Below are 576,716 nucleotides of genomic sequence, written 5' to 3' on the forward strand. Positions count from 1 at the left end.
CAATAAATCCTGATTGCAAATATTTGTTTCAGCCCCTAGAGGCAGAAAGCATAGAGCCAGCTCTAAACTTTTTCCTGGGATGACTTGCTAATGATTCCCTGAGATCAATGTTCTTGTTGCATAGGAAAGCCCAGACAGCTGGTGCAGCAGAAGTACTGAAAAATCCAGACACACAGAAAATATGATTTTTTTTCTAAAAAGCTGAGGATATTTGAGATTCTTTTTATTGCTATTTCTGAGATGTTGGGGAATAATCAAGTAATGAATTCAAGGTTTACTATACAACCCACTGGGCTGGAAACTTAATTTTTGTTTGAAATAATTACACAATCACCCGATTCTAGGAAATGGTGCTTTAAGGAAAACACCAAATTGTGCAAAATTTGTGGTGAAATCACATGAATTGATAACTTGGTGACACAATTTTTTACAGAGAGAACACTTTGTAGGATATAATCAAATAGCAATGGTGTGGGCAGATAACCAATGTGTATTCTGACAGTTATATATTTAGTGTTGTTCCAAACACTTAACTAGACTGTTCCCTTATTCAGACAGTGGTTCACAAGTAGCATAACCCCAATTGCAGTCATTGCAGGCCAAGTAAGTCAAAGAAACCCCCTTAGAGACAGAATTCCTCTATTCTTTCACAACGGTTAATTAGCTACTGGGTGACATTTGCTACCCCCTTCTGCCAGTGCTGTACCTAGCTGGTTTTGTCCATCTCCAAGCTCCTTTGCACTGGATGGGTGAGGGAAAGCGAGATAAGCACTCAGTCCCTGTTAGATCAGTTCACTCAGGCAGAAAATAAAGACCTTTACCTCACTATATTCACCATGCTTGGGCTCGTCCTGTAAGGACCCATTTAGCTATTGACAGATATCTTCTGTAAATACACTTACTACCCTCATATAGAATAGAGGGGGAAAGACCACGAGTTTTGAATGTGAGTCTTTGAAGTCTTCTACTTAGTACTTGAAAGATACTGAGGTGATTTATGCTTTTCCAGTACAGAACTGGAATGCCAGGGGTGACAGTGGCGTGAATTTTCTTCTGCTCCTTCAACCTCTCCCTCAACCGAGGACTTGAAGAGTGAGGATATCTCAGTTTTATATCCTCCTGCAAAATGAGACTGCTGGCAAGGATCCCTAGGTACAGTACGTTACTTATATTAATATGCAGTTTTGTCAGCGTAAATTATTATTTTACAAATGATGACTACCTAGATTAGGTACAAGGAGCTGATCAGGCACAGCAGCACAGAGCCTAGCACAGTCATTTACTCTACCTTTCATATTCTCCATGGCAAATAGAGTGGCATCTTTTTATTTTGCAGTATTCTGAGAGCTTTTTAAGACCAGCTCCCTTTTCTGAAATCTATCCTTCTCAATATATGTTTTTCCCATACAGCTGTGGCAGAAGGATTTCCTCTGTTGAGTAAAGAAGGGTTTGTTCTTTTACAAGAACTTTGTGAGTATAAAGCCAAAAAAGGTTTTAGGATAAATCAAGCCAAGTACTGGAGTAGAATAGAATAGAATAGAATATTTCAGTTGGAAGGGACCTACAATGATCATCTAGTCCAAGTAGCCAAATTATCTTCCTGTCTTCCTATTTTTTTTTCCAAAAAGGGAAGGAGGAGCAAAGAAAAGGAACAACACATATATAAATGTAATGCCTAAAATGGATTAGAAGGAACTATAAATATTTCACACTGATGGGGTGGAATCCTGGTTCCCCTCAAGTCAGTGAGTGTTTTGTCACTAACAGGGTCAGCACTTCACCCTAAATTTCTGGATTAATTTGAATAAATTTTAATTTATTTCACTTGAATAAATGTAGGCCAATGATTTAGGTATCAGAAATAATCTTTTTGTTTCAAAACCAGTCGTTTATTTCATTCTTATTTTCTTGCTTTTCTGTATTTACACAGGCTCTGTACGTACTGCACTGTATTTCTAAAAGCTATCATTTTCTTTAGAAAAGAATATTGTTTGCTCTCCTGAATAATTCATCTTGGAGTTCTCTTTTAATCCCCCATCAAATGTGCCATTCTTATATCTTCATAAAGGAAAGGAAAGGAAAACAACACTCTAAGGCTGATTTATGAATTAGACCATGAACATTAAAAATATATAAAGCCTTGGTATAAATAAGAACTTCAGTTTAGATTCTGGTTCAGTTATATCAGTACCTCTGAAAGAACACTATTGGTTGTATACAGATTTCCACTAATGTAACTGACTGACCACAGAGTATGAAAAAAGCAGCATAAGAGAGAAATATGATGAAGATTTGATATTTAGCCTTGAGCTAATATGGCTGACAATATATGTAGGATTTGAAGGAAACCAGAAATGCTTAGAGTACAATATAAATTCAACAGTAAATACAATGCAATTTATAATATTTGTGAAACAAGTTGATAAAAGAGCTTTTAATCCAAGTTGCTATATATCCTATTAGGTTAAAATATAAATATTTTGGATGCAAAGGAAAGAACCCAGAAGCACCTTCATAGAAAATCCGTGGCCCACAAGCACTTGTAAGGTCTTTCATTAGATTACTGTTATACATTTGATGTACATGTCAGATGATTAGCAAGAGACCTTTCAGCATCCCAGTGAGGTTCAGCTCCATCTTGTCCCTCTGATCTGTAGGAGGTCATCTGCCTCTACTGCCCAGCTGCTGAGCAGGGATATCTCCAAATCTTTGTGGTAAGCAGCTCCAACTCATTTTCCCAGTATAAGATAGACCCAGGCATTGCAGCTGGTATAAAGTGTTGTTTCAAAGCTGTGTATCTTGTGGTGTTTATAAAACACTAAATGGTAATAACCAAAATAGTTGTGTATCGCCATGAAGAATGTATTTACAAAGTCAAACCAGTATTAAAGGTGCACATCTATGCCACAGCATAAAAAAGGTTGTTGCGTGTATCTGAGCTGACCAGTCCTGAAGCGTCAGCCTCTTCCAGCCACCAGCTTCATTCAGCCTGTAATAATCAGCCCAACCTGTTTTGCTTACCTGTGGCTGGTTGCCTCAGCATGGTTGAGTGGCTTGTCTATGGCTTCTGTGACCTCCTGTGTGCGTACCTTAGTGATAAGCAAAGTTAGGGGCTACATCGGGGGACCTCAGGGGTTGCGTTTCAGCAGCAGCAAGGAATGAATTGTGGAGAGTTCTTTTGTATAGCGCTTAATAAAAGGAAAATAAAATGTGTTAGAGGAACAACGGAGTGAAATCTTCTGGGGAAATAAAAGAGAAGATGGTCCCCACATTAACGTTCTTGGAACCACAGGCTGATCTACATCATCAGTTGTGGTGAGCAACACATATAATCCCCTCTTCCTGAGTCATCTATCAGTATTTATAATGGTTCACCAGTGTTAACATGATAATGTTTAAGAAGTTGAAATATTTCTGAAGTGTAGCTTTTCCAGGAACCCTCATGGTATTCATAGCAGGTCTTCCTTAAACTCTTTTGTAGTGTTATTGAACAAATTTGGTAGAGAACCTGATGTGCTCCACATATGGAAGTTGTTTGAGGTTGATTTGTTCATTGGTTGTCCTGATTTTTGTGTGATACAGGTCCCCAGCCAGAAGGTTGTAAGGCTTGTATGGTCATTTACTGTTCAATTAATAAAAGCAGAATAGAAGGGACTATTATTTGTTTGCTTTTACTAGTTGTTTTGATATTTATTACTACCTTTTTCCACTCTCCTGTTGTCATTTTGGATGTCAGTTCTAGGACATTAATCACAACCTTTTTAATGTCTTCATTTTCTGAAATGCAAATAGTCATATTCAGGAGTACAATCAAAACCTAGATTCAAAGTTACCATGCCACATTTCTGACTGTTGGCTGGATGCCAACAAATAACAAGCATTAGAACAATTAGTTTCATGTATAAGTAAAAATACACATATATATTCATGTTTCCTAATACTGACCAGGAAGAGGATGACGAGCAAAGGCTCAGATCCTCAGAGGTGTTTAGGTCTCTTACAAAAATACATTTCAGTACAGACACTAAATAGAAAACAGGCAGTGCCAATATGCATCTGTATGTGTTCTGGGGCTGTTCTTAGCAATTGTAAGTTCATACAAGAGCCTTTCTGAGCAAAACACCTGCTGATTTTAGTCCAGTTTTGTTTGAGGGAGAGCCTCAGGTTTAAAGGTCTGTTTGTTCCAGGATGATTGAAGTCAGCACAAGTTGAGCCATTGATTTGAAAGAGCAGGTGGCCGTCCTTAGGGGTCCACTCCTGTTCCAGCTGAAGTCAACTGAGTCGCTACCTTTATTTAATAGCGCATATTTTAATTTAGCTGTAATTCAGCAAATAATTAGCAAAAACATCAGTAAAAATGTCCTTAAACCTTTGTGCAGCTGAATCAGCTCACCTTTGAAGAAAGCTTGTCTCCTTCAGATGTTGGGGCTATTGACAGGAACAGCAGTAGCAGCTGCTGTGTGGGTGTGTGTGTGTGTTTTGCCCAGCAACCTCGTTCACTGGCTGTGGATTTCACCTCCCACGCTCCACCTGCACAGGGCATGATTACTCAGTTTCTATACAGCAGCGGTAGATTCAGCCTGGTATTGATCCTTGGTTGAAAAGCAGTTGCAGTCTCTCTTTTTCAAAATCTTTGGATGCTAGGAATGCACTTCCAGCCCCACTTACGCAGTATTCATGAACTTCAGAATAGCTGGAAAGGTGTGATTGCATGCAGAATGATAAATACAAATGAACCAGTAGCATATTAGGACTGGTTTGTCATGTATGTGTATATGTATACACGCATATGAGTGATCTATTTTGTATAAGGAATTGCAGTACTAATAGTCATAGTAGTTACTTCTCTGTTGTTATACACATTGAATTGGAGACTGTGCTGTTAAAATACCCGATCAAGAACATATAGGAATATCCCTTTTTCTCTCTTACTGTTTTTCTTTGCTAATACTTTTTTAGTTTGTAACTTTATTTAAAGAAAATAACCACATTAGCTTTTCTTTAATTTTCCTTTATTTGCACAATATATAGAATATATAAAATACAATGTATAATAATTAGATAATGTATAATAATTATATAATGTGTAATATATATTATATATATGGTATATACCATAAGGTATATAATAGATAACATATAATATATATAAATATCTGTCAGAGAATCACAGAATTGTTCATGTTGGAAGGGACCTCTTGAGATCCTCTAGTCCACCCGCCCCTGAATTTTTTTTTTTCCAAAATTATTTTTCATTTCAGCAAGGGAGTCCTTTCATGCAGTTTCTTCTGCCTTATTTAAACTATTTATATGACGTACCCTAAAAAAAAAGAAACCAAAGATAAGTATATAAATTATATAAAGTATATAAAAGAAATGCACGTTTTAGAAAATTTTAAATAATTTCATCCAAAAGAATGATCACAAAGTTCAGCAGTTTAAGCAGCTATCACTCCTTTCGAATTAATAATTATATGATGATTTATAGCATCTACAACTCTATATCTGAGTAATTCTATGATTCTTTAAAATAATCATTCTAATTATGGGGTTTTTACCTCTTTAAAAACTGATTTGATCATTCCATGTGTGAGCCACACCCTGAAAAACCAAAAGGCTTTGCACACCTAATTTAAGATTTAACCTAGTATCGGTGTTAAACCTGTTTCAGTCTGTCATTCTCTTGCTTAAAATGCTGTGGAACTCAAGAGTTTCTATTTGCTTGTTTAGCAAATCAATTTATTATGATCTGCCATGGCTTAGAACTTGATTCCTGCAGTCCGAGGTCTATAGTGAGCTTTTCTTCCACTAAAAATAATTGGGAAAAAAAATTCACTGATTTTGTTTTTCTTTTCAAGTGCATTGAATGTAACAAAAAGAGCCAGCTTGATACCACTGCAAGCTAAACTCTCATAATTGTGCTCAGAGCCGACAACAGACAATCAGACCTCCTCACATAAACCCAGAAACCTTCAGCCTTTCACCTATGTGCAGCTGTTTTTATGTGCTCTTCCTGAGGTTTCCAGCAATGGTCACAGTTGCTGACCACCAAGAACTGGACTGATATCACTCCTGATTGCTCCTAGACTTCTGAAAAGGTTTTGTGGGAATTTAAAAAAATGGCTTATTAATTCAGGTTGCTTTAGGCTATCATGGTGCTACAGTCTAAAAGATCCCTAGCTTTAGAGCTGCAGAGTCCCTGGGAAGTTCAGGAACCTGACTCCGTGGTGACCTTTTCTGAAAAAAAGGTCAGCATGCCTCAGACAGACTTGCCAAGTCAACTGCTTTTCCCTGTAGACTAAAGCTTTGTGGTCTTATCCGCAGATCTATTAGGAAACTTGGCCAAGCTACTGCTTTTTGTTATTTCAGGCACAATTTGTGTGTTGAATGGCGTTTCATACTAAGTGAGAGTGATTTCAGTACAATGGAAGTAAACTTAGCATTGAAAGTGCTTAAAATTCATCCTATGGCTCCCTCTACATTATCTCCAAATTTTTACGATTTTAATGCAGATTTCCTAGATTCATTCATAGGATTTGGTTCTGTACAAATCTCACTCTCCCATTTTCATGCTTGTTGTTCTTTTGTTCTCTCAAAATTGAGGGGGGGTATCATATTTTCCCCTATTTTCCTTTATCTCTGTTCATTTGCATCTTAGATTATGGTACCTGTTTAGGGCAAGAACTGCGTCTTCGGGTAGTATTAATCAGCTAATATATCTTTGGAGACAATTATGTGATTTTTTTCTGTTAATATTTTAGAAGTAGACTCTTACCTGTAACAGTTATTTTTACCTATTACATGTTTCAGGTCAGATTCTCAGTTCTTCTAGGTCTCCAGACCTGTACAGAAAGCTGCAGAGATCTGCTGATTTATAGGCATTGCACATCTGACCCAGCGTTCATGCAGTTATTTCACTGAAATATAATCTGAAACTAGGAATGTGTATGCTGCTAATGAGTTCAAACTTTATTTATGTGACTACTGTAGCAAAAATATATGCCAATCAACAGTGGCTTCTATATTGAATATTGTCAGGTCATTGTCCAGCCATGCCCGCACGGACGCCCTAAGAGACCTTGAATTCAGACGCTGGACACAGACGTGGCATTGGAAAGTGGGAGCGCTGAGGTTGCACCGACAGGGATTGGTGAATCATGGACTGATCTGAGTCAAAGATGTTACTCTCTTAATTTTTTATTAACCTCAGAAGCCTCAGTCAAGGTACTTACAGCAGAGTAAAGTATGAATATGTCAAATTCCGATGTGAGTCACAGACCAAATGCTGTGGATCAAAAGCTCAGTGGCTGAACTTTGCACTGGGCTTTATAACAATAACTTGTGCTTGAGAGTCCCAGGGGTACCTGTCGCTGCTGTGGGTTCTATGTTCAGATAGCTCTGCAGTGTTGCAGCTTAGCACAAATATATTCACCTAGAATTTGTTATGTGCTCTAAGGAATAACTTGTCATCAAACCTGCATATCACTAACTATATATGTAGTGAATAAAGATAGATTGTTCTCGTCCATGGCAAAAAAGCAGGGGAATATACGTCAGTTGGCTGTTTAGTTGTTTTATGATTCAGTTGGCTCAATTGACTCAAATCGAGTTTTATGATACAACTGGCTCTTCAGTTGTTTTATGATACTTTTTCCATCAAGTTCCATCTGCTCCAGAAGGGTGACAGACCTGAATTTGTGGGACTCCTATCCTTTGGTATTATCAGAAGGATATAGGGAGATATTTTGAGCCTGACAGCACCACTGGCTATTTCACTGGTGTTGTGCAGGATGAGATGGGACTGGCCGTTACCAGCTCCATGCATGTGTTGTAGCAGCAAACATTTGGCTGTCTCTATGGGTTGTATCCACTGACAGTACACTTGTGGTGCTGTCCAGAGAAGAGGGGGGATGCTAGTGGTGCTGCATAGCATAATGCTCAAATTTATACAATTGCTGTGTTTCAGTAATTGAGGGAATGTTGGATTTTATAGCATGATCCCTGATCAGCTGTGAAATTCCGGTGCAGCTTTATGAAGAACTGAAACTTCCTAGCAATGATTTTGCTTATAAGCCACAACTTTTTACACTTTTTCACAACTTCTTAAATAACTCATCTTTCAAAAATTATGGATTTGCTATGACTACTCATTCATAAAAAGCCTGCTACCTTCTTTTGTCTGAAGAGAAGTCGTTTAACAAACAGACATTCTGTATTGATCCACCTGTTTTGGCCAGGTAAAAATGGCCATTAAAACCACAATAATTCCAGCTCAAGTATTTTGAAAGAACTTGTATAATCCGCTCCTCTCTTTTTGATGTGAAAAACTGTCTGTATTTTTCTAGCAGGTTTTTTTTTTTGAAGAACAGCCACAACAGAACGTCACAAGACAAACGCAGTGAAAGCTACACAAGGATAAAACCTGGCCCACTGATACTGAGTTTATTTGAAACTCCCCTCCTGCACACAGTCATCTGAGGCATTTGTGCTTGCAGCTTTGCGCTACCACACCTCTGTTTGTTAGTTACCTGGCGAGCGCATCTTTTACATTCCAGGCGTTGTCTGGCGCTCAGTCCACGCACAGATGCATGCACATATATTCACACCACAGTGAGCAGAAGTGATCAAACAGAACTGGTACGCTGTGCAACAAAACACAGTAGAAATGTTGAGGAAAAGGCTACGTAGAAAAGACTTTTAGGTGACTGTGTTCATCTGTGCGTGTGTAAGTGAAAACCGGCAACTTTGTCTCAACGCTAAAAGAATTTGTTGGTTAAAAGAAGATAACCAATATGCAAAAAATACGTGTTGTATGCGTAAAATGAATGTGTTCCATACGTGTTTGGTATTCCATAGCATATGTGAGATAAAATTCAAGATGCAATTATGTGAAATTGTTTACTATATTTGGTTAATTCTTCTCATTCTTTCATACCTTAGTGTTCAATGATAGGGATTCAAGTCTGTGACATCTGTTCTTGACTTACAGTCTGTGGCTTTTAGAGAGTTACAAATGTTCATTTGCAAAAGCTACATGGAAATATGTATCACATGTACTATAAACATTGTACAGCATCCACGCTGTGTCAGCTCTGTTAACTAGATGCTGACACTAGGTTTATCAGAAGATGAGACTTGAAAGTTAACAAAAAAAAAAATATAGTCCTTCTCTCCAAGCACTTAGAGGTCCTTGTGAACCTCCATTTGCCCTCATAAAAGAACATTTAAATGGACTAATGTACTTATGGAATTTTGGTATAATGAAGTTTTCCAGAGAAAACTTTGTTTAAAACAATGAAAAATGGGATGGAATATGTTCCTTCCATTTTTCATTTCTTCTTAGACAGTTTTTTCTTCTTTAATGAACTATTTACTGGAAATGCCACTTTTTACAATAGACATTTTGATAATTTAAAATACAAATTTTCACAAAATCATCTTGATTTTTCTGAAATGGAAAGTAGTTGAAATATATCGTGAACATTTTCCTCCAATGGTTTCAAATGGTCTATCTAAACACAGGCTATGCTCACTATCATTCCTTACTGCCAGTATTTGATATAATAGTTAAGGTTATATCTTTCAGGCTGACAGTGATTGTTCTGTGAGTTAGCAGCAGAGTATCATTGCTGTTTATACAAGACATTAATAATTTATTGTGTTGCTATATTGCTTTTATGATCGTCTCTATGAACTATCTTCAGGATTTAGTTCAGTTTTAATCAGAGAGGCAAAGCTAGGCAATCCCTGTCTTATATTTCTATTTGAAAAACAAAAAATCAGTAGAAAACATTTTATATAGAAGAAAATAAAACTGGGTGAAGAATCTGCAGAAGCAAGCTTTACCTTAGGTGAGCTAGTCCCCCTTGCATCCTTTTACAAGCAGCAGAAAGAGGCTCCTCCTGACAGTAATTCAGAGGATCTATGTGTGTCTTGACCACAGATCAAGACTAGGGAGATTAATTTTTCTAGGGTAAAGTTGGGCCTGTGGAAATTACTTTCAATTTGCTTTATTAGAAACAAGCTGCTTTGCACCAGACTACAGTATTCAGCGCTGGTAAAACGCAAGGTAGAGAATTATAGTGTTTGGCATCATCAGATAGTGCTTGTCTAATTCATTGCAGGAAGGGGAGGACATATATCCTATTGTCTTTTTTTTTTTTTTTTTTAAGAGAGAAAGTACTTGAACCCATTCTTGCCCTTTACCTTGATTCAACCCTAGATATAGAAGGTGATTCTGTGTTTTGTATACTGAATATATAATCCCATTCTCATTTCTCACTGTCAAAGATATCTAGTGATCTCATGTGGAAAGTTCGGAGTGCTGTGTCATGGTCAGCATATTTGGTTTCTTTGGAACTAGACAACCCCAGCTTAGTCTATTCCAAATAACAACATTTCTTATTAACAGGGTTCTTTTTAGAGTATTGATAGTACTTGGCAGGTATGGAGAACTCTGTGTGCTAGATGATGGACTAGTTAATTGTGGAATTTGATTCTCCTTTATTTCATGAGCTGACTTGCAAATTCTTTCTCTTTTTATCAGAGAAGCTTTTTGCAAGCACCAGAAACCAAACTGGGGAGGAACCTAGGATTTTTGTTCTCAGGTCTGGTAACAATCTCATGTGTTGCAAAGATCCCACAGCTGTCCTGACTTTAGAAGTGTTTGAAAACATCTGTTAATGCACTTTATTAAAACCATCTAATCTGAAGACAAGACCTGACCCAAAGTTCTCTGAAGGTATCTGGAGATCTTTCAATGATTTCACTGTGCTGTGGAGAAGGCCACTAGACCCTTTGAGAGGGAAACAGTTTTCAGTCAGAAGGAAAACATTTGTGATTCTGTTTAAAACCTCTCTTCCAGCCTCTCCTGTACTTTACCCTGCCAATTCTGTGCTTGCTTCTCTCCTGACTGCTGTAGTGACCAAATTGGTTCTTAAACTCAAATTGCAAGCTCCTCTTGGTGTGTTTCGAAGCCTTGGGATACAGTTCCTTTCTCCTTCTAACAATTTCAGAATGAGCAGGCAGATCCAGAAGTCCTTTTTCCTCTCCAAGTGCCAGGAGTTTCAGAGAGCAAAAGGGAAGAGGATGAGCAGAGGAGCCTTCTTCCACAGTGGTAGAGGAGGGTTCCTTTCTCAGGCACTTCCAAACATGTGCCCCGTTCTGCAGCCTGGCGTGACATTTATAAATGGATTTTCTGAGTTCATGACCTATTTCAAAGCAAGTGCTGGATGCCAGCACATTTTGTCATGGCTCATCTGTGGACAGTGGGCACCTGTTGCAGAGAAGGTTCTTCACCCAGGCCTCTCCAGCGGGTAAATCTAAGCTTCTATCTGGATAAGAAAAGGTCTTGAACAAAAAGGAACAGCCCTGGGTGAATCAAATAATAGAAACTTAGATGATATGCAGATAAGATCTTTGGGGTTTTTTAAAATTATTATTCTTTTCTGAACCTTCAAGCATTTTTATTCAAGTGACATTGTTAAAAGGTAGCTTATAGAAAACCCAGTTAGGATTCCATAACTTTTAAGTGCCTCACATGGCCAGATTTCATTTTACTTTTGCCAAAATATGGAAAAAAGGAAGACCAACAGCTTTGAAATTTAATTTTGAGTACATTTAATCAGATGGCAATTAGATTTTCCTGTAACCATACAGGTTTGGGGCAAAATTTCACAAAGCCAACATAACATGAAAGCATTACCCACTTCTTAAAGTGCAAAAGAATGCATGAGTATAACCACCAGGTGTGTGTCTAAACTGTCACTTACACAGTTAAGAGGAATCTGTGTATAAAGTTTTTTTCTTGACCATGAAAGTCAAAGGATTCACATATACCAAAGTATGTTTCTTAAAAATACATAGCCTTTTCCGTGTCAGTTCCAGAGGCTGCAGTCTGCAAGAGTAGTGTAAGGATCGGGGACACTGTTGGGCTAGTGATTCCAAATTGTAGGCTGAAATTAGCTGAAATTTCTTCTAAATTTCTAAATGCACACAATGTGGGAGATTGGGCAGTACTTAAGACAACAGAGAACAAGATGATGAGATCTGTGAAACAGCAAGAGATGAGATTTGATTATCTGATCATGGATCATTGTATTTTTACCACCCTGGTGATTTCTCACCGTGCTCTCCTCCTCCTCTCAGCTTCCCAGCATTCACCAATAGCCAAAAGAAATTTTCAGTTTGGTGCATGAAAATCTTGGAAGGGCTTGGATGAGATTCCTATTAGGGCAGAAAGAGGCTTTGGGAATCTGCTGTCATCCCATCGGCCCACAGAAACACTCCAAAATACCATATTCTGGGGGAGAGAATGGAAAGTATCTAGAGCACCAAATGTGGCAGCTGGAAACGATTTAAAAAAAAACACAAGATGGGTAGGCCAGTCATGTTATGAGGGGTAAGAGAGGCAGCTGGGAGATTCAAAAGGGAAGGCCTGAGAGCAGCTGAAAGATGCCAGCAGTCTGTTAGTGAGAGCGGCTGAGAGCTAAGTGGCTGTGTGTGATGAGAAAACGTGCCAAAATGATAAGAAAAACAGCTGCAGAAAAACAAAATTTCAAAGCCTCTGAAACAGGGATGGATATGCAAATTCTGCTAACACTATTGAATGAGTAAATTAATTACTTTTTTCTCTGTTTTCATAAGTTCCTCTTGTTTTCACAAATGACCTCTTTCTGCAGAATCTGCAAGAGTCCTTTTCTGCTGCGTCCTCCTCCTCTTGATCTTTTGGTTTTTGGTAGTTTCCTCCACAGAATATAGGTATCTCTGAACAATACTGTTCACTTGTTAATAGTCTCTTAAGCCAGTATTTTAACTGTTTATTTTTCTATTATTTCCTGACCTTATCAAGACTTTCCCTGCTTATCATTCCGAACGTGAAAACCCCTCGGTGGAATACCATTCTCTGTGAAGAAAATGTGCTGGTAGCAGTTGATTTTAATAGTTCCAAATCTCATTCTGGGTAGGGCCTATAAGATTTAGATGGCTTTGTATTCCAGAGTGCTAGCTGGAGGAGTTGGCAGGCTTGAAGGGTCTGATGAACAGTCTGTAGAATTTGGCAGGGTCTAAAACAAGTTTGTAATAAGAATGTGGTGACTTTGGAAAGAAAACTATAAAAATGCACAGTGGGGCAGATTTTCAAGGCTTTATGCATTACAATTGCACCTATATTTTTGCATGTATTTTATTATACATACAGCTTATAATTTACTTGCATCTGATCACGTATTTGAATCTAGTCTGGGTGCGTGCATCAGTGATGTAAAGACATATGACAATATCTGTATACAGTAGCATGTTCTTTACCTTTGAAATTGTGGCTCTGCTGTTTTTCAGCTGTGAAAGCAAGAGACAGTATGTGTGTAATTTTTTTCCATAAATCATAAGGAACAAAGAGCTTATGTGAAAAGAAGAATATAGGAGAAGATCTTAATAGATTCTGTCCCATCAAAAACTGAAATACAGCAACATGAAAAGAGCAAACATGCTGTCTAGCTTCTCTGAAGCTGTTTGCTAATGACCTCCAATGAACTAGAAAATGTTAGAGAGCGTAGTCTCAGCTTGAAGCCTGAGAGCAGAAAAAATAGCAGGCAGAGAGAAGGATGCAAAGAAAGTGAAAGAGAATGGAGATAGTCAATAATTATTTTCCAACAACAACAAAACCCTAATCAGGCAGAAAATTTTTGATAGCTTTCATGCTGCCTGACCTACACTGTTATGTCCAGGCCAACAGGAAAAAGAGCGGCAGCAGCAGTTTTGGAGGGCATGAAAGTAGACTCACAGAATAATAAAATAATAGAGCAAATTGAAAGGGGGAGAGGGTATAAAAATGCAAATTAAAATATATTAGATTGAGCATTTTGTGAAAGACATCTGAATGATTACCACTTATTATTGGTGAAATATAACTCCTTATGTAGCATATACTAAATATTTTAAATAAAGAAAATAATAGGGTCAGGTCAAAAGATTTACAATCCAATCTGATAAAATATCAAATGAGACAGAGAGAGCTAGAACATTTGCCAGGGAAAGTTATGCACGTCTGGCATAGGGAAAAATACTTGGAATTAGTGAGAAGAAATGTTCATGGTGCAAATTAATTGTTTTTAAAGAAAGCATTTAAATTAACTTTTCAGATACCTGAAAGCCTTTGACTGTGTATTTTAAAAGGAGATCTTTTGTCTTGGAAACCCTTGACATTATATTCCCCTAACAAGAACAACTAACCAAAAGCAGAAACTTACAAGGAATTTTACATATAAGATCTAATGTTGCACTTTTTATGCTTAAGTAAATTTCTCTCTTGGAATAAGAAATTTCAGCTTACCTTCCTTATTTTCTCCATGATTAGCTGCAGACTGGGCAATTTATTATTCTACATTCTGGCGTAAATATAGATGGCCTCTGTTTTTAAAAAAAATGAGTTTATGAGAAATGAGTGCAGGTGCACTTATCTGGAAAGAAGTGAGATAGTGGATTTGAGAAATAATGGGGGAGGCACTGTCCAACAGTTTTTTCAATGCATTGCCTTTGATAGTTGAAATAGCTCTGCCTTCTACATGTCCTGCTTTCCAGCCTGTAGGTTAAGCAGATCTTTGCCAGTGGCTTTGCACCACCTTGTGACTTAGGAGAATTTCCCCCCAAGAAGGCTGTCCAGGTTCATGTAGCCGTAGCCCTTGAGAAAGAAGGAGGATTTCAGTTGCAGAAGGAGGAGCAGTTTGGCCAGTTATATTTTTAATTAAAATGAGGCGGTGGTGGAGAGGCTGAATTTGCAGGACCTCCTACAGCAGAAGCGTGAGCCTGTAAATCCAGACAAGCTGCTATGAAGTCTACAAACTAGAGATGCGCCTACGTGGCTCCATTTAAATGGAGTGCAATACTTCAGTTTCGTCATTGTCATGGTTCCCCCACATGCTGCTCTTTGAGTGATCTTACCCTGTATTGTTTCTCAAAAAATCCCAAGGTGGGGTGCTTTCTTCCACTTCGCAAGAATGAGAACGGTATGAGAGATTTCACCACTGATGATAATTTTTTCAGACTCTGGGGAACAAGCTGAGCATCACTTTAATATTTCTTTTTCCCCTCCTCTCCTCTACACCAAGTCATTATCAGAAGAGGACCCAAAGTTCATCACAAACATGAACATGTACCTACCCTTTTCTTCTTTCTAGCACATCACATTGAACAGCAGAATTATCCTTCCACTAAACAGACAGGTGTTGGAGTGTGTTCCCATACTATAAATTTCAGAGCAAGTCAATGCCCGGTAGAGCAAAGTGATGTTTGGAGGGTTTACATGCAGCTTGCTCTGCTCAACAACAAGGCCTTCGTGAGTTGTTCTCTGGGGTAGCCAAATGGTCTTGCAAACACTGGTATTCCTCTAAATACCAGGATCTGTGAACAGTGCAGTAAAATAGTTATTTTCTTGAGATCATTGCTAGTTTAGGAATCAAAAGTCAGTTTGTATCATTAAATCTTTTACCTGGATGACTGACAGAACCTGAGACTTTGCAGGTAACCCTGCCTAGATTTAATAACATCCCACTGAGAAACAATCTGTTTTCATGTTGGCATATTTATGACTTTGTCCTCAGGAGTCACCAAATGGGCAATAACTACCCTTGTTCTCAGCCAGTTAAGACCTGGAAGATCTGCTCTTAGTTTTTAAACTCCAAACAATCGTACCATCCTCATAAGCACATCAAATACCACAGTAAATGTCAAGAATCCATGAAAATCTTTTGATGTTTGCAAGTAATAGCACTTTCACCACCACTGAGCAGACTGTACTTCTGACCCCTTTAGAGCAAACCTCTCTGGCCTCCAGCAACTCTCTGAGGGTATATTCGTGCAGATCTTCTGTTTTCAGTCTGGGCCCTGGCTCCAGTCCCTGGGTATCGAGCTCATCTTGATTGCGCCCAAAGCTTGCTATTCTGTTCTCTGTGCAGCAACGGCTGTGGCAGTTAGCAACCAAGCTGTCCTGCTGAAACAAAATATCATTAATACAGTGCAGCCGCATTTCAAATAAACCGTATCTTAAATGCAATAGGAGACAGAGTGGAGACAGTGCCTGCTTCTCCCTAATACTGCCATTCCCTGAGTTTAGGAAAGCCAGATTCCTTGAGGCTCCTCCACACACTCTGTACCTCTGCCAACCTGTATTCTTAGAGAACTGCTGGCAAGCACCACTGCCGTTGTCAGGATCAGACCAAGGTGTTGCCTAAGGTTTGCATTATATTGAAGACAAGATACGAGATCTTTGAAGCCAGATTCGTTCTTCGAAGTTTCAGTGGGCACCAAGAGTTTCTTCCTCAGAAAGTCACTACGGGGCTGCTTTGTTTGCCCTTTGCCTAGACTTTGTTAAGCTAAACCAATGTATCCACACAAGAAAGCCTTTCAACTGTGGCGTGCCCTTCTCGGGCGCTCACTCAGCTGAGCTACTGCAGCCACGTCAGGGGCAGCTCCCTTCTGACACAAGCCCTCTGAAGGCTGATGGGCACAATTCTGTTTTCACACTCAGCCGCTGCTCTCGGAGCTTTACGCTAAATTCTGATTTCTTTTGGCAAGATCCCAGGTGTTGTTAGAGTAGACAGGAAAATTGCTGTTCTTGATAAGGTCAGAGGAAAACCAGTTTCAAGATACAGTAGTGTACGTGGAACTGGTGACATTTACAAAAGAATAAAGCCTGGAGATCTTTGTACTCTTACACAAAAAACAGTATAAATTATGATGGCACTAGGGTTAGTGAAGGGATGCACTTTACAGAAAATGAGAAAAGAGTTTACTTGATAAAGTAGTTCTCTAATGGAAAAAAGCCAGTATTGATGAAAATCAGGAAAGAATAATGCATAAACTTGCATACTGTGATACCTAAGACTTGGTTTATGAAGACCAGATTTTCCTTAAATAGTGTTCATAACATATATTCATGCCAAGGAATGTGCACTACTCCATAACTGTATATTGAAAGAGAAATTGTGGACATTCCTTATTGCACTGATGTGCTACTTACCATCTTCCAATGCTAGGAAGAGTGCATACTGGACAAAGAGAGCAGTGCACTTTGAAGGTCCTTTGTCACTAGTGTGATGAAGAAATTACATTATAATTGAGACTCACCATCACTTAAAAAAGCTTTGGACATACCTTGAAAAAAAGCTTGTGCTTCAACTTGGTTATGCTTGGGTTGTTCCTCTTGCCCATGTTTACTTGTCTGCATAAAACATTCCCAAATTGTCCGACTATCCTCAGTGAAAACAAGATTTGCCTCTAGACTTTCATTATTTCTGTCTTCATTCAGAAATATTACTAGTGAACAAATTAGGAGATGAATTCTAGCGGTTTGAAGAAATAGCCAGGGAATCCTAATTTTTGGCAACAGTGTGGTATCCACAGCCTTGAGCAAGTAATCAGTCCTCCCTTCGAAGCAGTTGGAAGATACACTGATGTGTTTCTGTTGAAAACCATTCAATTGTAGTGGTTCTTGTCAGGAAAAAGTCAGAACATTCTACACTGGTACTTTCTAAGTGCAGGGATATTTTGTTTTTAAACAATTTATGATTTTTTAAAATAGTTTTTTGAAATGATCAAAACACAAAATGTTTAAAAAATTACCTGAATTTTTTCTGGGAGGGAATTTTGTTTACTGCAGTGTTTTAAACTTCAGCTTATTTTTGTCATCACTACAAATCCAAACAAAAAAAAAAACAGTAAAATTTTTTCACAGGATGGCAAAATCCCTTATCTGCAGCACTGGATAAAAATGTGTTCTATTCTTCAAGTGTGTGGTAAAGATTGATTCATGTCCTTTGCAAGTGCAGTGACAAAACTCTTTTAACAGCTGAATGACAGATGATGGATTCACTGAGCTTTGCTTATGATCTGCCTCTGTCAGTTTTGGTGTTTTGACATCTTTTGCTCTGGTTCAAATGGAATCGGCGAATTCAGAAGAAGGTGAGCTGTGGATAGGAAGAGCTCTTTTTTGTAAAGATTTTTCCAGATTTCATAAAGTTTGAGGTGAAAGACTGTGGGGTTTTCTTAACGTAACTGAAACATTTTACCCAGTTTAAGTCTTAAATAGGAAGCGAGTGGGCACCTGCAAGAGCCTTTGCCCTGTATAGAAGTGGGCAGCACATCACCCACAATAGCCACATCTAGAGAGGGGAGAAGAAGCAGCAGGCACAATGAAGTCTGGTCCAAAGATTAACACGAGGGTACTGATCTAAAGAGTATATATATCGCAAAGACCTCTCACCAATTAATTTGGATAGCATCTTTTGACTTTCAGATGCTTCGTGATGAAACAGACTTTAGTGGGTTCCTCCTTATTCCCAGACTGTTTAGGTCAAAAATAATGATAGTGTAAGCTAGCCCAAATTCATGGCTTATCTCAGCAAAGTTGGCATATGGAATTGGGAAACATTCCAGAGCTAATTTTCTTTATGTTGAGAAAAGCTGATAATTGTGCTATGTGCACATCTGTGTGTTTGAACACAGTCATAGTTGTAGTTTTCTCCTTATTCTTTGACACTATGTCAAGCTTATTTTTTCTTATAATTTTAGACTGGGCTTTGGAGGAAAAAAAGAATGTGCAAACAAGTCCCCAAAGCCTAATCATCGGTCATAGTAAGCATTTTGTAAATTCACACATAACCACGCTATTTGCAAGGTCCTTAAAAATCTTTAGTTGCTGCTACTGTCAGGTGTTTCCTTGGTTTTGCTAAATGTAGTATATAACAATATAATGAATCTGTTCCTTGGGATCCTTATGCCCAATAATATGGTGGCATGAATGTAGTAAACTAGCTTAAAAGAGCATTTCCCCATTGTTTTCAGAACAGCTGGATGTAAACTTCTAGCATGCATCTTGTAAGATGGTCTTGCTAGCCAATAGGCTGTAATATGTGGTAATATTAAATGTAGTGTAAGGCTGAGTGGTTTTCCTTTTCTTGCATTATCCCATTCTTCCCATTCTTCTTACTGTATCCCATTCACAGCATTGTGTATTTTGGTGATAGTTACAAGGCCAAATGCCATCATAATCCTCAGTTTTTACTTGCTCATAAATTTTTCATAAAAAATGTCCTAAGGGCCTGAGATTTTTACAGTTAGACTTTGCCCAGAGCCTGTTTTATTGCTAGTTTGAGGAAGTATAACCTAATAGTTTGAAGTTCAAGCACACAGGAAAACACAAAACAAAAGTTACATACTTTGCAATCTGAATACACTGCTTACATGTTTATTTATACAAAAACCTGGAAAATAAATTGAAATTGAACTGAAGACAATTCAAGTCATATGTGCAAGCTCTTTAGAACTGAAACATAGGTTCAGAACAGAATGCTTTTTCTGACAAAGTTTTGAGCATAACTAGGGAATTGCTTGGTTTGAAATGGCTCACCATCTGATGAACAAGACTAAGAGGTGCTTTGAATGGTTACATCATTATTTTAATCCTAATATAGTCCTTTCATGTGTTATGTTCACTAGTTAATAGGAAAATACAAATATTAGGAAAAACTACAATTCTAGCAGCCAGGTCATCAATGTAACCTTTCAAGATACTACACCTTTTTTAATCTGCACATTCCTTAGCAATGCTTCCTAGTTTCAACTTCTCCCCCCTCCTCTCTTTCTGCAAGGAGCTCAGCACTGGTCACTTTTCAGTGTAAAATCTCTTTTGAAGGTTTTGGAAACACAACTGGAAATTGTATCGTGTGCAATTTCTTGCTGGCTACATATATGCCATCTCTCAAGTAAAATGCTAACATTTTTGCTGAATATTCACATATTTCACAATTAAGTGCTACTATTTCTCAGTTATTTTATTTTGGCCCTGGTAATATGAACTATTGGTGTTTCAAGTATGTGAGGTGTTATTGAGGTCTATTTTATGTACAAAGGTCTGTTCAGCTACTCATTTAGCAAAAACAAGAGTTAGTGTTCGTGTTGTATGCCCAAAGCTAGGTTTGCTAGTGGAACTTGCACATTTACATTTTTGCTGAGGTTATTTAATCTGTCAAGTTATAGAGCCAGCATGCAATTGACCTTTATAAACTGAATCATAAATTTTTATTCTGTTACTGTTGTGGCTTACCACAACACAGTCCCCCTCCAGGGCAGCAAGCATTCCGCTTCATGCCCCACCCTGGGGTGTCTGTCACCTCCAGATGGAGGCAGGGGAAGGCCCAAGGACGTAGTCGGGGATGTGTATAAGTAGGGCAAAGATGCTTTCTTCATCCTATCTCAAATAATAGGTTACTGTGCCACACGGTTTCCTGAGCCATGAGTGTCCTCTGTCTTCCACTCAGAGGGACTTTTGGTTTTAATTCCTACTTGATACCATGTCTTGTAGGCAGACCCTCTCTGGGGAAGACCAGGGCAGGGAAATGGGGGAACAGAGTAGAAAATGGCATTTATTAAGTGTTTCCTACTCACCTCCCTGCTGGGTGTTTACATGCTTCTTGGCAGAAAGAACACTACATTGCGCTCTGCAAGGTCACAGATCTTAAGGTCAGATTGCAAAAGGCAGTTCGGCAACACTTCTCAGCAGCCAGGCTACAAGCACTTGTTAAGAACAGAACATGACAGCATCAGCTCAGGATGTTAGTGAGCGTACCAGTTCTGGACAACTGACTCTCATAATCCTCCATGGTGAAATGAAGTCTGACCCCAAGACCAGGAAAAGTCTTTTCTGTCACTTCAATTTCACTTGCGCCCTCTTTTGTAGATGAAAAAGACCACTTTTGTGGATGAAAGAACAGCTCAAATTCTGCAGTCAAGCCTGTGCTTCTGCTGAAGTCACTATAAGAGTGACAGCTGCAGTAATGAATTTCAATATGACGATTATATGAACATCCCCCCCATTCCTCAAAGAACTGGCCAAGACTGTCATGCATTTCACACAGGCTTCTTTCAGGCATCAGGTAGCAACTGCTTTTGGTCATTAGTGGCTTGGACTGATATTGAAATGTTGAGCATTCCTAAAGATTACAAATCCATCATCAACTGGATCTGAGCAGCTACTTCAATGCTTCCCAGTTCAAGTACTATATGCAAAAAGGTGCCCTGGCCTTTAGGGTTTTAATAACAGCACTTGTACTTATAGGAAGGGTTCAAGGACAAAAGAAACTGCCAGGTGTGGAAGGGGATTGATTAAGGGACCTCTTGAGGAATCTCAATGCACGTAAGTCCATGGGACCAGATGGGCTGCACCCAAGGGTACTAAGAGAGCTGGCTGTTGTCATTGTGAGGCTGCTCACTATCATCTTTGAAAGGTCATGGAGATTGGGGAGGTCTTCCATGACTGGAGAAAGGCAGACGATGCACCCATCTTCAGAAAGGGCAAGAAGGACAATCTAGGGAACTACAGAACAATCATGGAGTGAGGAATCTTGGAAGTAATTTCTGGGCACATGAAGGAGAAGGTGGTGATTGGGAATAGCCAGCATGGATTTACAAGGGTAAATCATGCCAGACCAACCTAACTGCCTCCTGTGATGAGATGACTTCATCTGTCGATGAAAGCAGAAGAATGTTGTCTACCTTGAGTTTAGCAAGGCTTTCCATGTAGTCTCCCACAGAATCCTTGTATCCAGTTTCAGATGGCCCATCTAGATGATAGGCAAAAAACTGACTGGATTACTGGTCAAAAGGGCTCATGCTCTGTCCAGAGGCTGGTTACAGTGGAGTTCCTCGGGGGTCTGTCCTGTCTGATATCTTTATCAATGACCTGGAGGAAGAGACAGGATGCAGTACCATCAGGTCTGCGGACTGATGATACTAAATGGAGGGTGTAGTTGATATGCTTGAGATCAGCCCTGCCATTCGAAGGGATTTACACTTGGTGGAGGACTAGGCCAACAGGAACCTCATGAAATTCAGTGAGGACAAACAGAGTCCTTTATCTCAGACAGACTAACCCCCTGCATACCCCAGGGCATGACTGGCTTGATAGCAGCTCTGCTGAAGAGGACATGGGAGGCTTGGGGCAGGCTGAACAGGAGACAGTGGTAAACTCTGGCAGCAGTGAAAGTACATCAGAATGCATCCACAGGAGCACAGATGGCAGATCAAGGGAATTGATTATTCCCTTTTACTCTGCACTCATTAGACCATAGCTGCCATAGTGGGTCCAGTCTTGAGTCTCCCAGTACATGAAAGCTGTTGATAAACTTGAACGACTCCATTGGAGGATCAACAGGATGGCTGGAGGTTGAAGCTTGAGACTTGTGAGGAGAGGCTGAGGCATTGGGGTTTGTTCAGCCTACAGAAGAGAACAGCAACTTTCCAGTTCCTAAGAGGAGGTTACTGAGAAGATAAGGCTGGGCTCTCTGCCAAAGAATGGGAGACAAAGGTTATAAATGAACAGAGGAGGCTCTGGATAGATAGAAGGAAAAAAAAATGACACTATGGGGATAATTAGGTAGTGGAATAGGTTACCCAGAGGGGTTGTGCAGTCTCCACATGGAGGATTTTAAGACCTGACTGGACAAAGTAATGAGCAACCTGGGACCTCCCAAAGTCCCTTCTACTCTGAATTATTTTATGATAACTGTCAGGATGGATCGTCTCCATCTTCTCTGTAGAATTTCCTCCATGTCATACAGTTCGTATCAGTCTATGTGTTTAAAGTCAGTGCATATGCTGCTATTCACCCCACAGACCAGGAAAATTACATAAAAGGTTGCCCCCCTAGTTTTAACTAAACAAGATCTAAGACAATTTGAGCAAGAACATCACTAGACAGGATGCGACAACATTTTTTTATTGTTTTAATACGAGTGAATAGATTAAGAGATCTGAAATGTTGTAAAGCAATATACATACTGAATAAATAATATGCACAGGAGAGTCATGTCTACATTATAACACTGGCTAGTATTCAGAATACTTAAAATAAATCCAGTGACGTTGGATAAAGTCCATAAAAATGCTATCCTGTCTTCCCTTGTATGAAATTGTTCAAGTATAAAAAAATCCAATACAGTGTAAAATATTAAATTCCATTTCGGTCAAGAATAAAAATTGCAAGTATTGTAGTTTCACAGGACAATGTAAAGCAGCATTTTCTAGCAAAGGGAAAAATAGTCAGTCTACATACAGATGAGTGAGAAAACGGCACTAATGTATTTGAGAGGTCTACATGAAAAACTAGTAGAGGGAAAAAGAATGAACTAGAAATATTTTATGTAAAAACCTAAAAAAGTGTTAATTTACGAGTACCCTCATACAGTGCACATACTGAATTTAAATAAATCCAAGTCAACATCCTTACTTAATTAGGTTAATATTTAATATGCTACATCTAAGCCTACTAAATAATTTATGCCATGAGATGAATACATAATTTTACAGTGTCACATCTAAAGTCGCTTTCTTTAGAGCGCAGCATAGTAAAACTTTCAAAATAAATATTTCTTTTTAAATAGCATAACAATTAAGGCACAGTATAAATCACATACCATTAACCCTTCAAGAACTGCAGTCTTGGTAACAAAAGTCGCCTTGTGTACTGTATGTTTGCTAATAAATATTTTAAATATAATCCTGAAATAGATATTAAAATTGTACAAATGGTTTCAGAAAAGAAAATTCCCTTAAAACAGTTCTTAAAGGTTTTAATTCATTAAGCTTCTTCCTGCCTTTATTCACAAGTTACAAATAGATGCAATAAATAGAGAAGGCTGTTGTAGTAAAGGGCTGATCCTATTTTAGAATCAGAATAGCTGACACCAGCAGTTAAAGTTTCCCAAAAGTGAAACAGGATGGGGCGAGGGATTAGGATGTGACAAGCTCATCACATGAGCACGAGTGATGTATTCTGTCCAGAACTGTCTGTGTTATTGATTGTCTCTACAGCTGTTGCACCCCTTACTTCCACATCACTTGCTCCATAGTTCCACTCATCCAGAGGACAGAGAAGAAAATAACTTTGGTGCCTGTCCGCCATCTTACTAGCCGGCCATCTTCCTTGGGTTGTTCGATGCCCATTAGTGAGACAGTGAGAAGGTACTATCTCACACAGACAACTTCTGAAAGCTAGAAAGGACAATCAGTGCTTTAAGCTTGTTTCCTCTTAAAATGGATAAAGATTACATATTGCTGACTCAGTTTTTTCCCTGGTTCAAACTTTTCAAATACCATTTTCTTACTTATAAAAGGCAGTTTTGCTTCCCTGATACTGTAAAAAGTACACCTTTGCTTTGTTTGGTTCTTGTTTGTTTGTTTGAAAATATGAAGTCCCATTGCTACTCCTGCCACTCTGTCATGACAGTACAGTATTTTTTTTTCGCATTTTCTTCTGGCTTGATACTTGAAACTAGACATGCCGCACTACCCCTCCCCTCTAACAACACGATTTGGATGCATACTGTATGAAGACAGTGGAATAAAAATCTTTAGTTTCGCAATAGCATCGCTTTCCTTAAAGCTCCTTAGTTAATATCAATTGTCTCTGATTAACTACTTATACTGGAAGGCTGAAAAGAGGAAGAGAAAGAGCGAGCTTCCTTCAGGAGTCCATCTGCTATTGCATACGGTCTGTCTGCAGCTGTTGGGGCTGGTACTGGCCAAAAGCGGCAGCAGCCGCAGCGGCCGTCCCAGGCGCTGCTGCGGTGATGGGCTGCTGCACCGCGTAGCCGTAGCCCCCCGCCGCCACGTACCCGGCAGCGGCAGCCGGCGAGGCAGCGTACGGGTACTGCTCATAGGCGGCCGCGGCGGCCGAGTACTGGGCATACGCAGCTCCGGTGTAATCGATGTAGGGCGTAGTGGAAGCAGCGGCTGCTGCGGGCTGAACGTGGGGAATTACCACTCCGGGCTGCACAAAAGCCTGTGGATAGACATAGTGAGCAGGTATCCTGTTGAAAGATGGGAGAGGGAGTTAGAGTTGGTACGCAAGTCAGCGCCTAAGCGTCATATCCATACTCCGAACTAAACCAAACTCAATTTAGTTGTTGTTATGTGCATAGGGTTGCCACAATAACTAGACTCGATGGACCAATTATCAGTTCACTGGCCCGAAGAGATGCATCGCTCCATAGCACAGCATTATAGCTGAGTTAAATAGCAGTGTTTAATGTTGCTTGAGGATATTATGTTTAATGCTATTAAAATCTTTAGAAGGACCAGGATTACTGATGTCAGTTTTAAGACAACTCTGAAGGAGTAAGCTTGATTATTCCATCTGGAAAATTGTGGTATTTGTTTTTCAAATCACCTGTAAGTCATTTTTATTACCCTGCTTCTCACTTAACTACTCGACTCTTAGTAAAATTATTTCCTGCAATACTTTTATTATTAGTAACTGAGCAGTTTGACAGCATCACTATAAGGAGTTTGACAATAGCCAATAAGGCAACAAAATGGTTGAACCCTGACTTTATGTAAAGTCTTCTCGCGGAGGGGGGGGGAGTGTATTGTGGCAACCCTACTTAAGTTGCTATGCAGACTCAGCACACATTAATTTCTCTGCAACCTCAGTCACCCTTATTAAAAATAAGAAAAAAACCAACACAGGCGACAAAGGAGTTTAAATAAAGTTCACAAGTGTGGTAAACACAGCAAGAATCACACTTTCCAAACGAACGATAGTGCAGCTCACTCCGTCACAAGAGGCCATTGAGGGGAAGCTACATAGATGCTATTAAAATCCATAACAGTGACTCCTAAGTACATGTGCATCACACTTCTATAAAAGTTCGTAAGGACACAAGGGTCAAACCTGTTTGATTATCAGGCCACTGATGTCCTGTTTTGTGCCAGCTTGTTTATTTCTATGCAAGACATACAGCATAGAGTTTTTTGGGAGGTGGGCATAGGATTAAGTCTAAATAGATCTGGTGCTTAACAAAAGCAAAAAAACAAATTTACAGCTTAAGAAATAACCATTCTGAACAGATCAGTACACACACTTTCCCATCGTCTCCAAGTCACAAAACTTGCTTCCTTGGCTTGTTTATTTAGCCTTCCAGTTTTGCAAATTGGTCATATCGTTGTCTTAGCACACGAGTGTACATACAAGTTCATCTCATAGTTGTATTTTATCATATAATATGATTTTTAAAAATAATATACTCAATATAATTCTCATTTTACATTCATAACCCTGTCTTGTATCTGGATTTCCACAGACAAGTCCTTCATATATGCAACTCCTTTCCAGTCAGTGAATCTTTATAAATCCATGAAAAACTGCTTGTGCAGATTTACTACTTTTTCATACTGAGCTTTACCTTTACAGACAACTCTAAAGACTGCACCAACATTTTAGTGCACTGTAAGCACAGATGCAAATTGCAACGGTAAAAACTGTCCTCTTTTCTCCAAATTCAAGATTTAATGGAAAGGGGTTTTTTGTCTGTTTCATTTTTAAAATAACTTCAAGATTTACTTAAGTGGTCAACAAGGAAACATTTCAATCAGAAGGGGCACTGTCAACTAGATTCATAGCAAAACGTAGTTTAAAATAAGTGATAGTCAGGCCTAGTTTTCTTTTTAAGAAAAAAAGATCTCAGTTGATTGAACAGGAATATTAGCAGAGAGAAATGTTCAGTTGCCGTGTTTAAGACATGAACACCACAATCATAAAAACCCAACGTGTCAATAAAATTCATTTCCTACTGTGTGAAGGGAGAAATGAAAAAAAAAAAAAAGAGTGACAAATAGGGATTGGGAAGGGAAAGAAAACATAAAACAAAACCGTAAGTTGGGTTTTTAACACTCACCTAATTTACGAAGTGATTAGCCAGAAGTGCATTTGAAGCATACTTAAGCTGGCTCTGTGCATTTAAATACACATCATTACCTGAGCTCTCCATACAAAATGGATGAGCATAAACAAGCATTTTGTATTGGTCACCAATCAAGTACAATCCTAATAAATATAACACCATGTTTTTTAAGTATTAAGGAAAGAGGTATAAAATCAAATTTGAAGTCACCGAGAGCCTCTTCTGCATCATTAAGAGTCCACTTAACATCACATCAAAGGAATCTTTACATACAGCATTTATGAAAGAGAGTAATTCTAACAGAAGAAACAGTAAGCAAGCTTATCTAGCTGCTTGTGTTGACCTGAACTGATGTTACTAAGATTTCCTGAAGACATTAGGACACTCGGCCATATCCTTGAGCAAGACAGAAAGATACATGTGCTCCCACTTAAACTCTTGTGACTTGTTTTATTTAAGCCAAGAAACTAACAGGTGGTGAAATTATGAAACATTATCTGTTTGCCACATCTTACCCTACAACAAACATAAACCCTGTGCAGGCTCCTCACCACCATGCCATTTCACACATGATGATTGACAGCATAAGCTGCAGTGGGGCTATTTTTGATCATCTGTCATGCTACAACTGTTTTGAGTCGAGTAAAATGGCTTTATATGGCCAAAGTAAATTTCTACGTACTGCAGAGGCCAGCACATGTAGATCTCAGCCATTCAGAACCCAACTGCTTTTAATGCTCTGCCAGGTCAAAAGCCGAAAAAGCAATTCCCCGTTACCCTGGATATCCTTAGTATCCTTATTTTTAAATAAAAGCTGCTGCTTTACTTTTGAGAGTAAGAGTGTGAGAATTATACATGGTTTAAGCTTTCTTTCCTGGCAGTAGTTTTTACTTTGGAATGTATATTTACTGTTTTACGCTTTTGCAATAAAGGAAAAGGGAAGCCACGTTTAACTTTAGCAGTAACTGTAGCTTTGGGATATTCAAAATTGAATGACATACACTCCTGCCACGTGCCTTAAGACCTTCATTGTTGTTAGAATAGAAGATTTGTGTTTAACTAAGACCTCAAAAATAATCCTATAAGCAATAATAAAGTGAAAGCTAATTGTTTCAAAGGAAAGAAAGGACTTTCTAGACTAACGCAGAGAGCTGTGGCATATAGAAATTCAGCAGCAGTAGCACATCATTGACTCTAAACATTAAATTCTTGTGAAAGTAGATATTTCACTTTGAACGAAATTTTTTGCTTCAGCCCTTGCATGGCATCATCTGGTTTTGTAAGCATAATTAAAAAGTAGATTTTCACCAATGCACAGCTTTCCTTATACCAGAAATAGGTTACGTAAACATCAAGACATACAAGACCCTTAATATGCTTCCTTTTAAATTTATACCTCATACTATTAAGAGGACATTTAGCATTCTGCAGGTTAACTTCTGACTGTTCCAGATTCACTCCCTCTTTCCAGATTATCCATAGTCTAGTATTATACAGGTCTTTTGATCATAAACTCAAGAGAGGGCTTTTCCTTCTCTCTTAAGAAAGGCAGAATGGCCTAATTCTTGGAAGATAATACCAAGCAGGTAGTATCAGCTAATCATTTGATAATGAACTTAGTAACTTTGGATTTGACTCTGGTCTTACTAAAAAGAGTGGGAATGTTCTCATTTTGATTGAGGTGCAAGTTTTAGACAGAAAATAAAGGGAAAAAAATCTCTCCAACAGAACAAGTCATATCCTACGCCAATACCTCTGTATAACCCCATGTCTTCCCACAAATATTAAAGTAAAAATTACATAAGCAAAATGAGAAAAGCTATCTTTGGAGGCAAAGTCATCTTCCCCGTCCATAAATTCCTATTGAATTCAGAGATAGTATTTTAACAAACAATCCTGAAAACAGAGCTGTACAGGTAACCAGTCAAACAGCTTTCTACAAAACACACCAACAGTAAGATAGATGCTGAATGTAAAGAGCAGGGAGAAATGTTATTTGGTGGATGAATTGATCTCTGCAGCACTGAATAAAGAAAAATTCCCAGCATTTTAAATGCTTCATGCATTGAAGCTAATCTAGTTTCTGGCTCCCTCCACCACAATAATGTTGTACTTAATTCAGAATATTGTACTTCTGCATCTTCTCAGTAAAAGTAATGTAACATAATCCAATTATTTTCAGTTTCTTGTTTGATAGGTGGGGAACCATATCAAAACACTGCTGACCATACCAGAATATGGCAGCACCTCACTAATTTGCACTCTGGTAGGAAAAAAAAACAAACACAAAACATTTGGAGCTTTTGAGTATGGATTAGCAGAGTATTGGTAGTGAATTGCCACTACGACTCATTTTACACAGCATATTAGTAAAGTGTACTTTTAAAAAGTGCAACTGCACAGGAGGAAGAAAGTGTCTAAGGTGACCATATATTTCAGTGCAATCCATGTAACATCTTCTAAGAGTGAACTCTTCAATAAAAGTAGATTCAAGTAAGGACTGAAAATACCCCTCCTATTGTCAGGAATATAGTGAATGAAGATGTTCATTCATCCTAATGAATGCTGTTCTTCTTAATCTGAACTATGTTCTTTAGAAAAGGTACAGGTCGTTGGAAATTTTGAGGAGGAAGCAGAATTAGTAATCTCCTTTGTTTGCACACAGTAAAAGAAAGGCAAAAGCCAAAGATTAAAAATGACCAACTTCATATATACATGACCCTGCGACCAACATTCCTTTTCTTCAGATTTATGTACATTGCATTAGAAATAAAACCTTATTCAGCCTGCTGCAAGAATTTCCCTGACCTAAACATGATTTACATGATCTATTGTTGGTTCTGGGTGAGGAAAGCAAGAAAGAGCCCTACATTTGCACAGTCCTTTTAGCAACGGATTGCCACAGGTTCTCCTTTTCTGTTGTGCTCAGCAAATACTCAGTCTCTCCACAGCTGATCCCCGGGCAGTCCACTGGTTCCGCTTTGCAACAAGTGCTTTAACAGCTCTGGAGACAACGCGCTCCGCCTCCTGCCTACCTTAGCGCAGGCATCATAAACTGATCGCTGCATATACACTGTTGTCTCCTCACACTTCAAAGAAGTTGAACAAAATACAGTAGAGGATAATCATAAGGAAAAAAAAAAAAAGACAAAAAGTTTTCCACAACCTCCCCACGGAGTCTCCGAAGAATCCACATTCTTTTTTAAAAGTACATAACATTTCTAGGAAAACTTTTTCCTACAGTTTTGAAGACAGGAACTGTTTCCTACTGTTTTGACAAATCAAACTACTGAGAAGCTATGGTTGCTTAATAACAGCTAGGTACAATATTCTAAAGCTATTCTAGTCAAATAAACAAAATACATTTGTGACATTTTCCCTACTTTATTGTTAGCTTACTCATTAATTAGCAAAATGCATTATTTTGCAATGAGTTTCTCAGTCAGTGTGCATTAGTGAAGTCACACTGTATGGAAAGTTTAAAGCAGACTTCACCTCCTAATTATATGCCTATAAGAAGCAAGAGTTAGATCTACTTAGCAATAGTATACTCAAGTAAAGGAAAAACGCGCTACATATTAAAGACAGGTTGAAGAAAAAAAAATCTCCAATTAGAAAGCCCAAATGGACGCAGGTTGTTAGTAAGGAGCTCCACACCCCTCCCAAGAACAAACTCCCCCCCAAAATTATGAACATGCAAGCAATACGTTGATTTACTCAAAAATCAGGAAGTCACACAATTTAGCACTCACTACAAAATATGGTTAAAAAAGTCACAGGCTACAGCTTGAAAGCAAGGAAAAAAAAAGGCCCTTTGCTCCCCATGGCAAAGTCACTCCTCAACAACAAAAACAAAGTTAAAAGACCCCCCCCCAAAAAACTTTCACTACAGCTCTTTCAATTAAATAAAAGCACACAGTTTAGCTATCAACACCACTTCATTACTGTAATAAATAAATAAAAAAAAAAGCACACGGAGGTCTACTGACTATATGAAAAAAAACATACATGCATCGTTAATCACCATTTTAGCTTGTTTGTGTTTGAGTCTACTGGTTACAGAGTTTAATTCCAAACAGAACTATTCCACCTCTTATCATCATATCCTTCTGATCAGTTATCTTAACTGTAAACGATCCCTGTCAGATTAGAAAGAGATAAATAACATTGAGTCAAGCTGAAAAAAGAGAAATGGGGCACAGCAATCTTGCATCAAGTCATACCTCCTTGTTTTATCATAGGGTCATACAGGACTGGACTGCTTAGGTGGAAGGGACACGTCCCACACAACTTGACTCAGCTGCGGCATTTAGAACATGACCGACAAGGTGAGCGCATTTATGGGTATACATTTATAAGTCTGAGAACTTCAGCATTGCTGTTGAGTTTATAAGGCTGCTACTGCAAGAGGCCTTCAAGGATCATACTTTTTCTTTCCTTTTTTAAAAAAAAGATTTTTTCCTCCCCTGTTTGAGGTCCCATTGAACAGACTTACCCAAAAGGCCTCTGTATGAGAGCTGGATGAAGCTGCTGGACACCAAAGGCAAAACCTACCAACAAAAACACATCACATTCTCTGTATGGGTATTCTTTTGGCCACTTATTTATGCTATATATATACACGCAAACAAATGCAGAGTAACAGCCTTCACTAACAACCTCCAGTGACGATGTCTGAAAGGCTGTAGAACCAAAAATTAGAAAGCAAAATGTACCAATCCATATATACACGCACGTGCATACAGAACTTAAAACAGTAAAGTGCACGTTTTCCTAGAGATATTTAGAAGAACGACTTTTTCTAAACAACAAACACAAGGTTTTCATTCACATTTTATTTCGTGCTCCATTCTGGTCCCTAACTTTAGCCCCTGAAGGATTATACGGTACTTTCTATTCATCAGTGTATTTGTGTACTTTCTACAGACCTAAATTCGAGCCACCTCTACTCATGAGGACTTAGCATGGGGGTCAAATCCTACCTTCATTTCTGTTCTTCAAGTGCCCAAGCATAAACCTGTTCTTTCCTTGGTGGGCACTTAATCACTCACACAAGTGTTCCTCAGGCTAAGCACTCGGGAGGGAATTCAGAGCAGCCTCCTTTAGGGCACAAAAGTGCACACACTCGGTGCTCCTGTTGCTCTTGCTGCAAAGCAGCAGTCTGGGAAATGGCTAGGACATCAGATTGGCTCAGATGTGGTCTTAGGAAGAGCCGTTTCATTTTAAAGTCTGCATAATAGCTCCCATCTGTTTGAGCAGTTTGCATTAAGATATTGTTTGTATTAATAAGACCGCACACATTGGAAGCGATTCATTCCTAGGCCAATCTTTCCCTGCAATGATACTGTAAATGGTCAGCGCCACCGCATTCCCAGCAGCAGGAATAACCAATGAAGTGCCTGAGCTGTGGAAGTCTTCCTGGGGAACTGCAGATATTTTATCTCTGATTGCTTTTGGTTTTTAAATAAGGCACACGTACAAAATAATAGCCAGAAAGTTACTACACGCTGCATTTAGAAATCAAAACCAAAGGACGCCCAAACAGTGAGTGTACTTCAGGGAAGTGCAGGACAGCACTGCCTTTTTTAAAGTTTTACTCTCTTCAGAAACCTGAGGTACAGAGAGAAAAGCCGTTCAGGGCCGCTTCCTCACCTGGCTGCATTATCCGCGGCTTGGCACCCAGGTACGCCAGGTTCACGTTGGCTTTCCTGCCATCGATGATGGGGTTGGGATCTTTACAAGCCCTTTCAGCAGCAGCTCTGTCAGCCATGGTGACCTTAACGGGCGACGCCGCGCATTAGATCCCTTTCCGCGGGGAAAGAGAAGCCTCTCGCCCACGGCAGCGACCCAGCTGCTCCCCGGGCGGCGCTGGGGGACAGCCGGGGCGGCGGGGGGCCCCCGCCCCGACCCCCGCCCGCCCGCCGAGCCGAGCCGAGCGGAGGGGAGGGTAGGGGAGCGGAGCGCCCCGGCGGCCGCGCCGAGGAGCGGGGCGGCGGGAGCCGCGGCCGGCGCAGGGCGGAGGGCGCGGACCGGGCTCCGCCGCCGGCAGATAACCCCCGGCGCGGCCGTATCACGGAGCAACAGGCGCGCTGGCGGCGCTGCGAGAAATTAGGCAATTCCCCCCTCAATCTCCTTTTTCAGTAATCTCTCCCCCCCCCCCCCCCCCCGCCTCTCTCCAAACTCCCCAGCGGGGAGAGGGAAAAAATGGAGAAAAAGCAAAAAGCCGAACTGCCCGACACCCCCTCCCGTCCGCCGAGCCCGGGGCTGCCCGGCTCCTTACAGCGGCCCCCGCCGAAGTTTCTCCGCGATGCCCATGCAGCCGTCCACCTGCCCCCTCCCCGGCCGCCTTCCCCGGCCCCCCCGCCGCTCCCCCCGCCCTGCCCCGCGCCCCGGCACTTACAAAGCCGTATCCCCGGGACTTGCCCGTCTGCCGGTCGGTGATGACCACCGCCTCCTCGATGTCCCCGAAGACCTCGAAGTACTTGCGCAGGCTGGAGTCGGTGGTGTGGTAGGGCAAGCCCCCGACGAAGATCTTGGTGTAAGTGGTGTCCTTCTGCGTCGTGTGCATCTTCCGCCCGGCCCTGCGCGCCGCGCCGCGCTCTGCACCCACGCGTGGCCGCCGGGGCGTGCGGGTCCTGGGCGGTGAGACCCGCTTCCAGAGTCAGCCTCGCTCTTTTTTTCTTTTTAAATTTTTTTTTCTCCTCTCTGCCCCCCCGTTTTCCCCCCGCCACCCAGTTAGAACGCAATTCCCTTTTGCCTTTGCAAACCCAGCTTCCTCCTCCTTCAAGAGCGGAGCCCCGCAGCCTCCGGAGGTTTTGAGGTAGGTACCGGCAAAAGGAGGAGGGGAGGCCGGGCAGCAGCCAGCCTGGCGGCCGTAGCGCTGGAAACGAGCAGAAGCAGCAGCTGGAAGAGGAGCACAGGGCCTGGGCGCTAACAACTGAGTGGCCTCCCCCCCTAAAAGCCACCGGGTCGGGCACTCTCGGTTCCTCCTCCTCCTCGCAGGGGCGGGGACGGCGGCGGGGCGGACCCCGCGCTCGGCCGCGGCCCAGCCGGGGCTGACACACAGCTGTTGGCAACAGCTGGATGCCCCCCCCGTGCGGCGGGAGCCGGCCCTTGGAGCGGCCAGGCAAAGGGGCTGCTTCAGAAGTGCCCCGCGGGGAGGCTCGGTGCCCTCCGAGGCAGGCTTGCCCCGGGCTTGTGCACATAGAAAGTGCCCGGAGGCAGGGTCTTGTGGGGTCACCGCTGCCCAGCCAGCCGGAGAGCCCGCGGGCAGAGCCGGCTCACTGGGAGCTGGTGGTCCTCAAATGTTTCGATCCCTCCCCGAAGGCTTGTGGTGAAACCCCTGCCACCCTCGCTTACCTCTCTCCCCAGGCTAGCAAAGCTATGGTGCCGCAGCACTTCCATTATTATTATTGTGGTGGTGATGGTGGTTGTGGTTCTTGTTATTGGCTTGGACACAGGATGAAAAAAAATGGTAAAGCTGCTTCCCTTGTTTTCTTCTTCTCTTGCTGCCTCTGCCCTGTGCTGGGACTGGGAAGGATGCAGAAGAACAGAAAGAAAGGAACGTCTGTGTGACATGGAGAGGCAGAGGACTGTGGGAGTTCGGGGGAAGGGAGACTCACAGGGAGACAGGAAGGATGGGAGGAAGGTTAAAGATTGGGGAAAACAGATGTGCACATGTGTGTAGACTTCTAAACCATTCCCGTGTCGTCCCAAAGTCTTGATAAGTACCGGTGTCTCTTTTTCCTCTTTCTCCTACTTCCTCTGTCTGTTAGACTTTTTCCTGTGAAGTCCCGCTCTCCCTTAGAAAAAGGAGCAATGCACCAGTTTGCAGGAGGGACTTTCACAAAGCTTTTCAGCCCCTCCGGTACCAAATGTTAACCGTAATGACAACACTTAGCCCTAAACTTAGGCCCTGCTTGCCCTATACCTAACCTTGGCCCCACTTGATTTTTTCAGCAGTCATTATCCTAGTTCTAATGGCCTGTGCAATACTAGGTCATGCTGTCACTAAAACTAACCCCAAACCCTACTTGATCCTTCAGACTCTACAGATTAGATCATTTGGTTTAATATGTTAGGACTAACTCAGGTTGAAGCCTAGCAACCCTAGCAGGATCCAGACGTAAATGTTGCTTTTCAGCTCAAGCTATGACAAGCCCTTAACCTTGGCCTGAATCCAGTTAGGCCAGCTAACTCTATCACAAAATTTCTCCCAGCATGGCTCTCACGTTGGTCTGGAACATTGCATTAAACCTGACATTCCAGCCACTTCGGTTCCAAGGGCTAATCGTAACGTTAAACGCTGGCCCAGTGACCTGAACTTAAATACTAGCCCAACCAAAGGTGTCAGCGCTCACTAGAGCACTACGGCACACACACTGCTTAGTACATTTAACTGCTCAGCCCCTTGTGGACCTGAAAGATGAACTTCACCTAAACCCAGACATAGCCCATCCCATCACATTCCCTCTCCCTTGCTGTGCCCAGCACTCCTGCATGTCTTGTGGCATCTGCAGGAACAGTGAATTAGCCTAGTTTTTCAGTCATTACACAAACTCCTGTATTAAGGCCAGAAAAGCAACACTTGGCTATCCCAGGACTAATTGCAGCTATATTTAGGAATTCGCCTCTTTCATCCCAGACACATGGCCCCACAAAAATCTGAGCCCAAGTGGAAGATTGGCGACTTTGACAGACTCAAACCCAAAACCTAGCCTTTTGGTCTAACAGCAACAGCAGGTCTTCCAGGATCCAGAAACAAAACCTAACTTTCCACATCTATATCCCAACAAAGGAGAAACTTCTTGCATTCTGATAGACTTCATCAGGCAGCCCTTGCTCTAGCCTGAGTCCCTCTCTCACAAGTCCAAACACAACCACAATACCATCATTAAGTTGAGGTGTTTTAAGAGATGTCTTAATAAAAACCCCACAGCTTATTTCCCTCAGATGTCTCAAATCTGCTTATTATTTTTGCAGCCTTTACAGGTTCCTGTAATGAACAAGCCTTTTCTGGTCCTTCTCTCCTAAGGCACAAACCTGATTCCAACCGAACATAGCCTTACACTGAGAAAGGCAGCCCCCACAGCAATAGGCCTAACTTGCACTACAACACTACCTTCATTCTACAGGCCTACAGACCCTACAAGAACTGAAAATATATCTTCAGCCCAAATTGTTGCCCATTAGATTTTTCTGTGTGCCAAACCTCATCCTATTTCAGTGGTGCCTACAGGATTCACATACAATATCAGCAGTCCTTGCCCTTCTTTTCCTATCCTTAAACTGAACCATAACTGTCATCGGTACCACAGACATTGCAAAACCCAGCAGTCCTGGAACCACAATTCTGTAATCTCATTTCTCTCACACCCTAATCCCAATCTTCAACCTAATCATAGTTTAAAGTTAAAAGAGGTGATGCTGCTGTCCTGTGAGTATCCTGCGCAATCTCACTAGTACTGTCCTCCTTGTTTGATATTCCCTAGAGGATTAAGATGGTCACACAATTCTCCATCCAGTTCTCTCTCAGACCTTAACTCTGTCCCTAAATCAAACACTAACTGTAGCCTTAACACAAGAACTGTTCCTGCTATGACCCAAAGCATGTACAGCACAAGTTTCATCTTACTCTGGCAGGCTAACACATCCTCTTTTCTAAAACCAGGAGAAGTGACCCTGGCCGTTATCAGATCAAAATATATCCTGTCAGCTATGCTACAACCATTCTACTACTGTATTAGCATCCTCAATTTAAGATGGCAATCCCAATAAAATTCAGGAATAATGACAGTTCTCCAGCACATTCTTTCCTCTAACCCAACCGTATCACTAATGCTAACACTATCACAAGAGGAGAAACCCTGCTACTGAGGGCTAACCCCTCAAAACTCAGTTTTACCCTTTCATCCCTGCCAGATTCAGACCTCTTCCTACTTCAGTGGTCCTGACAGAATCTAGGGTGCAATTTTGCAGCCTTAGGATTCCTCAGGAATCCTAACCGAAATCCCAGGGAGGTGATACCTTGCCATTCTGCAATTAGCTCTGGTCTATTCAGACCATTGTCAACACAAGCCTTTATTTTTGCATGGCATACCCTATGAAAAACAAACACAGGCCTCCAGCTCTTGGATGGATGATCTTTACTATCTTATGATCAAATTGGGGCTGGTTTGGTGCTACCAGCACCAGTCTATATCTTACTTCAGCAGCCCTCAGAAATAAAAATATTTTCCAACTGTTTCTCAGTCTTAATCATCACTTTAACTCTAGATTTATCCAAAGAGAGGTGACCTCTATCATCTGGAAATGAATTAAAGTCCATTTGAACACGTTAGTGTTCAGGAATATATTGTATACTTCTTTCCTAAACCGTATGTTAACCCCAAATTTTAGGCTAGTCTTAACCTAAAGGAGGTGACCACAAACACCCCAGAAGGGTAGTTCTTTCAGATTACACCCGTTTGGGATATGTTCTGGCCTGATTAGGGCTTGTGTCTTTGTGCTAAGGTTAGGGGTCAGTACAGTGAAGCTTGAAGAGCGAGGTTCATCTCTGGAACCTGTAGGTACCACAGGAAACTGATGAAGCTGGATGAATTTTGAGATGAGGATGAGTCTAGAGTTAGCTGTTGGTTGGATGGTGTTTACCTGGCTATGCTGGATGTCTGACTAAGTTTGCAGTCAGACTAATTGGTTTGAAGATTTAAAGGCATGGACTGTACAGCATCTATTGTGCTGCAGGGAGGTCGGTGGGCAACTTCACCAGTGTCATTATCCCAGTTGCTTGAGATAATATGTATTTTGTGTTTTGGGATGGATCACTGGGATGACTTACTGCTAGGGATCTGGTTGTGGCTTTGGAATGCAAGTGTGGAAGAAAGAAATTTATTCCTATATCCTGCAAATTTTGCAGTAGTGATGCCACTGCAGAGAGTGTAACAGTTCAGGCAATCAGTGAGAACATGTGGAAAGAGGGGTGTGTAGGCAGGGCACTCCTGGGAGAGATGTGAAAGTGGGGTTCCTAAACGCATAAAGAGATTTGGAAGTTGAACCTGGGTCACCCGTGTCTGGTAAGTACCACAAAGAGTAGACCACTGTAAAACCTGAGAGAAGTATCGGTCTCGTAGGTGGCTATTTTGGCATTTTCAGGATCTCAGTTTGGAATCAAAGTAGAATGTAGACACCTAGGTCCTGCTTCACTCTTTTATATCGCTGTGAATCTCTCCCAGGTATGTCGATATTGTTGCTGAAGGCTGTTGTAGCTGACAATTACCTTCTGTGTAATTTTAATGGTTTTAAAAAATATATCTGAAGCTATACATTAAAAAGTGGTCTAATGTTTCTTTTGGAACCTAGTAGCATGACTTAACTGGAGGAAGCCCGAAAAGCTATCAGTTACAATTAATTGTTTTTACTCAGAGATTTTGTGTTTTTGCTGTCAAGGTAAGATAGAGTAGACAACTTGCCAGCTTACCAAATGTTACCACTCACTGGTATCAGCGTAACTGTATCATCATGCTTTTTATTTATTTATGAGCACCATATGCCTGTCATGTCGGAAACCAGTGGATGTCATGTGTTCATTCATTAGGTTTCTGAAAACAACAAAGACCCCTGATTATGTTGCACAGCATTCATTCTTGCTAGTGCTTTAGCTCAGTAAATAATAGTGGTCTTCAGAACATTCAGTACACCATCAATTAAACACAGTTGGAATTTCTCTATATGTTTATATATACATATACATATACATACACACACATTTTATTTGCTGACACTGTTATTAGAATGCCTAGGGCCTAAAACTCCATGGTTTTTAGGTAGGGCTGAAAATAAAAGTAATTTTTCTGTTAACCTAGTAAGACCATCAGTTTGGTCAGTGAGACTTACATTTCTGCTGAAGTTCCATAATGCCATAGCTCCGTGAAAGCATTCGGCTAATAACATTAGGCACGGCTTTGTCTGCTAATCTGTGCACTTCCACCAACCACATCCCATTACAGAGAGGAGCAGAATGTCTAACCTCTGGTCTGCTCGGTATATGTTACATGGGCAATAGTTTTACTTTGTCTGGGGAAGCATAAAGTACAGTAGTAGGTAGTACACCCATGTTCTTAAACAGATCACAATGTGAGAAACTTAGAAACCTCATCATCTTCTCACTCTTCTTGCTGATGTACAATCTTTACCTATGATTAGTTCTTGAATTGTCAATTTCTGCTAAAAATTTCCTAACTGGGGAAGCTTCCACCACCTCTCTTCTGATAGCGTGTCCCCATTATAACAGATTTCATCACAGGATTTTTTTTTTTTCCTGAAATCTGTTAATCTTACTGTTTTCCAAAGTCCCTTGTGCTATAGTATCTGAGTGCTAATCCACACGATCTTCGACTATTGTAACCTCCTTATTCTCAATTAAATCACCAAATGTAGACCACCAAGGATAGTTTCTATCTGATGGGAATATTCTTCCCTTTAAAGGGCAGTGGAGGAGGTGACACAGAATTTCAGTGATTCAGCAAACAAAATCCAAAGCTTGTGAAACTGTGGATGCAAGACATATTGCCTATATATAGGAAAGTAATAGGCCTGTCAAGGGAAGCAGGAGTGAATGATAAGTGTACGCAGAAGGTTGAATGCATTCATAAAGGTTACAATGAGCACATGCTGTTGGTAGGCGAACACATGGAAAGGAGTGGTAGGAAAAAAAAAAGGAAAAGGGTTTATGAATACCAAATCATGAGTGCTATACTGAATAGTGCTTCCCAGTGCTGGAACAGGTCAGAACATAGAATGAGGCTAGTGCCTGGCATGAACTGAAGTTGTCCTATGATGCTGTAACGGAGGGAGCGCTGACACCAGAGGCTGAACCTGCAAAATCACAAAGCTCCCACACCCGCCATGTGACACACTGAGAGTCAGGAGAACAATGATTCTTAATGTCGACAACAAGCAAGGCAGTTGTGCAGGGGAAGGAATAAACGTGGATTTGCAGACTAGCTGAAGCTTAGAAATTGGAGTGTGAAACACCAGACTCTCATACATACCTGTCCTGGTCACAGGCAACTAAGAGACAGACATCTGACAAATCTGCAAAATCCCATTGATGTTGATTTGTGTGGCATAATAGCTGGATGACTCCAAGCTAAGCATAGCCCTCCTGCCCAACTCCTGTGCATCTTTAAAGCGGTGTACACCCACCCCCATGGTGATACCTGATGGGAAAACCAGTGCTCAGGGCTGCCTGCTGAGCCATGTAAGTGTAGCCTGGACTGATACAACCACATAACTCATTGCTTGCTTTTATTTTGTATGCAAAACAAGAAGTCCTGGTACAAAGAATATTGTCGAGAAAAAATTCTCAGCCAGTCTACATTGGTGGAGCTCTGCTGAAAGCAAAGAAACTAAACCAAATAATTACATCAGGTTACATCTGGCCTTCAGTCAAGATAAGCAGGAAAAAACCCAGAAATACAGGGATGCTGGTGAAAGACAGAGCCACTAAACCCTAGTCAGTCATTATTACAAGGGATTAAACCGATGGTCGACAAGCTCTATGCTAGACATTAGCCTCCTAGAAGAGTGCACATCTATTGGTAGAAGTAGGTTAGTAGAAAAGAAAAAAAATGTGGATAAATGGATAGAAATGCAGAGAAGAACTCATTCAAATGCACTTCAGCCCCTCCCGTTCTTAAGCCATGTTGGAGGAATGCTACTGGGGAAAGTCGTTTGTGAGCAACTAATTACCTGTCACATGAATATCCTAGTACTGCAGCTCTAGATTCAGGAATTGTCTTCTCTGTGGCCTCATGCACTCTTAGCCCTCCAGAGGAGTGACTTGCACTTTCCTGTCAGAGAGCTGAAAGGCTCTAATTTATGGCCAGGAGATACCACATCCTCATTTGCCGAGTTCAACCCAACACTTCTTTTTTTTAAAGGACTTAGTTCTTCTTGCATTGCTTGTACTGGAGAAACTGAGTTTGCAAGCAAGTTGGCTTTTATCTAACCACTGAGGCAATCAAAACAGAGTCCAAAGTGTTCCCTTGCCTACTTTTCATTAAGAGAAAAAGGGAGGTTTCAGTGTTCCTCAGTCCTCACCCAGGGACATGTCTGCTAATCCCAGCGTGAGCAGAGAAAGAGAGGGAGAACTGCTCCACAGAACTGTCCTCCCCTTTCCCTTGAAGGTATCTGGGGCACAAAGGGACGTAGAGGAAGAGAGGATGGATTAAATTTGTGCTCTGTCTTCTTCACCCAGCGTCTTTTGCTAGGGCTGTGGAGGAGTCCTTCATGTTGTGACTTGGACACTCAGACTAGAGCTTGAGACTTCCTTTGCAAGTGCTAGAAGAGCGCATTTAGGAGGGAAGATGGACTTTAGCCAGAGGTCATCCCATTTACACGCTGTCCTCTCTCAGGATAGACAGTATATTGCCAGTCTCACCCATAACGTGCTGGTGAGTTGTGTTGTAGGAGTATGTAGCTTGTTTACTAGTTCAACCATGTTTTCTGATCCAAAGATATCATGTTACTGTCAAGTATTTTTAGTCCGAGCTTCTTAATATCCAGTTTACTTTGCAGTCTTGGTTTCTTCAACTAAAAATAGCTCCAAGACAACAATAGCTTTTAGGTGGTTCTACTTTTTGCATTAGACATGATTTGTTAAAAAAAGTAGCAACATGTGATGGTAGTTTGGTGCCTTCATTCCAGAAGGATCTTGGAGAGATTGACTAGCCTGCACTGAGTCTCACCACCTGCTGCTGTGGTAGAGCTAGCTCTCCACTGTGACACAGCATTCCTCTTCTTCAAGGACTGTCAGAGCAGATTATCTTTTCTGGTTCAGAGTGATTTTTTCTGGCTGGGATTTTTTTCTTTTTTTGGTAGGTAGAATGAGCTAGGTTAGAATTTGGCCTGAACACTAAAGTGAAACAAACTTCCAGCTGAGAAAGATCATGGCGGCTTCCTTTGCACCCCTCCAAAAGGTCAGGATCTCTGCAGTACGTTCTCTTGGTAAGGTGAAACCTGCAGGTGTACAGCACTTCTCCCATCTTCCTGCGATATTCGAACAGAAGTGACTCAAAGGGAGGAGCTCTGCCTGCACTGAATCACCATTGCTTTCTGTATTTATCCTACAAATTTAACAGCCAAATTCTGTCAAAAATTCTGTTTAACCTGTAAGATCCTAGCCCTGAGGGCTACAGCTTCAAAACAATGCAGCAGGTTGTGGGGGTTTTTTTGTTTGTTTTGCAGTAAAAGTGGAAATTTGAGCATGTTACCGCTTGAGCAGTGGGAGATTCGTCAATGTAGCATCTACACACTCATTGCTGCAACCCAGTAAGGTAATGTGAGGTTTTTAAGCATTCTTATAGCCTTTATTGTCCTTGGTTGGAAGGACAGGTAAAAATGACTTTTACCTTTAAAAAGAAGTAAAAAAACCCCTTCTGACTTTGTCATGGGAATAAAAATAGTACTCTCTGGCTGGTCTGTGATGTTTGTCCCTTAGTCTTAAGTTTCACGGTTCATCTAAGCTGTGAGGTTATGAATTAAGACACAGAAAATGTGTCATGCTCTAATGCATCCATTTTCACCTCTGGAAAGGACCTTTGCTAAGACACTACAGCTGCGAGTATGTTAACAGTTAGTGCTGCAGAAAAGATATCACATTGCCCTTTGGTTAGCCATGTACAAGGATCAAATCAGATTTAATTCTACGGAAGAATTCTCATGGCTTTGAAAAACGGACCCTGTCAACATGAAACAATTACAATTTCGTATTAATTGCATATAAGGCTCAGGTATAGTGCTTGGATTTTCTAAGACACAAAATGTAGACTGTCTCTTCAGTCCTAAGATAAGCATCCTGCCTACCCAACTAGCATTTGCTAAGGTCTGTTAATTTTCACTGAGGTTTACGAGTTCATTTTTTTTTAACATTACTGAGCAATAATTTTTCTAACATTTGATCATTTTACCAAGATCTGTTAAGGGGTTTGGCAAGGTCAGGTAAGCAAGAATCAGTCCATTTGCTGACCTGATCTTGCCCATTGGCTTCCCACTGGGAACTGCAAGTTGCAGTGCACTGTCTCCCTAGGGAATCTGGAAAAAGGTAAGAAATATTGGATCTGCTGCAGGAGTGTGTCAGGGACCTTGGTGAGATCTGTGCAAAACTGACTTGCTGTCTGATCTGTACGTATCCTGCCATTTGAATAAGCCTGGCCTAGGCAGGATTGCCTCACTTCAAAGCACAACAGTAATTTCAGGGCCTAGATTGCAATATCATTAAATCAGAATTACGAGAAGAAATTGGATTCCTCCACATTGATAAATAGGCTTTTGCTATACTGGCTTGCTAGCTACTGTCATACACAGACTGTCATGCATTCCATATTGAAAGCAGGTGTATTAAATGAAATAATGAGACAACAAAAACTTTGTATTAAAGCATAATTTTTTTTTACCTCCCTGGGAAAAACCTTGGTCATTTCAGCCTATCGGCTATTTCCTTGGTATTTATTTTTTTCTGTTCATCTTTGAAACTCAATAAGGAAATAAAATACCAACATAAATAAATGAAGAAGAAGGTTTCTCAACAACAATAAGCTACACAAAAGAAACAGAACACTAGAGAATGTTTACTTATTCATGATATCTTCATGAATGCCATACTTTGGAGGGAATGGGAGATTTTTGTTCATGTTTGACTCTCAGGCGTGTTAATCAGGTTTTATTAAAATGGGGGTGGGCGACAGTTAGCTTGAAAAAACTAGAGAAGTTAGATGCAACCAGATTAGAAGTTCATGTGAAATACTAGTGAGTAAGGGGAATTGTTTAAAGTTGTTTAAAGTTATATGCAGGGGGATGGGAAAATATTCTCATAATCTTATTTAAGGGGATGAAATCTTTGTGAAAGGATGCATGGTTGTGTGGTGGAAGTACAGTTTGTTCTGGGGGGTTTGTTCTGTTCTCTTCCCTGTTCTGTAAAAGCGTCCTGTGTAAGTTTTAATAGTTTTGTCTGTGCTGTCATCCTGTCTAATAGGCATCTTCTTAAACATGTGAGAAGGCCCCTTGAAAATAATGAAATTCCTTATAATGAGTTCAGTACATGCATAAGTGTTTTCAAGATTTCAGAATATCTCTGCGGTTCAGATCCATACTGCCTGTCTCTCTCTCTGTTTTGCATTAGCGTGTAGCACAGGGAGTTCTGGCTTGGGGTTTCTCTGTACTGCTGTGACCCTGGAAGTGTCAGGAAAACAGTCCTAAAAGTGAAATCCAAGTATTACACAACAGTTTTCTCATCTGGCTAATTGAGAATTGACAGCAAAGTATGAGAAGATAGAAGCAGGGAAAAACAACCCCCTGTACTGGCAAGAGTATAAATTAAAATGTCAGATCAGTCCTTGTCACATGAAATTTCTCAGAGCTCCATCTTTGCAATATGCTGCGTAACTTCTCTTACCACAGAAGTTTAGGGACTTGGGTCGTGTCTAGCCATCTTAAAGTCTATCCGTAGCAAAACCACGCCGCACCTCGTCGGATCGGATTCAAGAATACAGTCACTAGAGTGTGTTTGCTGTTTGTATGGTCTGTCTAATGTCATTTCAAGTTATCTGATAGCAGTTCTTAAAATGCTGGCAGTTTCCATGCTGTTAGGCAAATGAGGCTTAGAAGAATTAACATATATATATGGTCAGTGACACAATACGGAGCAATTTAAGTGTTTTTCATTAAGTGGTTTCTTCGTAGATCTTCTTCCATCCCCAGGGTTCCATTGCATTTATTTACATTTTCATTATTCTTTTTTAAACAGCGTGTGCATTAGAAAACAAATGTCAGATAACCCTACATAGCAGTTGTCACCCCATTAACAAACAGCCATGTTGGGGGTGGGGGTACCCTCTCAATCTGACCATAAAGGACTTCAGATTTTTATGATCTACTTACTCATGGGGGGAAGTGAGCTTATTCTGTTATATAGGACAAGTCTGGTAGCATTTACTTTTACTGGAAATATTTGCTTTTTAAAAACTGTATTAATAAATAAGATAATATAATGCCAAAAGTCCAGCTGTAAGCTCCCAGAGCAGCCTGGGCTAATGCGCTGGTACTGCTGCTGCGGGTGCCGATGTGGGTGAGAGGTCATTAGTTTCCTTTGCTCTCTCTGCTGTCCCCAGAATGTGACTTGTGTCAGGAGGGACTTGAAAGCTAAAGATTAGAGGGAGAGTAGTCATGTCAGCTCCAGCATTTTGTTACTGATTTTCTAAATACCTTATTTCAACTATAGCTCTTTTGCTAGTGTGAATTTCTTGCATCAATGCAAAAAAAAACCCCAAATTTGCAAATCAGAGTCTAACCATGCATTTCCTTTGCTCTGGCATCTCTGTACAGCTCCACTGCAGTTTTAGTTGTGTGGAGTGAGCTTTACAAACCTAATGCCTCTCTTGCATAAACAGTTTTCTCTTCTATTCTCCAAAATATCACATGATAATTATAATAAATTAATAAATCTGCATTAGAGTGTGATCTCAGTCTAAAACCACACATCTGAATAGACACAGGTAACTGTGAATAGACACTTAAAGATCAATATTAACTATTTAATTGTTCATGTAAGACTGGCAAGGTCAGGCACACTGGGAGTTACGAAGGCTGATTTCATACAGAGCCCTGATTGATATCAATGTCTAGAAAAGGTGTCAGCTCCCACTGAAGCTTCTCCCATGACTGAGGCAATCATAAGCATGTGTACTTTTCTGCTTCTTGCCCCAGCGCTAACGTGGATCCTTGCACAGCTAACAAGACAGTGAACTCACTTTTCTAACAGTCAGGGCATGGAAAGGATCTCTTTTCTCTGCCAGAGAACTGTTTTCATTAAACTTGTACAAACTTAACTGTCTCTGAGAACTGACCTCCTTTGCTGCATTTGGTTGAAACTGCCAATGGATTTGCTAGTCATTAAGGGAAGGGAAAGAAATACCTGGACAGACAGACACTGTGACCACATACCTTTGAGGCCCCTGTTTAAAAAAACCAGGGAAGTAAAACCAGAGGGGAAACATAGACCTGTCCTGGAAATGCCCTCTCATTTGGCAATGGGCAAGATCGGTGTTTGAAACCATTTTTAAAATGTTGGTTTACCTACTCAAGGAGAAAAAAGAAAAAGAACAAAGAAAGCAAGCTCAGACAACCCCTTGATATCTTTGAGCTCCACCAAAGTGCAGACAAGCTCAGGAAACCCTCTGAGATATCTACAACCCACCAAAGACTCAATCCACAAAGCACAACATTTGCAAAACTCCAAGGAGGTTGTGGCCACGTTCGGCGAGTTCAGAGACTATGCACGGACATGACTTGGACATTTCCACCATGTACTGCACGTAGGGCCTCATTTTTGTGATTGACATGGCCAGGAGCGTATTTTGCAGATGGGGTCTGGCAAAGTGTCAGCACCTTTTATTTTCTATTTTTGCTTAGTGTGGACACAGGGGTCAGCCAAGACTGTCTGTTGAAAAAAACAGGTTGTTTTGTGCCATCATTTCTCTAGCCTTGCTTTCAGCTATGTTAGTGGTGAAGGGGTCACTTTAATATCTGAATTGAGAGTCGGAGCCCATGGAATTTCTCAGTGTAGCAGAGGCTCTTGCTGTTCTGGGGAGGCAGGAGGGCAGTAAGAAGAAGGGAAAACAATGGATCCCCATTTCAAGTTCTTAATAATTTTTAAACTAGTGTAAAACACTACTGAAAAGGGACCTTTGTCTAAAATACTTGGATGGTACTTTTATCGTCTTACTCTGTAGGAACACATTCAATACAAACAAACAAACAAGAAAAGCCTGACAACTTCTGCCATTCTTAGGAACATGGGGAGGCCATTGCTGATTAGAAGCAAAACTACATCCAGGAAATATTTGTTGCCATAGTGACCATATTTCGTTGATTCCTTTTTCTGCTGTACAGATCTGATTTAATTAATTCAGATATTTATAAATAGCTTCCCATGGGGCCAAAACTTATGGCTGCAAAGTAAAGTTGCAAAGACTTTGGATGTGCAGCTCTGTGTGGACAGATGGAGACCCCACTTCAGCAAAGCAGTTAATGTGAGCACGCAGTTTTAAGCATTACATCTCATTCGACAGAATTGTGTGTGTGCTTAAACTCATACATGTGCTGAAATAGTCTGCTGCAGTTGACAGCAGATAGTGAGCATTTCTATTTTGAACTGTGTGGTTTGTTTTGATCTAATTTTCATAAACTCCAGTGGAAATAAGTCCTTAAGTAGTTACACCGTTAGTCATGCTAGGAGTGGCCAGTTGCTTACTAGGCAGTTGCTGTGAGCATTACAGAAAATATGGGCATATACACCTTACATGGTTTCGTGTTCCTTTCACTAATCCCCAGCCTCCATGAGTCGTCCTCTGCAGCCCTTTTCTCCTTATTTTTGTTTCTACTAGTGCTAGGGAAATGGTTGAAACACATGCATTTTACAATTGCCTAAAAGGGAATTTTTCTGGAATTGTGCAAATGGAGCATGCAGTATGTGTAATCTCCAGTAGTTCAGGTCCCTTCAGTAGAAAATCCTCTTGAAAGCTTCATCATAGTCAGGTGCCAAAAGTCTTGCAGCTACTCTGCATCGTTTGCTTAGAATATGAGTTCCACATCCACTGACTCTGTATTGTCCCAGGTGTTAATTCTCTCTTGTGAATGCAATCACACAGTCAGTTTGGGGGAGAGAGAGGCAAGAGGAAAAGGTTAAAAGATTTACCATTCCTGCTGCTTTTCAGAGGTTTTATCCCCTCCAGCGAAGCATGGCATATGCAAACAGTTCTCTCCACATTTGGCATATCAGGGGGCATTAGTGTGTTGTCCATCATCAGGATAGCAAGGGACAGCTGAAACTGGGGGAACAGAAAGGGAGAAGTCCAGAAGCAATGTAAAAAATACAACACAGATTGCCATCTGCAAAGACAAATAATCAGAAAACTGGTTAACACCTCTAGCATCATCTTTATCCATACTCCTTTCACATATTTTCAGACCATAGTTTGTATCAGACATTTGACACCTTTCCTAGCTTTCTGCACTTAGTCTTTTCTAAAATCTGGCTTTTGCATTGCAAATCTGTTTTTGTCTAAAAGTCAGAATCCAGGTGGCATCTCTACAAAAAAAGTTGGGTTTTTTTAATGCACCTCAGCTTCCCTGAGGTGCCATTCTCACTTTCTCCACGCCAAAATTACATAGTCTTTGCCATTTTCGTAGACTTACGGAGAGCCAGACTCCAGGTCCCTCAGGCTGCATACAAAGAGAGGACAAGTGAACTGGTCTTCAGAATTCACTCTTTCACCTGCACTGTGAATCCACAGGAAACAGTCAAGACATCCTGAGACTGTATCTGCAAACGTCCCATGGCAACACCTGGTCAGGGAAGTTTGTGGTGCAGAAATGTCCCTCTTGAAGCTGTGCTGCTGGACAGGAGCAAGGTCTCTTCCTGCAGCATTTATTTTGGAATATCCATCGGCTGAGGAGGCCTGGTATCTACTTTCCTTACTCTACCATGGGTGTTTGTGGGCAGCTTGCCCTCCATTTTACCCTGCTGAAGTATTCTGGGGCAGGTTGCAATGGTCCTCTTCCATGGAGGGGCTTTTGAGAGAGGAACAACAGTCCGCCCAGAGCTGAGGTGAAGGCTAGGCAAGGAGGGGTGCCAAAGCTCTCTGTGTCCTGGTCCTTCTCCTGTCTCATGGGAACAAGGACAACAGTCTCTCCCACAGCAGGAGGCTTTCTGGGATAATTATTTGATAATTGTGAGCTTTTCTGTTTTGCAGTCCTCAGTGTGGTTTCCTCTCAGTACAGTTGCATTGAACTTAGTGGGAGATTGTTCAAATAAATAAGAAGTGTCTCAGTTTTTAACCCAGTAAGTTCATGTCTTAGAGCAGCGATGTCACGCCGACCAGATGCTTTTGTTCTCAGTACTGTATTTATCAGAGATTTGGAACTTTTACACCACGAAACAATGCAATTAGTGTGGAAAGGAAAAGTCCTCTTCTATGCATCTCATCACACTTCTGGGTGAGGAGGGCCATTTTGTGTCAGAAGCTGAAACAGGCAAAATCAAATGAAGGAGGCAGGGACAGGCATTCCTCTGCCTTGGCAAAACCAGAAAAGGACATGCGGGAGAACCCTTCAGAGGAGGACACAGACAATCCATCCCAGAAGGATTAAGCTGTGATATACTGTACACAGTAACGAGAGCTGAACCTGGCAACACGCAGCCCCACGAAGCATGGCTCCAGTGCTCTGGTGTGCAAGAGGCTGTTGTCCATCAGCTCCAGCGTGACCCTGTGCAGGCTGTTATGACAGCTGTTGGAAACTGTTATGTCAGTATACCCTTTCGGTCTCTTCAGGAATAGAAGATGCTGTGCTCTTTTGGATTTTTTAATGCCCTGCTTAGTCTGGATCACAAGTTAGTGAGACATTGATAATTTTAACCGTGTACTGCACAGGCCTATTTGTTTATATTGCTGGGATGTGCTCTTTGTTTCTGGCAACCACTTCCAGAGGAAGCCTATGCAGAAAGTGGCTGCAATAACTTCTCTTTCCTTACACCTTTATCTTCTCTCCTTCTTCTGCAGAACATTGCTGCGTTATCACTGTATTCTTTTAAAAGAAACTTCTCTGCCTGAAGTTTCCTTTTGTCACTGTGTTATTTCTTTTCCAGTAATTTTGTAAGGGACAGTGTCAGTTTGGGTTTTAGCATCATAACAAATGCACTACAATTTGTTTCTGCTCTCAAACTTGCACAAATCCACTGTAATGCCAATTTTACAATTGCATTCCCTGCTTTTCTACCCCTGCTGCTGTTTGATTTTCAGAGAGAAAGGGAGAAGCTAAATATTTATACAAGGGAAACTGCATTTACATAATAAATAAACAGAAAAAGCAGAGAAATAATCCCCCCCTCTGCTCTTCAAGTTTCAGTAACACTGCATGCAGGCTGTTTCAAAGAGAAGTGTGCCTCCTACCCTCGTCCCAGCTTCGGCAGACATCCCTTTAACTGCTCATACTCCTTTTTAACTCCTTTGCATAAAAGAAAAACTCCCATTGTGTCTCAGAAATTCAATATGATATGGAAACCAGATAGGTTGTTGTTTTTTTTTTTTAAAGAAATGTCTCCTGCCCAACTTTAGTATGGCAAGGAAATTTGATTATCAGTTGTTGACAGGCACGCAGGTCATGTCAAGTGTTTCTGACATGTCTATTTTAAGTTAAGCTAGAATTTGTATTTTGATTATGACAGAGTAAAAATACTTGGACAATAGATAGTCTTTGCCTGTGAATGAAAATTGGAATATGCAAGTTATGGTCAGACTGACTTCTACTGGGGAGATGAGACTTTGATTGGGTCACTGCCCAGATGTCCTAATTTAAAAAAAAAAAGAAACTAAAACCCCATACCACTCTCCCTCCTGTTACTTTGAAAGAGAAAAACATGATCACAGCAACACAGGAGAAATAACATGAAATTACTCATGAAAGACAACTGGAGATTTTCCTCTTGCCCATTTTAGTCAAGTGATAAAGTATCCATCTCCTTCTGCTTAACCGTCTGTTTTATTCCACAAGCCTCCATTTCTGCAGCATTGCAAGATGTTTTAAGTGTTAAATACCCTGCAGGTCCTGGCTCCTTTGGCTTGCAGCAGTAACTAACTCAGAGTCAACAGCTGAGACCCAGAACGAAGCCGGTGTGTGGTCAGGAGCAGGGCTCCTAGCTGGCTTGCCAGCATGCTGAAGTCAGTTGGCCCGCTTCATGCCTTCGGGAGTCGGCAGGAGCAGCATCACAGCACAGCCCTCTGCAAGCCCCCAGCAGCTGGCTGAAGCAAGCTGAAGTAGTCTACAGCCGTAGGTCTGAAACTAGGGGTTGTGTCTCTGTGTGGGGTCTGTAACGTTAGGAGCAAAGTAGAGAGCCCAGTTAGAGGCCATTTATCTGTGCCAATATTTGGGGTCAAGGGCTCACCAGAAGTGGAGTCCCAATTTGCAGTGGGGTCATGACCAGAAAACATTTGAAGATGGCTAACAAGGGCACTAGGTTTGAGAGTAGTCCTCAGTAGAACAAACTTTAAGTGTTGCTTTCCAAGCAGTTGTCATGTGAAGTCTGGAAGCAAGGACTGTGTTGGTCAGTATTCAGCTCGCTCCTTTTGGAAGGAAACTGGTTCTTGGAAGAAAAAGATTGTCAGAGGATGTGAATGTTTCTGAAGAGGAGGATGCTGAAATTTTGCTGGATTCAGTGTCTGTTTGGTTTTTATCCAGCTCTGAGCTCAAAGGCAACACTTGTGATAATACGTTTTCTTCACCATAGAGACAAGTGCACCTCCTGAGGGAAAAACAGTTGCTTTGACATTTCAGGCTGGGAAACCTGTCCTTGACACATGCACAGGCCCTGATACATGGTGTGTTGGCTTCACATGCTTACGGCTGTCTGGGAGGCTGGCACCGTCCCTGTTCAAAGGCAGTGGCATGCCAGCACCGCAGTGGTGAGGTCCCCAGCAGAGATGTTTGCACTGGGAAAGCAGCAGAGCATGGCAAATATCTTCTCTGTCATAGGAGATGATGTTCTCTGCATTAGCCATGGCGTTGTGCATGTGCTCACACATGGTAATGTATTTATGTTAGCAAAAGCCCCGATGGGACAGGGGAAAAAAGAAACGGAGCTTATGTTATGTTGTGGCTGCCAGCAGTCACAAACTGCACCGTGGCAGGAAGCTGAGTGTAAGAATCAACTGTGTTTTCAGACCTCTAGGAGCTGCAGTCTTGATTTGCAGAGCTGCCAAAGACCTGCAGTGCTCATACTTTCAGCTGGATGGGGGAGTAGTCATTCTGGAAATCTGTCCAAGGGATTTAAAATCAAGCCCCTGGCTAGTAACAGTACTGTATGACTAAATATTGGTGCCCAAACGACTAGATAGCACAGAAAAGCACAGAAAAAGCACAGAAAAAGCACAGGAAAAGTGACTGGGCAGAGAGGTGACTATGCTGGAACATAAATCATTAATATGAGTGATAAGGTGAAGCACAAATAAGGGGAATATTCCTATTCTACAGTATTACTACTGTGGTTCTGCATCCACAGTCACCATTTCATAACACTGGCTGGCCAAGACTATGTAAAAACTCGACCCTAACAAATGTAGTCTTGGCTCAGTGAAGGTGATGAGGCTCTGATAGTTATGGAGAATTCAATACAGCCAGCTTTACTGCCTTTTGTGCTTCTTCACCATTATAATTCTCCTTCAGCAAAATAAGTGCTTACTGACTAGCTGATTACAGAGCTGAGAGGTTGTAGGCCCATAAAACCAGAGGACACTAAGAGATGATCTGTACATGTGACAGTAAGATGAGCAATCACGTCCAAACACGAACTATGCCATTAGTATTACTTACTTTTAAAGTGCCATTATCCCTGCATTGTTCTCTCTCATTAACAATTAGTCATTCAGGCCCTTGAGAACTTTAATACAATAATCCCTACAAGCTCATCAAGCAAATCTCACACAGTCGCAATGTTGCATACAAGATTTATAAGATGGAACTGGCTGGATGTGAATGTGGGAGTAATGGTCCATAAGCAAATGTGACATAAAAAGAAGTCAGCCAGGAAAGCAGCCTACTGAACTCAGAAAGCCTAGCTGTAGTGGGAGATGCTGTTATTTCAAAACAGCTTTCATCTTTTGGGGTGGAAGGGAATCATTTTGTCATAGGAGAAGAAGCAACTGCATAATGTCCATGGCATTTACATACTGGTCAATGAAAGTCAGTCCCTGGTTTTGAAATCATGTAGCTGTATGCATTTTCCATTTGAATGCTGTATTAGGAGAGCCTGCGCTCCTCCATTCCCTCCCCCTTCTTTCCCTTCTCCTTTTCAGCAAAAAGAGACCTCACCAACAAAAAGAAGATAGATTGAAAGCTCTTGCATCCAGACTCTTTCAAGCAAAGCTTGAGAGAGACTTTGGCACATAATGTCTCTAACATTATGTTCACTGCCCTTAGAAAGCAATAACCAAATACATTCTGCTGGCAGTTAGCAAGTGCAGTGATTTCAACACAGATGAGAGAAGAGAGGACAAAGAAAGAATATGCTTAGAGCATCCCTTTCACTATGAACCTATGGGCCAGCTGGAGTGTTTACAAAGCTCTAAGGCCAGCCAGCGGGGAGTTGCAATAATCTAATTTTAATTATGTGACAAAAGCATGAAGAATCATTTCAAGGGCTAACAGAGGAAAATGGTTGCAGCCTGCCAATATTCCTTAGATGGTAAAAGAAGACAAGTTAACTCACAGAATTTAGTTGTTTCTCAAAAGACTGAATGGGATCTATCACAACTCCCAGCCTGTTGTTTAACGTTAGAGAACAAATTGGTTGCCAGAAAAATGCTTTAGATGTTAAAGAAAGTTCCCAAGAGGCATCTGGGCAGCACAGCAATACCTATGCTCCCCTTCTTAAATAAAAGATATACTCTACCAGCGAGAAAACGAAGTCCCATAATCATATTAAACTGGCTAATACAAAATGCAGAATATACAAGTTGCTAGGTATAAATTGACAGACCTTCAGTCTGAGTTCTCCAGCATCACAGCCTTCTGGCAGGATCACAGTAATAAAACAGCTGTTTTGCTGTCCCAAAGCAAAGCACAGTTAATAAAAGGAAAGGAGAGGGAAGGAGAAGGGAAGGAGGGGGAAAGGGAAGGGAAGGGGAGGGAAGCTCAAATCATCCTGCTTTGCACACATGCCAGCCCTTTGGCAGAGAAGGATCGTTGTCTCCTGACAATAACAGAACAGAGCTCACAGCAATGAGCCAAATCATTTTTGACTCCACTGAGTAGACGGCCATAGTGAAAACATGATGGGGAAATGAGTTACATTTCGTGCTACCAGAAGATGAATCCATAGGTTCTTATTTTAGGATTTTCGTCTTCTTTCTGGATGCACTGAATCCAAACTTTTAATACAAGATTATCCTTAATTTTATTTTTCAGTAATACTTTATACTATCATGGCTCTCTAATCTGCTGTTGCACAGGGATTTCATTCTTTGGTTTTATTATTGCTTGAGACAGCTGGTAGTGAACAAAATTTCAGTCTTTTTTAAAGGCATTATTGGAAATACTGCATTTTCAAGCAATTCACATTCAATAATTTAACAGTCACTGGGGCTTCATGGGAACTTTCACATAATGGCATAGCTTGTTTCAGAGCTTGGTGATGCACTTGAGCTATTCTCCTTGCCACAGCATCACTTTGATGACAACGCTACATAGGATGCCAAAAAGTGCAGGTAGTCTGGTTTTCCTTCTCCTCTTCATTATTCTATTAAGTGAAATAACACACTGCTAAGTAAGTGCATGGCTTTCAAGTTCAAGAAATGTTAACCTTGCTTTCCATGTATAAAATCTTTAGTTAAAGTACCTTATCATAATTCAGAGCAATTGTCATTTGAAATAGGAGCACACTCCAATAATATGTGTATGTTAAGCAAATGCAGAGTATGGTGTGTGTAGTCACTGTCTTAGCACAGTTCTTTTTACATCTGGGTCTGCAATTTTGCAGAGAGAGTGTATCACGGAAATAGGATTTGTTTCCTGTATAGCCAATGGAAAAGCATGTGAAAGTGGTGTAATATTTATTGTGCGTGTCCTCAAAAGTAGTGTAGTTCTCTCCACAGAATCAATTAGGTCTCGCTGTAGAGTGACTTTTTAATGAAAGCCTCTATACAAGTACAAATGATTATCAATAAGGTATTATACAAATAATTATTAATAAAGTAACAAAACTTTTCTCTGCTAACATCCTGTACTCCTCTCTTCTTTAGAATGGTCTCAGTGATAATCGTTACTAAATTGAACCTCAGAGTAATTATTCTCAACAATACTGCCAGCGGATATTGCCATCTGCAAATTACTTTTCCCCATTACGTGACAGTGATGTTCTCGTTCTTGATCAACATTCAGATTTGCATAACTTGAGGTCTTTTTCTGTTAATTTAGCCACTCTTGCATGGGATTTCCTTCTAACACCAAGTGCTTTTGGCTCAGGTAAATAGTGCCTTTTTGCATTTCTCTGGAGTAGGATTTAAGGTGTGATGTTAGCATTCCTTTGCTTATTTTCAAACTTTCCCTGGCCCAGGTTTTAACGCAGACATCTTGCATACACTTTGAAAATATGTCTGCTGTCACATGTTAACATGTACAGCTATCACACCTTGAATCAGGGCCAGCTTCAGGCACAGATAAAGAAGGCAATCTCCTGTGTCCAGTAGTCTGTCCTCCTCAGTGACTGCCTATGGTACCTGTGCTGGAGGAGGTGAGAATGAGCTATTTGACCACTATATGCTGCCTGAGCATCAATTCTTGTTACTGGGGACTGAAGGTGTCAGAGCAAGAAGGGGAACAAGGTGAACGAAGCACTAATTACTGTTGTGAGGGCTGGGAATGGTTCTTCCTTGCAGCCAAAGTCACTGATGCCTCTCTTGAGAGATGCTACTGGGACTATTGAGAGATGTATCATGATGCTACATTGGGTCTTAAAATGTAAAATAAATTGGTTTTGCAGCTAGACAGCAACCATTAGCCTGCTGATGCTTGAATTCAGCTAACTAAAAGTTTTACATGGGTAAATGAAACTTTTTTTTGAGTCCTTCTAACCAAGCTGTAAGCTGTTCCTGCCTCTTCAGAGCGTGCGCTAGGCATAAAGTCAGACTGATGAATTCTGGGCAAATCACTGGATGAATTTAGGAAGCACGTTAGAAAAGGGGAGAGTGGGGGAAAAAATTAAGAGAAGAATTTGGGGTTGTCATCAGCTTTCTGGTGATATAGATGTTTGTATAAAGGTTTATGACTACCTGCTGACACAAATAATTCTTCAACTAATAGCTCTCAAGCAAACATTTTATACTCTACTGTTATTTTCTTAGTAGTCTGGTGAAGGACATCTGCAGTTTCTGGAAAACTGAAGCCATTTGCCATGAAATTGGCAAACTAGGGTAGACTTTCATAAATAGTCCAGTGGGGGAAAAGCAAGGAAGGGTAAGGCCTTAGAATAAGTGTCATTTTTGAAACAATCCAGTTTAACTTTTCATTTTAAGTGACCCTCTTTCATTTTTACAATGAAGTTTAAAATGTAGGGTCTTGAAGCTAGATTGAATAACTCCATATCCAACCCACAGGATTTTTGTCACTTATTTGATGCAGAGCCTGAAGTGAAAAGTCCATTATTCAATCAGCTCCAAAGGGTGTGAGTTTCAGAAGCCAGAACAGGGAACTGAGGTGGGAGAGCAGGGCAGAGTGGAGGGAGTGATAAGCTCAGCACTAGCTGTTGGTTGACATTACAAAGATTGTTTTTGTTAAGGGAATAGGTGGAAATATCCTCTCTCCTTTTCTATTTTTTGTTCTTTAAGGAAAGCTGAAGTTCACAGTGGCATTCCCAAATGCTTAAAAGCTATATACGTCAGCACCCCCCTCTCCCTCCGAGTTACCTTAAGAATCATGAGGCTATTTTCTAACAATATGCTTTTTCCCCTCCAATAAGATAACTTTTTCTCCAGCTGGGGAAATGCCTGGAACCCAAAACAGATGCCTTAAGAAAACTTCTCCCCCTCTGTACACATTTTGAGTTTTCTGAAGTCAGGGACGCTTTACATTGGAAATCTTCAAACACCAAGGAAACCCAGAGTCTTTGTGGACTGCCAGCTGTGACAAAGCTGTGGTATTTCTGTAAGGCAGACAAGGTGCAATGCACCATCCATAGTTAAAAAGAAAGGTCTTCTTTTGTTTTATATTGACTGAAGCCCTCAGCAGTCTAATGACTAGTGGGATACTGTGGAATTATAGATCTTTAGTGAAAATCTTCAAAACGAGTATATATGGGTTAAAACTGTGAGACAAAGAAGTATGTACAAACATCTACGAATATATCTAAGAATGTGGCCACCAGTTATACATCAGCATTAACTGTACTGAATCCAAAACGTCGTGTAACATAGCCTAATGTTTCAGTCCTACACAAGGCACACCTGCGTCTTTACGAAGTACTGACCTGGAGTCAGCTTGACAGCTCAGATTCCAAGTGGGCTATCCGGTAACTTCATGGATTGAATATAAGCAGGGAAAGAGTCCAGAAGTTTGCCCGCTGCTCCATCTAGTGCTTGTGTTCAGTATCCTATAGGACCGTGAAGTATCTTTTTCTTCTGAACGCTGATATCCTAGGAGAGCCATGGATATGCCAAGGAGCAGCTTAATTGCTGGAGAGTACTTGTAGTCCACTGACTTCCTAGCTCAGGAGGGCTATCCATTAGAAAGTCTTTTCTTTTACTGGTCTCTCTTTTTTTTGCCTGTCAACCTGCTGTAGTGAAAAGTGTTCCCAAAGAATGGCTGAACTGCCTTTGCAAAGGGGTGATCTTCCAGGAACTCTTATGGGAAAAGGAATATGTAAAGCGTGAGACTTATCGATCACTAGAGCCATTGTGATAAAAACACAGTATTTGTGTCAAGCAGACTGGGTACAGTTTAATGACTTTTGTATTTAATATGACTGTTTATTAACTAAAATAGCTCATTTCTACCAGGTAAGTATCAAATCATGGGATAATTAAGTATTTTGGCAGCGTACTCAAAGGCACATAATATAGAAGATAGAAGATGGAATATCACACTGGTCAGAAAGGTGAGGAAAACATCGTTTCAGACAGACTGTGTCCACTCTAGTAATTTAAACAGTGTCAAGGAAGGTTTCTGAATATAAACAAAATTGTTGTAAGTTCAATTGTCAGAACAGTCTCTGGCTGTTGTTACATTGGCCAGCTAGCACTTTCCCAGGCAGCTCCCAGGCACAATTCAGAAGATACTCTGGATCAAGGACCATTTAATAGGACGGATGTTGGCGTTCCATACCACTTGACCCCAGGCATGTTTAATTTCCCAATGTAGAGGAAGTCACAGCGTAACACAGTGTATTACTGTGAATTTTGATCCCTTGTAGTCCTAGCCTGAGAGCTTTGGCTCTGTCACTCCAGCTGTACTAGCTCATGTTTCTAGCTCTAGGCATCCAGGGATTGTAACAGGAAAGGTAATGGCTCTCACAGCTAGGTGAGAGTACAACTTCAGAAGGAAGTTTTTAGTGTCTAGCAGGACTTTCTACAGTTTGCAATTCTGCAGCTGGATCTTACTCATTTGATTTTTAAGTATGACTCTAGTCTAAGTAGCTCTCAGAGATGCCATTGCCAATAATCATCAACTTCCATATCACTAGCTGGCTTTAGTATCTTCCAGAATATAAACAGGCTCAAAATAATGGAAGCAGTCATATCAGCATACTATAGTAGCCAGGCACTACGTATTGCCACCGCACACTAAATACTCTCATGTGGAGGAGAGAAAATTTTCCCGCTGCTGTCTTTGTAAATCTTTTTCTGAATTTGTTTATGTCTACCACATTCATTTTCTTTCTCCCACTTTCCTCTCCTCCAAAACAAAACACGTCTTATGCTAAAACTGCCAGAGAGGAAGAATGGATCTAGCACCTGCCAGAGATGTTAGAATATTAAAAATAAGAGATGGCCTGTTAAACACAAAATCCAGAAGGTACAAGAGAAAACAGAATATCAGTGGAGTGGGAAAGTGCTGGTAGAGGGCAAGTTTATTCTGCTATTTATATGTCAGTCAGGTCTTTATTTCAGAACAAATCACTCCACAGAATAAAATCCGAGGCAGAAGGGTTAATGGGGTAGCTGTGAGTGAGGGCACGCAGGGGTCACACACCCGGGTAGGACGTTCTTACTCTGCTCTGTCCTCACCCTCCCCGAGATAGTGTCTATCAGCTGGAAACACATCTCCAGAGCTGGCTGCTTCATGGTAAGGAGAGGCTGTGACCAGAGCTTATGTATGGTATCTTGGTATCTTGGCAGGAGAGCTCCATTAATATCCCTGACAAGATCTCTTTATCCTTTATCCACAGGAAAAGAGAGGGAATTCATTGTGCTAAATTGAGTCCCTGCTGTGTGTGATAATTGGTACTGGTTTTACTTTGTAAAAGTTGCCTCTTTGTTTTATCAAATGCTTTGTGTTTTCGTTTGGTGTTTTGTTTTTTTTTTTCAGAAGGAGGAGGGAAATATTTTTGTTATTCCCATTCTGGGAGGGGTTACACAGCAGAGACTTTTCTATCCTAAAGCATCCTGGTATCCAGCCCTCTGTCCTGATTAATCCTGCCCTCTCCCTATGCCCTCTGCCCCCAAACTTTCCCTTGCGCATTAAGACCTGGAAGTCTTCTGCCAATTGGGATTTCTTCAGCAGTTGCTTATACAATCACTGAAGTCTCTTTTCAGTACTTGCTGATCCTATGCTAGGAAGAGAAATGATGGTTTCTCTTGATGTGCTGCCTGAAATAAGAACTTACTGGCTCCTTAAAGGAAACCAGCACTTCTGACAGCAGTTGAAAAGCAGCCAAGTTGTTCTGAAATGTAAAATTAATGTAGAAAAACAAAGGGAGGTTGAAGGCCCCTGATTCAGTTTTTTCATTTAAGATCCCTCTGTACCCTTAGTACTACACTCAGTAATTAAATATAATGTTCTGTATATATAGGAGGTCAGACGACATTATTTACTGGCCCTTCCTGGCTTTAAGCTTCCTGAACTCATGCCAAACCATCGCATTGTGTAGCACAATTATACCCCCACCATTTAGTAATTTGGCTTGGTCTGAGGTACATTGACAGAGGCAGGCAGCTAAAGCAAAGCTTAAATAAATTTCTAAGGACTGAATTTAGTTTCATCATTCCAGATAATATTAAAAGTGTGCACAGAGCAAGTTAGGAAATGGTGCAGCTTCACAAGAGAGAGCTCCCAAGAGCTGCTGCAGCACAGTGGCTCAGCACTACAGGCTGTTAATAAAACAGAGACTTATGCAAGATATAACCATTTGGATGTCGAGTTCAAACACCTCAAAATCAGAGAGATGTCCTCCCAGCTATTCCTGTCTATTGAATATTAGGGGCTTATTTGAGAATGCTCCTCTTGGTCTAGATGTGTATTTCATTTCTCCCCGGAGATGTAGGGCATAGTGGTCAGCTGTGTCTTGCTTTTTGTGAGAAAGCTGTTTGTCCCAGATGTTCACACATGGGCCTTGAAATGGGAGAATTTTGGTGGTCCAGCAGCAAGGACTGCTATTTTAAATGGAACATTCTTCGGTGTAGAGAACTGAAGTGCAGTGAGGACAGGATGAAGACTAGTGACTCCCCTGTATGCTGGAGAGAAGGCGAACTGGGTCAGAAAGAAGAACAACGTCAGAGGAACAGATGAACAAAATGAGGAAGGCAAGAGAAAGATACAAAATCAGATGTGAGGGGAGAAGAAACACAGACTCATGAAGGGAGCAACTCTGACCATGTCACACAAGGAGCTCCAGCAGCACTCTTACCTGCCCAAGAACGAACTCGACAGACAAACACGGGTGTCAGCCTCAGGCAAAGGGACCTGACCCTGCGCACTCGCGCCGGCACAAGATCCATGCTACTGCTTTTCCTTCAGACAGATGCAAACCCCCATCAGAGCAAAACCTGGCCCTGATCCATTGATTATTTTGACTATTTCTTTCCCTTTGAACTCTTCATTTCACCATCACATGGAGCATTGTCCTTCAATAGGAAAAAGGTGGTAGGGAGATGGCTGGTATTGCTTCACGTGGTGGAGTTATCTTTGTAGTAAGAGAAAAAGCAAACTGATAGTATATGCATAATTTTATTTCCCTTTAACTTGTCTTTCTGTATTCTTGGAACGCTATTTTTTCCCCTTTTTTTTCTTCCTAGTGACAGCGTAAACGAATAGCTATTCACATCTTTCTTTTAGCTGAGTATCTTAGGAAACTGTGACTGAAAGGGACGGTAGCATAAATACCGTGTGCACGGTATATTCTCCCTTCCCGTTCAAAAACTCGTGGAAAGAAATGGGCAGAAATAAATAGCAGTGTCAGAGCAGGCGGTCAGGAGCCGGCGGGCGGACGCCGGGAGCCTGGAGCGGCTGGTCCGTTCCGCCCCCCCCCCCCCCCCCCCCGCCACGGCCGGGCCAGCCGTGCTGGGCACCGGCTCCTCTGGGTCTCCTTTCCCGCTGGCGAGGCGGCCCTTCCCGCAGCTTCGTGCTCCAGCTGAACTGCCGCCCGGAGGAGGCAGGGAGGAGGGGAGGGAAGGAGGAGAAGCCCGGGGGAGGGGAGCGGTGCCGGCCCCGGGAGTTTCGCGGGGCAGGGTGACACCTGCTGGGGGCGGCGGGGGAAGGGGAGAGCCCAGCGCGGAGCTCGCTGCTCCTCCCCAGCGGCCCGCCGCGCCGCCGGGCTCTGCCCTCGGCTCCGGCGCCAGGTCGGGGGGGCTGGGGGGTGTGGGGGTGTGTGGGGGTCTGTCTGCCGGGGATTGCCGTCTGCCGTGAGTTACAGCCGGCTCGCAAGAGACGAGGTGTCCCGCAAGACCCGGGAGGAGCGTGAGGCTTGTCTGGGGATTGAAGATGCAGAAGCTGTGCCTGGGAACAGCTGGATGAATTACACTGGGGAGGGATGGGGAGATACCAACAGCCCTGGCGAGGCCACCGACCTGCACTTAATGGCTCACCACTGGTGAGCTATGCCTGTGCTTCCTCCCTCAGGCAGCACACGGGCCTGGCTCGTTTTGTGCTGGAACTCCAGTAAAACGCCAGAGAAAATCCCTGTGACAGGGAGAGGTAAGAGCAGCAGGCAAGTTGCACAAAGCCGTACGCTCGGAGGAGTTTGAATAAGTGTTATAGCATCATACTCAGACCATTTCTTTATCATGTGAGCAGGAGGCTCCAAAATGCCTCCCCCCACATATTGCCTGAGGTAAGGGCTCATAGCCTCTCACAGCGGCATCTGAGACGTTTAGAGCAGAGACTGAGAAGAAGTCCCCAAGTGGCAAGGGTCGGAATCCTCTAGCCTGCACATAACCTGAGCACCGGCGATCCCAATGTTTGCCACGCTCAAATGTCTGTGGCTCTGGCTCTGTTCACCCAGTTGCTCAGCCAGTTCAAGTTCAGTTTTGGAAAGTGGCTGCCCTCCGGCGAAGCTCAAGGGAGCAAATTCAGGCAAACCACTCCTATGGAAATAGGTCCGTGATGGTCCTAAGTGTCTGAGGAGAGCAAACCCTGGCTAGTCTGGCCCACTGAGATGCTTCTGCCTCCCCTCCTATCTCTGCCCTAGCGTGGGACAAAAGGCATCTTTGCTCAAGTCACCCTTGCTTCGGCTTGTGTGTGTGTCTCCCTCCATTCATGGCTAGCAGAGAGAGATCAGTGCTGACAAGGAGACTAGTGCTCTCTTGCACAGTTGCTATGGTGCTGCGGGCTCATACTGCCTACCTGTTGCCTTTTCCAGATCTGTCGAGGGACAGGGTTTAGTGCAAATGTGGCTGTGACACAAGTCAGCGGTGCTTGGTCATGGGCACTGCTGAACTATGCACCAAGGTCTTTGGTAGGAGACCTACCAGTCAAACAGGAGAACATTAAATCCTTGAAGGCATTTTAAAAGCAGACACCTGGCACCTACTTGCTGCCCTGCTTTTTTTGTGCAAGCAGTTAGCCATGGCTAGGAGCCCTGCAGTGGTCAGCTATACCTCAGTGTAATTTTATACACAGGAATATTCACAACGTCCTGTTCCTTTGAACTCAGTCGAAACAGCAGGCTGTTCCTTTGCTCAGAAATGTAGCTTTGTTCTCCCCACTTAGCTATTCTCTTACACATCAAGAGACAAGTCCAAGATCCACTGAAGGTAATGGAAAGACATGGATGGTTTTGAATGGGAATTAGATCAGTGTTCAGATAAATACCCAATTCAGTAAGGCAGACGACAAACTGCTTCTCGTATTAGTAATACAAACATTAGGTCACTCAACAGAGAGATTTGATCTTTATTTTTAAATGATTTCCAAGTTCAGAAAAGATTTAAACTGTGTGCCCAACTAAGAGTTTGTATCTTCTATTGCAGGAAAAGGCTCAGAAACTTACTGTGCCAAGAAGTGTGAAATTGCGAGTTTCAGCAGATCCTCCTAACAGAGGCAATAATTAAAGTTGTCGTGAACATTGTATAAGGAGAAATCCATGCATTTTTTCTGCAATTGCCTTCCACTGCGTGTACACAGTGTTCAGCCTCTTCCTACAAGCGTCCTAGACAGACTTAGAATGTTACTCCCACTGGTCTAACGGGGTCAGCCAGACAACACAACAACCCCTTGACAAAGCATATACCAGGCTACCTACCTTTCATACCCACCCTGCCCCGGGAGGTGGAGATGGAAAAGTTATCATCTGCTCTGGGCTTAAACTCTCGGATGTGCTCAGGAGGAAGAATTGAGTGTTTCACTTCTGAAACAGGTCTGTGCCCTCCCCAGGTAAAGCTGACAAGCTAGACAGCATCACTTCTCAGCCCACCAGTTGAACTACACTGTGCCACAGCTTCATCTCGAATCTTTGATTCTAGGAAGTTTTTCTAAGTAAAAGTAGACTGCTATTAGTAATGACACTTGCAAAGGCCCTCTTGTTTCTTATTGCTTTTTTCAGAGTATCTTTGCTGCATAGTTGATTTGGGAGACTAGCAATCACATCTGACACACAGATGAGCCAAGCAGAAGGACATGAGTGGTCCTATGACAAAAAGGCACCTTTCCTGATGCTGTGCTTCTCTCTGTGTATCACAAGGGCTTATGGGCTTTGTGCTGCAGGGAGCTAAGATCCTCACCCAGGAAACAGTGAAAGAAATGGCATCGGCTGCGGTCAGACCATTGTTTGTCCTTCTGAAACTATAGGAAGGCACTGGGAGACTATTAGCACTTGAGTAACTTCACTGCAAGGGGAGGCAAATTACTCTAAATTGGTGGAACAGTCTGTATGGATAGATGTACGCATACACACACCAGTTTTTATTCCAAGCCTGGCCAGGTAGCCTTAGCTTAAAGTACCTCAGAGACAAAATTCAGTGAACAGCCTGGGTTAACTGTGTGGTGAGAATGTACCCTCAGATCTCTTACTTCTGTCAGGTTGTTGAGTAATTTTGAACCAGCTGAATAAAGTTTCTCTGTTTCCTAAGGTTTTTTTCTCTTTTTTCTGTTTTTCTGCTGTTCTTACTGGGCAACACAGGGTGATTTTCAGGTTTTCTTCTCTATTGCTAATAGAGTTTTTTCACAAAACCTGCCAATTTGGCCAGGCCTGGAGCTGGGCTGAAAGAATAGGCTCTTTCTGATGGGCTGCCTTACTCAGCCTCTCAGGTGGGATCCCAGCTGCTCAGGAATCGAGATGAGTTCTTGCTCCTCCCCTTAGTGATTTAGTACAAGTCTGGCAAGAGAAGAAAAAGCAGCAAAGCTTTTTTATTCCTGAGAGTGATAGGGAGAACTAACATGAGACTGTAAAAATAGGGACTACCTTTTCATCTGTTCTGCGGTGCCTGGCCTGTGATTTAAAAGAAGAGTGGTCCTGTGCTGCAGCTGAATTTCCTTGGCTTGGAAAGTAAGAATGTGTCACCTGTAGCTGGAGGTAAGAAAGTAAAAAGCCAGGGTAGGAGCAGAGATGAGCGTGGTGTGGGATTGATGGGGGAGGGAGGTGGGCAGAGCCAGTGGTCCAAATAGAAGTAGGGATGGACGTGTTTAGAGATGGACTAGAAGGGGGTGGCACAGCTGATAGCAGGGAGAGTGTGAATGGCACAATTGCTTTACTTGTTGCTTTTGGAAGAGCTAGCTGTAGTAAATGTTGTGTGCACATTGGAGGTAGGGCATTGGGGATTCCAAAGTCAAATGACTGCACACATCACTGTTACAGAAACAGTCATCTCCTTCCGTGTGGATAACTCACCTGTGCTTTGTATATCTCAGCCCATTAGTTGTTTTCTCCATTGTAATTTCAGTACTTGTTCTGTCTTTCCCTTGTATGCTCAATGCTTGTCAAATAGATGTCCCTGGGGCCTGTTGTCACCTTAGCGTCTGAAGCTCTCACCTCTTTGCCAGTTGCTCTGCACAGTAAGTTAAAAGTCTTTGTTCTTACTCTTAGGGTCCCACCATGTTCTACTGCCCCGAATCCCTGCTGGTCACAGCTCTTTCCCTGCACACTCCTGCTTTTGTGTTTTCCTGTATGTATGCAATGCCTTTCCAACCTTCTGTTCCCTGCTCCCTACAGAAAGGGAATCTTTTCATGGAGCCATCCAAGAAGTGAACTAAATTTAATAATATAATAATAAAGTAAATTTGATAGAATCATGATAACATGTATGTGCTTGAACTTAGTGACTGACTAGCTACTAATTTGCCTCTTCCTGGCTCTTCTCATTTGTTTTGTTACTTTCAATTAGTGTGTAACAGTTAAGATTAGATACCATTTTCCCAGGTGAGATAGGTAGCAGTAAGACTCAGCTGTGCCCCATGATAAATCATTTACTTGTGCCCCAAAAAAAGACAGCTGCAGGGAGCAGAGGAGTTCTTCATTTTTGCAGGACAGCTTAGAGCCAGATTGATAACTTATAACAGCACCAATGAAACAATCAGACTCGATGACAGGGTCCTCAGTATAATTGTTCGTGGCTTCTACTGCAGTTATTTCCTTCAGCAGTACCCCTGGCTCACCGGCTACAGGTGAAGGCTGAGGGGTGTCCGTACCTCCTTAACTTTCAAAACTTGGGCAGTCCTTTTCAGTCTGTTTCCCTGTAGTTTGGTGGGCAGTTGCTGGAAAAAAATGTGATGTGTTGTGGCATTTTGTTCAGTTCCTCTTCCCTAACCTAGAACAAACCAACAAAAACAGCAATGCTTTGTAACGAAGGATGGAAGTAGATATGTGTCAAACACATGCAGCAGTTCTTTCTATCTTTTTACCCAAATGTGGTCAGAATGTTACTCCAGTTAGCACTGAATTTAGTCAATTTATTCTGGTGTCCATAGAAGATGCATCTTTTGCTATAGGAAAAAAAAAAGACTACTCCAGAAGTTTCCTCTCTTATGCATATTTTTAGAGTAATCTTCCAGGCTTTTGGCAAAAATAAACCTGGACTTCCAACATCTGTGAGATGAATATAGGACCCACTGTGCTGCCATTAATCAGGTTTTGGTAGTGGGTTGTACATAAACTGTCTGCATTAGCTTGATTTATAAAAAGTAGAGGGTTTTAGGTGATAAAGCAAACACTGGAAAAATACACAGCAGAATTAGATGACCTGTTTTTTTGCTTCAGCAGAAGTCTTCATGTCCTTCGCTGTAAAATCATCCACTTCCTTGTTTCCAAACTGAATTTTTTCCAGCCTAGCTGGTGGTTTCTTCAGTGTCTTTTCCAGGGCATCTCTCTGTAGAGACATTAAAAGCTTTCAGCAGAGTATATTTTGATGTTGGGGTGACACTTTGTTGCTTGCCTTCTGCTTCTCTTTCATGCATGGAGGTAATGGACTCTGATACCAATGAAAGCCTGGAAATAATGTTGTGCTAATAACCTCAGTGCTTACTCATGAGTGAGTGTTGTCTGCAGTGAGAATTCCCCTTTTCTGCTGAGTGATGTGTCTGTGAAGCTTGCAATGTTGCTGTATGCCCAGCAGATGTGGGGATTTGGTAATGAGGCCCTAAGTATTTAGGGAATTGACTTTATTACTGCTGAAGAGATTTAAGAATGGTTTTGTCAGAGCTTCGTAATCATGATACTGCTGGCCTCTGCTGCATACAAATGAGTAGCCTGATCCTAGAGCTCTGCTGCTGAGGGTAGCACTTACTCCTGGAAAGATGCGGTGATTATTTGATCAGCCAGGAGGCTGAATTCTACCGTTTTCCTTATGATAAGCAGCTTTAGCAGTGTTAAACCCACACCAAGGACCTAGGGTTGAAATAATCACTATCCTGTTACAAGTTTCCTGAGCTATCTGCTCCCCAGACTTTTATTGCCATAAATAACTCTAGAAGTCAGGCCTCGCTGCCAGAAGTGTTAAGTGCTGCAAATAGTACAGAAGATGACTCATTTAGTGAGATGAAGGTGGAGCATGAATCAGTAGGAAGAAAACTGATATACAAAGGCGACGTTTTGAATGCAGATGACAAAAAATCTGAACAAAGCGATGTTCAATCATCATAAAAATGAAACAAAAGACTTTTTCAAAAGAAAAAAAGAAACTCTTCTATCTAATGACAAAGGCCATTCTAGCGAAAGCCCAAAGTGGGAAGGTATTGCATACTGAGCATGTCATTCCTTACCCAAGATAAACTGTAGACTGCATAGGAAGAGATGAATGAAAAATTCTTCCCAATATGTCCAAACTAAACAGAGTATGCAGCAAGCAGGTTGCTTTCCAGATTGTTCTGTGTCTATATAAGCTGAGAAAAGAACTTACCTTTGAGCTAAACAGTTTTGGGAGATCAAGAGTCCTCATAGCTTCAACGAGCCCACACTGAAAGCTAACAGCAATGGAAACACTAAAATAATAACCTGTGCGCATCCCTTGTAAATGATAACTCATGATAAGTGGATAAAATTCCCATAGACCATTCCATTTGATACTACAGCTTTTGGTCCTCTTGCTTACCCTCTAGCTCACACACATAGGAGTGCCTTTAAAGGTAGACTTGGAAAAAAGGTACCTGATAGATGATATCCTACAGCTGCTGGTGCACTAAGGAACTAAAGTGTCCGGTGCTGCCTGTAATTCAACTCCTGCCACTTCTCAGGAGTAGGGGTGTTTATTAAGAGCTTAATGTAACTCTTCAGGGGTGAGGATTAAACATTTTCACGTTTGACATCAGCAATGATCCTTTGGACATTAGGAAAAGGCTCTTCACTGAGAGGGTGGTTGGTCGTTGGAACAGGCTCCCCAGGGAAGTGGTCATGGCACCAAGCCTGTCAGAGTTCAAGGAGCATCTGAACGACGCTCTTAGTCATATGGTTTAGTTTTAGGTAGTCCTGCAAGGAGCAGGGATGATCCTTATGGATCCCTTCCAACTGGAGATATTCTATGATTCTATACAATCTTTTTGAAGCACTGGAGGGAAAAAATAGCAGTTACTCCCCCCCCCCCCCGCCCCCCAACGCTGAAATGTAATCATGCAAAGAAGCCTAGATACCTGTATCTTAGGTGGAAGCTCTGGCTCTTCTGGCATTTTTAGTAAGAGCCACTGTTAAAATTGTAGAGGCTGGTTTATTCTGTGGCATGTATGGCTCTTCCTTGGCTTTGTTACACTAGACCCATATAATGTTGCTGTCAAAAGCACTGCTCCTTTAGAGCAGTAAGACTTAGAAACAGGTATAACAAAGCATCTTAACCTGTACTGCTTGGAGTTCCTTTGTTCAGGATAAAGTGAGGGACGGTCAAAAGACTGAAGTCTTCTAGCGCAGCTGTTTCACAGTGTTGGCAATGGCAGGAAATCTGGAGAAGACAGGTGACGCTGCCAAGGCTTAAGGGATGCAGATACTTATATAGAGCCGAACTATGCACAGGAAGGGAAAGCTCTTGCAAGGATATCTCTATCTCCAATATTATTGTAAAAATAATCTCAAACCTGGTTGTACTCATCTGTCATAATGCTGTGAGGTCTGTGAGCTCATTTCTTCACTGGAGCTAGTGCTGGACTGAAATTTGGCATAAAGCTATTCATGCTTATTCCCGGTCAATTCCAAAATTTCAGATGTGAATTTACCTGTGTGTTAATGCTCAAAATCCAGAGCTGCATGTTGTAATTTGGAATATGTCTGGGTAATAAACCTTTTCTACCGCGTCTGTTCAGTGCATTTAGTCCCTCTGTTCATAGGTAATCTGCTTGATTTGAGCTCTGATGGAATAAATTATTCTTACAGGAGGTAGCACAGGCCAAATTTTCTATTGCTACTAAGGGACAGCTAATAGTTAACAGCTAGTGAGAGGTTTATATTTTCACTTGTAGGTTACCCAGCAGTAGGCCCAGCTCAAATGTAAAATATCACTTGGAAAAGTTGGCTTTGTTAGTGAAAAGTATGATGTTCATTTTTCAAAGCTGTACTGATTTTAAGACCAAAAAAAAAAAGTGCCTTCCTCCTGTTGGGAGGATAGAAATTCTCTAAGGAGAAATAGCACAGACTGAGTTTCTGTCAATAAAAGAGTATGTGTAATTTAGTACCAGACAGCTTTTTAATACAGGAGGAAAAAAAGAACAGACACTTGCCTATCTTATGAAGGGGAAAAATACAAAAACCTGCCTGCAGTGTGTTATCTAAATTTAGCCACAGAGGGGATAATCATCTCAGATACTCAAAAATCTGTCTGAGGGAAGTAAGTAAAGACTATGGAGAAGCTGTACTCTGAGATGTTCCAGCCTCATTTTCCAAAGTGCTGACAATAGGAAATGTGTTAGGCAGCACCAGTGGCCAGACTGTAAGGTGGCACTTGCTTGTTTACTCCTTCTTATGAAAGTTTCTGCTTGATCTTCAATAATATGTGGCTGAGGTTAGAGATGTGTGAATGGCTTGCCTCAAATGACAAAGCTACTCAGAATCATGCTTGGTTTGAGCTTGAATTGTTCCTGTGTTCAAGCAGTGGTGGGATCATGCTTTGGACAACACATCCATAAATGCGTTAAACTTCTTACAGATTCCCTGCAGACCTTCTCCCTCCTGACGTCTGTACTTGAAACCCTATCTGGAAGAGGCAACTTGATCCTTAAGACAATGCTTGACAACAAAAGAATAAACTTGAGTTCAGAAGCCAAAATAAGCCTTGGGTTATCATTCGGAATGAAAAGAAAATGGACACTAGCTTCTTAGTAGAATACCAGTTCTATAATTTTTTTAAAATCCATTTTGTAATGGTTTCTTAGTCTGAGATCAAATGTGAATTGTAGATTTCTCAGAAGTGTGAATATTTAGGATTTCTGAGGTCTTAAATTAAGTGTAATTATAAGCCCTGACAGCAGTATTTCTTCTAGTTTCATGGACTTAAGAAACAAGTTGGTGGCATGTAACTTCCAGTGAGTTTTTCAATGAGCAAGTTCTTAGTACTGTTGCTGTCTCCTTTGTCCCCATTTTAAACAAGCCCAGAAGCTGTAAACAACTGAAAACTGCTGCCAGCTTCTGTTGCATTAACATCCCCATAATACAGTTCTCTGTTGTTAAACAACTTGCTTCTAAAGTCTTAGCAGAGATCTACTTGGATGCTTTGCATGTGCGGAAACTGAATCTCAGGGTGCTCGCAGCAGGGTCAGAGCTGTAGCAGGGGTCCTGTCTCATATAATGACACTTACCTTGTTTTCATACACTTCTCCAGTCCTGGCAGTGGTACTTTGGCTCTTGATGATTCCCTGCATCCTCAGCTCCTCAAGAATGTCTGATGATTTTTGCCTCTCTGTTTCCTGTAAGGGCCATGATTTACTGATGAACTCGCTGGTGAGCAGTGTGTCTTCAAAAGATGAAAAAATTAAAACTTAATACTTGTAGAGCACTTGGCATTCAAACAAAACTTCGTGAAGTATTTCCAATGCCAGAGTTTTTATTTAAGAGGTTACATACTGAGAACGTCCAGTGGAGAAGGCCTGCTCGAGGCTCTCTTCACTGCTTAAACTTTGCAGTAAGCTTTTTAGTGGTTTGAAAAATGGCGCGGGCACCTAGTTCAGTTTCTCACTGTAGTCAGTGACACCCAGAGGGGCACATTCAGGAAAGCATGGAAGCATGTGCTGAAGGCTTGTGAAGCCAATTTTTGAGCATGTTCCCAAAGAGGGTCCATAGAGAGCTCTTTACGATTCAAGTTCTCAAGTATTCTGTGATCTGGTCACAGAAAGCCAGGCTGGGACGGGATAGTCCAAGCCTACTAATGGGCCGTCTTGTAAACATCACTGTGTTCTTCTGTTAAATGAACCCAAACTTTCATGTGCTTTCGTGGTCTATGATTTTTGTTGTAACAGCATTGCTACATTTGAGTCTGATCATAAGCATTCCAACACTTAATTATATATTTATAAACAACAATTAAGAATAAAAACCAAATTATTTTGATAACCCTTCTGAGTGGCTGTTTAGTTTCCACATATCAGACATGAATAAACAACGAACAACTTTATTGCCAAGACCCATCAGGTTTTTCAACCCTCAGTTGACGGTTCTACCATCTGCCCAACCTCTATTGGCAGAAGTTAGAGCTTTTGTACAAAGAACGCTTGGACCAAATCAAAATCACAGTTATTTAACATCTGCCAGTCTTTATAAGCAGAGTGAGTATGACAATGTTGGCTTATTTTTTTAGTTGTAAAACAAAAACCAGAACATCTACCACCTTGTAGAAGCTCACTCCATACCTCTCCTAAAATAACTGAACCAGTCACCCAAAAAGCACTGGGGTTCATCTGTCAGTCAGAACACTTAAATGTCAGAAGCCAGTATACAGCAAAACATATCTTGGCAAAAAATAAAAGCACGATGAGTGGGCAACGTTGACAAGTGATGTGAATTTATATTGGTTTTACTAATCTATTCATTCAGAGGAAAAATGTAGTTGAAATATCTTGGTATGGTATGGTTTTTTGTCTTGAAACAGAAGACTGAAGCATGATTTTTAAAAGTTTTTGTTTAGAAATTTCCTGTGAAGTTATCTTTTAGCAAGTGGGAGGAAAAGGAGCTTGAAATTAAATGAAACACCATTTCAGAGCAAGCAAATAATTTTGTTCAATCTGAAATGAAATCCTTTCATCATGTCCTTCTGTGGCATTGGGAGTTAAGTCCTCTTTAATGAATAGCAAACACCAGTAATTATTCCTTTTGTGTTCAATTTGAAATATTTTATTACAACCCTTGTTTATTACAAAGAGTAAACAACCACTGTAGATTTTCCATTTAGTGTGTTTGTGAAATGTAAGCTGTTCATGGCACTTGAAAAGTAAAAGAGTTAAACTGCACAATTAGAGGGTTTAAATGCAGCAAAGATGGTGCTGCTTTTCCGTTAGCAACTCTTACTACAATGGTATCCTAAGATTATAGAAAAGTTTGGGTTTAAGTGTTCACTTCTACTTAAAAAAAACTTTATCAGACCTTTGCTTATTGTCATGATGATTTCTGGAATTTTTATAGCTTTCTCTATATGATAACTGGCCCTGCAACTTTTGGTTGCAAAAATGAAGAATAACGTGGTATTTACTTACTGTCTCTACCTGATGCTAGTCAGGGGCCTTGTATTGACCATTCTGTTGTAAAAACTGACTCGTAACAGCAGACTGACAGCCCTCGTGTGGGTAATGCATCTTCCCAGTGTGCTGTAATCCCAGTTAGAGGGCTACCCTTGGGAACAAGGCTGAGTTTGTTCTCTTGGTCTGTTCCAGGCGTCTGCCAAGAAAAGGATCTACCCTGCTGCCTGTTCTGGTAGTGAGGGTTGAGTCATGCTGCAGAACATAATCCTCAGCTAGGAAATACTTTCTGCTACTATTGCATGGTTTTAAACCAGTGCTAAGAGCTCAGTCCTTGCGGTGTCGCAGTATGAACGTTTCTGGCTATAGAAGTTGGCTGTAGCAATAGACTCTCAAGATTATTTCCTCCCAGGTCTCTGTTTGTGGAGCTGGTATGAACTTCAGTTACTGTTTACCTGTGCTTTGTGCATTGCTGCTTTTCTGAGATGATGTAAATCTTTCTGGTAGTTCCTCAGGGGAGTCTCCCTCACTGGTCTCATCTTCAACTTTGGCTCCATCCTTTGAAGTGCCCATTGGCCAAGCTGCCCCATCCTGTGAGGGGACAGCCTCTGTCCCAGCAATGCTGTCACTTTTAGTCTACAAGAAAATGAAGAAACAAATGAGAAAAGCTCCTTGGGCTTCTAAACTTTTAAGGTGGTACCTAGGATAGACCCATAGAATTGGCAGGTTCAGAGTGGAGTGGAAGACAGAGGCATTCCTGATACTTATCCATGTTCTGTCACAGGTGAATGTTGATGGTGAGGAAAGGTCTCTTGGAGCATTTTGGAAAGGAAGTAATGACCTTAAGCCTAAATGTGTCCACAATCCAGTTGACTGTATTGGGGTATTGCTTCAGTACTTTAAGTACCTTCTGTATGTGGATCATTGGTTAGAAATTTAAAACTGAGTTTTCAGTTAGCACTTGGTAAGGTGTTAACCTGTGCACCTTCTAAACAATAGCTTTGAACCTCCAAACAATCCAGGATTAGAGCCTAGATGTATTCTTGTCTCTTCTCTGTATGTTTGGGCCTGAGTCAACTCAACTGTGCAAACTTCCCAAAGTGGCTGTGCACCTGTATCCTACAATATTTGCATATATACAAGCCCCCGTCTCATACTAACTTTTTGAGGCAAAACCCACCTTGCTGCAGTGTTGTAATTCGTCACTGGTGTGGGAGATAAATGCCTCTAATTGTGTCTTTAATGAGGCAAGTGGGACAGACTGTGGAAAAGCAACTTTTCAGGTGCTGTAAAATCAGATCATGCATGTGGCCAAATGGTGAGTCTGCTTTCCCTGTAAGCATAAGGGTTGTATTAAGCTGAGTGAGTGATAGCCCTTCTCTTAAAGAGCTCCCTGACAGAGTCAGAGCTACTGTTAACATCAGCAAAACCATTTCTCTGTATATGTATGTCCTTGTACACTTGCGTGCTAAGACATCTCCTAACATACTTTATACGGAGTCTGTTAGGAATAAGTCACTACCTGGCTTTTGGCTTCCTGGTTGTTCTGTAGCTCCTCAGAAGACAGCTGTGCGACAGAGACCCTGTTAGAAATATTGCAGCCCATGGTGAAATTGTGACCATCTGCTTCTCCTTGCTGCAAGTCCAGGGAGTAGGAATGCCCTAGTCTCTTCCTTGGGAGCTTGGTTATTCGTTATCACCATGGAGTCTAACCGTTGCCAGGGCCTGTTGCTACAATAAATAACACCACAGAAGGCTTTCTTCTTACGTCCTGGCATACAGACGTCATTGTCTTTGTCTAGGCACCCTGCTCTGAAGTTGAGAGGGAATGTGTTTCTTCTGTGCAGCTGGGATGTTGGTCTGATAGCAGCAAATCTGCACAGGTCATTCAGGGTGTTAGTGAACCTCCTGTGGGAACTCAAGTGTCTTCACTTGAGTATCTCCAGCCTTCCCCCGCGCCCCCCCCCCCCCCCCTTTTTTTTTTTTTTGGATGAACAAGATACTGTCATGTAAAATACACATTTCAGTTTCTGCTTGGATTTCTTAAGTATTCTTCAGCACCATTAGCCATTGGAAAAGATCAGTCCTGAATCTGGAACTCCAAGGAGCGCGGCAGACTTCTAAATGGGAGGAAATGTCATCAGGAGACAGGGACAGGCTGTGACTAGGGAAAATGTTTTAAGCGTCCTTTGATATAATTGTACAATTTCTTGATTACAGTTTGAGTCTGTTCACATCCTTAGAAGTAGATGTCTGTAGGAGATTTAAAAAAAAGAAAAAAGCAACCATGGTTTATACTTCCAAGAGGTGGTTATAAAAGCTAGCAGAGAAATGTTAAGGCGGTGCTGTCAGTTGAAGATCATGTCTTGGGTCACTTGTGCTGAGATCATCAGCTGTTGTAGTTAGAAGAAATAAATTGTTTTTTCACAAATATTCCCATGAAACAGACTCTTTGTATGAAATAAAAAGATTCAAAAAACCCAAGTAATTATTAATATCTATGAGGAATTATTTTTTTAACTTCCTGAGACCCTGGTAACAAATGAATGTCAGCTTGTGACCTTACCCTGATTCATAGTGGAAAACTTTCTGTAAGACTTGTCAAATTTCTTTTCCATATATGCGAAATGGAGATGCTTACATGACTAATGTGTCTTTCAAGTAGTAAGGCTGGTGGACTTTCAGAATCAAATGAACCCCAGCACTGAGACAGAGTGACTCCAGCCGAAGAGATCACTCTGGATGGACGGCTGCAGGCAGCCCTATGTGTTCCTCTTGTCTCCAGTCCAAACCCTCAGTTGGTCTGGTTGGAAAGCTGAATAAACTCATTTGCATGGCAGCGAGCCTAAAGTGATCTTCCCTGCCTCAGTGTGCCGCATCTGACTGTGCAAAGCACTGCACTAAGGTTACTGTCTGGCTTCCAGGTTGTAGCTGGTGTCTCTACTCAGCTCAGAGCACATGTGTGTGACTCTTTGTACTTACCTGTGCTGGCGTCCTTGAGCTGCAAGGAACTCTCAAATGTGCATCTACTGTCTCTTGAGAAACAAGTGTCTTCCAAAAAATTTTGTTCTTTTTTCATCCCTAATCAACAGGGACCTGATTCTTGTGTCCAGTTTGAATTTACACAGAATGCAAGTCAAATAACCTTTTGGTGTGTGGGAAGGTGGTTGTTGTTGCTGCTGTTCTGTTTTCTCTCTCTTTAGCAGATGTTTGCAGGTTGTATGTGATAATGCTGAAATGTGATTGCTGCTTGATGTGTGGCAGAACATGATGTACAGGCTGAGCTTCTTGTTTGCATTTCTGATTACACACTTGCTGTGATGGTGCAGTTCTAAAACTTGTTTATAAGTAAATAATAGGTGAAGTTTTAATCCTTGCAAAAAGGTGATTTTTATTTGTTCCTTAAACACAAATAAGGTGATAAAATGGAAAATGAATGTCAGTTATCAAAGTAAGAAAATTGATTAAATGTAAAATCATAGGCTGTGTAGCATAATCAAAAACCAGGTAAGCTTTATGTTTTATGCTTTATAAACTGATTATTGGCACATAAAAAGAAAGACAAGTGATAGTTTGAAGAAATAAGAGTACATGGGATGTAACAAGTGGCATGAAATTGTCCCTCATTCATATTTATGAAAAGAACCTTCTCAGATCTCAACATGATTTGTACACTTAAAGCCTGACCTTTTAATATCTTTCGCACATGATTAAATTGACATGGTGAGCAGTATGTTTTTGAACAATCGGAGCTACAGGCTTTCAAGAGCAGACTGCTCTCACGCTGATGCTGACTGACAATAGAAAATCTTCCTTTCATTTTAGCAGCTTTTCATCAATCCATAAAATTAAAAATGAGGAAGTTTCAGTACAGTCAAGGTACTGGGATATGTGGTGTTGGTTGAAAAATAGCGGATAATTCTTCATGAATACAAATATAGGATATTTCCCTTTAAGAAAACCCATGGAACAGAGCCTATGTGAAGCACAACATTGAAACTGGAGAGAAAGAGGACCTGTGAGAAGGCTAGTAATGGTGGAAAGGGGAAAAATGTGCAGGTCTCTATGCCTTGTCTTGTGAGAATGAAAACAAAAGCCAGTCACAGGGATGTGCATGCTGGGGAAAAATCACTACAAAATCAGAAACAGCTGTTTCTATAATTGCTGGTGTTATGTGGAAGAAACTGAAATGTATGTATATTTTAAAATTAGGAGAGCTGTTTTCAAAACTCCCAAATCTGAAGCTGTTTGGTGGCTTGCAGGATGATTAGGAAAACTGAATGGGAGGCAGGACATCTCGGTGTCTACAACCTTGTCAGCTGTCTCCGATTTATGCTCCTAGATTAGTGAGTTACTGCAGAGAAATGAGAAAAGGACTATCCATGGAATGGCATTCCTGATACACAGCAACACTTTGCTGGTCTCAGTAAGTGAAAGATTCCCATGTAGTATCACAGCCTGACATGTATGCAGATAAAAAGCACTCTCCTAAGGCTTGGAGGCTGGCTGAAGTTATTAACAAAACAAAGCTTGGCTGATTTGAAGGAGAGACAAATTTCTGACATTCTTAGTCTGACAACATTCCTACTGACTTCAAACAATAGAAGGCGACAGGGTGGATTTTTCAGGGACTCTGAGCAGCAATATTTCTCTTTGAAAATAGGACTGAATAGTTGGGCAGCTACAGAGGAAGTGCCCTGACTATTAGTGAGCACAAGTAGCTGTTATGGGGGGAGTGTGAGGCCAAAAGGATTCTGAAAGACTGCAGCCCATACTGTGCCTGTTTGTGAAGAGGGAAAAGGGTGACCATTTTCCCTGTGCTCTGGGACTCTCCCCCAGGGTGCTGCCGCAGTCCCGAGGAGGAAGCTGTCTGCTAGAGACATGGGTGATGGAGTGGATGGGAAAAATCCACCCCAGGAGATGGGAGATGCAGCTGGGGCTGAGTCTGGAGGCTGGTGGCGACAGAAGACAAAAAATGATTTGGGTTGTGGAGTGGACAGAGGGAAGGGATAGGGAGAGAGATGGGGAGGTGGGCTTGGCTGCATAAGGTCACTGGAAACCAGAGATGTTGGACATGGACCAAAACTGAGAATTTTTGCAACTGAAGTCAAAGCCTTTACAGACTGTGCAAGAACTGCTGCACTTCAAAGGCTGGCTGCTTAGCTAAATCCAAGTAGACTTTCACAGACAGGCACTATATGATGTTTCTTTCCCTGGGGTTTTCTTCTATTCCCAATTTGAAATCTTACCTGGGTGGTAGTGGATGAATTTGTCAGGGTTTCCATCTCTGGCTCTTCCATGTCAGGCTCTAGGTACCTCCCAGATGGGCTAAACAGCTTGCAGAGCTGGCCTTTAATGTGGACCCTGAGTTTTGACATATAGCTTAATATTTGTAAGACTGGGAAGGGGAAGATGGCTAGAAGGGGAGCCACTGACTGGGTGGCTGTATTCAATGGAGAACTGACTGTTGGTTGTGCTTCGCTAAACCGGCTCCATGGCTGGCTCTTTTGTATGTGTGTTGTATTTCAGTGCTGCATGTGATCCAAATGCTGTACGTAATCTCTCCATGGTGACTGCACAGCATTTCTTTCTATTTAAGGAGAGAAAGAGGTTTGGGTTTTCTGCCAGAATTCCCACTCAGGTAATTACACTTCTGCCTGCAGAATTTCCCCGTAGCTTCAATTGTAGTAGTCGTTCTTAATTCCCACTACTAAAAAGTGCAAATGCAGACCTGCTGCTGTATTTCGGGAATGCAGCAGTGGTTGCTCTGCTGAGGCAAGTGAAGTGACCCTGTGATGCATCATTTATGCTAGATTTGCCCCTAGTAAAGATTGCTGCATCCAATCGTGCTACTCTGCAGTTCTCATCTTTCTGTGCCTGGCTTTGGCATAACAAGTTGGTCTTGCTAGTGATACTGCTAGATGATAGTGAGACAGCCAGCTGGAAGCCAATGAAAAGATGATTAAGAGCCAAGAGAAAACCATATGGAGAGAGAGGGATTTCTCTTTACAGAGTTATAAGTAAAAGTGTTTATGTCTTTTGGATCCTGCTAGCTGTTTTTTCCCTTCTTTGCATCAGTTTTATGGGTGGGAAGTGGTTGCAGTTGATTAGCAAATTCCATCAAATCTCTTTAGCTAGAACAAATGTTGTAAACAGTAGATATTTCAGGCAGCTCTGTCAGTACTAAAAATCAACAGGCCAACACTGAAATGGTAATAACAAGTATTTCATATCTATTAGGCTAATTTTCACTACAATACTACATATGATACCAACATTATATAAATAGTGTTGTTTTGCAAAATATGATACATGTTAAATGAAGAGTCTCTTGTCTCAAATTTAGATGATGTGGTGGGTCCGTCCGTGTCCCCCCCCCCCCCCCCCCGAACTTATGACGGCAGAGCTAATAAAGTCCAGCTCAGTCTGGAAAACACTTCTGCAGATGCTTAATTCTCTTTGAAGTCAAAGTAAACACAGGCCTTGTTCACTCAGAGCCTTATAGAGAGATTTAAAACAGAGGATGTCCAACATTAATAAGTTAAGACTCATCAAACATAGTGTAGATAGTAAACAGAACCAAGGCAATTGAAACAAATTATTGATTCATGGAATTTAGTCTTTCTCTTCACAGAATGTTCACATGCAGATTGTGTTGCTATTGAATACAGTTCTTATTCAGACTTACTAAATGAATGTTATGGTGAGTGTGTGGGTTTAAAAAAAAAAAATTCTGTTAACTAATTCTGTATAGTTCACATCCTCAAGACTCAAGCTGTTTCACATATGTTATTGTTTCAGTCTCCCTGACTGACTGAATGCTATTCAAGTGAATAGCACTGAATTCCTGTTTGAATCAGTATTAGGAGTAGGGGTGCTCAAAGTGTCTCTTCGGGGTTGCAAGTGTCTCATGAACGTGGGGTAGTTTAAGGAAAGTCTGACAAGTAGGAAGTGGGAATTTTCGACAAAACTCAGTGTCATCCTTCCTCTCCAGTAAGAGCAAGTTAATTCCGCTAGTTACTATTACTAGAAGAATACTGTGCTACTTAGTTGAGAGCAGGGTATGCTAGTATGTTTTTCTCTTACTGCAATGTTCAAAGCAGCTTTTGCACAGTGCCCTCTTGAACAAAGATTCAGGCTTTCTTGGTTTTAGTTGTAATATGGCGAAATACTAAGAGTGTGTGTATAGGTGGAGAGCACTGGTAGCTGACTGTAAGACTGCCCTGATGGTTTTGAAGGACAGATCTTCATGGTGTTCAGAACCACTGTTGTGTCCTACCTCCGCATCCAATTCTGTGCAGAACACAGCTTGCCTAGACGTGAGAGACATGAGCTTTTTCTTTCTCTGTACAACTGGAAAAACTTCATAAAGTTGAAGGATGGTGCTTATCTGAACTATGTCTTTTGCCCACACCCCATTTTGTTCTTTTTTTTTTTTTTCCCCTCCCAAGCAACAACAAACACTTCCTGCTCCTCCATGATACTGAATTCTATGAAAGCTACTCATGTCTCTATCTTAGATGCTTTTACTCTCAGCCCAAATACACCAGCCTTTTCAGTCTTTGCTGAAATTGCCTATCAGTGTTGTAAGTGTATCTGTTGGTCTCAATGGGATCTGTGTTGTCACCCTTATTTGAATTGGTGGATGGTCTGGTCTTCTGAGAAAGCTCGTGTTTCTACGACTGAAGAGTCCTTGCAGACTGCATGGTATGAAAGAGTCCAGTGCTCTGCATAGTAACTCAGTGGCATTTGTTCTCCAAAAATATTCAATGCAGACGAAGGCAGCCTCTGTATTGGGTGGGTTGGGAATAGTTCTGAAGTCTCGGATCAGTTTGTTGGGCTGAGCTTGCCTTTTCCCCAGGCCTTTTCAGACCCATAACGTTTTACTTGGAATATTTGATGCTGGGTTTGGCATCAAATTTTAAGCCAATGACACTAATGACTAAGTTCTCAAAGATACCCCCTGGAAATTGCCAGGGGTTCCCCTTCTAAGCTTTTGGGCTAAGCCAAAATACACTTTCCTAAGGGAATACAGGAACCTGGAAGTGCAAACCCTTGTAGAAGGGCAAACCAAAGCCCTATCAGAATGGGGGAACTTATATGTGTGGTCAGAAGGGTATGCATAAATGAGGATCTCTTGGCAATATTTCTCCAACCCTGGGAACAAGCTATGTGAGATGCTGTGCTAATGGCAAAGGAAGTGTGGATGTACAGACAGCCCCACCTTGAGCTTCTGCTCATCACTGGGATAAGACTGCAGTTAGGGGCAAGTTACCCCACTGGGAATGAAGTAGGCCTGTGGTCCCATGCACATCCAGTTGCTGGAGCGGACTGGGAATATTCCAGGCATCAGCCTCGCTCTGTTGTGAAGTGATGCTAGAGCTCCTTTTGCAAGACAGGACAGCTCTGCTCCTGGAAGAGTGCTGTCCCAAGAGAGCACCACCTGGCTCCGAAGTGACCTGGGATGGTGGACAGCCCTCCAGCCTGGGTCAGCTGGTGTCCTTGCTTGTTCCTGACTGCAGTTTGGGCTTTGTGGAAGGGCTCAGGAGAAATGCCATTGTCTGGAATCTAGATGTCTGACAGAAATACAGAGACAGACTGCCTGACTTGACTGCAACTTTCCCATGCTAGAGATAAGGGAGATTTGTGAAGTTAATTAGACTCCAGATTTGAACTTTCCTCATGGGTGAAACTGGCATTCTTCTTTCAGCTTATCTGCATATAGAGCTGCTACACATTGGACTTGGGATGCTCCTGGAATGAGAAATGGAGCGTATAATATAGCTGCTTTCCAGGGACTGCCTTGTCAGAGTCTGTGATTCAGCTCTTTGCCTTATGGATTAAACTTGGAGTATTCATGTACTTTTAAATTTCTTTTAAAACAGTTTGCTGAGATGAAGTCTGTGCTGTTAATTAGAGCTCTACTTCTGTTCACAGAATGCTGGCTGTGCTGAGCAAAGCTCTTCAAACGCTGTTTTCCTCAATTTGAACAGACAAAGCGCAAGGCGCTGACCTCTCACACTCTCTGAGCAAGCAGTAGAGACGAGGTGAGGAGCTACTTGTTCCTGGTGGCATTTCTGTGCTTCTGGGAGACTGGCCATGCGATGAGTTGGAGCCAGCACTGCTCACCTCCTGGGTCTCTTAGGTGCATGGGGTAGGAAGGGGCTTACTGCATTGCCAAACACAGTCCATCATTACTGTAAGCAACACATCATAAACATACTTTCTGCACAGTGACCAAATACCATTTTAGCAGATGTTTAATGCAAAATTACCAGAGCTTCTAAGGAAGCTGTGCCACAGCTTTGCTCCTCTGCTCAATGGCAACTTCCTTCAGACTCCCAGCCTCTTTTATCTGTAACTGGTTCATAGTTGTATATTTATATTTCAACCTTTTGTGATCACTTCTTCCATCCCTTGATTCAGTGGGTCCCTTCCCTTTGTCAGGGAGCATCCCTCCAGCTTCTGCCCCCTTCAGAGTGAGGGACCTTCATGCTTTGCCTATCCTTGCCCAAAGCCAGTTCTGTTTCGTCTGTTGTCTTGTTTTGTTGTGGGACAGGGGCTGTAACTTTCTTTGTTTGCATAAGCCTGTGTAGAATTGAAATTGTCCTGCTAAGAGTTTTAGACATTCTTGTGGTGTGGGATGTGGGAACAAATTTTGTATGTATGTAGTCTAAGAATCGGCTAAATATTCCCTCTTATTTAGCTGTTGTTCACACTCAATTCCTGAAGTCCTCTTCTATACTTTTAGGCAGAAAGTGTTTTCAGTCCTAATGCAAAAGCTGTACAGAAATAGATTGATTCAATTTTTCTGTCTAAATGGGGAATGGTCCAGGTTTATATGTGAGAGCTGAGATCAAAAACTTATTGTTTGCTTCTGTTTAAACAAAATATGTTTTTTAAAAAAAAAAAAAAATCCAAAGAGGTTCCAAAATTTCCCCTGAAATATTTTTCACTTTCTTGTATTTCAAAAAAGATTAGCAGAAACATAGAGCTGTTTCAGCAGTTGTGGAGATAGAATTAAAAAACCCAGGAGTTAAAATACAACTGCTCAAGCTGGGAGGGGGGTGGGGAGAGGAGGCTGAAGAGTGTTTACTAGAAGCATACTAGCTGTGTGGCAGGGGTAGCTTTTAGGTTGGGGAAATATTATAAATCTATTCACTTTACATATGGACAAGTGGTGATACAGCAGAGTGCTGTGTATCATGTGTATACCCTGAGTATAGAAATGCTTTGTTCTCAGGAAGCCTCCATCTCTGGAGTGGAAGGCAGCAGCTATTTTTAGTAGTGTGCTGCAACATTACACAGGAGAGCACAGGATGATGCTGTTTTCCCAGCTCGCTTCATGGATGACTTTTCTAATTTACTAAGGAAGGATGACAAACCGGTGCAACGACATGAGCATGGACACAGCTTAACGCTTTTTTGAAAGAAGTCAACAAGGCTGTGCTGGGGAACAGTCTAAAACACAACAAAAATTATTGCATCGGAGAAGAGCTCTTTAAGCTATGCCCTGGAACTGTAAGCACTTGAAATATCAGCTTTAGAAATAAGCATTACAGTGCAGAGCCTGGGCTGCTTCTGTCAGGTGCCCAGAACAGTGGGCACTGAGACGTAAGAAGCTGGTCTTGTGTCAGGATGGAAAATGTCCCCTGTGTAAAGGGACAGTAGGAGACTTGCATCTTACTTAACTCCTGTTCAAACCCTATTCCTGAAGATTTAACTCATTCTTAGACTAGGTACTGCCCTCTATGTATGCATGAGATGCATTCTGCATTCTTAAGAGATAACAATAATCCCATGCTTTTCTGACGTGTGATCAATCAGAGGTGAAATCCTAAGATGAAACCTTACAATAAAAGTTTGCAGTGGGCTTGTGGAGCCTTTGGTGAGCCTTGCCAGATTGCTGGAGTTTCTAAGTCAACATTTTGCTTGGGCAATGATAATGGGACCATCGCGTTTACTCTTCTGTTGACAGCTGCTCTGCTGATTTCCCTCTGCAAATGACTTTGGGTTTTGCAAGTGTAACTGGTGAAGAGCTGCGTGAGTGCGACAGAACAGTCTGTTACTGCAGTAAATGGAAAAAGTAAAATGCAAACACGCAGTCGAAATCTTGCCTCTTGTATTCTGATTGCTCACTTTTAAAACTAGTGTGGCTGATGTTTGGTGGAGTTATTTTATACTTTTTCCTAGTGTGCATTTGTGTATGTTTCCCACTGCAGACTAGCTTCATTATTACACAAAAGAAGTTATGTGCCCGAGAACCTGCTGTCGTTGAGGATGATAATGTGTGGAATTTGGCGACTTAGTTACTAAAGGACATTATTTCAGCAGTTATCAGAGAATAGAGATGTAAAATGTAAAACTGTAGCACTGTCTAAATTTGGCAAGTGCATCCAGGATCTGTGTCCTGGTTTTAGCTAGGACAGAGTTAATTTTCTTCCTAGTAGCTGGTATAGTGCTGTGTTTTGGATTTAGTAGGACAATCTGCATTTTCCTGATTAGCAGAAGCGCTAGAGTTATTGTAAAAGCAAAGCATAATTGCAGGTTACTCTGTTTAGATGGTTTTCTTCAAGAAAACCGAAATATACACACAAACGTGTTTTAAAAATGAGGGATTTCAGTGCAGTTTAAAGATTTGTAAAGATCCAGCCTTTGACTTTTATGAAGTGTCGCAGGAATGTTTTAGCAGTTTGTCCTGGTGCGTTTATAACAGTGCATGGTGGTGATATTGGGAGGGGAAATGATGTTTCATTGTGCATTTGTGAGCAGGGACCTTCAGTTGTAATCACAATATAAAGATGAAAAATACATTGATAAAATCATTCAGTCATGTTATGAGCTCTGGAACTTGCATTCCTGTAAAGGAAGACTGCAAATGGATTTCAATCCATTTGGGACTGTGATTTGGTTTGTATACCTGTCACCATAGATCTTTAATGCTGTATGTAGTTTAATGTATGACCAACATAATGGTACTAGTAATGTTTCTCTTTAGAGTTAATTAAGCAAATGTTCAGCCTTTAAATATCCATGATAATTTCTCCTGTTGTTTACAAGAGACTCCCATTGTGGCCATTAAAGAAGAACATATGGCTTATTGATATAATGTCAGCTTCTCAAAGTATTTCATGCTGTGCCTATTCTAGAACTGATGGGTATCTGACATGCGCTCTGGAGCACTGCGAAAGAAAAATATCTTTAGATGTCAAAAACAGTTCCCAGGTGAGAGCCTCACAGCCAGAAGGAGTCAAAAGTGCCCTCTGGCCTTCAACCATCAATTACCTCCCCTGCCCCCTTGCTCTCCTTCTGAGATATATTTAGCTTCATCTGAAAGGAATTTCAAGCTTTTAATGCAGCTTGTTGTTTTATGCAAACCTCTACAACACAATTTGCCCTTAGAGGGTGTCTGTGCTGGGTGGTGAGAGAGTGGGCACTCTCTGTCCTTCATAAAGCTTATGACAGCCTTTAAAATAGTAGTGCTAGAATAAATTTCAGTGTGGCCTTAGTTTTCTCTAAGAGATCTGACAGGTAAGATCTGGCAGGTTTTATTGTGATCTTTTACAGCATTACATTCTTGCATACAGCCAACATCTTGCCATAAGCTGCCTGTGAAGACTACTACATACAAGAACAATATTTTGCCGTTCCTGTTATAAGAGCAGTAACCTCTGGCTGAAAGCAAGGTGGAGAAACAAGGGTGACAATTTGGATTTAGCATGGTGTCGTGGTTTAACCCCAGCCAGCAACTAAGTACCACGCAGCCGCTCACCCCTCCCCCCTCCCAGTGGGGTGGGGAGGAGAATCAGGAAAAAAAAAGTAACACTCATGGGTCGAGATAAGAGCATTTTAATAACTAAAGTAAAATATACTACTACTAATAAAAATATAGTAGTAATCATTGTAATGAAAAAGAATATAACAAAAAGAGAGAGAAATAAAACCCAAGAAAAGACAAGTTATGCACAATGCAATTGCTCACCACCCACTGACCAATGCCCGAGCAGCAGTCTGCCCCTCCCGGCAAACTCCCCCCTGTTTATATACTGAGCATGATGTTCTATGGTATGGAATATCCCTTTGGCTAGTTTGGGTCAGCTGCCCTGGCCATGCTCCCTCCCAGCTTCTTGCACACCTGCTGGCTGGCAGAGCATGGGAAACTGAAAAGTCCTTGGCTTAAGATAAGCGCTACTTAGCAACAACTAAAACATCAAAGTGTTATCAACATCATTCTCACACTAAATCCAAAACACAGCACTGTACCAGCTACTAAGAAGAGAGTTAACTCTGTCCCAGCTGAAACCAGGACACATGGCTAAATTCAGCAGTGCCTGTTTGAGAGTTTTAAGCTTCTTGTTGGGTCATTCCGGATGTGGATGAATTTTTTGTTTTGTTTCTGTAATAGTTGCTGTTTCCAAATTCTCAGCATAATTCTGCTTTTGCTTACCTAAAGTAGAGTGTTGCTTCTGAAGCCTGGGAAGTTGCTGCAGTCTGACTGGTCTGAGACTGGAATCCATATTGGCATACATAATGGAAAATATCCCAGGTCTTTAATTATTGAGCTGTAAAGCTCTTCTTTCCTTCTTGTTACCCACCCTAATTAAAAAAAAAAAAAAAAAAAAAAGGAAGAGCAAGAAGTTGGGAAGGTTATGCTGTATCTTGTTTGCATGAGTATTCTGGTGTCAAAGCTGTTGTTTCATGTGATGAAGGACCTATGTTATATAGCTGGTTCAAACACTTTAAACTTGCCTGCCAGGGCGCAAGCATTCTGGCACAGGCGATACAAACCAGATGAAACAGCAGCTTCGACTTCAGCTTAACCACAGAACTGAAATCAAGCCAGCAGGTGTCAACTACCTGTTTGTCACAGGGCACAAGACATGGCATGGTCTTGGCAGAAGGGCTGTGTTGTGTGTCATAGGGGCCCCATCGTGTAAGGCGCTTGGCAGCCCAGTGGTGTGGGAGTAACCTTGCTTAGCCTTTTGGCGAAATGTTCAATGAAATCAGCCCTAAGACAGAGTTGAGATGTTTCACTGAAGGAAAGTTTTTTGGGTGTGTGGGTTTTTTGGTTTTGTTTTTGGGTTTTTTTTGGGGGGGGGGGGGGGGGGATCAAACCAGGTTGGCCTTGTGGATATCTGTCCTGCTTTGCAAACAGTCAGGTCAACACATGGGACTTAGTGGCACAAAGGTACTGGACTGCTGGTGGAGACCTGGCAGTGGTCTGCACCAAGCAGAAGCAGTGTTTTCCAGAAGCACTGGCTATTCCGTGACCCAATGAAACTTTTTTTGTTGTAGAGTACCTGCAGTATGGCTTTCTTGGGGCCGATCCTTTAAAACTGGCAGGCTCAGCTGAGCTGAGCTTAGCATAATGCGAACTTTTGTTTGTATTTTCCCGTTCCCTGAGCCAAGTCTGCTCTGCAATGACCGTATCCAGGGCTAGGAGAAGAGTTTGGCTTGTCCTGTCTTCAATACATTCATCCCTGGAATACCCCTGTAGGTGGGGAACTGCTGAATCTCTAGCACAGAGTTGGGCAACTGATCACATAGGAAACCTGTGGCAGAGGTAAGACTCAAAGCCAAAGACAAGCCCTTAGGCATGGAGGTAGCCTTCCTCTTTTGCCAGTCCTTGCTGTTCTTGCCAAAACTGCTAGTGGCAGCTGTGAGGAAAAAATGCTCACTTCTGGAAAGCCCTGCTCACAGCCCCACTGAACATTAGTTCAAAGATTGTTTTCATGCTTAGCATGTTTCTCTCCTGCCTCTTCAGAGATCATGTTAATATTATCACCTCTCATCAAACATTAATCTGTACATCACTTGCCAATTGAAGCACTAGTAGGTTGCACAGATTTATTCAGCAAGCAACAATTGCTGCCTAGACTCTGTGGTCTAGTTGTTAACAGCTGGCTGTTTGGGTTGTGTTTTTGTTAAGTGGAGAGCCTATTTAATAGGCAGCAGAACACATGTATATCCTTGTCTGTGCTACTGCAGATCCTGGTTAATCTCTTCTGGTACAAAAGCCTAGTCTACCAGCTAGCATACTGTGCATTAAAATCAGTGTGAGAGAGTCTTAGAGGTTTTTTTCTCTTTCCATCACTCTCTTGAAGCTTTGGAGCAGACAGAGATAGCACAGAGACAGGCTGCTTGTCTAAAAATTGGGGGCAAATATTTCCCTTGTAGCTGGTCTCTTCCAGGATACAGAGGAAGCTATCTGTGGTGGTGGTGTCTGACACAAACTGTCATTAAGAAGGATTCTTTTGGCAAAGGATCTGATTTTAAACAAGGTATTTAATGTGTGTGCATTGCACCCCATTCTTTACCCAGAGGAGGGCAGAGTTAGATTTTGTTTGCTTCTTGAAAATTAGATGGCAGGCAAAGTATCTGTGATGATAGGAGGCTGGGAGCTGTCTCATTCCTGCTCAAGGGCTGGGGGAAAAGAGGGTGTTGGCGAACACCCAGCAGAGGAAAACCTATCTGTATCTGCACACTGGACACCATCAGTGAGATGCGGAGTATGGCCTAGTGCCTCTAAACACCCAAGGAGTTTGTCTATGGCACTCTTAACACTGTTCATGCTTAAAATGAAAATGCCGTGATTCTAGCATAGCACACAATGAAGTGCTTAATTACAAAATGGAAAACAAAGTTAAAGAGAAAAAATGAGTACAGCACAAGTTTGGATTATGTTAAATAGCAGATTTTTTTTTTTTCTTTTCTTAGTTGCTTTAGTGTCCCTACTATTTCAGGGATTATGAGGGGTTATGGAGGAGAGTGGGAAACCAGATTTCTCCCCCGCCTCCCTCCAGGGTTTACACACCTCTGGGCTGCTTTTCTCTCCTTTTGTTCAAGAAGCAATTCCCCTGATCTTGCATGTCTTTCTTCACTGCTCTCTTCCTGACTCGTGCTGTTACTTGTTTCACACGTAGGAAGTGATATCTCCCATTGCTCCTGGCCCTGGGAGGTTCTCTGCTTTTATAGTCATGCTGTATTCCTTATTCAGCACTTTCTACACTGCTGGTCACAAAATTTCAGGGACTAGTGCAGCATTTTAGGAATCCTAGGCCAAAGGAAGCATTTGGTGACCATGAATCTTACTGAATGCCAAGGCTCTGGCCTCTAATTTTGTTTCTAGACTGTAAGGATTGTCCTCTGATGCATGGCCTGCAACTGGGACAAGCATGGTTTCTTTCCCCCTGTGCACAAGAGTTTTCTGTGCAAGAAATGAAATGTGGGTGTATGGGAGGGTTGGAATATACCTGGATCTTAGCCTGTCATGACTAGCATACACACACGGACCCAGCAGCTGAGCATCACTCCAGGCTACGCTACAGATGTAGCCATGGAGTCATAGCTGAAGAAATTGTAACACGGGCTGGACATTTGGCATTTAGAGAGCTTTTATTATGTCTTCTGTCAGTTTTACAGGTTCTTTCTATTACCTGATCAGCACTTACTGAACAGGGACCACTGTGTTTAGTTGCATTGCCCTATATTGGCAAATCTTCAGGGACCAGGTTCTGAATGGAGAAACCAGAGAGACCGAAAGAGTTCTTTGGTGCAGCCTTGAAGTCTCTGCTGATTCTGGGGGCAGGTTCTGAGGGATCTTTCTTTCATCCAAGTGACAGACTTTGTGATCCGTGGTCCTGGAAATAGCAGGTTATATCTCTTGTATATTCATCTCTAAATGCATGAGAGAGATTCCTGTAGTGGGAGAGAGCTGCTTTTGTTTGTGAACAAGGTACAAATTAGCTGGGTAATTAGTAAATGTGCAAGTGTACTTTGCTTGCCCAACTCAAAATTACTTAATTCTCAAACACTTAAGATGACCAACCAAACAAAAAAAGTTGGCAGTATTTCACTGTGTGCTTTAGAAAATGTGACTTGTTACTTCATGGGTTGTCCGGGGTATTTCTCGGGGCCTTTTTCCGATTTCCCAGCTGAGCTGTGTGTATGGGGCACGTGTGGGTGTGAAGTCTCTGCTCCAGTGTGTTGTCCAGGAACTGCCTTCCCTTTGGGAAGAGTGGCTATCTTTTCCCACAAGAAGACTCTGGCTCTGTCTGCAGCAGCAACACGTTCAGTTCCTGAACAGCATTTGCATTTTGGTATTATTCTGCTGAACAGGTAGGAGCTGAGATATAACAGACGTGCACTTTTTAAGGAACTTTTTTCAAGGAAAAAGCATTTTCAAACTATTAGCCAAGTATTACATAAATCAGTGTTTGGCTGCAAGGCTGCTGTCTTCAGCCAAAGGATACTGCTGAGTAACGTGCCCTAATAGAAGGAAGGAGAAAGATGTTCTATCTGGCTGTCCTCTTTGTGAGAAGAGTGCTGCAAGCTGCTCGGACAGAAAGCACATGGGTGCTTTGGGAATACCTAGAGAGGGAACAATGCTCTGATAAGAGGGCAAAGGAAAGCAGTGGACTGCAGAGACTGGTGTCCAGAGAAATCCAGTTATCCATTCTTCAAGGGACTGGCTACTATGAACAGGACCTGAAGATGGAAACAAATTGTTACAGCAGTAGAATCAAATTTTTCTGTTTGAAGTGTTGTTACTTCTGAGACTTGCCTCACATAAATATCTTGTAACTTAAGGAAAACAGTGACAGTTCACATTGTTTGACATTCATAGGTATGTTTTTATTTTAATTCCATCCAGCAATTATTCTATGTGTCTGGAAAAAAAAGGACAGCTGCTGTTCTGTATTGTACAGAACGTAGAACAACCTGGTTTGTCTGTCCCTTCCTTCTCACCCAGTCCCTCGTCACACAAGTCCCTGTAATAAAGCGTTTGGAAATAGCTTCAATATGTGCCTGTGGAGCAGGAGAACGAAGAAGTTCTGCGGGGCACAGGGGTGAGCACAAGTACGGACTGGACTACAGCTAGAATGAGGGCATGCACTTCAATCTGCATAACTGTTTCTCACAGCATGCTCCTTAAGTGAATGTGAATGGCCTAAGAGATGTGCTTAAACTTTAAATTAATTGTTTCAGTCACTTATCTGTTTGTACCTCTCCTAAAGTAGTAGGTACTTCAGCAAGTATTATATACATCTGTCTGCATTTCATATTCAGACATACAGGCATAAATATTCATATGCTAATTCAAACATAAATGAGTAGCATCCATGACATCACAAGGATTCATTTATGGAATCATAGTACAACACCCTCTGAGCATCACCTATGAAGATCACATTAATACACCTGGGGTATATTCTACACTGAGTGGCAATCCACTGCTAGCAAAGGATGCAAACAGATAGGCTCTGCTGCTTTCTGCAGGGCACTATGCCAGCATGATACAGATGATGGGGAAGAGCTGAGCAGATACTTAACATCTCTTTAAATCCTCCCCATTCTGTCACAAGAGCGCCTTGTATAAATAAATAAAAGGGATGCAGTTAAGTCATGCCAGTCACAAAAAAAAAAAAAAAAATCTGAAGACTGACTCTGGCTGCTTGCCTGGTTGTGCTAGGTTTTCCAGGCTATGAAGCATATACTCATGTCTGGGAAAGTATTTAACTTGTGGTCCGTGGACTTCTGAAGGCCTGGGATGATTTCTGAAGGATCTGCTAAATGTAAACAAGAGGAGCAAGACTCTTATCATGGGGCTTAAATCTACTCTGCAGGAATCAGCACCTCTGTTTAAAAAATGCTGAGGTCTGTAAATTGTAAAAAGTTGACAGCTATGTGGCTGGAGTTTTCTCATTTATTGAAAACTTGAAGATGAAGAAATGCTGTAGGGTCTTTGGCACTCGATGCTGAGACAGCTCTGCCTTCTCTATGTCAAACTGACATCGGTGGGACTTGACTTTGGTTAGTAAAAGGAGATCTGTTGGCAGCTCATGTGTTGTTATTTGTTTTCCCCTCGAAGTCCTGATGGAGTTCCTCCTGCATGGGTATTGATCAAGCTGCCATCATTCAGTTTCATATATTGTGCCATTGTATTTTTTAACTTCCCACATCTGAGCAGGCTGCAGGTCTAGTTTTTCCCTGGATGGATAGTTCTTTAGGCTTTTTAGGCTCCCGGTAGCAGTGCTGATGTAGTGATGATCTCCCAGTTGCTTAAGTGCAACTTCCATCAGAGCTACAAGGAGGTGGCCACTCTGTATTTACAGTTCTTCATAGACAAATGGTAGTGAAAGCAAGTAAACGCATAGGCTCTGTTGAGGTTTTCAGAACAAGTCTCTTGGAAGCATAAGAAATACAGAGATCCAGGCTATGCGATACAACATCTGGATGTTTTTCCTCATCTTAGCTTTCTTACTACTTTTGAGTGCCTTTAGAGTTAGAGACTGTGCCCTTCATTTTGGAATTCGCTCATATCTACTCACCCAGATCGGTTTGTCTGTAAACAACCTTTCGTTGGCTCTGCACTTAGGGAGGACCCCTTTATTATGGTAGGCATGCGGGCAGCACTCGGCAGGAAGCATGCAAAGTAAATGAGAGTTGGGAAATGACAGGGTACAGATATTCTTAAAAATCACAGTTTGATTTAACCTATTTAAGTTGTATGTAGGCAGATTCTCAAACACACGTTCCTGGGGAAGAGCTTGAAAATAGGAGATGAAGTGAGTTTGTTGCACGGTGTTTGTAAGAAGTGAACTTTGCAAAATGGGAGTTGCAGCTGCAGTGCTGAAAGCATGAAATGCAGGCTGAAATCTCCTACCTTGCAGCTGTAAGAAAGCTCCCCAGTTCTCATGTGATCCTCCTGGGGGGAAACAGGACCCCCCTGTACTCCTTTAGAATGGGTTACGTAGGAGTTGTATAGGCAGCTTAGCTTGATGTGGTCATGACCGTGAAAAAGGACTGTTTTGACTAGAAAAATTAAACTAGAAACATGAACGGTTTCAAAGAATCTGTCTTTTTTCCTAAACTAAATAAATACTGTCAGATATTCTAGATATGTTTTCCTGAATCTTGGACCTATGGGAATGAGGATGGTGAGGGGGGACTTGGCTTGGTTAGACAAAGATGCTGCCAGAGCAGGAAGCTGAAACTATTCAGTGCTTGCAGTTCCCTCTGCCAGTTGGAGTGGACTTGTGTGTTTTGTGTGTGTGTTTGTTTCTCTCCATCTAGGGCTGGTAACAAGTAACTTTTTCCCCAGTTAAATGACCTCCTATGGGCTGGGATTTGAAAATCAATAGATCTTTTTGTACTGCTTTATTCTGCTGTCCTTGAATCTCTTTTAGGAAGTTGGTATCACTGAACCATCTCTAGTGTAATCAGAGGACAAACATTCTGTGAGGTTTGTGCTTGTTTGAACAGCTAAATTAAATTGCGGGAAAGCTATACTCTCTCACATAATGGGATGATGATCATGTTCAAATTTTATTGGTAGACTCATGCCTCCAGCCCCACAGGAGTCATTAACAGAAAATAACTAGCTGCAAGATCACGGTCCAGCATGCAATGTAACCTGCGGGGGAGAACACCTTCAGCACCAAACTGACCAAACCTTCTCGCCTCCCACATGCTGAGGCAGGCAGTTCAACACAGCGGGTTTCAACAAAGAAACCAAGTAGGGATAGGTCTTGCTGAGAAGAAAACAGAGGCAGATGTGGGAATGTTTCCAGAGCAGAAGCGAGCACCTGATGGCTTTCAAATGTGTGTAAATTTTAAATGAAAATGAGAAACCAGCCTGAGCTGAATTTCAATTATCGGAAGATATAAATCAGAGTTGAAACTTCAGATTGAAATGTTCGTTTTGACTACCTGGTTTTAACTTTAAGTTACATGAGTTTTCCTAGTGTTTTGATATTGTCAAAATCACTTTACAGCAACAGGTCCCAGCAGATTACAATAATATCTTGTAATATTTAGCCTGTTAAAGTAAAGCTTTACAGTAGCAGGATATGGTTTGAAAACCATTCTTTCAGGAGTCTGGGAGTGGGGGGGAGGACCCAGGCTGTTGGTTCCTAATGGGAAAGGGCAGGCAGGTAACTTCATAGCTGAAGCTGGCAAGAGAGGAGAGGGCAGGGGAGGGGAGTTGTGGTGTGTCTTAGCGTTAGGTTCTCTGCGAGTCTTTGACTTGGAGTTGCAGCAGAAGTGCAGGACAGCAAAGTCCTGCTGGTGCTACACCTGCAACTTCAAAAAAAGAAATTAATTCCCCCTTCCTGGCTGTGTGAGTGGAAACCATCCCAGGCTTGCCTCCATGCCTTCCTCCGCAGCATTTTCCCTGATAATCCTTTCTGTGCTCCTCTGCACTCAGTCTGTTCTGCTTCACTTCCCTCCTCTCCAGCCCCTGCCTGGTCTCCCTCACCCCTGTTCACTGTTGTCCGGGTTTGGACTCGGGGAAGAGCCAGCTAGAAGGAGGCTTCCCCTTCTCCTCCACCGTGGTTTTGGGAGGGGGTTAACGGAATCGTTCGCTCTTTGACCTCCTCCTCCTCCCCATGGATCGCACTGCGGCGTGCCTGCTTTCTGCCTGCTCCCGCCTGCCTGCGTGTTGAGTTTTTTCATTTGTGCTGCGAGTCAGTCCGGTCTCTTCTTCTCCCCCCCCCACCCCTTCAGCCAGTTCAGCCCCGTGTTTGCTCTTCATCGCTCCTTGGGGACAAAGCTGTGGCTCTGGCCGAGGGCCTGACCCGGCGCCCTGGCAGGCAGGACCGCGTGCTCCCGCCGCCGGTGGTGGGGCGCGGCCGCCAGGGGGCGCGCTGCCGCCGCCGCCCGCCCGCCCGCGCTGCCCCAGCGCCCTCCTCGCGCCGCGCTCCGCAGGGGGTTTTGGGGCGCCGTGCTTGCACCTCCGCTGAGTTCAGGGGGCTTTGCTTTAGGCTTCCGCCACAGAAATGACGTATCACGGGGAGTAATTTCCTGCGATTAATTCCAGGTAAAGGTAACTTCTTTTTTTTTTTTTTTTCCCCTTTAATTTTTGTAATGTAAAAATAAGTATTTTTTAACCTTTTTTTTTTTTTTTTTTTTTTTTTTTTTTTTTTTTTTGAAATGCACTTGACTTGGTAGCTTGGTGCAGCACGACCCACGCAGCAGCCAGGGCAGCATCTATGATCCACTGTTCAACTTGATGCTGCCCCTCTCCCCATGCCCCGGTGCGGGGGCTCAGTGGCCCCAAGGTCTACCTGGCGCCGAGCTGGCCCTGTGCCGTTTTTCACGCTCACGGCGTCAACGCCCATGGAAAAGCCAACTGGTGGCTGGCACGGGTAGGCTCCTACCTAGAGGCTACGCTGTGTCGCTTGGACTACAGAGTACAGCAGAGGAAAAAATGACTGTGTTGAGTAACACAGCTGTCTGCGTGGAACGGGTTTGTTCTATACTGGTGCCTGGGCACCGAGAGTGTTACCTGCTAATGTAGCTGAAATGCTCGAGAGGCCAGCTCTCTAAATAGAAGAAATCAGGACCTGGATGATAATTGCCAATTTGACATCTATCCAAGTTATGAAGCACCGCGGAAATGCAAGACCAGAGTGCCCTTCAGGAAGTCATCTCGTACGTCACCAGCTTTTAGGCAGGATCTGTACTTAAACTCTCCTGACAGATGAATTTCTAATTTAAAACCCTCCAATGAGAAGGATACCACGACCCCCTGAGTAGCTGAGTCTACTGTTTAATTATACCTACAGTTAGAAAGGCTTTCCCCCTAATATTTAACTAAATCCTCTTTACTGAAAATTACGTTCAAGGTAGTACATGAACAAAGGGTCATGTAAAGTCTTTCCTTTTTTAAAAAACCAACCTTTTACATCTTGGAAACCTACTATCGTCTCTCATTGCTTCTTTCTCTGACTAAACAAACAAAAATTGTTTTAACCTTTCCTTTTCATTAATGTTTTCCAAACCCATTCAGTCTTACTGCCCCTTTCTGTATTGCCTCTAATTTAGCTACGGGTTTCATAGTTTGCCACACCAAAGCGGATGCAAGTACCACATAGTTGCTAGCGTGACATGTAGTGATTATATCTACTCTGAATGCCTGCAGCATGCACTTATGAAATCATTGGGAGCATTTCTACATTTATTATAGTGTAGTTTTTTTTCAGGCTGGCATCCTTACAGCAACATCTTATATTGGAGGAAAAAATAGCTGAGCTTTTATCCCTAGATAAAGCCTCTTCCTCAATCACCTTACTTCAAGTAACTAACTAATAAAATTAAAGTGAATCTATATCCCTCGTGTGCCATAAAGTGTTGCTTAGGGCTTGAACAAGGCTGTCTCTCTTCAATTACTCTAGCACGTTAAAAAGGAAATCTTGAATGTGCTGGTTTTGGTTTTTTTGTGGTGGTTTTTTTTTTTTTTTTTTCCCTTCTGCATTGATATAAGTTTCAACAAGACTTCTCACAGCAAAGGTTACAACAACATGTACCTCTTATGTGCCACTTTCTTTGGAATTCACTTCTCTTGTAAGCAATGTGAGCCTCAGGTCTCAGTGGGTATGCTCCAGGTTGTTCTAGTCCCCCACTGTCCAGGCTGAGCGTTCAGAATGCTGCTTACAGATCCTTCAGTCGATACGATTGATTGTGTCTCGTGAAACAGAAGCATCCATATGCTGTGAGGGGAAGTAAGTTCCCTCACTCGAGGTCAGCAAATGTCAAGTTGGTGTGTCTGCCTTGAAGGTCTACCTTGCCTTGCACAGGGGCAGCGGTGGGGACATTAATCGGGTTGTAATTGGACTTTGGGGTGTTCTGACAAGTCGCTCCTGCTCTTTTGGGACAGAACAACAAGTCTGTATAAATCTGTTATGCACCAGTGCTGAGAAGGGGAGGCTGACAGCTACGAATGATAATCTGTCACTTCTCAGTTCCTCCCGCTCTTAGCTGCCCTGCAGTGCTCAGTCTCTGTGGGAAGGTGGACTTTGTTTGCTAGCTGCTCCCTTCAGCTTGGGCAGAGCCCCTTGATCCCTGGTGAGCTCTTAAGGACGTGCAATAGGGAAGGACATTGGCAACAGACTGTTGCTGAAGCCAGAGGAGATGGGAAGGCAGTAAGCAGCCCAACCTACAACTCCCAGGCTGAGTTAAATGTTTCATGGGACAATTGAAAATGTGCTTTCTGGTCTGTCCCCTCGATGTATAATTGGTATTTTTTTTCCCCAGTTCTGTGGCTGTGAGAGCATTACAGCAGATGCAGTACAAAGCAACATGCACAATTGACCCTGCATTTTCTCTACGTGCACTTAAGAGATCACACAGGACCGTGCACATAATACCGTAATTGTGCTTCAGCTGTGGGTCCTCTGCTGGCATTTTATGCTGTTTCGGCCACCTCTGCCATCACTGTTCTGGTCTGCAGAGCAGGACTGCAGAATGGCAGCCACGGGCCTGAGCTAGGTCTTGCCCAAGAGGGCGCAGGCAGCGTCTCTGATCACTCTTTACTCGGAGGACCAAAGATCCTCTTTGGACTGCTAGCTATTCATATACAGAATTAAGATACTTTCTCTGAAGTAGACTTGATGTGTCTATATACATCTTTCTGGGAATTTTGTTTAGCTGGTCCTCTTGCCACATGCTAAGCCCTGTGTTGATGTTTGTAGCATCCCAGCCATTTGGATGATGATTTCTTTTTCTTGTTGGCATATTGCTGTGTAACCCACCAGCCACAACACTTCATCTTTATCTGCAGCTTAAAAATCTTCTCTCTCTGTGTAGACATTCAGAGTAGCGACACATCTGCCTGTTACATTCTCACAGCGTAACCACTTTTATCTTGCGCTTTATTCTGGGTTTTAGTAGTTTATTTTAGCAAATACAGATGCTGCAATGGGGAAATGGCTTGTTTATTACCCTTGGATTTTATTCAGACACTGCAACTGGAGGTGGTTTTGCTTCATCTTGAGGAAAAAGGCTGGAACTTGCCCTGTAAAGGTACCGCTTCAGAGCAACAGTGCTGTGCAGGGGAAGAGTGGGGAGGAAAGGACAAAAAGAAATGGGTGCTTGATAGTTCCCAAATAGAATTATTTCATCATAATGTCGGGCTCACTTTTTACCTGATCACGTTCCTCAACCACAAGGTCTTAGTAAGTAATCAAGAGGGATAAGAAAGATGCAAATTTTTGTGTGTGTACAAATCTGTTGTCATTATACAAGGAAGAGTGTGTGTTTTACCCATCACTCTTTGAGGTTTCTTTCATCCTCTGCAAACTCATGCAGGGATGGACACACCATTGTCCGGTGGGGTAGGTACTCCTCTGTCTCCGATACTGAGCTTCGGCAAGCCTGACAGTTGCTAACGTGACATGGGCAGCCCTGCTACCCACAGGTTATGGACATGAAACAAAGACTGAACTAGTGTCCTGGCCACTTGTTGTCCTTTATTTTAATCAGTAACATTTTTATAAGTTGTTATAATCAGTGTGAACAACCTGTGAACACTTTTGCTCTGAAAAAGGGAGCATTCACCTCTGAAAAGAATCAAAAGTGATGCTGAAGGGTGGATGGGATGGTTGGTAGGGGTGTGTTTAATGCTACTTAGTTTGGCTTTTGTTTGTATTTTCATCTCAATGTATACTCCTCTGAAAATTCTTACAGTATTCTGGCTCTGGTCTTGATATGGACCTCATGGCTTTCATATCACATTTATTTTAAACTGCTTTGTTTTTGCAGGGTCTTAGTACACAATTCATATATGACAATAAACTTGACAGAACTCTGAACAGTTTCTTAATTTATAGCTTCAAATGCAGTTAGTGTAAACTTACAGTTCCCAGTTAAAAAAGATTATTTCTTTGATCCTTTTCTGAGTAGCAGATTTACTAGTTGCTCATTGTATACTTAACCCTGTTAAACACTGACTTGCTATGTGACTACCTATGCAGGGCAGATATTTATATCTCAAGCTGAATGCCTTTCAGCACCGTGGTTATGTGGTCCTTTGGTGTTCTGCCTCTGAAGATGAGCCCTAAGGGAATCTCGTCTTTGTCAAATTTGTGTTTCAGCTTTGGGCTTAGTAGGCTTCAGTTCTGCAGCCAATGTGGTTGAATATGCTGAACTTCCTTCTGCAGGCATGAATGTTTTTAGTGATATTTCCAACTAGGGACACTTTGGAATTAAAATAATAGTAATAATTGTCCCTCCTGACACTTTTTTTCCCGTTTGCCAGAATTTTTGTAGACAAATGTTACCAGTTTGTTACCAGTTTCTAAGTGTTTTCATGGAAGCTTTAAATAGAATAGACAACGATTTGCCTTAAAGAATGGTTTTGCTATGTCTCTCTTTTTTTTTTTTTTTTTTTTTTTAAGACTGTCCCTATACAAGAGCGCAGACACCAGAGAAGGGTAACAGCAGAGCTTTCCTGCTTAGTTTTGAGCATCTGTGAAGAAAAAAAAATGCATTTTTCTTCTGAGGGTCTAACTTTCTAGTTTTCCTGTTAGCTCTCTAAAGCATAAACTCTAAAACTCAGTTCGTTCAAATTCATGGAAATCTGCAATCCACGTTAGACACGAGACTTTGTACCGCTGTTAAGCCAAGCAATTCTATAAAATATGGGGTTGAAATTAATATAGTGTGACTAGAGCAACAAAATCTCTTTGAATTGTTTGAGAAGATCCTCAACCTTAATTCACAGCTTCTTGGTGTACATAATTAACAGCTTATAACACTTTCAAAATAATTGAATTAACTATGTGGCATTTTTTTTTCCCCAACATACAAAGGTGCAACTTTCCCCTCTGATCTGTCCGAAAGATTGTGTGAACCACATCACAGAATAAAGGCCGTGCCTTGCACAATCTCCTAGTTCAAGACAACAGTGAAAAACAGAAATAAAATGCTTATTTCACCAAAGTAAGCATTTGAAGTACAGAGCTGCTTAGTAAATGAGAGGCTGAAAGATCTCTATTGAAGAGAAATTGTTTGACTGTGTGTACGTCTATGTTCATTACCAATTTTGAGATAAAGCTGCTAGGGTTGCTGTGATGATGAATGATTGTGTGCTATAGTTGTATGTGCTAAGCTTATGATTTTGCACACAAATATGCACAGTGCATGAAATGTATCTATTGTTATTTATTTTTTAAAAAGTAATGTCTAATTAGCAGACTTAATTACTTTGCTTCTATTGAAAGCAACAGTAAGGCTTCCAATGTATTGCTGCCTTCCCCCCCCCCCCAGTACTCATTACAATGTTTCCTGGCATTCATCAACACTTCTAAATTACTAGGAAGAATGTGATTAATCATTCACTTCCTTATGCTTCCTACTAGACGTACACAGATCATTGCAGGCAAGTTGAAGTAAGCCATTTCAAAGTTTCAAAACATGCTGCAACGAGTGGAAATTTGGGGTAAGCACCAGTTTAAACAATCTATCAACAGATTACAGTACAAAAGGTAACTCAATGTCTGACTGTAACTGAAGATCTGATGACTAACAGTTGATGAGTTGTCTTTAAGGAAAGATTTCTCTGTCACTAAGTCAATAAAAATTCAGGGAAGGAGTTTATGGAATTCATTTTGAGTCCAGTTCAAATGCATCTCAAAGCAACTTGAGAAACCAGAGTTCAAATGTCAGAAGCCCCAAATTCTGAGCCAAACCTCTAGAGCTGACAGTCCCATGTTTGCATTGGGATTTATTTGGGCTTGCTGCATAAAATCAGAATTCATATACATAAAAGTTCTGTTCAGGCCAAAAAGGAACAGTAAACCAAATAGACAAGTTCAAACTACAAAGATGAGAGTTTTCATCTTTATTCTGCAAATATGGAACATTTGGAAAGCATTGCGTAAACTGAACTTCTGCCAAGCTTTCCGAAATAGTTACTATCTAATTTGTCTGCATTATATTTACTTGGTAAAAATGCGTGTTGCACTGTTTTTGGAAGTGAGAGCTTACCCGTGAACTGCAACCTGCAGGGACAGAAAATATCTTCTCAAACGGTTTGTCAGCAAAAGTTTAAATCGGCTCCTGTCCCTATCCACCCATGCTACTTTGCAAACTCGCATTGCCACTGGAATGAAAGCACCCCCGGCAGCCAAAGAACAGCAGCCAAATGCATTTAATGTGCTGCCCCACGAGGAGGGGAGGGAACAATCTGGCCAAGAACTGAGTGCAAGTACATAGCCTGATTTCTTCTGAAAGAATGAAACAATCCTTTTATGTCCTTGTAGGAAAGTAATAGCTTTCTATTCTCCCTCTGCAGCCTTCTTTTCTAGAAAACTGTTCTTCAAAAGAGCATAGTGCAGCATCATGCTTCAGCCTCCCAGATTCACACCTGTAGCTGTAGGAAATATGAGTATTTTTGAGTTATTACTTAGATGAATAATAATAATAAAAGCCCACTAGCTTAAAAAAAAAAAAAGGCACCTTCAAGCATTGTCACTTAACTATTAATAACAGTGATTAAGTTTATCTCACCAGTTTTAATGTGGTAATCAACTACCACGTTTCACCCTAGATTCTGGGCTATAAGAAATCTGTGCTAAAATGAACATAAATTTGCCTCAGCAAAGGCTTCCAACTGAATGTAAGCCACAAAGGGTTTCTTTTTAAGTTGGATATGAGCCCCCCCCCCCCCCCCCCCCGCCCCTCCTCTGAAGGAGAGAAAACAAGTTCTGGAACCCTGGTTGCTGGTTTGAAACGTCAATAATGTGAAGTCTCTTCAATGTTTCTGTGTTAAACATGATTTTTGAGCCACTACTACTTAAATGAAGGGATCTAGTTGCTGAATACTTACTGAAGACCTGTTTTCTCAGTGAAACGTATGAGTTGACCTTAACAGATATGGACCAACTATACCAACAGCTTTTTTTTTTTTGTCTGACTAGTCCCCTCTTATTATTAATGCTTAATTATACAATGTCATGGAGGGGTAAAACCTGCTCTTGTAATGGAAGTAGAAGCAACCAGACAAGGGAGAGCGTCTGTCCTCGCCTTGCAACTGACTGACGTGGGAAGTATTTGAGCCTGCTTCAGGCTACGGTGCTTAGACTCGGCTTGTTGAAGGCATTTGGCCAGAGATAGTCTCACACCTGTGCTGCGAAGGCCAGCCGCAGAGGCTTGCTGGGGGAATGATAGGACACGTAAGTTCCTTGTTTAGTCCTGCTATAGCCCAAGTACATTATTTTTCTTAACCCGCACCCTTTAGAGTTAAATCTTGTTCCTTTATATACCTGGTAATAAAGGAAGTTAAGTGTTTTAAGTACTGTAAGAGTCCTAGAAGTAGATCCAAGTGAATCTCCATATGGGGGAATTCCAAACAATTGGGTCCTGTGGGCTTTTAAAAAGGGAAGGGAAAAAAAAGGAAAAAAAAAAAAAGGGGAATGTAATTGCTGTGTTGGCCAAGATTCCTGTCCATGGAGGAATGGCTGTTGTGGGAGGGCTGCCTATCAGACAGAGTGAGCTTGTAATCTGTTTGTAGTGGCAAATTCCACGTTTGGCTTATTGCGATACCTCAGTCTGGGTTAATTACAGAGTTTGAGGGGAAAAAAAGACAGGACTGACAACCTCTCTCAGAAAACTGAATTAAAAGGAAAGCAGAGTGCAATTCAGTACCTTTTCTTCTGTCTGATACTTCAGCTGCCGAAAGCACCACACCCTTATTCACACAGTACAGTCTGTGGAAGGTCCTGTCATAAGAACTGTGTGAAGCAGCCTATTGCTGGGTACACGTTGGGGTTATAAACACTACCGAGATGTTCCAGCGTTACTTATTTTCAGATCACTCTGATATTGATGCATTCCCTTGCATGTTCTCTGTTTGTGACCTATTTTTGATGAGTTTCACATCTGCTTTAGCAGCTCTTTGACAACCAGAAAACAGAGCTGTTTACTGAGTTCACAGCTGCTGCTAATATCAATGCAACTAGCCAGAAATGACTGTTTTCTTGGTTCGCTCATCCTGTTGAATGAACCTCGCCACAGGGTTTGTTACAAGTTTGTTTCAAGTGGAATGCTATCAAAAGTTCCCATATCTGTGAAATTCTTATACTTCAGCCTTCCTAGAAACCCAGAAACATATGCACCCTCACTAATTCCAGTAACTGTATTGTATTTCCTGTGGCTTAACTACATCAGCGTTTCACAGATAGTGAAAACATGACAGCCTGTTACAAATGGGACAAAATTCATGTTGTCGTTAGTTAATACTAATGCTACTGATAGCTTTGCACTTGAACAGAGTCTTTAAGGAAATGCATCTTCTAGTCTAGTTTGAGGACACCATTACCTAACGCTTCATATTGTAGTGTTTTATTATGGTAACTGAATTACCTTATTTTTCACATTATTTTTTGTATACAGGTGAGGTTTGAACGAGTGGGAATGTAAATTAATCATGCAGTAATATGCATTTCCTTGCATCGCTCATGGTGCATCATTTCTTGGTGAGGCTGCATCCTTTAAGGCTGAATTCCTACGTGCACTGTCGTCTGAGTGTTTGTGGGCAGTTTGGTACTCTTGCACTTTATTACTCTATGGATTAGTTACTCCTGGAACACTTGTTCCTACCGATCAAAGAGATTATTGGACCTTTGTGGTTTAGGTGGAAGAAGTTGCAGCTGTGTGAAGTCTGGTCACAGTTTGGTTTTGGTGGGGTTTTTTTTGTTTGCTTTACACTTAGGCATTGATTAATAGCACAATATTGCAGGTAGTCCGTGTGTGCTTCTGGAAACAAACAGAGGTCCCAGGCTCCGTGAAGTGATTAGCCTGGGGACGCACTGCTTCAGTTCCAGCTGTATGAGCCCGTGCCTGGAGACTGCCCTTCCTGATTTTGAAATACTGTTCAGAGGTGTTATTGATCTTCTCCCAAGTGCTCACGTTTTTAATAATTGCATTTCCTAAGCCACGTCTTGGATCTCAAAAAAACCTTCAAGCCTTTCTATATCCTTGTGGGGTAAATGTTACAGGTTAACTGTGATCTGAATTACAGATGTGGAAACAAAGGCACAAAGAAAGGGTATAAAAGATTTGCCGAAGTCATTTCAGTGCATCAGAGACAAAATTAGACAAAAAGATTTCTGACTCCCACCTGTGTCCTACTCTTCGAGAAATTTTCATGCTTCATTCAATTTGGGAACTTCTGCTGTCATGGTATCTCACAGGTAGCTTTCATTTCTTAATGGTTTTGAAGATTGATTCCTCCCCCACCCTGGTTCATTTCCAGTTGTTAATGAAGCATATTTTGAATTTTCTTTGGTCCACTGTGAAGCTTGTGATGGTGACTCTATAAGTACTTTCGGATCCCTACCTGCTTATTCTTAGAGAATAATAGAAAATGTGCTGACCAGCGTTTGCTCTTATTTTGTCAGCTACAGCCAACAGGAAATACCAGAACATTTGTTTGGGCTCTTCTTAGATGAACTTAAAACGTTTAATTGCTAATATGCTTTTCAGTTTGCATTGTTTCAGTCCAGATGACCAGTGCTGTGTGGTAGCTTAAAAACGTTCATTGTGGTAGGTAACTGAACTTGTAACGCCATGTTTGTTTGTACTGTGATGGCAAGGGGAGACACTAACAAGGTGAGTCCCCATTGTAGGAATTGCTGTTCCAATAACCCTGTAATCTTACCAGAATACTCATTAACCAATTTTTGGTATCTAGAAGTTGTTCTCCACCAATATTAAAGGAAACTTAGACGCACAACAACCCTCTCTGGAACTGTATTTATTCCACCTCAGATACTTATACTGGGAAGTGAAGTCTTGTTCTTTTGAGATGTCTGCTTCTTTTGATTTGTTATAAGGGGAGCCTGCATGAGTAGCTGACACTAAGCTTCTAAATTTGAGATGGCTAAATCTGTCCAACACAAATCCCACCTGAGTTTAAGGCTAAACATAACAGCGGTAGAACAAACGGATTGCGAGTGGGCAGTGTGGAGTCGAAAGCGGGCAATGAAGTGCCTTACATTATCATTACACAAGTTTCAGTGTTGCCTTGCCTTACTGAGAGGTAAGGAGGAACTAGAAATTAATCCGGTCAAGACAGCTGTTTGTGGAGGTAATAGTATGATGTGAACACAGCTCCCTGACCCATAGATTCCTTGCCAACACATTACTGCTCATACATCTACGAGTATCCTCTAATCTTTCTGCACCAAAACTCATTTTTGTTCTTCTAGCTTTCTTCCTCTCTGTGAACTCTTTCAGGCTGTAGAGATGGCAGATATTCATCAGGGTAGCTCTCTGCCTCCTACCCAGACACATCCGATTAAACTCTTAGCACCCTTCCATATAGACAGGAAAATTTCTTTCATGGTTTCGTAGGGCTTTGCTGCTATATCATTTTCTGGCTGCAGTAGGGCAGTCTATCGATTGGTAAGCTGACACCTGTGGACTTGACCTGTATATGCTCATTAGGTCCCTAAGTGGTTGCTGGGCGGTCTGTGGAACAGTGCGGGAAGAACAAATGCTACAATACAGCAAGCATATTCCTCCGTGGAGAAATTCACCCAGTTGCAGAACAGCTGAGGTGAGAAGAGACCACTGGAAATAGTCCACACCCACTGCTCAAAGCAGGGGCAGCTCTGCCCAGGACCTTGTCTGGCCACGTTCTGCGTATCTGCAAAGATGGAGACTCCACACCCTCTCTGGGCAACCTGTGCTGGTGTCTGATGACCCTTACAGTAAAAGTTTTCTCTTAAATGGACATTTAAATGGAGTTCCCTTTATTTCAGTTTGTGCCCACTGCAATTGGAGAGGAAGAGGCAGCTGTATAGGTGGATTTTAGCAAAGTTGGGAGAAAGGAAACAAAGTATTAGACTGCAATAAAACAGGGAATTCGGTGGCAAAAATGCCAAATTTCCGTCACACAGTACAAATCAGCAGATTCTACAGACTGGAAGAGGGGAATCCTTCCAGCCCCAAATGAGATAGATGAGGTAGTTCACACCTTTCAGAATAGCAATTTAAGGCAGCCTGAAAAATTACGGAGAGCGAGCTATGTCAGCATATGCTCGGTGCGTGTTCTCAACTTTAACTGTACATGTGAGTGCAAGAAAATCCTCTTATTTTTCAGAGGCGTGCTGGGTTTCTCCAGCACAGTTCTGTGGCAATGGGTGAATTCCACAGGAAAGCTTTACAGCCACAGAACATATAAAGTCTGGAACATGGATAAACTGGTTAGGATAAAATAGAAACCAGCAAAACTCTCTGCCAAAATCTGAAGTGAAATGAATAGAGGTTCAAAAAAAGTTCATTCAGTACGCCTGGCTCCTTGTTTCTATCATTTAGGAATAATTACATTTTTGTCACTAACATTGTTTTTAAATGTCAATAGAAACCAGACAAGTAGATTTGTAAACCCAGCCCTGTCATATTGAATGTATTAGGTTTTCCAATAACAGTCTCTCAAGTAAGGGTGCGGAAGCACTAAAAGCTCAGTAACTCTCCAGTGTGAGGAAGCTATTGAAATAGCCTGTTAGGCTTTATGACAAGCAGGCTGAAATGTAATAGGCCTGCAGATTTGTGAAGGAGCCGGCGAGCCGTGGTTGAAGAGAGGACAGTACCCGAGAGTTTGAAGGCCAGATGATTTGTGCAAAGGGGATGTTGGAAGGTTCAAGGCAAAATAAACAAATGGGGCTACCCACAGGGACAGTGTTAAGCTGAGACCAAAATGCTTCCTAACATAAGTTACTCCGTCTAACCAGAGAAGGCGTTTTCAGTTAGTGTTTCTTCCTTTCCATACTCGGGCCAAGGAGCCATTTTCTGTTACCTAATTCACCACGTTTGTTCTGACCCAAACTTTCCTTAGCCTTTTGCCTAGTGAGACTGTGGTCTTCCTGCTAATCCAGAACAGCGTGTGATTCTCTTCTTGCCGTCCTAGATGGGGTTTATTAACTCTGTCCTACTCTGCTGCCTCTGTTCTTATCCCTCTGCTTTGGTATTCTGCTTAAATATGCCTCCTTCTTTGTACCTATCATTCATTTTCTGTTAGAAATCAGAAGATTTTTGGTTCTGATATCTTCTACTAGACCAGCTTGGGTACCTGGGAAATGTAAGCTAGCTTCTGGCAACACAGGTCCTACTAACAAAACAGACATTTTTCCATGTTCTTAGATCAACCACCGTGGCTCGAGCAACAAGATAAATAAATGAATAAAAGGTTATTCCTAGCATTTATAGCTTTGAATGCAAATTTGAAGATGTGAGCTGAGTGTTACCAGATGCAGTGATAACTTTTGCAGGCCGCCTTGATCTATAGCTTAGAGGTGTGTATCTAGTCTCGTTCATATCAGCAGGGGATTGAGAGCTCCACAGGAGTTTTCCTTTAAAAAAAGCCCTTGGTCTTCAATGGAGATGCATTGTAAAGAAAATGTAACTCTATAGGGACAGCTTGGACTTGTCTTAATCACTGCATTCAGTTACTGGGATTTAATTGTATATAATTCATAGACCTGTCAAAATGCAACAGAGCTTAAGTTATCTACCACTTAAAAACTGCGTTCTAGAGGCCCTGAGCATAGGTATTGTCATCAGAATATGTCAGCTCAAGAAAGAATCCCTCAAAAAGTAGATCAGGAAGCTGTTACATCTAAGCAGTTGTTATAGCTGTTGACGGCTAGCTAGAGAATATTACATTACACTAACTCAATTTTTCCCAAAGGATAGGAATTTTTTATGCTTATTTCCTTTTTTACAGATATGACAGATCTGGGATATGTAAACCAGAAGAGAATAGGGAAGCAGGAACATTTTAAAAAACAGTGGTTTGAAATCCTAGCTAATACCTTCTTGAATTATATATATGTTCTCTCTCTTTTACATAACACAGCTGGCTGCAAAAGAAAAGATGTTTCTTATTAAGGTTGTAAATTACCAGTGTCCGTTACTGAACTTTCCAGATCATCCCCTATCGACATAAGATTACTTTCCCTAATCCCTGCTGCACCTTATACACATCACCAGGCATTTGCCAAAGAAAGGTTAGTCCCAACTCCCTCTGCAAGCACAACATCTCTGAGTCACTGCAGACATTCTTCATATAATCCTGCGGTCCCTGAGCAGTTCAGAATAGGCCGACTCATTCCAGTCCTACCAACATATTCCTAGCTGAGTCAGGGAGGACACAGAGCCTTTGTGTAACCCCGCTATCGTGCAGAAATGTCACTGTCTATGAACAATACCAAGTGGCAGTCAACAGATCTTCATGCAGGAAACTTACAATAAGATGGGAAAGAAGCTTTGTCTCCAGCCTGTATGGAAACCGGTCTGATCTGCCTGCTTTATTACACCAGATAAAGCCCAGTTTGAAGAATGAAAGGAATTCCATCATTAAAAACCAGAGGAAAACTGAATGGTGACATGCTCTATCTAGAATACGGCCAACCTGACAGATATCTGCTATATAAACCTACATTCCTCCAAAGTCACATACTTTGGGATGTAAGGAACCGTCCGGCAGAGCAGTGCATGGCCATGCCACAAAACAGGGACAAATTTCTTTACTCCGTGTTTATATATACCACATCTCTTTGGATGCTATCCTCTTACTGAGTGCATTAGCTAGCACCTTGTTGTGCTGCTTCATTATATGCTAATGGACCAGGTGAAAGTCTCAACTTTAGAAACCAGCATCGCTGAACTTGAAAAGCATCATCTTCTCCCATCTCATGGCTCATGAATTCGTATTCTGCTACTGACCTACTCACTGACTTTCCTGTAACTACAGTTCTTTTATGGTAAATTGAAGAATTCTGTGAAAATCTAGAACTATCTTTATCTCTTCTATTTCAGATTATATATTTCCTAGGGCTTCTTTGAGAATTGTACTGGAGGGATAATGAAGTAGTCTCAGAAGAGCATCTTATTTGCTGATTGCGTTGTAATCATCATATGCCCATCATAAAGTGTATATTCCTCATCTTAATAATATTCTCCTGGAACAGAGGTTGGAGTCAGGGAAAACTCCTGCATAGCTAACCTTGGCAGTATCCAATGTGTCTAGCAGATGCCAAGTGGAATGTTCTGTAATAAATCATCTCTAGCTAAGTCTTTGCTAATATAGTAGCTAAAATATATGAATATGTTATTTTAGCAAATGCATACTGTCAGAACCTAATTCTGGTTTTCTAACCTCTAAAAAAGCAGGTAGTGCATATTAGTGCTGAAGTGAATGGTCTGAGGAGAAAGGAACTTAAACTGAAAGTATCCTAAATTCAGGTTACTTGGTGTAGATACTTGAAACACTGCTATTCCTGGGAAAATTTTCCTTTTTTTTTTTTTTTTTTTAAACCACTCAACTGCAGACATATTTCTTCCTCTTTTTACTGCCACTTGTTTGTGGGGAGCATGAGGTTTTGAAAAATTGAGAAAGCAATTTGTAGTTCTGTAGAACTTTCACTAGCTCTGTTTGGGGTATAATTTGCAGCCTTAAAGACAGATAAATAGAGAACATTTCCAGGAGATAACGTGGCTTAGATTAATCAATGCTGCTTCACATGTTCAAATTAATTACTCAGAGGAAATCCAAAATTTTTTAACTGTTTGTAGTACCTAAATACATTATAAATAAAGCACTGATCTCCAAAACTTGGAAAAGTATTTATCTTAGCAGGATTAAGTGAGTTCACTTGTTTTCTTTAAAGGAAACAAAACTAGTATTCTGGCCCTTTTCTAATCTTTTTCAAGAAGAAATTTGTTCTTTATAAAAAGAAAGAAAATGAATGGACACAGTTGATACTAAAGATTAAAGTAACTTTCTGCATTTGCTGGGCAGCGATTTGTTTATTTTGAGGTAAAATTATTTATATGTGTCCAGTTTCTCTTTTTAGGGATATTCAACAGTAAAAAATGAATCGCAGAGAACTTAAAAAGGGGGGGGGGGAGGGGGGTAGGAGAGAAAATTAAGTGAACTTTAAGGTCAGTGTCATAAAGATACCAACCTAACCTGATTATTGCCTGCCCTCTGGAGAGGGGAAAATCTTACACAACTGCATTAAAGTTGAGAAAAATGAGAAGCTGAAGAGGAGATTGTATTACTCTCTGAGGTAGATTATGTTGTACAGTTAACAAATGATGGTCACCTATGTTCCTTTAAAAAAAAAAAAAAGGCGATGAAGTCATGTAACTGAACAAGAAAAGGCAACTATAAAAATCTTGCACTATATCCAAGAAAGTGAGATGGAATATCACTTAATATACAACTGGTTTCTCTTTCATAGGAAACCAAAGGCCTCCACTAAAAGGAATGCGTTATTTACAGGTTTGGAAAGGTCTGTTCCGTATCCTAACAATTACTCAGTAATCTTTTTATGTTGATGGCATTGTAAAACCTAAATAGTGCCTCACCGACCGTTTTCACTGGCTCTGCAGCTTCACTTTCTCGAGCACCCAAGGTTATTTCTAGGCTGATATGCAGTTCAGCAAAGCGAAATTCTTAGGGAACTGAAGAGCAAGTCTGTCTCTTTACCATGCTATATATCCTGTATCATTCACCTGAGCCACAGGGCTGTGTCACCTGGGGGAGAAGAGCACGAGGGACAGGCACTGCTTTGATGCAAAGTCTGAGTCTGTCTTGCTGGCTCGTGGCCTGGTGGCTCAGCCTGTGTCTTCCCTGCTGTTGGGCAGTACCTGGGTATTTTCTCTTGGAGGATGGGTGTCAGTGTGCTGAGCCAGGGCTGGAAAATGGAAGAGTCAAGGGAGTGCACCTTCACCTCATCTTTGTCGTGGTGGCCAAGTACAAAGGGAGCTTGTACTTTTGGTGGTACATGGTGGCCTTGTACAAAGGGACTTGCTCTTTGATTTTTCTATGGGAAATGGGCTTTTTTCCCTTGAGTAGCCCAGGTTTATGTAGAGCCTCTATCCTCTTGCTTTGTTCAGAAAGCACAAGATGTTTTTTGATTGATTCACACTGAAGTGCTCAGACTGAAAACATTTCCGGAGTTACACAGCATGGAAGAAGTACAAAATTAAAGTCCTTCAGTGTAAAAGTATACATGAAATGAAGGATATTTCTGCAACTTTTGATAACCAGGTTGCCCTTCAACTACTTCTTCAAATCCATTCTGGGAAACTTTTTCAGTAAATGAGCATTGTTAGATCTCTCACTCTTTTTGCTGGGAAGAATGGCCAACAACATTTTTACAAGTTACTATCTCATGATTGAAATGTACTTACCAACAGCACTTAAATTACTTGTCTGTTGCAAAGTAAAATAGGTGCATTTAAATGAACAGTTGTTCATGCACTAAATACACTATTTTGACTTTCACCTATGCTTGGACTTTAAATGCAGAACTATACAAGATGCTAATTTTGTCACATTTATTTGTGAAGTAGCATGTACATTTCTGGTATTTACTTAAATTTTATGTATAATATTTAGTGTACCTGTTTGCATTAATTATTAGTGGGGCAGGGCAAGAGGTATACTGGAATCAGTAGCATGGTTGCTGACTGCTTTGATTCGATGCATTGATGGGATAATAATACTGTTGGATTTATTGAAAGTGGGTTTGGTGCAGAATGCTTGAAAATTATTAAATAGAAATGTTACTGTACAAGACACCATCATCTTTCAGCTAAGCCTGATATGAAGAGAAATGAGTTACTTGCTGCACTGCTTTGAAATGCAAGAACTTAAAGTACAGGCATCGGTTTGCTTTGCCTTTTGTTAGACTGAGAGCTTTAGAAATGTGCAGAGCAGAGAACACAGACTCTTTTTTTTCCTTTTTTTTTTTTCTTTTAACAACGGAGGGTTTAGAGTGGCTGCCGACACAGGAGGAAATACCATTAGATAGATACAAGAAAAGCCAATATTCCGCGTTATTCGTGGAGACAACTAACATTTGAAACTTGCATGAACTGCTTCACTTAAAAGCTGTCAGTCACATTGGTTATAAAAAACCCAGAGCACTTAGGGATTGTCAATCACTTCCTAGAAGACAGAGCTGACATCTTAACATTTACTTTGCCACTATTTACCAAATGCAGAAAACCAAAGGGTGAAAATGCAAATGAAAACACACATTCTCACTGATCATATAATACAAGGGAAACATTTGGATCAGTTGCTGTAGCTGCTGACCTAGGAGCCTCCAATCCTGAGAAGATTTTTCTCTATTGCTCTATGAATAGATCTGTTGCAGGCTGGCTCTGTTGTGTTGCAGGGAAAAGGCTTTTGCAGACAGTGTCTGCAGAGGGCTGTCACAGAGTCATCAGGTGAGGAAATAGTTGACTCTGGCCGGTTATGGCTAGGGGAGCAGCAAGAAACATGCAGAGGACTTCAGAAGGGCACATAAAGGGCATCCACCTTGCTTTTTTTCTTATGGTAATAGGGATGTGGGTGTTGTAGTTATCAGACTGATGGCATGTTCTCGTGTAAGAAGGGGATTGGCAAGGAAAAGAATAGGAGGAACCAGTTAATTAAAATATATCTTCTGCTCTTTTTCTGTATGTTTCTAGATCTAGTTATCCCTGGGTTGCTCTGAGAACTGATGCTTTAGGTATTGGCCCTGGGCCTCAGTGGGACTGCAGCTGTGGGTAGCGCTCTGCTAGAATTCGGCAGCTGGGACCTCCAATCGGGACCACCCTTACTGTCACAGAGCAGGAGGTCTAGGTCCAGCAGCGAGCAAGACGCACAGCTGGTGTGTTCACACGTCACAGGCCCATACACATTGTTGTGCTGCTCTACTGCCGAGCCGTGTCTCACAGGATACCCTTCTGAGGTGTATTGTTGTGAAGGTAAAAGTGATGTTGTCCTTGAGGCTGCCTCCAGCAGTTCACTGGACCTGAGTACCAAGTGTCACGTTCCTACAACCACATGCACCTGGAGGGATCCATATGACTGTTGGTCCTTTTTCTGACCAGACTGTCAGTCTGTAACTCAGCATGGCCGAACACAGCAACTAAAGAAATGTTGCAGAACTCTGCTTTAAATAAAGTCAGTCATGTGAGTGCCTCTTTACCAGAGTCTTCTGGAAGGTCCGATCCAACAGTGAGCAGCTTCCAACATTTATGTCTCTTGGAGTGGTGCAGCCAACATTGGCAGCGTGTCATTCACTGGTGAGCCCAGAGATTTTGTTCACTGTGTGCATCCAAATGTTAAGTCTCATAATCCTAACATAGCCTTTGGTTCTGCAAGTCGTCTTCCATGCAGGGTTCCTCCTGCCATTTGGAGTGGAATTTGGCCCCGGATTAAACCCCCTAAATGAGGTTTCTAGAGACGTAGTGTAACTGTAGATACTTATGTATAAATTCATAGAACCAAAGTCATGTTCCCATTCAATTCCCATTGTAGTCAATGGAAGTAAAATCAACGTGGTTTATGGAACCAAGTGATTTAGTTTACCTTGGAGTAGACACCTCAGCTATCAGCAGAATGGTTCTATAAGCTTCATTAACTATATTGAGTAGGTTTCCTTTGACTGTAATGGGAATTCAGACATTTACTTCTTATTAAGTGCCTTAATCTTGAACCAAATCCCACACTTGCAGCCAGCCACTTCAGTGACTCTGACAATTTGGAGGACTTCCCCACTGGGATTATAGCCTCGTCTTGAAACTCATGTTCCCACATACATGGAGCTACCATGTTTTCTTTCATAGTAGGGCTGTCTGACATGGTATATACATACGTCAACCTTTGTGGCATCTTTAGCTTGAGTATAGGTAGTCCTACAGCTGTGGCAGCCCAGAGCTCACTGTGGATAAGCAGACCAAGTATTTACCAATTATATCTGATCTTTCTCTGTGGTTTTGTGTGTCAGATTTATATATTAACCAGTGGTATGAAGAATACCAATTTAGGTTATGGGATATGGATAAACTAATTACATGATAGTCAAGAAGGTCTTGCTGCTGAGTGTGTATAAGTGCATGCACCTGTGCTTAAGGAAACCATGTTATGTGTCACAAGTGGATTACAGTAGGGTTCAGGTAGTACAATAAGATCAAAGGATGTGTTTGGGGACTTGACTGGAGGTATAAGCTTCCTGTGTTTTCCCCGTGGAATGGAGTAGTAGACTCCACTGTTTGTGACCTTTACTTAGCCAAGGAAAAAAGCATTTTCCCATTGTTTCTTACATGCCACATCTACCTCTTTATAAATGGGCCAGGCCTGTATTCTCTAGTACTTTATTTTCATCTTAGGAAGTTCTTTCTTCCCTTAGGGAGACTCTTCATCCTCCTTTCAAGGGTAAATAAAGAATGCTATTCACCATAAGTCTAGAAAGAGAGGCAGAAAACAAAATGTCCCTGTATACATCTTGAATAGCTGAAAGTTGATTACATCAATGCTCTGCTAATCATTCTCAGATTTTAATGCCAAAAACCAGAAGGCTGTGTTTAGTATGGACCAGACGTTGAGGCTAAGGGATCGTTCAATAGCTTAATGTAAGAAAATGTAGACTGAATGTACATTGAGTAATTTCCTAATACAGATATCCACTGGTATGCAGAATAGACTTCTGTGGTCCACCAAGGATGTTAAATAAAATGGATATTTCTTTTTATTTCTCAAAATACTAGGGAAGTTATATGCGAAGAATACAGTGCAGAAGAGAGAGCTTCTGTTATATCCTCTTCTCATCTCCTCTACATCCTGTGGTCCATGTCTTGTGGCCCTTTGGTGTATGATAGTTAAGATACATAGCTCATAGGGTTAGGAAAACAGGTCATGAACTCCTATATGTTCCCCTCCTCTAATGATACAGAAAATTAGAAAACTCTCGATGTTGTAACCTGAAGCTCTATCAAACAAAGGGGTGATTGTAGCTGAGAGAGTCTAGAACTTGCCTGCCTGAGCAAGATATGGCCTTCCCTGGAGTGCCAATTCCTTGTCTGCAGATCGTGAGCTGGAGACCTGTCCGGGTGCCGTGCAAGTTATTGCTACTGTTTGAATGCCAGTGTGTGGTATGGGGGATCCCCTTGTGAAGTTTCTTCCAAGAACTAAATGCAAATTCCATTAATTCATTCTTATCAGAGAATGTGGGGGTTAACTAGTTATGTGCCTTAACTTTTAAAAATCCAGTCTGAGGCAGTTTAAAGAGATCTAACATTGAAATAAAATAAAGTCCTTATCACCTCAAATTTGGTGTTTTTAAGGTAAACTTTAGGTATTGAGTCAACAGTTCCTTTGGAAAAGTCGATTATTCTAAATTGTTGGAACAGCTCCCCTATTTTCATCTAATGATCATAACCAGAATACAAGAGGAATTCCATGAAAATTATCAAGGTGAAGGAGAATAGGAGCTGACCAAAAATATTGACTTAATGCTGGGTAAATCATCAGCTAACAATGGCAGCATGTACTTAAGACTGCTGCTTTCTCTGAACAACATCCAAACTTTCAGACATGACCTTAAAAAAGGTACTGAAATGACTTCTAAAATGGTCATTTTATTTGATGTTTTTTGAGAATTAACAGATTTTTATAATACACCTTTTGAAAGTCCTTTTTACTTAAAGCAACTGCAACTGTCAGTCATAAGCAATGCTCACGATGTTTTAGGAAAACTTATTACAATTCTTATGAGTGCAGATATTAAAAAGAGGCAAACTTTTCTCCAATCTACTGTAAAAAGCTAATTTTGTCTTAAAATGACAAATAGAATGGAATTCTAATATATGTGGCATTTTAAGAAAACCAAACATTGAACATATTATAAAAAACACTTGGAACAAGACACAAGGCAAATGTAGGTATTCCTTTTGCAAATTTCAAATGACTTCTTAGACTATTGCAATAAGACAGAGTTGAGTATTGCTAGTGTCAAGCCCTGAAATGTCATGAGTTTGGCTTTTAAAAAAAGCTGCAGTAATTTCTGGTTTACTTTTATTTTGCCTTGTGATTTCCCCACCCACTTTTTTTTTTTTTTTTAAAATCTCTGGACTTCACACTTTCAAGTTTTCTCCACCACAGCAAAGCATATATATTTTATAATAATTATATATGTATGTGTTTAGCAAAAGGCAAGATTACTATAAAACTAAATGATTTCAGAAAAAGGGCCTTCAAGAGAAACATCAAATACTGTGAGATTCATAACAAAGTCTTAGGAGTTAGCAGCATAAAAGGAGGGGGTATTTGCAAAGGCTCCCTAGACAGCAGTGAATAGAGAGAGGGCCACCAGAATAATTTAGTTAGGCTTCCGTTCTGGATCACCTTGTTCTCCATTGGAGTCACTTCTCCACTGACTGTAGAAAGAAATGTGGTTTCACCAGGCTGAAGTTAGCTTTTGTGAATAGCTCTTCAGGTGAACGTGGAGAGGCTTTTAATGTAAGGAGCTGCACTTCTAATCCCACGTGACTGTACTGATCTCAAAATACATGAGGGCTGTAATTCTGCCCTGAATTAGATGCAGTGGTCCAGCCTACTAGAGAGCTAACACTTATGTGTGCATATATCCGTACTGAATAATTGCTGCTGGATACCTGCCTGAATTTGGGAAAGGGGTGATAAACAGGTTTGTGACAGACCGTTTGATATGCTATGATGCTAATAGCTCGAAAGAGCGCTCAGTAGGTAGAGAACTGCTGTGCAGAATTAGTCAGTCACCAACATGCTCACAGCGCTGTGCTAGTAGTGGGCTGCAAATTTGAGCCAGACGGTTGGTGTGCTCTCCTGTAGGCATCCAGACAAGCCTGTTCTGAGATGACATTTGCTTCACTACAGATATGTCATGGATCATTTTTCACAGCCCTGTTGAAGTGGCTTATTTATTATCATCTGTTCTGGTGTTATATCCTGGACATGGGAGAACTGTTTACTGTACCGCAGTGCCAGGAATTCCTTGTTACTGTGCAATCTGACTCCAGGAGAAGGCTTAGGATAAGGCTCAAAGCTTTCCTCAAGGCTGCCGCTGCTGAAGCAGGGCACTCTGGATTGAACTGATGAGGCGAATCCCAGGAGTTACAGCAGGAGTTAGTGGTCTGATATTTAAATAAGTGACCTCTAAGTGAAGAGGTACTGGATTCATCACCATTCCACTTGCCTCAGCTTTAGAAATCAAATGCAAAATTGTAGCCAGCAGATCAACTTGACCTTGGATGTAGGCAGCTCTGTCATTAGTCCACTCGAGATTTGTTGAAGTCATATTATCAAGAGCAGTGATTCTCAGCTATGCTCCACAGATCACTAGCGGCCTGCACGGCCATGCTGCCTTAAAAGGTTGGTGTTACAAGGCAGCGTGGTAGCCCAGAGTGCATTCAGAAAGTTGACAGTAATCCATGAACAAAATGCCAGGGAATTGCTGCCATTGCTGCCCTAGAGCATGAAGAGTTTTCAGTGTTACTTTTCACAGGGAAAGGAGCTCATGAGTTTAAGGAATGGCAACAGGACCTGGCTGTTGTGTTTTCTAGACTTACTGTATCATTCTTACAATTTTCTTTCCTTTCCCTGTATCAAAATAACATTCACAACCCTTGAATATTGTAAAACCACATTTCTGGGAAAGTCACTCACCTTTCTCTGGGTCTGCTTGTCCAACTTGATTTGTGTTGCTATGCTAGAATAATATTTCCCAAAATCTCTAGCAGTATGATCAATTAAGTTAGCGGCTAAAATCTGTCATCCAAGATGACTCTCTGTTGTTATTAGGAAGGAATCAGATTGATCTTCATTGAAACCAGGCTAGTGCAAATGTCAATTACCATGGGTAAAATTGCACTGCTGCGTATGCTGCAGAAAATGAAGCTGAATCTATTGGAGAACACTTACATTCAGTGCACAGGTTTTAAAGTGATCCAACATAAGAATACCTTTGTTTCTAGTTGTTGTTATTGTTGTCTGTCTGAGGGTAGGACTGGGAGACTCCGAACAATAGCGTGGCCCCATTGTGCCAGGTCTTGCGCAAACACGCATTGACCATTGAAAGAGTTTGTGATTGAAACAGCAGATAAAAGCAGTCATCTTTTCTCTAGTTCGCAGCTAGGAGGTAGGACAGATGGATTGCCTGAGATTACACGGAGGGGAACTGATCCGTGTTTTCCTTAAGCCCAGAGTTTCAGCCACTTCCCGCTTCTGCCATGTCCAGTACAGCCCAGTCTGGGACTGGAACAACACAGGCTGGGATCTGTTGGGGTGGAAGCCTGCTGTGGCTTAGCTGCTGGCTTCCAGCTGGTGAAATGAAAGGCCAGCGATCCACCCGATTAAGGACAGAAGGTGGGCAGGCTGCCTGGGGGATTTTTGTTTTTGTAGGAGCCCTTGGGCCAGACAGGGAGAAGGTGCCGATTTGCCCCAGCAGCTGAGCCCTGCCTCGCAGAGGGTACCTGCTGGGGTGGCAACAGCACGAGTTCCCCCAGTTCAAAGTATAGGAGAGGCTGCATGTATGGGGCTGGCTTCCCTGGGAAGCCCTCTTCCCTCTCGCCTTTTGATGGGAGACTTTAACGCTGCCCTGACCAGCAAGTAGGCTTTCAGGGCAAGTGGAGATGCAGTCTGACGGGTGAGGGGAGGCCTGTAAAGCTTTTTTTTGAACACGAAGCCACATCTTGTTCTTCATTGGCAATAGCAGAGGTTTTCCTGTCAGAGCAGTCAATGATGGGGTAAGAGCAAGAATTCAGCTAGCTAGCTAACTAGAATAAATGATCTGGGGCTTGAAGCAATGAAGCGGTATAAAGTGTTAAAAAATGGGCTGAAGACAACTATCTGAAGAAGTGTTGTCACTTACTGAGAAATTTGCTTTGCCAGCTAGTCTAAGTCCAAATATTAAAGTTGTTAAGAATTTTTTTTAAGCAACTGTAGCATGAATGGAAAATTTATGGAAGATGTTGAGACTTTGTTCTTTTTAAAAAACACAGCTTTGCTACTGAGCCAGGTCGTGAAAAGTGGCTAGAAAGAAAACTAAAACAAATTAATCTGTTCTAATCCAATAGAATACAAAAGTAGGCATAAAACAATGACAGAAAAAATGAACCCAGATTTATAATTATTTTATTGTAATGTAGCAGTAGTCAGTAACAAAGGAAGCTCATTTTGCTTTGTTTATTTTGTGATGTTTGTTGGATTAGCAATGTCCTGTGAAAATACTGTACCTCAGGCAATGGAGTACAGGTTTTTCCAGAATGTGTTTATACATTCTTATTTCTTGTGTGCTACTAAAAAGGGAAAATTAAAATATGCCATACAATACTCTGAATTCTAACCTGCTATTTCAAATGTTTTAATTTACCAAACACAAGTGAGGGGTTGTTCAAAGATTTAATATGTGCTGCCCCCATCATTTCTCATAAACATGCACTGTTACCTGCTAGGTAGAGAACTGCAGTAGTTAGGTGGTGTGTATATGTTGGTCCAGTTAGGTACTTCAGGTTATCCTTCACTGTCACTGAAGTTAGATGATGAATCAGAGTAATTCTGGGCTTACGGCTATATAATCAGGAGCAAAAGCTGGCCTGTAACTGGTTGTTAACAGAGCAGGAATGTGTTTATCTCTTCTTGTTAGGCATGCTTCCTAAGGAAAAAAGTCATTATGCGTTAGGACAGACTGTATTAATTATTAATCTTTCCTTCCACATGATGTCACCAATCTTTTATGAACTCATGGTCTGTTTCAACCAAATTTGACAGTGGCCTGAGATGTATTAAGTATCTGTGAAGTTCTCGAAAGCAGGTGGCTGCGGAGAAGCAAGAAGGCAGCGAGAAGGTTTCCAGGCTTGCAGGATCCAGAACTCGGTGCCTATCAGGCATCAGAGTGTCTATGGTGGAAGGAAACCCTGAGATGCAGGTGCTCATGGGATCTGCTCCTCATGGAGCTATTTCTCTGTAAGGAAGACAAAAGCCACTTATCCGTCCAGATGAATTCTTCCTCTGCTGATGGTTCTAAATAATTTTGCATTTTAAAAATCTGTACTGCTTTCTGTTTGAGAGAGAGAGGGAGAAAACCTAGGACTTTGCACACACCAGTGCTACAGTTTTGTAAATGTCGGAGCTGATCTTAACAGCGCACTATCTACAACGGGAAGTCCCCACTCGTGCCTTCCCTCTGCTGCTTTCCATCATCCTCGCCCTGGCTGTACTGTGCTTCCTTTCTGTGAGCTCCAGCCCTCACCACCTTTCCAACCTCTTCTTTTTAGCTGGGCTCATTTTCTGCCAGGTTAGCGAGTTGAATTGGCACACAGAGGCGGAAGGAGACAGCCTCCCCCCACCCACCCCAATTTCATGGAGCCAGACCCCAGTCCCCAGCATGGTAAGACACTTGGATGCTCACTCAGGCCCCTCTGCTGGCCTAGGAATGGGAAATAGAAACAACCCATTTGGCATGTAGTAGGGCCTGATTCTGCAGCTTTGTCTCACAGTTAGTTTGAACAGAATCCAACACGGCAAGAGCTCCGAGAGTGTTTTCTTCTCTACCTGCCTGTCATTTTCCAGTAATTGCTAGAGCCCGCCACACTGTAGGAAACAAGGTAAAATCTGAGTTGGTGGAAAACCCTCAGCTCCTCCACTGGCCTCAGAAATGTTACAGGTATTAACTGAGGTACTAACAGCAGAAATGGTTATGCTACCAGCAGAAGCAATAAGAGGCACAGAAAAAGCGTCTGGGTTTCCGTGTGCTCTGTGCCTCACGGCTTAAAAAGCATCTCAACACTGGTTGTAAGATGCTGAAATAAGTAACAGTGCTATCCGCTGTGACCCTGCAGTGGTTGTCGTTTGATCAAACAAAACCCAAACGTACACATTTTGCTATTTGTGTGATGTTTGTGTGCATGGCGGTTGTCTTGGCAAACCAGAGAACACTTTGTTTAAATATGTTACTTGTGGATTCAATGGTTTTAACTAATTTCCTTTGTGCAGTAAATTGCAGTACCTTTCTCTTGTATTCAGGGAGCAATATAGTGCTTGTGGCTAATTTTAACATCTCTGTTCCTGTGCACAGGAAGCTAAAAGATTCTGCTTTCTTGGCAGAAAACAGCAGTGAGTTCAAATCCTATTAAACTTGAGTCAGTAGGGTGATTTCTATTGCAATGGGAGAAGCATTCAGAGGAAACAATTGTACCAAGCCCACACCTAAGGCAAAGAAAAAAATTATCTACTAAAAGATCGTGACTAACTGAGACACCACGGTCTCATTTTCAAAAGTGCCTTAACCTCCTGGGTGTCCAGCAAACCTTGGACACCTACAAGTGAGGTCTTGTCATGTGGAGCTCATTATAGCTTTGGGATGGGATGGAGTCTAGAGCTGCCATTCAGCCCTTCAGCCCTCTACATAGGGATAGCAAATCCATGGTCCAGGTGCCAGATCTGCTGTCTGTACTCTCCTGCTGTCTGTCTTGAGGGTCCCACAGGTCTATCAGTATCAACTGATGGGGAACTCTCTCGGTCCTGGTGACCCAGCCTACAGCAAATGGTTTGTCCTGCAACACCAGCCTTACCATCCAGTTTCCCACCCATCCTGCCATCTTTCCAAGAGGGTGCCTACCATGTAGCTCACTAACAAAAAAGCTGCAGTATCAACTGCAAGGACATTTTAAGTGAACACCTGGCTTCTCTCAGGCAGACTTTTGGATGAGATACATTGACAGTGCCAACACCAGCCACCACAGCTGAAGCTCGTGTACTTCATCTTTTATGTCCTTCTGACATTAGTTCTCAGCAAGATTGTTCTCACAGTCCTGCCTCAAAGCTTGTGTTTAATTCATAGGGCATGGAAGCATGTCACAAATTAATATTGATGGACATGGGGTAGGGGGGAAGTACAAGTTCTCATGTCATACCTATTTGCTCTGGCACTATGCTGAGTCTCACTTTTCCCCGTTTCTGTTCTGTAATGGTATTCCCTGTCCTCTTACTCTGTTTTTCTAGTTGGTCCACCTTTGCTAAACATCCATATTAATTCAATCAACAAGTAAACCATTAAATGAGGAATCCTGCAGTTTAAATATGAAACTCTGATTCATACGGGAAGTGGTTTTTTTTTCTTTGTTTTAATGAAAACAGTCTCAGCAGCTCACAGACACAAAAAAACCCCACACATGGAAAATGTGCGTAAGCTGTTTGTGCTTCATGTCTGAGGAAAATGTTTATGTTGTGCCATGGTTAATACAAATTAAATTATTGTTCAATCCCCAAATGATTTTTTTTGTTGTTTGAAAATGGGATAGGCCCATGCCTTTCTTTATTTGTAGGAACAAGCAGAAAACAGAAAATGATCTTACTGAAATGATTTGTTGTTTTGGTTTACAACCATGAAAGGGAATGGCATTTTCAGGGCTGTATGTGTGTCTGGCTGTGGGCAGCTCACATTTCTGTGGTTAGGATATAAGCTTATTCCTAGAAAAAAATATTGAGTTATCCTCTATCACACTTTAAATACTCATTAGAAGTTTGCTCCCAGAGCTAACCAGTCAGGCTTTGCTGTCATGCATGTATGAAAGTAAGTGGCTAATGTGTGCATGCAGTAAACGTCACTCTTCCAAAACCTGATCATCACAAGCATACTTCAGCACATTTCTGCTCTCTTTTCCCTAAAGTTTCTAAAATTTACATTGAATTTCTGAATGAACAGAGTATGAATGATACAGAATTTAGTTTAAGTACAGTCTACCTATATTGCTTCCAAAACTACTAGTCTTGCTTAAGAGTAGCACTTTCCAGATTTAAAACATTGACAGATGTTAGAACATTCATGTACCATTTTTTCCCTTTTGCCTTGTGAATCCCAAATTCAATTATGCTTTCTGGGAGGCTACTAAAGTTACATTTTAAATTCAGAAGTTCAAGTACAATTTATTTGGGCTGACTGGTTTCTGTTCAGGAGAGATGGATACCATTTCTAAGTGCTATTTTCATCATCATCTTTGTAGCTACTAGATTCACCTGTGGATTTGGAAACAAAGTTTTTAACAGCAGTATCAATATAAAAAATTGAGGAAATGCCATTATTGAGAACAGAAAAATCTAGGCTCCTTACTTCTTCCTGCCTCTACTATCCAACTGCAGTGGGCTTGAAGAAATTATTGGTGATACGGAAAACTATACCAAGAGAAATTAAAGTGCCTTTTTCATTTATAGAGTGCATAGAGGTGAAGCTGAGGGTCCAGGTGTCTTGTAGATAACTTAAAGAAATGGTGAAAATAGGAAGAACTACTGCTCTGTATAAAACTATACAATACTTAACCAAAGGTAAAAGCAAGCCATGCCACCATCCTTACTTCTTGCCAGTCCTGGTTTCAGCTGGGATAGAGTTAATTTTCTTCCTAGTAGCTGGTATAGTGTTATGTTTTGGATTTAGTATGAGAATAATGTTGATAACACACTGATGTTTTTAGTTGTTGCTAAGTAGTGTTTATACTAAGTCAAGGATTTTTCAGCTTCTCGTGCCCAGCCAGCAAGAAGGCTGGAGGGGCGCAAGAAGGCTGGATGGGCACAAGAAGTTAGGAGGGGACACAGCCCGGGCAGCTGACCCAAACTGGCCAAAGGGATATTCCGTACCATACGACATCATGCCCAGTATATAAACTGGGGGGAGTTGGCCGGGCGGGGTGGATTGCTGCTCAGGAACTAACTAGGCATTGGTCAGCGAGTGGTGAGCAATTGCATTGTGCATCACTTGTTTTGTGTATTCTAATTCTTTTAGTATTATTATTGTCATTTTATTATTACTATTATCATTCTCATTGTTTCCCTTCTTTTCTGTCCTGTTAAACTGTCTTTATCTCAACACACGGGGTTTTTTGTGCTTTTGTTTTTGTTTCCCCCCCCGATTCTCTCCCCCATCCCACGGGGTGGGGAGGAGTGAGCGAGCAGCTGCGTGGTGCTTAGCTGCTGGCTGGGGCTAAACCGCAACATTGCCAGAGACCCTTAAACACCTACAAGTCAGGGCAAATAGGTAAGCTTTGTAGCATGACCTGCAGGGTCTTCGGGACAAGTGTAGAACATTACTTCTAAAACCATGAAAGAATATCTCTCTGTAGACACTTCTTCGTCCTTCATTTTGTAGCAGTTTGCCAATCAGAAGTTCAAAAATCTTGGGCCTTTCCTTTCTCTACTAAAATTCTCAGATTTTTTTTGTTTTTTGTGTTATAAACTTTACTTGGGTTTTGTTCATTACTTCTGGCTGTCTATTTTTCTCTGCAGGCACAAGCAATCAAAATTTCTTTTACAGTAAGGTCACTGAAATTTTCCCATGAGTGTGGTAACTTATGATCTTAAGAAAATCTAGACTTGTTTAAAATCTCAGTTTCACAGGAAACAGACTCCTTAAACTTTGGGGTTTATTGTCTTCAGAAAAAATATCTAAAATTCAGTTAGTGTTTGGGAAGTATGTCCTATAGTAATTGAGATTTTGAAAAAAATTTCATTATGAAAAAAGCCATAGCTTTCTGAGCTTGCAGGTTTTTATGATGTAACTTGCAAAATTAACTTAATCTTCATTGCAATGAGAAGTTGTTTAAAATCAGCAACTAAGGGATGAGCATACAGACTAAGTAATACCATGGAAAATATGAAAGGCTTACAATTTCAGTTCTCTATTAGCTATACATATGGAACTAGGAGACCGCAGATCACAAGGGGTAGTGAATCCAGTCCTTGCCTCTAAAGAGGACTTCTGATTCTCAAAAAAAGATGTGCTTTTGTCTGAGAGAAGCCTTGGCATCTGCATGATGTACTGGAATGCCTTACTTGCAAAGCTGGAACTGTGTGTTATGTTCAAGATTTTCTTTCATAATTTTTTTCCATTCTAGTTTTCTGGAAGTTTCAAATTTTCCTTTACATATTTACTTAGAGATGCATTGAAAATACCTTGTATACCTTTTTACCCATGTATTGTTTCCTTTAGCATTTTAAGGAAACTTCAGTGTTCTTGTTGGGTGTGATTATTTTTTTTTTTTTCCCTTCTTTTTCTGGACTCGGGTAGTCTTTTCTTAAATGAGAAGGTTGTTTTGATTTCTTTTGTTTTCTTTTCTTTTCTTTTCTTTCCCTCTGTCTATACCCTCCCATGGAATTCGACTAGCAGAACCAAGATTTTTGTCTCTATAATCATACATTGTCAACAATGACAAGAGGTGTAATTAGCTTCATAACCAGATTATATCATGAATCACAATCTCTCAAATGTTTAATTCCATTGGCTGTGAGTCCAGACAGCTACCCATAATTGCCAAGTACATAAATGTTTGCAGGTCTGTTATTGGTTTCCATAAACTCAAGTAAGACTAATTAGTTAAAAAGTGTTAGTCTCCTGTTTAGGTTTTAAATAGCCATCTTTCTAAAGCAAAGATTCAGTCACTCTAAAATCATCACATGTGCAGGTATCAGCCTCAGATTTCAATAGGGAAGGATTTTTATTTTTTAAACTTGGTTTGGGGTAAATTCTTACTCTATGCAGAGTTAAAAGTGCTGCCACTTAGAAGACAAGGGAGCATGAGAGAACACAGCTTACTGGATTCATCTGAACAAGGCTGAGGGGATTGGATAAAGCCTAATGAATTAAACAGGCTTTTGAAAAATCACTGGTATTTTAAATAGCAACTTTGGACTCGGTCATTCGCTCCAGAGACTTAAAATGGTGCGGTAGGCCACTGTTGGAGGCTCTAGCTGTTAAGAATAAGGTCAAATCTTGGTGCCATGGAAATGATCAACAAAAGTCCCACAGATCTCAGAAAGGGGACATGATTTAACCCAGCATCCAGCTTTTTCCCCTTGCCAAGGCAGACACTAAAATGCAAAGCAATTGCAGGAGAGAGCAAAGGAGAGGAGAGAATTTTCCATGCAAACAGGCATTAATCAAACAAGCCATTTTATAAAGAAAGACATAATAATGAGGGCTTACTCACAGTTAAGGGAATTTTTATGTCCTGGGTTTTTCCAGTTTTGCCAGATGCTAACTCAAAAACAAGGCAGGAGAAGGCCATAGAAAGAAATATCTTGGCTACTCCTAGACTGTGCAGAGAATCAAGCCTCTCAAGTTCTTGAGCTAGTTTTTAAGTATTATATGTCCAAAGGGGAACATCAGAAAGAAGCACAGCATTGTAATGAAAAGTGTAAGTGGACCCAGATCAACGGGAAGTTCGCTGTGATTCTGACAAGCTTTAATTTGCCAAAACCTTGCTTGTACTGCAGTAGTTTCCCTATATCCCCACAGTGCAGATGTCTTCAGGAGTAGGAGGGATGCTCCTCCCATTCCAGTTTCCTAGAAATGGAGGAAAGCTTAAGGATTTCTACATGCAGCATTGTGGGTTTTTTTTTCCCCCCACCAGCAGACCTATTTCTCAATTGGAAATTTTCATTTCTCTCTCTTCGCGAAAGTGTTTTACAGTTCCTTGCCACTGGGGGCAATCTAATACAGATATTGAAGTGGCCAGAGCTGCTTGTGCTTTGCAACCACAGTCCTGTGGAGTTCGTTATAGTTCAACCATCTAACTTAAAAGAAAGAAATGATACAGTAAGACCAGATAAAAAACACGTCTACTGTGTTTCACGAGAAAATGAGAAGATATTTATCTCTGAGTAAGAAGGAAAGATGATAGCAACTCTAAGATTTAAATTGATCCAAGTATATGATGCTAAAGATCCTAAATGGTTTCAAATTGCGGAAGATTATCTTGTAATTTGTATATATTGCTTCTGTAGGCTGCTGAGGAAGCTAATTGCGATACATCCTGTGGTTAAGTTATCATCTTTCTCAATGACTGAAGATCATAATTTTATCTTTAGGTGAGTTTAATGCTACCTGTCTGTTACGTTCATTTGTATGCTGGAGCAGTGCTGACAGGCCTCCTGTTGTTCCCTGTACAATTTGTGTCAGCCAACCAGGTTAGTGGAAGATTCACCTCTCTGAAATTACTATGTAGGAAACAAGCTCAGCCCCCAGAGAGCAGCTTCTCTTTTTCTCTTCTTTTTCTCTTCTTTTTCTCTTCTTTTTCTCTTCTTTTTCTCTTCTTTTTCTCTTCTTTTTCTCTTCTTTTTCTCTTCTTTTTCTCTTCTTTTTCTCTGTGTGGCCAGTGAATAGTGACTGAGGCTGGATCCAGGCTCTTGGGCTGTGTTCGTGTGGATTCTGACCTGACTGCACGATTACAAATAACAAAGTATGCGATATCAAAGCAGGTGCTTATTAACTGCACAGCTGTAGTGGAGATGAGATATCCCCGTGGTGGGGGGGAAAGCTGGTTGTTTTGTTGAACAGCATTCGCCTTGCTGCACAGTGACTCCATGATAAGAGCAACACACAGAGGACGACTGTTGAGAAAACGGGATTGCTGCTTGCCTCCGTTTGCCCTCACCTCAGCCACGGGAGCACTGGCACCTGGAGGAGCGGTCACACACACTGGCTTCATTCCAGTCTTGTATTTTATTCCTTAACTGGCATACTAAATGCAGATCAGAGAGACTGCTAGGGAAACTTTTGTTTCCTTAAGCAGAAGGGTAAATGAAACAGTGGAAGGATTTCTTAATTGTCAAATGATTTTTTTTTTTTTTTTTTTTTTTTTAATACAGTCAGTGTGAAAAAGGAGGGCCCTGTGAGAGATCATGCCAATTCTGCGTATGTAGTGTTCAGTTGGATGGTTGGGGACTGATGGTAGAGGGCAATAAGTTCTTCTGTTACCTTGTCCTCTTTTCCTTTTGAAATGCTCTCATAGCTCTTTTCTAGCACAAATTTGGATCTCTTGCATATGATACTATTTTCTTAGCTTGCTAAAGTGAGAAGTGTGTTGGGAATGACAAAAGGAAGATGCAAGTAACTACAAAGAAAGAGCAGGAGCAGATGAATTCAAACTATGTTAAAAAGGCATGTAGGTTTGGGGAAAAAAAAACCCAAACCCCAACACAAACAAAAGAATAATCTAGATGCGTATGGTTGGTTTTTTTAAGTACTCACACTTCAGTGTTGTATTTCTGACTAGCCCAAATGAGACACCAAGGCAATTCTGGGAAGAGTGCTCTGTAATAAGGAGTGAAGTCTGAGGAAAAAATGCTAGAATAAAAAGAAGAAAGTATCTTAGCAGTCTTGTGTGCAAAATCAGTTTACAGGGAAAGTGAAACCAAACCCCACATCTGAGTACAACCTCCAAAAATGTTGAGGAGTATTTAGTTTGGGTTTAGGCCTAACTTCAGATTGGATGAAACTCCAGGTTGTCTCCCAAAGTTTGCCATTATTCATGCTAATTAAAGGATAGATGTCAGGGCTTGTTGTTTGTATTCAGCAGCAGAAGATGAAGTGAAGGAAACTATTCTCAATGCTCTCCTTCAAGTCAGTAATGAGATCTGATGTCAACACTCTCAAGCAAATGTTGCATTTAGAGACGAGGGCAGGAACATTGCTGGGCATCAGGTTGTGGCAATTAGGCTGGATAAGAGGCAGTTTCCAGTGGAGGTGGCCAGATGTTTGGGCTACTGGGTGATGAGGTGTGGGCTGGAGATGGATGTGGGATAAGAAGAGGGGTGATGACCAAGAGGTGTTAATTCTTGGCACACATACTGGCTGGGCATGGCACCGCTGTTGGACAATTTGTTGATGGGAGTCATAAACCATTTTGGGAGAAAAGATATCAGGTAGAAAAACCGCCCACATGTTTCTGAGCCTCTGAATAGGTTTGGGGTTTTTGTGAATGTTGATGGTGACTTGGCTGTACAACAATTCTTGCTTTTTGAACATTGACATGTAAGACTGTGCCACGTTCTGCTAATACGCTTTATGTTAAGTAACCTTTAAAAATAACTAACATTTACAAATAAATAAGTATGCTAACATCTGTGTGAATGGCAACTTCCCACACTGACCAGATCTCCAGGCAGAGGGAGGGAAGCATGGGAGAGACTGTTGGTCCTCACAGATGGGATTCGGTTAATGTATATGGGTGACCCTGACAGAGGTACGTTAGTTTGGCTAAAACTTTGGAAGCTACCTCTGAAATCCAAGTGTCAAGGTTAATCCTGTAAAATGTGAGGTATTATCTGTAAAAATAGAAGTGAGCTATTTCTCAGCTGTGTCCTAGCAGCATTCAAATCCTGGACTGGATGAAATGGCTGGAGGCAGATTTCTAACCAGTTGAAAAGGCTGGACAAGCTTGTGCATGCCAGCTCTGCTTGGCCTAGTAAGCTGTACAGCGTTTTCCTACACACGCAGCACGGTGGCTGCCCCAAGAAGTGACTGGAAGCTCCTGTGTTGATTAAAGCAAAGGGTCCCAGCACTTCCCCAACATGGGAGATCAGGCAATAAAATGGCAGGTATATCTCTGAAGCCGTTTATGACTAGTGCTTGCAAAGGCTTGAGCAAAGCCTTGCTGTACAACGTAGCAGGGTGGCAGGAACTTGCAGCCTTTCAGCTTTAGAATGAAGACACTTTTGACGTGGCCGCCTTGCTTGCTCACTGTAGCGAGGAGCGGGTTATTAGCTGCCCTTTTGGCTGCGCTCCGCCGTTTGGGTTGCGACAGGCCTGGGCGGTGGTTGGAGGGGAAGGAAGCAGAGCGCCGTGTCTCTGACTTTGCACCACATGTTTCAGAGTGCGGTCGTTCACTCTCACATTTTACAAAATCAATTTCCATTCTGTCATGGTATTTCACACATTCGCGTTCTGAATAAGTTAGAGAATATTCTACAACTTACAAAAATAACTTTAGTTTTAATTTTTCCTGTTACATGAAGAAACCTATCCGTACTTTATCTGTTACAGATGGAAAAACTACATATGGAGAAGTCAGATCTATTAATTAGTTTATAGGCACAAAGTCCCCTAAAGAGTGCCACAGATCCATGTGTTATTCTTAAGAGCTGTCTGAAGTACTTGCACTGAATAATTTATTTCAGTTTAGCCCTGTTTCTGCTGTTAATTATCCAAGATCAGACTTTGCTTTTTGGGATTTTTTGTTGTTGTTGTTGTTGTTGTTTTAACCATTCTCCCCATTTACGTAAATTCACTGAAATGCTCTCTGAATATATTTCAGCCTACTGAGGTATTCAAACCATCAACACTCATTGACTGTGCTCTGTTGTCTTGAAGGCGTGATAGGATGATTACTAACTTCTGTTGTTTTTAATCCTTCAGTCATTATTTAAATCCTAGGAGAACGAAGAAAGGGGGAGGAAAGTAGGAGAATCGGCAAATCGGCCACATGGGAACCCTGAACAGTATTACTTTTTATTTCGTCTTTGAGGACTTTTTCAGGACCCTAGCTAAGAATCTGGCTCTGTTGTGCTAGGAAAAGAGGGCCAAACAGCATCTTTCCAGTGTTGTGTAGCTCTTTTGTGTTGGAGAGGGTTAGGGTCAGCCAGGTAGCAGCACGTGGTGGGACCAGGGAGCCCTGATTTCCATGCTCAGTCCTGGTGACTTTTCCCTGGGCTGAGCAACTTCAGAGTCCACTGTGGGATACTTTTAGCAGGTGAGACAAGAAGGGCCAGGGCAATAGGTTGGGAAAGAGTTGGGCAAACAGGGGTGAGGTAGACGAGCAGCAGTAGTCTGAGAGTTGTATTTTTGGTTGTGGATTATTTTATGTGTGAGGTTTTAGTTGGCCTGTTTATAAAATAAAACCAGCAAAATGTATTGTCTATTTAAACCTTTGTACAGCAATGCAGCAGGGTAATGCAATATACACCTTCATTGAATTACTGTAAATTTTGCCTGCTAAATTAGAATTGTTCACCTTCTCTATGCAAAAATGCTTTTTCAGCATTTTTGATGCATCTGCTATTGTGTGGTGTAGCTGTAGTAGTACTTACGGAAAAGCTACCCAGAAAAAAGAAATTAAACTCTGTTGAAATCTGTGGCTCTTTACCACTGTATGTTTTATTCTTCTAACATTCCCCTGTGAAATATCGCCACCCCTGTATTAGACAATGCACACACTGATGGGCCCTCTCTATCGCAGAGCGTAGGGCCAGATCTGGTGAGGATCTGCAGGCAGCTGGGGATAGGAGATGTTTGCTGTCATTCTCAAGGGCAAAGTGAAGTGACTGATGGGATTGTTGAGAGCACTGGTTGCAACTTTAGCTATCAGAATACCTCTTAAAATATGTCCCTGATCCTAGATAGACAAGAAAAGCAAAGAGGACTGGAGAAAAATGTCCGTAACTGTGTCTTTCCCAGAGGGCCTCAAAGGAGAAAGTGACTTTCCCAGAATTAGATAGAGAATCTGAAGCAGCGCTGGACTTTGAACCCAGATCTCCCAGTATGTTGCCATAAACACAGAACACAGAAATGCTTTTGGACAATGAATGGGAAAAAGGGTCAAAAATTCAAAGTAATTCACAGCTATGTGTGAGAAAATACTTGCAGACACATCCTCTTACTCATTCCTCTCTGTCAGTTAGTATTACGTGTTGCATTTGGGACTCTGTAATAGCTGAAAGATTTATTTAGCTATATACTATTTATTTATTTATTTAGGTAACTCCCTCTGGTACTATTTATGTAGTTGTGCATTTTCATATTCCAGTAAGTCAGTGAAATGCAACGCGTTGATGCACAATTCGAATGTAAGCAAATAAGCGTTGTGTTGGGCCCCACTTCTGTTGGTTAGGTCATGCTTTAATTAAGTCTTCTGTATGACTTCATATCTCTTGCTGGATGTTACAGCAGGCTCGTAATACTGCTGCAATTTGGCACTGGGACTTCTGGGTTACTGCCAGTCCTTGTACACAAAGGCTGTGTTGATAGAGTTGTGATAAGGACTCAGGGGGAGATAAGGGTTATGCTTTGGCCCAATGGCTTGACCTTGCTCTTGTTGAGCCAACAGCAAGAGTCCTATCGATTTCAAAGCGAGTGGGACACGTTAATACATTTTCATTCTTGAGCGCTGCATGCAGGCAGATGGGAGGGACTGCTTGTGGTAATGCTGAGTGCAGTTTGTTGATACACAGGTGCCTGTTCTTGCGAGAATCAGTCCTTCTTTTGGCACGGCAGCTTTATGTATCCGTGTTTTGTGTGTGAATGCAATGTTTGTCAGGCACTCACTTGGCAATCCTGGAGACAGAAGTTCTCTGTGCGCTGGGTGTCTGTCTTGGTGGTGCTAATTTACAAGCTATGTTGCGATGCTTGCCTGTGTATCAGAAGGCAGGTCTGAGACACTGGTGAGCGTTCACCAAGCCTGTTAATCCTGTCAGGCTGTAGCCACACAGTTGAGTTTGGTATTCTCATCACCTAAATTCCTAAATGTACTTCTAAGGCACATTCCCTTCTAACGCAAGCTGCCCAAACATCTGTGGCGAGACTGAGGAAAACATGGAGAAAAAGACCCGAAGATGAATATTTCAGCAGAAACGTGGGAAGGAATGCAATGTAGCTCACGCAAAACCTTCTGTAGTGTATGCCATAAATTAACACAATATAAATTTATACATATTTACACCACATAGACTAAAATATATAAATCCTCAATACTCAGCCTTCTGTAGTAGGTGTAAGCAAGCAGTCCATATGTTTAGCTGATTTCTGGGAAGCTCTGGGGAACAAAATGTATCTTTACGGAACTTTTGATATTAGGGAGATTATAAACTAGGGTAATCAGTGCAGTTCTCAAAATGGGTTGTCTTTTCTGCAGGCTGAAAACAAGCAACAATCTCCTGATTTGCTATCTGAGGCTCTAATTCAGCCAGGTGCTAAAATACACATGTAACATTTACGTGCATGAATAGTCCTATTGATGTTGAAGGCCTAAAGATCAATCCATCACTCGCTGGATTTTCCTGGCTTCAGGCTGCATGAGTCCATTTTCCTCTTGAATTTGTATACTTTCATTGCAAATACAAGCTTGTAACATCTCATTAGGTACCAGGTGTTTCCTTTTCCACCATTTGACACTGACTATTCTAGATCAGTAATGTTAGCCCCTTTTTGTACAGCTGTGCAGTAGAGAATTGGATCTCTAACATTTGTTCTGTCTCTGCTTTTTTAAATAAAGAGAGAAATTTTTTTGGTATGTTTAAGGTATGGGACCTGAAGTCCAAATGTCAGGATTCTCTTCCCAACTATACCATAGTTTCCAGGGATTAAGGGGAATTGCATGATTCATGAGCAATCTTTTGTGATTTCTAAGTCTGAAATGTTGGGAAAACTTCCATTTGACAGAGGTGCTAAGAGAAGGAAAATGAAGGAGAATGAAGGAAAACAGGGAGAAGAAAATGGAGGAATTGTTTCTAAGTTTTATGACAAACTGTCCTGCCACATGTTCTTTGGCACGGGGACCATGGGGTTATTTGCAGCCTCTGATTTTGGCCACCTCCTCATACAGGCACCTATGATAGTCTAGATAGTCTCTGGAGATGGAAAAAAGCCCTTCCAAAGTGCTATAGAGTTTTCTGGTCTGTTGTATTGGCACACCCTCCACCTCACACCAAGGTCCTACTTCCCCAGCCATTAAAAATGCCTCCAGAAGTATCTCATCAGGCCCGACATCTCCAAGCCACACCACCAAGGTGATGCTCTAGAAAGACATGCTTAGTGTGCAGGGTATCAGCACAGAGGGGTGCAGCCAAGGCTTAGTGGGGACCAAGGTCTTCATGTATTTGTGATGACTGTGTCCTGCTTTGTGGCTCTACTCCTGGGAGAAACTACTAGTAGAAATATGAGCAGATACCAGTAAAGCTAGAAGAGGCTGGATTCATGCCAGCCACTGTATGGTGCTAGTTCAAATTTTTAAAAATATCAAAAGCTGTGTATATTAAGGGAAGAGACAGAACCTGACCTGCTGGGCCATCTTGAAAGGCACACCAGTGTTTCCTGCAGCTGCATGACTCCTTTGGCAGGGTGGCAAACAGCAAGCTTCTCATCACCTGTGACTCTGCGGTCAGGGATGATGATCCAAGAGCCAGATGTCCCTCTCGGTCAGTTCAGTGATAGAGGCAGACAAGGACCCAATGGAGGAGATCCTCTTCATAGGTCAGAGCATCCTGCTCTGCCTTTCCTTCCAGACCATGGAGAAGCCACAAAATGAGTGACTAACAAAGACTGCCTTTCCAGCATACCACAGGAGTGCAGCCCCAGTGGGTGTCCTGAGGTGTCATTTCATCCTGATGGAGGGTAGGGTAACTGGAGAGAAGCAAAGGCAAATGGCCTTTGATGTGGATGATATTGTAAGGAGTACCTGGCAGCCAGAAGTTAAGCATCGATTCAGTTCTAGGCCTTGAGGGAGAGAAGTAGTTGTGGAAGCTTCCCATTTCCACCATTGCAGAAGGTCAACCATGGCCAGTATGCTGGAGAGAGTAGTGAGCCTTTTTGTTTGCAAAGCACTAGGAGCCAGTGTCACTTCACATTACAACAAATCCAATTGTCTATGTTGCTGATGGCCCATCATAGCGTATGTGATTGCAGCACAGAGCACTGCCCATCACCTCCCAAAATGTTTGGTTTTTTTTTTTTCTTTCCTACTTGTCTGTATATAAGGACATACTCAGCCCCATCCATTGGCACATGTACGTTGTTGGACCAATTATTATGGCTGCACTGTCCAAACAAGCTGAGATGACAAAACGTACTCTCCTGACTTAGAGGACTTGTACCTTGTTGGAATGAGGCTGGTGATGCAGCAGAAGCGAAAAACTCCTTCTGCACAGACGTCTCCGCTCTTCCTTGCTTATACGCGTTAGCTCAGTAAAGCACAAGTCATTTCAACAGGGCTGGGAGAAATAAGGCTTCTAGTGGCTCCCTCCCCTTTGTCAGTGTTGAGAAAAGACACAAACCATTTGCTCTTTCATTAAATATATGGGCACAGGATCTGTAACTGATCGCTTTAGTTTTCCTAACTCTTTCTGTGGACATAAGTGCTTTGCTTTAACTGGGAAGGAATCAACTGGAGGGGTCAGAAGACAGTTCAGTCTGATCTTTTGTTTACTTTAGTTCATCATACCTGCAAATTTATATTGGGCCAGCCTCGTGCTATCTGAACAGTCCTAGTTTGGTGTCATCAGCCTTTGACCTCCAGTGGAACTGCTAGCAAAGATGGTCACAGACTTGGAAGTTCTTGTGAGGCAGAGATTTTATCCCTGCCAGTTGGACTAACAAGCTTGCTTTAATGTCAGCGCTTGACTGAGGCATGTCTGGTAGCCCATTTTGGTAAGAGACTGACCAATAGAGATCAATAAAGAATCCTTATTTACAAGTCATCTTATGAAATCAGTGATAGCAGTGGATTGGTTTGACACATTGTGTCTAACTAGATGCAACCTCCTTGAAGAAAAACAAGCAGCACCCAATGAAAATACAAAAGAGAAGGCTAATGTGGTATATCTTTTAAGTGTATTAAGGCAAACCAGTTATTTCTTGGGGGGGGGGAGGGAGAGTTGTCTTTGGTGTCACTCCAGGGATACTAATGGAGTCCCAGAAGAATGAATTTCAACCGTGCAGTCTCAAGAGTTGGGCTTCCAGCTGGCTATATACAGAAGTACTTAGTCTAAGCGTTCTCCATGCTGGAACAAACTCCCCTTGGAGTGATTCCCATCTGGCCCATAGGGAGAACCCGACATGCAACTGCATTCCCATAAATGACCCAGCATTAAGTGTCAAAGGATAAGACCAAGCAGAATTCAGAAACTCCCCCACACGCACTTCCCTTCTGCTCCTCATCCCTTGCCAAAACCCAGTCACAAGTGCTTCAGCATGACGCTGTTACCTGTGTTTTGTTACCTGTTCTGTCCTGAGGGAAATTGGTAAGCAGCATGAGCTTACGTGGAAAAATGTTTTTTTACATTTTTACATTTTTCCTTTAGTTGAGTTCCTCCCTTTTGTTTTGCTCTGTACAATTATTACCGTATCGTTTAATTACATTGCCCTTTTTTATCCCTCAGCATGCTGAAAACGAAAGGCAGCGTGTAACCTTCTGAAGTCACTAATTGTAGTACTGCAGGTGAGCTGAATAACAGACTATTGTAAATTTTGGTCTGAAGTCCTTTGTTTAAATTGGACAACAGCAGGAGAGAGAACAAAAGCTATTTCCTACCTGATGTTCTTGGAAACCTGTTCCCAGTTCTTCGTGGAGGACTGCTGCTGTACTTGAATATATTAAAATAGGGACACATGAATGACATTGATACTCTGCAGCAGAAATAGCTGAGCCTTTTGTATTCTTTTTACCATTGCATGAGAGTTATGATAATCTGCTTCTTTCTCTAAATGGAAACCCTCCAGGGAAGTTTTGTGTACTTTAAATAGCATCTCTGTATGATCAGAGACTTGGCTTCATGTGCATGTAATGCATAATAAAGATACAAGAATATAAATGCAGATTAGAGGTTATTCAGTCAAGGCAAGCACATTTTGGGGGGGAGGGGGGACACATTGTAAAAATGCCAAACAATACAGCATTGCTGCTACCCTTTCCGGCAAATCTCCATATTTTGCCAAAATGTTGTTATAATTCTGAGCAGCAAACGGGATCTGTCTCATAAGTACCTATGTCTAAACCATTTACTCTCCTTATATGTATACTCAACAGATAATCACATTCACTTTTCTCTAGCCTTGTTGCATTGAATTTCATATAGCTGTTCTGAAGTGATCTCAGTGCTGAAAATAGTCTGCCAACAGAGATGGATACAGACTTTCAGAATACTTACATCCTCAAAACAATGCATGAACATTAATTGATCAAGCCCATTAGCAACACTGGGATACAAATAAGTAGCATTAATCTGGTTTTGGTAGTCACTTTGACAGAGAAAAGGCCCCCAGCTTAGCCTCAGCACAAAGAGATACGTCTCAGCTTTGACTTTAGCAGGGCCAGTGGCTTCTTAGTTGGGTAAATAAACTCCTTTTTTCTGGTTGTTCAAGAGATGATTAGAGAATTGTCTTTGTATTGGGGTTGTCTACATAAAAAAGCTAGTGTGTACGATGCTCAGATGAAAGCTGATAATACATTAACCGTGTGAACTAATTCTTCGTGTAAGTGCTCTGACAATTCCCTTTTTAGTGGTAAGAAGATGACCCCAAACTGACGCTCTTACTGAAGCATCTCTGTCATCTTACTGCTACTTCTGTCTTTTTGTGAAAGGGAGTTTTCTTTTTGTTTCTGTAAACTGTATGACAGAAGAATCAATGACGTACTTTCTGTATGGCCATGAACATACTGTAATGAGTACGGAGGAATAAAGGTAATTTTCTCTGCTTAGGTGAAAATTATGGTATAGTTATTCAAGAAACAGGTGAGGGAGTAGAGGCTTGCTTGTTACTATCCTTAAACACTTCCCTCCTGACCCAGTTGACGTTTTAGAGGGAACCAGTGGTTACAGCAAGGAACCACTTCCTATTTCTGGATGAGAGGCTCTGTCTGTATTAGAAAAATAAATTATTTTATGACCAATTGCAAGGGAACACATATCCATTCCTGCAGCAACAGCAGCTGGATGTGTTTTGTTTGACCCTGAGTACATGACACAGATTAAGGCAAGTAGTGAACTTGACAGTATTGTCTAGGGATACCTCCTGTCATGAAATCCTAAGCCTGGAAAAGTGCAAGTCCCAGCATTAAATGTAACCAAGGACCTGCCTGTATGTGCACAGTGGGCTGGCTGTAGAGAGGTATATAAGTTGCTTTGAGTTTTCGCTGTTTAAAAAACTTCTGTAGTTTGTAATCTCAAAAAATCTGCCTTTTTTCAGTTGAAATTCTTTTTGACTTTGTTGGGGAGCGTGCTGCAGGAGAAGACCTAGGCACATCCACCTCAAAGCTTTGTCCAAATCAGGATCTCATCAGAGACTGAATTTCAGATTTTCCTCCGTTCTGTAAGCGGCTTTGAATTCCTATTTTTTTACCAGTGCTACCATGCTATTAGGCATTGGTGGATGAAGGTGTACCTTCATTATCTTTTCCAAATTTGCATAAACAGCCTTTGGTGGAGCAAGAACAGAAACTTAAACACACATCCCCTGGCACCTGAGCCACTGGCTAAGCTGTCATTCTCAGTCTGTCCTCTAGTCCAATGAGCAGTTAAATGTTTATAAGTAGCTAAAACAAAAGGCTTCAAGAGAGCTCCAGATTCTGCTATTTAGAGCAGAGGCAGAGAATTGAACTGATGAGAGACTAAAGCAACCTGATGGTTAGCGCTTTTCTCTGCAAGGGGAAGGGCCTAGGTTCCTCTGCTAGTGAATGCTTATTTGCACAAAGTAGAGAGGAGAGTTTGAGGGTACCCCAGCACAGTGGCAGCAGCTGGTAGGATAGTGGCAAAGGGATGCTCCCAAACATGGCCTCTGTTGTCCTTAGCCAGAGAAATGAATTATCCTAATTGCTTGGGTAGTTTATAAATGGGGTAATTATGAGTAACAGTTTTGTGAATAGTTTACTGAAATAGGACACCCGTTGCTAGATGAAACTAGCTGGTGAGCTCAACATACATTTGCAAATACTTTGGAATAATGTAAGCTGCATTCATTAGTGAATTTGCTACTTGCTGAATTCCCTGCCTAATTCAGGTCCCATCTCACTGTATGGTAACTTTGTGCATGGTAATATTTTGCCCTTCTCTGTCAAAGCAGTTTAAAAATGAAGGCAAGAATCCAGAATGGCCTTTAAAGCCCTTCGTGCATACAGAGCCTATTGCCAATGCATGTGGGAGGCCAAGGTCTGCCTTCAACCACAGTTCTTTCTGGCCTCTATAGGAGCCTGGAACTTGTATCTTGGAGAAGAATTTACCAGTGAGTAACCACCTCAGCCATGCCCCCTGAGGTTACAACAGATGCAGGCACCACAAATTATGTCTTCACAGAAAACCAGGAGCAGACAGATGAACGCTAGCTGGATTTGCCACCCAGAGAGGCAGGACAAGAGTAGGGTAGGTTCCAGTTAAGAGGCTCTTAGCACCAGCACAGTCTTGAATGATGAAGTCAATTATGGAAGCGGGGTTTATTCATGCAGGTGTAATCATTGTGTGCTTAAATCGGTTTTGAAGGTGGAACTTTAGCTTCTAGGTCTTGTCGGAAATTTTCAAAAGAACCTACCTCTCTGAGCTACTGCCAGTTTTCCTATTGTATGCATATACAAAAATCTCATTTTGAATCTTGATAAGCTCTTGGCTTTAATAACGTCTCAGGACTGTAAGTTTCATAGCTTATTTATCATGCACTGAATAAAAAAATTCCTTTTGTTGTTGGTAAATTCACTGCCTTTCAGTTGAGTATCAGCTTGCTTTGTATTGTCTGAGGAGATAAAGGGGAACACCCCACTTAACCTCTCAACATCATTCTCTACTCTCTTTCAAGTAATTTTCTTATGCCTGTAATACTGTATAACTTGTATAAATGCTACCTTTTAAAAGAAAATAATGCAATCTCTCAGTATCCGTATAACGAACTCTCTCTGTTACATTCCACTGCCTAATAGCGTTGTGGTTTTTTCCATTGAGGGATGCCTTATTCGATCGTTCTGACAAACTGCTGTTTTCTTGTAGCAAAATTGTTCAACATAGTGTTTTTACTGTTTTGTCAATAAGCAAAGGAAATAAAAACCTTATGGGATTTGAACAAGAACATTCACACTCCGTATGTGAGCAGCGTTTGAATTGGAGTGTGGTGGGGAAGCAGAGTATAGTATGCAACCTGTTTACTGAAGTGCATGCCAGCAAGCGAGATTTCATTCCCATTTGCTAGGATCTCACTTTGGACCCATTTTCTCTCTCCTTTCCTTTCCACTGCTCCCTCACAATATCTGATACTAGCAGCTTTTTTGTTTTAATTGCTGTTTTTGGACTGAACTCCTTTTTTTTCTTTTTTTTTTTTTTTTAAAGTGCTCATCCTAACAGTGGACTTCAAAGATGAAATTACACGGTATCTGCTGTAGGAAAATGTTTCTAGTAGGACCTCCTGTTCCTTGGGGCGTTATCAGGCAACTGGGAGCTCAGTGGATCTGTCTCTGAGCCAAGTACTTGAGATCTCTCTGAATTTAGGCCATGTCTACAACTAAATTTCAGCTTTTTGATGATGAATTAATGAATAGTATAAAAGCGTGAATTGAATGGAACTATTCTTTTTTTCTAATCACACAAGGAAAAGATTGAATGCAGGAAACTTGAAGTTGATTCAAGCGACACAGTCTTATATAATACGTATTAAGCCTGTGGAAGGCATTGCCACAAGCTATCTACAGATGCTTCTGAGGATAAAAAGATCATCCAGAACTGCTTTAGATAAGATTTAAACTGTCTTAGAGGACTGTGAGTTCAAAATGAAATAAGCCTTTCATTGATTAGCCACTGTTCCTGTGCACCAATTTAACTGACCACTTCAGGTAATATTGCATACTTGTTTCTGACCACTCACTGGAAGCACACTGAATTAAATAAATTTTATGCCATCTGATATGATGCTGCAATTTCTGTGTTTGCTATCAATTGTGAGTTTAGACAGATTCAAATTGTGTTAAATAGTCTATTTGGATGTCAGTGTTCCCTATCTGTTGAGACTGACACAGCTCCACCCACCTATTAATGAATATGTTAATTAACTCCTATTAGGCACCTAAATATGGCTCCGGAGCCAGGGAAATAGTGACAGCTGATGGCCCTTCAGGGCATAAATGGTTTCTCACTATGATCAATATCCTCCACTGCTAGAAACACTTCTTACTTTTTTGGACTTCCACTCACTTAACTCCCCCTCCGCAGTTGTTTACAATACTGAAGTGCAACCGAGAGTTCAAACAGGGTAGCCTTAAAAGCTGCCTTAATGACATCTATAGAAAAATAATCTAACTCAGTTTTCATCTTCAGACAGAAGGTCAGAATTCACAGATTTTGTTGTTAGGCAGCTTCCATTTTGACCCCCTTCCCCCCTCCACCCCATCTAGCCAGTGGGTTAAAAGGCTGCTTTAAATATCCAGTTTCTTTCTTGATGCATCAGAAGTCCCAGATACTCTGGGGATCAAGAAAAGTACAAAAACAATGTTTCAGCGCTCTCAGTTCCAGATGGACCTGTTTTCTAATGCTGTTTATTTCAACTTTGTGGGCGGAACAAGCCCTGTTTGGAAGCGGTTTTTATGCTTGGCTCAGAGAGGGACAGGCAGGGTTTGGGGTTAACGTGGTTCCATCAAGAGACTTCTGGGTGGGCTCTGGATTAGCACACCACAGGCGCGCTCACAGCCAGTAGAAGGTGGATTATGCTTCGGGTTGCCGCCACTCCAGGCATGTGGTCCCGTTTCTGCTGGGCACAGCGGTGTTCCCTCTGACTGGAAGAAACATGCAAAAGGTTGTGAGGTGCAGGGAAAGGAGGCCGTAGCGCACATCGTTTTCCCCTTTCACCTAAGTCACAAAAGCAGACAAAAGCCAATATAGCCAGGGCAGGGTGGGCATCATTCTGACCAGAAGCTGTGTGTGGGAATGTTAGATCATTGCATCTAACTCTTTGGTGATCTCATGGAAAAGTTTTCCAACATATTCACATGACTTGGACCCAGAATTTCTGTTTTCAGAGAAGTCTTAGGCACGCTGGAGCTGAAGACCCATTGACAGAGAGATGTAGACTAAATTTTTATCCCTGTTGTTACAACAGATCTAATTTTTCAAGAATACTGCACACACAATAAATAGCTCCGGTAACTTCAGCTCTAGGGATCCCCACGTAAAGTCACACACACGCCATGTGTAGCAAACCAGCTGTAGCTCACCCACCTCTGGGTCCCAGAATGCTTCTCTCTGCTTTACGCTTCCTTCCTGCAGTCAGTTTTTAATAACTATTAAGACTCTAAATTCAGCTACCTTTCGTATAGCTGTGAAAAAGTCTATGGAGCTTTCTCAGGACTTGTTGCTGTATGACTGGGATGTTCTGGCACAACTGTGATACATACTTTCAAAATGGTATTTGTAGGAGGTATAAAATAGTTTTCCTGGATGTTCCTATATAGGAAAGTTATAGGACTGGCAGCACTGCAGTTATTTGTTCATTACAAGCTACACTACTGGACTGTGTTTAGCGTTGATCAGTATTAGCCTGAAGCAACCACTCTGTCATGGGAGAAGAGGTGTCAATTCCCTTTCTGTGCCACAGCAGCCCAGGCTTTGAACAAAGACACTGTGTACGCTGAACTGTGGAAACTTACAGGCTTGTAATTAAATGTTTTACTGTTGACAGTGATTTTGGGGTTTTTTTTGGTTATCTGGTTCAGATGAGACAAACTTGTAAATGCGGAAGTTAATTGGTGACTGAGAAAAGGACCCAGATACCTGAGTTTTTAAAGTGTTTCAGTGGACCTGATGGACACAGGAGTTTTGGTCATTTTGTGCAGAGCTGACCTTATGTCTGAACTGACAGATAAAGGTGAAGGAGCTGCAGATCCATAATTATTCAGATATGAAATAAGAAAGATGATTCATTGGGGACACTTGGAAGCCAAGGAGTGCCAGTGAAAGGAGCCAGGCTTTCTTGGCTAATGTAGGCGCATTAATTGAGGAAGATGTGTTTGCTTTAGGGCATAACTAGTCAAACTTCAAGCAACACATAATTTCTTGTTTGGAGGAGGGAAGGGATAGCATTAAATGTTTTCACAGAGGGCAATGGAAACCCTTGTACCTGTGTCAGACCACTGCGGTATTGTTTAGAGCAGGGAAATGTAAGGACCTCCTTATATCTATATACTCTTGATGTTGATCTCTGGGGTGTTCCCTGTGGGACATACCTTTAGTGCCAAGGAGCAGGCAGTGATTTCATGATTTTAGCTAAATAGACCTATCTGGGCAAAGAGACTGAAAAAGGACATAGGATGAGATGGTTGCAGTACTAGGAGGAAGAGGGAGCCTGGGAGTCTTGTGTGGATTACAGCAGAAGTAGGGCTTTAATAATCCAGCAAATATGTGAGCTGAGTATTTCCAGCAGCAGTTGTTTCTCCTTTGGTGCTTCCAGCAAAAATTGTAATACTTCGTGGTTAAAACAGCAAATCAGAATGGAAGAAAACTGTATGTTGCTCTTTGGAGAAACTGATAGGATGGTATTGTTTCCTTATGTACTGATCAGTTCTTGTTCAGGTTCAGTTTTTGCCTTAAAATGCCAGCACTTAAAGCAAAAGGCATCAGTCAGACTGCAGCGTTAAGTCAAGAAAGATGCACCAGTCTGAACACCCGAACAAGAACATGAACATTTGACCTTTTCTTCAGGAGAGGAAGAAAGTGAGTGAATATAGATCAGGTGGCCAGCAGCAGCCAAGTATCATCATAGCCAAATTATACACAGCGAGGATCTACCTGATAGAGAAAGACTGTAGAGCACTATTTGTACATAGCAGAGAATCTCGCAAAGGCAAATGTTAATTCACTTGGTTATTTTTTCTATTATGACTAAGAAGTTCCAGACCAGCTGATGGCTTTGTTCACAGAGAGAGTTTTATGATACTTCTGACCACATTTAAAGTTTTTTAAAAGAATGCACATAAAATCCTAGAGATGAGTCCAGTCGTTACATTATTCATGTGGGGTATGTTGTAAAGACAGAAGAGGGTGAAATTGTTAAGACGTTCCAAACTGAATAATGAGCCTAGATATAAAAATATTCTGAAAAAAGATCTGGATTAACTGAGAATGCGAGAACTTTCATTTCTGTCTATAAGGATGAGTGTGTTATTCTCGATATCCAGTTCTGTTTGTCCTGTTGAATCAGCTGTGTTATAACTTGGAGAAGTTCTTTGTAATGCGTTTCTCTTTGCAGCCAATCTTATATCCTTAATGAAGTCTTCTAAAGGGGAAAGAAGAATTTGTGATGAAGTCAAAAATCTGCTCGGACTGAAAGTATATAACAGCCCTTTCTGTATAAGAATAAATATATAACATACTCCCCACGTGTGGCTCATCCTGTAAAATAGGACTGTTGTGAAAACTGTGTTTTCATCAGACAATCCAATAATCCACCTATTCTGAAAAGAGTTACTGTGAGATTTTTAACAGAGATATTGGTATGAGTCTTGAAGAGAAAATTCAGGTAAAGATCGTCAGATGCTAAGAGTGCTTGTGTTGAAAACAAAACCTGTATTTTGTCTCTCTCTCTTTTTAGCTTTGACCAAAAGTTTGGATGCATGCAAAACTGAAGATTTTTTTGTAAGTTTATCATCTTGAGTCTTGCAGCTTCTGTTCAACAAAAAGTCAGATTTATATGTGTGTAGAGGTAGGTCAGAATAATTTTTGTGACTTCTTTGGAGTGTGTCTGGGAATCGGGGTGGTGAGACTCTCCAAAGTCCTTAAATAAGAAGTATTTATTAGTAAGGAAAGCAACAATTCCAAATGGAATGAGTTATGCTCCATTTTTCTTTGTCTCCAGAAACCACTTCCTCTCCTGAAAGCATCAAAATGGCCAAAAGGCACTAGTGACCAAACAGCATAATTACAAGTAGCCTTCTGAGACCTATTGTAGACATGGGGAATACATTTGAAGTTAAGGTCTATATTCCCAAAGTTCGGATATGTTTGAGTTTCTGGTTTTGGCATAGGCCTGTTCTACTTCCAGCTAGCTAGTTTTCTTGTGTTTTCTTTGGGTATTTTTCCTGAGTGGGCTTTTTCAGTGTGACTCATGCAGGATAAAGCAAACTAGTTTGGAGTGTGTGAAAGCAGGCTTCCGGGAGAGTACCAAGTCAAACTATATAAATCCTAGACATACTGAAGGCCTGTTGTCCTTGAAAACCCATATAGACATTCTCTGGATGGAACAATGCCTACGACTTACAATTGAGTCTTTTTTTTTTTTTTGTGGTCCAGTTAGAGAATGTATTGTGCATTGCAGAGAAGTGCTGCTTGGAAAAGAACTGAGAGGAATGCAGTTCAGTGGTTAAACAAGAAATGAATCAGGAAGGTGGGAAAACTGGATTTTAAATCCATTGGATTTTAAACAATCCCATTGAAGCGATTTGGGGTTTTTTTTTCAGCTAGTAGGGGAGATTTCTGGTGGTGTGCAGAATGAGCCTGTTACTGAACATTTTAATGCTGGACAAAATGGAGATTTAAGTTATTCCATTAGCTTCTGATGCCCTGGCCTGATTTTGTGTTATTCTAAATGGTGAATGCCATATTAAAACTTTTTTTGGGCCTTTTCATTGTTAGGTAGTGATCAGATACACCTCTCAGTTGTTTCATCAAGAAAATATTACTGATGTTTTAAATTTTCATTTACAACTTATGTAGCTGCGAGGCTCCAATCCTGCTATAAGCATCTCTTAAATTCACTAATGAAACGTTAAAACACAATATCAAATTACATTTAGGTAATGGGTTTTTGGGAAGGAAAAATGTGTTTACTTGTATTAAAAATATACTGATGTAGTGTTTGTAGCCAAACAAAGGCGGTAGAAAACATTGGTGATACCAAACCCACCAATGACATAGCCATTAGGCTATGAAATTTCCCCTTTATTTTTAAAATACATCATCTCCCTCTCTCTGTGCATGGGATAATCAGGTGTGTCATGGCTTCTGCATTTGTCGGTATTCTTGTAATTTTGGGAAGCCCCCTCCTAGTTACTTGAATGCCTTCTAGCAGTGCATGTCCACCAGAGGAAGAGAACACACCGATTGGAAGCGATTCTTGGAGTCTTTGTTGCATTTTCCTTAAAGCTTGTACCATCTGGGATTGTGTGGCTCAGGGAGAAAAGCAATGATTTAAAAAGTGGGTGGAAAAAAGGCAATTTCTAGGCCTCATGATTCTGGTGAAAAAGCCCTGAAACATAATGACCCTAAGGCTTCAAAACGCAGGGGGCAAAAAGTCAAGAACTCAAAAAAAGCCCCAAACCTCTCCTGATTTAAACTAGTCTCATAGTTTGAGGCAGAGTGTAACTCATGCTTGTTGAGTGCTTTAGAGTAGTGGTTCTGAGGTTTTCTAGGTTGTATTTTTTGGTTGTATTTATGCGATGAATTACTTTATAGCTTGTTGGGGTTTTTGGAGGTGGGAGGGTTGTGTTGTTTACATGCTGTGGATTGATTGCGAACAGTTTCCCAGAGAATATTCAATATCCGAAATTTCAGCTGGGTTGATTAGCTGTGAATGCTTGCATATGCTGTGTGGCATTGTTCCAGTTCCTGGATTCAATGAGCATAACAACTTTGGCAGTCCGGATTTTGAAAAGTACTGATGGTGTCTGGAAGGCACCGGTTTCCTTCAACTCCCATTGGCAAAGACAGAGAGAGGGATAGGGTCCCGTTCAGGGACCTGGACGGAACAGGATATAAGGAGACCAATGACACTTCCCTCTTCTTTCTCAGGTAGCTGTACAAGCTCTCCCAAATACAGGTTCTTTTATGGCCTAGTGAATACCTTGAGCAGCACAAGGGGGTTAGTGCTGCCACTCGCTGCTTTTTTCCAGGGCTTACTCAGCTGTCAGAGGTGAAGCTCCATGAATCAATTTAAGCAGGAGCAACAGTAGGACACGGTAGAACTAGGGAGAAATGCTATAATGAATGCAGTACTTTTCTGCAGATAAAGATTATACTTCAAACCCTTTAAGCATGTGTTATTCTTTGAACATAGAGGGCTGCATTTGTTTAATTTTTCTTTGGCATGATTGGCAGAATATCTGTTCAGAAGAGACAGAATAACAGCCACGGAGAGGTTTGGCGGGTCAGAAGAGTAGGCAAGCAAAGCTGTCCAGCATATGGAAGTCTGCAGCGTTGCAGCACACAGCCTGGGACAGGCACTGCTCTTTTAACTTCCCAGAAGTCCAAAAATCAGTGCCATTCCTTCAGTCCAACCAAACAGACATTTGGCCTCAACGGGTGGGACCTAACCATTGTAATCAGACTATTTATGGATGTATTTTCTTTTTGGGGGATTACAAGCATATGTGTTGAGACAGGGTCTAAATGGCAAGTAAATGTGCTCTAAGAGGGGGCAACCAAGAGCTTCTTATTAGAATCAGCAATGTTCTCCTTATTTCAGTGCGGAGCTAGTTGCATTTTCTTTTGTTCTTTCAACAGGTTAGTAATTACTGTTGCAGTAATTAGGCTTGATGGAGAGTATATAAGACGATAAATGGTTATTCTGTGCAGTAGTGGGGGATATTTGGTGCCAAGCTTATTATTTTCAGTCAAAGCTAATTATCTCTATTATAATACATGACTCTCTTTCTTGAATTATGAGTGGGAAACTGCTGAATAGATTTTTTTTTCCAAAGTGCCCTGAACCATGGAGAGAAATGAAAATTAAAAACAATGAAAAGCTTGTTAGACAATGAGAAGACTCATCTGTAAAGCTATTTCTGACAGATTTTTTTTCTCTCTCATCTCCGGTTATATAAATATCAAATGCTTATCACGAAATAAATTGTTGCATTACACATGATATGGGTATAAAACTTTAGTTCAGACAACAGAGAAACCACTTGGGATTCAGTGGATCGCAAGCAGCAAGCTGCACGCCGGTCGGGTTCAATGGCGCTGGCTGAAGGGAGCAGCAAGGTTGCCCCTGCCATGCCGCTGTGCTCCCCGCAGCCTGGCTGACCTCTGAAATACTGAGGTGATCAAGGGATTTACAGATGTTCCTATCAAACACCTCTGAAAAATACTGGCTGCCCAGAATAGGCATTTGTTTTGCTTGTATTTAGGGCCTGCCCTGGAAATCTGGACACGGAAGCGGTAAGCAATGTCATAAGGGATTATACCCTCTGGCTGGCTTGCCTCGAGCGATAAGGTCAGCGGAGAGAGCACGACTTTGATTAGTAGGGTTCGTCTACTCTGCAGATGCTACCCTGTCATTTATTAATAATGCAGTCGTCCCCTCCTCCACTTACATCATGGTTTCAATTTGTAGCAGTGACAGGGCTGATCACCTTTCGAGTCTTGGCCGGCTTACAACATACCCTGGGTTTGCTTTGCCCCATACATCTGAATCATGCTGTAACTTGACTCTCTGACTGGTGAAACGCGTAGTAGAGCTGCAGCTCGCTGCCAGCCATGGCGGCCGCAGCTCAGCTGGGCTCCTGGCACCCCTTGCCCCAGCCCTCCTGAACTCACGCCTGAATTTCCTTCCCGTGGGAGTCGGGGAGCGAGGCTGAGTGGGAGGAGGTGGTGCACAACCATGCTTCGTCTTAAACGCACCGACAGCTGCTGCTAGCGTGGACAGCTGGACCCGAGAGCTGGGAAGCGCTTGCGGGCTCCATGCTCACGAAGCAGTCACTGAAATACCCTCATCAGGCCGTCTAGGGTGATTGATGGGGCAATGGAAAAGGCAGCTGTTTGCTGTTGAATGTAAATACTCCTGTGTTAAGAAGGCACAGCGTAAAAAAAAAAAAAAAAAAGCTGCTACGGTTTCCTACTTTCCATATATACTTTTTCTGATTTTTAAAAATTGTGATTTTTAGTTGAATTTAATTCCCTACAGAAGAGAATTAGTAAAGCTTTCCTGTGTATTTCCAAGGCAGCTTTCCTTAGAAATTCTGTCGGGTGCTTTTTCCATGTGCTACACAGCAGATGTTTGAAGCTGATCGGTGTCACGTGTTGCGTTTTGCGGTACTTTAATACATGCTTTTGAGAGACAAGCAGTACAAAGAGGAACCAAGTTACTAAAATGGATAAAATTCTCACAGCACTAGTGTTTGCCTGTCTTTGGTTACTGCCAGTAAAACCACATCAAACTATCCATGTGCTGCTCATCTGCAGTCTATGCTAAAAGCTGCTCGACTCCCATCGGAAATTCCATCCTTTACCTTCACACTAATTTTTCCAGCAGTCCCTTGCGCCATACACAAGCTCTGTTTATTGACCTTATAGATTTTATACTTCTCATAAACTCCAAGTCAGACTTTCTCAGTTTTCTCTGGTAGTGCTGTTCTTATACAGAGGTGGTGTAAGTGGACTGCTGTTTTGATGACATAGGCATTATTTATTTAAATTTATGGTGCAATACAAATCATCTTTCTCAAATTAAGCCTGATCTTGTGAACTCTGTACAGGGAACTTACCCTGGATTTTTCTATGACTGATGTTAAGTTCATCATTATACTGTCCCAAATCTTAGTTCAGGTTAGTGATGGCGTTGCAAGAGCTGCTTCTCAGGGGTGACTAAGCAGAGCCATAGCAAAGATACCTTACTAATTCAAATTCCTCGTGTCATTGAAAGTCCAATTTGATGAAAATGAAGGGTGCTTTCCACCAAACTGCTTATAGATCCTATTAGGCAGTAGCCATGTATTCAATAAGAGTGGCAGAGAATTAAAAAATAATAAAAGCAGACACTATTCAAAGGTGTTGTTTCAGATTTTTTCCTAATGTCATTATCAATTAAGGTAGTCACTGGGTGAGGAAGAGTTCACATGTATTAGCATTTGATAACGGTTATTTGCATGAAAGAGGGTTGTAAGATAGGGCCCTGGACTGGCTATAGGCTAATACAAGCTGTGTAAGGGCTACCAAGAAGACAATAATATGTAAAGTTAAGACAACACAGTCAGCTATACTTTAAATTGCATCTAAATAGGGATATTAAAATATTTATCTGAGATGTAGGAGAAGCGTAAGCCTCTTGACTTTCACAAGGCTAAAATATCTATAGCACAAACAGATGAAAATAGAGACAGCTTTCACATAATCAAATCAAACGTGTAGCACTCACTCCTTCATTGCATGGTCTGTGAATCCAAAATTTAGTAGCTAACAAGAAAATACTGTAAAACATAGTATTAGCTGATAAGATCTGGCAAGAAGCAAAACTCCAGACTAGGAACTTGCAGTACCAGAGAGCAGGAAAATCCATTAAAAATACACAACAGTAACTCATAACTATAATCTTGTATAGATGTGTCTGAAAACTATAACTCAAAAAGCCAAACTAACCCATTTACAGCTGCAGACATCTCAACAGAACAGCTTTAGATGCTGTTAGCCTATTTTTGTTTTATGTCTCTTTTTCGTAGCTGCAACTTAACTCTTTTAAAGTGTATCTCTGTGGGAATTGATGGGTTTTATTATGTACATTTCTGTACTTATAAGAACGAGAATGATCGATTTTGTTTATGCTGGTTGTTGTTTGTTTGGCTGTGTGACAAGGTTGCTATCAACAGAAGGGATGAAGCATGAGGTAATGACTACAACTTAAATGAGAACACTTGTCATACCTGCTTTTTGCTTGGACCAATCAGCAAGTATCAGGGCATAGTCAAATGTCGTGTGTGTTTTCTTTCATGTTTACAAACTGGCAAGCTTAATGGAAGGTAATCTTTGACGTTTCTTAACAGTTTTGTTCACCCTGAAATCAAAGCTACTAGTATTGTGCTAAACTACTTAGGATCTACTGAGAGTCTGAGAAAAATGCTCTGTGAACTAAGCACAGAAGCCATTTCTCACAAAGGGATTTTAATTTTTTTTTTACTTATTTATAATCTGGAAGAAATTAAAGTTCAGCCTTCTACTTATTCCCCTTGGTGAAGCCATGCTGACTACTCCTGGTGATTTTCTTGTCCTTAATGTGCCTGGAAATGCTTTCCAGGATAAGCTGCTCCATCACCTTCCCAGGCTCAAGTAGTTCCCTGGGTCCTCCTTCTTGACCTTCTTGAAGACAAGAGTGACATTTGCTTTCCTCCAGTCTTTGGGCACTTCTCCCAGTTGCCATGATTGATCAAAGATTATTATTGAAAGTGGCCTTGCAATGATATCTGCCAGCTCCCTCAGCACTCGTGTGCATCCTATTGTGGCCCATGGACCAGTTTCTATGTCCAGTTTGCTTAAATATTCCCTGACCTGATCCTCTTCCACCAAGGGTACATCTTCCTTGCTCCAGGCTTTCCCCTTGGTCTCTGGGACCTGGGTTCCTGAAGGCCAGCCTTGCTATGAGGCAAAGAAGGCATTCAGTACTTCAGCCTTTTTCATATCCTGTGTCACCAGGTCTCCTGTCTTGTTGAACGATAGGCCTGAATTTTTCCTACCCTTCCTTTTGTTACCTGTGTGCTTACAGAAGCCCTTCTTGTTGTCTTTGACATCCCTCACCAGATTCAATTTCTTTTGGGCTTTGGCTTTCCGAACTTTGTCCCTACATGCTCAGAAAACATCCCCATGTTCCTCCCAGGTTGCCTGTCCTTGCTTCCACCCTCTGTATGCTTCCTTTTCGTGTTTGAGTTTGGCTAGGAGCTACTCATTCATCCACACAGGCCTCCTGGCATTTTTTAAATCATTGGGATGGACCACTCTTGAGCTTGGAGGAGACGATCCTTGAATATTAACTAGCTTTCTTGGGCCTCCCTTCCCTCCAGGGCCTTATCCCATGGGACTCTTCCGAGAAGATCTTTAAAGAGGCCAAAGTCTGCTCTCCTGAAGTCCAGTGTTGTGAGCTTGCTTTTCACCCTCCTCCCTGCCTTCAGGATCCTGAACTCCACCATCTCATGGTCTCTTCAGCCAAGACTTTGATCTTCACATCCCCAACGGGACCCTCCTTGTTGGTGTGTATGAGGTCCAGCAAAGCACCTCTCCTCATTGGCTCCTCTATCACTTGGAGGAGGAACTTGTCACTGATGTTCTCCAGGAACCTCCTGGATTACTTATTGTCCTGCTGTGTTGTCCCTGCAGCAGATATTGGGGTGGTTGAAGTCCCCCATGAGGACCAGGGCCTGCAAATGTGATGATACTGTATGGAGTTGCTGATATTGCTAGGGCAGTCCCATGAGGGAAAGGAAGGAACTATACTGATGATAGAGAATATTTATGTTAGTCCAGGACTGTGGAAGCATATTCTCTCTTGCATACTGCCCTGCTAGCTGAAAAGGTTACTACTAATAGCCCTCTCCTATCTGGAGACTTATTACCCACACTAGACCTGTGGCTCAGCATCATGGGGGCCATTCATAAACCTGCTGAAGTCTCATAAACCTGTTCAAGTCAGGGGAAACTGAGTGAACAAAGACTAAATATTTAAGCATCTTAAGTCAACTTCACTCATTTTGCCTGAAGCACGCTCACTCACTAGCAGGTCAGCTTGCTGTAACCTCTGGCAAGGGTGAGAGGCAGCTGGAAAGATCATCTTCTTCAACTGGCATATGAAAAAGGACTTCTATCTTTGGCTTTGTTCCACTCTAAACATACTTTGCATATGACTAATTTGGTTTTTAAAAGAAACCCACAGAATGCTTACCCAAAGAATTCTGCTGCCACAGCATTCCTGCTAAGAGGAAGAATGAGCTACAGTCTTGTCTTGGTCTGGGAGGTGAGAAATCTGATGGTATTTGTAATTATTGGTCTAACCTGGAGAAGAGTGGCCAGTCAAGAGTTGTACAAAGCATGAGAGAAATGCTGCTTGGAGATGAGGGCTGCAACATCCACTGGGCATTAACTTGTACCCCTGAACCTGCCTGAGTGTTAAGCAGTGGAATCATGAGGAAGAGATACCATTTGAAGAAGGCAGAAAATAAAAGAGAGAGAAGAGATACTGAATAAACTGGAGTCTGTCAAATGCAAACATCAGAGGACAAATGCTTTGTGAAAAGGTCTTAAGCTGTTGCTTTTTTCTTTGACAAGAGATTTTGATAAGGTGCCATCATGACTTAAAAACTTTATTCTTGGACCCACATGGACCATAAGTGCTAGTTTCTTCTTCTTCTTGACTAGCTGCAATTTGCTGTCAGTTGCCTAAAGTTCTTATGAAGTTTATGTAAGTTTTAATTCAGGAAAGACTTGGACTCCTTTGGTGAGACCACATCACAAGCAAGGTTGGTGGAACTAGACTCAGCTGCAGAACTCCTCCTCATGTCAAGGCAACACCTGGCACTGCTGCACCAATGGCTGGATGGACAGGGGATACCTGAGGAGTGTCTGCAAAATCTGGGGTAAAGACCCAAACTCCTCTGGCAGAAATCCGTGACAAATTGCAAGTGTTCTTATTGCCAGAGATGAACAGAAAATCACCCAGGTATGCGTAAGCTCTCCACTCTGGGCAACTGAGCACAGGGCTCGTACTTCCAAAATGTACTGTTGTGGTGGAAACAAACCCTTCAGCCTCCAATGTCTGTGACAAACTGGGCACATTCTGACATCCCAGTAGCCATACTCACCCACTTTGCTCTTCTGCTCCATTTTTTTCTGAATTGTGAATGCCATGGGTCTCAGAAGTTCACTTGCAGGTTTACCATTGCGCTCCTACCACTGTCACCCTCACATCTCATAAGGCTGAGTGTTTTTTCAAGATTTCCTGAAATTCTATACTCTAAGTCAGATAATGGTATGCTTGTTGCATCATCAAGCAACTGGGTCTTCATTCCACAGAGTAAGTCAAACATGCAGAATGGTAACAGCAGGTGAAGAGGTGCCTTAGCACACCCATTAGATGCAGAAATTAGATATTTCAGAGTTGGAAGTTGCTTTTTAATAGGATTATGTGGTAGTACTAATGACAGATGTTATTGCAGTTATTAAAAAACACACATTCTATAATAATGGAAAATAAGCATAAAAGGGTCTTGTGAACCCAAGAGCCAATGCTTATATAAAAGCAAGAAATAAAGGGAGAAGCAATAAGTATTAAGAACTCCTAATAACTCAAGCAACTGAGTTGTGCATTTCTGGATGTGTTGGAGATTTTCCACAGTTATTTCCTATGGAAAGAATTTATGAATCAAAGCATAAGAGTTGTCCGGGGAAGATTGGTCCCACATGGATACTGTTGCTGTTTTAACTCATCCAAATCTTCAAAACTATTCACTATGAACAGATTGTATTCATAAGTACAGGAAGCATTTGCATTTAGTATAGCTAAATTAGCTGAAGCAGAGATGAACACACTCCATGTAATGTTTAACCAGAAAATAGAACAGTTGTATGGTTTGAATGAGACGTTTAGAGGGAAAAGATACAGCAAGCCAAATTTTGTTCTTGGTTGGCATTACCATAGGATTGCAGCAGCATAGTTCAGAGCAAAACATGGCCAGATTAATTTGCTTTCTACTTGCATTGGCCTTCTTGTGAGTTATTGTTTCCGGTTTACGAAGAAGGAGGAGCTGAAACCTACATTTTTTAGCATCATGGAAAATGGCCAAGACTATTTACCCTGTAGGAACCTATCCAGTATACATTTGAGGGAGGAGGTAGGTGCCATTTATCATATTTTATTTTAAATAATGCAACCTGGGTATCAGTATATTTCCCTTCTCCCTTTCCTCTTCAAAAAGTCTAAAGTAATATCATCCTCAGAACAACTTTTGACCTGAGACTGTGAGGTTATGACCAACCTCAACTCTTCTAGAAGTAAATAGGATTAGAAGAGTTTGTGGATACCTTTGCATTCTCAGACACATTTAGCAATTCACATCACTGAAACTCAAGATTAAAAAAAAAAAGACCTGGAGTTCTCTTTTAATTATCTTCCCTGGCATAAAAATTTCACAACCAGCTTATCTGTGTTAGAAAGGTTGTACTTGTTTAAATTTATTAGATAACACACCTACACTTGCAGGAAGATTAAGGATGGGCAGAAATGCTACCAAAGTTTCATAATGCTTATGCAATACTTTTTGTCCAGAAATATCCTGAGTACTAGGATCCTTATGGCTTCCCAGCTTCATCCTGGACAGATACAGTGAAGCACATCATATTTATGACCAAAACTTTGGAAAAGTTTGTTTCAACTGGTGTTCCCATCACTGCAAAGTATACTGTTTGGAGTTGTCAAGTGATGCAGAGAATCATGCTGAAGGGTTCAAGAGAAAGAGGGCTGGGACGGGCTGAAGTTGCCTTGCCCTTGCTGAGGCAGGGGAATTGAACTCTGCTGAACTTTGGTTCCTCATACACCACGGAGCTGATCTTCTCAGTGAAGTGACTTTTTATCTGTTGTCTGAAGGGCTGCATCCTTTTACGTCAATGGGATATCCATGAACTTCTGTGGGGGCAGGAATGGTTACCAAAGCCTGAAGAACTTTTCCATTGACTTCAGTGGGAATACTCGGCAGAGGCTGGGTATGATGTCTCTAGTTTGAAGCTTTCCTGGGGTAGAAGCAAATGCATTTCTCTGATACTGCCTAGCTCTGGTGAGTGTGTCAGTCAAATTTTTAATACACTGTTTGTCCAACACTGGGCATTTTCACTCAGGACTGAATATGCCACAGACTTTTACTTTAGATCTAAACTGGGACATCTAGAACACTCTGAAGCTATATGGATCCAAGCATATGCTAACTTCACATTAAGGGGAGTCAAGGGGTAGATCCCTCCCCTGGTTCCTCCCTTCCTATGTCCCCTCTCACACTTGGATTTTCACACCCACCACATGAGCTAGAAGAGAGTGGCAGTGCCCAGTTTCCCCTGATCTGGAAAACAAGGTGACTGGGACTGAAAGGACCACTGCAGCGTGTGCTCCCACGGTCCCCCACCTCACATTCAGTACGTCTTTTCAAAACAAGGTTCTTGCATGCTGGCACAGCGTTATGAAGAAGTGTTTACTGCTGTTGCAGTATGCTCTCTGAGACATAGGATATCCTTCAGTTCCTCATGTTTCTCACTCCAGCATCTCTTCAAGAGCAAAAAGGGGAAGCCTGATATGGCAGTATTTAATTATTCTTATTGCACAAGGTACAAGCAAAACGTCTACCGTTAATCACAGATGTTTTAAAACCATAAACTGATCCATATTCGCTAATAGTTGGGGAAGAAAGTTGATCTTTCCTGAAAATACTGAAGCAGATGGGAGCAGTGTGAATGCCAGAATATCCCTACAAATTCTCCTAACATGAAACAGTTTTGGACAGTTCAGGACATCTGGAGTGAATATGGGAGAGGGAAATGAAAAATTTCTTGAATGTACTTAAAGGCTGAAATAGAATCACAGTGGCGTAGACATGCAGAAACCCTGAATGAAATACACACATGGATATGGCAGAATGCTTAAAAGGAAGTCAGCTTGCTAAGAGCAGAACTATTTTTAGTCTTCTAATGAAGAAAGCAGCTGTATTTGAGAAAGCCAGTCACTCACTGCTTGGAAAATCAGCTGGAACTCTTTCTGGGTCCTGGTGTTCTTGGTTGCGAGAGGAAAATCTTATGTGTAAGCTCTTTCAGCCCTGGAGAACCTTAAATGGCAGTCATCTTGGGTTTTGAAGCACAGTTGGGAGCTTCTTGGAAACAGATTCACAGAATTCTGTTGGAGCCCATGGTCACTCTGCGGTGTTCAACCACTCTTGGAATGAGCGTTTCTTTAGGAGACAGTGAGGATCTGGCAAAGTCCTCTGAGATGTGCATTGAACATAACATTGAATTCTGCCTTTTTTTGTTCTGTGCTGTGCTGTTTGTTATACAATGTTTACTTCCGTTCTTAATTTCCCCAGAGCTTTGCTGGGGTGCAGCAGTCTCTCTAGTTCATTGTAAAACCTCTGTTTTCTTATCTGTATAGTGCTTCTCTTAGGTATGGGAATGGAGGATAAACACTTCATTTTGCTGCTCTAGTGAAACTTGAATTGTGAAAACTCGCTGCTCTTTATGTACCATCTTTGTACAGAATAAGTCCTTTTGTAAGGGGTTTGGGGTTTTTTTTGGTATAAAAGAGATGTCTTTTTCTGTCATATTGCTGAGTTAAATGATCACAGTGAATTATGTATAACCTGGCTGTGACAAGAATGGACAATAGTTATCACAAGGTCAAAACCATCGAATGTGCTTGCTGGAAGTAAAGGAGACAGCTTGATTTTTCCGCTGCCTTGAGAAACCATTTCTGAACTAGTTAAAGTAGATGCATCATAAAAGGCTGAATCGAGAGAAAAGGGATTTTAGCTTAAAGCTAGTGTCGGGGAAGCCTGACCAAAGCCATCTGCCTGAGGTGGCCTGGCATTTTTCAATGAGAGGATGAGGTTAGTGAGGAGGAGGGCTTGGTTTTGAAAACCCACTTCTGCAGATGATCTATCCATTTCTGTCAATGGCCACCTGCCCAAACCATCAGGACAAGATCTTAAAGGTGAGAGGAAGGCACGGTATTCAAGAAGAAATGCTGTGGAGAGGGAGCTGTGACCTGGGCTCTGTGGGTATCCCTGCCACTGGGAAGCTTTGGCAGGCTCCTTCAGTCACTTCCAGCTCCCAGCCTTGTGTTTGCCATTTAGAAATACATTCTTTTCTTGCCTGTCACATGCTTTAATACATGAAGTGTCTTATACAGGGGGAACCATCTTGTATGTAGGTACTTAAATGCTCAAAAATTTGAAGGAAGGAAGGAAGGAAGGGGCTGTAAGCTCCAAGAAGAATATCCTGATCTCTCCTTTTTTAGTAAGACTATGGCCTGGGGAAGAAGTTGATGCTCTCAGCCTCTTCCCATTTGCTTGTCACCCACCACATGCCTGCAAAGGGCTATCCCTCTTTGGATCTCCTGGCACAGTTTCTTGTATGATTGGTCCGTAAATCTGTTTCTGCTTGAGCGATATAATTTTAAAAAATAACCTCTATTACAAGTATCAAAAAAAGGGACTATCATTCTGACTGAATTGCATAAGGGGCAATTACACGAGTATTTACTCTGGCGTAAGTCAGGCAGCTTGGGGACAGTGACCAGCAGCTAGAGGGGGCTCAGGGAGCAGCAGCCTCTTTGCCCGACTCAGGGGCAGCCGGAGCAGCAGGTCTGACCACAGCCTTTCCGCCACAAATACCTCAATTTTTTTGCTGGTTTCAGTAGAGCCTGTTTTGCATAAACCATTTCTATTTTCCCATTACTCATATGTCCCTTTGTTAATAACATAATGTAAATAATTCTGTCCTGGATTTGGCATTCATTTAAACAGGTGTAACACTAAAGCAGTCGTAATTGGTTTCAGTGTTCCCAGCCTTCTCTCTGGCTGCACTTTCCAAAGGAGTTTACTTGTCTTTGCTTTTGAAGGCTCGTTATTACCATAATTCACCCATCAGTCTGCTGCTCTTAATGTTAATTCAGTTTTATAACTTGGTAGGAGGCAAGATTAAATGTTTCAGGCTGCATCCTAAGGTTATTCTTTGAGTGGCCAGTGTTTTAAATGGATGTGATGGGCACTGGCAAGAAGAGGTTTGTGATATTTATAGTCTTCAGGAATCTGTGTAAAAGTGAAAAAATGCTTATCCTTATTCTGTATAAATACCACATCCAAAGCACACCTGTCTCCTGCCATGTGGGCCAGCTAATTGGTTTTTGATCTATTTTTACTGTTCTTAGCTGAAAGGCAATTTTTTTGTTAAGTTTCACAGAAAGCTCTAGAGCTGTTTTAGGGGTTTGTAGCTGTGAAAAATAGCCATGGTTCTGTTTTTTAAAAAGCATTCTCAAGGAATAATTACAATGATTGAGAATGCTTCTTAAAAAAACAGAAGCGTGTACATTTTTCATAGCTACACGTCTCTAAAATGGCTTTGTGGGTTTCTTCACATATTCAGGAAACTTTAAAAATAAAAAGGAGCCAATCTATCTCTGAGCTTGGCAACAGCTGATGTTTATATTTCACAAGTATCTGAAAATGGGTTCCTCCCCATTTGCAGACACAGATGCCAAAGTTTTAAACTGACAGTGCAAAGTTTATATTGCAAGCTTTGTAAAGGAGCAAAGCAGCATTATTCTGCTCTATGCCAGTCCTGCACTTATGCATGGCTGGGATGAAGCCTTGTTGGACAGTTATTATTATTATTGTTTATGAATTCCTTGCCTTGCGGTCGTGCAGAACAGCAAGTCGGCATTGTTGAATCGGGAACTGTAGACATGAAAATAGCAAAAAGGTTGCCCCTGCTGCTAAACTTTTGGCAGTATTTTGTATTCCATTCTTGTCTGTATTAAAACACAGAATGTAGTGAATGGGCCAAATCCTGAAATCCTTATTTGGTTATTATGAGAAGAGAGAGAAAAGGCTGTGATTCATTAGGAGGGGGATGAATAAGAGGCTGTAGAGAAGGTCTATGCAAGGTAGCTCGGGAGCTTCTGTTCCCTTGTCTTATAACCCAGCAACGCAGGGGTTGTCCGAGCACAGCGAAGGGTGGCTCTGTCAAAAGTGATGCATTAAATAGTCATCATGCTGGGGCAAACAGAGGAGCAATGTAAGGAGATGCCTGCTGCTTATGTGATATGTCTAAGCATGTATATGCAGGGTTAATGGGAAAGGGAGGCCACTGAGACCTCCGGGTAAACGCATGCCCCTGCAAGGTGACTTGGGTGGAAATCATTGCATGGGATGCTCCTGAAACCAACTATTTTGAAAGATTAATTGGGAGATATTTTTTTTTAATGGGAGCACAAAATACCTGGGGTTACCTATTATCTCAAACAAAAGGGGTACAGGAAAGGGAACCAAACCTGTTGTTTCAGCATCAGAGCAGTCTCTAAGTGGCAGGTCACTAATCCCACTTCAGTATTTTGCCTGGAGCAGCAGGAGTTACAGATGTTTGCTTGCATCATCACAGTATAGTCTCTGATGATGGTGGTTAGCGTTGTTGTAATCCCACAGAAACTATACTTCGGCTTCAATACTTTGGCCTGTCTAGGCATGACTGATCATTATCTGCTCTTCAAGATTAGCTGAAAGTGCCTAGCTAAATGCTCTGAACTTTGTGGTAGAAGAGGATGAATTTGGGGGCTGGGTCTCTGAAAATGTTACATAAAAAAGGCTATTGTATTTATTCCCCTGTGCTCCCCAGCATAAATGAAAGAAGAGGAGAGCAGTGCAGAGCTGGGCCTGTCTGCTTGGGATATATTCAGTTACTTAACTCATGGCACAGGCCACTGCAACCCTATTAGGCAGCATTTCAGCGAAGGCCAGCGAGTGTTGTAAATAACATCGGGAGGAGAGTTTTTTTGTTCCCTTCTCCCCACTTTTTACGTTAGATGCTGAATGAGTTGCACACGCATGTCTGTGGGGGGGGTTGTTTAGCTGATCTGCCTTGCGCTCCCCAGACCTCCCTGATCTTGCATCCCGGAGAGTCTCAAAGATAATTTTAGTAAAAGGCTGTTCTGAGTGCTATTTGGCTCGTCTGTTTACAAAGTCACAAAGTCTCTTCTCATTATTTTTCAAGGATCAGAGGGGACAAAAGTTTAAATATTAGCTTAGCTATTTAAACCCTGTGGCAATGCCAGTCTGCTTGGCACATAGTGTTGAATCTAGTGATAAGATATTCGGTCGACTGATGACCCTCGCAGCATCGTAAGAAATATGCTGATAAATTCTCTGCGAGGGATAGGAGGAACGAAGCAGCTCTTACGTTTTATGACAATTGCTAATCAAAAAATCTGCCAAAAACCTGGGCTTAGAGATCTATGCTGTTGCCCTCCAGTAAACTCTGATTTCCCGGAGACTTCTAGAGTATTCTTAGATAAGCGGTATTGCAGACGAATAACGAAATAAAAAAAGAGTTCTCCAGTAAAGGCTTCATGCCTGAAAATATTTTCTGGTATCCAATTACATTTTTGTCCACTAGATGGCTTTTCTCCCCCCTGCCTGCGACTTGATAGAGCAATCTGAATCAACCAAATGTAACCTCTCTAAAATGATATTACCTACCGCTTAATTCAGATATTGGTAACACTTCGGTCAAAAATTTCTAATTACACACAGCATACAGGGCTTACATATCCTGTGATGTAAATTTTCCTACATGGAGCAAATCTTCCATACGTTGGCACAGAGAAAAATTCAAGTTAAGATGTTTTAGCAAATTGTTTGCCAGCAAACAATGTTTGCTTATGGTATGAAATTATTAAAGACCACAGAGCACATTCTGTGGTTATTAAGTCTTCAGCACTGACACTGAAAAATAATGTAAAATCTTCCAGACCTTGTTTTGGTTTCGCTGGGGTTTTTTAGGAATCGGAAACAGAGGAGTTCCTCCCCTTACCCACCCAGCCTGTAGTATAATATTAATTAATGATGTTTGGAAGCAAATTTAGGTTCTGCAATTATTATAATTAAGTGGGACAGATGGGACAGAATTCTGCATTATGTGGCTTAAGCCAAATCAAATGGAGTGCCAAAAAAAAAACCCCAAACCCAATGCATTATTTACATTGAGGAAAGTGTCAGTTTTAGTGATTGTGTGAGTCCCACTGACCACTGAGATACTAGCAGGGCTGTGCCTTTCCTGTTGACTTAACCAGGTGAATAAGATAGTGGTCAAGAGAAGAGTACCCTGAATTAGTAAAATGTGTGGTATTCAGGTTATGACAAAAAAAATATAATAATGCATCCCAACAAACATTTTGTTATTATTTTATAATATTTACTCTCATAAAAAAACCCATAACATGGTAGAATTAAAAATAATCACCAGGCTGATGTTCACCATTTCATTGGAGAAAATGTAAGGGAATTGGTACAATTTTAGATCAGTAAAAAGTTCTCAAGAAATGTACTTATACCAACAAGGCTGATGTGGGTACACACACTAGAGGAAGATGAGAGAACCTCTATCACAAGCTGCTGTTGGTGTCTTCCTGAGAAGCTCAGTCCCTTGCTCCTACCAGCACTTGGGATTTGGGGGATTTCTGCAAGGAAGTTACTGCAGGAGCCTGCCTGGAGATGCAGTTCCTCAGTTCATTTTGTAGCTAGTAAGTATTTGTTCAGTGTGAAACTCCCATTTCTAGCTGTTGAACCAGAGCAGGTCTTTCTTTTCCTGTCAACTTCCTGATAGCCACGGGAGAAAAAAGAAGTGTGTTCTCATTTCAGCATCCCTCACCGTCCTCCTTGCTTCTCTGGAATAGGAAGCAAGCAAGCTATTTCTGTTACTCATCCTTTCCTTCAGCCTCCTTCCTTCAGGATCTTTATCTCTTGTGAATCATTCCAGTGCCCATTCCTGCCCCCAATTTTAGCTTTTGCAAGCTTCAGCATGAAATTAGGGGGGTTGTTGGGTTTCCCTGCGTGGCATGGGGCCCTGCTGGAGAATAGGTTGAGATCTTGGTAATCTCCGTCCGCGGGTGCTGGCTGGCAGCACTGGCATGGAGGAGCAGCACGAGCACTGGAGCTCTTTCTCTGCAGATTCAGAAAGCCAATGTTGCATCAGTTTGCACTCAGTTTGAGCTTGGAAAGGTGGGTTTTGCTGCCATAAAGTTTAATATTTTTATTTTTCTTCACAAAAGCTTAGATTCTGTGGGAATTCATGACTGAGACTGTGGACTGTGTCCACACTTGCCAGGGAAATCTTGCAACTGCAAAGCATCTGAGTGGATTTTTAAACCCCGTTTGACTAATACCAGAAGGATTAGCGTATTATTTTGTTTGATGCCAACACAAGAAAACCTCATGTGCTTTAAACTGAAGGGTTACATTTACCTGGGTGGTGCTAAGCTAAGGTGATTCGAATTATGGTGTAAAAAGCCCAGGTACACTCATGGCCCTGGGGCATGGAGTACTTCAGGCTGAGCCAGCTATTGTGCTACCTGTCATGAATGAATGGCATGGAGGAGCAGGCTCCTTCAGCTCATGAGTGAGCTGACATGATTTGACATTCTGAGTGTAGGAGGTGTGAAACACTAAACTAAGACTGCTAATCCAATGGTGATCAGCTAAGCAGTTTGGTCGGAAACATCAGGGGTAATACACAAGCACAGATCTTCGAGCCTCTCAGCTACCTTCTGCTTTCAGTTACATCAGTATAAATCCATTGACTTCCCTAGAGCTCCCACATCAGGCTTATTCCAGTGCTCCTGAGAGCAGAGTTGAGGGGACAGAAGGGAGGAGAAAGAGGTGAATGGAACAAAAACGCAGTCTGCAATTTTACTATGCACACAGTATATTCCCTTTCATGGGTTTCAACCATTTGGCCTAGTAGAGGATGTTCTTTCTGGCCAACAAGAACTGTGAAGCCACAATGAACAACCAGTAGCACCTAAGATGTCTGCAGTAGCATCAGTGCCATAGAGATGCTGTTATGGAAAACCTTCTCTAGTATGCAAGTATGTGCATGCTACTGAACATGCAGTAGTAACAATCCCATTTTTTATCTCCACCCTACTCCTATCTAGCGATCTGCTGATCATAGGCAGAAGAGACCATGTGAAGTCCTCCAAGCCTAACTAGAGTATTCCAGAAACCATAGCATCGGAAAAAAAAAAGAATTTTTAAACAGGAGAAAAGCCTTAGCTCAGTTTAAACATTGTCTGGGAGGCGATGTGTGGGGTTCCTGTCCTTGACGCAGCAGGGCACGCTGTGAAGCCAGAGCTTTTACTAAGTGCAAAGGTAGTTGGGAAGAGCCAGGTCGTGCTACTCTTCAAACTCACTGCAGCAGCAGATCCAAAAGGCAATAAATAATAGCTTAGTCCTTACCTGTGCTGATCTCAGGGAACTCGGGACAGGGGAGCAAAGGTTGACCTAAGCCACCTTTAATCCGTCTTCAATCTCGGTATTGGCCAAAGATCTCCTTTAACCAGTGCCAGTTTATTGGAGTACTGCAGCGCTTGTTCCAAAAAATCCCAAACTCACTCACAGCAAGTGCTCAGCTGGAGGTGGGCAGGTCATGTACAAACCAGCTATGTTAGTTCACAGTTCTTCTGTGCCACTGTATACCTCTGTAAAGGCCATGCTGAGGTCCTTTGCACTTCTCCACTGGGCCTTTGATCTCTGCCAGCACTGTGCATACCCCTCTCCAGGTCAAAGAAAAATGTTTTTTACCACCAAGGAAATCTGTAAGAGAGATGTTACTAACCCAAACACCTCCACTCTGTGAAGGAAATGTGGATTCAATTCCTTTTGTGCATCTGAAATGCTGCTGCCAAACCTGTGCTATGAAAGGTCAGGGAAAACATAGTAAGCTAACAAAAAATATTCAGAAACACCAGAGAAAGAAGATGTGCATGTCCCAGAAAATAAATTTGGCTCTGGACTGGACATAAAAGGATTTGCCAAGATCTTTGTCTGTCTTTTCAATTGAGACATAGGTTTACAACATTGAAAGTAGCTGTCCAGGTTTGATCTCAGGTTGGCCCAGACGCGGAGTGACTCTGCTGACCTGCCCAAGCACAGGAGCTCGGCCGGGCCTCAGGACTGATCTTTCTCTGAGTAACCCCAGAGACCCCCCAACCTTGACACCAGGATTTCAGACACACAAGAGTTGCTGTGGCTGCCCTGCAGTGTCAGATCAGCTTCATCAACACAGTATCACCTTGCTGTTGTCTCTTTCCTTTTAATCCTGCAGAAAGATTACAGCGTTTCTTCTCTGGGTTTGATGGGATCCAGTTTTGCTTACACCCTAATGATCAACCATGAAAAAAATGAGTGACATATACCTGTTATGAATTAGTATATGCTGTTAGTTAAGCCTTTGAATGTGTGTTTAATTTTCAGGTGGATGCGTAATTACTCTGTGACCTGTTTAGCATTTCAGACTCATTCTTTTCCAAGACTGGAGAAAAAAAAGAGGTTACATCCAAGCTGAAATGAAAAACACAAAAGATTTTTTTTCTGAATCGTTTTAAAAAGGTTTCTGAACAAATTTGTTTTCGAAGTAGTTTGCTCTCAATCCTAAGACAACAACTGCCAGCAGCTGGCTGGGAAAAAGCAAAAGTTAGCCTGAAAAGTAATAAAACTCACATGACCTGAAATTGTACAATACTGAGCCCATTTGTAACCACAGCTAGATTTCTTTGTCATTCTGGAAAAAATAGTGAAGTGTCTGGGGGTTTTCTTTGTTACGATTTTTCTTAAAGGGATTTTCTTTTGGGGAGGCAGCAGCAGAAGGGATTTTTGTTGGTTACTTTGCTTTCAAAGCTTAGTGATAATGGACAAGCAATATGATTTTGGCAGAAAAGTATCACATCCCGTGTTAGAGAACAAATTGTTCCCTTGATGATCTACTGAATGATAACCCTTTCTGGATTTATGGATTTTTCTGTATATTTGCATAGAAAGTCATTACAGCACCCTTTTAGCTGATAACAGTAGCACATTGTTGCATGTTTCTGCATGTCTTACAACTCCCTGGACAAGCTATTGATCAGGTAGGTCGCTCCCAAGGAAGCAGAAAGTCATTCTGTGTGCTCTTTCTTGGACGGGAGATAAGTCTTGTTGCTAGTCTACAACGTGTCGTCTCCCTTCTCTCTTTGCATAGAGCGTGATAACTTCAGAAATCGCTTGCTCCTTTCTGTTTAAGATTTCCAGCCTGACACATCACAGGGAAAGAAAGAAAAGAAGGAAAAAGCACAATTTTTCAAATGGAGGAAAGTCAGTCCTTTTCCTTGCCAGATTCAAAAAACAGCAATGCTTGCCCAGCTCTGCTGTTTCTGTGTTGATTTCAGTGCTAAAAATGATGCACACCCATTATATTAGAGTGGATTTCTTCAGAGAGCATATTTTCATTCAGATTCATGTAACTATTGACCAGAAGCAAGGTTAAATTGAGCCTGTTTAAAAATTAACCCATTTTTAAAAAAATTGCATAACGCAGTAGCACTCTTCGGGCAATCCTTCAGCTTTCTAGCATCAAGTCATCTCTGACGATGTGGAGGCTGTGTTTAAAGGCAACTCATTCCTAACAGATCCTATGCCTGCAAAGTTTCATGGTGTTGCTTTAAAATGGCAATTCTCTGATGGTCTTTATATTACTATAGTGTGGAAACAAGTATGTGTACTCATTTCTGCATTTATTTTCCTGGACACCATCTTTCAAAAATATACCTTTAAATGTGCCCATTTCTAATTCCATGCCCCTAAACCAGCTCAAGCAAGGCATACAGGAAAATGCAGGAAACTTTTAAGTGCTTTAGGAATCCTCTGTGTCAGAAACACATCTACCTTCAAGCCTGTGTTTTGTCTGTAAGAGCAGGAGCAGGTGAGGCAAGTACGTTAGGAAGCAATAATCCAAAGCTTGTAGTAAATTTAAGTCCCATAATTCAGAATTAGCTGTGATTCCTGCTGTCAGGAACATAGAGCTACGTAAAGGTTAGATTTCTTCTCCTACTGTATCTTCATTCAGATTAATATTTAAGCCGTGCTGGTGGTTGTGTCCAGGAGAACAGTCGGTCCTTTTACAGCTATAAATGGTAAGAGGCTGGGTTTGTTAGAGCTCGCCTGTCAGCTGTTTGAGCAAGGCGAGCACCTTGCTGCAGCTGGCCCCAGACCGAGCATTTTCATAGCTCTCAGGCTCTCTGCTTGCACCAGCTCGCTCATTGGTTGTAGCTATCACCCTCCTTGCAGCGACTGCTGCTGACAGTGTATCTCTCCTCAGCTGAGATTACTGCGTATGACCTACTTTGAAAATGGTGTGAACCAAGGTTCACAAATTGTCTTGGAAGGATGCCACGAGGTTGGTGTGCAAACATGTGCGGTCTGGGAGGCTTCTGGCGGAGCAGAACTTGCTGTCTCTGTGTCCTTCCAGATGCAGCGCGCGTTCCTTCGCCAGCCCCAGCTTCACAATCCATCTTTGTGCTCTTGAGTGCGGCATATTGATTTCCCAGGCAGGCCTGCTAGGTTAGAGAGCCTCTGGCTAATAAGTCCTCCATGCCTTTTTGCTCTCAAAACAGCTGAAGTAGTAATAAAGATGAATAAAGGGTTTCAGGCTGAGCTGTCAGCTGAAGCCTAGCAGTAGTAGTTGTAGTAAAAGCAGTAGTAGTGGTATCAGAATACAAGTCACAAAGGAGAGCTAAGCGGTGATATTTTATTAACACAGTTCATCTGTTTACTATAATCTGCTCGTTTATAGTATAACGTAAACTTGCAATTACCAAAGCTGCTTTCCATGCCAGATGAACGGTTTAACCTGTATGTCATTCCAAAATACTGATAGAGGAGAAAATTCAACAGAAAGGAACAGCCTGAGGAATTGCAGCCTGAAAGCTGTATGGGTTTGGGGTTTTTTTTTCTTCTTTGTCTTCCTTACATAAGCTCTGTGCTGCAGAGGAAAGTTTCCACAGACTCAGAAAGATCATATGCAGTTTCAAATCTACTTGAAAGATAAGGCTTTCCCCCCGCCCCCCAAGGCTAATGTATTACATACCTACTCAGCATAGGGCTGCCTCTTATCTGATAATTAGCATCAGACACTAGGAGAAGCATATGTACTTTTAAAAAGGAGCATTACTGAACGTTCACAGAGAGAGTTAAAGAGCGTGCTTATCAGAGCTTTTCCATGCTGAAGACTTGCGCTAGTATTTGACTTTGGGTCAAGAAGTCCTTTATTAAATTAGCAATGCAAATGTGTTTTACTTTATACATGTGGAATTTAAGTGTGCCGGACAGCCTCCCTCTAGAGCACTTTGGGGCTTTTTACAGATTTAGTGTGGGCCAAGAGTTCCAACTCGGGCTCTGAGTATTTCTTTTTGTTTGTTTTATCCTCTGTAAAGACATCTGTTCTACATGGCTCTCCACCTTGGCTGCAGTTCAGTTTCCACTGACTTCCATGAACTCCATTGTGAAACCCAAGTGCAATCCTCTCTTTGCACCAGGACCAGCCTGTGACTCCTGAACACAGACCTGCAGCTTATGGATGCCCTCAGCCACCTCTCCTGAAGCACATGGCTATGGGGAGCAGCCACCACCTTGAGGAAAGTACACCTCATCCTCCAGCTTGTCCCTCCCCTGCTGATTGACAGTCATGAGCCCTTGAAGCCATGCTATAGTAGTTTAAAAATAGGGAAAGCTGAGACAAAAGACTTTTACCAGCTCTAAAAGCAGGACAACACTGATGCTTACCCTGCCTGATGTGGTCTTTGCCAGTTGCTAAACGGCTAAAATGATCCATGGTGGTCAAAGGGGAAGAGAGCAGGACCTGAACCAAGACCTTGACATCTGACATTTGTCAGTCCTGTTCGTGAAGCAGCTGGCCCATAGGCAGGAGCTCCCGTCTGAGCACGCCTGCTGGATCCTCTGCAGCAAACCCTTCTGGCCTGACAGTTGTGATAATAAATACTGTAACTGGGCTGACATTTTGGCCTGGCAGGGTCTTTCATAAGTCTCAGCTGGGAGTGATTGTTTTAATGAAAAATGTTAGTAGACGAATAGTTTGCCCATGAGTTGTTACTTCTAGCATAGAAGGCACTGAGTTGTTTTTAGTGGTGGTTGTTTTCTTTTAATAGCATATGTGGACATTTCTGGGGGATGTGGCAGTGCTCCTCACCTAAAAGGTGGGGCCAAGACTCTGAAAAATGTGTGGTGTCCTTGTCACTTGCATCATTCTGCATGACCATGCAAGGTGTGATGGCAACCGGGGAAGACTGGAGCCAAAGCCGGGGGGGTTCAGTTCTGGTCCCTGTTACGGGGCTGCCGGCAAAGGAGAAGAGTTCTCAGCCTACCCCAAAGGGGACCGGGGTATACATATGCAGACCCAGGTTATTGCAGATGGCAGCATCAACTGCACAGGAAATATTTCTCCTCAATGTGTTTTTCCAATTACTTGCAAAGGAAGAAATGATCACTGATGCAGGGAGGAGGCAAATCCTTCCTACCCCTGATAAGTCCCGTTAGTCGCACTGAAAGATCTGATGCATCAGCTTGTGGGGCTTTGCTCTCTAGGCAATCAGCCAGTCTGTTGAATGAGCAGATCACAAAAAGGGAACGTGGTTGGAGCAGTACAAAGCAGGCCAACCCAACATTTCTTGTTCTTTTGTGTTGCCTATGGTTTTAGAAAATATTTTGGAGTAACAGAACAGATCAGGGAGACAGAGATGTAACTACTGCCAGGCACGCTCAGCCTTCAGCTCCTGCTATTCTGTCTGCCCCCAGTCCCTCCCAGAAATGAGGGAAGACTTGAGCAGAAGAACTGAAAGACAGCCTGTGACTACCAGTGGCAGAAATGTTGCCTGACATAGACGTGGACACAAAGTACTGCAACATACCTCGCCACTGCCAGATGCCTACTTCTCTGACGTTACAGAAGGAGCCTAATGTTGCTTTATAAACCTCAGTTGACACTACTCACCTTGTCATGTCTCTTGTATGAGGTATCTTATTTCACCACCTCTGCTGAAACATCCCAGGCACTCAAGCTAAATCAGGAGAAGAAATATAACACGGTCTTTCCAGGTTTGAGCAAATGGGTACGGAAACAGGGTATTTTGGGCAGAAGTAAATGGAGGTTATGATCTCCCCCTTTGATTTGAATCTTCCATCACAGCTAATGTGTGGTCTGGTAAGATTCATTCATGGATCTGTCTTTCAAAGAGCGAGATCCTACAAGCTACCACCCAAACCTTAACTGTCCTCTGCTAATCAGGCTGACAAAAATTAATCTCTAACATCAGCTGTGAGGCAGCCAGTAACTTGATCCCTATCACTGAGGTTTCAGGGTAGCACACGGTACTGACACTGTCCTTGTAACTTTGGCCAGTGAAAAAAAGTACAGTGTAATTATTTGTTGGATCAGTCCTGATATTTGATACTGTTGATTACTGAATGCTGCTAACCTGTGTGGAGAAGCTGTGCATATTAGTGGAAGCTCCATGAAATCATTCTGTTCCTTCTCCTGAGGCGGAGCGAGAGGAGTCACAAGCAGCAGTTGTTTTCCTGTGTCCAAACTAATCTCTGGAAGCTGACAAGGCTTCTTCCATACACATGTGAAACCACTGGAGAGCTGGGGAGACCACATGGTGAGCTCAAGTGCCTGATTTCTGTAGATGCTATCTAGGTTTTCATATTCCTTATTGCAAGCATAATTACTGCCTTCCCCTAATTATCTTAGTGTCTACCTGAAGTTGGCATTGCACTGCGGATCAAATGGCCAGAAGTGAACCAGACAAGTCTAAGATCTCAGTTGCATTAAATAGCTGTATCAATGTTACTTAAAATCACATGTAAACCAAATTGACTGTGCTAGCTTAAGACCGTCTTATTTGTAAATGCCAAATCAGCTCCTAAATAGCTTTAAGCTTAAACCAAAACAGATATGGTTTAACACTGAAATATGAGAATGTCCACTCTGTCTTTTACACCAGTTTAACTAAAATGGATTTTAAATTATACCTTTAGAGAAACTAATGTAATTTCTCCTAGCAGTTTAGACCTAGGTGATGACTGTAGAAACAAAGGAGTACTTTGAAATTCTTCCTTCCATAACTATTCCAGGTGCTGAGGGCATCGTGGTTTAGGCCCAGCTGGCAACAAAGCATCACGCAGCCACTTGCTCACGCCTCCCCCCATAGTGGGATGGGGAGGAGAAAATACAATGAAAGGCTCCTGAGTCAAGGACAGGGAGGGATCACTCACTAGTTATGGTCACGGGCAAAACAGACTCCACCTGGAGAAAAAAGAAACCAATTTAACGTGTTACCAATCAAATCAGAGTAGGATAATGAGAAATAGAACCATATCCTAAATACACACCTTCCCCCCACCCCTCCCTTCTTCCTGGGCTCAGCTTTACTCCCGAATTCTCTACCTCCTCCACCCCAGCGGCACAGGGGGACAGGGAATGGGGATTGCGGTCAGTTCATCACACGTTGTCTCTGCCGCTCCTTCCTCCTCAGGGGGAGGACTCCTCACACTCTTCCCCTGCTCCAGCGTGGGGTCCCTCCCATGGGGGTCAGCCCTCCGCGAGCTTCTCCAACGCGAGTTCTTCCCACGGGCTGCAGTCCTTCACGAACTGCTCCAGCGTGGGCTTCCCCACGGCCTTCTCCAGGCCCAGCCACCTGCTCCGGCGTGGGGTCCTCCACGGGCTGCAGGGGAATCTCTGTTCCACCATTAACCTCCATGGGCTGTGGGGGGGACAGCCTGCCGTCACACCACGGGCTGTCAGGGGAATCTCTGCTCCGGCACACCTCCTCCCTCTCCTTCTTTGCTGACCTCGGTGTCTGCATGGTTGTTTCTCTCACATCCCACTTCTCTCTCTGCTGCAGGTTTTTTTTCAGCAGCCTTTTTCCCCTTCTTAAATATGTTATCCCAGAGGTGCTACCACCGTCGCTGATGGGCTCAGCCTTGGCCAGAGGTGGGTCTGAGTTGGAGCCGGGGAAGCTTCTAGCAGCTTCTCACCGCAGCCACCCCTGTAGCCCCTCCCCCGCTACCAAAACCCCACCACACAAACCCAACACAGAGGGCCTTTGACGTTTGTAGCACCTCTGTGAACTTTTGGGCTTTAGTACTTGCCCACAGAATATGCACAGAAAAATAGGAAAGCTCCATCTCCATTTCACAGGGACCAGACTGTTGCCTTCACTCAGCTGGGTGCAGTGCAGCCACAATGGTCCACATAAAATGATAACTGCATTTGAAATCACACGCTCAGAAAACTGGAACAAATGGGAGCAATCTGTCAGTTTACCATGCACACGTTGCCATAGGCCTGTTGTTCATAACTGTCTCCCCATTTTCTTCTCTCTGCTACGCATGGAAGTTCTGCTTCATTGCATGGAGTCCTGCGTAGGTTTTCAAATTTGATCCTGGAAGGCTTCCAAGGAAATGGCCTTCACGATTTCTGAGATGGGGCCTTCTTTATGATGATGATCGCACGCAAGTGCATTTCACAGAAGCAGTGAAACTGTCAAGCCATAGAAGGAAGCTTCTGGACACAGGACTTTCCCAGAAGCTGTATCTAGACTGAGGAAATGTATTTCTGCAATGAATAAGATGTCTGTAGACATCATCGCTTTCAGAAAATGTCAAACTCCCTCTGTAAGTGATAGAAACACACAAGTGCATGTGTAGCCCCTACAGGATTAATCAAGCTCTTTCTCCTATGGGGTGTTAAGGAAGGAAAAGTGGGAGAGATTATGGATGCTATTTTTACATGCTTGGGAGCTGCTAAGCGATTATAATAATGGGAGTCATAAATTACTTCACCAATGCATTTGGAGATGAGACAGTGAACTGACTCCTTGGAGAAATACAGGATAGGTATTCTGAATGGCAGATGCTGCAGAGGAGAGGGCTCAGGCACTGGGAAAGGGAGACTGTATGGATGAAACTGGATTTCTGTTCTGCTCCCCCACTTTAATTCATTTGTGGTGCAAGCCAAGCAGGCACTGCATTTGCAATCTGCAAGTTTGGTGAAAGCCTTTGCACCTGCTACCTGAAGGATGGTTCAGCAAAAGAAATTCAAAAGTTTTATTCAGTGGATTCTTTTTTTCTTTTGCTGTTCCCAAAAAAGAAGCTCATTCATATGCACTTGACGGTGAGAGGTAAATTTTCAGTGCAGTGCAAGGTGACTTAACCACATGATTCCCAGGAACAGTAGCAGGAATGCTGCAGCAAAATCCTCATGCCAAGGCATGTGAAAATGTCTGTAGATGAATCCACTGCCCTGTGGCAATGGGAATCCTGGTCAATGAATTTTGTGCTGAGTGCTGAAACAAATACAATCCATGCCACAAATCTCCTGTCTGCAGCACTGTGATTCTCTTTGAGATTCTGTGCAGACTTCTTCCTGGTGCATTGCATTAATATTAAATTAACAACACACTACTCACATGGAACTTACATTCTAAAAAAAGCTCACATTATGCTGTAAGCCTTTTATTACAAAATAATAGCAGTCGTGAGATTAAAGTTTGTTCATACACTTTTCTATGGAACATCTGTACATTTTTTATGGAGGATAAAAGCTACGTTCCATGTGTAGCTTAGTCATATGAATATAGATAATGAGTAGTTTATTGAATTTCCTTTTAGATTTTACCATTCGCTTATATTCATATAAAGCATGCAAAACATACCAGATTTTTGTAAGTGGTGCTTTCTTTTCAGAAGCACTAATTTCTCTGTCAGTGTTCTGCAGAGGATGTGACCTGATATGAAAAGGACCTATTCCTCTAGGATTTAGCTTGTAGCTACAGGCATAAATCAGAGATTCTCTGAAGTGGATTGTAATCCACACTGGAGAGAATAAAGAGAAATCAGTAGGTCCATATGGAGCAGGACCTTGAAAAGCTTTATGAGGACCACATTCACTGGAATAGTTACCCAGCATCCAAGCCATGGAAGCCCACACAGGCTTCAAAACCAAAATATTTCAGGGCTTTTGTGGCCTTCCATGATGTGGAAGCTGGACAGAATTTTTATTGAATCTGGCCCTAAATAAGCGAAAGAATTTTGTAATCAGTGCATGGTTTAACAGGAAACCAGAAAAATTCTTTTAATATTGGAGTGATATGGTGGGAAAGCTTAGCCCTAGATACAGTCCTGGCTGCTGAGCTCAAAAGAAATTTGCCTGCAAGCAAAACTAGCTGGGAGTACAGCAAACTCCTAATTAACCTGAATGGGAAAAAGGTATGTATTGGAATCTCAGTTTTTTACTGCATATATAAGCCATACCTTACTTTTCAAATGCTGACCCTCCACCCCACAAAAATGTTTTCAATACCTTAAATAGACTCAATCCTTGAATGCTGATCCCCCTCCTCTTCTTCCCATCTTGTAGAAGCACTTTCAATTATTGGTGGAGAACTCTGGATACAGTGCCAGAACTCCTTAATGCCATTCCAGGTGTCAAACAGCAGGGACTATTAGAAAGCAATATGTAGCAATCCTCAGCCCTGATGGTATTTCAGCATTACGCCTAGATCCTGGAACAGTTGCCTGCTGTATTGCCAAAAGTCTTAGAGATTAAAGCTTTGGTAGTATTGATATGAAACAGGCAAATAAGTGACTGCTGCATGATGGTCTAGATTCAAAGGGACTACATTATGTTATGCCGTGAACTTGAAATCATCCCAGTGTTCTCCAGTGAGCCTTGTGCCATGGCAGTCAGCAGCAATTGCATTTTCTCACCTTGAAATTTTGTTTTCTTGTTTTAGATGCAGAGATTTGGGTAGTGTTAAAAAATGTCCAAAGGGGCATTGACCAACATCTGAGAGCATTGTGGAGATCCAGATAAGTGGACAGGGCTCATTTGGGGTCTGGATGAGTGGAGCTGAGCTTGTTCCTTTAGCTTCGGAGTATACCTGTAAGTGATGATGATTTCACCCAGAGCAGCATGTAAGCATTTCAATAAACAGGGTGTGCATTGTGTAGCAAAATCAAAGCTATGCAGTAATAACTACCCTGCAGGTAAATGGATGCTTTTTCCACAGCTGAATCCTTAGAGGGATGATGTAGTTTTTAGTCATTCATTGCCATGTGACTTATTAAAACAATTAACAGGCAAAAAAAGTGGTTATTTTGAGTGGTTTGGCGAAGGCTATTCAGAGTGAAGTTCAAGCAGAGTGAGTTTCTACCTCTGTTGGTAGCAAAGCATGTGAAGTGGCCAGGGCTGCGGTTCTCTTCTTAGCTCCCCTTCTAACTCACTGTTTGACCTTGGAAAAGTCCCCTGGCCGCTTTGGGTTTGCGATTCATTATGAACTTGAAACTCGTATCAGCTTCTCTAAAAGATTTGCGGGCTCTCCGGGCAAACCTGGGTCCAGCTCTGGGGTTGAGCCTGATGGGTTTATAATTTGAGCCCTGCGTACACGAGGTTTGAGGTTTTGACATGTAACCAGATGAAACATAATGGTTTCAGCTGAGTTTTGCTTTGAATTTTTGGGTTCAGCTGCACTCCTCACTTAAAGGGAAGGCCTGAAGGCGGTGAAGCTAACTGAAGAAACTGTCCACTGAGGGCTTCTAGGGGAAAACCAGATAGTTTCACTCAGTCTGATTTAAAATTAAACCCGTAGGTGTATGGTTTACTGTGGTTTTTATATTCAGTGCAATTGCCTGTACCCTGTTCCAGGAGGAGAATATAAGAGAGGCAGGTGTGTAACATTAAAAACCTGCAAGATGCCTTGGATGGAAGATCTCTGCAGACAAACCTGGAAACATTGTGAGTGACAACACAGATTTTCCCTTTCTGAATTTCCTTGCCTTGCCTCCATTTCCTCCTTCCCAACCACCCAAACAGTATAGTGCAAACAAAACTTGTAATGATTTTAACCGTGAGCTACCCCAAGACTTGCAGGACGGGTCTTTTAGATTTCCTGCCAGGTGGCAAATAGATACTTTGTTAGTCTGGTCACGGCCTTGGTCAAAATGCACCTCGTGTCCGTTGTCCAGGTTGCTGTGCTTGGGTCCTACTTTGCTAGACCTATGTGTCTCTGTCTGGCCTTGTAGCTGTGCTCTGGACCTGCAGATCTTTTTCAGGTCTGAAAAGCCAGCGGAGCCTGAAATCAGCTCTGGTCTGTCAGTGATTTAAACTCATTTCTGTGCTCTAGTCCTGTGGACACTCCAGCTTATAGCCCACGCCTTGACACACAGTTAACGTAGGTAGCTAAATAACGCAGGCTGAGCGGAAGAGGTTTCCGCAAACAACTGTTATTTTCTTAGGCAACAGATTTCAAGGGCATGAAGGCTGGATGAGCTCTGGGCTGTATCTGCACCACAAGCATGGAAGCAATTGCCAGTGCGGGATTTCGCTGGCTACCACGGGCTGTGTCCCAGCTTGGGTGAGACGCGGGTACTTGCCCCCGGCTCCCGTGCTGGAGGGACCCTCAGGGGCTGGGCTGGCTCAGGCCGGTGTCATCGCCCCGATTCGCACAGCAGTTGTGCAGGGGAAAGGAGCACAGGGCCTTCGGGGCTGGCCGGCTCATGGGGATGTAGCCAGCTGCTCCCCAGCACTCAGGGAGAAAATTCGGAGGGCAGAGTCTGGCACCGCGTTGTGTAACTTTATTTTAAAGAACTAACTGTGATTTTTATATGGAGCATTTGTGTGCCAAAAATACAGCTCTTTTTATTTAGTGAAGTATCCTTTGGAAAACTGTAAAATCATGACAGGTTTTCATATTTATTTTACATTCAGTTCAGGATTATACACGATCAGCTTTAGGGCCTTGTAGGAGCCAAGAGAATATAAAGGTTGTCAGAAAATTGGAGGCTTTATACCAGGCTGTTCTGATTTAACTGGCAGACCATTTAAAGTTACTGAGATTTGGGGAGAAGCAGAGCTTTTCAGAAATGTCAGTCTTCTGAGGAGAGTGCTGCAGTTTCTGACTGGCCTCAGCACCGGCAGGAGAACGACAGCAGCATCTTTAAGCTATATTTTGTTATTATTGTTCAGAAGTTTCCTCCTTTCTGAATAGATAAGTTTCCCCCAAAGATGTAGTAGCATCTGGGCTTTCTTGCAGCTGAGTTTAAAGCCGCCTGGTTCCTCGAAATGAAGTGACAGCTTTTAGTCTTCCACAGGAACGTGTGAATGTATTCAGGTTCATTTATAACATACAGAGAAGAAAATTGATATTAGGGGGGAAAGAAAAAAAAAATGAGGAAAGAGAAAAAAAAATCATTGAGGGCTTCATCTGCCCAGGCCGGGAAGTAGTATAATGCATCCACACACTTCAGTCCACGTGAGCAGAGTAGTAATGGGATACACACGCACACACATGCACACACACACACGCACGCACACAAGCTGGGATCCTTTTCAACCAGTCGAATTATTCCTTTGGTCAAAGGTATTTTTCTTAGTTCTAATAATAAACGCTGAAATCTGGGGTTAGTGCAACATACAAAGATAGCCTTTAATATACACAACGCGGGTTACGTCAAACTGTATCCAGTATACAATGACCACATTGTTTCGCTTCTTTTTTTTTGTTTCCACAAAAGTATAAAAGAGCATCATGCTACAGACAGCACATTCTAGTCTGAAGTGGAACTGGCAGAGGATTTCAATGGAAAGTTGATTTATTTCAAGGGATTATGGGAGTCCAGGGATAAAGCTGGCACCCGGCCACAGGGAGAGCCCTTGACCTAGAAGCAGGAACAGTTTTCAAAGCTGTACGTGTACATAACTGAGCAGAACACTTTAATTTAGTGCAGAGCATAACCTGAATTCCTTCTCTGAGGGAAGATGAAAGAAAGAAATTTTACTTCTTAGTAGGACATTGGAAGCTCTATCCAAAGCTCTTTGCCTATTTTACATCTTATTCTGCAGCATTGCAGGAAGCAATTGTTTGTGACAAAAGGCCACTTTCTTCCTGCTTAACTGGGAAAGCAAATTGAGCTGCCACTCATAAAACTGACTGGATACAGAATTAATTTGCTTTTCCTGATAGATGAAACAAGTTAACAGGCCACTGCAGGTTACTCTCTGAATCAACATATGAAACATAATTTCATTGTCTTTCCTCCCCCCTTCCTCTAGGCCTTGAGCGGTAATTATAAAGACTTCAAATCTCCCTAGTGACATCAGCTGGTTAAAAAAATTTGGATCACAGGAATAATGTAACCCAGAGCCTGCTTTCAGCAGCATTGTTCACACTCCAGAGAAGGTAATTCTATACAAAATATTCTTCTGTAACTATGCTCTATTAATTTTAGTGGTAGTTTTCAGTAAGCTTCACATTGGGATTCACATCATCTGGCCTATTCCTTAGTCAGAAGGTACAAAGCATAACAGCAACAGAACAAGTCTTTAAAACGATATTTTGGAGCATTTCATGAGGACCGTGTATTATATCAAACATGCCATAATAATTACATTTACTAAAACTTCCTCAGCAGTAATAGGCTTCTAGCTCAGCTGGCCTTGAAATCAATCATAAACTTCAGCCACCTAATTAAGTGCTTTATTCTGCAGCTCTTAGGCTGGCCAAACGTCCGCAGGCATCTGTAGGTATCTGACCTGAATCAAGGACTTTGGGTTTGAGCCCTGTGTTTCCAGACAGTGTGTCTGACTGATACTGCAAAACCGCAAAATGCCAGATGGTTTCAACATATTACATAGCTCCCTGTATGGGCATCCACTGACAGTGTGTGCCTTCCTGTAAAATTTCACATGCTGAAACAACTTCTTGCAGTGTGGAGACAACACTGCGCCTGAAAACAAAGATTTGACGACATTGGCGTTGCTCAGCCTCTTGTCAACTTCTGGTCTGGGAAAAATTTTCAGCTGTTCTAAAATTAGAGGATAACATAACGCTGGCTGGAATAGGGCATAGTCTGGGCAGGCTTCTTCATTATCAGCTTCCTTGTTGAACTTTAATCCTTATTTTATGACCCTTCCGCTGTTTTGGGTTTAGCTTGCATCATGGGCACAAACTGCCCATCGTGGCAGATTTGCACGGTGATTTTGCTGTGTGCATTAAAATGAGAATAATGGATTAATTTCACTTGTCAGCTATAACGAGTGGGGACTGAGGGGCCTTTCCACCACCCAACCTGCGGCTGCGTTGGATCCCATGTGGGAGGCTTGCGGTCTCAGGGGCCAGGGCCAGGGAAAGTGGTCCTTTTGCTATGTCACCTAAAGTAATCTTGACTGAGACTGCCAGGTCCCCTTGCATGCTAACTGGTCTGCTGGTTGCCTCATAACTCGCACACAAATACCCTGGATCTCTAGGGAAATGGGAAAGAGCTGCGGAGCCAGCTCTGTGCAATGGAGGGAGCCTCCTTCCTCAGTGTATTCATACACTCTCTTTTCAGGTTCTGGAGGGCAGGCCCGGACCCTTTGCATTTCCTGAGCTAAGTCTTTCAGTGCTGTGAAGTTCTTTGAGCACCCAAACTATGCCTCTGGGCATGCCCTGAACTAGCATTGGCAAAACTGATGGGGTTGGTGCCTGCTTCACTACTTAATCTGGGAAGGAGAAAGAAGTTAAATTTGGCTCTCAGAGGAGAGCCATTCGGTTAGTCCTGCTTCCTTAACGCATGCAGTCACGACCTAGATAAGGCAGCTTTACCCATGTGTACCTTTGTTTAGCTCTGGCATTTGGCATCTAGCACCAGGTAGTGTAGGAGATGCAGGCAGTGCAAATGCATAGGATAAAACCTGGCTGCATTTGTCATGCAGAGGAGTTTGAGACTCCCGCCCAGGAGCCCCATGAAATACAAGGGTATTAAATCCTGCCTGCAGGCGGCTGCCAGAGTCTTTTCTTGAGCATGCCTGTTTCTTCCAAAGCCGTAAGAATCAGGCCTTGCAAGCCTGATCCTGAATTGAGCGACACAGAAATGTCTCCCAGTGCGTGCTGAAGAACACAATGAACTGCTAACTCATTTTACCCCTTATGCAGCTGCATGGGCAGTGGCATGTATTTGGTAAGGCCAGATTTGTGCTCACCATCCCCACCATGATGTTCAGGAATCCCTGAGAGCCCAAGAGGCTACCATTATGGAGCAGGAACCACTGTGCTATGTAACACGGTGTACATCCCATTACCCATGCTCCCCCTAAGTCCTCCATGTCCTTTCTGAAGAAGTTTTAGATTTGAGATGTCACAAGTACTCCAGATGTTGCTGCAGATCTTGTAATCTAGGGTATTTGCCCTGAGCACATCCTTCTGGAGAACTTTGCGTTGGGATTTCATGAAGAGATAGGGAGGACAGGAGGAATGCATTTTCTTTAAAGGTTAAAAAAAACCCCATCTTTGTGCGTTGAATTCTTTTTGCAGCCAGGTTACCAGGGACAGAACGTAGCAGAAAGCTACACTTGAACTAATTTTCAGCTTATGTTGTAACTCCCCTCCTTGGCATTAGTACTAGTAAGTTTGTAATCAAATACATGGCAGCTGCACCACTGGGCCAACAAGGTCACTTTTAATTCACAGCCGTGTCTATGGTTTGGTGGGGAAAACATAATTATGAAATCCCTTGGGAAAGGACTGTCTTGATGTGGCCAGGCATCTTACCAGTAGTAAGTATTTATATTGCATCTTTTCTACCAATAGAAATTAATAAAAAGGAAGAATAGAAACACTTTCTGCTGCTTTTACATAGCAAGGAAACACGTAACTGATGTTACCATGTGTTGCTTATAATTACTCTCTTTGATATCTACTAATTATGGCAAAGAACAGGAGAACTCTAATGACAGTAGTGTTAACTGAATAAAATTTTAGTTACTTTAGCTTTAGTGAATAATTTGTCTTCCTCAACTTCATTTACTAATATCTTAGTTGACAAGACTCCCCATTCTGTGTATTCATTTTGTAGTTAGAAAGGGATTGTTTATAATTTACAGTTTGAGTGCTATTATTTTGCACTGTCAAAGAGCATCTGTTACAGTAGATAGCTCTTCATATGTTAGCGCCACAAAAAATAAAGCACACCAGCCATGTTAGCAGCCAGTTTATGAGCACCCTGCAGTGTTCAACTGTGTAAAGGTGAATTTCTTTTGAAAGGGCAGAATAAGTGAACTCTGTGCGGTCATCTACAGTGGGATGAGCTTGTGTTACCTGTGTAGGACTCATTCACACCAGCTGTGCGATCCAGATTCAACACTCTGGTTCTCTGGGTGGGGTAAAATCCAGGCTAAAATTTGTTTGTAGGCATTCAATTGTTACCTGATTATCACTTCAGGCATCCCAGGGTTTTAACCACAAGCTTTCCAGAAGATAGCCTATGTACTTTCTGCTTCTATAGGGCAACTTATAAGTAGACTGTAATTAGAAGAGCTGAATTAGATATAACCATGTGCAGGCAAACTCTAGCATAGCTTTCATGGTTGGCTTTGCCAGTACCGACAGGACCAAGCCATTCAAAGCACATTGGAATTAATGTTGTTCACCTTGTGACAAAACCCCAAACCCCTTCAATGAACCCTAGCAAGAGACCTGTCATGTTTACGGTTGGTTATGAAGCTTTACTTCTTTTATGCTTCATTATAAGTCTTTATTTCTGTTTGTTTGTTTGTTTGCCTACAGAGCACAGTAAAAGCAGTAGTTTATGAGGCTCCTTTTCAGCGTACCTTGGTGGAGAAGGCAAGCCAGGGCTCTCGACAGCACAGCTGGCACCAGGCAGCTCTCGTCTCATTCGCCCAAATGATACTGTACAAGGTTTTACCACTACTGGCAAGATCGTCACCCTTGTTCAGTCATGCTACAGGTTGGAACTCATAGATCATACCATCACTGCGAGTATTAGGCCTCTTTCTACAAAAAAATTAGTTGCATCCTCATAGATCAAATCAAATCATATCCTAACTGTAGGTGCATAACTGTGTTCAGCATGGGCTTCCTGTGCAGCTAAAACTGTAGCCTAGCCAGCCTTAATGGAGCTTTTTTTTTCAGAGTAAAGCCAATCATCTAAAGCCCAGAATACTCGTAGCTCACGTTCATCTCAGCTGTGGTTGTGGATGCTCATAATTTTAAGAAATCAGACCTTATGTTACCTGTTAGAGACCACACAGCTAGTCAGTGATGAGTGTTGTACTTTTTCCAGCTACTCATAGACTTGCAAAAGTATGAGGTTTAAAAGAACATGAAAAAATGACTTCAAATGTAATAAAGTTTAAATAACAAAGAATTGCACATTGCTAGTTACATCAAGCATTTATTGTTCCATTCTACTTCACATTTCCTTTGATCTATTTTTAAGTCATTGTAAACTTTGTTAAAATCCAAATTCCAGAATCTCCCCCCCAAAAGTGTCCTTTTGCCTTGGACTCACATTTTGAGAAGCCTATTTCTTTTGTGTTACTAAAATGCCAAGATTTTAATGGAATGCTTTATTAGGTTTCCAAATGCTTCTGGCCAATAACAAGCAAAGTTCAGCTCAGTAGTTTTAATCTCAGAAACATCAAATCTGTTTTCCCCGCATGTGAGAAGAGCCATGCAGCTCTTAAGAAGATTAAAGCTATAAATTCTAACATTACAGGAGCCAATGCTTTCACAGTCCAGATCAGGCCGGGTTATTTTATGCAAGTTTTTCCTCATGTGAATTTCCAAGACTACTGATAGCCTTCAGTTTTGCCTGGGCTTCCCTAGCCCCCCCCACCTTGTAACTCAGGTATGCTATTGCTAGAAGGTGAATACATTGCTTTTTCTTCTGTTCTGCCTCTCTCCTTTATTTTAATGTTAAGAGGCAAATTATATCATCTTCATTATCAGTGCAGCTCACAAAACCATCTGTTGCTCAAAGACATCAAGATCAGCAGTCAGCCACCCTCAAAATAAGCAGCTATAAATCTAGAGTGCCTATACTTTCTAAATGCAGAGAAGCTTTTACAATAATCTCCTGGACTTGCTGAGTAGCTGGTACAGTGCCCAAACACAAGTAAGTAAACTCAATTAGTAAAAATAGACATGATGTGGCCGTTCAATATATGGCATTTAAGCATGTGTGCTGCAAACCAGAACTGCTCGGTTCAAGTCCCAGAGACTCTGTTTTGTACATATGATTCAGTTATTTTCCTGGTTGCCAAATATCTTGTAAAAAACAATAGTAGTATTTTATTTTCACAAAGATGTAGTACTGCTGTCATTTACACAGGTGTAAATCTGGAGAAACTCAGCTGACTTGTTAGGACTCTGGATGTTCAGCAACTCTGAAAAATTACATTTTTCAGCTGATGCTTGAAAGCTAGTACGCAGACCAGCTTTAATGTTCATGTGTTTTATATATGCAGAATTACCTGGAATGTACTATTATAGGCAGATAAGAAACATTTGCAAGAAATAGATACTTTTTGGAGCTTTGTTCTGCATAACAGGGCAAGTCTGGGTACATAATTTGCAGCTTAAGACTTAAGGGAAAGTCTCCTTCTTTAGCCCCTTTAGCAATGTAGCAGACTACACCTCTTTTTTTATGGCAAGCTGATCAAAGTCAAATTATTCAAGCGCAAGTTCTCTGAGATCCCTGTGCTCCACTGCGTAACAGAAGGGCTTAGGTCTGGGTGTGGTGTTCTTGACCTTCTAGTCTTTTGTCTTCTTGGCCTGTTGTACTTCCTCTGTCTGCCCAGTTTTAGCCAGGAGAGCGATCTAAAGAGACCCTGTTTGTTTTCCGTGCACATTATGATAGGCTGCCATTGTGTAACGACATACAGTATGCAGGATAAAACACCCTGCTTATTATAGTGTAGTTAAAAGGCCTGTCACTATTTCCATTTCAAATTCCTATTTTCAGGAGTTTACTACTGAGCCGTAACAAATTGCAGGCAGGAAACTTGGCAGTCACATTCCCAGCCTAAGAGCAAATTCTTTTACCAACTTTAAATAAATAAATTAATTAATATTAATGGCATGTGCTCCCAGCATGCAAAATAAAGGAGGTTTTGTTATTGTTTTGTTTTGGTTTATCCTTGAAACAAAAGATGAAGATTAAGGAGAGTATTTACATACCAAGTGTCCCTATACAAGAGTTATACAACAGACTGGGAGCAGTGTTACCAAGTGATGGAGATGATTATCTGGTGGGCATTCCCAATGAGAGTGAGCTAATTCTCCTAACAGGAGTATCAATGTAGAAGGGATATTAATCAATGTATACAAGAAAAAGCTGGGAAGAGCAGAAGAGAGTTGTATATCACAAATACTTACAATGCCAGCAAACTATAGCTTGATAACCACGATGGGTGAGAGTGAAATTCTTTGGGGTTAGCTTAAAAGGAACAAACATCAAAACAAAACAAAACAGTAACACCGCAGAGTTGAAGAGTTTGAAGTGGAATAACTAATAGGTGAAACATTTTCATGTTAAATGTATTTTCAGTATATTTTAACAATCCAGATTTTAATTATACAGCCAGATATTCAGAGTTTGAAGTCCTGAAATAAGTAAAAAACAATTTTTAGTCTGTTGTCCAGATAGCAGAGATTTCAGGCTGGTAAATGCTCCTATCTTATCTTTCTGTTCACTGAAGATTTGAGCACTCTAAGGAATCTAGGAACTGGTGACCGCAAACTACATGCTACTAAGGGAAAGTGCTACTACAAGAGTAGCAGATTCAGAGGAAGCAACATACTGGAACTTAAGAAACCCAATGAACATTTTGGCTAGTAAGAAATATTAAAAATGCTAACATATAAGAAGATAGGTGAATCCTTGGAAAGCACAGTAAGTAGGGAATATCAGGTTACAGTTCAGAAGAAGAAGAATAAAAGGGGCTTGGTGGTTGTTGGAATTTCTTCTTTCATTTCATTTTTGGGAAATTATAATTTTTGTAGGTTAAAATAAGAAAATATTGTTATTTCACCTTTGGAGAAATCGACCTTTTTGCCCCACTGATTGTTTACTATTTCTGAAAAATCAGCTGGTCTCAAAAATGCAGTCTTTTGTCAGGAGATAACTGTCCTGAGAGATATGTCAAATAATGGAGTATTTGACTGCATCATTTACTGCAGACAACATAACCTGTGAGCCTATGTTGTAAACTGCCTGGGGAGGAAACTTGGCCTCATATAACTGATGTGAACATCTAGTTCAAGCAGGAAAGGGGCGTTGATCCTCACTTAGGGATCTGAGGGATTATTAGAATATAAACAAAGATTTTAGGAAATCACCAAAGGAATAATTGTCATGAGAAGGCTTTCATTTCAAGCTACATCACACAGATTTTGTGATCTCACTGGACAGACCTTAAATGTGTGGAAGGTTGAGATAAATGTGTCTTGGTTCAGATAAATGTTTTTAGAGGCCAGACCGTGTCTCCCGTACAAGTTGAGCCTTTTAGGGACTCTTACAGAGCCTGCAAGCTCCTCTTCTACAATTTTCAGGATGATCGCTACAAGGAACTCGAAGAAACTGTTCAACTTGGCAGTGACTTGCACTGAGCTAAAAGCTTCTGGGAGCATTCCTGGGAACCTCTGATACTCTGAAGAGACTCTAGCGAGAGACAGCGCTGAGGCTGGGATGCTTGCCCAGATTATAAACTATGCAGGAATTTCTGTACAGCTGATAAACCCTCTGCAGGACCCTGCGAAGTATATACATTTTTTAACAATACATACAGGCTCTCAGAAGTATCTTTGGGGCAGCAACCACTGGTATACAGTACTCACGAGCTCTGTCCCCTCTGCCCCCTCCTCCCACACTGGGCACATGCTTTGACTATGAGAATTATTTGAGGAATTGCTTGCCGTTTCCCACCCTCCCTGCTTCCCCCCCCGCTATACATTTTTAACCAGCAGAGGGAAACAGAGGGGCTCAAGAATTAGAGGACTTGTATATGATAGACAATGAAGACTCTGCGAGGAATATATCCTACTATATAAACTTTTAAAAAGGGCTGAAGCTGTAATGCAGCGAGGGAGACAAGGTCTCTTAAATATGGCTTCAGTTTGCAAGATTATAGGGGTGTATTAAAAAAAACATATGATTTGAGCTGTGTCTGGAGGTGGATCACTTTGGAGGTGAGGGAGGTGGTAGTGCCTCTATATGCATTTATCATGTTTACTTCTGGGCATAGTGTTACTGCTGGGGACAGACTGGCAAAAGGAGCAGTATTCAGAGAACAGCAGCAAAAGCGATTGTGGAGAGGCAGAGGTGATCTTGGCTGGGACTCTTTCTGGGCTAACCCGCCTTGCATTTACCAGCAGGCAAAGAGTGTTCATCTGTGCAGCTACTGCAGAGTAGCTGGTGTCCTGTAAATCCACACCCTTGACTGCCTCACCGTAACATGTTCATGAAGACACACCCTCAAGCACATAGCTAACTTTAAATGTATGATTCAGAATCATTAAGACAACAGGACAACTTGTACACCTTAAATCAGACACCAAGTTTACACACCTAGCTGAAGATGGGCCAAATAAGAGAAATGACTTAATATTTATGTCCTAAGAAATGAGATGTATCATGGAAAGGGGAGAGAAAGATTAAAGGGCAGGAAAACCATCTGGTAATCCCACTTTTGTAGCATGTCATATTTTTCAGACCTATTATGCATATAAGTGTGTGAAATAATCTCCTGAGGTTGGTGGGAGATGTCCCATCTCTTCAGATTTTTAACACCAGTGTGGGTTGGTTGACAGAGATAGTTTATGAAATAGGAAGGGTTTTAGTCAGTCTGTGTTGCCAAACAAGTATGAAAAAAATGTAGATAGAATAATGGGTTTATTTTTGTTTATATTAATACTGTTTTCCCTCGTCCTTGATATGTGGAATTGTTGCTTTTCTGAGTCCTTGGCTAAGCCTTGGGAAAAGAGAGTATTCCGTATCGCTTTAATAGTAGTAATACTTGTACTTCACTCTGTCACCACTGTTCCGCAAGATAAAAGGATAATTTTTACTATCCCTATTCTACAGGCAGAAGAACGGAGGGAGTGAGGATGTCACAGGACTAAGACCAAGACAGAGGGACTCAAAACCAGATTAGAATTGCAGCAGAAGCAGTGAAGTCTTTAACAGATCGGTTTGTGTAACAACCTTTCCAGCTTGGAAGAAGGATAATTTAGGGGGAATATGATAGATGTCTGCAAAGTTCTGGGTAGCATGGAGAGTATGGGTAGGGACTGGCCATTCTCTGTCTTGGTGCAAGAACTGGGAACACTGAATGAAGCAGGCAGGATGAGGTGGTTCTTCTTGCATCAGGGACTCAACCTGTGCAGTGTGACATAGCAGATTGTGGATGCTTACAGTTTACATGTGCTGATGGAGGAGACTGTACAAGTCTTGGGAGATAAATCCATTGAGAGTTATTAAATAGGCAGAAACGACATCCTGCTGAGGAAGTCCCTTAAGCTGAAAATAGTGGGAGGCTGGAGAGTATGTGGAGGAAGTAGTATATAATGCCTATGTCTCCTTAAGCATCTGCTTATGACCACTGTTGTCCTATGGCCACTGTGTCGCCATTCTTATGTCCTGTTGCGCAAAGATGAGAATATAAACTGTGAAAAATCTATAGTGAGGAACCATTTCAGAACTAGTATCTCTTGAGTAGGAACAGCTTGTCGTGAGATGGTCCTGCCCCCAGGTGTCCACTCCACTCTCTTGGCTATACTTGACCCCATGGCAGAACAATCTATGCAAGAGTGAGTCTATCCCTGTGACAGAACCTACACTTCACAAGGGTTTGAATTTTACGATTTTTGGAGAGGCCCCGTGGCAAAAGACACGTGCTTTGGGAGAAGGCTGAGGATGTGCTTTCAGCAGGCAGGTGTTTCTGGTGTACCTGGGTGCCCAGCTAAGTTCCTTTTGAGAAAACTGCTTTCACACTGTTGTGTTTTTCTTGTAATTGCTATGTGCCAGGGCTTCTAGAGCTTTGAACAGGTATCTTTCATTACCTTAAGTATAAATAAATGAATAATATCACATGAGGATGATACGAGAGCAGATGCAATGTAGGAAGACAGGTATGAATGGGAGCTCTCCTGTGGAAAAAGTGGGCAGGGTGAAAGAGAGAGACATGATATGACGTTTCAGCCAATACAGGAACAATTATTGCCTTTAGTAGAAAGGCCTCTGCTGAAGGCTAAAGAGAGAACATGAGGGTCTGGAAAATCTCTGAGGGAAAGATGCTGCCTCTGTGCAGTAAGAAGTCAAAGCGATGCCAGTCTAGTTATGAAATGGTCTGCACAAGCAGAAATAACTCTGATTTAAAGCAATATCCTACCTCAGGCTTCCTGTCACTTTTCCCAGGACTTTTTTTTTTTTTTTAAACGATGGCGTTTCAGGGTTCTTTGGACATATCCCTGTGACCTTGCAGAAGAAACAGGAAAAATACCCCCTCAGCTTATAATCGGATGGAAGGTAAATGTTTACCAGGTTCACCTAGGTTGTTGGTCAAAGCCTTGCAGGCTGAGGACTTCTTACCCTCCAGGCAATTCACTGTCATGCCTGCAGTCCATCTCTGCCTGAGGATTTTCCAATTGATCACAACTATGGATCAAATCTAAGGGGATACAGCAATTCCTTCATACCAAAATTATCCCACTTAAATTTTTGTTTGATGTTTATGCACCATTCAAAGTTGCCATTCCTATGCTGCAGGTGACTGCAGTTTTGTGGCGTATGATACCTTTTGAAAACAAAGAAATATAGCTCTTTTCTGTGTAAAAGATGCCTATATTTCAGGACTATTATGGTATTTCTGGTTAATACTGTGTTAGTTATTAGTTTTGTTTTTGACAGTACAGTGAAAATATAGATACAAAATAACTATGGTCTTGGACATAAAGCAACTTACACTTATCTCTGTCTTGAAACCAAGGCATGAGCCCAAATTTACCAGTATTGGCTGAATTTGGTAAACTTCAATTCTGAATTTGCATGAGAGCTTTGGGGCCAAGGCCCATGTGTATCATATTTTGCGATGAGGTAGACACAGTGAGGGTAGAAAATAGCTGTTATTCGTATGTTGCACTTTTTCTCAACAAACGATAAAGATTTTTAGCGTGTGAACAAAATGTGCAGGCCTGGAAGCAGGATTGAGCACATTGGCTCTGAAGGTCTGGTAGGTCAATGATCCATGAGGTAGGAAGGATTTGTTCAGTAGACCAGAACAGCTCGGTTGGGGCCATTAAAGGACTTAGGAGTCAAAAATCCATGTTTTCAATTCCTAGGTCTTTTCAAACAGGTAATCAGCATATTCTAGCCCATTCCCTTCCTCCCCTAAAAATGCATTGCATTTATCAAAATATGTATAGCATTGATCAGAGAGACTATAACAGGCTTTAGAAACCACACTGCCTTATATGCAGGTAAGACGCTTTAAGAAAGGTCAAGAATTATTTCCCAACCCTAAGTGTTTACACGATAGATGCTAATCTAATCTGTCTAGACCATAACGCCCTTAACAGACAGAAAAAAACCTGGCAAGTGAACTCCCAGATAAGTCTCTGTTCCAGGTATGATTTAAAGGGACAACACGTGTCTCTTACAAGGGCTTGTGGCCTCCGACTGCTCCCTGCTAGCAGCCTAGAGCCCTCTCCCAGAAAGCAGCCGGTGAATTCTCCTTAGGTCTGCACCGTCATTTTGGTTGAATGTTAATCCTTGTTAACAGCGCTGCCTTGACATCCCTGGAAACCAAGCATTTTCCACAGAGTAGAGCTTCCCCTCTGTGCCCTGCTGGCGTACTTTGACCCCAAGATGAAGCGATCACTTCTAGGAATAAGACGGCAGTTTAGTTTCCATTCGTGCTTGGCCCTTGTGCTTACACCAGCCATAGGGGTAACTGCAGTGTCAGAGGAGATATGTGGAGACCAGGACATGGATGGAGACCTCAGACAGCTTAAGATCACAGGCCATAAAGCACCTAACAGGTTGTAACAGTTATTACTTGAAAGGTGCCTAGACCAGTTAAGCACCTCTAGAGAAGGGCTTGGCACTTTTATTTTCCACTGGTCACTGCTGGAACAGCTTATGGGGCTAACTCTGGCTGTGGTCCATCCTGGTCTGGTCACTGATAGGTTAGCTGGTCTTCCTTCCAGATCAATGACCTGTAACTGACTGACAACTTATGCAAAAGACTAAATCAGTCTTGATTTTAAGACTTCAGAGAATTCATCAGTTTTCTTAATCCCTTGCTGAATTGCTTTCCCTGTTTTAAAAAAGCAACAACAACAACAAAAGCATCTTATTTCAGATCTGCATCTAAGGACCTATTGTTATTTTAAAGCTATTGAAGCTATTGTTATTTAAAGAGGAACTCGATTGCTTCTTTTAAAAAATCAAGGCAATGATAAAGTAAACATTTTTTTACCTAAATATCCCATACCTATACGATAACGCATGACAAATAATGATTTGTTCAGCGACCCTACAACCCATACCTAGCCACAGTGTGGTAAAATAAAGAAATTAACGGCAGCCTTTCCTTTGAATTCACTTGTAAAGGACCTCAGCATTTTCAACCATAAGATTTTTCTCTTTGAGTCACAGTGTAGTACTACATACTTGCTTAGTCTTCATGAATGCTTTGCTCTCATTTCACTAAATGTTAATTTGCATGAGATACTTGTGGCTTTAAAGAGACAGCACTGGCTCTCTGTGTCTACCAATCTAATTTCCTTCCATCTGAAAACAATCACAGAGTTCTGGAGAACATCATCAACATCCTTGTTCTGACAGGAGATACACTCATTTCTAAGTGAATACACAAAAAAGAAAGACGTTAGTCATATTTTATTATGTTCACACAAGTGGCACTTCAAGTTAAAGAATACATTCTAAATACATTATTGTTCAGATAGTATACATTTTTAACTTTCCTGAGGAAAGCATACCTTAATTAGTCAGCTGTAATCCAAATTATAGTTTCTCATTTGTTAAAGCTGTTAAAATACCTTAAATCAGCTGCATATGTCTGAAATAATAATGAAAATAACTGCATTAGCAAAAATTATCTGAATGTGAGAGGGCTATAAATAGATAGGAGGTGGATTGGACAGTCGGCATATTCTGAGTTGGAATAAAAACATCTTACTTAAGCCAAAAACATGGCAACCAATATTTTCTGTTATAAAAATATTTGAGATGAATTTAGTTTTTATGAAAGCTGCCTGAAACTGAAATGAATAGCAGAAGTTCTCTGTTTATTTACAAGCCAGTGTTAATACCTGAAGTGTAAAGCAAGGCACCTTATGAGCAATGACAACAAACCTTTGACTGTATTCAAAAATCCTTTTTGCCAGGGGACAAGAATGACTGTATGTTCATGCTCTCTCGGAGTAACCTCCACCTTGATAACGCTTGTCATTTGAGCAAATTGTATGACAGGTCTGTGAAGTGGATTACTACTGTCCACTAGAGGCTGTAATGAGACCAACAATGTCATTTTATGACAAATTGAAGACAGACTGTAATGATCAATAATTGTGAAATTACATTTCACACTCAATACATTGTCAATCACTGGATTTCCCTGAATGTGAATCTTTAAAAAAAATAAATCCAACTTCTTATGCCTCTTATTCTCCCATTTTTTGTAGATACTATTAATTGTATAGAACATGCAGTGTAGATGACACATTACAACTAGTGGGTTGAAAGACAGTTTCTTCTAGACAGTGCACATCTTGCACATCAAATTGATTAATATCTTTTGGTCAAGACTATATTCAGCTGGGAGTCATATCAGTTTCAGCACATCACCAGCAGTAAATAAAAATGCTTGAGTCGATGTGGGTTCTTGTGTCCCACTCACCACCGTGGTGTCAGAGCCCCTGTCCATACTGCGCTCAACCAGCTGACTAGCATCTGTCACGTATCTCTGCTCTCTTTCTCTCCCCACGGGCAGGAAGGTCTGCAATGGAAGCGTTTTGTTTTGGTAGTTTACTGTTACTTTCGTGTTCGCACCCCTCGCTATATGCCCTCCTCAGAGGGGGCAAGGTGATGGGGTTTAGGGTGGCTCTTAGCTGCTGTGAGAGTGCACTGCAGGTATTTGGGGTAGCCCTTGAGCAGGACCTGACCGCTTCAGTGCTGAGTTGCTTCTCTTTAATCCTGTTGTCTGAACTATCCTGGTGGCAGGTAGAATCATGTCTACTTTCCACAGCAAATTACTTTCTCTTCTGGCTTAGTTCTGCACTTCTGGGTCAATAAGCTGCACTGCCTTAATAGATACTGAGGGACTTCTGTCCCGGCCATTCAGCAAAGGTCACGTTCAGGTGCTGTTTCCCACCCCCTCTGCCTTCACCAGCACCTCCATATTTTGTGGTATTCTTTGTGGAGGGAATATATTGAGCCCCAGTGTAGGCCCTCAGCAGGGGAGCTGCAGAGGCACAAGGACGCCTTGTGACATGGTAGTATATCCTGTGTGTCAGGCAATGTCTGGGAGGCAAAGTCCCCTCATCTCTTGTCTGTTAATGCAACCAAGATATATCAAGTCAAAACGAAGGCGAGGAATGGCTTATGAACCTGACGTGGCTGGCGGCAGTTGTGGCACTTCCCAAAGCCATGGGTTAAGGCTGCCTGCTGGCTCAGGAAAACAATATTGCTTTGACTTACAATGGACTTACATTTTAGGGGTCTCTTTTCAACTCTGAAGCAGAAACATAGACAAAGATGTAAAAGCCTAAAGCCTGGAGCGTGGCAAAAAATGCGGGTCCTGTGGCAAACACCATAGCCACAGAGTGGAGGAATACACAAGCCTCTTACATGAGCCTGCTGCAGAAGGGAAAGTTGCCCAAAGCTTGCTTCAGCATGAATGTGGCTTCTCTTTCTCTGCGCGTGCCACACCTCTTGGCAAGGTGAACGTTTGAGAAGGAAAGATTCCTTTCTCCTGAGGTAACACTCTGTACAACTGGAATAAAAAAGGTGGCAGATGGGAGAATGCCGCGTACTCAGAATTGAACCCTGATGATGGGGTTGCAGCTTGGCTGGGGCTTCCCCTTGATTTTCAATAATCTCCAGTCTCTGTCTCTCTCCCTTCGTTCCTTTTATTAAAACAATGAACCTTGCATTAGCAGGGTGAAGACAATTCTGCTGTCTGCTTTGCTGCTGTAGATTCACTGTCTCGTAGTGCTGAGTGGCACGTTTGTCCAGACATCTTGGCCTGTTGCTGCTTCTGTCCCCAGACCACTCCTAGAACAGAAAATGATGTTGAATTTCATAGTGAACCTGAACTAAAGATGCAGAAGGTGCTGTGGTAAAAGATCCTTATGTTTCATAAAGCTAGTCTATGTTACAGTATCAACTCTAAATCAAGAGTACTGCAGCTGTAATGTTATTATTACGTTCTTTAGCAATTACGGTGAACTAGTACAGTCATTTATAGAAGGGACTACTTTGCTGATCTGCATAATGACAGGCTGAGTCCTACGGTACTTTGCATCTAGACTCTAATGCTAGATTTAATGCTAAAATCTAATGCTAATATATAATGGACACATAGGAGATATACCTGCACTAGAAACCCGGTACCTTGGAGCTTACTGTTCTGGCAAATTGGTACAAGCTGCAATAAACAGCCTGGTCTGGATGGCCATGTTACAGGGAGTGCACACCTCAGGCCTTTCTGAGGGCTGTGACCCCACACCATCCAGCTCCACGGAGCTGGTAGATAACGGCCTTTGGTATTTATGCAACATTTTTTGCAATGTCCTTGGGGTGGGGAGAGGCTTTCTCTGTGCTGTACCTCCCTTCCTGATGCCAAAGGAGAGAGTGAGTGGCTCCTTATGGACCATTGTCAGGTTGCATGCAAGCATAGCAGCCCGCTGTCCTTTGGCTGTATTCCTCCCATTCACTACTTCCATAATTTGTTTTATTTCTCTAAGTTGTACCTGGCTTGGTAATTTGATGTTTTGTCTTTTCTTCTAAGACTTGAAGACCAGACCGAGCCAGTCCAGAAGGAGAATATTTTCTCCGGTCTCTGTTTTGCATCCGTGCTTGTTATTTGCCAATCACTGCAGTTTATGGCACTGCAGAGACCTGTGTTGAGAGAAGAGAGTAATGAGCTGACGCTGGAGCGCCGGGGAAGTGTAAGTTACCTTAGTTGGGGGGGAGTTTGGGAGAGGCTCACAGTGGTCTGCATACAGCTGGGAGAGATGCAAGGGGATCTTTGATGAAACGCGTGCTGAGGAATCCAGAGGGAGTTAGTACCCAAACATGCGTGGTTCAGCCCTGCCTGTCTTGTAGTTCAGTGACGGTATGAGTCAGAGCCTCTTTGGTCTGAATGAAGTAGAAGGTACTTTCTACAAAGCAACTCAAGCATATGCCAAGGATCCGGATAAATAAAACTAATTCAGAAAAAGGGAGTGGGATGCAGGCTCTTGCTCTAAATCACTTCACAGTTCTCCACAGCGAAATGCAATATGGCATCTTAAATAAAATCACCCTCTTCTGACTCTCGCAGAGGCTGCTTCAGAGCATTCCCTGGCTTCCAGCACAGTTTTATTTCCTCCCTTAGAGAGACAGACCAGCCTTGACTGAGCAACTGATTTTCATGCATCCTTTAAACCAGCATTCCCTGCCATTTCTGAAGGACAGCATGCTTCGCTAGCTGTCTCTTCCTTCCCCCTTAAACAATATAGGCTTAGGGTTGGGGTTTTTTTTTTTCCCTCCCCAGCTCATTTCTTTCCGCCTGCAAAGTGCTTTGAGATCCCCGCGACGCAGCCTGCCACAGGAGCGGGGATTTCTGTGGAACAGCGGCGTGCGCAGGGATTAATCCCGCCGTGGAGAGCCAGCCTGGCCTTTGAAGTGTTACAAGGGGAAGGAGGAGGTAAGTGGCGAGGCGAGCCCCCCCCGCTCCCCCCCCCCGTCGCCGCCCCCGGGCAGCGTGGGGCGGCCCCGCAAAGGGTTAAGGCCGCCTTGGCCCGGCGGTGCTGTGCGTATGCAATAATCTGTGTGGCTCTCTTGGCCGCCTGCCACAGTGTTGCCTTGCCTCCTCCTCCTCCTCCTCCTCCTCCCTTCTCCCCCCCCCCCGCGCCGTTTGCATGAAGTAGGATCCTTGAGCTGTTGCAGAGGCAGCCAACTGCTCCATATTTGGCTTCTATTACTCATTTACATGCTGGAGAGAGGAGAGGGAGCGAGCGCTGTACCGCAGACATCATTTCTACTACAGTGGTGGAGACATCCCGGACCTGTGTCACTGCAGGGGGAAGGAAAAAAACCAAACAAACAAAAAAGCAGACCCAAGCCCCGTGATCAGCTAGGAAGACATTTGTGTGCGAGTCTCTCTCTGACCCCCCCCGCCAACCCCACCTCCACTGACACTTTACAGTAAGTGGCTTTTTCTTCCTCCTCTGCTTTCTGCCTCCCCCCCCCCCCCCCCCCCCGGCTTCTTCCCTTGTTTAGACTGCAAACCGCCGGCGATTTCCAGCTGGAAAAACACGGGGCCGGGGGGGAGGGGAGCGCACTGCCCACCCCGCCGCGGGGCTACAGCCCGCCTCGCTGCGGCCGCCCCCGGCCCACCACGGCTCGGCCCGGCCCGGCCCGGCCCGCAGGCGCTGCCGCCGCGGGCCCGGCCCCGGCGAAGGGGGGGAGGGAGGGGGGGGCCGCGAAATGGCTGAGGGCGCCGGCGGAGGAAGCGGAGCGGTTGTGCGGGAACACGGTGCGCCGCGCCGCGGGAGCGGGGGGCCGGGGCAGCCCCGCGGAAGGAGCGGCTCGTACAGCCGTGCCTCCCCCCCCCCGGCTCTTTCCTCACACGCACTACACACCGACCCCCCCCCCCCGGCCCGGGCGGGGTGTGGGTGGCCGTGGGGACGGTGGACATTTTGCGAGCCGCCGCTGCCCCCGGTGCGGCGGCCTCGGGGTGTGCGTGAGACTGCGCGTCTGTGTGTGTGTGTGTGCGCGCGGGGGGGTGCGGTGTCTGTGCGTGCGTGTGTGTGTGTTGTGTGCCGTGCGTGTGGCGACACGGGGTGCGTGTGCGCGTGTGGCTGCGCGGTGCGGGGGGGGGCCGTGCGGTGCGTGTACGCCGGGCGGGCCCGGCGGGGCGCAGCGCGGGGCTGGGCGGGTGGGCCGGGTGCCGGCAGGGCCGGTCGCCGCCGCACGGCGTATGTAGTACGGGGCTGGGCGGCTGCCGGAGGGTGAATGAAGCGAGGAGGAGGTGGCGGCGGCGGCGGAGGAGGCGGCGCTGGGGCTGGGATGTGCCCGACAGCAGCACCGCTCCGCTTCACTCAGGGCCCAGGCCGGCTGCAGACGCCACCCGGTACTGCCGGCCGGGGGAGCGGGGGCGGGAGGGGCAGCGCCGGCGGAGGGACGGGGCGGGAGGGCCCGGGGCGGGGGGGAGGGGAGAAGGAACCGGGGGCCGCCGCCCCCGCCCCTGCCCCGCTGCCGCGGGGTCCGGCCGGCGGCGTCCCGAGGCGCCCGCGGAGGAGCGGGGCTGGGGTTCCCCGCCGCCGCCCCGAGGCTCCGCTCGCCTCCAGCGGCGGCCGCTGCCCTCCTGCCGCTCACCTACCCCCTTCTCCCCCTCCGCCTCGGGGTTTGCTTGGGTCGGGCTGGGTGGTTGGGTTGTGGGGGTTTGGTGTCCGTGTCCCGTCCCCCCCCCCCCCTTCTCTAAGGCATCGTAATTTACCGGCAGAAAACAAATAAATGACCCCTTGTATGTTTGCGGGTACTGAATCCGTCAATGCAATTCCTGAGAATATTAAAGCCTAAATTAAAGCATGCTGGAAAACGTTAGCTCCTACTGTAATAGTAATAGCGATAATAATAAAATGACAGAATTGGGAGCGATTTACATGTTATTGAAGAGGAGGAATTACTGAAGAGTAATAATAGAAAAGAAAACAAGTCGGAAGCCCGTTATATAATGCACTGTGCAGACAACGAGAGCGACAGGCTATTTTTATTTTGTTTACCGTATGCTGTGTAATAGGGACTCCTCCGAGTAGCATCTCTCCCCTGTGAGCCCGAACTCCAGATAGAATTGGGGAAAAATTTTAAGGATTCCTGTTATGCCCAGACGAAGAAATCGGGGTTTGTAAAACCTTCCTCCTTACAAATGTTTTCTGTGTAGAGATCGGCAAGGGTGCAGGTAGATGACCTTTGCTAGAGACCTTTTCCCTTTCATATGGTAAAGAAATTCATATTTTGTAACGGAGGTTACACTTTAACCTTTAATGCTCAGGGTTATGTATTTTATGCAGTAATGGTTACTTTACGTGTCAGATGTGGTCAGGCATAGCGAGTTACTCTGCTTACACACCAAGAAGTCAAGGACTTTTAATTTCAGTTTCGAACGAAGCCTTCCCCTAAAGGAAAATCCCAGCTTTGCGTTAATCTATTTCTGTTCAGGTGATGGAGATGGTTCAGTTTTATGATACGGAGCAAGGGTTGTGAATGAGGGAGAGGGAAATTGAGAATGGCCGGGGAAAATATTATGCCGTAGTTATTTTTACGATGCTGCAAGATAATAGTAAGCTGTAATTGCACGTTATTGCACCTAATTTGTTCGTAAAACCAGCCCGCTATTTTACAGGCAGCAGTTTTTTTTAAAGGGTGGCTGTAATCGCCTCACTTTTTACATAAGGCAGAGGTCGATAGATTTTCCTCCGTGCTCGCCTGTCTGTCTGTCTCTCTCATCACGTAGCGACATGTCAGCTGTGTAGGCTTTCAGTGTGCTTACTCCAGCCCTGATCAGTCATGTAATTAGATCAGGCTGCCATGGTAACAGACGGTGTTCATCGTCCAGTCAGGTGTGCGTGCGGCTGGCAGGCGACCCACCGGGCTACCACCAGCCCTGCGCGTGCCGCGTTCGTGGGGTACGGCCGGCATGGCCACTGCCTCAGGCTTACCGAAAATTGAAGGATGCCGGTGGTGGTTTCCTAATGGCTGAACTTCTCAGAAAGGGTGTTCTTTGCCTACCGTAGTGTCAGGGAGATGGGGCGCTACGTGGCACGCTTAGCAGGTTGGCCAAATCGTCAGTTCCACTTCCGTTTATTATTAGCAAGTTAACAAAGGTATGGTACTTTGTAAAAATGCTTTTGGCTTATAAAAGCTTGCATAAAAGTTTCTTCGGAGTTTTCCTTTTCTTTTTGCTGGCTGGCTGGTTTAACTGTTTGGTGTAACAGTGTTTGTGAGTTTATAACAGTTCCCGTTCCAGCATTCATGTTTTAGGCCACAGGCTTGTTATTCTCCACTCACGTACTGTACTTAACACCTTCTGGCCAGTAAAATTAAAATCAGTGATACCTGATATCACTATTGTCACTTAGGTTTGTTAAGCCTCTTTATAGTTCTTAGCAAGGTCTAGGCCCTTTTGTGTTTTAGGTGAAAGCTGACTTCATTTTCTCGTGATAAAAAACTAAGTATATACTATTAAAAACAATTTTCTCATCAGTAAATAACTCGTTTCCGATATTGGTATTTTTTTGCCTTTTTTTTTTGCCTTTTTTTTTTGCCTTTTTTTTTGCATTTGTGCTCATCAAAATATTGTAGCCGTAGAGCAAGAGACTTTCTGTCACAAAGTTAGTAATACCTCGAGAAAATATGCGGCCTGATTAGCTTTGAACTGCATACTGCTCTTAAAAATGTATTTAATCAAGGAATGTATATTTGTCTTCATTCCCAGTGTTTGGACACCACTCTTTTGAGCCACTTTTTCACAAATGTAGATATAATTTTTTAAAGGCACCAAATTTGGCACTCTGTTCTAATGTCATAAATCTGGAGTGACTCCAGGGGATGGGATTGTGAGCCACTTACATGGGTGTATATCTAGAATAACTCCATTTATTGGACTTAATCCAGGCATGTAGTAGAGTAACAGCGCTCAGAAAGTGATCTGCTGCGTATCACCATTATTTTCTCTCTATCTTTTTATGGCAAAAAGCACTGTGGGCTTAAATAGGATTTTTGCCTGATTAAGGAGCTGTGTTAAGTGTCTGCAAAAGTGGTTAACACCCCTATTCCAGTCACTAATCTTGTGTGCACTTACACTAATACTGACTTGGCCCGGAGGATTTCGTGTCTCAGTGATGAGAAATCGTCAGCACTCACAGCTCCAGAGCGTTTGTAGTACTAGGCTGGAACATAATGCAATCCAGAAATATCTCAGTAAAATAGATATTTTAATCGCTCTGATGGTAAAGCACCGGAGCTGGAGGAGATAATGAGAAATGCCTGTCAGTGGTTCAGCTCTTGCAGTACCAGGCAGCTATCAGTCTCGGGTTCGGTGTGACGAGTTTGCAGGTCTCAGCCTGCCTGCCGAGCAGAGGCGTTTCTCCTTGGAAGGGCGAGGGGACGGGGAGTTCGCAGGCAGTTTCCTACACCCGAAGCGCAGCTTTTCAGTGCCTTGACTAACTCGCCCTTCTTGTTAGGAGAGCATATCCTCTGCTCGGCACGGCTTGAAATAGAGGAGCCTGTTAGGAGGACTGGCTGGAGAGAGTGAAATAATCGCGCGCAGGACAACTCCTGTAGAGTGAGCCTTTGTGTGCCGCATGCTGCTTATACATATTTTATTGTAAGACAAATTACCTGTGTGACTAAGAGCATTAGAAAGTAATTATTATCAAAAAGGCCATATATACATACTTAAAAGACTTTTTGAAAATAAACAGTGCAACTTTTCTCCCTTGCCCTTCTGGCCTGATTGAATTTATTTAGAAATGTTGAAAAAAATAGTCTTGTTTTAAAAGACATTTACAAGAGACCTGGAATTTCACTTAACAAAAATTTTTATGTAATAGATCCAGTGGCCTAGTTTCCTGTTAATTAAGAAAATAGACACTTAAATGCTGTCACCTGAAAAGCAACTAAGGATTTAAACATTAGAATTGAAAAATAATTGTTTTAGTAACATAGCTAGTCAAACAAAATCAAGGCCTAATTTTCCCCTTGCTGAAGTTTAGCAGCACATCTTAGTAGATGGCAGTCAAGATTATCATTGTCATTGTTCATAGAGTGTGCTGCTTTTGTTGTGGTGTACTAATTGAAGGGGAAATGCAATAAAGAAGTATGGCAGGCTCTAAAGGAAATGGGTGTCAGAATTGCATAGATGGGCTGAAGCAGTGGCTGGCTGCAAACCTACTCCAGCGTGTGAGGCAGCTCACGCTGATGCTGCTTGAGAGAAGTCGGGCTATGTGACAGCCTTAGCTAAGCATACAGGTTGTGAATGATTTGGCTGCTTTTGAGGACCGTACAGGTACAGTGTGTACAATTCACAGAGTGCAGATAACAGATTTAGTTGTAGGTCTGTTCTGAGACTGCTGTAACCAACTCTGCTTCAACAAATAAAAATATAATTAGCATGAGAAACAGAAGTATGACAGGCTTGGCACAGGTAAATATTTCAGTGCAAAGAAATGACATGTTATATGCCAGTGACTTCAATAGCCTAAGCTTTGCAAACTGAAAATCCTGACCTCATCCTTTCATTTTACTTTTACTCAACACTCTTAAGTGTGATAAATAAATAAATAGGTATTTGGACAAAGGCACTGTATTTTGGAGTCCTGTTCAGTGGTTCACATTCTTTATATAAAGAAGTTGAAGATTTTTACTTGGTTTTGGCTGAGCTGATACGTGACTAATTTTGTAAAATGTTAGAAACTTTGCAGACTCCTGACTTTTGCAAAAAGACAAAAAACGGATAGATGACCATAATTCCTTTTTGATGTCAGTGCATGTGTTGAGAATGTAATGCTTCATTTTTTTTCCTCAAAGCTGTAGTCTGAGGTGGTTGTACAACACATGCAAATCTGTGTGTGTGCATTGGTCTCAGTCTGCAAAGTTACTTTAGTACATGTCCCAGCGAGGGTTTTGCTGAATGAGGATTGATTAAAGAACCTATCTAGAGTTAAGTATGTGTGTAAATCCTTCCATAAATAGGAACAAGTAAGCATGCTCATAAACTGAAACAACAAAAATGCTTCTCAGTGAGGGAGAAATGGTCCCGCTAAATCCTTTTATTGTCCCAAGAGTGATAAAAATATTTGGTGAGATTCCAAGTGAAAAAACACAATGTATTTTGTTTAATATGTGATGTCAGCAGAAATTCAATGCTGGCTCTTCGTAATTTTACTGAGCAAAAATACAGCAATAGTAAAAAAATTCACATTGGTAGAGTTTTCCTTTGCTTATGTTATTTGGGAATTTGCAGTAATATGTGTTGACTGTAGCATGCCACCGTTATGACAAAATAGTGTACAAGGTAACGTCACATTCCCAAAGCTGATTATTTTTCACCTGATAGTAGTAGTTGCAGCAGTATGTTTTCTGGAGTATGCCCCTCCTCAAATAAAATATGTTCTGTTGGCAGTGAAGACAGTCATCTCAACTTGCTTATGATTCTTCACCTCATTAAGATCACATTTAGGAAAAGAGCACTCAGTTTGAATAAATGGGCTCTGCTCTCTACTGTATGTGCTCTGTCTGCAGGATTAAATCTATAGTTTATTTGTGCTTAAGTAATAGCAAAAGCATCCTCTCTCAGTCTTCATTAGGATGTCTTAGCATGTTGTAAATTGTTTGACTCTTAACTGATTTTGGTTTTGTTTGTTTTTATTTTGGTTTCCATCTCCTCAACTCCTGGATCAACAGTCACATCGCAGGCCAAGCCAGATGGGCAAGCAATACAAGCTGTGAATTTATTGTTGACCCCTGTAGGACAGTGACCACCTTCATTTTTGTCTTCACCATACAGATATGCACTGCCAATAAGGTGAGAATATAATGCCTTTTATTTCCTGTAACAAGTGTACACTGTCTGCTCTGGGCTTTAATCAGTGTAGACTCCTTACTGGTGTGTCTGTACGATTACCTACCCGTGATATATTTGTACTTCCCTTGCCTGGCAGCAGAGGTCCTTGAGAAACTCTCGTCAGAAGAATTCCATTAACTCTGGTGACTCAGTTCCGTGGCTTACAGGACAGTGGGTTCCAGATGAGTGGTTGTATGCTCACCTCAGGTCAGAGCATATTCGGTTACTAAAAGATGATAGTATGAATGGAAAAGTTTACAGGCTTTGATTTTTGTTGTAAAATGCCACGCATGAAATTTATAAATGCTTCCTGCACTCTTACGAACGTTTTCAGTGGTTCTTGTTGCTTGCAGCCTGCTTGACTTTTCCAGTGTCCTGAGTTCTTCCTGTGCACTAAACTTTGTCTGGCATAAGGATACTTCACAGGATAACTAGTCACTACTGACGTGCCTGGGTGTCTTTTACTCTGGTTTGAGGAATGTTTTCAATTCTTCTGATTTTTTTCCCTGAAATGCTGTAGCCAGACAGGATGTAATAGTGCACATATATCAAGCTGCTCTCCCTCTCCTCTCTCTCTCCTTCCCATATGGTTGTGGAGAATACCTTGAAAAAACCAAGTCTCAAGGCTCAACGATCATACTGCCAATAAAAAGAACATAAATTTTTATTTTATTTCTTTAATCTGATTGTCATTAAGCCAACCTGGTTTTTTGGACCTGTTATAAGATTTTTGAGTGCTTGGGATTGGCAATACTGCTAATGCTTAAAAAAAAAAGATAAAGGGTCCTAAGAAAATTGCCTGTGTATTTAAATGAAAGAAAATGAAATGTAGTGGTTACTTGCAAAAAATCAAATGATTTTTTTTTTCTATTTACAGCCAGAAAACTTAATTATTATAGTGTTGTATTTATGAGGGGCTGAGTAACATTGCAGAGTAACTTTTTAATGTATACAGCATGTCATAGAAAAGTATGCAGCACATAATTTACATTTTATTGTGGCTGTGGGGAAGGGTGCTGTGCTTTAAAGGGAAGTTCTCTAAGCAAGTAGTTACATGCAAAGACATGCCTGTTACGGTTTACAAATGAGCTTGAATGGTGGGGGTGGATTGTAACCACTATATCTCTTCGGAGCAATAAGAATTTCTTGAGAGTGAAAAACCAGACAAAGTGCCCGTGCGCTGACACATTTTGTCTTTCTGTTTTGGAAGAAAACTGACTTGGTAGCAGCTGTTGACTTGGGAGATCGAATAGAAGGAAGCTTTTTGTTACGACATTATCATTTCCACAAAGCATTTAATTTTTTTCAGAATTAGCTTGGGTTGTATGAAATTGTATTTATCTGCAGAAGTGATTACTCCAGGAAAGGCTTATATCTCTTAATTAAAAGAAGTAATCGTTTATAGTGTATTGGTCAAATCCTATGAATAATCAGATTGTGTTATCCACAATGTATTGCTAAGTCACCTCGAATATTTTAGCATCTGGCATTTCCTGCGATTGCATGAGAGAGAATATATTAGAGGTTAAGCAAACATTTTGGATAAAAAATATAACCTAGTTAAGTCTGGTGCAGAGGCATGACAGGAATATAGTACTATACTGCTTTTTTCTGTACCAGTGCAGCTTAAAGTATAGCGTTGTATTTGAGGACCTTCGATCAGGTTTGTTTTGCTTGTTGTTGTTGGACATTTTAGTCACTGAGTTTGGGGTACCTCTGTTGGCCTCATTAATTAGTTCTCGTTGCCTCTAGGTAACAATCAAAATCAGGCCCACTGTATAACTAAAAAAGTGAAACAAAAGTTGTTGGGGTAGAGACTGCCTGCTTACAAATGTTCTCTCTGTCACTGGATGTAACAGGCGGGAGCTCACAGTAGTAACGCATGAAAGAAATGTGACCCGGCGCTGTGCAGTGAGCAGCCACAGATAGGTTTCACAGCTCGAGACAGAGCATCGCATGCTAAGACCCATCGCCTTCCTGGCTTTCGCATTTGTTTCGGGGTGAAGGTGGCGACAGCCCTGCTCTGTTTTAGGCAGACCTGGGTTATTACCACAGAGTCTGTCAGAGGGACCAAACATCGGACACATTTGAATGCATCCAAAATGAGATCTCAGAAACCTTACCTTAGGCCTAATGGCCCTACACGTGCGTTCATGGCTTTACTCGCGTGAGGAATCGCGTGGCTCCAGGGAGTAGCGTTGGTGGTGTGTGTGAGCTCCAGGTGTGCTTACCCTTCCAATTCAAGCAGCGTTCTTGCAGAGCCTGCTAAGCATCTTGCCTGAATAAGGACACAGGGATTAGTAAAAATAAAAAAAAAATAAATAAATGGATACAGCTTTTTTTTTTAAATCATGACTTTAGTTAATTTTAGCCTTCTCTACAAAACATAGAGTTATTGTTATTTGTTCAGAGTGTGTACTGCCTCCTTCCATGCAGGCAAATGACTCAATGCTTTCTTTTAAACAGTTGTGTTGAGAGGATTTTGCATGAGACACTGGACATTTTAACAACTAAAGAGTTCTTTTTAATCTTTTCCACTGTCGAGTCACTTGATATCTATTAATCATATTATAGTATTGGATTGAATTTACAGCCGCAGCCCATTTGTAAGAATTTTTTTTTTTGCTGAATTTTCCATCTGTATGTCTGTACACTACCTAACGTGGCTCATTTTTTATGTAAGACATAATTTCTGTTTTATGCAGACTTCTGGCTACTGCTGCTGCTCTCTGTAAATGGACAACAATCTGCCCTTTTAAAATACTTTGTAGTGAACATAAAAAGAGCTAATCTGTCTCTATATTAGTGTGTCCAATGGTGGCTTTTTGATTGCCATATTGGTGTCCTTTTATCATAGCTGGTTTTATTTCTTCCCTCATACTGTTTATGAAGGCCTACAATGGCTGTAGTGCTAAAAGAAGGTAGGCGATGGAGATTTTTAATGTGTTAAGAGCACAAGTGAAATGGAGATGTGAACTAGGTACAATTGGATAGTAATTAGAAATAATTTTAATTCTGTTTGTTTGTTTTGTGTGTGAGTAACTCAAAGGTAAATTAAATGAAGTGATGTAAGTGCAGACTGACACCTTAGAAATGAGGCTTTGTGGTCCTCTCAGCCCTACCCTGTCACCTCAGCCGTGACCTTTCACGTTTTTGCTCTGTTGTTCCTTCAGCAGATACTGAAGGTCTGGTGTCTGACTGGTTGACAGTTTTGTAACACAGTCTAAAGTGTAAAGGGAGTTGGGTGTAGTGATCTGTCTACATAAAAACACAAGGCTCACGTTCATAATGCAATATAAGCCACGACCTGAGGTTTGATTCACCTTCCAACTTATGTTTTAAAAAGGTGTACCTGCAAATGGAATAAGAGACTTGCTGTCCCACGCACTGCAACTCGTTAGCATTACTTTAAAGTGTGGGCTTTCAGATGTTAGTGTAAGTATTAGAGAGATGGAGGACTTCTATGTGCTGAGGGCCGAAAGTGGTGAGACGACTAGATGTGATGTGCAGTTGTGTATAAGCCTCAGCATCTGTGCATGCCCTCCGCCTGCCCTCTCCCTCGGCTGTGTGTGTTGGGCGGGGGCGGTGCTGGTGGGTTTTGCCATGCCTTGATACCAGGGGTATGCTTTTGCATGAAAGTTAGCCCTTGATACCAGGGGTATAGTTTTCGTTGAAAGTTAGCCCAGGTGGCAGCATCTGGATTTGAATGTGTTGGCTGAGGGGTTTCTCATGGTGAGATACTGCGATGGAGGCAAACCCCAAGTTTGATAATTCCTTCTTTATTTTCTGATCAGTTACTTAGCAGTGATGAACCCATTTTGGGACTAGCTGTAAACCTGATTTAAGGATTTATTGAGTCACTCTTTGCTCTATAAAAAGTACAAATGTTGAAGTGTTTCTCACTTGTATTGGAGTGTGGTTGTGACTGTTACCACATTTTTGTTTGTCAGGTATCCACGCGTGAAGGCCCTTGTAGTTTTGTAAATTTAACATTTCTGTGAGGCCAGCTACTTGAAAGAAAGTCAGGCTTTAATGGAGAAGGATAATTACAAAAAGTAGGCTTAATCCTCCTTTACTGTGCTCAGAAATTTTGTGCTAGTGAATATTTTCTCATTGCTGCGGTTCCTTTTCAGTGCCATGTGTAGTAGCTGAGTAGAGACTGATTTTTCAAATTAATATGATAGTAAATGCATTTCTCCTCTTCCGTAGCCCCTGAGCACATCCCCTGCCTGGTACTGTGCCGTATTCATAGCTTCCCCAGATAGTCTGACAGTGAGTAGATCCAGAATGGTTTGAAAATTCGCTGTATGCAAGAGAGAAAAAAAATCCTAGTAGATTATTACACTAGAAGAAGTTGTAAGTTTATTCTCCATGTACCACTAGCGGTTAAAAACCCATAGCACTAATCATATGTAATGCATTTTTATTTACAGATTAGTAGGCTCTACTCTGACATATGACTAACAGGGAAGCCCCTCCCTTTAACAGTTGTATGTCATCTGCTTCAGAGAACTAATTACTTGGCAATTCCCATTTGATAATTCCCTCTTTATTTTCTGATGAGTTACTTAACAGTGATGAGCTTGTTGAGCAGAATACCGTGCTTAATCTGTGCTTCAGAAACTACAGTGCGGGCCTGGGGATATCATTGTTTTCTAAATGCTGTTTAGCCTTGCCATCGGAACATTGAAACCACACTAAGACATGTTAACAGTTCACAGTTAACGGTAAGCTTAAAGTGAGTGATGCACAGCATTTGCCAAAAAATAAAAGAAGGGTTTAGATTACTGTGGCACTGCAAACAGGATGTTAAATACATCATTTCTCCAAAAAAACAAACCAAAACCTAACATAATTTAGACATTAGGAAGCAGAAGCTTGTGTCAGAGATATCTTCTGTGTATCATATCTCCTCCACTGAAATAATCAATTTAAAGAAAATTTTATTCTTTAAAAAAACCCACTGTTTCTCGTAATATCTGTTTGATAGTTCAGCTGATACTGGTGATTGTTGTGTTGTTTTAATATGAGATACTTAAATAAATTATCACTGTGTTTGCTCTACTGTTACCTGTCTTTTTTACTCTTCCCCAATCCCTTTTCACATTCTTTTACTCTAGTGGCCACAGCAACCCTTGTTTCTGGCTGGGGAATGCGTTACAAGTCTCACTGCTAATTACATCACAGCGTTCCTAGAGGGTACCTGAGTTCAGCGGTGCTTAGCTACAGCACCAGGCGAGGGGATTAATGGGGTAAAGTGACATCAGCCTGCTCATAGCAGTCCTGGTAAGGTCAAAGTGAGTCTCTCTTGCAGATCAGGAGTCAGATGGGTCCTGTTCAGACCCAGTGTCTCTGAAATTCAACTGTGTGAAACCATGCTATTGAATCTGATTAAAATTTTATTACTGACTTCGGTAGAGGAAGGTTTGTGGATCAGCTACGGACACTTTGACTAGCTGGTGGCATTATCCCACAGATACTGATACCTGAAGAATTGCATTTTAGCTGATCCAGTGCTATAAGCTGAGAACTGGGCTATTTTTTCTTTTACTTGAATAAGAAGTGTAGTATTTTGTGTATTAGCTCACATGACATTGCATCATCATGCTTGCTGACTTACTAGATGTTCACAATGATATCTCTTGGCCAGTACTGGAAGCTGTGTCACAGGCTTGTTTTATCAATGAGAAAAATGCATTTGTACATAGTTACATGTGTTTTTTGTAAAATTAATCAGAGGAACAGTAATTTTATGAAACATAGAATTCAGAACAGATTAATCTAATTGTGTTCATGAAGTACACCAGCTATAAAATCTTTTGAAAGGAATATTAATCAAGTTGATCAAAGGTGACTTGAAGTACAGAATTCAGATACGAACACAATTACTTTCTATCTATCTGTATGTTTGCTGTAGCTTGGGTGATTATTTTTTAAATTTATTTAATACAAAAAATAAGTTCCATTTTGCTTTTTGGATATTTTTTTCTACAGAATGTGTCACGTTTTAAAAGCAAAGATGCAAGAGGGTAAGATAGATAAAATTTTACATTTTATAAAATGCAATAAGTAGGGAGCATAATCAAATAAGCAAGTAAAACCCAACAGAAGGTCATTGAACCATTTCTTTCTTTTTTTTAATTTTATTTTTTTACTATTTCCATTTTTTTAATGACTCAGGGTATCTTGGGTAGTGCTGTATAGGCATTGCTGAAAACAGAAATCATCCATAAGAATCAGAAAACTATAACCATGAGCAGAATGCCCCACCTGTGATCTGAAAGGTTCGCTTACGCACCTGGGAGTTGGGCCTTGACAGATCCTTTGACAAACTATTATAGCTGTTGCGGAGGGACCTGCATCCCGAGCCCTGGTGTCAGATTCATTTTACAGAGGCAACCAACGAGTGATTTGGGCTGGTCTTCAATCGCCTGCTCAGAGGCGAAAGGTTGCAGTGGCGGTCGTCCAGCTCTGAATTGTCCAAACCACCCTCTGTTCACCTTCCTCTTTGGGCTTAGCAGCATTTCCCCAAAGACTGAGACTCTACTCAGGCAGCATTGCCTATGATTTCAGAAGAGGTTGTGCCTAAGGACATACAAATGTGGTCCAAGGTATTTTCTTCCCTCAGCAAGGGGAGGCAGTGTTGCTTGTCGTTAAGATTGAACTGTCGAGTAAAATGTTTGGCCCCAGACACACTGATACTGGTATTTCTATCAATATTTATGCAAGTAAAAGACTACCGTATGAATGTCGTGAATGTGATCTTTCAGCTAATACGAGTTTTTAATGGCATACTAATGTCTTAAGATTTGAGCATCTGGTTTAAAACAAACAAAACCTAACTCATTAACATACAGTGGAGGTTTCTCTTCTGATAACTGCTGTTGTCTCCCTGACACCCAAATGAAATGGTAGCTTCCCCCCTACTTTATTACAAATGAGAGAAGTAATACATCCTAGATTTTGTATTTGTTTCCTCTGGATTCTCTCCCTTTTTCCCCACTAGCTATCCTGGCTGATGTTAGCATGACTCCTCTGTGAGCAACACTTGCTGATGGAATAGCCAAAGATGAACTGGTGGATCTGGGCAAATGCTTTGCCTTTGTATCTCCTAGTTTGCAGAACTGAGAAGCTGCTTCACCTCTTTGCTTAGGTCTTGTCTGTCTCCTCTTTGAATCAGGGATGAGCTTCAGGTTTCCTACTTACCAGTCTTGCTAAGTTTTCTTGGCTCTCTGCTGTGATCTGGCCTGATATTTTTGTTGTTAATGACACAGTCTTGGAAATCACTTGTGATTTCCTTTGTGAACTTGACAGTTGATTAATTAAATTGCGGGGAGATAAGTGACACGGCAGTGCTGTCTCTGTAACGCGTCTGCGTTCTGTTTTACGGGGAAAGAGGATGATGGTGGATCTTATGGACCAATAGTCTATAGTTTAAAATTGCACTGTGGGTTTGTTTGGATAGCACACAAGTATGTTATATAGTGTCTTAAAACATGCGATACTACAATACCGGAAGGACCGAAGAAGGAGTAAAAGTCTGTATTTTGTTCCATATTTGCACAAGCTGACAGAATAACTGTCCTGCTGCCTGATCTTCAGCTGTGAGAATGATACAAACCGGCATGGGTACGTCCTACTATTTGCTGGTCACCACCAGTTTATTTTGATTGCAGCTCAGCAGCAGATTCAGGGGAAATACAGTGTGTAGTGACTGAGTGAATTAAAGTAATTCCTGAGTGGAAGTATGACATTTGTTACATGACACTACTATCCAGATGTTGTTATCCATTAGAGTACAGCCAGAAAGGGCCCTAAGGAAAATTGAGGTGGGTAGAAGGTTTATAGTAAGCATCTGAAGTACATTAAACAGCAGCAGTCAAGTATGCCCCTGTTACCTAAGAAGTCGAACTTGTTGAATGTCACATTGGCTGTATGGAATGGAAGAAATGCAAACTAAGATACACTTCTGCTGCAGTGTTTGTTGCTGTTTATACAGCTCAGCCAAAGTGTCTCTATGAAACCAGTAGTGCTGTGCAGCCTGTGCTGCAGCAAGCAGGTTTTTATGCTCCTTATCTTGTTTAACGTGAACTGTGCGTGTTCTGCATCACACCGAGGCGCTCAGCCAAAGGCTGAGGTGGAATAAGAGGTCAGGTTCCCACCTTTGTTACTTACTTGGATGGTTTAAATGGAACCACATGGGTATAAACGTGGTGTGACAGAGCATGGGATCTGGCCTGGGGTCTCTGGGGTGTGTCGGGGCCCTCTGGACTCAGAACTGTTGCCAGCAGGTCAGCATTGCTGATCAGACACTGCTTGTTTGGTAGTTGAGTTTGGTAGATATGGCAGTTGAGCCTTCGCTTGGCTTTTCCTCCAAGTGAAGAGGGAATGAAAACTGTTCCTCAGTCAAGTGTCATTGGTCTTCTTTCCTTCCCATGCTTCAGGTGGATGTGTTGGTGAGTTAGACTAATCTTTCTTTATATAGCCCAAGCAGTGTTCTGCCCTTTCATCCTTCTGTCCCGTTTCAACCTTTTCCAGACTTTATTCTTTTGTTGCTGGCCAATTAATTTTTCTCCTCACCCCGTTCTGTACCGAGATTCTCTCGTGCTCAGCAGTTCTTGCTTCTGTGTATCTGACCTACTTGTACGGCTCCCTCGATGGGTTTGTTACCTGCACGATACTTTGATTGTGTGTTGGCCCTTTCTTTGGCTTGATTTTTTGTGTGTGTTTCTACGTGTCTAAAATCCATTTCTGCTCAGGGGTTTCAATACCTCAGTAATTTTCTGCAGAACTGCAAATTTGGATGTTGTTTCATCTACCTCTCTTCCTTCCTTGTTAGTCATAGCTGGATTCTGAGCTTTGCAACCCTGATGATATGCCTGGACAAGCCTTTCACTCCATACAGCCTTCCCCTTCTCCTCACGGGAAAAACCCCTTTATTTCTTCTCTGAAGTTTCACTGTGGGTGCCCATTTCCCTGGCCGAACATTGGATTTTCAGTCCTGTGTGCCTCTGCCAGTCTTCCCTGGCTTCCAGCTGCAGTGTCTCTTCGACAGGCATCTTGCTTTTCAGGCTTGTCAGCTGGTCTCTAACAAATCAGTTGCATATATTTATTTGTATAATATTACATGCTGGCATTGTTAAAAAAAAAAAAAAAAAATCAGTTGTTTTCTCTGTACCTGAGCATGAGCCGGGAGCCACCCCCTTTGGGTCATTTGTTCATAAGATAATGGGGTCACTGTTACCTTATTATCATATCGTGTGGTCTGCTAATCAAAGGATTCTTTTACTGTGTTAATAGCAGCACTTCAAATTGTTAACGTTAGTAAGCTTTAATAATATAATACAATTTTCATGTGTCATACTGGTGGGACAAAAGTAACAGCTTGGGCAGTTTTCCTTGGGTTCCAGTTGTTCTCATACTGTGACTCTGCTCCAGTGACAAAGTTCTGTAGTAACGGGTTGCAAAACTTTTGAGATAAAATGTAAGCTAAACGAAAAAAGAATGTTTGAAAAGCACTTCATTCAGAAAAAGAAAAGAAATTGAACATGGTATGCATTTTGAGTGAGGCTCTTCAGTGAGGGAAAAATTCCTGGAGTGCAATGGAGAAGTACAGGAATGAAGTACCCACTGAATGAGTGAAGTTCACAGAAGGTATGAAGTGGAAAAATGTGAGGGTTTTTTTTTTTTGTGTATCACTGTGTTTTTGCCAAGAACTGACTATTGTAAGGATCATGTGGCTATAGAAGATTTAAAAACAAACCCAATAAGTATTTTGGTTGATAATTTTGGAGATTATATGTTTTCTCAAAAAAATAGGCTTTTGACTGAACGGAAAACCGTCAAAAATAATGCTTTTATCTGAGAATTGATACCCATTCTTGTTGTAAGTAACACCAAAAAAGATACAAACCAAAGGATATTAGAGGAAAATACACGTTTTCCAAATGGATTTACTCAGTGTATTTAACAATAGCTTGAGTATAGTTGGTTTCACTTTTCCCTTATGTAGACAGTTTCCCAAGGTGAGAGAAGCATCTGAAAAAGAACAACCACATGCTTATAAGATGATAAAAATTGGTGCAGGGAGCTCGGAGGTATGAGTTACTACTTCTAAAATCCTCCACTAAAAACAAGACTAGACTCCATATTGATGGAGTCCTTTTAAAGGCAGTGCCCTTTTAATCAGCAAACAGGTCCTCTGTGCATCAAATAATTAAAAATAGAGCAAAGTTTCTGAACAAGGCGTCTGGCAGAAGCGTCTGTACTTCCATCTGTGCATGATTAGCAGAATGTTTCATGATATTTAAATAGCAGAAGCTTTGCTCTCTTTTTTATTATTTGTTGTGCTGAAGACCTGTTTGCTTGTTAAGTGGTCTTTTTTGAATAGTTACTGGCAAGGAATCAGGAAAGTGTATGAAGACATCTTGTACACACTGCAAATGCCAAATTGTCCCTTTTTTTCAAAGAGACACTGCCCTTACTATTTTTTTGATAGTTTTACCACATCCTTCACTTGTTTTTTAAAATTTCTCACAGACCAGTTCATTTCAGAGGGAGTTTAGCAAGTGTTGTGGTCACTGCCCATGGACTACGGTTTCACTGAGGTGGCTATTATTTTTATAACAGTGGAGCTCAGAGGCACGTTACAGTGCGAGTACACACCAGGGTGTATTTGCAGAGTACGTGTGGTGGTTCAGATCTGCAGCTTCTGTTGGCGGTGCTGGGAGCCGTGCGTCTAATCTGCTGTGCACACTGGTCTGAAGCCTTACCCTTTCAGCAGGGACATAATCAGCCAGGCAACAGCTTTCCGAGCGGTTTTGAGGCCTTAAGCTGGGACTCCTCCTTGCTGGCAGGCATTCAGCATGGGATTGTGTGCTCTTCGTCTCTGGCTAGCAACACGGTGCTTTGCAGTTGTGGCCACTGATTTCCCTTCATACTAGTAAAGTTTTCGTGTGTGTGTTTTACAGAGACCTGTACAAGTAGGTATGCAATGAAAAGAAGCTGCTGTCTGGGTGCTAAGTGCATTGCTGTAGCTGGCTGAGAGCAGTTTTGTTACATGCAAGTGCCTGGTTGTTCGGAGCTGGCGTGCTGGCAGGGAGCTGAGACACTCTGATGGGCTCAGAGGTCCTTTGTGGAGAGCCGGTATTCAGTCTTTGGACAATTTGTGTTCTTGGATGGACATGGAAAATAGGAGCTTTTGTGGTGTGTGTAAGTGAGGTTTACTCTGTGGCTGGGCTTTTTGTTGCTGTTTTTTTTTTCTTCTTGTGTTTGAGAGAGGCTGTGGTGTGTGGTGTGTGATGTGTGAATACTGACCTGGGTCATCTCTTAACTTCAGTTCAGGAGTCCAAAAGAAATTGTGGTTAGTACTGAGAGCAAAGCTGTTCACCTGTCAACATAAGTGTATAAACTCTGCGTGTTCATACCTCAGACAAAATACTGAGAATCTTCGGCCTTGGAGAAAGCCTGCTATGAGCCTCCACGTAGGGTTCACCTCACCTAGCTAGTGCTGTGTTAGTGGTGTCCATCATGCTGTTTCTGGCCCAGGTCCTGCAGAGCGGAGTGCTCTGGGGCCTCAGAGCAAGTTCTCTTCAGCAGGGTTATATCTTATGTGGGCGAGTGGTTGGAAATTCGGGGTGGGCAGTGGTAGGACCATTTTGCAAATGCCTGTCTGTCGCGTGGTTTGGGTTCCAGGCACCCAGGGAGGCCTGAAGATGAATGAGTAGATGCGGAGGAGTCCTAGAAGGGCAAGAGGAGGAACAATCATATTTTACTGTAAAAGCTCAGGGCAACATGTATGCCTGTTCCTTCAGCTAGACCTCTCAACTAGGGCATAAAGCAGTTCCACTCACATTTTACCCACATCGCTCCTAAAAACTGTTAATATTGGTCCCCTTAACAACTGGTTTCCACAGAAAGAAGGAGGATTAGTTCTAGAGCTGATTCTTGATCAATGCAGTTTGGTGGGCCTAATATTAGCATCCCTCCAGAAGCTGAAAGGAGAAGGAAGACTCGGGCTCATTTTAGAAAGACGTATAAAGTTGTGTTGGTAGGTTGGTTAAACTAAGCCAAGTTTTGTGTTGTGTTCCTAGTACTTGTTCTCAGAATATACCATAATGGGTTTTTTGGAACAGCTTCAGCTTATGTTATAAATGTGAATTAATTAACATTAGTATGAATTGCATATTGTCCAATGGAATTTGTTTTTCTGTGTCTTCTGTCATGCTCAAGGTACTTCAAACACTTTTAAATGATGAGTTCAGCTGTAATAGTGCTGTGGCTCTGTAGACAAATATAGCTGTCCTTCTGGGTGCAACAGGAGATCAAATTCAAGGATGGTTTCACCGATCAGAGTGGGAAGAATACTGGTTGTGATGTTAATATTACCCCAGCTATGTTTTTAAAAAGCATTTGTGACAGGCTCCTTATTTTGGCAGACTGCATTTTGCTGTTTATTACTTCATTTATAACTCTCAATGCAGTGTAAACAGTATGATGAAGAATTGCAGGGCACATTATTCATGAGCTGTTGTTTAAACCTCATTGTTGCATTTCTAGCCCTGATTATTTCACATCATGACATACTACATGAAAAAGCTGGTAGCCCTTGATTTCCTGAAACAAAACCAAAGCTTCCTTTTATGACCCTGCAAAAGCACGTTGTAGCAAAGCAGGTAAACCGTATTTCAGCCCAAGACGGTAGGATCCTGTTGATTTGGGTGAAAAATGAGGGTTCAGTTAGTTGTCTGTAGGTCTCTGGAGGAGAGGGAGTGCCTTGTAACACTCAAAACCAATTCCTTTCAGCTGGCTGGAGAGAAGTATGGATAGCATCCAACATACAGACGTCCCCAAGTACAAGGATTATAATGGAAATGTTGATGACCAGTCAGTATAGAGATATTAGCAAGTATTTATATAACTCAGCGTTGTTGACTACTGTAGACATGTTGTTTTAGGCCCCGTTCCCACTGGCGTTCCTCCTGTTGACTTTCAGAGGGTTAGGATCAGACCCCTTTGGCTCAAATTTGGAGTTAAGTTAGTTAAGACTGAAAGAAGCGTGCACGTTCTGAAAGCAGCCTCCAGTTTGGGAGGGGAGAACAGTGGAAATAACTGACCTGTACAATGATACTGAAGTACTTTATGGCATGATCAAGCCATACACTGAAAATAAAGCTTTCCTTGAGTTATTTGGGATATTTCATTTTAATCTGTAGTTTGTAGTCTTGGCTGTTAATGGAAGGCTTGACGTGGTTTTCGTGCATTCCTCATAAAGCTGTTCTTTGACAAGGAGAAAAACTTATCTATCTAATTAACATGCACCTTTCTGTATATGGCCATAGGCAATAATTATTTTCAGTTTGTACTATTATATGAAAGCTTCTCCAAAACTTTGGCAGCTTGGTAGGAAGGAGTGGCAATTCAGTGCATTCTCAGCTGTGCAGCTCTAATGTATGTTGCTTTTAAAGACACCTACATGTTATAATAAAAACACCCCTTATAGCCAGAGATAATGTAACCACAGTCTAGGTAATTACAAAAGAAAGAGACTCAACTAAGTACTGAAACAGGAAAAAAAAGCAAAAATGAAAGATTCTTTTTTTTAAGAGCAGTAGAAATGATAAAGAATTACTATTCCATAAATATTAAAAAAAAATAGCTCAGTGTTTCACTATATGTTAAAGTTGCTATCAGTTAGGGAATATATGTGTAACAAAAGTCTGAAATACGAAATGCTATAAATTCAATTGATATTCAGGGCTCAGTTGCACTCCAGAAAAAGAAAAAATGTGTAGCTTTGCTAAAAACAACAAAAGCCAATTTGGGGAAATGTATGAGTACTGATAGAAAAGCTGAACAATACATCTCTATGTAAAATTGCATGTGACTTGTCTAAGTGCTGTTGTGTCACAGCTAGGGCTGCTGAAATTGTAAGCAGGTAGCAAAAATTTACTATTTAGTATTTCCCAGGTAATAACTGTTCTGAATACTTTAAATAGCACAGGAAATGTAGTGTCACAAACTTGACATTTGAATATTAATGTTGATACTGAAACAGTCTCACCACAAAGAATGCCAGGACTGCAGGAGGAAGGACAGCATTTTGATCAGATAAAGACAGAAAAGTTTTAAAGCCCTTCAAATAGGTTGAAAAAATGCCTTATGAAAACTTGGGCAAAATTACCTTTCAGGATTGGGCATTTTATATCCAGTTTTGGGAATATCCCTATACAGGTAAAGTTGGAAGCAGAGAGATGTTTTTCTGTCATTTCTGTCTTCCCCCCTCCTCCCCCATTTGCTATTTGATGAAGACTGTCTCAAAAAGGTTAATAGCACAGGGCTACACAGTGTTTTGGATTCACTTGTACAAATATATGAGTGTATGTGGGTTCAAGAAAAGATGCATGGGGATGTACAGTCTTTACTGTCCATTCTCAAACTTGCTTGAGATGTATTGTAAGTTATCTTCTGTCAAGATCTGTCAAGATCTGGCTACGGGTTACTTTAATAAAGACCTTTCCTTTCTAAGCATAAAGTCGGGCTGACTTATCCTTTTTTTTAACAAGCAAGCTTGCTCTCCCCATGTCTGTGTGCAGATGAGTGTGTGCACAATCCCTTGCTGTAAGTTCATTATGGTTTGCCTGGTTCTTACAAAAATGTGTGGTGAGATCAGCAGAATATAGCACTTCACATACAAATGCACAGTAATTTGCAGCCTACCTGCATGATGGAGCCCAAGGACTGTTGCCTGTTTGCATTCACAGTGTAACAAACTTCCCCCAAAGAGGATGCAAAATAAAGATGGGGACTGGTGAAAATCACTAATGATAGTTTGTGAACAGAAGAGGCCAGCCAAAGCCAAGCCGACATGAGGAACCGGAATATTTCTGTTCTGTCGCTCTGCATAGTGCAGTGTTGTTGTGGATGATACCCCACTGTTGATAAATCTCTTGATAGCTTTTGGCAAGTATGTTGTTATGTAGATGATTTGGTAAGTCACTTAGCTGGTGGTAGTGCTGATAGGTACATTGTTTTCCAAAATTCCGTATCACGGAGTACGTAGAGCACATTTTTGGCTTTGTACTGCTGGCGCAGGTTGCGCCATTTTGATTCTAGCTGTTTAGCTATGTGCAAGCTAGTCAAAGGAGTTTTCTTTTTTGGGGACAGGAAGGAAAAGTTTGTCAGCCTCCTTTCTGAAAGTGTTTTGGTAGTTGTGACTTTTTTTTCCCTTCAGAAATATATCTTGCACTTTCAGACTCTCTTATTTTCAGATGTGATTAATGGTAACTTTTATCTTTAGAATGCAAATGCGACTTTAGTGTACTTTTGCACTGTATAGTACTCCTCTCTGTACAAACTGCTTACTAGACAAATTAAAAAGATAGGGATGTGTTTAAAAACCAAACAAACAGAAACCAAAATACAGTTTACCTTCTGAAATATTTATATGCTCATAGTTCTAGGCACTACTCTGCTTTGCCAAGTGTACGCAGGTCCCTTTAGCTGTGTGTTACCCACTGTAAGTAGGAGGAGAAATTGGGCAGGTCACGACAATCGTTGCAATGCCTTTGTGTCTCAGTGGTAGTAACCTACACAGAAACAACCCGTCTGAGGTACCTTTTGCAGGGGGATGTTGGGGAATCCCGGATGCCTGGCAGTCCTCAGCATTCCTGTCCAAAGGGTGAAACAACAGCACTTTTATTAAGAAGTGCAAACCCCCTGCTGCTGCTGTGCATACACAAACTGGGCAGACTGCTGACCCCCAGGTGATGCCAATGGTGTTTTAGCCTGCCGGAGTTGTTGAATTCGTTAGGGACAATCTCATTTTCACTAAGGAAACCTGAACAAGATAGTAACACATGGAGATCTTACTCTCCAGGGCTGTGCTGTTTGTAAGGTGATTCACAGCATGTGCAGAGTGGATGGAAAAAGTTGTCCTGGAAGCGTTCCAGTTTGTTACTATTTTGAAGTCATTTTGCCCAGGCACAAGTGCTGATGATTGTATGGGGAGCCTCTACAGCTACAAAGAGTGGAAGGTGAATCTCCCACACCTTAGGTTAGGTTGTAACTAGTAAATGACATTTTATTTTGTGGCCAGCTGTTCACCCAACTGTCCAGATTTCTGTTCTAAATAAAAACCAAGAAAATAAAATACTCAGGAGACTTTGGCCTGTTACAACATGGGTTGCTGTTGCAGATGATTATATGGATCTATTTTACTGCCTGTTCCTAACACCAAGATTTAGAAAAGCATCTTGGTTTTGAACTGCCCAGAAACACGGCCCAAACTGGGAGTAATACCAGTTTACATTCTGTACTTCCTGTGTTTCTTCAGCTGTTTCCCAAAGTATCAGCTACATCTACTGTCAGTGGTAGGATAATAGGTTAAATGAATCTTTTTTTCTTTTTTTTTTTTTTTTTTAATGCTCTAGTATAGCTGCTCTTAGGGACACAGAAGTAAATTCTTAAGATAACATTAATCTTCTGATTTAGTGCCTGAACCTGCTCCCTTGATGTTAGTGCAAATTAATGGAATTAGGATCAGACCTTTAAAGAATAAGAATAATAAGAAAACCCTAAACCCCAACAGTAGTATCTTAGAGCTGACCAAGTTAAAAATATGAATGAAAAATTGTGACATATGCCTAATCCTCAGCTAATTTTCATGGTGAATGGAATAATCTTCCATGGAGCTGTGAGTGGCCAATGTGTTATTGTACATCAGGGCCCTATTAATCCATAGATTATTGACAGAGCATATGGTAACTGCTCCAAAGCATGCCATATACAACATGCTTTTATCTTTGTATTATTGTTTAAAACTACATTCTAATGTGTCACTGGGGATATATGTAGTCTTGGAAAAACTGTTTGCACTGTGGTATTTGCTAGCAATATGGTATGTGGCCAGGATGTACACTAGATATTCAAATTATGTGTGCTGCAGAATTTGCAGAATTTGTGAATTTGCATTTTAAAATACTTGTCATTTCTGGAAATACCCTGAGGTGTAACTGTCCACAACTTCCCTCTACTAAATAATTATTAAATATTTGCTTTCAAAGCTGAATCATTAGCCAGCTGGGGAGTGAGTTTCCCAGCTAGTGATTTTAAAATCTTACAGTCAGGACTGTGACCCAGAAAAACATTATTGCTGTCCTGTTCATTAATACGTGTAAAGTATCGAAGCCTGTTAGGCGAATGCCCTGCCTCCCCAAGTGCAGTTTATTACCCTGCCTTTTGGAAAAATTGATAGACAGCTAGGAAGAGGTGCATGGAAGACCAGAGAGCCTCATGTAGTTTAGTCTGCAGATGTTTCACCTGGCATCACTTGGCCAAGGAGAAGTAAGTTGCTCATGCCTCTGGTCAGAGCTACCTAAGTATATGTGAACCCTTGGGAGTAGGGGTTCAAACCCTGGGAGAGTAGACTGATGTCTGTCCTTCCTGGGGGGACATTTTGGAGACTGGGGGAGGATGGTTATGGGAGTGCTAGGAGTCTTTCACCTGAAACTGTGAAAGCTGGGGCCTCACCTGCCTGTGTGCTCTTGAGGGACGAGGAACTGCCTCGGGGTGGGCGACCAGATTTTCATTTTTCCCGTCTGCGCCTGCCCGCCCTTTGCTGTTGCGTTTTGGTGAGGCAGATTTGTGTGTGGTATTTGTGGGATTTTTGTGTGATAAAGAGCACTAAATAGAAATGCATTCATTATACCCGTATCTTACTGCTGTAGGTATCCCGCTAGCTTTAGTGATAAATCCATCCCCCACCTTAAGCAAGCCCGCCGCGTTTTGGGCATTTGACTTTCCCAGGGGCCTGCAGGGCAGGGGTGTCTGCTGCCCCTGCTACACCCTTAAGCAAGTTGCACCGTGGGGAGATGCTGGTGGCAGGGCCTGTCGAGCTTTTCCTGAAGCCCCTGGGGTCAGGGAGGACCCTGGGCTTGCCCCTGGCCGCAGGGCTCCCGGATGAACACCACCACCCGCGTCTCCCCGAGCACCCGTGGGCGCATGCTGGAGGCTGGCCGCTTCCCTTGCCCTGTCTGCCTTTCTGAACCCCAGCCCTGCCGCGTTTCCTGGCACGGTGGCGTGTGGGCGTGCGGCGAGGCGCTCCCTGCTCGCAGGACCACGCTGTGCTCGGTGCTCCCGCCACACCGGAGCAGCAGCTGCTCCTCACAGGGGTTTTTCCGCTGCTCCGTGCTGCTGCAGGGTCAGGTTTATCCCGAGAGAGCGCGGTTGTGGGTGCCCGATGCCGGTGGTGCAGCTGGGGTGTGGGGTAGAAAGAGGGATGAGGCATGTGGGGGCTGCCTCTGAGCCTGCACGCCTTCTGCACGGTTTCAGGATACCCGGAAAACATTAAGGCAATTAATTGCTAAACCTGGAGTTTGCTTAAATACATCCCGAATGTTGCATAATGTCTGTAACCCGAATTTTTCTATCCTTCAGGAATGTTGCCCCATTGGGGTAACTGGATACAACATGGTATCATGGATGCAACAGTGTTGCACCCTGCGTGTGTAACTGCGGGGAAAGTACACGCTGTTACAACCTTTGCTGGAGGTTGCATACTGCAGAGCATTGTTGGTTACGTTGGTTAATTGGTTTGCAATGTAACAGTGGTTTTTAGTTTATACTCTGTGGTGGCAATAGTGACCAGTGACTGTGGTCTGTGAACCAGTTGACTGAGAGCCTGCCTCTGAAGAGCAGTGACTCAGGAAAGCAAGCCGGCTGTCAGCTGGCGCCCAGTTGCTGTGTGGAGGGCTTCACTTTTACCAGGAGAACCTTAGGGAGCTTGCAGATGGAAAAAGATTGAAAGCCTGCTCAGCCTTTCTGCAGGTGAAGTGAGATCATAAAGTTATCGTTTTGGTGTGCTGATTGTTTTGTAGATTATTAATTATATTGTTTCATTTTCACATCATTTCTCGTGCTTCTTTCCTGTCCATTTTGAGTCGATTGATATCTCTTTCTCTTTGAATATGTGTGTAGTTTTTTGATATCCAAAATTCTTTATTGATCTAATAAAATAATTAAACGGGGTGACTTTGAAAACATGGTAGGGTAGCTTAGTGAATTTATTTAAAAATTGATTTTTAACATACAACATCTTCTGTAAAGTTACCAAACATTCTGCCAGCAGTATTGTAATTATGGCTGTTTTCAGAGAACTTGAGAGTTTGCTGGAAAAATCATCTTTTGGAGTAAAATATTTTCTGCTGGTTTTCGTTATGAAAGGGAATAAACTGTTACTGTCAATGTTTGTGGGAATCCATCCATTCGTCAGACCTTGTAGTAAATGATAATACTCCCCTGGCCATTTTTGAGATACTGAAGTGTGGAAGTGAAAAACCCCTAATTTCATTATTTAAATATATGCAAATAATCCTTTTTTTCCTTTTTTGCGCTGTCTCTGACAGCTTTTTAAAAATTCCACTGCGCCCCTGGTAGATGGGCCCGAAACAGGAGAAACCAGTCCTGAAAGTTCAGCCTCGTTTATATCTGAGTGTGCTGCCTCTCTTGCTTTGTTGCAAATTCACACCAACCCACTGGCATCATAATGTGGAACGAGCTGCAGAGTCATCCACAACTTTGCTTAATCTTGAGCAGTCAGGCTGGCAAGAGAGTGGAAAATGCTCTTCAGCAGGAGGTTTGATGCTTAGAAAAGTCTGAGATGGAGCACAGAGTTGTGCCACGTATGGGAGTAAATTCTTGCTCAGATGGGGATGGCCTTGCTCCTGTCCCGTGCTGGTTGGTGCCATGGTGCATGGCGACAGAGGAGGAGCAGCAGGTCATGCCCACGGGGCAGGTAGGAAAGCTGCCTGCCCTTCCTAGCTGTGTTCCCCTGGTGCTTTGGTGGGCCTTGCCCATGCGCGGTGGCAGGGAGGTGCCCGACGGGGGGTTCGCTCAGGCAGTGTTCTTTGTGCTAGGACAGCTAGGACTCCTGGAGCCTTGCTGGAGTTCAAGTGAACTGTATAATTAGTATCATTTTAGCTTCCAGTCAGCTGTAATAGTACCAGGAGGCTGTTCCTGCTTTGCATAACTTAGTAGAAAAGATATTTTTACTTTCCTACATGTATGCCTTATATAGAAGAACATGCGATGTGGCTTTTTGTCAGGAGACAGCATGAACTGTATTTTCCAGTGTCACGACCGGCAAGTGTGAAATCTGCATCAAAATGCTTTTCCCAAGCAACGTTTAGGCCGACTGGGGAGAAGTACTGCTGGGTGTGCAGGATGCTCATACCTGAGCTTGGGGCAAATGCCTACTCTGGTGCCCACTGGTGTCAAGGGAGTTTTTCCATTGAGTTTGTTGTTAGTCGAACTGGGGAAATGATCTGAGAAATCTTCCAGCGTGAAGGATGTGAGGTAGGAACGGATGGGAGGAACCCTAAGTGATATGAGGGAAGTGGTAGGCTCGGAGAAGGAGAGTCCAATAAAATCAAATAATAAAACACACCCATAAAACTGCAGGACCGTAAGTTTGAAGAGTAGCCCTATGCTTACATGCTTGGCACAACTTTCATTTCTAATTTGTCTCCTTCCTTCAGCCTTCCTCCTGTCAGAGGGGTGGTCTGTGTGCCTGCTGTCTGCAGCTGGTGAGTCCCTGGTCTGGTCATGCCAGCAGTGGCAGAGGGCCATAGCCAAGGGAGATAACAGAGTCTTCCCTGTAGCAGTCATTGCTCTTGGGTGGGTGTGCTTGGCTGGTTTTCCAGATCATAGACTTCAGGCAGTAGGGCATTAGAAATATTATAGGCTATTAAATATATTGTTGGAGCATTTGGCTGCACTAACTGCTGCTTTTAATAGAGTTCAGATTTGAGATTTTTGGGACTGAGAAGGTTTGGACATAAACTTTGTTAATTTGGTTTTGAAAAAGGAAGTTCTTTCGTGCTTTGAAGGAAAAAAAATATGAAGACAGAACTGCAAGTCTCTTCCTTAAATCAAAGTTTTCTGCCTGAAATGGGAACAACTCAGCAGAACAGTTTAAGTAAACATGGCCATAACTGCTTATCTGAGACACTGTCATCCTCTCTTCTTACTGTGTTACTTTTTTGTGGTATCCTGGCGTCTCTCAGCCACTGATGTGTTTGTTCTCACAGCACCTCCTTCACAGGCATATACTTTTACGTCCATTTGATAGGTGCCACCAAGATTTGAGGCTTCATCTGAAGAGCTTGCTCCAGGAGCGTAGGTTTTCTACACCTCTGTAGATGAGATTTTTGAATTGCTGTCTGAAAGGTCTTTCCCCCTCCAGCCCCCACTTTCTCTCTGCCTCTGTCATGGCTTCTTCATTTGTTGTGGGGGAAAAAAAGAGGCAACTGTTCCTGAGTCATCTCAAGTTAGTGTTTGGCACAGAACAGGATAAAATCTAGGCCAGAGACGGCAAGGAGTGATGATGTCCAGTTGTAGCCTATGTGGGGGGTCAGGGAGTGTAGTATAAACACTGGGAGAATTGCTGAAAATCATGTATGTATGTGAGAGGGCAAGGAGTTAGGTGCTGTCCTCTAAAGCTAGTCCCCGAGCGTGGGATCATGTTTCTTCTACTAGGTAGAAAAAATGCGCCGTATTGTGAGAATGGCTTATTGATACCTAACAGTAAAGCTTGGGTGGTTTTGCCTGTGTGCGTTAAAATACCGTAGACTCAGACTGGGTCTCTTATCCAGGGAGCACTGCCACATGTAAGTAACTTTTGTGCACTTAAGTGCTTCCACTGTACCATTGCTTGAAACTTTGTTATTAAAAATAGTTTTTATTTAAGTTAATATTTTGCTCTTACGACCAGCTTCTAAAGGACCGATTTGTTTTAATTAGTACCTGAACAACAACAACAAAGTTTTAGTTACAGAATGTAGGATAATAATTTATTTGATAGGTCTAGTAAAGTAAAAAATTCTGTGGTATTTGGTAGAGTAATTCTGTATGTTCTGTAGCATATTCTTTAAAGTAATGGAAGAATAAGAAATGAGAAGTGAGAGAAGCTTTTTGTTTTTTCATGGGAATTAATGTGTCTATACATTTGTGAGGCTCTAGTATATGTTTTTCCTCTTTTTGGCTATGTTATGAGGATAAAATCAATTAAAGAAAAAGAAAAAAAGAAGACTGTGCCTCTCTCTCTGCCAGTTCTGTCATGCTTTAGACAATAGTGCCTCAGGACATGGGAAGTGATCTCAGCCATATTTTTAGTCATATTTCAAAAAATGATACTTCTTGGTGAAAAAGTCTCCAAAATAATAAAGCTAGTACATGTGCAAATGTAAGTATATTGCACTGCCAGTGTCAGTCTAGTATATAAAGAGCTTCACAACTGTTTGGATCTGCTCTTCTTTCATAATGGGCTGCAACTTGTTTACTAATGCTTGAAAGCATGTACACATCAAATAAATCTCTGGTATTTGGGCCATAGTGTACCAGCATTATGCAAAGGGAAGATTAACCACACTCTATCTTAAGGTACGATCCACTTTACTCTTGATTCCTAGCTATACTAAATCAACCAAACCATCAAAGAACAAAATTAGTGGAAGAGTTCCTCAGACAATAGATTTATTTCCATGTTTATTTGCGTTATTGTTAAGAAAAGGGCAATCAGAAGAGCAAATCTCCTTGGGGCTCAGGGCATTATAAATTAATCATAAGACGTGAAGTGAGCTTTTGGGTGTGGAAAACTAGCAACAGATGCAAATGCTACATAGCTGCATTCTGTGGTGCGTACGGTGTTGCTGCAACAGCTGAGAGACAATACGCTCGCTTTGACTGCTGGTGCTGTTAATAGATAGTCTTTAGCAAGCATGATATTGGCAAATCTGACACAGAATGAATTTGCAACAGTGACTCAAAAGACTTTCCTAACATGAAGCATCTTTATTGCGTATCATTTTAGCTCTTTCCTGTTTTTACTCTGCTCTCTTTCAGTGAAAAGGTCAAGAAAAGCAGTAGCTCAGTGGCTGAATTTTTCAGAAGTGCTTTACAGCAGGGAAAGTGGGGAAACCTCTTAAAGTGGTGTCTTATTCAGTAAGTTAAGCCTTTTGTTCTTCAGTTAATTTATTTTCCCTATTTTTTTGTTGAATCTTATGTATCAGATTAATTAAAGCGACTTTTAAGGTATCTCCAGGCAGGTGCGGAACTCCTCATCCTGACCTCAGCTTTCCCCCTCCCCCAGAGGTAGCCTTTGCCCTATGAAGCCTGTCAGCCCACCTTGCTAGACATGGTAGCGTTGAGTCAACTGTGTAGTTTCATAACATGACTGTCCACCTGTACTGAACGTGGTTGATTGCCATATTCAGGTTTGGAGAATTACAATATATAGTGTGTGCCTCTTTCTTCTTCACTTTCCTTGCACATGCGTGTGCATGCACCCACACACTTGAATAATGCTCTCCCTTTGTCATTGAACACTGAAAGCTACCAGGCGCATTAACAAGAGATTTTCAAAGCCCAAAACAGGAGCTTTTGGGCTTTCCCTAAAGCCAGTAAGATAGGTGTATTTTATATTGGTATCACTATAAGGAATTAAAAAAAGAGAGAACTGTATACTTTACTTTATGGTAACAGATAGAAATGGAGGCACGCAGGAAGATATTCTTGATGTAGCTAGAGCTTCAGCTGGTGCTGGTGCCTTACTGTTGATTCAGATTGAAGGTCAGAGCCTTAAAAAGTTAAGTACTGAATATTCAAATGTAATTTATAGCATTAAATTAGGATGGCTTAGAAGTTTAACTAGCCTTAAGGGTGCTAAGTATTTCCAGCTGAGGCTAAAAGGACTTTCAGCTGGTCAGCAGTTCTTGTGATTGGGCCTGATACTGCTTACTGTAATTTTCTTGCACACCTGAGATTGCTGCATTTTTCACAGGTATGAGTTTCTTTGCTCACATCTTTTCATGCCTCATTTGCTAACTCTTCTGTTCTGCAAAATTGGCAGGATGACAGCAGGCAACTCCCTCATCCTTTTGTTAGGACTAATCCTTGGGGTTCTTTCTGATGTGTCTCCAGAAATATGTATTCAGCTTAGGCTGAATGCTGATCTGATTTGTAATACTAAAATGTGGACAGTGCAGATCGCTTTCTGCATATTTTCTGTCTCTTAAAAAGAAATCGTTGTAGAGGTGTACATGAACAGTTCCAGAGTTTTAAGCTCTCTGTCACATAAAAAATGTTTTTTAAAATACAGATGTACTTTGGCACATGCCTAAGTACTTTGCTGAATCTCTCTGTTTGGCTTCGTTTAGCATACTTGGAGCTTTAAAAATAACAATTAGATGACCGGTCATTTAACAGGTTGTGGTATGTTAGTGCTCTGAATTGTGTTTTTCTGCTTTGGCATGATAGACAGATTTTTATTTTGATTTCAGATGGCTTATTTTTACTTCAGTCTTTTTTTACTTAACGTATGATTTAATTAGAATTTTGTTGCAGTGATTGATAGTTGCTTTATTTGATACCTGTTTATAGGCATTTATTCATTACTTTTTCAGTGTACTGATATTTGTCAGAAGAGAATGATATTATTTCTTTTGTCAATGAAAATGAGGCTATAAATTACTGTAATTTTGGGAAACATTTCTGGTATGAGCAAACAGTATTCCCTTGGTGAGTTTTCCGCTATGGAAAACTGGGTTATGCATAACATATTTTAGAAAAGACTTGTATTCCTCTAAAGAGGAATGGCATTGTGCAACTCCTGGAAACTATAAGAAGAATCAAAATGTATGTACATTTGTATTCAAAGTATGCCTCAGCATCTGCAGTGTTGTTCCTCCTGGTTCACGTAGGGGACTGGAAATGGTTGGTTGCAGGTTCTGTTCCTGATTTTTATTTTTTTAACCTGAGTTCTGTAGGACATGAGGTGAATGGTTCAACTCTGTGGACCTCAGTGCAGTCACCTGCCAGGTTCTTCCCAGAGCTGCCCTGCGTCTGCCACTGGTGTGGCTGCATTAGGTCCTGAGGTGATGATACCCACAGTCACCGAAGATCAAAATGAAAGTCATACAGATGTGCAACTTCGTATTTTACTGACAAGTACAAAAGGATTTAGCAAAATTACAGCTCAAGAATGAGCTATGGGAGGAGGGAAGATATGATATATTCTTCCCTGCTAAAATCATAGTGTTAACATTCTTGGCAGCGTCACTGAGCTCCGCAGTAACTTCTGGTTTACATTTTAAAAATGCGCCAAATAGCATATACTGTTTAATTCCGGGTTGCATTACGCAACAGAACATGATTGCCTCAGTGAAGCACATCTGCATTGCGAGAATAAACTCTCCTGGGAAGCAAGCGCATCTTCCACAGAAGTTAGAGTGTGGCATGGGCAGGACATTGCTAGTTTGGCAAGCAGAGGGAGCCAGCGTTGGAAAGCTGCCTCACCTTTCACTTTCCATGGAACTTACCCTTTCTCCCTGTTTCAGGCACCAGCCACTGCCACTTGCTTCTCCTAGTGCTGGTGTGGGGCTGGGGATGCTTTCAGTCGTTGATTAAAGCATTAATCTGGGTTTTGGGAGCCATGGTCTTTGCTGTCTGTCTGGCTTGTTTGTGATCCCTGAGCAGGATAGGTTATTAGGGAGCAGTAAGGAATGCAATTCAAAAAACATCTGGAAGAGCTAAGAAAATGTTTTGTTTTTATTAAACCCCCCCCCCCCCAAACCAAACCCACACCTCTGTGATAGTATCTTCTTTAACTGACAAGTCAGCAGCAGTTGATGGCAGGTACAAAATTCCTGTCTTTTTTATACTGTGTTTCAGTTTGCTTCTTCCAAGCCTCTCTCTTGCTAGAAGCAAATTCAAGCTCCTGCTGTCTCAGTTCAGCTGAAGTTCTTCCTGTCATCCTAAAGCTTGGTTATCAACCCTCCTATTCCTCTTACCAGCATGCAGTACATTTTTATGGCAGTGTTTAGCAAAGACTTTCCAACAGTGCCTATGACAATGTAATTGGACCTCTCTGATAGAAATTACTCCCTCTTTAATGGGGCGCTCTGGATGCTTTCTAACACGGCTTTCTTTGAAGCAGGCTGGGTGTTTGGTTGGCCGGTCTGTAATGTGGGTGCACAGAATTTCACCAGGCACTATTCAAAGTAGTTACTCATGGTTTGCTGTTAAACTGCAAGACTGGAGTGAGTGAGATTCCCCAGGGGTCTGTCCTGACTTTGGTAATACTCATTGTTTTCATTATTGAAATGATTGATGGAGCAGAGAGAGCAGTTATTAAATTTACATAGGATAAGAAGCACAGAGGGGGGCTGCAGGCTCCTTGGAGGGCAGGATTAAAGTTCAGAGCTGCCCTGGCTAACTGGAGGAATGGTTTGGGGGGAAAAAAAACAGGATACAAACTTAGAAGCACTGTACAGGGATAGAAATACCCAGTTGCATGACACAGGATGGGGAATGGCTGACTCAATAGTGGTCCTACAGAAGAAGGTCTGTGAGCTGGAGTTGGGCTGTGCTGGAGGCAGTTTGGCCTGGTTTAGTTGAATAGGGTGTTAAAAATCACAGCTGGTTCCCAGACCACCAGAGAAAAGCAGCCTGCAGCATGTCCTGCTCTCCTGTCCCCTGGGAGCTGGGCTGCCAGTGCTCTGCTGAGTGGGCAGCTTTTCCTTTCCTCCCCTGCCTGCTTCGGCTCCGACCCTGGAGCTGGTGACCCTGCAGCTCCATCGTGAGTGCCTGCGGGGAAGAGCCCCAGCTCAACTCCTCCCAGGCCTGATCTGTGTGCGCAGGACAGCGCATCTGAGAGTGAAGGGGATCGTAGACCTGAGACCGTGGGTGTCATGCAGTCATACAAGGAACAAAGTTTCCCCATCCCTGCCCCTCAAAAAAGCACTGTTTTGGGGTGTGTAAAGAAAAGGCACGAAATAACCCATCCACTCCACTCAGTGTTGGAAATGGCTCAACATCTAGTTTGGGGCACAACATAGTCAAGAGCCAGCTGGATGGCGTCCAGGGAGAAGGCGGTGAAAATGATCAAAGCTTTGGAAAACATGACCTGGGAAAGAAGATGAGAGAATTGGGATTGTTTAGTCTACAGGGGAGAAGGCCAGTAACAGACATGATAGCAGTGTTCAAGTATGTGGAAGGTTCCTGCAGGGAGGAAGGGAATAAACTGTACTGCACGACTGCTGGGGTTAGGACAAGAAGAAATGGGCTTAATTTGAAGGTGGCAAGACTTAGGTAAATGTTTAAGAAAGCTTTCAAGTGATAAGGGTATTTTGGTGCTGCAGTCATTTGCCTTTGAGAAAGCCATGGAAGCATCGTCACTGGAGGTTTTTATAAAACAGACAAACCTCCTCCAGGAATATTTTGGGCATTGCTTTGGGGAAGGAGGTGGAATACATGCTTCTGAAGGTCGTTTCCCAGGAAATAATCAAGTGGTTTTTTGTGTTTTGGGTTTGTTTTTTTTTTTTTGTGATCTTGTGAATTTAGGTAATCTCTAATAACCCAATAAATAACTCAGAAGATAGTGGCAATTAATTATTGCAATATATCAGTGGTAAATAGACAGCTGATTTATGCACAAAAAATGATGATGATATTATCCTTCTGCTCTCTGTTCTAGTTTAAAAAAATATCTGTGAGTAAGCTAATTTTACTGGAATGTTTCAAAAGGCTGTTCCTGTAAATATATTACTCTATACAGAAATAGAGGAAGTGATGTTGGTTGGCTCTGCTTATTGAAATATTGTGCAAACACAGTCAGTACCCGCTAATACATAGCGCAGCCGTAGTAAAGCCAGCAGTACTCCATGAGGCACGGGAGTTTTACACTAGAGCATGATGTTGTATTTACAACCTAGATGTTCGTGCACTTGGGTACTTCTTTTATGTGGAGTCGGGGAGCAGGCTGAGAAGAACTAGGCTTTAATTACCTCATTGCTATCTATGTGCATGAGTTATTTTTCTCCGTTGTCTCGTTACATTAAGTGCATGAGGCAGCAACTGAAGAACAAACCTCAAACTTGTCCTTTGCTGCTTAAGTCAAAAAGCACTTTGGCAGCTTCTGCAGCCACCGTGATTGCATCTCCCTGTGCATTTGCTGTTCAGTGTATGGGGGTGGCACGGGGGAAAAGGAGAGGTTCTTCCCCATAGTGTAACCTTCTGCCTTGAGAAATGGCTTGCCGTGTCCCCATGGATACATTCATCCTCCTTTTCTTCTCACTGGAGGATCACCTCCATGACTTCGCAAGTTTCTGCAGGTCCCCTGAAGCCTTCTAACTCGGTTTCTGCTCTAGAACAAAAAAGTATTTTTATTTTTGAAACACAGCTTCCCCTGTCCTCATTGCTGTGCAGGGCAGGGAAGAGAAGGTCTGTGCCGCTATAGCCCGTGGGAACAACCTGCATGGTGGAGGTGCTACAGGACACCCATAGGAGAGACGCCCAAGTAGGTACGGCCAGGCAGTTCGGGTCCGGTGAGGGCAGCCAGGTTCCTTGTCTCCTGCTCAGCGCAGCTCCTGGCTTGACAGCCCTAAGGGGTGTTTTGTGACTGTCATCCTGGGACTAGGAGCACTGGCGGAGGATGGTGCAGAGTCACCATGTGCCCAGCACGGATTTAGCAAGGCTTATCATAATCCTGGCAGGATCCATGCTAACCCTGAGCAGTCAGACATCACCACGTGTTCATGTCCCCGGCCCTGCAGCTCTGGCCATGCAGTGCTGTGCTTACACCAAGAAACCTGCTGCTGAGCCAGTCCTGGTGCTTCTGCATCTGGAAGAACTGCCCTCAGCACTCAAGAGTTGCTGGCCATTACCTCTTTGCAAAAGCTTCCTCCTTCTAGTCTGCTGCTATGCAGGTCTGTGTCCTGATCAAGTGTGATAACAAAATGAGGGCATGCATTCACACATGCACATACATGCATATATTTTAGCCTCTTGCCTTTTTTTAATTTGAAATACTAGCATGCATTTGTCTCTGTCCCAGTGTATCTGCCATGCATCAGCAAACTAACATTCTTCTTCATGATCTTGAGTGTCCCATCTCATGAGAAATGAATCAGCACTGCTCCTCCCGTGGAGGGTTCTTAAGCGGGATTTAAATGGCTGATTTCAATTGTGACTAAAATCAGCAAGCAGGAAAATTTTATTAAAATAATCAGCTTCTAAATCTTGTCTTGCATTTACTCTTTTTTGTTATTGTCCTTAAAGAAGGGAATGCTTTCAGTACTTGAAATAATTTTATGTATCTCTTTTTAAACTTAGACTACATTATATTTCTACAGATGTTCCACCAGTAATCTGGTCCAACATAGATTTCTGTGGGCCTCTAATTTTTCTATTTTTTATTTTAATCAGTGGTGCGTTTTCTGTTCACTGTTTACTACGTTATAGTTTTGCATGTGACTTGTATCAGGCTACATTCACATGAAAATAAACGTTCAGCAAAAATGCACAAAAAGGAGATTTTGAAACATTTCTGTCACATAACTAAATGCTTCCTTAAAATAGGAGCTGAGAAATAGGAGGGAAAAAGGAAAAAAAAAATTAAACTTGTTTTGCATTAAAATTAAGCCATTCTTAAAAGGAACAGTTAATTGTAGTTAAGTCAATTTTTTTTTTTTTTTTTGTCACAGTATTTTAGATAAGAGTTTTGGGAATCATAGATCCTGAACTCTTGCACATCACTTCCATTAAGAAATTATTTGAACTCCTATTTTCTTACTTTTACAACTTCCAGTTCCTTTCTGATGTTTGAGTTAAGTATTTAACTCAGCCGGCTAAATGCACTGAAATGATGAAGATACCCTCTCTTGCCTGGCAGAAGAGACTGCTACTGCAAGCTGATGTAGGATGTCAGTCAGTCCTGGTTTAAGAATTGTAGTCAGTAACTGCTATCAGTTCCAAGGATTGATTTTCTTCGAGACTTCAGCAGCAAACACATCCTTCTCTAATTGTTACTTAAAAAAACCCAAAACTGAATTCAAACAGTTTCAATAGATACAGTATTTGAACATAATATGGATCGTCACAACCTAGTTTAAAATATGTCTTAATTTACATACATAAATGCACGAGAGAGAAGTCACTTATATATTAGTCTCTGTGCGGGAGGTGGTGACCTAGCTCCACTGTGCCCAGAGGGAGAGAAGAGGGTTGCATAGCAGACCGAGGAGAGGAACAGGGTTTGGGGCTTTGCCGTTGCGTTCCCAGTCATGTTCTTGGATCTTGCAAAAGTGACTCTCTCTTTCAGGTTCATCCAGTTGTAAACGAGGAAGTGAGACTGAGCACTGTTGAGAGATTTTAGGAATGAATAAAGTTAGTAATTTTGTTTTCTGATGTGCTACATAATCTCTCCCAGGAAAAGGCAAGCAAAATGGTACTTTACCGTTTCATGCTACCGTCCCTTCAGGACTGCAGTGATGGCTGTTGTTCCCATGGGGGGCAGCAAGCTCAAGGCACGTATGGATCAAGTGTGATAACACTGATCGCTTGTGGAGTCTGGCGGTTTTCTTCTCAGGGAGCTTTGCAAACATGAACTGGAAGTAAAGATACTAGACAAAATAATTTTCTTTCTCTAGTGTATGTATGAAAGGCCAGTTCTTGGAAACTGGGGAAGGAATTAAGGATGTGGTGCTGAGATAAATCTTCAGAGATGTGCACGGGCAGAGGATCAGATGATTCCCCCTCTTCCATCTCTCTTAGCCATGACTTCTTTTGCTGTGCACACTTGCTGGCATTGCTCCTGGTCACAGTTCACGCAGGGGGATAAGTTATTGCTCCTGGCACGTGCTGTGCTGGTTAACTCTTAGCAACATGACCTCTGCGCTCTATCACTTAGACCTTTCCCTTCTGCTCTCCTAGCTTGACGCCCGGCCTCGGCCACCTTTGATGCAGGCTGTCACCCTCGCCTAGCTGTGTCTTGCATCTCGGCTTAGATGGATGAGTGTATCTGATGGCTCCTTTTGAAAGTGGATGTGCAGAAGTGTGTGTATTGTCAGCGGGTTGTGGCCAAGAGACGTAGGAACCTTTTTGCAGAACTATCAGTAATGGTTTGTCATCAATTCGTCACCGTTTAGCAGCCTCTGTGCTGAGGGCCTGAGAGCCCCGTGGTGGGAGTTACGTAGGTGCAGCACTTTCTCCAGGCTGAGGACAAGGGAGTCCTCACTGAGCCTGCGTCTGAGTTCTGATCACAGTTTGTCGCTAATTGTCTTCGGGTTAGTCAGCACTTTATGTCCACATGCAAATTGTTCAGTGCATTTCAGGAATCGCCTGCAGAATATATAGAAGCACTCGCATCATGGGTTCAAAGAAAATCAAAGAGCCCACGGAGTGTAAAAACCAGCAGTAAAATGGGTATAAGGGTGTTTCTGCATGGCCAGACACTTCAAGGGGTAATGGAAAGATTAGACTGTGAAAAAAAAGTTGTGCATCAGCTTCCATGAATCCTGTGCATTTATTTTTTTTTTTTAAAACAGATTGCCAGTGGAAGCTGTAATCAGGAGTATGTTTGTTTATAGAGCTACAAGGGGGAGGCCAACACAGTGATTTGTGGTTGCAGACTGATTCACTGCTGCTGCAGCCAGCGAAGGGTGGACAGGGTGGGGTGGATTTCAGGAGCACGAGAGACACTCAACTGCAGGCAGCTGAGAGGGACCTTCTGTGAACGAGTAAAGCAAGCAGTTCCTCTGCAGGCAGGCCAGAAAATGGAAGTAGCAGCTAGCAAAGCCTCTAGACAAGATTAAAACTGACAGGAAATGAAAACTAACTTCACTGTTTTTCTTACAGGCTGACCGCCCTCCCCCTTCACTAATGCTCGTGATGTCCGTAGGAGAGCAGTTCCTCTACCTACTTCTTGGAAGGCGCCCGCTCGGGTTAGAAAAGTGTGTGACCAAAGTGCAGAGCCAAGCTCTGCTGTCAGTCGGGCTGCATGAGCCTTGGCTCTCGGTCCAGCTTTATTTTAGACACGCAGTTACTGTCCATTATCTCCATAAAGCTGCATTTGAAAGCAAGGATGTGTGTAAAGAAGGAAAGTACAGCTCTTTCCTGTCTCTCTCTCTCTCTCTGCCTGTTAATCTGTTACAACAGATCTGTTGCTGTGCAGAGTGTGTGAGGCTCAGCAACTGCTCTTCCTTGGTGTACCTGCCAACTTCTGAAATCTATAAATAAGGATGTTTGGAGCAGGGGGAATAGACACACCTTCTAACTCCATCGAAATACTTGGACGTGCTTATTTTGGCAGGACAGATTGGGAAAAATGAAATATATATATATATTTTTCTAGAATATAGGGACTATCTCTCCCAAATAAAACAGCTGGCATGTATGTGTGGCTAAAGCAGATTTGCTTAGATTTATGCTAGTCATGCTATGAGCTGCACTAAAAGAAAATGAAACAAGTAATCTTTCATCCCTCTCAAATGGAGATCTTTGCCAAGGTTTGTTTCTTAGAAATTAGATGAACCTGATGAAGCAGGATCTTATGTCTAAAAATAGAGCATTTTACTTTCCATCTTGCCCCTTGCAGGCAGGGTATAATTTTACTTCAGCCAAGAAGTGAGGTGAAAGGTGATTTGAGCTTTGCCTTATGTCTCTGTCCTCTTTTGCGCTCATGACAGAGGGCCCTCGTCTTTCCTGACGAGGTTCAAAAGTGCAGTGAGTAGGGATCCTAACAGCGAAGAACCACCATCGCAGGTCGTTTATGTGGTTAGGGCAGCAGCTGCGTTTTGCAGGTAATGTGGCCTTGTGTGTGACTGTATGATTTCTGCTACCCAAGAACGTGGTGTTTGGTCTCTTGGGGCTAAATGTTCTGCTCTCACAGCAAAACGGGGTTTGCAATCCTGAAGGAAAAGATGGAGCTTTAAACCTGAGTTTCACAAAGCCACCTGAGCTGCAGGTATACTGGAGCGTAGCTCCACAAATAGCCCCGGCTGCCCTTTTTGCTTCTCGAGACGGCTATGTGCTGTGCGGCTGTGGCTGCGTCCTGGCTCTGCAGGTGCATGCTGGGGAGGCAGAAGGGGACTGGGGGGACTGCAACGCTGCAGCCTCCTGCCATCGGCACTCACCAGGAAGGCAGAGTCTGACCAGCAGGAACAGAAAAGCTGGCCATCGGCCAGGTTGAATGCCATGATCCCAGTGACAGCTTCCTTCCCCCCTTCTCTTCCTCCCCACCCTGCTGCCTGAGTGGTTTGGAGGGTGGTGTCCCAGGGTGCTCGTCAGGGTGTGTGCATGTGGGGGGGTGCTGTTGCTTTGCTTTTCTGTGCTTTTTTGCATGTGGATCTGTCTGCACCTGTTTGCTTGCTGCTTTTCTAACCTCTGTGCGCAGCGTTCTTTGATTCACGGGATTGCAAGTGTGCGAGCCAGCGCGCGCAGCTTGGCACGACCATTTCAGTAGAGCAAAGGAGGCCTGTGTCCTGCAGGGTTGTTTTAGTAAAGACATGTCCCATCTGCTGCGTCTTATCACCCTTTTTATCTGTGCTGCTGACTCATGCAGTGTGGTCTGCTCAGCCTTCCATTGCAGTCACATTACACTTTGAGTTACCTTTACTATGACTCACACTTGCTTTTTCACTTGGCAAGTGTCAAGCCAAAAACAACCCAGTCTTGTCCCTCTCTCATGTGTTCTGTCCAATCCTACCCTTTACTTCCAAGTCTTGTGCCTCTGTCATAATCTTGTCCTTCCCCTCAAGTAAACCACCTGTAACTAAGTTTTAAGCTGTGTAATTTCGCCTTTCATAGCATCTCTGCACTGTGCACCTGAGGCTAGTGAGATTGCCAGGCTTGTCCTAAAATATGTTAGTTCCTCTTACTTGCCTTCACAGATATGTTTGGTGAATTTTTTTAAAATTGTTTCCTCTGTTGAAAGAAAAAGCATGTTTATTAATGTTTTGGTGTGAAATTTTGCATTGGGACAACATGTGCATCTTTCATATCTTGATATGTAGTATATGCATACAGATCTAAAGCCTCTTGACTTGAAATTTGCCTGCGTGTTGAGCTAATGAGACCACAGCTTCAGACAACTTGGGCTGAGGTTTCCCTTGCTTGCTCTTGGCCTGTACTTCCAGAATCAGCTCATAGACCAAGGCGTGCATCCTGCGTGGGCAGTCGGTAACTTGGTACACTGAGCTTGAAATCCCCACTTGAAGAGTTAGTGTATTGTTTCCAGGTTGAAGAGGACAATCGAGTTGTGCTACCGAAGGCTTGGTATTTCCTCTCTTCAGGTGAGGGGAATTTTGCCAGTGATTTCTTTGTGGACAGACTTTGTGTCCCTTTGGCCCTTTTCAGTGCTGAGATCCCTAAATCCTTTTCAAAGGAGAGCCTGGTATATGCTCCACTGAGGACAGATGATTGGCAAAGGTTGCTATACAGTTAAACTGATGCTGAGTTCTGTATCTTACTGTCCTGAGCCCTTGGTCACGTCAGACTTCTGCTAAAACTGGCAGTCTGGTTGAAATCTGTTTGCCTTGAATAAACCTTGTAGAATTGGGCTTGTATATTGCTGTTGTGATAACTACTTTGATATCATAGAAATTGGCCTAGAAACGAAGGACAGGAATTCTAGGAAAAAGTTTTAGAACAGGAAGGGAGGGGTAATGCCAGATTTTTTTATTTAAAAAAAAAAAAGTTTTCCTCATGTTCTTCTAGCAAAACACTAGGCAGGTTTAGATTGCTGTGTCAATTTTATTTTCTAGGAACAAAATTAGACTTCTTTTTTTATCGGGGTGCACACAAATGATGAGAACACACAGCTGTCTCTTTTAGACTTGTGTGTAGAAAACACTTTTCAATGTTAAACGTGTAACATTTTTTTAGACCAAGCTGCTTAAAACTTTTCCAAAGGCTAAGTGCATTATAGGTTTATCTGTGCCCTTGGACGTAGCCTTTGAAGCAGCACCACCTGATCAAGCAGACTCTCCAGTCCCGTCTCAGCTCTCAGAGATGGAGAAAAGTCCTTTCTGTACCGGATCTGCAGGGGGTCATGTTGGTTAGAGACTTGGTAGCTCCTTCCCGTGGAAGGCACCAGACCATGTTTCAGCATTTCCCTTGTAGTGTGTGTGCTGAACAATGCCTTGAATGGATTGGGCCCTTCACTGCTAGCAGTTTGGCCTGAAAATGTCAGGGGATGTGTGGTAAGTGCAGAAGCTTTACCGTTCCAAGCTTGTGGGACTGGCCAGCCGTTGACTTTGGTCTCTGGGCAAGTATGTCGTGTCCTCTCCCGTTCCCATCTCTCCTTCCTATTTAGCTTGAAAACTTCATGGTTCTGTGAATTTGCTGTTGCTGGGTGTCCCTGGCAGTGTGCTGCCAAGCTTTGTTGGTCCCTGGTGTAAATAAATGGGGCTAATCATGATCGTAAGCAAAATATTCCATTGTTTTTGAGAAGCATCTTATTTTCTTGTAAGCCTAAAGTAATATGCTCCATAACTCCAAACCACAAATGTATGGCCCTCCTGCCCAACGCGTGGCATTTGAGTAGGAAATGGGGGTTGTTTGTTTGAGTCCTTGACCCTTGGAGGTTTTGCCTTTGTGTGAACATGACCGCAGATGGTATATATACATGGTCCTGTCCCTGACTTGCTGCAAACGGTGCTGAGGTATGTCATGGGCACGCAACGCGGTGCAAAGGAGATCGGTGCTTATCGACGGAGGTCCGTGTGCCTCGCAGTCACGCGCCCTGGCTGCATCCTTGGGAAGACGGTGGTGTGTGGAGACTTCTCCATTTTCTGGTTTCACTCGGGGCATGAGGGAGGAAGTGTGGGTGTGCAGGCAGCCGGTGCCAGTTACTGCTGGGCGACTCTCACCTCGGCAAGAGCAAGGTAGTGCGCCTCCTGCCTCGGGACACTGGGCAAGATCGGTACAGGCTTACGTTTACTCCGCGGCTGGTTTTACCCATATGCAAAATAGGTGTGTAATGATGCCTGCCTTTGTTGTGGAATTGAAGCTTAATTAATTAACTAATTGATGTTCGCTAAATGCCTTGAGATCCAAGAATCACTGCATATGCCCCAAAGCAGCAGCAACACTCTGAGGTTGGAGAACCATCTCCTCTCCCATGATGACGTTTCCCAAAAGGAGAGGAGGCTCCGGCACGTCCCTCCCCAGCTCCTCTCCCATTTTTTTTGGATGAAGCAGTGCCGCGCTGCACGTTAACTGTATGGCTTGCTCCCTCTGACTTCTGCCTAAATAAATAAATAAATAAGTAAACTGATGTGCTTAATGCAGTCAGCACGTAGGGCACTTGCCAAAAGAATTTCACAAAGCAGCAGAGCTGGGTTGCCAAATGTCATGTCTTTTATACAAAGCATTCTTCAGGAAGCAAAGTTGCACAGGGGAAAAAAAAAAAAAAGAAGAAAATGTTATAAAAACTCTCACTGCAGTAAGAAACATTTTCTTCCCCCACAGGGAGAATGTCTGGGCCATGTCATGGTGGGATCAAGGGAGTCTATTTTTATTTCATCTTAAAGGCCCCTCTCTCATTTCTTTTCTGCACTCCCCCTCCCAAAGAGTAACTCTTTACCGTGCTGGCTTGGAGAACTCAGTTTAGATTAGCATTCAAAAGCAGGGTTGTGGGATGGTCATCTTGTATGTGAAAATATTTGCCAGTGGATTTTGGATGGAGAGAAGGCTGTTTAAACAGTGTCAGTGCCAGAATGTTTATTAGTTTAATATGATTAATGATTGAGGAAAGCCAACGGAGATTTTTTTTCTTTCTTTTTTTTTTTTTTTTTTTTTGTGGGGAGCATGAGGGAGACAACAAAACTCCAACATCAAAAAATAAGACTGTGTATTTTAAATACACACGCATGTGTTTTTATTGAGAGAGCTTATATGTACGGTTTATGTGTTTAGGTGTGTCTATGTTTAGGTGTGCATTGTGTCACCTCGGTGAGCGTGAGCTGCAGCGGTTTGACCCTGGCTCCCCTCTGACAGGTGGAGTTTGCCATGGGATCTGCTGTGTTCAGAGAGGCTCGGTATCAAACCCCGCTTGAACCGCACCCCACAACTTGCCGTGGGCTTGCAGGAGCAGAGGCAGAGACGCCCTGGCGTGAGGCAGCCCCTGCCACGTTTCCCCAGGGGCGGAGGATGCTGGAGGGTGGGTGGGTGTGAGCGGGTGGCAGGCTGGATCGGGCGTTTTGGGGGTCAGTATTGTGGCCTGCAGGCTGTAGGCTGGGCATGGGTGTCCAGGGTAGCTGGGCTGAGCAGCGAGCAGGGTTTCGCCCGGTTTCAGGACCCTGCAGGGATCCCCGATGGCAACTTGGCTGCTGCTGCTCAGCTCACCCGGCTGCTTTTTGGTAAAGCCGTGGGAGGATGAGTTTTGGAAATCACTCTGTGTAGACTCATAGCATTGCTTCTGTTTATCCCTGTACTCCCAGTTCCTATCTCGGGGCGGTTCTTACAACTCCAGAGGCCAGAATTTTTTCCTCTAAATTAAAGCTTTGTTTTGGCAGTGTGTTGCCTGTAAGTGTCTGCCCTCCCTACGGCGCTCTCAGCGCTATGCACTAACCAGTTGACTTTTTAAGCCTGGCATGCGCTTACAATGTAAACGTGGTTCATTGAATTGGTATCAATAATGGAGAATTGGAGCTATACTGAAGTTTACAAAACAGCGTTGCAATTGATTTTCTGAACTTCACTCCTCTACGTGTTTTAGCTCATGGGAGTATTTAATCTAATAGCATAACGTGAGATCATGTTAGGCGGTAACGCAGCCTCACAATGCAGTCCTCACATGCTATAGCTGCAAACTTGACAGAATTGGAGTTTAAACTGTATATCATACTGTTTCTATCTGTATCTGTCACAATTCGTTTGAACTTCCATCAGGGTTACTACATGGCACCGCAGAATAATTAACACAGTATGCATTAGCAGTATGTTCATTTGTCCTGTATTTTGTCAGGAAGAAATTACCACCAGTAATCTGAAGGGCAGCAAGAGCTTCTGCTTTTGGATTCTTAATGCCTGTATTGGAACAACCCAGTAACTCATTGGCAGTGAGTATTTTTAAGTTAGTAGAGTTAAATAATTTAAAAACATTGTGAAAAAAGACTTCTTTCCTCCTTCTCCTTCATTTTTCTAGGAGGGAAATTTGAATTCTCTGTGGTGAAAAGCCCACATCTCTGGATATGGTATCACTGGGGAAGTCCTTGCCACATAGTTCGTTGTGACAAGTGCTGGTGTTTCTTCCAAGATGTGCTGTGTCAGAAATAGGGACTCTTCAATCATACTTTTTCTTCCTTCTTGTGATGACACGGTTCTGAAGTCCTGCTCCCGTCCTTGGGTTACAAGCACTGAAATTTTCACTGCTGCTGGTGTGAGTCCTCACCCACATGTCCTGTGTTGTGTGTTGAGCTAATGAGCAAGGAAGGAAAACCAATGAACAGGCTAGTACTCAGATTTTGGTGTACATGATGTCTTTAAATTTAGAGTGCAAGTATTGGAACGTAATTCCCAGATCGGAAGAAAAGCATTCTGAACAGCAATTTCTAGTATGTATTTGTATGACCAGTGCAATGAGTTTGTGAATCAATATGGTGTGTATTATATAAGCATCATTTTAGATTAATTTCTGAATCAATAAGTCACATAGTCCTCAGAATATATGAATGTGAATGTGATATTTGCACAAAGAAAGAAAACGTGATAGGGAACCCTTCCATTTATACTTAAGCGCAGATGGTGCGGTGATGAGCATGGGAAGAGCCTGAATTGGTCAGAGTTGCACTAATGTAAGTTCGCCATGTGCCTTTTCCCTCTTACGTTCCCTCTCGCTTACTTCTAGAGGTTTTCTCCTTTCTTTTTCATTGCAGATTTATTTCTCTTCTCAGCATTTTGCTTACATTGTCAATATGGCAGTGTTTGTTCAGCTCAGACCAGGAGAGGTATTCGATTTTGCAGCTGGCATTTATTTACAGGGTCACCTTTTAGTCTCTGTGTTAGATTGCTCATGAGATACTGTTCATAAGGCATGGCAATATAACCTACTAGCTAAGAGATCTCGGAGAAAACCATCTCTTTCTCTGAGTCCCTAGTAAAAGGCAGATGGAGACATACATTGGGCGTTAGATTATCACTTTTTCTGGAGCTTACCTCAGTTATTTGAGACATAAGAAACCTCCAAGACTGCATCTGGTTGAAGGTTTTCTAGTAGTCTACTGCTATTACTGAAGCATGTAGCTTAGCTTGTGTGGATGGTTTTGAATGGATGGCTTTGAGCAACCTGATCTAGTGAATGATGTCCCTGCCCATGGCAGGGGAGGGGTTGGAATAGATGATCTTTAAACGTCCCTTCCAACCCACACCGTTCTGTTATTCTGTGGATCTCTAAGAAGTTTTTACTGCTATTTTTCTCCAGTGCAAGGATCTCCTTTGCATATTCTCATTAGTTACTCCTTTACTACTAGGAGCAGAGGGTACTGTGTCTTTGAATGTTTTGACACTCATTGCTTTAGTTCTTGAGTCACGACTTACGTAAGTCTCTTGAGTAGGTTTCAGGTTGCTATTTAGAGGTGATGATATGCTTCTTGTGGAGATACCATGGAGGCAAGGAGCTTTAGGCATTGATTGTCTTGCTTTCTTTGTCCTTTTCTCATGATTTTTGATACTTTTTTGTTTGTATGAACAGTCATGAAAGGCAAAAGGGGAGAAAATGGGTTCTTGGAAAACTTGTGTCCTTAAATGCAGATGTAGGCAGATTAATAGTTATATTCAGATTTTAAATTTTGCTGGTTATCAGAGTGATTAAAAGAGAACAGAAAAATCACTAGGTATGTCCAGGTGAGCAGCCCCTTGAATATGAGACCATTGCTGTTAAGGTGCTCAAATATGAATGTAGGAGACATAAGTCCAGGTGTTCAGGTTTGAACACTATGTAAAATTATAAAAAGGGGAAGTGGAAAGAGGAAGAGTTGGGAGGTAAGGAACAAATAATATGGTGGCTTGTGGGGAAGCATCAGATATTCAAAACCAGTTACTCTAGGCTTAAAAATTTTCAGCTTTTAAAAATATCAACTTCCTGCACCATTGTCTTTGACTTTTTGTCATAATCTTCAGGCTTCCCTTTCTTTACTTTTCTTTACAGCTCTGAAAGCTAGAAACCTAAGAGGGGAGAGCAAGAGAGAGTGAGCGTGACTTAGTCTCACATTATCAAGAATGTGGTGGGAGGGAGGAGGGGAAGATAAATTTGTGAATAATACCATGCAAAAAAGTTCAGAACCTGGAACCACTCCAGGCCATGAATGATCCTGTAAAGTTTCGTGCCTTGTTTGTATAAGATGGTCAGAAAGTTATTTTCTTCTTGTCTCTGAAAGAAAACTAGCTCCAGACCTACTTGAAATCTTGCGGGATTTGCTAAAAATCATGGGAATTGGTAACCAAAGTCCAGGGTGAATATAGCAGTTAACTCTAGATAGATGATTGTTTTGGCTCTCTGTCTTCATATTTCTAAACTTATTTCCATTAAAATGCTTGTTGTTAGACTTGTAAAATGTCTTTAGAGTCTTCATAAGGTTTCTTGAAACTATCTGCAGGAAAAATATTAGGACCATGTTCTTCATTAAAATTTTTTAGATAGTTTACAGTGTGTAAACTGTGTGTGTATATATTCATCAGAAAGACAAAACACTTATCATAAGCATTTTGCTTTGTTCAGTAGCTTTCTTGTCAAATAGGAACGCGGATTTGGGACATACTGTGACTTTCTCCTGATATTTTATGCTTGTCGTTGTGCACCTGTAGGATACTTGTTTGACCTGTGAGTGAAATACCGTGTATGGTTGTAGGAGGAATTATGTTCAGCATTTTAAGGACTCTGTAATGTACAAACCTGATCTTTAACATGTAGTTTCTTTCTGTTTACTATGGTGGGGCATTGCTCTGTGGTACTAGAACAGCTTTCAGTTTTTTGATAGTAGTAGCGATCTTTGCTTGCCTTGCTACAAATATGTTGAGTGGGCTTTTCAGGCATGAGATTTACTGCTTACTTTAGCAAGTTCTGCAAACAATATCTGACTTAATAATTTTGCTCTCTGCTTGTAATTACACATCAATTCTTTTTGGTAATGCCTTCAGAACTTCTCAGTTCATTATCAACTCTCAGAACATAATTTTAGGAATAATGCATATCCTGACTGGTCATAACGAGGCTGAAATTCCATCTTGCGCTTCTGGTGTCATCACAGAACCGGGATGGAATTACAGCTTTAATTTATGTACTATGGAGGATACATTATTTATTACTGTGCATTAGAAAATCATTAATCTCTGCTTGTGTTGCAAGGCTGTCCTACGGCTCTGAGTCCCCAGGAAGTGCTGAGACATTGTAGAACTTCTTGTGCGGATTACAGCTTTATGAAGCTGCCAAAAAGACCATTGCATTATTCAAAAACTGCTAGAGGTGATGAAAATTTACGAAGCCACTATGGGGTTTTTCCTAACTAGTAGAATTCCCACAAGGCTTTAGTTTGCTAAACCTGAGCATTTCCTTACCTTTAGTCCCTTTCAAGTGTTTTATTTCACCTAAAGCCGTGATCAGATAAACGGGTTGAGGAGCACTGTTGTTTTGAGGACCCTGATTCAACAAAGCACTTTAACCGTAGTCAAGCTCCACTGAAGATAATGGAAATTAGTCATGTGCTTAATTGGTTTGCTGAATCAGTTCTTTAATTTCTACTTCTTTGGTTGTTCATAAAACCTATTTCTTTGTTTGTCCTCCACTTTCCAAAATTGTGTGTGCATACATGTGCGTGCATGCATGCATGTGCATGCATCCATGAATACAGTGAAGCTGCAGTGGAGCAATACGAGCTAATGGAAAACTGCTATAAAATTAACTGATTCTTCCAGTTTTCATTCCACTGACTTTTTTTTTTAATGTGCTTTGCTCTGATAACATTCCATGTTTATGAGCATTTTCAATACTAGGAAAGTCAGTAATCAAGTTCTAGTATGTAATTACTAGTACTGTGTAACTAGTTGTAATGTCCACAACTATGGCTGTGATGAATTTGAGTCACAGCATTCCTTCACAGCCAGTTTTCACTGGGGTTTAGCCTTTCTACAGGAACTGAGAATTTGTCTGTTTTTATTTTACAGCCTGTGGACACGTATTTGTAGAGATACCTAGTACCAGCCACTGTGCCATGCAGCTGTTAGCAAGTAACATAATTAATCCATGCCTCTTCATAAAAAGAATTTGGTATTTGGGAGTGAGGGGTTGCAATTTTGCATTTGCAATGCTATGCCCTGGTTTGGGGAAAAAGAGGAAAAAAAAACCCAACCACCAAACCCTAAAGGTTTGTAGGAATTCTAATTAATAAGCCCTAGCAAAATGTCTTCGAAGTACTGAGCACTATTAGATCTGAAGAAGAGAACTAGATATTTGTAAAAGATCAAACAGATACAAATACCTTAAGAAAAGAAGTCACTGATGTAAATTGAATGCTTTATACTAGTACAAAAGTATTATAAAAAATTAAATACTCCCACTTTCTAAGGTGGCATTTTTATCTAAGGCTCTGATGACATGTATAAACCACTCAAGTTTCAGTCTTGTGGGTTATATTGTCACCAGAAGCTCTGACTAATAATACAGTAAAGTCTTACAAATGACAATTGGATATAGTATGACTCTAAATGACTTTTTTTTGTTGTTTTATTATTGTCATATGTTTAAGAAAAAAAAGAAGAGAGAGTCTCAGTGCCTACTGACTAATTAGACCTAGTGGGGAAGTGTTATCCTGGATTTAATTTGGGTGGCCATATTATAAATCACAGGTGTGGAATCTAAAACCCAGTGACAAAGCTGATAATCCTTGAGGTGTAAGAATCTTGAAGCTGGTGTAGAGAAAGACGTACAAAACACGCCGGCAGCTCTCCCCCACGCAAAATTAGAATGATTGTCATTTTTGCAGGGAACACCATGGGAATCAGAATTAGAGACATCCACCCCTCTTCAGTTTGAGAGCTGAAGAGATGGCTGCAGTTTCTATGCAGAGTTTCAGCCTGCTAGAGCTGTATAAATAGATCACTGGCGCCATGCAGATCTGTGCGGGACCAATCGCCGTTCTCTTCTACATCACGAGGAGATGCAGAAGAGCAGTCCTCTGCAACTACCTGTCTCGTGCCACTTACACTGACCAGTTAGGTTGGGACTTCTGAGGGCAGAAAGACTCGCTCAGATGATGCTCTCTGCTCTGAAGGAGTCAGGCGTGAGGCTTATGCAGATTTAGGCTAACGTTTTAAAGCCTCATTTGGATCTTAAATGGGACATGGCATTTGTGCTAGCTTTTTGAATGAGTTGCAGCCTTGGGCAAATCCAGTATCATGTGAATCAAGATAGTACATCACATCAACAGAGAGGAAACCAGCTGTTTAGCATTGGGGGAATTGTTTAATTGTGTTATGAGAGATACATGAGACTGGAAATAAATACTGAGCAGCGTGAATTTTATACATACACTGTAATTTCTTACTTTTCTGCTTGCTAGTTTGCTACAAGTATTATTGCCAGTTTTGTGTAGGGAGGGGCTTTACTGTAAGTGTGATAGAGGTAGAAATGAGGATGAATGTAAAAGTTTGTAGATTTCTCAAGGTCCTTAACCTGCCTGTCTCTCCCAGCAGTTGTAGGGCAAATTATGTTGAGCCATTGCAGTCCAAAAGAGTTGGATCCTGCTCCTGGCAGCCAAGGGTGGCACCCTGGATGTACATTTCTGCACACGTGCGAGGGACCGAATCCTCAGTGCTGCTTTGTGTGAGGAGCGTAAGCTCAAAAGCAAACTGGAGGATAGGGAAGAGAAAGAATGACAGTAGGTTTTAACATAGGATTGGGGTCCAGTAACTTCTTGACATAGATGCCTGGCTCTGGGAAATGAGTCTTAAGGTAGCGTTGTTATGCACCGAGGAAAGTATGCCAGCCACTCCTTCCTCTGCAAGCGCTTCCCTCTCACCTTGCCTGCAGAGGTAAACAGGAGAGACATGGCTCTGCTCCCTCTGGCACAGGGTTAGAGCCGGTCCAAGCTTTGTTCTTCAGAGTGTGAGCTGTTTTATCGCCCGAGTTTTCTTTTAAGATCAGTGAAGATTGGGTAGTCTCGTTGTGCTGTGCTGACACTTGGGGCTGGGTTGTGCCTGCCTTGGTGCACTGCGTGAGCTTGCAGAGTTGTGTAATTGCAAGTTTACTGTCATACAACAAATGACTGATGGCATAATTTGTATTTTCAAAATACATAAGCAGCTCAACCTAATCAGGTGGTGTGGTAAATATTTCCAGGAGATAAAAACAAAGGATTAGGGCAGGGAACGGAGTTATAAACTTCCTTTAATGAGCTGCATATTGTTTGATCATGTTTTTTCATATACATGAGCTTCTGCATGCCAAATTCTAGTAGTAATTGGCAGCTACTTCACAGTCCTGGAGAAATAATTCTATAAATACTGGAAAGAGTAAAAATGAGTGGATGTGTCAGTTTGCCTTTCAGACTACTGTGACTAACAGGTGATTAGTACAAACAGTAGAAGGCCCATTTATCCTTCTTCTTGCTCCTGGAAATACAAAGAGAGGGGAGCAGAGGGGTCACGTTCAGCTCCTCCAGACAGTTAACAGCGGTACCGCTGACTGGCTTGGATTACAGTTCTGGCTGTGCGGGTGTTTAACTTGCAAATCTGAGCAGTCCTGCTCACTTCCTGAAGCCCCTGAAGTTAAGCACATAAATGTTTTGGGGCCTGGAAGAGCCTCGTTGGCTCATTCTGGAGAGTTTGCAGCAAAACCTTATGATGCCGGAAAACCCCCAAATTACAAGTGTTTTCCCGCTTCCAGTGGGTGACTCATGATGTTGAGGGGATATGTAGTGGAGGAAATCCATGTCCATTTGTTCATGTATGCCAGTAATCTTCAATGCTCCAGAAAGGTGCAACAAATTAAAATATCTCCTGTTTTTGTGTGCAGATCAGCTGCTGTTATTTTTCAAAGACACAGATTTTAAATAGCAAATGTTAATTTAAGGAAGTTTTTAAGATATGTGGAAAGGACTTCTGAAAAAATACTCAAATGAGAGCGAAGGATTTTTTTTTTTTTTAAATTAAACATTTTTGTATAGTACAAATGTGTCAATGCTTGGTGAAAATCACAGTCATTGGAACTTGGGAGAGCAGGGGGAACAGTTCCCTCTTTCACAATGAAGAACAGTTTGTTTTTAATGATGAGAATATCCTGGTAATAACTGTGAGAAGGCCTAGGAAAGTAGTATATTCCTGAGTGGATGAAATCTTTCTATAGAGTTTGGATGTCTTTCTGAAAATGCTATGCTGCAAATTTTTGAGCTTGATGCTACTCAGTCGTACGCAATGGAAGGATGATTCCCGCTACAGAAGGGATTCTAGGCTGAAATTGTATGGCCTGTCATATGGATTAGCATAAGCCTAAAGGAGCATAATGGTCCTTGCTGACTTTCAAAATCTCTTAATCTTTGCTTAAAGCCTTAAGTTTATTAACCTAATTTATATTACATTTAAATATAAATAAATAAATATAAAACCTATATGTTGAGGCATGTGCATTTTAGCATAAAATATGAGTCCAGGGAATAGTACAAGGAGGTGTGTTTGTAGCTTTTTAAACATGGCTTCTTTTAAAGCAATTATGTAATGATCATTGGCTTTTTTTAGTAATATACCAGTCACTGAAAGCAGGATGTTGTCTGTTTTGCCCATTTGAAAGAAAGTTGTGCAGTTGGTTTCCTTGCAAACCTCGGTCATCCTGCGGAGGCTGGCTGAAGGGTTACTTTCATTTTCTGCAGGACAGTGGTGATAGGAAAGTTACGTGGTGTTGCAGTCACTAGCTGTAGACACCGAAGAGAAACCCTAGGTGTAAGATTGAGGAATGTTGGAAAAGACAGTATAATATTAAAATTGACACTGGTTGGTGCTGGAAAATGAAACTGTTGAGTGCTAGCTTTGTCATGTCAAATATTTGCAGGTTGAAAACAGTTTCCTCCTAGGTCTGAATAAATGCTGGAGAGATTACACTGCACTGCAGTCCATGTTAGTACATGCGTGTGTATGTAAAGAGGTACAATATCCTAAATAAATTAAAGGTTTGGGGTTTTTTTCTGTTTACAAACTCTGTTCATCAAAATTAATAAGACATATGTAGCCATATGCAACATTGTGAATGTTCCATAAACTTAGCTTTGTTCCTGACGTTGTTATTATCTATCTTATATTATGAATCACATTAAGGAAAAATATCTTGTTTCAGTCCTCCAGGGGAAAAACCCTTTCTCTATCTCATCTCTCCCCAAAAACCCCAGACACCTACTTGTCCTGTGTCATCTGAAGCAGATTTGAATCTATTATCTGTACCTAAATCTACAGATACACTTTTCCTGTCTTGTGTACGAACAAAATGTTGTCCCACTTTCTGTAGTTGCAATTTAGTAATATCACAAACAAGTTACAGTAGTAAACTGAATGTATTAAAGAAATGGAACAGAGGAAAGATTACAATTTAATTCCCCAGAAAATATACCTAATATTATTCATAAGCAGAATGCAATTCATAGCAAGTAAAAGTAAAGCTGCGTTTCAAACCAGCATAAGTAAAATAAACTTCCCTGGGCAAGACTATGCTTGGATTTGATACTAATGAATCTTGCAGAACTGGCACTGCAGTTCTGAGTTTTAACATCAGATTCATTTGTTTACCTTTCTTGCCAGTTCAACATCATTTTTCATGGGCCAAGATGGATATTTTAGTTTGTTTTCTTTCTGGAGCGCACTCTCTCAGTCTCCCTGCAGTAAAGTTGGAATCCACTGGCCAGCTCCAGTTAAATTTAACAGATCATGAAGTCCTTGAACTCGTAGCAGTTTTGTGAAACAGGCAGTTAGATACAGGACAACGACAGAAATTAGTGACCTTTCTGAAGGAAAGGCCTGCCTGTGTTATCGCAGATGTGAGAGCACACTGGGGTGCGAGCCATTGCGAGTGCTCCCAGCACAGGGCTAGCTTTGCTCAGAGTGTGCATCTTACTGCGCATGGAGGCACCTACCCACAAGAGGCAAAGCCACAAGAAACCAGCCTTCATGGATTCCACTGCTTATGAGACTACTTGGTCTTTTAAGGAGGGAGAATATCCTAACTCCCTTTACTTCTCCCACAGTTTCCTAATAAATGTGGTATTTTTAGGTTTCCAGCTTTCCTCTGCTCTAAACCAGCAGCACCTTCACTCTTGTTTCCCATCTTCTGTAGGAGGCAGATGGAGCCTGAGACAGACAAAGTGATGTGACCAGGGCTATATGGGAGACGTAACACGGCACTGGCCTGTGCAGCTGAGCTGGGAGCTTAGAGCCCAACCACTCCCCTTTTCTGTCCTGTGCATAGAGTCATTAGTGAATGCAGTTTAAATGCACAAATCAGTTATTAAAGGTCTCGGACCTTCTCAGATGGCTCTTGAAAATGCAAGATGAGGAGCTAGGCACAAAGCTGCGCTGTCTTAAAAATTAACCACATTAGAAACCATGTCTCTGGCTGGTTTAACACATAGAAACAACTATCTTTGAAGGAAACGAACACAGATCCACAGTGCTTTGAAGAGAGAGGACAAACAGCGTGGTAGCAGTCATGACAGGGCCCAGCTTCCCCTACTGACTTTGCCCTTTTCATTCATGAAAATGGACAGCGGTGGTGAAGTGAGACCGTGGATTTTACACATACTTCCTCCACACTTGGACTTCCTGCTTGCAGTGAGCTCGGAGTTGTCTCCTGCGTGGGGGGCCAGTGGAAGGCATGTGAAGGAAGAGAGAAGCTTTCAAGAAGTATTTGATTACTAGGAAAGCATTTGACTTGGCCTCGGCCAGGTCCTCAGCACAGTGGTCAATGTTACTTTTGCTCACGAATTTGCTACCAGGTCCAGAACTGTTTAACAAAAGTTGAACAGATGGAGCAGCGAGGTTTAGTTGGTTTCCTGCACTGGGCGTGCAAGGAGGTTTCCATCACAAGGTATTTCTTAGCAACTTCCAGTGAAACTCTTGAGTGTTATGCTCTTGTTACTGCTAGGGACAAACAGCTTATGAGGAGAAGATCCTTTTCCCCTTCCTGATAATGTTTTCAACAAATGTGGCGGATTGTGTAGACAGGTGGCTTCTAGCCAGTGGCCTGCAGACCTGCCTGTGGCCTGCAAACCTCCATGGGGTCAGCAGATACTTCTTAATAGGTGGCAAAAGGTAACTGAGAAAGTTAGATGTCATGTCATAGGATTCTTAGCCTTTCATGCACTGAAAAAAGGTGTGATGACTGTCTTAATATTTGAATTAGTTATGAGAAATTTCAACATTTTGGTAGTCTTTTTAATGACATTTGGAAAGAGAACATAAGATCCACCATGAGGAAAAATACCGGAGGATATTTGACATAAGCTCAGATGACAACATAGTCACCTTAAAAAAACACTACTGCCTAAAATTTTCTGCTGGCTGTTTTTACAACTAATGCCTAAAGTTTATTATTTTTCATGGGGTTTAGTGGGGGAAAGGTAATACTTTTTTCTGTCTTTTTATCCAGTTTGTTTTACTTTTTCCCATGATGAAGAGAAAGTATTTTAAAGAGTGGAAGAACTCACTGTAAAACTACAGAAATTAGGTTATTTTTTGTAGCTGAAACTACTTTGATCTATTCTCTCTTCTCTACATTGTTCACTTCAAGATGCTCTTGCTGCTGTCACTGTTACACTGTTGCAATATTCTAGCAGAATATAATAATATCATCTTCTTATTTGGTGGCATAAAGATGTATGACAGCAGAATATTTGGTTTTTATGATTATACCTACATTAGCAAGTAGTGTGGACCAACTGGAGACTATCTGTATAGTGAAAAACTTGGTGCTGGGAGGTTCACACCAGGCACATTTCAGGGTTGCTTTTACTTCTGAGCAGTCTGAAGCTGCTGACTGCCCGCTCTGGAGAACATGATGCTTCTAGTTTAGTTCCTCCCAAGGGGGATTCAGTTCACATGCTCTAGGACCACCCCACAATGCAACCAAAACCCAGGCAGGATGGATTATCTGGAGACTTGCTTCAAAAGCTACACGCCTGATCTGAACAAAAGCAGTAAGGTAGCCGTACCCTATAGGGACCTTGTGGGATGAAGAGACAGAAAGAAAGGCGTGTTTCAGCGATCTGATCTTGTAGTTGTACCAGTTAGTAAACACATTTCATAATTTTTCTTTCTTAATGTTCTTTCTTCCCTTTTCTTCGTAGTTATTACTGAAAGGGGAAGGTTGGTGTGAGTAGGCCTCAGAGAAGGAAGGCTGTTTTGAGAAGTTAGAAAGAAGAAACTTCTACCGAAAGAAGGATCGTATCTTCTTTAAGGAGCTTATACAATGCCAAGTGCACGTTAGATGCTTAACCAGTAATGACCCATGTCTAGCAGTTTGTGCTTGACTTGCTGACATGAGCGTGTGCCACTGGAGACAGTGCTCATGCCCTTAAATTAAAGAGGGTGGTCAGATACTGCACTGAACTGAGGCTATTGGTCATTGTAAGACAATGGCTGGGCATCCTTTATTTAAAGGTGTGTAGGCTCTTTTTGGTGTGTGTCCTGAGGCAAAGAAGGAACATATGGTATGGTGAGATGTAATGTCATATTATTGATAGCATGACTTGGAAAAATATATGATGTTACCTTAGAGAATAGGTGTGAGAGCCAGTCTGGCAGATGTGACAGTCCCACTTTCTGGATCTGACAGTTGGCAGCCCAGAGAGCCTACTATCAAACCTGGTATTTGCTGAAATGCTCATGTTATGATTTGTGCTGAAGAAAAGGAAGAAGAAGTAGAGATGACAGAAGCAGTAGTACAATGTTTGTTTAAAAAAAAAGTCTAGACAAGTAGACTTACACAAAAGCTTCGTCTTTCTCAGTGTCCTGTCTCTCCTTGATTTAGATTTGGCTAAAAAAGCCAACCAGCTTTTGTAGCCAACCAACTCACTGAATCCAGGCAGAGGACAACATTTCTTCCTCTGCCTGGAAGATTTTAGTTGCTGTCCAAGCTGCTGGCATAGTCCTGCTGGTCTCAAAAAGTAAGACCAAACTACAGTGATGCCGAGCTGGTTGTGGCTTAGTCAAATTTCTGTTCTAAAAAAAGCTTATGGTCAGGCCTCCAAAGTTTCCTGCAACAAAGGTCATCACAGGTTTCTGCTGAAGTGTCCTGTACTCTGTGGCACTGGAGATATGTAAATGTATAAGGAATATTGATTGTTCAATCTTTCTGTATAGCAGCAAACAACTACATCTCAGAATCCAACCTCATATAGCTAGAAGGTAGGTGAGCTGGGTAAGTAAAGCAGAAGGTAGTACGAAAAAAATACCAGACTCATCTGTCCCGAAGAACATGAAATTTCTTCTTTTTTCTAGAGCCCTTCATTTGAAGAACCCAGAATGTATCTGGACATTGCAAATCATGCCATACTTCATTTTCTTTCTGAACTATACGTGCCCTTTAGCAGAGAGACACACTCACCTGCTGCTTTTCATGGGCAACACACTGAAGTTTTACAAAAGGATGTTACTGTCCGGACCAGCTCGGCCAGTGAGAGAGTGGGTGGAGGGTATTCAACTCTTCATCCGTTGGCACTCTTGGTTTTCAGAAGCCGGGAGCCGAGGAGGGTTGCGCCTCGGTGAGCGCAGGCAGTCGTATGGCAGGGTCACCTGCCACAGGACGAGGCCGCTGACTTGTGGTGCGGTCAGTCTCTCTCAGGCCTTCATGCTGTGCTCAGACGCTGGGATAAGGAGGCACTTAAGAGCGTGCCAGGGAGAGCCTGAGGTCAGCGCCTGGTGAGGCTGGGGTGATTACGACTTACCTCTGGGTAAGTGGGAGAGTGTGGCTCTGCGTCACCTTTTAATGATAAACAGGCTGCATCAAGGCATGAGGGCAGTGAGTGCGGGCCGGTAGTCCTCGCTCCAGAAATCATGCGATAACTCTCGGCTGTTAAGAAGAGAGGGGAATTTATGGTGTTTGTGCTTACAAGCAGAAGGCAAGAAAAAGAGTAAATACCAAGTGGGAACATGTTCCTGAGTCTGCCAGATCCTAGGCAGAGGCAAGGGAGGGCAGCAAGCCCGTTCCTGTGAGATTTGGGAAAGAGAGTTCCTGTCCCCATGACAGGAGGTGCGCAGAGGGCCCGGTGCTGCCATTTCTCCATCCTTCACAGCTAGTCCCAAAATGAGATTGTATTTTAGCAATCTACTTTGCTCTGATCTGGCCTTGGCTCCATCCCATCACACGTGATAGTACCACGGTGGTTTTGTCCAGGCCCACGCCAGAACGGCTTGCCTTGGGGACCGTGAGGGAGGCTGGCAGTCCCGTCTGTCGCTGGGGCTTGGAGGTGGACAAGCCTGCCCAAATCCAAAAATATGAGCCGAGTCTTTCTCTGTAGTTTGTCCTGGGGTTTTATTTCTTTCTTTACTTGATTCTTTGTTTCCACTGCCGTGGTTTTTCATCGGTTTTGATCAGAGTCGAGTCATGCTAACATAACGAATGTACAAGTTGACTAGAATGGAAAATCAGCGCAGTCCATTTGGCTCCATCGGCCTTTTGAAAGAGGCACCACTGTAAAATGAAGGAAGGCTGGGGGAAAAGAGGGGTCCCACTGGTGGCGTTTTATCAGGCTGCTACTCTCGTGATATTTGAGGTTTTCTTAAGGTCCCAGGCTGCCAAAGCAAGGGGTATTGTCTGTCTTGGCTTTCGTTGAACAGCAAAATATTTCTGCCTTCTGAGTGCAGACCAGCACAGCACCTGTTGTGTTCCTGTAGCTCTGAAGCCAGAAGGCAGAGAAAAAGACCCCATGATTTTTGCCCAGTCTCGTAGCTTTTGAGGGAAGTACTGCATTTTGGGGAGATGTGTGCTGATCGACCATCATTTAATTCTTGGGGGTTAGCAGTACAGCACACTGCAGGTGTGATATGCTGCGGTTTTCAGGGGACCCTGGCCGAATTCGGCTTCTTTGCAGCTGGCAAGTTTAACGCTGTGCATATGGGAGGAGGAAGGGGGATTTGTACTTCAGAGTGCGCCTTCATTTGGCTCTGCTGGGGACTAGAGAAGCCGAGCACCGCCTCATTTATTGCACCAGAAAGAATGAGAGCTGACAAAATACTCCTTTAATTTGTTTGAAGCTGCATTCATTTCCCCAGAAGAGGGAGAGTGGAGTAGTTGAATGCTGCGAGGAATGTGCCTAATTCAGGACTGCCCTTCCTCCCTGACTCGACAGACACTACGGAGAAAAATCAAGACATTTAGAAAGGGGCTGTCAAATCTACTCACGTGTTCTTGCAAAGTCCAGCAATATCTGACTGTTGAGTGAGGCTTTGTACATGCGACTGAATAGTTTTGTATTAAGAGTTCACAGTTGTTTTTGATACCATTCAAGTTACTGAGCAAATATCATAAATGCACGGAGGTGCAAGCCATGAGTGGACAGTGACTGCAGGAAGAGCACACGTGCGTATGGCAGGCCTGCTGCTCCTTTCTGATCGTGAAATTTGGCTCACAGTATCATGATGTAGCAAAAAAAAAAAAAAAAAAGAGGAGGGCAGAACTAGTTTAAAGTATTTTTGCTACACTGAATTTTTAGTGTTTTAGCCTCTGCTGTATAAATTGTTAGCTTTTTTTTTTTTAAGAAAACCAGAAGATTTCTTCCATCACAGTTAAATCTCTCTTCGTTTGACAAACCCTGATTTGCTGCTCCTGTTTCTGTAAGGATCAGATGGGTAATGGAAGCTGTACAGCAAATTAATGTATGCTACTCAAGATAGTAAAATGCAGGGCTACAATAGGCCTTTTTTCAGCAGCTGTAAAGCTGTTGTGTGACTACAGTGAATCCATTCAGTCTCCCCCACACTTGCTGGGAGCACCCAGGAGAAGAGAGTCGTACTAGTGAAATGACTATCCAGCAAAATGATTTCAGAGGGACAGGCTGATGACTCACTCCTCATTTTGGTTTACAGGGTCTTCTGTGGACGTGAAGTTTCAGACTCACATGAGTTAAGAGATCTCTAACTTTGTCCATGTTACCAGATTATCCACTAAATCAGCATGGGTGTTGTGTTCCTTGCATCAGCCCTCTGAGATGGGGGAATACTGTTATCTTTGCTGTAGAGGAAGGGGAAACTGAGGCACAGGAAAATTGGGGTTAAGTGGCAATGTGCATTAGGAGCCAAACTCTCATACTTTAGTTGCACTGTAGCAGCTCAAGTGTCATTCAGAGCTATTTCAGCCCTTCAGGAAGTGTCACATAGCATTTGCCCATAGGTCATGCAAAAAGCCTGGAGGATAGCTGGGAATCTGTCCCTCAAACAACATCATTTGTCTCTTTAAATAGAGCATACAAAATGTAAGTATGGTTGTGAGAACAGGAGGATTTTATGCTGATTTTGATCTTAAAATAGAATCCCCGGCCACCTTGTATTTGAGTTGGGGAAAAAATGAGAGGCAGAACCTAGTTGATTCAGTGAGGTGACACTCTGTAAAATAATCCCTTTAACACTTTTTCTTAAATTAAGAATGGTTTCTAGGTGGCATGAGTCATGGACAGTGTCCTCATTTCACTTTGAACTTCCAGCCTTCTCTGGATTTGTGTCACAGCTTTAGAGGGCTTTGTCCTCTTCCTGCGAGTCTGTAGGCTTGGCTGTTGCAACCTTTACTCACGTTGAGTGAGAGCAGGCTCCTTGAAGCAAGCAGCAACACCACGTAAGCGAGAACAAGCACGGTGGAGTGGAGGAGCAGGGTGATTTAAATGAAGTATTTTGGACTTCTTCGTACCATAAGCAGCTTTGGGGAGTGATCAAGTAGGCGCAGCCTCTGTGCAGGTGTCCAAGGGAAGCCCACTTTCCCCTATTTGTGTGTTGGTCCCTGCTCTGAGTTTTGGGTTGTTTTCTCTGGGGGCGTGTGTGGGAATAAACTGTGATGTAGAAAGGTGTACTTTTTGAATTTCTGACCGCTTTTGGAAAAGTTGTATTTTCTGAAGTAAGTAGAGCCACAGAAGGCTGTGGATAACGTCTCCGTTTCTTAATTAAAAGCAATGGAAAATATTATTCAGAGCTGTCTGTCTGTCCTAGCTGAGGAAGAAAACCAAAGCAGTCTAGCTTACATGCACGCAAGGTCAAATCCTCTTCTGCCGTGTTGTGAAAGTTTGTTGGCTTCAATGGGGATAGTCACAGGTGTAGCCCTGGGAATGGTTTGTCTTTCAGGCTTTTTACAGAGCAATAATGAATATAGTTGTTGGTCCTAAAAATTGTTTGTAGAGAAATAACTGGGATGCCTGTAATCCGGAGGGGCCATGCAAATGCAAGACCGCACTCTCAGAGGAAAAGTGAACTCTGCACTGGCTGGCAGCATTTGCTTCTCGTAGTCAGGGGATTTTCGGGCTGACAGAGCCTGGTTTGGAAGCTTATGTACCCAGCCGGCTCCTGGCCTGCCTTGCTGCAGGTATGGGAGAGGGAGGAGGGTGAAACGGGGAGTGGTGAGAAAGTGTTCTGGTAGCTGCACTCGCTGAAAATTCAAAACCCTTCAGACCTTTTTTGGTGATGGTAGAGAATGTCAAAATTGATTGTATTAGAGACCTGCCAGTTTCTCTTACTCATTTGCTTTGTCGCTCCTCCTCCCTTCCTTCCTCTCTCGTCAGCCGGGCTGGGTTTTGTAGTGCTAATGCTACATTGCTTCTCCAGCACGGCTACTACTTCCCCCACGCCGCTACTACAGAAATACTAGAGTAACTCAGTGAAGATTTAGGGAGTTGGCCGTATACGTATTATTAGCGGTAATAACAGTGGTGGTAATAATAATAAACCCAATGATTGCTTTCCCGTGTAACAGTTTGATACTTTACACAATGATTTTTCTTCTGATTTGTATCTCTGGGCTTTCTTCCCTTTTCACCTTCATAAATTTGTGGAGTCTGGTATATACTGGATTGTACTTTAAATGAATACTTTGTAGCGTACTTGCAGATTTTAAAAATAACATGTTTTTGAGTGGTCTAAAATAATATTTTTTTGGTGTGGCATTTGTTTTGGGTTTTTGTTTGGGTTTTTTTGGTGGTGTTTTTTTGTTGTTTTTTTTTTTTTTAAAGTACAGCCCACAGAAGAGTGTTCGTGCTGCTTCTGCTGGGGGGAGTTATCACACTTGCTTTAGAAAATGAAATATACATTGGATAAAGGTCAGGGATTTCCCCTGAGCCACCCACCAATCGCTTGAAATGACATTTTCATTCTGAGTGTTTCTTGTTTTGTTTTTGTTTAAGATCCTGGAGCACAGGGAAAGAGTTTTAATGCAAAACATCAGAAAAAAAAGGCTGCAACATCTCCTGTGAGAGAGGGGAAAAAAGGAGATTTCCAATTGCATCTTGAAACACTCATATGATTTGAGGTAAGTGATTGGAGGGTCTTGTCATAAGCTACAGTTAGTTTGTAATTAAATTAATCATTATTTACCTCAGAGTGTCGTGATATTTCTGTCGAAGGCAATAAAAACAGATGGGGGAGGGAGGGAGAGAACTTTAATGGCAAACCCAGAAACAGCAGTAAAAATACATAATGCACTTATCTTCTTGAAAATGGGCCCCATGAGGTCCAATCCCACAAACAGGCAATCATTCTAACATTTGTAAGGGTTAAACCCTGTTTAAATCAATGAGGCTCTTCTCCCTGGAAGTTACGCATGTGCCTAAATATTTCCAAGTTCGGAATCTATGTCATATGGGAACTCTGCAGAAGAAAGCTATTGAAGAACATACAACGCACAGCCAGAAAAATGCATATACAATTCTCTTACTGTTGGTGATAATGTCATGAGTAATCTGATTTTACAGCATTCTTAAGTGATATTTTTGTATTAAATACATACTTCTCATTTTTATGTTTAAACACCTCATTGAAATACCACACTTCTTAACAGAGCCTGTAAATTCTACACCAGCTTTAATAATACGTCTGCCTTAATTACTTCATCAGTATGTCTTTGAACAAGTAGAGTTAAATGTATAAAGAAAATAATGTCCCCTTTCATAACTAGAGTTGCAAATTGCACTTGGATATTTGAATAGCAGCTGAACGAAGAGTTCCCTGACTGAGGCCGAATTGTGTTGTCCTGAGTTAGTAATTTTTTTTAATAAAGGCAATCATGAGTTGCAGGGAAAAGCTCACCTTTTCTCTCTAGTCTTCATTTTTTTGTTTTCATTTCTCATTGGAAAAGAATGACCTCTGAGTCTTTTTTTTGTCTAGTAAAGAGAAAATGTTACAGTTGTAAAACATTTAACCACTGAAAATGCTGCATAAATGAAAACTAAAAACCACCAGCCTCTTTCTTAAATAAAAATTTCACTTTATTTACTCTGTTCTGCCCCACAACTGTGCTGAAGGATACGAAATTACTGTAAGAAACATGCAGAATCAAAAAGACCCACATAACATGGAAGAAGCAGGGGATATAATCCCACAAATGTGCAGAATATCAAAACCCTTCGGCTGGTGGCATTTGCAGACATTTGTTGCTTACCAGGTTTCAGAAGAGGGGAGAACATAGCTGGCCCCTGGTGCTTGCTCTGTTTTTGCTTTGTAGGACTAGAGCTATTAAGTTTCTTTTGAAATCAACAGGCTTGCTGCAGGGAGCTAAATATTTCCTTTCTGGTCAGTGGACAAGAGCCATTGCTTGGGAAATTGTAATAGTCTCATAGGCATGTGTACTGATTTATCCAAAAAGTTCATAACTTTTGCAAATCAGTGTAGCCAACTCCTTTTTACATGCAGGTCTTGCACTAGGGACTGTGAGCCCAAACAGGAATACAAGACTCTTTCACTAGGAGTCTGGGGCGATTTTTGTAGTTGTGAAATGAGGTATTAATGCAAATCTGTTTGAAGCCGCTGCTGTACAGCCTTTAGGGGCTCTGGTTCTTACCCTCCTCTCTCTCCCCCCATCCCTGTGGCTCAGGTGTGGGAATGCCTTGCTCTCTGGAGCGAGCCCTGTTTCAGGCGTAGGGTGACAGTCCTGGCCAAACCGGTGAGACAGGGAGTAGTACACCGCAGTGACCCATGTGTGATCGCTCTCAGCCCACCTTTGCTTTCTCTCTGTCCCACTCTCCTGGTGGCAGGCATTCCTCCTCAGCTCTGCAGAGCGTAAATCAAAATACTTTTATTCCTGTCTTTTTTTCATTGACATTAGACCAGGATAACCTGCATGATTTTCATTTCACAACTGCCTTCTTGTTGCTCTCTGAGGAAGCGCACATTGAAGTTCAGGGGAAGGTATCGTTGTAGCATCTGTGTGGCCTTTATAATCATTTGATCAGCTCTCTGTTGCAGTCACAAAATTGTTGAATCTTTTTTAGTTTTCTTTGTATCAGAGAGTGCAGGAGCTCAAAGAACAGAAAGGGAAGTTTTTTGGTGGTGAAAGACGCATTTTTAGATATATTAAATTGTGCCGCTACTCCTGTCCTTTCTGATTATTTTTTCAGCACGTGAAGAAATAATGCCCCTTTTTGTGTGCCTGGAGGAGGTCGTGTGGTGTGTGCCAGGGAGTTACGTGGGTGCTGAACTGAGCAGGCGGAGGGACCGACTTTCTCCTGCCTTGTATTTTTCACTGGGAGTAAATACAGGGGACTGAGCCTGCCCAGATTAAACACATGCCTGTTTTGTTTTGCCTTTCTCTGCTTTTCTTTCAGCTGTCAGCATGCCATGTTCAGATGGCAGTGATCAGTCACAAATTGTCCCCCGTCCATGCTCCTCAGCTCTCCTAAACCGTTAGTTTTGTGGAGCTCTTCGACAAAGATGGCACCAGTTTGATTTCCCCCCACCCCCACCCCCGCTAATGGAAAAAGAGGTGGTTTGGTTTGTTTGTGTTTTCCCCTCAAGTCAGCTGCATTAGTTCCCAAAGCAACTTGTGTTAAGTGGAAATGAGGTTTTGATAGTATGTGCGCTTGCTGGAGACTTGCTTAGATTTTTCTATTCTGCCCCCCCCCCCCCACGTACGGATCTTTTCAATGGGGTGCTTCTATTGTGAATCAGAAAGAAAGTGCATGGGCTGCCAGGCACATAATGGAATTGTTCATTTGTTTCTGTAAGTGTGTGTGAGCCTTTGTAAAGAGGAGGTGGTGAGGACAGAGAATGGAGACCTTCGCTGCGGGGAGCCGGGAGAGTGTAGTGGCACAGCCCAGGGCACCGTTGCAGTGGGACGTGGCCGTGCCTGCGCCGCTGCCGACGTGCCCATTCTGCTCAGCTCTGGTGGGCATTACCTGGGACTCGCACTGCTTAGTACATCACACGAAAATGGGTGAAGCTTACGCAGCCGTTGAAAATGCTGGCTGTAAACTGCATAAGGCAAAATATTCGAAAGCTGTAATATTTCCAACACTTTCCTTAAACCATGTGCACTGGCTTTCAAAAGAGTGATGTAAATATGAACCATGCCAATACTGTGCTTCCTCACTGTGAGGCTATTTATTATAAAGGATGTATGGTATAAGTCATTTTAGTATGGAGTAGATAAGAGCTTGAACCAAAGCCTTGGATCCAAGCCCACCAGCAGCTTTGCAAAAGGCAGGATCCAGATCTGAAGTCAGTGGTTCACACAGTTTCTAGTAGAGAGTGGTTTTAACTTACTCCATAAAATGGGAGTAGCCAGAAGTTTTAAATTGAGGCTTTTAAACAAGTTCTGGGCTTTTTTCACCCACCATTCTCCTCTGCCTTAGAAGGTTATTGTGAAAGCACACCAGCTATTTTCTCCAGGCCAGGACACACCAACTCAGGGAGTAGAGAAGGGCCTCTGTGGTGATTACCGTTATACAGTCATATGCTTTTTTCCCAGAGGAGTTTTTCTTCTGAGGAGTTAGACCTCCCTTCTGGATGAAGGTCTTTGGAGTCAAGGTGGAGGCTTTGGAGGTAGGACCTTGAAGTTTCACAGACACCAAGAAACAGTTGATCAGCCTGGCATGGAGCAAACCAGGCCACAGTGGCTGGACTCCTCCCCGCCTGCTAAAAAGCCCTCTCTCGTGACATCATAGCTGAATTACAGACATGAAAAATTATAGCATCATAGACAAGAAATTCATAAAGCCTAAACTTTTCTTTCCTTGCTAGATATGGGACTCTGTTCTTATTCTCCCCATTCTCCTTTGCCCTTGGACACAACGCTTTTAGGGCTTTTCAGTCTCTAGATATGCATTTACTAGAGAGGCGTTTGGTTATGTTACTTTACACATCTGTTACATACGTCAGAGAGTCAAATCCAGCACCCAGAGACTTTATGTGGATTTGTAGCACTCCCTGTGGGACTTTGAATCCACAAGCCAATGAATGGCTTATGAGGATACAAAAATGCAGCATTTCAATCTACTGCACATATTACTGCAGTTCATTGCATACATGTTGCATTTATATACTACAGTCCCTTTTGTGTTTGGCAGAGAAAAGCTGGTATGGGAAAGACAAGAAGTGCTAGTGAACTGGGAAGTATTTAGGTATGGCAGTTAATTTGCTCCCTCCTAAAAACATTATCTTTCTGGTTGGCAATACGTTGGCAGTTGTCATGATGATTCAAACATCTCTAAAAGATACTGCCCAAACTGTGTTTGTGTATTTCAAACTTAACTTCAGAGTTCTCTGACTGGGGGGAGATGCCAAATACCTGAGGCAGCATTGATAGCTGAGGCAAAGCTTCAGGCTTTGCAGTTTCGTCTGGAGAAGCTGTACTGTTCGCAGCCTGCGTAGGAAGCATGAGTTAGAAATAAGTATCTTTCATTTGAACAGCATTTCCTTCTCTGCTAACCTCGCTGTTCAGGGTTCTGCATTTCTTTTCCTCTGGTTGCTAGTTCTGCAAGTGCATAAAATTTGGAGAAAACCAGGCTCCTTAGCTGGTCTTTTTTCAGGATCCATATAGAAACCAAATGTGATAGATGTTATTTCTGCAAATGATGAGCTAGGACTACTGATTGTGTGTTGTGCATGCCAGTGAGCAGATGGACTTAATTGTCACTTTTTGGGTTTTTCTGTTTGCCCTGGTGGGACTGTGCTCTGTGCTGGCAGTCCTTGGGTAGAGCGGTCGAGAAGAGCGTCGCTAATAAACTCATGTGCACGTCATCTCCTGTTTTGCTGATACGTAGTGGACCAACTACTCGCCATCTAGGGAGGCGAATGATAGCCATCGTAATGGCAGCGTATGTCAACCGATGTTTGGGAACCTCTTGCTAGCCCACTGTTAAAACCTGTTGGCAGAGTGTTAGAGGGGGCCATGTAACACAGGGGTCAGCGCAGAGGAGCTGGAATGAGGAAGATTTTATTGAATCGGAGACACTGTGAAAATGCAAATTTGGCAGAAGGCACACTACAGCAAGAGCCCGAATGCAGAGCGAGCAGTGTGAGTCCCCTCTGCTAGAGGGCTCTGCAGCTGGAGCCCATGTGGGAGCCCTTTGCTGCCGAGCAGTGGTCCTTCATGCCCTGATGGAGTGGAGCCGTGGGTGTGAGGAGAAGCTATCCCAAGGGCTTGCTGACCCTGTGGCCCGCTCACCCTCTGCAGTGGGGAGTCCTTCGGCAGCCGGTTGCCCTCTCCTCCCCTGGGTCTCTGCGACGTGATTGCTGTGGGCAGGGTGCTGCAGCTGCTTTGTTTGAAATGATAATATTTTACGCTGTTACTGTGGAAGACTGCAGTATTTTTTGTAATTACGGGCTGCATGCCAGTAATGTACAATAACATTTTGCTCTTCCTGTGCTGTTGCTACTGTAGGCATTCGTTCCAATTTGGGCTGCGTTTGCAGTACGTGGTATTTTTTTTTTTTTTTTTTTAGACTCTGCTCATTATCTATTGTGGATATTTTCGGATTATTCGTTTCTACCCACGTCTGTCCGTACAAATCTCTCTCAGAAAGCACTTCAGAGAGTGGCAGTCTCCGTTGAACAAGCAATTGTTGTGGCTCTCAAAGAATTACGTTCTTGTAAAAGTATGAGGCAAGAATGAGATGAACATGAAGATGAAAATTGCTTTATAAGTTTAAAAACGGCTATGGTTTTAAAAATGTTTGAGGCAGATACGAGGCTAAGCCTTTCTTTGGCTGATGGTAAGCATATTTAGCACTGAAGTCCTGGTCTGCACCAAGCCGTAGGTGGCTGAAACCTCTGGGATGGCAGAATCTGGGAGGTACTTACTATTGTCAGAGCCTGTAATGATTCTCTGCAGTTTTGGTCTTAACTATTAATTTTTTTTTATTTTATTTCCAGAGGAAAGTAATCATAACTTGGAAGATGGTCAGTAGCATTCATGCCAACGATTGTTTATTAACGTTGTCATGGTCTGGAGATGAAATTTTTGTGAAAGGGAAATCAAAGTCCTAGACGTCAGAGTTCACAGCTAGTCAGCCTGCACGCAGTTTGTTTCTGGAAGGTAGAGGTTGAGTCCAAAAGGAAATGAAGGAGGCACAACACAAAGGAGACAATTCATTTGTTTTCTGGTAAATTTGGAATGAAATACAGTGTTATACAATAAGGATTGCACTTTTCTCACATGTAATTTTAGTGTCCTTTTTACTGTGCTGACTCACCAAACTACTTCAGTTTCAGTCTGCATTTGGTTTAAATTACCTCAGAGGCCTGCATTTGTACGCTGCTCTGTAAAGTACCTCTCATCTGCAATCCAGATTTTTTGGTGTGTTTTTGTTGGGTTTTTTTTTTTTTTTGTTCGACATTTCAACTGACTTGTCTTTTTTCATTTTCCAGGTCTCTGTTTTACTAACATTTGAAACCAATCACTCTGTGTGCCTGCTTGGGCCCTGCAATAGGCAAAAGCCATGTTGCAGCAACAGATAGAACAAGGAGTGAATCACTGCTTTCTGCCTTTCCATTAGATTACCTAAACCGCTATGCATAAATATTGCTTTATGTACGATACAGCAGCATGATTATCTCACTGCATTGATGGAACAGTGCTGGAAGTGAATATAATTCTTCTTCTATTACATCTTTAATGAGCTACAATTAAAAATAGTGTGTTGGCGTGCCAGAGTAGATGTGTTATTCTCAGAACTTTATTGAAGCCATTTCGGCTGTTAGACTTAGTTGACATCATGTTGTTCTGAAAACCTTAAGAATTAAACAGCAGAAAAATCTGCTTTGCTAGGTGAAAGTTAACTGGACAGTAAAATCCATCGACTAAAAAGATTCAGGTCTGTACTGAGTGTGAAAGCCTGCTTTTTGTTTGTCTTTGAGGGTGAATTTTTCACTATATAGTAAAAAAAAAAAAAAAAAAAATCACAAAACAGCAGGTTTCTACAGAGCTCCAGATAGGTCCCAGGTCTCTTGACACCTGTGGCAGCAAGTCTGAGTCACAGATAGCACAAAGCTGTGAAGCCTAATACTCTCAGTATTCAAAAGCACACCTACGTAGGAGTTTAATTTCAAGTGCCTCTTTTAGCTCTGGGTTTTTTTTTCCCCTCAAACTAACAAAATTTAAGAGTCATTCTTAGAATTTTGCAGAGAAAAATTTTCTCAGCATTTGTGGCTTTGTGAAGGATTGACATCACTTAGAGATCAGAAAATAGCGCTGTCAATTTTAGCTTGACGGCATTCCATTCTCTGCTCCAAAAACCTGATGAATAACAATGGATGAGTCAAAGTTTTCTTGGAATTTTCTTTTTTTTTTTTTTTTTTTTAACTCCCCCCCCCTTGTGCAATTCCATTGCCATTTTTAGCATGGAGGGCAGTTCTCCAAAGAATGTCTGTGTGCTTGAACTGTGATTTCTTGAAAATTCAGAACAAAATCAAATTGTGTCAGATGACAAAAATCATTGTATGTTTCTATGCATTTTGGTAACATTACGTGAGCTTTATTGAAGAATCCACAGTAAAAGGCAGGAGGCGTTTGATAGAGAGGTGTTGCATCTCTGTTTCAGCAGCATGGGGATCTCCCTATCATGCTGCTTTGTTATGCTGTGATGAGTTTTTGCTTAATTATTTTCTGTGTTTTATCAGCTGTGCTCAGGGAAGTTGCCTGACAAAACAAATTATCAGTGGATTTGGGAGACTTGAACCAGCTTGAAGCACTTGTTGAACCACAGCATCCTTCTGTCTTTGCCTCAGTTTTCTGTGTGAAAAACAAGGATTATATCTCTTACATATTTTAGCAGGATGTTGAGAGTAGAAATACTAAGGACAGAGAATTGTGCGGGTACTACTGTTACCTAAGTGATGTGGTATGTTTAAGATAAGCAGTGTTCTCAGCTGTTCTTGGCAAAATCACTCAGGTTACGATGAGTGAAATTTTTAACTCTGAGTATTTTTTTTTTTTTTTTAAATTGCAGAAGTGGCCTGTATCAGGCATACTCTGACATGTCAGAATGAATATGTGAAGTATGAAGCCATATGAAGCTGCTGAAAAGAAATGTGAGGGGGAAACAGGTTAAAGTAATGGTAAAGGGAGGAGCTGTACATTTTTCTTCTGCAATAGATAGCTTGTATTTTACTTAAAATTGGCCAAAAAAAAAAAAAAAAGAGAGAGAAGGAAAAAGTGCAAGTGTCCCCTTAAGAGCTGCTGTGTCAAATTTGAAGAATGATTTGAATCCAGTCATTAAAGTGTGAAATGGAGGGATTTTAGTTCTGCTTTAAATTATGCATCTCAAATTAACCTTAGCTGCAGAGTCTCTGCTGACGCCCCCGTAATGACACATTATTGGTACTAATGGCTTCTTTGTGACTTGTGATACAAACAGACATCCTAGACAGAAACATTTCGGCTTTGAACTAAATAAGACACACGGCATGCATTTCCACTTTGTGTTTCTAGTGACAAAGCCCTGCTCTCCTGGTGGCTAGTGCTCATGAGCTCTTCTTTCCAGCTTCCATGTACTGCTCCTCGTCCTGGCAGGCGAGGGCAGCTGAGTGAAAACCTGCTTCGCAAGCTTGGAAGAGCAGGAGAGCAATAAATTTGGAGTGAGTGTGGAGCCCAGCCAGAAGCCGAGCATTGTAGGGAACCAGGACAAAGACTGGGATGTGGGCAGTGGAGGGGAGGAGGAACTTCCAGCAGATGATAATCTCGGGAGGAAAAGGACCCAAAATTGTGAGGGAAATGGAGAAGAGATGCCAGGACTTAAGGAGGAAATTGCTAAATAAGGGAGGGGTGAGATTAATAAATAATATGTGCAGTAGTGGTTTGTTAACCCTTTATGTGCCCTGCTGACATGAAAAGGGGCCATATTTTTGGAGCTCTGCATTTAAGTCTTCCTTCTGAAGCTCACCATCATTGTTTGAAAAACTCCACCTCTGCCCAGAATTTCACTCACGGGTTTTGCAGCTTTCTCTCTGCTATTGGTGTGTCTCCTGGGACGAGAGACATAGTTACTACCTGCACGTAGGTGCTGGGCAGGCAGCCTGAACATGGCTTGAATGAGTGAGAATGGCATAGCCTGAGAAGCTATGTACAGAAGATGCAGAGAGTTTTACGTGTTGATGAAAAAGGAGGAGTGGCTTGGCAAGGCAGGCCCAGAATTCAGACCCTGGCTTCTCTTCCCAAAGATATTCACTAGCTCATTGTTTTATCCTCATTTTCTTAGTGGGACGTCAAGATGTGGGATATTGGCTGCCTCCCCTTTCAAGCTGCAGCTCTGGGAACTTGCTTGTTGGCTATGGCAGGAGTGATGGAGAGGTGCTCCTGCCGCATGGTTGTGTCGTGTAGCCTGTTACAGGCTGTGTGACATTGCGTGACTTTCTGCATGGGTCTGCTCTCAGCAGAGAGTGCTGGGGAGTAAGTAATCTTGCGGTATTCTGGATCCAAAGCAGGACGGCATTTGAGTGTGTAGAATCAAATACAAAAAAGTATTCAGATGCCTCCTTTGTATTCCTCAAAGGAACCACATTCCTGAACTGGGACCCAAGACTTTAAAACAAAAAAAAAAGTAGATATGCTATATGTCACACTTACTAATGCATTAGAGATATTTGTATGAATAATTAAAACACCATTTAGGATTGCCACAGTAATAGAACAGAATGCGTTTTGTCATTTTTCTTTTCTGCTCCTTTTTGTTGATTGATGAATTTATTGATTTCTTCCATTAATTTAGAGTAGGTATTCTAAACATTATTGCAAATTAGCAAGGCTCTGTTTTACATTAATAAGCTGTTGAGAGTGCTAATGGAATGAAAAGAAGTCAGAATTCAACAATAAAGTTCTGAAAAATTGAGGCCTAGAACACATATCTAGTATTTTGCATCAAATAGGTTTGTAAAATATTAGAGCCTTTGTTTGTCCTAATTGTTAATTCAAAAAAATATTCATTTGATATTCATTATGAATAGCCTAATAGCACATCAGAAAAAATGGAAAATAAAGGCAACAAGCTACCTCAGATTTTCCATTGTATTTGTAGTTAACTTTAAGCTGGTTGGAGTCAGTGAGTCTACTTTGTGTGAATTGGAGGGCAGAACTTCACTGTTAAAGAGACAGCAGTCCTTCTGAAACCATGCATGAAAAAAAAAATAAAATTCTGAAACTGAGGTCTGAAAAACACAGACAGGTGTGATCCAAAAGACCTAAACTAGGAATTGTGTTAAATTTCACGTGCATGTGCACACAAAATCTTTTCATATTTCTTAGCTCAAATTTCTTCTGATTTATGTCTTTGATTTTTCCTTATTATTTACATTTAATTCATTAGCCTGTTTTCTCATATTTTTTCCTACCTTCAGAAATACCTGGTTTATGAAGATGCTGGAATGTATTTTAAATATGAACACTTAACAATTGCTAGGTCAGTGTTGTTATGATCCTTTTTCAGGGCCATGTATCTCTGTTTTCCAGCTACAATGGACAATTTGTCGTAACACTTGAATTAGTATCATATGTTTTGTTCGGTACTGTTGTTTTAGCCATGCTTGGAATATGTGTTTTCATATGTATTTTTGGGCCCAGTTTTGGATGCAATAATATGATGACTGGTACTGAATGATACTTAATCCACTGGGTTGTGTTATCTTCTGAGTGTTTGTGACATGTCATGTCTGATGGTATGCATTGACCTTCTCCTTGTGCATCTTGCTGTATACTCTGAGTTTATTTGTCATTGTACACATTATTAACATCACGGGAATTATAATCGATGACAAAAAGAACATAAAATACAGTGGGTGCTCGGGATGCATTCATTTTTTTGTCTTTTATTGTTTGGTTTGGATATGGTGTGAGTTGGGTGTGTTTCGTGGTTTTTTTTTTCATCTGAGTGTTTTTTCTTTCCCATTGATGAACAATGGGAGGGGAGCAGTGCCGTCAATCAAGGCCTCTGCTCATCCCTACGAGCCTTGTGCTAATAGCAACACATACTTCTTACCTAGCATTTTTCCAAGGCTTTGCAAACAGCAGCTCGTCCCTTGTAGTGTCTAGCAGCTCTCCTGCACGTGTACCATCCCAAACTGACGTTTTGTTTGGGGCAGGGGTTGGCCCCATGTATAGCTCGTGCTGTTGGCTGCCTCTGTTGGGAGGCAAGAGTTGTGCTGTCAGAGGCACGTGCTTCTGCCTGCCAGCTACTGGTGATGTACAGACTTTACTGAGGAGAAAGAGTTGGTCTGGCTATAGACACGGCCACTCATTAGTCTAGGTTTTAGCCCTGGTTCTAGGGAACAGTTACCACTCTGGGCTTAATTTGAGGTGCCTTGCTCTGTTGCCATAATACAAAGTGAGCTATAGAAACTGACTGCTGCACAGGGGGATGTAGAATAGCTGTCTCGATACGGAAAGTGCTGTGTGAAATTGTTCCACTTAACTGTTGTTACATATAACACCTACAATGACTATAAATGAAGGATATTAGAGGGGAAAAAATTCATATTATTTCAGTTAGTTTGTGCATATTTGACAGCCCTCTGTGTATAGTCAGTTACATAATTTCCTGGGATAGTCAGGTTTCTCTTTATTTGTGTGGCTCTTTCTCTCAGCAATAGGGAAAGAAAATACATTAAGGATCAGAAAATGTGGCTGTAAAGCCAGGAAAAATTGTCGGCAACCTCAAGAAGAGATCTAAGTACGTGGAACTGCTTTTGACTCATCTTCCAAAAGCAACTCGATTCCTGAATAACAGTGCCCTTTTGGGCTACATTTCAAGACGGTATGATTGTACTCAGATAGGAGTTATAAGGATCGATAGCAAGCCCAAGACATCCTTTCTTTTCATGACAGGTTCGCTGATTGCCACCAAAGCAATAATAGCACACTGGTCAGCATAAACATCAGAAGCAGTAATCATGGATTTTTGTCTCCATTGTAGCATGTCTTTAGGGTTATGCTGTTTGTTGTGGTGGGTTTGCACCCATAGTCCATGGGGAAGGAGAGATGTTTTTCCCCATTTGCCTTCCCCTCTCTCTTGCCTTTACGTTTCCACCTTGAGTTGTGGCTGGGCTGTTTGATGTCTTTCCAAGGACAGAGCAGGGCAAGGAGAGCATGCCTCGCCAAAAAGATAAGAGAATAGGTCATTTTGAGATACCAGTGTTTCATGAGGTGCGTGTTTTGCTGCGTATCCTGCTTAGGAACTAGTAAGGAGCAAGATTTTCCCTGCGTGTGTGCCAGGCGCCCTTCTGTGTCGGAGCTGTGGTGGAGCTGAGCGCGGGGTTTCTTTTCCTCGACGGAAGGCCCCGTGCTTTTGCTGTGTTTTGGCAGCCTGACATGGCAGTGAGTCGGTAACCTGTGTGCGTGGTGGTTTTTTTTCATCTGCCTTCCTCGGTTAACTGAAGCTCTGTGACTTTTTAACCCGCTGTCCGTAGGCCGTTGTTTTACAAGCTCATTAAGGTGGCCGGGATGGGGACGGCAGCAGTCCTGCCCCCCCCCCCCCCCCCCCCCGCTCCCCATGGGTACTCATTAGATGGCTTCCTTGTGCTGACATAAGCGTTGTATAGTCATGCTCTGAGCCAGATCTGGGAAAGGAGCCAAATCAAAAATAATCCCTCAAAAAAAAAAAAAAAAAAAAAAGTATGTTTTCAGCAGGATCTGTTCCCGGATCTAGCTCACCATCATTTTCACACCGGCCTGGAAAGCATGAGGGTTTGTACTGGCGCGGGAGGAGGTGGGGGTGAGCAGCCGGGGCGAGGTGGTCAGGGGTGCTGCTGCTGGCGGCAGGGACGCTGCATGCTTGTGTGTCTTCAGCCCAAGGAAATGGGGCTTTCGTGAGCATGCTGCCTGTCTTTCCTTGAGTCTGTCGGCCCGGCCGCACTTCGATAACTTCCGAAGCTGCGAGGCAGTTTTGGCCAAATTTGCCTGAAAGGCAGTGTTTGAAGGTGTGAAGATGTCCTGAGCTCAGTGATACATGGTGGCTGGTAGACAGACCCAAATCAACTCTCCCCAGCGACAAAAAGTTTTTAGCAGGGGCTCAGCTGCTGACCTTGTCAGGCCTCCTCTTGAGGCACCATCCTGCTGTCCCAGTTTGAATTGTGCTCGTTTTGGGGGGGTCAACTGTTAAACAGCTGACAGGATAGGAGCGCAGGTCCTCTCTGGGGATGACTGTTCATCTCAAGGGGCAAGGAACAGTTCACCTCCTGGGTCCCGACTGTGGTGGGGGGCTGCACTTCCAGTTGTGGGGTGGGGAGGTTTTTTGTTTGTTTTCTATGTTGTGTTTTTTTTTTTTAATTCCCTCTAGGCATCAAAATTTATGGAAGCTGGGAAAGTTGGGAGGTGAGACTCCCTTCAGTTTTTGTTTGGGTGGCCAACTATTTAACCCTGAAGTCAAACAAGTCTTTCTAGCCCCACCTCTACATAGCTTCCCTTGAACACCTGGTGACATCTTTGTGCCTTGTTGGGTCCAGATTCCATCCTCATGGGACTGCGCTCCTCTCTGGCTGGTGTGCCCAGGTTTCACCTGCCCAGTCCGCCCCGCTGCACGGGCAGCCCTGCTCTGCACCACTGCCGAGGAGCTAATATGAAGACACACATTGTGGTTTCCTGCTGTTTTGCTTTGTAACCAGTCCACTAGTAAATATAGCTTGTGTGTGGTTATAAATTCATTCTCTCATTATGGGCGGTTGTTGTGCAATAATTATGTAGAAATTACGACCGAGGATTGTTGTGGATGGTTTTGTTTTGTTTTGTGTATTTATTTATTTTTGTGCTTGAGATGCCCTGCAGCGGGAAGGGTAGGCTTTGGTATTTGCCCAAACTAAGAACAGGGCCACAAGCAGGTGTCGGGATTCGGCATGGGCACAGGCACCATCTCGCAGGCTGCTGACTTTTATGTGGCTCCCTTTGCACAGCTGCACAGGCGCTGCAAGGCAAATCGGGACCTGCGCTATCCAGACACCTTTTTATTCTTGCTTTACTCCGTGGGCAGACATGCTGTCCCTCCCTGCAGGTTTGGTACTGTACATGTGTTTATTCTGAAATAACCCCGTCCTGTCTCTTCGGAGGTGTCGGTGGTACACTTCCTGAAGCCATTGTATCTCTGGCTGCTTCCAGTCCTGCTCTCTGGGCACGGTCCTCCGGGTCCTGCTGCCTGGCCGAGGCCGTGCTGAGGCCGAGGCCGAAGTGCTCAGGTCCTGCTCCCCAGCGGTCTTCCCTTCAGATGGGATCCTTCCTGTGGTCCCTCCCTCTGTTTGGATGTGGAATTAAAATAAGGGTGGGTTTTTTGTTGTTTTTTCCCCCCCTGTTCCTTTATTTTACATTTCAGTCAAGCAGATCCAGAACAGCACTGCTTGTCCCTGCTGAGTTCTCATTTTCCTCCTATCCCTCCTTTGATTTTACGTTATCCCCTGCGCTGTGTTTGCAGGCCATATGTGTCCTTTGAACTCTAAAGAAGCTATGCCAAAAGGAAGCCTTCCTCTCCCCCCCCCCCCCCCCCCATCATGGAGCCACTCTTGGATAATTGCAATTAGTATACAATGCAGAGCAAACCCAGAAGTGAAGTTGGTGGGTGAGTGTCTGCAAATTTCCTGAGAGCTTCAGAAATGCTTGCACTTGGTCTTTGCTTTTGCTCTTTAAACCTCGTTCCTCGGGTCCGAAATGGCCGCTCCTGCTCTGGGAGGTGTTCATAACCCGAATTTGCCTACCGCGCCCCTGGTGAGGTGCAGGGACGGCTGGAGTGGCTGCCAGGGCGCCACAGCTCCAGCAGGGCCTCTGTGCGGAGGAAAGTGGAGCTGCCCGTCATTGTGTTACGGCGCTTGGCAGAAGCAAGACGGGAATAAGCAGCTTCATGAGCATGCTGTAGTAGTATGAGCCCTTTAGCTGTGTTCCCGGGGAGAGGTGGGCAGGTTGCCTGCCGCAGGCTGACGAGAGTGAGAAAGGTGAATCTTGTCCTGTTCAACAAGAAGTGGGGGGATTACTTCTTGTCATTCACGAGCTGCAGAGAAGAGGGGCGTGCTGCTGGGCCAGCGTGCCCACGCGGCTGCCGTGCAGCTGCCTGCTCAGCCGGAGGGATTGCTGTCGTCTTGGGCTTCAGTTTTCAAGGGGGATGTCCTCCGTGGAGAAGGGTGACAGGTGCCTTTTGGGTCCCTTCTTCTTCGGCCTCCGAGAAGCGTCTTGTGCGTTGAACCAGGTTTCTGACCTAATTTCTCAAAGGAGTTTTAAATGGGGAGAAATAGGAGTATTAATTAGCGCCTCATTAAGTACTTGTAGTCAAGTATGATAATTTTCTTGAAAGGATAATGTATTAGATGAATAAAAATACTCTCCATTAAAAAATGAATACAAAGTCATTTTAAACCACAAAGATTATTGTACATTTCTGAAAAATTAATGTGATTAAAGCAAAATATATTTAATAAATTAAAAAGACCCTGTTAGGCTGTTTAACTTGTTGATCTCTAATTAATTATTCTCAAATCTAGTGCTTCAGGACTTCAACCTTACCTGCAGGGACAGGAAATAATTTTTTCCCCACTTCATTTTTTGGCTTGTAATTATTAGGTTTGAGTTGTGGGTGTGGTGGTTTTCCCTCCCCCCCCCCCCCCCCCCCCCCCCCCCGTTTCTTTTTTTCCTTTTCTGGTGTCTTTCTCAGAGATTGGCCACAATAAAAGATGAGACCCTAGACAGGGTAGAGTGGTGATCAGAAATGATACAGAGATTTCTTTGATGGGTTTGATTAATGTGACCTACCCATGTGCTGATTTCTAGATTTGGAGCTGAGAAGAAATATTTTCAAGGATATTTCCTCCTGTCCCTTTTGTCTGTGACATGGTATAGGTCGTGTCTGCTAGGATCACATAGGCTTCCTTCAGTTACTTCATATGACTTCACACAAGTTAAATTAATTTTTTCCACACATAGTTTGCCCCTTAGATTAGTTTTGGATTAGGCATTTCCTTAACTTTCTACTGAGCTGCTTCACGTTCAACTACTTAATGAGAATTGCTCTGTATGTTGTGGAAGACAATAAAGTAAATGGTTGGAGCTGGAGACATAACCCAGATCCGTGGGTTTGCCATAGTCCCTGATGAAGTTCATATATTTGTTTAGGGAGGACATAACCAATGATAAGAAAGCTCAGTATAAAACGGAGCAGGTACCAGGTTTACAGCAGCCTATTTAAAAAAACTTGGGGTTTTGTGGCATTAGGAATGAATGCACTTACCAGGCTCATCACAAATGTTGCAAGTGTTTTATCCCCTCTTGCTTGGCATGTTCCCCTGGTAGGGATATCTAGAGGGCAGGTATCTGGTACTTGAGTCCCCCCACTTGTTCCTTGTAACAGGTCTGCGGTACAGATTCAGAGAATGCTAGCAGTCAGTTCTCAAGGTTTACTAGTTTACTATTTTTTATGGTTTAGGTACCCGAGATCCATATGAGCTTTTGAAAATATTATTAAAAGTTGTCCAACAGGCTAAAATATACTATCTGGGAGTTTGGGTACCATACCATGCTCTCTTAGGTGCCTTCTGAACTCTCAGGCTATTTGATGATGATGATTGCCAGTTTTCTTTCATCACGACACACACCTTTAAGTATTCTCCATGTCTAAGCAGACAGCCTTTGCCATCTGATTCTCCACCCTTGTATTTTCCTTTCAGCTTTGCTCTTCTTGTCCTGTTGCAGCTTTGCCAAGCTTAGGCAATTGGGGTGATAGCTGCTGCCTTCTGGCGATAGCAGCCTCGATTTCTGTTGTATCTAAAGGTACTTTTCTCAGCAGAGCCATTACAGACACTGTACCCTGATCAGCCATCTCGTTCAGGCAGTGTATGTGTGAGAGAGACATTTTCCTTGTCTTTGGGACACTTGCAGAGCTTGCAGTGGCCGGATAATTGCCTATTGAAGGTTTTGAGGCATCTGTCCCTTTATTTGAGAAGATGGTGGTGGCCAGGGCTTCTTGGTGGTGTATGAAAATAGCTACAGTAGATAGCTCCAGAGTTGAAGGAGCCTGTCGTCTGTGTGGAGCTGTGCTCCTGGACATTTATGTGAGCTCTGTTGTTATTATACAAAGCACCTCCCAAGATGAATGGTCTGTGCTGCCATAATGTTCCAATGTATGATTAATAGTCTTTTCTGGTCTTAAATGAGACCAAATCTATCCGTTGACTTACGTTTAAAATCCTCTTGGTGCAAATGATCTCATTTTCAAAACCACCTTCTAAGGTTACAACTCTAATGTAAGCACCCAACTGGCTGCAGTTGTGCCTTCACCGTAGCTGCTGTAATGACACCCCCAGGTGTAGCCATGTAGGTGTGCCTGTGCAAAATTCATTTTGCACAGCTCCCAGTGTGCCAGTTACCTTCCCTTGTTGTTTGTGTGTGTTTTCCCCACCTCTTGCAGAGGACACAATCAGGCTATTTTATTTTATTTTTTTTAAATTGTGATATTGCAGCTATAAATCTGTAAAACTTGCAAGGGCATGACAAAGAGTAGATCTATTGCAATGGCACTGTTAACTTTTTCTTAGTATTTCCCTGGAATTCTAGCTGACATCGCCCCTTAATACAAATAGGTTATTTGCAAGGAGCTCTGTTTAAGCTAGCAAATTATTGTGGCAATGTGTGAGACTAACCGTACCGGAGAATAAAGAGCAGTGCAGCATTTATGATGATAAAATAATTTCAGGTCATGTCTTTTTTTTCTTTGTGTAGTTTTTCTTTTGTTACTGGCGCTAAAATGGCCCTTGCAGCGCAAGTGAGAAAACCAGACTGAACCTCCTGTTTTTTTGTTGGGCTCCCAGCTGGAAAACCCTCCCTCAATTTTCCATTGATAAAAGTGTCACAAAGGGAATCTAGAGCAGAGGGATAGGCGGAAATAGAACAATATGAAGTCTTGGACTTGAATCACAAAAAGAGTTAACTAATGTAGATACAGTACTGGACGAGCTGCTGCTCCTTTCATGACCAGGTTCATTTAACTGTGGTCTTAGCATTTGTGGCTGCTCTCAAAGCCATGTAACAAATCAGCTATTTATTGTCTTTTTATTGCAGAGGCTCTTTAAAAGGATATTGCAGAGCATTTTCTTCTCTCCCTTTCTACGAACCGCTTTATCTGACCTTCAAGAATTCAGAGTCGCAACAGGGGCCAAAAAACCTCACATACAAGAATGCTTTTAATGTTAATTTATAAAATACGTCTTTCACTAATAAAATAAAGGCGTGACATTTATAGAGCTCTGATAAGGAACACAGCAGTAGAAAAGGCCCAGGTCTCCTACTGGTCAAATTAAGGGCAGCTGATTTCAATGAGAGGAGACCCAGGCTTGTTAGATGCATAGGTTAACACATGCATTCAGGTGTTCCCATGATGCTTGAAAAACTGCCAGGAATATTTTGCAAGTATTGAGAAATAACTTCATAGAGGACTTGTTTCAGTTAAGTTACTGAGGGTACTTAGTGCTCCTTCAGAGTGTTCAGAGAGGGAAGATTACTTGGGCTTAGTTCCATTAGGTGGTAAGTTTATACTTTTTCTATGACTTTCTTAGCATTGTATCACTAAAACAACGGCTTCTCTATTGCTGCTGTGTTTGACCTCTATGTCAGGGTAGAAGAGCTGACTGAGGTTTGCCACAGTGTCTGTGTGGTCACCTCCTCATCGCATGGCGTAGGTGTCTACACGTGATGGTGGTGAGGAAGGGGCTTGGAAGCACCTGTGGACGACAACTGGTGCATCTCTTATTGTGCTGGGTGCTGCAGGGAACACGATGGTCTGTGACCCAGAAAGCTTGATCCTCAGTGAGGCAGCAATCTGCTTTCTGTAGCTGCAGTGGGAACAGCGGGTGCTCAGCACCCCTGATCAGTATGCAGCACACTGCTTGTTGCAGACCTTTTAGATCTCTTGAGCTTTACTGTGAAGCTCTGTGGTTGTCCTCTTCGGCGTACCTTCCCACGCAAGAGTAAGTGCTGCTCTTCTCTCTCCCTCCTGTTCTCCTCTCTTTTTTTCTCCCTCTTTCCCTTTTCCTGTCTTTCTTAAACTTGCCAAAATGCCACAGAGCTGCACACCAAAGTCTGTTTCCTTGTTCTGACAGTTTATTTTGATGGGGTAACAAGAACACACACAACTATTGGAAGTATGGGATGATGATATAGCAGGAATCTGCTATGTAAAGAGCAACTAAGTGTGATGTGGTTGGCCTGTCCATATGTTATTGCATGGGTATAAAGGAAAGTATGCAAAATAGTAAATGATCAAGAAGGAAGACTGGAAGTAGTGTTCGGATTTAATGGACATTTCCGATCTCTTCATCTGACCCTATAGATCAGAGCTGTTGTATTTCGTGCTGTTTTTTCTCATTAAATTTTTATTGGATCATCCTTCCTTTAAGCAAAAAAAGGAAATGCAAGAGGCAAAAATACTTTTAGCTGAAAAACAACGAGTAAGAATAAATCATGGTGTGCTACCTTAATAATGCTATTAAAAAGTTGCTTTCCAGTGAAACAGACTGAAACCTAGGAGGAGTAACTGATTGCATTAAATGATATAATTTGTCTAGCATTTTGACTCTGCAGGAGTTTTTTCTTCTTGTCAGTATAGGGAGACAAGAATCGGTAAAGTCGGGTTTCTTATTGCCGCCGCTCTGCCCAGCATGTTACTTCCATGCAGAGGGATGGATGAACATGCTATTTCCATGCAGAGGGATGGACTCTTCCTGCCTATGCCTTATTCGTCATAATGAAAATACATGAGAGGCAAAATGTGCCCTTACCGAAGATATGTACTCTGTGTATGAGTAAATACGACAATACAGGCCATTTATTTTGATCACTATTTTGCATAATATGCAGTAGCCGCATGCAAATACCATATACAGCAGAGGAAAATGCTAAAAGCCAATTCTTACTAGATACTAAATGGGATACTAGTTGGTGAATGATTAAAAATAAAGCTACCCTGCATTGTCCTTAAGAGACTCAGATTTGGAAAAGGCATGTTATCTGTAATAGTGGGCAGAGCATCCACTGAATCAGAGTGTTTTGGTTTAAGAAAGAGCTGCCAGACATCAAGGGGAGGTGAAGCAGTATTGCTTTTTAATGCTCTTCGTGCCAAAGAAGCAGAATAAGGAAGGGGGTAACATTCTGAAGGTGGGTTTTTTCTGTTACATAAAAAATGAGACCTTTATCAGAAATTATGGCAATTTATGTCCAGAGTGTTATGCTCTGGATGATTGTAACACTAATAGGATGGAAGCAGTGTAAGCAGTAGCTACAATTATAGCTGCAGTTACTAAGAGAAATCCATGTTCTGTTATTTGAATGCAGCATTCACTGTCTGCCTGAAAGGCAGCAGTATCTTAAAGAGGCAGGGGAGGAAAGTTGTCCTCTTTTTTTATTTTATTATCCACCTGCTTTTTTTGAGAACGCTTGTGCGTGTGATTCATCCAAGAGGTCAAATCCAGTCTTTCCGTTACAGCCAAAGCAGTTTAAAGAGTTTAAAAAAGAGAGTAAGTATGCATTAAAAAAAGTATATATATAAAAAATTAAAGTATCAGTATGGGAGCAAAATGGAACTGTTGAGTTTGTATTCCTTGTAGCCCACCAAAACTTAGGGGTCATGCACAAATTATTTGGAGGGTAATTTCCCTTACATTTGTCGTCAGGTTTCTTAGTATTGTGAGCCATTATTTGCTTCCTTTCAGTGACGTGTCAACAAACAGATTTCTTTTCTTTGTAGATGTGATTGAATTTTATTCATTAGAGAGATTACAGCACACGAACAGTTGTGCCTTTAAAGTACTGGCATTTAGGCTGTTTATAAGGAATGTGTTTATGCTTTGGATAGAGATCACTTGGTGCTGGTGTTAGTCAAATTAGGGCTGAAGTCATGGAAATCTTGACTTTTCACTCACTTCATGAATCCTGGCAATTTAGCATGTATGGCAGGCACCTCACTCATTACAGTTTCCAAATGTAAACAGATGGTGTGGTCAGGAACACCAGGACATAAGAAGATATTATTAATACTGGTTTTGTCTCCTGTATCTTGTAAATGAAAGGGACAGGTGTATGGCTGGTATAAATTGGCATATGCCCATCAAGTAAAGTTATGCCAACAGAGGTGGAATGGGAATTTGTCCTCCTGGCCACTATTTTTAAAGAAAATGCTGGATACTGCTTGTGTAGTTGTCTCTGTATGTGTGTTTCTTCTGTTCTCGTATACTGTCTCTGTGGCAAAAGGTGTTTTCTAGTCATCCTTTTTTTTTTTCCAGGTGACCAAACACACTTTTCCAGCAGGTCTCACCTTCTTCCCCTTCTCTAAACTCCTGTTATTTCCATTTTTCCTGTTTTCAAATTTTGAATATGAAAGTAACTTCTCCCATCCCTACGTTTCCAGTTACAGCAGCAGGATAGGATCTCTGTACTCCTCTCCGTTCTCGCCCTTCCATACCCATCCCTCTGGATTCACGCATCCTGAGGAACTGCTTGAACTCAGGCTCAATTTATGTCTTCATCCACATGACACAAAAAGCCCAGCAAAATAGTACGGCTCTGTGAGTTGAAAAGCGTTACATTTCTATAGTGCAGAGTAGGGGAAAAAAGTTTGTGCAGGTTGTGCAAGGGTTTGCTGTGTGACTAGACAGAGGCTTTGCAAATCCTGCTATGCAGGCTCACCGTATTTCTGTCTGGACTTCCCAGTGGGTAACGTTGCACCAAACTGGATAAGCTGTTCCCATTCAAAATGTCAAATTTGTGTTGCTTAATTTCCAATGAGGATGTAATGTGATAGTAAAATTGTTCTGTAAAGGGTCATACACTCTTTTACTGTCGGTTTGTGAGACTCAGACAGAGGGAAATGATCAAGCCACTCGATGCTCATTATTTATTAATTGAGTTCTGGCAGAGCCTTTCTACATTCTGGCTTTTTGTTTGTTTCTTTGTTTACAAACAAAAAAAGAAAAGCACAGTTCACAAAAAACCGAGAAGGGAAATTTGTAACAAAGATTTCTGACAAGGAAGAAATGGCATTTGGGGGTGTTTGAGTGGAGGTGCCTCGGAGTACAGGGAGGGCAACTTGGCATTGTGGTGTCACCCTCTCTGAGTGTTGCTCCTGAAAGAGAAGAATACTTTACAGAACAGCAGACCATGAATCTTTGATACAGGCATGCTGGGTTACCAGAAAATATTTACCCTGGTAAGTTCTGTGGTGGCGATATTTTAAGTGCTTGTACTTTGCTGCTCGTATGGATTTACTTCCTTAAAAAAAAAAAAAAAAAAATCTAACTAACAAGGCGCTCCAAGTGTTTCTTCGCTTTTCTGTATCTCTTCCTTGTTTCTGTACATGTTCAGGTAAAGAACAGTACATTGAAATAACTGTATCTTTCTTTACTAGCTGTGGTTTCTTGACTTTAGAAGCCCCAAAGCTGCTTAGAGCTCAGTCTTTTGTTCTGCAGTGAACCCTGTGAGGACAGACCCTTTCATAGATACTGTGGCCTGTATGGAGCTGTGTCAAAGCCTGAGGTGTGAAGTTTACACTGATGAAAGGTCTGAAAACTTTAGCTGCTGATTTTTTTTCCCCCAGGGATTTAAAATTAACCAAATATAGGTGATTTTTCACAGGAATAGCTAAAAACACATCTCTGATCAGAGTAACCCTTTTGCCAAATTTTCAGGCTTGCTCCAGAGCCTGAAGCCATTTTTATATCTCAATAAATTAGTAACAACAACAGCAGCAGCAGCAGAAATAAATTTAACACAGTCAAAGCTACATATTTATTTGCCTACTCTCTTTCTCCAAAAAGGCTGAAATTTTTTTGCTGAAACTTTCCCACAAAAGATCAGTCTGAGGCAGATGTTAGCATGGAAGATTTTAATTAAAATATTTGCCAGAGTTGTAAAAAGCTAAAACCAAGGCTTTTGAGGGGAGAGGGTTGAATAGTCTGAAGTGTCCTGGTTGCTATGAGAATTACCTTCTTTGGGCTGCTGGTCTAAAGGTGTTGTCTTCAGGTGGAAGCAGCTGCAGCACTATATATCCTATCTTCGAGATAGGCATTTCTCTGCCTTTCACTTTCCTCTGCTGCTGTTCTGTGGAGTGCTAGAAAAAATGGGTCCAGGAGCTCATTCTTTTCAGGTCACTTAGATCCTCATTGTTTCAGCTCTCCTTTCCTTGTCTGCTTCTTTGACTTCACAAATATTTCTTTCCTCCCTTTGGATTAGAGGTGGAACTTAAAAGGGCAAAATGTGCAGCAAGGACTTCATCATGCTCTGGCCCTGTCCTCATCAGTTGAGCCCCAGGGGTTCTTCAGCATCGTCCTTCCTCAAAAAACAAGAAGCCATTGGCAGCTGCTGAAGCTCCTGCTGCTTTGCTCTGCTTTTACCCCATCAGTGCTTTTTGGACAATTGTGGAAGTAACGATACCCAACAGAGGTTTGTTTGCCGTTCCTCTTGCCTGGCTAAATGGCTGCAGTGGCTTTTCCTGGACCATGTCAAAACCAGTGAGCCTCCTGCTTTCCAGGTTGTGAGTCAAGGTCCTGTCTCTGGTTGTCTCCAGGCCACCCCCTACTTCTGGGTAAAACCGATGCACTCAGCTCTCATTGCTGGGTTTCCATGGGGAGGGAGGTCCAGCGTGGGGATGGGGAAGGAACAGCAGTACATCCCAGCCGGGCCTCGTGGTTGGGACAACCAGGACCTGGGAGGTGTCACGAGGTGCACTCATGTCTGCACACCACCTTGTTCATTTTGGCAGCGTAACCAGTCGGGATACAGAAAATGTTTGCTCATCTGAGTCTCCTGAAGAGAACAAGCAGGGCTTCAGTTTCAGGCTCAGGCTTACAGCATGTCTAGGAAGTTGGTCAGGGCAGGACTATCGACAGCACTTGCAGACATGCAAGATCCCAGCTTTCCCTGGCTGTGAGCTGGCTCCCTGAAGCACCCTGAAAATCCCCCTCGCTGTTCCTCTGTGCTCAATCTTCTCCAGTTGAAGCTGGGAGTAATATTTGCATACCTCACTGGTTTTTCAGGCTAAATTAATATTTGTAGAGCACACTGTGTTCCCCATATTGAAAGGACTACATGAATGCCGCTGTTTCTAGGCAGCTACATTCTATTCTTGAATGTTGTAAATGTACGTAACCAGGACAGACAAGACTCATTGCATTTGTTTAGAAAAACCCTGGCAGTCCCTCAGTACATGTGTGAATGCATTTTTTTACATAGGTGTTGCGTTTGTAGTAAAGCCGAAACTCTCTTCTGTTGAAAGAGTCCTGTTTCAAAGGTGGTTTTTTGTGTTCGTTTGCCATTTGTTGTTCTGGTTGCACTGCATTGCATAGTGTGGAGGAGTATATGTAGTTTTTTCAGGGTCTTTCCCTGCTTATAGAAACCTTCCAGTGCATGCATAAATCCTCTAGTAATGCTTTTTCTTAAGCTGAGAACATAAACAGAGTAGATAATTGTCTGGTAAAGCTGATTGGTATTCCTTAAATCTTGATCTCATCCCTTGCTTATTCACACATCATCTGCACAGAAGATATTTCTGCTGTCTTCTGAACTCTGTTTCACACAGTCCAGTGAGATGTTAAAAAATAATAATTTTATAAATCTTTGCCAAATTAGAGCATTAAATGAAATCCGGGGAAAAAAATTAAATCAGAAAAAATAATTAATTCAAGCTATTAAATGTTCTTCTGCTCATAGATTGTCAAAATTCTCTTGAAGCGTGTGAAAGAGGGTGATTTCTCCAAAGGTCCTGCTTGCAGAGCATCTGCTGGAGATGACAGCATCAGGAAAAATAGAACCAGCCGTGGCATCAGTGCTGTTGCACAATTAGCATCACGGCCTGCAAGAGCAGAGCAGCACGATCTCCTGCAGGAAAACCTGGGCTTGTAGCTCTTAGTGGCTGGGATTCTGCTTGTCGTATCATGCTGCCGTAAATCCTGAGCAGCACCATTGAAACGGAGGGAATTACTCCAGATTTATGCCAGTTTCGATGAAAAGAGGCTTTCTACTGAATGGATCTGGGCAGCCACTCGCCAGGTGGAAGGGAAAGAAGTGACTCAGCGTTCAGCAGTTGTTGCTGATTGCTGGCTTTTGCCAAGCATGGAGTCACAGATTTCCTCTGGGTTTTTTTTTCTTTTTTTCCTTCTTCTTCTTCACCCTGCCCCCCTCCTTTTTTCCCTGGGTGAGTGGCTGCTTTCTTCTGCACGCTGCAGAAAAGAGGACTTAATTTCTCGTGGAAGAAGGGATGCAGGGGGGGATGGACCAGCCTGAGTCCTTGTTGTGAGCAAGCAGCTTGCAGAAGGGCAGACCACCCTTGCTAGGAGCAATTGGCCCTTCATTTCAGAGCGTGCAGTATTGACTGCTTTTTCTCACCCCCACGAGATGAACGTTTGTAAGAGGGAGTTAGCTGTGTGGCTGGCCTCGTATTTCTGTCTGCGTGGAAATAACCCGGCTAATGCCAGTGACCGCAGCTCCTCCCGCAGGTGCACACAAGGGAGCAAAGCATGCAGCAGAGCAGAGTGAGATGCAGCCGGGTGCCGCCTGAGCAGCCTCTTGCTTCCCCCCCCATCCGCTGCTGCCCTGCTCTGCCTCCCCGCTCTGCCTCCCCAGCAAGCTCACCTTCTCTGAGCCAGCAGCAGTGGCAGTTATCTGCACCTGAAAAAAGGCAAAGTAATTGGGGAGAAAAACCCATAGTTAGGTTCTAGGGCCGTGTGCTGGTTGAGTAAATATTGGGGTTTATTTTGGATTACCCAACAAGGGGACTCCCAAGTTTAGACATGGTGTTAAATTATTGCAATGAAAAACGAAATTTAAAAACTCTAAATGGAGAAGACAATAGCTTACTGTAGATCTTGGAAAAACATGGGCTGATGAACTGAAGCTCCCTGAATGTTTCAGCCCATCTGTCTTGTTAGTTTCTGTGTCTTAATCACGGATTTCATGAAGTGTCTAATTTTCTTTTTTTAGCTTTCTGTCTTCCTCTGGTACAAAAGTTAAAGCAGGGAAATCATCTGAGCTGGATTTACTTTTGCATCTGAGAGAAAAGCAATCTATAAAAAGAAGTGAGCGGTGTGTGTGCTGGGAAACCAAGTTTGTCTGCTTTGGGTTTGGGGGGCAAGATTTTCCCACCCTCAGTTCTGCTGCTGTGGTGGTTATCGGAACAGCTGGGGAGTGCAAGTATAGGCACATACCCGGTAGCTGACAGTGTTTTTAATTGTCTGGCTCTGGTCCATGGTTGTCTAAACAGCGTGGACTGAAATGCAGGCTCCGCTGAAGTCACCAGCAAAATTCCCTTGCTGTCCCTCCCGCTGCTGCCACTGTTCCTGGCAGCTGTCGAGATGTACTGGCAAGTCCATGCTCCCTCTTGCACCTCGGGAAGTCTGCAGCGGCTCTTCTGAACCGGAGAATTACTTCCTGTTCATATATGTGGGGGAAAAAGCACAAACCAACCAACAGAAACATCCCCCCAAAAGTCAGAGCATTATTAGAATGTCATTATGACCCCTCAGGAGGGTCATGCATCTCCAGGTTCTTCCTGTGTGAATCCATCATGCGGAGCCCACTCAGTTTTTAGCGACAGTGGAAATTTTTGCCAACCCCCCCAGCACAGATAAGGCCATGTATTTTTGCAGTGTGTACTATGCAGAAGACACTGATTGGCATTAATTAGGAGTAGGTGGTGTGAAAGTGTAAAAATAAAATTCCTTTCTGTCAGGTTTACTATTAGAAGTGAAGTACATGGTGTGACACGGAGTGCGTGTGAGCGTGCACGTGTGCATGTGAGAGTGTGTGGAGTGGAGGGTGTCTATTCAGCATTTAGAACAATAGTGGGAGTGAAGCATTACAGGTTTAAACGTCTATAAAAGTCTGGGATTGTAACCTTTCTCTTGTGAGCTGCTCAGTGAAATGTGCTTCAAAATTGTTTCTTTCCAGTTCTGAGTTCAAAACACTGTGCTAAAAACCATACAATGCCGCAGATTGCAACTTGTGTCAGTTTAACTGCCTCTGCCTGATTTGTGCTGTTTCGGGGACTGTTTTGAGAAGTGATCAGGAGGGACAATGTTTTCAGTTAATTTTAGCAGGAGCAGCATTTTGAGATTAAATAGATCACCATTTAGTAAGCTGGTATTGCTCCGGTTGATGATATTTATTAATTCCTTCTCTGTGTGTATACTGAGAATAAGAAGCAATAAATGAATTCCACTGTGTTAATGGTTCGTGAAGTGTGTTGTTGGATGTGGCTGGCCTTCTCTTATGAAATAAACAGACAATCATCTGTGCCACTTTAAAAACATATTCTTTGGATCTTAACTGCATTATGGTATCTGAGCTCCAGGACTATTGCCTTTGAAATTTCTTCAGTATCTGTGTTTTATGTGGGTGATACTGCCAGAGGGTTATCTATGGAGCTTTTAATAGCTAGCTGTCTGTCTGTCTGCTCTACCTGACTGTTTATATTTATCCTTTATACAAGAAAGTTCAGAATATGGACACCTTCTCAGCCTAATTCACCGGTCACTGAACTGAGTAACGCTGACTGAAGACCTCTTCCCCAGTGGTTGAGGCCTTTTGATGCCAAACTGCAAGTTTGTGTTTGGTCTTCATTGATTATAGCTAAAGGACAAATCTGTTTCTGTAACACCTCTGAAATTATGTGTGTTACCCTAATTTGTGCTTATTTAAGTGAGCTCTTTTTAAGTGGACCCCTTTTTATTATTGCCCAGTGATTTGATGGAAATGAGTTGTTAGTCTCTTCATTTCCTAGCAGAATCTCTCTCTGTTGACAAACGGAACATTTGCCGGGGGAGAGGGTGGGAGTGACACCTCAGCTCTCCTCTCCAAGCCTGCAAGGTGCTGGTAGTACATGCTACGGGCACTGTGAGCTGTAGCTGCTTGTGGTGTGCCTGTGATACAGAGCTGTTACTTAGGCCTTCTGGTTAAGCATCATTTTCTAGTACATTACTTAACATCCAATACATTAAATCTACTTTAAGTTAAGGGATTCTCCTCCTCCTAGAAGGAAACACCAAAGCTGACACACTGGTTTGCACTGGACTCACTAACATTGGTGGTGTTGCTTTAGCATCGTAATATGTCAGAACTGGCTCAAAAAAAAAAAAAACCAACAAAACCCAAACCCCAAAACCCCCGCTGTCTTGCTGATGCTGATTCTTCCCCTTACAGGCTGATATTTTGGGTGATGTGTCACGTGTTGCTGAGAAGGAGCACGTGGCTTCAACTACGAGAGGTTGCTGACCATGGGAACGTGGAGCTAAGGGTAGTGCTGGCAGCTATTTTCCAGCCAGCTTTGGTGTCAAGTGAACAGAGTGCATGTGATAAAGCACTTCACGTACTGCGTCACGGAGACAGGAATTCAGAGGTTTCTCCAAATGTGTACCAAAGGCCCCTCTTAATTAACCTAGCTGCACGTGGTTTGTGTAGGGGTGCGTAGGCTTGTAGACAAGATGCTTGCTACGCTGTCCCTGGGTGAGCCATTGGGCATGCCTGGTCTGTGACAGCTTGATTGATGTGGATGGGGAAAATGTTTGAATTAACTGCAGAAGCTTAAAAAGCAAATCACAGGTACGCAAGCACTGAGGTTTCCCCTGCATGGGGCAAGATGCTGTAGTTAAGGAAACCACAAGGAGGTTGATTTCTGGGTTTTGGTTTTGTTTTATTTGTTAGTATAAAACTTGCTTGTGTTTGAAAGGGTTAAGCAGAGGTAAGTTCATGGTTGAAGCTGCAGCGGTGTGCACAGAATGCATGGCATATCTGGTGTCAAAGAAGTGGCTTGTAGTCACATGTGTAGATAAAAATATACTGAGTTTTAAGCAGTGGTTTTTTTCCTGGCTATAATTGCAATGTTACTACCAGTTAATCACAATTGAGTTTCATGACTGTTTTCTTGCTGTAAACCTCAATTCAGTGAATTGAGCAAAGATATGTGAACTGTAAAGAAAAAAGAAAGAAAAAAAAAAAAGAGATGGGGTGGGACAGAAAGACCATGTTTGAAGTAATTCTCAGACTGTTTCTGTGTTTAAGCCCCAGTCAAGTAGTGTTCTTGGGACAGTTATTGAGGGCTTAAAAGGTTCAATGCATATTCAGTGTCTTCTAGAATGAGATCTCTAGCGACTGAAGAACCTTGTGGCCTATCTATCTATCTCTAGATATAGATATGTTCCTTCTTGGGGACTATAACCACTGAAGTCAAACTCACCAGTATCGCACAGGGTTTTCCCACCAGTGATATAAAACATACAAATCCCAAGTCTTGATCTTCATACACATAAAGGCCGCTTTACACTCGACACAAGTAAAAAGATCTTGAACCAGGTATAAATCGTGTAATTAATTTAGTCCTGTTGCCCTTTTCACACTGATTAATATATTAGGCTATCTGAACATAAAATACACAAGCAAAATGTGTGTGGGAAAACACTGTGTAGGTACATATCCTTCATTGATTGGGTAGCTATTTGTAAGCTTGAATTAGTTAGTTGGGCTGACATGTGCAATCCATTCAGTTTTGTGGGGGCTGGACAGTTTGTGGGTAAGCAGGAGGGAAATCCTTTGAGGGATGTGTCACTGTAGGACATTCTCATACTAAAATTTGGGGGGGGGGGGGGGGGGGGGGGGGGGGGGGGGGAAGGAAAGTACTATTAGAAAATCTGCTTGTGATCCTCCACGCCATGAACATCTTCTAAAACCAGAGCCTGTGTTTCATATGGTTCTTCGGTTGTCATCATGTTTTTCAGTTCCCTGTTATAAAACAGAGCGTTAGATTATTTTTAACACAATGTATAGAGACAGGGCTTGTAATAGTTTGTAGTCAGCTAGACCAAGTCATGGCTGCATTGGTAGGTGCTTTCCTGTTACTGTTTGTGGAAGAAAATAGTGTTTGCACAGTTCAAATGCTTTTCGTGTCAGCACTGATCACATTTGTTTGCAACCTAAGAAAACAGAACATCAGATTTCACCTCAAAACTGTTTTAACAAAACTTTTTAATAATCATTGATTGTATTTCAGAAACATGGTGGTACTGAAAATATTACCATAACTATAGCCATAAAGTTAGAACAGAGCTGCTATTATTTTTGGAGTGTGTCTAAAACAGTGATTTTTCAAGTGGAAATGTTGGCAGAATTTCATTGTGTATGTTAAATTCAAAGTTACTCGCTTCCTTCTTCCATCCCCTCCAGTTTTAGTTGTCTGTTTGGTGAAGAGCAGAATACAGCAATGCAGGATTCTCTTTCCAGGGACCATCTAGGGAGTCTGTGTGTGGCACATCAATAAATACCAGAGCATCTCAGGCTTCCCTGTGTCTGTCGCCACAGTGCTCCGCTCATATGGGAAGCTGTGGTGCCTCTACTGCTCAGGTGGCCGAATCAAGCCCAGATGTAGGCTTGTGCCCTGGCCCGAAGGGTGGCATGGCAGGGAGCTGAGTTTGCGTCTCTCAAGTCCCAGCCTAGGGTTCTCGGCGCTGCATCCTCCTTCCTCCGTTCTGCAGTTTAAAGACCTGGAATGGGTTTAATACTAAGTGACGGTCGTAAACATGCTCTTCAATGCCATTGACGTGCATGAGTGAAACTCGTTCCATCGTGAGAGGATGCTCTGGAGCTGCTGACACAACTTGTCGGGGAAGCTTTCTTTGCTGGAGAGTGTTAAAGCGGCGATGTTGTTTCCCCTTTGCTGGGGTGTTTTTTTGCTGTGTGCATCAGTGATGCTTTGGTGGATGCGTTGCTTTTTTCAGACTGGGATTCGGAGCTGTGCTTTTCATTTTTCACTTGCACTTAAATAGTAAACCAATGTTTTGTAACACGAGTGTTTTCAAATCCTGTGATCACTGAAGTTGCCAAATGATGATTTATTGGGAGTAGAGGTTTTTCATTGTATAATCTTTGTGCTAAATTGGAAGGAATAGTGCTTCAGGAATTTTTTTTAATAGAAAAAAATGATAATAACTTGACATTCCACAGTGCACATAAATTGTTGAAAGTCAAAAGACCATTTGCTTCGAGGCTGCGCATAATGATCTCATTCGTTATTATGTGGTCTGCACAGACTACTCTCAAGACGTGTAGGGTTTCTTCCTCTCTAATATTTCTGCATCAGTGTAATAGATCTCAATACTCCATAGATATTTGGCTGTCTGATTCTCTTCATTCTGCTGAATTTACCAGAAGAAAAAGTAATGTATTATGCCTTTCTAAATATAGTTCTTTTTCCATGATTGAAAATTGAATCACTTATTCTGTGGAAGACTGATATTCTGTAGTTTTCCTTTGCTGCAATTTGAATATTCTTAGGAAAAGTAAACCCTTGATTTCTTGGTACAACTACTGTGGTTTTTTTTTTTAAATTTCTCTTCTTTTGTTGTCATTTGGGGATCCAGATATTCTCCAACTCTACAAACCAAGTAAAGGTATCAGTGACCTCTTTTATTCTCCAGATTATAGTAAAAATAAAGATCTTAAAATGCCTTAGAAGGAAAGGAAGGCAGTGTAAAAAGAAACCTGGCCTGCTGGGAGGAATAACTTAAAACAGAAATTTGAGGCACTTCCGTAATAAATCCCAAACCTAATAAAACTCTTTGTGATCGGGGTTTGATCTTGAAATTGGATTTCTAGTTTGGAGCCTTCCACTGGCACGACGTCTTGTAAGAGGGTTCAGTGTGTGTTTCGGGGTTAGTACGAGCGGTTTCAGTTGCCGAATCAGAGTTGCAGGAGGCATGCTTGAAGCAGTTCAGACCTCGCTGTGAAGCTGTATGGCGATTTCAGTGAGTGAGTATGAATGCAATGATCTCCTCAGTGCCACTAGGAAAAAGAGTGGTAGTAGTAACAACAAGAAGAGGGACCAGCACTTGATGCGATGACAGTTTCTGTTTGCCAGCCAAGTAAACGTGTCAGGAGGTCACTGAGGAGTATCTATGGCAACCGAGGGATGGAGGATGGCTCCGCTGGGCCAGTATTGCTTGCTGGGCAGGACCCCAGGCAGTGAACTGTGATATGACCTGATTAGGACTAAGCTACTAACTGAAATTGATAGTATTTATCAGCCACAGTCTTTAAAAATCAGTGGAAAGCAGAAAAAAAAAATAGGAAAAAAAATAATCAGTGGAAAGCAGAAAAAAAAAAGGACCAAGGAGGTTTGTCTGATATCTTTCCAATCAAAAAAAAGTAAAAAATAATTCAGTACACGTTAAAGTGTGGTAAGCCTGATCTCTGGAGAGAGGAAAGATATTTCTCATTTCGGCTAGGAATGTTTTTACTCTGTGTTATCTTAATTTTTCTTTAAATTTATTTTTTTAAAGAGGTCAGGCTTGTCAGGAATCTTACAAACCAACCCCAGACTTGCCATTGGGCCAGCCATAAATTTTGTAAAGTGGCATATCTTGTGTGGTTATTAAAAAGAAAAAAAAGCACCAAGTCTTTCAAACCTTTGATGGAGAAGCCAGCAGCTTAAATATCGTTGAAATCCAGTCTGCAGGGTGGGTTAACTGAATTCCCAGTGTAACACTATTAAAGCAACCGTCTTAGATAATAAATGGCAATATGTTGTATGACTCACTTGAGGGGTCATTATTTTTGGCTGGCCTGAAAGCCAATGTTGTTTGCTGGGCTGTAGTGAGGAAGGTGTCAGCCTGTGCCGCGTGTGCGATCTAAGTGGCATAGCAGAAGAGCGAGGGCAAGTTTCCTTGGTGACCACTCTGGATGCAGGTTGGGGAGAGGAGATTAATTGCCCACTGTTTGTTTGGCCTGTAAACCAGAGTATTAAAATCTGCTATGAAAGTACTGTATGTTCCTTTCCCTTCACCACCTTCCGTTTTGTACTGCAACGTGGAAGCCCAAAAAGTAGTACTGCAGTGTGGTACTTTAGGGTTCGAAGGGTTATGGCATTACACTACATTACTGAGGGGATTAATAATGTCCTGGAGACATCGTAATTTGCTTTATATTGATGAACACGCACATAAATGACATGGTAAAAATCTGCACATAAATACCATGGTAAAAATCTGCAGTTTGCCTGGGCATCCTTCTTTCTGGGGGCCTGCTGCACTCTTTATAAACCGAAGTTTTGCATCTGAAGCACTTCTTACTGCTGAGATGGTCTTCTCTAGCATGACCCCATGCTCTGATCCTTAGTTTGCTCAGAGCCAACCTCAGACCGGCTGCCTTGTGAGCCTTGCATGTTCCTCTCAAACCCTTATTTTGATTTTGCATGTTCCTGTGTTTTGTCAGGTGCCAGCCAGCGCCGCAGCCATGCGGAGGAGCCCAGGGTCACGGCGAGCTCAGCAGGGTGCTGGCTGCTGCAGGGGCAGCACCTTCAACCGCAGGGGAGCTGGGGGGGGGGGGGTACGTCATGTTGCTCTTGAGATGCTTCCTCTGCATGTGCATGGAGCAACACAAATAGACTTCTAGGTCTTCTGTATCTCTTGCCAAGCAGAACATTACTACAGCGCACTGTCATTCAGCGGGAATAAAGGGAAATAAAAGGCGAAAATGTTTGCAGGATCGCTAAACTGTTGACTCTTTCAAACCCCTACAAAAGTAAATGATTGAACAAGTCTACAGCTGGTTCAGTAGGGATGTGCAGCTCAAGCTGTAAATTTCTATTCCGAGATAAAATCTGGTTATTGTTTAATGAAATAGAAAGTCAAGGCTTTAACTTGCAAACAATTCAGGTGTTTTTCTTCCACAAGGTTGTGTGGCATTCTTTGTTTTGTTTTCTGTCTTCTCGTGTCAGTATCTAAAAGTTTACTGTGGTAAGTCTGAGTGACAGAGAACATGGTTTGTTCTGGCACGAGGAGAACAGCCAGGCAGTGTTTCTCCAGGTTCAGAAAGCCTGGAGGGAGGAAAGAAGTAAGTCAAACTTACTGCTGCAAAATGTTACTGGAAAATTACTTCATAAAGCCTTTCCCAAGTGCCCGTAAACCTGAAAAGCTTTTCTGTGCTACTGAATTTACTATGCTGAGGTTGTGTGTGCTGGGACTGTGCATTCTAGCAGAGCTGGAACGGAGTGCTTGTCCGTGACTGTAAGATGACCTTGTTCATACAGTCAAGTCCAACTTGCTTTATAAACCTGTCATGACATTGTTGTATTATGATATGATACTGTCTGCAGTGGGGGCAGGAGCTGCAGCAGAACCTTACTGAAAAAACCTCCAGTCTGGGAGATGATGAGTTTGAAATAATTTCTGACTGATGCTTGTAGTGCCATTTGCATCCATACTTTTGATGTCTGTGAAACGTGTTACAATGGTGATTCTTAAAAAACCCAACAAATTCTATTCCTCATAGTACACAGAAACTGCCCTAGAATTTTCCTTGTTGTCTGTTTTTGGATCCTGTTTTGTTGGCAGTATGGTACAAGCTATAGCTGGCACCCACATCCTACAGTGCTAGGCTTTGTGTAAAAATACATGAGAGTGAATGTGGGCAGGGCCGTAGCCTCTGCAGTTGCTCTATTTGTAGCACAGCTCCTTCATCTTTTGTATGTGATATTTGGACAGATTTTAACAAACCTGGTTTAGGGTCTGAAGTGGCAACCAGCATCGTATCAAAACACTTAGTATATTATGAAAGGAACATGCTTATACAGCACATGTTATGTATAGCTAGCCATTTTGTTTGACTGACATAAAGAAAAGGTATTTGGAAAGTATTTTAAAAAATGTACAGATTTTTATTCCATGTCAAAACGCAGTATTTGGAAATCTCACCATGAAAGTATATATCGATAAAAGCAGCTCCCCCCCCCTCGTTTTTAGGGGATACCTGTGACCTGAAGGCCAGTATGATCAGCTGCTTTTACTCTGCGTTGATGTTGGAGTACAAAGGACAGTCCATGGGTATGGTCTGTTCACCAGGATTTGGTGCAGAGGGTCTACTCTTAGTAATGGGATGAAGTTCTTTAGGGAAGACAGATGAAGTGTTTCAGCAGATGAGATATGATGGGTGAAACCCATGCAGTGTCACCAACCCCATCTTCTGCTAAATCAGACAAAAATCTTTTAAGAAATAACCTGAGTTTTCTCATACCTAAGCACTTGACTTGAAATATTAGGGAAAATAAAGGTGGATTTTCTCCCTCCTAAATGCAAAAGAGCCATTGGAAATGTTTTTAAATAGGCAAACTACAGATTCAAAAAAATGTATAGCTAATTTATCACAAACAAGGCATGCTCATTTCCTCACTCGTTTGCTTCAGAGACACTGTTAACTAGTTTGTTTTCTGAGACCGTAACACGTGCAGACATTAAACAGAGAACAGTAGAAAGTAGAGGACTAATAGCAGTGATGGCAGAAACACCACTTAGATTCTTTTTAAATAAAAACTGTTTTGCTTCCAAATTCTTAAGTTGCTATAGTTATTTAATCTAGTTTGCCTAACCTCTCTTTTTATGACATTTGTTCCACTCAAAGATGCAAAGAATTTTTTTTTTTTTGCTAGAATACTTTGTTGGTTTAGATAATAACCCCTTTTTTTTTTTGCATAATTTTTGTTCAACACATGAGATAAAACAGTTGCAGATTGAGGCTTGGCCCTCATTAATTGGAGTTTCAGGAAGCAGAAAAAGGGAATGCTAACAGAGTGCTTTCAAATAAATCACGATTAATTGCATGTAGAAATCCTCTGACTTCATTCGAATATGCTTAACAAGCCTTTACTGACTACCACCAGTTTCTGCTGTTCAAGAGTAAAACTGAGAGTACGTAGCATCAATACCTATTTGAATATACGCCTGGTCCTGCTTTCGCTGCTAGAAAGCACAAGCAGTAGTTCTGCTTCAGTCTGCTGTTGGCAGCAAGAAAGAGCTGTCAACGAGAGCAGACTGGATCCCGAAACTGGACATCTTGTGTGTACAACACGGGTACAGCTCTTCTTCGCCAGCCACAGTGAACATCGAAGTCTTTTGAAAGAGGATTCTGCTTTGTTCACCTTCATTTCACTGCTGATGCCCTTTTCCCCGCTCTCTTTTTAAAAAAAGGCCTTTTCCAGTCCCTTCCCCATTACACCAAAGGCTTTCACAGCGTTATTTAGCCATATTTGAGTTTTTCATTGCCATTAGAGCAGCCTGCATGGTACGCCTTTCTGTGCTGTTGAACACGTTTGTAGTATTTCTGTTTGTGCCCTGTCACACTTGGGACTGGCCATTTTGCAAGGCAAATTATTTCTTGCTCATGGCTGCCACTGTGCAGTTCTGCTTTCTCCAGGGTCCTTCCCTCCGAAAGTCACTCTTGCCATATCGGCAAGTGGAAGGTGCTCATTTTGAGGGTGGGGGGGGAATAAAGGGTGAAAAGAGTAATTTTCATGCTCTAAGCTCCTATCACTGAAGTAATGCAACACACTTGCTGTATCAGCCATTGGTTAAGCTATTACACCACTTTAATGTTCATCATCTTCATCAGTGTGTTCAGCATTTGGTGATGAAGGTTAACTTGGGAGAGGAGATTGCAATTTGTTGAGGTGAAACTCTCATTAAAAAGTGGCAGCCAGAGGAGCCCAGCTCCCCAACCTCAATAGAAAATGCGTCCCCAGAAGACAGTTCCTCTGGCTTTGGGTGTGATACATACCGTCTTTCTTTAACCAAGGTCTGTGGTTAAGTCAGAAAGGATAGCTGCCTTCTAAAGCTTTGTCATACTTCACGACTAAGGAAGGAGAAAAGCTTTCCTCTTAACAGCTTGATGTAGCCAAGATCCAAGAAGCCCCGAATTATCTGTAGTTGTGTTGTTGCTGCCAACTTGCAGTCTCATTTGGGGGCATTATGCTTAATCGCTCTCTGCCTCTTTTCCTCTTTTTTTTACGCTGTGGAGTTTAAATCCCCTCCCTCTGTACATGGGAAGGCTTCTTGCAGGAGCCAGCTGGGTGGCATTTTCCATGTTCCATCCTGAGCAATGCAGCTTGAAGATTTCCTACTTCTATGCTGAGGAAGGTGCCTTCTTTCTGAAATCATGTAACAGCGAGGTGCTGTGAGCCCAGCGCTTAGCTGGACGAGAAGGGTTATCAAGCCATCTGTCCTGAAAACTGATTCCAGTTAGCTTTTATAAATTTGATCTGTGCCTTTGATGATATTTTTCATGTCCTGCCTTCTAAAGGAAGTAAAGGCAAAGGCGATGCTTTAATCTGTTATCAGCTCCATAGATTCCTGTTAGGTTTTTTTTGAGTTTTTGGTGTTAGTAAAAAAAACAGGGCCCGTTATTAAAAACAGATTATTAGCAAAGAGAAGGAGCAGCAGGATGGTAACCAGTGTCTGGAAGAGAAATGGAAAAGCCAAGTAACATGGGAAGGAGCTACAGGTTGAGGGTTGGATTGGGAAGATACAGGAGATGGGAGCTAGAGCATGAGAGAGCTGAAAATGTCGGCTAGGAAAGAGTGAGAGAGGAGAGAGTGGAAAGCAAGTGTATTGGAAGGTGCTGGCAGTGAATTTGAGGAGCAGGAGGCTCCTTAGTTGTATATAATACTTTAGCAGTGTAAAAGGCTGGAGTTTATTCTTGTTGATGGGCTAATAAGAGCTCAGGCTTTTATATCTTGCCTCTGTGGAAACAGAGTGGTTGCAGAGTGCAGAGATCTGCCACAGCAGACGTAAACCAGTTTTTGGAAAGGTCTCATCTTCTGTCCTTCTTACACAGTCAGGGGAGTTGTACAGCAATGGGAACATTCAGAGATGTACGTAATTCCTGTCCTAAACCTTGTCCCATCCCATCTTTTTGAGTTTTCTTAACCTTAGCTTGGTAATGCTCCAGTGGCAAAATACAAATACTATCATCCTTGCTGCTAGGAAAAGTGATGGTATTTTTAAGTGTGTTTTAAAGGAATCCAATGGTGAGGTGCTTCAGGGTAAAGGTTTAATTTTTAGTTTTGTTTTTTAGATTTCCAGTTTATTCCTCCTCAGTTGTGCTTGTGCAGATTGTCTTTCAGATAACGCAGAAGAAATAATGTCCAGTTCTTTTGCTCTTTCCTTCTTTTTTCTTAAATTAACAAACTGGCTTATTAGAAACACATTTTGAGAGGAAAAGGTTATTTTTCTTGGAATTTTCGTGATATCTGAGACTCAGGTATCTCACTAGCAATTAAGAAATAGCTTTATTTTTCATAACCATATTGTACTTCTTTTTGTGCCATAGATACATCTTCCAGCCTTTCTCATCTAGCAACTTTTCATGAAATCCAGCTTAATTTAATATTAGTTGCAAGTTTTTGCATTGTTATTCTAATCTTAGTTCTTTCCAAAAGAAAGGCAAATTACAGAAACAGCCCTTGTGAGATACAAACTCCTAGATGATGATATCAATTTGCTTTTCACAGTTAGGCACAATAAATTACTTTTCATTGCAGGTGAAATTTGCTGCACTGACATGTTTCCTCCTCCACAGAACACAGTTGGATTCTGAGACAGGGATAAGGAGCTAGCAGTCATGAAACTGAAGCAGCATTTAATTTTTTATTTAACTTCATATTTATCTGCTAGATAAGCTACATGGTAAGCTGTATGGAAGGGTTATTTTCCTGTTGTATTTTAACATCCTGTTACCTGTAAGGAATTTGCACTTAACTTTGTGATGAGCTTCCCCAGGGAGCATAACATTATAGTCCAAAAAAAAAGAAGAGCCCAGAATCCTACAGGCCTTGCTTTTTCAAAATTCCTCTTGTGAAAAAATAGAAGAGCAGCTTTTCTGCATAGAGAATGAGGAAAGAAATCTCTTGAGTCGACTACATTTTTGATAAAGCAGATTTTATTTTTTATGGCCTGATTTGGTATTAGATTATTGCAGTCTCATTCCATCTTAATTTCATCAATCACTGGAGTTGTTTCAGCATAAACCTGGCACAGGGGATGGCAGAGTTAGCCTCTCTGTGTGTAATTATTCTCTAGTCTGTAAGGGTAAAAAGTACCTTCTGGAGGCCAGCAGCACTGCCCTATTAAATCTACTGCAAAAGTGATCTGAGGCATTGAACACTGAACTTTAAGTACTTTAAGCAAAACTTGGAAAGTAATTTTTTGTTATTGCGAATACACCAAGGATTTATTACAAGAAAAAGGGAATAATGCCCTTACCCTGTAATGAGCCCCACAGAGGCAAACCTTGCCTCGCTATTTACTCTGAAGGCAGTGAGTTTGCCTGCCTCTTGGTGAGAGGTATACAGGAGTGGCCCCTACCTGAAAAACACAGTTATTATAAACTACCTTGCCCTAACCTGAAATAAAAAAAGTCTTCTCTGAGGTGAGTTCATTGCGGTCTCTTCTCTGATGCCATGCTTTTACTGACTTCTCATGTTAAATACGACCACTCTGTGTCTGTGTGTTTATAGGGAGAAGACAGAGTGATAGGCAGTAAATATCCACTGTGTGTATCTGACGGTAGAAGACAGAGAAGGTTGCCTGTCCTTCAGGTTATGGAGTTACACCCTGCAAAATCAAGTGTTCTAAAATCCAGCATTTTAAATGGCCAAATCAGTTCTTGCCCTTAGAGGCATTTCAGGACATGCAGCTGCAGTGTACGTATTTGTAAGATTCAACATTTAATTTATGCTTTAGAAACCTCGTATAATTTCCATGCTGGTGCTAGAGTCTTGTCTGCGTTTCAGAACCATATCTGTTAAGGTCAGAGCTATCAAATCTGGTTAGTCCTGGCCTGATTTCCAGAGCAGGCAAGTCGCCTGCAACCCTCCACTTCACTTTAACGGGCCTCTGGGCGCACACAGCACTACTGTGAAGGAGGCCAGCTATGTAGGTCCCGAAGTATGGATTGGTACCTAATTTAATGTATCCAGGGGTGAAAATGTCGGCTTAGTATTATCTCTCCCTGGGACTCCTGTTCCATGTATTGCTCTTTGTATTTGAGACAGGAGCTGTCATTTACTGTATGCCTGTACAGAAGCCAAGTAGGTCAGTGCCTCTAGGTACTACTGCATATTATATATCCCCCCATGGGTGAGTTATCACCCTCTGTTGAATCTTACTGTAGATGTTTTTGCTGAAACATTTTAGTGGGGCTCTGCTCGGGTTACCTTAGTCCTGAGGGTTGCTTGAGCCCTGGATGAGCGAAGGTGGACAGAGCAAGCTCTATCTCTTTAACAGGTTCCCCGTAAGGGGGAGTGAGGGAGTTGCCCCTTCCTGAAGACTTGAGCCAGAAGAGGCACAATGGCAAAAGCAGCCAGAAGACAGACTCTGGGCCCGAACTGCATATAAATCTCCTCTACCCTAAGCTGATTTGTTGTTTGGTCCAGCTTTCCCCTCTTCCCTGAGCCTCTTTTGCTCAACTTCACTCTTAACTGGCTCATCTTTATCCTCTTTTGCTCGGACCTTCACTCACTCTCCTTCCATTCAGCTGATCGCTTCCTCACTGAATGCAGAGCCTCATGTTTCACTACCAAACCAGCTGCAGGGGAGCAGAAGACCCAAGGGCTGTCCATTTGCACATCTTCCACTGAGACACAGTAGCTTGCTGCTTGCTTGATCCAGGTCTGTTTCAAGGCAGAGGAAACTACAATAGCTTAAAATACTTATCGCTGTTGAAGGTGAACATGTGACTGCCTCAAATTGCATCGTCACCAAAAGCTTACAGAAATAATATGTGGTCTGCTGCCATCTGCTTACACCTCTTTCGTCCACCCTCTGTTGCTCTTGTCACTTCAGGCTGCTGTAAGCTCTTCAAAGCAAAGACCATCTTCTCTGTCTTTGCAAAGGGCATGCCCCTGTGGCACCTTTTCCACCCCATCTTTGCTTAGCTCTCAGTTTGCACTATAATACAAATAATAGTGATAGAGTTGATAGTTTTATAATGTAGTCTTAATGGGGATGTGGGTTTAACCAAACAGGAGTTTCATTTTGTGGTATCTGCCCACTTGTAACTCATCCCTAACATGAATTTGTTGATAACACTCAGATCTCAGGTATTGATCAGCGATATAATTGTCATCCTATAGTAGGAGAGATGATGTAATTCTTACCCAGTTACTGAAGACGGTGACCTTGAGAGATCAGATGGTAGAGCAGCATAGATGGGTCGCTGATTATAAAATGACCTTGATTTAAAACTAAACTGTCATCTGTTAATTATTAGGAAGGAATAACTATAACAAAATGCCAGCATGTCGCAAAAGATACAGCATTTATTGACTTTTACCAGCAGTTACATACTTTTGTTTTGACAGATGACTTTTGATGGTTTTGCTGCTTTGTTGCTTTGGCCGTCATTTCAATTTACCTTGGGGTAGCGTAAAAGCTGACTTTTGTGAGCCCAAGGAAAAGATTTGTTTCTGATAACAAGTCACACATTTAAAAAAAAAAAAAAAAAGTAAAGTAGAAGTGGATGTGATATGAGAAATTCTGGTAGATGGGAGGCAAATATATGGCACAGTTTTGCCAATGGGAGAGCCTAGTTCCCTCCCCCCCTCCCCCAACTAGAGATGGCTTGAATATACATTTGAATAAGAGGTAGCATCACTTTTCATTTGAATACTTAATAAAGAAGTTATAAGCATCGACCAGCTTTTACTTTTAGATAAACAGTAGGCAGAACTCGAGAAAGGTCATGGAGAAAAAAGAAATAAAACCACTTGCTATGATTGCTAATAACATGGTTGAGAAAAAGACATATTTTTATCTCAGTGGAAAGAGTCTCTGAGAGACCCCAGTGCAAGCGTAAGAAACATTCAGTTACGAGAAACATGGATCCTGAACAGAAAAAACAGAGAGGTTTGAAAAGATAAATGGTTGAAGAGCTATTTTTGGTTCTATTGTTGGTATTTTCTTCTTAACTACTAATGCATTTCTGGCCTAACATTTGCTGTTTTGTGTCAGAATTTTTTTAATTTTTTTGTTCCTCTCACCTTAGTAAACTGGCGCATTTGCAAGATAAGTATTAAACTGAGGAACTTGCCAAAGACTTCCCTTCAAGCAGATCCTTAGTGAAAGTAGTGGAAGAAGTTAATCATTTGCATGAATTTGTGACCTAATAAAGAAGACTACAAAAGAGTGATCTGACTAATTAATTACTGCAATTAATTGATGTTAGGAAATCATAGAGATGTAGCTCAGTCAGATTCTGTATTTTCCGCTTTTCTTTGAGGCAGAAGTTTCTCTGGTAGCTTGTGTTTGAAACTAATGAATAGTATGGGCAAGAATTTATTTTTCTGAGTTCTATGATCATGTGCTTTGTATTGTTGAAATACATTTCCCTGTTTCATGGACTTTACAGGTCTTCTGTTTTCCTACGGTATTTGCTTATGGATAATGTTACCTAATGTCTAGGGGACTCCTAACATGTAAGATCTTACAGTCTGTTAAAAGCAGTTAGAGTCTGTCCAGTTCTTTATGTGCAAAGGGCCTTGTGCTTGGAGATCCTTCAGGCCGTGCCTTAGTGAGAATTTCAAATTTCAGAGGGATGAAATAAGAACTTTGATGGATGTGGTCCCTTCAACAGTATTTCTTTTCTAAGTGTGCAATAAATCTAGATGTGGATAATTGAAATTGTGAGAAAATAATGAAAAGAAGGAAATTACTTTAATCCTGTAATGCCAAAGGAAACAGAAAATCTCTCACATATGCTCTCTGCCCCAGGGATTAAGCATGTGTCTTCATTTTTAAGGAGGCTTCTGTAGTGGGGTGCAACCACTTCAAAAATTAAGTTTCTTTGGCAGGCAGAGGCTCTGGTTGCGTGGGGAACCATTCTTCACTGAGCTGTGAGCCCAGCTTCTGAGTGCTCTGCTCTCCTTTATGGTTTCATTCCCACAGCTTTGTATAAGCTAGGCAACTACTCTTACCCCTGTTACAGAATCACAGAATCGTTTAGGTTGGAAGACACCTTTTAGATCATAGAGTCCAACCGTAAACCTAAGACTGCCGAGTCCACCACTAAACCACGTCCCTAAGCGTCATGTCTACATGTCTTTTAAATACCTCAGGGATGGTGACTTCACCACTTCCCTGGGCAGCCTGTTCCAATGCTTGACAACCCTTTCAGTGAAGAATTTTTTCCTAATATCCAATCTAAACCTCCCCTGCTGCAACTTGAGGCCATTTCCTCTTCTCCTGTCGCTTGTTACTTGGCAGAAGAGACCGATGCCCACCTCGCTACAACCTCCTTTCAGGTAGTTGTAGAGAGCGATAAGGTCTCCCCTGAGCCTCTTTTTCTCCAGGCTAAACAACGCCAGTTCCCTCAGCCGCTCCTCATAAGACTTGTGCTCTAGACCCTTCACCAGCTTTGTTGCTCTTCTTTGGACACGCTCCAGCACCAAAATGTCTTTCTTGTAGTGAGGGGCCCAAAACTGAACACAGTGTTCGAGGTGTGGCCTCACCAGTGGCAAGTACAGGGGGACGATCACTTCGCTAGTCCTGCTGGCCACACTATTTCTGATACAAGCCAAGATGCTGTTGGCCTCCTTGGCCACCTGGGCACACTGCTGGCTCATATTCAGCCAGCTGTCGACCAACACCCCCAGGTCCTTTCTGCCAGGCAGCTTTCCAGCCACTCTTCCCCAAGCCTGTAGCGTTACATGGGGTTGTTGTGACCCAAGTGCAGGACCCAGCACTTAGCCTTGTTGAACCTCATGCAATTGGCCTCAGCCCATTGATCCAGCCTGTCCAGATCCCTCTGTAGATCCTTCCTACCCTCAAGCAGATCAACACTCCCACCCAACTTGGTGTCATCTGCAAACTTACGGAGGGTGCTTTCAATCCCCTCGTCCAGATCATTGATAAGACATTAAATACTGAGCCCTGGGGAACACCACTTGTGACCGGCCACCAGCTGGATTTAACTCCATTCACCACCACTCTTTGGGCCCGGCCATCCAGACAGTTTTTTACGAAGCGAACAGTACACCCGGCCAAGCCATGAGCAGCCAGTTTCCCCAGGAGAATGCTGTGGGAAATGGTGTCAAAGGTTTTACTAAAGTCTAGGTAGACAACATCCACAGCCTTTCCCTCGTCCACTAAGCGGGTCACCTTGTCATAGGAGATCAGGTTAGTCAAGCAGGACCTGCCTTTCATAAACCCATGCTGACTGGGCCTGATCACCTGGTTGTCCTGTACGTGCCGCGTGATGGCACTCAAAATTATCTCCTCCATAACCTTCCCTGGCACCGAGGTCAGACTGACAGGCCTGTAGTTCCCCGGATCCTTCTTCTGGCCCTTCTTGTAGATGGGCATCACATTTGCTAACTTCCAGTCAACTGGGACCTCCCCGGTTAGCCAGGACTGCTGATAAATTATTGAAAGTGGCTTGGTGAGCACTTCCGCCAGCTCCTTCAGTGCCCTTGGGTAGATCCCATCCAGCCCTTAGACATGTGTGTGTCTAAGTGGTGTAGCAGGTTATAGGTGTAGCTAACCATCTCCCTTTGGATTACGGGGGCTTCATTCTGCTCCCTGTCCCTGTCTTTCAGCTCAGGGGACTGGGTACCCAGAGAACAACTAGTCTTACTATTAAAGACTGAGGCAAAGAAGGCATTAAGTACCTCAGCCTTTTCCTCGTTCTTTGTCACTATGTTTCCCCCCGCATCCAATAAAGGATGGAAGTTCTCCTTAGTCCTCCTTTTGTTGCTAATGTATTTATAGAAACATTTTTTATTCTCTTTTATGGCAGTAGACAGATTAAGTTCTAGTTGGGCTTTGGCCCTTCTAATTTTCTCCCTGCATAACCTCACAACATCTTTGTAGTCCTCCTGAGTGGCCTACCCCTTCTTCCAAAGGTCATAAACTCTCCTTTTTTTCCTGAGTTCCAGCCAAAGCTCTCTGTTCAGCCAGGCCGGTCTTCTTCCCCGCCGGCTCATCTTTCGGCACATGGGGACGGCCTGCTCCTGCACCTTTAAGATTTCCTTCTTGAAGAATGTCCAGCCTTCCTGCACTCCTTTGCCCTTTCAGGACTGCCTCCCAAGGGACTCCATCAACCGGTCTCCTAAACAGGCCAAAGTCTGCCCTCTGGAAGTCCAAGGTAGCAGTTCTGCTGACCCCCCTCCTTACTTCTCCGTGATCGCTATGCCCAAGACAGCCTCCAGCCATCACATCACGCACAAGTCCTTCTCTGTTCGCGAACAACAGGTCCAGCGGGGCGCCTTCCCTAGTTGGCTCACTCACCAGCTGTGTCAGGAAGTTATCTTCCACACACTCCAGGAACCTTCTAGACTATTTCCTCTCTGCTGTATTGTATTTCCAGCAGACATCTGATAAGTTGAAGTCCCCCATGAGAACAAGGTCTAGCAATCGTGAGCCTTCTCCCAGCTGCTTATAGAATTTTTCATCTGCCTCTTCATCCTGGTTGAGTGGTCTATAACAGACTCCCACTATGATATCTGCTTTGTTGGCCTTTCCTATGATTCTTACCCATCAACACTTGACCCTTTCATCACCATTGTCAAGCTCTAGACAATCAAAACACTCCCTAACATACAGGGCTACCCCACCACCTCTTCTTCCTTGCCTATCCCTTCTGAAGAGTTTATAGCCATCCATTACAGCACTCCAGTTGTGCAAGTCATCCCACCATGTTTCCGTGATGGCAACTATACCATAGTTTTCCTGCTGCACAATGGCTTCCAGCTCCTCATGTTTGTTGCCCATGCTGCAGGCTTTTGTGTACAGGCACTTCAGCTGGGCTATTGATCCTGCTGTCTTTTTGGGGGCAGAAGCCCTAATTCCTACGTGACCATTCTCAGGCACTTCTGTGGTTTCTAACACATCAATAACCCTTGCATCTTTGCTGCTACATGGATCTCCATTCCCTACCTCCACTGAGATGGCAGACGGAAGGATCTTGCTAGCACACCGTCCCTCAAACATTGGCGTGCTGACCCCAGGCTTATCTCTAGTGAGCCTGAGATTATCCCTTTCCCCCTTCAAATCTAGTTTAAAGCTCTTTTTCAATGAGCCCTGCTAACTCCTGTGCAAAGATCCTTTTCCCTCTTTGAGACAGGTGTACCCCATCTGTTGCCAGCAGGCTTGGTGTCGTGTAAACCAACCCATGATCAAAAAACCCAAAATTCTGCTGGTGACACCAGCCTCGGAGCCACGTATTGATCTGTTGGCTCTTCCTGTTTCTTCCCTCATCATTCTCTGCAACTGGAAGGATAGAGGAGAACACTACTTGTGCTCCTGATCCCTTAACCAGTTGTCCCAAGGCCCTGAAGTCTCTCTTGATTGCCCTTGGACTTCTTGTTGCAACTTCATTGCTGCCTACCTGAAAAATCAATAATGGACAATAATCTCAGGGCCGTTCCAGGGTAGGAAGCTTTCTCTTCATATCTTTAACCTGGGCCCCAGGGAGGCAGCAGACTTCCCTAAGAAGTGGGTCTGGTCTGCATATTGGACCTTCTGTTCCATTCAGAAGGGAGTCTGCTATGACAATGACCCATCTGTATTTCTTCATGGAAGCAGTTTTGACGCAAGGCATAGGCCAACTTAACCTTGGCGACACCTCCAAGCTAGATGAACCACCGTCCTCATTACTGTTCGGTTCCACTTGCAGAGCCTCATACCTATTATGCAAGGGCACCTGGGAAGGTGGAGCAGTCACAGAGGAGACGCGCCTGCTGCGCTGGGCAGGAACTTGTCACCGTTGCCCGCTAGCCCTTAAGTCACTGCGTTCAGCCAGGCGGAGAGAGAGTAAGGAATCCTCCATATCATGCATCCTGTCTGCCTGTTGGGCCTGTCTCAGGGAAGGTAGGGTGCGATTCCAGTAGTCTGTCTCTCTGTTGCACTCCCTGATGCTACTCAACCTGCTCACCTCCTCCCAGAGCTCTGTCACTAAGCGGTAGAGTTCCTCTACCTGGGCGTACCTCCCACAGGTGTGCTCACTACTGCCCTCCAATACTGGCATAATTTTGCAGATGAGGTACAGAAAGGCTGAAGGACAGGCTCATAAGAGCTCAGTGATGTTGAGGTTTGACTTCATCAGTTTCCCAAATCCTGGGCAACTATTCTATCCTGTAGGTCACACTTTGCTTGAATCCTTCCCCAGTGTTTTTTGTTTGGTGCCAGTGTCATTCAGTTGCTCTCTCTGCTACTGTTTTTCCAGCGTGGTCGGTCACAGCTCAGGTACCTCAGCTAACTTGCATCCTTGACTAGGAGCATTTATGCACTCAGAGACAGTGGCACGTCGCTGAACAGTTTCTGCCTCTAAAGTGCTGCTTCAGAGAGTGAAATTTACCCTGGGGCTGCGGAGCAGACTTCAGTCCGTGTATCAGCTCCTAAACTCCAATTGTCTAACTTGCAGCTCACCCCCTGCATTTTGCTTCTGCACTTGGTTGAATTGCTTTGTTGTTTCAAAACAAAATGGAGTGACAGGGCTTGTCCATGAAGCTTCCACTTACACAAATTCCTTTTTATTTTCTCTTTCTTTCTCTGTCAGCTACTGCCTTGCCTTCCAAGTTTAGATAGTAGTTGTCAGGAGACTCAGACCTACAGATGACCCTTTACATGAACTATTTCTCTCTCTTTCTCTCTCTTTGCTTGCTAGGTTGTCATAAAAAACCCCAAACCTGTAACAAAAGTATGGGTAACAAATCAAGCCATTTGTCCCAAATTTCTCTCCTCTACAGCTTTTCAAAGCTGTTTTACAGCATGGAAGTGGAGGCTAAACCCTCGGCTGTTTTCCCTGACCAGGGAGTTGTGCATGGCTCTTCTCACCTGTGTTCTATGTATGAATGGCGACCCTGTTCTCCTTGTTCAAGCCTGCTGCGAGTTAGCTGGGAGAGGGGAAGAGCCCAGACCTGTTCTGTACCGCATCCAGCATGATCTCAAACTCAAGGATGCTTTTCCCAGGTGCTCACTCTTGCTCCAGGAAACCTCCGTTTTCTTCAGAGCCCTTTGCTCTGCTGCCCTGTGCCTGTCTCAGACATGCTGGGTAGGCTGTCCCTTGAGATTTCCTGTTCCAAACTTACTAATCTTTTAGGGTATCTGTTATGGCAAGTCCGTAACTATCTGAACCTTAAATAATTGTTTTTTATAAGATACAGGGAGGCACATTCTCATCTGACGTAAGTTGCTGTAGCTCCTCAACCTAGAAAAACTCACACGGGTTTATACCAAAGCACTGTCTGGTGAATTATGGTGATGGAAATCTTCCTCACACCCCTTGGTAGTCCACGTTTCTTTCATGCTGCACTTAGGAAACTGGGTCTCCCAAATCAAAACATGTATCCTCTGCTTCCTAACATTCTTCTTCATAAAGCTGTATAGAGGCCTGGACACAGTCCAGGTAATTCTGGGTTATTTTCTTGCCCTGAATTTCTTCAGCAGTCAGTGAATTTTTTTCCACATCTGTTCGCTGCTCTGCTAGCCAAAGTGGAACATTATGGGGACTTGCTGTGTAGTCTAGAGACTAATGAATGGTCAGGATGAGAGATCTGTATATCTGATTTTCCTGGAAGATTCAAAGGAAAATCAGGGTGATTTTAAGGACATGCAGGGTGAGTTGTTATTGCTTACCTGCCTCAACTATTGACTTAAGTGCCTGACTGAGGGATGTAGATGTTATTAGGTAGGGTATCCAAAACTCATGTGAATCAGCATTAACTCCAGTATGCCCCATGAAATAAAAGTCAGGCCATACACCTCTATGTCTTGCCTTGTGATCTGAACAGTTACTCTTTTTCAGAAAATAAGCATATCTTTGGACTTGGTTTGCTCTTTCTTGCAGTTCTGCTTGGAAGTGAGAGGATTTGGGTGAACCCGTTGCTCAGCCTGGCACTTGCACCAGGTTGCAGCTACATTCCCTTGTACTGCGTTATTCTTTCTCTAGTCAAGATACATTCACCAGATGGAGGAATGGAGCTCTCCAGCCAGAGACCTCACCATGAGACTGTTTGGTAGAACAGTCTTGGTTTGGCTTAGTTTCATGTCATCTCCAGTTGGAGGAAGGTTTCTGTTTTCCTTGCTGCTTCTTTGGTCTTGCCTAACTCTTCAGGGTTACCAGGAAAGCCTGGTAACCTGTGCTGCGTGCATTTTGGTTCTTCCCACGTATATTTACCTGTCCAGTGGAGGAAAAAGTTCAGCTTGGTCCACATAATAGACCTATATAATGGGCGAACGCAGAAGACAGGACAATAATGTTTGCAGAGTTTGTTTGTTAGAGTCAGATAAGTGAGAGCCAGGAATTCCAACTTAATACAGTAGTCAGCAACTTAGAGCTGTGTCTAGATGGGATAAAAAAAATACACAGGCTTTCTTTGTACTACAGCTCTCATCATGGTTACACAGATACAGCAGTAATGCCTCATACTTCCCCAGTGTAGATGTAATCTATTATGGGCAGTAAAAGTCAGGTATTTCTATATTTACTGCTAGAAATAGGTGAGTTTTGTGATGTTTGAAGACATCGGAACAAGACAAAGTTTGTGTCATATGGTACAATGGGGCTTAGATCTCTGACTTTCGTCTTAAGAGGCTTTTCAGAAGTCTCAGCAGTGCTTTAAGAGCCTTCGAAGACAGCTCCCTGGTTTCCAGTGGAGGGCCTGAGAGATCAGCCCATCTGTGGCTCTGCTCCACCCCTGCATTTGGAGGCTGCCTGCCTGCTGCTCTTTAAGACTCTTCTGTTTTTTAAATCATTCCTGCCAACACATGCTTCGCCTCTTGTTCTGGGGAGGAGAACAAGTAGTAAGCACCAAGGCCCGCAGGTGAAGTTTGTCCTGATAGGAAGGTCCCATGCAGTGAAGGGAAAGATCCTATGTAAATGGGACCTGTTTTGCATTTTTCTTCCTTCCTCTGCTTGTACATCTTTCTTATAAACTGAGAGGTCTAGCATCTGTCTTGAGAGGATGCTCTGCAAAGCACAGGTTTGGAATGTTCCATGAGAGAATCTGCCTGCCTACCTCTCTTTCAATAAAATTAGAAAGTTAGACCTTTTGCCTCTATTTCAGAAGTGTTACGCGAGGAGAAAGCAACTTTACAACTCCTCTCTCTGTCATGCCATAAAACTGGGTGGTAGTCACCTTTGGGGAAAAAACGTTTTATACCCCATTGCTCTTTTCTTCTGAGGCTCAGTAGCAGTGGTGATCCCCTCTGCAGAGGGTTCAGGAGTGCAACTGGCACCCTAGAAAATGAAAAACACTTGAGTCATTTGCATAGTGGATCAGAATCCAGCCCGCCCGGCTGCCGGAGCAAAGACCACAAACTTTCACATTTGAGTCATCTGCTGAAAAGCTATGTATTTTTATGAAGGAAGAACTAAATGTTTGTTTTAAAGTAATTTTATTTGCTTTCTTGTAGTGGAATCATCCGACTCTTAGATGGTGAAGGTTATGTATCAACAGGATTTTCTTGCTGTCTTTTTGTGTTTGCTGAACTACGATGATCACAGTTTGACCTTGCTTCCAGTCATAAGAACAATTGTTTGATTGTAGTGTGAATATCAATGTTTGTGTCTATAGGAACCAATCAACACTTCCTCCTAATTTTTGTAAATAGGCTGTGACTGTGACACTTGGATTTCCTGTCTCTTGCATATCTAAATCAAAAAATCTCTGCACACAACGATGTCTTGTCTTCCGCGTTCACCATCTATTGCCTCGTTAATAGGCATCATCTTTATTACAGCCTGTATTTCTCCTGTTGAGATATGTACAGGCATCACTGGAGCCTATAATCTTCTTTCATTTTTATTCTACATCATGGATTTGTTTAAGGGACTTTCTCAGTAATAACTGTAGGAAATAGCAAGTAATGTAAGAAAAGCTGGTTGAACTGCCTACAATCAGCATTGCACAACATTTAGTATTTTTCCAGGATAACCTTTTAGAGTGACATTTTTCCAAACTCTGGCAATTTCGTGTTGATTTTAGTTCCTTTTTACATTTCAGCATGAATGATTCAGGTTGTCTTGAGAACAAGATACAAAACCCTGCATTTTTGTACGTTTTTTAAAAATAGGCCAGCTGTTTCATTCAGTAGCTGTGTAGCACCTTCATGTTTGGGGGTGGATATTTGAAATTTGGCTGTAGAGTTGCCCTGGTATCAGGGATCTACCTTCTCATTTGCAGGAAAATTTGTCCCTAGTCAGTCAGTTTATAAACTCTGAAATGTCTCATTTTGTACCTACACAGCAGGAGCTCGTTAGGTAGTGCTGCACTGAGCATGTTGTATGTTAAAGCTGAAGGACTTGCTTTGATATTGCTACATGTGTCTCCTGAGGAGTACTGTGGTCCTAGGCATAGGAAGCAAGAGGAAGGAGATTGTCCTCCCGTGTTTTCAGCAAAGCTGTCGGTTGCCCAGACAGGGTGGAGCAGAAGGAAGGGATGGAGAGAGAACACAAGATATGGGAGATGTGGTCAGGAGAAGTGTTGGGGAACATGGGACTGTCTGAAGAAGGAGATGTGGGGGCAGTTATGGCTGTAAGTACCAAGTGTGGGGACAGCATTTTGGAGCTGGTGTGACTGTCAGGGGTGGATTGTATGATGGGATTGGGATTAAGATGAGGACCCAGGAGGAAACTGGGGTAAAGAGTCTGAGGAGGGAAGCAGCAGGACTGAAGCCACAGAAGAGAAGGTCAGAGGGAAATCTCTGTTCTGTACATTGGGATGGAGTTTGTGATTCCTGAGGCTGCGGTTGGATGCTTCTTGTCCTGTCTGGTGTGAAGATACAAGACCATTCCACTTGTGGTTGTTTCTTATAGTCCAAGTGCTTGATACAGCCTTGTAGCCCTGCTGAGACAGCAGACTCAATAATGGAAGCACTGTCCCTCTGCACCAGTGCAAAAAACCTGGTGTGAAACCACACAGTTTAACTTAAACTGCTGCTAAGTCTGTTCAAAGTGTCTAAACTCGCACTGAAGTGGATGAGGAGCATTCATGCAGTTTGTTCAAGCAGCTCAGTGGTGGAGAAGCAATCTCCAACAAGAGGATGCAACAAGTGTCTTGCTGGCAGTAGTACCTCATGTGAATGCATCTCTTTCCACCTATTTGTACCCCTTAGTCTTGCTGTCCCTGTGCTTTCAGCATGAATCTGTGAATGCAGATGGTGTGTCTTAACCCTGCAGTTTTGATTCACGTGAGGTCCAGTCCTCTGTTCCCGCTTATACTTATCTCAGTGCCTCCAATGGAAAAGGCCTGATTGCATTTAAAAGTTTCAGTCCTGGTGATGATTTTGACCTGTAGTTACGTGCAGATGTCCTCTTTTGGGTCTGCCTGTGTCAGCACAAGCTTCCACATGCTCACTGCACCTCCCCTTGGAAATGACCCTTTTCGGTCTGCTCTGGGGTGGAGTGAGTGCTCCCCAGCTGGTTGGAGGCAAAACTGGGTTAGCATAAAAGAGCGTAAAGAGTAGTTTGTGGCTGCTCCAGTTTATTTTCACCATAACGGATTACAAAACGCTTTTACACCAGACTGCTAGCACTTCTGAAGGGAGACAGTCATCACAGGAAGAGGGGCAGCTGGTGCTGAGCACGTGTGTGGGAGGAAAACCTCATCAAGCAGCATAGCTGGGTTTGGAAGGGACCTTTGTCCACAACCTTAGTCTCTTCGAGTCTCAGTTCTGTCTGTGCGATGGGGAAAAAACCTTCTCACAGGGGTGTTGCGAACATGCGCTGATTTTAGTATATCAGGCAGTTAGGTAAGATGGTGACAGCCAGAAAATAACCTATAAGGAAATAGCTTGTTCTGTCTTTGAAGCATGGGGTTTAGGACCATTTTTAATAGTGAGAATGAAGCAAACTACTGAGTGTTGCTTATTCAGTAACACCAGCTCTACTATACCATGAGTGGCACCATTTCTTGTGGAAAAAAAAGCCTGTGTGATCATAAGAAAGAAGATGAAATGTTGCACAATTGGCCATATTTCTGGTATTTCCTTGTCTTTTAGTTCTTGACTTAACATTTTTGACATGTCTGTACATTTGTACGTGTAATGAACTGTTTGTGACCAAGTTCGCAATTGCTCAGTACTTTCTGTCCAAAAATGTTAAACACTTTAAAGAAGGCTTACAGGACATTAAAGCATCCTACACTTCTGCCAGTATGTGTCTTTAAGCACATTTCTGTCTCCAAAAGTGCTTACCTCTGGTTGTTAAAAATGACTGCAACTTTAACTGAAGGAGATAAGAGGGGAAATTTTTTTTCTAACTTACCATCTTCTAAATCTGATCAAATCTGATAGAAAATCATGTCTGGTCATTTTTTGCAGGTCTCCCTGATAAATCATTTCCCTGTATTTGTAAGTCATTGCATAGCAACAGGTGAGCGAGAGAGATAAAAAAAATACGGCTATGAAACCACAGATCTTGTCAGCAAGGCAATAGAGCCGGGTTAACTCTCATAACTAGGCTTAAATGATTTTGAAAACGACACTATTTGAAATTATCTGTGTCTCTTACTTGCACAGTGTCCAAGGAGTTGGGTGTCTTACTGTATAACGGAGGAAGCAGGTACACTGATAAGTAAAAAATAAAATTATCAGAACACCTGTTGGTGACTTCCCAGGATGCTGAGTATGAATTGCTCCAGCTGATTTCATTTGGAGTTACGAGGATTCAGCAACTCTGAAAACCAAACATGCAGAGTCTAAGGCGCAGAAATAAGCTGACATGTGAGAAGACGTTGGTCTTTGCAAGTTTGTTTGCCACAGAGTAAGCGACATGTGAACTCCCCGTGTAAGAGCGACCCCTTAGTAACTGCCCTTGTGTGCACTCTTAGGCCAAGGTGCCTTGCGGTAAAAAAGAGGTGGCTCGCCACCCTGCCTGGAAGGAGTTACCCTTCTGCGTTTACTCGGGGCTAAGATCCGGTGTTTGGGCAGCTCCTGCAGAGACTGTCAGCATACCACTGGCGTATGCCCTTCCGTGCACCTGGCTCCCTTGTTTGTCAGCCCGTCTCACTGCTCTTGGTCTGGCTTCACAAGATCATTTCTGTCTGTAGTATAGCTAGAATAAGCACAGTGATGGGAAATGGCTTTCGCTTCTTTTTTTCCTTGAGAAGGTAAAGATGATGTGCCTTGTCCAGGCAGTCTGATGTTTGAACAGCATTGGGGCTTTTGTTGCTGGGGCTGGGATGTTTAGTAGTTTGACTTTGCTGCTATTCTGTTCGTTTTATTCAGCCGGGGGCATATCACAGATATATTTTTTGATCAGAGAGCGTTCCTGTATTGTAATAATTCAGAAGCGCATTCACACACTAGTTGTGTGAAACGCCTGTTGCTTCCTTCTGTACATGTGCTTCTTGCCCTTGCCTTCCCTTAGGTACAGCTTACGCTGTGCAAGTTGTAAACTCCATGGAGCAGGTGCTGTCTCCTAATGTGTGTTTGTACAGTGCGTAACAGCAGGACCCAGGTTTCGTCGTGGTTTCTGGACATGCTGTAATGTAAGTAGGGGTACTCCATCTTGCTGAGTAATTAGAATAGTTCACACTAGCTGAACTTGCAGAGTTTCCTGCATGCAGGCTGGTGAGGAAAGGTATTTTTCTTCCCAGGCTGAGAGGGGGCTTTGCAAATGTTGTCCAAGTCACAGCGGCAGCTGGCTGTTTGGGTGCTGGACAAAGACATAATTTGGAAATAGCTTCAAAGTTGAGAGATGGCCCTTCACGTACTAATGCTCCCAGATGAGTTAAGTGGGGGAAGTTCACACCTCTCTCAGTGCCGTTGTTTCAGTCTGCCAGGCTGCAGACTCAGCGAGAGTGCAGCATGCAGGTTTTCATAGTGAGAGCTTTTGTCGCTCCCAGAAGTGCTAGAAACTTAATTGCTTTCAAAGGCAAGCTTGGAATCTGGAGGACCCAGTACAACCTGCTGAGAGAACATAAATCATGAGATACTATCGGGTTTCTGTGCTTGGGCTTGCGTGGAGTGAGTTTGCTTTGTGAGCGAATGCCTTTGGAATACACTGGTATGTGTTTTTTTTGTTGATTCTTAGACATAGCAGTAATTGTTGTTGGCTTTGTTAATAGGCATCTATGTTCTGCTCTGTAGTTACTGTTCATGTTTTCTAAAAAGTGTGCAGACAAAAAGAAATATTTGTTCTGCCTTGAAATCATGAAAGCATTTCTGCATTTAAATGGATTGACAGCCTTGATCCAGGTGGTTCCCAGCCATTGTCCCTTCAAATAGGCATGGGGAGAGAGCTGGCCAGTTGTCATTTGACCATTGCTGTTTATCTTCACTTAGAGACAGTGCTTAAAATGCCAGTATTTACTTGTTCCTTTTTTATGCTAGTTTGCCAGCCACTTTTGTCCCTAGCCAAATGAACCGTGATGGCAACTGAGAAGAAACTGCCTTTTGTAGATAAGGAATAGCATTTTCAAATGTCCTTATATAGCATGGTTCCCTAAGTTTTATTTTCCAAAGTAGCTCTTGTGAAAATCTGTGGAGCTGGTCTTTAAGTTGGTCTGGGAGGTTTCTGGCATTTTTATCCACAGTTCAGTTTTAAATGTAGTTTTCCCCATGTCCTTAAGTGCTTAGTTTATAGGCTGTCCATTGATAGGAATACTCTTTTGATATATTTTGCATGGAAACTAAAGCAGGAAAAGGTTTTAAGAAAAGCCAGCCAAATAACTTAGGGTCTTTTGATCAGTTTCCATTAGTATTAAACCAGTAATTTGCCCTATTAGATGTTGTTTGAAAGGAAGTTCAGTGTTTAAAGAAGATAAACATACCAGTTGACATTCAATAGGTCTTCTCAGGTCACCAGCAGAAACCTCGTTGAACCTTGTTGGCAGAGGTGCCTTCTGCAAAGGGTTCCTAAAAACACCTCCCCAGCTATTGGATTAGTTTCTGAAATGCTCTGGCACTGCAGTGGGTCTGGTGCCGGTGCTGGACGCTTGGTCCAGCTCCAGTTGGAGCTGGAGAAGGGCTGAGTTTTAAGACCTCTAGGATGCCTTTGTTTCCAGAAGAAACTGAGCACTGGAATAATGTGTCATCCAAACTGTGGTGTATTCCTAGAAATTGGTGAATATGCTATTTTAATTTGGGGAGCTTATAGAGCCGAAGTTACTGAGATATTAGCGCTTAGAAGCGAGAGATCTGCAGCTCTTAAGATTGCCTGGCGCACAAACAAGTGAAGATCTAAATTGCTTTGAGGTGCTGACAGTTATCACAGCTTTGTGCAAACACACCTTTGCGGGTACTGACAAAACACAAATACCAGTTTCACATCACTGTGCTCTCCTTGGCTGATGTACAGCTTAAAACGGTACTACACCTTCAGAACTTTGGCACAGAAAACGGAAACAAACGGGTCAACAGCAACAGTAGCCTCTTATTAAACGATTGGTTTTAAATGCTTTGAGTAAAGACAGTATTTTAAAAAGAAATTTGATGTGTTATTTGAAAATTGGACATTTAATGCATTACATCACTCTCACCCCAGGCCACTCTGCTGAAGTTGCACTGGATAAGAGAGCAGACTTTGGTCCGTGATGAGGACAGTAGCAAATGAAGGAAAAATATTATTTTCTTTCTGCAACAGTAAGTTCCTGCAAACATCATAGATAACTGGAAAGCCTGTTTTCAAAACAGCTCTGACCCTATATGCAAATAAAATTTCTGTGATTTCAGCTTTTGCTAGAAATCATATCTACTATGCATCTGTGTGACAAAGTACTGGCGTATTAATACCAAGTGCTTCCTAAAGAAACTCATTTGAAATCCAGGGTGGGTCACAAGTGAAAACGGGTTGAGATTCCCTGTAATCCACATCATGGACCACCATGTATTTCAGTAAAACTGTCAGTAACAGCCTACCTGCCTATGAAAGTTTTACATTAAGATAAAGAGCGTATTAACAGATTTCAGTGTATTTAGTCTAAGACTACAGATCGACATTCTGGTTGTTGCTGGCCTCTGCTGTGAGCCCCTGCCTGCAACTATGGGGTTAGAAATGAACAGGCAAACTCTGGCTGATATCCTTGGCATTGCAGTGTGGGTATATTAACTTTACTAATTTGTTGGGGAAAAAAGTGTCACAATTTGGCACTCCAATGGCAAAACTATCAGTGTTCCTAGCTGCTGTTAGCACTGGATTTAATCTCAGTACTTTTGCCATCTGCTATTAAAGCACTGCAGACTACTAGAGGAGTGGGAGATTGCACTGGTTTGGGTAGCTTTCAGAAGAGCTGAGCAGATTCTTTGATTTGTTGTGATCAAACATCCTGATTGCCACAGTGTAACTTGAGTTCCCTTTTTGACTCAGTGACTGAAGTCTGTTGTGAATTCTTCTAATGCAGTGGTGTGCAACCTTCTTGAATTAAAAATTACAGTGGCTCTGCTCCCTGAGTGCCGCAGTGCCGGCACAACAGCAGCACTGACCGAAGTCTCTGCTGTGGGTGCATGTCTGCTGCCTTTATCTGTTCTGCTGGATGTTACCCCTACGTCTGCTCTAAGGGCAGTAAGGCAGGCCCCACAGCAGACCTGCAGCACAACCAAGGCCTTTGTCAGCTGGAATATTTTCTCCTCTGACTCCTCTGTTACGTTTCTGTTGTAACGTGCAAGATGCTGTGATGATTTGGATGATGTTTTTTTAACCTATGACCTGTATTTGTACCATTGTAGGCTCTGAACAGTTTTGTTCTGGATTGCTTTGTGGCTCACCTGGGATAGGTGGTTGTCTCCTGTATCTTCATCAAGCACTAAGCTCACAGACATTGCTTAGTAAATAACTTCAATGCAAGGTAAAATCACCTTGCAGCTGTTAAAATTCTCAGTCTTCCGAAAAGCCAGTAGATGGGGTCTGTGCAATTCCTGTGCAAAATCACTGCACTTCTCAACCCAAAGATCCAACTTTAATTTTTACATTTTTGTTGCAGAGTCTTTTTTTTTTTTGCTGTTAGAGATGGCCCTCCACATGAATCACAAATTTAAGCACCCCTCAGCAGAAGCACCCAAAATTCTTGATTGATACTTATGCATGAAATACTCTGAGCATGATCTACTGTGCACCTTGCAACACAGTTAGGTCTTTGAAATCTGGGTATGAATTTTTATCATAAGCTTTTTTCTTTTTTTTTTTTTTTTTAAACTAAACTAGTTATGAACTAGGAAAGTACTGGATAACTGAAAATAGACTGGGTTACTACAGACTTCTGCGTAACTTGAGGTTGCAGTGTTAGGTATAGATGCCATGGGGCCAACTATGAAATACACTTCCTCTTTTTGTGTCTCCAAGCCCGGCATGTAAGAGTAAATGTCTATTTGTATGCATAATTCTGATGATTATAGATGTGAAAATTGAATTTGCTAGCAGTGTAAATTAAAATATTTTGCTGTTGTTAGTAATGTTAATAATGGTCATGTAAATAATAATGATAATACAGACTATAGAAAGGGTCGCTAATCACATCCCAGGGTGGATTGCATGCCTATAGGTCAGTTATGGTAGACTTGAAATAGGAAGGAATCTAAAACAGGAGACGAGTGGGTTTGGGACAAGTGGGTCCCTGAGTTGTCTTCCTCAGGGGAGGTCACAGCAGAGCAGAGCATGAGCCAACATGGAAATAAGCTGGCCCAAGGTAATTTATGCCATTCAGAATGAAACTGTCTAGAGATGGAGTCCTGTTAGGTGGGCCCTAGCTGCTTGTACCTGATTTGTGATGGAGAAACCTTCAAACGATTTGGTAATAATTAACCAAGGGAACTCTGCTAGAACACAATCCATGTCTGACATGTATGTACGTAAGGAGGGAGTATCTTGCCAAGAAATAAGTTAAAATTAGAATACTGTATCAGAATTCAGTTATCTTCTGAGAAGCGTGAATGCTGATGGCCAAGATCTACAGCTGAAGTTTCCCCAGAGATTTTGGGAAGAATTTATGTGCATACACACATACACGCTCCTCCAAGCTATTAATGCAATTGTGGGAATGTAAAAATCTTCAAATAGCAGAGTGGCCTCAATTAATTCAAAAGAAAAGTTTATTAGTGGAGTATCACAGAGTCCTGAACGCACCAGATTTGCTCGTGCCTGTGATGAAAGGGGCAAATAACACGAACCTGTTACCTAGTGCTGCCTTTCAGACAAGAACCACAATAGACGTGTTTTAATCTGGTGTGGTGAAGTGTGCCCAAAATACTCTGAGCATTTAACAGTGCTTGCACAAATGATTCACTTTCCTAGCAGTCTGATTTTGTATTATAGCATAATCTGTTTCCCCTCTGTCTTTAATGTGCAATTCTGCTGAGCGTGCAGTTCACATTGGCTGCCTCGGGCAAACTGCAGGTCAGCTTTTGAATGTAGGAGAATTCTTGAAATTTAAGCATTTTGTGTACAGTTAACAGGAGTTGTGCAAATACAAAGACTTTGCTTTATGAGCAGATGTGGTCTAGGTTTACATTTATGTCCACATTCAATTCTTACATTTATTGCAGTCGAGGGAAAAAATCAGGAGCTCGGTGCAGTCTTTAACAATCTGCTTTGGTAGCTGTCCAGTCCACTTACCCTTGCGTGAAGCACATGCTAGGGTGCTTCTTTCTTCCATTAACTCTTTGATGCTGGGAAACAGAGATGATTCACATGATGTGGAAAGGGGGGGGGGGGGAATTAAAATAAATGCAAGATTAGCAAAAACTTTGTACTCGCCTTGCACAAAGCCAGGAAGGGATTTGTGTACTGTGGGAACGATTAGATGGTAATGTTTGCTGGACTGCTGTGGCAGACAAGGGATATTTGAGAAGGTGATCCAGCTTTGCTGGAGTCTGCAGGGGGAGCGGAGGACAGCCTTTCCACTTGGAAACTAGAATTGGGTTGGGCACTTTCTGGTTAGTCAAAAGGGTTGCTGTCTGTTGTTTGCAATAGCTCAGCGGTTTCCCATGTGACATGGCTGCGTTTCCTCACTTCTTGCCCAAGCTGGTGCTGGAGTTTGGAGTAGAAGGCACTTTGCCAGCATCGCTCCTGTCTGGTTAAGGCTTTTTTTTTGTTGGACTGGGAAGAGATGGGGAGGAATCATATCCATGCATGGAGAAATGGTGATGAGAGGAGTGCAGAGGGAAGGCCACGTATTCGTGCTTCCCAAGTGCAGAAATAACCAATGCCAACGTGGGAGCTTGTTCCTAGCACCTCAGCTTGGCCCAGCCAAGTGTCATCATTTGGTGAGCGAAGAGTGGAGTGGGACTTCCTTGCAAGGTGATTAATGCGATCTCCAAATGCTACAAGGGGGAGTCATTTGTGAGCAATGGTAGGAGCTTTTTTCCCAGGGTTAAGTACCGTGCTGTCCTCCTTTAAACCAGAAAGTTGAGAGTCTGGGAGAAGGATATGAAAAATAGATTAGCTTAAATTGAAACCTGGCATCTGGAACACCTCGAACTTTGGCAGACCTTGAGATAATACTTCAAAGTTGTTCAGCCCCACAAGGTACAGTATAATTTTCTGTTTGGTGAAAGTCTTACTCGGGAACTGGAGTCAGTCTTGGGTTCCTGGTGCTGGGCACTGTCACATTAGCTAGAAGATAGCTCCTGGCTGAGCTAACTCTGAGCCTGCACACTGAGCTGCTTACATGCCTGTTCTCCATCTCCCCAAATATTTAGCAGTAGACGTTTGCCCTGAATTGGTTTTACCACATTGAGCAACAAAGAGTAAATGTACCCGAGCCTTACTGAATCTAACTGTCTTTACTCTCCTGAAGTGATCTTCTGTATTTTAAAATCATAAAAGCCAAAGCAACGTAAATATTCCGTGTTTCATGACAGCATGAAAGGAGCATGGCCTCCTAATTACCCTGAAATTCAAATGTATGCAGGGGAACTTGGAAAGCGCTGGGCTCCCTCAGCTCCTTGCAGTTTGGCAGGTGTCTGTCTCCTTACTCGATCGGGTCTGGGCACTGAAGAGAAATTTAGCACATTGGCTTATCTGTGAATTTACCATTCTGGCATTGATGGGGTGATTCCCCGAGTTTAGTGCTCAGAGGCAGAGAACATCTTTCCAAGGGCAGTGAGTGCCTGTAATTCTCACCATAGTACGTGGACCCACTTTCTCTTTTGGCGGTTTACAAGGGAGAAAGCAGTCAGCCTAGTTCAGTTTTTTTAGACACGTGCGTCTGGAGCTCATTCTGAAATACGATTAATACATGCCTGCATGTAGGTAGGAATTTAGGTTGTAAGATTACTAATTGGTTTCAATGTTGTTTGCTGCTTGAATGGTGGGGTTTTTTTATCTAAGGTAAAAAGAACATCATTATTTTTAGCTTATAATGACAAACACATTTTCTCTTAAATGTCTTGATATGAAGTAATTTAAACTAAATTTCTGCACAAATAATTTCCAAGAGATTGGCTGTCAAGTATGAAAAAAAAAAATCTGAACTTTTGCAGGGACCCAATGAGACTTTGCAAATTTAGATTTATTCTCAACATTAAATGTGGTTGAAGATGTCATTTTTTAAACAGCACTTTTAGAAGTAGTTAGCTTAAAAGTATAGCAATTCAAAGCACAGAGGGAATGATTTTGAAGTGTAAAGTCTTGAAACACAGCGCAGAGGTTGACAGTTTCACTACGATTAGAAGCAAGGCAGGCACAACTCCCACTTCTGAAAACTTTCCTATCGCACTGCTTCCTCTCTTGGCCTAGAAAACCTCAAAAAAACCTTTGAGTGGCTTTGCTTATTGACTTAACATAGTTATACTCAATAGCATTAGGAGACAGAGCAGAAAGGGCTGCCAAATCTGTCTATAAAGAACAATCTTTACAGAAAGCTTCACAGAGGTATTTTTTTTTCACATGCTTTCAGTCTCCTGAGAATGCTGCTTTTTTTGAGGAAAGCAAGTTTTAGGGTGGGTTTTTTTTCTTTTATTTTTTTAACAAGGCTTGTTTTGTTAGGAAACCACTCCCTTCTGCTTCTGCATTTAGACTCGCTGCTAATTGCCTTTTGGTCGATGACATTTTCCATGAATTGCCACATTCTCCCACACTGTTACAACTTCACACTGATTATGTTATGTGGCACTTCTGCCTGCTGCCTTTGGGAGGAGTGGCTGAGAGAAGGATATGGTGTACCTGGGAAATTGCGATTCATTGCTTTCTGAGAGAAGTTCGCTGGAACCCATTTTTGTAGCTGCTAAGACACGGCAGAGGCTGTTCCTCCCAGACTAAGATAGGTGGCTAGGGTAGGTGGGATCAGGAGGGCATCCTGTTACTGTGTCGGTTTAAGCACCACTCTGCTGTGTGGCGCTGCTGAGGATTTTGCGTAAGAAGTCATGACAAGGCGATGTGTGGTGTGTCAGGCTGATATTTTTCATCCTAGCCATACGCTGTAGTGGAAAGCCAACCCCAAACCCTGGTGCCAGAGAGGGTGCGGGAGGGGGCAATCTTCATGGACACTTCTGGCTCACTGAGCCCCTTGGGATGCCCACTGAGCCCAAGCTGCAAGCCTGTTTTTCTTCCAGGGCCTGGGGACGGCTCAAGTTTGTCCTTAACCCAGCCCTGTCCTCTGCAGCAAAAGCTGCTGGAGCAGGTGAGTGTAAGACCATTGCTGATTGAAGCTTGAGTGCTGCCGACATGAGAACTGGATGTAGCAGAGCTGTTCAAGCACAGCTAATCCACTTAAACTCTGGAGCTCATCTGCTGATCTGCAGGGTGACAGCGCTCTTAGGTGGGATAGCTAAAGAGGCTTTGGCTTGAGCTAGCGCTTCAGGGCAATCAAAACCTGCAGCTAGAGCTGAGGATCTGGTTACACTAAGTTGGCCCTGACCCAACCAAACGTGGTTAAAAGTGAGAGGTTAGGTGAGATAAACCCCTCTACTTAAGCCTTATCTTAGCTTGGGAGTTGATCAACGCGTTCAAGTGCTTTTCCAGTCTAACTGCTTTGATCAAAGGTAGGGCTTACTTGGTCTGTGAACTGGGATGAGCTTTGCCAGTAAAAGCCCTTTTTTTAACTAGGATAATTACACACACAGTGCTAGCAGGTAAGGTTTCTGCTTTAATCGTGTCACTGCACATAAGGGTACAGATCTTTTACAGGTAGAAAAACTGTGATTTCTGACGTAGTAAGCAGGGTTGGGTCCCACCTATGCTGTGGCTATTGGCAGCAGTGCAGGATGAACAGCTGGTGTTGTAATAGGATCTCTGACTACATTACTCTGTTGTCCAGCCTGTGACATGAGGGTTTTCACCTCAAAGAGGTGGTTAAAAAATTCAGGTCCATCTGACACACCAGCAGCAGTGCTGGCTGCAGGCAAGCCCAGCGTGGCCTTTTCTGCCACGCAATGGTTGGCAGGGGTGGCTGCAGCCCGCAATAGCAGGCAGTGGGCACTGCTCCTGCCCTGCCGCCATTTATTCTGGATAAAACCTTTCTTTGTTTGGTCTTACCCTTTTTTGTGGTTGAGGGGAAGGGAGGGGGAGTATGAGGAGCAGTGTCGGTATACATACACTGCTGAGTCCTCTACTGTCCTCCCTGTGCTACTAGAAGGTGTCTGCAGAGACTAAAACTTGGTTGTCTTTTGTGAAAAGGGCTCGTAATGTTCCTGTAGACCAAATTCTTCTCTGCAGCTAATCCTTGCTTGCTGCAGGGAGGTGTAAATGGGAGTGCTGCAAGTCCAGTCGATTCTGGTCCCGCCGCAAGCCACTGCAACCAGGGACCACTCTCATGTCACCCATGTACCACTCGTACCCCTGGGTACAGAGACCTGCTCCCTCCTTTTCTTCAGCAGCAGAAAGAGGCAGAAATGAAGGCAGGACTCTAACTGTCTCTGAATTTCAGGAAAGGCTGAAACTGGTCTGTTGGAATAAGGAGAGAACCAGGAAACAGGAGCACCTGTGTTGCATAGCTTTGGGCAGGTCAATTATCCCTTCTCCAGTGAAATTCCCCTTTGCATAAGGTATGACTAATAATACTCAACTTACCTTGCAGGGGTGTTACAGAGTGTGCAGTTAATTTTTTTTTTTTTACAGTGTTTGTAATATGTAAAACCCTAAATGAGTGCAAAGTATTATTGCGATTTAATTTTATTGAGGGTTAAACATTGGTGACGTGCCCAGCTGAGCATTCGCTGGCAGTGAGCTAGGCAAGTGACCAGCAGCAAGCATGTTTGGCAGCAAGCAATGGACAAAAAAGGAAAACGGGGCTAACTTATTCCAGTCCTACGTATTTTTTTTTTCTCTCTTTCCACCATACGTTTCCCATGAAGCAGATGGAGGTGATCAAAATATCAAATTGGAACTCTATATTTTAATAGACTTAAATTTTACTGTATAAAAGGCAAATAAAGGTTAATGGCATGAAAATTTGTCTGTAGGAGGGTGAGAGAGTGGAAGTGCCTCCAAGCATGCCCTGAATGGTCCTTAAATATTAGCTTTCAGAAACAGATTGTACCTGAGTAGTTAGGTGGCTGATTTTTCACTGGGGGGGTAGCATGCCAAGGGTGCTGGTTCCTGCATGTTTCATGCTGCTGCTGATGAGGGTTTTGCATTGGACTAAAAACATGGAGGGAAATCACTTGGACAAGGTTGGTAGCCCATGGCAGCAGCATGAGACAGGGGGTGTGCAGGGGGTGTGTGTGCAGGGGGTTTGTGTGCAGGCGCACGTGTTGCGGGGTGCTCCTGAGTTTGAAACATGAGTCAGTGCCAGACTCCGACGTGTTTCTGTGTTAGAGCTGCCGAGTGTAAGAGAGGGAGAGACAGCGTGTGTGATTTCTCCAGCTTGCTCTAATTTTGCGTGAAATGGGGGCTTTCCAGTGGTGGGGTTACTCCAAGTGTGATCGCACCAGCAGGTTTCACGTTGCACCTCGACGTACGTGTGCCTCCCATGCATTTTGTTACTGCCTGCTCATTCTCGTTAATTTTTATTAGGTGTGAAATGCAAAGGCTTGTCCTAATTACCACTGGTAGATGATAGCACAACTGAATAACAATCTTCCGATAATCAGGGCTAACTTCTGCCCTCGGATAATTACACACCAGGCTCACTGGAGCCGGTGTATTCCTGGTAGGGAGGAAGGATTTGGCCCGCACTTTCTCTGTATGCATTAATTCGATGTCTTTGCTCTGTGACAGTGTCCTGAGGGACAGGTCCAAAGGTCAGCGAAGCAGAAAAGGATCTTTCCAGTGTCTTTTTGTAAGCTTTGGGCCAAAGTCTGCATCCTGCCCTTGCTCTCATTGCATTTGAAAACGTTGCTTGGCCCTGGATTTTCTCAAGGTTTGCTTTCTTCCCCAGGTCTGAAAGCTGTCATGGTCCCTTACCCAAACATAGTGACAGTATCAACTCCACAGTTAACTTCTCATTTAGTGGTGTTTCTGAAAATAACAATTGCTGCAAGAAAACAAATGGTAGAGATGCAGCATATGTTGCACATAATGATAATTTATTGCCTTTTTTTAAAAAATTACAGTATAAAATTTAGGGAGCAAATCTCAAATCCTGTGAAATTCATGGTGCAATGCCAGTTTATTTGAAAGAACCTTACATTTGTCCCTAAATCTTACAAGTCCTTAACTATGATTTCCTTTCTCGCGTGCCACTCACCTTTAAGATGATATTCCTTTTTTGGCATTATTAATTATCATTATTGTTGTTGCTGTTATTACTCCAGGAGATCTGTATGGAAGGAACGCTGAAATCTGGATTAAAAATAGCATTTTCATGTCCTCCCACTCACTGTACTTCGTGCACAGAATGCCTTTTATAAATGCAGACTTGCTGCTTGCTAGATAAAAGAAGCTGTCACTTCATTTCCATAATGAAGTCGTTCCCAGGAGAATTTCATTGTTTTAGCAATAAAATTTTTCTAAAAGGCCTTTTATTTTGCCTGAGAAAGGTAACAGAAATGAACTTCTGAGTGGTTATTCCACAAAACAATTAGGAGAAAGCAAGACTGTCTTGATTTGATGTAAGGAGATTTGTATGTGTATGAATTCCCTTTCGTGTAAGATGAGAATGAATTCCTAACTGAAAATCAAGTTAGAAACACCCCCCCACAACCTTACACAAAATCACAATTTTTTTTCTTTGCTCGCAGAAACATCACACGTCTTTATCAGCACTCTCCTGAATAAATTTGGTCGTATCCTTAAGTTCAGCTCTATTTCAAAAGGCACTTGCATGACTTCTGATTCAGATGCTTTCCTGAATTAAAAGCAGTCATGGATAATCATTACCAATTATTACAGTGCATTAATTTTGTTACACAGGTATGTTCTTATGCTTGGGGAGGAATGATCGCTGTATGCAGTATTGAGGCTGAGCGCTCCTTGAAGTGGGGACCATGCTTTTGCTGTGTGTACATAAGTTATCAAGCACGGTGGCAGGCCCAGTCCCTCCTTGCCCGCATGCAGCATGCTGCCATGGCCTCTCTCACTGCTTCTCTGGCATTTTTCACCCCTTTTCTTGGCTGGTCTGTGTCCCATGCCAGCATGATGTTCCTTTTCTCTGAATGCTGAACATGCTAAAGCATGTCAGAATTAGAGCATCAAAGAAGTGCTGATATAGAAAGCATACATAGTAAGCAAAAGGTCCTACGGCTTGTGTTTAGTTCTCTCCATTTTTTTCTTTTTTTGGGGGGGTATCTCTCATTTGTCACCCATTTTGAGCCATGTTTGCGTTTTGCTAAATATGAATCAATGCAATTACCACTTCAGTCACCATAGACAGCCTGCTACTATAGGTAGGTACACATAATCAGGAACAAAAGGGAACAGGAGAAAAACATTTTCTTCATAGTCAGGAAAGCCTTTATAGATTTGGCATCACACTTAAAATTGCATTGTATTAAAGAAATGCAACAATTTTGGAAATTATTATTTATAGGAAGGTTTGTGAATTCAGGATGTGATATTCTGAGTCACCCAACAGCAAACATGTTTGCACTCCGGCTGGTGTGACTCACGCTGGCATTTGTCTTAAGTGTGGCAATTGTTTTAGCCCTCTGCTTGGTGCACGATGAATGAAACAGCTGAGGTCCCCTGTTGCAGATTTACTACGTGCAGCTATGCTGGTAAATCGCAGGCTCAGCTGTAGAGTATTTCCTGTAGCGCGCACACACGCGCACGCACATGCACATACACACACATCCACATGCGCACCCCCCCCCCCCCCCCCCCAAGTAATACTTTACTTTTAAATACTAGATTCATAGAAAGGAAATGCATAATTACAGTGCTGGCTTTTGCACCACATAAAGCAGCCCACATCAAAAGATGTTTGCCATTAATGTTTCAACAGGTAATCTCTGGATTTACTGCCAAGCTGTGTTCCTGTTACTTAGCGCTTGGTGTCGAAATCATTGAAATCTTTGTTGTAAGCTAGCATAGTCATTTTAATCCTGCAAAAAAGTTAGTCAATAGTGCCTTTGTTTTCCAGCACTGTTTTTCATGTTGCATCAGCAGCGCAGAAGACGTGGCCGCGCTGGAAGCGGGGAGAAGGTTAAGGGTGGGTTCTGGGCTGGCTTCCTAAGGAAGCGAGGCTCACGTGGTGGCATTGTTTGTGCCTGTGCCCGCGTGTGTGTCCCCGGCCTGGCGGCTCGTGTTATTCGGGTCCTCCTCAACCCAACGTGCTGCATGGGTAGAGGCTACGGGGAAGCTGCTCCCTGAAAGCTTTGTGTAAGTAGGCAGATGAAGAGCTGTGGGAACCTGTGGCTGAGTCCAGTGAGGCAAAGGCCATGGCCCCAGCTCAAATCTTACTCGCACCAGGGAATCGGTATGGTGGGCATCCTCTGGGATTACTGCTGCCGCCAAAGATCTAGCCTTTTTGCTGATATTTGTTAATGCCCAGAACAACCCACAGAACTGTCTTCTTCAGGTGGTTTATCTTTGGCTTGTTAAAATATTGCAGATAAACAGAACCTCAGCTGTTTGTTTTGGTACTGCTATGCTTTGGGACTCACAGCTTTTGGATTCCTTCAACACCGTCTGTTTGCAGGAGAGCTGTGGCCATCGTCTGTGAGATGTCTGTACATTTAACAAAGGCCTAGCCCTTGAGCTCGTTCTTGTCTGTAACAAGATAGAAGGGTGCTGCAGTTCTTCAGATACGCAGGAGGCTCATTGTCTCAACTCAGGGCTAAGCTGCATTTTTTGCATAATAGCTTCCACAAAAGAAAAAGAGAAATATTTATGTCGTGTAACAGAAGCATCCAGAGTGGTTATTTTTATTGCTTATATCTGTTCAACATCACTGGCCCTGAGCCTGAATTATTATGGATGATTTGCATTCTTTTTCCAATCTCTTCTGCTCAGAAGACCTGTAGGAATGACTGTGTTACAAACATGCAGGCAATAGAGTTGTTTTTACTTAAAACCTCTGTGTGAGAATGAAGAAAGTTGGCATGCTAAGAGAAATGTAAATCTGTGTTGAAATTCCCCCTCCTCCCTCCCACTATTCCTGCTTTGATAGCCATGAGAAAGTGGCAAATAGGGGGTGCTGATGTTAATGGGGTGATGGATTTTTATTAAAAAATACATCATTGATATCTGATAGGAGGTATTTGTGTGGTATTTTTCTTCTTCCAGTTCTGTACTGTTGCTTCTTAGACAAAACAACCTAGACAAGCTCCTGTTAGTTTTCTTTTCATCTGGTGGCATTGTGTGTTGCACCCACTGCCCACCTCTTTACTTGTTCTTTTAATATCTTATGCTGCACTCTCTTCGTGGGGAAAATCTTGTAGAATTTAGAAACTAAGCACAGTAAGTGAAGCACAGGGCTAAGCACAGTTTAACCTCAAGTCTTGTTGGAAAAACTGGGTATTACTGAAGTACAAGTAATGAGTATGGTTGTGATTGCTGTTACTTGTGTAAAGGTGATGTCTCAGAGGTCCTAGTCAGGTTTGTGTTTGTATTGTTATTAGGCATCGTATAAATGGAGAGTATGAGTTTGAGCTGGCGAGCATGTTTTCGTATTTACAACTGCCCCTGTGGTGATGAACCTTCATCTGTTTTCTGATCGCTTGTTCAAAGGTGTTGGGGTTAGGGAATGGGTAACGAGAGCAGCGGGGACCACTCTGGGAACAAAGTTGCTTCTATGGTTTCCAGATAACAGGTTTGGAAGGATGGATGTCCAGTGAGTAGGGCTGAAAAATCCCATTCCCAGTCTGCTTGCATAGGTTGATGCTAAAACGAAGGGCGGTTTACCTGAGCCTTAAGTTGGGAAAAATACCTGCTGTGGATGAAATAATGATGAATAATGGTTTTTTAGATTAAATCTTGGGACACAGATTTCTAGACGACTAACAGTTAATGTTAGCTGTGCAGAATCAGTGGTCATCTTCAGTAGTGGCTGCTGCACTGGAGCGTGTGAGCTGCAGCCTTACCCCTTCAGCCTCACGTGCTGGTCCTGTCTGTCTGCTGTTTGCAGACAGATGTTCTCGTCCTGCAGCACTTCATTTTCCTGGTGAGTAAGCACTCGCACTGGAAATGCCATTCACACAGGAAAGATGCGCCGGGCTGGGGCGGCCCATGGATGTGTTCATAGAGCTGGGGAAGGTAACGTGTATCTTTTTTCCCCTACTACAAATTGCAGGGCAGGATGGATTGCTTCCTTGTCTGAGCCCCATGATCTGCATGCTGTTTTTCTGGTTTAGGACCTGCAGGATATGCAAAGTGCTGACAACTTGATTTACTATTCCCTTACACCCAGATACAGTTATTCACCCTGCACAAAGTGGGTGTAACACCTTGTGAAGTTGGACATTTCACTATGGACCACATGCAAAGCCATGGGAAGTGCTTGTTTATGTGACAAAGCTGTGGAGAATCAAGATTCAGATGAGGAATGGATGTTAAACAGAAATCAGAGTGATGCCTGCCTGTTTTATGCAAACAAAACCTCTTTTGTGCTAAGGTGATATTCTTTCACCGTAGCCTTAAAGTAGGCATAATTGTGATTTAAGTCTTTTTTACACTAGCAGAACAATTAATGTAAAGATGACTCAGCCCCATCAGGAGCAGCCTTTGTACACTAGACAAAATGTCAGGAGATCTTCAGATGGGTAAAGTTTGGCATGGCTGGTGTAGAGAAGCTTTTCTTAACTTGAAATCTAAAAGATAGTTAATTCTTGGTTGGTTTGTGGAGGGTTTTTTTCATTTCCATTGGAATCTTTTCTATATGTGTAAAATCAGCTAAACCTGTTGAAAATCATTTAGGAGTTTTTTCCTGACGTGATAGATGATATGCACATTAGGTAATTGAAACAGCACACGCTCCAGGAAGATACATCCTTGCCTTTCCCATTTGTGGTGGGGCAGGATTGAACCTGCCTAGAACTATTTCATGCAGAGGGAGAATAAAGGAGGAAATGAATTACAGTTTTATTTGAGTTGAAGGATTAGTTGTGGGATAATAGCGAACAACGAAACAAGTTGGGAACAACGCTGCCGTCTTTTAAACAGTTTTATTAGCTTATGCTGATTTGTGAATTAGGAAAACCAAATTACGTGATGCAAGAGAGCAAGGAATGGCAATTAAAAACCTGCAGGAAAGGACTAGAAAAACAGTGATCTCTCACTGCCTGCTCTTCAAAGCAAGATGGAGAGCATGACCTTTTGTTGGAATAAATACAGGGTATTGCACAGAGCCGACTTCTGGTTTTCAGTTTTGCCAATTTGCAGTTGCTTGCTTGTACGATGGTTCTTATTTGTTGATTGCCCTGGGGTCCAATTTTAGTATCTAAATACTTCCAAGAAGTACTTCCATGTTCTTTGATTTGAGGTCTGTTCATCTCTCAATTACACGTCTAATCTGTCAACTCAATGTCCTTTTTAGCACTCAAAGGCAGGGCTGTGCTGTGATATTTGAATAACCATAATGCTGTGGGACCATGAAAAACAGCTTCCTTGTGTAACACTTCCCATTTATAGCCGAGATGTGATCGGTAACCGTGTATGTGATAATAATTCATTGATCGTGTTGAAACTTCAGTTGCGAAGCCTCGTTAAAACCTGGTTGTACTGCAAACCGGCCTTCCTTGATGGTCCCTCTAAGTTATGACTCTTTTGTATGTTCCAAGAAGAGCATGTCATCGCAGCCCATCAAATCGGTGTAGCAAAAAGATCGTCCCAATTAGGGAATGAGTGCTCTCCTCTTCAGGCGAGGATTGTGCTTCAAGAAGCAGCGTATCTCCCTGTGTGTCCTGAAGTTTATGCCATGCCGTCTTTCAATCTTAAGCATAAAAATGTCTGGGAACATTTGCAGGCAGACGTGCCTTACCCCTCGCAGAAAGAAGTGCCTACAGGTAAGGTCAAGTGAGCAAGTTGTAGCAGATTAAACTAGCTTGTGAATTTACAGTGCATCATCTGCTCCATAATGACTGGCTGTGTGCATGGTGCAAAAGGCACCCTATGGTAAATACAAGGTCTCTTGCCCTTTTTTCGCTGGGGGGTAGGCTACCTTGCTTCATGTCATCTTTCCTATGAAATAAGAGTGCATGGAGAAGGGTATCTGCCACAGAGCACCACTGCATTGTATCGCACAGATGCTGCTTGTGACTTGTTCCCATGTCCAAGCGCTGGCAGGTGTCTGCAAGACAAATTCCAGACTGATAGCAAGATAACTGCATAGTTAGCATGCAACGCTTGCTCCTGTTTCGGTGATTGGAGCCCTGGTATAGGCAATCAGAGCCTTGTTTAACTTGAACAGGATCAAAATCCTTAATCCTGCCTGTTGAAGTTAGTGGAGGGACTTTCACTGAGTGTGGTGGGTTTCAGCCCGGTGTTACGCAGCTGACTCTCCAGGGAGGCTCAGAGGATTCCGTGCAAGCAGGAGCTGCAAAATCTGGTATGGAAGACAAGGTGCGCATGGAGTAAACTTCCCTGCTCTTACTAAAAATAATTGGAAGCCATCTAATTTTGGCAGAAATGCTAAATATTTTCTCGTAGTCCTTTGGACTCCATTTTCGGGTTCCCCTGAATGTTGAATGACAAGAGATGAAGATTAAAAAAATGGAATTTTTAGATTTTGGGATTGCCAAATTACTGGGGAAAAGAACAGAAATAATTTTGAAAATGCCGAAATGTTTTGTTTTAACACTTAGAAAGAAAATGTTAACACTTAGAAACAAAATGTTTTGAGTATTTTGAGCATGTTTTTTTTTTTTTCCCCAATCTTGAGATTCACATAATTTAAAGAAAAAATACATGGCTTGAAAGTAAATTGGTTTGGGTTAAGCAAAATTTCGAGGGTTGACTTAAAAATAGGTTTGAGGCTTTTTCCTCTTTTTGGTCTGCTTTCTAAATTTAAAAAGCCTGTGAGATCATGTCTGATGGTGTGCTTCTCTGTCAGATAAGCAGCAGAGTCCCATTTTAGTAGAGGAGAGAAGCTGTTGACCAGAGTCCTGGAAGTGAAGCCAGGGCCTGGGTGTCTGAAGGATCTTGAGGTTGCAGTGCCTCTGTCACACAGGAGCTGTACTTCCATCTCAGAGTTTCTTAAGCTGGGAAGACTTTTGTAACAGGTATCTTGCATTGCTACAGTCCATCAGGGAGAGGACAAAGACGCATGTAACTGGGACTAGCGGTCATCATCATCATTGGGAGTGCACCTTGGCAAGTCCCAACCAGCTGGACGCTGGTTCACAGACACTGCTCTGTGAGGGCTTAGCCTCAGCCAGGAAATCCAGGAGTAGTCTTACACCAAAGCTGGATCAGCTGAGCAAATATTGGTTTGGGTTTTGGAAGGTTTTGTTGTTGTTGCTTTGTATGTTCAACTAAAACAGACTGTCTCAGGGCTGTAAACTTTTTTGAATAGTTACCATTGCGTTGCCTTCCCTCTGTTCTTCACCCGTGAACTGCTCTTGTCCGTCTGTCTGACTTGTTTCCTGCCTTCGCGTAGGGTGAGATTCATCTGCATTCATCTGTAGCCATCTAATCTGAGCTCAGTGTCTAGACTCACTTTATGGAGGGAGAGAAGCAGACCTTTCTAGAGAGTGATTCATTCTGTCCTAAAGCAGATGCTTAAGATAGGTCAAATTAATCACTTTCTAGATTGCCCAGTTTCCTCCACTGAAAGTAAAGAGAGCTTGTACTGTCTCAGGTGTAGACTTTTGTTCTGCAGATGTTTTCGGATTGGGGACATGGATTCCGTCATAGCGCTGATAGGATGGGATCCGTGTGCACGAATCCTGAAGTTACATGTGAAATGTTTGAGTAGCCTTACGTCAAGGAGATAGGAAAGGTTTGAGGCACAAAGTGAAACTAAGAATTTAGGAAGCACAAGTAGACCATGGGAACCTGGCTGAAGGAAAAAATGTTCCATTTGGGCCCTGTGGAAATACACACTCTATTTTAAGTATTCTGTGTGGGGTTCACATAAAAATGAAGCACAGCAGTTTTCCCAGACCCCAGTAAAAAGGCTGAGGGTAGTCTGATACCTTGTACAGTAGGTCAAAAAAATTAAGAGTTGGTCCACAAAGAAATTCTGTCAAAAAATAAGCATGAAAGAACCGCACGATATTAAAAATCTTAGATGTGAAAAATACTTCCTACTGAGGAATAGCAAGTGTGTGTGTGTGTGTGTGTGTATTTTTGGTTTCAGTACTCCTCTGTTGCAATATTACAGATAACCACAGAAATAGATAGGTGTTTGCATCCCCTTAGAGGAGTTCATTGACAACAAAAATCTTCCTGTGTGGATCTCTCTGCACACCGTGGGCTTTGTTTGCAGACACTTTTCAAAACAACAAGCCCGAGTAGTTTTTTTCTTCCTCTTGTTATGGCAACAGAAGTATCCAAGAACTATTTTAATTATGTATCTGCCTCAGCAACTCTGAACTGGGTTTTAATTGTTGGTAATAAGAAGTACAGAGCAAATGACTCTTCCTATCCTAGATCAGTGTTTGACGTACACACTCTGTACTGGAATCTCCATCCTGGGAGCTCATTAAAAATACATTTGCTTCAAGGAGATGCAGGAATCAATTGTTCATTTGCTGAACAGCTCTATGGATTTTCCTCTTTTTATTCCTTGCTTTCCTTTCTTACTTTGTTTTGCTTTTCTTTTACAGCTCTATCTTACTTTATTTGAAAGAGGAAAGCCACCGAGGACCTGTGAGCAATCCAGCAGTTTCTGAAAAATCTTCGTGCTAAAGGATAATCCAGAATTCCCCAAAGAAGAACATAGTGAATGTTGTGAGTTCCTAGCAGCGATAATGTGTACTTGCAGTTGTGTCTCTTGGGGGGCGGTATCTGCACTGTAGTGTTTGCTCCCATCCCTGTGATGTACTGAGCATCTTTTCACTGCTGAAACCAAAGGCAGGTGTGTTTGGGTTGGGCTGCAAAGCCAGACTTGAATTTCTCTCCCTCTCTCTTTTTTTCTTTCTTTTAATGTCTTCAAGGGCAGAATAGTGTTATCTAAGGAAAGATGCTGAGTTTCTTTTCCTTGGACTGCTAGTTATTTAACACATTACCATCGCTTTTTAGTTAAATATGTAAGCCTGCATTTGAAGGCCTTGTGACTGTGTAGCCTAACAAGAATGAAAAATGTTATGGATAACAGTTCAGCAATCTACAGGTCAGATTCAGGAATTTTATACATGCTCATACAATGGTTGAAATTATTTGGCCACTTTCAAATTAGAGGAATGCAAATGTGGTTATTTGCGCCTGGTATTCCAAACTCCTGTTGCTTTGATCAGTTTGTTATATTAGTTTGAGTATTTTCAATACAAATGCTCCTCTCGGAGGTTTGTGTTCATGGGAATTGGAATAGCACACATTTCAGAGGGAAACACAGTCACATAACTAAGAGTGGCATTTAATAAAAGAAACTGTTCCCATGAGGGATGGTTAAAGAGAAGGCATAAATATTTTTATGTTCATTGTTTTTCTCATGAAGCCCACTGCTTTTCTGGGTTGAAATGGACAAATGTGCAGATCAAATGTAAACATCCTCACAAACAGAGGAAAACAAGAATTCTCTGCCTGCCAGGTTTGAGAATAATCCTTATTTTTGTCTTAAAAGGAACCTTGGGAATTTCAAAATTAGATGAGTATTTAAATCCTTATGCCCAAAGTATGCAGTGGTCCTTCAAGATGTTAGTAGTGGTTAAACAGCTGCAGATTCTTTCAGTTTGAGCAAATTAGTTTTTGCACTTTCCATAAATTTAGTAAATACAAATATGTTTTCTGACTGCTGGGCACGCCTTCTAGCTCCCTGAAAGTTGGATGCCCTCCTTTGCTCTGCTTTTTGCTTTGGGTTCAGGCTTTGGGAAGCAGATTGAGACAGAGTCTAAGCAGTGCTGCTTTCCCAAGAGCCACTTGCAAAATAAATGTTAGAGAAGACACTGAAAAATCTTCCATCATCTCTCCCCTTTCCCGCATGCTTTTATCTACAGTGAAATAGTTAACAAAGCTGACATTTGGAGTTGTCAGTTACTAGTACCACTAAGCTACCAGGTTAGTAACTCATTAAGATGAATAAGGGGCCTCTGAGACATGGAGCTTCTCACTGTCTATGTATCCAAGCAGACGTGGCCATATCAGCTTATTCCCACACTTTGAAGGACTTCTTTGAAACCACAAGGGCTTACTTTGCACGCTGACATCCTAGAGCAGAGGAGGGCAGTCTTAAATAATAATAATAATAAAAAACTGTCCTAGCACGCAAAGCTGTTGGGATAACAGGAGATGTTTGTTCAAGATGTTGCAATCACCTCCACTGATTGCAACAGCAGCACCACCTCATGCCGAGGAGAGCATTCCCTGGGTTCTCTAAGGTATGTGGTGTGCCAGATCAGCCAGATAAACTGCATGAGAGAAGGAGGCAATCATCAGCCATTACAGGGGATGGAGTATCTGTTGAAGATGCTGTTGGTGTGATTATTACGTTCTGCCCTGTCCTAAATGGTTTAAAATGAGCCCACTTAAAGCACAGCGCGGTGGTCTGCTATTGTGGTGCCAAAACCCCGAATTACACTGATGAGGCCCGGGTTTGCGCAGAAAAAGCAGCACTCTTCTCGCCAGGTACGGATGGAAAGAAAGTGCTCTTGAGAACGGCTCTCACCCTGGCATCCAGGACTGGTTTCTTTCGGGGAGTCATTCGTAGGTGATGGAGAGCTCTTTTGAAGTTCCTTGAGAGCGGCTTCTGCTTGGAGGACAGTGCTGCAAGAAGGAGGAGGTTGGCCAGGCTCCTCCTCTCCCCTCCCCTCTTTCCTTTATCCTCTCGGGGAGGCAAGAATACCAGAGATGAGGAGGGATGGTGTTTCTGCTGAAAGGAAATGCCAGCATACAGTGATTTTACTGAAAAATACTGTGCTCTCTTCCCTGAGTGTTTGCAGGGTGTTGTCACGTTGAGATGTGCGGAAAGCGATCAGACCTTTCCCATTGCGAGCGGTAGCTGTTCTCATCCCTTCCGACGCCTCCTCCTGCCACCCAGGCAAATTTCAGAGGAAGTGGGGTGTGAGGAGGGAGGGGGGCAGTAAACTGGGACCAGTGTCTTGTATCCACCTAGAAACTGCCTGTTTACTAAACAGTACAAATTTCTCACTTCATTTCTCCTGCTCTCCTCGTTCGGATGAAGCACATTTCTGGAATAACAGAGCTTGTACAAATCAAGTCCATATTCCTCTTTTGCAGAGAGAAAAAGGGATGTCCGGAGGATTTAAGGAGGAACGTTTATTTAGTTTAGTGAGGGGTAAAAACGAAGTGAGGCAAGGCTCCTTTCCTCTCACAGGGGGGTACCTTGCGAATTCCAGCATACGGTTTTGTAATTTTCTGGTAGAATTTAGGTATCCTGAGGTTTTTTTTCCATCCTGAAAACATATGCTGCAGCTTTTTTGGAGTGCTAGCCGCACAAGCACAAACACATTCTGACAGGAGCAATGAACAAACTCTTCGTGTTCCTCACTTGCAGGCATTTCTTCACTTTTTTTTTTGCGCTTATGCGAAAACCTCTGGCACGGTTTGTGGGAAATGGAAAATAAATCTCTAAATCCAGTATGTGTCAATAACTGAAATGTCTTCAGTTGATATCATATCTATAGCTGTTATTTTGGGCGAACTGCAGATGGCAGGATAGTAAACATCTCCACTCCTTGCTCCGACATGCTTTCCGTGCCTGCCTTCGGTGGGAACCTGCTGCCGTAAGGGCTGACCCCGGAGAGGGTCTTGGGCACTGCGGCCGCACAAGGCTTAGCCCCGGTCCCATACAATTTTTGAGCTGCTGCCTCCTTTCTCCACCCCTTGGCCCTCCTTGCTCCCTTCACCCTGGTCCTATCTCGTCCGTACTCCTCCTCTGGCTGCCGGCTGTTTTTCCTGGCACCTGGACCTGCAGCGGGGCTGCGAGCGACAGCTCCTGGAGCTGATGTCAGTGCCGCTTCCTGAGCCGCCTGGCCAGGCTGGCGGGAGCCCAGGCACACCCTCTCCCCAGAGCATCACCTTCTCCGCCTGCCCACAGTGCCGCTGCGGCAGCCCCTTGGAGAGGAGGCATACACCAGTGATGAAAATTGAATGTTAGCGAGCCTTTTACAGCAGTTTTCTGTGAGCAGCCATCTCCCGTGCCTTGAGCCTCAACGCCGGGTTTGTGGCGTGGTTGGAAGTGATGCCTGGTGTCTGTTCAAACAGTGATGAGCTGTGCACACCTTGGAAGAGCAACGGGAAGTTTTGACACATGAAGCCTTAATGTTTCTGAACGTCTTTGCTTTTGAATCACTTTGGTATCCGTATGCTAAACCACTTCATGGTTTTCTACAGAAATTACCAGGCTGCCGACAAAAGAGAGAGCTGCGTGTGTCCATTCTTCCAAACAACTGCCCAGTACGTGCCACTCGGTATTTATAGGGAGAGGGAAAAAGGGAAGAATCGCTGTCATTTGAGAAGTGTCTCTCAGAAATGGCAGTAATTTGTTCTCAGGCATTATTCTTCATGAAGAGCTACAGACAGCTGTAGCTTCCCTTTAAATAGAAATTGCACTCTGTAGGCATGCTATACATAGGGCTTCAGGTTTCTGACATTTCTCTGCCAAAAATCAGAAGTATTTCTCACCAAATAAATGTTTATTCAGAAAGTCTTATTTCCTGGCTTTTATTTCACATCACATGCTTCCGCCGGCCAGACAAGAACGGCTCAAGGCTGACATTTGGGAGAGGAAGCTGGAACAGTTTGGGTTTCTTGCAGGGCTTCAAAAAAAAGTGTCTGACCGTAACTCTGGGCCTTCAGTTTGGCAGTTTATTTTAACTGAAGAATATTGGATTAAAATGGACGTTGCAGAAATACAGCAGAGCTACTGTGTCTGGGCAGAAGCGAAGCGAGCAGTGGTAGGTGTTTCTGCACGTCAGGTCGGCTCACCCCCCCTCCTGGCCCCGAAGCCGCTGTCCTCTGAGGGCATGGGTGGCAAACCTGCCTTGGCGGCACACAGCAACCGACCTATTTCAGTGGTGCGGGATCCCCCATACGTACGGTCAGTGTATGGGCACCTACGGACAGCGCGTGAGAGCTGGGCTGCGTCTGCTTGCCCCTGCCACCCAGCAGAGAGGTGGCCAGGGTGGCTTTGAGTCCTGTAGAGGGACGTGCAGCGATGAGGCCGTAAGCCACCAGTGCTCAGGGACCGCCACAGGGCCAAATGCCTTTTTATTCATGTCTGTGCAGCTTCCTTGGATTTACCTCTTTCTTCTCCACATTCCTGCTCGTTGGCTCCTCGACTCACGACTTCCTAACCTGTCTTTTCCCTGCTGTCTTTTCCAGCCTGGACTGCTGAGCTTCCTTCTCCTTTGTCTCCAGGGCTTATCTGCTGGATCCATACTTTCCATTCAGTATGCCAGCCCCTACCACTCCAGTAGGTGACTTTGCTGTTGTAGCAGCCCCAGTTGGTTGCCTTTTGTAATCTGTGGCTATGCTGTTCCTGTCAAATCAAGATGTCTTCCTCCTCCCCCTCTTACCCCAGTTCTCCCCGCACCCCTAAGCTTATGGCTTACAGTATGCAATCCGTGTATTAAAATAATTTTTAGTTAGGTCATTCATTACTCTGTTGCTTTCTTCTCGGCCGATATAGCTTCCAGAGAACTGAGAAGTTGTAATTTCTCCAGGGCTAAAATCCAAGTCTTTGATAGGCAGGCATGATGCCTGGGGCCACTACATGTTGCTACCGGTTGTCAGCTTTGTAAAACTTACCCTGCAGAGCAAAGAAATCTGGGCACAAAGATTGTTCTCTTCTCTTACCGTGGCAAGCTGTAGTTTCCCAGTCTGTTCTGCCTTCCCTTCATTGTCTTCCAAGCAAATGGCTGTAAGATTATGACTCCCGTGTTTGGACTCAGAACAGCTTTTGCCTGAGCAAACAGATTTCTCTTTGGCAGTCACTTTAACTGCTGCCCCAGCTTTTCGCTGTCAGCTTTGTTTCATGATTTGGCATTAGAGAAGTCCAGGCAGTACTAGTGCATTGGAGCGAGTAAATGCAGCAAGGAAGGCAGGTGAATGCGTTTGTTAATGTTTACAATACCAGGATGGTTGCAGTGTGGTCCATGAGAGCAAAGCATTTCCTGTAGTTCAACAGTGTAGCTTGTGGTTGCTCTTATTTTTAACTTGGTGGTGTCGACTGGAGAAACTTCAGGTCCTTGCTTGCAGGACTCCTTGGTCCAAGAGACTTCCAGTGAAACCAAGAAGCATTGGGAACTAAGCCCAGCCTTTGCAGATTGATAGCATGGCATGAAAGCTGCTCTGGTATTTGCAAGTTGTGTCTGGGGTGAAGCTGACCAAAACACAGGTGTCCCATGCCTGTGAGAATATTTCTTCTGCTGCTCTTCTGCCTCTCCTGTTTCATTGCTGCTTTGTTGTGCTGCTATGTTAGTGAGCATCACTGGTGAGCTGGTTTGCTGCGCCCACGATGACCCTAACAGTATCTAGTAGCCTGCCGATGCTTCTCTCAAAGCTGATAATGTTGGTGGCAGCAGCAGGAGGAAGAGAATATAAATTAAGCTCTCCTAGAGGAGAGGGTTTTTTCCATTTTCTGTTCGGAGTGTGCATTCAAAAGGAAAGGCTGCTGCTACTGGTAGGTTAGTTAAAAGGGATCACAAGCCCTTTGTAGCAGAATACTGTTCTGATCAACTTGTTCATTCATATTTATTCCAGGTTTGTTTGCAGCCTGCCAGGCATGTTGACCCTGGATGCTTATGTTGGGAAGGAATATTAGATACTCTTAGACAAACTGGCAGTATTGATGCTATCAGTGTTCCTTCTCAGTGAGTTTTATGCTTCTGGTTGTTAATCGGCATTGCTGTTTCCAGCTGCAGACACTGATGAATGTTTCAGAGGTACCTGATGGCACAAAGGTCAAGAGGAGGAAGATAAAGAAGTAAGTTGCCAGGATTGCTCTTAGCTTCTTTCTCTGTTGAGGTGTCAGAACTAGAGACAGGCTAAGGAAACCTGAGATGCTGTAGTCTTTTATTTATTTCTAATGGGTTTTCCTGGTGGCTCTTTAAGTAATAGAAAAACCCTCCCCACTATGGCAAATCAAGTTTATTGCACTAGTGCAAGTTATTACCAAGTTACTGCACTAGTAATAGAAGAAATCTGGGGAGCGAGGGCTGCATTAGATGAGGAGAGGAAGGTTATTCATGGGTTTCTGTGCTAGGCAACCTTCAGTCAGAATTGGGGTGGTGATTTATAAATTCCCTTTGTCCTGCTTCCAGTGTTTGGACTGCAGTGAATCCTGCTAAAGCATTACAAAAGCTGTGCCAGTTGAAAGAAGCTGGGCAAAATGTGGTTTGGCTTCCCTGATGGGTGGACATTTGTGACCAGAGCTACAGAGATTCCTTGCAATGGAGAGGTGTCCGCAATGGAGGCAGCGGGCAAATTGTGCTTTAAGCCTTCAGCTGCCGGGAGTTTGTCTCTGGCAGATAAAACCTCTTTTCTCAACAGCCTGATTTAGCATTTCTGATACAAATAGTTCACAAAAAGAAACCTCAGGTAACATGAACCTCTGGTGAAGTAAAAGTGAGTTTGACACTCAGGGTGCAGCAACAGGAAGAGCACTGGGGGAGCTAAGACTTTTCATGTTCACAGTTAAAGTCTATTGGGTCTATTCTACATTTTTTGAAAGGAGTGTTGTTTGTTTTCTTGTAAAACCATGCACTGCAAGCGACTTTGTTAAAGAATCAGCTTCTTATGGGGAAAAAAACGCAAAATAATGTCTCTTTGTCCTTCAGTCTGTGTCATGTACTGCTGCTGTTTGAGGTGGGAAGGTCCTCGTAACTCATTTTTTAGTTAAGACATGTCTGTTAGATCCACAGTGAGAATTACCAGGATTCTTTTTCACTTTTACTAGATCCATTAAAATGTTTGTATAACTATCTTTATTCAACCTGAGGGATAGCCTGCAGAGTGATCAAGGAGATGTCAGTACAAGCACTTCCTTCTTGTTATCATTGACCAGTCAAACCAGTTCAACTGAAGGAGTTTGGCTTAGTGAGCAGTCCTACTGCTCCTGATGACATTCAGAGAAAGGGTGAGTGAGCTGCAGAACTTTATATGTCTTCATTATAGGATGAAGTCTCTTCTTAAATTAAATGAAGCAGGCAGTCTTCATTAGCTCCGGGTTTTCTTGTTGTTATTATTATTCTAATGTAATTATCACTTTTCTTCAGTCAGCCTTCTGCTTGCCTACTTACAAATAAAATCTTTCCATCTGGAGAGTATTTTGAGATGGGGAAGGTACAGTGAAGTAGTGAAACTATTGTTAGCACTGTGTTCTTCCTCCCCTTCTCTTCAACTACCTAGAATGCTATACAAGGAAATTGAAAAAACAAATACATGACAAACATAATAGGGTCCTCCTCTCTCAAAAAAGATTATGCAAAGGAAGACTGTTGAGTTGTCTGCCTAAGTGCATGCAATGGGAGAAAGCATCATACATGGATCTGTGAGACACCTGCAGTTCTTTGCTTCAAAAAAGCAGCATTAAGAACTGAGGAATCGCCCCACTCTGCTTGCAGATGACAAGACACATTGCTTCAGCAGTAAGTAGTTCTTGGGCATAATGAAATACCTGCTGACTGCAGGGAGTAAGAAAGGCTCAGTCACGATAGGTACATCTATTTGTGCATCCGAGCCCTGTGCAGAGATTCCCAACCTGACAAGGTGCTTTGCTCAGGCTAATTAGCCCCGCTTCTCCCCTTACATCTTCTCTGATTATGCTAATTAGACTGAGCAGGGTGCTGCCTGACACCAGTGAGAGTCAAACAAGTGTGTCTGTACAGCCTTGCCCTGCAGTGTACCCTATAAATGTCTGAGCCTGCTCAGCACAAGCCCATGAGTCTGTGCTGCGTGGCTGTGCAGCACAGGTGTTTCCTGGAGTTTTGTTGTATGTGCTATCAAGAGTCACTCAGCCTTGGGTGGCTTGCTGGGACTGCAGTAAAGGTACTACGTGTTAGGGAAGATCTTGAACAACTAACTGCCCGTAGCCTCCTTGCTCTCAGAAAAACACATGCTGCTAGATGTCTTCTGTCCTGTTTGTTTTGTTGCATGTGAATGACTTCCTTGGTTCTGGAGGTGGTGGTCTGGAGCTTCACGGGGGTGGGGGGGCAGTGAGGGGACAGAAGTACCCAGGCAGACAATCAGAAATGATGAGACTGAGGAATAAAAGTGTGAAGAACTTGGACTTTCTGCTTTTCATCCTATTTACGTGTGCAGGACTGGCAGAAAAAAGGGTTGGCAGGTTGAATTAGATTGTGAAACCTTGCTAATTAGCTGTGCATTCCCCACTCCACCTCTCCCTTCTTCCCAAGTGGGATTCTTGCAGAATGAAATGAGTGCAGGGATAGGTGACTTTCATAATTTGGTGTTTTAACATTCAATTCCAGCTTGTAGCTATTGCAATATAGGTAGGTTTGCTATCAAATACTGTTTCAAAGACATTGACTGAGCTTACAGAAGACAGGTTTTAGAAGAAACAATCAAAAAAACCCCAACAACCCCAAAATGACAACAAATAAAACTATTTTTGCTCATTATAGTAGAAATGGCTTTTTACACTCCTGACTGTTCTTCCTCTGACTGGCACCTTCCTGAGAAATGCAGTTGAGAATGAATGCATATGTATACACACATACACACATGCCTATCTATATATACATTGATCTTAGTGAGCCTGGGAATGTAAAAGCAAGTGCAAAAACGTATGCTGGTTTTGGCAAGTTGTTTGTTTTAGTTGCACAGTTTCCTGATTTTCTTCATTTAAAAGGTGCGTTAATGTTCTGTATATGAAGCCTGAAGTGTGATCGTTAGATCTCTTGTCAAAAGATGGATGTCCATGTTTCATTCCATATTGCCAAATGATAGTCCTCAAAATATCGCGTCAAGCCACTACCATGAATAAATAGCTGCGCTGTATTATTTTTGGGAGTAGCAGTTTCCAAGACAGTCAGTATGATGGCAACCATTAAGTGAGTAGAAAGTGTTTTGAAAGAGTAGAAAGAGCTTTGTTGACTGAAATGGCTGGGTCAGAGCTGAAAAGGAAGAGTTTGCTGTTTTAAAACATAGCAGACATTTTAGACATTCTTATCGGGATGCTTCAGTAACGCAGTTGTGTGAAAGACTGATAAGGGAACGTGCAATAGCAGCCCTCATAATTTAAAGTGCTCGATCTTGGCACGTTCTGTGGTAATGTAAAATAGTAATAAATATAAATCTCGTGTTCTGGAATTCCTGGGTCTGCTTATTAGCAGATCAGTGTGTAAACACTGGCTCAGTGTGTCTAGTACTAGAAGGATGTGTTTTGTTCTTGCGAAGGGATGTGTGCTGGCTCTGCACCCCCGGAGCGTGTATAAGACAGGCTAGATTCAGACTGAGCTGTATTCTGCGTTTTCTAGAGGAAGTCTGTTTTGTATAAACCACACATGAAAACAATACGTAGATAATTTTTCACTGTAATGCAGGTATTTCACCAGTTTTAAATCACGACTATTAGTTGCTGGTTTCACTCGAGCTGCCTAATAAGATGTTGCCAGGATCACCGTAACAGGACAGCTCAATCAGAATTGCAGATTTAATGTTGCTCCTTGGTCAGATTGGGACTGGCAGTTTCCAGTTTGCTCCCAGATCTGCACCCATTAAGTGCATGAAAACGGTTTGAAAGAGCGGGAAGAACTTTGTTCCTGAAATGACTGCACTGGGATTGAAAGTGGAGAGCGGCAGATGAAAGAGCACTGGACTGCTAGTGGCAGGGGACGAATCACAGCGTTTGCACCCCATGTCCCCTGTAGGCCTGTAGTAGCTGTTTTTTCTGTTACGAACTTGAGCCCTGAGCCTGCTTGTTGACCTGTGCATGCTCTTAAGGCTGTCTGGCGTGTCAGAGCTGGAGCCTCGAAGCAATAGGGAATGGTGTTTATCCGTGGTCAAAGAGGGAAACCACCATGCCAACACAAAGCTTGTTGTCTGATGAGACCAGCACTAAAGGTAACATGTAAAGCAGTGGCGATTGCTTCTTCAGGAAAGCAAATGGAAGCAGGATAAATGGTCCTTAATTGAGTTACAGTTGGTATTTTAAGGCTTGTGGCATAATGCATTTAAGCTCAGTGAAGGCATTTCTTTTTAAACGTTCCTTCAGGACTTCAAAATGTTGCAAAAAGCAAAGCAAACTATCTGATTGTGGTTGTGCAAAGCTGGTATGGTATTGGTGTAGCTGAAACTGAAATTGCACTCACATGAGTTCAGTCTCAGTGTCTGTATTGTGCTGGAAAACTCAAGTGATTTGGTATAGAAAAGATTTGTCATATTAAAGCATCCCTTTTTGGTTCTGTTTTTTTTTTTGTCTTTCCATTTTTGTTTTGGCGAAGAGGGTGTGGGGGATGAGGAGTTGCAGATTGATGATTGATTGTCTGTAAACTGTCTTACTGGAACGGAGACTGTAGGAGGCTTTCTCATGGCTCTTAGTCAGACCAGTGCCTTGTCTAAACAGTATTTGACCCTTGAAGATGCTACACGTGGCTCTCATCCAGCCTACCTGCCTGATCAGAGTGGATAGTATGGTCATGCTTGCAGCAGAGTGAGAGGAGCACTCATTTGGAGAACCATTCCCATGTATCAAACCACTGCATTCTTGAAAGTCTTTCCTTTCTGATAGCATCCTTTCACTTGATTTATTTTAATGTAATTCAAAGGTATACCAGAAAGGAGAATTTGATACCTTGATGAAGGAGGTCACAAAATGAGGGCAATGCTGTGTCCTGACATCACCACGTGGTACTTTTTGACATTGCATTGATATGCAATAACTTGTAGTGGTAGCTATGCAGCAGCTCAAAACAAACACTGCAAAAACTTTGATCTCAGGCAGTGTTTGTCACTACAAATGTAATTATCTGTGTGGACCATCAGTCTTAAGACTAGTAATAGCAGCAGTGTGGGAGAGCTTGTGGTATCCAGTCTGAGGCATTTCTATCCCGCTGATGTCAAACAGGCTGACAGCAGGTAGGAGACTGATGGCAGAGGACAAGTCTTGCTGGGTTCATTACTTGCCTTCTGTTTTTATGGTGGAGCAGGGGAGAAATAGTGTCCTTGATCTTTACCTGAAAACAACAAGAAAGGAGGAGATACAGAGGAGGATATGCAGTTAGAGAAATAAAGTGGCAATTCATGCTGCTCTTCCATACCATTTCTGGCATTAAAAAGTAAATTCAGTAATTCCTGTCTTATTTTCTGATTTTTTTAGGTTCAACTTATAATGATAGGAACATTCTTCCCTTGGTAAGAAGTAATTCCGATATGCAAAATTTGAAACCTAAGGCATAAGACAAGGGAAATTGCATTGTTTTAATAAATAAGGAATAATTTAAATGATTCCTGACTGAGTACGGATTACTTTATCCTTTCACATGCGAAGGGAACAAAGGAAAATGGTAAAAATTTGGCTGCGTGGTGCTTAGTTGCTGGCTGGGGTTAAACCATGACACCTTGGTAAGGTTTGGCTGAATAGTGCTAAGCATGGCTAGATTTGAAGCGCTGTGGAAACATTATGGGTTTCTTAGAGTTGGTATCCCAGGAGTTTGAGAAGATGCCCGATCAGAAAGCTGGAGTTCAAATCCCACCTTCTCCCTTCCTCAGACTTCTTTGCATTTCTGTTTTGGTTCTGGCTTGTTTCTTAATTTAAGCAATCACCTCTGTGGTGTATGCTGGTTGCAGTCAGTCTTGTCCTGTGCTGCCTTTTCATGAAATGCATCTACAACGCCTAGTGCACTGAACCTGGTAGAGGCAGGTTTTGCCTTTTGGAAGGAGAATTGCATTTCTTGGTTTCTGTTGTACCTTTAAAATTCTTCTGTTTCCTTCCTGTCTGCAAAGAGACTAGCCGGTGTTTAGATATTCACGTATTAACTCCTGCAGCCCTTTCCTCTCATGCAGCCTGCGGTTTGGGATGACTCCACTGGTAGGGCACTGACTTGCAATCAGGAGACATAGTGGCAGAGCCAGATGGAAAAGCTATCTGATGGGTGACTTGAGGCGTGTCATGACCAGTCAGTGCTGCAACCATAAAATGGAGATAATGATACTGATATCACTCCTTGGTAAAGCATTATGAAATGTTTTCATGAGTATTTCTGCTCCAGAGCCTGGGTGTTTTTAGCCTGGATTCCAAGGAAGTGAGGTGTGTGTGGTGGTGGTGATGATTGTCTGTCTGCTTGTCCGTCCCCATTCCCCCCCTCCCATAACACTGAGTGTCTTGGCTAATTCCCACCAAATCCGGCAGGAAGTAGAAGTCTCAAAGACAATTAAATTCCTACAATTTTTTTTTTTGTTGCTAAACTCAGCAGGCAGGGGAGGTGAGAGGCATGAGTTAGTGCTGACACTGAGGAGGAAGAGACAGCCAAGCGCTGCCCTTGCTAATTCTCTTCGGCAATGGCCGGCAGCGAGCCCCACCGCTGCATCCAGCGGGCCATGGCAGCCCTTGCCCAGGTGCCAGGCCAGCATAGCAGGATGTGGAGCAAGGCTGGGCTGTTGGAGGATGCCAGAGGGAACATGGTGCGGGGACAGGTGAATGCAGAAAGACAGCAGAGACATGGAGCACGAATCATGCGCTCTCTGTTCTTGGGTGGAATGGGACGTATTACTAGAAGGGCTCCAACTGAATTTGCCATTTGAAATCCTGGTGGTGGTTTTGTTCCTGGCTGCTCTGAACATGCCTTCCTCATGTTCCTGGGACGTTTTCACTCCTCTTCTGTGCAGAGCTGGGTTCCTCTGCTGCAAGGAGCTCTGAATCTTTCCTGGCACCTTCGGCAAAGCTCTTGTGCTCCTTCACCTCCATGCTGCTCACGTTTTACGTCTGCAGTAAATACAAACTTAGAGCTGCTTTCTTTCCCTGTAACTCTGGGGCTTCTCCCCATGTATCCTAAGTGGAAGAGCCTTCCCATTCTCATGAAGAAATTCTCTCTTTGTCCTCATTATAGACATTTCATGTCCAGCAGGCCCTGTTTTCAGTGGCTGCTGAATTTCTCCCTTGCAAAGCTCTGTTTGTGCCTCCAGAGCACTGGCGTTTTTCTGCACAGGGCCTCTCACTTACTTGGCACAGCTCTCTGGTTTTGTATTGCTCTGTACATTGAAGGCAGCTACACGGTAGTAGTAATTATCACAGGGATGCAAATTTATTATCTTGTGTTTAGTAACTCAGTGGGGGCACATGTTTATCTTGTACAGTTGAGTGCTGGTTTTAAATAGTACTGTATATACAATAGATAGATTTGAAGTTGACTAACCAAGAAAACATCCTCAAGGCTGAAATAATAAGCGTGAAAGATATGCAAGAGTTGCAGCCTGGTTTTTAGCACTACTTTGTGTCTGGCGGGCTGACGTACATGGCTGTAGCAGTTAGATGTCTCATTTATGCACCCAGATAAAGCCAAGATAGTTTAAAGCAATCAGATTCATCTGGTGTCTTGGAAGAACAAGTTTATACTTTGCAAGAGAGAAGAGATTTGCAAATTGAAATTTTTTTAAAAAAAGGAATATTTATGTAAGCATCCTTTCACTGGGAAGAAGGGACAGGTAAGCAAGTAGCCACCTGACTACAGGCTCTGTGGCTTCTGCAAAGATAATTATTTGAAGACTAAGACTCTTGAATTACCTTCGGGTCAGTTGTTTTCAATTGTGTTAGTTTAGGTAGGTTTAAAGTTCAGTTGCTTTGAAAGGGAGAAGCCATGACCAGGAAGGAACATGACTGGAAAGCATCAGTCATGGAAAAATACTGTAGCCTAGAGTCAGCTTTGAAGTCACCAAGTCTTTTTATTGACTTCATAGACTTTAGATCAGGCCTTCAGTACAGAAAGTCAAGATCAGACCGTCTCTGAAATTATTTTTCAGGGATTATTTATATGTGTGATGTGTACTTCTCTGCCGTTTTAATAAGAATCTCTCATATCAAACTTATTACTATTACAGCATTAGGTTTGTAGGCCTCGGTCAAAGCCCATTTTGGCTAGACATTTGAATACATAAATGGTAATACAAAGACTCTTCAAACCAAAGAGGTCATAGTGTGCCTGTGTATGTTTGCGTGGAGGAGAATGGAGGTTTTGGAGAGTGTGTACGTTGGCTCCCAAATCAACCTACCTTTGCAGTCATTTTGCAGATGGTAGCCTGGGCTGTTGTGCAGTGAATGGACTAACTAGTCCAGGAAGATCACCTCTAACTTCTGACTGAAAATCCCGTCTTTGAATCAAAGGGAATTTGACTAGAATAGTTTCAGACCTTTGTTAGCTCGTACTTTATTATTCTTTTTATTTTATTTTCATGTACCTCCTGTTTGCATTGAAGAAAGAGGTGCAGAAGACCTATTTATGTAGATCTTGCCACATCCGTTTTCCTGACAAGACAGGACAGTTCCCTGTAAAGCATTTTTAAGTGTTTTGCCCTATTAAGTTCCCAGTGTCCAGACCTCGTGGCTTCCTCCACTTCCCTTATGGAGTTGTTAATAAGTCTTATATCATATTCAGCCTAATTTTCACTTAAAATTTCCCATTAGTCTTAAGTAGCCCAAGACACCATCTGACATAATTCTGTCTTACTCATTTATGATGTTGGACATATCAGCAGGGGTGGAAGCAGCACTAATGGGATACTGCAAATCGTCTGTCCCTTCAGTACATGCTGGGAGATGATCCTGAGAAGCTGTCCACATGATGTGTCAAACCCCAAAGGAGAGGGAATGTGCTCTGGACAGGCACTGAAACTTTGAGATGTTTAGGTTTATCTGAAGCAAAGTGACTGAGCCTTTTTTGTACTGGCTGATTGAAGTGGTGTTGCTGCACTTCGAAATTTCTGAAGGCCTCATTTCATCACTCTGCCTTTAATTTCCTTCTACTGCTCTTAGTTCTTTCTTATTTTCCTGTCAGTCCTATATGCTCTCTCAACACTAAGTTTTCATTTCTTCCTTTTTATTTCCACAGTAGATGGTGGAGTCGCATCCCACATGGTTCTGCCATCTGGAACAACTTCCCTGACTCATATTCCTTTTGAGTTTCAACTTTATCCTTGGCCTCTATGTGTTAATCTTCCTTCTAATAAAACAATCACATCTTATGCCCAGAGGCTTCCAGTTCTTCTCTGCTCAGTCTTTCTCCTCAAGACACGTAGCTTTTGCTACCCTTTGATACACAAGGTATATTGTGATCTGTGCTTATTATTAGACAAGGAAGGCCTACTTTAGAGACACCTAATCACATACTTAAGTCTAATTCCTGTTCAGGACAGCACTTCAGGGCACACTTACCTTTTTAACACCCCCTTATCCTTTTGATTTCAATTGGCTTCACTGATTTAAAGTTAGGTACACGTTTAAGTATTGTGAACATGATAAAGCCTCAACTGTGAAACATGTTTTTTATATTTTTTTTTACATCAAACTAAAGCATATTGCACAGTCTGAAAATAATGAAAGATTCAACAGAGAAGTAAGATTTCAAATCTGATACTACATCTCCCTAAGTCTCATCTTGAAAACGTCAAACATGCTGTAAAATCAAACAAAAATCCAGCAGCCTTGCTTTTCAGTCTGTTGACTCAAAACATTTTCTGCTGTACACTGAGATTTTCAGTAGTTGACATAGTATGCAGTTGTTCTTGCTAAATTAAGAAAGTCTCATGCTTTCTGGGATCCCATAGTAGAACTGCTGAGTTGCAATACCTGCGTAAAAAAATTGAGGTTAGTTTATTGAGTGGTTGGATACAACTTGCAGTGCTACTGCTTTTCTCATAGTGGCTCCCTTAAAGCTTCCATGAGACGGGGGGAAAATACAGCTAATAGCAAGCTGTGCCTGGGCACCACACAGTCCCGGCTTTGTGCAGAGCACGGCTTTGGCATCTGGACTGGGAGCTCAGTGCGTATTAGCAGCAGTACATTCATTAACATAAATCGCTGTCAGAGCAATGGAGGAACGCAGCTGTGTATTTTGTGAGCGCTGGATGCGGTCTATCTCAGTCTCACCATGAGATCATGGAAGATCTGCTCAAACTTGTGTCTCAGACTGTAAGTCTTGGGTGTGGGGCACCGCAGTCAGATAACCACTCACTTTTGAAATAAATACAAGCTCAGTTGCAGGGCTCCTACCCATTTTTCCCCATCCTTGCCCCTGTCTTGCCATTTCCTTCTTCCTTCCAGGCAGAAGATCTGTCCAGAGAGGACACAGAGGAACACACATCCTTCCTAATTCATGAAAAGTGAGGAGGAGGGAACAATGCGTGGCTTCAGAGCAGCCCTTTAAAGGAGGCTCATTTAGAGTCCAACCAGTATTGAAATCGACTGTCCTCGGGGAGAGCGCGTCACCTTCAGTGTGTCTCCCACCAAAACCAAGAAGGGGAAATGCATTCCCATTCGTCCCCAGGAGTAAAGCTGCCCTGGTGTGTCTTAAGCTGCACCTTAGGAAGTCACAGTGCTGCTGAGGAGAAGGGGCAGGGAAGGTACAGTCAAAGCAAAGGGGCTCAGACTGCTCTTGGCAGCCCACAAAAGCAAAGCTACCAATTAGTTTATTATGGAAACCTGCAGGGTGCCACTGTGGCCCAACTTTGGGCAAATTAGTACAAAGAAGAGAGTAATACCATAGGTTGCAGAGTGTTTTCATAGGTTTCTCCAGGGTTTTTTGTTTGTTTTAGTTTGGTTTAGGTTTTTTTGCTTGGTTTGCTGTCCCTACCTAAGCATCCAGCTAAAGTTCTTGAGTCACGACCATTCTCTCCTTGCCCCGGATCACTGGGGAGTGAAGCAGTGACTTCTCATTTTGCTTCTGGAGTGATGACACAGGCAGCGTTGTAGCATGAGAATATTTTTGAAGCCTGAGTGTGGGTGTACGATTGTCAAAGTCGAGGGGTTTTAGTATAGAATTTGAACCACAGTGCTTCATTAATGAGGGGTTTACCTTTGTCCTTTGCCTTTCCTTAAACTGAGGAAAGTAACTGAAGACTGTATAATGCTTGGTTCCTTGTGAATCATGGGGATTGCACGGCTAAAAGTGTATTTGTAAAAGTCCTTTTAAAATGCATTGCTTTTGTGCCTCTCACATAGTTCCCTGTCAAGACTCCCATGAATCTCTACTTTTTTACCTCTCTTAAATGCTCAGTGGACGTGAAAAACCTTCCTATGTGTGGAAGTAGAGATGCTAATGCAAGTAAAAAAAGATTCATGTGTTCCTTTTCCCATTCATCACAGTTCTTAGAGATTTTTGTGGAAAATTCACTATCCGAGGACCAAAATAAGCCTCCTTCTTCACAGCCTACCATGATGAGACTGGGATTAAGCCAACCTGAAGCAGTGTTTTGGGGAATTTCTGAGAAGTCCGTTGTCCCCAGTGAAATCTTTTTACTCTGCTTCCCGTTCTGCAGAAAGCATATTCCTCACACCAGCACTGCCATGCTCATCAGTTCGGCAAATGTTTCCTTGGTATTGCACTTGCTGTTTTTGAACGACGAAATGCTTTTAGGTGAAGTTATCATAATATAAACTGAAAATTGACAGGCTGAATAGTTGTGGTTAGTATGTGCTAGAGTGGTGATGACATGGGAAAATATGTTGTTTTTCTCCAGATGACTGTTTGAGGTTAGTTCTAGACCATTTTGTTAATGATGTGCCAGCTAAAATTATGAGAGCATGACTTTGAATTAAGCAGGTTAGTTTGATTTTTTTTTTTTTTTTTTTTTTAAAAAACCTGATAAAGTCCTGTTGTCAGAGAATGGATGTTGTTGTCATTTGGGGATTTAAAAAGAATGGAGCCAACCATAGAAGGAGTAAAAGGTTAAAAGGACTAAATTCCTCCTCACAAGAACTTCATCTCACTGCATAATCTAACCAAAGGTGTCTCACTCATGGGACTAGCATAGGCAAAGTGTGGCCTGCAGGGCAAAAGCTGACAGAGTTCACGTGCCTCTTCTTCAGCAGAAAATGGTAGTGTGAAAGGGGGATGGGTAGCAGCAAGCAAAGCCGGTGCTTTCTGCTGGCAGTAGAAACAGCATTTCATTGACCCGTTCCTTACGTACCTTTCTGGTATTCAAGACCAGAGTGGTACCGCATCCTGCCAGGATGGCAGCTCAGCAGAGCCATGGGTGGCATCTTACAGACTCCATCAGTTATGGGACGATCTGCATGCACCAAAAGATGTCACAGTGCTGAGTCAAGCCATCAGTGCTCTAAAGGACCACAGAAACATGTGCCCTGTTCATAAGATAGAAGCAAGAAAAGGAGGCATTAGGCAGGAGGTAATGTTTGATGTCTTCGTATCTAATGATAAAACCAGAAGTGACTCAAATGTCACTTTCTTCCCAAACAGAAGTCTTTTTGGTGTGGGCTGCCAGTCCGTGTTAGGAGTGATATGCAAAATATACAGAATTTGTGTATGGTTTCTTTTTCTTTCATCTGCCTCTGTTTTGCTTTGTGCTGTAAGGTTGCAGTTGCGTGTAAAAGGCTTGACATATTTAATGGAACCTTGAAGCAGCTCCAGTGAACTGCAGCAGAAAGAGAAGCAGAGGAAAGTAGAAGGGTAGCAGAAGTCACATTAACCAAACTTACATTTTGAAATAAAACCCTGCAGTTCTGGAAAAGTCCTTACTCCACCTGCTACGCCAGTGTGTGAGTTTGGGGTTTAAATCTGCTACAAGGTCTTTGTGGTGTTTGGGCACAGAGAGGCAAGTTAGCTGTGGAGGAGCGGCCTTAAAAGTGAGTTTGCCTGCCTTCACCCCTCCTGAAATGCTGTGCTGAAATGAGGTTGTTAGGACAGCCCACTCAAGTGAATATTTTCCCGATGTTTCCATTTTTTCTCTGCTTGTATGGGCTAATCTTGTCTCTTTTTGGGGTGTGGGGAAGATTGGGGAGCGGAGCGTGTTGCTAACATCTCCTCTGCCCCTGAGCTAAGGAGCCTCTGAAGCTTCTTGAAAGTTAGACCACACTGACTTTTGTGTGGTGCCCTTTAGCTCCAGCAAACACAAAGAGCATACGGTATGGATGGCTCATTTCTAAAACACCATCAAAGAGCCAGAGGAAGAGACGGTCTTCTAATCCTAATATTCTCCTAACGGTCTTCTCATGACTCCTGGAGGCACCATTCCCTTTCTCAGCAATTCCTTCTTCGCTGTTTTGCGTACCTTATGTCAGTACAGCCAGTACTCTGAAGAGTTTAATTTTAAGGCCCTAACTCAGAAGAGCTCCCATTTTCCCTACTTCTGATTAAATATTGTAAAATATTTGAATCCATTTCAGTTAAAGTAATGATAGCATATTGATTAATATGATAGTATTGATAATATTGTCTGACCAGTACAGTTTTTTAACGAGGTTAAGCATACTTGGATATAAATAAAAAGGCCAACTTATTCAAGGATGATGAGCGGTTATGATCGTCCAAATGGTGACCTTTCAGGGTTGACGTTTTTATGTCCAGAAATGAAGGCAGGTGGAACAGCTAGCTACTTTTCTCAGGCAAATATCCTTCAAAGTTCACTTCAAGGAAAAATTGTGTTGTTGTGCATCTAAAATAAAAGGTGAGATTCTGACAATTCCCCACATTGGTTACTGACACATATCTTCTCTCTTTTTGGGGCCTTTCACCCCACACATGGTTTTTTTCATTCACTGGATGATGGCGCCATTTATAAGATAGAAGCAAGAAAAGAGAGCAGTAGATAGGAGGGGATGTTTGTGTCTACGTGTTTAATGGTAAAAACAAAAGTGACTGCACTGTCACTTTCTTCCAAAATAGGAGCCTTTTTGGTGTGGGCTGCCAGTGCATGGTAGGATGTGGTGGCTTAATGCACCTGCTTCGCTTCAGCAAGACTAATGCGCTTTCAATTTCCATGGCCTCGTTCCCAGTCTTTGGGGCGAGCGCTTGTGTAACAGTTTGCAGGGACGGGGCCTTTGCCTCAAAATTATGCTGGGAGGACATTCACGCACATGCAGCGGGATGCCGAGCACAGTGGGATCCTGATCCTGACTGGAGCCTCTGGGCACAATGCTGTCATAAATTTTAAATAATAATAATACTGTAAAAAGTTAAATAAATGTGTCAAGTTAATTTTATGCTCCCCTCCCCTCAGGCAAATTAGCATAAATTGAATTTTCTAATAATTAGCCCAAGCAGCTATCACTGAATAGATATACCTGATTTCTGTGAATTGTGGTAATACATGGAAGACTGGTCCTGCAAGGAGCAGAGAAGTTCCCACACTGACCCAGCAGGAACAGGTCCAGTTGTACAGATACTGTGTGAATGCATTTGCCATTGATTGGGTTAGTTATAGGTTATATGTGTATTGCCATACAGTTCAGATTTTGGTCACTTGCATTTACAGCCTTAGAAAATAATGCACTGAACTGTCTGCACCGGGCTTATTAAACTGTCGTAATAAACCATTTTACAGTTCCAGGCGGCCCTTCCCAAACGTATTGTAGAGCCTATTAACAAACACCTGTCAAGTTCAATTGAAATGTCTAAGTGGCCTGATATACAGTGTCTGCTGCCGTGCCAGAGAAAGCAGGGCTCGCACATCGTGCCAGCCGCATCAAGTAATGCGCTCAGAGATGAGGTATTTGGGAGCAGGGGGACTTCAAGGAGCTCTTGGCTTGCCTTTCAACCTGGTGGATTTTGGTAGTAAGCAGTGAGGAAAAAAGAAGGAAAACATAGGTTTGTGTAAGGCAAACAGCCTTTCCATTCCCTGTTACCCAGCTGTGACATAAGTCTCAGAACAGTTCGAGCTTTTCTTTCTCTTTTTTTTTTTCCTCTTTTTTTTTTTGCAAGTTAAGATATGGAAGTGTAAACAGATCTTTTCCTCTGTTGCTGATTTGAACAAGAGCTGGCCCCTGGTACACGTGTGAAAATTGCTTGGCTAGAAAAGATGTAATGTTCATTGTATCGTAGCTTTGGAGATAAAGCCCGAACTCCCTAGCTGCTTGTCTTGACAGAGTGCTACTTGTATGTGTTCGCTTCCAGAGAGTGAGCTTACAAAAGAGGAGAGGAGGAAAATTAGCCCAGTAGCATCTCAGAAATGTTTGTGGAGGGTTTTTTGTTTCATGTTCAGGGATTTTTTTTTTCTCCTTTTTTTTTTTTAAATCATGAACTCCAAATCCAAGGAGGCTCAGCAATCAGCATGTTTGAACGCCAGCCAAGACACTAAACTGGCAGCCATCCATTCTGATATCAATGTGAGTGAAATGTGTACTCAGTAACTGGATTCAGGCCCTTCATAGTTTGCAAGCAAATATTTCTGCTTTTGCAGATCAGATAAAAAGCAGAAAAAACCGTGCAGCTCTCGAGCATGTGAGAGAGAGGGGTCTGCACCTTTGCAAAGGGGCATTAACATTTCTGTGTCCCAGTCAAAGTCCTGTGCCGTACGTCGTCACGTTGAAGGCTATGTTCTATTTCCAAAAGGCATTTAATTATGTCTTTTAATGTTTTAACTACTAAATCTGCCTTGCATAAAAGCTGGAAGTACCTCACACTGGTAATAAGCTGTAGGAAAGTGAAGTAAATTGGCATTTTGTAAAAGGGTTGTACAAAACCAATGGAAAGCTATGCAAATCAGCTATGATACAGCCAAATTTGCATTTTGTCTTGGGTTTAGTGATGATATGCACAGCATGACTTTGGCAGGCTTGCCTCTTGGGATGATGCATGCACTGGTGGTATGGCCCTGTAGGGTCAATTTAACAAGCGTAACGTGATTTTCCATGCAGTTTCTCAGAACCACTGAACAACGTGCAGCAATAAATAGTGACAGAGGAAGAGTAAATGCATTTAATAGGAAGAAAAAGTGTTATACAAATCTTTTGCCTTGCCAAAAGAAGGTTAGCAGTTTTGTTTGGTGCTGCTCAACTTTCCAAAGTGACTCCCTTCTGCTGTCTTACTTTTTTCTTTGTTACTCTTTGGTTTAGAAAACGTCAGGACAAGGAGGTGATGTAGAGTTCTTGCGCACTGGGTGCTCAGATCATTAGAGCAATATACAGGGGAGGGCGATGTGTTACAAGCAGCTGACGATGCAGTTTCACAGCCTTTGAGTTCATTGAACCAATGGCAGCTCTTAAGACCTGTTGTTTTGCCCAGCTGAGAAGGAAGGTCGGAGCATACTTGAGGTTTCTGGTGATAATAATGCTATTCTAGGGAGGACGATGTGCAAATGGACTCTCAGAGCCCTTTGCAGTCTGTTTTATATTGGAGAGACATGTATGCTTTTTAAGTGTCACTGGAAAGTACCTCTGAAATGACCTTGCCTGCTTTTTTCCTCATATAAGTTTTGTTTCATTTCAGGAATTAATTCAGTATGTTAAATTGAAAAAAAAAATCAAATTAAAAAAAATGAAATTAATTGGAATTTTTTGGCATTGGCCTTCACATGCTGCATGTTCTCTCCAGCCAGCTATTTGAACACAAATTTGTTATCTTTTCTGCTGTGAAAATAGACCAAATAAAAATTTCTGTATATGCTTTACTTGTCACAAGGGTGAGTTTGCTCCAGCATCCCTTCCCAGTTCATTGGTGCTGTGTGACAGCTCCATCCTGTGGGGCGCTGGGCACCCAAAAGAAGCACTGGGTGTTTTCATTTCGCATGCCATGATCCTGCATCCCTTGAAGTGAATGAAATGTGAGCCCCTAGCCTGCAGTAGGCTTTGGGCTGGAGTCCTACAAGGGCTACTCAAGAGCAGCCTGAGGGAAGTATCTCTCCTTAAGGCAGCAGGTAAGCAGCATCTCTCCTTAAGGAAGGGCTTAAGCAGGAGTTCAGTAGGTTTTGGACAAAGCACCTGGTACAAGGCTGTCCCGAATTTAAGCACAAGCTTAAGTACTCTCTTCCTGTGACCTCAGCACACCCAGTGCTCTGTTAGTTTGCCTTACAGAAGCAGAAGGGAGTTTGGCTGCTTTCAAATGAAGTCTGCCAAAAAAAAAAAAAACCAAAACCCAACAGCCCAGCAAGCATCTTCTTTTTTTTTTTTTTTTTTCCCCTTGGCTTCTCTATAAATAGTCAAAACATTTTTCAGAGCAAATCTAGTTAATGTTTTGCGGTGGTGAGTGAACACTGTGATGCTCCGGTATGTTTTGTGCTCCTGAATTTCGTTATAAGATGCTTGAGTGTAATTTAATTCGGGTTTTTAAATGAAAGGAAGAAAGAGTGCTATGAAATCTCATCTGAATTTTGTCATTGACTTCATGAGAAGTCCTTTGAGTGCACTGGGGAACAGTTTGGCTTCTCATTTAGCTGTATCATTGGATACATGTTGAAAGTTTTCCCTTCTTATCCTTACCACACAGACAATCACGTCATTCTTGAAATGAATGCTCCTTTTGCTGTCCATATGCAAGAAATTATGCGAACATCTGTGTAAGTCACAACATACAAGAAGGCAAATTCTTGGTGGCAGGCTGCAGAGCCCGTCTTTCAAAGCCCTGTCTGCAGAAGGTCCGTGCGCAGCCATCAGCTTTGTTCTCACACCACACGCTGACTGTCGGTTTCATGTTCCACCACTTCGCTACTAATAACAACTAGTAGGGTTTTGACTTTTTTGTTTTCTCCTTTTTTTTCAAGCACCAAATGTATAGTTTCATTTTGGCAGCTGGTTTTATCAAGAAAATGGTATCAGAATCGTGTGGGATTTTGTGAGTCATTACCAGAAATACTGCAGTGGGTGGATTAGCCCCTTCAAAGTAGCTGCTCTGAGCGTTTTCAGGGTAGTAAGGTGCAGGGAAAATAGGGTCGCGCCTGTGATTTTTTTGCACGCACCCTTGGGAATACCCTCAGTGAGGGCAATGTCCTTGTTCTGTCGGCAGCTCTCTGCTGTTTCCTATTGGCACCAGAAGGAAGGTGAGTAATGCTCCTCAGTCTCGCTGCAAACAGAGTATTTCTCCTGGCTGTCCCTGCGTGACAGGATACTGTAGCACAAAACACGTGTTTCAGTTGCGGGGCTGTGCGACACAAGCCTGTGGCGTGAGAAGCTGGGGCAGCAGCGCTTGCAGAAGCGCCCAGAAGAGCGCACTTGGGTGTCTGTGCTTTAGGTGTCGAGGCTTTCAAATCAGCCTCGCCAGCTTGTAGCTGGGTTTATTTCAGTTGCAGGTATCAACACTTCTTCCTAAAGGGTTACCGACTCTCCGCCTACGAAATGCAGTCCTGTTTCCATCCCAAACCTCGTCAGAGAGCACTTTCCCTAAAGTAAATCAAACCCCAGTGCTGTGTCCTCGCTTTTAATGGCACAGCCCAGCCCCATGTATCCAGGCTTTTGCCATCAGCCTGGTCTCACGGGAGCAACACATCCTCCCGGTAACAGCCCGTTAGTGGGACACTTGTAGAAACGTTTGCTGGTTTCATCACGTGGTGTGCAGATTTTTCATTGAGGAAACCTTTCGGGAATAATGTGTCAGGCTTTTTCGGAGTCCTGCTGCCTCCCAGACAAAATTACCCATCTTTGGAGGCTAGCACCAGGAACTGCCGCTCTGAGCCTATGCTGCCAGGACCCAGAGCACACGGGTTTGCATTAGCACATCCCACTGCCGATGTGTTTTCTCTCTGACGTGGGGCTGAGGAGGCATGCACGTGTTTGGTCTCATGTGCTTCATCCGAGCATTTAGCAGCAAAGTTTCTTACCAGAAACACGCTTGTTTTGGGTAGAGGCTTTCCTGTTAAGTCCTGAAGTATCATACTGTCCTGTGCACTAAAAAAAAACATTTCTCCTTCCAAGAGATAACCAAAGCAATGTGAGGAGAATGTTTTGATGAAATCGGAATGGGGGTGGAGAGGAGGAGCAGCAGAGACCCGTCTCCTGCCAGTGTCCAGTTAATGGTCTTAATGAAGTGTAGTGCAGTACTCTGACACACAGCAGAAACCTGCTTTGATGAGTGATGGCTTGTTGTGCCTAATGGTCTCCCAAGTGTAATTTATGACAAATAAATATGCGACAGCCTCTCCTGCTTCTTCCTATTGCTCTGCTGGTTTTAGTCTTTGCTCAGTTTGGGAATGTCAAAGAAAAACAAATAGTGCTGTCATTTCCGGCCAGCTCCCGGAGCCTGGGGGAGCCATGGTGGGAGCAGGGTGCAGGTAGATGGCTGCTCTCCAGCCTTCCTATGTGAATCCAGAACGCAGCTGTCTCCCCCAAAAGTCACCCAGGTGGGGACTGCCGGCCTCTCGGCTGGTCTCTCTGAAGAGAGCTGTGCTGAAGGCTGCAGAGCTGTGTGTAAGGAGCGACCTGGCTCTCAGTGGCAGAGAAGAGCCAGGGCAGAGCAGCTGGCCAGCATCTCAGCCATCTCCTCCTGAGTGAGGTGGGCAATCTGCAGCTCTTGTTGCTTTGCCCAGCGTGTGTGCATGTCCATAAAGTGGTTATTTGATAAGGTCGCAGAGTATCTGATTGTGCTGTACCGCAGGCCCTGCAAAGCGTAAGTAAGAGCTGTAGCCATAGGTCCAAACTGAAGTAAGGGAAGGAGGCATCCCTGGCAGTGAGATGGATCCCCCCCTCCACACTTGGCAGACATCCTCCCACACACAACCCTCACACAGGCACCATGTCAAGCAGTTGCTTGGTGTATCAAGGACAGACCAGCCTCTCTTCCCCCTAAACCATCCCCGTAGCCCCTTTATGCTTCTGGCAGGTCACTCGCGCCGTGGGAAGGGCAGGGCAGGTGTGCAAGACAGATCATGTTGCAGCGAGCAGAGGGAGCGTGATAGATATGCTTTGTACCCGGATCCCGTTCCCGCGTACACCACGAGAGGCACCGAGACGCGGCGTGAGGAGGAGCGGAAGGAGCATCTGCTCGGTATGCCGCTGGAGCTCGATGGCTTTGGCTGCTTCACCAGGTCAGGTTTCCCTGTGGCTGCACCTGGCAGCGATGGCTGGGCAGCAGCTCCGGCGTTTCTTCCCTGCCTTGATGCAAGTGGCAGCAAGACGTGGCTGCTGCTGATGGGCAGGGGGAACAACTGCCTGTCTGCAAAGATTAAAAACCCATTTTCAACGTGCCACTGGAGCAGGTGCAGGGATTAGCCTGCCTTGGCACAGCCGCAGAGCGAGCTCGGTTGCAGCCTGCTGGGGCTTCTGTGAGTGAGGAGGTGGTGGTGGTCGCCTGCGTGCCTGTGAGTAGGCTGTGCATGAGAGTCGAGACATGGCGTTTGCAAACTGAAGATCGACAGGATGAGTCCTCCAGTGCCACCCCAGCTGTGGAGAGCTTGCATGCCGAGGCCTGGGGCAGCACCGGCTCTGGGGACATGGCGTGGCGGGGAAGTGGTGGCCCACATGGTCACTGTGCCAGCAGGGCTTGCGGTGGGAGCAGTTTTGAAATGACAGTAAGGGTAACAGCTCGCTTGATGAAGCAAACTGCAGCTTCTTCGGGATGCTGCAGGCAGGGCAGGGCTGGGCACCGTCCTGGTCCTGGTCCTGGTCCTTGTCCTATCCCTTGTTGTTACATGAGCCTTATGTAGAACTTCCATAAATATATTTCTGGATTTCCCCAGCCATATTTTTCTTTTTTCCTTCCCTTCCCTTCCCTCTCCTTCTCCCTCTCCCTCTCCCTTTCCCTCTCCATGAGATTTGGCCTACTTGGAATCTGAGGCTTTTTTTTTTAGAAAATAAAATAATAAGAATAACAGTAATTTTTTTGTTTTTGTTTTTTTCTGAGTTTTTGGTGCCTCTCGTGGCTCAGTTGGAGCCATAGTGCAGTGTCTGAAACTGTGTGGATTTAGGTGTGGCAATACCAGCCTTTCCCCTGCACAGGTACAAAGTAACTGCATGTTGTGTGTGTACTGTAGGCCTGGTTTGTGCAATTTTTTTTAATCCAAAGCATAGGCGTGATCCTGCATGCTCACAATGTATCCACATACATGCATGCACTTACCTGGCAGGTCCCGGTTAGAAATAGGGCAGCCCCAGACCAGTGAGTCTCTCCATTGACTCCAGTGGGCAGTGCTCCTTTCCGGAGCCAGGAGCTTCTCTGGTCAGCCCTGGGGAGAGCATCTCTTGATCTTGCAGCATGGCATCCCTGGTCCCTGATGCAGGACAACATTTTATGTACATGCAGACGTGCGTTGTCATGTTGCGTTTTGAGTCAGTGCCCTATTGTGGGGTGGAATATTGCTGCTGTGTTTGGATATTATTCTTTACAGGGTAGTCAGTTGCTTCGTGCTCAGAAGCACAAATGCACACGCGAAAGATTTGCAGAGGCAGGTGGTAGCCTGTATTTTTCTTCTGTTTGCAGTTTTTAAATTAAAAAAAATCTTTTCGAGTTCTACACTGTCAAGAATGTGGGTGTCTGGCTGAATGAAAGAAAAATAAAATAAACTTGCATAATAAATACACTAGTAAATTTGCAGTTTCCCTAAACTCTTAGCATAAACACAACCACTTTGGGGGGTTGGTTTGTTTGGTTGCTTATCCAAGGAAGAGGAGCAGCTTTTGATGAAAGTTTCCCTGAATGTCTTTCCTTATTATAATTATGTTAATTATTAGCAATGTACATACTCCAGTTACAGCATGAAATGCTACTTTCCGACAAAATCAGATCTGCTTTCTTTTACATCACGTCATATGTCAAGTATGGAACAAGACTCCAAAGGCATTGAGTATATCTGCGTGTGAGGGGTTTTTTATTTATTTAGTTAATAATGCTATTTTTTCTTTTTCAGCATTTTAAAAGTTGACTGCCTAGAGGTAGGCACCTGGATTTATATTTAGGGACTGAAGTAAGTGGGATGGCTTTCAAAGGTCCTGCATACCTGCAGCTCTCGGTGAATTAATTAAAAGCAGATGTTCTTTTTGGCAAGTTTGACAGAAACAAGTAGGAGATGCTGGGTGCCCAGCACCTTTGAAACACTAGCAGCTTATTCAGATGCCTAAAGATGGAGTTAGGGGTTTAAATTTAGGCACCCAAGTTGGAAGAGTTTTGGCCCTGTAATCATAACAATCACTGTCCCCTCTGTCCTGAAGTGCTGTAGCAGAGATTCATCTGAGAAGCCGGAGGTTCGTACGTGGGAGTGAGCAGGGACAGAGTATGTGTCTCACTGCGGTGGAAGCGAGCTCAACTGCCTGCCTTATAGCACATGCAAATGAGGGTCAGATGGCTTGACAGTTGGTTATGAAACTAAATAGAAATTATGCAAAATGGGATTGATTTTGCACATATTTTTAGGTTTTGTCTTTCAGGAGCTTGAATCTTTAATTAAAATACCAAAGAGGAAAAAAAAGTACAGGCGGCAACTGTTATGTTTCACATATATACTGGATGTAAAGTAATAGCCTGCTATGCTCTTTTTAGGGATCATTTTTATCCCATTGCAACTGAGAATATAAAGCCATCTTACAACTTGCCAGAAGTGACACCTGCTTTCATACTTCCTAATAATTACTTTAGCTTTGACAGAAAGTACTTGGCAGGGTGCATACAAATTATGACTCGCTTCAGGGTACAAATAATGTCATAATGACTTTAAGAGTTTCTCTTTATGCTCAGGATATTTGCATGTACATGTTTTGTTGGTATGGAACGAGCGAGTAAAGAAGAGTTTTGGGTGACTTTAACTTCTGAATAAAAATGTGTGTTGGGTAGTGTAAGCATACAAATAGACTAGAAGAGGGAAATAAATAGTCAGGTTTTCAGTGGCTATTTGAGCATGCTCATGTTTTTTTGCAGTGCTCTGTTGCTATGAAAATGCCCTAGACATTTGCAAGGAATAAAATGACTTCTAATGCTGGATACTCACAGTTGTCTTGCTAGAGGAGAGAACTTGCCTACGGGTAAGTGGCATCAACCTGCAAGGACTTTTCTCCCTCTGCCCTGCCTTGCAGTGAATGAGTGTTCAGTTTAAAGTGCATTTGGATGTTGTATGTGCTCTTTTCCCCTGTTTTTTCCTATTCTTGCTGGGCCCCAAAGGAGACTTTCCCTTCCCTGCGTTATTTTATCGTTCATCAGCAACGTAAAGTTCTAAAATCCTAAGGAAGGGGAATGTCGAATTGGGTTTCCCTGTTCGTATTTGCGACCTGTCTCCCTGGCCAGTTTTTATAGCAAAAAGGAGGCAAAGGAGAGAGCTAGGGGCAGGTATAGGGTACTGCTAAGCAGCTCACTGAACCATTTCTGAAGGTGAGTCGAACAATTTCTGAAAACCAGTACATGAAGTTTCCACGTGAGCTTCCTTAAAGAACTGGAAGAAGAAGGCATCGATAAATACACTGCTTTTGCAAGGCAGAATGAGCAATTGTGGAAAACAGTTGGGAGTCAGGCAGTTTCTTATCCGAAAAAAGTACAGTATGTTACTTTTCCACCTCTGTTAGGGGACTTAAAAAGACAAATGCCTTTTGTTTCCTGCCTGAAAGAAGCTAAGCTCTTTCTGTAAGAAGAATGAATTTGGAAAACGTCTGGTGTGTTTCTGTGTGCGTGCGTGCGTATTAGTCTGTGTCTTTTATCACAGAGCTTTAGGAGATACAAAGTTCATATGTGCGTGGGTCTTTCATTACCAGAAGGACTTTGGCAAATTGCAGGGAATTGAGACAACTGCAACAAAAGTGATTAATGGACTAGAGAAGAGAAGAAAGATCAGGAATTAAATACGTATGGTTTGTCTGAATGAGAGGGAAAGAGAGTGAAGGAACAGGGTGATGTTAAAACTACCAGTCCTGCACTCGAGGGGTATAAATATCCAAGTTTGGAGAAGAATTGTTTTGGGTGGTCCAAGCAGTATGACTAGGAGTAATGGGATAAAATTCAGCGCAGAAAATGTAGGCTGAAATCCAGAAACACTTCCAGCTAGTAAGATCTGTTAGACTGTGGAATAATCCCTGGCGGGAAGGGGTGGAAGCCACGACTCTCAAGCCGTTTGAACTAGACCAAAGGCAGGGCTCTCAAATATGGCACGGGAGAGGTCCTGTGTGGGGGAGGGGGTCCGAGCATCACCTTTGAGGCATCCCTCCCTCCTCCCTGTGTTATCTGTGGGTGGCGCCAACACTGACAATGGCTGGAAATCGCATGGGGGATTTCTAAGAGCACTGTATTTTAGCATATATTTGAATAGGGATTTCCTTGTGGAAACACAAAAATCCCTCTCTGTTCAGCTTTCTGCCCTGTAACTGTCTCTGCTTGTTGTACTTGTTAAAAAAAAAACCTAACGAGAGCGAGCAGAAGTTGCCTTACTGTAAAACTACCTAGTGATAAACTTTTTTATACTTCACTTGGAACAGGCTCGTCGGGCTGTTCTCGAAGGCTGAGGAAGAGCTGTTGGCAAGCTGCGTACAGCCATTACAAGTGAGAATGACTGAGCAGAACAGGCCTGTTTTACTCATTCACTTTTCTGCTGTATCCAAGCAAGTCATAAGTTCTTAAATTCCACTTTTCATGTAGGGGCTTGGTCTCCACAGTTATCTCTCTTTTTTGGTTTTTTTGGACATAAAGCTAATTTTCCAGTGAGTGGCTAGAAAGTTACAATGTGTATGATGAAAACTAGGGGTTTGGGTTTGTTTTTTTTAATAAGCCTATAGATTTTTTTATGTTTTTATATTTGCAGCACCATATCCACCATAGTTTTTCCTTACCACTAGGTTCTCTTTAAAAGAATGGCATGGAAAGGAAATGTTTACCTTCACCTCCCCTTGCTGCTGTGGCGGTGGGCTGTTGGTTTGCTGATCCTATAGTCTCTTTGCTGCTCCATGGATAATCTAAGGAGATAAACCTATCACCTCCTTCCTTTCATTTCCTTCAGGTCAAGTCTGTGCTATGAAATTTTAGAGAGAGAAAAGTCTGATGCTGAGATGGCTGTTCACCTGAAGCTTGGAGGGGTTGCATCCTCGGATGCTTTGTGTTGAGAAGGTAGGGGAGCGGGCGCGTGCCCCGCATGGTGTTCCCGATGCAGAGTTCCACTGCAGTGTGCAGACCAGGCTGACAGCATCCTGCATTTGTAGATGCTTGGTGTTTCAGTACTGTGTTTTCTCTCTCTGAGAGCCCCCTGAGCGGGGAAGAGGATTTGTGTGGCTTCATACAGGCTTAGATGTCACAGCTGGGTTTTGTGCGGTTTTCAGAGTCTCTGAAAAGCCAGGTTAACGATTTCCCACTGCCAGCTAAGTACCAGAACATGGATGGGATACTGGAGAGAAATATATGTCAAGGTGTTGTCGAAACATTTATTTCCTTAGCAGGAAGTATTGATCCTGCAAACTATATTCTATTACAATGGCTTTATTTCTCCTATATTAAATGCCCGATGCAGACTATATTTAATCAATTTATGTGATGGATGTTGGTGAACCAACATAGGAGTTGGTCACCATGCACCTCTTAGTCTTCTGCTGGCTGGTTGGCTGCTTTCAACAACCCAAAAATAGGGTTTGGCCTGAAAATGGAGGTTTTAAAGGTTTATTTTGTCACTTAGTAATACACTGGGCTTTGGTTGCCTGATTTACTCATTTTTTTGTCAGCGTTTATCGACACTGAGCAATGCCTGCAAATAATGAACCGTGCTTCTGCTTGTTAATGTGCTTTTGTTGTTTTCATTGTTTGTAAGCCTATTTCAAAGGAGCAGTCGGGGTCATCTCTCAGACAGCATTGTATCTTCCTAAGTGTGTGCTTGTAGAAAACAAAAATGGTTCAAAAATGGTTGGGAACCTTTTGAATTAAAGCCCATGTTCCAGATCTGGGAAGAAAGTAGTGGTTTTTATTGGCCATGTTTGTGAGGTGTTCTTTGCTTTTTATTTGCTTTTTAAATTCATAATACAGTCAAGAAGCAGCTGAATTGCAGCAGTGGTAAGGACAGAAACAGGAGCTGTGTTTCTGCTAAGTCCTGTAGAATTCAACAGAAAATATGATCCTCCTTATATTGTCTTGAACTTTTCTGTAAGTAGTCCTGCTCGGCTCAGATTCTGAGATAGTTTTTAAATGGACCTGTCTGTCATTACAGTTAGATCTCAAAAGAATTGTGCTGGTTTTGGCTGGGACAGAGTTAATTTTCTTCACAGTAGCTAGTGTGGGGCTATGTTTTGGATTTGTGCTGGAAACAGTGTTGATAATACAGGGATGTTTTCATTATTGCTGAGCAGTGCTTACACAGAGTCAAGGCCTTTGCTGCTTCTCACCCCACCCCACCAGCGAGTAGGCTGGGGGTGCACAAGAAGTTGGGAGGGGACACAGCTGGGACAGCTGACCCCAACTGACCAAAGGGATATTCCATACCGTATGATGTCATGCTCAGCATATAAAGCTGGGGGAAGAAGAAGGAAGGGGGGACATTCGGAGTGATGGCATTTGTCTTCCCAAGTAACCGTTACGCATGATGGAGCCCTGCTTTCCTGGAGATGGCTGAACACCTGCCTGCCAATGGGGAGTGGTGAACGAATTCCTTCTTTTGGTTTGCTTTCCTGCGTGGCTTTTGCTTTACCTATTAAACTCTCTTTATCTCGACCCACGAATTTTCTCACTTTTACTCTTCCGATTCTCTCCCCTACTGGGGGGGAGTGAGCGAGCGACTGTGTGCTGCTTAGTTGCCAGCTGGGGTTAAACCACGACAGAATAATTTATGAAATGCCTGTCTCCCCCATCCTTTGGTGAACTAATTTTAACCTAATGACTCAACTGCAGTGCTGCCTTCCTCAGCAGCCATTACAGAGGGCATGGTACAACATTTCTGTGGCACATGCTTAACTTTCTCTTCAGAAGCCAGCCTGTTCATCTCTGAAAGAGTGAATGTTTTAGGGTATGGCAATACTTTTGTTTGCTCAGTGAAACTAGTTTCTGGGTGGTAGCTTCCTGTTACTGCTGCCCTTCTTGCTCCTTTAGTGCCACCTTCTTCTCCCTAAGGAATCGGATGAGGATTTTGACATTCAGCACCGCTGACAGCAGAACTGGAAGGCCAGGATCCCGATTTTTTCCCCTTTGAGGGCTAAACAAGAGAGTCTTGCCCCCTCCCCAGAGGGGGAGTGAGAAGCAAGGTGCTCACTCTCACCAGCCGTCTTGGCTGTGCGGGCATGATTCAGCCAGGGACCTTCTGCTGGTGTGACTGCTTGGACTGACAGCTGAGAAGGCTCCACCTGGCCCTGGCCAGCAGCAGAGAAGTTTGTATTTCCAGGATCCCTGCAGCTCTCTGCCAAAGCCTTCCTGCACAAGCACATTGCCTGGGACTGCCTCTGTTCATCGTCCGCAGAGATAGGGGACTGCATAGAAGTGGAGAGCAACCCCTTCACCAGTATAACTCATCCCTCTCAGTCGGGGATTTGAGTCCTGGTCCTTCAAAGGGATTTGTGTGGACAGGTTTGGTCTTATACCTGCCCAGCACATCAATTTGGTGAACAGGGACTTTTCAGTGACTAAGGCAGACTGAAAGGGGATGCAGTTTCTTACAGTACAGCAAAGAGGATGCAGTTTCTTACAGTACAGCAAAGAGGATAGAGAGCTCGCCTTTAGCTTTTGATAGAGGAAGGGAGTTGTGCTTGGCTCCTCTCCCTGAAATACCTTGGTCTCCAGAGCTGTCAATCTGACGTTGTTCTCAGCTGAAAGTTGCTTAAAATAGAGAGGAATAAAGGAGCGAGGAAGATGCTTGGAGAAAAATTGCCTATGTTTCACTAACAAACTGTAATGTGCAAAGTGCTGTTTTGCAGATCAGGATAAGCACACAAAAATTAAGAAGCACCAGAAAAATTGCAGTGGGTCAGCAGAATATTCTCTTAGAGATTCCCTCGCAGCTTTAAGAGGCAGAGGAAGTGAGCAACAGACAGCTCAGAGCTTGGCCTGACATTTGCGGACAGCATATCAGTGAGTCTGGGTTGTAACTGTAAAGGTAAATGGGACACTGATACGGATGAGGTGGCACTAAGTGTAGAGCGAATCAGCCTCACATGGCAGCAGCTCCCTTTAGGACTTATCAGCTGTGCCAAGTGTGAGACGAGCATCTTGGATGAGATATAAATGGTTCAACAGTAACTGTATTTCAAGAGTAAAGAGCAGGCACCAAAAGGTTATAGGAGAAGCAGGCAGAAATGTAAGAAGCCGAGGGGTGATCGCGAGGGGTGGAATTATTCAGCAGAGGGAAAACCCCGCACACCGGTCTTGTGATGAATAAAAATACATGTTTCAGTGTATCATAAACAGGCTTTGCCTTTTACACGCACACGCATTAACACATCTGTAATTACCAGCAGACTCACCTCAAAGAAGATGGTGTTACTCTTACTTTCCCATTACATTTAAATATTCAGATTTGTGAGAAGAGCTGAGGAGTTCTTCTGTGTTTCCTGGCACAGCTGTATACTGAAGGCTGCTTTAGCTGGTCTCTCCATCTTTCCACCTTCCAGTAGTGTGACTGGGATTTCTGTGCACACCTGGGGACAGACTTCCTTCCTTGTATGCATGACTTTTCTAATAGAAAAGGTTGCACATGTGTGCTTATGTAAGGGTGTATGTGTGCAGGAAGAATTGTCAAACCTGAAAATTACTCTTTTTTTTTTCCTTTTTCAACGAGTTTCAGAATTAATTTTTAAAGCTTCAGTGCACATTGGAAAGACATTTTAAAAAGTTTAAAAATTCTGGATTTCAGATGTGTTTTTTTCTTCTTTTTGCCTTAACCCAAGGGAAAAAGAACTGCATCATATTTTTCTGTAGGAAAAAGAATAATTCAGTTCCTGTATTGACTTCCAGAAAAGAAACAAATGCTTCTGAACATGGCATGTGCAGTTCCTTTTTTCATTGTGAGAGGGAGCTTTTTCAAGCATTCAAAAAGCTGGAGGTGAAATGATTAATGTAGGCACCGTCTCATAGCTCTGGCATCAGCAGATCTCTGCTCCCCTTTTAGTATCACTGGGAGCTTGCTTGACATGGTATGAAGAGGAGAGTAGTGTTATGCAAGTGATTTTCGCATGAAAGGAGATGATCTTTGTAATTCATCCCGACTCTGTCCTGCGTGAGTTCATCAGCAGTGGAAATAAGCAGAGTTTGATGTTCATTTTCTTTCTGGGCTTGATCCTGGGTCTGTTGCCAGATGGTTTATACTGGTTTGAGTGTTACTGGAGTTGCTCCTCGATACAGAAGATGGAGGGCAAGGAGCATGCCCACCCTCACATGCGCTGCCAAAGTGGGGAGAAATGTCGGCCTCTTGGTATATTGTGATAGACTGAACAGGACCAGCATCTCTCTGCCTCCCCACCCATGACAGTGCAACAAGAAGGGGTAATAAAAAAATCTGTCCCGATGTGTTCTTGCACAGGAGCGCAGTCCGCAGCCTCCACAGGAAAAAAAAATCTCCTGGTTGAGTGGAGCCAGTGCCAGCATGACCTATCCACATGGTTGGGAAAAGCGCCTTGGGATTGAGAGGAGGAAGCATGTTTTGCCCCTGACTGGGGTTTAAAATCTTTCATCTTTGGCTCAAACATAAACCGAGTAATCCTCATGGTTTGGCCGCCCGTCCTGCAGCCTCTGTGTGTGTGTGTTGGGGCAGGGAGGGCAGAAATTTGCTTGCTCTTTTTGCATTTAATGGTGCATCTTGGGAGACGGCTGCTTGCTGCCAACCTCCTGGGGCAGGATGAGGGTTAGTGCCTGGTGCTGTGTGTGCAGCCCTGGCTGGTGTGCTGGGTTGGGCCCACTGCCCTACGCACCCCTCTACTGCACAGGTTTTTGTGGCAGACCGGGGAAGGGAGCGGGGAGCAGAGGTGTGCAAGTCCATGGCTGTTTCAAAGCAAAACCCAGTATTTGATTGCGTTTCCTGACAAGCTCTATCTTGGGCGGTTTCATATATCGTAGTTGCATGCCGTGGAGATAGTGTACCCTTCAGGCATGTTGGACTGAGTTGCACTCTTCCCCTTTGTGCAGTGTTGCCGGTTTGTTAGCTGCAGATTAGAGACAGAAGCTTTTACAATTAGTATTTTAATGGGAGAGAAGAGGAGTGACATTGTGACCTGCTTACAAATGTGCCTGAGATTGTCTGGATTTCAGCCCACATTGGGGAGAGTGAAGTCCTGTTTCCTGGGGATTAGTCCAGAAAACTACCCCTTGTTCTTGGTTCTCACCATTTCACAAGCCCAAGTGAGTATATTCTGGTGTTTCCAGGTATTCAAGAAGCATACGCCTTCCAGTTGTCCGATTAAAGAAATTCCAGATAGTACGGGGATCGTTTCAGAGTCTGATGAAGCTGAGATTTCCTAAGTGCAGTATTTACAAGCCTTCCTGCTAGAGAAGTGGAGGAAGGAGCTTCTTTCCAAGAAAAATGTAGGCTGGGTAATCTGACATCATTCAGAGTCACATCACCCTACACCCACCAGAATTCAAAGATAGAATGGAAATGGCATAATCTGTTCTCACGGTAACACTAATAGTACTGCTCCTGCAGTTCATTGTGCGTCGTCCGCCACAATTAACATTTCTTGCAGTGACTTTGAAAAGTGTTGCCATAACAAGGTTGCTGATCAGCAACTACAAAAATCTTAACGAGGTACCTAATGGAGTTTTTTGTTTCCATTATTTCTGCTTAATATATTCTGAAAAAGTCAGGAGGTTTTAACCTTGCCTTTAGCTGCGGTGCCCTGGCATGTTTAATAGAATACCACTTCATTTGTACTGAAGCTAGTGTACGCTAAAAGGGCTTGGAGACCCCTCTAATGTAGTCAGTCAAATTGGTGCCTGAAGCCAAAGAAAACGTATATCCGAACACATGTTTTCGGTCTTGAGCTAAAAAAAATGCACTTCATGTTGAATAGCCTCCTCCAAGTGCCGCAGTTAATAAGCCATGTTGTGTTTTTACTGGAAAAGTATGCTTCTAGCCAAGCATTCTTTGCATTTTTCCCAGGATTTAGTCATAAAATCACTTTAGACATATTGCAAGTATGAAATGTGTGCACATCAGATAAAGGGCAGCAATTTTTGTTTTGCTGTAAAGCTCCATGGAAACATTTTTATCACCGTCAAATGCATTATCCCAAGAAGTCTGGCCCCTTTCTTTACTGTTAACATCTAGCTGGATAAGAAAACACTGAACGACAGAGACCGCACTAACAAACTGTAGGTGATGGTGGTTTGGCAAACAAACACACAGCACCATCTCTATGAGTTTCGTGGCATCAGAATCCGACTGCATTTTGTGTGCGGTCTCAGACACAGGTATCTGGCGCTAATAGCTGGCCAGTGTGCAGATGTACGTCTTCAGTCCTGGCTGCCTAATTCTGCATGCATAAAAAGTGAGAAACCTGGAGACTTGCTGAACTATTTTAAGCATTATTATTTCAAGAAAGGATTTACGCAAGCGAGAAAAGCCTCTAGCACACTCGGCAGGCTCAGCCCTTCAAGGTAGTTGCATCTCACAACACACTCTCGCAGCCCCCTCTGGCTGATGCTCGCAGCATCGTTGCTCTGCTCTGGAGCCAGCTGCAAAATCCTGCTGATGGCTGGAGGAAAACCTTCCCAGGGCTAAGAGGGGCAGAGGGGAGTGTGATCCCTGGAGGGACCCTCTGCTAAAGTCAGCAGCAGCGAGGTTTTAAAAGAACAAGTGTATATGCAGTTTTATGTATTGGAATAGAGCGATCTAGCTATCAAACATATGTTCACACATACACAGTATACAGAGTAATGTGTATATACCACCTCGCTGAGCCAATCTGTGTTCTGAAGAAGAGAGATATTTAAAGCAACTCTGCAAACTTTATAGCACTGGGAGAGACTAGCTGGGCTTGTCTCTGCAGGGACTTGCAGTAAAGTTGGTGCGATCTGTGTTTCTTTGTGTATACAATTTGAGTATGTATTCATGGGTAGCTATATAAATGCTAAGAAACAGGCACATGGATTAGGAATACAGATGAAGGGGAAAAGTCCAAGGAACAAAGGTGGGTTACCCAGCCCAAAATCTAATTTGAACCCCATGAAGGTGTCATGGAGTGATGAAGTGTGGAAGGAGGTCATTTAAAAGCCATCCCCATGGGCTAAGGGAGCACTGGGAGCATTGAATCATCACCACCTCACTACTTCTTCAGGACCCGCGTCTTTCTCCTCACTTCCTGTGGCGGGCAGCTGCCTGCCCAGTTTGAAGAGCAGGCAGGAGCCAGGAGAAAGCCAGAGCCAACTATGCCATGCTCGGGCTTTGCACGGGGAGGCAGAGTGGAGGTAGCAGGGTGACAGCTACTTGTTTGTCAGCTCAGCCCAAAGGAGTCAGGAAGCCCTGCTGTGCACCAGTCACGGTGCAGGGTGCTCACCACCTGCCCGTGGTGAGTCATACTTTTTGACAGATGAGTAAAACATCAGTGCCGTGATATTTGTTCTTAATCATCTTGGGAAAAGATTAGCTGATAGGTTTGGGGCCTTTTGCAACCAGCACATTTGTTGGTGAAATTTTTGCTACGGTGTAATGTGTCGGGGTAGATTTTACAGATGTGTGTGGATCTGGGTTAGATGTTGAGTGCCGTTCTCACCTGGTGCAGAGGTCTATGATGGGAAAGTCAACAAAGTGTTTTTGAGTATGCGGCATTCCCATACACAGCATACAACAGAAATGTTGGTCCTAACCTGTTCCTTCTGCCATGGGAACAGCCTGTGAAGGAGCTGCCTCTGTGGTTTTCAGCTGGCTGGCAGGACTGCTCACCTCCGCCTCTGTCTTCCCAGGACAAAGCCGGTTTCTAAGCCTAGATCCCCTGAAACAGTCCCGAAGGGGAAGAAATGGGACATGCGATCATCAGAGAGGGGGCTGGTTCACTGCAGCCACCTCTCTGCTCCCTGGCATCTTGGCCAGGATGCGTCTGCTGGAGCCTCCTGAAGGAGGGCAGCTCTCCAGGGAAGACCCCTCTGTTTTTGCTGGCCAGCCTCCACTGATGGGAGCTAAGTACCAGCAGAAGTCAGAAGAAGATCTCGAGGGCAAACGTCACAACAATAGTGAGAGTAGTTGGGTTTTCCTTCGCAGGGTCATACGCTGGAGATACAGTTGCAGGTTTGTGTGTGGTTCACCAGAGATATCACACTGCATTCATTCTGGATCAGATGGGGCTGAGGTTTCTCCCATTATAAACAAATCTCTGAATCTCCTTACTAGCTGAGTATCTGGAATATTTGAGCACTTTGCCTTTTTTGACAGCTTGGCATTTTTCGCTTGCATGCACTGTAGCAGCTTTCATAGAGGAGGAACTTTATTCCACTGCTGTCTTTCTAAACGCCTTTTTTTTTTATTGTACCTAATCAATCTTGCCATGTTACTAAGAGCAACATCCCCATTGGCCAGTCAAAAAACTGGAAGTCTTACATGGCCTGGTGGGTAGCTGGGCACAAAGCTCCCTTTCATGGCTTCGCCTGGCTGCATTACCAGACATGCCGAGATCACAGTCCCGATAAAATGGTGTTGAAAGCACTGAGAGTTTCAGGCTTACGTGCTCTCTGCCAAAGGGATAATTTTAGAATGTTCTTCCCCTTGATAATAGTAATTTTACAGCAATGTAACTGTTGGATTTAAGAGTTAGATCAGTGTAAATGAAGGCAGAATCAGATCATTTCTTCTGAGGCAAAGAACAAAAGTCTCTATATCAGCAGTTATAAATGTATAAAAAAATCCAAATGTGCATACACACACAAAAATCTACATCCTCTTAAGGCAAGACTGTAAATAATTAATATAATAACCTGCTTACAAATTCAATCTATGTATATTAAGTTAGTCAAGACATTTCAGATGAGTCCTCTTCTTTTTTGTCTTGTTTTACTTCCTATACCCCCGTGAATGCAGGTAGCTTCCACCTGCGTGAAGAGCAAGCAAGCATTTTTCCTTCTGATTTGAGAGTTGCATTTTCAAAAGGATCTTATACCTCTCTTCCAGGTTTCCAAGCATGTTTTTCTGGGGCTTTTTTTTGTTTTTCTATTCAGATTTTTCTGTGTTTCCAAAAAAATAAAATGTGACACATTGTATCCACATTCCTAGGGGCAACTTCTGCAGCTCTTTGCAAATAAAGAGCTTAAAGACTTCTTGCAAGGTGATTGTACTAAACAAATGTAGTAAATAATCCTGAAATTGCAATACGTCTCATTTACATTTGAATGGAATTACTTAGATGTGGGATGTCGTCGTACAAGTGGCTCCAAGTACGCTGTTTCGGGTTTTGTGTTCACGAATACAGGCAGCTTTATCACTTGCATGTATAAAAAGCATGACACTGAAAAGGATATGAATCTCACTTGACTTTGCTCTCCTACGGGTGGCTGAAGTTAGGGACCTAAATAAAGCTGGTCCGATACTCAAAGGTGCTGAACAACTGTGTCTTCTGTTTAAGTAACAAGGAGATGCAGCTGCTCAGCCCATCTAAAAATGAAGCATTTTTTTAGGTTCCTAAAAATGGATTTAGAAGCCTAACTTAAGAATACGAGGTTCAAAATACTGGTCCACACAAAGTCCATTTTCAGCAATGAACAGAGGAGGGATGCAGATGTACTCCAATGTTTGTGCAGAGCTACCCGTCGTCATTACAGTAAGCCCTTCGTCGAGCAGTGCGGGACAGAAAAGGCTTTCTTCAAAATACTGTATTCACAGAGTTACAGAAATTCATGAGGGGATTTGAGGACCCGCAGTACCCAAAATCATTTTGCTTCTTGCAAACAGAGGTCATGAGGTAGAAGCCCCAAGTTCTGGTCTTTGAGGACTTAAAAAAAGCACTTTTGCTTCTGCAGAACGTAATGGTTGCCTCTTACCAGCACCCTTTTGCATCCCAGCTATGCTACAGTAGCGTGGGTCATCTTATCAGGGGTGTGGAGGTAGAACATAGCTGCTTTCAGCCGTAGTTCAGGTGAAGAAACCAGGTTGAATTTGGCCTCCTGTACCACAACCTGGATGCAGGATCTAAAAAATCCTTGCCACAGTTTACTCTGTCTGCAAAGGCTTAGCAATTTTGCAATAGTTGATTTAAAAAAAAAATTTTTTTTTTTTTCAGTAGATGAAAGTACAGTGATACAGTACCCTAAAACTTTCCTCATGTGGGCAATTCAATGAGTGTCTCAGAAGGCACTGTATGTATTTGCATATGAGTTGTGGAAGTAATAAGTTTACCAGAGACAAGGTGAGCCAGCTGTCGTGCTGTCTTAGTGATCTAGAGGTTGGGTAGATGAGCTGGTAGTGGAATGGCAAAACCTTCTGCTGTGTTGGTGATGTCCACCTAGTTCCCTGCTGCTGCCAGAGGCTTGCCCTGGGCTGGGGACTGTTCCATATGCATGAAGGCAAGAGCGCTGAGTCCTCCAAAAAGTAAGTTTGCTAAACACCATTTATGTTTAAAGGGAGAAGAACGGTGATTCCTGCTCGCAGCTACTTGTCAGCCAGCCCTCTGAACTGATGTTAGATTTATCTCACTTCTCTAAGCTGCGAACAGACCCTGTGCACCAGTAACAGCAGCATTTATAGGCCATTTGCACAGCAGTGAAGTATGAGACAACATGACACTTAAATTAGCGTTCTGCTCATTGATAGGTAAGGACAGATGCTGTAGCATGTAGTAAACCCTTCCTGCATCTGCTGCTTGGTCGGATCCTGTGTGCAATGTTGTGATCTGGCTAAGTGACTTGTAAACTCATACCGGATAAATTTGGTTAATAGCGGTGGCTTAGCCCACCATTCCTTTGAGCATGTGTCATGTTAGACAATATCCAGAGGGAGGTCAGCAGGCTTAGATCCAGTGGGTGCAGAAATGGACTTTGGGGATGAGTGTATGCCACTGATTGATTTCAGGGAAAAGGTCCTCTGGGGATTATACAGTCACCACGTGCTTAAGAGATCACTGCTATCGCCTGGCATTTCTAAATAATGGAAGAGGTGTGCTCTTGGTCACACAGCTGGACAGGTTCTTGAGCACCTACTGCCATTGCGCTGACATGGGTAAGTTATTCTGGCTGAGGTGACGTTGACTTATGTGCTTGTATTATGGCTGGAGTCTTCTTGCCTCAGTGTTACCAGAGAGTGTGCATACCTCTCTTGCTTTTGCCATTATTATGTCCTTTTTTGAAATTCGTGCCCGCTTACGCAGCTGGGTTTAGATGATAGGGTGACATGTCCTCAGATCATAGTTAGATTATGAGGAAGAAATAAACATAAAGTTGCATGCCCAGCTTCATTTTATTTTAGGAGAAGAGTTTGGAAGATCTGAGAGTAAAATTTTGCCCAGAATGTTTAGATTAAAAAAATATATATATTCTTCGCTTGACTTGCCTTTGAGCATTTTCTTAAAAGAAACTCTTTTAATGAAGCATAAAAATTGATTGTTTCTTGCCAGGAGGGATTGTCGTCAATCTTCAGATACTAAAGACTTCATGAGAACCACAAGAAGAATATCTTCTTGAATCATTTACATTTTTCCCCTTTTGCAGGCTTATGTAACCATGCAGAAAATCTAATAATAAGTGTGCTATTAGTATCCAGTGTGGCACCTTCTGCAAGCTGAGGTGTCATATTATTACAAATAATGGTGCAGAAATGTTGTAGATGCGGAGAGCTTCCGTACGTGGCTTATTTGAGTAACCTGTATCAAAAAAGATCTTGGGCTAATTGAATCCATCTTTGCTTGTGTTTTACTATTCTATTTTATTGTTCAAGGGAGGAAGAGCCTGGCTGCTTGCTTTCTGTTAAGTCTGGCATGCTATTAATGGTGTTGGAAGGAATAGGCTAGTAGCAGTACTCAGAACCAGGTGTCTTGCGGTCTTTTATTTTTACATACACGCCCACTCCTTCTTTGTTCACCCACCCACAGGCTCTTGAGGATTAAACCTGACCTACAAGCATCCTTTTCGGTTCTGGTCTCAAGTCCTTTGAGCAGGGATTGTCAGCCTTGTGACGAACACTGGTGCAGGCAAGGCTACCAGGCTGATCTGCTCGTACAACCTTAAGCCGGTGAGTTCAAACTTGGCTTGGCTCCACAGTCCTCACTGGTGGGACTGCAGGCTTAGCTTGAAGATGGGCAGCCTACTGAGCAGCAGCAAGCGATCTGCAGGGTCTTTTCTTCCCTAACTATTGCAAATGACTCTGTATTTTCTATTGCAAGCAACTCCTCTTTTTTTTTTTTTTTTTTGGCGGTTCCTGTCGCTGTGGTACTCCACCAGCAGCAGTACCCACACCTAGAGCATCACCCCCCTTCACAGGTAACCACAGCATGCTCTCTCTCTAGGCAGTTCCCTTCCTCCTGGCATCTCTTCACCTGGTTTTGTGCAAGTTGTGCGCTCAGTTGTTTCTCCAGGTGAATATTTAGACCATAAGTCCTCTCCTCTGTGGTTGTTACCGTGTGCTTTGAAGACACCATAAAAAAACAATAATAATGAAAAGTGTGATGCTACTTCTGTGTAAATTACCTCTCTAAGCTGACGCCTGAAAGAAGGGCGCACATGAAAATGCCGTTGATGGCATCTCCCTGCTCCTGGAGTGCCAGTGTGCTTTTCTTAACAAAAAAAGGTTTAGAAATTGTCCTAGTCACCAAAAGAAACTCCTGAAACCTATAGGTATGTCAAATGTCAGCTGCCGGTGGATGCTTAACTTCGGTCCCTCCTTTGTTCGCGCAGGGATGCGGTCCCTCATGAACGTCCATCCTGGGTTTGCTCAGCGGCGCTGCCTGGTGCAGCACGGTGCCAACCACCCCTTCCTGTCTGCAGCCTCCTTGCACAGAGGCACTGCCGGGGGGCCGTGCTGTTCCCCCTGGTTGAGTCTTGCCAGCAAGTGAGGCAGTACCTTGGGAGCCCTGCCATGGTTGCCCTATAGCCTGTCTCACTCGGTGCCAAGCCTTTACTCTTAAGAAGCTGACAGTCCCAGGTTTAAAAACATCTTTAAATGTGAGTGTGGCCTAAGGTAGAAGGGATGTAACCGCAACCTCACCAGCCTTGTCCCCCAGCAGTTTGGAGTAACCAGTGCTTTGGACTTGCAGACTTTGCAAGGTGGTGATTGAGAGGGATGGTTTGGGATAGGAGGTAACCTAACCATTGCCATCAATAACCATTCCTTGCTTTTATAAGCAATAAGTCACTGAAAAAAAGGGTAACCCCCCCACCCCAAAGCACAGAAGGAAGAGCCTGATTGTTTGCTGTAACCTCACATGAAACATCTAAGGAAAACAGTGCATTTTTCAAAAGCGTTCAGTACCCTGCATCAGCATAGCAATTCCAGTTTGGGGTATTGAATGTGTTTGTTATTGTAACAGCTGATAGCATTCAGTTGTAAAAGATTGTGCACAGTGTAACTCCCCAGGGTTATTTTACTGTTGTTTCCTCCTGTGTGTTTTCCTAGACAATTTAGCGCTTTGTGGTAGGGACCAAATCCTGCAAGTTACTGAGCACCATGAAATCCCATTAAAGCCAGTGCATTCAGCTCCTTGATGGATTGTAACTTTATTTGATGCAGGTTGTGGTGGTGCTTTGGCAATAGAAATAAAGCTATTTTTAAAGGTTGTTGTGTTGTAAGCTTTTATAAAGCTGTACTCACACAATGGATCTCTCTTAAATCTGTACTTCTCCCTGCTAATCCTGGAGACTTATTTCTTTCCCCTTTGGTGTTCTTGCTTTGATTTTTTCTTTTTCCTTAATAATGTATTTTCTTTCATGGCTTCTCCTAGTTCCTTAGCTTTGCAGCCCTTCTCCTACTTGGGTGGGTCTTTTTATGTCTTTGTTAGCTGGGGATCGTTTCCCAGCAGTGGTAGCTATGGGACTCCTGAGGTCTCTGCCACTTGAAATGCTCATTCAGAACCATATTGGATAATTTCCTGGCCCATTTCCCTTCTGTTTTACTTTTAAACATGCGATAAGTTTGTTTACAGAAGCTAGGGTGGTTGATGCTTGGCATCAACCTAAAGGAGGGCTGTATTCACAGGCCAGTAACACGGGGGGAGGGCTGAGCTGAGTGACCGCGATGCTCTCGTGCTCACAGTAACGCAGAGGGAATCTATTACAAACTTCAGATCTAGAGCCCAGTCCAATCTTGAACCCTGCCTGGGAAAGCTTGGATTTTGCTGTTCAGGAGTCATTTAACGTAAGGTGTTTATACCACCGTCATATGTATCTTTTCAATTTGTTTTTATTAGAAGGATAGCAACTTACCTCAAAACTATCCTTCAGGTGTCATTTAGAGGCTCTTCCAGGCCACTTTTTTGAGAAGAAAACTGATTGTGAAACTAGGCAACAGAAGTTGCTTTGCTGAACTGACAAAAGCCATTCTGCAGTGTCCAGTCCTTGTCAAACTGTCCTTCGCAGGGAAACCTCTAGGGACAGCAGTGCTGCTCTTTCCTATAGCTGCAAGGTACAGACTTTTATATTGCAGATGCATGGCCGTGCAGCTGTTCGTGCCGCAGAGAGCTTGGTGGTGGAGCTGCATGGTAGCACTTCTGCAGGGAAAGAGCCAGCCCCTCACATGCTGGAGGGAGAAGATTGCACTCCGTCGTATTTCTTCTGTGCTTGGGTTTTTGTCCCTTTTGCTCCCTGGTTAGGCTTTATTGGCAAGAGGAGTGTGAGGTCAAGACTGTGCTGTTTATTTTGCTTCTTGGCTAACTGAAAAATACAGCCTTGCCTCGCTGCAGCCTGCCAGGGACCAAACTTAATGGTTAGTGTTTTAATTTAAGTGACGCCAGCCGTTAGGCGAACAACGTAAAGGGTACGGACGGTCAGCCCTTCCTTCCAGCAGTCTGCTGTACATCCAAGGCTGTCGACCCCTTGCTTGCAGATGGCATGTCATCACCCAGTGGCCGGAGGGGAGCTGCCGTGCCAGGAGACCTGGGATTTAGCTGCACACCCACGCCCACTGCAGAAACCTCCCGTCGTGGGAGAGGAGCTGCTCTGTGGTGATACCCTGCACTGTTCCCTGAAGGTCCTTCTCCTCCCTGAGGTGCGGGGACTGTGTTTTGTGTTTTCTGAGGGCATGAAGGCTTGTCTGTGTGGCTCTGAGAAAGGCTGACGGCACTGGTTTAGGTTCAAGGCTGCTTTACAGAAAACACAAGTATAAGGGCTTTGTTCATACATCCAGAAATAGAGGCATCCAAAAGAACAGGCTATCAGAAAGCTTTTGTCTTTTAACCCAGTTGTGTTTCTGCATAGTGAAGATGATGTGAGACTTGCCGTGAGATGGCATGATGAGAGACACTGTGCTGGGAGCTCGCGATCACTGCTAGGAAGCTGTGGGGAGGAGCGGCAGGCTCCTTCCCTTCACGGGTTTCACAAATGGGAGCTTTTCTGGTACTTGGTGATCATCACATTCCCTCTCCCGTGACAGGGAAGGAGGCTGCTCCCCTTTCAGCCTCTCCCACTCATAAGCTGTTTATTCACATTAAGTGGTGAGGAGGCTGGATCAGCCGTACTTCTCTGGTGTCCTTAGTTAACACAAGGATCTGGCAATTGTATCTCTGATTATTCTCTCGCCATCCCTACCTTTTAAAAATATTTCGCTTTAATTGCTGCTTTGTCAGCTGTGTAACATTGTACTGGAATCCAAAGGTGCTTGTTAAATAAGGGATTTGAGGCTGCAGGGGATTGAGCTGATCATTATGAGTCTGAGAATGGGACCTGTGAAGCATGTTATTTGAGGCCTCTGTGGACAGTTAAATTAAATTAATGCTTTCGTGATAAACAGGTTTTTCAAACTAATCAATTGTGTGAAAGCAGGGAGTAAGCCTTAGCAAGCTGGATGGTGAGGGCTGGAGAGCCACAGCTGCTACCTGTTTCCACTGCAATGCCATTAATGAGCAGTTAAAGACTATATCCCAGTCCGGTGTTTCTAGATCCTTTCCTTTTTTCCATTGCCCTTGCTTAAAGGTGGCCCAGAAAAGAGGCCAATAGGCAGAAGGCATCAGGAAAATGGAGCGGGGAAGCAATGCTGTGCAGTCATCCCAAGATGTCGTGGGGCTGCCATCAGCCTTCCTGAGTTGCTTGCTCAGTGGAGGTGGTCCGTGAGGGAAAGGAGCTGCAGGAAAGGGGTGGAGAGTGACAAGGCTGCAGTATGAACCGTGACTCCTGCCAAAAAGCAGTGTAACAGCTGTCATGCCTGCAAAAGACGGTTTGCTTGAGCATTTTTTCTTTCCTCTGTGTAGAGGATGGGTCGATGGATAGGCATCGATACGATGCTGTAGCGTATTGCTTGGGCCTGTTGGGTCTGTGCCTTCCCTGCATATTACACTCTGGATCTTCTTGTTGGAAGCCGGTACAGCCCCTGGTTGTGAATCAACATGCTGCTGGATGCCATGCAGAGTCGAATGGTAACTCTGGGGCCTGTAGACGACACTGCTTCTGTGGGAGACCCCGCTGAGAAGGCAGGAGGAGAGGCAGGGCAGGCTGCCTGCAGGTAGAGAAGCAGGGAGCCCTGCCCCAGCAACATCATGTTCCTGCCTTGTTTGCTCTAATAGTTGTTTTTCCAAAGACCTATAAAAGTCGAGTTCTCTTTTATTTTTGCTTGATCATTATCTGTGCTTTAGAAAAGAAAAAAATGGTTTCATGCCATCTCAGGTGAGGAGCAGCTTGAGCTGTGCCCTCCCAGGCTCGCCTTGGCCTGTACAGCAACAACGAGAGGGACAGTGTTAGGCAGTTGCAGCTCCGTGCAGCAGGGTGGGCGCATCCATAGATCTGCCTTTTGCTGGGCTTTGGGAGGTAAGTTTTGGATGGGAAACAGGTGAGAGGGAGGCACATCTGGAAGAGGTCTGGTGCAGCAGAGGACAGCAGAGGTTTTCCCTGATCTCCTCCATAGGCATCAGATGCAGTCTGCCTTACAGTACTGACTGGCCAGCAGGAGCAGTGTGAGCCCAAGAGAAAAGGACCTAGCTGGGGGACACAAAAGGTGAGATGGGATACATGGGACTGCCCTGAGAGGTCTCATCAGCCAAGGGCCAGTTGGCTGCACAGAGACCTAATTTCCTTGACTCCTTGGATCAGGGCCAGTAGCGTTTGTGTTGTGTCACTGGTGGGAGGTTATGGTCAAGGCTGATTCTTGCCTTGTTTGCCTGAAGCGCTACGAACTATCCCTTTGCAAAGGGAGGGGGAGGAATGGGCAAGGGTGTGGGAACGCCCTCTTCACCAGCGCACTTTGCAGAAAAAAATGTTACCCCTGTGTGAGGTCTGGACTCCCCGGTGGCTGCAAAGGATGTCATGGGTGGTAACACTTCCTACATCTATTCTCTGTTGCTAATGGCCATGGTTTCACCATGCACAGGCATGACCCCTTTGGGGCAATAAAAAGCTAGTCTTCCTTCCCTTCAGCTGTCAGCAGTGTTTTTGTTTCTTTTTGGTTTGCTTTATCATTGTTTTCTCCATGAATGTAGAGGATGCAGGCTTTCTCCACTCTAATCCCTGTACACTTGGTGTGTGGGGCGTGTATATATTTCTTCTGGCTATCTCTCTTTTGCATCAGTAATTCAGAGAAGGTACAGGTTTGTAGCACAGCTGTGTGAATTCAGGGGAAAAAAAATAGTGCTACCTGCCTCGTGTTTTCCGTTTTCATTCTGCACTGCTCAGTCAAGGCTTTCATGTGGCAGGAGTGGTGGAGTCTGATCAATGAAAACATGGGTTGATAAGATCACAGGGAAGTTTGAATCGACACCTTTCTCACCTTCTAGAGATCTTCCAGCGATGAGGGAGAGGTTTCAGGGGCACCGTTCCTCTGTCTGTACACAAAACTGGGAGGTCCTGAGATAAATAAGCATAGCACTTTACTTTCATCATCTCTCCCCTTTTCTCATCTGGTGTGGCTTGGAAATGGCAGCTGTGGTCAGGCTAAGAGCTGGAAGGGAATGGGGTTTTGTGCCTTCTGCAGGTAACCTGATTTCTGTCCACGAGTTCATGATCTGTGCTCCATTTTGCTTGCTACAAAAGTAGACCTTATTTTTCTGCCGTGCGTGGCTCCAGAGCTATCCAGAGGAAAAATACAGTTGTTGGGACATGTCACCCCATGGCTATTAGCCCTGCGGGGTGTGTCTTTGCTACGGTGAATACAGAGCTGATGCCGAGTAGAGGGACTGTTTGACTATACTTCTCCTCATCTCACTTCCCAGGAAATCAATTTGACTTGCCATTTTGAATTCTTAAATCTGAAACAATAAACAGCTCCTGCCTTGTACTTAATAGTGCGGGGAGCGAGCAGCTTGTCCACGCGGCAGTGCGGGAGGCTATCAACAGAGGGATGACTTCAGCCAGGCAGTCTGGAGGCAGCACGATTAATTTATTTTCTTCCCTGATCTGTGAATCCTCTCAGTCACCAGAGCATTGAGACCTTCAGCTGTACGGTGTGCTGGGTCTGCCCTCGCACACCTCCCCATGACTGCCTGACCCCTGGGGCTTCACTCCTCACTTAGCCCAAGTGCCTGTGGTCCTGTGCCTAGGCTGTCCCCAGAAACAGCTCTGTAGCTGCAAAAGGTGACGACTGCAAACCTGGGAACTAGTAATTTATGCTCCCCACGCAAACAAACATGCATATGCCATTCACACTCCTGGTGTATTAATAGTGACAGAGCAACATGTGTTTTCCGCAAGAGCAATGCACCTGTTGAGGTTGTTCAGGGTCACCAAGCGCTGCAGTGATGCTTTACTGCTTTCTGCAGGCTCCAGCATGTGTTGAGGAGGGAGGGAAGGGTTTTTATTAGGCCAAAAGGGGCTGTGGGTGGGGAGCCATCCAGATACTTCAAGTCCACTCACTGGATTCATATGCTCAGCCCAAGCAGGAGGGCAAGTCGAGGAGCTGAGGTTGTTACCTGTTCTGGTCTAAATCTGGCATTCGTGATAAGGTAAATGGAAAGTCTCCTAGCAACCGAGGTCAGCATTTGTCCTGCGGTGTGTACGACACTCCCCTGCGAGGTGCGCTGATAAATACGTTTTGTTCCACAGTTCCGTGTATCTGCAAGTCTGAAGCCACTGTTGTAATCGCTCTCACCCATTTTATAGGCCAGAAATGGGTTTTAATTAAAGCTCCTCTGAGATTGTTTAAAAATTATCCGATCTTCAGTCACTGGGCAAGTAGCTGAAGGGCATGAAGGCTGCCCCTGTGTGCATAATGTGAAACAACATGAGCCAAACTGCCCAACATTAAGAGACACTGAAAGCAACCCCTAGTACATCTAGGCAGTGACTTAACCTCCTTCAGTGGCATTTGGGCATTATAGTATCCCTTGGGTCTCAGATGCTCTTAGACACAGATTTCACATATATGATCTTTCATGTATTTCCTTTTGCAGAGCAGAGTCTAGTGCCACTGTGCTTTATCCCCTAGAGAAACTGCTATGGGTTGACCTTGCAGAAAAGAAGAGAAGCAATGTCCTAGCTGTTTAATCTGGGCACCTTAGAGAAACAGTAGCTGTAAATTGGAAATCCATCTCTATCTGAAACATGATAACTGGGGAGGAACCTCATACATGCCTCCTGGGTGCGATCCGCCCCCTAAAGGGACCAGAGCAGTTGTAAGTGGGTAGGTAGGAAAGGGAGAGCAAGATATGCAACCAACTCCTTCCCACAGGACAGCAATATTTGGAGCTCTGTCTATTTAGGATACTGGGTCAGGTAAGATGTGAAGAAACTGGGAGAAAGTTGTTTGGTGCGCTCCACCTGCTAATGCATACAGAATTTTGGAGAATTTTATGTGGAAATTAATGGTGATCCTATTGGTATTGCCATCAGCAGCACCTTGGTCCTTGCAGGTGTGCACAGATCTGGAGGGAAAGGCATGGCCAGTGGAGGGCAGACAACAGGCTAGGGGGGTGGGAATTGTCTCCAGGATCTACAAATTGCCTGAGACACCCAAGCTTTCACTGGTAATTAGGGACTTCTGCTGAAGGGCTGAGAGCTTTTTGTTCGCCTTCAGGTCCCTGAATAGGCTCTCTTGTAAGTTATTTCTTATTCTTTAACCTTTCTGGTTTGGTTTTCCTTAATTTTATTTTACTGAGAGGGGCAAGATTTGACCTACAGGAATTCCATTGTTTCAAGGTATTCATCCAGGTCTTGCAGAAGATTTTGATGGTAGTGTTCAGCAGTTTATGAAGGCAGGCCATCTTTTAGTTCTCCACAGACCAGATTATACAAATTAAAACTTTACTGCTGAACAAAAGGGAAACTAACCAGATAAAACCAAGAGGAAGCATTAAGACACCAGATTAAGAGAATTACATTCTTTGTAATTTCTATTCTTAACTCGAATTAGAATGGGCACAAAATACCTCCTTTATATCCCCAAATGTTCAGCCTAGAGTTACTTAGAAAGAATAGCTGTGGGCACAATATACACCCTGTATTCCTCATTGTAGTTTCCATTGTGGCAATCCCTGCCGGTGTTTTCTATTCCCGAGTTTTATCAATCTGAGCAAATCTGTTCCTGAGGCTCTGCTGAAAGGCAAAAGGGTGAAAGAACGTTATGTCTACGGAAATGTCAGAAGAAATGCTTTCCAACATGCTGTGGATCATTAATTTGGCTTCAAAGAAGTGTTTTATACTTTGGGATTTTACAGAGCAGCTGCATGGAGGATTTTTTACTATTGGACGGGGCATGTTCCCCACAAGGTAACCTTGTGAAGCATTTTCTCCACTAACAGGATTGCAGACAAATAGTTTCTTGCCTTTAACCTCCTGTTTTATCTCTGCTCTCCCCAAGATTCCCTCTAAATTCCTTGGTTGCTCTTCAGGGTGACATAAGGACAGCATACCCAAAGTGGAAGATGATAGAAACGCAGTGTTAAACCAAACTGAAGCCGGGATGCTTTGCCAGGACTGGGGAGATAACCCATGCGATCGGGGTCATTTCACAAACATCAGGGGACAAAGTTCAAGAGTAAAATCTGTCGTTAACGAATCTGAAAGATAGCATTGCCCTGAAAGTACTGAGTTGATGAGAAACTGCTAGAGTTTTCTACTGAGTGAGTTTTCAGTGACATCATCATCAATATTATCATGAGAAAACAGAATATCAGCAATTATTTTTCAGTTTTAGGGGTTTAAAATACCTCGCTTCCCTGTTAAAGTCAATTGAATAATGCCATTAAATGATGTGCAAAGGAACACTTTTTTAAAAATAAATGATGATTTTTGATGATAGATGAAACTTAACTCTTTCTGTTACTTTGCATGAAGGTGTGTTTTGGGTTTTTGTGGTTTGGTGGTTGGGTTTTTTTCTGGATGGCTCATGCCAGTGCACTGAAAAGCTTGCAAGAACATTAAATAGAGTAGTGATGAGGGTATTGACTGAAATTCAGTGCTGGTAACTGAACTGGCAGCAGCTTCCAGCTGTCCACTCCCCACCTCCCTCCTCTCCCCTCAGCCCATTTTGGTGGTGTTTCGAAGAGGGTGTGTGCCTTTTCCTCAACACTTCAGTTTTCAGCGTGACTTTTTAATGCAACCTGCTGCCAATGCCAGTTTGCAGCATCCCCTGAAGAACTCAACGCATTTGTTCCCATCTGTGAAGTGGAAGTAATAAGAAGAGTTCTCACTCCACTGGGATATGATGAGGTTACGCCATTAAAATTTGGGATAGGTTCCTTGTGATTAAAGATACATATACATATCGTTACCCAGCAAGCAAATGGAGAGTTGGAAACAGGATCTGAGAGTCCAGAGTCTAACTGCTGAGCCATTCCTTCCAAAGAGAAAGTATTTAAGTGCAGGGATTAAATTTAAAAAACCCAACACGTGCATGACCAGATAAACATAAATAGCAAATACCAGCAAATAAAGCAAAAACTATCCCTTAGAGCTGTCAGGGTTCTGTAAACATTTTTCTTTGTTTCTACCCTTTCTCTGGAAAGATTGATTTTCTCTGGAAACCCAATCTGCAGCACTGTATTGTATGAAGTAGTGCTAAGGAAAAGACGTATTTGTTGCATATGTTTGTTCACTTAAAAAAACCCAACCAAAGTGTACTCTTTCCAGCAGGTTTACAACGTGCCTCAGTCACAGCTCCACTTGCTTCCCAGGAAATGGGTGTGTCACTTTGCTGTTGTACTAATGCACACCGCACATAACTTGGGCTCAAGCTTGTATAAAATTGCTTAGTTGCATGAAGATCAATTACGTAGGGCAATAAACACTGCATTGCATTGAACCGACTCACTGTGCAAAGCAGTGGATTCACAGTCTCCATCCACTTAAAGGGGATTTTTGCCTCTGCCCTCCCTCAGGGGCAGGTCTGGAGTCCCAGTGGTCCAGTTCAGCAGAGAACTTCAGCCTGCCCTTCAAGCTAAGTCACTAAATGTTCTCAGTGATGGGACTTTAAGCAGGCTGGTTCCCCATGGTTTCAAGTTAATAGGCACTCGAGTAGTTTGCTAGGTCCGGACCTAGAGAAACACGGGCTTAGATCTCTACTCAAATGAGTTAAAGTCACTCGGGCAGCTGCTTTGTGCACACAGATAGCCAGTGACTGGATCTATATTAGAAACATTGTGTTTGGGCATGGGCAAAGGTTTCTACTAGGGAAAAAAAATCATTACTAGATAAGGAAAAGATCTCAAAATTAAAATCAAGAATCATTCTGTTTATACTCTTAAGGGCTGCTATTTATTTTTATAGGTTTGTTTATACAAGTTCTGAGGACAACTGCATTTTTATCATATGAATCTACCCGACTCCCAGCAAACTCTTCTAGAAAAATTCCTAAGAGTTTTCCTTAGGGCTGTTAAAAAAGGAAGAAGAAAAAAAAAAGGACAGGGTGGAGCAGTTTAAGAGGTGGTATGGCTGTGCAAAATTGTGTTTGCTTTTCCACCAAAGCTTAAGTAGTTCTACATTATGCATATACATGGAACAAGCATAACCAGTGCTAAGAAACAGGGATATAACCATGTTTTGAACAGTTTCAAAACTGCACAGGAATTACTGTCCCCTGCATGTGCTATTAACACCCAGACTTTCCTCCTCATACAGTTGTTTCCCACACAGAAATCTAAGATACTCCCTATAAGATACAATATTCCATGGAGTCTTCTGTTAGACACTGGGTTTCCATCTGTTATTTTATTCCTAGGACCAACATAAACGGCATCCTGATCATAAGATACAGAGATGTAGTTTATGTGTAAAACTGGTACGCTCTTCTGGAGAACCATGTTAGTGGCCCAGCAGCTGGCAGTGTCTTGATGCTGTGCCTAAAAAAGCTTTTTGGGGGGAAAACCTCCCAGGGTATTATCGGACAGCTTCCATTTGCATAGCAATATTGACAGCAGTAGGCCAGATGGCGTGTGGCAAAATCCTGAACCTGACAAATTTCACAGAGGTTTTACCTTTCATTCCTCTGGGGCCAGGATTTCATCCGTGTTTCTAAATCCCACAAAGCTGTGCAGCCCTGAAGAGGATAGGAGCTCGCTTACAGGAGGTGACTGCACCTTCTGGTCTCCCAGTGTGTGTCCACTCTTGACTGCAAACAGGGATAACTGGAAAAAGAGCCTGAACTTGGGTCTCCATCCCACTGCTCACAGGTGTTATGCATTCAGTGGGGCAAGGCAAGTGATTCCCCAAAAATGACAGACGTAAAAAGAAGGTTGTAAGCAGGAATGAGTTCTCCTCCCTGAGCAAGAGTTGTACGTACATTACACACCGCAGCCCCATTGCGTTCATGCCCAGATCTTCAGTAGTGCGCTGGAGCAGCTACCACTCATGTCAGCAATGCAATTCAGCAGTCAAGAGTAGAAACTGCAGAGGTCAGATGAAGTCTGTTTTTCTGTTGCTTTACACTGTTTATGGCTGCCTAGTTGCATTATTATTATTGCTTTCACAGATTTTGCCTTTCTGTGAGGTACCGGGTGTTGCCCACTGCCGGCAGCCTGAGAGGCCAGATGTGCTGTCGTTGTGGGAGCACTTTATGAATTGACCGAGAATGCATTCGCTTTGTTTTGCTGGAGGTGTTGCATAGAACGAGTGCCACATCATTTCACCAAACACTTACGGCCTAAATGGATAGAACAAGAAAAGGAAGCCAAAACTGATATAGCATAAAGTTGCAGGGAAAATATGCTAGGTTCGTAAACTTGTGGCCCAGTATCTCCTTCTGTCTTCAAAGAAAGCTATTTATAGAATCGGTAAAAAAGCTGTTTGTCTCAGTAGTTCTTAATTTAAAATCAGAAAATGGAAGTAAATACATGACAGGTACTAAGGATTTCTTCTTCATTGCATTCATTCATATACCTTTGTTCATTCATTTCTTATTGCATCTCTTTGTGTTTTAAAGTTTAGACAAAGATAAAACAATGCTAAGGATAGTTCACGCTACTAGCTTATGATTGCAACAAGTATTTTATCATGTTTCTGTCATTGCTGAAAAACTGAATTCATCATCTCTGCAAAGTTGTTTTGGGAAAAAAGTGGTGGTCAATGGTATGTTGTCAAGGACATGTTTAAACAGTAACCTACTGTGAGATCATGATGATCTGAGAAGAAACATCCTTGGGAATCCAAATGCACTGTCTAAATAAAATGTAGGTAGCTGGAAAAGATGGAACTGGCTTAATCTGATTGTATTGTTTCTGAGCTGATGCTCTCCTAACTCATAAGAGATAGGGGGAAGTGTAAATGTGAGTGCATTATGCACAGCTGACCGTGGTGAGAGGACTTCATTAAAGCCTGGAGGCCCAGGGCAAGGCCAGTGTGAGTTCGTTTTTTCCAGACCAGACTTTTATCTTGGCTGCCCTGGGAGAAGACACATCCTTGGGAGAGGACAGTGAGACTTCTGCAGCTCCCACACAGTCAGGCTTAGTGAAGGCCTAGGGAGATTTTAACACAACAAAATAAATGACCTTTTATCCTAAGAGGCTGTTTTGAAACAGACTTATGGTGCATGTGTTCAGCCTGTTAAAATGGCCAGGTGGCGGGGGGGGGGGGGGATGGCTTCTTTTCCCGCATTAATTAGATGAGGAAGTTTGTGGTGGGATATGTGTTACGTCTGTAGAAGGTAACTATAATTTTTAACCGTAATGGTTTACCCTTCCAGTTCCCAGTGGCATGTGTCCAGGGTGTGATGGCTGCGAAACACAGCTGTAGCCAAGGACTCCTCTTTAGCACGTTGGAAAGGCAGGCTGTTTGCTCTGCTCTCTGTTTCTCCAAACTAGATGGAGGGCTGTAGTGCTCATCTGTCCCTCTAGGGAGTTATGTGAGTGATCAGTGTGTGTAAAGCAGTGACGGAAGTAAGGAGAGGACTTGATGAAGGTGGTGCTGGAAGGATGCTGAGTATCAGCATTGCTCGGAGATACAAGATTGTTCCCACATAGGGTAAGGAGCCAGATTAACATCCTGATGCTGTGTTTAGGTCACTCAGGCTTCAGGCCCTAGGCCGGAAGGCCAGCTCCAGCCAGAGGTCATTGTACTTGGCTGCAGTTAAATCTTTGTGATGTTAAAAGCAGTCCTGGAAAGCATTGGGGTAACATCTGGTCAACAGGAGACAATGCAAATTGAAAAGACTGTGGTTGGACTGGCCTGGACCTCCTCTGGCTTCCTGACACAGGAGCATGGTCTGAGTGTCCATGCTGTGAGGTCCCTGCATGCTTATCAGCATCTACCACTCGTACACGAAAGAAGGAAGCGAGAAGTGATTCAGTTTGCATCCGGGCCCTGCAAGCGGTGCGTGCAACTGCATGATCTCCCCTCCTCCCGGTTCCTGCATTGCCCCCGCTCTGCCTGCCACGGTCGTCCCCCGTGTTTTATAAGCGCTTCTAGGGAGACACCCAGTCTTCATTTTGTTCTGCAAAATGTTTAGTCCAACCTGGGAAATGGAGCACGTTTAAGGAAAACCAAACTGCACCCCCGCCCCCAGCAGTCTTCCCCTGCCTGCCTGCCTGCCAGGCAGGAGGGAGAGGCACTGATGGGGTGCAGGCAGAGCCACGAGTACCGGCAGCCAGCAACAAAACCGGCCTCACCTCCGGAGGCTGGTGGGCAGCCCAGGATCGGGGGGACACTGGGGAAGGGAGCGCTCCAGTTTCATGGCATGTGGATGGCGGGGCTGTGAGCAAGGACCGTCAGCTCCATCTCGCCAGCTGGCTCGCTCAGCAGTTTTTGCAGGAAGTGTGAAGAGAACACATTTTATGGGAGATATTTATCATTACCCTGTACTGCTTAAATATAGCCTGTGTAGCAGGTTAGAGCTTGTTAGGCTTTTATCTTCTCAAGTTGGAGGATGATGTATTAATCCATGAGTGTTGCAGCCTCAAGTGAATTACAGAAAGTCATCCCCAGTGAGTAAAGATAAATGACATTTGGAAATTAACCCATTACATAGTCTCTTCCAATAAAGTGCTTACTAAAATATTAAATTGTAAATGAAGATGCTTCAGGTCTCATTTGAAAGTCAGAAAGACACTTATTTGTAATTCCAGTACGGGTTTTCTTTTTTTTTCTCTCAGAGATTTCATTTCTCCTGAAAGGTTTGGGACTGACAGCCCCAGAGGACGAAGTCTCTATTAATCCACCAAGCAGGCACAGCAGCTACAATGCAAGCTGCTCTGCCCTGTTAATGTGCTGCAGCCTTTGCTGAGAAAGGGGCAGTCCTGAGGGATGTGGTGTTAGCTTAGACTTTGCAGCGTTCAACCTCAACAAAAAAAAAAGTTGTTCAGCTCTTTGTCGACCTGCACCTGCATTAATTCAACTGGGTTTAACTGTTCATTTAGCTGGATTTAAGGTGACCTACTGGGCAACACGGACCCACTATAAACTTTTCTGCCAGTGTAGGTTTTCCAGATTCAGCCTGACCCAGGATGCACCTTGAAGCTGAGCCTTGCTCAGATATTTTAAGAATGAAAGCAAAAATAATAATACTGAGATGCACATTCAGCTGTCAGTGTTACTAAAGGCTTGGCAGTCCTGGTGGTCTCTAGGTTTGATGCTCCACACCAAAGTAATGGGGTTGCACAGGGGTAAAAACGCCCCTGTTATTCCAAGGCAAGTAATTCTAGTTTTCAACCAATTTAAAGTGCATGCAAATTTCATATAGTCACTGTTGGTGAGATTCGCTTTGGAGTAAATATCCCTGTATAAATATCCTCGTTCCAGGTTAAGATCTATTTGTATGCTAACAAAAAGCTAGAGACAAAGTGTTTTCAAGAATTCCCATCTCCAGCACACCCCATTGCTGTGGTGATGGTTTTTATTCTCTGAATGTGGAACTGGACCGAGCCTGACAACATCAGCTCACTTCAGAGAGGCTGCCCAGCAGGAATGACTTTCACTTCCAACCTGAGCTGGCTCCAAACCAAGGACCCAGAGGGCAGAGCCTCTCCTTCCCATTATCCTGTAAGGCATCAAAGCCAATTTCCCATTTTCTTTTAGTGCTAGCAGCTTGATGATAACAGAGAATTATTAAAGCCATATAATATTAAATATGATGGTAATTAGATAATCTCCTGTAACTGCCAAACTGTGATTTTTAAAGACTGTTGTTCATCACTGGCTTTTTCTTTTCTGATGGTGAAGGACAGACTTTGTCTTCTCTGTTTTGCAAGCACTGCCACTGCATGAATATAGCCTATGCTTATGGAGGGAATTTGTTTCTGCTCATTTAATTGCTTCCAGCCTATCCCAGTTCTGATCTTACTGCAAGGCTGTCAGTTACCCTCGTGTGAAGGGTATTTTCGAAGAGCATATATGGCCCATAGAGGCTTGGTGTCGCACAGCATCACTTGGGGTGGTGGAGCTTCTAGGAATAGAGAGACTGCTTTACAGGGAGGGCACAGGTTTGATTTGGAGACTGGCTCAGGTTGTCCTTTTGAATAAGCGTGGAAACAACTGATACAACAACATACCCAAATAATTTTGGACTTGAGGTTCTAGGATGTTTTAGAGGTGTTACAGAGGCAAAATAAGGCCTGCGCTTACTGAAATCTTTGATCTGTCGTTTTACAAGGGAGATCTCTAAAAGTCTGGTTTGCTCTTACAGCTGTTTCCATAGGCACATCACTTGTGTGCTACTGCTGTGATTTGGCTTATTAATAATTAAAAATTAATAAATATAAGGAAGGCCTGATCTTGTTCCCATTGCAGTAAACAAATTATAGCAGTAAAGGAGGAGGACTTTAGGTAGTAACTCTCAAAAAGTGTTTTATTAGTCTTATTATCTGACCAGAATCATCCTGCTTGTGTTAGCTCCGCTGCATCCAATGTCTTCCAGGCCACATTCTGCAGGTAGGAAATGAAGAAAAAGGAGAGATTGTCTTGCATCATCTTTTCTCTTTAAAGATTATACTTAAACACCATTAAATCCAAAACAAATGGCAATTCACATGCGTATTTAACGTCATTTAATCCCTGTTTGAGATCAGCAGTTTGAGTTTTTACTGAAATTTTGTACTCACCTGCTGATGAAGGGTGGATTCTCTGCAATGAACATGAACAGAATAACCCCCCTGGCAAGGATACAAGAAAGTCCTCTCAGGAAGGCTCCTTCACCACTGGTTTATGTGGTTAAAATGGGAGTAATGCAAAAACAAGCAACCTTAAAAACACGTTGAAGATATTAATTAATGCCCATATGAGCCTGCCAGCCTTTCAGTGTGTTTTCCATAGGCTTAAAGTTGGGGTGTGGGAACAGACAGGACAGAGCAAAACTTTTTTGTAGAGTGACACAATAAACACTTCATAGCAATCGTATACATTTTTAATGAAAGACTACTAGTGCATTTCTGCTGTTCTGGGCATCAGTGAGAGGGGATGTAATCCACAGTACTTTTTTTGGCTTTTAGTAATTTTTTCCTAGAGTGAGAAATGAGTGAGTGCGCAGTCTCAATTCTGACTCAGTCTCATGATGTTAGTGATAGTGGCATTTTAACTGATATTGAAGCAAGGACAGAAACTAACATTTAAGAGCAAGCAAGAATGACACAAATGCTAAGATGAGGAGAATACAGAAGAAGAATGCTAAAACAGTAGTTCAGAAAAGAACAGAGTGTGGGGGGAAATAATTTTAGACCAGAACTGTAGAAACAGTACTTGACCACAGACTGAAAATGGGGAAAGCTGCTATTTCTTGTCAGACCAGCTTGATTTTGAGTCTAAGCTGCTGAGCGACAATTTTGCTCTAGTCTGATCCTGCGTCTTTTAATTAACCAGGGTTGTCATCCACATCTTTGAGATTTTGATGTGAGCGGGAGCTCGTCTCTGTTGATTTGCTCAATACTCTGCATGCAGAAAGCAGCAGCTGCTGCTGGTGATCCCAGGGCTGATTTGTCTGCATGTTCTACTGGAAATATTTCCGTAAACGAAGCAAGCTGTGTGAGGAGGCACCTCGTCTAATTGGAGCATTAGGTCTGTGCAGTAGGTGGTACGCAGGTGGTTTTTTGTTGGTTTTCTGTCAGCTGCTAGTTTATCTGTGACATGTATGGGGCTTTGATGGATGTAGGTAGTGCAACTGCATGGAAGAGCCATTACGTGCCGGTGCAGTGTGGCCGTGCTGTGACTTACAGCGTTTTCAGAGTGCTTTGCTCCCCTTGGGCCCTCACATGTTGCACACTTTGAGTAGCAGCTACCATGGACCTCAGCAGGGGTCCTGGGCAAGATCTTGACCTAGGTGATACAGATGAGTCACTAGTTATGTTACTCCCACCTTCGTAGCTGCTTACTGGAGTGGTTTCAGCGTAATTGTGCTGAGTGGTGTCACAAAGCATATCTGTCAAAATCACCTGCTAAAATCTATAATTTTTGAGAGTCTTCAAACATTTTTAGTGGATAGGTGTAACAAGCATATTCCCATCCTTGCCAGCAGCCCACTAGTGAACTGAAATTGTACAAGGTTTTGCTGTAGCAAATGCAGCCCATGTGAGAAATGCAGTTTGGACCACCAGAAGATCTCCTTATTAGCCCACTTCTCCAAACAGCAAAAAGCCAAGGTAGCCTCACCCTGACAGCCAAGAAATTCTGTGGTGCCCCTTCTGTTAGCCATGCTGGCAACCTTCAGCAGCAGCTCAGGCAACATATGTATAGGAGACATGTCTTCTCTCTCCCTCCTTCCGCACTGAATGGGATAGACCAGCAACTATGGCTTCTGCTGAGATGCTGCAGCTCCTTCAACCCCAATTCACCAGACAGGCCAGCAGTTCCCTTCCCTCTCTTTCTTCTTTTCCCTCTCATTAAACCAGTGCGGTAGCTGTCATCTCAACCCGGCTGTACATCACAGAAGATACTGTGCTGTTTCGGCAGCAATCTGAGCCGAAAGGAAAGATTTTGCAGGCAGAATTGGACCCTTGGGGGGTGAGTTGAATGATGCTGTCACAGAAGAAGAAAGACTCTTTTTCCAGTGCAGCTCATGGTTTTTGCCAGGCAAGAGCAAGGATGTGACTTTTCATATACATGGGTAATCAACCTGGCAATGTTTCAAAATGCTTGGGTAGGTCTTGCCCCAGCTAGGAAAGATTTAAATCTAATTAGAAATCAGAGCTAGGAGGAAATGATACTTCTGCCCATGAGAATTTCCAAGATCTCAAAGAAATGTCTCATCCTGTAATGGGAGGAAAACTTGAAAAGCTGAGATACAGTGAAAATCAGATAATAGGTAAAAATGTTTTACAAAACTGTACAGCAAAGCCTATAGCTCTGTATTCTAGCTAGAAGATAGTTTCATTTCAAACCAAATTTCTCTTGCAGTTACAGCATTTTTTAATTAAACCTTCATTAAATGTTTAAAACAAACTTTTGTTTTGGGCCCAGCAAATGGATTTATTTTTTTTTAATATTACTGGGAAAATATTTACAAAGAAATTCCAGCAGTTTTCCCCAACTGTAAATGTATTCAAACATTTTTGCCTCCAACAGATTCAGGTGTGAAAACAAGCATTTCCTAATGTAAATTTTCCTTAAAAAATTCCTGCCACTTCTATTAGAAACCATTAGTTCTTACTTAATTTTAGCCCAAGGGCAACAGTGACTGTGTACCTTATTTCGGTTTTAGTTCCACCAGCCTTATAGCGGAGTGTTGTCAAGGCTTTTCCTCCTCAGAAGTTGAGTAACTTGTGACCGATGATGATGATGTTTTAGTCACCCTGGTTGTATGACCTCATGGTTATTCCATATTTTTCTAACATGTCCATTGTACCAAAGAGATTATGTATCATCCATTGCAGTAGGTATTTCACATTTCTAAGAAAACGTAACATTCATTTGTAAATGCAAGGAGAACAAAAGACAGAAGAAACACCTTTATATTCCATATCTACCATAAGGAGTCTACAAGTCAAAACCCACATATGAAAAAGAAACCAAACCAGATTAACAGATATAAAATCATTATGCATTCAGAAGAACAAATCAGACTAGGCAGAGAGAGAGAGTAGTAAACAGATCAGATGCTGGAGAATCACTCAGTCCAGGACTAAATGAGTGTAAATAAAACCAGGAAAAAAATCCCTTTTCCTTTTTGCCATAGGAATGGCTATGGTGGGTAATGTCGCTGCGGCCGCAGAGGAAGCTGCAGAGCGGTGGGATGCATCACGCCTATCACGCAGCTATTGCTTCCAAAGTTCACAAATTAGACACAGGGTGCCTCCGCAAGCAGACTTGACTGACTGTCAGTGTTCCCTGTTTGTCCTGGTTGGAGCGGATGTCTTGGTGAGATGAGGCAGTTTTTGCAAGGGACTCCCCCGGGAGCTTTCTTCTCCCAAGAAAGTCTCCCCGTTGGATTCTGCTTTGCAATGGGAGGATCTGAGCCTGTTTTAACTATTGTCTTCTCTGGGAGAACAGCACTTAAACGCTGGTTTGAAGAGGAACGCACAAAGGTTTTGAGCACTCAGATCCCAGGCTGAATCTCTTTCCTTTCCCCTAATTTAGAGTGCTTCTGAAAGGTCCTTAGCTAACACAGAAACTGAAATCCTGTCATTACCGAGGTATCGTTGGTTAGAGAACAAGCTTTCACACTAGGTCTTGCCTTAGCCCCAGTCTGGAGGGAGCACTTCAAAGCCCTGTAGGTAGTACCCACTGAAACGCATTGGGAAACTGCAATCTGACGTGTCTGTTGCTACAAAAGGGCTTACGCAGTTTCACTGGGCGCTGTGCAAAAGGCTGCCCTAGCTGGTAGGAGAGCTTTGTCAGTAGAGGATGCACAGTCATGAGCTGGATTTGCTGGCTTGGGTCCAAGAAGTGCCAATAAAATCTGGAACTGCACCGTCATGTATTTGTGTATGAAAGGAGCTGTACAGCAAGTTGTACCTGCCGTGTATAATGTGATATAATTAATTTAAAAGGTCAACATCGCAGTCCACTAGTGTTAAAAATAAAACTCGGGAAAGGTGAATTTCTGTGCTTATAAAGTTGTGAAGTCCCGCTTTGTAGCTGAATCGTGAGATAATAGAGTTGAAATGAACCGCTAGCTTTTGATAGCCTCTGCCCCACTTTCTAGTTCAGACCAGTGGATACAGCTAAAGCCACCAGCTTTGATGAAGAAGGGAATCAACATTTCTGTTTCAGGCTGTGTTTGTATAAACAGGCAGCTGCTTGAATATGCTGAACTGTGAGGAATGTGAGCAGAGAAGCAGCAAAAGTGAGTGGAAATCTCTGAGAAATACCACTGAATACATTGGACTGCAGTTCAGCATTTTGTTATGGGCATCATTTGTATTTATACTGTCAACACTGGGTAGATGAATGGAGCTACAATAAATGATATGTACAATTTGAATTTTTCGGTGTGTGCTCGAGACGTGATTCTGGTTCTCAAGCAAAAAAGATGATTTTTTCCTGCCGTTTCAGGGATTAGGTAAATCCCATGAGTGATGACAACAGACAGAACTGGGGCTTGCAGAGATACAGAAGGGAAAATGTACTTGACACTTGCGAGAAGTGAACTCTGAGCTGGTGGTGTGGTTAGACACGCAAGCCTCATTTCACAGTGCTGAAATATTGCCTTCTCATTCTCCTACCTTGAATCATGAAACCCCACGTTCTTCTAAGGATTCTTTCAGAGGGAGAAGTGAAATGATTCATATAAAGAACCAGAATTGCTCAAACCACATCCCTTTTATTTATCTAGACCAAACTAGAACCTCTGCCGAAGTTCGGATTGTTTAGGATAAAATACTCATAGTGTTCCTGGGTGTCCTGGTTTTGGCTGGGATAGAGTTAATTTTCTTCCTAGTAGCTGGTATAGTGTTGTGTTTTGGATTTAGTATGAGAATAATGTTGATAACACACTGATGTTTTTAGTTGTTGCTAAGTAGTGTTTATACTAAGTCAAGGACTTTTCAGCTTCTCATGCCCTGCCAGCGAGAAGGCTGGAGGGGCACAAGAAGCTGGGAGGGGACACAGCCCGGGCAGCTGACCCAAACTGGCCGAAGGAATATTCCATACCATATGGCATCATGCCCAGTATATAAACTGGGGGAAAGCTGGCCGGGGGTGGCTGCTGCTCGGGAACTGACTGGGCATCGGTCGGCAAGTGGTGAGCAATTGCATTGTGCGTCACTTGTTTTGTATATTATAATTCTTGTATTATTATTATCATAATTTTAAAAATTATTATTACCGTTATTATTATTTTCTTCCTTTTCTGTCCTATTAAACTGTCTTTATCTCAACCCATGAATTTTACTTTTTTTTTCCCCGATTCTCTCCCCCATCCCACTGTGGGGGGGAGTGAGTGAGCGGCTGTGTGGTGCTTAGTTGCCAGCTGGAGTTAAACCATGACACTGGACTGGTTTTCTTCTCCTGCTCGCTTATGTTCCTGTCCTTCTTCTGATAGCCTGCTTTAAAACTCGCGTAGCTACTTCTGATGTCAGAAGTCACACGTCACTGGGTGCTCCCATGTATGGGGGAGAGGCTCAGAAGGTGGAATCTCTCAGTGGTTTGTTGCCCTGATGCCAGGAAAGGAGACTGCTGCTGTGAAGAAGACTTGAGCAGCTGTTCAAGCAGGAGAGGGGAAGCTAGGCATGGGCAGAAGAGGAAGAATTCGCATTGTGTCTTGAATGAAGTAGTTGTGTCAGGGATGCAAGAGAAGGGAGATGAAGTGAAAAGGAGGAACCTCCAAGCTTCGGACTCCATTTAGACAAGGGTTAGAGATGGGGACAAAGGTAATGAAAGAGAGACAGTGCTTAAGTGCTTGGATAATTTAAAGGCCCTTAGCTCGAGATTGAACTTCTAGTGAAGGAGGCTGACTTGAGTGTAGAGTACTTTGAGGCTGCTTGGCTGATGTCCTGCACACTTTGGAGTGCAGAGGGCCAAGGACTAAGAAACGTGTCACCTTCCGACACCTTTTCATCTCTTTCTTAATTCTGTTAATGCAGTAAAAGCATCTTGAGTAGTTTTTGTTTTCTAGTCAGCAAATCCTACATGATGTCATGTAGCAGTCAAAGAAGCAATGTTCAGCCATACTTCACTCACTGATGAGCTGCAATACGGAACGTTCACTTGTAGCCCCCACATGTCTCAACAGCTGCTTCCCCAGGAGCTTTGTGTTTGCTTGTCTACTAGGTACTTAGGTGCTCTTCAGTACATCCACCTACAGAGAAATTCAAGAAGGGATCCAGGAGTTAGCCATGGGCTTCTGTGGTATGGTCAGAGGAAGAGTCAGGGTCAGAGTAACGGGTGTTGGTTTGGGGTCTTTTACGCGCTTTTGCTAAGTGCTTCTGAACTGCAGACCTTTAGCTAAATGTTGGCCTTACATTAATAGCCCTTTTTGAAAGTCTTTTTCTGATTTGCCGTTTGTATCATGGTTTGTGGCAGTGGCCATAGAAGATCTGGGTTTTTTTTTTTGTCTGAAGATAAATAGCGACTTGGAGGCTGGCTAGAGAAGAGGCAGTTGAAGTTTCTACAGGGAAGATTTGTGCTCTCCATGATAACAGAAGACGGAGGGTTGTGAGATCTGATTTGCATCACTGAAGGAAGGTGGGGAGTATGGATGCTCTTGGGGCATGTCGGCCAGGTCTGTGGCTGAGGATTTGCACCGAGGTGTATCGTTTTCATCATATAACCATAAACACTATTTTGAAACAGTCTCAGTGCTTTGTATTTCCATGTTACTTTTATGGGCTTGCTTGAAGTAACCTGCCATCCGGTATTTTTTTGCACAGGGCAGAATGAGTTAAGGGGGAGACATGCTGACTGCTTTCATGCTGTTGCTCAGCTTCCGCTGTGGGAAATGTGACACCTCTCCCCTTTCCTTAATGCCCAGCCTGGCTCACTACATGAAACTCTTCACAGTAAAGTCAGAGCTGACTCTCAAGGCCTGCTTTTTGGAATAGTCATAAAGCAGCTTTCTTGTAGCTTGGTGGAAAAAAAATGCAGTGAAAGTCATTCTGATGACAGCTAGAGGGAAGAAATAACGTTCTTTGCAAACTTACATGCAAAGACTAAGAAAAACAAGTGCAAGAGCTGTGCAAGGGAGGGGACTCTCTATTTGATGTTTGAATGCTACACGCCTGTAGGAAGTCTTATGTTTACAGATACGGGGGTCAAACAGAGATTTCCATTACCAGTTGCTCTTAACATTGGTTGTGTGATGCTTCCCCTCTTTTTTCTTTTTTTATTTGCTTTCTGTTCTGCTTTGTTCCCTTCTGTCTGGATTAAGCTGTGCAGCGTATGTGGTAAGTGCAAAAGAAAGGGTAGCAACCTTGCAGCAAAATTAGTTGAGTTGGTCCTGCCACAATTCCTTTTTTTCCCCCTATATAATCAAATTAATTAATTAGTCCATTGCTCTGGGGAAGTACTCTACTCTGCTGCCTGCTGGCTGTGCTGACTTACAGGGCTTGCTCTCAATTCCACGGTCTCCAGCGCCGACATCTGCCCCCACCACAGCTCCCGAGCCCTCCGTGCTTTTGGGGACGCTGTGGCAAAGGTGCCTGTGCACCTGGGCTGCGTGCAAAACTAATGCCCCTCTCAAAGCTTGAGTGATGTTAGATTACCCTTTTTCTTCCAGCCCTGGTGGCTGATGTGAGCATGCTCCTTGCATGCATGGCACTGGCAATTTGCCAGGTTTAGTGTAATTTTTTTTTTTTTTGAATGAGTGAGTGAATGAATGAATGAATACCTGATTAAGTTAATGAAGCTGAGCCAATGGTGGGAGGGAGCGACTTGGCTGCTGCCTGCTCTAAGAGATCTGGCAGCACGTTAGACTTGCATAATGCTTTACAGCTCCATGCTGTGCTCCATATGAGCCACAGGAGAGGGCTGCAGTAATTACTCGGCTTTTCGATTGAAACCAACTGCAGGTAGCTAGTCATCCTTTTGTCCATTTCACTGGTGTTGGGGAGTCACTTGTCTCTGCGCCGCGGATTTCCAGTGGCATATGGGTAAGACGCTTTCACAGAAGTGATCGCAGCAGTGAGAAAGCATGTTCGTGGCTCAGTGGCTTTTACGAAAGGTCCATTTGGATTTCCAAGCTGTGATTCACTGGACCCACATGTCCAATGGAGGAATGTTTTTAGTTCCTGAGTTCAAAATTCCTATATAAGTAACCTTTATGGGAGCTGTGTGATCTTTATTTTCTCGTTCCTTCTTCAGTTGGCTGGGAGAACGGGAGCAAAAGGTTTTCTTGTATCTGTTTTTTGTAAGAAAAGTAATTTTTAAACCCTTCCAGTTCTTTCTGATTGCTGTTTGAAGCAAGTTCTTTCTGGCAGTCCTGGATGGTACATACCTTTGTTTCTCACATACTTAAATTAAGAGTACTGGCACTGCCTGTTAGCACACCGCCTTCATTTGTCAACGTTCCCTGCTTGAGAGCAACACTGATGATTTGCATTCTTAGTTGGAATGGGTGGGTTTTTTAATTGCAACTGGAGCCTGTGACTGTGGAGCCTGCTATGTTGTTTTAAACCTGCATTATTTCATTTTCTTTTAATTGTTTTCTGTGTTGCCTTGTCAGATAGAACCGTCGGGGCAATCTCACCCTCACTGTGCTGGCCTCATTCAAGTGGCGCTGGTGATGGATTTGGCTCTCTGTGCCCATTTTATCTGCCTGCCACGCTCCCCATGGAGCAGGAGAGAGGCTCCCTACAAAGCTGAGTTGGGAAAAGTAACTAATCACTTGGTTTTGTGGGCTGCAGGGTCAGGACAGGCATTGTATGGGGACAGGAGGTGCAGAAGAGTTGGTCTGGCTTTTTTTTTGCCCACATGCATTCGTACGTGCACTGACCCCTATGATGTTGCCTGTGTTGAGATTGCCAGTTTGAGGGTCTGTGCGGGACGAGTGGGCAGTGCTGCAGGGCACACCCAAACGTAGCTGACCCTGAATGAAGAAGAAAAAAATTAATGAATTAGAGAAAGAAACACCAGAAAGGTGGCTGGGGGGGATGTTGAACTTGCTCTCAGCCTTCTGCAGCGCTCGGGGAGCATGCTGCATGCCTCGAGGCCGAGGTGAGCTGCTGGCATTTTCGTTTTGTCGGTGGTGACAGTCAGTGATCCTGATTTGGCGAGGCACGGAGTGTGTGCTGGGGCTATGAGCAAGGGCTCATGCAAACTTGCTTCAAGTTAAAGCTTTGCTGAATGAAGCCTGAGAGAAGGCGAGGTGTTGGAATCCATTTCAAGGGGAATTTAACATCAATTCACGTTTTGCACTTTACAGATGGACTAATTATAGTCTAATTTGCTAGCACGTGGTATCTACCAGAGAAGCAGTCTGCAGGAAGGACTTCCAAGGAAAGGCATCAAGCATGCAGCTGACCTTTCCAAATCTGCCCCTAAAGCCGTGCTCTCACACTGTCCTCTTATCAGCCATGCTTAAAGGTACATTCCTCCCCATGAGCGCCTGTGCTTATCTGTAAAATGGCTGCTCCAAGTTGGCTGCTGCTTGCTGGCTGGATCTTCAAAGGGGTGAAACGCCCCCGGTTTCTGTAATTTTTCGTGGGGGTCTTATTCATGTCTCCTGGCAGCGAAGCCAGGCGTCTCTCTAATTTGTTTTGCCGAAGAAGGAGAGAACGTTAGCGAGCATTTTCAGACACATGGAAGGAGACCTGTGTGACATATCTGCGGTGCAAATGTGTTCATACAGGCATGACAGTTTCTGTCACAAGTTAAAATGAGCGGTGAGTGGGTGTCGCTACGTTTATAGTCATTCGTGAAATTTTCAATGGAAAATTGTGTAGGCAGCTCCCATTGTAGCTGGGCACATTTTAGATAAATGAAAAACATCAACAAAGTAATTTCGGTATTATACTTGTTTATAAATGAACTCTATTCACTCATTTAGGCTGCAGAAGCACCTCTAGGGGATGGGTGTAAGAGTAAAGGATGTCGCTGTGCAATATCAGACAAGGTGGTCCTGTAAACTTGCCATCCTGCTCTGGCAGCAGTTGGTGCAGTGCAGGGGATAAAGGGTGAGATGCTGCATCTGGCCCCTTGCAGAGTGGCATAGGTGGGATCCACCTTTCCATCCTGCTGTCAGTGGGGTTGAAGGAGCACTTTAAAATGTGTGTGGCATCCACGCTGCCACCAAAGGTGCTGGGTGTGTGTGAAGGGGGGTGCTGCCTTCCCAAGCATCTTGGGTTGGTGATCCTGATGCTCCTGGCACAGCCACCTCCGAGGCTTTGGGAGCAGGGCTTCAGAGGGGTTTGGCAGACCTCTGTCAGGTTGTAAGGCTTCAGTGCGGCGTGGTAGTAAAACGTCGCGCTGCTGGAATGTGCTCCAGCGTCACACCTGTATTGGCTCTGCCTGTGGGACCATGCAGTTCGCAGTCAGCCTGAGCCGAAACCCCAAGCCCAAGCAGCCCCAGGTCTTTCCTTCGTGGCTGCAGATAGAGGTGCTTCTCGTAGGGTCAACTGAGGTGCACTTTCTGCTGTGCAGCTGAGAGAGAAAGCCATGCGTCAAGTTGTGCACGCTCACATGGCTTTGCCCCAGGGCTCAGGCTGTTACTTAGCAGTTAAATCCTTCTCACCCTTCCTCCGTAGGGGCAGAGGGCTCTGGAGTCCAGCGCTTCACCCTCGAAGAAACTTTACTGTAGTCAGCATTGTCAGCTCTTGCGATTTTATCACTAGTCTCTAGATATCTGACGCAGTTTCACAAAACTCCAGTTCCTGGTGTCAAATGATGAGATGGGAAATTCCACTTTTAGCTAAAATAGTAAGTTTCTGGTCTTGTGGGTTGCAGGGAAAAGCTAGAGACCTCGAGCCTGAAAGGCCTCACAGGGCAAGTTAAAAAAAAAAAATAATAAAAAAGCAAATAACCTCCACCGTTATCGTTTTAAGAAATCTCCTACTTGTAAACCAGTATCATGTGTTTCAGGGGCAAGAAGTGGGGCCTGACTCGTGCTATTTGAGCGCCCAGGTTTGGCGCTGTGAGGCAGGGGATTTCTGTGCCAGGGAGCGAGGGTGCTGCCCGTGGGGTGGGCTGGGAGGGGGCAGAGCCGGCTGATGTGCCAAGCCCTCTGACGGCAGCCCTGCCACGGGCTTGGCTTGCGGCTCTTGGAGCAAGTGCTTCCTTGCTTCCAGCCTGCTTGCCTGCCCAGCGTCTTGTGCTGCGCTCTGCAGTACCACCTCTCTGCAGAGCGTGCTGGAGAAGGAGGGATCACCTTTGCTAATAACTTTTTTGGTAAAAAAAAAAAATGGAATAAATGAGTAGGCAGCTGAGAATCTACTCAGATCACCCATGGCACCTGCACTCCTACAAGGCGTACGTGTAGCTGCATCACTATACGCGTGCACAGCAAGGTATGCCGTGTGTTCATAGCATGGCATGAGATGTTGAAAATGCAGGCATCTTTTCTGTTGCAGAACCAGGTGGTGGCACACAGATAAACTGATGGCAGAAACCTGCAAACTTCTGGAAGTTAATTCCAACTCTTAATTAATTCAGCAGTTAGCCTAACTGAAACCTAAGCTAATACTAGCACTGTGAGAAGCTGTCACTCTTGTGCAGCTCACCAGCACCCACCACACAAAATAACTATATGTACCTAACTACAGTTTAACTGTAGTAAAACAGGACTACGGGAGGCACGTGCCCTGCTTAGAACATGCAGATCTCCCCTTATCCTCAAAATTCAGGAGCTAAGTAGCAGGAATGGATAATTAACTGCTGGAGTAGCTTTCTAATAATCAATTTGTATTGCCTGCATTCATGAATGTCATCGAGTGAATGGCTGTTCTGGAACTCCATCATCTGTCTGTCCTTCTGGGAGTGTATCTTACACTATTTTTTCCTCCTAAATCTTCCTCTCTCAATGCTGGTACCTACATACTTGCATCATAAAATTTCATGGGAATGTCAAGCCATTGGGCATCTCACATCCAGTGATGTGCTTGCTGAGGTTTGCTCATATTGCCTAGTTTTTATATTACATGAAGGCTGTCTGATCTGACCAGGGAGAGGAGGGACGTGCAGAATAGCTGCTCGCTCTGCAGAAACCTGTAGCAATTTGCTGTGGCGGATTCCCAGAAGTATAATAAGAGCTAACACTGCAATGGACAATCTGTCTTGCAGATGTGGTGTTGATCAGGAATCCTTTCATTTTAGGAAAAGAATTTCAAATTTTATTAGAGGTTTTCATGTTTCTTATTAATGGATCTCTGCAATTGGCCCTCCTGGGAAATCTGCCAGAGCGCTGTGAAATTGGTGGGATTGGACAATAAACTCCTATAGCTATTGTTGGCATGCACTGAGCTGCACATGGCAAGACTAATGAAATCTGTAGCAGTTACAACTATGAATATGTAGCTGGCAGCGGGCAGGGTGTAGAGCGGGGGGTAAAGCTGGCACATAGATCTGAGAGCCAGAATGCAGCTGTGGAGCCCTCTGCAATGTGTCTGTTTTAATCTCTCTGAATCTGATCCTGCAAGATGCCAGCCTCCTTGGAGGGGAGGGGAGAGGTAGGATGAAGTGCCCTCCCTTCCCACTGATTTCCAGCGCTGCCGAAATTACCCATTCATCCTATCGTGATGGGATGGGTGGGCGATTTGAGGTGGGAGCATCAGACTGCACTGCTGCTTCTGCCTGGTAACACCCCAGACATAAAGAGCCATGTGTCAGGCTTGATTCAAAGGATTATTTTTTTGGTGTACTCTTTGAATATTGCATTGATGTCTACTTGCCAGGCAGGACAACAGTGTCTGACAGAGGGGAGACTCAGGTTTTTTATTGCATGGATAACTCGGAGAATTTACTGGTCGTACCTGGAGCCAGAAGGTGAAGGTTGAAAAGTCGTAATAATCTGTGTGTTCTTAGGGTTTGGGATCAACGGAGCCTTTTGACTCGTTTGAATTGAATATCCCTGAAGTTGGAGGCTGACGGCTGCCCCCCTTGGGTGATTGCTCCACGCAATAAGGCAAACGAGCGGGTGGTCCCAGCCCTTGCTCCTGGTGGCACACGTCCGTGTGAGCTTGTTAGCAACTGCAGAAAGGTCAGGGACCAGAGAGGATGAGGGACTAGATTTTTGAAGGTGTTAAAAATGACGTTAGCTACATCATGGGACTGTAAAAAGTGCCTGATTTCTGAAGGCAGTGAAAGTCCCACTGTTTGCATAGCCAGGTGCTGCTGTGGTTTGTGAGTCTGGCCCCAACTTCTCTGCATCCCAAGACTCAGTCCTGGGTGGTGGGATGCAGCATACGATCACGGTGTGTTTGGAGGCTTGTGTTGCTGGTTCTACCTTTGCTGCAGTGAACTCCGGATAAATAAAGGAGGTCAGCCCCTCAAGCTATAACCCAGTATCCTCTCATGAGTTTTAAATTTATTAGATGAAATAAACAGAAAAATACTGTTTTGGGAGACATAGTGAGGTTTAAAGTGCCTTGCAGAGAGACGCTGGAGTTTTGCATGAAAAATGCACATCCTGAGCTCCAGTGAGCAATCCCTCTGGGACCAGAGCAAGCCCAGATGGTGACTCCTCCAAGTGATTATTTTTCTGCCTTAAGCCTTTCCAGGAATTTGAGTGTGGGCAGGCTGCCAGCGGACACTGGCTGTCCAGACACTTTAGCAATGTTCCATGTGTACTTGCTGCCAGAGATACCAAAGTCCAGCTGCTGTCCCTGATCTCTTTGTCCCCTTTACCTTCCCAGCCATAATTACACAGGCATGCACGCACGCACGCACGCACTCGTGTGACACACACACGTACAAAGCGGGAGCAAAAAATCACCTGGTATTTGCTGCTTGTTTGCATATCTCGCAAATCGTGATCAACAGCTCTGGAGTTAAAGAGAAGGGAAATCTCAAGAGTCAGAAAAATTACTTGGATCCAAAAAAAAAGCATACAAATAACAAACCCTGCGGCACACCGCAGAAGGCAGGCATTCATCATTCTAGGACAGCCAGCAAAGAACAGTTTAACCAAGTCTTTTACCTCTTGCCTTTGAGACACTTTGTTTGGGTTGTCTCCCTTTCATTGCTTCCCTAGCAAAATCAGTCCTGTCTTATCTTTACTGTTGCTGGAACTTGAATTATGCTGAAACCTTACCATTTTACTTTTAAGTCTTGAAGTAGAAGTAGGCTGTTTATGCTGCACGTTTGCATTTTTGCAAATCCAGTCCTGTCTCTGTTAGAGTTCAAAGTCTCGCCGTGAAGTACTTGGGCTTGGAAAAGTGGGGCAGTCTTCACCACTCTACGGCTGTCTCATCCCTTGTCTCCGTTAAGCTTGCTCATTCCTCCTGTGCTCTCCAGGAGATTTTGGGCAGCCCTTTTGTTACCGGTGATGATGAAGTCAGCCATATGAAAGATTTACACCAAAAAAACCCCCAAAACTCAAAAGATTTAGTATTTGGTATTTTTGAAGGATGTTAACTTTGACATTGGAGGCTACCCAAAAGTCAGTGGTTCAATGCTATTTAGCAGAACAAAACCTTTGCTTCAGCTCCTGCAGAGTGAAACTTCACCAGGTTTCATACAGCTTCATAGTAGTACTTTTGATGCGGAGAAGCTGAACCCAGACGCCTCAGGCTTTTGGAACAACTAGTTTTGGGGAGCCTGATTTATCCGTCACAGCAAAAGAGACTGGCCCTATTCGGTCCCGTGTACAAGCTCCCTGCTCTGTTGCAGGGAGAGGGGCCAGCCCTCTGCTCCCAACTTTTCCCCATGGGAGTGTATTTAAATTCCGGGTTTGCAGCTCATGTCCATCTCCACGAGAGATTGAGGGATGGTCCGAGCCCAGCGTGAGCTCTTCGTGGCAAGGGGAGTGGGACGAGCACCCCGTGTCGAGGGTGTCCCCCCACGGCATCCCCGGGCAGCCGCCCTGGCCGGGAGCTGCTGACTTAACCTGCCAAAGCCGACTGCCCGGGGCAGAAGGCTACAGTGAGCTAAAGTTAACCAAGGATGACTGCGCAAATGTGAGCTCGGCGATTTTATTTTCAGTCGAACTTAAAAATAAAAATCTGTAAGTCATGTGTAATATAATAATTTTAGCTGTTGCCAAGACACGCTGAGCAACTGTTAGGAGGAGGGGGAAGACCCGTGCTGATATAGCACCCTGTCTCCTGGCTGCCCTTGCCCAGCCGCGGTCGCAGCACTGAGGCGGCAGTGCCAGCGGGTCGGGGCAGGTCGGGGTAGGGGTGCCGAGCCGCTGCTCAGCGGGTGCTGCTGCCCCTGAGCCACCATGCTCAAGGCATCGCTGGCCCTTGCTCTTTTGAAGCTGTCCCGAGTCCTTTCGTCCTCCCTCTCGCCTCAAAGCCAGGGAATCCGCCCTGAAACAGTGCTTCACTCCCCCCCCCCCAGCTCTGTGGCTGTTGGTGTTTCATTACTGTTTATCAATATTTAAACAATGGAATAATTAACTTAAGATTGTATCAAACCATTAGAAGGTTTGGACTTTTCCTGCAGCCTTACAGCAGCTTGGAGGACCATAAACGTAAAAAGTGCTATTAAAGATAGGTTTAATCTTAGTCTAGTATGTCTTCAAAGTACTGCATATGCATATAAACATCAGGCTTATTGTTCATTAGAAGCAAGGCAGCAGGGAGGGAAATCCCCCAAAAGGAATATTACTTGCCATAAGATAAGTATCATTACTGCTGCTCAGCATTCACTTTAAAGTGGGCTATATCGTATTTCCATCTTCGTTCACATCCACTCTTAATTCTTTCTCTCTCCATTTTTCTTTCATATAATGCATGCTTTTCTTGTTAGGATGCCGGTCATGTGAGGTGCAGAGTTTCTCAGCACCCATTCTTGCATATCTTTCAAAACAGAAATGCAGATGGCAAGCTGTGGCAGGACAGGGGCTGGGGAAGGGTTTCACTCTCCATAAAGTTTGTTATGGGACAAGGCAAGGTAGGTTTCAGGAAGGTAGGGGGAGACTGTCAGCTCCTTTTGCTTTTTTTCAAAGCATGATGTGGTTTAGTTACGGTATTTTCCTTAGCAGATAATGAAAGAGTTAGGAAGACTTTGTTGACTTTGTTGCCTTTGAGTGGCTGAAGTCACCAAATTAAGTGATGCAGAGCAGAGAAAGCAGCTGTTCTGCTCCAATAGCAAAATTAGCCCAATATAAAATCGTGAGCTTTCACAGTGGTGGGGACTCCTGGTTTGGATCAGGAAACCCAAACGTGCTTTTCCAAGCGGTCCTGGCGAGGCATCCCCAGGGCTGAGTTTGCGTAGCATTTGGACATGTGGCTGTGGCCGTGAGTACAGTACCTGCAGCCTCCCTGGTCCAGCAGTCGCTAAGAAACAGGGGGATCGGATCCCGCCAGAGATGGCGATGGTGCCGGTGCCTGGCTCCAGCCAACCCGTGCGCGGCGGGGAGCATCTCCCTGCACAGAGTCCTGCCTGGACACCTGGGCATGAGGTGTCAGTAGCAGAGGGAGTTCAAAGCACCAGGGGAAAAAAAAAAAACAAACCCCACACATTAAAAACCTGGCTCAGAGCCATCTCTGACTCTGGGCTGCTGCTGTGAATAGATTGTGTGGCCGAGGTTCATTGCCAGACTGGTAGATAAAGGGCACGTGTGCCCGTAATGAGCCATGGCATGGAGGGGGGACAGGGGGCAGCTGCTGCCTCCACAGCCCTGCCCCTGCGGGTGACTCTGGGATTCAAGGGTTCAGGAGTGACCCACCACCTTCCCTCCGCACCACTAACAGCTACTTGTTGCTAACGTAAATATTTTGTGTGTGCATGTTCCTTGGGGCTCCCTACCGTGCTCCCGTGCTTTTTAGGACACAGCAGGGTTAAGGCAACGTCATTGTTGCAGGGGAAGGAGAGGCTGGAAGAGCGAACTGGGCACCTTAGAGACACGGAGGATTTTCCCAGAGGAAGGAGAAAGCGAGCCTTGGGAAATAAGTGACCATTGTTAAATTTGGCAAGTTGTGGCCAGAGAGTTTCTGATCTGCCTAAAGTTTTAATCATTTTCCTGATGCATTAGCAGACATGCCCAGGATTTTTGCTGCTGTTTACAGCAGAGCTGTCAACTGCTCCTTGACATGAGAGGGGCAATGCCTGACCGTTTTTTTTTTCCCCCCAGAGTTTTTCTTTTTCTCGCTTGCTGTTTCGGGGTGTCTGCTCATTTGTTCTCATTTCTCAGCGCTGACGATGTGACTCCCCCCTCCTTTGCCCACCCTCTCGTTGCAGAATCCAGAGGAGCTGTCAGAGGATCGTGCTCACGGGGAGATGATTCCTCATGAAGTCACTGGATCCCTTGCAGAAATCAAATGTGACTTTCCGTTTATCAGACTGAAATCAGAGCCAGCCAGACAGTGAAGCAAGCACAGTGGAGGGGGGACGGCGAAAGATGAAATCCAACCAAGAGCGGAGCAATGAATGCCTGCCACCTAAGAAGCGAGAAATCCCTGCCACCAGCCTGCCTTCGGAGGTGAAACCGGTCCTGCCAAACGAAAACCACCGTGCGGATAACCTAGCATGGCTCCCCAGCACACCTGGCGGCCAGGGTGGCCTGGGTGGCCGGCACCGGCCCGGGGGGACGTCGTTGGTGGAGGCAGGCTTGCAGCAGGGTTTGCACAAGTCGCTGTCTGCAGGGCTGGACTATTCCCCACCGAGCGCACCCAGGTCCGTTCCAGCCTCCACCACTCTTCCCGCAGTGTACTCGCCCGCCCTCTCCCAGTCAGGGACCCCCGTTTCCCCCGTGCAGTACACGCACCTGCAACATACCTTCCAGTTCGTCGGGCCCCAGTACAGCGGATCGTACACCGGATTCATCCCCTCGCAGCTGATCTCCCCTACAGCCAATTCTGCGACTGGCGCCGTGGCGGCGGCCACGGCCGTTGCGACCACTCCATCCCAGCGCTCCCAGCTGGAGGCTTATTCCACTTTGCTGGCCAGCATGAGCGGCTTAAGCCAGCAGGGGCACAAAGTTGAGCCGCACCTGGTCAGGACGCCTGGACTGATCGCCGCCGGGTCTCCTCCACCCACCCAGCAGAACCAGTACGTCCACATTTCCAGCTCTTCCCAGAGCACTGTCAGAAACGTCTCTCCTCCAACCATCCCGGTCCCCCTGCACCCCCATCAGACAGTGATCCCACACACCCTCACCCTCGGCCCTTCCTCCCAAGTGGTCGTGCAGTACACCGACTCAGGGGGCCACTTCGTCACCAGGGATCCCCCCAAGAAGCCCGAGAGCAGCCGGCTGCAGGCGATGCAGGCCAAGGAGGTACTGAACGGCGAGATAGAGAAGAGCCGGAGGTACGGCATTTCGCCCTCTGCCGACATGGGTCTAGTCAAAGCAGGCAATAAACCAGCTCCCCATCATTACGAGACCAGGCACGTGGTGGTCCACTCGAGCCCCGCTGAGTACGGCGCGCGGGATTCCTCAGGTGTCCGAGCCTCCGTCATGGTGGTCCCCAACAGCAGCACGCCCACGGCGGACATGGAGGTGCAGCAGGCCACCAACCGTGAGACCTCTCCCTCAGCCCTCAACGACAAAGGAAGCTTGCACTTAGGAAAGCCAGCCCACCGGTCCTACGCCTTGTCTCCGCAGCAGGCTCTGGGCCACGAGGGGGTGAAGGCGGTGGCCACGCTGTCCCCTCACACCGTCATTCAGACCACCCACAGCGCCTCCGAGCAACTCCCCGTCGGGCTGCCGGCAACAGCCTTCTACGCCGGGACCCAGCCGCCGGTGATTGGCTACCTGAGCGGTCAGCAGCAAGCCATCGGGTACCCCGGCAGCCTGCCGCAGCACCTGGTGATCCCTGGCACCCAGTCCCTGCTGATACCGGTCGGCAGCGCGGACGTCGAGCCGTCAGGAGTCACGCCCGCGATCGTCACGTCGTCTCAGTTCGCAGCAGTGCCTCACACGTTCGTCACCACCGCCGTCCCCAAGAGCGAGAACTTCAGCGCGGAGCCCCTCACTACCCAGCCCGCCTACCAGGCCACCATGGTGCAGGCACAGATCCACCTGCCCGTGGTGCAGTCCATCGCTTCCCCTGCCGCCGCACCTCCCACGCTGCCCCCCTACTTCATGAAGGGGTCGATCATTCAGCTGGCCAACGGGGAGCTGAAGAAAGTAGAGGACTTGAAAACGGAAGACTTCATACAGAGCGCGGAAATTAGCAACGACCTGAAAATAGACTCCAGCACTGTGGAGAGGATTGAAGACAGCCATAGCCCAGGCATTGCCGTGATACAGTTTGCAGTTGGGGAGCATCGAGCACAGGTAATGGCAACGCATGGTGGGGTGGGGGGGTTGGACTGGGGTGCAAGCTGTGGCCCCCCGGGTGCAGCTTTCCTCAGCACGTCTCAGTCGCTTTGGATCCGTGTGGGGTTGGTTCTTCATCGTTCACATCCATCTGTGAGACCAACCCTGGACCAAAAATCATCCCCCTCGCCGTGCCGGGGGCGCCATCAGGGTCACACCAATGTTAAATGTAGTCTCTTGGATATAAAACGGGTCTGTCTTATAGCTGGAGAACCCACAGGAAGAATTACATGATCTTCATGTTTTTTGATTAAAATATAAAATGATGTAAGCAGTACGAGAGGATATATTTTGCATTTTGATAGGTAATTTTTACCTTCCACACCAGAAAGCTCTGGTTAGATTCAGCTCAAATCCTACCCTTGGGAGATAGGTAGGGCACAAGGCAGTGAATTTCCATGGCTTGAGAAGTTGGAGCTGCCTGGGAATGGCTCCATCACACACGTAAGTTACTGAAACGCACTACAGAGTTTTACTGAGGGTTCGGTTGCAGGTGGTTTAAACACTGCACGGCTCACATAAACTGTGTGTTCAAGGGAAATTTGGAAAGAAAAACTATCTAGGTGGCTGGGCAGGCTGCGCTTCTGACCTTTGTTTCTCGTTGGTTCGCAATGTAGGAAGAAAACCTGTAACTTTCCGAAGGTATTTTTAGGTTGAGAATGAGTACATACTGATCATAAAGCATTATCCTGATGCTGTCCGTTTTCTGAGCGATTTAGATTCTGCTGCATTGAGGCTGGAGCAGTTCAGATATACTGGATAGCATTTTGCTTCCTAGAGGTACTCATTTTAAATAATCTTGTTGCAAATCTTTTTGGTTTGGTTTGAGTGCTGTAAACTGCAGTGTCTGCAACCCTGACGCTGCACCCCCAGCGCTGGAGAACCAGAATGAGAGAGAGGGAGAGAGGAGCTGGACATGGACACGTGTAGTAAAGCACCTCAGGCTGACAGTTTGGAGAAGAAAAACAAACAGCGACGGTACCGAGGAGCAGATTACACGAAAAATTTCTCACAGTCACAGCAGTCCGTGGCCTGTCCTTCCCCAGTTGTGCACACATGGTAAATCGCTGCATACGACACGTCCCTTTTCTCATGTAAAATGTGCAGATTCCCTGTGTGGTTTTGTTCATGTATGTGCGTGCATCTGCACAGCTGATAGAAGTTGGGCCTCTGGTGCTTTCAGTATAAAGACGTGATTTTTTTCCCACCGCTCAACTGTATTTTGGTGCATCTCAGGCTTCGTGATTAGAGGAACCGTCCTTGGATCAGGACCAGTTACTATAATTTGCCCTGGTGCCTTGAATAATGAGATTTCAAAAGTAGCAATCTCCCATCTGCAATTTTCATCTTGCTCTCATTTCTCTCCCTGCAGCCAGGCCACTGGTCTCTGCACCAGCAGAAGAGGTACAAATTAGCAGGTAGCATTTGTGTCATGTCTCGTTCGCAGATCTGTCAACGCAGGCGATGAGTTGTAGTCCTGGGCGCGGGGAAGAGCGCCTTTGCAGGGGGTGGAGTGCCATCCTCTGGCAGAAAGCAAGCCGAGGCTGAGGCTGTAAAAATCCAGGGCCAGGCGCACAGGTCTCACCCAGCAAAGTGTCACCTTACGGAGAAGCCTATCAGGAGCCGGCTGATGTCATCGCAGCTGAAATACTCCCCAGCTGTGCTTCCCACCGGGGATGCTTCCAGAATGGAGGGCGAGTCACGTAGAGATATGATTAGAAACGGGGGTTTAATTTAGGTTTCCTGCAGATTCCAGGACTTGGGTCTCTTCCCAGATCAGCTGTGTCCCTGCATAGCGGGGACGGCTCTGCCGGTTTTCCTTTGCCTGGGGGGAGAGAGAGAGAGAGAGAGAGAGATCATTTCTACGTGCTTGAAGTCTCCGTGACCTCACCCTCAGCCCGATGTGGCTGTATGAAAGCATTTAACCTTATTAGCAGGCATGCGGCAGTCATTACTCGTTAGAAAATTGCCTGCATGAAGAGGGCTTAGTCTTCTCGTTGAAAGAACAGTATTTAGTCACGCTACTTTGCGCAGTGTCACTGTGGTGCTGCTGCACTTAAATATATCTTGACTCTGGAGTACAGTGGGGATATATCTGCATGTGTAGTGTAGCTTTGCAAAGTATTTTATTACAATTAAGTTTCAGTTGCATACATACTTCCAAAAGGAGGGAGCTTTTCGAATGGTATTATCACGGGAGTGTAAGTTGTAAAGAGTAAGTGCCATACAAAAATAGCAGTGTTATCATTAGCTTTGGCTCACTTACGTACTCCTCCCAGGGATCTCTGGGAAGTCATTATAATATTGATGAATTTGTATTTTCAGACTTTGTGCAAACGTTAGCTAATTTTCTCACCGATTGAGGGACAGAGGTAGGAGATTATTTTTAGCTGAGCATATACAACTGTAATGTAAATAGGGAGGCCCCATGCAGCTGCTATTGTATCACTGCAAGCCCACAGCTGCCCCTCCCCAGCACAGCACTCAGGCAGAAAAAGGTCATCCTCCCTCCTTTCCCCGCCTTCCAATCACCTGGCAAATCCAACCCGCTTCCAGGTATGGAAACCTAGAGGAAAATTAACCCACCTAAAGCTGCATGCTTTTTCAGTGAAATAACTGGCCTTAGCCCTGGAGGGATGCTAGGTCTCCATTTCACAGCATCCCTGCTCTGGATTAGGAAGAAGTCAAGTAAGTATCAACTGGACCAGAACCCAAAGTCCAGCTGTTATTCCTTTGCCTTCCAATTGCCTAAAAGAAAAGACCTATGGATCTGCATCTCTTTGCAGTTCCACATATTGTTCTTGTAATAACACTTTCATCATTATTACCTGTCCTTTCTTTTGCTGCCAGGAACAAGCGGAAGTCAGTAATTCACCTCCATTGATGTTAAGGTGAAAACACACAGGAGATACAAAATAAGTTCTCTGAAATGCTTGCTTTTATCCCTGCATTTCAGTTCCTAATCATTCCTAAAGTATAGCTTAAAAAGAAAAGATGAACATACAGTTCTTAATTTTACTTTTTTTAAAAAACAGAATCATAGACACTAGAGATGGAAAAGTCCCGTTAGAGCATCTAGTTAGTAGCCCTGACTAGTTTAGTTTAATGCATATTTTTTTAGACCATCATCTAGTTTAGTTTTCCCCTTATATCTCCTTACACACACAAACCAGTTAGTTACTCTTTCTTTTACTTTGCACTCTCCTTTTCGTTACCTTTGGCACCGTAACAGACACAGAAAGAGAGATGTTGACTCAGGTTGCTGCTGCAGATGGAGATCTCTCCCAGCCTTCCCCTCACGTGATCTCCGTGTCCGTGACCCCTGGTCACGGGGGCAGTAAGTCCTTGTTCCTCTGAGTGATGGGGCGGCTGTGGTCTGTCTTTGGATGCATGTTACTGAATTCTGGGAGTGCAGCAGAGAAGAGCTCATGTGATAAACTCGGCAGCCAGTGGTCTGGTGGACAGAGGTGGCTTCTCTTGAGAAATGGTGGGATCACGTGGCTGCAGAGAGCCCCTAACCTTCAAGCCCTGGGTGCATTTGTTATGGTAATGGTGTACTGAAGCTGGGCTAGATGCAGCCCTGGGGGGATGCTCACCCAGACCACGTGTCGTGCCGGGTAGTCCCCGTGGCATGAGGTGCTGCCTGCAGCCCCACAAATCTCTCAAAGGAAATCCACTCTTGTGAAGGCAGGTGTTGTTCAGGGTGGTGGGAACATCAGGAGTCCCAGAGCCTCTGAGTAGGGGAGGTCGTGTGGGAGCGCGGCACTGCGGAGACTTCTCTCTGCAAGAGGGAGAGCTTCTATTCCACGAATCCACCCAGTTGTTTTTTGGACCCGAGGAGTCTCTCGGCACGCGCAGCAAGGCCTTTGGCGGAGAGCTCCACCGCTTAATTGCACATTGTTTCCAGAACCGCTTCCTTCTCTTTGTTTCCAGCCTCCCATTCCTAGTTTCATCACATTTTAATAATATCAGGGAGAAAAACACTTAATTGGAAAATATATGTTTACATTTATTAAAATACAGTTCACACGAACCACTTTTATTAGGCACCTTTTGCTTTAGTGCTTGTTACACTGGTTACAGCAGCGAGCCTCAAGCCTAAAATTGCTGTGTTTCTGAATGATGGGAAGGGTATTTTCTGGGCATCAGTCTTTCAGCACCTATCATCTGTGTTCCAGCTCCAGCCACGGTTTCCTGAGCAGTCTGAATTGCCTGACTTACCTACTGAGTTTGGCTGAGAAATAAAATTATAAAGGGTTGTAGAAGATTGCAGACATTCAGCGGCTGCACTGAAGAGTTTTGGGTGTTTTCACTAGTCAGTCTTAAAAAATAGAAATATAAATGTAGCTTGCAGTAGAGCCTCGGTGTGCTTGAAGAGGGACCAACATTTTGGTTTCTCGCTTTATCATCTTAGTAGTTGGAAAATGAGTTCCAAATTTCTTTCTCTCCTACAATAATCATGGCAAGATATTGAGGGAGGGAGCTTTTAAAATTAATTTTTTTGTGTTTTAATGCAGTGGTCAGAAGAAAATTATGCGGGGGTGTTTTTACTGAACTTTCACACGTAAACAATCTTTGACTACTATTGCTTGTAGAGAATCGTTACCTTAAATCCCAAGTTAGCTGAATCCAGAAGCAGCCAGCTAAAACAGGACTTGATAATCTGTGAGGGAACCCATTTCAAATCGATAGTGGTACATGCACACTGTGACCGGATCGTGGAAATTCCAGCATTTCTCCATCTTTATTATTTGGTGTTATTCATGATCACCACCACCAATTGCGGGATTTGTTTCAGTGATTGACAGTTCAGGCAAGTGTTTTGGATGCCACATTAAAAAAAAAAAAACAAACGTGTGGTGGAAGCGTGTTCACATCAAGAGGAACTTGTGTGTCAGTGAGGATGATGCACACAAGCGTGTATGATTCCCACAGATACAAATAGCTTTTGACAAGGATGGGGAAGTAGAAAAGGAAAGAAAAAAAAATACGGCAGACAGGAAGGAGAAAAGAATGAGGAGAAGACATAGCAATATAAAGGAGAAGTCTGCGTCCACCAGATGATCCATGCCTGGAGAGAAGCCTACAGCTCTGTGTAGACAGCAGTTTCCATTTAAGTCCATGGGAGATACTGGATATTCACCACTTCTCCCAGTCAGACCCCTTACTGAGATGCCTACGTATGGAATGGGATCCCAAACTCTGGGCAAATATTTCTGCAAATCCTGGCGCTGGACTGTTTCTATCCAACGACATGGAGGGATGGGACTTTCATGGTTACCTCGCCCCACTTTCTCCATAGTTCAGAGCATAAGCCAGGCCTAGAGTCAGGTCCCTTTCCACTATTGCCATGTGTGTAGTTGACTGTTGGCAGACAGTTCTGGTTGGAAAAGGTTTAATATGACAGAAATTGATGTAGTGGAGGGTATCTTGTGCCTCTAAACTGCTCCTTTTGAAATTCATTGTACAGTGGCTTACTATGTTGGGCAGGTGGAGTGGCAGTGTTATTCGTTGGCCTAGTTGCAGAAGTACGTAGCGTATATTTATAGACTTTATAAGTTTTTTTCCAACAGAATCAACTGTCTTATAAACTGCAGTTGACTGCTAGTGCATGGCACGGGCTTAACCAGTCGGAAGCACAGTCAACATCCAATGGGAATCTTTGGTTTCCTGGTTCTGGAGCCTCTGTCTCTGAGCTGTGGGACATCCCTGATCAAGTCTTCCTGCCCAAAAGGGATGTGGAGCTGGTGGGCTGCGAGGGGAGCTACCTCGGGCCCTGCTTGCAGGGAGGGTGCCTCTGAGGGTAAGCGGTGCTAGCAGGGAAGCGGCAGGGCTGCTGGGTGCTGTACTCTCATTGAGTCCAACCTCTTCTGTGAGACAGGCCATGCAACTTCATCCCAAGGTTCACACTTAATATTATGAACAAAGGTGAACACTGGAGTGCAACGTGCATCTCAAACTGCTTCTATTCCTTGATGTTGCAATGTATTTTTAACGATACAAAGCCATGCTCGGTATGACAGCGTTACTCGCTCCCACGGGTGAGAGGTGGTTTTGCAAGCCTGCTGTGATGTTCCTTTCAAGTGAGTCTGTGTTCCTGGCGAGGGAAGCCTCTCCAGGCAGCTGGTACCCTCTGTGCCTGCTGAATGCCTCAGAAATGAGATGGGCACGTGTATTCAGGTGTTCTCCTGCCCTTTAGCCGCTACCAAATAGGGGTTACACCATCAGAGCAGGATCCTGCCCCCCATGCCTGAGAAGAGCTCCAGAGGACACAGGGACCTTGGGAGCAGCGCAGTGGATATCTGACTTCAGCATAAGCCACCCTCTTAAGAGTTGCAGACCTCATTGGTGTTACACACAGCATGTTAAAAACACGTGCCAAATTTTTAGAAAGTATTAGTCAGAATTTCCTGCCCTCATTGTGGTGTGTGGGGTGGGCTCGGCCCCGTGGGTTGTGAATCGCATGAGCCCACATCAAGTATTTGAGCCCACAGACGCAGCACCGTGCACTGAGCGCTGGACTGCTGACACGTGCGAAGGTAAGCAGGTATTTAGGTGCTTTATCATGTTGGGACCTCAAGGCCCAGCATTTGCAAGGTCAGGGAGCAGTGGGCACCTGTTGCTGGTCTGTTCTCCAGGCTATGGCAGCTCCTTGTAAGATGGGTAGATAAGATTCATAACCAGATGTGTTTTTAAAGTGGGGTGAAGTGGGCGGAAAAGGGGACACAGTGCAGAAAAGGAGATCCAGTGCAGGAACTGCAGGAGGAGGAGGAGGAGGAGGAGGAGGAGGAGCAGGAGCAGGAACAGGAACAGGAACAGGAACAGGAGGAGAGATGATCCTCTCCTTGAGGGAATGCAGGAGGTGAACGCAACTGCAATGTGGGAGAGCAGGTGTGAGAAGGGAAGAAACTGGACTGGTAACAGGACTGCTGGGGGAAGGCAGGTTCACGCTCGCTGCTCTTACAGCTACAACTCTGTCCGTACTCATGGCCTTCCCCTGGAAATCGGCATGCCTTCAACTATTTCACACTGGTAAGTATATGCTTGTTTAGGCAGAGGTGAGGATGACGTTCCCATGGTCATTTAGGAAATCGTGTGTCTGAACCGAGAGCTTCCCTTGAGCCGTCGTCTGGTTGGAAAGTGTCTTTAGATGTGGATGACAGGCTCTAGGTACCACAAGGGGATGGCGGGGAACGGAGTTTGCCAGATGCCGAAGCTGTTTTGCCTCTAACACCTCTCTGAGCGGCTGGATAAAGGTAAAGCTTGATTCCCACTGAGGTCTTGTGCTAAGAAATGCTGAGCTCAGAGAAACCATTAACACCCATGTGAGAAGGACAGGCGTGAAGTCTGGTGGTCAATGTACTGATTTTACCGAAACTGAACAGCACTTTTGCAATTTCAGCTTTATCCCTGTCCCCCGCGGCAAGTGCCGCCTGCCGTGCACGTGCGTGAGGGCACATGGGTGATCTCACGCTCTCCTCTCTCTCCCTCTGTCTCTCTCTCTATTGTCCCCTCTCTTTCTGCAGGTCAGCGTGGAAGTCTTGGTAGAATACCCTTTTTTTGTATTTGGACAAGGCTGGTCATCCTGCTGCCCCGAGAGAACCAGCCAGCTCTTTGATTTGCCATGCTCCAAACTCTCGGTGGGGGACGTCTGCATATCGCTCACGCTCAAGAACCTGAAGAACGGCTCTATTAAAAAGGGCCAGCCCATGGACTCAGCTAGTATCTTGCTGAAGCATTCAAAGAATGACAGTCTAGCTGGAAGTAGACACAGGTATGCGGAGCAGGAAAACGGGATTAATCAGGGAAGCGCACAGATGTTAGCTGAGAACGGTGAACTGAAGTTTCCAGACAAAATAGGATTGCCTGCAGCACCTTTGCTCACCAAAACAGAACCCAGCAAGCCCCCGGCAACGAGGAAGAGGAGGTGGTCAGCCCCCGAAACACGAAAACTAGAGAAATCAGAAGAGGAGCCACCTTTGACTCTTCCCAAGCCTTCTTTTATTCCTCAGGAGGTTAAGATTTGCATTGAAGGTCGATCCAACGTAGGAAAGTAAAAGTTGTTTGGGGAAAGGAAATTAGGCTATCCCTTGTCATTTTTATCCAGATTACTGTACTGTAGACTAAATAACCCAGTATTTACATGTTATCATCTTATTTTAGGTTTATGTTATAACCTTGTTGTTATAGTTGCAGCTGGTATTATGCAGGAGACTGGTGCATATGTTTTTCCACAAGTGTTTGTCAGTGACTAGGTTTATCGAGAGCTACAGAAGGGGCAGTATCTGCTTCACACACCCTTAGTGGAAATGAATGTGTTGTCATGGCTCCTGTTTTCTAACACCTCGTGTAGGACAGGGTCCAGCTGTGATTTTGTTTTCTTTTCGTCGTCGTTTTTTTTGGTTTTGTTTTTGTTTTGTTGTTTTGGTTCCTGTTCTAGTTTTTTGGGAGGAGGTGAGGAGAAGGGAACTGTAGCAGAGGTGTATGTCACGCGTGGGGTGCGTGCATGTGTGGGTGCGTGTGTGTGTGTGTGCACGCCAGTCCCGAGAAGGGACTGTGGCTCTGTGGCGGGTTGGTGAAGAGGTTTTCTCACCCCAGGTGAATGCTGAGGACACAACCCATGGGTGTTACTGAAAAGGATCGGACAGTCTCTGATGTTCTCAACAACAAGCCAACTCTTACTCAAGGCTCTACAGTATATATATATATATATATTTGTGTGTGTGTATATGTATATATATATTTTTTTCCCCCCATGGGGTCTGACTGCACTGATTTTTATTCTTAAAGCAACTGCCACACCAACATTTCCTTTCTGCTTGCTAGTGCAGTTCCATTGCCCGGAGTCAGCAGACGGGGAGGCTGTACAGACTCTTGCACCGGTCGCCCTGCAAGGTTCTCCTTCATGGCGGTGGGGTGGGTGGGTGGGTGCGTGCGTGTGTCATGGGTGTGCGTGGGTGTGCGCAAGGAGGCCTCCGGCTCCGTGGATGCGCCTGGCTCAGGCTCACTCCTGTTTCTGTGCAGTGTTAGACAAATCGACCGGGTTACGCCATTGACATTTGCTTCCACAAGGTAGACATATACTGCCCCTTTGAGATCACCGGCATCCATTGTTTGCAGTTAGGTTGCAAATCTTTGTCTTTAACTCTAGTACTGTTTTTAGTTCATGATTATGGACAACTGGTGCCACTTTTTTCAAATTTCGGTGTGACACAGGAATCCGCTGTTGAAGATGAACCTAGAATGTCTTTAAGCACTTAAAATGCTGTTCACACTTTATTGCTGAGCATCCTGGTCTAACACTCAGTACGTACTGTATCTCACTTTAATCTGCTCGGAAAGCAACAACAACAAACAAACAAACAAATCTCTTCAACACTGTAACTACATGCAACTATGTAAAGTTTTCTCACAGGCAAGATGCTGAAAGTTTTAATGTGGTTTCAAAGGGATGAATGTGAATTATTGAACTAGTATGTGACAGTCATTGTCCACAAAGGACTACTTAATAGGAGGCACTTTTTAAACTTTAATGCTTGAGAAAGAGTTAAAGGCATATGCGAGCTGACAGATAATAAAAAAAAATAAGAGAAAGGAAAAAGGAAAGAGGAAAAAAAAAATCATTGTCCAGTGTTTTTGAAAAAGATGGACTTTAAAGAATCTTGCAATTTGCACATCTTGAGTTTATCATTTGTGTGGTATTCCTGCAGTTTTTACCTAATAATGTTGTGGGTTGGGGGGGTCTGAAAGAGCATAAACAAATGTAGCAATTACTCACTAACCTGCCTACGCTCTAGGCCATTTCATAGGGTTACGTTCCTTTCAAAGTTCATTTTTGGTCTTTCTACCGTATCTGCCACACAGAACCAGGTCCTACCGGGACAGCTCTGAGAATTTTTCTTCAGACTTGCTGAGAGAGTTTTCCACAAGAAACATTTCTATACGTAAGCAAGGTGTTTGTTTGTTTTGAAAACAAACCTATTGTTATTTTATTATTATTATTATTTGTTATTTTAATTGCATCATTTTCCACTGGAAAGGCAAGATTTCAAGAGTTTGGTACAAACCAAGTAGGATGGGGGGGATTCATGCCGTTCAGTCTTTTCTTTTCCCAGGTAGGGCCGGATCCTTTGAGGTGCTGTGCACCCAGCCTCCTGCACAAGCCTCGGGGAGGTGCAAGTATGAAGTACTTCGGGGCTGAGCGCTAAAGCCTGTTGCTGCCACTAGAAAGATCCCGTTGATTTCAGTGGGATTGCGCTTGGGCCCTACGTGAGCAAGCGTTCGTGTCGTCGTTTTTGGTTGGCGAGTTCGCATCCTTCAGGTAGTTTTGAAGAAGCTGTACCGATAGGGAGAAAAGGAAATAAAAGTCCGTCATTAGAAACACAGTAACCTAAAGTGAACAAATTTATTTAAAATCTTGTTTTCCCTCTCCCCTAAAATACAGTGCTTTTATTTAAGCGAAGAAATGTTAACCCCAAACCCCAGCTTTGACTCTGTTATTTGTTACTTGAAATTTAGCTCACACCAGAACTAATTGTTTTTATACCATATTCTGGGGTGCACCAAAAAGTTGAAATATGTTTAAAATAGCTTGAAACTTTTCTTGAATTTCCTTGAATTTTATTAACCTCTCGGCGGGCTACCAAATAGCTGAGTGGGTTTCTTCTCACAGTCACACTGCTTAGTTAGTGCTTATTTGTTAATATTTCTGCTCAGAGAAGTTGCTTAATCTTCCATATACTCTGCTCAGGGCACTTGCAATTTATTGTTCGTTTTGTTTCCTGTTTTGTTTTTAAGCTTTGATGGTAAAGGAATAGAAGGAATTACAGATTTTAGTTCACAGTCGTACCACTATTTCCGTACTTCACGTGTACTCAGAAAAAAGAAAAATCTCAAGTAAAACCATACGCATACACATTTGTGGTTAATAAGGAAGCAGGGGCTATTAAACTGACTGGATCTATTCAACTAACACTAAAAAAAAAAAAATAATAATAATAAAAAAATACATTTGGAGCAATAGGAATGTATTAGTTCTGTGCTTGTATTTCAGACAGGATTTCTGAAATAACTGGTTCTTTCCAAACAATTGTCCCTTTCCATGCTTTGGCTTTTGTAGGATGTGCAATACTTTACGTGCCAACTTAGACTCACCCGTGCGGTGTTAGCTAGATCTCATACCCACTTCTGATTTCCCCTGGTTTGGTTCTTTTTTGAATCGTTTCTTTCTACCTTTTTTTTTTCCTATTAATAACTCCCTCCCTATCCTCCACCCTCCCCCCCGAAAAAACCCAACATATTAAGGGTCAAGCATCCCTTGCCCCAGGAAACACGAACCATTTTTGTATTCGATGTTAAAAGAGATCCAGGAAGGAAAAAAAAAAGATTTATTAATGTCTGCGCGCCACCCTCCGCCTGGACGGCACGCACATGAGACGTGGCTCCCACCGGGGAGAGAGAAGTCCCCCTGGGGACCAAGTCCTTTGCAAGGGGGGGCTTTGCCTCTCCCCCCGGCACCGAGCATCCCTTGCAGCGAGTCCCCACGCCCGGGAAGTGCCATCCGTCCCCGTGCGCACGCAAAAATACCACTCGCAGGCATAGAGATGCTGAGGCGAAGCCGAAGGAGGAGGTTTAGCCGCTGCTTCTGCGCAGCATCCGCTTTGCAATAGTAACTGACAGTAGTTTTCTTTTTCTTTTTGTCTTTTTTTTTCTTTCTTTCTTTTTGTAGCAGGCCTGTTTAGTTTACAACGAAACGCATACAATCACCAAGAAATTAGTCAGGGCAAAGAAAAATAAAACAAGAACCTCTTTATAGGGATTTCTAAAAAAAAAAATCTATCTGTCTATCTATCTATCTAATCTATCTATATATCTATATATATAAAATGACTGTTCCTTATAGTGTTTAACTTAGGCATTGTTTCAGTTTGTCTGGGCCACATCATGGGGAATTTGAGTTTGATGTCACTTACCTCGAGTCCTCTGGTCGAGACCCAAATCGGAGTCGCTGTTGACCTATTTTACCATTTCATACGTTGCCCTTGGGCTCGCTTTCCCTCAAAGACGCAGACCTCGGGAGGAGGGGGGGGAACACACGTTCCTTTTTTATTCCTTTAATTCCTTCGTCCCGCTGTCGCTTCGTTCGACCTGTCGTTCCCGTCACTTTCTCGGCGTGGGTAAGTGACATCTCTACTCTTGTTTCCCTTAAATCAAGGAACATTTAGAAACCTTTCACACCTTTTACTCAGGGATGGGGCTGGCATATGTGTGGTACACTGATGTGACCAGAAGCAGCACTTTTACTGCTCCGGAGTAGGGATGTACAATGTTACAGACAAGTTTGGATTTCCTGCATCTCACGGTTTAAACTTTGTAGATCTCACTTAGATTGCAATACAAAAGCAGCAGGCTCAGTGTGAACTGTAGCTGTTGGTTATCATGAAAATTCACTCTCTGCAGAGATTTATTTTACTTTAAAGTGTGTTGCCAATAGTAAAAAGGAAACGGTGAAATTCTGTTAATACTTGCAACTGCTGAAAGAAAAAAAAAAAGCCTGTATCAAGGAGAGCGAATCCTCAATATTTTTAAACACTAATAGTGTTATTTCAAAGAGGGGGGCTCTTGGCGCAGTGCTCTGCGTGTCCTGGGACCCAGTTCTGCAAACACTTATACACGTGCCTACGGGAGGTCCGGGCTGCCCGGCGAAGGCTGCTCAGGAGCTTGCTGTGAAGCACATGTATAAATCTTTGTGAAATTGAAGCTTGGTTCAGTCAGGGCCAGATCCTGACCTTAATCAGGCAGCTGGAAAAATCTTGGGGTTCGTCCACGTTTGCCAGGGCGGAAGCCCCGGGCGGGGGGGCGGGATTTGGCCCATTGAAACACTTGTGCTGTCCCAGGAACTCGACAAATGGCAAAATGGGACACGCACTCGTACAAATAATTTCCATTTCTTCCCTCCCCATCATCACAGGTAACAGCAGAGTCCGCTCTGGGCTCTGGCCAGTGCTGATGTGAAAAGCAAGGGGAATGAATGCACCACCAGAGTGCAGGCAGTAATTTCCTTTCCTCCGGTTTATCCAACCCTCCGACCCCCCCAAATCCTGAAATACATAGCAAAATGAGAATCTGTTGATGCAGATACGCATACGTGCACACACACCCCCAGACAGAAGTGTCTGTTTGCACACGAATAAATAATGTGTGAATTTTTTTTACGCGTATGCCTACATGTCCACTTGATTCCCTGTCCTGAGGACAGCCTTGCTTTGTGTCGATAGGGAAATTCCAAACACGTTGCACACCTCTACTCCAGAGTTCAATTTCTTTTACATAGACGACCTCGCTTCAGATGTGTTACCTTTACTGATAGGATCTTTTCTTGTAGCACTATACCTTGTGGGAATATTTTTTGATGTAAACCTAATTTGAGAAGCTTATTAAAAATAGAAACTTTTTTTGAAGCACTCACATTGAGGAGTACAGGTAATGTTTTAAAAAATTGCACAAAAGAAAAATGAATGTTGGAATGATTCATTCAGTGTTTGAAAAAGAGATGGCTCTGTTTGAACAGTGAGTTTCATACCTTGTTTGTAAAAAAAAAAAAAAGTTTTTAAATACAAAAGCAGAGAAAGGTTGAAAGTTACATGTTTTTTGTATATAGAAAATGTCATGTCTAGATGATCTGATTTGTATTGGCTTTGGCCAGGAAGAATTATTACTTAAAAGGCTCTTAAAGAACAACTGTGCTTAATTTTCTGTTCGTATTACATGGGTCCCATTTCTGGGGAATGGAGTCATGCTTCACACTGTTTATTCCTGTGCTGAAAATACACCTTGGAGCAGCAATTCTTGAGTGCAGCTACCGGGCACTTCAAAGGGTGGCTACTGTGCAAAACTAGAGTCTCACTCTCCAGCTGTATTTTGGCTTTAAGTCTCTCCTGCCTGCGCCAAGGGAGCCCCTGGCAGCCCACAGGGCACGGCCTCGGCCATGCCCTTCGCAGGCAGGGCCGGGCAGGCCCCGGAGTCAGGGCCCTGCCGGGGCTGGGGCCAGGGCCGGCAGTGCCACGGCAGGCCCCGGAGTCAGGGCCCTGCCGGGGCTGGGGCCAGGGCCGGCAGTGCCACAGCAGCCCTCGGGTGGAGAGCCGCTGCCGGCTGAGCGCGACCTGCTTAGTTCCCGCCTGAAGCCTTTCGGTTCCGTTTTCTCCTCTCTCTGGGATGCTGTTCCGTGTTTTTTCAGCACTTCCTGTTCCAGATGAAACCCAAAGAGTATAACCCTGAGCAAGAAGTGCTTATAACAAGGGATCCTAGCCCAGCGCTCGCAGCAGAGTGATACCCAAGGCGACCCGGCCTGCCAGCCCCTGTCACTGCCTCTTCTCCCCCTCCTCTGCTTTCAGAGCCGCTGGGGAGCAGTTAGTCACACAGAGCACGTTTCCAGTGATGGTCTTGACCGATGGCGAGACCGGTGTTTTTCAGAAGCCAAAAGGAGAGGATCCTGAGGCAGTTTCTGAGGAGAGGGTCCTTTTCCTGTCCAAAGATTGAGCTGGGCAGCTGGGAGCCGGCAGCAGGGCGGAGCGGGTGAAGTTTCAGGCTGCTTCCGTCCCCCTCCCCGGAGGTAACCCAAGCTTCGGCTCCCGCAGGCGCACGGGGCAGGAACACTCGCCCTGTCCAAGTGACCCCCGGGGGCTCAGAAAACCAGCCCCAGTTGTGTTACAATGAAGTGCATTCAGCCAACAGGTAGTAGTTAATCAATAACAGTCTCTAAGGTTTCTGTAGTTTTTTTTCTTGTCGTTAGCTGAAAGGACTCAAGTCTTCCACTGAGGATTTTACGGAGGCTTCATCCAAGGTTGTTTCTTTTTTGTTCGTTTCTATTTTGAGCGGTCAAAGTTCCTGTGCCCTTTCCCTCGACCACGCAGTAGGTATGCATTGGAAGTGTTGTTTGCAGCGAGCGTTAGTCACTCGTTGAAGCTGTCATTGCTGTACTTCGGGATTGCTGACGAGCAGAAACTTCAGGGCTCAGATCCGCGGCTGGCGTGGAGCCGGTGTGGGACCGCCGGCTCCCCGGGCAGCACCGCTCTGCCCGCTCACACCAGCCGGTGAGGGGATCCCGCCCTGGCGTTTGCTTTAAAAATCCAGGACCCACGTACTCTCCCTCTGAACGCCCTCTGCAGAACTCCTGTCCAAGTCAGTCGGGTTTGGGTCTGTGCAGCTGAGGGCAAAAACGGGCCGGGGCGGCTGCGGGTGGCTCAGTCTGTGTCTTCTGCCTGGCCATCGGGCTGGCCTCTTAGCGAAGTTACCCGTCTGTTAAGGCATAGATACGACTCTTCACGACAGTCAGCTCATGTTGAAACTCACTAATGTATGTATTTGCTCCCTTTTTTTTGTTTTGTTTTTGTTTTTGTTGGAATAATATATTAACTTGGTGAACACTGTTCTTTTCGCAGTGTTACAAAAGGGGGGGAGGGGGATTTCCCAACCTTTTTCAGTTTGGGTGAGCTACTGAAAATCATTTTGTACTAGCTATGTCACCGCTCCTGGCAGCCGGTGGCGGCGCTTGGCCGTGCCGGGGTAAGGTTTAGCCATTCTACAGCAGTAGTTTTTAAGGTCTTTTTTTTTTTTTTTTTTAATTGTCTGGTATTACTAATGAGGGTTGTTGCAAATCACACTTCCAGTGTAGTTCCTAGTGTAGGCCCAGTAAAAGGGATATCGCAGCTTTGTGTTGGGGAGAAATTGAGCTGACATGGCCAGTACAAAGGAGAAATAGGGAGGGAATAACGTTTTGCACCTTATTGAAAAGAGGAGGAGATTTTAAGTGCATACAGACATAGTTAAGAGCTTTTATTGTGACAGGAGAACTTTTTTCCATATGCGTGCATACTCTCTGTAATTCCAGTGTAAAATATTGTACTTGCACTAGCTTTTTTAAAACAAATATTAAAAAAATGGAAGAATTCATATTCTATTTTCTAATGGTGGTGTGTCTATTTGTAGGATACACTCGCGTCTGTTTATTGAATTTTATGGTCCCTTTCTTTGATGGTGCTTGCAGGTTTTCTAGGTAGAAATTATTTCATTATTATAATAAAACAATGTTTGATTCAAAATTTGAACAAAATTGTTTTAAAGAAATTGTCTGTATACCAGTACAAGTTTATTGTTTCAGTATACTCGTACTAATAAAATAACAGTGCCAATTGCAAACGCGTGCTTTGTCTTTATGAGTTATGACTGAACGTGAGAGAGCTTTCCTAGGGAAATAATTTGCCCAATTTAATTCCCCCCCCGCCCAGCAACGCATTTGAGAGCGTTTGCTTTTATTCGCGACGACGCAGAAACGCGCACGTACCCATCCGTGGCCATAAAACCCTCTCCAGACCATCAGAGTGAAGCTCTTTATTGCCTAACAAAAACTTCCCATTTACAACTTTTGAACACTTGAAATGATGGTGCCACGTGCGCCGGAAGTGTTGCCCACGCGCGGTTGCTACAGATGAGGGGAGGCAGCGCTTGTCATCGCCGTCTCAGCAGGGCCGAGTGGGGCAGGAAAACATCGAACGCTCATCAGCTCTTTTTGGCCGATTACGCAGAAGCGTTTCACAGTTATCGCAGGCAACAGCAGGGAGTTCTGGACTCTTAATTAATTATGTATGAAAACTCTTCAACCGGTAAACATTGTGTCAAGTAAATGCTGGGGAGGGCTCGCTTAAACATCTGAATGACCACAAGCGAAGCGAAGGCTGCAGGGGGGTGGTCCATGCTGTGTTTAGGGGTGCGGAGCTGCACCAGCATTTAACAACGGAGACATGCTTTGGCCCCTCCGCCCCTGGGCAGCTCCCAGCCTGCAGGGAAGGGCCCTGCCCTCTCCTGCCTGCCGGCTCCGGCTGCTGCAGAAGGCAAACCGCTGTTCTTGGGCCTTCGCTCTTTTTTTTTTTTCCCTCTCTTCTACACAAGCAAGGCCAAACCTGGCACGGGTTGCAAAAGCCCTCCTGGCTCCAACAAAGAACTTTTGGTATAAAACTGATACTAGCAACTAAAAAGCAACATCCCTCGGGTGGAAGGGTGGGAGGCGGTGATGGACAGACACGGTACGTACACACTGGCAGAAAGCTGTAGCAGCGAGTCTGTTCAAGACAGTGGAGCTCACTAGGTGTAAACTAGGGAGCGCTTGGTTCAGAAAAGGCTTCCAACTCTCATCGTGTCCATGGCTGAAAAACACCAGCCCCTGTCCCAACACGGTGGGGCTTGGCTAATTGCTGCTATGTTTCTTGCCCACCCCCATCCTTTCTCCCCCCGCTATTGACTAGCTGAAAGGAAGACACAGGCACACTTTGTATGGGAAAAGCTCCTCCAGGTGTAAGCAGAGGCTCCTCCTGGCCCTGCTTACAACTCTTCATATTTGCAGGGTGGCCCCATCCTACATTCAACCCCCGCCATGCCCTAAGGCGAGAAGCAAGCTGCACAGAAGAGCACAGCCAAAGCCCCTGCCCCATGGCCAGTGGGGGTGAGCTGGCTGTGCCAATGAGCAGGGGGGGAGGCGCGCACCCCCTGGGTGTGTGCCCTTGTTTCTTTCAGAGAAAGGAGACCTGGGTGGTTGTTTTGCATCTGGCGGGATGCTGGCTCAAGGCCCACTCCTCTGACAGGCTGGCCTCATGCCTACGAGGAGGTCTACACTTGCACTCCCTGCAGCCACCACGCAGTCACTCAGGTGTGAGCAAGGCTGCTGCTGTGCCAAGACCTTCCTCCCCAAGGAGAGTTCAGATAAGCCAGGCGAGCTGGCCCACCCTGCAAAACATGCTGCAGCAAGGCGACTCCGAATACGATTGGGAGCGGCCGGGGTATTTTACACGTCCTTATGTTTCAAGAAGCCAGAGATGGACACACTCAGCAGGGATTGCTTTAATGATGTAATGGTGGCCTTTTCAGCATCCCTGCTTGTAGGTCTTTGGTATGTTAAACTAAATTACTGCAGAGCCAGTGGGCCAAACCTCAACATTGCTCTTGGGTGCTCAACTGTTGCCTGCCTGGGGGAAGCAGGCACGAACTTGGCCTACAGCGCAGCTTATCACACTCACAGTATTCCTCTAGACAGGATGGGGTTGAGGTGGTAGGGTTAAAGAAGACCAGGTTGTGCACAGTCACCCAACACTAAGCGCTTATGAATGACACTTCCCACAGAAGGACACCAAGTAACAAAGAACCCGGTTCAATGTGCAGGTGAGGTAGATCCAGAAATGGCACGTGGCGTTTGTCAGTGGTTGTGGTCGCTGCTCGGACCATCCTGCCAGGCATCGCGTGCCCTCAGCTCCCTCTCTGCCCCAGTTCCTTGCGAGAGTGGCAGTGGGCTTGAGCAGGGCACAGGACCTGGGGCTAAATGAAGGTAAGGGCAACTACTAGACCACAGGACTGGGTGTTAAAGGAGGGCTCAAGCTCATCTTTTTTCCATTTTGCAGCCTGTCTGAGAGCTGGACATGTACCGTGTGAACGGTGAGCGCTGACATAGTTGAGGGTTATCCCTGAATGAAACTCGCATATGACTTCGGGTGAGATGCAGACATGCCACCAGTTCAGCCTTTCTGCAGCCGATTTCGCTCTCCCGCTCACTTTGGAGAGAGAAGGAGAAAACGAAATAGAAAGAAAACATGCTGCTTATCAAAATGATGGTAAAAGCTGCTATTTAGAAAACTAAATACCCTAAGTCAAAGCTTTATCAGTAACTATTCTTAGCATCAATGTCATTCACAGCCTGGAGAATTTGGGGGACAACTTCAGATTAGCCTATCCCCATCCTTTCCTATTAGTCACTGGTCAGTCAGAAGTATGTGCGAAAGGGGAAGGAAAGCGGGTGTAAGAGTGGCCCCAGGCCAGGCTGGCTGTGTAAGTGTGCAGCCTGCCTGGGGAGGAGGCTCCATGCTTGCCACACCTGTGGAGAGGCAGCCCCCCCTTGCCCCCAGTGCCTGCCCTTTGGAAAAGAAACTGTTCCAAAGACATGTCATGAAGCTGTTCTGTTCAGTGTGCCTATGATCTTTCTTAAAAATGTTTACAAATATATATATATTTTTATATGTATATGTATTTCTTAAGTTCCATTTAGAAATGTAGCTAAAAAAAGTAGAAAAGCGCTAGCGAGAGTAGGCGTGAGACCAGCAGACTGCTGCACTTCCCACGTATGAAGGCACGAGTGTGGAGACACACCTGTGGTCAGGCCTGCGCCGTGACGGTCTAACCCCACTCCTGACGGAGGTGTTCATTTGCCTTTGTACCCCTACCCTTCACATCACGTAAACAGAGGAACAGTGACCTCCTACAGCCATACTGATGCAGCGTAGTAATACTGCCTGTACTCTGGGCTTAGCGCAGGCAAGAGCGGTAGGTGGCCCACAGTACGGTTTGTGGTAAAGAAGCCTGGCATCTTCTTAACGTAATGCTTTCAGGCTGGAGGGAATAGAGATCAGGTCCTTCATTCACAGGGCCTGCTTCTCTTCTGCATTCAGGTTCCTTTACGATATGTGGGCAGGACAAATGGTCCTTAAAGCCAGCACAAGCATAACCTGTGCTCGCATTAAGGCCCTTATTCACCTCCAAAGCAGAGGAAGGGGTCATACCAGAATTAAGAATTATGTCCTACGTGTTAAATGGAAGACATTTAAAATACCAGGCTATTTAGAAGATACTCTGTGCTTTTTCTAATGTGCACAACACACTTCAAAATCAACAGGGATCAGCTTGTGGCCTAGATTTGCTCCTCAGCATGGTCAATTGTACCAATCCTTGTGCATGGCTTTTTGAGCAGTCCAGCATATGAGTTTAATTCTAGAGTTTCTCTTTGCTATTCCTCTTCCTACGGATCACTCTTTTGCTTTTCAAAGGAAGCCTGCCTCTTTCCACAGATATCTACAGGAGGGGAAAGTAAGACTGTGAAGTACTGAAGTAACATCAGCTGTATTACAATCTCAGCAGCCCTTTAAAATAAGTGGCCAAGCATTATTAATTCATTGGTGCTCACTTTTACATCATTTATCATAACGAGCTACTGTGGTACTCATGTGGATGCAATGTGTATTTCCAAAGAAACTTCACTGTGATTTATGAATTAATTAGCGGGCCATTACACTTTATTAAAGTGTTACCCAGAGTCTTAAACATTCATTACTGCCTTTAGAGCAAATGCTTTAACTCCATCTCAGCCTACCACTGTCTTGCAATCAGGCTATTCTGCCGAAAGCTCTCTTTTGCTTTTCATGGCGTCAAGGACTGCAAAGGAGTGGTACCAAATAACCAAAATTGAATTTGATCCCACCGGCCTCATTCACCTGGCCACAGACAATGCACAGCACAGCATTTTTACATCTTTGCTAAGTGGCTATGAACAGGCAAGGGAACATGGAGGGCTGTAGAGAAACCCCCCCTTGGTGGGGTTACTGTTGCTGAGTTTCAATGTCTTAAAAATCTGTTCACAGAGAGCAGGTAAAAGCAGGAACCCAAGTAATTCAATAACTGCATGCACGAAAAAGCAGGCGAGCTCTGAGACACTTTCTCCTGAATGATCTCCACAGATGGGGGCAGGGGGGACAGCACAGGTTTGCTACATTCAATGCCAGCTTCTCTGAAGAGGCAAGTCCATTGAATAGGGAGATTTAAGTAACAACGGCAGTACTAGCCCTGTGAACTGAAAGAGATCTGGCATTTTTATCATCACAGTAATTAGTCACCAGTAGCCAGGCCTCATCCGCCATCCACCTCTGACATTCTGCAGGCTGGCAGCCGTGCCACAAACGTCCATTCTTTTGCCAAAACAAAGATTAAGAGAATTTGTTTTTTGATTTCTCCACACAGTTCCTTGCATCTTTTTCTCTCCCAGCCTGCAATTTCTGGAGGGGACACTGCCAGAAGCTGCGGTAGCTGACAGGTCAGTCTTAAAAAAGGGAATGTGTGTATGTGTGCAGGCGTAACAGCCATGTCTGTACAAGCCAATTCCTTGTTAATTGAGGTTTCAGCAGCTATTTACCAGAGGGGGAAAAAAACAGGCGAAGAAATGTTGATTAAAAAATAAAATAGGCACAACCGTAAAAGATGAGGCTATTGCATTTTGAACCAATGGCACTGTGTTAATAGCACGACCTTCCCCTTCCAAATCCCAGCCATAGCCCCTCCGATGGCTATGACACTGCCATTCTGAGAGAGAGGAGAGTTTGCCACTAACACAACATGGGGGAGAAAGCAAAACAAAACAGCAGCCCTTCCTGCTCCTCTCCCCCACCCCTCTCTCTCCAGCCCCCCCGTCCTGGGCTAAGAGAAGACCTGGCTGTGCTGCTGGGTGACCCGGATAAACGTTGTTCTCCTGCTCAGTTCCTTGAGTTTGGCAGCTCCCACGTAGGTGCAGGTGGAGCGTAGCCCCCCGAGTATGTCCAGGATGGTGAGTTCCACGTCCCCTCTGTATGGTACCTCCACAGTTCTGCCCTCTGAAGCCCTGGAGAAGAGATCAGTTACTGCATTTATGTCTAGATGCAAAACATAATAATGTGTTTACTGGAGCAATGTGGAGCTTAATACTCTGCACGCTGCAGTTCACAAACGTTCCCCCAGCTTTATGGCTTGCTTGCCTGTTGCTACTTGGTGTTCTCAAGCACTGAAATGCCTCAACTGCAGTCACCACCAATACTGGGAACTAGAAGCAGACAAATCTTGTAGATGCCCCCATATCCCGTGAGTGTATTTACAGATCTGCCCCTTCCTCCCCTCCAGCATCTGCCTACAAGCAAGTGAAGCCTCCAGGTTTATTGGAAGGTAAATTTGACCTTGAGAGCTGCAAGCTTTAAAGTATAAGGAACGGCCAGGCTCAGGCAACTTACAGAAATGTTGGAGCTGGCTCTCAGCAGGCACCACTCAGCACAACTCTACACAGGCTTCACAGCCCCTGGGCTCTGCCCCATGTCACAGACCAGATGCAGACGGAAATGTTCCGGCTGTCTCCTACCAGCCTGATTCTCCAGAGCCCACAGAGATGGAGTGGGAAACCTGTTACGGAAACCCACTGCAGAGCTGTCCCCTGAAGCTAAAAGGTGAGCTAGCACAGTTCAGAGCCAGGCAAAAAGGCCAGAAAAAATAGCAGTGCGGTGAATACTGTCAAGAATGGGCGCATGCCAGCACAGACTGCACCATTCCCAAAAGCACATCTGAAAAGTTACACGATGGAAGAATCCAGGCAAATGACTTTCACTCCTTCCCCTTCAGCTTTCTCCGGCCTCATGCTCAGCAATTCCTCCTGCAGCAGAGTTCCCCAATCACCAGCTGATCTCACTAGGCTTTAGATCTTGTTCTGCACGGCACGCTAGCTCCTTTGGAGAGGTAGGCCTTGGGAAGGGGGGGTCTAAGAGAAATGCATAGGGGAGAGGGGATTGCTCTCCTTCTCCCCTACAAAATGGAGGCAGAAATCGTGGCAGGGATCTGTCATTGTTGTAAATGTGGCTTTATTTACTTTTCCCTTAAACAAGTTGTCTAGGGGATAGTGCAAGAAAGAAAGGGCATGCCTGTTTGGAGGCTCCATTTGCAAATCATTAACAACAGCAACAGCGGCTATGTGGAGGTACTTTGGTGTGAGCCTAGCTATATTTCATTCTGTTAGTTTAAATGTAAGGTCAAAGCCCTAGGGAGACAATAAAGGAGAAGTGTTAATATGCCATGTGAATAAGGAACCATGATTAATCTCCCTACATCTGATGAGTAATTGACTCTTTCTTGAAACTCTTAAATAAACACTGTAGTAAGTGGCCAATGGAAAACGTATGTACCATTGCCATCTAGCAGACTGCATGGGGCTCAGTGATGTGTTGTAGGCCCTCCGCAGCTGGGAGTTTTTATTTTCAGCTCCAGTGCCAGCAGGAAGAGAAGGCCTGGCCCACAAAATGACACAGAAGTAGTCATGCTACCATTCTTCAGCTTGGTTTTTGGCCATGCCCACCTCCTCCAGTCAAAGTCGGGAGATTCAGCTCGGCCTCCGGGGTGCTTCCAGCAAGATTGTGAGAGACAGTATATGTCTGGGATTTGGGGAAACCAGTGCGGATTTTACCTACCAGATCCTGCCATCTGAAGAGCTCTGCATGCTGTATTGGGCAAGAAATGCAGGGTTTACTGCATTAATGCATGACTGCCCATTCAGTTAATACATGAGAGTCCAATTAATTTATGCATGAATGCCCCATCAGTTCAAACATGAGTGCCCTTTTAATTCATGCTTGAGCATCACGTGGGGCATAAGTTGCAGGGTTTTGAGAGCAGAGAGCTGATTGCAAACAAAGGCAGCCCCAGTTACAGTGGTTCAACAGACCTGCAGAGATGGGAACATTGCTCCTGAGAGCGTGAACACTTGGCAGTCCTTTTTTCAGAGCAAAATTACAGAAATATGGGACGCTTACAGCCACAGCCTCTGGGAGATGCCCCTGCAGTGGCTATGGTGGTGTTAGGAAGCTGGAGCTTGTGGGATGCCACTTTTGGCTTTGGAGACCAAAACCTACAAAACTGGTGAACACCTAATGTCACAGCCCCAAAGCTCTGACACCTAGACAGTTGCTACTGCTCCTCTCGTATCAGCTGATAAGCTGGTGGGATGTCCTGTTGATCAAGGAGTAACCTACAGATACCGTACTGGGGGAAGCATGCTGGAAGAGAGGTGTGAGATTAGCTCCACATAAAATGCCCAGAGTCCAGTTTTATGTTCATCCTTGAAAAAAAAGTGTCAAAAAGGGCTGAAAATTCTCCATGCTCCCACCCTACATATTGGGAATAACAGATGTTCCAGAAGGAAAAGAAGGAGTATAGGATGGAAGTGGGACAGAAATCTAGAGCTGTGAGTTAAGCAACTGCAAGCGCAGCAGAAAGGTCAGAGCTCAGTTAATGTTGTTATGGCTGTGGAGCAAGCCCCAAGACAGCGAAGCTGTTTGGTGTGTCATCTTACTCCCCAAATGGGGAAATGCCCACGCTGCTGTACGTGAACACTGTTCACCCACCCCATTTTGGATGTAAATGAAGCCCTGCAGCTACTGAACTCATGACCCTATTGGTACCTTCAACAGTGGTGTTAATTTTTGCTTGTACAATCTTAATTATATGCTTTTATGCTAAAGCACAGTGAATAACTTGAACTGCCATTATGTTCTTGGTTGTTTGTTTTGAAGGGACAAGTCCCAAAATTTCTAGCAAGTATTCAGATTATGATTATGTTAACCCTGATAGGGGTCCATAGGGGCGAGGGGTGGTGTTTGTAATGGGTATTTAGACACACTGTTGGGGCTTTCTTGGTTATGTGTTTTGCAGAAACAAAGTGTGAAGTTTGTAATAAGTATGTGCTCAGATTGTTGTAATATTAACCTCCGTAGTCTTGTCCACTGGGATGAGGGGGTGAGGTTTGCGATGAGTATATATTCAGGCTGTGTTAACGTTAACCCCAATACTCTAGTCCCCAGGGGAAAGGGGCAGAGTTTGTAACAGATAACATGTTGCCCAGCCCATGCTGATGAATCCTGTCATCTGGTTCCCAGGGGAGAGTGGGTGGAATTTTAGTGAGCATATGCACACGTTGTTGCACTATTAATTGCTGTAGTCTGGTCCAGGGGTGGGGTCTGTGATGTATATAACCAAACTGTGACATTAACCCCTGTAATGTGTTGCTCAGGATGGAGTAATGACATTTTAGTAAGTGTACTGTTACAGTATTAATCCCTGCTGTCTGGTCCAAAGGGAGGAAGAGTGGAGTTTGTAACTGATGTACATTAAGATTGTGATGATGTTGAAAGAGTTCATAATGGATTAACATTCAAAGAGTTCTTTGATACGTGCCTTGCAAAGGTGAGGAGTGCCATATAGGCCGTAAATTGCTGGGCTTGCTGTGTTCTTGTGTGAGTGCCAAATTAGTTCATGCATGAGCACTGAATAAATTAATGCATGAGTGCCCAATTAATTTATGCACAAATGCTCAATTAATTTTTGCATAGGCATCCGATTACTTCCTGCATGCCCAAATAATTTATGCCCAAGCACCCTGTTAGTACATGCATGAGCGCCCAATTTATTAATGCATGAGCACCCAGTTAATTTACACGAGGACCCAATTGTTCCACACATGGGTGCTGTGTTGGGCACACATGGTAGAGTTTGGGTAGCAAGGGCTGCTGGTGTGACCTGTGTGGGAGAAGGCCATGATCTGCTTCATGCCAATCACAGAGATGGTTCCACTTGGCTCTGCAAATGGTGTGAGCCACCAAAACTTCAGCCAGTCAGGGGAGCACATGACACCTCTGCTCAAGTGTATTTAAGAAAAAGCAGCAGCCCCTGGGAGAGGAGACACACCTGGACATGCCTGAGGAGACATGCATCTGGAGATGCACTCTTGAAAGGAGGTGCTCCATGCCAAAGGTGTCCGCTCCCAAAGGGACTGTAGTCCCTGGGTGACCCATGCTAGAGCAGGGACAGCTGCAAAGGGACTGTGGCCTGTGGACAACCCACGATGGAGCAGGCCAACAGTAAGAAGGAGGAGTGGCAGACAGAAACCATTACACACATGACCACGATGTCCTATGCCACCCCCTTCCTCACTGAAGGAGCTGGGACAGACTGAGTGTGACCTGTGGTTAAAGTAAGGGGAGTTGAGACATGGTGGGGTGAAGAGAGGTGTCTGACTTAAGTGGAGTCTGGGAAAGGGGGAGGAAAGGTGTTTATTTACGTGTTTGTTTAATTAGCCAACAGTGATTAGAAGTTTGTGTTAGTTGGCAATAAATGAAACTAAGTAAAAAATCCCCAAGTTGAGACTGTTTTGCCAGCAACAAATGCCTGTGCACAGGCCATGTATGGATTACAAGGGGTATCACAAAAGCTGGCACACTTGGCAGAGAGCTGCATAAGCAAGTCAGCAGGAACTGCTGAGGGATTTGCAGCTCTGACCTCTCTCCTGGAGTTATGACCCAAAACTAACCCTTTCTCAGAAAAGAAACGAGAAGACGGAGCAATTGAGACTCCCAACATCTGGGAAAGGTATGCTCAGATGCTCTCAGCAGAGACTCTCTGTCTCTCACTAGCCACTGAATGGTGAATAGAAAGGGAGAGCTATTTGCTTTAGACTTTTTGCACAGGGTCCAATCTGTAGTGCGCTCCATAACTCCCGGCCAGCTCAAGCCTGCTGCTGGCATGGAGGGATGTGCACGGTGGGTGGGAATCCTGGCAGGGTGGATGGAGTGAAGCACACGTGACGGTGCTCTGTCAGCCCAGCAAAACGTGGGTCAGGATAAAGGGGTCAGGCTGCCCTGGCATGAGGCAACCTTATGAGTGGAGCATTTGAGAAATGGCAGGAACTGGGGGCAGGTCTTCCAGGCCATCATTTGGGATACAGAAAAAGACAGTAAGTAGCAGCCAATTGCTGGTGCTATTCTGTCTCTGTGGCCCAAATTCCACCCTACAGTTAGTATAAAGTGCCAAAACCCACCTCAGTAGCAGCTGTGAATTGCTGAGTGACCACAGTAGAACTGCAGCGTTCACACAAAACCTGTGAAATCTCAAAAGGGTTAGCAAAGGCAAATTGGCTCTAACTGAACAGTACTGCGTGCGGTCTCTGTTCCTGCTTGCCTTATTTCTTTTCTCCCATAAAAGAAACTTAATAATTGCCTTTCAGAAATTCCCAGCTCTGATCCATGTTCCTCGTGGAAGGAGGAAGAAATGTAAAAATAAACCAATATATAAATGACATAAAAGTAATGAAAACGGGTACACAGATTTCATACAAAATTAAATGGGATCAGCTTGACATATTCATTACAAAAACAATTACTCTTATGACTTTATTCCCTGCTACAGCCATCTCACCTTACCTGTCAATTTTAATTTAACTGTTTGCTGGAGGCTCAGGTTCTCCAGCCAAAATATGTAATTTTGAGAAGATAAAGTTAAAAGTGACAAGTAGTCTGATTCTGCAGGGGGCTGAGCACACTGAGCTCCCCACTGCTTGAGTAAAACATTATGAGTGCTCAGGCTCTTTTAAAGACAAAACAGCTTATTGGGGTCACTGATGCAGACTTGCAGCTGGGCTTTTTAAATGCATATAAAGAAGCCCCACTGACTTGACCTGTTTGGAGTATCCAGCATTTAAAATGCTGACTTAGAACCCTTTTGGTTCAAGTTTGCCATAAGCTAAACCAGTAAGTGACTAAACTTCCTACAACTTTTCCTATAAGAGTAATCCAAAGCAAAGCCTTGCCCTGTTTTCAATCGTCCCTTCAATGCTCGGCACATTTACAGTGCTGGATAACAGTTGCTATTTTTAAACCACAGTGACACTTATGCTGGGACAGGCCAAGCAAGACCAAGACCAAGGCTGGTATGGGTAGCCAGCTCTGCGTCATGGCTGCAATGTGAACAAGATGAGAATTAGCTCCTTCACAGTTAACAGCCAAGGCTTACAGATTTAATGTTTGGAGCTGTTGTAGCTAGCAGTAGACTGGGGGGACTCCTATGTTAACCTATTAGTAGCACAAAAAGGCAGTATCTCAACAGGGACTAAAAATTTCAGATTGTGCTTCTGCTCCCTTGTTGCTGAGAAGGTTTCAGAACTTGATCCCCAGGGGACTCTAAAATCAGGATGCAAATCAAAAAACAGCTATGGATCAAGCAGAATTTGTGTAGTATTGCCCATAAGGAATTGAAAGGGTCTATCTAGACTGAGTCAAATACAGCGCCTTTCTGTACATCCTTTACTCCTACAAGACATAATACTTGCATTTTATCTCATTTTTAAGGGGGACCAGTGTCAATTAATTCTCCTGCTGGCAATAAATTTTGTTGCCAGATCACATGCACACCTAACTAGGTGGAGCAGAATTTAACAGCTGCCTTATCCTTTGGCCCACTGGTACAGCAAGCTTTCTCAAACTCTTCCTGCAACTTTCACCAGCTCTGTGGTGGCCAGGCCCTAAATGACTATGCTGCACTGAGATCCATGCAGCGTGCCTGGGCTGCTCTGTGATCTCTCAGGGAGCTGCCATTAACTACATGCCTGACCAGCATCAGGCCTTTCCCACACTCCAGCTGACACAAGCACAGGGTAGCAAAGGTAGTAAGTTTTATCGTAGTTCAGGTAAAAGGTTGCCAGCACCTCTGTGTAACTGGCAGCTGCCACTTTTAAATTATGAGATAATTACTAGTGCTGTCCACTCAGACCATTTGTTCAGAGGCTTTGATGACAAGCAGATTTGCTGGGGAACAAAAAAGCCCCCAAACTGTACACTGCTTCTGGGAACTGGCATATGAACCCAGAGTGAATCAAAGCTCAGAGGTATGCAGCACATCTTTCTAGTGCATCATTTCAGCTTGTCTCAGATGCAGATGGACTCTTGTGCAGCTCTTTCTTCTGCAAATAAACAGTTGTGCTTGAAAGCAAAAGCACACTGAACCTGCAGTGCCGAAAGACCCTTGCAGGTCAACCAGGTGGAAAGCCAGTCACATGGGTTGCTCCCCTAAGCAATCCACTGGCTGTCCTCCATGTAGCCAGATACCCTGCAGATAGCAGTACTTTTAACTGGTACAGATGCAGCCCCATATGAGATTAAAAAAAAACCCTTGCACATTGCTCACTAGCTTCTGATCTGAGCCCCAGAAAGAGGTACATGGACTCAGGTAAAGTAGGAAGGGTACACTCCACTCAAGAAAGACATGTACGTCCTCCTCAGGCAGAAGGTAAAGGTATCCCTGTCCCCTTCTCACCCTATTAGATGCAGAAAAATCCTGGCTTTAAAAATCTGCCAGGATATACATGTTCTCCTCAAACTACAGTATTCACTGTATATTTTTGCTTGTTAAGAAATATCTTTCTTTTTTCCCTGCAAAAACAAATGCCCTTGGAACTTGCCAAAACTCATCACAAGCTTTTTTGCCCTTAAAAAACTCTTTACTATCATCTCTGATCCCTATGTCCAACTGATTTTCTTCTCTTCAGAAGTCTTCCTCAGAAAGTAGTACTGAACCAGACTATGTCTAGTAGGCACAGACTATCAGATAATTGCAGTGTCCACAAGCTCTCTGTTTCCCCATTTTCACACAGGCTTCTCTTTTAATGAGCCTGGGTTTTCTGCCAGACCAGGAAAGCTAATGACTTCATTTGACTCCAGGTCTCTCCTGCACAATGTCTACCACTAGCCTTCCTTAGTCTCCATTATTACTGCAGTCTGGGAGCTCATAATAATTTAGTATCTTCATCAGTGACACAGACAGCAGGATCGAGTGCACCCTCAGCAAGTCTGCAGATGCCACCAAGCTGAGTGGTGTGGTTGACATGCCTGAGGGATGGGATGCCATCCAGAGGGACCTGGACAAGCTCGAGAAGTGGGCCTGTGTGAACCTCATGAGGTTCAACAAGGCCAAGTTCAAGGTCCTGCACCTGGGTCGGGGCAACTCCCAGTATCAATACAGGCTGGCGGATGAAGGGATTGAGAGCAGCCCTGCAGAGAAGGACTTGGGGCTACTGGTGGATGAGAAGCTGGACATGAGCCAGCAATGTGCACTCACAGCCCAGAAGGCCAACTGTATCCTGGGCTGCATCAAAAGAAGCATGGCCAGCAGGTCAAGGGAGGTGATTCTGCCCCTCTGCTCCACACTGGTGAGACCCCACCTGGAGTCCTGCATCCAGCTCTGGAGCCCTCAGCACAGGAAAGACATGGACCTGTTGAAGCAGGTCCAGAGGAGGGCCACAAAAATGATCAGAGGGCTGGAACACCTCTCCTATAAAGAAAGGCTGAAAAAGTTGGGGTTGTTCAGCCTGGAGAAGTGAAGGCTCCGAGGAGACCTTATTGCGGCCTTTCAGTACTTAAAGGGCGCTTATAAGAAAGATGTGGACAAACTTTTTAGCAGGGCCTGTTGCGACAGGACAAGGGGTAATGGTTTTAAACTAAAAGAGGGTAGATTTAGACTAGACATAAGGAAGAAATTTTTTACAATGAGGGTGGTGAAACACTGGAACAGGTTGCCTAGAGAAGTAGTAGATGCCCCATCCCTGGAAACATTCAAGGTCAGGTTCAACGGGGCTCTGAGCAACCTGAACTAGTTGAAGATGTCCCTGCCCATGGCAGGGGGGTTGGACTAGATGAGCTTTAAAGGTCCCTTCCGACCCAAACCATTCTATGATTCTGTGATTTAGGCCAAAGGAGACAGGTGTAAATGCTCTGAAGTAAGCTGTGTCTTACCACTTTGTAAAGTGCTAGGTGAACTAGCGCACATTTTTATGGTACATTTTAACTCTTCAGAAGTGGCAGACAAAAACCACCACAAAAGCCAGTGTCGGGGGGAGGACAGGAGGGGGGATCAAAGATGCTTTCTATCTATCTAGCGTGATGTCTGGGATTGTCATGGTCCTATCAGCATGTCTGTGTGTCAAAGTGTGAATTCCGTTTTGTTTTGTGGATCCCATTCTGCTCTACGTTCTGCACTGTCACCTTCACAGTGCTGCAACTCTTACCCGTGGTAGCAGCTGGACACGTTGGGAAAAACCCACATGCTGGAGTAGTGGTAGCAGACAAGGCCAACAAAACCCATCAATCCTGAATGTCTGGAACAGTAGGTAAGGTCACTGGCTCTGAGACTCTTACAAACAGCAGTTTACTAGATGGGGCCAGAGCCTGAACCTACCCCAGCAGAGAAGAAGAATCAAAAGGGACCCCTCAATAAACCAGTGTATACTGTAAGACAGGAAACATTCTCTAATGAAGTATGCAAGAGCCATATTGTCTAAGGGCAGTGACTATACCTGCTACTCATAAGAGAAAAGACACAGATGTTTTCTGGAGTCATCTGCTTTTTCAAAAAGTCAAAATTCTCAGCAGTTTCAGGAGTAAAATAGCAATGGACAAGAGATTCCTTTGCAAAGCTTATCTTCCTTTCCTCTCCCCTGAGGATTTTAGCTCAAAACCCAAGCTTCCACATGCTGCATGATTTGGGGCTGCTCTGGTGCTGTTACCCAAAAAGGGGTGGGAAATCTGTACAGTAGGATTCTGCTGCCTAAGAAGACTGCCCAACAAATGCAGGAGGGAGTCCTGGGGCTACTGCCTGTGACTGAGTGCTTCGGAGGTCCTGGGTCCTCATTAGTGTGACAGCTGTAACTCAACTCTATATTGGGGAAACCCCAGCTGAGCTTTGCCGATTCACCAGGCACCCTCTTTTTGCAAACAGAAGGGAGCATGTGGGCCAGCTGGGAACCCATACACCAACAGGACACCCAACCTGGACAAGCAGAGGGCCAGAAACTGCAGCCTGGTATGCCATGTTCCAGCATTTAATTCATATACATCCCGAGAAACTCATAAGCCAGAACAGTGACTGATGACTTCCCAGACCACGCAGCTAGTGCTGCAGTGACAGCACACTGCACTGGCTGCAATCGAGCGAACACGGTTGCTCTCAGCTAGCCACCCCCAGCTCCTTCTCCCTGTCTCCCCCTTGATGTCATCCCTCCCTCGTATCTGCTGCCGTAAGTGTTGGTAACAGCTTCCGAAATGGGAATAGAGGCATGGGCCTGTTTCCAACAGATGCATTTTGCACAATTCCACTCCAGAAGTTACTGGATGGCTGGCTCACTGCAATTGCTCCTGTGTGGAATTCATACCTGTATTCAGCAACCCCTCCTGCATGCTTCTTCATGGCTGTATCAGAGCTCATTCCATAGAAGAGTTTCACCTTCTTGCCATTCTTTTCCATAATTTCTCCAGCACACTGGTCATGGCCTGCAAACATTCCTCCAAGCATGACAAAATCAGCACCGGCTCCTGTGATCAACAAAGTGACACATAAGAAAGCAGGGAAGGGAGAAGAGGGTGAAAGATAAAGCAAGAACACAGTGGCCTCCAAAAACAATAGCCAGCTCTAAATAGTTTGGTAGAGTCTCCTCCTGTAATAGATGCAGCAAACTCGGAAGAAATGCTTTACTGAAGAACTGACACATGCTGAATTGTATTTCTCTGGTATGTTAAATGGAAAGAATCCTTTTCTGTTGTGATGACAAAGATATAGATTATTCTACTCCACCCCACAGTCTTTACTTTCAAATTCAGTTTTAACCCTTTACTTCATAATAATATCTGAGCGCAGTTCCTTATTAACTGCTATTGTGACTGCAGTACTCAGAAGCCCTAATCACAGGGCTGGGACCTGTTGAGCTCAATGCTGTACAGAGAAGAGGACAGCTCCTACTTCAAGACCTTTCTAGGCTACAAGCTGTGAGTGGGAATGTACCCTGAAGGAAGGCATACTCATGAAAGTAATGTAGTCCTCCCAACACTGACATAAAACAAAAAGATTTTTTAATGAAATGATGGATTTTTCAAGCCCATCAGCCATAAGTATTCAGTGTAGGTCTGGGTGATCCCTTGTCAAAGAGATCTGGATGGGTCTGCACTTGGTTCCTGTTGTTTAAAAACTTTGGGCCAAGGACCACCACCCCTGGGTTCTGTGGTTCTCAGCATGCACCACAAAGGAGGTCTAACCCATAGCTACAACTCCTAAATATGTTCCAGATACTGAATAACAACACTGAATACTCAATCATGCCTGTTCAGTCTGTCCATCTCCCCTGGCTTTGCAAATCATGAAATCAGTTCCACCGGGAGTAAGATCAGGAAGAAGGTTTTTAGAATCACTCGATTTTCTACTGTGATTTCCAGTATTTCCAGCTGGGTTGGAACTATTCCACCAGCAGCTCCTCCTGTGATATTTTGGCATATCTAGTCTTGCTTGGAAAAGTTTGGCTTTTACTCTTTCGTGAGCCTGTGGTGACCCATCCCTGAAATAAACCATTTTCCTGTTCAGACTCTCTGCTTCTTCAACGTGTATGTGTCAGAACAGGCCTCCCCTCTGCCCAGCTTCTTCCCAGAACTGGCAAAAGAACAGGGTTATAAACCTCACTTCATAGAAAGCAGATGAGCCTGAACTAACCCCACCCTGTTATGAACATGTCCGAACTCTGGGAAGATCCCAGGCTAGGTAAGTCTGGCATTAGAATTTGCTCTGATCTCAGTCACTATCCAAACAATAGCACTGGACCTTGAAATCTGAAAAATGAAATCATTATCAAATCTGCTCAGCTTCTGCCATCTTTTTAAAAGCTCTGCAGATAAACTTGAATTTGGGAGTATTTTGATCTTAGAATACATGACAACTGTGGAGTGTGCACTGATTTATAAAAGCCAGTTCCCTCCCTCCACTCCTTTGCCAAAGAGCAGACCTAGCAGCAATGCCTGGGAGCAGAGCACCCAGCTGCTCTGCTGACCTCACCTCCCTTTGCCTGGTTGTTGTTTGAAAGGAACAGTATGTCCGTGGTAAACGGATATTAAAAATGAGGCTTGTGCAAAACTGCTAAGCACATCACAAGCAATATTTATAGCCAGGCACCCATTCAGGTGTCCTATCATGCCAGCTACCTGGCAGATTTTTCCTGAGAGCTCTTGTTTCAGATGGCTGAGTTTTAAAGCTTGTTTGACTCACGTCTGATACTATTATTAACCTGCCAAAAACAAAGGGAACGCTCATCCTTTAAGACATTCTCAATTACTGGTGGGGAGCTCCTGTTGTTACCTGGCACAATCTTGCTCCACCTTTCCAAAAAATAAGTACCCTGGGAAATCTAGTTGATGACTTCTTCATGGGTGGAAGAAAACAACATGAGGAAGGAGGGATGGATTTGGGGTCAAGGTTTCAAAGAGAGTATTTAAACAAGTCAAAGGCCTGCCAAAGGACAGTCTGGACTCTTTGCCTTGTCAATACTCTCCCCTGATCCCCAGTTCTAGTCCTGTCTCTGGTTGTGGGTCTCACAGCCTCCAAATTATTAATGCAAAACAGTCACATGAAATCTACACTTCAGAATCACAGAATTTTTGTTCCTGTGCACTTAAGTATCTATTTATTATTTTTCTTTTGACTGCGTATTTTGGGAGGAAAGCAAATATGTTTGAATTACACGACTGAAACTCATCCAACTTGAGTAACTTTTGCAAACTACAACATAACTCATCAAGCTCTTCCAGAAGAGAGGAGCTATGTTACAGCAGACGCAGCACGTCTAAACATTGTGATGACACATGCTTACTGCCCTGCAGCTCCAGGAATGACAAGCCCATATTAAATGTACTTTTCCAATGCTCTCCAGAACTTTCCACCCTGCTTCAGTGTTGCAAAGGTGTCTGAAAGTTTCAAGTCTGTTTCACTACTTTTCTACCAGTTAACATCCAACCAGGAGGCTGTAATTTTTAGCATGATCTTTCTTCACTTACGCATGACTTTTTGTATGACCAGAAGTATTGGTGATGTTTGCAACACCCAGCTGCAGTCTTTTGTTTTCAAGTACAGACAGACAGCGTGCCATTATTTTAGGTTGTGGGGGACTGGGAACACTTGGCAACAACCCCCTAGATAATACAGGATGTGATGGGGTACGTTGCATTCAAGCATCCCAGTAGCTTGCCCAGAGTTTGCTAGGCTCGTCCTGTTTCTATACAATGCCACTTCAATGCACTGGCTTCCCCCTTGAGGCCTACGCTGTATCTATCTGGGCTGATTTTGCTCTTTCACATTTCACAGTGCCTTCTCTTTCAAGCCATTACAGAATATGTGTGCTGATGCCAGCCCAATCTTGCAGCACTCGCACAGTTCTGCTGGATCTGGATGGAGTCCCTCAGATGTCTTTTGTATGCCTGATAATACAAGTTACTGATAACCAGATTGGCTCTGCACAAATTCAGCTGGAGTCAGCCTGGATTTGTAGCCAGGGCAGCCCTCCAAGCAGATGCAGCATAAGTTTGCCTGGACCACAGCTGGCCCTTGAATCAACATTCACCTGTGCTCCAGCTGAGCCAGCGAGCCTTTGCAACAGTAGGTATACACACACAGCTATTGAAAACAGGAAAAAAAGCCAGTATGATCTGTCAGGTATATTTTGGAACAAGTATGTGTCCCCAGTTGACTTTTCCACATGATTTTTCCTTCCTTTTCCTTCCCTGCTCCTGTATCTCTTCTCACCATTGCTGTAAGGAACAGTAGTATTGTGTTAAAGATGCTGGCGTAGGATTCAAAAGGCACATTCTGTTCCTGGCTGTGTCACAAAAATATATGTGACCTCAGGCAATCGAACTTAGTATTTCTGTGCTTTGACTTCTCATCTTTAAGAAAGGAGACAGTAGTGCCTCCCTGGGGCATTCTGAGAAATGTGTTCATGTTATCAGCCTTTCCAAGGGTGCAGTTATGTGAACCATCTGAGAGCCCAACACAAAGTTCTTTCATGCTTTCTCTCACTCCTGCATCAAAATACCGCTTTTCTTCCTGATCAACCTACATCTTTTCCATTATCATCTCCAATACCCAGATGGCAGTGACATCTTCAGTTTACCAAATTCGTACCAGGTTCCCACCCAGCAGTTCCAGAACTCCAGCAGTCTCTCCCAAAGTATCTGTCACTCCCGGCATTTTTGTCCCCCACCTTCAGTGCTTCTCTGTTCCTTGTCTTTTTAAATAGGCTTCTACCTTGTTTCCCCTCTGTCAAAATGCCCAATTTGCCTCTGACTCCTGACACCAGTCAATGGTGTCACCTTCCACTTGTAAAGCTTCTCGGCATCTTCTTCATGGCTCTTCACAATTCTTCACTTGCACTCAATCCACTCTACTCCTCCTGTTCCCATGAATTTGCCTCCTCCAGTCACATCTTTAGCCGTTTGTCAATGCTAGTCTTCACATCTGGGACTCCCTCACGCTTTTTATGGTTCAAATGGGTGCTTTGTCACTGCTTTATAATGAACACCTCAACATCCCTTTCATGAAGACTTTACAATGATCCACCAAAAAGAGATAGTATAATCACTTTAACCAAATGTCCTCTTTGGGTCTCTTGTCCATGCTTTGTCCAGGCCTCCGTCCCCAGGTGAAACTGTACATCTGTGCGTTTTATCACCTGGTCTCTGCTATTCAATATATTTATGTAACTTCTCCCCCCAAGAGGCTCTCAGCAAGCACAGAGGTCTGTGCTAGACAATTCAGTATCAGTATCAAGGCTTTGGCTTGTAAATGCTGGGCATGGAGGCTATCTTGTACGTGGCTCACATAGCCAATCACCTCAATAGCATTCAATAAACACTGATAGTAATAATGTCATCTAGAAGCTTATTTTGCCACCCACCTTTGACAAATGCACACCTGGCTCCAGCTAGTCAGATGTCCACAGGGTGTCTACCTCAATTATACATAACCAGATATGGTAAGTTTATTGCCTCAGGGTAATCTCTCTCAGTTCCAGCCCTGTACCTGTGACACACAGGTCAAACTGATCTATCTGGCCTACTGTCAGAGTAGATCTACTGCCTGTATAATCTCAGCTTTCTGATGCTCCTCTGTCCCAGGGACAACCCATAGTAGCCTTCAAACATGTACCACTGTGAATCCCAGCACCTCCTGACAATCAGCAAGGCCAGAATATGCCCTTTCACAGGTTTCAAGCAAGTTTCTGTTCCGTTAGCCCAAAGAGACTACAAGGACCCTTCAGACTTGCTATAAACATCACAAAGGAAAACATTTTAAGCACTTTGAAGTTGCTTCCTGTTGTTCTAACTTCTGGAAATGCTCTTGTTGAAGAAAGACCTTTTCCATGGGCCAGGTTTCTGTGCAGGCAGCTGGGAATGCAGTGAGGTCGCAATCCCAGTTCGCAAGCTCCCAACAACAACGCCAGCAAGAACCAGGGGAGCGGAGGAGCCAGAGAAAGTCAGGTAGAACAAAGGCCTCACTGCAGGTGGCATGAAGTCAGAGCGGGCTGAGCTGAGGAGAGGTCGGGTGTTTTTTTAATACAATCTTGTTGTCAAAGAGGGTGGATGCCGCTGTTCAGCTATGTCAGAATCACCCAACTGAAAGTATCTATTCCCTACGTCACATCACCCACCGGGTAACACAAGGGTGCTGTGAAATCCTGTGACTGAGCAGATTCCTTGCTGGTAGCAACCACTCCACGGCTGTGCTTAAAATTCTCTAATTAAGTCTTCCTTGTCTGACCTGTCTAAAAACAGGAGCTGTCTGCAAACTTAGAAGACAGATTTTGGTTTCAACCTTTCCAGGAGGCCCAGAGTTTTTCTTGGCAGGTCTGTAATCCGAGTTTAGGCCTGCCCCTGCTTTCCATACTTGCAAAGCTTCCTGCCAAGCAGACATGCTGAATTGTAATGTCCTAGCTCTTGTATCGTATCACCCTGAAATCCCAATGAGAGACTGTGCTGTCCCACTGTATTCTGGGTATTACCCCACTGTGACATCTCCAAAGGGTCTGGCATTTTGGGGGCTGGGGGAGTGTCTTTAAATGTCCTGTCAGCCCAGGATGCATTTAGCACCTGGTTCACATATGCTGCTGCAACAAGGTTATGGCTAAGTGACAATCCTGACCTTGACCCCCACCACCAATGTAACTTTCACGTCCAACAGAAAATACTCACAGATTAAATTCTCTATTCTATCAGCAAGAGCTGGTGCAATTCACTGGAGCTAGTGGCATGAGAGCAAAATCTGTTAATTAAGTTAGATGTTTTAGACATCTGCTCAGCTCTAGGGGATACAGTATAAATAAAATCTCATCTCTTCAAGTGGACAGCTGATCCCAAGAACATCTCCAGGGATTTGGCCTGCCTTTTTGTTTTGTTCTTCTGTCCAACACACATTCCACCATCTCTTCGTCCATTCAAGGCCCAGGTCAGCCAGATCTGGCAATGTTACAGGCATCTTTGAACCCTACTCAGAAGAAACCCTTATCAGTTTTCCTTGTATTACTGTCCCAGTGGCTGTATCTCACGCACACCTGGCAGACAGTTTCTAAATAGGACTTCGACCACTGTATGTTTTGCCCTGCACAATTTGGACTGCCTGGTCCAAAGAGCAAATTCACGTCTGGTGTATTAATTTCACTGGAGTCACCCACAGGGACGAATGTAACCTACTGCTGATTACACATTCAGGGTCAAACTGACTCCTGCACCACTGCTGAGGGTGCTGGAGATAGGTGGGGTGTAACGGGTGGCACTACACCCTGTCCTTACCAAACGCTTTGGCGACATCTCCTGGGCAGCTGCATCCTCCATCCTGCATAAAGAAAAGACGACAGTAAGTGGCAGTGAGCTCACTCACGGACCCAGTGAGCACTGGCGCTCTGCGACCTGCAGCAGAATGGCCCCTGCTCAGGAACGGCGTGTCAAGAACTGACTGTGCACCACTGGTATACAGCATCTTGGCTGAGTTTTTAGGGAACGCGTATTATCCTTTCTACTGCTTTCCTTCTTTAGGCTCATTTACTCTACCGTATAGTCTACTCATAACACTACTGGTAACAGCAGCAATGCAAATTCCTGACTGCAATTTCCTAAATCCCAGAAACTGGAAAACAAAACCTCCTCTGATGATCTCAGTTATTCCCTGCCATTTTAATGAAAGGCTGTGTGATGCAGAGGTACCACAAACCCCTACCTTAAACCACCAAAGACATTTAAAGTAACTTTCTCAGCAGTTTACAATACGTTAAAAGGTCACAGTGGGAGGGGTGAGGAAACATACCATCAGCTATGTTGGATTTTGATCTGATAATCTCTAAGCAAATTGGGTAATCTAATCTTTGGTAAATGAAAATGAATCTCTCATCATACTCCTCACTGTTTGCTATGAGTTTGGTAAAGAAACAACAGCACTTCAAGATCTTTAGCATTTTAGACCTATGTGCAGAGCAAAGAAGTGGCTGATGAGGGGGTTTCGGTTGAGGGGAGGGAAGTTATGTATGTGTGACAGGGCTGTAAAAAAGGAACAGCACGTAGCAGAGCTCATCACGGGCTCTGGTTCTTTAGGTTTTGTAAAGGTCTGAGCATCAGACGAAAGATCCTTCTACTCTACACAGTCATTGTACCAAGGGGGCTCCCCATTCCCATTCCTTTGATGATCAGGGTCCGTTGCAGACTGCCGACAGCTTTCCTGCTTTTGAAGCTACTCCCCAGACTGTATGGTTACTTCATTTTGTTTCACCTCCCTGTTGGCAGAAATGCATGCCTGTGTATGACCTGCGGCTGAGCACAGCCAGACACCCCCACCATCAGCCATTTTAGAGCTGGCTTTCACGGGTAGCTGGCAGTGGGGCTGAGTGTCAGAACCTCTCTGTGCGCAGAAAAGGATTCAAACAAACTGAGCAGGTGGATCCAAAAGTGAGTGGCTTTTCAAAGGGCATCCCACTGCAAACAGCGCCTGGTAGAACTTTAAAAGCTTTTATTCCATTTGCTGATAACCTCTAGCACATTATGCCTTTTGTTGAGCTAGACACTCTTGCTGTCAGCTCCAGAAAGGAGTGCTGGGCTGACAGCTGAATCTCTCTCTCCTGTTAAGGGCTCTGCTTGTGTAATTCTTTCCCTCTGACAAGTCTGTCAGAGCCTGGAGGAGGGTGTGAGTGTGTGTGCATGTGTCAGGGGAGGAAGAACCGAGGTAGAAAGAGGGGTCTAATAATCTTCAAAGAGTAGTGTCAGGAATTTGCCTGACTCTTACTGTCTGACTGAGACAGGCTGGCTATGAATGCTCTCTGGTAGATGGGTTTCAGTCTGTTCTTGTTGGGTGGCTCAGTGTCTGACTTTTATAATTAATCCAGTAGTAGCAGTGATGGAGGCTTTATGCTTTCAGAAGTACCATGGGGATGGGGGCCTTAGTGTGTAATCATTAATCATCGGCTTCAAAAAATGTCACTTTGAATGTCACCGAATTATAAAATGCTGAGCAGATTAAGAGACTTTCCCAAAAGCTCATGAGTTACCATTTAAGATAAAAGGGACCGATGATGATGATTCACAGCACTTCTTTATCTGTAGATGTTTCCACTTACTTCACATAAACAGGTAAATTTAATGATTCACAGAAAAGGAAACAAAAAGGGTGCATACTAAGCAGTTATGCCAGAAGATGCTATATAATAAAGCTATATGCATTAAAGCACTTCATTCCATGTGAAAAATCAAGCACTCTCTGTTTAGAAAATAAGACTGTGCTTGTGCTGCATTGTCTGGGAATCTTCCCCTTGCAGTTCAGCTCGTCCCAACAGGGGCCTGGCTCTGGACTCAAAATGACCTGTAGAACTGCTGGGCTTCAGTGACGGAGCTTGTTGCAGGCCCAGCCTCTACCTCAGAGCCCTGGGGAAATGTATCTGTACAAATCCCCCTGTGAATTCAGGAGAACTGGCATTATTCTGAAGTAAGCCTACTGGAAAGTGTGGCCGTGGGTCTGTAGAGGGCATGATTCTGAGACAACTGGGTGCTAAGCTGAAGGAAAGGGGAAACAGCTTTCCAGTCAACAGAATTATTTTAACGTGGCTAAAATAATGCTATTTTCCCCAGTCTTGTTCTCCAAACTGATAAACCATTTTACAAGAACCAAATTTAGCCTGAGGAAAGGAAATACAGTATGAAAAACCAGTATTAACTGGTTGAATATTTAATATTATATGCAACTTATTATAAGTTTAGAACTATGATTTATATGTTTCAAGCACCCTTTATAATAAACTGTATAACCAGCCCTTCCTACAGTATCAGCAAACAGATAGCTATTTATTATGCAGAAGATATATAAAGTATGTGGCATATACAGCAGTAGAAACAATACATACAGTGCTTTATTCTGAACTACATAAGGTGGGCAGATTTCTGTGTGGAAAGTGTTCTGTGTGGAGGAAGAGATGTTATGGCAGTAGCTGGGTGAAGAACCCCTTAGTCATCCTTTTCACTGAACGCTGGTGGCCCATCACCCAGGCACAGTGAAGGGGAAACAGGGATCTCTATCAAATGATAGCCAAATGAGAGAGGACACATGCAAGGCTGCTTTCCATTCCCCACATTGCTGGCTTACTAGAATACGTGACTGCCTCTCTATCCAGCAGAGCAGTTCTCTGACCTACAAGAAACAGAAACTTTATCTCAAGTAGGGTGTTTCTGAAGGAGCTCTCCTGCTAAATGGCCCCTCCACTGTAACTCACTGCTGCACTTTCTCAAGGCCAATGGATCAGGGAGAATGAAAATTGAGACTATTGGCTCCCAGACAAATAGCACAGGACAGAAACAGTGCCTCTATCTTAAACAGGGTTTCCTCTCTTCTTTCAGTGAGTCACGAAAGATAAATTTCTGAGGTGAGCTTTGAGTCTTAAAGATAATTTAGCACGAGGAAAGTAACTGGTGCAATTTCACCTCCCCCTTCTCTGTGTGAGTGACTCTAGACACCAGGCATTCACTTGGACTATCACGTTTGCCTAAAAATTGTCACCTTCTTTGTCAACGTATCAGGTCCAAAAATCATACATGATCACTTCAGTAACACAAACATTTAAAATCCCAGTTTGTGCTGCCATCCTAGCAGAGCTACTGCAGAATGGGCTTCAAGTGTGCTGTGTTCCCTGCAGAGCCTGTACTGTGCTCAGCACTGTCACTTTCTCATTCCGTGAGCGGGACTTCTTTCCCTTCCTACGTAAGCTGAGCCAACGTAACAAGAAAGAGGAGCAATTTCAGGAAGGTACTGGACAAGACAGAAGTGGATGCAAGAAAGCGCCCCAAGGGACTAACCCATATCACACCATCAGCTATAATCTACATGAACATAGCTGGTAGGCTTTGAATCTTTCCACGTCCTTCCTGCTACTTCCATATCAATATAACAAAAAACTGCTGGACGTATTTTCTCCTGCTGAATTGACGTAGATAGCTGTGGTAATACTCTGACTGTAGAGGACTCCTTTGGCTCAGGCAGGGTGTGCCCCTTCCTGAATATACATAATGACAGTAGTGAGACATTTTGAGCGATGCCATGTATACTTGTTGCCACTAGACCCAATTATGTACTTGGGCTTGCTCCCATACGGTGTTTTTCCCTCAGGAGGATACCTCTCTTTTGTGATACTCTTGCCAGAGTTCTGGCAATAACCATGCAGTCCAGTCTTTTCTTTCCCCAATAAACACACCAGTACCTATCTGAATGCTGCAGAATTCAGGCATAATATCCTCACCCTTGCTTTAGTCTCCTTAGCTTGGGTGACAGAGTTGAGTTGCAGCGGTGTCTCTAAGATCCCAGTTACAGCTGAAGGTAATTCTCTTGGCCCAGATGTTGCAGCAGACAGGTATTAAATTGCCCACCTATACTCCTCCTGTAATGGCTAGGGGGTTGATAGGTGTGGGCTCACTGAAACCAACATGACCTAAGCAGGTCAGGAACTGATCCATCCCCAAAGCAGGAAAGGAGAGGAGGAATAGTATAGCACCGTCTCATTTTTCAACAGTCTATATACACACTCCCTGTTTTCTTGCAAAATCAGGATAATAACGTTCTTCTGAGGGTTGCTAGCAGAAAATGATTATTGCAAAACTAGGACGGGTCTCTGAGCACCACTGCTAGGATGACACCTGTAGTTATCTAGCCTTCACAGTAATGAGTCAGTCTTTCATGCTCTATCGCACACATGTTCTGCTGTCTGCTATAGATATAAACATTTGCAATACTGCCCGACTCATAAAATCACAGACTGCTTTTCTTTTTTTCTGCAAAATTCATATAGGGGAGCCATGGAGAGGAGGGAATGCATATGCATTAACAATAAAGAGCAAGAGGGATCTGACTGTAACACATACTTGTTTTCCTGCTCCATTATACCCACAGCTCCAAGAAATACAGTCAAGCCCTTTGCCCATCCACAGTCAGTTTGTTCTCCTCACCCCTCCTTCCTCAACAACACAACACACCCCCTTCCCCACATGGACACTAGTCACAACTGGGTCGAACAAATCAGAGCCTTCCAGTGATTTCACTTGGCAGCAGATTCACCACACTAAAATTCAGTGTGTGGTCTCTTCTAGGGCTGCAGAGGGAGACTGTTGGCTGTGAGGGTACCTGTGAGCACAGCATGCTGGTTAGCCCCTATGCCTTCCTGATTACCAGCTGCCTCACAGACAGCCTGCAAGAGACCGTGCAAGCCTGACACAGTCAGGGGCACACTGACTGGCTGGGCATGCCTAAGCACACAGGACCTTTGGGTGCTGCAGGCTGCAGTCTAGCTCAGTCTGAGGCCATGCTTACAGATTTACTTTTTCTATGTGAGGTGAATCTGGTCTTGCTGGTAGAGTGGAAGCTGCCATTAGCAGGCAATACAGACACAGGCTCTTTTTTCTCCACAGGCTCATTATTTCCCCAGAGCTTTGTGAGAACATAAGAGGCTCACGTGCCAGCTGTGCTCAACAGAGCCACCTCTGAAACACGCCTGCCCCTGCACAGAGAGCTCTGGGAGGATGCTATCTGAATCAATCCAGCTCCTAGGGCATAGATGAGCTCATATCGTTTTACCTTGTACTCCCCTCTACTGCCTGCCTGTCTCTCAGTCCCACTCTCTCAGAAAAGCCATGTTTACGTTTCACTCATTTTTCAAAATCTTTCGCAGGAATTACTGTTTGCTTCAATGTGAAAACACTATCAAGGTTCCTATTCTGTTCACATAACAGCTTACTCCATTCAGGGAGCAAGAAGCAGCTTTCCAAAGGCACAAACAGGAGTGAGGTGCCCAAGTCTTTCTAAACATTAGAGGGAGTTGGTTTCTTTACATTTAAATCTCCACTGACTAGCCTAGGATGGGTCAACTGGAGATGACAGAAGGATAGCCTTTAACATGCAGGGTACTGGACTGTTTGATTCTCCTATTCCACAACAATTTGCACAGTGGGAATCTCAGAGTAGATGATATTTACTTACAGAGATGATATGTCCTTTCAAGCCATGTGCTGAGTCTGCACACTCAATAACAGCACTTAGCTGTGGATAACCCACCCCCGTCTTTATCCGAGTGGTACACACAGAACCTAGACAAGAGAATGAGAGGAAAAAACATAGCCCATTAGGCTGACAGAAAAGATACAGCTTGTTTTCTTTTTCTTGTGGAAAAAATGTGTTTCTATCTGTACTATTTTTTCCCTCAAGAAGTCTCTATTGCCAATGTTGACTTCTCATGGATAAAAGGAACACATAGGAACTTGAGTTTTGAAATGCTATCACACCACTTCATGGGAGCTGTAATTGAGGTGACTAATATCCCCTCTTTCTTCTCCAGGGCCACAATTCCCAGTTTAGGTCTCATCAGTAGTGATTCCCGGTGAGGGAATTACTGCATCACAAGAAAGCAAATCTGACTGAGGTTCCTGAAGGGAAGGGGGACAAAAGGACCAGAGTCACAACCCGTGAGACTCAGCAGCAGCATTTAATACCTGATTATTTCTTCCAATAAATATTTATATCTCTTTTCTATGTATGTTTTTAAAAATAATTCTTGGGGAAAATCTGTGCTTTTATTTTCTTTTTTGTGGCAATTTTCCACAAGGGAGAGAAACCCATTTTTTGCCTAATACTTAAAGCAGAAATATTTGGTTGATTACAACAGTTGGGAATATAAGAAAATCAGCACACAGCATTTAAAAAGTGAGATAAGTAATCATCAGAAAGCTGTATAGTATAATATTACAGGAAATATACTAATTATATCTGATTATTAAACTATACTATTTATACGCATACATGGTGCATATATATATGTATATATAAAAATAAAGGTATATACATATATATAAAAAACTCACTTCAATTATAGTTCAACATGGTAACATGGCTATAGATCTTTTGGAATACCTTCTCTATTTTTCTCCTCAAATTAAGAGTCAAAATGAGGACTGCTTTTTGCCAGCCTAGGTCTTATAATTTAGGATGCAGACCATAAAGGTCTGCATAATAACAAGAATTTCAAAACAGACTCTAAACCAAATGCAGTGAAATCTGGATCCCTTCACCCAGCTGATATCCAGGTATACTCAAGCTACCAATAAGTAAAAGTTTCCAAAGATCTTTCAAATAACTGACAAGGTGAAAACACTGAGAAGTATTTCTGCCAAGTACAAAGAAAATTAGTTTTAAAATAATCTCCACTGGGTATGTACTTATATATGTAATGCTTTATAATAAATCACTGCCATTTTCCACAAGATAGACCATTATCTGGAAAAGAGCCTCAAGATCTGATCTTCTGTGAGGAACATTTGTTACTTGTGGTTTTGGGTGGTCAACTTGTACAGATCTGTTCAGGAAGATCTCCAGGGAGGGCTATACAGCATTTACTCCTATTTCCACTTCGAGGCTACAAACTATAATAATTCTTCTTTCACATCCGAACTTGCCTGTGACAATTGCACCATGACATCTCTTTTGTTTATTCTTCATGTATTTTGCAGTATTTATTGTTCTTTGCTGTCTTCCTGGGCACAACTGCAACCTTTATTACATCATTTGCTCTGCTCAAATTATCCATTCATAGACCATAACTATTTGGCATTGTAGAGTAAACAATTTGCCTGCACTGCACTGTCTGACCACAGCTATACTGTCAGTGGCACTTGTCCTAGCCAGTTTAAAATCTAGCCCATGTATGGTGACCCCCGCTGCAGTCTAAGAAGAAAATCGCAAGAGGAAGGAGCACGTGAACAAACGCACAAGGGAGGGAAATTAAAAAGGGAAGACAATATGGCAGTATATGCCACACAACAGTATTAGGGAAGGGAAGGTAGGAAAAACACTGTAAGAAGTTTAAGGTCCTCCCATTTATCCATGGGAATGTTACAGTGATAGGTAACATGTAAGTGCATTACTGTAAGTTTTAGCTCCCAAGCAATAGTAACACGTAAAGGCAATGTTATCCATACTTCGCACTTAATTAATGCCATTTCATCTTCAAAGACATTAACAAGATGGGCAACCTCAGCTTAACAAAACACAAATCATAACGCTATTTAGAAACCTATCTTTCCTTGATAGAAGAAGGAGGATACCTGAACACAGTTTCCTTTGAGCTTTAGCTGGGATGACTCAGCCTCTTTTCAACAGGCTAGAAAGTGTTCCTAAACACAGCACATATTATCAGTGATCATGTCAGCAACTCAGGCGACTCAGTGCTTCCAATAATAGGCATCTTCACTGCCAGAAGATGCAATATGTAACACTTTGAAGTATGAAACACTAGCACCCTGCCCATGTATTTCTTAAATATACTATGTGCAAGGGCACTGTTACTTTATTGACCTGAGTGGATCTAGGCATCCTAATGGGCAAGCAAAGAGCATTATACACTGGTTCCATCTGGACAACTCCTCCACCAACGTTACCATAAGTCACCCTTATTTGACTGGATTTGACTTACCTGGTCCGATACCCACTTTAATAATATCTGCTCCAGAAAGAATAAGTTCTTCTACCATCTCTCCTGTCACCACATTGCCTGCCTAGACAGAAGGAACAGTATCACGTATATGGGAGATTTCAAGACTACTGCAGTAAAGACTAATGACAATAATGTAGAGTTTTATCCAGAGCTTTTACGAGTTGAACTATATAGAGTTAGGAAGAATATAGTTCACCATATTGTTCATTGTGCATGCCACAGAGATTAAACAAATCATACAGGTACATTCTTAAGTCAAACAAATTTTATGATTGGTCCAGTAAACCCTGATCCCTGAGATCCCATTAGGATATCTGCTTTGTCTTCCATCCCTCTAATCCTCACCCAGAGGCTCTCAACCACATCATCCCTAACCATAAGGGCTATACAGTCAAACTTCTCCCTTATATACAGTGCAACTCCTCCAGCTCTCCTGCCCTGTCTATCCCTCCTGAAAAGCCTATAGCCCTCAATCCCATTTGCCTACCTCACTTTGTGGGAAGATGTTCAGATCTTATTTAAAACCCTGGCAAATCTCTTTCTCTCTTAGGATTTAGTATTCTGAGTACTGAATGAGTAAGGAAGGTGCTATTCTTGTCATTTTGTATGTTGGTGCCAAAATTGGTATGTACATTCAGACTATGTAAATCAGGGCATTCAGTTGGTTGTGGTGATGCCACAGGTGAAAGAAAGGGGTTTGGTTCCCTCTGCATGAACCCTGCAGAGATGTAGAGAGCACACTGTTAATGGTGACATCTTCTTCTTGGAAAGAAGTCCTGAATTGTTTTGTGTTCTTTACCATATTTTTCCTTGCACTTCAATAGCGCTTTTCCTCCTTTGGCCTACATCCTTGATACCTTTCTTGAAAGGGATGGCAGCCCTCTCAGCCTTTGTCTTGCTCCTTCTAGTCATCTTCTTCTTCTGTAGGCCTTCCATGCCCCTAATCAGCTGCTTAGTCTTTGTTTGCCTTCATACCAGACAGGATTTATCTTTCTTGAATCTAGGGAATGAGAACTGTCCACAGTGGTACAGGTGAGTTCGCGCCAGGGCTTTGCACAATGCTTGCCTTTCCTACGGAAATATCTTGCCTGACACACAAGAAGGCATTTGCCTGTATCACATTCATGGCTCATAGTCACCCTGTGAGATCTACTCATACCTCCAGGAACATGTGCCTACTCTGATGTTTCCAAACTGTAGCAGAAACTCATGGCGCTCCACCTGATGTGGCCTCACCTATTTCTACTCTGCAGTTCTCCACACATGGTTTATTGACGTAGGGGCTATCTCTTCTGTCAGAGCTTCAGCTGGTAGGGAGTATGGGGGCTGCAGAAACATACCACGAGATACAGCTTTTTCTGGTTCATGGATCCCATGAAATCCAGAATATGATGTGGACAAGGAAACCTACATTTCTTGAACGATGGTTTTCTGCAATCTAAATTCAAAAGACCTGAGCATGAACTTCACCCTTTCATACATTTGATGACGTCAAAGCCTGAAGGGGGGAGCCTGAGAGATGTGTTAATAGGGCTTTCACCGATTAGTAGCCTGCTGGAGTCCAGCTCCACGCAGTCAGGACCAGTAGATCCAGTCCTCCACCAGCCGGGTGAGCAATGGACGCGCTGTGTGGGTGGGCTCTAGACAGGAAGCTGGTGGTGTCAGTCTAGTCACTTTAGAAATGGATGTCTCCTCCTAGGAAAGGAAATAACCACAGCTGGCATTAACTGAGCTTCCATTTTGGAAGTTTCCTTGGAAAAAGTGCCAAATCAGCCCAGACACTGAAAAAGCTACAAGAGATAGAACACTGGTGGGTCAGAGCGATGCAGTTCGTGGCGCTGCTGTCTGTGGGGATAAGCTTTACTCTCCCAGAGTGTGAATACAGGTCACTAAGTTTTTAAATGAATTCTGCAGGCATTTCGTTAAGAGGAAGGTTGTTGCTGATAATGCTGATGTGGGTAAGGAGTTGGCTGGCTAGGTGGCCATCTGACACTAAAAGGCAACTGCCTCTCTTTAAGAGTCCCTACGCGCCTGTAAGACAGCTGCAAAGAAGGGCTGAAGATTTTGCATTTTATACGCCCACCTGAAACCACCTGAGAATGTCAGTGTGATGAAATTACTGATGACGTTATTCAGATACAAAGAAACTTTTTTTTTTTAATTACTAAAAGAAACTATGAAAAAGAATCTTCTAGCACATACACGGTAATTAGTTTGCAAAACTGGTGCAATGAGCGCAGAAAGCTGCCAGCGTATGCCTATTCAGTTAAAGAATGTCAACATGTTGATGCAAGCTCAGTGTGACGAGACAGGCCTTTGCATGTGTCCAAACATGGATCTGATGGATCAGCAGGCAGAGTGAGGGTAGAGTTGAATTCCCTTGCCAGGAGTGTCCCCTGTCCAGAGGGCTTTTAGGAAAAAGACAGTGTTTAAGGAGCAAGGATTTCAAATGACATGGGATTTATGAGCTAAAAACCTATGCTTTGAGTTACGCTTGAAAACAAACTGTTAGCCAGTACACCAGTACATTTTAAGACCATGCTTTCCTCTCTGCAAAGGGCCACACAAGGCAAATGAATACTGACATAGCACATCCTGAAACAATTTGCTATAGCTGTACTAATTGCATTCCCGTACTGTGGGGGAATACAGTATGGGAATGCAATCCCATAAATTGCGCCCCACAATTTAAGAAGGATGTGAAGGTCCTTGAATGCGTCCAGAGGAGGGCAACAAAGCTGGTGACAGGGCTGGAAGGCATGTCCCATGAGAAGCGGCTAAGGACACTCGGTTTGTCTAGCTTGGAAAGAAGGAGGCTGAGGGGTGACCTCATTGCTCTCTGCAGCTTCCTGAGGAGGGGAAGTAGAGAGGGAGGCACTGATCTCTTCTCCCTGGGATCCAGTGCCAGGACACGTAGGAATGGTTCAAAGCTGCATCTGACAGAAGAGGTTCAGGCTTGACCTGAGGAAACAGTTCTTTACCGAGATGGTGGTCAAACCCTGGAACAGGCTTCCTAGAGAGGTGGTCAATGCCCCATGCCTGTCAGTGTTTAAGAGGCATTTGGACAACACCCTTAGTATCATGCTTTATCTTGTGGTCAGCCCTGAAATGGTCAGGCAGTTGGACTAGACGATCATTATAGGTCCATTCCAGCTGAACTATTCTATTCTATTCTATTCTGTTGTTCTTCCTACCTCCTCCTTTCCCTACCAGTACATGCTGAGGAAATCTCTGATGACATTTCTTCCCAGCCCTGCACTAGCAGAAGGGATTGAATGGGTAACCATGTCCCAGCCTAGGCACTGGCTCTGTCACTTTGTGGGAAGGAGGCACGTACCTTCTGATGGGGGTGAGAGCTGTGGATCGTCTCAAGATAATTTGACCATCTGAACAAATTTGCAAAAAGCATATGTTAAGAGCAGGTTTTTTTAAAAGCAGGATTTTATTTTATTTTTATTTTGTGTTATTTTATTTTTCTGAATCTGTTTTAGAGCCAATTCTCACAAGCATTAACACAACACACATGTGTAGCCAGAAGCAAGTTGATGCATTCTTCAGTTTAGCTTGAAAAAACGTCCCTTGCAGTCTGGCAAAACAAAGTCACAGAGCTGCAGAAAGTAGCAGCAGGAATACAGGCCAAGCAGTCCCTGTTTCCTGAAGAGCGAGAACTTGAAGAATGAGGATCAGGACCAGCCACACACAAAAGATGAAGAAGAAGAAGAGGTGTGTGGTACCGTGGGGTATTTTCCAAAGTAGGACACAGATCGATGACAAGCATACTTCTTGCCTTCCAAAACTTGCTCCGCTGTGCTTCTTGGCCAGTGATGCATGAAAAGCACTCTTGTGCCTGCCCCACGCTTGTACTGCATGCAGGGAGAGCTGAAAAGTGGCAGCTCCTGATGGGGCAGCAAGCCTGGAGCCCTTCCAAGCACGGGCTGTTTTGCACAAGCAAGAACACGTGGGGAAATGGAGCCAAGGTAAGAGCAGAGCTCGCTCCCACTACAAACTTGCAACGGGAAAGAGGGCCCGAGAGAGCCCGAGAGAATCAGGGCACAAGTAATGCCTTGGAGGTGCAAGAGCAGCAGGCAAGAACCTCGCCACAATGGCCCAGAGGAGCCCTGACAAGGGGCTGTGCTCAATCCTACAGAGGACAAGAAGCAACCCCTGGGGGGCCACCCTGGGGTCCCGCCCTGGCACTCTAGAAAGCTTCCTTCCCCCAGATGTGGGGCACAAGGGCCACCTTCGTGGAGCAGGAGCAGCAGGCACCTGGCCAAAATGGCCCAAAGGAGCCCTGGCAAGGGGCTGTGCTCATTGCTGCAGAGGAAGGCAAAAAAACCCCAGAGACACTTGCTAGCCCACCGTGGGGGGAAAAAAGCCTTCCTCCCCCCAGCTGCAGGGCAGGAGAGCCCATCTTCGTGGTGCATGAGCAGCAGGCAGTAACCTAGCCAAAACGGACCAGAGGAGCCCTGCCCTGACAAGTGGTCATGCTCAATGCTGCAGAGGAAGGCAAAAAACCCCCAGGGATCACTGCCAATCTGCCCCGGGGGAAAATTCCTTCCTGACCCCAGTGCTGGCAATTGGCTATTCCCTGAGCATGTGAGCAAGACCTGCCTCCTCATCCCACAGGCTGGTCACACCTCCCAGGAGATGCCCAACCCCTATTGTCCCTCAACCTGGAGCCATCTCAGGGGCTTCTGAGAGTGGCCAAATGCCCCTGGCCTGATTGACCTTGGGGGCAAGAATCCTTCCTCTGCCTGGCAGGACACCAGTGGCTGCTCCAAAGCACTGGGACCCCTGGCAACATCTCTGCATCCCATTTCTTATGGCTGCTGCCCTTGGCTTTGCAGGGGATGAGGACAGAGCTCTGCAGTGCTCATCAAGTGCTCCTCAAGAAGGCATTCCCTTGGTCTGGCCCCTGCTCTTGGGCTGAAAAGGTCTGATAGCGTTGGGCACCTCCAGGTGTTGGTGGTTCTTCTCATCTCCAGCAGCCTTGTCCAGCCCCCTCCAAGTAATTCCGCTGGCTCCTCAAGGACTTCCTCTCAGATGCCTTCGGGCTACCCCCAGGCCAGCTCTGTCCCAACGGCGAAGCCAGGCAGGCTTGCAGCGAGGCCTGGGACGATGCCCTCTTTATCCTGCCCCGGGGCACTGTGACTGCTCTGTTGCCGGGTGCTGGCACTGTGCCACGGGGGTGATGGGGCCCCCCAAGCGCAGCCCCACGCGCCGCCCCTCCGCCCAGCATCCTTCAGAGGAAGCCCTTCAGGGTGCTGGCCCCAAGGCAGTCCCTGTGCCCAGCAGGCCCAGGGGGCTGTCCCTGTCCTTGGTGGCCGTGTACTGGGCACAGCTACTGGCCGTCCCTGACGCATCCTCTGCCACTCGGCTCCCAAAGACAAACCTAGCGCTGTTAGTCTTCCCTCAGGCCATGGCAGAAACCAACCCTGCAGCCCAGAGACCACTCCTATTAGCTGTCCCCTGTCTGCGCCAGAGCTAATGTCCATGAGGCCACACAGCGAGGAGGACCAGGGACTTGATCTGGCTGGACACAAACCCTTTTCCAGGGGGGCGGGTGGGGATGATTTCAGCAGACACAGCCTGGAGGAAAGCCACAGTGTAACCAGAGCTATCGGTTGGGATGGACAGTGCCAACAGACTGCCATGGAAATAACACAGGCTTTGAAAAACAAGTGAGCGGAGGTTACTGGTGTGGTGGAAAGGTTGGTCATTTTCGGACCTAGAACATTTGGATCCATGCCCAAAGCACAGCGATGCAAACAACAACTCTTTCAAACTGTAAAAATAGCCCATTGCTGCTATTACCCTGGCATCCCCTTTTCCCACTGAAATCAAGCTGCGCAGCTCCTCTATTAAACACATCAATTGGCTGTGTTTATATGGGATACAAAATGCACTTCAGCCACGGGGTAAAACTTTCACAGCTCATTTGTGACTTTAACATTCCTGAGAGTTATTTATAAGAGGGAGGGGAGGGGAGAGGGGAGAGGGGAGAGGGGAGGGGAGGGGAGAATAATTGAGTTGGAAGGGACCTACAATGATCGTCTAGTCCAACTGCCTGACCACTTCAGGGCTGACCACAAGATAAAGCAGGGTATTAAGGTCCCTTTGGACATTGGTCCATTGGTCCATTAAAGACTGATGAGCATGGAGCATCAACCACCTCTCCAGAAAGCCTGTTCCAAGGTTTGACCACCATCTCGGCAAAGAACTGTTTCCTCAGGTCAAGTCTGAACCTCTTCTGTCAGATGCAGCTTTGAACCATTCCTACACATCCTGGGACTGGATCCCAGGGAGAAGAGATCAGTGCCTCCCTCTCTACTTCCCCTCCTCAGGAAGCTGCAGAGAGCAATGAGGTCACCCCTCAGCCTCCTTTTCTCCAAACTAGACAAGCCCAAAGTTCTTAGCCGCTTCTCATGGGACATGCCTTCCAGCCCTGTCACCAGCTTTGTTGCCCTCCTCTGGATGCATTCAAGGACCTTCACATCCTTCTATAAATTGTGGGGCCCAGAACTGCACACAGTACTCAAGGTGAGGCCGCACCAATGCTAAATACAGCCAAATAATCACTTTTTTGACCGGCTGGTTATGCTGTGTTTGATGCACCCCAGGACGCGGTTTGCCCTCTTGGCTGCCAGGGCACACTGCTGACTCAATTGAGCCTGCTGTCAACCAGCACCCCCGGATCCCTTTCTGCAGGGCTGCTCTCCAGCCACTCCTCTCCCAATCTGTACTTGTGTCCGCTGTTATTCTGTCTCAGGTGCAGAATCTGGCATTTGTTCTTGTTCAATTTCATGCCATTGATGATTGCCCAATGCTCCAATCTATTTAGATCCCTCTGCAAGGCCTCTTGTCCCTTGAGAAAGTCAACAACAGCTCCCAGTTTAGTATCATCAGAAAACTCGCTAAGGGTGCATTCAACTCCTGCATCCAGATCATTGACAAAAATATTGAACAGAACTGGCCCTAGAATTGAGCCCTGAGGAACACCACTGGTGACTGGTCACCAGCCAGATGTAGCCCCATTCACTACAACCCTGTGCACCCTGCCGTTCAGCCAGTTCTTCACCCAGAGCACTGTCTACCTGCTCATCCCACAGCTGGACAACTTGTCCAGAAGGATGCAGTGAAGGACAGTATCAAAAGTCTTACTAAAATCCAGAAAACTACACCCACCACCTTCCCTTCATCCACTAGGTGGGTGACTTTATCGCAGAAGGATATTAAATTAAAAAGGACTCTCCCTTTGTGAACCCATGCTGACTATGCCTGAATATTGCATTGTTCTTTAAATGTCTTTCAATAGCACCCAGTATGATTTTCTCCATGATTTTCCCAGCTACTGAGGTTAGACTAACAGGTCTGTAGTTTCCCAGGTCTTCCCTCACACCCTTCTTGTAAATTGGAATAAAGTTGGCTAGCTTTCTGTCAGCGGGGACCTCCCCAGACTCCCAAGACCTTTGGTAGGTGATTGAGAAGGGTTCTGCTGTAACATCCGCTAGCTCCTTCAGTACTCTGGGATGAATCCCATCAGGCCCATCATCCCATCAGACATCTGAAAACCAAGTATGGTTTGAATTTCAGCTCTGTGGCTTGTGTCATGTCTACGGCATGTTCCTAACTAGAAAAACTGCACAAAACAAACCTGCATGAAACATGAGTCCAGTTGCCTACATCACCCATTTTGCACTTGTACTGAGATGGGCTATTCACTTGTGGAGATCTGAATTTAGGATCTAGAGATGTTCAGAAAACCACTTACATAATGATATTCCAGGACTTAGCAAGTGTTTGTAGCAGTACTGATATGGGCTGAGCAGGAGGCAAATCCTAAAATCCTTACTTAATATTTTCTTAGTTTTTATTGAAACTAAACTCCTGATGAAGTCAACAGGAGCTACCCAGGGAATGTCGGGCAAGGCCTGTTCTCCACTTACTGATTTTTGGCTCCTATTTCACCATTTATTTATTTTTAATGAATTTTACTTCCCCCTTTTATAAGCCTGAAACAGCTGACAAGCCACCACCTGAGGCACTTATAAAAACAATGATACTGTTAGGCAGCAATTTGTGGTCTATGACACAGGACCACTTAACTTTGCTCAAAACTGCAAGACATTGATTAAAAATAAAATAAAATGAAATAAAATAGAACAGTCGGGAAGTAAAGAATATATAATAGGTACAGTGTTTCCAGCTAAGTGCTGCTTCCTTTCTGCTCAGTGGTAATTTGTTACACTAAGTGTTGTACACTCCAAGGTGGGGTGATGGAGAGCATGCTGCTTACAACATTAAGGAAGCAGTTTACATCTGGAAGGCAGATGACTACCTGTGCAGTATGACATGCAGCACATTACAACTTGGTGAAATACTGGAGTACATGCAACAGATTCATAAACAGGAACGAACGGGCATTAAAGTCAGTGGCTCCATGAGATTTGGGATCAAATATGTATTTAACTTAAACAGCAGTGTCTTCTTATTAGCAGAGCATAACAGGTTGTCAAACTGTCTCTTCAGAAATGCTAACCAGACGTTTAATGTTAAGTTACTGCTAGAGAGTGTTGGAACTGCATATGTTGATTCAAAATGCTCATCCTAGCAGGGAAAAGCACTTATGTCCCCAGCATACATTTTTTCCTGGAATGCATGTACACACATCAGTGGTTTCTGTCTTTCTGAATCTGCAGATCCTTAACAAATTTTCAGGGAAAACATGGAGCTCTACAGAGCAGACTTCAACCTGCTGATGACAGGCTTGCTTCTTTTAGGTACCTTTTGCAGACCTCAGAGAGCACAAAAAAAACCACTATGAGAGAGGCACAGCTATCTGTATGTGAAGATACCCTACTATCACAGCTGAAGAGCAGGGAAAGCTGTTTTCTCACATTCAGCTGAACTCTGCTTCCACTGAAACCAATGCTTGCTTTACCATTGATGCCAGTATGACAGCTGAATAGAAGGGCTTTTGAAAGCCCCACCTGTAAGGTAAAGCCAGAATACTTCAACTAAAAAAAATCTGAAAAGGTGAATACAGAAAGACTGAGACTATAGAGATTAAATCCCCTTAAAATTAACTAAGAATATAAAGCAAGTAAAGTAATTGGAACTTGTACAAAGAAGCCACTACAGACAATACATTTTGTAGTGTATTTGGGCAAGTAGTCAGGGAACATAGTAATTCGTGGAAGTATTGTATTAGTGAAAACCATGCTCATCTTAATGATGAGCCCATGTATCAATGCATTTCTAATCTGCTGCAGAACTGGCTTTCTTGAAAGAGACATAGCGCAGTAATTACCTTACCGCTAATCTAACTTTGCTACCCCTGGCAGTAAAATAACAGCATCAGTAACAACTGAAAGTCAAGTAAACTACCATGCTTTCAGTGCAGTCAGTTATTAGGGGCTACAACAAACTACCCTGGCTGTGGGCCTGGCCTTACACACTCAGGGCAACATTCAGCTGTACCACTCCTCAGTGTGAGGTTTCAAGTGAGCGTCACCCTGGCTCATTCCAGCACTATTCAGGATGACTGAACTGTGGCTCAGTCCTGAGGGAAATCCTGGCCTCAGAAAAGTCAAAGGGAGTTTCACTACTGACTTTAACGGGATCAGGACATATTAGTGAACACAGTAGGGCAATGCCTCTTAATTTCAGTCAGGCATTTGATACTGTGCCTCATAAAAGCCTGCTATAAATACCGACTCACACTAAGACAGGAACACTGCTGCACTGATTGAAAGCTGCTGGCAAATGGCAATGGATCAAGCTGGGGAGAAGTGTCTGTGACAACAGTTCTCAAACTTTCTTCTTGTATCCTAGAGGAAAGCACAGTCTGTGCCTCCACACTATCAGGAACACCGCCAAAGGACACTTCCCACCCACCAAAGCAAGGAGTGCTCTACCATAACATGGAGAGATGATGCCCTTTGTGAGGCTGAGCCATACCAGGTGGGTGTTTGCACTCAATATTGTGACTGACCCAAGACAGCCTCAGCAGCATCACTGTCTCCTACCCTGGGATCCCAGCCAGCCCCTGCTCTGAGACCCCAGCCCTGGTGGACACGCCATGACTGGATTGACTCTGCTGCTTGTTCCAGAGATAAACTGGGAGCAGTCTGCATGGCTTTCTCTGACTGAATTCTACCGCCACTAAGGCTCTGAGAAGTTCTACTACTGACTCCAAGGGGAGCATCAGTTTCTGGCCGCTGCTGTTTCCCTCTGCTCCTGCTTTGCGATTCTGCTTGCCTCCCTCTCTGGCCCACATCTTGTGGGTGCTACTGCATCTGCAAGTGTGCTCCTGCCCCAGCCTTTTCCTTCCTGCCATACTCCCTGCTCCCCTCCCTAGGGTTTCTTCCGTATAATGAACAGAGAACACTACGAAAAGAAAAATTCAGGATAAAAATTTGGCAAAGCTTGCTGGCAAAGTTATCTTCGCTTGCTAAACAGACTTCCAGTGAAATGGAAGAACCCTAACGTCTTCAATTACACTAATAAATAAGGACTACGCTTACTGTAATACAAAGGCTCTGACCCTCCATCATGAATGTCAACTGAAGTTTTGCTTTAGACTTCAGCGAGTAGGCACAACCCAAGCACATGATGCTGTGCTACAGCAAAACACCGCACTGGCCCATTACTCTTGATTCTGGGGGGCAGTGCTGCATTTGTGAGACACTTGCGATACTTGAATACTGCTTCTTCCGCCATCCTCAATCTAATGAGTGATTTAAGGCAAGTCATGTTGTACCTTTGTGCCACTGTTTGTCTTCCCTATCCTTTGTGTTCCATGGAGAAATTGATCTTTTTGTAAATTAATATGAAAGGCAGGAATGAAAAGAGCTTGTGTCAGAGCCAGGCAGAGGAAAATAAGGTAATGTAATTACAAAAGCAAGTATTTAAAAAGGGAAAAACATGCATTTGAAAGGTTGTTACACAAGAGACCTCCTCCATCTGCACTGGAGTATCAGCCACAGAGAGTACTATGTTAACCACAGTTGCTTTGCACATCACCTTTCAGCCTCAGAGCTGAACCCATTACACGGCCCCTGGGAACACACATTCCCTGAGACCCGGGGTTGGGTTACTGTTATGTACTGCACTGCAGCTGACTGTGGAATGAATGGTCATGCTGAGGAAAGCAAACAAGGCAGCCTGCAAGGTCCTGGAGATCACTTTCAGCTATGAGAAAGCTTCTTTGTTTTTATACCTTCTATTTAACTGCTAACCCCTTTGTTTGAAAGCCACAACAGCAGAGAGCATACTGCAGGCATAGCACAAAGACATCAAAGCAGACAGAACAGGTAGCAGCAGGACATGTCTTCCAGAGTATCATAAAAAGGAACCTAGACAAGCTCCTGCATTTCAGCCAGGAATATCTTCAAAAGGCCATTTTGGCACAGAGTGTAAAGTAAACTCATTTGGAAGTGGGATAGAGGTGTGTGTCCCTAGATGAATCAGAGATTTTCAGGGACTGCACAGACTCTGGAGGCTTTGGAAAACAGAAGGTTTTTGAACACCCCAAGTTTGTTAGCATGCTTTTAGGAATGGAATTATCCCTGTGCAGGAGATGAAAAACACGAGCCATACTAAACCATGTTCAGAGAAAGGAGCTACAATCAGAGAATGCAACTGAATAGGTCAGGGCTGTATATGTGCTCAAGCAGGTGGCGCTGTCAGGACAATGAGACCTGAAGTAACAATAACCTTAGCCACAGAAGCAGAGAAACTAAGCAGGTAGCTTAACAGATGTGGGAGGTGGATGAGACTGGCTTAAGGACCTTGGACTAAAATCTGGGCTTGATACCTGACTTTGACATTGACCTCCTGTGCCTTCTGGGCAATTCATCTTGGTTGAGTTCCCTCCTCAGTCAGCAAAGTCAGCAGTCTGTGGGGAGGTGGAGGAGGGGATGACACACAATTTTCTTTCCACTCCTGATAGGGAAGATTTCTTTTTTTAACTATGTGGTTTAAGCTCCCTCCCACAACTCTTCAAGCCAAAGACACTGGACTATCATGTCACCAGGGACAATACTTCAGATCCAAAGCAATGAAACAGCTCCTTCCCTCACTGCAGTGAACATGGAGCAAGAAGCTCAAAAAGCCCACAGCTATCATTTCATACTTCCAAAAGCTCTCCCCAAAGCCATGGGAAATATGGCCATACCAAAAAGGTTCCCATGTCTGCTAGTAGCTGTTAAAGGATGCCTATTCATTAGCCTATGGTAACCCAGAACCCCACAGGCATTCTAGCCCACTTCCATTTCCAATGCCACCATCATTCAGAGGCAAGAACACTGCCTTCCTCCAACATGGGAGGAAGGAATGTAGTCTCCTCTGAGCTGCTTGAACATGCAGTTCCCTATTGAACCAAGTCAGAGTGTGCATTTATGACCATTTTTACTTAACATTTACTTTACATGTGTGAAGCTTTGTGTCTGACCTGAAAAAGTGAGAAAGTGTTGCCTAAACACATGATTTTTTGCTGCACTGGCTTGAAGAAAGGCTGGTAGCCTCATTAAGAATCTGCTACTTGTTTGAGAATTTCTGCTATTCTCATGGAAGCAAATTCAGACCCATTTCTTCAAGGGCCCTGGGAAACAAGCAGGAGCAGTAGGTCTCTGCTGCAAGGAGTCCTGTGTCAATGCAAACACCCTAATCTTAGTGCAAAAGGGCTGGAGGAAGCATGGCATTAGTGCTCTGAGAAGGGATAGTAACATCACAGAAGGTGCATGAAAAGCCCTGGCATTGACTATTTTGCTCCCTGACGACCCCGTTCACAATTGCACAATACTCCTGTGATTCTTATCGTAGGCAAGGATTAGTCTACATTCAGCTGTCTTCATAGTGATCTAATAGACGAAAACAGCCATGGGCCTCAATTGTCCAGAAATGTCGGCGCATTCCCACAGCAAACCTCAGCTTGGAATCACCAAAATAAACCTACACACTTTATGATTAGAGGTCACATCTGGTGTGGGAAGAAGGATGTGAGTAGGAAAAAAATGGGATCCACCCAGCCTGCCATGCCAACATCAAACTGCTGTATCAGAGCACACATTGAACATTCCCACAGAAATTATCAGCAATGGAAGACTGACAATGCCAATATGTTATTAAACAGTCGTCATTTGGCTCAGAGTCAACATCTTGCTGAATTGAAAGGGTAGATGAACAGAGCTGCCCTCTATATTCTCAGAAGGGTATCTGTCCACATGTATTTGTCTGCAAGACAAGAGGTTTGAGTCAGACTTTTCTTTCTTTTCCTTCTTCCTTCCTTCTTTTCTTTTTTTAAATGAGGACTCAGAAATTGATGGAACTACCACAGAGCTTCTGATGCCTACCAACCAAACTCTGGGCCCTGTTCCTGGACAGAATTGCCAAACATCCCCTCCACCTTTTCTACACACTTACCATAATGGTGTGATGTGGGAACAGGGCACGGACAGACTTCACAAACTCCACAAAGTGTTCTGAATAGCCGTTTGCCACATCCAGGCAGATGTATCTGATAGGTGGAATGGCCTCTAGAATACTTGTTAACTTGTCCAAATCAGCTTTTCCACTACCTGAGCTTGCTGCTACATGCTAGAAAGACAGGGAGAACAAAAGGGAGTAGTAGTTTGTAAAAACTGGGACAAACACACACTTCCTATGTATTTTTCTGCATAGTCTTGAGAGGACTTGTGCTGGACACCAGTGAAAATCATACTATATAATATGAAATAAATACCTTCCCGGGACTATCAATGCGTTACTTCTGTTTTGTTTAAAGGCTCTAAAATAAAGCAAAATTAGCATTTTGTCAGCTCTTCATTCACAAGCGGATTCTTATAGGCAAATATAATCACCTGGGATGGATGAAGGCTCAGCTGTAATATTAACACAAACACAGAAGAAGCCCTACCTTGGTACATTTCCAGGAAGGCAGAGTGGCAAAATTTGGGGTACTGTCAGAGCATGGAATCTGTGTCTTTAAGTTCACCAAAAACTCCCTTGATCTACAGAATCACAGAATAGTTGAGTTTGGAGGGGACCTCTGGAGATAGTGTAGTCCAACCCCCTTGCTCAAGCAGGGTCCACTACCATTGAAAACAAGCAGATTACTTCCTCCTTTGTGTTCCTATGAGTTCTTTACAATAGAAAAATAGTTTCCACAGCTGTTGGCCCACAAAACCTCTGCAGAGATCCAAGGTCTCAGAGCAAGTCAGTATTTAATCACTAGGAGATCCTACTCCAGTGATTATGAACTACAAATGAGCTAAGTGCCAAAGTGTTCAGACACAGGATATTCCTGGGACAACTTTCTACCCTATAGTGGCATATAAGCAACCTGATGAACCTAAGTGATAGGCTGGCTTTCAGACAATCCTGTAATCGAAAGTCTTTATAATATAATTCTAAAATGTGCCACAGATAAAGATATAATACAGCTGTGTGGTATTCTTTTCTATACAGAAAAAGTTTCAAAACTGCACTGAACTCCGAGGAGGAGCGGAGACAGACAGGCACGCTCTTATACTGCCTCTCCTGGTGTAGGGGCCTGCCAGAAGAACACAGAAGAAATCTGGATATGAAAACGTCAGAACTTAAGTCAATGTTTAAATTTACTAAATGGTGTTTCTCTGTAATGGCTCCAGCTAGAACCCTGTGAACAAGTTGGGCAGCACAGCTAGTAGTAGCACAGTGTGAGCTCTAGTGCAAGGAGGTAAATGGAGGACACATATGCTCTGACAACTTTCAATGCTCATCCCTGCTTGGGCCCAGCATCTTGGCCCCTCCAGCCTGCAGGCTCTGGGTCTGCTTGCACACCTGATAGCAAAGACTCTGCCTAGCACAAGGGCGTGCAGGGCCAGCTTGTGGTTGGGTTACTCAAGGCTATTCACATTTGTGGTCTTGGGCTTCTCCCTCACCAGCACTACCACAGCTCCCAACAGCAACAGAAGCACAGCAGTTAGACCTATTCCCAAGTATTTCCTTCTTCTTTGTTCAGGATACTTCTCTGTTTCCATTCCAGGCATATATAAACTTTGCTTTTTTGCATCTTAATATAAGCACTTTCATAATGGACTCACATAGCTATTCTTTTTAAACCAGGACAAGTCACTTCCCTTGATGCATTTAAGAACAGCAAATATCTTCATTCCCCAAAACCTCACTTGACAACAGTATTCCCAAGAGACTCCAGTGTATGTGAGTTCAGAACAAAGCAATAAACCATAATAATTTACAGTATGAAAATGTACCTCAAGGCATTCTGGGTGATTGGCAGCAAACAGTTTCCATTCTTCCAGAGAATAATGCTTGTGAATTGCAGTGAACATTGCATGCTAGCAAAAATAAGAAAACTGATATTAATGTCCAAGTTAGTCATCCTTCCCTCAGCTGTAGAATAACAAGATATCAGAAATTCCCATTTTAAGTATAGGCTCATCCTGCTTGAAAGAAACAGGAACAGTGAATAATAGACCAGGCAACTCCAAATGGCTCTTCAAAGGTAACTTAGCATACTTAGCTGACCTTTCAGGATCAGGTTTCTGATGTATTTCATGAAGTTATGGTCAATATTTTGAAAGTGTAAGCACTGCAAGAAGTTAAGGTGAGCCTTGAGGCCAGAGGCTAATTAACTAGAGACTCCTGACTGCTGAAGCTTTATCCAGTAACCTACACTTTCAAAACCGTTGTCAGCTAGTAATTTTTTTCTGGAAGGGAGTACAATATAGACCTCAAAAATTAAGCTCTAGAAGCTCCACCTGAAGCTGAGCTACACCCAAGATGGAAGCTTCCCAGTAAGCATCTCCACTGAAACTATCTTGTATCTGGAGCCCTGTCTCTGATAACTGTATTGCTGTAAAAGCACAGCTGCTTTTTGCAGTGAAACCACACCTTCTTGTTCTGGATTTTTTAACTCATGCCCCCCTGTTCTCCAACAAACATAGCTGAAAATCAACAAAGGCTGCTGCTCACTGTCACCCAGTGGCTTCCCAATTGTTGCAGAAATTAAAATCAAGACTTACTTTTGCCATAACCACGGCCATTTCAAATGTCCCCACGGTGTCCATGTTTGCCACTATAATGGGAATTCCTGTGTATGTCTGCTTGGAGTTGCGGAAGGTGAAGGTACGCGTGAGGTCGACCTGCAATGAATAGGCACACATTCTTTTAAGTAATTGATTGCAATCTAACAAGAGTTTTGCCACTGACTTCAGATACAGCAGGTTTGGACACTGCTTCTCAATTTTCCTCACATTTCCTGTTCTTCCTCCTTTCATTCCACTATTACCTGACTTAATTTATTTGTTTTGTTACAACTTCTGCCTTCCAAATAAGAAAGAAAATATAAAATAATGTTTTCTGTGTTAAAGAGAGTTCTTGCTGAAGAAAAAGAGAATCAAAATTAAAAAGAAAAGAAACAAGTCAGAAGGGGTTGGAAAGGAAAGAAAGGACAATGACGACTGTGGATTATTTTAGACAGAAGTAACCTCAGCTGTTTGTTTGGCTGCCTGAGAAACCCAAGTTGAAGTCCTAACTCCACAGAAATCAGAACTGAAACTCCCTCTGTCTCCAGAGCACAGAGGGCTTTGTCCCAATCTTTAATGTAAATGACAATACAATAAAGCAAGCTCTTACTTTTGGCAATGGTCACCAGCACTCTTGCCATACAATATGAACAAGCATATCCTGGCTTATTAAACCATGAGGCTACTAGTTTCTAAGTTAATTTCTTACAACTGCGTCAGCCTTCACCTTCAAAGTTATTTATTCTTCAGCATCCTCAAATGATCATGGTAACATCAGGCATTTTGTTCCTTAGGTTGATAGGTAATATCAAATTTAGAGGTAATATCAAATTTAGATCAGTTCCCACTGGTCTACTTAGCATCTTGCAAAAGGGGGGGGAAAACCATCTAAGAAATGCACAACTGTAAGACATTAGGCTAGTCTCTTTACTAACAGTGAAAAGGAAGGCTCTTTCATAGTTTTCATTACTCCTCACTTCAGCTTTAATCCAGGAACATTCGGAGACCTGAAATGAAATCCATCACCAGAAAGGAAGCAATATAAAAAATACAGGAATTCGATTATTTATTTACAACATATTTTGAGCACTGTCATATTGCAGGCTACGTTCTGGTTGATTAATATAGTGGGGGGGTTATTACTGATTTGTATAAGAGAAAGAACTTGGTGCCTCAGTGACATATTGCGAAACAGGTTCTCATTTTGTATAAGCTCATAAGGGAAGGGTCACTTTGGTGAGCAAGCTAAGATACATCTTAATGGAGACTCACCATTCTTCCCATTTACTATCAGAGAGGCCCAATTCTCCAGCCATCGCTGATGACATAACATCCTTATGGGAATTTCAGCTGCAGCTAACTTGAGAAAATAGTATGAAGAAGATAGGTATGAAATAAGTATGAAAATTTTATGTATTTTACTCCCTTTTAATGCAATTTATTAACTAGAACCAAGGAAAAAAAGACAGAGTATCACACAAGCAGTTCTACACTTAGACAATAGTACCAGAACAACTGCCTTACAGTTTTACAGAGGAAAAACATCTCTTTCAAATGAACTTAAGAAGTAAAGAAGAAGAGTGTGTTTAAGAAAAGACTGAGGCAAGATGCAAAGCTATGCAGGGAACACAAGGCCATTACTCTTTCAGTGATTCTCACCTCCACTTACTGTAACTTCTCATATGTGACTTCTTTAGCCAGCTGGCCAGATGGATCTCATGCAATTATCCACACAACTGATAATACTGTAACAGCAGGCATTTATGAGGGATAATTGCGGGGCTTCCCCCCACAAGGCTTTTGTTCTATAAGAACAGGAGAAATGGCACACCGGGTTGGAGATGTTCATGTGATGCCCTAGTTCTCCAAACAGCCAGTACTAGATGTCTGGGAAGGGAACATAAGAACAAGGCAAGTTTTGAAAGACTCTTTCCTTGGTCTACCTTCCCAGGTCCCAAGAAGCTGATGTTTAGAGACCTTCAAAGACAAAGGTCTCCTCCAATCCATTGTGCTTAATAGCCACTCATGGACAAAGAACTTGCCTTGTAATTTTTTTAATCCTTCACACCTTTAGCCCCTCCAATATCCCACAGCAATAAATTCCAAAGATGAATTATATGTTGTGTAAAAACTATGACCTTTGCCTGACAATTACATTCAGTGCTTCCTACTTCTTGTTTTGTGAGAGACAATCAACAGACACTTCTCAGTTTCACCTCTTCCATTCCACTCCTCACTTCATAGACTTCTAGCATATCCTCCACAGCTGCTTCTTCTCCATACTGAATAGGCCTAGTATGTTTAGTTTTTTCCTCATGTGGAAACCAGTCAATACTGCTGATCATCCTGGCTGCCATTCTCTCTACCTATTTTAGCATATTACGCTGTTCTTGTGAAGGGATCACCAGAACTGTGTACTCAAGATGAACATACCAAGCAGCGTCACAAAGCTAACTGGTTTTCCTTAGTTCCTCTAGAAGCACTTCTGACCATCTCTTCGTCTCTTTCCCGAGTGGTAAAAGCTAATTTATAGCTTTATGAGAAAATAACTTCTGACTCCAGGATTGCTCACCATCACTCAACAACAGTGAAAGCTTCTTTAGAAAGAAAATCATGAAATGTATTTTATAACTCCTACCTAGACCTTTGACATATGAAAGTACTAGTACACTGGCTGTTCTGTTAAAGCTCCCTGGTCTTATTTGAATTTACAAATTTAAATTAATGACTAGACTTCCTACAGGACAGCTGTCGGGTGAACTCAACATGGACAGCCTGCAGAGGCAAGTCTAGCAAAGGCAAGAATAGCACGCTGCGTGAGTTCCAAGACCCCACAGACAGATAAAGCTGCTCCCACTCCAACCATTGCTTTAACCAATTTTGACACTTGAATTCAAGCTTCAAATTTTCTGGTATCTTTACAAAAAGAGAAAGCATCATGGAAAATGAAGACAGTGCAAGAAATCAAAAACAAGTACCAACATAGCAGACCTACAAGAAGAGCTGCAAACACCCCAAACTGCCTCTCTAAGAAGTGGACTTAATCCTAGTTACTGCATAAAAAGCTCTCCTTGCGCAAAATGAGGCATTCACACCAGAGAAGCAGACGCTTGCTGATATAAGCTTCAAAGCAGCAGCCTGCTGGGTAACAGGCACTGTAGTATGCCGTCTCTGTTCCTCTGCCAGAACTATTTATTTATATTCTTGTTTTGAAGCAGACTGGGGCTGTCCATTTCAGATCTGGCTCTCACAGATACTGTTTATTTCTGTTGCTACAGCCTCAGTGATGGTGTCCAATTTCTTAACCTTCATCGGTTTTCACTGACGCCCCTCATGACATGCACTTTTTCTCATGTGAAATGTTTTTAACAGTTCATCATAGCCACCAGTTACAACCCTGCCATATCAGCTCATGTTCCTCCTATCGTTTTCCCTTCCCAGCAGCCCTTCTTTCCACAGCCTGCACGTAGCTAAATATACAAAACACTGCACTTGAAGGAGCCATGTGTCACTCGGTGGAGCACAGCTCCACCTGTTTGCCAGGCCAGCACAGTGAATTTTAAAGAGCGACCATAGGTCCCCAAGCAAATGGCTGGAAAGCGCCTACAGGCCTTACGAGCAGTAATTGCACACGATCAGGAGTTACTCAGCCGAGACACCGTTCTTTGTAAGTTAAAAACGACTAGCCTGAGATTACCTTTCTACTGTGAGGGCCTCTTCAATCTTACACCTTCATAATGGCGAAAAAGTTTTGCTTAGTTGTTGCCCTCAAAATCCCTGGCCATAGGCCCATAATAAACATGGCCACCCCGCTTCCCTTTCCAGTCCTGTCTTTCTACCTCACTCGATTTGTCTCAGTCTCTCTCTCCTACAACTCCACTTCCCCTGGAGAAAAGCTTAATCCTCTTTCCATCCCCCAACCCAACGTAATTCCTTCATTAGTCAAACTAAATCCTTTGTTAACCTTGGGGTTACATAAGGTAAACAACAAGGCACCTTCAATTCTGAGGCAGCCATCTTTTTTGTAGAGGCAATCCTCACTGGATTTCCTGGGGTCTTTCCTAATCCCTGCTGAGAAATAGCTACAGCAACATCCCAGCTAACAGTGGCCCTGGGCCAGCAGGGATGCAGAGCCCCAGGCAGCCTTGGCTGCAGGGGGACGGCTGGGCTCTGCCCACGAAGTCATGCAGCAGAAAGAGGCAGGTCGCAGGGGTTAACATAAGTAAGGGTGAAACGCACCCCACCACCCCAGGTTTCCACCTGATGGGACCCCAGCCCGGGACACCCTGTGCCATGGGAAACGCTTCCCAGCATCTTTGCTGGTTGTTTTTTATTACTACCGTTTTTTAAAAAGAGTATGTCAGTTACTCGGTAAACCCCCGAGGCTGAGGGCAAAGATGCCTGCCGGCCCGCACCCCGGCTTTTGCCGGCCCAAGCTGCGGGGCGCATAACCGGACACCCCCCTGCCCCGGAGAAGGGCTGGAAGAGCTGTCGGTTCACCGCTGCCCCTACAGCAGGCAGCCCCCACGGAAACCGGAGGTCACCCCCTTCTCAGCGCCGCAGAAATCCGCAGAGGCACCTGTTAGGAGCAAGCAATCCCTCCCCGCCCCCCCCCCCCCCCCTTTTATTTTTGCTGAGGAGCGGGGGAGGACAGCGCGGCACTGGCTTGCAGCGCCCGCCGCCTCCTGCTCCGCCGGGGCTCGCCTCGCCAAGGGGCGGGGGGGGACACGCCGCGGGCTCCGTAACCCCGGCCCCGTCCTCCCCTCCTCCCAGGAGCAGCGGCATCGCCCCCCGCACGGAAAGGGCGTTTCTATCGGGGAGGGCATTGCTACGTTAGACTGGGGAATAAAAATCAAGCAGGGAGGGAAGGAGGGTTAAGGAAGTTAGGCGCTGAGAACGGGGAAAAAGCATGCTGGGTTTGAATGCCCCCACCTCTGATCTGCTTTTGAGGCTGCTTCTTTTAGGTCTGAGCAGGACATCTTTAAAGTCCAATTTGAGGTCTGCGTCTACCCGGGGCATCTTGCTGGGGTGGCGCGGTGCGGAGGCCGGGGCTCTCCTGGCGGCGGCGGCGGCGGTAGTGGCGGCCCCGCTGCGCTCGCTCCGCTCCACTGCACCGCGCCGCCTGCAGAGCCGCGCCGGCCAAAGCCCGCGGGTCCCGCACGGAGCGTATTTATAGGGCGCGGGGAGCGCGGCGCCGCGGCCCGGGCCCCATCGCTTTATTAGGAGAGGGTTGTTTTTAGCTGAGTAGCCGGCCGCCCCCTGCCCCCTTCTCCCGCCGTAGCCACCCTTGCTTCTCCGCCGGGCTGGGCGTGGCGGGGGGGAGACGGGGACGCGGCACCCGGCCGCAGCCGCCCGTGCGGGGCGAGGCGGGGGCACCGCCGGCGGCACAGCGGACTTAAGGGCAAAGCAAGGGCAGAGGAAATGGCGCCTCCATGTGACCGAGCGGCCGGCCGCCGGGCCCGCCGCCGCCCGCCGATGCCGGGCGGCCGCTGAGGGGCTGAGCTGACATCTTGCCCGCCACCCCGCCTTCCACCGCCTCGGGCGACGGTTGCGGACCAACCGTTGCGCACCAACCGCCGCCCGGCGCGGGGGCGGCCCTGAGGCGGCCACACCGACGGGGGCTGGCGACGCTCCCAAACGTTTTTTGGGAGGCTAAGGCACGGCCCAAAACATGGTGCCTCTAACCTTATAAAAGGCCAGCCTTTAGTTTCCCTCGGCTCTGGTGGAAATGCGACTTTCCGGGGTGCTCTGCTGTGAGCCCAAACCTGGCCCCCTCCCTGCCCGTCATCCTCTGGTAAAACTGAGCGTTGCCCGGCTCCTGGGACCCTCCGAGCTGGTTCCCCATCTGACTGCAGAGCAAAGGGCTGGCGTGTGTTTTCGGCGTTAAAGACGTTGAGAAATGTGCAGCTGGTTGGTCATAGGAGAGCAGTCACAGCACCAGCCACCTGGAGCTGCCTCTGCACAAGAATTTCCTATTTTAGTACATGTAGAGAAGCAACAGGGAGCTTCTTTTTTGCCCTCCATAGCATAGAGGAGCCTGATTTGTGACTTTATATGATACATTTTCAATGGCTAGCCACTGTTCAACATGCAGTTGCAAAACCTCCATAGCAACAGAATTACACGTGCTGACTCCATCTACATCTGTTGGCACAGGGATCAATACAGGGTTATCAGATATCATATGAGATGACTTCCACAGGAGCTTTGAGCCTTAAAGTCCATTTAATTATGAAGGCAGTGGGTTGCAAGATTTGAACTTCTTTGGAAGACACATGAGCTAAGCCTTGTCAGTGACTGGAAACTGAAGCATGGGAAGATCATGGCTGGCTTCCCTTCCTCAGACACATTGCAGGATGAGGTAGTGCTCTCTTCTTTATCTGGAAGTTGCACACATCTGGTCAACACCCTGCCTCTTTTACACCTCTTTGCCCGAGTGTCCCAGATAATTCAATATGACCAAGCATGAGGCCCAGCGCTTTACACAGCAAGCAGGGCATTTGAGTGCTTGCAGTTTGAATGGCAAGGTGAGAGGCCTTGAATCTGGTTTCCAGGAAGCCTTGAGGCTTCAGAACTCTAGATGATGTTCCAGGAGAGCCTTGCCACTGTGCGTATTTCCCACAGAAATATTCAGGTGAAACAGGACCCTTTATAATTAGTCTCATCTGCATAACAGAGGCCATTCACTTGGTGGTTTCTCCACTGGATTCAACAATATAACAGAACTACTAAAATTTATCCTTCAGACAGATAGCCACATCTCCCACCATTTCCTGTTCAGTAATAAATTACCATTTTGTTCAGGAGCAGGGAGTACTGATGAGAATGGGTTCTGTGAAAGTGGCATGCCTGTAGCAGAGGATTGAGAATGGAGAAAAAACAAATGCCTTCTGTCTGCGCCTGGCACCATGTCTTCTCTTTGCCCTCATGGCAGGCATGTGATGGTGAGAAGAAAGAAAGAAGCCACTGCGGTGCACTGTGAATGCAAAAGGTCAGCACTGTCGTGAGGAGTAGGAGACGGAAGCTAGCAGTGATACTTGTAAGCCCCAGAAAATCCATGCCTGATGCTGTTTCTCATTTCCCATATTTTAATTTTAGTTTCCACTCACAGAAGTCACCATGCTATTTTTCTGTAGATTGCATTATCTGCTAATATCCAGTATTTTCCCCATGTCCACATACCAACAGACTAGTTGGGTCTCTCAGGTCGGCTCTGGTTGTCTTGAAAATTTACAAAATCCTCCAATTTCTTACTTCAAGATACATTTTCTGTAATTAAAATTATGGTTTCTTGCTGAATCTCTGTCTTTTTCAGTGTCCTTTCTGAAGTATGGACACCAGAAAGGACATGATCAGTAATCACATTAATATCATAGCCAGAAATGAAGATCACCTTGTTATGTATCTTTGCTATTCCTCTTTACACCTGCAGTGATCCCATATTATCTTTTTGTGCTATGGAAGAAAGAGCTGTGCAGCCAGGCTGTATGCAGTTTCAGTATTTATCCTGTAAGTGCAAATGAGCTATCACTGATTTCAGAAATTAGCATATGTAAATTATTCCAGCTACTTTCCTTCAGAGCTGTTCTTTTCTTTACTTCATTGTTTTACATTGTTTATACTTAAAAGCAGATGGAACACTGCACTCAGAAGAGGACTTATCAGCCACTGTAGCTGAAAAGACCAATGCCAGTGTAGCTTCATAGGTCTTCTGACAGTTTCCTGAACTTGGTGTTGAGAAGAGGAAGAAGTGGTCATAATAATGCAAATAGTTATTACCATGTCTCAAGAAGAAGTATCTATCTGACTGTCCTGGTTTCGGCTGGGACAGAGTTAACTTTCTTTTTAGTAGCTGGTACAGTGCTGTGTTTTGGATTTAGTGTGAGAATGATGTTGATAACACTTTGATGTTTTAGTTGTTGCTAAGTAGCGCTTATCTTAAGCCCAGGATTTTTCAGTTTCCCATGCTCTGCCAGCAAGCAGGTGTGCAAGAAGCTGGGAGGGAGCATAGCCGGGGCAGCTGACCTGAACTAGCCAAAGGGGTATTCCATACCATGGAACGTCATGCCCAGTATATAAACAGGGGGGAGTTGGCCAGGAGGCGCGGATCGCGGCTCGGGAACTAACTGGGCATCGGTCAGCGGGTGGTGAGCAATTGCATTGTGCATCACTGTTTTTTTTCCTTTCCCCCCCTTCCTTTTTTGTTGCATTCCTTTTCATTACTATTATTATTATATTTCATTATTACTATTGTTAGTATTATATTTTACTTTAGTTATTAAACTGTTCTTATCTCAACCCACGAGTTTTATTTTTTTTTCCTTTGCTTTCCTCCTCCTCACCCCACTGGGAGGGGGAGGGGGAAATGGCTGCGTGGTGCTTAGTTGCTGACTGGGGTTAAACCACGACAGCCTTCAGCCTATGATTATCTAAGAGTTATTGTTGTCCTTGTGATTTTCATCCTATTAATGTAATTGTAAATGCTGTCGTATTTCATAATAGAAATGAGTTCACAAATGGGATCTGGTGACAAAGGACATGGAAGAGGCAGAGGTACTCATTGGTGTCTTCACCTTGGTCTTCCCTGGTAAGATTTGCCTCAGGAATCCCAGGCCTCTGAGACCCATGGGAAAGTTAGGAGCAGTGAAGACTTACCCTCACAAGAGCAGGATCAGGTTGAGGGCGGGGAAGGGGGGAAGGCTTCCTGAGGACTAGAAGAAGCAAATATCAGTCCTGTCTTTGAGAAGAGCAAGAAGGAGGAAGGATCTGGGGAACTACAGGCCAGTCAGCCTCACTTTGATGCCTGGGAAGGTGATGGAGCAAAGAATCCTGGAAACCATTTCCAAACGCATGAAGGAGAAGAAGGTGACTGGAAGTAGTTGGCATGAATTTACGAAGACAAAATCATGCTCAGCTAACCTGATTACCTTCTACGATGTAATGACTAGTTTGGTGGATGAGGGGAGAGCAATGGATGTTGTTTATTTTGACTTTGGCAAGGCTTTTGACAGACTCCCATAACATCGTCATAGACAAACTGAAGTGTGGACTAGCTAAAAGGACAATGAAGTGGATTGAAAACTGACTGAAATTCTGGGCTTAAAGGATTGTGATCAGTGGCATGAAGTCCAGCTCGAGGTCAGCCATTTGTGGTGTATCAGGTTAATCGTATATGGCATTAAAAACACCCCTTTTCATCCATGCTTAGTTTTCTTCTAATTCAAATAAGAACACTTTCCTCACCAACTCCTTGGTGCTGAAAAAGGCATTCAGTGATAACCTTAAAGTATGAGCACTTCTGAGCACCAGAAACACCTCTAGGGTAAAAGCTTAATAAGATTGTCATTATTTATCAACATAAACTCTGGTCAGAGCAGATGCACAGGTGACACAACTGAAGACGCATGCTGACTTCTTCGCTGTGGTTCCTAGGAAAATACTATAGCCTCATATAGCTTCATACAGACAGCCTGTGACATAATTAGCATGCGTGTTTAAGGAGTGCGGTGAGCAGTAGTGAAAGCATTGCTCAGCTGGCAAGTGCTCCCACAAACTGTGTGTCACAACTTCCCAGCAAAATCCCGTATCTGGAAAGAACAACATGCTGCAGGACATGTGTGATGAAGATCTTTCACTGTTAAGGAGAAGCAGTACATTTGGGAAAAGAGCCTTGTTTTTCTTATGAGAAATTTAAATCACTTTTATTATTCTGTTTGAATTTGGGCCTTATCTACACTGAATAGCATTTCCCAGTAGATGGATCAAGAGACGTAACTCAGCAAACCCTGCAAATGCAAGCAGAAGATTTCTTTTGGTTGTGGAGATAAGGGGGTTTCTCTCAACTATCACTAGTATTACAGCATCTACACTAGGGCTTCTGCTGGCCTTGATAGCCACCAGAAATGGGAGGAGTGGGGCTGAGACCCCTGACTTACACGGCTGTGTGAAGGAGACTTCAGCCACGTGCGCAAAGATTGCTTGTTATGAAGAGACTCGTATGCCATAAGAATTTTCATTAAATTCAAAGATCTTAGGGTAGACCACTAATCATAAGCTGAATCCCAGGCCCACACTGAATTCACTAGGACAACCTCTCATTCAAGGTACAATTTCCTTAGGAGTAAGTGACAGTATGCATTCCCATTTGATTTCAGCAGGTTTCAAATGCTAATTATAAGTAATCACAGCAATTAATAATTAATGAGACTGTGACCTTCCTTGGCTTATGAAATACATTTAGAGTCTGTCTGTGCTGATAAATAAAATCAACCAAGCCCAATCTCCGTCCCTGCAAGGCAAGGGACAGAGTGTTGCTCACACGTAGCATCCGTTTAGATGCCATATGTGAGCTTCAAGGGGTTTCAGTCATACTGCATATTGGAAACAGTCTGATGCTGTTCCCTGAACTGTCCTCAGATTACCTGGTGGAGTGCTAGCTGTCCGGGTTGTCCAAGGAAGTGTGACACTAATTAAAGAGTATGGACCATTGCATGGTAGAGCTTATGGCCATGCACTGGTCCAGTTTGGTTTACTATAGGGCTTTACTGTTATGAAGAAGGTCCGTAGATTTTATTTAAATGGGACAAAACCTGTTGAGTACTATCCATTGCGAACCGTTATTTCTGTAAATTACATCCAAGTCCCACATACTGTAAAAGAAAGTGAGATTCTCTCCATGGAAATTTTAAGCCATCTCACAGGATGTGACAGGTATTCTGTTGCTGCTACAGAGCTTTGTGTACAGAGCCAGCCTCTCCTCAGTGGTGGCCACTGGCACAATGAGATGCAATGGGCACAAACTGAAACACATGGAATTCCATCTGAACATAAGAAAACACTTTTTTTCCTGTGAGGGTGGTGGAACACTGGCACAGGCTGCCCAGAGAGCTTGTGGAGTCTTTGTCCTTGGAGACATTCAAAACCTGACTGGGCACGGTCCTGGGCAACCTGCCTTGGCTGACCCTGCTTGAGCAGGGGTTGGACTACATGTTCTTGAGAGGTCCGTACCAACCTCAGCCACTCTGTGATTCAGTGGTTCTGTACGTTACTTTGTCATTACAGAGTGTCTTCCCTTGCAAGATCTTAAGGGGCTTTAAAAATTCTGGTAATTAAATACTTTATTTGATGGTCATAAGCATTGTTAAAGCTCGTTTACTTAAGAGAAAGGCATGAAAAGACAAATTCAGGGATGAAGCAAAATCCTATCCAAGTTACATATCAGACCTCTGATTATGATCTCACACTGGCTTTATAGCAGTAAAACTCTGCTGACTTCAGTGGAGTTGTCCCTACTTAATAGCACTACAGGGAGAAATAGACTGTGGAGTAAACTCATCAGAGACAAGTGGCAAAGTGCCGTACCTTACATTGATTTGGCATTTATAGCAAGTTGACTTCAGACAGCAAATACAGTGGACTCACTCCCATTAGCATCATTAGGATTTGTTGCCACCAAAACATGGTGAAATTTGGCCTTGAGTTGTAAGCCCTCATGGCCGAAGTCACACAGAGGGTCATTTTTAGGGTTGGTACTGAAACCAAAAGGGAGTTCTCAACTCTCATCTCACGGTATGTCCAGCCTGGCAGAGCTCCATGTCATGCTCTGTGTTCAAGCTCCTCCTCTGCTCTCATGAGGTTTTGTCTGTGTGTTGTATACACATTGTCTGCAGGCCCACAAAGTCACTTCTTCATTAGCCTCTTCCTAGCCGCACCCAATGTGGTTATCCACAACACCATGAAGCTCAGTAGGGAAGGGGCTCTCTGACAATGGACCCTATCTATTCTTTTTCCTTACATCTCTGAAAAAGTTCCTTGGTGTGGTATTCATGGCTCCTTGGATTTCTTTTGGGAGGGATGGGCATTTCTAGGGCTTCTCTTGTGTTTTCCTCTTTCCGAATCTTGCTTTGGCCCTGGAGCCTCACATGTGCCCGTGTTTTTGCATCTGTTGTCCTCTAAAATCATTAGACAGCCTGCCTACTTGGCCTCCCCATCTCAGATTGAGGGGATGGAGGTCTTTTGTCTTGACTGGACATAAGCTGATTTACCAGAATTTTCCAAAAGATACTGGACAAAACAGCAATGCAAGTGAGGTAGCAAAACTGCCTCAGTAAATAAGGAATTATGTTTCCAAATAAATAAATAAAAGCAATAGTGCACAACTGCAGAAGGCTTTGGACTGAGAAGAACTCAGCAAAAATGAACTTCTGGTCTTGCCTGCATACCAGCTAATGATATTTTGTCAGCAAATCACCTACCTACTGTGATGACAGTGCATGAGAATTTCACCATGCTACAAGCCAGACTCTACTGGGTCTGGCCGTACCCCCTCCTCCCCCCTGTGTTTGCATTCAAACTTGGATGCAAGCTTGCACCTGAACTTCTTCCATCATTTCTAGCCTAGAAGCTCCCAAGAATCCATTGTGAATTCAACCTGCTCATGTAAAGAGAGGATAATACCGGATTCAAGAAGCAATTTTGCAGAAGTGTTTTTCTCACCAGCAGTTGATTTTACAGTATGCAATAGAGCAGTCACAGCACTGCTGGGGCAGTGCAAATACTAATATTGCTGTTTGCCTCTTAATTTTTTAATTTTTATTTTTATTGTACCTGTGTCAACATGCTGCTTCCTTCATGTTAACCTATTTCTTGTGGCATTAGTGAGTTGTAGGTTTATCCCTGAGTTTGTGTTACTCAGGATCAAGGTGGTTAACACAGAAAAGAAAAAAAAAATAGTTCACTTGTGCTTAACACCATTGATTTGGTCAGTCCCTCGGGCGTAAGGCAGACTACGGTCCTGAAAGTCCATTTCCTACTTATGGAGAAGGGTGAGGACATTGCCTCTTTTAACCCTGGTAACTGTTTTTTTTGGTTTGGTGCCCAAAGCCTGTTTGAATAAGCACACTGCCATTGCTATATGAAAGAAATGAAAAGCACATCATTAATTAAAAAAAACCCATTATATAACCAAATGGCATTTTCTTTATTTTCTGGGCTTTCCTTGACATTTTTGTGTTGGGTGGAAATCTTGCTACAAATTTTAAACTGGAAAAAGGTTTCTAAACTATGAACATCTGGTAATGACTAGCTTTCAAACCCAATTTAATCTTTATTTAAAGAAAAACTTAATAACTTTGCTGCCCTACTGCACCATCTACAGGCAAAAAACCCCCATGTTGTTGATATTACAAAATGTTAGAAATGTATTAAGCACTTTCTTTAATCATTGCAATTAATAAATAAAAGTGGAATTTTCCAGTTTTAATCTCAATAAGTATGAGGTTTTCATGCCTTTTGTGTTTAAAATTACATTTCCCACAACTTTAAATACCTTGTACGCTTTGGCCAGGGAGCTTTGCTTCTGCAGAACTTGTGTTAATTTGCATCTTATCATGGGGAAATAGAAAACAAGATTGGCTTGGACCTTTATTGCATTTTAAGAGTTTAATGGGGTGTAGATAAAAGCTGCTGCATTTATCAGCTGTCACACACTTTTTCATAAAGACACCTACATAGGGATTATGATTAACATCAACTCAGTTGTCACCACTATGCCTTTTTTACCCGTAATTCCTCACTGCCTAAAGTTAAAGATATTCTTAAAATGACCTAGAAAATGCTGCCTCTCTTTCCCACAGCAAATAAAACCTTGCTAAATATTCTCGAATATCATTATGATAAAATGGGAAGGGAAAATTTAATGCCTGAGCTTGTAAAATATGCACTAGTTTTGCAAAGCTGTTTAAAAAGTGAAGATTATTAGCATGTGAGGCCATAGAAGCTGCACATCTGTAGCTATTGGCTTATATCTAACATGCGGTTTGGGTGTCCATGATATTTCAGTAATCGAATAGGACAAATATGATGTGAAGCTGATGGATCAAATCTCATGAATTGCCCTCCTTCTTTTTAGGAAGAAAGCAGATCCTCTTTAGCTGTTCTCTCCTTCCTGTGAACACATGTGTTTAAAAAAGATATATCCAGGTAAACTAAACTGAAATATAGTCCTTAGAAGCGGTGGATAGATATATACATTCTGTCAAGAAAATTCAAAGGAATTTAAGTGATTTTGTTCTGGTAGGAGAACAAGGGGCTAAATTCAAGATCACTTCTTTACTTGGATTTTAGTCTTGTATGTAGTGCCTTTGCTGGGAAACTCTGTGGAGCTAGAACGTTATTTGTCGCAGTGTGTATGCAGCACCCAGAGTCAGTAAGGCATGGATCCTGATTACAGTCTTTTTGCATTAGTATAATGAAGACTTCCGAAAATACTGCATATTTTGGTCTGTTACTCCACATCCTTGCCTAGCAAATTATTATTTTGCATTTTGATTTGTGCCTACCTGTCTCTCCCTTTTTCCTGAGCTGCTGTGCAGCAGTGCTGGTTTCTGATGTTAAAAGAGTTGGCATGTTTCACCCCTGTCGTCCATATTTCAGCGAAGGCAGAAGTCACTTCCATACGTGGTTTGCGGAGTGCTTTGGGATCCTTCAGGATGAAAGGTGTGATATAAATATAAGATACCATTCATTCCCTTTTTTCTGCAGCACACACAGTGCTAATAGGTTTTGCTTTCATCTTGAGCTCCCCTGACTAAATTGTCAGACATCTCAGTAATACCATGAACGTTTGCTTCAGGCACAGTCATAATCACTGTTCTGTTAGCTCCGTCCTTATAAAAGGATGGCTATTCTCCGGGCACACAATTGACTCTCCTACTACCAAATGCCTCTTTCTTCTTACCGTCCTCAATAGCTTCTCTAACAATTTCCCTTGAGTTTCCTTGCTTCGGTCTAATCCTCTGGATCTCATTCAGGTCCCATTTCCCATTTGCCATGTCAGTTAACCTGCAGTACATTGTAAAGTCTGTGCTGATCCTGTATCCTGAGCAAAAAGGACCAGCGTAGGGGTGTTTCTTTGGACTTCTGAGTTCTGTGTCTTTCTTTCTTCCTTCCGCTGTGTTTAGATGGCAAAGGCTCTTCCTCTGTAGGCAGAGCACTGTGAGGAAAGCAATAATCAGCTTCTCCAGGCTACCTAAGCAGCACCTCATTCTCTTCTCAGAAAGAAAGAGGCAAAACAATTGCTTTTATGAGCCCTTCTGTCCAGCTCTGTGGGAAAGGGAATAATTAGCCTCATTAAGCTACGGGGCCAGCAGCCCCTTGCCTTCCCTGCAATCCCCTTACTTGACCCCACTGTATTAGAGCTGCAGCCAGTCCCACAGAAAATACAGCTGAGCAGGCGAGCCGCTCCCAGCTATGGCCACGTCGCCGCTCCCTGCTCTTTCTCATGTGCTGCCGTGGCACCCACCGAAGGCCACACAATTGGCCCTTAGAGAGCTCAGATGGTAAATGCAGAACATGGAGGGGCATTTCCTCACACTCCCCCTTTTTCATTCCTCGTTGTTTTAGCTCAATTATTTTTGCTCCCATGTTTCTGGACCCTCTTGCATTCAACTGCGGGCTACTTCTTTTCACCCTGACATACTGCTGTCAGGTGGTAATATATTGCTCACCAGAGCAAGAACTTGTCAAGAAAATCGATGACCTGCAGTGTCCCTTTGGGGCCAGGCAAACAAGTCTTGTGGAATTTGTTAAATGAGGTGTGGGGGGTGTGCTGTTTTTGGCTGAGATGATAGAGTTAATTTTCTTCACAGTAGCTAGCGTGGGCCTATGTTTTGGATTTGTGCTGGAAACAGTGTTGATAATACAGGGATGTTTTTGTTGCTGCTGAGCAGTGCTTACACAGAGTCAAGGCCTTTGCTGCTTCTCACACCACCACACCAGTGAGTAGGCTGGGGGTGCACAAGAAGTTGGGAGGGGACACAGCCGGGACAGCTGACCCCAACTGACCAAAGGGATATTCCATACCGTATGACATCATGCTCAGCATATAAAGCTGGGGGAAGAAGAAGGACGGGGGCGACATTCGGAGTGATGGTGTTTGTCTTCCCAAGTAGCTGTTATGCATGATGGAGCCCTGCTTTCCTGGAGATGGCTGAACACCTGCCTGCCGATGGGGAGTGGTGAATGAATTCCTTCTTTTGCTTTGCTTGCGTGCGCAGCTTTTGCTTTACCTATTAAACTGTCTTTATCTCAACCCATGAGTTTTCTCACTTTTACTCTTCTAATTCTCTCCTCCATCCTGACACGGAGGGAGTGAGCAAGCAGCTGCGTGGTGCTTAGTTGCCGGCTGGGGTTAAACCAGGACAGGGGCTACACTGTCATGTGGGGAAAAAGATAGGAATAAATAAATGGCTATAAACGTTTGATTTCCTGATCTTTGAAACTGATCCACTTGAATTACTGTGTCTGGTGCCCAGTTTGGCAAAAAGACATCTTTCTTTACTCCCGATTACTTTCCTAAGCCTACATGTGGGCTGTGGTGTAGCACACTGGTATAATCTGTGGCATACAATCTAGCTTCCCTCACTTTTACATAAATGTAAACCGGGACTACTTTTATAGGAGCCAAGGACAGTGTCATCATGTAAAACTCATGTGTGTATGATCAAAAGGAGTCCTTGTTTTTCTTTTCCCACAACTCAGAACAGATCTCAGAAATGCAGAGCCATTTTGATATTTAAAAACCATTTGATATTTAATCAGAACAGAAATGTGGCGTGTGAAGAACATGGGCATATATCTGAGCTGAGCTTTGGGAGACATTAATAATGAATTATGCTGATAAAGAACAGCTGTATTCTTACATCAGAAACCATGGGGACAAATAATTAATTTGTGTTCATTAATTTCCCAATTCTTTGCTGGCAGAAAGTCCAGAAATGCTTAGACTACAGATCTAAGTGCCATGACAAAAGTGTATGCATTAAGAGATCGTATCACTTATTGGGCCGTCAGACATCATTATGAAAGCTGATTTCTGCTTCTGCAATTTTAAGACCCCCCTCCCCTGTCTCTTTTTTTAGGTGGCTACTAACAGGAAGTCTGGGGAAAAGAATGTGATAAAATGTTGATGATAATTTTCTTATTTAATAGAGAGGAGTCTGAGTCCGTTTCTGAATCTCAGCTCAGGGCTGCACACAGCTGTGAGGTGGAAGCGGGGAACAGTGTACAATATTAATTCCCTCTTGAATGACAACAATATGAAGGCCACAGCTTATTTGTCCCCCTGGTCACTCTAGCTTATGAAAAAAAGTAATTGCTAGGTTTAAATTTGCTGGCTCAAGTGTGGTTTAAAAAAAAAAAAGGAAAATCTAACCAGCTGATCAGATGAACTTGGGAGTTGAATTGGGTGGGCAGAGGAGAAGGGTAATGGAGGGATGATGGGTTGTGTACCACATGTTTCTGAAGGATGCAGATTCTGCTTACCATGCTGGAGAGGAGCACCATGCACCTGCCACCATGGGGAGTGCAAGCCAGAGGGCAGGGAAAATGCTGTGACACACTCAAAGCTCAGCTGCCCCTGGCTCCCAATGAGCCGTCTTGTGCAACAGCCCCTTCCAGGAGGGGGCTTGCCAGTGGCTTCTCTGCCCAGCAGTGGCCCATGATACCATTGCAGGATGTGATGGGATATGTGGTGGTGGGCTTGGCTGGAGGGAAAACACATCCAAGACTTTGTCTAGCTTGTCCATGCTACAGATGGAGCCTTCTTCCCTTACATGCCTCTGATGCTAGAGCGTAATGTGTGTTTAAATTTGTGTTTTAGAGAACAGTAGGGACATGGACATACACAGAGTATATACATACGAAAACTGTACATCACAAACACTCCTATTACAGCAAGCCTACAGACTGAGGAAATTATTAGGAACTGGTAGATATTCAAAGGACAGAGTGAGACTCCAGTTCCTGGGAAATACAGGCTAAACCTCAGCTGGTATAGCTCTTCTGCAGGATGTAGCCCTTCTATTTATAATTGATCAAGAGCCTTTGAATGAGTCAAATTTTATTTCAGTGGCAGGCAGATCAGAAATCTTGGCATTGTTTTTTGTCATGAAGCAATCTTGACAAGTATATATGGCTGCTACTTAAAAATTCCTACTGCGTCGTTGAAACACTTTCAGGCATCACTTAATCAGGTGAAGGAGATCTTACCTCACTCCTTGTTCTCATTCAGGTTTGCCAATTATAGCTTGTCTAGGATTTCGTCTCCTCTTTCTTGCAAACGTCTCTTCAATTGTTGCTAATTTCTGCAGCTAGACTGAGTGATCAGAACCAACATTTCTGGTATGCACAGTATGTGCTCTCTCCCTGTGCAGCATGCTGGCCACACTGGTAAGCACCGTCAGCCCTCCAGCCTGGCTAGGCAGGCTGAGAGCCGGTCCCTGCGTTTGGCCTTGCCTCAGAGCCAGCGCTTGAACGTATGGAAGGATTCCCACTGGAAAATGGTGATGACACATCGCCCAGATTCTGTTTTGGTGGGGTTTTTTTTTTTTCGGTTAAGATAATCTGTTAGCAACATAGCAGGAAGCTATTTATTCCCCGTATCTCTGAACCACTTCATCACGCCCTTTAGACGCTGTGACTTGATTTATTGTGTGTGACAGAGTAACCTGCAGAGGGCAGCTTTACTCTTGCATCGTAGGCCTCCGCTGCCTGCTTTGCGTCATCAGCACTGCCCAGAGCAGCGGTGATTTCTTTCTTTCTTTCCCGCAAGAGAAAATAACAATTTACATCATGTAATTTTTCTCTGTTTCTTTTTCTCTAGCCTGCTTGTGGCAGAGGAAGTCACCCAATCTACTATAATCTATTTGGCTAAATAACGTGCAGTTCATTTGCACGACGTGATTACAAGGTTCTAGAGGACACTAATTAAGAAGGAAATCTGGGGAGAGAATAGGTATTAGAAAGTATCCGTCAGTCAGATGCCTGTCAGCCAGCAGAATAGTAATAATTAATCATAATTAACAATACGTTCTGTGTCAGTGCATCTTATCTGAGGACTCTACAAGCATTTTGTATTTAATGTGCGCAGCTCCTTCTGAGGGGAATAGACACAATAAAATATTTAGAACTAAATTTGCAAATGGCATTTCTGAAATGACACCCCTAAGGCAGTTGTATACAAGCACCAAAATAAAGTGCCTGATTTTCAGACGTGCTGAGCATCTGCACACCCCAGAGTTTGTGTGCTAGTATTAACTTAGATGTCTTTTAGCACAGACCACGTGAGTACCGCCTGTTTCTTGGTGAAGGACAACAACATTTCAAGCAGGCTGTGCTGGGAAAGGAAAGTCTGACCCTGTCGTCATGAGTGGATTTACCTCTCATCTATATTGTTTGCATGCAAGCGTGCACTCTGCAAGGAAAGAGCCTGATCATACATGCAGGACCAAGTTCTTATGCATAAGCTGTGCACAGGTTGGGAATGTGCAAGGCCAAGCATGCCGCAGGTCAGTTCACCTGCAAATATTCCAGTTCCAACTCTTCTTAACCATGGTGTGAATGCTTTGAATACAGCTGGGATGCTGCCAGCAATGATGGAAAATGTGCTGTTTGCAGGACTCAGTGTACTTACTCCTGCTAAATCAGCTCTCAAATCATTGTACAGACATTGTCCAAAGCACTAAGAAGTGTTCTGGTGAGCAAAATACCAAGTTACCTTGCAAGTCAAACTTCTGAGTCATAACCAAAACAACAGCGATGAGAAAAATCTTCCAGCAGTTTTGTGAAATATCTTTTGTTTCGTATCTACACATCTTTTTCAGTGTTTTTTCCCTCAGATAGGATCTCAGGATGTGTAATGCTATTTTTAGTAGCATCAGAAAAACAAAAAGAATACAGGTTTTGAGCTCGCATGTACAACGCCTTGCTGCCATGTTTCCCACACACAGATGATTTCTGTCATTTTCATACTCAGCAACCCTGAAATCAGATATGTTACACCCTTAAAGCTCAGCTCCCCCATCTCTCCAGGCTCACCAGAGAGATACTTGCAGTTTCAGGTGAAAAGTGTTTGTTTTGTCCAACTAATAGCATGGTTAGTGTGGTGCGTTGACCCTGGCTGGTTGCCAGGTGCCCACCAAAGCCGCTCTATCACTCCCCCTCCTCAACTGGACAGGGGAGGGAAAATATAATGAAAGGCTTGTGGGTCGAGATAAGGACAGTTTAATAAAGCAAAAGCAAAGGAAAACAAAAGATTTTATTCTCTACTTCCCATCAGCAGGTGATGTCTGGCCACTTCCCGGGAAGCAGGGCTTCAGTACACATAGCGGTTGCTCTTGAAGACAAACATAAATAACAAATGCCCCCCTTCCTCCTTTTTCTCCTAGCTTTCATTGCTGAGCAGATGTCATATGGTACGGAATATCCCTTTGGTCAGTTTGGGTCAGCTGTCCTGGCTATGTCCCCTCTCAAGATCTTGCCCACCCCCAGCCTACTGGTGAGGGGGGGAATGTTGGAGAGACAGCCTTGATGCTGTGCGAGCACTGCTCAGCAGTAGCCAAAACACTGGTGTGTTATCAACACCTTTCTAGCTACCAATACAGAGCACAGCACTATGAGGGCTGCTGCGGGGAAAATTAACTCCATCTCAGCCAGACCCAATACAGTTAGTCACTTAATTGGATGCTACTCCACCTCCTGCAGACTTGGCAATTTTTTTGCTAACACAAGTTAACAGCATAAAGGCAAATAAACCTGTGCCACAAATGGCCCTCCACAACCCCAGGGTATATAGCCTTTCCTGGCCTGTGTTCAGCCTTTTTTGTCCTTTTTTTTCTATCAATCACCATTGTAACAAAGAACTGGTATACTTTGTAGGGAGGGAAGCCTAAATTCTGCCATGTGATCTCCTAGGTCTGTAGCACAATGGTAGAAATCCTCCAAGTTCTGTAACAAATGCAGATTAGTTAGAAAATCCCTCTGTAGAATTTATTTAAGTATGGAAAGAAAAAATACATCCAGTGTTGCAGCTTTAGTGCTACTTATTTGAGGTCAAAAATTCTTCCCCCTCTTTTTTTGCTAGTTGTCAAATTTTCTGTTTCTGCTATGCTGCAGTGCTTTTGAACCAGAATAACACAAACCCCTAGGAAATGATGGCTATAGGACAAAAGGTTAGGAGTTCTGGCAGTGGACCAAGCAGCAGATTATAGATTCGTAATGTCCCTTTTGAGTCTCAGAGTTATCACCTCTTTGTAAACAAATGGGCAAGCTTCACAATCCTCCTAGCTATTGTTTCAAGTTGCCTGGGAATACAGGCAGAGCATTCTACACTGGTGCCAATCTGATACTTAAGTCAGTAATAATCACTACCATGGGGCCCAACACATTTCCTCTGTTTTTAAAGATAAAATTCTGCTATTCTGTTCAACACAACACATAAAAATCTTGTTTGTAGATTTGGCGACGTGGCTGCAGAGGTTTCTGGGGTTGTTGAGAGCCCACTGTGACTTTTCTCCCATGCTCAGCTGGAGGCATGTAGTCTGAGCTCCTGCAGAAATCTTTCTTTGAATTTTATGCAGAAGGGTCTTTTTATTGCCACAGATGTTACTGTCTTTTCCACCTTATAGGCAGTCTCAACTGTGCTGTGACTAAATCCACTTAAACTACAGTTACCTCTGTGCTTGCGGAGGACAGTATCACTTGGGGCAGGAAGTGAAAGTTCATCCCTTAGGAAAGAGCTTGCCATGATTTTGCAAGGCACAGCAGTAACCTGGTAACCGACATATCCATTCCTATTACATTTTCTAGGCCAGCATGAATCATTCCTAAGGGAGCAAATTTAACCAGGCAAGTTGAGAGGACTGTAACTACCCTGTGCTCCCCCTTCCCCAGCTAGTATTGCCCAAGGAGAGGTTTGTGCTTTCATGGCACATGGCGTAGTCAGGGCAATGCAGTCCCCATCCCCTCCCCATCCTCTCAGAGCGCTGCACACCCCTGCTTTGCTGTTGTCAGCGAGGCTAACAATGATTCTGGTTCCAAGGATCCTGTCTCTGGCATCCCACTGAACAAATCCAGAATAAAATGAGAGAATAAAGCCATTTCAATCTGAGTCAGGGGACAGGAGGTGTACACGTAAGGGCACAAGGAACCAGTGGGAAGACACTTCTCAGAATGAGAGGCAGGCTCCAAAGCAAGGTGCCAGACAGAGAGGCAATTCTGGTATACACCCCAGTCTAGCCCTGTATCGGACATGAGCTTGGAAATATTAAGGGTTCCCCTACTACACACATTCAAGGATAGTGACATACGTATGAAAACAATGCTCTTCCCTTTCCATATGCTGTGAAGAACAGCATCAGCAGTTGACACATGACTCCCTTTTATCCAGTTGAATAGTACTTTCCTGCAAGACAACAGTGTATAGCATGTAAATTTGACCACGCTGCAATATTTCTTTGGTGTTATCTCTGAAGATACTGTGGGCCAGAGTCTTGGCTGTTTTAAAACCTGAAGCTCTCACACCATAAAGCTAAAAAATGTGCTGGCAGGGGTTACAGACTGCAGTGATTTCGGCTGAGGACCAACAGGGTATGACATACTGATTAACATTCAGTCTTGGTGCAGCAGTTTGTGGGCAAAGAGCATCTCTCAGCAGGAATAAACCATGAAAAACACAGAACACATCTTCATCAGTTACGTGGAGTATTTCTTAGCCCACAGTTATCACCAATTAGGCAAATTCTTTTCTCTTGTGATTAACTTCTTTTTTGACCTCTTAGAAGATACTCTACTTCCTCGTGCCTCAGTTTCTACACAGGGGATAAAAATATTCCTTTAACTTGCAGAGATGTTGTGCTGATTAATTAATGCCCAGCTGCACTTTTTAGGCTCTTGAGATGAAAAGTGCAATGTATGTATTTACTTTTAAAACTGTACTTGACTATCTTGCTGAAAAAGGCATCATTTGGACCTCTGCCAGCGTGGGGAGGGAAGAGTTCTCAGCGGACACAGGAAATCAGAACTAAGCATATCTTTTGCACCCCCAAACCCTGCTCTTCCAGGACTTGCTCAATGCTCGTTGCAGGACCAGAATATCTGCAAAATGCCTGCTGTCTCTATCCAGGTTTAATTTTGGCTAAATATTATTCAGGGAACAAATTGTGACAGCTGCTGTTCAAACACAGTGGGCCTTCTGTTGATGTCAGTAGTTGTATGAGAGACAAATTTGGCTTGCTATCCCATTTTAATGAGTGCATGAGTATATGTGTCTCCTGTGTGTAACACTGAGACAGTGTTAAAGCAGGTCAGGGTTTGGTTTAAATTCCTCAGCCTCTGGGGCTCTCCTATTTCCTGCTGAAGAAATCAGCTCTTCAGCAAAATGTATGTCACCGTAGCAGAATCAGGGGTGCCATCTGCAGTTAGAAAGCTGGACTCCACAAAATGATGCCTTTGCTTTCAGTGGCTGCGTTGCATCTCCTCATGGAGCCTCTTGAATGTGGGCCTTCATTTTGAAAGAGAGGTCCTGGTTTGCTCTGTCAGAGCAGCACTCACTGTTTTTCAGGCTGCTGCACAGGGTAAGGTGAGTACAGTTTTTCTTTTGATTCACCTGTGCAACAACCTCAAAAAGTGTGTGACGGGGAGAAACAACTCCACCATGCAGGGGACAGCAGGCTCTAAAGTGGATTTTTAGGTACAAAGAATGTGTGGGTTGAATGAGTAGCTAGGCAACAGCTGAGAAGCTATGGAAATCAGAATTTTCCTAGATCTAACAGGTTTAAATTTTTCGATGGAGGATAACTGTGCCCCGTTGTAACAAAGCTGAATGGTTTTTTGGACTGTGTATAAACCCTTGATTTTGGCAAATAACGGCTGACTAGGAAGCTGGAAGCCATGTGCTGTGCATGCAGTCTGTAAGCCTTTTGTCATTCTGAATGTTGGTTCAAGTAATCTTTCTTTGACAGCTCATTTGCATCTAAGCTATCCCCAAAGAGTCTGAGAGTTTGGAAATAATAGAGATGACATTTGGGTAAGTGTTTAAAAATGCACAGCAGCAGCATGCTCGGAGGCTTGCATTAACAAGCAGAAACGAATCCTGAAAGTGAGCTATAAAAAAGGAGAGAATCTGTCTGAATGAAGTAAGCTTCACTGGGCATCTGATGACTAAGTAGGAATTGTTTTGTGCCAAAACCTGGGAAGGTAAGCATTACTTGCAAGATGACAGCGCCAGAAAATAAACCAGCACCAATGAGGCTTATGGCTAGAATGCAGTATTGAGCACGCTCCCAACCTCTGTGAAGTGCTCCATTGAGAAAATTGCTTGCAAATCAGGCTGAATGGCAAGGGAAAAACAGGGCAACAGAATGGTTTCAATGAGCCAAAAAAATTATGTGATTTTAAATGTTCCTGTCCTCTAGCACAGGCATGGTGCCAGCAAATCTGCTCAAGCAAGCTTTGAGGATTAGGGAGATGCAATTTTGCTAGTTCCCAGGCAGTCGATGTCATGTGCAACTCTGGAGATGTTGCTCAGTACCAGTAGAGTGTATCCTGATGGGAAAAGAGCTGGTGGCTGGTGAGTTTGGAAGAAAACTGCTTATGCCAGCATGGATACGTTAAAACTGTCTAGGTGTAGGTAGCTCCATGCAACTGAAGGAGCACAGAATTGTAGGTATCAGGAGCATTAAAGTTCATGAATTGGATTTACCACTGGTGTTTCCATGATATGCAAATACTCTTAATTTTTACTCTTACTGCTATTGTAATAGCTTATAAGGGCAGCAGTTCAGCTGAGGGCCTGATTTTACAAACATGTAATAAGAGACAGCATTTGCCTGAAAGCTTTTTAGTCCAAATGGGGTGAAATGAATAGAGAATTGAAGAAGAAGAAAAAAGGCAAGATGAGGGGAGGAATTGCCCTGAAGTAAAAGAACAAATTAGGGTGAAGCCAGAACTTCCAAGTTCAGCACCATGCCCGTAACAACCATGCAGAGCTGCTCAGTGGATATAAACCACAACTGTATCAGGACCAGCATTTTATTCTCATTTTGCAAAGCATAATTGCCTTCATAAGGGAAGGCAATGTGACATGTCAGGCCCTCTGAAGAAAGAGGACAGAAACACTCAGGAATTTAGCTCTAAAATGGGTATTTTGGGCTCTGGAATGTTACAAAAGTATATTGATTTGCTGTGGAAGAATGGAGATCAAATTCAGGCTGTCTACAGATTCAGGACCTAGCTAGGAGCACCAGGGCCTGATCCTGCTAGGGGAGGCACAGGGATACTGCCTGCCACTGTCTATTCTTAACAAAACACAGCAGGAACTGCTGAGCATTGGAAATAAGTTTTAAAGGTCATTGATTTCAGCCATTTATCCTTCCCTGTTTTCCACATGCCGGATTATGTGGTTTTACCTGGAGCTTTTTTGGAGCTTGCTTTCTCTTCTATGGCATAAAAAATCAGCCTGCAGTCTGAGCTCCTTTGCCCGCCAGTGTCATGCTCAAGAGCACACAAAAGCCAGAAACACTCATATAAATTACCTGCAAAGAAAGATGAAAGGCAATGAGCTCCTGTTGACTGTTCTCATTCCTTTCAGTAAGCAGCCGTAGTGCGGCAGAGCTCCTGCTGAGTGCCAGTGTAGCCTGTCCTATTTCCTTCAGACCTCTCACCCCAAATAGTGCCTGTTCAGCTGTATTGCTGGCTTCTTTTAGATCCAGAGGAAACACTTGAATTATAAGGAGGTTATAGTGTCCTGCAGTAATATATGAGCAAGAGTCTTTTATACCTGTGTTCCTGCCTGGCAAGCCAACTGGCTCACTCAAGTCTAGATGCAGGCAATAAGCCGGCAGGTGAGCAGCATGGGCAATGGGGAGTTTGGGCTTAGCAGGACTGAGACCCCAAGCTAACACAACAGCACAGACAAAATGCCTCTGCAGAATCAATTGCTTTTTTGCAGAGGTCAATTAGCCATTAGGGGGTATTTTTACAGAGAATCTCTAATAAGTAACTCAGAAGGGAACAGGATTTTCTCTGTGATGAGAAAGATGGAGATTTTGAAAACTCATCTGCTTCCTCTTATTCTGGAACAAAATCTCAGAGTTTTTTGTGCAATACCTGCCTTCTTCCTCTGTTTCCCAGCCAGGCACTTTCCCCTCTTTCCAAGTGGGCTGCATGGGGAAACGGCCAGGTGAGGAACCAGCTGCTTGGACACTGAAGAGAGGAGCACGCTGAGGAAACACTTTGACTTTGATAACTGATGTTTCAAAAAACCCAAACCTTTTATGTTCAAGATTTTCTGAATTCCCATGGGGAATAAAATAAATAAGATCCCAACTCAGAAACAGAATCAAAATATCCTGCAACACCCAACTGCTATTCTGGGATGGGATACAAGTAAATGAAATGTGATGAAACTCTCAGATGAAATTGTCATTCAAAAGGAGGTTTCTTGCTAAACAAATAAACGTTTTTAAAATACCAGCAAGCTCAGTTACAGAAGGAAGCATCTGATTATTGACAGATTTTGTACAGAGGTTGTAAAAAATCTGAAAGCCAAGTGATTTGTCAAGTGGAAATTTTGTGTTCATCTACTAAAGATAAAATTATTTTCTAGTCTTTTTTTCCTGTCTTTTCCAGCTTTTCACCAAAGATTTGAGAAATTTTGGGGAAAAAACTGCATGGAAGTCTTTAGGGTTGGAATGTTTTTTTAAGATTTCTGCTGAACCCAACCCATTTCAGAGTATGGCCAGCTGTAGCGAGAACACAGAAAAAAGTAAACAGCAGAGAACAATAAAACTGCTCCTCCCCATAGAAACCACTGCTCAGAAATATGGATAGAAGGAGCTGGAAAGTTCTGGGGCACTCCTATGTTTTGTCTTGGAGTGGTGAGCTGGAGAAATATTTATTTGCAAACCTCAGTCAGGGAATAAGGAGCCAGAGAAATGACTCACGGGATCCTAGACCTGCTGAATAAAACCTGTTTGAGATGACAACCCACTGAAGAGTACAGTATTTCTTGAGTCAGTTTAGAGCCTCAGTGTACAACTTCTGTGATCACAAAAATACCTTAAAGGCTTTTTCATTTCCTTAGTGCATCAGCTCCCAAACAGAAGAAAGCAGGTGACTTCCTTGTTCTTCTGGACTAATGTGGGAAGCAGGCTATATCTTTATTTTAAGAAAATGAGGGTGGATTTGCCTCTTTGGTCCACATCCTATCTGAGAAAGTCCCTGTGCTATTTGGGAACAGGCAGCTGTGACATGCCTTGACAGGGGTTTTGCGAAGGAAGGCAATATTCCATTTACTTGCCTCTTTCTAACTCTAACCCTAACTCCCTCTAGAGCAAGGACTTCTCACAAACAGGCTGCAGTGTGTAAAACACAATAAAATTCACAAAGTCCATTATTATTAATAAACTACAAGAGGCTCTGGAGAGATTCTTGAATGCTTTATTACTGAGGTAATTTCCATGTTTTTTCTAGATTTTATTCCTTCAGGCTTCTCCACAATATTTCCAAATCACCCATGTCACAGATGTCATCTGGGGGAAATACAGACATCTCCAAAGAGCACAGTCCTTAATCTGAGTCCTTTGTTGTTACTTGCTCTTGTTTCAGATAGATAAGGTTGAACGATGTGATCACATACATGGTTGGTATGTATGGTTAGTAACATGAAATGCCTTATCTGTCGCTGCATCTACAGTTGCATTTTGATTTGGTACAGTAGTGTAGTGTTGAAATGAACCCCTTGGTCATTCCCATTTCTGGTACACAAAATTGCTTGGCACATGGGAACTAGGCTTCCTTTGAAAGAAACTGCACCAAAAGCTCTACTTTAGGTATGCACCAAACATGCCCCAGCTCCCAATGAGAATATAAGGCTCTGGACCTATGACTCGTCCATCAAAGAGCTTCAAACCACATGCCTGGGGATGATCAGATGGCACCCTGCATGAAACCAGATGAATTCAAGCTCTAGATGCTCCTTGTGCAAAAGGCAGAAGGGAAAAAAGCAGCTTAGACTGTCAAATCAAGTCAGACAAATGAAGTCAATAGCAATGGTACAGATCACGGTCTTCTCTGGAGATGTTTGCTGTGTGTCAGTCTTGCTGACTGACTGATTCCCTCTTTCTCTATGACATTTGAAAACCAAAAATAAATTAGGAATTTATTATAAATAAATTAGCAGTTAGCACTGTTACTGCTATGCAGGGAGGCCTGTAAAGTCTGGGCTAGGAGCTCTAGAAATTACGCTACTGAAGAGTGAGGCCTGGTCAGCCATGCCCTTTGCCTTCACAAACCACTGATGCCAACCTTGCTCGGGCTGAACTCCAGGTGATGAAGAGTTCGATGTGGTTTGAACTCTGATACGTGGCAGAAGCAATGGTGCGTAACTGTGGCCCTGCCTTCTCATATCCCTCAATAAGCCCTAACATTGCCACTTCTTCACCTAAATATTTTGCAGTCTAAACTGTTTGGTAAGGATAGCTCCAATTTTGGGGAGTAGGCTGAGTGTAAGCACCTCCTATTTGCTCTTACTTTGCCTGTGTTAAGCATTAGATTTCTCTTGGAAAAGCAGTGATATTTATTGTCCTGCCTCTTGCACGTGCTCCATTCCCCAAATATTTTATGAGGCCAGAGCACTCCTCATGAGCTGAGCACTGTACTGGGTATGCTTCAGATCCTTAGTGTTTCCCTAACTCTGCAGTAGGAGACTGGGGGATTTATTTGCTATATGAATTGCATTTGTATGCTTTATGATTGCTCTGTGCTTCATGCATCAGGGCTTCTCCATACTCTGTCTTCTTGTCATTATTCTGAACACAGACGACACTGAGAAGGCACATCCTGCACACTGGTGACACATCAGGCCAAGTAGTCAAGATGAGCTAGCTTCTGCAGCTGACAGCTAGAGGTATGATAGCACCATGTTGAGCTGCTTTTGATTCACCACCTAAAGAAACCGATTATAGCTAGTCCATATGGGACTAGCATGAGTTTTGAGCCAGACCTCTGGACCTGCAGCAAAAGTCTGGGTGACTGCACCAGCAGGCCCTGCCATGGGTGTAGAGTCATTCCAGATTGCACAAACCCTTAAAATAGCAAATCTCTGCAAATTAGTATTATCTTTCTTCTTCCAGTTCTTGTTGGTTTCACAAGGAAATGTCTTATAAGGGCTGCCAGTGATACCCATCACTTTTTAATACAGTCAAAGCATCCAGGTGTCTTTCAGGGTAATCTCATTTTCACCCTCTTCTGTTTGTTCTCACAAGAATGTAACTATGACTTCAAACCTTCAGGTCTTGTTCCATTCTCATGAGATGACAATCACCCATGAGGGGTTGGGATGCTGGGGCTGTGATGGGTTGTCTGCTGCAGGCTGGTTCTGTAGGTAAGGTAGCTGATCAAAACCTACCTGGCCTCTGTCCAAAAATCACTGAGCTGGAATCCTGTCCATGAAAAATAGACTCAAAGAAAAGGGCAAAAACATAGCTACAATTTTTTCTGATCTGCTCTAGCTACAACATTAAATATAGTGAAATGATTGTACAGCATGAATAATTATTATAGTCTTATTTGCCTTTCTGCTGTATGGAAGAATTAAGCTCCTTGAAAAATTTAAGAACAATGTAGTCACAGTCCATTGGAAACAATTACAAGGGCAGAAGAACCTGAGATGCAGTATCAAGTACCTTTGATTTTTTCTTCCTTTTTTTCCTCTCCTTTTAGTTTTTCTTTACATGGCTTTGCTGACAGCATTATGTCACATTTTTCCTAGATAACTTTTGTTGTGAATTTTGTAAGATGTTTTTATCTATTCTTCAAGGCTGATGATAAGATGAATTACTCAAGGCATCCTATTGTTCTGCAGTTCATATCAACCTCATGATGTAATCATTTGACATGGATACATTCTTTGTACATTGATACGCTATTTTTTCTATACATAAATCAAATGGGGATCAAAATAACAAAACAAGAAAACATACACTATGAGCGGATTGTCAGACAAGGCAAGCCACCAGGCTGCCACTAACAAGGATTATTGATATATTTATGAAAAGAATATTCCATTTCCATCTCAATGTACACTTGATTTGAATGTCATTAAGAAATTCTTTGCTTAGTGTTGGGAAAAAAAACCCATTAATTATAAATAAACAATCAGTTCTTGATTTTTGCAATGCTTAGCATAAAATTAGAGCACAGATAAACCAGCACACACAAAAGCCTCTGAGCTGAACTTAGGTGTGTCTGAGGTGCTATTGATAGGCAGAGATCTGTAAGCATTGCATTCAGACCTGTTTCAGGTAGTCAACTTAGATGGTGGACCTCATTTCCTAAGAGAAGAAAATGGTGTTATTACTAATTGCTTTCTGACTGACAAGCAAAATTAAATTCTTGGGTTAGGCTTTTCCCAGGAACTTCTCTACATACACATGGTTGTTCATGTGAGCTCTGTCTGTCACATACAGGCCGGAGCACAACAAACAAGCACGAAAAAATCATGTAGTGTTTTTCTCCAGCAGACTTTGAGGAAAGAAGAAGAGGGTGTTACAGCATTGGCATATCCAGGTAAATTTATCACATAGGAAATTAAAAGCCTTAATTTTGATACTTAAGTACCTCTGAACTCCATGGTCAGCCACCTAATAAGCATGGCCTGTGTTCAGCCAAAGGCCAGCAGAGATTCTCCTTCAGCGTATGTGGAAAGGACTTGCATCTTCGTATCAGGAGCCCACAGGTTGTCTCCAGATATCCATGGCTGGTGGTGCAGTTGCATCTGCAGAGATATTGTGGCCATGCGATAGTTCTGAATACATTTCATAGTGGAGAGGTAACATAAAGAGGCATCATGACAGGTTTCCATATGGTACTGCCTCTTCACTGAGCAAGACACTCCGCATGCAAGTTGGCTATGCATGACTGTTGGCTTCTTCCAAAAATACAGCTGGTCATTAAAGCGACTCTGTTCTTTTTTGTTGATGTTATTAAACTGAGAGATAAATCAAGTGTTTGCGGGTACGTAGGAAGGAAGGCAAGTAACAGAGAAAACAGAAAGCCAGAAAGAGGCAAATCCATACAACACAGCATGAAAGCACTCACAGAGGTAGGTTGTGTGTCCCTGCAGTGTTTTTATTTGCCTTTCACCCTGCCATAGTATGTGGGAAAATAGGCCTCATAACGTGCTGAAACACTGGAGGAACACGGTGGGCTCCTGTTCATGTTCCTTGAGGGACTTTAACTTACTAAGACTGCCTTTAATTCTTGAGATTGAAGCGATAATCAAAGAAGGGCTTGAATAGGGATGTTGGTACTTTTCCTTGTGTCCACAGAAGTGAGAAAAATACCTCAGGCCAAGGTTGCTTCCCCAGAAATATGTTTGCTCAGTCACCTAACAGATCTTGCAGTTGGCAACACCTATATTTAATTACAACTTCAGCATCATGGTAATGGAAAACTATTTTTTCTCTGCCCTCAGACTCTTAGATGTCAGGCTCATGTGCTGCTCTTTTCCAACTCCCTGATGGAGCCACGGTGAATAACAAGCCGGTGCTTCCGGATGCACTGTGCATAAATAATCCTGGAAGCTACCCAGAAAATACCCTCCAGGAAAATTCCAGAGACAATCTTGATGATTCACTCAGCGCTAGTGAACCACCTAACTGGATGTGAGCACTCACCCTGTTGGAAAGGGCTTAATCTAATAAGCAAAACAGGAGACTGACTCCCAGCCCTTTTTATTTTTTTTCTTCTTTCAGAGCCATCTGCTTCTCTGACCTATTTCAGAACATGCAAATTCACCAGTGAGGTGAAATTTCCCATCGACCAGTAGCCTGTGAAATATAATTACTGTGCTAATTTTGATTTCCAAGTGGTCAGCACAGGCTAGGAGTGCTCGCTCAGCAAACATGTTAACACAATTACAACAAATATTAAAAACAGCCACACTGAGATTTGGCAATGACTCTGGAAAATGACAGGTAGCTTTTTGGGGGTCAGAAAACAGACAACAAAATGCCTGATAAATATTTTTTATGATGTTGCACAGATGCATTCTCAATAGAAACGGTTAAAGGCAAAAGGAAATGATAGGAAGAAAGCATTGCATTCAGGCTGCTTACCCAGCAATGCTCAGAAAATGAGAGGCTGTTAGGAAACCTGTGCTCTCTTGCAAGATCTTTGGTACCTTGTATGACCTCTGTCAAGTTATGTGCTCATTCAGCACTGCAGCTTGTCTGTAACAGGGGCTAATGACACTAAGCCTGCAAGATAAATCCATGTGGGATTTATGGCTGTGCAGTGCACAGCATTTCAAGGTCTACAGTATGCCAATTTGACAGTATCAGTGACAGGGGTAAGGCTGTGAAGCTGTTTCAAAAAATCTTAGAAAAATCCTGCTTATGAGATAATTTTCCCATTGCTTCAGTGGAATAGAAGAGTGAGATTTAATACTATATTTTAATGGAAATAATTTTGCTGCTTCCAGTAAAGACAGTACATAGCTGGGGTTTTTTATTCTTTCAGGAACACCTTTGGGATTCATCTCATATTAAAGAATGTGTTTTGATGGTGACAGTAGGTGGTACATGAGCCAAACTCCAGAGTAAATTGTACTAGCACAGCTTTGCCAGAATAACTGGGAACATCAGTTTTGTCCATTAGCATCTCTAACACCGGTGGTGCGTTCCAGGTTGTGATGCTTGGCAGAGGGAGCTCAGCTCGACAAAGCAAAGCCCCAGCTCTCTTCTGGGAAAGCAACACTCTTCGACCTGCTGTGCTGCTTACCTTGGAAGAGGAGCTACAGGCGCCGCTGGTGTGCTCATAGCAGGACCAGAGGCAATCGAAGTAGCAACCATTTTGCACGTTGTCTCCATTTCTTGGGAGGGCCTACGTACAAGGTGTGCATGGAGTGGAAGGGGGAGTATGCCTCCCTGCATCCGAGACCAGTTTCAATGTGTTGTACCATAGACATAAGAATCAGAGAGCTCAGCAGAAAATACACAGAAGAAATTTCTAATGCAAAGATAAGATGAAATGTACTGATGGGGGGCGGGGGGGGGGGGTGGAAATCCATTTTGACATACATGCTTAAATCAAACAGCCCAGTGACTAGAGCACTGGTTCAGATGTAATCTGACTTTGGTCAGATCTGACTGAAAATCCAGTTACAAAAGGCAATTTCTCTCTCCCCTTGGCGCTGCATGTCTGCAGAGTAGGATCTGGGGGCAGAAGAAGACCTAGGGATTCTGCTAGATGGAAGTGCCAGGCAGCACTGTGCTGGCCTGCTGCAGGTACTCATGGGAGAGTATAGAAGCTGCCCTGCAGGTTCAGGACAGAAATCTGCAGTGTAAACGTGTTTTAACAACCAGCTGGGAAAAGCATCCTACATCACATGGCTGGCATCATGTGGGAACTCCACGTAAAAGCAGAATTCAAATCCAGCTCTCCAGTGCTGAGAACTGCTGCTTTAAGCATAAAGCCATTTTTCTCCTCCCTCCACAACACTAACATGTTCTCCAAGTCAGAGCCGTTTGAATGAGGCAGGGTAGGAAGAAAAATAACCACAACTGAAAAAAAATATATGCACAGATACATACATATATGTGAATACATGTATCTATATGATCTGGATTGTACACACACAAGGGGTTTGCATAGGCAGGAGTATTTAGGATGGCAAAGCAACATATTTTTCCTTAACATCATTCTTAGAAAATTTTAGTTGAGGTTTAAAAAAACCTCCATCAGTCTGAAACAGACAGGCAACACAGTAAAATAAATTTTGAGTGATGCAGATTGGCATAGCTATTTGAATAGTTAGAGGCAGACATAATAATTGTTCCTGCCTGCCTATATTAAAATGTCTCTGCTATACAAAATCTTCCATGAGCTGTAGTTCTCCTTTCTTTTAAGTAATTGTCCGAGCTTGTTTACTATTTATGGTAAAACAATACTGAATATTTTGCTGTCATGTTGGGTCACAGGACAAACATAATGACAAACAAATGAAAGAGCACAGACAAACAAAACCAAGGGGTCAGTGTATAGATATCTGACATTATATCTGACTGGAAATGATTCTAAAAGTCAACATATGCAAGTAGTTAAACGTAGCTTATATTTTCCCTTTGGTCCAGGGCCCTGACTTTCTTAACAGCAAACACTTGCAAACACACCATCTGTTGTTGAAGAGTGAGCAGTTTAATGAGGAGGATCAGATTCTTTCCATCTCACTTATTCCTTGGTGCCCATTCCATTTTCTGGGCAGTTGTCGTCTGCAAGTAGTACAAAATTTCCTTTGGTTTCCTTGAGCTGATGTTCAGACTCTTAACTCATTAGATTGGTGATTTGGGATGCAATCAAGGATGTCAAATACATTTTATGATTTTGAAATCATTTGCTTTTAAAAGGAAAGAGACCTGGTGAAATCACTCAAATATTATTGTCAGAGCAGCTGTACAGTGTTTTAAAACCAGAGGTGTAGCACCAGCAACAGGAGTCATATATACATGCACCTGTGCACACACAGTCTCCGTAGTCACCTCACTCCGACTTTCACCAATCTGTTGATAAAACTACGAAGGGAGGTGATACTGGTGTCCCTGTGTCCTTCTTCATCTGCACCATTTTTTCTGAGCTTTGGGACCATGGTATGGTTCATCTCCCACAGCACAGTTCCCACACTGAGCTGGTACACTCATCTCTTGTGGGCCTTTTCCAAATGCCCTGCTTCGCTTTTGCCTCCCCCTGGCAAAAAGGATCCAGGTCCTTTCCCTGCAGTTTCCTAGTGCTCCTTTCCCACTGCAAACCTGCCAGGAGGAAAAGCAGGACTTTTTGCTCCAGGAGATGATGATCCTCGCTCAAGCTTTACCCAACCGACAGCCACATTAGCAACCAGCAAGGAGCCCGTGAGCAACCTGAGGCTCAATTTTCATAAAACTGAGCCATTTATTTCTCTAATCCCATTGCACAGCTAAAGAAGCCTGACTGTCCAGGTGGAGCAGCAGAGGCTGCCACACTCCATCTCTGCCAGCCATTCCCTGTGGCAGTTTGGCGTTACACTGCTTTTGTGCCAAAGAAAATGCCTGCAGGGCTGTGGTGGGTTGACCTTGGCTGAATGCCAGGTGCCCACCAAAGCCGCTCTATCACTCCCCCTCCTCAGCTGGACAGGGGAGAGAAAATATAACGAAAGGTTCATGGGTCAAGATAAGGACAGGGAGAGATCACTCACCAAATACTGTCATGGGCAAAACAGACTCGACTTGGGGAAAAAATTAATTTAATTTATTACCAGTCAAATCAGAGTAGGATAATGAGAAATATAACCAAATCTTAAAAACACCTTCCCCCCACCCCTCCCTTCTTCCCAGGCTTAACTTTACTCCTGAATTCTCTACCTCCTCCACCCCAGCAGCGCAGGGGGACAGGGAATGGAGGTTGCAGTCAGTTCATCACACGTTGTCTCTGCCGCTCCTTCCTCTTCAGGGGGAGGACTCCTCACACTCTTCCCCTGCTCCAGCGTTGGGTCCCTCCCACGGGAGACAGTCCTCCATGAACTTCTCCAACATGAGTCCTTCCCACAGGCTACAGTTCTTCACAAATTGCTCCCGCGGGGGTCCCTTCCATGGGGTGCAGTCCCTCAGGAACAGACTGCTCCAGCGTGGGTCCCCCATGGGGTCACAAGTCCTGCCAGCAAACCTGCTCCAGCATGGGCTCCTCTCTCCACAGGTCCGCAGGTCCTGCCAGGAGCCTGCTCCAGCATGGGCTTCCCACGGGGTCACAGCCTCCTTCGGGCATCCACCTGCTCCGGTGTGGGGTCCTGCATGGGCTGCAGGTGGATATCTGCTCCACCGTGGATCTCCATGGGCTGCAGGGGGACAGCCTGCCTCACCATGGTCTTCACCACGGGCTGCAGGGCAATCTCTGCTCCGGTGCCTGGAGCACCTCCTCCCCCTCCTTCTTCACTGACCTTAGTGTCTGCAGAGTTGTTTCTCTCACATCTTCTCACTCCTCTTTCCGGCTGCAATTGCTGCTGTGCAGTAACTTTTTCCCCTTCTTAAATATGTTATCCCAGAGGCACTACCAGTGTCACTGATGGGCTCGGCCTTGGCCAGTGGCGGGTCCGTCTTGAAGCCGGCTGGCGTTGGCTCTGTCGGACATAGGGGAAGCTTCTGGCAGCTTCTCACGGAAGCCACCCCTGTAGAGCCCTGCTACCAAAACCTTGCCATGCAAACCCAAGACAAGGGGCCATGTCCAGACAAAGACATAACTGGATCAGTCCTTATGTTTGAGATGACGGTCCTGTTATGCTGCTGTCACCATGAAACAGAGCCTCAGATATGCCCCTTTTTTGTCCAGCTGGTTTAATGTCAGTTTGGAGAAACTGGGAATCCAGTTGGTGGGATAAGGAAAACGAAGCTCAGAGAATAACTGATATCTCATCCTAATTAATGTCCATGTAAAGACTTGCACAGTAAAATGAGACTTATGACTCACCTCCCTTAGCCCTAAGCAGTGCTGGAGGAAATGTTCATTTTACAGAGAAACAAACACAAGGCAAGAAGCAAAGATGACCCACCCACTATGAGCACTTCTGTTTGAACAGAAAGACCTATCTTTTGTAGGCGGGCACAGCATTTTCCAGAGGATGGAAACCCCGGGGTAGTAATTATCTGATTCTTCAACCTACAAACCAGAGGGAAAAAATGAGTGTTGGGGGGAAAGAACATGTCTCGGTATTTAACAAAAACAAGAGACATACCTGAACCGCGCAGCTGAGATCCCGATCCAGATGGCAGTCTCTACTTTGAACTCCCAAACTGGAGGTTTATCTGGTTTCACTTCAGTGCCCCTTACAGATAAAAGCCAGGACCAAAGTCTAGAGAGCTTGAACGCTGGCGTCGAACTTGGGCCTATATTTGTGGCAAACTGTGATACCTTATAAGAAGATCACTAAGAGGAAATACATGTATCACAAAAAAACCTGTTAGGCAGATGGCTAAGAACCAAAAATTCCAGTCTAGACTGGAGTGTGCTGCAGGCTAAGTCACTTACAGCAGAGAGAAACAAAAGTTTAGGAGGATTAAACAATTAGCAACTCTCATTTATTGGAGACTGTGTAGGAAACATTGCTGTAAATTCTTTCTTGTCTGGGATGAGTTAGCTACAGACACGTTTCCTCTCAAAGCCTTTGTAGATTCAAGAACATCACTAGCAAAATCCCAGAATTACTGACAGTGGTTTAGGTCCCTGTTTGGCTTTTTCCTCAAAAAGATACAGCAGCATCACTGTTTTTGGACTACACATCTGGAAGGCCAGCTGTCTTTTGCTTCTTTGATACTCAGTTCATCAGAGATCCAAGTGCCCACATTGTGGCATCTCATGTTTTAAAAAATGCAGCAATGTCCTTTGTGAAAAAGGCAAAAGATCAGGGGGGACAGGCAATTTGTAGGAAGAACCAAAAGATTATAGGTAACTGTAGGGATTTGGGGATTTGGCTTAAATGAAGAGTAGGGAAAATACTGCTATGTAGCAAAGAATATAGCAGCATGCAGACAGAACGTGATTCAGAGTTGAGGAAGCTGGTTTGCTCCTGGGGTTTGGGTTCAAGAAATCAAGAGTGCAGGAAAGGACAATCTGAAGCATGAGACTGAGCCAGGGGAGATAAGCAGGGCAGGGTTTTGTGGAGAGAGATGGAACAAGGAGACTACAGGTAAAGAAATTGGTGGCTGTGGAGGGCAGAAGACCATAGTGAAGCCAGAACATTACATTTTCAGATGTGAAGCCAGAACATAACGTCTTCAAAAACAAGACAACGCTGTGTGGGATATGAGAGGTAACAAAACATGCAGGAGAAGCCATAACTCAAGGTAGAAGAGCTTTACACTGGATGCTGTGTGGAAGCTGAAGGTGAACTTTCAATCTGGTGATGGTTTGATGATAGAGCGAATTATCACTGAATTTGCAGAACAGGTTCCCTTATAGCTGCTTGTTTAACAACCTGCAAAACTTTCCAAAAATGCCTTTTCCTGCGACTGAAACTTTTCATGTTTGCACTGAAGCAAAAACTATGTGTGCCTGTGTGAATGTCTGAGTCTGTTTTGAGGGTATGTAAGACATCATTCTTAGGACAATTTTCAGAAGCTGACCAGAGCTACAAAGAAAAATATCCTTTCACTAAGATATCCAGCTTTTTTCCCTTTGAATATATTCATTTTACTAGAATAAAACGCGCTACCACAGTAATTATTTACAGGCAAATTAACCTTACTTAGGAGAAATGTATTTTAATAGGCCTGCACTGGACGTAGAAAAGGGAGTTTGCAACTGTGTGGGGGAATAGGGAAAAAGTCCTAAGAGACTGAAATACAACCTTGCGCATAGATAATCCTTGTCGGTAGGTATCCAGTAAGGTGGTGGTGAAGCTGCAGGGTGTTTCACACAACAGTGCTGTATCCCTTTCACAAACAGGCTGGGCAAGAACGGGCTCCAAGGAAAAATGTGCCCCAGTGCAATTGTAAAGGACTTGAGTCTTCAGAAGAAATCCAGGGAGACAACGTTGGGCTGAGGATTAGCTGTGAGGGTTGTATCTGCACCACCAAAGCAATGTTGTTTCTCTGTGGCTGTGACTGGTATTAGATAAAGAAGGTTTTGGCAGCCTGGGGTTGTTAATTTAACGTTTGCCTAGCCAAGAGTGGGCAAAGAAACATATGACACAGTGCCATTTGTTATTAAAACCCACAGCAATGTATTTGATTTTTGGGGAGTTGCCCTTTTTCTTCCTGTCACTTGTTCCTTATCCTTGTTGGTTCCTCTTTCCACAGTCACATGTTCCCCTCTAGCTCAAAGACATGATTTTCAGGACGACTTACAGCTATGCTGCCGATTCTATATTCATTAGATCATGCTCTGTTTCTGGTGTTAGTCTGTCTCTTTCCATCACTACAGAGCTCCCTGCCACATTGAGAAAATGTTGTTTGCAGTAATGACCTTGGCTTGCAGGACATGGCAGCTGATTTTGAGGGAAATCCTTCTGGTAGGAAGAGGACTTGAGGGGGAAATGCCAGCATTTGGGCACTTGGGAACCTACCCAAGATCACAGTCTTTTGGGCAACAGTGTCCATTGTGGCAATACATTGGTGTCTCTCTTTTTCCTTCCAAAAGTTTTTCCACACCTGTCATTCCTACCAGTCCCAAATGTCTCCTCCAAGAAGAGGCTGGCAATTATTCTTAAAAACAGAAACTGAGCAATCTTCTCTCTCTCTTTCTCTCTTTTTCCTTTTAAAAAGATCAGGGAAGAAAGACACAGTCCTCTTCTTTCTCCTGTTGCAGCAGAGGGATTGTTCACTCAGGCAACAGAAGAACTGTGGTCATTTACTTCTTCAGCCCCAGGCGAGGTACAAATGCACGTCACCACCAGGGCAGGAGAGCCCTAGCGACAAGGTGGCAAAGCACCACTTTCAGGGTACTAAAGACCCTGCAACTGCCCTTCAAGAATAACATGCATGTTGTCAGTGCGTTGCACAAACAGGGTGCTCTCAGGACACTTCAGCATTGCTTCACTTTGTGGATCTTGGAGAGGCAGAGGAGGAAGTCAGCTGCTCAAACCACAGCAGCGCTGAAGGTATTTTTAAAAATTCCAGTTCAAACAATGAAATAGGCAAACAGTTCTAAGGTCAAACACAGACATCTGGTGTGTCAGTGTATCTTCAGGGCTAGTTTGCTGCTGGGCACGTGCTTTCTGCATTGCCCTTTTGGAACTTCAGCTTCTGAAGCAAGAGTTGGGTCGGCTTTGGAGCAGAAGTCCAATTTTTGGCTGTGTCTCTATGCCTGGATTACTTCAATCATCAATACTGTTTGAATGAGACTCCTCTATTGACTATTTATAGCTCTAAACAAGGAAAACAAATACTGTCTCTTCAGATGAGCTGCCAATGTCTCTGTAATTCCCGCAGTTGTAGTGCTATGATTGGAATTTGGTGCCAGATGCATGGATTCCTCAGACAAACAGCTTTCTGGCAGGAGAGAGGAAGATCTGGCTTCAGCAAGCCTGTTTATGTAAAAAGTTGCCATGTTACTGTCTATCATTACCTGCATTTATTTGCTTTGAAGAAGCAGAGAAGCTAGACACCAACTACTGGATAAAAATAGGGATGGCAAACGCCTTCACACATATGCACACATAGTTAAGCCCATCAGTAACCAGTGACCCTGAAAGGGTAGCTATAGACAAACATTTTTGTTTAGGCACCCCAACAGTAAGAGGAAAGATTAATTTATGCTGATTTTTTTCTTGCTGCTGCAGGTGGAGATGGTTCCCTTTGTGCTCCTGACAAGGCACAGAAAGAAGGGTGTGTGAATGGGTGGGTGGATGGGGTGGGTGTGGGTGTGTGGTCCTCACTGGATGGTGTTGGCCAAAGAAAGTCAGATTCTTTCCTGGAGCAGAGCTTATGTGGACAGCTGCTAGAAGAAGAAAGGTTGGCTTCAGAGCCTGGATCCCAGAAATCACTGGTGAGAGAACAGAAGAGTCTTCAGGAATGAGGAAGGGTCAGCAAATACTGGACAGGCTAAATCAGGTCACTCAGGAGAGGGTCAAAGTGAGGGCAGAGAAAGGCATCAGCTTTCAGGGGCAGATTGACTTCCCTCCCACTCATGTCTCGCCCTCCCCCAGCCTTCAAGCAGCTGAAAAGGATGCTGTGTTTCAGTTGGCAAGACATCAGCAAGTGACCTGTTGTTAAGCTCTGGGAAAGCTGGTATGGATTGTTTGTTTGCTTGACCTTTTTTTTTGAGGAACTTGGTGTACGCCTGAGCGCTATGAAAGTTAGCCACTGGCCAGCCCCGACAAGTCCTCCATCCCAGCAGGAACAGGAGGTCACGGTGAAACCTGCTCACCATCTCTGAGCACAGGGGAGCACCAGCCCCATTCATTCTTCTGGCTCCCTCGCATGCCGCTCTCACACAGAGAGGAATCATGATTCCCACTGAGTTTTCAGAGTTGTCACAGTTTGTGTTTTCCCACTACTGCACCAACCAGTGATTTCTTTATCTGGGGCTCTGAGAGCCCTTCCTCAGCGTTACTCCTGGTGCCTCTTCCTAGCTCACACCATCCTTTGTAGGAAACCAGAAGACCCAGAAACGGTGATAGCTTTTACCACCCAGTACTGTTGAAGGTGGTGTTGAACCAAGGGGCTCCAGCTGGCGGTTTACCTTGAAGTCGTGTGATGTTATGAGCTCCTTGCAGGCGGGGAGGTTTGGCTGTGGCCTGCCCGGAGTGTGCTCCGGTGGGAGTTTCCCTGGGGAGTTACCAGCCCAGCAGCGGCTCGCCTGCCCCGGCATGCCTCATCTCCTGCCCAGCCCTGTCCTGCCTCCCCAAGACGCTTCCCACCCAGCCCTGCTTGCTGAGGGCCAGCGGTGCTCCCTGCCAGGCCACCTGTCCCAGGGGCAGCCGCAGACCTGGACCCCGCACTGGGAGCCCCCCAGAAACTCCCTGCCCGGGCTTCCTCCAGCAAAGCTGCACTCAGGCCCTGCTGTGGAAAGTCCGCCTCTCTTCTGGCCGTCTGACCCGGTTGTGGTTTTTTCCCCTCCACAATTTTACTGAGATTTCTTACTTTTAAACCCATTTGTCCATTGCTACTTTCTGTTTTAACAGGCTCCTGCTGGCTGAATCCCTGGGCACAACGGCGACCGAAGCACTTACTTGGCACTACAGCATATTTTCAGTGAAAATGGGGAGGGGCAGGAATTCAAGAAGGATATTTGACCAGGCATTACTGAAGCTAAGATTTGTCAATTCATAATTTTAACACTCCATGGAAAGTTTGTTGTTTAAAACCGTACGTGGGAAATCTAAGCTGTAATTTTCCCCCGTCTTTGATCAACACACCAGTGTGCTGCTGTGAAGTGAAATAATGTAGGCTGACGGATGAGAATTTTCCCCCAAGGGCATTGCGTTAGGAACGCAACAGTGCTGATGTAGCAAGGAAATAATTCTTGAAATATATGAATGCTGCTGTGTACATGCTTTTATGGCACTTGGGGAAGTAATCAAAATAATTTAAAAATACAGAAGCCTTCATTCTACAGTTCTTCAGCATTTTAACACTTGTATATACCTTGAAATGAGTGACTACATGCTGGAGGATAGCGCTGTGCTTTTGTAACAGTTGTAACTTGAAACATCTCAACATGCTGCCTTCGTAGTCCCTCACAGGTTGAGCTCTTCATAAACAGAGATCTTGATGCAGTGGAGGGAGGATGAAAGCCAGGCAGATACCGGTGGAGGGCTGGGAGTTCCCAGCCCTAGTAGCACAAGTGTAATTATTGCTAAATCCCTGTCTTGTTTATTAATAGCATTTAAGTATAACAGTATTTTAGTAAGAACATCTCTCCTACAGTTCTACTCACAACCCTCTCTCCACACAGCCGCTTTTGAATGCTGTTCTACCGTCAGGAGGTCCAAGGAACTAACAGGGCTCCTGCTCTTGAATTTACCCAGCAAGTCATGCTGTCTCTGAAGGTGAGTTTTTCCCATTTAGGTACTTGTAGCAGAAACTTGAGACTACAGCCTTTTAAAATGACGTTGCGCACATGCGATGGGATTACAGCAGCTGCATTGCGACTTTGAAGATAAATGAGAACTGCATTTTCTGTGAGTTTTCTGGCCAAATTGTACTAGCTTTGGGTAGCAAATACCAGTACAGGAGCTGACTTCATTACAAGTGCCTGGTATGCACAGACACACTAACATAAGGTGTGGGAGGTACCTAATGAAGCTTTGCGATCAATCCTCCCGGCTCCTGAGGAAGACGTGTAAAGGACACAAACTCCAGTTGTTCCCACAAACTATTCTGTTGTTCTTTTTTGTTTTGGGGTTTTGTTTTTTCCCCGCTGCCATCCATTACCACATTCAGACAAAGCGTCTTAGGAGAAAGAACGGCACTTTGGCAAACAACACCTGACTTTCTGCAGCATGGCTACGTGGCACATAGAGTTCAAGATTTCCTATTGTTTCTTTTACGCTCTTCACAGCACTTAGCAGCTCACGTGGATTGGACACAGTACTTCTTAAAAGAAACAGCGTACTGGAACAGCAAACATTGATCAACACATACCGCAGCAGTTTTGGATGGTTAAGCAAAACTTTTCTAGCATAGCATGACCAACCACATTTCAAACAATGCTTCTGAAGAAAGCTGTCTGTGAACAAACTATTCTTATATTGTTTTGCATCCTATTCGATCTTACATATAAACCAAGTGAGGCTTTTAGCGATTTACAGCCTTCAGAAGAGGTTACCCAGTGCTCAATTCTCAGAACAGGTAATAGCATTTCGTTAAAACCACACTGGTTGTGGAGCGTACTGACCTCATCCCTCCTACCTGGAAAAAGCTGTTAGCCCCTGCTTGTGCTCCACGCTCTCCTTTGCCAATACAGAGCTAGACTCCCCGCAGTCTCAGGCACAACCAGGACTTGCCAGACTCTTATCTGGACCTGTACCTCGCCGATTCTGCCCGATCTTCTGCGTAGCTTTTCAAGACTAGGCAGAATATGTTTACAGAAGTCACAGGCTTTGCCTGAATTCCACTGATGCCATATCACCTGTCAAGCCCCACCTTGATTAGAGTTCTAACTACTGGAATTATTTTTATTAGGGATGTCTAATTACACAGCCAATTTAATTACAAGGACCTGGAGTTAATGCTTGCCTATTTTAACAGCTTGATCTTGTTGAATGCTTTAAATCAGATGCCTGTACTAACATCTATTTATATTAATTTACAATCCATTTTAGCCAGCTGCCATAGGATGATGGATTAGATGTTACTAACGTAATTCTGTTAGCACAGAACAAAGTCATCCTGGGAAGCAAGGAAGGTTTGCTTTAGCACTACTGTACACTGGTACAGTAGCTGGATATAGTCTTCTCTGAAAACACTTGTGTACCCATTCCTTCCTTGTAAGTGGCATATAGGGACAACAACTTTTCTTCAGAACTTCTATCATCTTTGGAAGTGAACTCAGTAGCACCCACTTGCAGAGAGATGAAATTTTCATCTTTAAAAGGGTAAGTTATCTTGTGCCTAATGCACTTGACATTGAGACAAACAGCTCTTGTATTCAGAATTTGTTGCTTAGTTGCCAGCCACCTTCCCCTTCCCTGATCAGCAGTGTTTCAGAGCTAGCCTAACAATTTTAGGTCCAGGGCCTCAAGCTTTAATCCCTGATGAACTGTCTTGACAATAGGACATGCTACTCTGCAATAATTGGTTTTAAATAGCAATAAATTCATTTTAAAAGGTCATAGTTAAGTGACTTCAGTTCACATTTGCCAGAATAGAGCCCCATGGATTCTAGAAAGCACTGTCTCACATCCTTCAGCTTACTGGTGGGGCTAAGCCAGAACACCATGCTGGAAGTACTCAAGCACCATCTCTTCAAGAATGTGAAAGTAGAGTCATAAGTTTGTAAATATGAATAGCTTCAGTCAAAAAAGACACCACCACATCTGTAATTAAGAACTTTCCTAGGCAGGACTGCTGAAACTCCAACTCTACAGCTGCATTTTTTTCATTTCTCTCATCTCACTGGAATATACCCCATATATTTGGGGCAATTTACTGTAGGAAAGTTCTTCACAAAGTTAATTCTGAAGGCTATTTTACAGTTGGAATACATCAGCTGTTTTAAAGTACACTGCCTGAACAAAGGTGGTTATACCATGTCAGTTTTCTTCCCTCCCTTGAAATTTGCATGCACCTGAGGAAACTTCATTACCTCTTAAAACATGACACAACACTCAAGACTGTAAACATGAAAATACTTCATACTGTATTTTCAGTTCAGTAATGCCTCAGATGAATTTCAGAACAAAATTAGTCTTATCAATAACACAAAGTAGATTTTTAAAGTCCTTTATTAATCTGAATATAAAAAGACAGAAGTTGCCTACGATATAGGACAAAGCTTTTGCTTCATGAGGAAACAAAATTTTCTTTACAAAGTGAAAAAATAAATACCCTCTTAGAGTAAGGTTTATATGCTAATGTGTCATAAAAAAGTAGAGTTTTAATATTTTGACAAAATGTCTGTGCAAAGAAACAGATGCATAAACACACATTACTGCTACATTAAGGCAATATGAAAAGTATAGTCAGAAAATTTCAGTAAAGTGACAGTGTACTTTTCTAGCTTTGATTAAGCCAGTATTGCACCCAAACATGGTCTCTAGTTCCCTCTGTACCCTGGAGAATACACTAGGAAACCAGAGCCCAAAATGCCCAAGTAGGGGGGTGGAGATTAAAAACATTTTAGCAGGAAATGACCTACCCAATAAAGATGTTAACTGAAGAAAGCATTTAAAATTATACACAACCCTTATTTTAGAAGTTAATGGTACATGTTTAACAGTTTAAAATCAGTCTCCAAAAATAAAGCCAACTTAAAGGGCAGCTCACTGCAGCTCCCGAGACCACCAGCCAATTTGGATGTGGGAAACCTGGGAGTACCTTGCCCACTGAGAGCTGTGAATGAAGTCCCATAACAGTGCTTCCACAGGACATTGCAACCAGAAGACTTTCCTGACTCACCCTCAACACTTTGATATTAACAAACCTGTCCTACTCTTCCAAAGCTATATTCTCAGAATTGTTTTCTATTTAATAGAATTCTGAGTTAAACACAGCTGCTTGATGAAGCCTTGTAACTTTAAGAACCAATTTTTTTTTTAAAGTTCTCTCCTCTTTAAAGCAGTTTACTAAAAGCAGAAACTATGAGCCATACTAAACTGATATTTGCAAAAGCTAGTCTTACTATTAAAATAAATGGAGTGACTGTACTGAAAAGGCTTTAGAGTGTAAAACAAAAGGCTGCATTGCTCCCACTGGGTATATCAATATGTGTACACCACATTTCTCCAGGGTTACCTAGCTTTGTGGCAATGCCGCCATGCTACAAACTTATGCATCATTCTCCTTTTAAGTAACATGAATCAATTACACTTCTGCTCTCAAAAGATGTCCCAAACCATTTTGGACATGCTGAACAAAGAATATTTATGTTAAAAAATGCAGTATTTTTGCTTTTGATCGTGGATAGGTGCCAGAGTGATTGCCGCCTTCACAATCAATGGTTGCATTCATATTAGTGCAGTTTAAAGAGTACATGATGGGTTCAAAGTGTATACGTAGATCATATCACAGTCAGATTGAGAAGACTGGTGTGGGTTGGCAAGTACACATGCTGGACATGCTCTACACGAGATCTGCAAACAGGACACGACTGGAAAGGAAAAACATTAGGAAATTAGTTTACTTCGTATTTTGAGAGTCTCTACACTTATTGGAGACTTCCCTCCATGTACACAATAACAGAGCAGTTTTCCATAATCGCCATATTTAAAACAGGGTATCATGAGAAACATGCAGCTAATTCTTACTCTCGCCGCAAGTTAGCACAGCTAAAACTTATCTTTCAAACATGTCATCTAAACAGAATGTTCTTTGGAATTAGTTTACCACAAACAAAATTTTAAAAACAAGTTTTCCTACAATATCAATGTAAACATATTAATCCATGACTTAAGTATACAGAAAACCAAAGCCTCCACATATGTGGTAACTCATTTAATGGCATTGCAATTACCTGTAATTGGGCAGCACAGGTCTTGCAGCATACTGTGTGGCCACAGGGACAAAAGGTCGAATTTATTTCTTCTTCACAACACACCATACAAAGCATGGACTCCTTTAGCTTCCGCAACTTCTCTTGCAGAGCTTTTGTTTGTTGGCAGCTAAGACCCTCACAATTGTCACAGTTCATGCTACTTTCTGAAGACTTAAGGGGAGAACTTGGTGGGGTTTGGTCACTTCTTGAAACAAGATCCACGATGCCAGCATTATAAAGAGCTCGCCTTGCATGATCATAAACTTCTTTTGATGTTCTTTTAATGTCAAAGACATATTTTTTACCAAGATTAATGTTTTCATTCAGGAATAGAGATGCTAGGTGACCCTTTAAGTCTCGACTGTACTGCATCATGACAGCACTGGTGACAGTGTCACACCTATAAAACAGGACAAATGCAAAACTTGGTTAGTTAATACCAATAAACCTATCCCTACAATAATTTGTTCCCAAAGTTGAACTAACAGCACTGAAAGCAAACAGAGCAGTCTGAGGTAATATTCAAGCTCCTGAATGTTGTTTGCATGACAACTCTACTTTGAAAAGCGTAAACTGGAAAAGCAACAGTTATTTTACATCTTCAAAAATATGAAGTGTCTGGAGTCAGCCTATGGAAGGGACTTAAGGCATTATGCTAATATAAACAGCCAGCGCTTGCTTAATCCACAGTTCAGCTTGCCAACATCTCTGTACATGGTAATTTCCATCACTGCATTAAAGAAATCCAATTAATAGTCTTTGGCATAACACCTCTTTCTTTATACAGGCTCTCGAAAATTTTTAGCATGGAGTCAAGTAATGTCTTTAACCAAATTTCCACTCAGTACTTTATACACTAGTATTATATCATCTGAAGGGAACCAGTGTGAATGCAATGTAGAGAATTAAATTAAGGCATTTGTATTTGCTACTGAGTATTTCAGCTACCCTAACCATGCTTGTCACATATTTCAGTGATATAGTTAAATCTGCAGAAGCCTATTAAGGCATATAACTTCTCTAGACAACATAGGAAAGAAAACACAAACACAGAACACAAGGACTACAGCCTCACAGGGCCTAAGGTCCAAGATCTAAGCTTATGGCCAAATGCTATTGCCTAACTAAAATTCTGCTTAAATTAAAATCAGAAACTGCGAAGGACTGCAGAAGTTACAAGCAGAGACAAAGATCAAAAAGTTAAGACTGTCTAAGAAGTTATATAATGCTTTAATAGCCTGGAAAAAAGTATGAAGAGTGCAAAACAGCAGTGCAAGGGCATATAATTACAGAGCAGAACAAGACATGCTTCACTTCAGGCTCACAAAATAAGCAGTGGTTAGCTGCTGATTACCTGCAGTGGTTAGAAAGGCAACCAGTTGATGTTAATTGCTGTAACTGTATTAAATGATCTTAATTTGAGAAGCTGGACAGGTCTTTGCCTAGTGTATTTACTTTCCTGTGCTTTAAGTTCAATTCTTCTCTTACAAAGTAATTGAAACTGATGTGTGGTTAATTTAGAGAAAACACCACTAAGTGTCTTTGACAGTTAGTTCTACTGACCTGTGTTGGACCTCACAGTAGGAATGAAAAGGGGTTTAAAAAAAAACAGCCATCAACAAATGAGTATAGCACCCCTACCTCAAAGAACAATAGAATAAAGACACAGATAGCTGCTGGCATGAAACAAAATCCTGGGCATGTGAGCAAGGACAGAGGAATTGTAGGAAGATTTCCATACATGGGATGGGAAGGTGGCATACAGATAACTTCTAGCAACTGGAAGAACCAAATAAAGGAGAAACAAGGAGTACATGTGCATATAAGCTACACCTACACATTCTGAAGGACATGATCTTTCTTCTCCTTTGCTCTCTCATCCTCCCTCTTACACAGGGACAAGAAATGTATGTATTGTTTATAAAGTATCAAAGAACACAGTAAGCTTATATTCTGAAGTGCTGTTATTCACAGTGGTAGACTGAGAAGTTTTGCTTACTTGCCTTGTACTCCCACCCCACAAAATGGAAAGCAGCAAAAACCTGTTCAGCTTCTGGAGTTAAGAGAAAAGTAGAGGCTGCAAAGACAATGAAATTTTGCAGAGAATTTCTGAAGTGCAGTCAGACTGCTGGCTGCTTAAGCACTTAATTCAAATACTGTGGAGAAGACCAGCAGCAGTTGACTCTAGCGGCCACACTGACCTGTAAAATGCATGCGTCTCTGTAATTGCTCTATAGAGTCCACTTGCTGCTCTTGTACTGATCATCTTAAACAAGAGAACTACACTATTACCAGACTCCTTGGTAACAGTCAGATATACATTCTTCCCAGACTGAGTTGCCATTTGAACAACAGGATAAGCAATCCTATAAATGAATATAAAAAAGAAAGGTTACTTAGCTTTTCAGGATAAGGGCATTTTCCACAAACTACTACAGTGCACTTTTATCAGAAGTTACAAGGATCTCCAACTGTTGTCTGTAATGCTGGGTTGAGGATGCCACCTCAAAAATACATATAAAAATCAAGAGTATAAAGGCCAGTTGTCATCCTGATTATAAGCAGGTAGTGTCCTCAGACCCTACACTCCAATAGCTCCTTTTAGTAATTCATAAAGCAGTTTTGTATATTTATGTAAGAACTAGAGGCATGCTCAGTACTTCTGAAAAATGGAAGATGAAAATAGTTCCACAAAACACATACCTGTTGATAGGACTGAAGTCATCTTTACAGATGGATATGCCTTCAGGTCCAACACCAATAAGGAGTTTTTGCCCTTCACTATCTCTCACTGAGTGCCACTCTACCCCATAGTTCTCCAGTGCTGTAACAATCTGTAGAACCTGGTATTCAGCAGAAGCTTGACTTAGACCTTCTAGCTCCTTGTGCTTTGCAATAATGCTGTCGATAAAAAGATTAAGGATAGGTGAAATAACTCAAGTATGTGCCGTTACTGTCAGCAGCTTGTTTTAACATGGCTTTTCAGATGACCTAGTTAAACAGATTATTAAATGCTCCCGACCTGCTTTATCTGGCTATAGATTTCCAGTAATCATGAACTGGAAAGAACTGAGAATTACCAAAACATCCTGAGAATGTTCAGGAGACAATATTGTGCATTTGCTTAGAAATTAAAAAGCTACATTGATTCAAGGCTTTCCAACTAACACCCCCCCACCAACGTATTTACCTGAACAACCACTAAGTTCATAACTAAAAAAAGTCTACAGGAAAGCATGACACACTGAAAGTTTCTCAATATTCAGGAATTGAGCTATGAAGGTGTTTTGGGAATCCTGTTTACTTCTCAGTGTTAGGGTACTAAGCCAGATAAATTCTTGTTACTTTCTTTCACAAGTGTAGGTCTAAGACATACTTGCAGTTTGATTACCCTGCTCCAAGTATTTAGATACGTGTATCTCCCCAAGTACTAGAGTTCAACAGCTTTTGCTTTTCACAAAAAGAATTGCTCATAATTGAGCTTAAAAATCAACTGAAATCAGAATATTAGTTAAACATTCAGGTTGTATTTTGATCTCCAAAGCTACCTAATTTTTTTTTTTTAACACAACATACACTATAGCATCAGCAATTAAGGGCATAACAAAATCTTATGCTTTTGATCTCCAAAAAGGAGGTTATATCATTGTGCTCTTTTTACCTCTCCAAAATGGTAGTGGTGAGCTCTTTTGCACACAACTCTTCATAATTGTACTTGGCAGTGTTCTGGTTATAATCTCCAAACTTCATCTGTGCCAACAACGCACTAAGTTCAATTGCATGCTCTGAAGAACACTGAAGATTACCAGCAAGAAGATCTTCTTTTATATGCAAGAAAAACATATGCCTGCAATGGAATCAGAAATGTTTGCTTACACAAAATGTTAAAAGATGTTTGTAATCAAGATATGTATCAAATAACATCTCAGATATGCTTGGTAATCAAGAATTTGCAATGAATGTACCAAGTCTGGCACAAGGGAAAGAAAAGGGCCTCCATCTTAGTCACTGACACTTAAAGATGAGGCTACAACTGAAGATGGTATCTAAAAGCGCTATTAAAAGAAATGAGTACTTTAATATCATGTTCTTAAGAATAAGAACTGCTTTAACTCCTAAGGCCACTTAGGAATTTCAATTTAGTGAGTAAAATATCAATGAAATATAGTTGGATTACTTTCCTATGTTTAAATTTCTTTGGTTGCCGTTTACAAATTATCCTGCATTTCAGAAAAATGAATTTGTGAAGAGCAGCCCAAAACGGCATACACACATCTATCATGCAACAGGAAAAGCCACACTTTCTCTACACAGCTGAAATGCCTCTGCCACCACAGTCAAAGGGAAGATGGTGCTTTTGCCAGTGACATGATTAACAGAATAACTTGAAACTTGAAAAGGCATTGTGGAATAAAATACAAAAACATCTACTATGTGAGCATATTTGTCAGACCAACCTTTACATTTGGGATCAAGGCACATTTGACAGCTAGCTGGAAAATTCACACAGCTGCTCTTAATTACCTAACAGATCAGTTAGACAAATCAAAATTTCCACCAACATTAACAGCAGCCTGCTAATTTCCCCTATACTCTACCTTAACTTCTATAAATTCATACTTCTCTCCCCTCAGGGAAGACAATAAGAATTTCTTAGCATTTGTTCTTAAGACTCAAAATTTTTATGGAAACCAGATGCAGAAGTAGTTACACATCACTGAAAAAAATCTTTCAATAAATGAAGCCTAGTACCCACAGGGATATGTCTTAGCTTCTACAGTAATGGGACGTTTACATTTTACTTTTCTAAAATTAAATGTAATCAATCTACTTTTCTTAAAAAGCTATATTGAATCATTCATCACTGAAGTTGAAGATGCTTGTAAGTGATTAGCTTTCCTTCCAACAGCAATTTTGGATAATAGCTTATGTATATTCTGTTGTAGCACTCTACAATTCCATTGTACAACAGGGCAAATAGGGCTACTTCTTCAGCACTATAGCAATTACATAACTTACAAAATTTGTGCTCATTCTTAGCTCTACTATGGTAAATGCTGCAGCTAAGAAAATACTGGCCCAAAAGATGCCCCGTATACAAAACTTTTGCAATCAGGAAAAAAGGTATTAAATTATCCCATAAGCTGCCCTACAATCCATTTCCTGCAACAAGTCACAGCTCCAACACCTCACTTTGCAAGCAGTTTGAGGCATGCTAGAGCTTCATTGCAGTTGTTACACAGGTGCTTAATTGCATCACTGATGTCTAGACATCAGTCCACACTGCAGCAGGTCTAGCAGGGGTCTGGTGGAAGCTAATATCCTCACTCTGTGCAGGACACAAGTTTAGGTGGCAAGAGGACCAGAACTTCAGACAGTACAGTTGTCTCCACTGTTAGCAGGTTATTCCTTGTTCAGGCTTTTTTTTGGAGCAAGTCCCACACCTCTGCTCCAATCCCTTTCTCCTATCTTGCCAATTCAGAACTCTCTTGGCTTGGGCCACAGAAAGGCATATCTGTGGCTTTTAAAATGCATTGGTTGTACACACTCCTTTTGGGGCTCAGTCCATAAATCCAGACACAGTATTTGATGAATTACTAAAACACTAAGGCCAAAATAAATTCAAATAGTAGGCATTTCCCTAATTCCAATCAACATTTCATAAATGTCTTTTCATGCACTTTTGATCCTCTGTTAATACCAGAACAGGTTTTCCAGTCATTATAACTATGTACTAATTCCACATACAGTATTTCACAGAAATATCTGACAATTTTATTCTCATTAGCTGAAATGTGTTTACAACTACCACACCTAAATGCTTGTATCTTCAGTTTATTTTATGCATATAACAGCAGTGACTACACAGGGAAAAGTCAGTCTTCTCCCCTTGCTGGGAAGACCTTATTGACATCAAGAGGGGAGCTGAAAAACAGAAGATCAGTCCTGCAAATACAGATGCATTACAGAAACAACTACAGCAGAGGCATGGCTTGTCACATTCTATTACTAAAAAGCCAGTAATCGCATAGGTAGACAAATGAGTTTAAGGTCCAGTGTGAAATAGCATCACATCAGCTAATGTGCAGTAACTTCTGGTAACTGGCTCCTATCACATAAGGGAAAACACTTCAGAGACTATGCTACTTTGCATTTTTCTGATAAAGGGGACAAAGGTATGGCATGTATAAGGGACAGTTATTGCAAAGTAACTAAAGCTATGCAAGTTCAGGTTCCTGGCTTACACTATGGTAAGCTATTTTGTTGAGCCAGAAAAAACAAACACCCATATTTAACAGTCCATCTCACAAAGTCATTGGTCTGCACCTAAAAAACCCATTGCTGGCCCAAGCCCATTGCCTGAACTGCACCTATAATAGGTCAGAAACTAGCTAACATAGGGCCTGCCAGTGAAATTAGTTTTTGAATGACAGGGAATGACTTCATACTGATCTGCTACAACAGCTGCCCTGAACCAAAGTTCAAGTAGCAAATCCACTGTTGGCTTTTTTTATTTTGAGTCCTTAAGTGTGTTTGAGGAAGGAAAAGCATCTAGAAATTGAAAGACAGTGAGGGCTTCAAACATTTTGTACATCTGAAAGTGATTCTGATTAGTGCAGATTCTGATTAGCCCATCCAGCTTAAGATGGCACTTCTCCAAAGTTATATTAATATCCATTGCAAAATGGTCCCCCTTCAAGGTTCAAAACATGATACCAGCCAGCATCTGATTATAAAAGCAGATTTTTTTTCTTTTTACACAAAACTAAAAAAGTCTTTTGATCCTTAAACAGAAAGGCAAAAGAACATGCTTTTATTGCTGAATACAGTCAAGCAAAACTAAAGCATTAGGAGCCTTGAGGGAGTTCCTTATCTAATTCTGCAAAGTCTAAAGGACCCAACAGATCATCTGTAGAAAACCTGGCCATATTACAGATTCTATTAGTTACCAGAAAGTATTTATGTAAATTTTTGTAAATTATATTGTGACCTAATCACTTAATAGCACTTAATCCACTGTCCCTCCTCTCTAGGAATATCTAGATATGATGAAAAAATTGTTAAAGCTTTTCCCACCTCTAAAGACACTCAGGTTGTGCAGTAAAAGGGCACTCAGTTTTTCAAGGAATTATTTCAGTGTTAGTATTTTATGCTTAATGGAATTTTTACCAACCGAGTTTTAAAACAATGAACTGTTTTAAAACTGAAAACTGGACTGTTTATAACTGAAGTCCTCTAAAGGTTGCATTTGCAACACTGCTGGTAGAATGTCTTAGTTTGACCACCATATAAGAAACTAACTGTTTTTGTTTCTGCATCATTCACCACTTCAGTTATACATGACACATTAATATTACCTGTCATAAATTTGACAAGTAACTCAAGTCAGACAAAAGCTATGTTTCCTATCCCCCCGCCCTAATATTCTCTTAGCGCATTCTGCAGCTTTGTTACTACTCTTGCCAAAGTTTCATTGCACATCTAAATCTTCACAGAAAATAAGTCTTCACAACTCTGAACTTTACCAAGCAATTATTGTGGCTCCTAGTCATCTTAACATCTGCCAGACATGTTGGGACATTGGCAGCTTTAAGAACAAACAGAACTTCCCATTGCACTTGTAGCCCAAGTTCTACACATGAAAGCATTAGTACAAAAGACAGTCTATATGACCTAAAACAGCCTTAGTTCCCCCTCTGAACCTAACACTAGCTAGATATTCCTGTATATTCAATTATGGAACATTTCAGTTTGGTAGTTCAAAACAGTACATAGAAATACTGATTAGAGGACAAAGCATCAAGTTTGCCAAAGCTATACTTCGTTAGTCACTGCCCAGTGGATGGACCGGAAAGAAAAAGAATTTCTTCCTTTCCAAAAGAAAGAGCAGTTTTAGAATTAGAACAGGATCACATGCTTTCCTCAAGCACTAGTTACACTGGTGATTTTATATTAATTTTGCATCCTTATTTTTGCCCCAGTGCTTTTCACACAATTTAAGTTCTATGTGCATATTAAAACACTCCGTAAAATCAAATGTACTGTGTGATTAATGTATTTTAGTTGCACAAATAATTTGATACAAATGCTGTAGAAAGGGGAGGTTGCAAGGAGATTTCAGCAGATGGCCCATTTTACAAAAAACTACAGCTACCAAACCAGTCAAACCTAGATACCACATCAATTGCTTTTTGCCTCCCTCAAGCAATTTATGCAGGCTGACTATACTGAACACCACTACCAGAAACAGATGTCAGTATTTTTCACCACAATGGAATTCCTACAGGAGGCAAATCACCTAGTTAGTGTTCATCCAACTGAACTGGCAATAACCACCCCACAAAATAAGTACTATGAAAAGTGTAGAGTATATGTAATACACAATTAATTTCTCTTTCTTAACTCATTGAAGACGATTATGTGCATTAAGAATCGAAGTTCCACACTGAAAACTTTGTTTCTACTACTTTCTTAATCAAGGAAAGGAAAACAGGGCAAATAGAAATCGGAAGACTAGATTGAAAGTTTTAAACTCTCAACTCAGCTGTCAGTGGAAAAAGTGACAAACCCCAATCCTTTACCAAGTATCTGTATATGACTAATGATTCCTAAACTAGAAATATAGCCAAAAGAACCCATTCTCTTGCCAGACTACTGGCAAGAATCAGCATATGTCCCAAGGAACTGTCTGTTCTCTTTGGGGTATGACACTCCTTACCACGGGGTAAGGCTCTTTCCTACTGTGAAGTAAATGTACAACTCTGCAGTCTAAAGGAATCAAAATTAGGAGGCATAATTGTTCTCCCTAAAAATATATTGATAAAGATCTCTAGATCTATAGAATATAACTCTGTTTTTAAAAGCAGATATAAGGCTACTCCATATGAAAAAGCAAAGCCATCACAGTTACAGTTATGTCCCTCAATATCTTTGTTCTTATTTGCTCTCAGAGTGGGTGAAAGGTTACCAACTGCAATTCAACTCTGATTTAAGACAAACAGATCCATTAAACTCACCCTGGTGTCTATTACAGCAGACTGTTTTATTGCACTGTAACAAATACCATGACACTGCTGCACTGGCTAGCCAATACTATAGGATAATAGGATGTTTTTCTCATTTTGTACCTACTACATGTATCTAACTGCCCAAAATATTTTACAAGCCAGTTCTTAATTTTAACTAATTCATCAATGCAACTGGGTAACACTGCAAAACCAATGTACTTTATAATTCAAATACTGGCAAATATCACACAACTTTCAACAGCTTCCAAAACAGCAATTATCTGTCTCAAGGCTGGCAAAATACAGGTCTTTCAAATGCTTCATGAGATTGTGTGGCTTGTTAGAATCTGACATGTTATTTTAAATTGTCACGGCTTACATATGAATATTTGATTTTCAGTCATATTACACAAGACAAATAACTTTGCCCATTTTGAAGTACATCTGGGCAGATCTTACATTGCTCAAAAAATGATTCACTACAAAATTATTTCTACTTTTGTGCGATCGCTGCAACGTTGACTTTATCCTGCCAGGCTCTCCTAACCGTTGCTCTCCTGGACTACCGTTCGGCACAATTCGCCTCTTGTGCGGCTCGGCAAACGCTCTCATTGTTCAGGTGGACGCAAGTTTCAAGACTTCTCCGCGACACGTTTCACAAAGAAAGCTTTTAGCCCGAGCAGAAGAACTTTCCGCCCCGAGACAGAGGTGCCGGCCAATCAGGAGTTGGTCTCCCCGGGCCGCTGGGCCGTGCCCCAGCGCCGCAGCCGCCGATTCGCCCGCCCCGCCGAGTAGCTGTGCGCCGAGGTTACTCCCAGTCAGTGACCTGGAGTTACACCGCACCGCTTGCCCGGCGGGGAGGCGCGCAGCCCCGGCCGCAGCCCGCGGGGCGAGCGCCGGAGCCGCACCCCGCTACCGCGAACGCCGCCCTCCAGCAGCGCGGCGCAAGCCCCACGGCTCCTCCCGGCCCGTCGGCAGCCTTGCAAGCCTGTGCTCTCCCCCAGCCAAAAAGTCCCCTGAAAATTCCGATCAGTGAAGTACAACCATTTCTCCGAGTCCCAGCTCCTCACTGTAATTCAGTGCTTCATAAAACTCGATACTAAAAACACCCATAAATCATTCTGACAAAAAACCCCCTACTTTTTACTTTTTTTACTGGCTGTTGCATTACCTATCAAGACATACAGAAGACAGTGGAAACAAACATGACACAAGCCAGAGCTTATGATCTGGATCTCGGACCATCACGTGTATCTAAGCACAAAAATAGCAGTCCTTTTCAGGCCAATGTGATTTTCCATTCAAAAAAATGTATAGTTCTTCAAACTCCTCTGAACAAGCACACTGTCCACATTCCAGACTTGTTTGTAAAACCCTAGTTGACAGCAGCAGGTTAAATTTGAATAGCATTCTTGCACTGAAGCACCCATTCCACTGAAAACAACTCTAAACTACAAAATCCTGTGGTGAAATTCAGTACCAGGCAGTCAAATAAAAAATTAGAAATGGAGATCCAAAGAACAATAGAAATAAACCACTTTTAACCCTTTAAAAGGAAAGAAAGTGTAGGCAGCAGGGGTTTTTCCATGCAATTCTCCCATTCACAAAGCACTTAGTGAAGGTGGTTTGTTGCCACAGTGGTCAAGGGTACAAGTATAACCTGCTCTGCCTTTGCACTCAGTAGCGAGAAGGCTCCCTTGCATAAGATTAAAATGCACGAGGTTGCAATCTTCCACTGGATTGCACACTGACTGAAGATAACAGACACTGACATTGATGTTCAGTTGCCAGATCAGCTTTTCACACAGCATGTAGAAACCTGAACATTAAACTGCCACAAACAAACAAACATACACCTAAGTTTTAAATTTAAGTGCAAGACAAGGATCTCTAATGAAGCAGTACAACTGGTGTTGACAGAGCTTCCAAAGGGTATAGAAAAACTGGTAACAACTCCGTCATAACATTAGCTATTATCATGATGAAGCATATCAACAAAATTCAGAATTACCTGCAGCTCCCTGGATTTCAAAAGCAGTCTCAACATACACCTAACTTATATGTAAAAATAGCATCCGAGGCAGCAAGTAAAAGACTGGGAGACTTCCTCAGCATTCTTCACACAAGGGACCAGAAGGCAACAGCTCTGCGAGAAACACCCTATACATCAGTTGTAGACATAACTGCTAATGGAAACGAAGGATACCCATCACCATTTCTTCATCAACCAGCACACTAACTTTGCAAGTAAAGTTAAGAAACAAGGTGTCAGCTGCAACTGTACAGCTAATTCTTGCAATTCTACGATATGCCTATTGATTTAAAGTTCAGCGACAGGTTTAACAAGTTTTTCATCTTCTCCTTGATAGCACATATGCTTACATGCAAACTAAGTATGAATGCAGTTATGTGCATACGTAAATCCTCAAGCAGACAGACCAGAGTAGAAAAAAGTAAGTCTACTGAAACTCAGTGTCAACACTACAGAAATATACATTAACCACAGGCCCTATGCAATTCTAGGTCTGCTACACATAGACTACCGGGCATACACAACTAAAAGGCAGCTATTGCAAACTGGTTTACAACTTGTATTTGTTTTTAGCAAGAACACTAAAAATATTCAGGATGTAGACTGAACAGCTTAGCTGAAGCCTCAAGACTATTCCTGTTTGCAAGACAGAATGACATCAAATACTAGTTTCAATGCCTGTTGCTCTCCAAAATTATAAGTAATTTTTTCCAGAACAGAATTTTAATAGATCTCTTCTAATGACTGAGCCTCAATTAATTTTAAAATTATTTGTTAAAAACATTAGTTTTAGAACAGTCTTAATTCAGACATAAAAGAAAGCTTGTCCCACCTACAACAAGTAGTCATCTTTGTAGCAGAGAAGTACTTGCTACTTTGATGTACATATACAAGCTCTGTTACATTCTAGCCACACAACCTGTCTTGTAGGCCCTTGGGGTACGTTTCACCAGTTCAAGCTCTCTATTAACTTGCACAACCTGCCAAGTTTTGCATTAACAGCACTGAAGGCAGGAACACAGGTGTCTGCAAAAACCTTGTGAAGTTGAACAAACATTCATCAAGGATAGCATAAAAGTGCCCATCATATCAGCTTCAGGTTTCTTCAGATTCACCCTGATTTGGTCTGTGTGTGGAGACACATCCAACACGCTCAGGGTAATCTCTTCTGCCGCATCAGATATGAAATTGTGTTGCTCCTTTTGTTCTACATAAAAATCCTTCATTATTTGCTTTTATACTTATTCTCATTAAGAATATTTAGATATTCAAGGACAAGTTTCTTTAAGGAAAATACTCAAAAAGAGCCCAAAGATATGCCATGGATAGTAGAAATTTTTCAAAAATAAGGTACATCAAAACTGGAATTTGGTTGGAATGCATTTGCCTAACTAAAGCTATTATATAGGACAACTACGGTCTAACTCCATAGCATTCTGAGAACTTCAACCAGATTGATGAGCTGAAACCACTGCTCCCAAAAGCCTCCCCTGCACATTAGTTCAAAAAATAAAACAATATATGCATGCTCCTAGCTCAAACCTTTTTCCTGTGAAATAAACACCAAATCATAACTGTCAGCCTCTGACCAAGTTCTTTAGACAAATATTCTGTGCAGAACAACCGTGTTGTATCCATGGTCTTAATTCTGAAAGTACCAAGTTAAGGTGAGTAGTGAAAACGTGGTTTGGCATTATCATATAGACACAAGGTTTCAATTTGCTCCACTTATATTAACTGTACTATCTAAAACTAACAGGAAAATTAGTTGAAAGGTCAGCATAAATATATATGTGCACAGCTTTCTTTAAAGATAACTCAACTGCAATTCATGTGGTAATCAAACTCAAGAAGTAAAAGCAAGTGTTCACTACTAATCTTAGAAAACTAACCCTTATGATTGGCTAACAGTGTAACAATTTAGTTAAGAGGACTGGCCACAGAAGAAGCAAAACAGCTGTTTCTTTTGTAGCCTCAAAGGGCCTGTAGCTATTTGAAAGTTACTGTAACATAATACCAGACAAAAAGGAATTCAGCAAGTTTTTTGCTCTGTGGGAGGAATTGTTTCCTGCCTTTCTGTACCAGTGGTTTAGAACGACCTAGAGTAACACCACTGAACAGGGGTTACTATCGGACATACAAATACCATATAAATAATTTGCTACTGGTAGCTTAGTTTCTTCTACTTCCAGCACTAAGTGCTTATGAAATTACCTACACTCATTACTCATTGCTAGCTACGCAATACTTACAATATTACCAGTTTTATTCTTTTTTTTTTCCCCAAAGGAATAATACATTTCAATAACACTAAGGTTTTAAAACTACACAGAAAAGTCAAGCAAGATTACCAGAGGATGGAATAAATAAGACCAGTGTGTAATCACTTTCATAAGTTAGAGAAATTGAAAACAAAATAATAAATTAAATCTACTTACAACCATCTTTACCTTACCTTGTCTGTTCTTGTAAGATAAGATGTGGCTCTACAAAAAACTTTACTCTTAATTTCAGTCGATAAGGGGCTAAACCATCCATCTGCTGGGAGATCCTGTTCCTCAAATTCAGCCACAGATTCTCCCCTTTGCTGCCAGTGAACTGCAGTCCAAAATAATCAACTTCTATAATTCCCAACCTTCTGCAAACCTGAAAGAAAGAGGGTCTTCATAATGAGGCTACAACATATAATGACAAAAAATATCACCTGAATCAAGTATTGTTTCAGACTGATCACTTAAAACACAAAAAAACAAACCCTGCTGTAAGCACCTTTATACAAAAGATTACTTAATTACTTGGATTTTAAGTTGCATACAAAACAGCATGTAGACAAATACGAAGAATAAACTGGGAATTTCTCCACTAGCCGAAAACCACATGGACTTCCATTGTCAAATTCCATCCCCCCTTCTCACCCCCAGGACCAGCACTTAAGAGGGTCAGTGGATTTCCAGAAGAGGAGAGTATTTGTTATGCAACATCAGAACCAATAGCACTTTCTAGGCAAGGAGAAAAAAGTACAACCCGCAAGTTTTATTTAGATGCCACCAACAAACTGGGCTGCTACGTTTGGCTCTCTCCATGGAGCATCTTCACGGCAGCCGCCACAGCCACATCGAGGCGGTGGCGACGGAAGGGCGAAAGCACCTGGACGACAGCTTCAGCCAGCACAGCTCCAGCAGGCCGCGGGGACCATCTCGGCACCGCCCGGGCGGCGCCACCCCGGCCAGGTGGGTCCCACTCGTGCCCCCCACCTTAGGGACAGTTAGGGCAGGCTGCAGCAACGAGGCCGAGGCCTGCCCTTCCCACAGGCGCTGTAAAGGACAAGGTAGAAGGGCCGGAGAGCCCCGAGGCGGGGGATGCAGCAACCTCTGCATCCGATATGGGGGGGGAGGAGGAGAAAAGGAAAAAAAAAAAGAAGGAAAGCGGGGAGACTGCGGCGGCTCCCCGCCCCCACCGCCGCGGACGCCCCCGCGGAGGGTTGCGCCGCCGCACGGCCCTGCCTCGCGCCACCGCCGCCCGCAACGGCCGGGGCGCGCGCCGGGGGCGCCGCGAGCTGGCGAGGCCGTGCTCCTCGCCTCCCCCCCCCCCGCCAGGCGCGGCGGCTCGGGAAGGGGGGGAGGGAGGGGGGGAGGGAGGGGGCGACGCGCGCCCGCCGGCTCTCGTGCGCGTCTGTCAGGCACGGAAGGTCTGCGCTGCCCAACGGTGACCGTTACCCCCCCACCCCCCGAGCTGCCGCGCCCCCGGAAGGCGGCGGGGCAGAAGGGCGGCGGGGAGAAGAGCGCGGCGCGGCCCCTCACCTGGTTGAGGCAGTCCTCGCCGTTGGCTTTCGCCTCTACCTCCACCTCCATCACCACCGCGTCCGGCCTGGTCACATAGCACAGCATGGCTGGGGCCAGCCAGCGCCGCCGCTGCCACGGACACCCGGAGCGGCGGCGGCTGCTGCTGCTGCCGCCGGCTGGGAATCGCAGCTGTCGCTACAGGCTGAGGTACGCACGCGTCCCCGGCCGCCGCCTACGCCCAGACACCGCCAGCGCCAAGCCCGCCACCGTCCCCGCTCCCCTAGTGCTTGCGCTCCGGCGGCTCCGCTCCCTCGCACATATACCCTCCGTCTCCCCCTCCCCCCTCCGAGCGGCACCTGCGGACCAATCGCGAGGCGCCGCTCATCGCTGCGGGCCGCCGCCGCCACCAATCAGCGCCGCAATCCCCGCGAACCGGCGGCGGCCGGGAGGGCGTTTGTTGTCGTCGCTCTCTGGCGCCCCCTGCCGGGGCGCAGGGCCGCGGGCCGCCGGCGGGACTCGCCGCGGGCCCATCCGCCCTGCCCGGCGCGGAAAGCCCCTGCCGCAGGCCCGGCCCGCCGTGGCTTGGCCGCTCGAAGGAGTCCGTCCTCGGGGCCCTCTTCCTCTTCAGCACCCAGCGTCTCCAAATTACCTTCATCCGCCGTCACCTGCAACAGCCCAGAACTTCTTACCCTGGAATTACGTCCGGTTAAATCGAAGCAAATTAAGTTCTTCTAAGCGAAGGTGGAGACCAAACCCGCTTGGCAGGGACTGTCTGCAAAATTAATTTGAGAGTGAGTGGCCGTGAGCTATGTGACAACCAAATATTTTCATGGCTCATCTCTAGGCTTTGCAAACGCTCCTTTTCGTTGAGGGGAAAATAACATCCCGATTAATGCTCTCCCTCCCATATTCTCTTTGGCCTTGGTCCAACTTTGTGTTATGCAGCATGCAAAGCACTGGAAATGTGGAAATTTTAAGAAGGACCGGTCAAGTGATATGGCAGCCTCCATGCACCATCATGCTAATGGATGATGGAGCTTTTACCCTCGTTGAACTCTGTAGGTATGAAGCTTGTAGGTGATTCCTGGCCAGGGGAGGAACACCTGCACCAGGCGAGCCCTTAGAAGTATTTGTTTGACAAACATACCCAAGGTACATAAAGTAAAGTAGTTTATGGCTGCTTTAACAATGTAAATTGAAATGACAGGGAGGACTAAGTACAAAATGCACGCTGTGTAGGTTCCCTGAAAGAAATGCAGATCAAAGAAGTACTGAGCAGTGCAGTGGCGAGGAACAAGTAGGCTGTCAGGGGAAGAACTAGGAGAGGAAATGGGGATCTGAAAATGCAGTGAAGGGTAATAGGAAGAACAAACCACAGCACTAATGCAAGGTCACCACAGGGCTGAATATTAGCTTATTCCCGTGTGTATGGGTCACTTGCTTCTGTTTCGGTATTTCTGCTGTGCTTGTCAGGGTTGTTAGTATTTTCAATTTGTATTAAAGGAACTCTCAGAACAGATGCTCATTCTGCTGAGAACTCTGCAAGCACAGTATATGGAACTCTATCTGTTTTGTTCATGTGAACTCTGTAACTAGAAGACTGCTCAGTTCTGAACCAGGCAGAACAGTAGGAGGCAAGTAAGAGTCAGGACATGAGATGTCAAACCTGAATGGTGCTGCATTTCACCTGTACACTTACTAGCTCAGATTTTCATGCCCAGGTCTATAGTGTTTAAGTTGAAGAGCTTAGAGTCTTAAAAGACCAGACTCAGAGAGTGAAGGGTGGAAAAAGGGAAATAACATAAGAGAAAGATGAATGAAATTGCAAAATTATGTTAACTCTGTGATTTTATGGGGAAAAAAACCTCTTTGGGAGGGACTTAAATATAAGGGGATGAGCCACTAACAAAAAAATCACAAAATATTTTAGTATGGAAAAAAGCTTGTATTCTCCACTTGTTCTTTAGTTTCTGTTGGAGTGGATGCAGGAAATAAGATTTTAGTTTTATTTTAGTTTTACTTTTATATGCTGCGGTGTTATGGTATTTTCTGTGATTTCTATATTTCTGTCATAATCAAAGGAGTCCTAGAGTTGTTATGAAGAAGAAACACAAAAACTGCCATGATGACTCATGCCATTAGTATTCTGATATCCTCTCCCTGACAGTAGCTCAGATCAGATGTTACAGAGGAAGGTGCAAGAAATCTTTATGTAATTGTGAGATAATGTGCTTATATATTTTCTCTAGCACTAACCAGTTAAAGCTGGTTTATACCTAATAGATTAGCCTTTACTTATTTATCCGTGTTACTTGTATACTAGGAATCAGTTCACCTTGTGCTAGGCGTTGTCCAGACAAATAGAAACAGATGGTTCTTGTCCCAGAGATCTTACCTTTTCTCTAGATATTAATATCCATTCTGTGTTTTCCTTTTATCTGACTTAATGTAAATGCAGGTGTTCTTATTATGTCTGTAAAAGTGTTATCCTGCTTTGAAATCTGCTAAACTGTAAGCCACAAAAATAGCTTGTGGCAGTAAATTGCACAGACTGGTTAAGCCCTGTGTAAAACAAGCATTTCTTTTCAAGGGTGTCATCTGGACACCGCTGTCATAGAAATACATTCCATTTCACAGTCTCTCTGTGATATTTTATTCATGCTGTACAGGAGGGAGTAAAGGACCGAGTCCTGCATTAGCACACAGGAGACAGCTCTTGTGACAAGTGCCCGTTGCAACCCTTTGGGGTCTGTCTGAGAGGAAAAACTGAAATGTCTTACAGTCTCCTGCCTGGTCTCTTTGATGAATCAACAACACTGAGTGAGGTACACTGTCAAACAGCTCATAGCATGGATGTTCACCCTTTGCGTATCGTAAAAGAACATTGTTTATCAACATGTAATCTCGGTGCTCTATGTCATAAAATGCTATGTGCTATACAACAGTAATATCTCTATCGTGGGTCAGTCTTTTGCTATTGTGTCAATTTGTGCGTAATTAATTCACCTTATATACATTAATATATTTAAATTTCCTTGCCTAACACTTGTTGATTATTTTTCCTTGATGTAATTCCTCTACAAGGTTCATTTTTGGTCATATCCTACTTCACATAGCAAATATTATTTGTAGTGCCTCCTTGTCTGACATTTGAATGGAAAGCCTGCGAAAAGTCCTGTTGTTTGGAAAAGGGAAATAATAAGTTCCAGGCCTTTGAATTTAGACCCCAACATGGCAATATTGACCTTTGTTTCCAATAACGGCTAATGCCACTCCTTGTACAGATTTTTGTTCACAAGGTTTCCCAGGTAGTTGCCTCCAACCTATTGCCATGATACTCCATCTTGTGAGGAATCCAGTAGTGTAGTTATGGTCTCTTTACCCAGATGTTTATGCAAGATCTTCTCTAAGATCCTGTCTTGTGTTGCTTGTTGCCCATGCTGTTGACTCTGATCAAATTCAGGATACTGCTACAGAATACTATGCTATCGGGTAAAAGGTTACAAATGCTCAGCTCCTGCATGTGCTCAGGATGAGGCTTCATCAAGTATTTTGAAGTACCTATCATTTATCTTTACTGTCCATTGGTGGCAGTCACATTAAAGGCATGCATGCACGTACTGCGTTATCCCAGCTCTTGTTGCCAAAGGTGTGCTCTACAGGCTGTGAGGGAGACAATAACCCAGACAAATGATGAGCTTCTGTAGCCCTGTATAAAACAGCAGCCTGCCCTTCCCTAGAAAAGCTAAACACCAGCAGACTTCTCACAGTGATGGTTGTGTGTGGTGCCTTTTGTTCTAGCAAGAATGAATGGCTGCATGACAAAATATTTTTAATTGTAATCCCAGTTTATACAATAATCAGAAGCAGTATGAGGATGTAGACCCTGGCTTTCTGTTTCCCTATTCTTGTACCTTGTATATGCTCATCTCCTGTTCTGATTTATTGTTTTCTTTTTTTGTTTGGTTTAAATAAGACATATTACGTAGGTTTAAATACATACAGTTTGTTAGGCTATTGACAGATTGTTAGGTTACCCCCATACCCATCACAGGAGAGCCATGAAAGGCGCATCTTCGTAAGCCCAGAGGAGCACAGGGGGCACAATGGCAGGCAGAAACCCAAATTAAAGACTAAGAGGAAAGGAGACCCTGTCCGGTCCCCTCCCAGGGCTGTCCCAGCAGAACCTCAGCCCCAGTGTCCAGACATGAAACCCATCACCATGATCCGTGGGGAGCAGCTCTCCGGGCTACATCTTGGACTAAGGGGGAGTTGCTAGCTGGAGGTGTGGGACACATAAGGGGATGCAGGGCAAGAGCTTTTGGGGATTGCACAGGATTTATTATGGGATGTTCAGGGGAGGAACCAAAGGCAGGACAAAGGAGGGATTTAGGAGATTTGGGCAGTAACAAGTGTGGGATAAAGGAATGAAAGGGTTCATCTGTGTAACGAGTTGGCTGGTCAGGATGCTTGTCTGGTGATGCCCTGCACCTGACCAGCACAGTGTGTCCTGTCTCCTTACTAAACGCCACCTTCAACTGTTTTCCAGTAAGAGGCTCTTTACTCTGTGTGTATATGGGGGTGGGGGTCTGTGGTGCAGCAACTGGAGCGAGCATGTGTGTGATTGCTAGCAAAGATAATGCCAGATGAGCCAGTGAGTGGGTAAAAGGGGCTGGGGTCCAGGATGGGTTTGGAGGTCTCTAAGTGCCACCTCTGGGTATGAGAGCAGCTGTGTGTCTGTAGGGATGAGAGCACAGGGGGGTGGCTGTTGGGAACAGGGGAGTCCTGGACAGCTCTGGCTGCGTGTGTGTGAGATGGTCTGTACCAGCAGCTGGAGTGGGGCTGTGGCCTTGAGAGCTTGTGTGTCCAGGTGACAGCAACTGGGGAGACTGGGATCTCAGCGGCAGCTACTGGACAGACTGTCTAAGCCCTGCTGCTGGAGGGCTCCACCTTGCAGATATGTATATATATTCCCACTTATGGGCCTCCGTCCTGCTCAGCCAGAGCAGGGAGCAGGATGAGGCTGGTGGTGCTGTCAATGTTGTTGTGAGTGTTCTGTGTGTCTTTCTGTGATCTGTATGGCCAGCAGTGTACATATGTATGTTTGTGGTGTATACATGTGCTCTGTGTGTGTGTGTCTACTGGGAGTACATGTTCAGCCTCACTACTGCTTGGACCTGGGGGCATGGAGTGGCAGCAGCCTTGCCTCTCTCAAGCTGCCAGATTAGGTATGTTTTCCGCTAACATAAATCCTTAGAGAAAAACACTGGAAAGCACATACCACACCATTGTTACTTTAGTTCTGTTTTCCTTTTTTCTTTTTATTTTCTGTCTCTTTGTATTCTGAATCAAACTGAGTAACCAAGGACCAGGTCAGCACAAATGCATTTTAGGATGATTTGAAATGAAACTGAGTGGGATCACATGGTTGTAGTCAGTCTCTCCTGCTACCTCCTCCCTGGGTAAAATTGCTTTGTGCATGAACACAACGCTAGTGTCTAGCTTCTTTCTTGTCACTGTCAAGGCTGCTGGTCATGTTGCAAATGCACATCACTCACGTGGATGATGATCTTCCGACTGAGAAGCATGGAGGGAAGCATAAAATTGAGGAGCTATTCTGACAGTGATGGTTGCTTAGGGGAAACACCGTCATCCATAAACACACAAACACTTTCTTTTCTACCTGAAAGATTCTTTCAGTGTTCTCATATATATCATGCCTCTGTCTGAACTTTTTGAAAAATATTCCTCTGCTCTGCACTGTCCACAGTGCTTAATCAGCTTCTGTGGAAAAGTGTGTGTCAGTGATTGACATGCTTCCTACAGGGCTGGTTCACCTTTACCAATATAATGAACACAGAATAACGTGCTAAGATTGTCCATGCAGCTAACAGGCCATAAACTGACTGTTTTAAGAAGCATTATCTGGTGGTCATCCCAAAGACTCTTGACAAAATTTAAAAAAAAAAAGTTAGGGATGTCCGTTCAATCTTGGGGTATCTGGTCTGGGACATTTTAAGAACATAAAAACAATCCCACCAGACCAGATCAAGGATTCACACGGCCCTGAATCCTGTTTCTTGGGGACCTAGTCCAGTGGTAGATGGCACGCTTAACATGCAAGAGGTACTTGTTGATGCCTATATGCTGCAAAGTGCCCGAGGCCAATACCTCATGGTATATCAAAGAGTATAAGAAGAAATTCTTATTCTTACTCCCCAGAATCCCCTCCCAGCTTCCACTGATTTGCAACTCAGGGACTTCCAGTCTATTTTTGTCTTAAAGAAATAATTTTGTCAAGTAGAATTGCATTTCCTACTCCAAAATCTTCCCAGTTTGAGACCAGACTCATTGTAGAAACCCTATTCTTGTTTTTGGGACATGTATCAGCTGCTTGTGAAATCTATTAATTCCATTTCATAACCAATTTATTTATAATTGATAGCAGAAAGAAATCCCTCAGTCTGCACTTTTTCAGAAGCTCCTAACATCAAATCACCTTTGAATTTGAGCTTGTTTTCCAGGTCATCGATTCCATTTCTGAGCATTTTACTTCCTTTAGTGCTTGTAGAATGGAGTCATCATTGATTATTTTCATGTCATTAAAATGTGCTTTCGTGGTCTAGAATCGAAGTTTTCACAAATTAAATTCTCAGTAATATTTGTTCCTACTACTGTCACTATAAGCTCATATATTAAAGCTGTTTGCCCTTCCTCACACCACTTTCAGAACTGCCATGACATTGAGAAAAATGGGTCAGAATTTAAACAGATTAAAATATGAAGAAAGACTTGGTATAATAGCTATTTTTGTATGTGTCAAACAACCAATAACCACAATTTTCAAAAATTTACATACATCTAGGAAGGTTTTACATTGCCGTAATAATAAAAGCCAGTTCCACAAAATAAAAAGGGGAATAATAATAATAAAAAATCATATCAAAGGTATTGTTTTATTCTGCATTACCAGAGCTGTCAAACATTGATTTCATAAATCTTGTAGTATAACCCTTGTGTTTTTAACTCTGTTAATCAACCAATATAACCCTTTTAATGTACTTTTATTACAAAAAACACCTAACAAAGAGACTTGACAAAATACATTTTTCTCTATTTTTGGTTGATTTGATCTGTGCATTTGACCTAACTTTGCCTATACTCATTTCCACTGTTTCTCTAGTGCAAATCCATCAGTTGTTTGTCTGAAGAAAATGCAACACACTGTCACTGATGGAAAAATTAAAAAAAACCCAACAGTGTCATTAAGGCTTGATATGATAATGGAGAATATAAAATAGTAAAATAATGTAAATTCTCATAATCAATTCTTCTACTTTTTTTCTGGTTTTTTTTGCAAGGTTGATTTTTAATCTGTGTGTTTTTTCCCACAGTAAAGCATAGGGCTTTCAGCAGTGGTTGAGTTTTAACATTATTTGATCTCAGGGGATGGAACTTAGTTTTAAAAACTAAGTCAGACCTACTTTCAGTATGACATTTGCTACGAAGTATAAGACTACTGAAGAGGTATATGTACCTTTTCAGTGACGCACTTTATCATATGCTAGGTGATATTGATGTATATTGACTTTTTATTTTTTAGTGCTGAATATATTTTTCTAAATAAAATAAGCATCAGTTCAATTATTTAATCACTGAACTACCTTTCTAAAGTAAAATATCATGAAATGCATTGTCTTTTTATATTTTGCATCATGCAATACTTTTCTAATGCTTATGAAATGAGATTGATCTGTTTTTCTTTCTTACATAACTCCATATACTAATAGCAACAAAACACACTGGGAATGGGTTTTGATGTGAGAACTCCCCTTCCTCGTTAATACAATTTATGAGCTTCAGCTTCATTCAGTATACTTCCACTAAATTAAGACTATATTGAGACTATCATACTTGTCCTCCTTATTTATTTATTTATTTATTTATGGGGGTGGGAGTGTTTGTTTGCTATTATTTCATGCTACCTTGCAAATTTCAGTTTCACTCACATGCATAAAAAATAAAAAACCACTCCACCTCAATTCCAAGAAATTTTGTTGTGTGTCAATAATAAATTTTTGTAACAGCTGTAACAGAGGAACTTAACAGAGTATATTTTCCCTCATTTCACAGACCCTGTACATCCTGAGCTCAGATTCATCCACACTTTTTACATACCTGTCTGGGTAATCAGAAACATGTATGATAAGGCACATATACAAGCAGGGTGAATACTAATGGCAAAGAAGTTCTTAACTGTAACATTTTTTTAAATTTGGAGTTCATGATTTTGCAAATACAGTAACTATTCAACAAACTGTATTACAATAATTTTAAACTGTTTTTCAAAGAAAAAAATTATCTCCTCGCCCTGCCTCTTTTTCTTCTTTCCCTTGTTACATTTTGTCTCACCAAACAGCCTCAGTGTGACATTCTTGTGCACTACAGAAACATTAGCTCCACCACACTGGCCTAACTGAAGGTAACAAAATTATTAATAGCAGTAGTATTTTATTAAAAAAAGAAAGCACGTTTTCCTTTTATGACTGGAAAATATAGGCTTCTGAGAGTACTCAGTGGTCAGATGATGTCACACTGGTTATTTGATTGCAGAAATTGAAATTATGTGAGATGAATTCCTCCAGAATTTTGACTAGACGAAAGGATCTATTTCTAATTCTATTGTCCTGTAATAATGGTCTGTTCTTCTGATTTTAGAGCTACTTACCAGATTTCATGGATCCATGTGCAGGTCAAAAAATTTTGCATCAAGTTTTAAAAAATATCCTATCTTATGAATCATTCACAAAAAGTCAGAAAGGGAAGTGGCCATTTTCTGCCAAGGAATTTAACAGTAGGTAGTCCACCGGCTTCTTTTAAATATTAATTCTGAGGAAAAGAGAGTATTATGGTTACTATTATCAATTCAGTTTATATTTTTTATTTCACTTAGAATTTATAGAAACATCATCATTTTCTTTAACCTAGCAATAATTTTTTAATTATTAGTATCTTTAAAATATTTTATTATATTATTTTATTCTACATCCTAATATCTCAGTTACAATTAGTATAAATTTAGTTCACACCATTCTTATCAGCTATTGAATACATAATTTGCTTATGGCCTAAAAAGGAGAAATAAGAAATGCCTGGGTTATTATATCTGTGTCTTCTGATATGCACTAAGCAATACTGTTTGCTGCTAAATACCATGTCTCCCAAGTATTATTACTACAACAGCTTGTTTGAGAAGATGGCATTTGATAGCTATCAGTTGTATTTACTCCAAAAAATGTAGCCTCTAAGAATTAACGTCCCAGTATTTAGCAAATGAATGTCTGAAACAAAGGCACATGAACACAAAAGTGATCTGATTGCACAATTTTATAAGCATATTTTTCAGGAAGGCGTTTCGATGGACTGTTATCTTTCAATTGAAAGTATTTGCTATCAAGACAGTTATGTTTTGTTTTAAATGTCAGCCAACAAGATTGCCAACAAAACAGAAGCAAAGCTGGTTGCCCTTAGAACCAACATAACTCACCACTGTTAGTCATTTTTTCTCTTACAGTATCTTCAAACTGGTCTATCTTCAGTAACTTCAGTGTTCTTATTACTTATTTCATAATTAGAAAAAAGCTTAGGGTCTGTAGCTTTCATGACCACAGTAAAGAGCTCATAAACTAATTGGAGGGATTAATATTTTAATCATTTTCAAATGTTGCTCATTATTTTTAACAACAGCAAAACTCTAATCAGACAACATAGCAAAACTTCCTCTTCTTTAGGGCTTGAAGCATGCATGGAATTTGTTGTATGCAGAAGAGGAACAAATATTAAGTTGTGGTAATTCCAGTTAAGTAGAAATACAATGAGCAAATTAAGATAGGTCAGAAACTTCCAACTCTGCCATAAAAGGGAAATAAACCTTTTATAGAGGTGATTATTCCTTTCTCTGAATAAGCTTATCCTTTCTGAAGAAAAGGCAAAGTAAGCAACTGTAGATAGAGTAGGTTTGGAGAAGTTAATGCAGTGTGTGTGCGTTCTCTCTACATGCCATATTTTAGGGAGAATTTAGGTCAGTGATTTTGTCACTGGACAGATCCAGTACTTATCACTTCTACAAAAAAGGGAAGATCTAAGTGACACAGAATTCTGCCACCCGGGTGGCACAGAGTGTTTTTCTGTGCTGAGGTATGGAGTAGGTAATGGCTTCTTTAACAGCCCTGAAAGGAAATTAGCTCACAGATTAGCTGCTTAGCCTGTGTACTTATATCAAAGACAGCACACTTGGAGGGGGGAAGGGAAAAAAAAAGAAAAATAAAAGCTATTTTGTCATTTAGTTAAAGAAAAAAATGGTTCCTGCTAGAAAAAAAATAGTTCCTGCTAAAAATACACACATGTGTATGTATACATATATATATGTATGTATATATGCGCATGTACTTTGATTAATACCTTCTGAATATGAAAGGTTAGTTATCTTGCATTGTAATTGTTTCCCCAAACGGGTGATACCAATTGTTTCATGAAGTCAATGAAAAAATTGCCAGTTTCAAGAAATGGATAAAAAGTGTGACAATTGATTTTCCAAAACATTTGTCTCACAGTTACATGACACATTCTTAGCAGGATTGGGAACTTGTTAGACAAGAGGCAAAGCTCATGATACTGACTGTGTTGTGAATGAATTTGTTTGCATGAATCGGATCCCAAAACTGACACTTGCTTAGTGTATTCTTGAATGCAAAAGAAAAACAGTAATCATTTTCTGAAAGCTGCGATTTGGTAGGTAGACTGCTTATTACAAATATTTTTAATAAGCTCACGAAAAAAAAATTTATTCATAGGACCCCCCCAAACTTAGCTGTAGTTGCCTTTACAGCAGATAATGAAACTGCTAACAGAGCTGGTAGAAATAACTTGATATGTTATTTGATTAAACTAGTATAGTAAATAATCCAAACAGAAGTCACAAATGTTATACATCTTTAAGGATACATAGTTGATATATGTGAAAGGCTCCAATAGCCACATTTGCAGCTTATGGGCACTGCAGTGGTTCTACAGTACAGGGATGAATCTACTGTGGAGCATGAAAAGAACATTAGTGAAGAGAAAAAAAACAGCAAGCATTCGGGGAGGTGCATTTGTAGGAGGAGAAAGAGGTTGTTTGCCTGGTGCAATTTGGGAAACTAGTTTGAGCAGTCAGTAGTGAGCTAAGGATCTGTGAAACCAAGGCAGCGCAGAGGAGACAAAACAGACAAACAAAGTAATATATACAAGTTTAGGAATAGAAAGAAACGTAATGAAAAAGTTATGTCCTTCATAATGAAAGAAGAGAATTAGAACTTGATTTTCTTTCCTCATGAAAGACTGGAGGAAGAAAGGGGATAAAATTGAAAATATGAAGAAAACTATATGAAAAAGATGCCTGGAGACTCTTCTGGGAGAGCTCTGTACATTAACCACAAAATATATAAATGAATGCAATACTTTACAGAGAATATAATCTCTTGATTCAGGATCATCAAAAACATAAAAAAGACTTTTCAATTATTTCATGTTTTCTGTATTTGCCTTCTTTTGAATTTGTTTTCATGCTTGATGAGTGTTTGAGAATGCCTATATATAGATAGCAAAAAATCTTAATAGCCTCTAGTGCCACAAGTGAAAGCACGTAAGATCAGTCAGAGATTAAGGTAAAAGCCAAGAAAAGTGGGCCAGAATTGTGCTTTTAAATTTACAAACCAAAAAAATATTCACATTTCTCAAAAGGTGAAATGGATATGCAGAAATGGGTATTCCTGTATGAAAGTGTCTCGAAATTATGGTTGATTTACAGTTAACCATAGCTGGGACGAGAACAAAAAGCAAATTGTAGAATTTTCTATAACATATATGCTACAAAAGTAGAAGTCAGATAAATTATCCATATTCTCAGAGGCTAGTTTGTATGTTCTACAGCTTAGCAAGAAAAACAATAATTTCCATAGACTATTTTTGCATCTGCAGTTTTTGTGGGAAAACTGTATTGCTCTGAAAGAATTCCAATGTGTTTTGTTGTAGTCTGTGTGAGTCATGCGCAAGTCATTAAAGTCAGAGACTGTCCATTGTAAACCCATCATTATTGTGTAGGCCAAAGTTAAAAAGAAAATGTCTGGTTTATGATTCCACTCATTCTTCTAGCTCTATGTCAAGTCTTGTAACCAGAAAAAAAGTGCTCGAGAACTGATAATTCTTTGCAATTTCCAAAACCTCAGTTCAACATCCATTAGACAGCATCTCTTTGAAGACTCTCTTGGCTAAAATATTATGTTTGCACCTGGCAGCTCTCACAAAATTTTCAAGAAAAGAAAGAAGTGTAGCTACAAAATAGTACATGCACAACTCTAACTTTCAGCACAGAAAATGCCATTTCCCTGCCTCTGCAGAGGTCTTAGAGATTCAGAAATTCCATTTACAAAGAGGATCATATTGGCTTTCTATTAATTACTATTTTAGACTGAGGAGAAAACAAAACCAAACCAGAAAAAAAGAAGAGTGACATGCCCATGAAAGAGCACAGGACCGTATCTCTTGTTTGAGGAAACCTATTTTTCATGTGCCATCAACATGGGCTCTGTCACTTGACTTGCTCTGTATTTTTCCCAGAGTTCTAACAACTACTTTAATGTCAACGTTCATTTAAGGCCAGTATAAAACCATCTGTCTCTTCCCATAGATTTTTAAATCCCTAAATGACCTCCAGATAGTTTTTAGAAGTTTTTTCTTTTCTCTGTAGTGTCTTTGGAATCACCCACCCGGTGCCTTTAAATATCCCCCTCCTCTTATTACTGAAGCCTTCCAATTAACTGGCGACTAGAAATACGGTGTCCTGTGCATTAGTCTTAATTACTATTGTGGGAACTCATTCTCAGCAGGAACTCTGTGAGTCAAAACCTACATTTTGTAAGAACCCAGTTCCCTTTTTAAGCTGTTAGCATAACATAGCCCTCAATATTGTTCTGCTATCCCTTTATCAGATGTTCAGAAATGTTGTGTTTGTTGTTTTTTTTTTAACATCAAACCACTCCCAGTTTTGCATTCAATTTGCAAATCGTATTTTGGTAGGTAGGAAAAATAATCTGTTTGTGAAGCTGCTTTTGGCTATGGCAGGAAGTCGTTAATGGGCAGTTTCATGAGTGCTGGCATCCCATAAATAACAACTAGTTCCACGAGCATCAAAACTGATGAAGCCTATGGATTTGTCTTGTGGTTGGATTCCCAGCTGCTTAATAACCTGCTGCCTCTCACTGAGGCTTTTCCTTTGACTGGAGCATTCATAATGTCCTTCTCATGTGGTTTCTCTGGTGTCTAATAAAGGCTGAGTTCATGCTGCAATCTTTCCTCAATGAAGACACTAATACTGTCTCTCTTCTCTACACAAGTACCCAGTTTCACAAAACTTATATAATAACTTGATATCTTTGAGACAACTGCCTCTCTGTCAGACTTAGCTGAGGCTGGTCATCAGTTTCAGAAGTTACTGGATTAGGAATCAGCAGAGAGAGCGATACATGTACTGTATTTACTTAGGAAACCAGGCTGAGTGTTCTGGTTTGGTTTTTTTTTACATCCAGGAACTGAGGCCACAATCTTCATGTCTATTTGTTTATGCATGTCCATCAGTTTTTGCTAGTGAGGAATAAGTTAGCAGCCTCTGGGTTTGACTATACAATTGTAAGAGGAGTGTGTTGGTAACCACCTTGAACTGTCCATGGCCATTTCCCATAGGACAGACTCTGTAATTACCCTTTGGTGTCATAAGTTCCCTGAAATTTTCTGTTCCAGGCATCTTGCAGTACCAGCTGCCTGGCAGAGCACTGCTCTCAGGCTGCGTGTGCAGGCAAACTAGGTTAGGCACAAGTTTTTCTACAGCAATTGCTTTTCTGATAACTACTTGCACTCCTTCTCTGTTGGAAAGAATTATCGGTGAAGACCAATACCTCAGGGAATATCTATATATGTTGTGGCATTTGCTAATTCTAGCATGCTAATTCTGTTATCATGTATTGACATTTGTGTTTTTTCGGCTTTGGCCCGGTAATCATGTTGCTACCCCAATTTTTATGTGAGTCTTTTCAGATGGTCTCTCTTAGATCGAAGCCAACCTCTATGCAAACTTTCCTACTCTACATCAAAAACAATCTGCAGCACTTTGTGGTGAAACACCTCATGCCAAACAAAACAAATGTGGCAGTGTGTGGCGAACATCTTATAAAACAGGTATTTAAGTGTACGCTAATAGGCACTCTGTTTTGCTAACAGAATCCGAGAGTCCTGCAGATACAAAAAGGAGAGAAAAATATTTGGCATAATTTCATCCAGAATTTCTTCCTGTGTAAACAGTAGAAAGTATTCCCTTTTATATATTTACTTATTTTTGCTATGTGAAGCATTAATTCAGTGAAGTGTTTAATCTCTTCTTTAAATGTGAAAAGTTATTCCCCCCATTTGTCCCATCGCTCCCTGAGGAAAAAGCATTTCAAACTTTATTTTAGCATATGCTTTACCATGGTCTTTTGCTGGGGTTGCAAACTGGTCCAGCATGACCCTTTCAGCTCTGCTCTGCGAAGAGCTTCCTTTTGCCTTGGAAGATATCCTTAAACTCTTCATCAGTTGTTCTGTTCTCCTGAACTTCAGCTGAGATCAGCCTCTTGATGAGAGCAAGAACTTGCTATAATTTTAAAGTCAGTAATGGGGACTTTAAATATAATACTCTTGCAAATTACATACCTCATGGAGACAGAGGTAGGGGCTTAAAGTAGTTTCTTTAACTGCTGATAGTCTTTCCTTCAGTGCTCCATTACTTTTTGGGGCACTATACTGTCTTGTACATCTTTGTCCAATTAAAATGGACAAAGAAGTATCCCGTTTACTGTCAGGTCTCCATCTTCTACTGTAAGTATCGGCTTTTGCTATGATGGTGAATTTTTTCTGAACTAAAGGTGCTGTTGTCATTCTGTTTCTGTGTATGTACACCAGCAAGCTCTCCTAGTACTTGCCAATTCTTGCAAAGTGATATAGTTCACTGAAGTTCCTCTATCTTATGTTATGACTAACAAGCCAAGCTTAGCTTGTGTTATTTACCACAGCATGTGCTGGTTTTTTGCAGGCTTACTTTGACCTCCACATGTCTTCCTGCCTCAAGCTTCTTTTATCAGCACTGCATCATCTAAGCATTGTCTATTCTCTACAATTGTTGTTCTGGACAAAATAATTTCTTGTTAGCAAACTCTGGTTATTTTGTCATGGACTGATTTTACCCTGCCTGTTGCACTTGTGCTGTCATGCATGCTCTCTCTCAGATTGTCATCCCATGTCTCCATTATAATTTGGTCTTTTATTAGGTCCTGAATTGCCTCCCCAAATTATCGGTTTGTCTCTTCTCCTTTTGACTGCAGACTCCATTTTTCTAAAGTCTTTCTGTACTCTTTGGTGGATATTTACATACCTTACTTTAGATGACTAAGTTAGTTAGAAGGCTCGTGTCCTACAGCTTCCTATACAGACAGTGAAGAGAGAGAGGAATTCCTTATGAGGACAACTGCAGCATTTAAACTGGGCTCTGAATTACTCTTTAAGGAACCTCCCACTCCCAGCCCTTCCGTTCCTCTCTCTTTCCATTAATAATCTACGAAGACTATCCCTCTAATTTAGCTACCTAATTTATAAGACTAAATTTAGGCAGTCTGAGTACTCCTAAATGCTCAATAATATATTTTTCATGTGTTTTATTTCTAGATACTATAATGTTACATTTCTATAAAGTTTTATAGTTAGCTTTTTCTGCTTGAGCTAACTGGAAGCTATTAAAATCGCGCAATACTGTTCCCCAAAATAAAGCTACCTTCTGACCAATCATCCTGTTTTTGCTGGCATCCACTGATTTAACCTTCCCCAGTTGTCCTCTGCACTGCACCTCTCCTGCAGAGCTTTTAACTGCTCCATCCCTTTGCTGAGGTTATTTTCTTCACTTGTATCACTACTCCTGGTATCACATCCCATAGTTAAAAAATCATTCAGAGCCAAATATCTGACAGGGCCCTGCTTCATTCAGCATCTGACTCTGATGGATCAGCACTGTCTGCCATAAGTCTCTGAATAATCTCGGTGTCCACTTGCAGCTGGCTTATGTCCCAGCTTCTTAAAAAACACAGTTATTCAGAAGCAGTGCTTCTCCAAAACATTGGTATTATAAATCCAAATATATTCTTCAGAGCAAATCTCAAGAAAGATCCAGAACATAAAAGTCATAGCCTTTGAAGCCTGTTCCAACCCCAGCATGCCAGTTTCTGATGGCATTAGTCTACATTCAGCCATAACTAATAACCATAATCAAAGAGAAACAGTATTGTAGGGTGAACTCTGCAAAGCAGATTCCTAAAGCACTTTAGCCAGATGGCTGTGCTAATCCATGAAGACTAATTTACAAAACAAGATGAACATGTTCCAACGTTAAGAAACAAATGGTAAATACGGGTACTAAAACAGGGTGTAATTTTATTGAAAGTTATGTAAAGTTCCATTAAATTATTTTCTGTGCTCTAAAAGATGTGGAAATAATGCCTATTTACTCTAGCATCACATGTGCAATTACAACTTTTGAAGATTTGCATCATTCATACTCATGGCAAACAATTATTGAACAGGGAGTGAAAGATTTTGAGTGTGGAGTTCTGTGCTTACATCTTGCAGACAGTTTATTGAAGAAAATACGATTTTATTTTAAACATTTTTAGTTAGTATTTCAGTGAATCTTTTATGATTTTTCAAATTTGAATAATGTGCTAGGAATCTGACATGCAGTACAACCCACAGATTTAGAAGTACCTGACACTATTGTTCTTTGTTATTTAAAGTACTAAAATATTTAGGCATCTTCAGCATGGATGAGAGTCCTAATGCTTTAAGTACTTCAACAGATGGGAGATACTGGTTCCACTTTTCATATTTGTAGAATAGGTATGATCAAGTACTCTATAACAAGAACTGCTTTTATCGTGTATTGAAATGGGTCGGCATCAGTCTAAGAACAGGAGGTATTGTAAATGGATATCGCTAACCTGTCAAATCATCCATTTAAAATAGAAACCTGTTCTTGAATCATGGATACTACAAAAATGTACAACACAGTATCAGAGTCCCATATTTGGGACTTTGATAAAATTTTGGGTAAAGCTTATCACTGTTTCTACTCCTGGAGAGTGCAGAGTGCTTTACTGGTGGTATCATTTTGAAACAGATTCTGAGTTCTTCAGCTACGTTGATATAATGTGGGTTGTTGCTGTTTGTTAGCCAGCAGATTCATCAGTATTTTATGCTATCATGGCCCTAAATAATATTAATATGGGTTATGTCTGGAGGTGGATACACCTCAATATGGAAGGACAGAGTGCTGATAATGAGAAAGTAGATCTGAAGGATAAACAAATATTCTATCTTCAGTGGTATTTATAGGCCAAAGTGGCTTTTGTCCCTTCACCAGAATTAAGTAAAGCAGAATTAAGTAAAACTTCATTATGTTAATTAAAAGAATACAACAACCTAGGAAATTATATATTAGAGGAAAATATATCATACCGAATCTGGCATGCTGCAACTCCATGCCCCCAGGTCCAACCAGTAGCGAGGACAGACTGCACTGATCCAGTGCAGGGCATCACCAGACAAGCATTCTGGCCAGCCCCTGCTTTCCACAGGGCACATTTTGGAAGCTTTAATGCTGTTAGCTGGAGGATTTTGTACACCAATCATAACACCTGTAATTATCTATGATCCCTACACAGGCCTTAGAGAGGATCTTCCTTATACCTTCTTTCCTTAGAATAGCCATGAAAAGTTGAACCGGAGTCTGCAATGCATTATAGTTCATGCAAAAAATCACTATGGAATGAATAAAGTGATGTAGAGCATCCCAAAAAAGAATTAAGAAAAGCTTGACGGGGGCAAGAAAAAATTCTGCTTGAGGAAAGAAATGGCTGGACCACACCTGTGGATTATGCAGCAAACTGAGGGGAACACAGAGTGAGCAGTAGATAAGTAACCTGGATCATCTCAAGGGATGATAGTTTGTATGGTATCTCGCCAAGATTTTAGACTTAACACAGTTACTCATCTTTTCGGCAACACGACAGCAGGATTGAAAGCTGCATTTGAGTTTCAAAAAGGTTTTACACTGCTTGAAAGGACTGTTCACAAACAACAATTTCAACTGCCTCCAGGCATTTCTCTTGCTTATATCATGTACATAAAAATAAGAAAATTAATTGACTTCTTAATAAGACATTAATCTGAATAAATCTGTAATTGTCTTGAATTAAAAGTGTTTATGAGGTCCTGAATACAATACTTCATAAACTATAAGACAGAGACAGAATTTGACAAGCAATTAGGAATCTCAAGATAGAAAGCACTATCAAAGTCCAAGGTATTCTTATTATTAATCATTGTGTAGCTCCCCACTACTGTAAATCAACATCAGTACATTGAAGTCAATGGAGTAATTGAAGCAACATTGATTTTTCACAAGCTGCAAAGCTGACCCAAAGCATTTCAGTTTTATTCAAGTTTCTTTAAAGAAATATAGTCGTATTTTTTCTCGTCTCCCCCTTTTTGTAAGTCAAAGAAAGTAAATACCAAAGCTAGCATTAATTGAGTGTTTAGAGTTGAGCACATGAGAGGATTAAGAACGTATATTAAGATATTTTTTCAGCCTTTCATGTATATAATGTTTCTATTCCTGTTTCTGAACCAGGTTGTAATTTCAGTTACGGCAATGGAGCATTGCTAACAAAATACAGTGCTATTACTGAGATAAACATCTAACTAATACTATTTTACATGTACTCCAGTGATAAATTTACATTGTAGCAATTTTTCATATGGGAAAAGTTTGCCAGAATACATTACAAAGATATTTGTGTAGTCATAGAATCATAGAATCGTTTGTGTTGGAAGGGACCTTAAAGATCACCTTGTTCCAACCCCCCTGCCATGGGCAGGGACACCACAACCAACTAGATCAGGTTGCTCAAAGCCCCATCCAACCCGGCCTTGAACACTTCCAGGGATGGGGCATCCACAACTTCTCTGGGCAACCTGTTCCAGTGTCTCACCACCCTCATAGTAAAGAATTTCTTCCTAATATCTAATCTAAATTTACCCTCTTTCAGTTTAAAACCATTACCCCTCATCCTGTCACTACATTCCCTGATAAAGAGTCCCTCCCCATCTTTCCTGTAGGCCCCCTTTAAGTACTGGAAGGCCGCTACATCTGCGTTTGTTTGTCATTAGAGGGAAAAATAGATGCAATGGATTAATGAGAGCAAGGGGAGTTCCTATATCCACCCAATAAAACACTATGCTTGTTGAAAGTAACCTTTTGTGTGCTGATTGTTTGTTTACCATTGAATATACAGGATATATCAGATAACACTGGGATAAAAAACATTTACCTCAGTGTTTTGGATTACCTGAATTTAAGGTACTTCTTCTGAGCTATCACATTTCCAAAAGCTAAAAAGGTGGAGCAGGGGAGAGAGGAGAACATCCCTGTAGCAGCGCTAGAAGGGGTGGGTGGGGAACAACACTGTTCATGTCTGTGCTTCCATACCTGTGCCTGCTTTACAAGGTGGTAAGGACATAGACTGCCCTTAAGTAAGCCCAGTGACTTTTGATCTACAGTATGCTGTGCTCCCCTCTCCTCCCATCACGTCCCCATCCCCTAGAGTACTCCTTCTCCCAAGTCGCAAGTCCTCACTCTTTTGTCACAAGTCTGCACACCCCAATCTGTTATCGCAAGTCTCCTCCTTTCCTGCCTTTTCTCACAAACACGTGCTACAATCCCTCACTCCCCACACCATGCTACCAACCCACCTCCTTTCTGCTAAGATCAAGCTCCTCCAACCTTGGAGTTCTCCATTTATTGCACGCCTTACGCTTCCTCCTTGGGTCCAGCTTCCCCAGGAGGCTCCGGTACATGTCATGCCAGTGTAGTCTTCCCCAGCTCTTCCCAGTCAGATGCTGGTTTTGCTGTCTTTCTCCTTCCTATCCGTGGTCCCATGGCTACCAGCACACACCAAGTCCCCTCCTGATTTCAGTGCCTTGCCTACAAAATCTTGCTTGTGGCAGATGAAAAAATCCAGGTACAGGTTGCATTTACTGAAAATCCACTTGGATGGGACTCTTAAGAAAAAAAAAGTAAGATATATTCAGAAGAAAAGCCCACAAATGTATCATGGCCCTACTAATTTCTCAAAATTAGCATTGCATTAATACATTATTTGTTTGAACTTGGTGTTAAATAAACGCAGATTCTGTTATGCAACATATCACCTCATGGAGAATACAGTGTACCATGAATTTATCACATCTGACATGGAATAACCTCAAGCAATAGGTCAAAATGAAAGCACTTTTTTGATTCTTACTGACAGTCAGACCCAATTACCCCATGGAAAATATCCAGTTTTGAAAGAATGGGTCAGATTTTGAAGCCTGTAAAGCAGCCACTTACAAATCTGTGTAGGGTACTTTGCCAGATCTATATTTACCCAAGCCTTGTCAAATTGCCTTCAAACAGATGTTGTAAATAACTCTTGTCTTGAGTCATATCATTTTATTGCTAAAGTAAATGAACTGAGGAGGAGACAAAGAACGCAGAGCAGAATAGAAAAGGTCAGTGTTACTCCCTCTACAGTGACAATAAAACATGCTAAAGCGGGGGCACCAAAACAGAGGTGGGAGGCAGCGAATTGGAAGGAAGGATGCCACAGTACTATCCTGCAGCAGCACGTGATTCATAAAGCAGCAATGCGTGAAGAGGAGAAAAGGCGATTCACCTGAGAGATTAACACTACTCAGTACTGCAGCATCTCTCATTTCAGGGAGCTGAAAGGAGACAACTACGCTGCAACCTCAGTGCTGCCCTTGGTACTGCACTTGCCTTCTCTGCAAGCAGCAAGTCTGAAAAAAAGGACCTCAGGTCTGATCAGCTGCCATAGGAATACAGCCAAGAAGAATTATACATCAACTCTCAGTATTTTTTTGAAAGAGGAATTGTGGGTTTACCCCGATTTCATTGAAAAAGAACTGAGGCACAGGTAGATTAACTGCCTTTCCTGAACTCAAAATACAAACCAGTGGCTAAGCTTTCATTAAAACCCAGATACTTTCTCAACTGTGTACCCTCACTACTCAGAAACGACCTGTAAAAATCTATGTTGCCTCAGAGTTCCCCTGAATTAGCCAAAGAGCAGCAGCAGCAGTTGCTCTTGCAGCAGCAGCCAGTTCGGTCTCTCCATTCTGCTCTCCTGTCACACGTTTCCCTTGTACATTTTAAAATCACATCTCTAAATGAATAACTGCAATTTCTAAAATTGTATTTCTGTATTGGACTATCACACTATATAACTCAAACATAATGTCTCCTGACACTCATGCGTTTCTTATACACATGAGTATCAAACCTAGTAAGTAGAGAAAAGAGAGCTACAGGAGTAATTGGTAGCATCAACTTTCAAGTAGATTGGTTGAATTTAACAAATCATGAGAGAATTTCATTTTTGGGTCAGCAAGCTGGTAAGCCTAACAAGTGCAGATTCTATTATTTCCATGCCTGGCTCTCAGAAAGACTGAAAGGAGAAGAGGGAGAGATACGCGATACATCGGCAGAGCTTGCTGCGCCGCTGATTAAGAGGATACCGGAAAGCTTACTCTGCAGTACCGAGCACTCGGATGCCATCTGTCTCTCCTCCTCAGAAGATCCAAGTTCTGCAGCGCTGGACAAAGAGATGGGAGGGCTCTGGGTAACCCAGCCAGCCCTGGCAATTCACTGCTGCTCCCGATCTAGAAATAATGGGTTTAACTCATCTCCCATTTGCATGCATGTCTGAGGCACAGACAGGAGGATTTTGCTTAGGATGATTCCCACAGAACTGATCAAATCTAGTGATAGGAGGGGAGCATTACTTTGCTAGGTGTGCTGGATATTGAGAAGCAGTAACTGTGATATTACATTGCAAGCTATATGTGACATGCTTAGTATACGTAAGTGTGTCATCATCTACCTTCAAAGATCAGTCACCTCTTGGTGAAGGATGTCCCTGGTTTATATTGAATTAAGGACACTGTAAAAGTAAATTAGGCAAGACTGGAAACTCAGGAATGCTTTTTCCAATTAAGAATGCAAGAAGCAATTAGTTAGGCAAATTGCAGTTGGAATTTGGCCAGTAAAATCAAATTCTGTTTTTCCGAGAAGCAGCACAGGATCCTTAAGAGCACAAGTCTAATCTAAAAAAAGGAGAGAAGATGGAATAACTGCTCTTTTTTTCTTGTCTTAGTAAGGTTCTTTCATTTTCCTGATTTTTGCTTATAAATTAATTAATTATATTCTCTATTCATAAACATTCTACGATACAGTTGCCCAGAAGTCTAATCCTACAATTGTTATTGCAAATTAACAGGAATATGATTTGAAGGGCTATACAATCAGAATAAAATATCAGAAGAAAGCCCTTGATCAGGAAATTAAACATATTTTAGTGAACTGAGTACAAGTCTCATAATAAACACATATATTTTAATATAAATATGGAAACTCTAAGTATGAATTTGGGGGCTTGTTTAATTTTTATATCTGAATCAGCCACTTTTTGTTTCTCTCATGATTACAAAAGCCAGAGAGAATAAAGGTGTCATTTTTGACACAGATGTAAATTTGTGTTATGTTGGACAGTTTTTATTTGTTTGCAAAGCAAATTTTTGTTGCATAGAGTGTAGGTGAATTTCTAAACCCAGGAAGAGCAAAGCATGGTCATAACAAGCAATGTTCCCTGAACCTGCTAGGGCCATGGTTTGTTAGAAAAACCCCCTATGACAACAAAGCACTGTACAGGTGGATAAAGGTTTGTTGTTAATATGAAAGATATGAAAGCTGAACAAAGAAAACTGACAGGATAAGATGATTTTAACTTTTAACTGTACGTATAAATATATATATGTGTGTGTATGTTATTGAGAATGAAAGGAAAATATTCCTTCAGATGGGTTTACAAAGAGAAGAGCTAGAAGAAGCAATTTTCGTTTTTCTTTTGTAATCTAGATAGTGTAAAATTATTCTGTCTTCACAACCTCAAGGCAAAGAAGACAGTCTGCTTCTCTAGCTATAAAAAACAATCTGTCACATTTTTTTAAAGGAAGTCACAACTGATTTCTCATAAAATAAAAAGCAGGAGGATTAGAGCTTTGTGGTGACAATGAAATCCGCTCAAAACTTTTACAGTGAAACCCAGAGCTCCAGTGAGGTCCTGCTTGAGGCATTGATCCTGCAATAAATGCAGTTTAGATTCTGTAGGTTCAGAGCTTGAACTGCCAAACATTTAGACTTCCTTATTCATCTGGATTTAAATTTTTGCAAAAACTCCTATATTTGAATAGAGCTGAAGGTTAAATTCAGAATTAAAACAACCTGCAACATACAATCCCCACACCTACAGCATCTACACAATCCTTGCCCTCCCCTTAGAAAAGCAGTTGCAAGGCAGGTGGAAAAATATTTTTCTGAAAATACAGTTCTAAACAAACTGTGTCATATAATGTGTTAAATTTACTATTCTGCCATATTACATGCTATTATGTCCATCCGGCATTCTTTTTGTATACTACCTATTTGCTGTAACAGTTACTTTCTAGCTCTGAGGTGATGCTCAATTGTTTCTCTTTTGTGGATTTGAGTATGATCGTAGTCTCCCCAAAGTTTTCAAGACCCCCAATATTAAGTTATTGGACTACCCTCTAAGAAAATAAATGTTCTTCTCTGGGTCTAAAGCCCACTCTAGTGCCTATGAAAAGGCTCTGAAGAACTTTTAAAGACTAAGCTCAGGCACTTAGGGTAAAGTCAAAGGAATTGAGGCAAGGATCCAGCTTTTCTGCTCCAAACCTTTTTGCAAAGGCTGGATCATAGTCTTATTTAGAGCTGAACAAGCTCAATTTGTGCAAGTAGGGTGCAGGGCAATCTTCCAGTACTGCTCGCGGTTGGTCATCTGCCAAAACAAAATAGAATCTGCCTCCAAATTAGCGAGTACTTAAGATCAGGAATTTTATGTCTGAATTTGTTTCTTTAGTAGTTAGAATGCTGTGGAAGGTGTGCAAACAATCCGTTCCAAACCTGAATACAGGCAGTTCTCTGTGCCAAGTTATTCAAAGTCCAGGATAGTATTTAATTTACCAGTTTACAAAGATTGCAGTTGTGTTAGGTGCTGGCTAGCACAGAGAACTAGCACAGCTTTAGTGCAGATAAAAAAAGATTCATAGCTTTCCCTGATAGTTACGGAGAGATTTTAAAGAAACAAAAGGAACAGCAGCCTACAACTACTTGAAGAGCAGTTACAAAGATGATGTAGCCAAACTCTTCTTGGTAGTTACAGACTATGTCATAAGAGGCAATTGCTACATAGGTTTGGGTTGGGCATTAAGGAAAATACAGAGACATGGCGGAACCTCTGTCCTTGGAGGTTTTAAGGACTTGGCCAGGCAAGGCCATGGCTGTCAATAGTTCTGCTTCAAGGGGGCTTCCAGAGATGCCTTCAGCTGGCATTTCTGTGAAACAATGAAGTCAGATATCCATTTTCTGAAGGCTTACTTACATAATCTTGTGCTTTTGGAAATCCCTACTTTAACAGGATTTTAACCTTCACACTGTGTGTATGAGAGTGGAGATGGAAGAAGTAACAACTGGTAGGAAAGAAAGGATAGTCTTTGTGCTTTACCTTGACTGATATTTTCCAAATCCGAGGAAGAACATCAGGTAGGTATTTTGTTACTGACTGAAAAGATGTGACATTCACATAACCCCCAAAGAGGTAACATTCAGCACTTTAACTGAATTGTACTTGGATTTTGTGCATGCATACACAAACCTCAAAATTCAGGATAGGTGAAATCTAAGGGACAGAACCCGATTACATAGAACAGGCTGGCATTTCCCTCTTAAATTAAAAAGTGTATTTTCCAGATAGATGCATTACATAGATACTGCTCATTGCATTCAGGTAGTTACAACACTGCATCTATCTATCTTCCCTGTGCAAGTGAGAGCAGAGTTTGGTCCTGGAGCAATACATTTGTTTTATTGTATGTAAATGGCATTCGCCTTTTGCTTATTTTAATGGAAGTTTCAAAATCAGCTTTGCTAGTAACTATATTATATTTAGAGATATAGACACTTCCATCAACGAGAAGTTTCCACCCCCTCATCAAGAAGAGTGTGATAATTCTCAAAGCCCAAGCATGCAACCTGTCTTCAGCTTGAAGCCATGTCTTTGAAAACAAGCATCCATTTTCAGTTACTTGAGGAAGCTTTGGTTTGGGGAAAGGAGGAAGACTGGAGGCTGACTTATTTTGCCTGCAGTCAAGTGGAAGAAGTCTCACCCTATGTTACTGTAATAGAAACACAGGGAAGGAATGAGCGATGTAGAAATCTGCAAAGTTGCCTGGAGGCCAGAGCTGAGTTTACAGCATGCTGCTCACCTCTGATCATAACAGACTGTAGCAATGCCGAAAAGCAAGCATTCATAGCCGACTAAGCAGAATACTACACCTATTTACAAAGAATAACCTGTCAAGAGCAATTTTCTTTAGAAAATTCCTTATTAGTCATGGTGGTTTAAAGGCTTCCTGCACAACTTAAGATGACAAAAAAGGAAGAGAATACATTACAGCAGAACTAGGAATTCACCTACCACACTACTTAACGTTCCACTGGAACTTAAAAAGGTACTCAGTCATTTCATAAAATTATGACTCACGTAGCATTACTTCTGTTCTTTTGCCTAGAAAAGGACATGTTATTTATAAAAAAGTAAAAGATTGAGAAAGCAGCTTGGCAAGATGTCCTGTCACATACTTCAGATCAGATTCCTCATTTATAATTTATAGTTTCATGAGGCCATTCAGTTTGTAATCTCCTTTCTTCCCTTTTCTATCACCAAAATGTGAGAACACAGGCAGAAGTAATGTCAGAGGGAACCTTTTGCCTCTAGAAATACCCTCCCCCTGAAACTAGAAATCATATTATGAATTTATCCAGTAAAGTAGAACAAGTTAATTAGGAAGGTAAATCATAGAAGTATTTTGTAGCTTCAATTTTTATACATACACATTTCTATATGTATTATATATTTTATAAACTATGTGTCCACCTGAAGCACATGGCAATGGTACCCACCAGAGCTGCATTCTGGGACATCAGCTAGTTGTCCTGGCTCTGCAGCCTTGTGGTGGCTCCACAGAAATGCTGCCTACCCTCATGCACTGAAAGGGAGACATGACTACTTACTTTCTGCAGATGAACCAGAAGCAGCTCAAGCTTCCTTAAGCATGTCTGCCATGTTCTTCCAAATAACCTGAGGCGTACCAGCAGACAGATTAGGCTGCATTTTCATGGCATCTTTAAGCCAGTCTAGGTGCAGACGGCAGCTGAAACGTGTGATCTCACCCTTCCCTGGCACCCTGGGAGATATTGCTGCTCCCAGCTTTGCACTTGTGCTTGCACTAACATGTGAGGGAGAGCAAAAAGTGATCTGGCTGGAAACTATTGCTTTTTGCTGGGTTTTCGGACAGAGCAGCCCCCTGCCCTCACTTGCATGAGATGGCATGAATGCAAGTGGCAACACAAGGAGGCATGGGGAAAGCATGGCATGGAGCAGAGGGGTGGGTAGCAATCATCTCTTTCAGCAGCATCTATTACTTAAATTATCTCAAAACAATCATGCAACCACTATCACACTTACTCTTCCGTGGTACCTCCTCTGTGGGGTTCAGAGTACCAGCGAAGCAGTGTCCTTCCTGGCTGGGCACCCTCCCAGGGGCAGATTGCAAAGACGAACAAATTCCTTCACCTTCCTTCAGGCTCTGAATCTGTGGCATACAAAGCTCTTGCCTCAACCTCTCGACTTTAAGTGCTTCTATTGTCTTTTATACATACAGTATGGGCCAACTAGAGACAACACTTTCGGATACAGCTGCTAGCAAGTAGGTTAGACATCTAGTAGAAGAAAACATCCTTGTTTTATTTTATGAGGAACTTCCCAGATTTCCAGTTGGACTTTGGTTCCTTTATAGCATGCCGACAATGTTATAGGCCACACATGTGGTATAGATACTGGATTGTATTACAAAGGAGCTGGGAACCCGGCTACCTAAAAAAGTTTCATCTGGCTGGAACACTGCGGGACAGCAATACATTGCAACAGCCAAAGGGGCAAAGGAGAGTTGGAAGCCTAATGCTGTAACTCTATAACTTTGTTACTGCAGGTCCTGAAATACTGCTTGATTGAAAAATTTCACTATTTGTGTCCCTGATGAAATGTGGGCAAGTCTATATCAAGCAGCCAAGGGCTTTATGGTGATGGAAATCTAAGGCTGCATTAGGAAAATTATTTTAATGTACTGATGACAACTTACAGTTTGCATACAACAGAATTGTAGAATATGCATTTCGATAGAACATACATGACAGAATTCAGAAAAGGGCATAATATTCTACCTTATCGCCCATGGGACAAATGCTGCACGTAGATTTGAGTGACATTTGCATGTACAGTTCAGAAGAGAATTTGTACACATACATATCTAAATAGAAAGATAAATGGATTTTGTAAAATCAGTACTCCGGTTTGTACTGATACAGTTCACAATAAAAGGCTGAAGAGTGCTTGTAGTGCTCCTGTTCTTGTAAGTCTTTAACGTTTTGGAATGGTTAAGTAGCACTTCTTTTTTGCTCTTTGTAAAGGTCATGTAGCACTGTGGGGGAAAGGAGAGTGGATTTGATGTCCACCTTAAAAGTAGTGAGCTTTATCATTTTATCATCATTATCCCTACTGGAAGGCTGTTGAAGAACTTCATTGCTCTTAGTATTAGGATTGTTCTTTTAATGTTCAGCCCTGATCAAACACTTTCTAAAACAAAAACAAAACAACAAAATCCAAAGTTGGTTGTTCAGCTGAATTCTCCTTTGTTGAAAATTAAACTAATTTCATTTTGCCATTTCCCTTAGCAGAAATAACAAACAATTATACAGCAACAGTTTTATCGATCCCTTCTTTATAACCTTTATAAACCTTTTTGTGTTAGAAGACACACATCTCGCTTCAATTTTCTTGCTTCTAGACCAAAGACAGCCAGTTGTTTCAACCTCCATTCATAGGTCCTATTTCCTGAACCTCTTCTTTCTGCTGTTCTCTCTTACAGCCTCCTCAGAGCGTGGTGACCTAAGCCGGCACACACCTAAGCTGGCACACATCTCCCACAGAAGCCTCTACAGGAGGAGCAGAGCACAGTAATTCTCTCCCATGTGTTTTATATGACATTTTTTGTTAATACACCCCAGAATACCATTTCCCGTTTTTGGCATCACATTGCTGGCTCTTATTTCACCGGTAATTCTCTATAACAACACCTTGTTTTCTGCCATGCTGTTTCTCTGCCAGATATTCCCCAATTAGTATTTCTACATTTCATTTCCCTTCCCTTAGCGTAGCACTTCATACTCACCTTTCCTGCAGTATTTATACTGCAGGTGACATCCATATGCATATCATCAGTCAGCCTGACTGCTTTATTACAGAAGAAATACGTGGTAGCTCTTCTAGGAAACACTGCTTACAGGTGTGTTGATGATTAGTTACAGCTGCTAGGGGAAAAAGAGACAGGTAGGGCTGCATATGGTGGAAAAACATTGATCAACAATTATACAATTAAACTGGAGTGTGGATTTAACAGGCCCTCAAAGCTATGTTATGCTTGTAGATTATTACCTAGAAGTGAACGTACAGGTCTCCTGGAGAACATCACAGAAAGAAGGTAAACGGCACAGTAGATTTATGACAAGAATAAATGTATGCATTTGTGCTGCACCCTGTGAAACCGATGGATTGCGGCAGAACAGCAGGGCTGTAGGAGTCATTTGCTAGTGAAAAATGTGCCGAGCTGGTTTAAACCTTTCAAAGTACAAAAGGGAACAAGAATTCAAGCTCAGGCATGACAGTTACCATATGCCAGGGTTATTTTGTATATTCTTCCTAAAAAATACAGGGCGGGGGTGGGGGCTTGGGGTGGGGAGAACATCTCATGTAGGCATAGATTGCCCTTATTTGCATTCATGGAAGTGTGCAAAGAACTTCTCCCTGTCCTTTGAGCTCAGGTCACCCACAGAGCAACCCTGATACTCCAGAAACCATTTGTTTTCTCTGTCTGTCCTAATGCTCACCCAGGGAGGCTGCTAAGCTCAAAGGATCAGTATAGTTGCCCTTCTGTCTTCACCACCCTGCAGAACGGGGCAAGGGGAATACACTGTAGACGGTCCAGTCCACACCTTACCAAGTGCACTTCATGAAAAACTTGACAGCCCATCCCTGCCTGATATCAGAGCTCCTTCTTATCAGGAAGTGGCACTGCATAAAATATGAAGCTAATTGCGACAATCCAGCCTTTGTCAGCAATTCTTTTGGAGGTGACAGCATGGAGGAATGGCAGGGCATTTTCCCAAGGAAACCTGAGGTACCCCTTTCTGTAGCCAAAACAGTTTTGCATCTGCATAGCTTGATGCGTATCATCATCCTGCCTGACAATTTTTGCCCACTGTGAGGTGTATCTGTGTATTATCTGTTCTTAGTTTACTTGTACAAATGGTGTTCAGTGGGAAACGTCTGCTACTTCTCTGCAAAACCTACATTTACACAATTGGTCAGCATGGTCTGAAAACTTCATTTAGAAGGAATAGAAATACCTAGGATAGCAAAATAAGGACTATTAGAGTAACGGCCCTTGTGCATTACTACTATGGGTTTGAGAAATGAAGAGTAAGTTATTTGGTAGGGTAATGTAAAATGGAAATGGAAAACCGTAATGAAAATTTTGTGTCTCAACTATAGTCACTCTATTAGTGCATCTATCAAAAATTATTCACCACAAATGACAAAACAAGTGGAATTGTCCCTACTTATGCATAACTATTATGTTGCATAGTTCATACACCTGATACACTGGAACATATACTAGGTTTTCAGATTCTTCAGTGACACTGATAACTGTATATGTGTATATGCACACATGTACATACATACAGATGTATATATGTAAGTATGTACACACGTAAGTATGTACACATATATAGATATATAAAAACACAGGCACAACATTGCACTTGTAAATTTTTTGCACTTGTAAAGTGTCGGGAAAAACAGCAGTTTAAAATGTCATACCAACCATATACATTTTTCACTTAAAAATTCTTATGAAGTTGCTTTACTCAAAACTGTTTTCATTATCATTTTTCTGTGAACTTCACTTTCTTCTGATTCTTGAAGTTAGCATTCAGGTTGAAATACAAAGCATTACGAATGAAATACAAAGCATGGATCTCACTGAGAGCTTACATGAACTCTGGGCCAGTGAAATCACATCCTTGAATATTCATGTCCTCGGGGGCTGCATGTGCCTGAGTATTGAACAGCATCCACAAGTAGTTGATTTGCTTCTCTCTTTACAGCCCGTGACAGGTTGAAGACACTTGGTCATTGAAACTTCCTTCCAACTCCCTGCTCATTGTCAGAGGACCACTGATTAACACCTTAGAGGAAAGATTTATCCTCAAAACTTCACTTTTCATGATACCGACTCTCAACTCGTTCCTCAAGGCTTGGCAAGAAACATATTCCACGCCAGAGACTCTCAGATAAATTTAGAATTTGTGTACAATGACAAAAAATCATATTCTCATCGTGATTTCTGCTGTTAAGAGCAAGTGCTGGTGAAGCTGAGACGAATTTGCCTTCTTGATTGTCTGTATGAAATGAATTTAAAGATAGTAGTTCCAAATATAGTGGCTTATGAAACTGAGCATCACCAGACTGTCACTGTCTCTAAAGAAAGCAGTAAATGAAATACTTGCTGACATCCATTAGACTGCCATGGTGGCAGTCTAATGGTGTAGTTTAATGGTTTTAATGGCATAGTTTAATGGTAACAGACCGCCACGGTGGCAGTCTAAGGTGGCGTTGAGGCTGCTTTGGTAAATGCATGGCCTCAATGCATACGGCATCCAGGTGTAAGAGTGAGTGTGGGTATGGTGGATAATCAATACGCCTTGTTCCTGTCAAAGTCACCCACGATCTCTCTTAAATCAGATAATCTTTAAAGGGGAAAATGCATATTGATTGTAGCTGAATGTAAATAGCCATTAAAATATTGGAAACAAAGTTACAGAGGACAAATAAAAAACAATAAAATCCTTCTGTTAAAATATAGAGTTACTAAAATACATTCCTGTATGTCATTATGGATCTCTGAGACTTAGGAAACTGAAAGAGCAACCCAAAATATTCTACCCTGAATGTTATCTTTAAGTATTAACTTTCTTCAGCTCACCTGGGTGGTCTTACTCTGTATCTCCAACAAATGCTGCTGGGAATCTTTGTGCACTCTCCATCCATTTGTTCAGCACTGAACAGTCTACTTTCCCAGGTTTTGCCATATTCCTTAATGATCACATTTCTTCTTCTTGACTGTTTGCTCATCCTACAAGTGCCAGATTATATGAAGGTTTTTCTCCTGTGTGCCTCCAATCAATATATGCTGAGCTCAAACTACATCTGCTGAACTACTCTTTGGATTGCCTTGTCAAGCATTATTTAAGTGAGGCTGGATAAAATGATTTTGGGTAGGACTCACTTTCAACATGTATCATATTCCACAATGAAAACTCCTTTTGTAGAGGGCCAATATGCAGATGATATTGCATCTATTGCAGCAGCTATCAAGTCAGATGACTTTCTTCGACTTTGCTCCTAGATCCTGTTTTATGCCTTCCATCAAATCCAGTGCTCTTCAGTACCCTTTCCATACAACAAAAGGGACAAAGCCAGCATCACTCTTATAGCTTATGATTGGCCATGATACTTTTGGCTGACAGGCTTGCTACAGATATAGTAAATACAGACTCATACAGCCTCTGATCCAGCCCTCAGACAAGGCCCTAACCTCACACTACCATGATCAAGTACTCCATCCATAACTTAAATCACTGCACCTGGGATCATGATGGTTCTCTGCCTAACTACTATGGATAATAACTGCTCTCTGCAAATCAGAAAATCACAAGCAAAACACTCAATCAATTGTAAAGACATTAGTTACTTGTAGGCAAAATAACTTGCTTACTATATTGATAAGACAATCTTTCAGAAAGTGGTCTTACCTCTTTCTGACTACAGCCTGGCTATCTTATCCCAGAGTCCAAAACAGATTACACGAACGTCTCCTTGTCTTGTCTGCTGCCTGGCACATGTCTTTCATCAGACTTCGAAGTTCAGGGACGTCTTCTGTCTCATCTAGAAGAGTGTCAATATGAAAAACTGGCAAGGCACACATCTGATCTAGGCCACTGACCTCTGAAAGAATTATACTTGGAACTTCGCCGTTAGTCACACCACCAGCTCAGAGGAGCAGTAATGCAATGACTGGCTGATACACCAAGTGTTCTTTATTTGCACCAGCATGAAGACAACATTAACTTGTGCAGATACAAACCGGCATGTGAGCATGGAAGGAAATTATTTACCTTAAAGTTGCTGTGGTTCTTCTAGATGTCATCAACGTGGAGTTCATGGCTCACCCTCTGTGCTCACTTTCTTGCTCCCTCCATCAGCTTCAGATCTGAATTATGAAGGAGCAAGGAACAGATGATCCCACTGCTTTCGCCTTTGCTTGCAAGCATGAAGAGGCGTGGAGAACACAGCCAGCACTTACCAGGTTAAACGCTCCTCTGTCATGCACAGGAGATGCACATACGTCTACAGTAGGGTCATCCTGGACCCTGATGCCTGCTAGATCAATGCTAGCTTTTTCCAGGGGAAGAGTAAAATTCCACAGCTGAGTACGGGAGTCACTCTGCAAGAGCAAAATAAATTGGGGAAGGAAGAAAACACTGTCAAAAGGGTAAAGAATGGGGACACAGGGTTTTTGCAGTTTGATGGATGACTTTTTTATTTGGCCCTGCATACTGCTGATGTTCTCCCCATCTAAAATTTATAATGAAAGTTCTTTCTCAGTAACTCTTTTCAACACTATCAACACTATCAACACTAGTAATAAAGTTTATAAAATCCTAATCTTTCGGTCAATCTTCCTCACTCCTCATTATTTCTGCTCCCTGGAGGGCAAAGTGCTAGCTTATGAGTCCACCTCACACAATTTTCTTACTCTTTGGAGCTTGTGAACTTTAACTCTGTTTTTTTTTCTCTGAGCTGCCATGAGTGTGAGTCATATGATCCCTGTTTCTGTTTTCTTTTCCCAGCTGTTCCAGGTATGGTGAAAATGACTCACACGAAGGACCATAGAGATGTACTTGTGGCTTGCTAAGAGGAAATCTGCAAATCACCTTTCCACTTTCTTTTTCAATTTGCTGTTTTTAAAGGGAATTAATTAATTCTTCTGCCTCACTGGCACATCGGGAAACGGATGGTCCAGTTTCTCTGTGTGGGTAGATCACCAAACTATGCCAAATCTTACCAAAGTTGTTAGACATCCATATAATCCTCGTCATCATCTGTACCATGGAAGCATGCAGAGAACAGAATCAGTTTATTTTCAGGCTGTCATGGAAGAAACTGGGACTCAGTTGATGTGTAAACATTCAAGACTAGCCATACAGTAAATGAAACAGGAAGTATCATACTCTTTCAGCTGCCGCCGAATGTGCTGGACTCAAGCTTTCAGCTGGCATTAATTTTTTCTTGATATCGGGTGCTATTGTCAGTTACTGATGCATTTAGACAGCAAACAATAAATATCTTTTTCTTTGTTAACGAGCTTGCCAGCATGACATAAGGGCTCATTTTTTAAAACTAAGATTTCCCTATTTGTCTCTAAAATGTGTTTTTCAGTTCTGGAGGACAGAACTGTAATTCTATAATCCTTTTATAATTTGTCATCTTAGGAGTTGCTGGCATATCTTATGTTTATGGACACCCCATAGTGAATAAACTACACATAACATTTAAAAAATAAATAAATAAATAAATAAATCAGTGTTCTGGCCAGTATCAGAGCCACAGTGAAAAAGAGACAAACTAGAGGAAAAGCAAGCATCTGAAGATGGAAATGCTTCTGGTATGGTCTGGATGGCGAGACAGGAGAAAATGTTTTTTTTTCTATGGTAAGGTAAGGGCTTATTTTCTTTAGCAATACAGTTAAAGCTGGCACTCCAACACAGAAATCATGGGCTGTATTTTTCAGGAAGATTTTGTGCTAGGGATATCAGTTTATTAGAATCACATTCCCTTGTGCTTCACTTTCACCCCCTACCGAATGTCAGGGTCTGGTCTTTGGTGGACAACAAGTGACTTGCTAGACCATGGTTCCCTCTTCCTGCTCCCTCCTTTCTCCCCAGCCCTAGGATTTATGAAAGGTACCAAGCTGCCTTTCAAAATTTGCTTTGCTTCACAGTTATATACAGATCACTTGCTGGAAGTCTTTAATCATAGGGGCCACAAGAAACAAGCTTTTGAAAAACATTCATGTTACATTTGTTCATAAACATGTTTTATATGAGAACAATGTTCTTCAGTTAAGAACTTTTGTTTTAAGTTGCAAAATAAATACTTTGGCATTGAATTAAGGCTGTCCAGCGTCCTGCTTCTCCTCTCTTCCATTCATACCATGCCTATGGGAAATCATTTCCTTGTGTTCAAAATGGTACAATCTTAGGCCATGATGACAAATTATTTTTCTTATAGGAACATACCTCATTTGGTACACGGCCAGATAGAGCTCAACGAGTGAGCAGCTATTCAATAGACTGCTTTCTTCTTGCTTAGCATAAAGCCCCAAGGCCTATTAACATCACCAGTCAAACCCTGGCAAAAGGACCATTATAAATTTTCCCAGGGGTTATCGCTGGCAGTCATCCCTACAGTATCTTGGTGAATCATCAGCGTGTTCTGGCCTAATGTAAGATTTTTAGGCCTGATGTTTTGTGAGTACTTAACATTACACAGAACCATTGATTTCAAATGCAGCCATGAACACTGCAGCACTTTCGCATGTCAGTCTCCTTAAACAAGGTGCTCAGAAAATTAAGAATACAAATTTGCAACTATCTATGAAAAATTTGGCTTAAATGACTTGCCTCACATCACAGGAATCTGTTGTATAAGTAAGATCGAGTTACTTGGTATCCTATTTATCTTCTACATATAATTAAAAAATAATAAACCTGAGGTTAGTCAAACTCTCTCTCCATCCATCTGTCCACCTGCCTGCCTCTCTGCCTTGACAACGTGTGAACCTGCTGGGCAGTTTCAGCCCCATTTCACAGAAGGTCAGTGATGTCAAATATAACTAACACTCTTAAGAGTGCGCACACTTGGGTAGAGGTGGGGACCCAGAATGGGCTCAGACACAACATGCAGCCATTTGCTCAGGCAAACAGAGAAGCTACAGAAGAAGAAGTAGGGAAAGGGGTTTAAGGAATGGAAGGCTGGAAACCACGGGAAAACTGTTTTTATTAATTCTGTAATTCATGAAAAGATTTATTTTTCTATGGACTTGCATACCTCCCAAGTTTTTTAGGTAGGGCCCCTCTTTTTTATTAACCTCCTTCACTATACAACCCTAATTAACTCCCAGAAAAAACTTAGGGAAAAAAAGAATAATTGATTATATCTTTAAAGACTGCACGAGAACGTATATACATCAGCAGGAAAGGTGTGGATAGCAAATTAAACCTGCACAGGGCTGCCTTAATTCTGCCATTTCCTACCTTATACATGTTTGATGCTTGAACCTTAGAAACCTTGCTTTTAACAAGGTGTTTTGCAAATCTAATCTTTACACATACACAGATGGAAGCCGCAGGACTAAGAGTGCGTGCAAAGCATTTCTGACTGCAATATCATTCCTGCAATCACGAGTTTGAAATATAGAGTTCTTGACATTGTCTTATTAGTGAATTGCTAAATCTGGCTTATTTTAAATTCACAGTTCAACTATATTATTTGAAAGCAGGAAACAATTACTAAATTTGCTTTTAGAAATGCTTAAGTGATAGCAGGATGTGCAAAGTACAACAGCTTTTTCATGTTGATGCAGCTGGGTCCTGAGTTTAAAAACTTATTTATTTTATGGATTTCATATAACATTTAATGCCTTGCATCTTGAAAGAACCGAACAGACAGGGTTTCATTGGTTTCAACAGACTGACTTACAGATAGCAAAAGGGTAACAAAGTTCTATTCGTGCAATTTTTTTCTAGTATTCCCCATTCTTACAGGAAAAATATTAGACTTTTAAATTTATTGTTTCCTCATTCAGGAACTACATGATAATTGACTGAAGAAAAAAAAACCCCACAAGATATCTGTAGTTAATCGGTGTTGTAATATATGAGCCCAGTGAGAAAGACATGGCTGTAAGCAGGATATAAGCCTCTGAGCTGCACATACAAAATACACTTGTACGAAGGCAAGCGTTAATTACACATATGTTTGTGCTTGTCTTTCTCTCCATATATATGTATGTACACCTAGTCATGTATGGAGATTAATTAGGAAAAAAGCCATTCTGAGGAAAGAAGATTTCTAAGGTCCTAGATCAGCATTCAAGGCAAATACAGACAGTCCCAGCCTCTCGCAGACTGCGATGCTCTGGGCTCCCGGGGTCCAGGTCACCGTGGTGAATTCGACATATGCTAATGTAGGGCTGGAAGCCTAAGGTAGAAATTTGCATCTGTGCATGACTAGGGCAGGAATTAAAAAAATACTGAGAGTATGATATAGAGAAAAGAAGAAATAAAATGGTGGTGCAGGAAGCGTACAAATGGATCAGATGCAGCTTTTGCAAAGTAAAACACCTAGGATATATTGGAGATGCCTTACTGAAAATCCTTTTGAGTCCTAACTTGTGGCTTTGTGGTTTTGAGTCAATCTGATGGCAGAGTGAATGAAAACAACATCATTCAATGGCAACAAACTCCTGTGTACCTGAGAGTTTTTCTCTCTCCTGTGATGCTTGCACTCTAGGATTTAGCTAGGAAAGGTTGGTTTGAAAAGCATGGTAAGCACCACACAGGAATTCGTGCCCTAAATCTCCCAGCAACTCTGGCCTTTCCCCCTGCAACCAGGAACCTTACTCAGAAGTGCTTTCCCTCTCTTGAGAAATAAGGTTTGCTGCTCTGTTTTCCCACTAGCAGAAACCGACATAATATGGGAAGGAATAATACGGGAATTGCAGACAATGTTTCCTGATTTGCTTAAAGAGAGGAAAATGCACAGGGAATAACTGACAAAGGAAAGGAGAAGTTGTGAATGGAAGTGACATATCAAGGCATTCACTTAAACATTTGATGGTTTTAACCCTCTCAAAATTCCAGATGGGGATTTGAAAGTAAGCGAGTCTGCCGCCCGTGGCCAGGTCAGTACTCCATCATTTCTAACGAGGTGGCATCACTCAACCGGACAGAAATAGACTGCTGCTCCACAGAATCTAACAGCCAAGCAAAATCCGCAGGAGTTCCTTATAGTTCATAAATACAGTCAGGCTACAAACCCATGATTTAAAGCCCTTTAAAATCACTGATTATTCGGGCATCTCCTGTGATAAACTGTCACACAATTTAATTATCTTCCGCAGTATCAATTTAGCACGATCCCTCGAGACATGCCATTGAACTCTGTCTTCACACTGAGCAAATGGTTCAATTACATCCTCTTCAGCCCTTTGGACACAGAGGAGAGGCACGTTCGTCGGTCGCACGCCCCACTGAAGTACTTGTAGTCATCTTTGACGACTTGTTTTTGCTGCTGTTTTTTGGCATCTGTGCCAGCTACAAGCCCCGAGCCCCACTGAAGAGCAGAAACCAAGGTGGGGGAGAGCGGAGGAAGCCCCCAGGCACATGCAGGGCCCAGGCTGGCTTCAGTTCCAGCAGGACACTTGCTCTGCCTGCTCTTTGCCTTCTTTCCTGCCACACCTTCCCATCCCTGCCGGGAAAGCAGTTTCCAAAGGGAGAACGCTTCCACCTCATTGCCTCGTATAACCCGCTGGTAGTTATGGAAAAAGGCTAGGAAAGCATTCAGAGATAATTCCACTTAAGCAAGGCTTTGTTCCCACACATTTCACAGGGACCCGGCTCTTCTTTTTTGATCCTGCAATAAAGTCGCGTAGCTGGTACACAACAGCCTCTGTAAATTTTGTGATGGCAGAAGCTCACAAAATCTTGTGTGAGACCATAAGAATAGCATATGGTTTCATTGCGGAATAAAGCAAAGCTGAACAAAAAAGACCCCCGCACACTACCCCTTAGTTCACAACAGATCGAAGGAAAACCATAAGGTGAACATACTCAACAGCAGAACGCCTGGGATTATGAATCCAGAACAGTGAAAGAGAAACCGCAGACTTTTTCTGTTGTGGAGACGTTTATGAAAAAACCCTACATTTGAGCAGGCCAAACTTCGCAGCAGCTTGGCTCCAGACCTAGTGTTGTGGCTCAGCGTTATCTCTGCTTATCGCAGGGTATGTTGTTTTGAAAGAAGCATTCTGCTTTTATGAGGTCCTCGCCGTGACCAAGGTTGTCCTTTAATCTTACAGCACAGGGTAATTCTGCCTGGCTGAAGGGTAGGGCACCAGCAGCATACAAGGTTCGGGGTGGGCAGCCAGGCCCTGCATACACGCTTCCTTTAGCTATAAGTTGCACAGACTCCTGCTGGGTTTTTAAGAAAACCTGATCCTCTTTATAAGGGGAGCAAAGCCAAAACTCACATGCTGGGAAAGTCATTAAAAGCAACAAGGCCAGCAGGAGCCTGACAAAAAGGTTTTCACCTTTCCAAAATTCAAACGCCAGATCCCTGGAAATAACTGAACAACACTGAAGGTAGTGATGCTGAGTGAGTTTCCAAACAGCTCTGAGACTCAAGAAAGCAGATGGATACAGGGAGAAGGGTGAGTTAGGCCTGCAAAGTCAGCACTGTCCTGTTCCCTTGCTTGGTTGAATTCCTGTAAAAGAAATTCTTCTCCCAGTACAGTTTGAGAGTCAGTGGTTTTGTGGATAATCCACTGAATTATTGTTATTAATATTACTATCTTTAAAGACCCTCTCATCCAAGCTCTGTCTCGAATCTTAAATGGCTTTCTGAAAATTATTTAAGTTTGTTACGTTCCATCAATATGAATCGCAGCTTGCTCAAGTGCTTACCAAGTACGGCAAGGAGAAAAATCATTTATGTGAGGGAAGCAGTCAATTACTCCATTGATGTGTGATGTTTTATAGGCTTTTCACTGCCAATCAGTGTCACAGCTTTTCATCTCTTTTTCCGAACAAGGGCACATTATTTCACACAGTTCAACTGATTTTAGCCTGGCAGCACTCTGCAAATAAAGCTGTCTCTTGTCAAACAGTTAACTTCTTTCCCTTTGCACATCACCTCTGAATATTGCCGGAGAAACAACAAGCCACCATCAGTGGTTATTGGCCCAGACAGGCACCAGAAGGCAATCTGACCATCTCCATTCCATGTCAATGCAAAACACAGCTGGAGAATAAGAAGTGTATTTGTAGCCTGGGAGCCATCTCAAAGCAGAGCAAGGTTCACAGTATCCTCCTCTGGAGCCTTCGGGCAGGAGGCAAACTCTGATTACTTGGTGCAAAGTTGAGTTATTTTGAAATGTCAGGACTGAAGAAGGATTAGGTGGTGTGGCTTTTTTGTGGGTTGGTTTGTTGGGGTTTTTTTTAAGTAGCTAAGTGAGGAGCAATCTGACATGGGAGCAGCAGCAGTCTCATCACACTGGCACTGATTTTATCTGCACTGCCCTTTGAGCATTTTGTTGCAATTTTTCCTAGCTAGTGGTTTCAGCAGAGGTTCCTGTTCAGCTAATAAAGACATAACCATATAAGCTGTTTCCACTTACAGACAGGGCTCTTGAATCTCTGAAACAGCCCCTGTTGCACCAGAGACCTCTGTTTATGCAGGCTGCCATAGTCTCTGGCAAAGGCTGTGCTGAAAACAGGAGATTGTTGTGTCCCTCCAGACAGAAAAAGAAAAATAAAAGCAGCATTCAACCAGGACCCCCTCAAGAGGGTCTTGCTTGAGTGAAATGGTGCTGGAAACTCATAAAAGCTTTGCGATGTCCTACCCAGCTGGGAAATGTGCTCATTGCACAAGAGACAACTTAGTTCATTCATGCTGTACAGCAACATTCACGTTTTTCCAGCTCAATGACTCTGATATGCAGACATGGGTAAAGACAGAGTGGAGAAGAAAGACATTTCAGCTTTTTCCTCTAGGCTTTTAGCTCTAAGACAATATTATCCAGTGATTAGGTTACTGCTATCCAGACCCAGCTGTTATTTTTGGATCTGCCCTTTTCCAGGTTTCTGACATCAGACAGTTGCTAAAATTCAATGTGCCTCAGTTCCCTCATCTATAAGACGGGGGTGAAAAATGCTTTGAAATATGAGGGCAAAACATTTTTAAAATGCTGGGATGTTTTCCTATCAATGACTCTGTGGAAATGCAAACTATTTCTATCTTAAAAGCTACCATTATCTTGTAAGTGGACCTGTCACTCTTCAAATACATGGCAGAATTTTGTTGTGACTAGGTAATTAGTTTTTATTGTGTCCACCAGGAAACGTGGTATCAACAGTTATATTTAGCTGCTTGGATCCAACTAAACCAACAAAAAGCACTCTTATTCTACACATCCACACATGGAGTTACCCAAAAATTAAATAGATTTTTACTTTTTTTTCAAAATAACTCCACATAGAAGCACACCCTTAAGGTTCACATCTTTCACTGAAATCAAATCAACAATATAGGATCAGGCCCTGGTAAACAGCTTTAGAGGCACTTTCTAGATTGATTTGCTCAGCCAAACTTATTTAATATAAAGAAATGTCCTGTCCCATCTCAATTCACACAGCTCCAGAGGGATGTCACAAGAAAATGCTGTCCTCCTTGGAAGAAAAATAGAAAAGATAAATTCATTTTATTACTTTCTAGTTAGAAACCAGTTTCTGTCTGACTCAAATTTCCCCCCAACTCTACAGAGAGAATCAAATGGAGCACAGGCTCACCTCTGCAGTGGTGGATTACTAGTATCCCTGGAAAGGGAATAAGGAACTTTGACAGTACCCGAAGGAACTGTCCCTATAATCCAAATACAACCCTGACCTGGAGGGATGAAGTCAGAAGATATATATCTACTTAACTCCATCAGCTGATTAACACATGAAATTTTCTCACAGTATTTTATGATTTATCGTGGCTGATTTGAGTGAAAAATAAAATTGCACCAGGCATGGAGAAAATTCATCAAAATTTTTGTAGAACATAGGAATGCAAGAATGACAGTGCTACTGCTGAAAGAAAAATAGCACCACTTAAATGTGCCTTGCAAAGGCAGATGAACAAACAAATGCCCCTTCACTACATAAGGTATCAACATCTTTTTCCTCAAGAGTTTTTCCTTAAATTATTGATGGTAAAGAGTTCAAAGTATTTTGAGAATTGTCTTTACTTCTCCTTATGATGAGCAAACTTTGTCCTTCTGCCCACAGTGAGGTAAAACGAGTCAAACTGGGGATTTCTGCATATATTTCAATCAATTTTATTCCAAAAGCAGAGAAAAGGGATGAAAATTGCAAGCATCATTAGAGAAACCAAATGTTTCCATAGTTTGCAGCCTATTTAAGACATGCTTGCTCAGCTTTTGGACTATAGTACTAAGTTAAATGACACTCAGTATGCCTATTTGACCAGTGGTTTAAGGTGAGGAAGGATGTAGAAGGATTTTATGATGAAGTGTAGCAGATACATAAGAAACAAGAGAATCCTAGGATGTAATAATATTGTCGGAATTGTTAGAGAATAATTTAAAAGTGTAATTGGCAGAGGCATTATCTGACCTCGTCAGCGAGGGGAAGTTATGTATTCAATTATAAGCTAAAATCAATATATGCACAGAGAAGTCATAAGATACATCTTTAAGAAATACAAAGGTAACACACTGGTCAAAAAAGATAAAGACAATGTTTTGGGAACTGAGATTTAGGTGCACTTGCTCAGATGCATCATTTACCTGTGAACTGTGTCACAACATTGCTTAATATTGTTGCTTTATAATGTTGCTTAATTCTGGCAAACTTATGCAGAAATTAATAAGCTTTATAGGTGAATATTTGCAATTAAAAAATCCGATAACCTTTTCTAATCCAGTCTACCTCTTCATACCCATGATCTCTTTGCTGTTTTATCAGAAGCAAAAAGAAATTAGAGAGCCTGCCAAGGCTTAACTCGCACAGCAGAATGCTTGTAAGGCTGCAGTCATTAGCCCTGTAGGAAAATGCTTGTGCTGGCCTTATCTGGGGGAGGTCAGCTCCCATAGGGACTGGGTGGCAGCAGCTCCAGCATTTATTAAATGCATTAATTTGCAGTTCCTAGGACTGCTCCACAAAACAAACGAGTAAACCCCATTTATAAGAAGCTAGCAAACACCACAAGCCGACACGTTCAAGGCTTCCTGGCCCTTGTGCTCAGGAGCACAGGGGTCAGGAAAGCAGGGTTTGGCTGCCTGCATCAGAGAGTCTCCTTAATGTTTTCAGGAATGGTTTATGTCTCTTTCATAATGAAACTTTAATTTCAAGTCCTTATTAAAAAAAAAAAGACAACGCCCCTCAACAATAACAGGAAAGATATTCCAAAAAAGGATGCTGAAGTTATTGTAGCAGCACAACAAGATGTCTGTGGCATAGCTCAGCTCTGCCTTACCCTGTGGCATCCAGAACATGTCTGGTTTTATCTGTTATTTTTCCACAGCTTGTCTCTTGGCTTCCTCAACCATCGCAGCCCTATATTTACACAGCTGCCTTTGAAGCCGTAAGTCAGCAGCAGCGATTGTTGCACAAACAAATGGAACATGTGGATCTTGCCAAATATCACTTACCCCAGTTTTCCTCCTCCTTCTTAAGCAGTTTATGTTTTGGCACTAACAGACTTCCTGAAAATTAAAAAGAAAATGCTTTCTGCTGTGTTTCATGTATAATGCATATCTGGTTTGGCAGAAAAAAGTTTTGAATAGCTTTAGGATGGGAGGAAATACAAATAAGAGAAGTTTCAGTGTAATGCAGCAAAATTCACCGTCACATCAAGACCAGTGGTGAGGATGCTGTGCGTGTTACATACCACCTGAGCCACAGAACCCCCTCCACTCCCAGCCCTGCGCACGACCCTTCAGCTTTGGCTGGAGAAACACAACCTGCCAGGTCAGGCTTACTAACGCAGTCTAAGATGTAGGGGCCAGACTCAGCAGTTGCGCTTGCTTTTCTCCCTCCTTCACTCATACCCCACCATGCTTAGGTTATCAGGATGGCAAACCAGCTTTTCACACCTTAAGGATGCATTTTAAAACATTACAGTTTTCAGCAACATTTTGATGATCAATTGATTTTCAGCATGAGCGACATGACTGACTAACCTCCAACATCTGTTTTCTTAATTCTTTTTCTTAGTTACACCAGTTGTGATGAAGGAATTTATGCCTTTGTTTGGCTCTGGAGGTGGAAAATAGCCCCTTCATGCCAAATAAATGCTGTGCAACAGGGAACACCACACTGAGTATGGGAGACAGATCAGGATGAAGAGATATATGTATTCTGAAATTAAGTTATCAAAGGTCTCTGAAGCTACAGATGTTGCTATGCATAGATCAACACGCTGCGTTACCAGAAACTTCAGACGAGTCTGTTTCACAGTACTTCATTCCTCTATTGCTCTAAGTGAAAATAGATTAGGGTAGATAGGGTTGTACCAAGTTCAATAACAGAAGAGGTGTGTTATTGAACACAAGAAATAGCCAGATATCCATTTAGCAGCATCAAACCATAAACTCCACAGAGTAATTCAGGCTGGGAGGGACCACCTGAGGTCAGGCTGCACAGGGCCAGGTCCTCTAATGCCTCCTACGGAGGGGCATACCTCTCTGGGCACCCATGCCAGTGTGGGATCACCCTCAGGGTGAAACATTTTTCTTTATATCTGACTGCAGTTTCCCTTGTTGTAACTTGTGTCTGCTGCCTCTCCTGTCACTGTGCACCTTCAAGAGAAGTCTGACTCACTCTTCTCTGGGCCCTCATGCTAGGCATGGGTATACAGCAAGAAGATCTCCCCATTGCCTTCTCTTCCTTAGGCTAAACAAACCCTGTTTTCTGGGTAAACCCATTCAGCAGTTTCTAGCATTGAAGGCATTCTTTCACTCCCCTCCCCAGAACACAAAAGGTGTCAAGACAGACTATTTGCAGAGGTTAAGCATGAAGAAATAGTGTGTCAGGAGAAATGAGGGTCATAAGGAACCAAAAGCACCTCAGTCTCACCCCTCCTTTTAGCAAAATGATCATGGGCTTTGCCAGTTACAGCTGTGCCAACCAAGGATAAAGATAAACCTGAGCCCATTCAAACAAAACTACTGCAGCAGGAAGCAGCCTGCAGTCCCACTACCTTTTATTACAGCCTTGTTGAGCCAAACAATCTGCTACGTTTTGGTCAGGGTCAGTGTGTGGGTGAAAAAAATTGAAGGAGCAAGTAGCTATACCTGCTGCAGGAAGAGATGTCAGCTCTCCAGCACTTGGTCTCGCGTGATGAGGTATTGAAACACCACTGTCACACCGTGCTTGCAAAGTACTGCGGTGCTGGCAGGGATGTAAACATTTGGGTCTTGCTCAAATCCAGCAAGTTGCACCTGCTGGGGTCTACTGGGAGGCCCAGGTGCATCCCCCAGACCCTGCCCACCCATTTGGCACTCCTGCATGCCTTGCCGCTGCAGCAGGAGGGGTTGATGGCTGATACCTTGTTCCAGGGAAGTGCTCAGATGCTGTTTCAGAGGCATGGGTTGGGATGCTGCCCTCTGCCAGCTTCAGGACTTGCCACATGCCTCTCCTCTGTGCTACAGACCCTGAAACAGTAAGCTCCCTCCCATGCAGGGCACCGCTGGGTTAGGCAGGGATGCCTCAAACCTCCACGTTTTGGGGCTCCAGGTGCAGCAGTGGAAACTGCTGGACAAGGGGGAGCCCTGGAGCTGGGGCCTCTAGCAGCACCAGCATCTCCTGCAGGTTGACACAGTTGTGAGGGAGGACTGGTGCTATTCACAGGTTAGCAAATCTATCTGCAAAGTGATTTTTCCACTTTGTTTTCTACCAGCTTTCCCATGAGTCCTAAAATAGTATTTTCCTTTTGCTTCCATCACAGGCTGAACAACAGTCTGCATGCAGGCGGCTTGTGAGAGCATCCTGGGCCTGGCTGACAGACTGATGCAGGAGCTGTGAGCAGCACCCAGGCTTCGCAGTACACTCCTTTGTGCATGGCCACCCCACAGAGGCTATGGGTGTGGGGCAAAAAAGAGGCTTAAAAACCCCTTCACAATAGATTATGATCCAGGAGAGAGCCAGCTTGTTCCTCAGACCCCACTCTGAATATGCAGAGCTGCTGTCAAGGAAAGTGTCACACTGGAAAGTACCCCTACAGCACAGGCATCCAGTTCAGCATGGATTGGGCTATCAATCATACCTATCAAATAGGGCAGCCACATTTCATTTTTCCTGCTAGCAATCATTCTGAGAAGAAAAACAAAGCAATATAACAGTAAGGAATCTCTCTAATCAAGGTCTCCCAGATTGCCCTGTGGGATTAAGCAGGAAGAGCTGTCACCAAGCCATGAGAAGGCTGTGAGACGTCAAGACAGACTTTCCGATGTCGGGGCCAGCAGGTTCAATGGGGATTGGTAGAAGCCCACTCTCTTGAAAATCTCTGTAGAAAGTTCATTAGCATTGAAGATCAATGAGAGTGCTATTCTTTGAAGAACTAGAGGTTCATGTAAGCCTTAGTGAATTTTATTTCGCCCAATAAAAGAATATTTTACTACTGGATTTTCCTTTTAGATGCTTTCAGTTAATTACACTGCCAGTATCTGCAGCCAGAATAATACCTTGTGTCTCTTTGTAGTTGGATCCTTTTTCAGCTGAGGCCAAGTGAGACTTCAGCCTTGAATGCACCTGGAATGCTAAGAAGCAGGTGGAGCTTCCTAGAGGTGCTGAAAGGATTTGGGAAGACATTCCTTCACTTCGAATTTAGACCAAGTGATGATACTTGAATTAGCATTATTTTAAAGAGTACCATCCTTATCACATCCTTAGGAACTAATTTTTCTGTAATCAGTTTCAAGATCCAAATTAGAATATTCCT

General features: G+C 43.1%; 5 protein-coding genes across 7 annotated transcripts; 1 reads left to right on the top strand and 4 right to left on the bottom strand.

Moving 5' to 3' along the window:
• Positions 1–22,752: 22,752 nt before the first annotated feature.
• RBM24 (RNA binding motif protein 24) lies at positions 22,753–33,397 on the bottom strand. The gene is made up of 4 exons (XM_050892237.1): positions 33,133–33,397; positions 32,385–32,508; positions 31,228–31,282; positions 22,753–24,860 (listed from the first exon to the last, which is right to left on the bottom strand). Exons 1-4 carry the CDS (start codon positions 33,298–33,300, stop codon positions 24,530–24,532), a joined length of 678 nt encoding a protein of 225 aa, XP_050748194.1. The 5' UTR covers positions 33,301–33,397; the 3' UTR covers positions 22,753–24,529.
• Positions 33,398–59,870: 26,473 nt separating this feature from the next.
• STMND1 (stathmin domain containing 1) lies at positions 59,871–73,446 on the bottom strand. Its single transcript, XM_050890897.1, is given in 7 exon segments — positions 59,871–60,020; positions 65,173–65,472; positions 65,474–65,509; positions 65,942–66,067; positions 69,972–70,126; positions 72,296–72,476; positions 73,363–73,446. Coding segments are annotated over 7 exon segments (1,032 nt in total).
• On the top strand, positions 64,138–415,428 carry ATXN1 (ataxin 1). Its single transcript, XM_050890766.1, has 9 exons — positions 64,138–64,278; positions 64,691–64,757; positions 191,140–191,299; positions 191,887–192,039; positions 198,801–198,921; positions 254,145–254,269; positions 328,000–328,123; positions 404,668–406,705; positions 414,274–415,428. Exons 8-9 carry the CDS (start codon positions 404,828–404,830, stop codon positions 414,802–414,804), a joined length of 2,409 nt encoding a protein of 802 aa, XP_050746723.1. The 5' UTR covers positions 64,138–64,278; positions 64,691–64,757; positions 191,140–191,299; positions 191,887–192,039; positions 198,801–198,921; positions 254,145–254,269; positions 328,000–328,123; positions 404,668–404,827; the 3' UTR covers positions 414,805–415,428.
• A 12,594-nt stretch (positions 415,429–428,022) lies between these two features.
• GMPR (guanosine monophosphate reductase) lies at positions 428,023–480,580 on the bottom strand. 3 transcript variants are annotated; one of them, XM_050892529.1, is made up of 11 exons: positions 480,560–480,580; positions 476,705–476,737; positions 473,996–474,082; positions 469,061–469,180; positions 468,290–468,373; positions 466,458–466,631; positions 453,012–453,093; positions 450,527–450,633; positions 444,820–444,862; positions 438,375–438,534; positions 428,023–428,210 (listed from the first exon to the last, which is right to left on the bottom strand). In XM_050892529.1, exons 1-11 carry the CDS (start codon positions 480,578–480,580, stop codon positions 428,030–428,032), a joined length of 1,092 nt encoding a protein of 363 aa, XP_050748486.1. In that variant the 3' UTR covers positions 428,023–428,029. The 3 variants fall into 3 exon arrangements, with proteins under 3 accessions (XP_050748486.1, XP_050748487.1, XP_050748488.1); XM_050892530.1 differs by lacking the exons at positions 476,705–476,737; positions 480,560–480,580 and having other exon boundaries at positions 473,996–474,087; XM_050892531.1 differs by lacking the exons at positions 468,290–468,373; positions 476,705–476,737; positions 480,560–480,580 and having other exon boundaries at positions 473,996–474,087.
• Positions 480,581–513,791: 33,211 nt separating this feature from the next.
• MYLIP (myosin regulatory light chain interacting protein) lies at positions 513,792–530,530 on the bottom strand. The gene is made up of 7 exons (XM_050891650.1): positions 530,398–530,530; positions 529,053–529,243; positions 519,219–519,404; positions 518,261–518,458; positions 517,759–517,923; positions 515,537–515,957; positions 513,792–515,173 (listed from the first exon to the last, which is right to left on the bottom strand). Exons 1-7 carry the CDS (start codon positions 530,482–530,484, stop codon positions 515,084–515,086), a joined length of 1,338 nt encoding a protein of 445 aa, XP_050747607.1. The 5' UTR covers positions 530,485–530,530; the 3' UTR covers positions 513,792–515,083.
• Between the last annotated feature and the right edge of the window lie 46,186 nt (positions 530,531–576,716).

The sequence above is a fragment of the Gymnogyps californianus genome, chromosome 2, assembly GCF_018139145.2.
Source record: "Gymnogyps californianus isolate 813 chromosome 2, ASM1813914v2, whole genome shotgun sequence".
Classification (NCBI taxonomy): domain Eukaryota; kingdom Metazoa; phylum Chordata; class Aves; order Accipitriformes; family Cathartidae; genus Gymnogyps; species Gymnogyps californianus.

What these genes read in the sequence shown, in the direction of transcription:
- RBM24 (XM_050892237.1), bottom strand. Translation starts at nt 33,300, where the DNA reads ATGCACACGACGCAGAAGGACACCACTTACACCAAGATCTTCGTCGGG. An exon ending in AGTCCCGGGGATACGGCTTT is followed by an intron (nt 32,509 to 33,132) that starts GTAAGTGCCGGG and finishes TCGCCCGTTAAG; the next exon opens with GTCACCATGGCTGACAGAGC. An exon ending in GCCGCGGATAATGCAGCCAG is followed by an intron (nt 31,283 to 32,384) that starts GTGAGGAAGCGG and finishes TTTTGTTGGTAG; the next exon opens with GTTTTGCCTTTGGTGTCCAG.
- ATXN1 (XM_050890766.1), top strand. Translation starts at nt 404,828, where the DNA reads ATGAAATCCAACCAAGAGCGGAGCAATGAATGCCTGCCACCTAAGAAG. An exon ending in TTGGGGAGCATCGAGCACAG is followed by an intron (nt 406,706 to 414,273) that starts GTAATGGCAACG and finishes CTCTTTCTGCAG; the next exon opens with GTCAGCGTGGAAGTCTTGGT.
- GMPR (XM_050892529.1), bottom strand. Translation starts at nt 480,580, where the DNA reads ATGACCCTCTGTGTGACTTCG. An exon ending in GCCTCAAAAGCAGATCAGAG is followed by an intron (nt 469,181 to 473,995) that starts GTGGGGGCATTC and finishes TATTCATTGCAG; the next exon opens with GTCGACCTCACGCGTACCTT. An exon ending in GGAGGGGTTGCTGAATACAG is followed by an intron (nt 428,211 to 438,374) that starts GTATGAATTCCA and finishes TCTCTTCTCCAG; the next exon opens with GGCTTCAGAGGGCAGAACTG.
- MYLIP (XM_050891650.1), bottom strand. Translation starts at nt 530,484, where the DNA reads ATGCTGTGCTATGTGACCAGGCCGGACGCGGTGGTGATGGAGGTGGAG. An exon ending in ATCTTACAAGAACAGACAAG is followed by an intron (nt 519,405 to 529,052) that starts GTAAGGTAAAGA and finishes ATTCCATTGCAG; the next exon opens with GCATATGTTTTTCTTGCATA. An exon ending in GACTTCAGTCCTATCAACAG is followed by an intron (nt 517,924 to 518,260) that starts GTATGTGTTTTG and finishes ATTCATTTATAG; the next exon opens with GATTGCTTATCCTGTTGTTC.